The sequence below is a fragment of the Geotrypetes seraphini genome, chromosome 1, assembly GCF_902459505.1.
Source record: "Geotrypetes seraphini chromosome 1, aGeoSer1.1, whole genome shotgun sequence".
NCBI classification, from domain to species: Eukaryota; Metazoa; Chordata; class Amphibia; order Gymnophiona; family Dermophiidae; genus Geotrypetes; species Geotrypetes seraphini.
Window position 1 is genome coordinate 174399425 of NC_047084.1, and position 576716 is coordinate 174976140.

At 43.8% G+C, this 576716-nt stretch overlaps 3 protein-coding genes across 7 annotated transcripts; 2 read left to right on the forward strand and 1 right to left on the reverse strand.

Annotated features, from left to right (window-relative positions):
* Positions 1–8752: 8752 nt before the first annotated feature.
* On the reverse strand, positions 8753–145375 carry TMEM192 (transmembrane protein 192). Of its 4 annotated transcripts, none has more exons than XM_033941886.1 (6): positions 145246–145375; positions 110913–111059; positions 101047–101308; positions 86166–86300; positions 32404–32506; positions 8753–10187 (listed from the first exon to the last, which is right to left on the reverse strand). In XM_033941886.1, the coding sequence occupies exons 1-6, from the start codon at positions 145249–145251 to the stop codon at positions 10064–10066; spliced, it is 777 nt and encodes a 258-aa protein (XP_033797777.1). In that variant the 5' UTR covers positions 145252–145375; the 3' UTR covers positions 8753–10063. The 4 variants fall into 4 exon arrangements, with proteins under 4 accessions (XP_033797777.1, XP_033797767.1, XP_033797749.1 ...); XM_033941876.1 differs by lacking the exon at positions 145246–145375 and adding an exon at positions 136386–136519; XM_033941858.1 differs by lacking the exon at positions 145246–145375 and adding an exon at positions 135880–136184.
* Positions 145376–162009: 16634 nt separating this feature from the next.
* Positions 162010–406727, forward strand: LOC117359300 (kelch-like protein 2). 2 transcript variants are annotated; one of them, XM_033941834.1, is made up of 15 exons: positions 162011–162288; positions 194377–194502; positions 220625–220731; positions 250838–250959; positions 321162–321324; positions 338173–338282; positions 348716–348832; positions 356525–356674; positions 362424–362541; positions 368340–368537; positions 378180–378281; positions 387931–388059; positions 390816–390956; positions 392847–392990; positions 403644–406727. In XM_033941834.1, exons 1-15 carry the CDS (start codon positions 162266–162268, stop codon positions 403670–403672), a joined length of 1779 nt encoding a protein of 592 aa, XP_033797725.1. In that variant the 5' UTR covers positions 162011–162265; the 3' UTR covers positions 403673–406727. The 2 variants fall into 2 exon arrangements, with proteins under 2 accessions (XP_033797734.1, XP_033797725.1); XM_033941843.1 differs by lacking the exon at positions 220625–220731 and having other exon boundaries at positions 162010–162288.
* A 16505-nt stretch (positions 406728–423232) lies between these two features.
* Positions 423233–562327, forward strand: CPE (carboxypeptidase E). The gene is made up of 9 exons (XM_033941901.1): positions 423233–423595; positions 476076–476272; positions 490265–490432; positions 494127–494244; positions 502686–502868; positions 507636–507775; positions 511276–511375; positions 530297–530415; positions 561662–562327. Exons 1-9 carry the CDS (start codon positions 423316–423318, stop codon positions 561755–561757), a joined length of 1401 nt encoding a protein of 466 aa, XP_033797792.1. The 5' UTR covers positions 423233–423315; the 3' UTR covers positions 561758–562327.
* Positions 562328–576716: the final 14389 nt, after the last annotated feature.

A 576716-nucleotide genomic window follows, 5' to 3' on the forward strand; every position in this document is an offset into this window, starting at 1 on the left:
AATGGAGGTGGTGCGCATGATGATCCTTCCCAGATTTCTTTATCTCTTTCAAGTCCTTCCTGTCGAAATTCCCAGAGTGTATTTTATTCGTTGGCACAGGAATCTTTTGCGCTTTATATGGGGGGGAAGGCGTCCCAGGGTTGCGAGATTTGCCATGTTCAAATTCAAGGAGGAGGGGGGCTTGGGGATACCCAATTTGGAACTGTACTATCGGGCTGCGCAAATTCGGGCGGTTGTGGATTGGCATGTGGATCCGGTTAAATTGTGGGTTCAGGTAGAACAGGGTCCCATGGGGGGTCCCAGGGGCATAGATGCTTTGTCTTATTTACCATGGGTGGGCTTACGGGAGAGGGAGCTCGCTACCATTTCTAACCCATTTATAAGATGGACGTTGCGGGTATGGGAGGGGGCCACTCGGAAGTTGATGGGTAAGGTGAGGAGACTACATTTCCTTCCTATTCGGTATGCGGACGATTTCCTTCCGGGTAGGGAGGGGGGGGTCTTTCGTAGGTGGGAACGTGGCGGGCTGCGGTGCTTTGGCCAGTTATTGGAGGGGGAGCACATCAAAGGGTTTCCTGAGGTCCAAGCTTCTTTTCACCTAGAGCAGCGAGATTTATTCCCCTTCTTACAGGTGAAGGATTACGTTATGCGTGCTAGAGCGGGGGACGTTAACGCTTTTCGGCGCTCGCGATTTGAGATGCTGTTGGGGGATCCGGTGCGACAGGGCTGCATCTCGATGTTGTATCGTTTATTACATACTGAACCTGATCAGAAGACTTCTTATATGCGGGCCTGGGAGAAGGATTTGGGGCTCACCTATACGGCAGAGGAATGGGAACAAATTGCATTGCGAATTCACCATGTGGCGGTGGCTCCGCAGTTGGTGGAGAATGCTCTTAAGCTATTAGTGCGATGGTATGTTACTCCTGTGGTACTTAACAAGATGTATACCTCGTGTGCAGGGGAGTGCTGGAGAGGGTATGGTCTCCGGGGAACGTTCTTTCATATGTGGTGGGAGTGTCCTCATCTTTTGGGCTATTGGACTCAGGTGTTTAGCTATGTGGGGCAACTTCTTCAATGCCAACTGACATATAGAGCGGAAACTGCTCTGTTGGGGATACTCCCGGGGGGAGTGGAGGCTGCGCAAGACAAGTTGGCGTGTCTGGCTTTTACAGTTGCTAGGTTGGTGCTGGCTACTCACTGGAAGAGCCCCACGATACCCACGGTGGAGATGATGCGAGTGAAATTGGGCTGGGTTTGTGAGAAATTTAGACTTTCCGCTTTACTCACCCGCCAGAGGCGACAGTTTGAGGATCTCTGGGGTAGGTTTTTGGAGGTGGAGGGTAAGTCTGCATTCCCTGCCTTGGCTTCCCCGAAGGATTGATATTACATTGGGGATTCCATTATGCTTTTGACTATTGTCCCTTTTCCCATTCTTTTCTTGTGATTCTTCTAACAGGGGGGGGGGGGGGTTTGTGCTGTCCTTTGGGGATAGGGCAATTCAGATGGTTCTCTGGGGGGGGTTGGGGGGTTGGGCCTGGGTAGGGGATGGGGTTTGGGAGGTTCTTTCTTGGGGGGTGGGGTTTTGTTTACTTGTATTTCATGTACACTGTTTTACTGCTTTTATGGTTCTGCCATGCTGTTGTATGCTTGGGCGCAGTGTTTAAATAAAGAATTTCAAAAAAAGAAATATTTTCTCCATTTTACTTCTCAATTTTTAATACAAATTTGACAAAATTTTCAAAACTTTTTTGCCTCACCAGCCCAGCCCAAACCAACTACTGCTCAGATTACATCATGATTTGTACAGCTGCTTCCATGGCTTAGAGGGAACATTGCCTTATAGAAGGGGTGCCCATAAGGTCGATCGCAAAGGCCATCCTGGGCTCCGTGATAGACTCGCATTACCTTCCGTTTTACCTGCTTCCCGACCCTGTAAAGAGAATGCTGAAGTGCCGGGCCAACCAATGTTCCTCACTCGTCGTCCATTCTGACGTTGGAGAGGAAGTTCCGGGCCAGCCAATCGCTGACTGGCTGGCCCGGACCTTCCTCTTTGACGTTAGAATTGACATCGGGTGGGGAAGGTTGGTCAGCCTGGTGCTTCAGTGTCCTCTTTACGGCGACAGCCTGTTCCCTGATGGATGCAGCGGTGGTGGCCTGTTCCCCGATGGTGGCGGTGGTGGCTTGGGGGAGAGCAGGGAGACAGACAGAAATGGGGCATGGATAGAGAAAGACAGGGAGACAGACAAAAAGGGCATGGAGAGAGAAAAACAGACATACAGAAATAAAGGGGGGTAGGGAGACAGAAAGAAGGATGAAGAGAAAGAAAGGGGAGGAGGGCAGGGAAAGAGGAAGAAAAAGTTGGGGAGGAAATGAGGTCTGGAGGAGAGGAAGCATACAGGAGGCTGAAAGAAGGGAAAAATATTGGATGCACAGTCAGAAGTGCAAAGACTCATTAAATCACCAGACAACAAAGATAGGAAAAATGTGTCCGTTTTGAGAATTTTTATCTGCTGTCTATATTTTGCACTATGGCCCCCTTTTATTAAACCGCAATAGCTCAAAAGGGTCCAGAGAAGAGCAACTAAGATGGTTCAGGGGTTGGAGGAGCTGCCGTACAGCAAAAGATTAGAGAACTGGGCTTCTTCTCCTTCGAACAGAGATTGCGAGGGGACATGATCGAAACATTCAAGGTACTGAAGGGGATAGACTTAGTAGATAAGGACAGGTTGTTCACCCTTTCCAAGGTAGGGAGAACGAGAGGGCACTCTCTAAAGTTGAAAGGGGATAGATTCCGTACAAACATAAGGAAGTTCTTCTTTACTCAAGAGAGTGGTAGAAAACTGGAATGCTCTTCCGGAGTCTGTCATAAGGGAAACACCCTCCAGGGATTCAAGACAAAGTTAGACAGTCCCTGCTGAACAAGAACATGCGCTGGTAGGACTAGTCTCGGTTAGGGTACTGGTCTTTGACCAGAGGACCTCCATGTGAGCAGACTGCTGGGCATGATAGACCACTGATCTGACCCAGCAGCAGCAGCAATTCTTATGCTCTTATGACATTGCATAAAGTCAGCTGCCTTGACCTCTTTGAAAACCCGCAGAATATAAATGATAATTAACTTTTTCCCTGCGTACAGTGTGCTTTGTGTTTTTAAAAATTTTTTATTGTTGGTAGATCATTTTGACTTGGTCATTTTAAAATTAGCTCGCAAGCCCAAAAAGTGTGGGCACCCCTGTCGTATAATGGTGACACCAGGAAATTCTTTTTCACTGAAAGAGTGGTTGATCGCTGGAATAGTCTTCCACTACAGGTGATTGAGGCCAGCAGCGTGCCTGATTTTAAGGCCAAATGGGATCAGCACATGGGATCTATTCACAGGGCAAAGGTAGGGGAGGGACATTAAGGTGGGCAGACTAGATGGGCCGTGGGCCCTTATCTGCCATCTGTTTCTATGTAATGTATTCAAATCCCATGCTGCTCCTTGTGACCCTGGGCAGGACACTTATTCCTCCACTGCCCCAGGTACATTAGATAGACTGTGAGCCTGTTGGGACAGATAAGGGAAATGCTTGAGTACCTGATTGTAAACCGCTTAATAGACCTTGTCCAAACAGTATATAAAAAAAATCCCAATATATTCAATCCCCATGGGCTGTGTTGCAGTTGCTGTGCTGGGACTCATTACCACAGCTTTGTATAAGAGGCCCTTAAACTTCATGTCTCCTTTCATTCATGTTCCAAAATCTATTTCAATAATAAGTCTCCCTGGTTGTAAGATTTCCCCTCTCTTCTGTAATGCTTTACAGTGAGTTTCCATATTCATCTCTGCCTCTGTGACCTTTTTCTTTACTACCAACACCTTGAAATAATTATGTGGTATCACTTGAGAGATATGTCTCAGATTTATAACTCTTGTCTTGCCTGATCCCATCATAAGTCATCTGCTCCACATTTTCAGTATATCGTGAGAACAGGATCAGACTTGAGAAATAAGAAGCTCCTTTAAAGCCGGCCTATTCTGTACACATGATTTCCCATCCCCTCTTTGCCTTAATGGGTAAGCCCATGTTCTCTCCCCCTTCAGCAGCCTCACAGCATGCACCCATCTCCTCCTGAGACCACAGGGTACTTTTCCCTGGAAGTTATCCTCTTAAGAGCAGTTCCATTAAATAATACTCTCTCTCACTATTTCATACAATGAGCCCTGACCAGGATGTAAGACTTTTTCCCCTCAGAGACATGCACTAAAGTTAATCCTTGCCCCATAATTCCTTTAAAAGTTGTGGTTTCATACATTAATATGGTTTATAAATTATTATTATAATAAACTCGAGATATTGTAATGCTCCCCCCTTACTAAGGGGCCCTTTTATTAAGCTGCATTCGTAAATGTGCTTAGCATATCCTTACATAGACATTCACCCCATTTTTAGTGAGGCCCATTTTCTTTTTTTTTTAATTCTTTATTTATTTTTAAACTTTCAACAAGTGATTCAAAATACATCCATATACACTTTAATATTAGTTATTAAACTAAACCTTAAGTTTATATATACCGCATCCTCTCCATGAATATAGAGCTCGGCACGGTTTACAAAAGTTTAATAAAGGAAGAGAATAGCACATTGAGTTTGGTGGATTGAGAATAGGTGGGGGGAGAAGAGCGTTACGGTTTTTGTGAAAAGACTGGTTTGCAGATGCTTACAGAATAGTTGGAAGGAGACCTGAGACCGCAGTGGGGTAGTAAGGTTATGCCAAAGCCCTGTAATTCTGAAAAAGAGAGATTTTCCCAATTTTCCCCGCATAGAGGATACCTTTTAGTGAGGGGAAGGAAAGTTTAAGTTTTTGGGTGGGCCTGGTATTGTTGGGACTCGGGGAGTTCAAAGATAGAGGAATTAGAGGAGGGAGGATGCCGTGTAGGATTTTAAAAGCTAGGCAGGAGCATTTAAAATGAACCCTGGCAATTATTGGGAGCCAGTGGAGTTTGGACAAAAGTGGAGAGACATGGTCAAATTTACGTTTTGCGAAGATCAACTTGGCCACAGTGTTCTGAATTAGTTGAAGTCTATGAAGACTCTTTTTTGTTAGACTAAGGTAGATGGAATTGCAGTAATCGAGTTTGGAAAGGATGATGGATTGAACAAGGACGGCAAAGTGTTGTTGGCGAAAGCAGGATCTCACTTTCCTCAGCATGTGGAGGCTGAAGAAGCATGATTTTACCAGGGAGTTGAGGTGGTCATTGAAGGAAAGAGACGGTTGATGATGATGCCTAGAACTTTGCTTGAGAACTCAAGCTGCAACGTGGCTCCAGAGGGCAGTGCAAAGATGGTGGGCAACTGTTCTAATTTTGGACCGAGCCAGAGAAGTTTCATTTTGGACTCGTTCAGTTTCATTTGAACAGAGAGGGACCAGGATTGGAGTTTAATTATACAGGCTGTTATGTTCTCAGAGAGGTTGGTAAGGTTCGAGTCTGTCTCGAGAAGGACAAGGATGTCGTCAGCATAAGTGTAGATTGTTTCAAGGGAAGATTGATGGAAGATTTTCAGGGAAGACATGTAGATGTTGAAGAGAATAGGGGATAGGGGTGATCCCTGCGGGACTCCACAGGTTGGTTTCCACGGAGCGGACATGATGCCATTTGAGTTGACAGTGTAGGAACGGGAACGTAAGAAGTTCGAGAACCATTCTAAGACTGTGGAGTCGATGCCTATCTCAGAAAGTTGATAAATTAGAATATTGTGGTGGACATCGAAAGCTGCAGAGAGATCGAATTGTAATAGGACTGCAAACTTATTGCGAGAGTGTAATTGTTGCACCTTTGAAATTAATGAGACCAGTAGGGATTTGGTGCTGAAATTGGGTCTGAAGCCGTATTGGTAAGGTAAGAGAATGGAGAATCTCTCTAGGTAGGAAGAGAGCTGGGTGGAAATGATGGCCTCTAGCATTTTAGTCAGGAGAGGGATGTTTGCTATGGGACGGTGGGAGGAAGGGTCAAGATCAGCTTTTTTCAGTAATGGAGACAAGGCAATATGTCCCATTTCTGCGGAGAATAGGCCCGATGTTAAAGCAGAGTTTATAAGTCCGATAAGGGATGAGATGGCCTGTGCGGGAATATTCTCATACAAGTAGGAAGGGAATGGATATAGGGTACATTGAAATCATATTATAATTCCTCCCTCCAATATAGTCTAATAGTTTCAGATAATTTAAAATTTATCCCACCCTCCCCCCACCTTATACTTCAATAAATAAAAGGGAAGAAAAATTATTCATTATAATCAATCCTTACAATAATTCGTTAATGGCTCCCAAACATCAATGAATTTATATCGTCCCTGTTGAATAGCTAATATTTTCTCCATTTTAAAAATATGACACAATGAATTCCACCAAAAACTATAACTTAATCATAATTTTTCCAATTTCTTGTAATTTGTTGAATGGCAACTCCTGTCATTATGAGTAAAAATTTATTATTTTTAGAGGATATTTGACTCTTTTTCCTCACTTATGTACCAAATATCGTATCAAATAAAGTGCTACCGGATTCTCAAGTAATTAATTTGACTCCATATAGATTTCCAAAAATTATGTATAAGAGGACAAAAAACAATAAATGGTCTAATGTACCAGCTTCAAGATGACAGTGCCAACATCTATTAGACTTAGAACAATCTAATTTTTGTAAATGCACCGGGGTCCAGAATGCTCTATGTAACAGAAAAAAACAAGTCTGTCTCATAGATGCCGACAAATTCGTGGCCATTGAGACGCAGAAATTTGGTGCTTAATCTCAATGCTCCAAATGTCCGGAAGACCAGTTTTTGTTTTTTTATTTATAAATCCAGATATTAATTTATACCACTGAGCAAGGGTGGCCCATTTTCTGTCACCAACACACTCCATCCTCAAAAAAATAAATTAAAAAAAAAAAATAAAAAAAAACCTGCACACTTGGGGCATGCAGATGGTAAAACTAATTGCTTTAGCCCATCCTGATTTAGGACACTTTTTCCTGTGTTATGCACCTTAGGATCGGATTCTGTAACTGGCGCCCAAAAAAGATAGATGCCTAAAATTAGGCACCTATTGCATGTCTATCCCACTTAGATGACCATTACAGAATCGTGCCTAAAATGAGGCGCCTAACTTAAAACTTAGGCGCCTGTAATATATAGGCCAGGGTTTCAAAGGTCTACATTATAGGCGCCTAAATCCTTTAGAGAATTGCACCTAGTAACACCTAAGTCTTTCTCTACCCCAAAACACTCCTACTTTGGTGCTAGGCGCCACTAGGTGCCATGAGATAGGAACTTATCTTTTATAGAATCACACCCAAGAGGATAGGCACCAATCTACCAATTAGCTTTTATTTTTTTTCAATTATGAGCTTGTTAAAAAGCTCATAATTGAAGCCAATTTACTAATTAAGTTAGGCACCTAAATTTAGGTGTCTCTTACAGAATTTCCCCTTTAGGGGAAGATTCTTAAAACTTTAACATGGTCTCTAAACTGGTTCCAGCCAGTTTAGCATCCATATATTTTAGCAGCAGATTAACAAAACGGTTTACAGCGGTCTTTTCCGAGCTTCCTAGCGGTCTCTGACTCTGCCATGCAAAATGTATTACAATAAGGTCATTAATATTTAAAGAAGCGCTCCGGGCGATTCTCTATTATCGCCAGGTGATTTTCTAACCTCAATGTCCTACATTTGCAAATAAAATTTTCCGGCAGGTCTGAGCTGTCCTAGCTTTACTTTCTGGTCAGTGCCTGAGCCCCGATTGGCTCAGGCATCGACAGGAAAGTAAAACTTGATAGCATAGACCTGCCAGAAAATTTTGTCGCAAAGCAATCCCCCACCCCCAACATACACATCCCCCAGGAGCGGGAGAAATGCCTACTCCCTCCCGTCGCCATGCAACAAACCTGACCCACCCCCGGCAGTGGGAGAGATGCCCACTCCTCCCACTGCCATGCAACAACTCTCCCAGCAGGAGGGATGCCCACTCCTTCCTGCCGCCACCGTACTGCATCCAATGACCCCCCCCCCCCCCCCGGGAGAGAGTGGGCATTTTTCCCGCTGCCGGGGGAGCGTGTTGCTTGGTGGTGGAAAGGAATGGGCATCTCTCCTGCTGCCATGGGGGTGGGTGGGTTGCTTGACTTCAGCGGTGGGAGTGGGCATCCCTCCTGCCGATCTTCAATTGTTTGGTTTTTAATTTGTGCATTTATTCTGCACATGTGCTGATTGCTATCACCAGCAATGGGCACATGCAAATTTAGTGACCCTCCGCGACTCTCTGCGAACCTCATCTGCATAAGCGGTTTTTTAAAGAATGACTCACATTTTTAAAATCATTACAGTATCGAACGCGACCTGTCAGATTTTACCACAAACATTTGAGAATCTTCCCCTCAGTACCTAACAAAGCTTAGGGCTCTTTTTACGAAGGCGCGTTAGCAGTTTAACGTACGCAATACCGCGCACTAAACCGCCGGCCGCGCTAGCTGCTGCTACCACCTCCTCTTGAGCAGGCAGTAGTTTTTCGGTTAGCGCAGGGGTTAGCGCGTGATGAAAAGTTGCGCGCGCTAAAGCCGCTAACGCGGCTTTGTAAAAGGAGCCCTTAGTAAATTCTTTACCTTTTAACAAGGGGACTACATACATCTATCACATCAAGTAAAACCATTATCATACACAAATAAACATTTCTCATGAACTGCAAAATAATACTGAGGCTAAAAAATAAGAGACTACATTTTTCTGATTGTATTTATTATACAGTACATTCAATTTTCTGTACAGACAGAAATAAGATACAAGTTTGAGGTATTTTTCCATACAAAATTTTAATGAAGTAATTAACAGCAGCATTGTACGTACATAAGTTAAAAATAAAAAAAAAATTGGGTTTTGATACTTTTTAAAATCTGAAAGTGATCATTTTCCACCCAATACTCTTCTGCAATCATTGGCTGACAGATTTTAAGGGAAAATTCTATTCACAAAATACAAAAAATTATTTCCCCACAAAGACATTCAACATTTGGCATCGGGAAATACTTCAAAGCCTGATCCTCAGGGTCAATATAGGGTCTGTAAGCTGTACATATTTTATTATACAAGCAATGCGTTCTGGACCACTGATAGTTCTCTATTTGAACTAGAGGACAAAGATCCAACAAGACCCTTCCTGCATTAAATGGAATATAGATACAGGGACAATGGCTCCTATGTTCCACCCCAAGCCAGTCCTCAGAAGGAATGAGTGTATTTGGCAGCCAGAATGCAACAGCAGCACCTCACCTCAGAAAATTAATATACAACACTGTTCTTAAGACAACACAAGCAGAAGTTTAAAAAAATTAATTCAATAGTATAATCCACTGTACTTCCAATTCCAAGCACAACATTTATTTCTCACAACTTGACCATATGCAGAGACAGGAAAAAAGGCTAAACACATAACAGAGAATTATTTTAAAACAATTATATTAGGGAAAACTCCATAGCACTGCGAAATTCAAGGACTTCATCCCAATCCTTACAGCAGTGTCATATGGTTTGTGCAATAAGGTCTCACAGTGTGATAAGTATACAGCATCTGAAACCATGCAAAGGTATCCGCAAGTCACTCTTTTAATGCTTTTGGGGGGCCCTGCTCTACCACTTCTGATTGCAACTGATAAATAAGAATTTCCAAAGCAGAAGAAAGACACCATGCAACACAGATGCAGACAAATACATCCACCAGCAACTGCAAGACAAGGACTGGTTTTTCCAACACAGCTTTAATAAGAAACGCAATCTAGAGAAAAATGGAAACTCAATGCAGACCGACAAATCAATAAGTCAACTTGATTACACAGTGCAAGACAAAAAGAACACAACCCTCTACAAACTCTTGTCCCCTTCAAAAACAACCAAACATGAAGAATGTCCATGACAGATTGTTGCAAATTGATTTGAGTCAGCCACTTCCTGCTGAGCTGAGTTTTGAACCACTGGTCAAGCAGGCACAGGTTCTGTCAGACATGATGCTCCTTCCTGCTTTCAGGGAAATCTTCAGTCTCTATTTTGTCGCAAAGTTAAAGCTAACAGATGTTTGCTGAGAAGCTCATTGTGCCGCCGAAGGTATTCTATCATGTCACCCTGTTTCTCAGCCACTTCTTCCAAACTTGTTCCTGCCCTGAAAGATGGAAACAAAGGTGGGCAGGTTAGATCCAACATTAATTCTGTGAACTAACACCTATGACCATTTCATTTCAGTACTCTGATACCACATGCCAATGACAGAAAATGCATTAGAAAAAAATTTCTGCTCTGTCCCCTGCCCCACAATCCTATCTCAATTAAATATTCCCATTTTCTCACCACTTGTTTTATTGTGTTGGCTTCTACAAGTACACCCCCCTGCCAGATGGGTAAGCTTCTGTGACAACCCCCTTTTCTACAAGAGAATGAAGAAACTTCTGCTCTGTCTTCCTGACCAAAAGTCTACACTGGATGGGAGAGGGACTGGTGGCATCATATTAAAAACCACAAAAAACAGGGAGGAATGAAGGGAAGTGTAATCCAAAAATCCAAAAATATCACCTCTCCGTTTGTCTGAGGCTTTTCTTTTGCTTAAGTAATAAGCTAGCTTTCTTGGCTTGTGTGATGCTTTTGTCTTGGAGTGATATGTTTGGATTTTTGTATCATATTAAAAACACCATTAGCAATAGACTAATTACAAGATTATTTAAAAAAAAAAACACACAAAAAAAACCAACAACAAAAAACTAATTCATCCACAAACCCTTCTTCCCATCAACCGCAGCAAAAAAAACAAACAAACAAAAAAACCTCCAACATTCACCAAAGCTTGTGCTTAAAAAGTACAGCTGCCACAGAAAGATATATGAAGAGCATATTGTTGGCATATGGGCTCCACTCCCCCTCCCCCGGGGCTAATGAATAGTTTTGGTTAACTTCAAGGGCACAAATCTTCATCAACTCACATGTCTCCAAGATGGATTCAAGGCAGAAGACAAATTGTTCTGAACAAAGCGCAGGATGAGGCGATGACCTTAAATCTGCCCAAGACTCATTATTTAAATGTCCAAAAGTCCATTAGGCTAATGTAATTAAGTAAAACCCATTCATTTTCAGAGCAACGCCACAAAGAAATACTGTAGTGCCAGCAAAAGGCTATTGTGGTGAACTTCTTTAAAAACATGGTAAACAAATCCTAATAAATAAATAAATTTAGGGCCTGATATTCAGCCAGTAGAGAGGCACTGGCATTAAATTTCTGGGTTTCCAAAGCCAGCTAATATTTGGCACTTAACTGGCTATGGTTTACCACAAAGACTGGGCTGACTTTTATGAAGTTAGCCTGGCCAGTTATTGTGCTGAATACCATACTTAACTAGCCAGGTACTGACTCTTCCCTCTGAATGCCCCCCAACAACCCCACCAAATAGCCAGCTTTCAGTTAGGCGCTAACCAGTTATTTTCAGCAGCACTAACTGGTTAAGTGCAGCTGAAAATTAGCAGTTATCCCCAAACAGGTGACTTAACCACTCAGGATATACTCAATTAAAAAGTTTCCCAAGCATACCATACAGCAAGGGTGCCCAATACGTCGATCGCGATGGCAAAGTGAGTCAATCGCGGAGCCCATCCCAGGCTCTGTGATAGACTCACGTTGCCTTCACAATCTATCGAGCCAATCAGCCTTCCTCTCCCCGATGTCAATTCTGCCATCTGAGAGGAAATTCCGGGCCAGCCAATTGCTGCCTGGCTGGCCCGGAACTTCCTCTCCGACAGCAGAATTGACGTTGGGGAGAGGAATGCTGGTTGGCCTGACGCAGGGAAGCAGGGAGAGCTTGGGGCGGCGGTGACTTTGAGGCCTGTTCCCCGATGGCGGCGGCTTGGGGGCCTGTTCCCCAATGGCGGCAGCAGTGGCTTGGGGGAGGGCAGGGAGAAAGAAACAAAGGGGGCAGGCAAGAAGACTAAAGGAAAGAAGGGAAACAGAAAGAAAGAAAGGGGGCATGAAGAGAAAACAAGAAAGGGAGGCAGGGAGAAAGAAAGGGCAGGGAGAGAGGAAGAAAATGTTGGGGGAGGGAATGAGGTCTGGAGGAGAGGAAGCATACAGGCTGAAAGCAGGGAAGAAAGATTGGATGCACAGTCAGAAAAAAAAACGTGCAACTAGAGACTCATGAAATCACCAGACAACAAAGGTAGGAAAAATGATTTTATTTTCAATTTAGTGATCAAAATGATCCGTTTTGAGAATTTATTTCTGCTGTCTATATTTTGCACTATGGCCCCCTTTTACTAAACCGCAATAGTGTTTTTTAGCGCAGGGAACCTATGAGCGTTGAGAGCAGCGCGGGGCATTCAGAGCAGTGCCCTGCGCTAAAAACTGCTATCGTGGTTTAGTAAAAAGGGAAGGGGGTATATATTTGTCTATTTTTGTATGGTTGTTACTGAGGTGATAGTGCATAGAGACATCTGCCTTGACCTCTTTGAAAAAACCACAGAATATAAATGATAATTAACATTTTCTCTGCATACAGTGTGCTTTTTAAAAATTTTATTGTTAGTAGATCATTTTGACTTGGTCATTTTAAAAGTAGCTCGCAAGCCCAAAAAGTGTGGGCACCCCTGCCATACAGAGTTTATTATCTTACCAGGACCTCAGCAGTACCACTCAGGGCTCAAGTAACTTTCATAGCCCTAAGCTTTATATACCATTTTGTCACTGGTCATTAAACCTCTCTTTATTTCTATTTACTTAAATAAAGACTTTGTATAACTTAGTTTTAAAAGCCGTATGCTTTGCAGGTTCCTCACTCGGCCAGGGGTCCTAGTGTCCAACATGTTTTGCTAGACCACTTCTTCAAGGACATACCTCCTTAGCTACTGCCATGAACGACACCTCACTCACAGCAGTAGCTAAAGAGGTATGTCTTTGAAGAAGTGGTCTAACGAAACATGTTGGACATTAGAACCCCTGGCCAACAGAGGAACCTGTAAAGCAGCGTATCGCAAACTGTGTGCCTCCTGAGATTTCAGGATTCCCGCTAGACGCTGGGGAGGAGGAGAGATGCTGGCGCGGGCTGACTGCCTACAGGATGTGCCTCTCGCTGCGACCATGTATACCATGTATACTATACTGCAAAATCTGCAAGCATGTAAAAGTTCTTTTAATTTGAAAATGCGTATTTTCAAGTTGCTTTATCTGTTCCTTTTGAAGAGCATAGCAATATTGTGCCAATACTCAGGCAAACCTTGTTCTCTGAAGATTAGGCTTGTTTTGCAACAATCACATATAACGTGGGCACAAAAATTGCTCCCAGGCAAGTATCTCCTCTCATTTGTGGTAGTGAAACAGGTGAGGCGAGAGTGGTAAAGTTGCACAGGGTGAAGAAGCTATGACTCGATACAGACTTGTTGGAAATCAGGACTGTCTGATGCACTGTTATAATCTCACTATACTCAGTTATAATAATAATAGTTTATTTTTATATACCGCCAAACCATCAGTTCTTGGTGGTTTACACAATAGTAATTACAACAAGTAATTAAAATACAGATCCAAATAACAATTTATATATATAAAATCGGATGTATGTATGTATGTGCCGCGATCACGCAAAAACGGCTTGACCGATTTGAACGAAACTTGGTATGCAGATCCCTCACTACCCAGGATGATATGTTCTGGGGGTCTCGCGGCCCACCTGCACACGTGGGCGGAGCTACAAACAGATAATCGGATTTCACCCATTCATGTCAATGGAAAAAATGTAAAGAGCTGCCAACGCAAAAACGGCTTGCCCGATTTGAACGAAACTTGGTATGCCGATCCCTCACTACCTGGGGTGATATGTTCTGGGGGTCTCACGGCCCACCTGCACATGTGGGCGGAGCTACAAACATAAAATCAGATTTCACCCATTCATGTCAATGGAAAAAATGTAAAAACTGCCTCCGCAAAAACGGCTTGCCCAATTTGAACGAAACTTGGTATGCGGATCCCTCACTACCCGGGATGATATGTTCTGGGGGTCTCGCGGCCCAACTGCACACGTGGGCGGAGCTACAAACATAACTTCAGATTTCACCCATTCAAGTCAATGGGAAAAATGTAAAAAGCTGTGGGACCGATTTGAACGAAACTTGGTATGCTGATCCCTCACTACCTGGGGTGATATGTTCTGGGGGTCTCGCGGCCCACCTGCACACATGGGCGGAGCTACAAACAGAAAATCAGATTTCACCCATTCATGTCAATGGAAAAAATGTAAAAAACTGCCATTCTCACAGTAATTCCAACTACCTGGGTTGATATGTTCTGGGGGTCTCGCGGCCCACCTGCACACGTGGGCGGAGCTACAAACAGAACATCAGATTTCACCCATTCATGTCAATGGAAAAAATGTAAAAAGCTGCCATTCTCACTGTGACCAATTTGGACGAAACTTGGTATGCAGATCCCTCACTACCTGGGGTGATATGTTCTGGGGGTCTCGCAGCCCACCTGCACACGTGGGCGGAGCTACAAACAGAAAATCAGATTTCACCCATTCATGTCAATGGAAAAAATGTAAAAAACTGCCATTCTCACAGTAATTCACAAACGGCTTGACCGATTTGAACGAAACTTGGTATACAGATCCCTCACTACCTGGGGTGATATGTTCTGGGGGTCTCGCGGCCCTCCTGCACACGTGGGCGGAGCTACAAAAAGAAAATCACATTTCACCCATTCATGTCAATGGAAAAAATGTAAAAAGCTGCCATTCTCACAGTAATTCAAAAACGTCTTGACCAATTTGAACGAAACTTGGTATGCAGATCCCTCACTACCTGGGGTGATATGTTCTTGGGGTCTCGCGACCCCCCTGCACACGTGGGCGGAGCTACAAACAGAAAATCGGATTTCACCCATTCATGTCAATGGAAAAAATGTAAAAAGCTGCCATTCTCACAGTAATTCACAAACGGCTTGACCGATTTGAACGAAACTTGGTATGCAGATCCCTCACTACCTGGGTTGATATGTTCTGGGGGTCTCGCGGCCCACCTGCACACGTGGGCGGAGCTACAAACAGATAAGCAGATATCACCCATTCATGTCAATGGAAAAAATGTAAAAAGCTGCCATTCTCACAGTAATTCAAAAACGGCTTGACCGATTTTAACGAAACTTGGTATGCAGATCCCTCACTACCTGGGGTGATATGTTCTGGGGGTCTCTCGGCCCACAACTCTATGTTGCTTGCTCAAGGGTGGGTTCACCCAACAATTTATATGTTCTTGCTCCTGGAGGTGAAACTAAAAATGTTGTTTATAATCACGTTTTGCGTTAGTTGTATTGTATTCATTTTGTCAAATATTTAACATTATAATTTGAATATTGTACTTTTTATTAAGCTGTAAAACAATAATTTCATTCACCACTATAAAGTATCTTTATTTGAATCCATTTACAGTGTTATTGCTATAATTAAATACCCGTGCAACGCTGGGTCATCAGCTAGTGTCTTATAAAAGAAAGTAACACAATTCAATAAAAGATACAGTACTAACAAAATGCGACCCTAACTTATTCAAAGTACAATATGCACAATACAAATTATTTATACTAAAATGTATAAGAAACTGTAAACATTGTGTATGAGCTTTGTGAAAGTTGAGAGACTATTTATCCATGGAAAGTTTCCAACTATTATACAAGATAATTATGCTGCTTTCCTTGCCAATGTGACTGTTTACAAGCATTAATTCATTTTATCGCTCTGTCAAGATGGAAAAGGGGTTTTTGAAGCAATATATGCAGGCTGAAAGGTCAGAAGAAATGCTGCTATGGGTGAGTCAACATTCTACCAGAAATCAGACTTGTTCCACAGAAGTTACTCAGGAGGTAGCTGGATTGGTGAAAAGCAGAGCTTTCTACCAGAAACCAGACCATGGGTCAGTGCTATCTTCTTTGCTTTCCTTCACGGAATTTACAACAGATTAGATCATTTTGCTCAGAGGATGTGGTAAGAGCGGATAGCGTAGCTCAGCGGTCTCAAACACGCGGCCCGCATGTGGCTCTCCAGGTTTTATTTGCGGCCTGCGGTCTGGAGGCCATCATTCTCTTCCTTTTGGAGCAGCAGCCGGCTCGTTCGCTCAAAGCTACGGGTTGGCGGCTCCTTGCGCTATCCACTCCTGCATCGGAAGCCTCTCTGATGTCACAACATCAGAGAGGCTTCAGACGCAGGCGTGGATCTCGCAAGGAGCCGCCACCCGCGGCTTTGAACGAACGAGCCAGCCAGACACGCTGCTGCTCCAGTGGCGTACCAAGGGGGGTGCGGTCCACTGTTCTCTTCCCTGCAGGGCCGACCAACTCTGGCGACCCGACGTCAATTCTGGCGTCGAGAGGACGTTCTGGCTAGCCAATCGCTGCCTGGCTGCCCGGAACGTCCTTTCCGACGTTAGAATTGACATCGGGCAGCGAGAGTTGGTTGGCCCTGTGCAGAAGAGAAGCAGGGAGATGACCTGTTCCCGATAGCGGCAGCAGCAGCAGCCTATTCCGCGGCGGCGGTGGCATGGGGGAGGGCAGGAAGGAAGGAAGAAAGAAAGAAAGAAGGTGGGGTGGGGACAGGGAGCCAGAAAAAAAAAGAAAAAAATGGGGCACGGAGGAAGGAAGAAAGAAGGAGGGGGGACAGGGAACCAGAAACAAAGCAAAAAATGGGGCACGGAATCAGAGAAAGACAGAGAAAGAAAGAAAAAGTTGGGGGAGGGAATGAGGTCTGGAGGAGAGGAAGCATACAGGAGGCTGAAAGAAGGTAAGAAGTATTGGATGCACAGTCAGAAGAATAAAGTGCAACCAGAGACTGATGAAATTACCAAACAAAGGTAGGAAAATGATTTTATTTTCAATTTAGTGATTGAAATGTGTCAGTTTTGAGAAAGAAAAGATATTGAACTTTAAATGTGTGTGCTGCAGAAAAAAATAGAGTACTTGGAGGGCCGCATAAAAAATAGTTAATGTCTTATTAAAGAAATGACAATTTTGCATGAGGTAAAACTCTTTATAGTTTATATATCTTTCCTTTTAACTATTAAAGGAAAGTTTTATAAACTATAAAGAGTTTTACCTCATGCAAAATTGTCATTTCTTTAATAAGGCATTAACTATTTTTTATGCGGCCCTCCAAGTACCTATAAATCCAAAATGTGGCCCCGCAAAGGGTTTGAATTTAAGACCACTGGCGTAGCTGGTTTTAAGAAAGGTTTGAACAAGGTCCTGGAGGAAAAGTCCACAGTCTGTCATTGAGAAAGACATGGGGGAAGCCACTGCTTGCCCTGGATTGGTAGCATGGCATATTGCTACACCTTGGGTTTTGGCCAGGAACTAGTGAACTGGATTGGCCACCGTAAGAACAGGCTTCTGGGCTTGATAGACCATTGGTCTGATCCAGTAAGACTATTCTTATGTTCTTAAGGTGAGTTATATACTGGTATTAATTATATTGGCCCTGTTCCTGGAGGGCTTACAACCAATGGAGGTTAATTGACTTGCCCGAGATCACAAGGAGCAGCAGTGGGGTTTGAACTGGACACCCTTGGACAGCAAGTCAAGTGCTCCAACCACTAGTTTATTCCTCTACTCTATTTGCCCTATCTGGAAGCCATTACTGAGGCAAATGCACTTTCAAACCTTTTCAAAGCTTCCTTGGTGCTGGAAACTTGTGAAAAACTAGGAAAATTTTTATGGGAAATAAATCCAAATATATGATGCTAAACAATGATTTTTTATACACTGCTTGCAGAACTATTCTATATTAACTCTGGTGACAGTAACACTGGGCCTAATATTCAGCTGGCAGCATTGAGTGCTTTGCTGGGCTTCAGCTTTGACTATCTGACTATTTGGGGGGCTGACTAACACAAGCCCATTTAAGTTGATATTCAGCACTTTAAGTGGCCATGAGGTAGTGCATAAAAATAGGACATACTTTTATATGGTCCAATTTATACGCTAAACCTGACCGCTTAAGAGCCCCCCAATACTGCAGACTGAGTTAGGTGCTAACTGCAAATTCCACTGTACTTAGCCAGTTAAGCACAGCTGAAAATTATGACGAGCTCTGACCATGCAATTTAACCAATCAGAGGCCTGCTAAATCATTGAGACTATAGGGCAGATCATCTTTTTGGAAGTCAGGGGTCACATTATTAGATATCTTACATGGGACAAACAAATCTACAGGTGCTTATATAAAAGCAGCCTACTAGATACAGAACTTAAGGAAAGTTCAAATGAATTTATCCCCTTGTTCACTAAGCCTGATGGTGAGGGCCGAAGCATTAAACGGTCTGTCGCTCAAAGGGATTGAATGGTGTTGGAGCATTTGCTGTGCAGCACTCTCCCGTGGCTTAGTAAAAAGGGGGCCAATGTGAGATAACTAAAATAAAAAATTTAAGGAAGCAGAGCACAACCATAGTCTAACTCAAAATCCAAACTAAAATGCCTTAATTTTCAAACACAAACTGCCAGCAGATCTGGATATAGGTCAATTTAATCGAACTCATGTTGCATCTAATAAAAATAAAGTGCCATTATCACGTCAAATTATATGTAGTCTAAACTAAACTAAACCTTAGGTTTGTATACCGCGCCATCTCCGTGAACGTAGAGCTCGGCACGGTTTACAGAGTTAGAGTAGAAAGGAACTACAATGAGGGGTTATAGAAAGGAACTAAGAAGAAAGAGAGGGACAAGGGTACTGGAGGGCGGGAGGTGTTAGGTTTTTGAAAAGAGCCAAGTTTTCAGGTGTTTGCGGAAGGATTGGAGGGAGTTTGAATTTCTGAGCGGGGATGCGAGGTTGTTCCAGAGTTCTGTGATTCTAAAGGGGAGGGATGTTCCTAGTTTTCCTGCGCGGGATATACCTTTTGTAGAGGGGAATGATAGTTTCAGTTTTTGGGAGGGTCTGGTGGAGTTAGGGTTGGATGCTATGTAGAAACATAGAAATGACGGCAGAAAAGTGCCACGGCCCATCCAGTCTGCCCACACCAAGACCCACCCCCTATCTACCTCCACGAAGAGATCCGACATGCCAATCCCATCTTTTCTTAAAATCTGGCACACTGCTGGCCTCAATTACCTGTTGTGGAAGATTATTCCAGCGATCAACCACCCTTTCGGTGAAGAAGTAATTTCTGGTATCACCATGAAATTTGCCACCCTTGATTTTCAACGGATGCCCTCTTGTCACCGTGGGTCCTTTAAGAAAAAAGAGATCTTCTTCCACCTCGATACAGCCTGTGACATATTTGAACGTCTCGATCATGTCTCCCCTCTCTCTGCGTTCTTCGAGTGAGTATAGCTGCAACTTATCCAGCCGTTCCTCATACAGGAGATCCTTGAGTCCTGAAACCATTCTGGTGGCCATTCGCTGAACCGACTCGACTCTCCGCACATCCTTTTGATACTGCGGCCTCCAGAATTACACACAATACTCCAGATGGGGTCTCACCATGGATCTGTACAATGGCATAATCACCTGGGCTTACGGCTGATGAAACTTCTACGGATACAACCCATGATTTGCCTAGCCCTGGAGGAAGCTTTCTCCACTTGATTGGCAGTCTTCATGTCTTCGCTAATGATCACACCCAAGTCGCGTTCTGTTACAGTCCTTGCTAGGATCTCGCCATTTAGGGTGTAAGTACTGCATGGATTTTTGCCACCAAGGTGCATGACCTTGCATTTTTTGGCATTGAAACTTAGTTGCCAAGTCTTTGACCAATGCTCAAGCAGGAGTAGGTCCTGCGTCATACTGTCAGGCATTTTGTCGGGCATTGTGCTAACGACAAAATGCTTTTGTCTACTATGTTGCATAGTTTGGCATCATCGGCGAATAATGTAATTTTACCTCGAAGCCCCTCAGTCAAGTCACTTATGAAGATGTTAAATAGGATCGGGCCCAAGACGTCACTCAGTTCCCTGATCACCCCGGGGTGTAGTTTGTCCGGTCCCATGGCTTTGTTCACCTTGAGTCTAGATAGCTTGTCATAGACACTACTAGGCGTAAACTCAAAATTTTGAAATGGGTCTTCCGAGCTTTCCCTTGTAGGATCTTGAAGGCTAAGCAGGCACATTTAAAGAGGACTCTTGAGTGTACTGGAAGCCAGTACACCCCAGAGTCCTCAAATCACCCCCCCCCCCACCTGTCTTTTTTCCAAGCTAAAGATCCCCAACCTCTTTAGTCTTTCCATATACTAGAGGAGTTCCATCCCCTTTATCATTTTGGCTGCTCTTCTTTGAACCTTTTCTAATTCTGCTGTATCTTTTTTGCGATATGGTGACCAAAACTGTGCGTAATAGTCAAGGTGAGGAAGCACATTCTTAGCCTTGTTTACCATCCCTTTTCTAATAATTCTTAGCATCCTGGTTGCTTATTTTACTGCAGCCAAACACTGGGCAGAAGATGTCAGAATAGTGTTTACAATCATACCTTTCCGAAGAGGCATGCCTTTGGCAAGGGACTGAGAGCTGAGCCACCAATCCATGCTGGCTCAAGGTTCTAGCATCCAAGGCAGAAACTTTTTCAATAGGTCTGTCTGCGGGGACCAATGTTAGAGTAGCGCATGTTGGAGTGGATGTATGTGGGTCCTTGCCCAAGGAACATGTATCTCAGGACCTGAAGATAGTCCCACGCGAACAGAGCTGACTTAGCTAGAAGGCACAGTATCTGTGAGCAAAGCTTCTGTCTGCGTGCTTTTGGAAGACAGACACGGTCTACTGTTATGTCAAACAAGACTCCCAGGTACACCAGGAATTGAGTTGGTGTTAAATGGCTCTTTTGGTAATTCACAATCCAACCCAGGTCCTCTAGGACTCAGATCATCTGATTCATCATGTGCCAAAATGAGAACAAAGGGACCTGAGATCAGCCCGTTGCCCAGGTAGGAATGTACTTGGCACCCCCATCTTGCATAGGTGGACTGCCACCATCACCACAATGACTTTGGTGAAAGTGCGAGGAGCCGTCGGAAGGCCAAAAGACATAGCTGAGAACCGACAATGATTTTCCAGGACATAAAACCTGAGAAACTTCCTGTGGTCTGGAAAAATGGGAATTTGCAAGTAGACTTCTGTCAGATCCAGAGAGGCTAGGAACTCTCCAGGAGTCATGGCTGTAATGACAGATCAAATCGTCTTCATACAAATGCGCAGAACTGCGAGTGCTGCATTTACTAAACTAAACTAAACTTTAGGTTTGTATACCGCACCGTCTCCACAAGCGTGGAGCTCAGCATGGTTTACATGGTTGGGTTGAAAAGGAGCTACAATGAAGGGTTATAGGAAAGGAGCTAGGAAGATAAAGAGGGACAGGGTACCAAAGAGCGGGAGGTGTTAGATTTTTGAAAAGAGCCAAGTTTTCAGGTGTTTGCGGAAGAATTGGAGGGAGCTTGAAATTCTGAGCGGGGATGTGAGGTTGTTCCAGAGTTCTGTGGTTCTAAAGGGGAGGGATGATCCTAGTTTTCCTACGTGGGATATACCTTTTGCAGAGGGGAATGATAGTTTCAGTTTTTGGGAGGATCTAGTGGAATTATGGTTAGAGGAGTTCCAGAAGAGTGGGATAACGGGAGGAAGGATGCCATGTAGGATCTTGAAAGCTAAACAGGCACATTTAAAGAGGACTCTGGAGTGAACTGGGAGCCAGTGAAGTTCGGACAGGAGTGGGGAGACGTGGTCGAACTTGCCTTTAGCGAAAATAAGCTTGGTCGCGGCGTTCTGGATTAGCTGAAGTCTATGGAGTTTTTTTTTTAGTTAGGCTTAAATAGATGGAGTTGCAATAATCCAGTCTAGAGAGGATGGTGGATTGAACAAGTATGACGAAGTGAGAATGATGAAAGTACGATCTCACTTTCCTCAGCATATGAAGACTAAAGAAGCAATTTTTTACCAAGAAGTTGAGATGGTCATTGAAGGAGAGAGAGGAGTCTATGATGATGCCAAGGACTTTGCTTGAAAACTCAAGCTGAAGAGTGGAGCCGGAAGATAATGGGATGGAGGTGGGTAAATGATCTAATATTGGGCCGAGCTAAAGTAGTTTTGTTTTGTTTGCATGAGTAAGGTCCAGAATGGGTCTCCAATCATTAAGTCTCTTTGGCACGATAAAGTATATGGAGTATCTGCCAGTGCCCGGGTCTTTGGGTGGCACAGGTTCTATGGCCTGAATATTCAGTAACCTTCTCACAGTGGCTTGTACCTTTATCACCTTTTCCAGCCGCCCTGTGGGAGAGTCCACAAACCAATCCATTAGAGGTTTGGCAAATTCCAGTTTGTAACCAGTCAGGATGATTTCCAGAATCCATCGGTCAGACAAAATCTGAACCCCAGTGGGGGATATACCGAGAGTCAGCCCCCAATTTTGAGAGGGACCTCCTCTGACCTGGCATCATTGCGATTTCTTGGTGGAGGGTGCAGCACAAGATGCCGAGGTCTGGTTACATCTGGATCCTGATGTGGAACTGGAATACTCTGAGACCGCCGGAAGCCATGAAAATTAGAGCACCCTGAGCCTAGAGGTTCTGGGTTTGTGGTCAGGCAAAGCTTGGGACAACGGTTCACCACACAATTCATGAGATCGTGCAGTCCTTTACCAAATAACAGCTGTCCCTTAAACAGGAGTCTGCTGAGAATAGCTTTAAAGGTGGAATCTCTAGCCTATTGTCTGATTCAGAGCACTCTGTGGACAGAAATATAATAAGTTGATGCCTTACCCATGACCCGCATGTTATAGAAAGCATCAGTCACATAATCCACTCCAGATGAAAGGAGCTGAAGTACTGGCTCATTTCCTTTATGCTCCAAAGTATGTAGCCTGAAAAGACAGGCACGTGTCAAAGGACACCGCTGAGACTGCTTTGACTTCCAAAGTCAAACAACACCTTATACAGTATCTTGAGAACTACATCAACACGGCAGTCCTGCATATCCTTGAGCACCATACTACCCTCACTTGGAAGGGACGTACACTTAGCAACTTGTCCAACCAAAGAATCCACTTTAGGCTGAATAAAGAGCTGCTGGCACTCCTGTGCCAGAAGATACAGGCGAGACATGGCGAGACATGGCTCTCGCTACCTTTAGACACCCCTCTAGAGAATCCCACTGCTCTGTGACTAATACAGATGCCAGGGAAACATAGAAGACTGAATTCTCACTCCACTCAAAGGGAGGACGGACGAAGTAGAAGGAACTGGCGGAGAGTCTAAATTCAGTTCATGCAAAGACTCAAAATGAGGTCCGGCAGGGTCCGTGGGCTTAAATAAGCATCTGTATACCCTGAAAACAGGTCTCCCAAGGGCTGGGCAATGTCAAACTGTGAGGCAGATATCCCTTGAAGGGCTATGATCTGACGTGCCGAATCTGAAGTGCAGGAAGTCTGCACTTCAGGGGAACGGCTTTCATGAATTACTTTTCACATTAAATTGACTAATTCCAAAGAAAAAGTCATACCAGGGAGCATAGAGTCACTCTAAGAGGGCTCTAATTTGTGTTTCTTGGGCTCTGTGACTTTGCACAGGATGGTCGCTATTTCCGAGACCGCAGAAGAAAAATGCTCACCCCAGTAGGCTAGCTGCCCTTTCCTCAAGCCAAGAAAGCACAGAAGAGGCTAAGCCAGAAGCTCCTGCCTCTCCTTCCCTTGTAGCGGGGCAGCAATAAAAAAATGGTTATATTTTTACCCTTTCCTTATATGTTCTTATCCCGTCCCTATTCCACTGATCCAATGTAACTTACCCTTCTTCCCTTTCCTAATGTCTGTCTAGCTGGTATATTGTTTACTTGTTTGTGTTCGTCTCCCTCGCCTTTTTTTTTTATTATTGTAAACCACTGAGATTTTAACCCCTGTTTTATATTTGCGGTATATCAAATAAATTGAACTTAAACACGTGGCGCATGAGGCAGAGAATTTGCGCAATGCTGACATGAATTAGTGATAGAAGAGCCCAAGAACTCCATCCCAACAAGTTTTGAGGCAAAAGAAGAAACAGGCTTGTGCGCAAAAGGAAAAAACTAGATGGAAGTAGAGCTCCCAGTGAAGAGGGTTACAGAAAAAATCCAAAGTGGATCCCTTTCTGCAGAGTTTGCGGCGATGGGGAAATTACCCATTTGTCCAGAATGACACACCTATTGCACTGGAAATAGAATTGGGGGGGATTGTGTGTAGCTTGAGTAAGTATTTGGTTATAGTAAACAGGTTAAAAGATAAAAAGCAAATTGTAGGTTACAATCCCCTCTTTTACAAACGCATAGCGCGTGTTATAGTGCCGGCAGCAGCGGTAACTGCTCTGACGCTCATAGAATTCCTATGAGCATCAGAGCAGTTACTGCTGCTGCTGGCGATAAAACCCGAACTATGCGTTCGTAAAAGAGGGGGAATGTATCCTTACAAGAGGCATAGAGGAATATGGGTGACTAAAAATGACGCCAAAGAGGGGGAATGTATCCTTACAAGAGGCATAGAGGAATATGGGTAACTAAAAATGACACCAGATGTACACCTGGCTGGGCCTCAGCTTGTGCGGATCGCCGGACTTGATGGACTGAAGGTCTGATCTGGAGATGGCAGTTCTTATGTTCTTATTCGTTATAAAATTAACTTGTATGTTTCTATGCACTGGCATAAATTGAAGAAAAAAAAAAAAAAAAAGTTAAATAAAAAAAAATTTGAACAAGTATAATGTTATGCCCATACAGAATAATTCAGAAGGGAAACCCCCCCCAAAAGACTAAAATGGACAATACAGTATAATGTCTCTACAAATCTATGCTAAGACTACCATTAAATATTGTTATACAATTCTAACTGCCCCCACCTCAAAACAGGTAGAAAAGAACTAGGAAAGATACAGAAAAAGGCAACAAATATGGTAAAAGCAAAAATAAAAATAAAGCTCCCAGATAAAGAAAGGCAAAACAGAAGTTTGTAAAATCATCAATAGCATGGAACAAACAAGTTGATAGGGAACAGTTATTTTTCCCTTCAAATAGCACTAGGCCCATGATACTGGCAGCAAATTTAGATCAAATGTAACTAACACTTTATTAAGCTATAGAATAGTATAGCTGAATTTAACCCCTCCCCCCCCCCCCCCGAAAAAAAAAAAAAAAAAAAAGATCTGGACAAGTTTCTGAAGGACCTGGGAATTGTCATCCCTATATTTCTAGCAATGAAGACCACAAATTCGGTCTTCCTCATTAGCATCTGAGGGGACTCACTATTGACCCAGACTGGCCACTATCATAGGCAGGATATTAGGCTTTATGGACCATTGATTTGACCCAGCATGACACTTCTAATGCACAAAGCACTCTTATAAAGGACCTCTGACTCCTGTCAAGAGACACAGCACCAGGAAGAGAGTGCTGCAGTACAAGGTACTCTGTAAAGAGACATTCTGATTCTAGACAGAGACAAAACACTGCCTCCACCCTTGGTCAGAGTTACCAAGCTATTCAAGAAAATGTGAAAGGAATGTGGAACAAGACGGGAGACGATGCACAACAGTTAGTTAACGAGAGGTCAATGGGAACGAGAAAGAAAGCCTTGCAAAAGTGGAACACACAAAACAGGCAGAGAACAAAAAAGAACAGCATTTGTGGGAAAACTGATATGCTTAAGGATAAACATACTGTGATTTGCTTGTTTAACAGAGACAAGCTGAATGATGTAAACATTTCTGTGGCAGAAGCAGTTCCAGATTCTGCAGCTTATAAAGGTAAAAGTGAAATACAGCAGTTAGGGAATTGCTTCTTTCAAATAGCCTCTCCCAGTTCTCTACTCTCATCAACACCACCTCATAAAACTGCTTGCTCCCACAACACGGCACCCCTGCAATTTCCCCATCCCCCTAAAAATAACCTTCACAATTGCCCCCACTACCCCTATGCCCCAAAATTACCCTCTGCAATTGTTCTACCATCCAAAACTGCCCCACTCCTCTCATGCCTGAGTTGGAAGCATGGGACTAAATTCTATACATTGAAAAAAAAAAAAAAAAAAAATTGGCACCATAAACACTCCTGCCTAAGCACTATACTATAAGAGATATTTAAAGTTAGGTGTGTCCCAACCCAAAATTACCCTTTCACAATTCCTCCACAAGTGGAGGATCATGAAAATAAGAATAGCCAATGGTCCATTCTAGCCCAGTAACCCTTCCTCAAAGTGGTCAATCCAGGTCACTAATATCTGACAAAACCTCAAAGAGTGGCAACATTCCATGCTACTGATCCAGGGCAAGAAGTGGCTTCCCCCATGTCTTTCTCAATAACACACTTTGGTGTTTTCCTCCAGGAAATTGTCCAAAACTTCCTTAAAACCAGCTATGCTATTTGCTCTTACCACAACCTCTGGCAATGCGTTCCACAGCTTAGCTATTCTCTGAGTGAAAAAATATTTCCTCCTATTGGTTTTAAAAGTATTTCCCTGTAGCTTCATCGAGTGTCCCCTAGTCTTTGTAATTTTTGATGGAGTGAAAAAAAATCGATCCACTTGTACCCGTTCTACTCCACTCAGGATTTTGTAGACTTCAATCATATCTCCCCTCAGCCGTCTCTTTTCCAAGCTGAAGAGCCCTAACCTTTTTAGTCTTTCCTCACGAGAGGAGCACCATCCCCTTTATCATCTTGGTCGCTTTTCTTTGAACTTCTCTAATGCTGCTATATCTTTCTTGAAATAAGACCAGAACTGAACGCAATACTCCAGGTGAGGTCGCACCATGGAGTGATACAGAGACATTATAACATTCTTAATAATTCCTAGCACCTTGTTTGCTTTTTTTGGGCCGCCACCACACATTAGGCGGAAGGTTTCATCGTATTGTCTACAATGACACCCAGATCTTTTTCTTGGGCGCTAACCCTCAGTGGACCCTAGCATCCGGTAACTGTGATTTGGGTTATTCTTCCCAATGTGCTGACAACCAAGGAAACAGGGTTCAAAGTCTGCTGCTCTTTGTGATCTTGGGCAAGTCACTTAACCCTATATTGCCTCTGATACAGACAAACCGTAAACCATATGGGGACAAGGAAATACCTGGTGCATCAGAAAATAACTCACCTTAAACTACTAGTGAAAAAAGTGTGAACTAAATTCAAATAAACTATTGCAAAGCAGTGGAATCGGGTTGCCATATGCCTCAATATGTGGCCAGAGCAGGAGTCACCGGGCACTTCAACACAGTCAAATGCTCAAAATAAAACTGGCTCTCTGTAAATGGTAAAAGGGAATCAATGTGGCAGAAAGGAAGGATCTGAACTTTAAAAAACTGCTATGGGCTCCTTTTTACAAAGATGCACTAGGGCCTTAACGTGCGCAATAGCCCGAGCTAGCCACTACCGCCTCCTTCTGTGCGTGCGCTAAAAACCCTAGCGCACCTCTGTAAAAGGGAGCCCTATGTCTCTTGTTTTTCTAAATATTATTGGATGTTCAAGAGTAAATGCATTCACTGCATTCCTAAACCTCAGTACTTAGGTTTTCATAGTAACACATCTGTTGGAACTTTTCCAAAATGTATTAGCAATTGCACAGTTATTCCCCAGAGCTGTTGATCACATTAATCTGCCATGTGCCCAGACATGAATGCTTTATCTGAACCATCACTGAGCCATATCTGAGGCGATATTTTGTGTGTACAAGGTAATTATGGGGGTAATCGTATAAAGTACTTTATGCCTGTAAAAGTAGGTTCTACATGCAGTAAACAGCTCTTACAAAATTACACTAGAGAATATGTCCATGTAGCAGGGCTGTGGAGTCAGTACACTAAACCTTTGACTCACTCCTCTATTTTTCCACTCTCTGAGTCTTATGGCAACTCCAGCTCCGATTACGGTAACCTTAGGCTTTACATTTACTGTTCTGGAACTAAAGTATAGTACTAGTAAATATCCACTCCCTCATCTCTCACCTAGACTACTACAACCTGCTTCTCGCTGGTCTCCCGTGTAACCATCTCTCTCCCCCTTCAATCCGTTCAGAATGCTGCTGCATGACATTTTCCACAAGAGTCACTTTGCTCACATCACCCTCCTCCTCAAGTCACTTCACTAGCTCCCCATCCATTTCCGCATACAGCTCAAACGCCTCTTATTGTCTTACAAAGCTCCTCAATCTCTCTCCTTTCTCCCTACACTCCTCCCCGAGAAAGCCACTCGGATAAATCTCTCTTATCTGTACCCTTCTCTTCTACTGCCAACTCCAGACTGTGCCCTTTCTCTCTTATTTGTAAAACAAACTACCCGAGTGGGTACGTCAAGCTCCGTCCCTGGAACTATTCAAATTTAGAGTAAAAACCCAAATTTTCACGAATGCATTTAAATCAAAGCCCCCTCACCCTAAGTACCCCAAGAAACTCCCTACTTGTCCTTTTGTCTGCTAATTTAGATAGTAAGTTCTACTGGGAAGGGACCTTCTCTTAAATATGTTGTATAGCGTTGTGTTTTAGAATTGCCATACTGGAACAGACCGAAGGTTCATAAAGCCTAGCATCCTGTTTCCAACAGTGGCCAACCCAAGTCCCAAGTACCTTGCTAGATCCCAAGGAGCAAAACAGATTTTATGCTGCTTATCCTAGGAATCAGCAGTGGATTTCCCCAAGCCATCTCAATAATGGCCTATGGACTTCTCTTAGGAAATTATCCAAACCTTTTTTTAAACCCCACTAAGCTAACAGATTTCACAACATTCTTCGTCCTATCAGCACTACAGAAATGTTAAATAGTAATAGCGGTAGTAGTAAACATAACTTTAGATCCAGGACAAAGATATAAGTATAAAATTATAAATTTACCACATATTATAATGTTGTAAGTTTTTATTTTGGAGCTGAAGTGAAGAGTTGGTACATTTTTCCAACTCCACTCAAAATTGCTTCTGGTTTCAACTCCACGGCCTAGACATATAGAAGATAATTCTAAATCGGAGAGCCCACATTTCAGGGCCGCTTGTGAATGTACAGAATACCCACATGAGTAAGCAGGCACGTGCATAACTGGCAGCAAAGCAGTTAGAAACAGAAATAGATGGCAGATAAGGGCCAAGGCCCATCAAGTCTGCCCACCCCAATGACCCTCCCTATCTATCTTTGCGGATAGATCCCATGTGACAAGGAGGGCCATTTCTGATATGACATCTAAATCAGAGTTTAGATGTTTTATGGAACACACACATAAATACAGTACCAAACATGCCCATTTTAAAAACTGCAATAAGATCTAGCTTGTCTATAAAAAAAAATATGGATGTGTTTGTGCGTCTTTTTTTTAACTATTTAAAAAAAAAAAAAAAAAAGTCCTAAAGAAAAACACACAAACAAGTCATTTGGGATATAGGAGGGGACACCATTTTTAGCAGACTAGCCACACAGACATTCCTGCAGAGCAGTGGGGCACCTTAGAGGACACTGCAGTGAACTTCACATAAAAAAGCCCAGGTACGCATCTCACCATAACCCCCTTAAAATGCATAAGGGCATACTTTACTTTTAATGCATTTAGGCTTTTGGTACAATCCTTGGTATTAACGTATTTTTCGCTCCATTAAAACACACTTTTTTTCCCCAGAAAGTGGGTGGAAATAAGGGTGCGTCTTATGGAGCAAATACCACAACCCCCCCCACCTGTTTTTAGTTGCGGCGGCAGCAGCAGCAGCAGCAGCAGGGCCCCCCCCCCCTTGCCTGCTTTTAATCTTGGCCCTCGCTGGACAACTGCGGCAGTGAGCCCTCCCCCACTCTGGCAATGAGCCGCCACCCCCCCCCATGCCTGCTTTTAATACCGGCGCTTCCCTCACTGGACGGCTGCGGCAGTGAGCTGCTCTCCCACCCCGGTACCTGATTTTAATTCCGGGGCTTCCCTCGCTGGACGGCTGCGGCAGTAAGAAACAGAGCAGCAAACAAGGCAGGCACGCCTGCTTGGTCCCGTGCGCCTGCCTGAATGGCTGCATTAGGCGCCAAGCCTTTTAACTGGCTCAGCGGCTCTAGCATCAGTGAGGGGAGGAGTGCTCTCCCACACCCAAGGGGATCCTCAGTCGCACCGGCAGCAGGCAGAAAAATGGCAGAGCCAATGGAAAGGGGGAGAAATTTCCCGCTGAGCCCTCCAACTGGTGATCAAAATGTCAGCTTTGAGAATTTATATCTGCTCTATATTTGTCTGTTTTTTCTATAGTTGTTACTGATTGCATTTTTTAAAGTCATCTGCCTTGACCTCCTTGAAAAAAATAAAAAAAATAAAATATATATATATATATATATATATATATATATATATATAAATGACAATTAACATTTTCTCTGCATACAGTGTGCTTTGTGGTTTTTTTTATTTTGTGGTTAATAGTATATGAAAAATGGATGGAAGAATTGCATTACAATTAGTACTACCATTATGGGGGTGGAGTCAGGGGCGGAGATTGGGTGGGTCTGGAGCGGAGCTTGGGCGGGGGTACCCGGTTGGTATTTGTTAGGCCCAGGGGGTACTTGGCTTGAAAAGGTTGAGAAACACTGGATTACAGGACCCGAGGCAACTTGGATTCACTAGGGGCAGGTCTTATCAGACAAATCTGATCCATTTCTTTGACTGGGTGACCAGAGAATTGGATAGACGGAGTGCGCTAGATGTGGTGTATTTACATTTTAGCAAAGCCTTTGACAGTGTTTCACACAGACATCTAATAAATAAACTGAGTGCCCTTGGGATGGGCCCCAAAGTGATACAGGTAAAAAGGTTTAAAGCGGGAAGAACAGGTGTAACCAATGAAGGTCATTCATGAGTACAGTATTACAAAAAGGGTGGTGAATGCTTGGAACGTCCTCCAGATGGAGATGTTGGAGACAAAAGCACATTGGATCTCTAAGAGAGAGGATGGGGATTATAGATGGCATGGTCGGGCAGACTAGATAGGCCACATTCTCTTTATCTGCCTTCATATTTCTGTTTTCTTTTTTTCTATGGTATTTGGATGTAAGAAGAATACAGAGAGCAAAGCCAAGCCAAAACAAAGGTCAAGAAGAACCAATTAGTGACTTGGGAGATCCCTGACAGCTAAGGTATTTAAATGAAGTACAGCTGGGGGGGGAGGGGGGCTGTTAGGAAATGCATCATGCCAACAATTTTGCCTTTTGTTCCACCCAAAACTCATAGTTTGGCTACACCATTGATATGCAGTGATGTTTTCAAGAAGCACAAGGGGAAGTCCTTGGGTAATATACACATTCCATAATGCAGAGGTTTAAATTTATGCAAAAGCTTTTGTGTACTATACTGGATCACTGTTCAAGCCTATTTTATAAAGTCACATCACTGCCTCTTTCAGCTTCTCTTTCTGGACTTTTCACATGCATACCTTGTTAAAACTGTTTTATTTAAAATAAGGATGGTGTTAAAACTACAGGATTTGCTGTCAGCTACAAACTTTAGCTTGATTATGCAGATTTATGTATTACTACATCTAGACTATTGTAATTTTCTTTTTTGCAGTTTGCTGAAGACTTCACTCAGAGCGCTTCAGGTGGCTCAAAATACTGCTGGCAGGGTAATTGCTAGATTGCCCCGTTATTCCCATGTTACACCTATGCTGGCCGAACTTCACTGGTTGCCGGTTGTTTGGAGAATACAATTTAAGCTTCTAACCTTCATATTCAAATCTGTTTGGGATTTATTGCTCAAGGTGATTGCTTCTCTGCTGCAGACATGCGCCTGTTCATTCTTTGAGATCACAAGACAGAGCTTTTTTGGCTGTTCCCACTCTTCATTCTGTCACCAAAGTTGCAAATTGATCAGGTATGTTCCAAGTAGCCAGACCTTTAATATGGAACTCGGTTCCAGATTCTATTCGTCTGACCTCTGATTTTTTGGCATTTCGGAAGTTTGAAAGCCTATTTTTTTCAACTTGCCTTTTCAAATTTGGTTATTTTGTAATCTTGTAATTGCTTGGCTTTTTATTTTAAAGGCATATGTGTAAGTTGTTTATTGTATGCTGTTATTTTAATAATCACTAGGTTCTGTTTTATTATGATTGTAATGTTTTGTTTTAATTATGTATTTATCGATGTTATTATCCTCATAGATGGTTGATATGCGGGCTACAAATGTTTTAAATAAATAAAACTATTTTAATGTGAACAATGCACCTGTCATATTGAGAGTCATTGTGAATAGTCAGGCATGGATGTGGATGAAGCACAATGAAAGGTCATCAAATCTTACTCAAATTATGGCCATATTTGACACAGCATGGAAACATTTGCCACAGAATGTCATCTTGTCATATTTAGTATGAGAAATGCAGTGTGCGTAATGCATTTGGCCGATATGATCACTTCGCATCCATAGGCAGCATTATTACCTGAATCCAACCTCTGAATTAATTAGTCCAGTGTAGGCAAGCATGTTTTCTTCTTCTATCACATCAGGCCTTTTATGTTCTCTGTTAAATTTGCAGATTTTCACTAAAGAAAAATAAATTACAAAACAATATTAAGGGAAAAGGAAATAGGTGCCCACTTTAACGCAAAGAAACTTTTCAAACCACAAAATATTTGAGATACTGCAAGTAATTTATGCTATAAACTACTTTTTTTTAGAATTACAACATATACAGTTCCGGTTGTATCATAAGAAATGGAACAGAACCACCACCTAATCTATACATTTTGAAACTGAGTAAGATGGCTTTGCACAAGAATCATCCTAAAAAGGACAACTGAGGTGGATGATTTAGGGCCTGCATTTGAGTATTCCATTGGAGGGTCAAAAACATAAGAATGATTACACCACAATAGGACTTTTGAGCGAGCAAGGATCTAGTGCAGGCCTCAGCTGCCAACATGTTCTCCCCAGCAGACAGAGAGGTCATATAGCCGAAAATCCTACAACTGAAGAGTTTGATGCAAGCTTTCCTGGTTAGTGGGAGGCAACACAGTTAATGCCCAACTTTTTGTACCTCCAACTCTAAAACATACTTGGAATGTAAACAACCTGAATATATTGAGGGAGGGAAAGTTAAAAAGCACTCAAAAATCATTAGAGGTTTCACTTGGAAAAAATTCATTTTGCTTGATCACATCTAAATTGTAGTTTTGACTTATCTTTACTTTTTGTATTGTAATGTCTAATGTCCTTCATGTGCTTGCTATTATTGGTTGGGATTTCAATAAAGTTCTAAAAAAAAAGAAAAAGAAGCCACACTGTACCCGAGTCCAATCAAAAGTCAACTGAGCAAAACATTTGGGGCCAGATTCTCAAAGCTTAACAAACCCTTAACAATGGTTGCTAAACTGGTTCCAGCTGGTTTAGCGTGCCAGTATTTTACCGGCTGTTTATCAGAATGGCTCACTGTGGTCTTTTCTGAGCTTCCTAGCAGTCTCTGACTCCGCTACACAAATGTAGTACAAAGAGGTCATTAATATTAAAATGGTAGTAAAATAGACTCATTAATATTTAAAGGAGCACTCTGGGCAATTTTCCATCATTGCCAGGTGATTCCCTAGTCTTGTTGTGCTACATTTGAGGGCAAATTTTTCCAGCAGATTGTGAGCTGTCGGAACCTTACTTTCCAGTCAGTGCCTGAGCACCGGTTCAGGCACTGACAGGAAAGTAAGGCTTGACAGCTCAGACCCCTTTCCCCCCCCCCCCCAGCAGTGGGAGGGAGTGGGAATCCCTCCTGCTGATCTTGTTCAGGGTATGGGGGTGCTGGCCAGTGGCAGAAAAGGAGGGATGTCGGTGAGAGGGGGAGGGAACATGTCCCTCTTCAGCTCTCTCTGACAGTCAATCAGCTGAGCCGGTAGGACTCGGGGAGACCTGCGGCCCAGTTGATCAAGGCTGGGAGAGCAACTTTGACAGAAGGGAGGAGCTGTGCTTAGTGACTGTTCTTCTGAGTAAGTGCCAGGCACAGTTCCTCTTACTTTTTACTGGTGATTTTCTGCGCAAATAGCATGCATATAGTTTGCATGTTATTATGTTAAGAATCACCCATACAATAAAAATCACTCCCACTACAGCGACTCACCGGATTTTGCCAGTGAGTTTTGAGAATCCTTCTCCAAAAACAGCCCATTCAGGAAACAGTAATATGTAGGATCTAAAAAGTAGATTCATACCTTGGCGCTCATCCCAAGAGCAAGTGGTGGCTTTCTGTTTTCCTTCCTTTTATCAGCCCAGCTATGCTAACTGCCTTGACTATACTTCCGAGCAACAAAATATACAGCTTGATTGTACACCAAGAGACAAAACAAAAAAACATTAAAAAATTTTTTTTATTTTAAATATGCTAACATAAGAACATAAGCAGTGCCTCTGCTGGGTCAGACCAGAGGTCCATCATGCCCAGCAGTCCGCTCACACGGCGGCCCACCAGGTCCAGGACCTGTATAGTATTCCTCTATCTATACCCTTCTATTCCCTTTTCCTTCAGGAAATCATCTAATCCCTTCTTGAACTTCAATACCTTACCTTGTCCTATCACACCCTCTGGAAGCGCATTCCAGGTGTCCACCACCCGTTGGGTGAAGAAGAACTTCCTAGCATTGGTTCTGAATCTGTCCCCTTTTAATTTTGCCGAATGCCCTCTCATTCTTGTAGATTTTGTTCTTGTTAAGTTTCATGGGAATGCTTTCTAGACTTAATACCATTTGAAACAACCACCATTCCTATATTTGTGGCATGGCACACATTATTTTAAAGATTATTATTATGGCCTATTTTGCAGCTCCTGCACAAAATTACTGTAGACTGGATTAATTTACAAAAACCCAATTGGAGAAAACACTTTCTTCACACCTTTGGACTCTAAATTCATACTACTTACGCTGACAAAACAATCTATATTTATAAACCACAAGGGCACTAATTTCTTTTATTAATAATAATAATAATAGCAGTTGATATACCGCAGGACTATGAAGTTCTATGCCGTTTACAATGATTAAAAAGAATGCTATAATTGAGTAGAACTTACATAGTTGGAGATTAGTGATTAACAGTATATGAGAGCAGTTATGGGGGAGATTGTTTGGATCAGCTACTTCGGTAATTCAAGAACAGTGCCTAAGGATACTAAGTAAGTGGGAAAATATAGGTCTAATCAACAGTTCCATGTCATGAAGGACAGACTGAGCCAGTCCTCATTTTGACACACCACAGATAGACTTGTAGCTCATAAAATAAACAATACTGTCTTGTTTTGTTACCAATGATTTGAATCAGGACACATCCAGCCACTCAGGTTTTCAAAATATCTATAATGAATATGCATAAAGCCTAAGCTTGGGTTTTTTTTTCAGTTAATTAAATAGCTGCCTATTGGATAACTCAAATTCTTAAAACCAGCTATTAAATATTTAATACAAACAAGTATTATCTTAATCAATTCAATTTTAATATCATCTCCCACAATTCATTTCATTACAGTACAACTTTTCAATGCTTAATTTATTAATAAATATCAGAATAGTTTAGTCAGTGAACCTAATCCCCATCAATTCACACTCACTTCCCAACTTTCACACATATACTACAGTCATTGTGATTACTTTTATCCAAAACTGGATCTTAGTTAGTTCATTAGTCCACGATAATCTGGTCTGAGAGGCTTCTCAAACTGAGAGTTGCACAACAGTCTAGCACAGGGGTGCCCAATATGTCGATCGCGATCAACCGGTAAACATAGAAACATAGAAAAATTACGGCAGAAAAGGGCCTCGGCCCATCTAGTCTGCCCACACTAATGACCCACCCCCAAGCTACCTCCATGAAGAGATCCTACATGCCAATCCCATCTTTTCTTAAAATCTGGCACGCTGATGGCCTCAATTACCTGTTGTGGAAGATTATTCCAGCGCTCAACCACCCTTTCGGTGTAGAAATATTTTCTGGTGTCGCCATGAAATTTCCCACCCCTGATTTTCAACGGATGCCCTCTTGTTGCCGTGGGTCCTTTATGAAAAGAGATCTTCTTCCACCTCGATAGGCCCGTGACATATTTGAACGTCTCGATCATGTCTCCCCTCTCTCTGTGTTCCTCGAGTGAGTAAAGCTGCAACTTACCCAGTCGTTCCTCATACGGGAGATCCTTGAGTCCTGAGACCATCCTGGTGGCCATTTGCTGAACCGACTCAACTCTCAGCACGTCTTTTTGATAATGCGGCCTCCAGAATTGTACACAGTATTCCAGATGGGGTCTCACCATGGATCTGTACAACGGCATTATGACCTCGGGCTTACGGCTGACAAAACTTCTACGGATACAGCCCATGATTTGTCTAGCCCTGGATGAAGCTTTCTCCACTTGATTGGCAGTCTTCATGTCTTCGCTAATGATTACCCCCAAGTCATGTTCTGCTTCAGTCCTTGTTAGGATCTCACCATTTAGGGTGCAAGTCCTGCATGGATTTTTGCCGCCACGGTGCATGACCTTGCATTTTTTGGCATTGAAACTTAGTTGCCAAGTCTTTGACCAATGCTTCAGCAGATAGGTCCTGCATCATACTGTCGGGCATTGAGCTTTTGTCAGGCACTGTGCTTTTGTCTACTATGTTGCATAGTTTGGCGTCATCGGCGAATAATGTAATTTTACCTTGAAGCCCCTCAGCCAAGTCTCTTACGAAGATGTTAAATAGGATCGGGCCCTGCGGCACTCCGCTTATCACCTCCGTCGTATCAGAGAGGGTACCGTTTACCACTACCCTCTCAAGTCTACCTCTAAGCCAGTCCCTAACCCATGCGGTTAATGTTTCACCCAATCCCATCGAGCCCATCTTGCTCAATAACCTGCGGTGCGGGACGCTATCAAACGCTTTGCTGATACTCATGTTGCCGTCCCGATCTACCGGCCGATCAGCCTTCCTCTCCCCGACGTCCCCCTCCGGTCATCATTCACGCACACCCATTCTCGCTGCGCCCTTCCTTGCTCAACTGCCAGAACCTGTCTTCCCTCTCTCGCTTTCTCCCATAGACACTCTTTGATAGACTGGGGGATGATGTCACTTCCTTCAGGAGAAGGCGGGAGGGGGGTTCTAGGGAAGTCACAACCCTGGAGAGCTGAGCGCCAGCTGCACCTGGCGGAATCGACAACCACCAGACTGGAGAAAGGCGGTTGGGAACAGGAGGCGTTCTGCCCAAAAATGCCAAAGCTGCTGCTGCTGCTGCCTTAAGCCTGAAACTGGGAAGCTGAGGTGGTTCCTAAGGGGGAGGGGGATACACATTCTTGTAAGTGCCGTGCTGAAAGGAGACTGGAATGGGGTGTCAGGTCAAAAGCGCGCCGGGACAAAGATGCGAGCAGACAACTGAGCGCAGTGCGGAGGCGCGCACTGAAGAAAAAGACTGTTTTTAGGGGCTACGACAGGGGGTGTGGGGGGGAACCCCCCACTTTACTTAATACAGATAGTGCCGCGTTGTGGGGGTTTAGGGGGTTGTAACCCCCCACATTTTACTGAAATCTTAACGTTTTCCCTGTTTTTAGGGAAAAAGTTACATTTTCACTAAAATGTGGGGGGTTACAACCCCCCAAACCCCCCCGTGATATGTATTAAGTAAAGTGGGGGGGCTACCCAACAAAACCCCCCGTCGCAGCCCCTAAAATCAGTATTTTTCTTCGGTGCGCGCCTCTGTCTTGCACTCAGTTGTCGGCGCGCGCCTTTGTCTTCCGTGTTACTTTCTATGAACCCTAGAATGGCTCTCATGGAGGGATTTATAGACTGGATTTCTCTCATGCCCAGGTTTTTTCTCTTCCTCGGCCCTGGGCGTCTGAGATTTGGGCCTGCAGAAGCCTTGCGCTGACCAGCATTCTGCTCCCCGATGTCAATTCTGACATCGGAGAGGAATTTCTGGGCCAGCCAATCGCTGCCTGGCTGGACCAGAACTTCCTCTCTGACATCAGAATTGACGTTGGGGAGCGGAATGCTGGTCAGCGCGAGGCTTCTGCAGGGAGAGCTTGGAGTGGCGGTGGCTTGGGGGCTATTCCCCGCAGGCGGCAGCAGTGGCAAACCTAGTGGCTTGGGGGAGGGGAGAGGAGGGCGAAAGAAAGGGGGCAGGCAAGGAGACAAAGAAAGAAGAGAAACAGAAAGAAAGAGGGAACAGGGAGACAGAAAGAAAGGGGGCAGAGAGAGAGAGAGAGAGAGAAAGGGAGGCAGAAAGAAAGAAGGGGGCAGGGAGAAAGGAAAAAAAGTTGGGGGAGAGAATGAGGTATGGAGGAGAGGAAGCATACAGGAGGCTGAAAAAAAGGAAGAAATATTGGATGCATAGTCAGAAGAATAAAATGCAACCAGAGACTGATGAAATTACCAGACAATAAAGGTAGGAAAAATGATTTTATTTTCAATTTAGTGATCAAAATGTGTCCGTTTTGAGAATTTATATCTGCTATTTTGTACTATGGCTCCCTTTTACTAAACCGCAATAGCGGTTTTTAGCGCAGGGAGCCTACAAGCATCGAGAGCAGCGCGTACCATTCAGCGCAGCTCCCTGTGCTAAAAACTACTATCGCAGTTTAGTAAAAAGGGAGGGGGGTATATTTGTCTATTTTTGTATGGTTGTTACTGAGGTGATATTGCATAGAGTCATCTGCCTTGACCTCTTTGAAAGAAAAAAAACGGAATATGAACAATTAACATTTTCTCTGCCTTTCAGTGGGCTTTTTTTAAATTTTATTGTTGGTAGATCATTTTGACTTGGTCATTTTAAAAGTAGCTCTCAAGCCCGAAAAGTGTGGTGACCCCTGGTCTAGCACATGAGAATCACAGTTTCTTAAAACACAACCGGCAGGCCTCTCTGTCCTCATCATGGTCCTGTTAATAACATAAGAATTGCCGCTGCTGGGTCAGACCAGTGGTCCATCATGCCCAGTAGTCCGTTCACGCAGCAGCCCTCTGTTCTAAGACCAGCGCCCTAACCGAGACTAGCCCTATCAGCGTATGTCCTTGTTCAGCAGGAACTTGTCTAACTTTGTCTTGAATCCCTGGAGGGTGTTTTCCCCTATGACAGACTCTGGAAGATTGTTCCAGTCTTCTACCACTCTCTGGGTGAAAAAGAACTTCCTTACGTTTGTATGGAATCTATCCCCTTTCAACTTTAGAGAGAGTGTCCTCTCGTTCTCCCTACCTTGGAGAGAGTGTCCTCTCGTTCTCCCTACCTTGGAGAGAGTGAACAACCTTGTCCTTATCTACCAAGTCTATTCCCTTCAGTACCTTGAATGTGTCGATCATGTCCCCTCTCAATCTCCTCTGTTTGAGGGAGAAGAGGCCCAGTTTCTCTAATCTTTCGCTGTACGGCAGTTCCTCCAACCCCTTAACCATCTTAGTCGCTCTTCTCTGGACCCTTTCGAGTAATACCATGTCCCTTTTCATGTACGGCTACCAGTGCTGGATGCAGTACTCCAGGTGAGGGCGCACCATGGCCCGGTACAGTGGCATGATAACCTTCTCTGATCTGTTTGTGATCCCCTTCTTTATCATTCCTAGCATTCTGTTTGCCCTTTCCGCCGCCATCGCACATTGTGTGGACGGCTTCATCGATTTGTCGATCAGAACTCTCAAGTCCCTTTCCTAGGAGGTCTTTCCAAGTACCGCCCTAGACATCCTGTATTCGTGCATGAGATTTTTGTTACCGACATGTATCACCTTACACTTATCCACGTTAATCCTCATTTGTCCTGTCGATGCCCATTCCTCGAGCATGATTATGTCACGTTGCAGATCTTCGCAGTCCCCCTATGTCTTCACTACTCTGAATAACTTCGTATCGTCCGCAAATTTAATCACCTCGCTGGTCGTTCCTATGTCCAGATCGTTTATATAGATGTTGAAGAGCACAGTCTACCGTCTACCAGGAAATCAAGCTGGTAGACGGTGTTTTTCCTGCTTGTTAGCTGATCCTGGCTTGTGCCGAACACTGGGTCCCTGCACGAGTCATGCTTAGTTTACTGGTGAAGGTGTGATATTGGTGAGCCTTGCAAATACAGCTCCTGAAGAAGCCAGGAGGCGAAACACAGTCTTGTGTTGAGCTGAATGCTTTATGGATTGAAGAACAGGACTATTATGAGGACAGAGAGGCCTGTCGGTTGTGTTTAAGAAACTGTGATTCTCATGTGCTAGACTGTTGTGCAACTCAGTTTGAAGCCTCTCTGACTAGATGATCCAACTAAGATCCAGTTTGGATAAAAGTAATCACAATGACTGTAGTATGTGTGTGAAAGTTGGGAAGTGAGTGTAAGTTGATAAGTTGTACTGTAATGAAATGAATTGTAGGAGATAAAATTGAATTGATTAAGATACTTGTTTGTATTAAATATTTAATAGCTGGTTTTAAGAATTTGATTTAATGAATATGCTGCATGAGATTTATTTACATGTGATATCTCAATTGTATGCGAATCTACACTGCATACATATATAATAGTGTAATAATGCAAATGCAAACATGATGCCCTAGCGAAGCAGCTAGGAGGCCGACAACACTCACAGTGGAATCCATCTGATTCTCTATTTAAAACCATTATAGAAGTCTTTGAAAACCACTCTGAATCGAATCCCCAGTCATTAGAAGTGTTATAGAAGCTTCCAATAAAGATATTCATAGTAATAATCTTGAAAACCTGATGGGTTAGGTGTGCCTCTAGCTGACCTGGAGCTCTCTCATTATCCAGCTATGGTGCTCCTAACCATAAACTCAAACCCTGAGGAACCAGGGTTACATTCCAGTCAGTTTTCCAATGTTTTTACCGATTTAAAATGTTATTTCTAAAACAGTGTTTCGAGAAGAGTAATGCTTCATAACAGAGTTTGATTTCAGTCTCTATTATGTGGTATAGAGCAGTGTTCTTCAACCTTTTGACACCAATGGGCCAGCAGAAATAAAATAATTATTTTGTGGACCAGTGGCTGAAGAACAATGGGCTAAGTCGTGGGTCAGACCCCCACCCACCCCCATAATAGTACTAATTGTAACATCATTTTTCCCCCCATTAATTTTATATATATACTAGTCTTATAGCCCGTTACATTAACGGGTGCTAGAATATATGTGTGTGTGTGTCTCTCTTTATTTCTTTCTCTCTCTCTCTCTCTCCTTAGCCGCTTTCTTTCTTTCTGTCTTTCTTTTTCCTTGGCTGTCCATCACCACCCCTTGCCTGCTCCCCCTGTCCATTCTCCCTTCCTTTTACCTCCCCTGTGTCCACCACCACCCCTTCACAGCTCTCCTTATGCAGCAGCAGCCCTTCTCCCTTTGTTTTACCTCCCCCCTGTCCAGCAGCACCTTCCTTCTCCCCCTGTCCAACATTAGGCCTCCGTTCCTTTTTCTTCACCCCTCCCTGTCCATCAGTACCTCTTTCCTTCTCCCCCTGTCCAGCAGTAGGCGTCCCTTCCTTTTTCTCCCCCCTCCTCCTTCTTATCCCTATGATACACTTACTTTGCTCTGCTCCTGATCAGAGGCTCCCGACAGCCGCCCAGTTGCACCCATTGGAAAAGTTCCCTCTGCGGCATCCCGCACCCTCCTGACGCGACTCCCGCTGTCTTTCTTTCTGTCTGTCTCTGTCCCTGGCCCCCTTTGTCTGTTTGTCTTTCTGTATATCTCCCTGCCCCTGTTGTCTTTCTTCTTTTCTTTCTGTCTCCCTTCCTCCCTTTGTCTGTCTGTGCAAAGCAGCATTCGCTCCCCCTTCCATTTCCCTCCCCCCACACCAGTTCCCTGTGCAGCAGCATTAGCGTTTCCTCTACCCCCTTTCCCTTCCCACAGTCGCGACTACAAACGCGGGCCCGAGTCCTTTACCCCCCCCCTTCCCTTCCCTTCGCGCGGGCCCGACTACACATGGAGATTCAAGCAGCGTGTGCAGCAGTCTTCACACGCTGCTTCAGGTCCTTCTACTGCCCTGATTTACTCTGGCACGACCGGAGCAAATCAGGGCAGTAGAATGGCCCGAAGCAGCGTGTGAAGACTGCTGCACACGCTGCTTAAATCGCCAGTCGGGCCCGCGGTAAGGGAAGAGGGGGGGGCGGCGGCAAATGACTCGGGTCCCGGGCAGCGGAAAGTTGCTGGGCTCCTCGGTGGGGGCGCTGAGTGGCCGCGATCCCTCTCCTCCCAGACCTCCCCCCCGGAGGAACGGAGATCAAGTTGCCGCCATTTTGAAGATAGTTCTGCCCTGCTCCTTACCTTAGTATATTTTTAAGTTGAAAGACACGGTGGCGGCGGCTCCTCTCAAGATCCTCGACTGCATTGGACTTCCAACGCAGGTGGGGATCCTGAGAGGAGCCGCTGCCTCGTCTTTCAACTTAAAAATATAGTAAGGCAAGGAGCAGGGCAGACCGAAGAACAGAACGGCTGACAGCCGCCTTTTAGAACCACAGAACTCTGGAACAACCTCTCATCCCCACTCAGAAACTCAAGCTCCTTCCAATCCTTCCGCAAACACTTGAAAACGTGGCTCTTTGCAAAAATCTAATCACCTCCCATTCTCCAGTATTCTGTCCCTCTCTTTCCTCTTAGTCCTTCTCCTTTATCCCTTATTGTAGTTCCTTTCCTCTTAACTCTGTAAACCGTGCCGAGCTCTGCGCTTGCGGAGATGGCGTGGTATACAAACCTAATGTTTAGTTTAGTTTAGTTTAGCCGCCGCGTCTGACACACGCCTCGGGGGAGACAGCCGCCGCGTCCGACATGCGCCTCGGGGGAGGAGAGAGGACTTCAGGCAAAGAGCAGGGCAGATCAAAAAACAGCACGGGCCGACAGCCGCCGTGTCCGACATCCGTCTCGGGGGAGGAGAGAAAGTGTTTTGGGCGCATGCACACTCCTATCTGAAATGCTCTACATCTCACAGAAAACGGACGCACGCAATGGGAGTGCGCATGCGCGGCCTAGCATTTTATTATATTAGATACTGGTAGGAATGAATGTTGAGAAGCATACAGTGTGCTTTGTGTAGTTTCATTTTGTGGTTAACCATAATGTGTTGTTAAGATTATATATGAAAAATTATACGACATATATAATTATACGACTTATATAATTATTATATATATAATTATATGACTTATATATAATTTTTCATATATAATCTTAACACCACATTATGGTTAACCACAAAATTAAACTACACAAAGCACACTGTATGCTTCTCAACATTCATTCCTACCAGAACACAGATAACCCCTATGCAAATACGAGACCAAAAACTAAAAGTACTAATATATACAAACAAACCCTAAGATGCAAGACTGCATGCAGCACAATCCCAGAGAAAAAGAAACAAATGCATTTCTTCCTGAACAGTGCAAAATACAGACCACAGATGTAAATTCTCAAAATTGACACAATTCAATCACTACAATTTAAAAGTAAAATCATTCCCCTACCTTTGTTGTCTCCCTCCCTCCATGCTGTGCCTAACCTTCTGGCCTGCTTCTGCCCGGTGTTATCTTCGGGTCGGTTCCCTCTTCCTCACTGACGCAGTGCACAAAGCCGTGGGTAGTGGTTCCTCGTGTGCGTCCCACACCTCATCTGGAAGCCTTCTCTCTGATGTTGCGACATCAGAGAGAAGGCTTCTGGTTCAGGTGCAGGATGCACGTAGGAGCTGCTGCCCGCTGCTTTATGCACTGCAGCACTGAGGAAGAGGGATTCAGCGCAAAGATTACACCGCATCGATCGTACCGCAGACCGGTGATTAAAGTACACTGTCTCGGGTCCGATGCACGTGCCAGCCCTGTGGACAGGCAGGAAATTTCTGTGGACCATCACTGGTCTGCGGACCGGCAGTTAAAGAACACTGGTATAGAGGATACTAGGTATCAGATTCATATTGTTCCTTGCTGTAGCCTCAAGTAAATGTTTGTTTTCATTACAGCACTATACAAACAACAATCAGAAGAACAATTATTTCTAAGTCCTCTTGGCATTCAGATAACAAAATGATAAAAAAAGAAGATACCAGTTAAGACTAGCAATAGCCTATCACTTTAGATTCTGCCAATGGCAGAAAAAGGTGGGAAAAAAAAGCTGTTTCATAATAGTTGTGATAAATCTGTTCACAAAACCACTAAGATTTTGAATGAAATCCTCTCTTTAAAGATGAGTGACTTCAGAATATGCCTGCCACACAGGAAGGATCATTCACTGAGCAACTCCCCCACCCCCCCCCCTTCATTTGTGAAGAAAGGCTTTCCTCAATGGTTGTCCCAGACCACCTGCTGATGTGGAAGAAGGTCACATGACAAACAAGAATTTTTACAAAAGCTTCCCAGCAGAGGAATACAGATATCAGACAGCAGGTTGTAAAATAATCGCAAAGACCACCGTCAGATAAGTGTCGGGTGGTCTGCTGATATATCATTAAACTTTTACAATGGTAAACTAGGTGAATGGCAAATAGACTGGTGGTACATTGATGTACCCTCTTGTGACTAAAACAGCAACACTAAGAAAGGGCATATGGCATAATTAAATCAAAATCCTACAGAATCCTAATTTTAAAGTATTTTAAGAAGGCGCCTCTTACTTAACCAGTCCCACCAGGTTTATCACCAGGCAAAATGCTGACTGGCTAGGGGGGAGAGGGAGAGCCCCCTCCAATGGCAAGGATTCAGGCAGTGACTTGAAACCTCTATTGCTGAACTGATGGTAGAAGCATATCCTATGCTGGCATCCTATGCTCCCATCGCTAATAACCTCACACTGAGAGCGTCCCTACTCCTCAATTGACATTTGGTATTTGTGTGGTTTGGTCTGTTAGTAGTGATTAGCTGATAGACACACTCATAGAGTCCTTACTGACATCTTTTGCCTTCTTTTTTGTATCTTTTTAAGCACCTTTTGGCAAACGTATAGGAGTTTATAGTTTAGTTTGGCATGCATGATAGGAGCACATCCCCTTTGAGAATCCAAGTCTCACATCTCATCAATATGCATCTAAGTAAATCAGGAGGTTATTGGCCTGATCCATTGCAGTACCACATGCAGATATTACAATGATACATAAAGATAAGCATACAGATAATGTGATAGATTAAGGTAAAATACACTTCCCCCTCCAAATTCGCGTAGGTTAGGAGGCAGAGCAGGCCCGTGAATAACTTAGGGCTGACTCAGACCCACCCTCTCCTCCCTCCCCTCTCCACGCCTTACCTGGTGGTGCAGTGAAGTGGGACAGGAACGATCTTCCTGCGCTCCTGCACCCCTGCTCCATGCAGAGCTGTGAACAAAAATGGTTGGGCTTGATGGACCTTCAGTCTGTCTCAGTATGGCAATTCTTATGTTCTAATATTCAGCGCTTAACTGGCCAGGGTAACCACAAAAATGGGACCACTTAATACCTATCTTTTTATATGGCAACCCATGGCTGATTAAGTTTCAAATATCGACTCAATCAGCTATGTGTTACTGCGCATACTGGATATTCAGTGCCAAAGCCCAGACATGACCTGGCATTGAATATCTAGGAATAACACTAGTGGAGGTTAACAAAACACTCAGCCACTGGCTGAATATTTACCCCTACGTGTTCAGCTTATACTGGAAATCATATGCTAAATCAGTGGTCTCCAACACGCAGCCCTTACAGTCCATTTTGCAGTCTTCATATCCAGTGACCCCTGCCAGCTTTACTGGGTTGCGAGTGCCTGGCCACATTGACACAGACACACAAAAATGCCAGTTGATTTGCCTCTCCCCGTGTGTGTTGAGCACATCTGTCAATGTCACACGTGACCCAGTGGAGCTTCAAGGGCCTTTTCTCCATCTGCAGCAGAGGCAAAACCGCCTGATGGTGCACTTCTGCTCCAGCAAAGCCCCGAAAATCTAAGCAAAGTGGAATTACGGGTTTACTGGTTGCTAGTGAACATACACCTCCCATGTTAATATTGGCTTGAAAGGTTTCAAGATTAGAGAAAAGGCCGGCTCTAACCCAGCCCCGGACCTTACCTGGCGGTTACGCGGGGCAGGAGTGATCTTCCTACACTCCTGCCCCGTGCAGAGCCGTGCTGCGAGTTCCCGTGGTCTCACGAGACTACAACATCATTCAGACTGCTTATGCAGCGAAGAAAGTATATATTTTTTAAGTGAGTCCAATTATATGCAATGATTGGGTGGTAAGGCTTTTTTCTTTGGGGTTTGCCCCTTGCTTTTAGCCTTTATATCTCTGAGCATATCTTGTGACTAAATTTGAAGATATATGTAACATTCTAAGAAGTTTGAATATTGCATAGGAGAGTGATTTTTTTTGTCACTTTCAAATACCTTCCTTTAATCACTCCCAGTGAGATTTGACCAAGAATTTTTTGGTTTCCCCAGTATTGTTTTGACTTTGTTTTCAGAAGTCAGCAGAATTTTACCTTAATGTCCAGAAGGAAGAATGATAGATATTAGGTCTGGACATTTTTCTGAGTTGAAACCTCTATCCACTGCTCTCTATCCCCAACCCCTCTTTAAGGCAGCCTACTCTGCCTGTCTGTTGACAGGATCTAGGCAGCTCTGCTCACAAAATGGGAGGTGGTGATCTGCAGACAAGTTTCTGTACTATAGATGTGATGTTTCTGCATGTGGGGGACAAAGAGAAATTAATCCTCTCCCCAAATGCCCCAATACATTTCTACGAAACTGCTCCAATACGTGCAGTATACAATGCATACAATAATTCACTGTAACATTATGATTAAGCAATGGCACCTGTCTGCCTTTCACCCACATAGAAAGGGCACAAAAACCATCACACAAACACATGTATACTAACACATAAACATGCACATACACTTACCAACATAAAGATACACACACACACACACACTCATCAACCCCCCTCTCCAACCTCCCAACACACATATAAATATTTACTGTATAAACTTGAATATATGTAGATTTTTGAGTCCTCCCTTTCTCAGACCATCACAGGCCTCTCCCCGATTCTACATTAAGCTCTGCTGGTCCGGTGGTAAGTCAGGGAGCAATCCTCCTATGCTCCTGCCCCATGCAGTCTCACTACTCAAAATGGCTGATGCAAGTTCCCACAGTAATCTCATGAGACTGCAGCAAGTTTGATTTATATTAGAGTCAACCTCTCCCCCCTCTTTTCCTACCCCCTTTTTTTTTTTTTTTGGGGGGGGGAGAACAAGTTATCTCAGTTTATATTTGAATAAGTTTACATTCAAGTATATACAGTATTTATATGCAAAAGGGTTGGAAAGACTTATTTAAGCTGTCTACATGCTTTCCCCGCTTGTTATGAATTCTCCTTGAAGAGGCAATTATGATTTTTTTCTTTTTTAACATTCACAATTTTGCTTTGGTGGGGAGGAGGGTGTTATGAGAGGATCTATGGTCTTATACAAACAGATCTTAAGTTCTTAACAAACCTTCTGATCTTAACACGCTCCTCAATGTGGCAAGATCATAAGGACTATATGTTATTACTATTTAATGTACTTCAGTCTCTCCACCATCATTATCCCCTGCCAGTTACATCATACACATCTGGAACTGGAGTAGACCGACCACACAGATCATGCTTAAATCTCTGATGTTGGCACATAGGATTGAAAAACCAACAACAGATGTTCATTCTCCAGCACACTCCAGGACATTTCTCATTGTGGTTGAAAACGGTTTCAGCCATGTAAAGTCACAAAAAATCAATAAGAAACAGATAATTTTTAAAAATTAAAGGCCATATGTTACTGTGGCTTATAATAATCATTACATAATATTATGAAAACATACCATTGAAGGTGCAAAATTGAATATAGTGAAAATTAAAATAAAATGTAATGCATTTAACATAATATAACAAACATAGGGCCCCTTTTACAAAGCTGTGGTAGTGATGCTGCTATAGTAAATGCACCAAAGGCCTTAAGAATTGAATAGGTTTTGGTGCATTTACTGCGGCCTTGTAAAAGTGGCCCATAGGGGCTCATTTACCAAACTGCAGTAAAAAGTAGCTTACGTGGGGTGTTTTCATGTGATAAAGCCATTTTTAATCACATGAGCAAACTGGGCACATTTTCTATTTTTTGAATTAATAGCCATGCACTAATTTTCCCATTAGCAAGTGGCCACTAATACATGAGCCCCTATCACCACCTACTTTGTAGGTGGTAAAGGCTCACTTGCTAATCAGTTACTGTGCAGTGATGTAGCTGGACTGACCCATTAGCACATGCCTACTCTCTACCCCAGCCTATAAAAAAATCTATTTTTTAGCACGTAGAAAGCATGTGCCAATGTCAAAATTACTAGGGGATGCCTGAGTACACCCTGAGATATGACATTTTAAGCTGAAGTAAGCACAAATTAAAGTGACCATGATGGTAAAGGGGATGGAACTCCTCTCGTATGAGGAAAGACTAAAACGGTTAGGACTCTTCAGCTTGGAAAAGAGACGGCTGAAGGGAGATATGATTGAAGTCTACAAAATCCTGAGTGGAGCAGAACGGGTACAAGTGGATCGATTTTTCACTCCGTCAAAAATTACAAAGACTATAGGAGGAAATTTTTTTTCACTCAAGAGAATAGCTAAGCTGTGGAACGCATTGCCAGAGGTTGTGGTAAGAGCAAATAGCGTAGCTGGTTATAAGGAAGTTTTGGACAATTTCCTGGAGGAAAACACCAAAGTCTGTTATTGAGAAAGACATGGGGAAGCCACTGCTTACCCTTTATTGGTAGCATGGAATATTGCTACACCTTGGGTTTTGGCCAGGTACTAGTGACCTGGATTGGCCACCGTGAGAACAACTACTGGGCTTGATGGATCATTGGTCTGACCCAGTAAGGCTATTCTTATGTTCTTATGCTTACTGCAGCTTAGTGAAAGGATCCCATAGTTAAAACAATAACTTACTAACTTCTGTCTCTGTCTCCCCAACCAATAATTTTTGTTGGGGGAGGAGCCAGTGGCATATATAGTGAGTGTACTTCCCTACAGTGTATAACCTTCCCACGCTAACCTGGTGCAACACTCAATCTCTTCCTTTATGCCAGTGGTCTCAAACTCGTGGCCCAGTATGTTTATCATAACCACAAAAGTAAAATAAAAATGTTTCTTGATCATATGTCTCTTTAGCTATAAATGACAATATTATTATTAAGACTTAGCCAAAAGGAAAGATTTATAAACTATAAAGAGTTTTACCTCATGCAAAATTGTCATTTCTTTAATAAGACATTAACTATTTTTTCTGAGGCCCTCTAAGTACCTATAAATCCCAAAATGTGGCCCTGCAAAGGGTTTGCGTTTGAGACCATTGCTTTATGCCATATACTTCCTCCCATTCCTTTTGACTTACTCCACCCAGGTAAAACCCCTCACTCCTCTTCCCCTCCCCCCAATCTTGCTTTAGTTCTCTCACTCTCCTCCCAGGCCTTAATGAGGCCTATAGATACCCCCCCTAATCGCATCAGATAGTTTCAAGTTTATTAAAAGTTTGATATCTCGCCTAATCAGGCTTCAAGGCGGTTTATATAATTAAAACAAAGGGGAATACATAAAATATAAAAATAAACAAAATGAACGGACCACAGTTAATTATGAAATACAAATCAAAACAGAGACTAACAGAAACAGATGTGAAATAGGGGAGAAACTACATTATTCGGACAGAAAAGAAGAGAGAAAAAAATGGGGAAGGACATTAAGTTGGGAAAGTTTAAAAGCCAACATTAATGCCGGTTTGAAAAACATGTAGAACATCTTAAAAGGACGATCATAGGTCAAAGGCATCTTTGAACAGGAATGTTTTTAGCTCCGATTTGAAGGTGTTTAATGAAGTAATTTCTCTTATGTGGTTTGGATACTCACAGCACTCACTCTTCTGACCCCCCTCCCCCCAGCCCAACTTCTTCTGTCTCTTTTTCTGGATCCAGATATGTCGCCAACATTTAAGATGCTGCTGCCGTATTTGCCGGCGTATAAGACAACTTTTCAGTACCTTAAAATCCTCCCCAAAGTCGGGGGTCGTCTTATACGCCGGGTACTGTTTACATGCCCTTACTTTACATGCCCTAACATCTCCTTCCTTACCTCCTTACGGTGCTTACGGTACTAGTAAACCTGCCGGGACATCAGCGGGGCATCAGTGTGACAAGGGTGCCAGCTCCTTCATCCTGCGCAGCGGGAAGCAGCGGCGCTCTGGCCCCACCCCTTTTCTCTTTACTACGTCTCTCGCACATGCGGCCGTGTGTGGAGTCTAGCCCTTAAGGAAGTTGCGGGGGCGAACAGGAGGCTTTTGAAGGCTTTTAAAGGGAAACTGTCATGCCAGCAAACTTGCTAGGGACTTGCCCGGCACTTGCTCTCTCCCTCTATGTGTTATCTTCCTTCTATCATTGACAGTTTCAGTTTGGTTAACAGTTTAGAAAACAAATAGCATGGCAGCTCCCATGGGTTTATTGTTCTATTCAGTGAATTAATTAAAATTGTTGAAATAAATTCTGATGTTCTTTTAAGTTTTATTTGTTGTGCAGAAGGTGTGCGGAAGAAGGGGTAGTCTTATATGGCGAGTATATAACAAACTCTATATTTTAACTGTAAAAGTTGGGGGGTCGTCTTATACGCCCAGTCGTCTTATACGCCGGCAAATACGGTACTTCTGCTTTCTTCTATGGGTCTGTAGTCAGATTAAAAACAGATCAGGGCCATCTCCCGCCATAAAAATGCTGTCTGGCTAGAATAGTCATTAAAGAGTTGTAGACGTTGCTCCTCATATTCCAGAACTGCTGTTTTCCAATATGAGTGAAAATCTATTCTTTATCTTTCTAGTTCAAGTAGCTGACAATAGCAGATCTGCTGCGTGCATCTCCCTCTCTCGGTGGGCTAATACGATGAGCACACGTTCGCAGACAAAACTGGCAGGTCCACCTACTAGGCCCAGCCATTCGGGAGAGTCAGGAATGAAAGAACCGATACAGGTCATTGTCCTTCATCAATTCCGGTAAGCCTAACACTCTCAGAGTATTCCTCCTTTGATGATTTTCTTGATCTTCCAGCCATTCTATAAACGTGGGAAACCTGTTTCTGGAAAAGGCCGAGCCGAGTATGCACGTGTTGTGCATCGTCTTCCTGTGCCGATATTCAGCTCTCTACTTCTGTGATTCTTTGAGATTGAGAATCAAGTTTATCACTGATACCCTCCCCCGCTGATTGTAGTTTATTTAGTTGGTCTTCCATCACTGTGGATACCATGCGGGACACCTCCTGCACCCAGGAGTTCATAGTTGCAGGTTCTGAAAGAGGGCCCTCTGCAATCTTGATGGTAGATAGTTTTCCATGTTCAGGTACGCTGTGTAATTTTGACTTCCCACTTTTGACCGATAAGTTTAGAAATTACTGTCGGTTTCTCCACTTTTTTCATTGTTTCATTTGTATCCCGCTTCTGATGAAGACGCGAAACGGAGCTCTGTCGAGTGGTGATATTCCTATGTTTTGATTGAGTGGTGATGTGTGTGTGTGTGTGTGTGTTTGGGGTTTTAACATTTTGAGACCCTGGATGTATGTTGTAGTGCTTGTGCTTCATTATCTTTACCGTATGTTGTAATGCTTGTGCTTTATCTTTACCAGTTGATTATTAAGGTTTTGGGCATTTGCACTTTATATTTATTCTTATTAATGAATTTTTGGATTGGCACTGTATATATTTACATACAATTTCATAGTTTGATTATTTAGTGTTTAGTTTGGCCTTTGAGTATCAGCTCAGGCAACGTTATTTACTTTATTACGATAGGAACTTTTGCACTTTATATCAGCATGTTAATAATTCTCTCAGGGCTTTTTTAAGGTTTTTTTATATATATATGTTATTTATTCAGTAAGATTTATGTATTAATTTATAAATATTAATGTATTTATTCACCAAAAAATTCAAAATTATGTGTGATTAATCTATTAATTCATTATTTCATTAATTTTCTCCTTCATTCCCACACACTTTACCTTATTTATTTTGTATGGGTTTAGTCTTTAGGGAGTGTATGTTGTTTACATGCCTTTGTTTCCCTTTTTCCTGAGTGCTAAGCCTGGCACTTTTCTTTTGGGAGTGCTATTATTTTCACAGGTGATGAATTTTGTTATGGACTATATGATGTATGAGGCAACTCTCATTTAAACTGATGTCTGGTGCTGGTCACCTCTGAGATTTTGCCTGAGCCAGAGGTTTACGTTATCTGCGATGGGCTCATACTGATGTCCACCACTTCACACCCTGTTTCCTCCCATTGAGTAATTGTTCTGTCAGACTTAACACTTTAGGTTTAAGGCGTTTTAGCCAATTTCTCAGCAGTATTTCTTTTAGTGTTTGGAATATACATCCAGAACTGGTGTGGGACATGGCTAAAGCCCAGGAGAAAAATCCTCAGTCATTTGCTTTAAATCCCACCCCATTGAGATGGCAAATTTCATCCTTCGAGACAGGCCACAATAGGCGTCTCTGCAAAATCCTCCTTTGAGAGTGTGCCTGGTATGCACAAAAAAAAAAAAGTTATGCCCTTTATATCCAGGGTTTAATTTATGAATAATGAGAAGTGGAGCTGTGAAGCCTGGAGATAGCTGGTGGGCTAGAGGCAGGAGTAACAAGAGCAGTGGAGCTGGATCAGGGAGTAGACAGTTTTCTGCTCTGTTCCAGACTGACCTATTCTTCCCCAGGAGCGCTTTGTGCTCCAGCTCCTGTCTTCAACATTCCAGCTGCACTAGAGTCTAAAAGAAATGGGAACTGCATTTCAAGCCCATTCCCCCAGAAATTGCTATATATACTCAAAAATAAACCAAGATTTTGGGGCCAAAATTATGGCCCAAAATAAGAATATTGGTTTATATTTGAGTCCTTCGTTGCTCTGCCCCCCCCCCCCCGCCTCCCCCCCAAACCACTGCAGGTATACCTGGAGGTTCAGCGGTGGGCTGGAACAGAAGTGATCCCTCCCGTGCCCTGTCCTGGCTGGTTCTGCACCTTCCCGCCTTCCAGACCCATTGCAGGCATACTTTGGTGGTACAGCGGTGAGCTGGGACAGGAGCAATCCCTCCTGTATCCTGTCCCAGACAACTTGGCACTACCCTTCCCCTTCCCCAAAACAATGGCCAATCAGGGACTTCCTTAGACTCCTCCCTAAAGAAGTCCATGATTGGCTGAGGTGCCCCAGGCCCCTCCAAAGGGAGGAGCCTGAGGTGCCTCAGTCAATCAGGGCCTTAGGCCTCTCCCCAAGCAACAGATGATGCGCCAGGGCAGGGTCTAAGGTCGCTATTGTGCAGCGGCGGTATTCCTGGGGAGCAGGAAGACTTTACTCCTGCTCCTGAAGATTGTCATAGGAGTGTGAGGGTCCGGGCACCCCTCCTGCTCCCGAAGATGATAGCGATCCTTGGCAGAAGGAGCAGGAGGGACCGGGCACCCTTCCTGCTCCCAACTATTGCAAAGGACCGGGGTGGGTGGGCTGGGCCCAACCATGGGTGGTCCCGAGGGTGGGAGGACTAGAAGCAGGAGGGTCCAAGCACTCCTCCGTGCTTGGTGGGCGCGTTTTAGTGAGGGGGTACATATTTTTTTTGACAGGCCTGCCTGTCTTTTTTTTATTCATTTTTTTTTTTTATGGGGCACATATTTTGCATGTGTAACACACGCAAAATATCTGTGCCATGGAAAAAAATGAATTAAAAAAAAAAAAAAAAAAAGACAAGGCAGGCCTGTCAAAAAGCCTGCAGACCTGACGGTAACTCACAGGTCTGCAGCAGTCGGGTTTGCCAATAGTAAAACCCCATGCAAAATAACCAAGCAATTGTTAGTGAATCATTTGCTTGGCTATTTTGCATGGGGTTTTACTAATTTGCATGGGACGATCGGGATCAGATTGCTACAGGTGTTAGTGAATCGGGTCCGAAGGAAATCTGGTTGTAAAGGGCTTGCAAACCGATCGGTTTGCTTAGTGAATCTAGCCCTTAGTCTGCAGTCACCACGCCACACTCAAAATTTTGATTCTCACACAAACGTCCTATAAAAATGCAGATTAAAGTAGGTGCTGATGGTTCTTTGAATTTGTGTGGCTGACAGGACCCATTGTTCTGCTTTAACATAAAATAGCTTTTTGTGTCTTCTCCCCCCCCCCCCCCCAAGAAGCTGATGCCCAAGGCAATAGCCTAATCTTGACTTATGGTTAGGCCAGCCTTGCTTTTTCTCCATTCATGAGAAAGCAGCCAGGGGCTGACACACTCCCAGTCTTTGTTTCTGGCAGCTCCGACACAGTGCCCCCTTCTTTTGAAACGGTGTTGGCCCCAGCAGAGCCTTCTTTTTCTACTGCTAATACTTTCTATAGCGCTGCTAGACGTACACAGCACTGTACATTAAACATGTAAGAGACAATCCCTGCTCAGTAGAGCTTACAATCTAATTAAAACAGACAAACAGGACAATGGTTAGGGAATTTCTATGACAAAGGTTAGGGAATTTGAGAGACACTGTGGTAAACTGTGGGAAAGAAACAGAAATGCTGGATATGGCAGTGGAAGGGACGGTACAGAGATGAAAGATGGATGGTGAGCATGGAGAAAGAAGACAATATCAAATGGGCTGGAGACCCTGGTGAGCGAAGTTAACAGAAGATAAACAGAAACCAGAACCTGGGAACAACATGATTTGAATAATAAAATGACCAAACGAAAAGGTAGAAAAAAATTATTTTATTTTCTATTTTGTAAATACAATATGTCAGATTTGAAATGCGTATCCTGCCAGAGCTGATGTTAGACAGTGAGCATGAGCTAGGACCTAACAGAGGAAAAGCATTTTTTTTTTTTTGTTTACACTAGAGCGCCGGCATGGGTGAAAAGGCTACAAAATAAACCCACCAAGACATTTGAAAAAAAGCGCCTTATTGGGCAGTAAAGTGAATTGAATAATCAATTCAATAGGCCAAATTGAATCAAAAATGTTTTCCCTGAATCGGGCAGCACTACTGAAGAGCTGCAGAGTGAATGCATTTTTAAGTCAGTAAGAGGAGTTTGAACTGTTTGTGGAAATGGATAGGGAGACAATGAAGTGACATGAGGAGAGAGGTAATGTGAGCATAGAGACACTGTTGGGAATATAAGTCGTGCAGCAGAATTTTGAAGGGGAGAAAGATGGTTTAGTGGAAGACCTGTAAGAAGCAAATTGAATAATCTATGTGGATAAGGATTTTGGTAGTGTACTCGGAAAGGAAAAGGTTGAATTTTGGTGATATTATAGAGAAAGAAACCACAGGCTTTGGAAGTCTGCTGGATTTGAGCAGAGAGGAGTCATAGATGACCCTGAGCTTGTGAGCTTACTCGTGTCCTCCCCCATCATCATCATCTTTCCACGGTGGCAACTGATGCATATGTAGAGACCTCTTATTCCAAAAGGCAGCCCTGGAAGTAGCCCAGGTTTCCCCCTCCTTATTTTACATGTGAATAGACTGAGCTCTTCAGGTAATCATAGATTACAGTTCAAAACTTAACCACCCCAACTGGTTTCAGTACTTGCACTCACCAGTGCAGCAGACGTCACCCTCTTTCCCTCTCCTCCAATTAATCTTATTTTCTTTTAAATATATACAGTAAAACCTTGGATTGCAAGTGTTTTGCAAGACAAGCAAAAGATTTGATTAAATTTTAACTTGATATACAAGCAATGTCTTGCAATACAGTACATACAGTATACACACATCACAACTGAGCCGATGGTTCTTCTCTCCCCGACACTGCGGGAGGGTAGCGACTGTTTTAAATGAGCAAAGCCCTGCAATACAAGTACGTATAGTATTTTGTATTAAAGTTTTTGGGTTGTGGAACGAATCGTCTGAGTTTCCATTATTTCCTATAGGGAAATTCGCTTTGATATGCGGAATGGCTTTGGATTACAAGCATGCTTTTGGAACGAATAATGCTCGCAAACCAAGGTTTTACTGAATATATTTTTCTATTTTAAAAAAGTATGGCTTGTGGAGAATCAAGCTGCCTGCCAAGAACGGGGCAGTTTTTCACAATTCACAGCTGAAACCTAACGCTCCGGATTAAACAGCAATCCAGAGCATTACATCCTTTTGTTTCTGGGGACGATTAATCAGAGCACATCAGTCATTAGCTCACAGTTTGATGCGTGTGTGGCTTTCCTTACCAGATCTCTCTCATCCAGGCGGTTTCCCCTCCTCTTTCTACCTAGCCTCCCCTCTAAAATCCAGTTTGCCTTACAGATCAGCTCCACACACATTAAATTGATAGGGGATTAGTATTATGGGGCATTTCTTATCTTTAAATAGGTGTGAAGCTGCTCAGTAGAGATCTAAAAACTTTCATTGAAGCAAAACATGATTCACAGATAAAATTTCAAGCCGGGTGACTTACAAAAGGTCTATTCCTGAATTAGTTTGTGCATTTAAAAGTGGGAGGAGGCAAGTCAAAGGCAGGGACTATCTCCACCTTCCACTACCACATGCTCTCATCTCTTTTCAGTATTTAGGGTGCTACAACAACTAATAGGACACTTTGATGCAACTGTCTTTACAAGGCAAGAGCTTTTCATTTGCAAATGAAAAAGTTATAATGAAAAAAGAGAGGGAGAGAGAGAGAGAGAGAGGGGAAAAAAACCCCCAAAAAACAGTTCTACAACGCATAGACTTCAAAAGACAAACCAGTGACTCCCTAGACACACACACAAAATCATCTCTTTTCTGTTTTGTAATGTAGATCTGTCTAGTTATGCATAACAATCATTATTTACTCTATTACTATCAATATTTTTTTATTTCTATACCTTCTTAAACCTAGACGGTTACAAAATATTACATACATAAAATTACATACATCAACAATTAGATCCTCAAAAAAAAAAAAAAAACTACAATCAGAAGAAATCAGACCCTATAAAAAGGCATTTACAAACAGTTGCGTTTTAAGTAGTTTCCTAAATGTACCTCTATCAACACATTGCTGTATCTGCCCTACAAATGAGTTCCACAATTTTACTCCTGCACAACAAAAGGTCAATGTGCTGGTTTCTACATATTTTGGATTGGAATTTGCCTTTAACAGAGCAGAATTTTCAGAACGCAATGATCTTTTAGCTAGATAATTAGTCATTTTGCTCTTGAAAAATTCTGGAATTGTACCATAAAGAAATTGATGGCAAATCATCACTACCTTATGCTGAACTCTAAGGCCCTGATTCTACAAAGTGCGTCCCGATTTTAGGCAGCTGTAGGCGTCCTACAGCTGTCTAATCAGCCAATCGGGATGCACGTTTTTTAAAAAAATGCTCCCCAGGCATGCCGCCTATATTGAAGGCGCCTCCGGGAGCCTAGGGAGGCCCGCAAGACGCCTAAGCTCGCCTAAGGGCCTTAGGCGGACCTTAGGCGAACCTAGGCGGCCCTACGCGTCTCCCTAGAAGAGTAAGAGACGCTTACAATGTAGGCTAACAAAATGCTGGTCTACATTGTAAGTAGACGCGGCCACTATACTTATTGCGGCAAGGGATCTCTCCAATTGCCGGCAGGAGGGTGCCCAAACCCTCCTGCCAAAAGATGCCCCCCCCCCCGACATTACCGATTGCTGGCAGGAGGGTGCCCAAACCCTCCTGCTGCCACCCCCCCGACACTACCGATCACCGGCAGGAGGGTGCCCAATACCTCCTGCCAGAAGACACAGCCCCCAAACCTCCCCCCCACCAAACTAACCTTTTCTTGTTGGCCAGACGGGTCTTGCCCGTCCAGCCGGTAGGCTCGCCTCGTCAAAATGAGGCAGGCCCGCCCCTTTCCGGCCCATCCCTCCGAAGCCTAAGGCCCGATTGGCCCAGGCTCTAGAAGCCTGGACCAATCAGGCCTTAGGCATAGTGGGACCGCCCATCCCCACTTAATCTAAGGCCTGATTGGCCCAGGCTCTAGGCTCCAACAATTCTAGAGCCTGGGCCAATCAGGCCTTAGGCTTCGGAGGGATAGAAACATAAACATAGAAACATAGAAATTGACGGCAGAAAAGGGCTATAGCCCATCGACTCTGCCCATGCCAGATGGGTCGGGAAGGGGCGGGCCCGCCTCATTTTGACGAGGCGAGCCTGCCGGCTGGACGGGCAAGACCCGTCTGGCCAACAAGAAAAGGTTAGTTTGGTGGGGGGGAGGTTTGGGGGCTGTTAGCGCAGGGGAGGTGCGTCTTCCGGCAGGAGGGATTGGGCACCCTCCTGCCGGCAATTGGACAGGCGGCTGCGGCCCGCTATACTTATAGTGGCAGAAATCCCTTGCCGCGATAAGTGTAGCGGGCCATGTCTAATCTAACCCGATTCTCTAACCAGCGTCTGTACTATGGACGCCGGTTACAGAATCGGGGTTTAGTGTAGGCCAGATTCTGAATAGGACACCTCTCCCGGGCGTCCTATACAGAATCAGGGCCTAAATGTCACTGGCAGCCAGTGTAACTGTCGAAGGCAAGGTGTAATATGAGCATATTTTGACATTCCCGTTATCAATCTGGCCGCAGCTTTTTGTCTACTATGCTATTTAAATTCCAAAATATAACTATAATCAAATTTAGCAGATACTTAGCTTTCGCCACCCAGGCTGCAACAAATGCAAAAAGGAGGAAGGGGAGGCAAAACTGCAGCCGGCACCATGAGAGCTCCAAGGGATGCTACTGATGCCTAAACAGCCTGCACTCAAGCTCCTGACCAAGTCAAGGAAGCAAGCAAGTGCTGAGGGCCCAGAACTCCGAGCGCCACAAATATTCAGCAGGCTGGCTGCACAGGTTCCTAAAGGATTGACTTGCTAGCTGCAGACCAAAGTCTGGTCCTTTCCAAGCAGGCACAGCAGTCCCTTTAGCTGCGTAAAAACTGCAAACAACCAAACCCCCCCCACACACAAAAAATAAACAAATAAAGGGATCAGAATGACATCTTTATGCTCGCCTGCAAAAGGAAGAACTGGAGGAGGCAGCAGAGACCGTGAAGGAGGAGGAGTTCAAAAGCTGTGACTGACATCTTCTGCAGTATGTTCACGAGTAGAGCTGGACTATCCTATGGTTCATCATACCATCCCTATTGCACTGGAAATAGAGCTGCATGGCAACGGGGATGACGGGAATCCCACAGAAGCCACGGAGATCCCGTGGAGTTCTCCCATCAGGTTATGGGGATCCCATGGGGGCCCCCTAGTGTTGCAGGAATCCTGTGGGGACCCCACAGGGTTGGAGGCACCTCGAGGGGTTTCAGTATTGTGCACTTCCTTTTCCTGTCCTCCAGCCACATTCGCTCCTCCACCAAGCAGCGTGCAGCGCTCCAAGCACACCGTCAATAGCTGACCTGGAAGCCTTTCTTCCGACGTCAGAGTTAAAGGTTCTGGGTCAGTCATGTGCAGGGCCTATACGAAGAAGAGCTGCTAGAAGACAGGAAGGAAGTGGCTGACCTGGACGGGTTTGGTATAGTCTTGCGGGAAGGGGGCACCAAAGTAGTTGGGTCACAAAATGCGCGTGTGAGCGTTGGGCCAAGGAAGGGAGAGGGGCAAAAACTGGAAGGAGGGAGGGGGCACAAATTGGGACACAGAAGGGAGGGGGCATGAACTTCGGACAGAAAAGGGAGAGAGGAAGAGACAGAAATAGAAAGGGAGAAATGTTGGGCATGAGTGTGTGAGTGAGAGTGAAAGAGATGGTGCACACGGGGAATGGAAGAAAGAAGATAATTTTGGGGCATAGGGAGGGAGAGGAGTGAGGTACAGATGCATGGGGAAGAGAACAATGAGAGGGAGAAATGTTGGATATGGTGGTGGAGAGGGAACAGTGGGACGGATTAAAAGGTATGTAAGAGGAAGGAATGTTGGACATAGTGGTGGAGGGAATGGAGGGAGAGATGTGGCATGGTGCTGAGGAGGGGTGACAGAAGGAGAAATGTTGAGCATGAGGCTGGTGGGCATGGGTGAAAGATGCTGCACATGATCCGGGGGAGAATGTTGGATGTGGCAGTAGAGGGGGTGGAAGAGATGCACCCTGGATTCCTCTCTCTCTCTGTTTCCCTACTCCCTTTGCAGCACAGAAGGAAATGAGAGGTAAAAATATGAGAGACAGTGACAGAGAGAGACTTGTGGCAAATGGGGGTGAATGAGAAAGGAAGAATTGTTGTTCAGGAGTGGGGAAGTGAAAAAAAGAGGGAGATTGATCCAAAACAGAAGGGAGTGAGGATGCTGTACAACCAATGGACAGTAACAGAAGAATTTGCGGAAAAAAGAGAAACTGGGACCAACCTGGTGGAAAAATCAATCTCTAGACAAGAAAGGTAAAAAAAGGAATTTATTGACTGAAATATGTTAGTTTTGGGAAATGTATATAGCAGATGTCTTTGTATTGTGTTCAAAAGAAAAGGAAATGCTTTTCTGGTTTTATTTCTCCAGTGCTGAAGTACTTGCTGTGGCTGGTGGGGATCCCAAAGTACCGTCAGCTGAAGACCTCCTCCAAAAGACTGCTCCTCGCCACCAAGCACAGCAGTCAATGGCAGCATCCCTGAGCCATTGAGGTGCCAGCATCTGTGACTCAGGGACGCTACTGCTACCTGCCAAGCTTGGCAAAAAGGACTCCCCGGCCACTTTCAGAGGAAGTCCTCAACTGACATAGCTTCAGGGTCTTCATCAACTGGTGTGTTTATATTTTATATTAGAGGCTTTGGCAGAGATCCGTTTACAAAGTATGCATTCTTCCCAACAAATATTTCCAAATTAATAAAGTGTTTTTGCTTATTTGTAAATGGGTCTCTACCAGAGCCTTTAATTCAACAGCTTCACAACTACTTCTGAAGTTTATAGGGATGGGCAGAGAGATTGATTCCTTGCAGGGACAGGTTTGATTTCTGTCCCTGCACAACTCTCTAACTGGAAATAGACGTGGAGGGGCACAATCAAAAGAAACGTCTAAGTCCATTTTGGCCTAACTCACAAGTCGTCCAAAGTCAGACACGGGAAAAGGTCAATTTTCAAAAAATAAGTCCAGCATATTTTTTTCCCCTGAAAATTGTCCAACTGTACGTCCAGCCATCTGATCGTCCAGACTGCTAAGTTGTCCATCTTTATACCCCATTTTCAACCAACTCAAAAACACTTAGAAAAAGACCTTTTGGGCGTGTGAGGGGCCAGAAAAGTAAGGGACTAGACACCGAGACATGGCAACAAAGTAGTGAGGGACCTTACAGGGTACTGCTGTGTACTTCATAAAAAGGGTTCCACATAAACATCTCACAACAGCTCCTATATAGGTCATGGTGAGCCCCCCAAACAACCCCAGAATCCACTAGACCCACCTATCTACCACCCTGATCGCCCTTATGGCTGCAGGAGCCACTTATATGGCAGTACAAAAGGGTTTGGGTTTTTTTTTGGGGGGTGCACATGTTTCTCCATGAATGCAGTGATTATCCCAGGACAAGCAGGCAGGTATTCTCACTAGTGGGTGATGTCATCCGATAGAACCCCGATGCAGACGTCTCACAAGCAGTGTTCCCGCTAAGCTGCGCTGGCGCACAAAATAGTACATCGCAGCGCACAAGTTTCACGTCACAGTGCACACTCGAGCGGAGGTGAGAGGAAGCGGCGGCGGTCTGCCCTGATCGCCTAAGATGCAGCAGCGGCGGCTCCTTTCATGATCCCGGGGATCATGAAAGGAGCCGCCGCTGCTGCATCTTAGGCGATCAGGGCAGACCGCCGCCGCTTCCTCTCACCTCCGCTCGAGTGTGCGCTGTGACGTGAAACTTGTGCGCTGCGATGTACTATTTTGTGCGCCAGCGCAGCTTAGCGGGAACACTGCTCACAAGCATACTTGCTTGAAGAAACTTCAGAAGTTTCGAGATGCCCGCACCGCGCATGCGCGAGTGCCTTCCCGCCCGATGGTCTGGGCGTGTCTCCTCAGTTCTTTTCTTTCCGCGGAGCTGAGAAGTTTTACTTCAATTCTGCGCTGATTGAATTCCCGTTTTTTGCCTTCTAATTGCCGCGATTTTGGGTTTATTTTACTCTTTATCGTGTATTTTCTTTGTTTTTATCCTTTTAAAAAAAAAAAAAAATTTTTTTCTTCCGGCGAGCCAGCCGGGTTGGCCACGTGGCTCAGGCCCCGCATCTTCGATCTTGCGGCGGAGTTCTTTTGGCCTATGTCCCGGCCAATCACCGGTTTTAAAAAGTGTAGCAAGTGCCAGCGCGCGATTTCGCTGACGGACCCGCATCGACGCTGCCTGCAGTGTCTTGGTCCAGAACATTTCCAGAAATCGTGCCGGCCTTGTTCCACTCTTACAGCGCGGGCATTTAAGCGGCGCTGTCTGTTGTGGGAGTCGATGTTCAAGATGGAGGCTGCTAAAGAACCTACAGCTTCGACTTCATCGGCCGCTTCGCCTGTCCATGCGAAGCCAACTACTACTCCTGCTACTCCGGGCCTCCTGAGGCCGGCTTCGTTCACTCCGGCTTCGGCCCCGAGTTCGGCGCCGGTGCCTGTCCCCGTCTCCTCGGCTCAGGTACTGCCTGCTACCATTCCACCCATGGTCATTAAGGTGCCGAGAGCTTCCAAGCAGAAGCACTCGACCACGAAGGAGCGCGAAGACCGAGCTGGAGGACCCCCTTTCGGTGCGGATCCCTCCATATCGGCTTCGCTTCGGTCCCTCTTGGAAGCTCAGTTTGTCGAGCTCATGCAAACTATGGGACCCAGGCTAATTGCCTCCATCCAGGGTGACCTCCCGGTCCCGATTCCGGGGGGCGGACCTCCCCCTCCTCCTCGCCGGTCGATCTCGCTGCTTGGCGAGGAGGAGCGACGTAGGGCGGCCGGTCCCTCGAGGCGGGCTTCCTTCAGCGACATGCCTCCTTTGGAGCCCATCACGCCTCCACGCCAACAGGGCGAGCATCCTCCTGTGGGTAATCGAAGCCCTGGGCATAACAAGTCTCAGGAAGAGTTCTTCCGCACCCCATACCAGGCCTGGGCTGCATCGCGTGAAGCGTCGACCATTCAGCCTCTTCGATCTACAGCTTCAAGTCCCATTCACTCACTGGAAGCTTCGGGGGACCATGCGAAGTATCGTCATTCTCGCTCCCCCTCCCGGCACCGTGAGGGCCATCAGTCCCGGCATTCATCGAGGCACTCCTCGCGCCACTCTGAGGTTTCGCCGCAGAAGAAGCTGCCGCATCTGGGGTACTCTTCCTCTGACATGTCTCCCCCGGAGGAGCCGGAGTACGAGGCACCGTCTACCTCTTTTTCTCCCTGTCGATCCCAAGTCTCTCTGGATCCTGAGGCCTCGACTTCGTCCAGTCCCTCTCTGAGACCTGTACTGGTGGACCAGTTGTCTTTTTCTTCTTTTCTCCGACAGATGGCTGATGACTTGGATGTTACTTTGGACACTGGGTCTCGATATTCTAAGGAGTATCTCGACACCATGCACTTGCCTCATCCTCCTGCCGAGTCTCTTCGCCTGCCTCTACATAAATTGCTTGACCAGACATTTATGAGATGTTTTGAGACGCCTTATTCTATTCCTGCGGTCCCGGGCAAATTGGATGCACGATACCGCACCGTCCATCACAAGGGGTTCGAGGGTTCTCAACTCTCTCACCAATCCCTGCTGGTCGAATCCTCCCTCAAGCGATCTCATCCCTCCCAGGTGTATGCCTCTGTGCCACCAGGTCGCGAGGGTAGGACGATGGATAAGTTTGGGAGAAGAATCTACCAGAACTCGATGATGGCTTCCCGAGTTCTTAATTATAAGTGGTTTGGGATCTCAATGTTGTCCTTTCTCAGCTTATGAAGCCTCCTTTTGAGCCTCTCAACAAGGCTCCACTTAAGTATCTCACCTGGAAGGTGGTTTTTCTGGTGGCCCTCACGTCTGCTCGCAGGGTCAGTGAGCTCCAGGCCTTAGTGGCGGATCCACCTTTCACAGTATTCCATCATGACAAGGTGGTCCTCCGCACTCATCCGAAATTCCTGCCTAAAGTGGTCTCTGAATTTCATCTCAACCAATCCATTGTACTTCCAGTGTTTTTTTCCTAAGCCTCATTCTCATCCTGGAGAATCAGCTCTTCATACTCTGGACTGTAAACGTGCTTTGGCTTTTTACCTGGATCGTACCAAACCACACAGAACTGATCCTCAACTTTTCGTCTCCTTTGATCCAAACAAGTTGGGACGACCTATATCGAAGCGCACCATATCCAACTGGATGGCGGCTTGTATCTCTTTTTGCTATGCCCAGGCTGGATTACCCCTTCCCTGTAGGGTCACAGCCCATAAGGTCAGAGCAATGGCGGCCTCTGTAGCCTTCCTCAGATCGACACCGATTGAGGAGATTTGTAAGGCTGCCACTTGGTCCTCGGTTCATACATTCACCTCTCATTATTGTCTGGATACTTTCTCCAGACGGGATGGACAGTTTGGCCAAACAGTGTTACAAAATTTATTCTCCTAAGTTGCCAACTCTCCCACCATCCCATTGAGGTTAGCTTGGAGGTCACCCACTATTGAGAATACCTGCCTGCTTGTCCTGGGATAAAGCAATGTTACTTACCGTAACAGTTGTTATCCAGGGACAGCAGGCAGCTATTCTCACGTCCCACCCACCTCCCCTGGGTTGGCTTCTCTGCTAGCTACCTGAACTGAGGAGACACGCCCGGACCATCGGGCGGGAAGGCACTCGCGCATGCGCGGTGCGGGCATCTCGAAACTTCTGAAGTTTCTTCAAGCAAGTATGCTTGTGAGACGTCCGCATCGGGGCTCTGTCGGATGACATCACCCACTAGTGAGAATAGCTGCCTGCTGTCCCTGGATAACAACTGTTACGGTAAGTAACATTGCTTTAGAGTAGCTTTTGGGTCTGGGTCCTCCTCTCCATGGTTCACTAACCCACCCCCAAGACCACTTAAGCCACCTCTGTGCAGCTCTACTAGGCTTTCCTATGCCAAGTGCTGATGTTCTGGAGGCAGATATGTAAAGTTATTATGTTTTCTATGGGGGTGGGGGTCAGTGATCACTGGGGCTGTTGGGAGGGTCTGTACTTTGTATCTGCAGTGCTTATCTGGTCACTTTGGATACCTTTTGTGGACTTAGACCTGGTTTCATATGGCCTAAGTCACAACGTCCAAGTTCCATCTAGGCAGTGTTGTAAAACCTTCGGTTATACATGCAGTACGACTAAGTCTAGGACAGCCCACGTCCCGCCCTCACCACGCCTCCTAAAACGCCCCTTTTAGCTCTGGTCGTTCAGCAGAACTGTGAAGGCCTAAGTCGTTTTTAAATACGTCTAAAACCCTGTTCGATTATCGGCACTTGGATGTCTTTTGTTACTGATCGTCCAAGTGCCGATTTAGGACGGTTTTTAAGATGTTTTTCTGTTTCGCTTATGAGCCCCTTAGTGTAGTAACCTCATCAAGGTTGCATAAAAAGGGTAAATGTGCCACTTTCATATGCACCTTCAGCATCGACACCTCAGCCTTTCAGTATCTTAAATACCAGTCACCAACATCAATCAGCATGAGTTTTCCCATGAAGCACTTTTAAGATGCTTTGTTTGGCTTTCCTAACTCAGATTGAATTTTGCTTCAGCAGATCCTAAGTGCAGTTGTGATGAGCTTCTTGCAACTATTTGCAACACCTCTCTCATCAAGAGTGTATTAGATGATAAGCTCTTCTGAGCAGGGACCGTCTATTAAATATTAAATGTACAGCACTATGTATGCCTTTCAGCACTATAGAAATGATAAGAAGTAGTAGTAATAGTCTTCAGGTGGTACCTGAGAGTGTGTTGGGGGCTTGATATGCTAAAGGAAAGATCAAGTGTAGAGGTAGGGTACCTGATGAATGGAGGGGAGTCTTGAAGATATGTGACGTAAACTTAAGTGATACAGGCCTTGCTAATAATGGGCAAAGGAGTAGCTTAAATTAAAAGGAGATACATGTTTACTATATCTATGTTCCAAACAAAATTTCTTTACAATTAAAATGCCTTCAATAGCAAACCCTGCCCCTCAAAAAATTGCACCTCTTTTTCTGCACACTCTATTTTCCCAAGCTTAAATCAATACAAAGTTTATGAAGATACCAGGTTATATATACCCATAACCTCACTCAAAACTGGCTCCAGGCTGTGAAACTAAAGCGATTTTCAGTAAAAATTTGATGGTGAAAAAAAAATGTAGGTGAAAAATTAGTAATCCGTCTTCAAAGACTTCATTTTTCTAAGTTTCAGGAAGCAAAACTTGTATATTATCAATTCTTCAGAACACAATCAGATTAATGCAGAATTTCCTAAAAATGTCCATAAAACAAGGATTGCCTCTGGCTGTTCTGCACTTCCAACTGGGAAACTTCACCACTCAGACCAGACTCTCTAAAAGGGCTGTGATCGGAGGAAGTGACGTCATCGTGGCTGATGGCAGCCTAGAGAGATAGCTCCGCGGACCCCCGTGCTGATTTTGGCTATCTTCGCGCGATTTCGCGTGCCTGCACTGCATATTAACTATAATTCGATTGTGTAGCTGCTTTGCTGTGTTTCGATGACGACGCGAAAAAAACAAACCGACATAAAAGCATTTTCTTCACCGATCCCGAATGGGCCTCCTAAGCCTAGCTCAAAAATGGCGCCCGATCCGACCGCGGCTGCGGAGGGCTCACATGTCGATGCAACGTTGCCAACTTTACAACTGGAGATGCGTGGCTGGTTTCAGGAATTAAAATCTGAAATCTCTGCAGTTCGAGCTGATATCCACGCTGTTGTTGCTGAGCTAAAACGTGAGGTGGGTGAAATCGGGAATCGAGTGGGAGAGACAGAGACTGCAGTGGAGGCACATGGCTCTGAATTAACACACTTGAGAGGCAGGATTGCAGCGCTAGAGGAAAAGGCTGATGCGAGCACCCTAAAGATGGAAGATCTGGAGAATCGCTCCAGACGGTGCAACCTTCGCTTTCGGGGTGTGCCTGACACTGTTTCTGACTCTCGCTGCATGGAGGTGATTGATCATATATGCATTCAGGCACTGGAGTCCGCTGGTTTACCTGTGGAGGTGGGGAAACCATTGCTGGATAGGGCTCACCGCATCCCTGGCCCTCGTGATGTGAACCGTCCTCGTGATGTTGTGGCCTGTTTCCATCGCTATATGGATAAAGAACATGTGCTTAGGGCGGTGCGGCGCTCTGGGGGAACTGTTAAATGGGAAGAAGCGGACATTGATGTCTATCCTGATATAGCTCCGGCAACCCTGGCCCGCCGTCGCACATATAGAGACTGTACCCGTATACTGCAGGAACACAGTGTTCGATATAGATGGATTTATCCTATCGGATTGGCTTTTACACATGCAAGCAAGACTTACACTGCAATAACTGTAGCGGATGTTCAGGCTCGAATGGTGGAAGCAGGTTTGATGGCAGCTTCAGAAATGGCTCCACTTCCTCAGAGGTCACCTGTGCCCAAATCAGGAAGAGGGCTGGGATGGCAGAGAGTGGCTAGATCGGCTGCAGCTCGTCGCCCTTTGGAGGCGGCCACACCCTCACCCACTTGAACATTTGTATTTGTGCAATGTGCTTTAGAAATTTTGTGCTGTGTCTGTTTTTTCTTCTCTTTGCTGAGCGGCTTCTGTCGCGAAGATTGTTTATAGGGCTTGTTCTGGGGGTCCCTTTGTGAACTGTTTCTCTACACTTCCTGTACCGTGGTTTCCAGGTGCTTTGGTGGCTGGACCATGTGGGGTATTGTTGGGGGGTTGGGGGGAGGGGGGGGTGTTGGTGCTGGGAAAAGTAGTGACCGAGTGCTTTCTTGTATGATTGTATGGAAGTGTGTTTGTATAATGTTTCTCTTAAGGTTACGATTGCAGGGGTTGGTTGATTTGGCTGCTTTGGAACTAATGGTTGATTTGGCAATGAAGTGCTTTTTCTTTTCTGGTACAAATGGATAAACTCACTTTGCTATCTTATAATGTACATGGTCTGAATTCTCCACAAAAACGACGCTTGTTATTTAAAGAAATGAGCCGCCTGAATAGTGCGGTTGGATTTATTCAGGAGACCCATTTTCAATCTCATTATGAGAAATTGCTTACACACCATAACTACCCACACGTTTTCCTTTCTTCTAATAAGGTCCGGAAAAAGACCCAGGGGGTGGGCATCTTAATTCATAAACGTGTCCAGGTGGTATTGAGAGAGGTGGTGCGGGATGTTGAGGGCCGCTACATATTGGTCAAGGCTGAGCTGGATGGCACCTTGTATAGTTTGCTGAATGTCTATGCCCCAAACGCTGGTCAGGGGGCCTTCTTTACATTGCTAGAACGTGTGCTGTTGGATCATGTAGAAGGTACTCTCCTTGTGGGTGGAGATTTTAACCTTACTTGCTATCCTCAGGAGGATAATTCAAATTCTTCCATCCGCTACGCTAGAAGCGACAGAAGAGCTTTGCTGCGCTTCCTGCGTAGGCATGATTTGATAGATGTGTGGCGTTATTTAAATCCAGGCACGCGAGATTACACATTTTATTCATCGAAACATAATTCATATACTAGAATTGATATGTGGATGCTGCCTCGTATTGCTCTGCCTCGAGCCCTGGCTTCCAGTATTGAGCCCCGGGTGTGGTCAGATCATGCTCCTTTGACTCTGGAGTTACAGGTTGGACAGGTTAGAGGCGGCCGTCGCATGTGGCGTATGAATGACTCTTTGTTGAAAGATCCCAATACCTTGACTCTTTTAGAGACTGATGTCAAGGAATTTTTTGTATTCAACGACATAGCTGGCATTAATGTTGCAATTCTTTGGGAAAGTTTTAAAGCTACCCTTCGGGGTTGTTGTATCTCGAGGGGGTCGTACAGAAATCAATGTCGAGTGGCTCGCAGATTAGAACTATTGTCCCGCCTTCGACGCCTAGAGAATGCTCACAAGAGAGCCCCGTCGGTGGCTGGGGGGGTAGCGCTGACGGAGTGCCGGAGAGATTTACAAGAACTTGATTTAGAGGGCATGGCTTGGGCCCTGCAGAGGCGGAAACAACGGTTTTTTGAATGGGGTGGTAGGGCAGGTCGCTTGTTAGCTGCACAGATCAAACAAACTCAAGCACAACATTCCATAACTCGGATTCGTAATGATTCGGGTCAGCTTTGTGTAGATGATGGGGACATCCATCAGGCTTTTTTATCCTTCTATCAGACTCTGTACACTCCGGAAATTGAAACCACGGAGGGGGAGATAGATGCTTTTCTATCTAGCGTCACCTTGCCTTGTTTGGCGGAAGTTGATGCGGAGTGGCTCTCTTCCCCTATTCAACCCGCTGAGGTGGTAGCGGCTATACGTCATCTGGCTGCTTCCAAAGCACCGGGTGTTGATGGCTTTTCCCCCCTGTTTTATAAGAAAATGGAGGCCCATATAGTCAATCCTCTGACTAGATTGTTTAATTCTTTTTTGGAGGGGGATTGTCTGCCGTATTCGTTTCGTCAGGCAGCGGTCTCCCTTCTTCTCAAACCTGGGAAAGATTCCCTCCTTTGTGGGTCTTACCGCCCTATCTCATTGTTAGGAGTTGATTATAAGCTGTTTACCTGTATTTTGGCAGTCCGGTTGCAACGTTTTCTGCCTTACCTAGTTCATGGAGATCAATGTGGCTTTATTTCAGGGAGGCAACCTGGTGATAATATCCGAAGAGTGTTAGACCTTATTGGAGTGGCCCATCAAGATTCTGTTCCGGCAGTCCTGTTATCAGTTGACGCTGAAAAAGCCTTTGATAGGGTTTATTGGCCGTTTATGTTAGCGGCCTTGAAGAAGATGGGCATTTCGGGTGCTTTTCTACACTGGGTGACTTTATTATATGCTGCCCCGGAGGCTTGTTTAAGAGTTAATGGAAGATATACTGCTAATTTTATGATTCGTAGAGGAACTAGGCAAGGGTGCCCTCTGTCACCACTGATTTTCGCGCTGGTCATGGAACCTTTAGCAGCCTCTATACGTGCGAATGCTGATATTCAGGGAATTGTGGTGGGTGGTGAAGAGCATAAGATTTTATTGTATGCTGATGATATTTTGTTTACCTTGACCCACCCACATCGTTCTTTGACGGAGGCGCTTCGTGTTTTGACTACGTTTGGTGTGGTGGCTGGCTTTAAAAGTAACATCGAAAAATCTGAATTGCTTAACGTTTCCCTTCCGGACTTGTTGGTAACGGACTTACGTGCTAGGTTCTCGTTTCGATGGGCGGCTAAATCCATTAAATACCTTGGTGTGCGTATATCTCGAAGACTTACTGACCTTTTTGAATTGAATTACCCTCCGTTGCTAAGAGGGAATGGGTGTCCCTGATTTTTCTACATATTACTATGCATCCCAACTGCAAGGACTGTTTCATTGGGCATATCCCTCCCAGCGCTGGGTCTCACTAGAACAGGCCTTACAACCTACTTACCCTTTGGCAGCAGTGCCCTGGCTGTCTTTTGATATCCTTCGGGATCTGCAGACTGGGACATCTTATGGGATGGAATGTACTTTGCATGCGTGGAGCCGGGTTAGACGAGCTTGGTTCCCACGTCAGCGCTATTTTTATGCTACTCCCATTAGATTTGCCCCTGATTTTCTGCCTGCTAAAGATACTGGGATTTTTCGGCGTTGGGAAATGGAGGGTCTTAGGGTCCTAGGTCAGCTGGTAGTGGGTGGACAACTGGTACCCTTTGCTGCCTTGCAATCTATATATGACCTCCCCTCGACTGATTTTTTCGCCTATGTCCAACTTCGAGATTTTATGGTGAAGAGGGTGATCCCGGAGTGGGAAGGGGCAGACTCTGCTTTTTTACAAGTTTTTAGGATGGGATCTGGGGTGGGCCTTATTTCACGTCTCTATAGGGCTCTTTTATACACTAGACCACAGGCCCACACATATGAACATCGTTGGGAACTCTTGCTGGGGAGGGCCTTGGATTATCGACAATGGGACTGTCTTTATGGTACACTGCTGAGAGTCTCCTTGGCATCTCCCTTAGTGGAGCAGGGATATAAGATGCTATTTCAGTGGTACCTCACGCCAGAAAAGGTGCACCGTTTCTATCACTGTGGGAACGGGCACTGTTGGCGCAATTGTGGGTGTCTGGGCTCCTTTGGGCATGTGTGGTGGGACTGTATTAAGATTGTACCTTTTTGGAAGATGGTTCAACGACTGCTGATTGATGTGTTACGCTTACCCATCCTATTGCGTATGGAAACATTTTTACTTAACTATCCTTTGGGGAGTTTGGATGTGGATCAGAATCATTTTGTGGCCCTGGTTGCTACGGCAGCCAGACTTTTAGTGGCTACATATTGGAAGCGTGACTCATTGCCTTCTCGTACTGAACTGTTACATAAGATTGACCAAATTTACTTGATGTCCAAATTGACTGCTTTAAATAATGATTCCTGTGGAACGTTTCATCGACAGTGGTCTCGTTATAGCTCCTGGCGAGGTTTACTTTGAAACTTTTCTTATTTTTCTTTTTCATCTTCCTTTGTTTTAGGCTTATATTGTATCACTCGGTGGGGGGGGGTGGGGGGGGTTCTGTTGTTTCATATGGGCGATGTACTTTTGCTGTTGGCATACTGCCTGTGTACTGTTTTCATTTTGTTTAATAAAATCTTAAACTTCAAAAAAAAAAAAAAAAAAAAAAAAAATAAAAGGGCTGTGATCTAGGGGGTGGCCAATCTCGACTCTGCCTCTGGACTGGCTTGGACCAACCAGCTGTCCAAATAAAGACAGACCTGTTATGTCCAGGTACCTTCGATGTATCAACATCCACAGCACCATTATCCTGGAAAAGGTTTGGGATACCTTGGCTAGTCCAAAGGGAAGGGTCTGAAATTGAAAAAGGTACACAAAACAGAGTAGAGGTAACATAGAAACATAGAAGATGGGCTACAGCCCATCAAGTCTGCCCACTCTGCTTACCCACCCCCTGTCTATGCCCTAATGATGTTCCAAAAAAGAGAAAATGCCGATAGGCTGCGTGAGGTCCTAAGATGTCAAGAATTTGACCAGGCGTACCAAGGCAAACAGATGAAGTTATCCGAGCAAAAACATTTGTACCTAAATGCAAACATTGACTCCCTTGCAAGCCAGAGTAGAACAAAAGGAACTTCCCTTTCTTAGGACCAAAAAATAAATGGAGTAACAGACCAAACCTCATTCTACTTCTAGAATGGGTTCTACCCTTCCCAGCACTAGAAGAAGCTGTATAGTAAGGGCCAAATTTTATAATTGGCGTCCCAAATGTAGGTGGCCAACTGCTCCCTAACCAGCCAATCGGGACGCGCAATTTTTTAAAAAAACTCCCGAGGCAGGCCGCCTATATTGGTGGCACGTAAGCCCACTTAAGGCTAGGCGTGGGCGCGCCTTGGCCCGAAAGTTGACTTAGGTGGGCCTAGGCGGCCATACGTGCCTCACTAGGCCTATGGTAGACGCATACAATGTAGGCCAGCAAAATGCTGGCCTACATTGTAAACAGATGTGGCCGCTGAACTTATCACAGCAAGGGATTTCCATTCCACCAGCAAAATCTGCTCTGAAGAAGGGACTTAAGGATCTCAGATGCTCATATATATCATCCTTTTATGCTAGTCAGTACAGGTCTCAAAAAAAAAAAAATCCCTGAACACACAATCAAATAAATATTTGCCTCCAAATTAGTCAATATACCCACAGCATCTACACTATCATTAAGATGCGGGTTTGCATTATCAGACCCAAACTGTGGAATGTTCCTTTTCTGGATAGGTTGCAGAGTCTGGCTACATGGTTTGGTGCTCCTCTAATAACAGCATTTGACCATTATCAGGTTACGAAGAGAATTTCAATCCAGCAATCTGGCACACAACATAGAAAATTATGGCAGATAAAGATGATATAAGTCTTATTCACTTATTCAATCTTCCCATGTATAACGATGGTAACTTAAGAAGGGCTAGTCAAGTTCGAGACATACATAAACATCTAATTACCCATTTTACAAAGCTGGGATGTGCACATCAGTAAAAACAGTATATGCAAATGAAAAAGAGGCATGGTCTGGGGGTGTTTTGGGTGGGACTAGGATGTGTCTAGCAGATACATGTTTTATCACCCATTTCAGAAAGGGAATAAATGCTGGATACCCTAACAGATCAAGGTCAGCATTTAAGCCTTCTAACAAGCATGCTTAGGATTTAGAAAACTGCTCTAATTAAGCAGCATTTCATTGGAGGGATTAGTGGAGGTTACCCCCTTAATCTCCTGGTGGATTTTATCTCACCTAAAGCCAAGCTGACAAAGGAATACATGTATCTGGCCCCGATGCTAAAAAAAGATTCCCTTTCGTTAAACCAGTCTTACTGGCATGGAAACTCTCTTCCTGATGTTCAAAAATGTTCTCCGTGGCTGCTACCGATAACCCTATACAAATGTATCACAAGGAGCTCATTAGTATTTAAATGAGTTCTCCTTGTTTATTGGAAGCTTCTATACCGCTACTAATGACTGGGGAGTCATTTCTGAGTGGTTTGCATGAGCTTCAGTAGTGGTGTTACAATACACGAGCTTCAGTAGTGGCATGACGCAAAAAAAAGAGCATGCCCCCTTTTAAGGGACAAAAATTTTCAGCAGGTTTGGGCCTGCTGGTAGCTGTTTTGTGTGTGTTGTGCGAGCGCATAACATACACAAAACGGCTGTACCCATAAAAAAAAAAAAAGTCCTTTGCAGCCGAGCCGGAAGCCTCTGCTCATCTGATCACAGCTCTGGAGTTGTTTGTTTTTTTAAAAGTGGATGCAGCTGTTGTGCATGCTGTGTGAGTGCACAACACGCACAATAGCCGCACCCACTTAAAAGAAAAAAAAAAAAAAAAGTTCCCAGCTGAGCTGTTAGCCCCTCCTCTCCCTGCCACTCATCTTGATGGTGGCTCCGGAACCATGATTAAGAAAAGCAGTAGTGGTGGCAGGAAAATGTAGTCAAAATGGATGGAGCTGTGACAGGATGTGGGGTGGGAGGAGCTATGCCTAGCGACATGCTCGTCTGAGCAGGCACCATGCACAGTCCCTCCCTCTCCCTTTCATTGGGGCTGCTCTACACAAATAGTATGTATATAATTTGCATGCTAAAGTGCTAAGCATCAGCTGATAAAGAAAGATCACTCACACTATGGTATTTAATAGCATGTTATTGGAGCTTTGAGCATCCCTGCGACAGCATCAGGAACTTATATATGTATATTTCTAAAATGGCAAAACAATGTATTGGATCGTCATTTAACATTGGAAGATCACACAAACTCACTAGTTAAGAAACGTTATATAATTTTGTGGAAGCTTCGGACGATAAAAAAATTCTTTGATAAGGCATCATTTAGATTATTGGTACAATCATCCATTTTGTCCATTCTAGATTATTGTAATATAATTTACATGGGATCCCAAAAAAAGCTTAAAAAAAAAAAAGACTTGAGACATATAAAATACGGCGGTCCGTTTAATTTTTGGGTTGAACAAACATGACCATGTTACTCCATCCTACAAACAGTTGCATTGGTTGCCTTTTGAGGCTAGAGTATTATTTAAGTTTGGTTGCACCAGTTTTAAAGTACTGTTTGGTATGGCTCCTAATTACCCATCTATGTTTTGAAAGATATAAACCCAAAAGAATAACTCGAGGGCAATACTTATTTGTGATTCCGATTATTAAGCCTTGTCGTTACAAGAGATTCTTTTGATAAATTGTAATAGAGTAGTAGAGTAGATCACTACAGGACATTGACCTGGGGGGCCATCGCGGGAGTGGACTGCTGGGCGTGATGGACCTATGGTCTGACTCAGCAGAGGCAATGCTTATGTGCTTGGTTTTCAGGCAGGTAAAATGGATTCATGGTTAAGTTCTATTATTTCTCAGGCCCATTCATACATGTATTTTAGGAAACTATTGAAAACTGATTTATTTGAAAAATTTGTAAATTGATGTTTCAGAATATTGATGGGAAATTTGCACATTGATTTTATAGTCGAACTTTAAGGAATAGCTATCTATTTTTGCATATGCATTTTATTTAATTATTGTATAATCTTAGTCGTTCTTAGATTTTGAATTTTTATTCACTGTTTGTGTACTTTAAGTACTGTATGTGAACTGCCTAGAACTATGTGGTAGGGCGGTATATAAAAATAAAATAATTATCATTATCATTATTTCTACAACATAACCGTGCATGTGCTGATTTTCAATCAATGGAAATTTTCAGCATTTTTCTAAAATGGATGTTTATGCCACATGTACCTAGCAGATAAACATCCATTTCTCATGTACTTTAGAACAGACTCAACATCAGCAGGTTCTGTTCTGAAATATGGGTGAAACTTGATATGACTCAACTTGGAAGTCTCAAGTCAGACTTCTGCATGCTTACTAAAATGGGTTTGACTATCTACTACAGACTTGTTAAACCTACAGCCTGCGGGGCAGAATCCAGCCCATCAAGAGCTTTTTTTCTGGCCCTTGGAAGCTTGGTAATTCTTGTGGCGCTAACATAGGATTCCTTCTTTCCCATCACAGCTCAGCTGTGTAAACTTGAGACGCACTGTGCCAGACGTTTGTATTAGAAACATAGAAACATGATGGCAGATAAAGGCTAAATGGCCCATCTTGTCTGCCCATCCACAGACACCATTATCCCTTTCTCTCTCCGAGAGATCCTGCATGCGTATCCCAGGCCCTCTTGAATTCAGACACAGTCTCTGTCTCTATCACCTCTTCCGGGAGATCTACCACTCTTTCTATTAAAAAAAAGTAATTCCTTAGATTACTCTAGAACCTTTTAACTTCATCCCATGCCATCTCATTGCAGTTTCCTTTCAAATGAAAGAGACTCGACTCATGTGCATTTACATTACGTAGGTATTTAAACATCTCTATCATATCTCCCCTCTCCTGCATTTCCTCTAAAGTATACAGATTGAGATCTTTAAGTCTGTCCCCATATGCCTTATGATGAAGACCACACACCATTTTAGTAGCCTTCCACTGGACCAACTCCATCCTTTTTATATCTTTTTGAAAGTGCAGCCTCCAGAATTGTACACAATATTCAAAATGAGGACTCACCAAAAATCTTATACAGAGGCATCAATCCCTCCTTCTTCCTACTGGCCATACCTCTCCCTAAGCAACCTAGCATCTTTCTAGCTTTCATCGTCACCTTTTCAACCTATTTGGCCACCTTAAGATCATCACATACAGTCACACCCAAGTCCCACTCTTCTGTCGTGCACATAAGTTCTCCATCTCTGTACCGTTCCCTCGGATTTTTGCAGCCCAAATGCATGTCCTCACATTTCTTAGCATTAAATTTTAGCTGCCAAATTTCAGACCGTTTAAGCTTCACCAGGTCTTTCTTCATCTTATTCACACCATCCAGTGTGTCTACTCTATTGCAGATTTTTGGTATCGTCTGCAGAGGCAAATCTTACCCGACAACCCATCAGCAATATCATTTATAAAAATGTTAAAAACAGGCCCAAGAATAGAACCTTGAGGAACACCACCGGTAACATCCCTTTCCTCAGAGCGATTTCCATTGATCACTACCCTTTGTCGCCTTCTACTCAACCAGTTCTTGACCCGTTACTTTGGGACCCATTCCGAGGACACTCAGTTTATTTATTAGATGTCTTGTATGGAACACTGTCAAAGGCTTTGCTAAAATCTAAATACACCACATCTAGCACACATCCTCTATCCAATTCTCTGATCACCCAGTCAAAGAAAATGATCAGATTTGTTTGACAAGACCTATCTCTGTTATTGCAGTTACGTGTCTTGCGACACTTGAAACCGCAAGACCAACTCAAACGTCCAGCAATACATGGCTCAAGCTGTAAGTGTCAAAAAACCTGCCAAGCTTTTGAGGGCCAGGAAAAATCTCTTGGTTGTCTGGAGACTTGAAGACTATGAAGGGGACAATGCACTGTTGTATTTTTCCACTATTTGACAAAACATGCAACAAAATATGACAGTGCATGTTTTGGCATCTGAAACGTTACAAAAGGAGTTGCCCCCCACCAACAGAAAAAGGATGGACAACCCTAATCTACTATCTCATTCTCTCCTAATCTACTACTTCTCCTCTCCATGTTCTTGTCCCATGCATTCTTAAATTCAGATACCACCTTCATCACCCCTTCCAGTAAGAGACCATGCCACGCATCTATCACCTTTTCTGTAAAGAAATATTTCCTGGGTAGGCAGTCATACCACACCTCTATGTGGAGGAGGATAGGGACAAAAGAAAGAAAACCAATGAGCAGGATCAAGCCCCCCGATTCACACAAATTGTTCCGCCAATCCCATTCTCTCCCTACTGGAAAACTTTTCAATAAACCAGGTTCAAAATATATTTAGGAGCATTATCGATTTTCCATCATCACGCATCGCAAATCTGTGCATGAGATTAAAAAAAACAACAGGAAATTGGTTTCTTTTTCAGACACAACAGAGAACTTGTTCAGCCTGTACCTCTATTCCACACAATTATCAAGGCTGAGTCACCTTGTAAGTAAGGGATAGCGAGACATGACACAAAGGACTTGTGCTCTTCTAATCATTACTGAATATCTCTGCAGGGACAGCCAGCCCATATCTTGCAGCTGCAAAAAGCATATTCTTTGCCCACAGGCCCCATTCTCCCTTGCATGCTCAGTCTTATTCTACATAGCACAAACCAGACACTTTTTGCAAACCTAAATACTTTTGACAATTCTAGGCAGAGTTAAAAAGCTAACCTGCAAACAAATACAAGCGGCTGGGGATAGTGCAAAAACAAGACATTAGTTGTATCTGTATTTCTTGTATGCCTTTTGCTGCCTTGGTTGACCTCAATAAACATGATATATAAAAAAATTAAAATAAAAAAAGCTAACCTGTCGCATTGGATTTGGAATATGCGAGTAAATCAAAGAATTTAAATAAACTTGAAAAAACCTGTCCAGCTTATTGAGACGCATAAGTCCTACTAAAAAGATAACCCGACATGTCCTACTAAAAAGATAACTCTTTTCTTCTCAGGCTGCAGATAACTCAAGAAAATGTGAACTGGATATCCAAAATTGAATCAGCTCATATTTTCAGAATTGCATTCCATTTTACTGTTTAACCCATCTAGAAGGAAAAGAGTGTCACATTTCACTGTTTAATAAATGATATCATCAAGGAGTGTTTTCATGATATGTTTGCTCATATGGCAATATTTTTCCTTATGTTGCTTCTTTTTGAAATATTAATACTTTAATAAATGAAGATACAATATTGTTTCACTAAAATAAGATATGTAGGGGCTGGCTCCGCTAGTAAGTAAACTAGGTGCTTGCCTAGGGTGGAAGCATTTGGAGGTGGCAGCATGGCAGGAAAGCATCCTCTCTCCCATTGCATCTTCTGCCCCTTCCTTCCAACTACCTCTTCTGGAGCTGCTACTAAAGCACTGTGTGCCGCGCAGAGCTTTCCAGCACTCAAGTCCTGCCATATTCTACTCTCCTCTAGATATGCGTCTCTACGTGAAGATACCATGTTGGTGTATAGTACTTTTGGAGCAGCCCAAGGAGTAGAATGAAAGCAGATATGAGGAAAGAAAAAAAAAAAAAAATGAGACGATACTGTACCCAGGATCAGGGGAAGGCATGGGAAATGAGATTATGGACCTGAGGAAAGGCAGGGGATACTAGACCTGGTGGGGCTAGGGAAGGGAAGGCGAGATGCATGTCTCCTGGGGTAGAAAAAAGGGAGGATGCTGGCTATCTGGGGGGAGAGAGCAGAATTAGGAGGGGAAAGGAATATTTTGGACATGGGAGGGGTATGATCTTAAGCTACCAGTAGAGATGAAGGTAGGGTGGGTAGCACAACTGAAGTTCTGCCTAGGGCAGGGGTAGGCAATTCCAGTCCTTGAGAGCCAGAGCAGGTTTTCAGGATATCCACAATTAATATGTATGAGATGGATTTGCATGCACTGCCTCCTTGAGATGAAAATCTATCTCATGCATATTTATTGTGGATATTCTGAAAACCTGACCTGGCTTCGGCTCTCGAGGACTGGAATTGCCTATCCCTGGCCTAGGGTATTAGATATAGATTACCATTAATAAACTAAGGATAACATGCCACTGTATATACTTGCATTCAAAGGCCAGTAATAATAAATAGCAGCTTACGAGTGAAGCAATTTGGACTGATTTATTGTATATACTTGAACATAAACATACACGAATATAAACTGAGGTAACTTTATTTTCTCCCCAAAAAAGGGGGAGTTTGCCTCGAATATAAACCTTGCACACAGCCCTATTTTCATGGTAGTCCAGTGGTGAGCGATCCTTCTCACATCCTGTTCCAGCCGATTCTAAACAACCCCTCTAGATCTTACCTTTAAAGCCCCTAATGGTTTAGCAGTGAAGCGGGACAGGAACGATCTTCTTACGCTCCGCCCCATGAAGAGCCACAATCAAAAATGGCTGCCGCGAGTTCCCACAGCAGTCTCTTGAGACCATGGGAACTAGTGGCAGCCATTTTTGACTGCAGCTCTTCACGGGGCAGGAGCATAGGAAGATTAATCCTCCCAGATCACCACGGCTTTTAAAGGTAAGGTCAGGGAAGCAGGGTGGTTTAGAATCAGCCGGGACAGGACATGGGAAGGATCACTATTGTCCTGCTCACTGCTGGATTACCAGCCTTAAGGCAGGCCCACAGGAGGCCTGCAACGGGGCCGGGTGGGGGGCGAAGACCAGAGGATTTAAATATAAACTGAGACCCCTGTTTTGAGACTTTTTTGTCCTAAATATCTTGTTTATATTTGAGTATATACTTAGGGGGATGGGGGAGGGTATCAGTGAGACTATAGTACTTTTTATTGCTACATTGGTTGCCTTGTTTCAAAGAGTCATGTTTTGGTCTGTACTTGTTTCTCTCTGTTGGTTCAAAAATTTCAATAAAAAAAAATATTAAAGCATAATTCGGCAGAGATCCAGGGCTTGGAACCGAGAGGACATGGGGGAGAAAGCAGGGATGGACGATCGGGACTGGACAGGCTTCCATTTGTTGCTTGTAGAAAAAAACAAAACAAAACTCCGAGACTGACAGCTAAGATCAAGGTGGCAATGGAGCAGAAGAGTCGGCAGAGATGTGTGCGATTGGTCCCCAGAGTTGCTTCTTCTCTTGATCGGCCAGCCCCAATCAGTGTCCCAAATTTGTTTTGTGAATCAGGCCCCTGCCTACTTTGCATGCACGGATTGGAAGCGAATCGCAGGAGAAGTTAGTGAATCGGGCTGGAGGGAAATCGGGTCGCAAACCAATCGATTTGCTTTGTGAATATAGCCCAGACATGGGCAACTCCGGTCCTCGAGGGCCAGAATCCAATCAGGTTTTCAGGATTTCCCCAATGAATATGCATTGAAAGCAGTACATGCAAATAGATCTCATGCATATTCATTGGGGAAATCCTGAAAACCCGACTGGATTCCAGCCCTCGAGGACTGGACTTGCCCATGTCTGATCTAGCTCTATGGATTTTGCATGCACGTTTGTAGATTGGGTTATTCCATGTCAAGTGATCAAGGGCTCCCTGCATGACCATCACGGATTTTGATAAAACTTTATGTACAAAGTCCCACATGTATCAAACGAACTTTGGTAAAGTTTTAGTTTTGCCTGTGGAATATTCGTGGAGATATAGCCATTTGTTTGACCCCATACTGCAATGACATACAGGTACGACAGTGACATTCTGACAACTTTGAGACACAATATCTCACGAGCTATGTTTCCAAAAAAACTGAAACTTAGCTACCCTGCACAACTTTTGGAGCTCTATTCAGTGCTACCAATAATAATTTTTGTCGAGCACTGAGTGAATGGCTGAATTACAGTAAACTTGGCTGAAAAAATTAGTGCTCCCAAAAAAGTCAAAGTTTGACATTACTTAGCTCCCACAATAATTGAGTAATAAATGCAAAATTTGGCGCATAATGTCTCAGTACAACGTTGTTTTCAAAAGTACAATTTCAACCTCCAAGCTCTTTCCATTAGTTTACAAATTAAGTGTAAAGTTGCTAATTTGTGTAAAAAGGCCAAAAATAGGGTATTTTCAGCCTGCTTTTACAGAAAAATACCTTTCAGAAACTCTTTCAAATCAGTCTCATTAGAAAGAGCATATTTCAAACCCCCTAGAAAAGTGGACTTCATTTTTCAACGCAGGTTAACAATGGCTGAAAAAGGGGGACAAAGTTGGGAGATGTCACCATGGCAACGGCCTACGTTTCAACTTACAATTATGTCACTTTTCACACTGTTTTTCCCTGTTTATTTTTACTCAAGCTTTGGGTACAATTATAGTGTTCTTAATTAATGATTATTCCTAACTAAAATTGAGGTGATAATTTTGTTGCATGCAGATCACAAATTACAACTTGTTTTCTTTTTCAGATCCACATTATTATTAATTCAGTTTAAAATGGATGCCAACGAATCGACTAATAATAATCCTTTTCTGCCAGACTGTGCCATTGGGCAAAAATTGTTGACAAAGTGTCATGATGGCACATTTTATTCTAAAAAATGTGGGCTCATTTTTTTACATAATTTGTCAACCGATGAAAAATTGCTTATCACTCGGCGCTCTGAAGTTGAACTGATGGATAAAGACCAAATCTGCCTCCACCACAAAGCAAAGTATCTCGACAAATACGAATTAAAGCAAACATCGTGTTGTAATCCATTTGAAAAGAAAAATCACATTGTTCAAAGTGGATTGTTAAAAGTCGATCTTGCCATGATTTTAGAAAAGTGGCAAAAATAAATATCAAGCCAGGTCAGAAACTTTGCAGTAGGTGCAAAGCCCAATACGTTTCAATGAGTGAAGCTACTGCAGCATCTTCATCTTCAGACGATTTTGATATCAGCATCTCCGATGCAGTTGATCAAAGCTTGCTGACTCCATTGAAAATTCGAAGGTTAGCTAGTAGAGATAAAGCCGGCTATGTGATACGAAAAATTGAACGTGTGCAGAATGTGATAGCCAAGAAGATTACATCTGCTGCTGGAGTTTCAGCTGAAGAAGTTGGGCCGTCTCGTCAGTCTGCAGAATGCAAGTTATGTGAAGATTACACTGACCTCATTGAAGAAATGAAAACAAAAATTGCAATATCCAACAGGTCAATGAAAGTTCAATTATTGACGATGGCCCCAAAAAGTTGGTCAATAAAGGAAACAGCAATGAAGTTTGGCGTTTCAGAGCACATGGTCAGAACAGCCCAAAAAGTAAAGAAAGAGAAAGGCATTTGTTCTATACCTGATGCAAAAATTGGCAAGTCCCTTCCAAAAGAAATTGCAAATAGAGTTCAAGATTTTTACGAAGACGATGAATTCAGCAGAATATGTCCTGGCAAAAAAGATTGCATTTCAGTCCGCCTCAATGGTTTAAAAGTACAAAAGCGGCTGCTGTTGTGTAATTTAAAAGAGCTGTACGTGGCGTACTGTAACAAATACGGAACTGAAATTGGTTTTTCCAAATTCTGTGAGCTCAGGCCAAAGTGGTGTGTAACTGTTGGTGCATCAGGTGCACACTCCGTGTGTGTCTGCACGATACATCAAAATGTAAAGCTCATGCTACAAGGCGCCAATGTCAAAGAGAACTACAAAGTTCTTATGGAAAAAACTGTGTGCGACCTAAATGTCAAGGACTGTATGCTACAACGATGTCAAAACTGCCCTGGTGAAGAAGCACTAACAGCATACCTGGAAGAAATATTCAAGGATTTAGATCCAGAAGAATCAATAGAATTTAAGCAATGGGTTCACGCTGACCATGAAACATTAGAAACAAGCGTACTAACTATGGACAACTTTATTGAAAGACTTGCAAGCAAGATTTGGAAGTTGACAAGCCACCATTTCATTTCAAAACATCAAAGTGAATATTTGAAGATGTTGAAGACAGGCTTAAAAGAAACGGAAATGATCGTTTTGATGGATTTCGCTGAAAATTACTCATTTGTTGTACAGGATGCCGCCCAAGGCTTTCACTGGGAAAATTCACAAGCTACGGTACATGCTTTTGTTGCATATTACCTCAATGAAGTGGGCACATTGCAAGTTGTAAACTGTTGCATTATTTCTAATCATATGCAACATGATACAATATCTGTACACGTGTTTATTCAAAAGTTGATCGAATTTTTGGTAACAAACAAACATTACCAAAATATACTACTTTAGTGACGGCTCAGCTGCACAATATAAAAACTACAAGAACTTTGTGAATTTGTGCAATCACAGAAATGATTTCAACATTGAGGCTGAATGGAATTTTTTTGGAACTAGCCACGGAAAATCACCCTGCGATGGAGTTGGTGGAACAACTAAACGACTGGCTGCCCGGGCTAGCCTCCAAAGACCATCAACGGATCAAATATTGACGCCAAAGGATCTATTTAACTTTTGTGACCAAAATATACACGGAGTTAAACACATTTATGTTCCAAAAGAAGAAATTGAAGAAAGCAAAAAGTTTCAAGAAGAAAGATGGCATGAAAGCAGCACAGTAGTCGGTACCAGAGAGCACCACCAATTTGTACCAGTCGACTCAAACTCGGTTCGTGTCAGCAAAGTTTCAAATGACACAATAAATTTTGTTGCCAAAATTTCTGATACTGCCATTCCAAATTTGAAAGTGTCCGAAATCTTTCCTGGTTGCTACGTTGCCTGTACTTACGATAATCAATGGTGGATAGGCAACGTTGTTGAAGTCTCAATTGAACAAAATGATGCATTGATAAAATTTATCCTCACAGTCCAGCTCATTCGTTTTGTTGGCCAGAAAGGCAAGACGTTTGTTGGGTTCCAGAGCAACACCTCATCTGCATGCTTTGTGCCCCTTCAGTTACATCATCCGGCCGCCAATATCAATTTCCAGAAACTGCATTGAAGAAAGTGGCTCAAAAATTTAACAGAATGTTATAAAGATTGCTGGCAGTTAAAATCAAAGTGGACTTCACTTCGGCTTGGGAACCATATAAGATACCCAATTTAGGCTTGGGAACCTAGGATAAGACACTCTAATCATTGGCTTTGGAACCAGAAAGATACCAACAAAAGGCTTTGGAACCTTGACAAAGAAACCAAATGCGAGGCTTGGGAACCTGGACGAAGTGGCCCACCCGTGGCTGGTATTGCACAGCTATCGGGCAGTGACCCCTTTGGCGATGGGGTTGCCAGTTCAAACTCTTGAACTGGTAGTGACAATGTCACCATGGACCAACGCAATAGAGTAGTAGTAATACTACGTCAATACAAAACTGTAACTTTAAAAATGACAGAACTATGTTGAAATAGAGGTTGTTGCCGTGGCAACGTTTCCCAACTTTGTCCCCCTTTTTCAGCCATTGTTAACCTGCGTTGAAAAATGAAGTCCACTTTTCTAGGGGGTTTGAAATATGCTCTTTCTAATGACACTGATTTGAAAGAGTTTCTAAAAGGTATTTTTCTGTAAAAGCAGGCTGAAAATACCCTATTTTTGGCCTTTTTACACAAATTAGCAACTTTACACTTAATTTGTAAACTAATGGAAAGAGCTTGGAGGTTGAAATTATACTTTTGAAAACAACGTTGTACTGAGACATTATGCGCCAAATTTCGCATTTATTACTCAATTATTGTGGGAGCTAAGTAATGTCAAACTTTGACTTTTTTTGGAGCACTAATTTTTTCGGCCAAGTTTACTGTAATTCAGGCATTCAATCAGTGCTCGGCAAAAATTGTTATTGGTAGCAATGAACAGAGCTCAAAAAGTTGTGCAGGGTAGCTAAGTTTCAGTTTTTTTGGAAACACAGCTCGGGAGATATTGTGTCTCAAAGTTGTCAGAATGTCATTGTCGTACTGTATTTCATTGTGGTATGGGGTCAAACAAATGGCTATATCTCCACAAATATTCCACAGGCGAAACTAAAACTTTACCAAAGTTCATTTGAGACATGGTGGACTCTGCATATGATGTTTCATCAAAATCCGTGATGGTCATGCAGGGCACTTTCCAAGAATCTGATCACTTGACATGGAATGACCCGATTACAGACTAATAACAGTCACACACTACTAATTAATTCCAATTAGTACCAATTAATTGCTTGTTAGCATCAATTAACAGCTCATTATTAAATCAAATTATACATGCAACTGCCATTATATAACTTGTGTGCGCTAAAAGAGAAGTTGTATTGCAAATTAACATAATTTTTTTTGGGGGGGGGCAGTAAATATCCCCTCCGCACACTCAGGGTCATGTGGAAAAAGTCCGAAAACCACTGGTCTAATGGCTAGCCTTGAAGAAAAAGAAATATTGGCTGCATAACTGTTTCGCTTTATTTATTTATTATTGCTGTTCACTAAAATTAAAGCCAGAGTCTGCTTCTAAAAATCACAGACCCAGCTAATGCTCCATTTTATAGCAGTCTACTACTTTGGTATCTCTTCTAAGAGCATGTCCCTGTCTTAGACAGCTGACCTGGCAAGAAATAGTATCCCACATTGGTTTCTGTCCTTAATCGAAGAAGCCCAGGCTCACAAAACAAGACAAGGGGCAACAGGTAAAATATAGCCAACGGCCTTGTGACGGGAGAAAAGGGCACCAAAGCAGTAAGCAGTTCGATTTCCTCACAAAAAAAAAAAAAAATGAAATGTCTCTCCCCTTCCTTCTCTCAAGTGACAAAGTGGTCTAAGGTTTGGGGGTGGAAAGGGAGTGGGGGGGAAGCACTGCGAGGAAGATACAGCTTGAAACACATTACTTTTTAATCACCCGCATTGATTTATTTCATCCAACTGCCTGAAAACTAATCTGCACCTCATTAATCACCTCCCACAATAGCTTTTCTCTTAGAAATATTTTATAGTTGGGTTGAGGATAGTTAAATAACTCCAAGCAGAATTCAATTACACACAAACGTTTCAGTTTTATATACCGCATATACTTAAAACTGTTATATGTTTTGTTTCTTATTGTAAACGGAAGACCCTCAATAATGAAGAGTGCAGGTGTTAAACACACTCGTTTACATTTATGCATGCCACGAAGCACCCTCAGCTCCCCAAAGGTATTGTCTCTGTATTGTGAGAGCAGGAAGCATGGCGTTTAAAGGCCATTGTGAGCAGGTGACGGTAACAGCAGGGCAGCAAGGGTAATTCTCACCTGTGTAAATGCCAAGGTACACCAGTGAAAAAATCAGCTCCAACCCCAGCACAATCAGCATCAAGTAGAGATACTGGTCCCGGAAATCAGGAAAGGAATCCTCTATGGACAGGATCAAGAGCAAGAACACACTGCCTGCCAAATAAAAAAAAAACAGGAAAAGGTTTTAATGCATCTGTGGTATCCCAGGAACCACAGTTCCACACAATAGCCAATATTCATACAGGAAACGCGCCTTCTCAGGGTTACAGGTGCATGAAAACCAAAACTCCTAAACTGTTCAAAGCCAGAGAACTTCCTAGCCACAGTAATTCATAAAATGTTCTGAAATCCATGAGTTAGACATAATATGTAACCAGCTTTCTCAGAGCATTTAGATTGACATAAACCTTTTTTGTGCAGACAGATGTACCTTCAAAGAAAGATTACAAGATACAATGTGCACACAGTTCAATAGGAAACATAAAACTATTAAAAGTATCTTGGGACCAGACTTTCAGCAATCTTCTGGTATTGAGGGGAAAAAAATTAAATGTATCACATACAATGTATGTAATTGTCAGATTTTGGATTTTATAACTTACCTTTCCAACCTAGGCTTGAGAGGCTGATGCAGGAAGCTACCATGGACTACAGTGTGCCCTTAACAAGCTAATTACCTGCTTGTTAATGGCCACTGTATACCTCTGTACTACCGCAGTAAACAGTGCACAGCACATTAAAACAGTTGCTTAAGCTACCCTACAGCATATGGAGCTGTGCACCAATGTCTATCGTGAGAGCTCAACATCAGATATCTACCGCCAGGCATGAAGCCCTTATAGTCAGCATCAGCCCCACTCCTGTCCATCTGCCAAAATTATCTGACCCAGTCCCTTCCCCACAATATATATATATTTTTAAAATCCCTGTAGCACCCTCTAACATGACTGCCCCCTTCCTCCCTCCAGATTTAAAAAATAATAATAATAATAATAATTTTCCTGGCATCCGCCTCCCTCCCCTGCACCCAATCAAAACTTTTAAAAAGTATCCCTGCTGTTAGTGGCACCAATCCCATCCTCCTTCCAAGCCAACTCTTGACCCAAATCCTCTGAAGGAAGCAGGAGCAATGTCAACTTGCCTCCCTTCGGTTCATCCTAAATAAAGCAAGCAATGCACACGATTTGCAGTATCTTATAAAGCTGTGCATAGAAGTGGGAGACGCACCAATGTCCTTCCCATGCTCCACCCGCATGTACAACCCCATTACAGTTACACACTGCAATACTTAGGTGCACCATTACAGAACAGCATTTAAGAGTGCCTATGCATCTTAAGTGGCGCTGTCTTGTGCAGAAGACCTGAATAACCGCAGGAGCAGTTATAAAAATGTCCTTTATATCTGTATCTGAGGAAATGGAAAGTGAAGGAGGCAATTCTGTAACTGGGCACCAAAAAATAGGTGACTATTCTAAAATGGCATCTGTGCACCAAGATGCCTTTATGGAATACAAGAATAAATGAGGAACGGGGAGACTTCTTTGCTTATATGCAACTGTGCCATTTTATGCTATCGGCTGGCTGGGGGAATCCCCAGGGGACAGAGCATTTGGAAAACTTACGGCTGTTATTGGGTAAAGTGCCTAGGCCGATTTCCATCCTTTATAGATATTTGAGAGGACAGGAGTTGGTACAATATCCTTTTACGCTGAAATCTACGGATCTGTTTTACTGAGAAAGACTGGAATCTGATTTGTCTTGAGATGCTTACAAAATTATGACATGTTGGTACCTGACCCCGGAGCGCTTACATATTATGTATCCCCAGGTGCCTGATCTATGATGGAGATGTGGTATGGGTCCTGGCTCCTTCTTGCACATATGGTGGGATTGTAAGGCGATTAAGCTATTTTGGTTGTATGTATGTAACACTAACTCAGTGGATCCAGGACCCAATCCAGATTCTACCCCAGGTTTGTTTACTAGGGCTGCATAATATCAGAGGCGACCCATGGCAGACTAAAATTGTGCATATGGGCCTGATGGCAGCTAAGTGCCTGATTGCACAGCATTGGAAGCATACTGTTGTTCCTACGGAGGAGGAGTGGTTGCTTACGTTAAGTAAGCTGGCACAGATGGAATGTCTAGCTGCTAAGCATTATGGTCATTATGAACAACAGGAATGGACTTGAGAAAAAATATTTCAAGTCATATAACTCTCTCTGCGAGCTGAAGTAGGGGAGGGGTAAGGGGATAATGGGGGGGCCTCTCTGAAGGAACCACAGAGGGACCACCCTATGGAGCGCATTCTGCTATATGGGGGCTGAAGATGTCATTGTTGATGGTGGGGGATTGTATTGGGATGGGCCATGGAGTAGACACTATTTCTTTGTATTGTCAGTATAGGAGTAGGAGACAGGAGCAGGTAGTGAGGCAGTAGTTTATATTGTTTTATCTGGCCTGTTTCGCTTTGTATGCAGTGTTGTATCTCTGTGTTGATGGACTGTTGTTGATCTTTCTATGTAACAAAATAGCCTGTCACATTAACGGGTGCTAGAATATGTGTGTGTCTGTCTTTATTTCTTTCTCTCTCTCCTTAGCCTGTTTCTGTATTTCTGTCTTTCTTTTTCCTCGGCTGTCCACCACCACCCCTTGTCTGCTACCCCTGCCCATTCTCCCTTCCTTTTGCCTCTACTGTGTCCATCACCACCCCTTCACTACTCCCCTTATTCAGCAGCAGCCCTTCTCCTTTTGTTTTACCTCCCCCCTGTCCAGCAGCACCTCCTTCCTGCTCCCCCTGTCCAGCAGTAGGCCTCCCTTACTTTTTCTCCCCCCCATGTCCATCAGCACCTCTTCCCCTGTCCAGCAGCACCTCTTTTCTGCACCCCCTGTACAGCAGTAGGCCTCCCTTCTTTTTCTTCCCCCCATGTCCACTTTCCTGATCCCCTGTCCAGCAGTAGGCCTCCCTTCCTTTTTCTGCCCCGCCCCCAGTCCAGCAGCAACCCTTACCTCCGTTTGTCTGCCGACAGCTGTCTCAAGCCGCCACAGCCTGCAGGCGCCTCAAGCCGCGGCGGCATGCGGCACCGATAGCCTCCGCGGCATGCAGGCACCGACAGTGGGCTTGAAAGTGGAAGCGCCAGCGCCGAATAGCTGAAAGAGAGAGAGAAAAGTTTTTGGCGGGTGTCGGAGCAGCCGGTGCAGACAGAGGGATCCCCATCTGCCGGTGCGGAGCGGCATGTGGGACCCAGAGGAGTATGCCCAGCACTGGCGAGCGGAGTTCGCGGGCGAGGAGACTTCAGCGATGCAGCTGCTCTCCGTGCGGGACATGGAAGTGGAGCTGGAGCCCCATAGACATCATATACCTAGATTTCCAAAAAGCTTTTGACAAGGTGCCTCATGAACGTCTACTCTGGAAACTGAAGAACCATGGGGTGGAAGGAGACGTACATAGATGGATCAGAAACTGGTTGGCGGGTAGGAAACAGAGGGTAGGGGTGAAGGGCCACTGCTCGGACTGAGGAGGGTCACAAGTGGTGTTCCGCAGGGCTCGGTGCTCAGGCCTCTATTTAATATATTCATAAATGATCTAGAAACAGGGACGAAGGGAGTGAGATAATAAAATTAGCAGACGACACCAAACTATTCAGTGGAGCTCGGACTAAAGAGGACTGCGAAGAATTGCAAAGGGACTTGAACAAAACTAGGAGAATGGGCGACGAGGTGGCAGATGAAGTTCAACGTTGAGAAATGTAAAGAATTACATGTGGGAAGCAGAAACCCTAGGTACAACTACACAATGGGAGGGATGTTATTGAATGAGAGTACCCAAGAAAGGGACTTGGGGGTAATGGTGGACAAGACAATGAAGCCGACGACACAGTGCGCAGTGGCCGCTAAGAGAGCAAATAGAATGCTTGGTATAATCAAGAAGGGTATTACAACCAGAACAAAATAAGTTATCCTGCCGTTGTATCGGGCGATGATGCGTCCACATCTGGAGTACTGCATCCAATATTGGTCGCCATACCTTAAGAAGGATATGGCGTTACTCGAGATGGTTCAGAGGAGCGACACGTCTGATAAAAGGTATGGAAAACCTTTCATACGCTGAGAGATTGGAGAAACTGGGTCTCTTTTCCCTGGAAAAGAGGAGACTTAGAGGGGATATGATAGAGACATACAAGATCATGAAGGGCATAGAGAGAGTAGAGAGGGTCAGATTCTTCAAACTTTCAAAAAAATAAAACAACAAGAGGGCATTCGGAAAAGTTGAAAGGGGACAGATTCAAAACAAATGCCAGGAAGTTCTTCTTTACCCAACGTTTGGTGGACACCTGGAATGCGCTTCCAGAAGATGTAATAGGGCAGAGAACGGTACTGGGATTTAAGAAAGGATTGGACAATTTCCTGCTGGAAATTGTCCAATAGAGGGATATAGATAGAGGATTACTGCACAGATCCTGGACCTGTTGGGCCGCCGCGTGAGCAGACTGCTGGGCATGATGGACCTCAGGTCTGACCCAGCGGAGGCATTGCTTATGTTCTTATGGAGCAATGCAAGGGCAGCCTGCGGAGCCTGCAGCGAGAGTTGGCCGAAGAGAAGTTCAAAGTCGTCTATCTGCAGACCGTCCTGGCCCGGGAGAAGCGCTTTGGGGACGAAGCCGGGGATCCGAGACCGATGGGAATGGCAAGTACTGGGGTATCGAAGACTCCAGAAGAGACAAAGCAAGCAGTCTCTTCTGCTAAACGTGCATGCGTACTCCTGCCAGCCACAACCCGATAGATCAGGGAACACGCGGTAAGAGTGCACATGCGCGCTTAGCATTTTATTATATAGATTCTAATAAAAAATGGAAAAAAAAAGAATAAATGAGGATTGGAATGCCTATGGGCATAAATTTAAGAATTCCAGAATGCAGGGGATAAGCACAGAAGAACACTATATAGAGAAAGGGTAGAATCTAATTAAAGTAGATTTAAATGACCCCATAACTGGAGTGAGCTATAACAGCAGCTTCAGAGGTTGGAAAGTAAAGCCAAAGGCAGGCAGACTTCTTCGGCCTGGATCCCTTAAATGGCAAAAAAAAAATACCCCAAAACAGATCAGGATCAAGACTGGAGTGGGCCTTGATGGCAATTCCAGTAATTGAGATGTAGGACTGGTGTTGGGCAGATTTCTATGGTCTATGCCCCAATTGGCAGGGAGAAACAGAGGTTAAGTATACCAGTGCTTAATCATGAAGAAACAACCTGTGCAGAGCTAAATTCCCCGTAAGGCAGGGGCCGAAATCTAAACCATAGGCTAAGTCGCGGGCCGACTTTTTTATTAAGTTACTTAGGGGTCCTTTTATTTATTTAAAAAATTTCTATACCATTTACAGCTAAACGGTTGACAAAATATACATACATAATCTTAAAACATCATTAAATTAACATACGAAAAGGTCTTAAAACTCATAGCAAAGGTACGCTAACTGATTTAGCGCGTGCTAAATGCGCACCTTAATAAAAGCACCCCTTAGTCTAAGTAAAAGTATAGGGTTACAACCTCCCCAACCCCACGCCAGCTCTGTGATGGGCCAAAATAAAAAAATAAAAAAAAACACAAAACACAAACTTGGACAAATCAGTTTTTGTTCTCTCAAGAGACCTTGCTTTTTTAAGATCCAAAATATACACTCCTCTTCCACCGTGCACATAGTGTAAAAATAACATGCCACACCACTGGATTATTGATGGTCTCTCAGAAGCTTTCCAGACTCTTTCAAATTAAAAATAACTTCCAGGGGGTTATAACTGTGTGACTGATAATCATAGACAGAGACAGAGCTGTAACCTACAAAGGACAGATATGGTCAGCTTTGGAGGACTCAGCGTCCATGTGCCTTTGAAGCAACTGTCCATTTATATGAGAGCATGTGTCGGCTACGGAGGAGCATCCTAGGAACCCGGTTGTCTGATTTGAAATTATAGTCTAGGAGGGAAATGTTTAGAAGGCATTTCCAAAAAAGAAATTCCTAATTTCCTTCCTAATTTTGTATTCTGCACCACGATGTGAAAAATGGTTTGGGAACTCACCTCTTCGAAAACTTTTCTTTTAAAATTTTTCAGGCAGGCAGCCGGGAGGACTAGGCAGACCTGAATGACGACGGCAGCAGGGAGGGTGCAGGCGACCATGAGCGTGAAGAGCGGCAGCAGTAGAGAGTGTCAGGAGCATAGCGTCGCACAGCGTGGTGGCCGCGAGACTTGAGGCGCGTGAATCTAAAGCAGGCCCGCCGGAAGGCATCAGCTGTAGATTCACGTGCCACATGTCTGGTGGCCACCACGCTGTGCTCCCGACACTCTCTACTTGCTAAGATGGCCTGCCGGAAGACATCAGCTGTAGATCCACATGCCTCAAAGTCTCGCGGCAGAGTAGTAAAGACTTGAGGCTGATGCTTTCAAGCGGGCCAGCTTAATTGCAAATTTTTCATTGTCTGGCGGGCCAAATTTTATGACACCGCGGGCCAGAGTTTGACATGTCTGCTTTAAGGTGAGCACATAAGGAATCACTCATACTTTTTGAGAGCGTTGTTCAGAAATTTCAAACAGTCGCTCATGCGTTGGGCCGCTCTGCTCTAGCACACTTTTGGATGTGCTAGAGCTCCGACGTCAATTCCTGTTCCGGGGCCGAGGACCAGCACGGTTGAAAGCACACCAGAGCAGAGTGGCCCTGTGCATATGTAGGTATGCTGTTCTGATGCTCTTGAGTATGTGCGAGTAAGTGATGCTACTCTAAGACCCTAGCTCCAATTCTGCCTGTGTGGCCTCTTCTGGTCTTTGGTAAGTGGGGAGTGTCAGAAATGGATGGGTTACCGATGGGTTTGGATTTTTTCTTTATATTTTGGAATGTTTTAAATAATATGATTATATTTTTCTACTATTGCCTGTTATTTTTTATTTGTATACCGGATTTGAACTGGCATAAATTGACTTATATACGATATTTTATTACTGCATACTGTTTGAACTCCCTTGGGACAGAGGTGGTATGTAAAGCTGAAATAAATAGAAGCTTAATTCTGGGAATATGTTCCTGATAATATAATTAATTTAGTCTTGGAAGTGTGCCTGAAAATATGAATGAACTCACATCTTCCTAGCATTTCTGATTTGATCCTACTCTGGAAATCTCAACGCTTCATGGGTGTTGGGATTCCCACAAGACCCCAGAGAATGCAGCTGACTGATCACTCTGCAGAGATGAATGAGGATGAATGTTCCTCGATTTTCACATGGAGGCAGTCCTTGTGTGCACAGACTTTGTTAAGAATTTGTCAGCTACCGCAAATTTTACAAAAACAGAAAGTGAGTGTTCCAAATTTTTTTAGTGCGTTATATGTTAGTAAGTAAATATACAATTTATCCCTATAAGTATGTCCTCCGTTTGCTTGTTTTAAGATACTGTATGGTAATAATTAAGCCGATTGGCTGCATTCTTGTCCAGCGGCATTACTACATTGATCTGATATTAACTGAAGATTGGTGTAATAATAATTTAGTCGATGGTATCTTCTAATGAATGGAAAAACTTATATACAAGTACAGAGAAATTTTCTGTAATTTTTCAGATCTTGATCATACATCTAAGGTATTTAGGGACTGAAACCAAAAGACACTGCAATCAGAACTGAAAGCAATACTCAAGGTGAGGTCACATCTTAGAGCAATAGGGAGGCATTATAGCATTCTTGGCCTTATTTACCATCCCTCTCCTAATAATTCCTAGCATCTTGTTTGCTGATTTGTTCACATAAATCATTTGATTATTTGTGTTTCATTTGTCCTCCACAGTGTCTTATATCCCCTGAAGAAGGCATCTATGAATGCCGAAACTGGGATCCTAGTTGAGACAATATAGATTTTTTTTTTTTTTTATAACCAAGATTGATCTTCTGTTATAGACTTTGGATTCTCTAGGAGATCCCTTTATCAAGATGGACACATAGATTTTACAGTTTTCATGTGATTTTTTTAAACCATTTGCACTAATAAAGTAACTGGTTGATTTTTTTTTACATCTCATTTGTCTCTTTTTTGTTGGTTTGCTTTGCTGTATTTTTGAGGCAAATTTCTTCTTTCCCCTTCTGGTTTGCTGTTATGACCGCCACCGCACACTGGGTGGAAGATTTCAATGTACTGTCCACGATGACACCTAGATCTCCCAAGATGGACCCTAGCGTCAGATAACTATGATTTGGATTCTCCTTCCCAATGGCATCACTTTGCATTTGCCCACATTAAATTTCATCTGCCATTTTGATGCTGTCTTCCGATTTCCTAAGATCTTCCAGCAATTTTTCAGTTTGTGTATTTTAACAATTTTGAATATTTTTGTGTCATCTGCACCTCATTTGTAGATACGATTTCCAGATCATTTATAAATATTTTAAACAGATGTTTAAAAATGCATAAACAAGTAAATATGAAATTTTGCAAAACCAGGATATACATGTTTGAAACAGAAAAACGTGTATATGGTGAGGGGGAATGCATACCTATGTCCAAAATGATCGACACTGGAATTTTACATCCAATACTCGTCATCTAAATTTCAGAAAGATCCTCATTTTGTGCAGTGATCCATTGGAAGAATTACCTTTAAGTTCTCCAGTGATTGCTGTTGCCCCTGAATGCAAAATTGGCAAGGGACATTGGACTCTGACAGCTTAGGTACAATATGTATTTTGTTTTTAAAATGGTTGATATAAATCAATGCATGTTGGCATTTCAGAACAAATGTTTATGTGGCTGTTTTGGCTCCACTGATATTTTAGACAGTTATTGTAAAATGGATGCTTTGCAGAAAGGTAACTGACACATAAATATCCATTTCTCTAGGGATCTTAGAACATGCTCTACACTGGCAGCATCTTTTTCTAAAGTATTAGCAGAGTTTGACACATCCTGACCCAGAAATCTTGATTTGTATGTCCTTTCTAAAATGCAACTCTACTGTATATACAGCAGACACCACAGCATTACAGCTGGAATTATTCTATTGCACCACTTCTCCCTTACGGTGTCAGGTCAAAAGCGCGCCGGGACAAAGGCGTGAGCAGACAACTGAGCGCAGCGTGGAGGTGTGCGCCGAAGAAAAAGACTGTTTTTAGGGGCTACGACGGGGGTGTGTGGGGGGAAACCCCCCCCACTTTACTTTATACAGATCGCGCCGCGTTGTGGGGGCATTGTAACCCCCCACATTTTATTGAAAACTTAACTTTTTCCCTGTTTTTAGGGAAAAAGTTACGTTTTCACTAAAATGGGGGGGGGGGATTTACAACCCCCAAAACCCCCCCACAACGCCGCCGCGATCTGTATTAAGTAAAGTGGGGGGGCTCCCCAACAAAACCCCCCGTTGCAGCCCCTCAACACAGTCTTTTTCTTCGGCACGCACCTCCGTCTTGCACTCAGTTGTCGGCGCGCGCCTTTGTCTTCCGCGTTACTGTCTATGAACCCTCCCTTACCCCTCTCCCATGCGTCTATCGTCTAAGGGAGGCTTTTAGACCTTCCTGTGCTTTGCACTTACATCTCATTGCATTGTGGAATTTGTAACTTTGCCTCTTCCATCTAAAAGTTGATATTTTAAGTATCAAAAGTGCTTAAAGAAGCAAGTCTGAAACCTCTGAGCCTTTGGTGGCTTTTTCCTAAGGATGGTTTCCTAAGGAATTAAGGAGCATTCTCTTTCTCACACTACAAATCAGCAACATCTGTTTTTTCTTTCCATGCAAGCATTTTGTCTTTGTCCATTCTTATCCTTAGAGCTCCCCCTTGTGGTGATCATCTCTAACATTTATGCTACAAGTTCTTGAATGGGTTTTATACCACAGAGTACACTAAGGGGTTTCAAAGAAGGATTGGATAAATTCCTGAAGAATACGGAGATTGAGGGATAGGTTATGAAGGGTACAGACAGAAGGATAAAGGGGATTAAAGGGTTTGGACAAGGATCACCTTACAGGTCATGGACCTGATGGGCCGCCGTGGGAGAGGACTGCTGGGCGCGATGGACCTTTTTGGTCTGACCCAGCGGAGGCAACTTCTTATGTTCTTATTATGATTACCACATCTGAAAAGAAGCTTGCCTCGTCTCATGCAAGTTTGTCCCCAGGACCACACAAAGCTTTCCTTATTTAAAGCTGGGGAAAAGGGGAGAGGGCAGGCAGGTGCAAAAAGTTTTAGAATAACGGCCATTAATCTAATATAGTGCACAATTTGTAGGATAACAGTAATCAATCCTTCCACTATATTAATGCTTATCAATCTTTCTGTGGCCATGACTTAAACATTTGTGCAGCTACAGAAAATGCAAACCTCCAAGCAGTGTAGACTAATGATGTTTTATGGAGGACCTGCCCAGGTTGTAACACCAAATATTGGTTTTGCAACCCCATTTGGGTCACAATCCACTTTTGTGAAGTTCGGCATTACATGAAACAAGATTGTAATAATCAGATGCAAAAAACAAAAATCCACAGGGAGGATCTGAAAAGAAAAATGAAAATACCTACAGTACCTGACAAACCACTTTTGACAGCTTTCAGGCAATATATAAGAAAATAAATAAAATAACCCAACCACATGACCTAAAAACATACAACACCTTGGTTAACGTTTCCCACTTGTGTTATATTTTTCTCTGTCTAAATTAATGAGGCTACTCAAGAACTCTTCCAGTGAATGATTCCAACAAAGACTGAAAGACCCTAATTCATAGACCCCTGATTTGGAAGGAGGCAGGAGCAAATGTCCACTCACTCCTGCCTCCGGGTGCCTTCATTTGCAAAATGGTGCCACCCCGCCCTGCATAGTGCCTCCTGGAATGCACTGGGTGGGCTATGTTTACCATAAAATGGAATCACACATGCAGTGGGAAACCCTGGCCTGATATAACTAGCACCTACCACTAGGACACCAAAGCCCACTTAAGCGCCGCTAAGCGTGATTCTGTAAATGGCGCCTAGTAGTTGACTGACAGCCATGCTGATGGCACCCAGGAATTAGGTGCTATTAGGCACCATTTATAGAATCGGCCCCTTAAATATTAGGTGCACCAACAAGTTAGATGAGTATTATATTAACAGAGCCTAGGGGCTCCTTTTACAAAGGTGCGTTAGGGCCTTAACGCGTGGAATAGCGTGCGCTAAAATGCTGCGCGCGCTAGCTGCTACCGCCTCCTCTTGAGCAGGCGGTAGTTTTTCTGGTAGCACGCGCTAATCCAGTGCGTACGCTAAAAACGCTAGTACACCTTTGTAAAAGGAGCCCTAGGTGCTCCACGTCAGTTAAATGGGTATTTGCAGTCTAGCACTTAGTTGCCCTGATAGCATTTACATGGGTATGTGCACATATTTGTGTGTAAGTGCTAGTATTCTAAACATTTGCATGTGGAAATGTAGGCTTCCAATTATACAATTTGAGTTTTGGCTAGCTACTTGTGACCTGGATTGGCCACCACTAAGACGAGATGTTGGGCAACATGGACCATTGGTCTGACCCAGTAAGGCAATTCTTACATTCTTATGTCCTTATACCCCCGATTCCATAAACTTGCAAACTAATTTTTACACTTGCCCTCAGATTAAATATAGGTCACCCAAATTTGGGCGCTCAGGGCAGATATACGTGCAAATGAATTAGCCAACAAGACAAACAATTGATTGGAGTTAACTGGCACCAATTGCATTTGGGCATACATCTGCCCTAGTCACTATTTCTATAACATCAGCATCTAACATTGTCTAGTGTGCAATTAAAGAGGGCGTGGCAATGGGAGTGGCATGAGCAGATCAGGAGCATTCCTAGAAGTTAGGTGTGATGTTATAGAATAGTCATTTGTACACACCACTCCTGAAAATTAGGTGCCAGCATTTATATCAGATTTCTGCAGGCGTACATGCTATATTTTGCAGATTTTTTCTGAAATTGTGTTCTTATTAATGCCAGAATATTGTTGCTATTATTTTAGAACTAGTCTTTAAGCCTGTTACATTAACGGGTGCTAGAATATATGTCTTTCTCTCTCTCTCTCCTTGGCCGCTGTCTGTGTGTCTTTCTGTCTCTTTTTCTCTCTCCTTGACCGCTCTCTGTCTGTCTCTTTCTCTCTCTTTATTGTGCTAATTTACTGAAATTTAATTTCTTTTCTTGATTCCAACAATGGTGGACTAAATAGTAGATTATATATTAGTTACTTGGGGGGGGGGGGGGTCCAGTATTAGAACTTATGCCATTACAATTTACCTATATCCTTAGGATCAAGTGATCTGTCGGGAAACGAAGAACACCAACTAAGATACAGTACCTAAGCCCCGCCCACTCCTTCCCCCATTTCATCCATCCTGCCCACCTCAAACTGTCATCCTCTGCCCCTCCAGCTGTTAGCTCGCGGCCAGAATGACACCTCCCCCTTAGCCTGTGGCAAGCGCCTAGCTGCCTCCTCCCAGACGTGGGACGCAAGCATGAGGTGAGCGGCCGCCCCCAATCTTTAGCCTCAAGGAATTCTCTATATTAACACATGCCGCTTGTGCACACGCCGCCCCCTTTAACATTCTGCCGGCCACGGAGCTACGGATCATGGATCATGCAGGTAGGAGTGCGCATGCGCACTTAGGGTTTTTATTATTAGTGATGATTGTATATCACTTTTATATGTAAATTTCTTTTAAGTTTTTAGTATTAAGCGGTATATAAATTTAATAAATCAATTGCCAATAAAGAATTCATGCTTAGCTCACAGCATCCTGCATCTAACTGTTGGCAACCTGTACAGAATTCTCCTCTTACTGTGTTGTTCTATTTAAACAGGCAAAAAAGGTTTTATTGGGACAATTAGTTAACCTTTAAATCAACCTGTGACTCACGTTTGAGAAAGGAAAATGGTAAAACCAGGGGACATAATTTGAGGTTGAGAGGTGGTAGACTTAACCCTTTCAGGACCATAAGGATCGTAGGCCAATTTTTGTGGTTTTGACGACATTTTTATGGTAAAAAGGGCTTGCAGATGCCAAAAAATTGATTTTTTTTGTGAAATATCATTTTTTTTTTTTAAAAAATCAAACTTCTGGCTTATGGACAGTGTGGCAAGTGAATCTTCTCGTCAATCTGGCAACGACGCTAATGAATGAATGTCGGAACCAGTTTGTTTACATAAAGGCAGTATCATATGGAATCCGTACATATCAAATTTAGAACTGTAGACTATCCCAATCAAAATTTATAGGATTTTAAAGTTATGGGACAAATATGTCCCTTGGTCCTGAAAGGGTTAAGAGTAATGTTAGGAAATTCTTCTTTACAGAGAGTTGTTGATGCCTGGAATGTGCTCCCGAGGGAAGTAGTGGAGAGGAAAACGGTGAAAGAGTTCAAAAAAGCTTGGGATGAACAAAGAGGATCTCTAATTAGAAAATAATGGTATATACTGAAGAACTAAGGCCAGTACTGGGCAGACTTGCATGGTCTGTGTCCATTTGGTTGAGGATGGGCTGGGGAGGGCTTCGACGGCTGGGATGAGCTTTGACAGAGACTTCAGTAGATGGAACCTAAGCACAGTACCGGGCAGAGCTTTGGGTTTGTGGCCCAGAAATAGCTAGGAAAAAGGCCAATTTAAATTAAATCAGTAATTTAAAGAGAGGGTACGGTTGGGCAGACTGGATGGACCACTCGGGTCTATCTGCTGTCATTTACTATGTTTAAGGCTACTCCGGGGTGAAAAGGAAGTGTGTATATTGCAGGAGAAAAATACATTCATCATGCATTCCCCGAAACTATTGAGAGGATAACAAAGGAAGGTGGGACTACACGGGGAGTCCGTTTTACTAGAAATAAATACTCAAGGATTAGGGCCCGAATATATCCCTTATTCACTCAAAAACAGCCCCACACGGACAGACGATACACACACCCAGCAACACTACAAGGCCTTACTTACAACCCACAACATTCACACTCCCCAAAGAGAAAGGGAAAAAGAAAAGAAGTGGAGAAAAAGACCTCAGTTCTGCTTCATCTGGCCAAAAAAACTCCACTCCTACAAAAGCTGTTTATGTGTAAATGCTGAAAAATAAGAGCCGGGGTGAAGAGTCCCTCTGAGCCAGTTTTGATCGATGAAGTGGTGAGGATGTTTGAGGAGTATGGTGGGTCTGGAATATCTGGATGTGAGGCAATAATATGAACACCCCTGACGCAGCGATTTGATGCGAAACAGAGGGTTCCCCGTTGGGTGTAAGGACTGCCTGGCCTGGATTTGGAGGCCATTAGCAGCTAAGTTATTTTTCTTGCTTTTGCTGTGGATGTTATGAGCTGGACTATACTGCCTTTTGTTACATTCACCCACTGTATTAGGCGAGCTGTTTGATACCACCTGGCAGGCTACTTTAGTTGCCTTGTTATCTTGGACTAATTTTCAGCATTTACACATAAACAGCTTTTGTAGGAGTGGAGTTTTTTTTGGCCAGATGAAGCTGAACTGAGGCCTTTTTCTCCACTTCTTTTCTTTTTCCTTTTTCCCTTTCTCTTTGGGGAGTGTGAATGTTGTGCGTTGTAAGTAAGGCCTTGTAGTGTTGCTGGGTGTGTGTATCGTTTGTCCTTGTGGGGCTTGTTTTTGAGTGAATAAGGGAGTCCGTTTTACCCCAGGCAAGTAAGTCCTGGAACAATTTCAGAATTCCTGAAAAAAGAAAATATTTGAAAACAGGAATATCCATCATTCATCTTTACTATGGGCCGCTCAGGTGAGGCAAATTTCCAGCAATTCTAGGCTTCTCCGAAGACTTTTAGTCAATACCCCCCGACAACTTTAATGTCGTTATAACAAAGTCAATGAATGAGTGTTTACCAAATACAAAAAGTTAGTACGGCGCTAGCTCACCAACAGAGTGCACGATGAGAGGAAGTCTCTTGAGGTATTTTGTAGATCGATAGAGTGCGAGATAGCCATGGCATCGGACTTTGCAATGGTGATACTGTACATACTGCTCAAAGAGCGCATACAACAGCCATACGACCACTTTGGCGATAACCAAGACCGTCTGCAGACTCAGGGGCTTAATGTATTTCTCGCATGCTGCCTCTGCTTCCTCCTCATAAGAACAGAAAATGCAAGCCACGAGTGTCAAGATGACAAAAACAACCTGAAAAAAAAAATAAATAAATAAAATAGGACAGGAAAAGAACAAGATTTATAGCACTGTAAGATAAAGCACAGTTACTTACCGTAACAGGTGTTATCCAGGGACAGCAGGCAGATATTCTTGACTGATGGGTGACGGCACCGACGGAGCCCCGGTATGGACAATTTTAGAGGGATTGCACTCTAAGAACTTAGAAAGTTCTAGCTAGGCCACACCGCGCGTGCACGAGTGCCTTCCCGCCCGACGAAGGCGTGCGGTCCCCAGTTAGTATAAGCCAGCTAAGAAGCCAACCCGGGGAGGTGGGAGGGACGCACGAATATCTGCCTGCTGTCCCTGGATAACACCTGTTACGATAAGTAACTGTGCTTTATCCCAGGACAAGCAGGCAGCATATTCTTGACTGATGGGTGACCTCCAAGCTAACAAAAAGAGGGATGGAGGGAAGGTTGGCCATTAGGAAAATAAATTTTGTGAAACAGATTGGCCAAAGTGTCCAGCCCGTCTGGAGAATGCATCCAGACAATAGTGAGATGTAAAAGTATGAACTAAGGACCAAGTAGCAGCCTTGCAGATTTCCTCAATGGAAGTGGAGCGGAGGAAAGTTACAGACGCTGCCATAGCTCTAACTTTGTGGCCTGTGACAGGGCTTTGTGCCCGACTGAGCATAACAGAATGAAACGCAAGCAGCAAGCCAATTGGATAGGGTGCGTTTAGATACAGGATGACCCAACTTGTTAGGATCAAAGGACAAAAACAGTTGAGGAGATGATCTGTGAGGTTTAGTGCGTTCAAGATAGTAAGCCAAAGCACGTTTACAGTCCAAGGTATGCAAAGCCTGTTCACCTGGATGAGAATGAGGCTTCGGAAAAAATACAGGTAGGACAATGGACTGATTAAGATGAAAGTCAGACACAACCTTAGGGAGAAACTTTGGATGTGTACGTAGAACCACCTTATCATGGTGAAAAACAGTGAAAGGTGGATCGGCCCCTAGTGCATGCAACTCACTGACCCTCCTGGCAGAAGTGAGAGCTATAAGGAAGACCACTTTCCAAGTAAGAAATTTGAAATGTGCTGTGGCCAAAGGTTCAAAAGGAGGCTTCATTAAAGCAGAAAGAACCACATTGAAATCCCAGACCACAGGAGGGGGCTTGAGAGGTGGTTTCACATTGAAAAGGCCCCTCATGAACCTAGAAACCAAAGGATGAGCCGAGAGGGGTTTTCCATGAACTGGCTCATGAAAGGCAGCAATGGCACTAAGATGAACTCTGATAGAAGTAGATTTAAGACCAGAGTCAGACAAGGAAAGAAGATAGTCCAACACCAGTCCCACTGCTAGAGACATGGGATTATGGTGATTTAAGAGGCACCAGGAAGAAAACCGAGACCACTTCTGTTGATAACACTGAAGCGTGGCCGGTTTCCTGGAAGCATCAATGATAGAACGGACAGGCTGAGAAAGGAGTGAGTGAGCCGAAGTCAGCCCGAGAGATACCAAGCTGTCAGGTGCAGAGACTGTAAGTTGGGATGCAGTAGGGTCTGCTGATGCTGAGTAAGCAGAGAAGGAAACAGTGGAAGAAGTATGGGTTCCCTGGAACTGAGTTGAAGTAGAAGGGAGAACCAATGTTGCCTGGGCCACCGTGGAGCGATGAGAATCATGGTGGCTCGTTCCCTCCTGAGCTTGAACAATGTCCGCAACACGAGCGGTAGAGGAGGAAATGCATATAGGAAGAGATTGGTCCAATCCAGGAGAAATGCATCGGGTGCCAGACGATGAGGAGAGTCTGGAGCAAAACAGGGGCAGCTGATGATTGTGAGGAGCTGCAAAAAGGTCCACTTGAGGAGTGCCCCATTGAGCGAAAATGGACTGGAGAGTCAAGGGGTCGAGAGTCCATTTGTGAGGTTGGAGAATTCTGCTGAGATTGTCTGCTAAGGAATTCTGCTCCCCTTGAATGTAGACAGCCTTCAGGAATAAATGACGAGCTGTCGCCCAAGACCAAATCCGTTGGGTTTCCTGACACAAAAGGCGAGAGCCCGTCCCTCCCTGTTTGTTGATGTAGTACATTGCAACTTGATTGTCTGTGCAAATGAGTAGTACTTGAGGAAAGAGAAGATGTTGAAATGCCTTGAGGGCATAAAACATTGCTCGTAGTTCCAGGAAATTGATGTGGTGTTTCTTTTCCTGGGCAGTCCAAAACCCCTGAGTTTGGAATTCGTTCAAGTGAGCTCCCCAGGCATAAGGGGATGTGTCTGTGGTGATCACAAGATGATGAGGAGGTAGATGGAACAGTAGACCTCTGGATAGATTTGAAGATGTCAACCACCAAAGAAGCGACTGTCGAAGAGACGAGGTCACAGATATGTGTTGAGAGCAAGGATCCGTCACTTGTGACCACTGAGTTGCTAGGGTCCATTGAGGAGTACGCAGGTGGAGACGTGCGAAGGGGGTGACATGTACTGTTGAAGCCATGTGCCCCAAGAGCACCATCATGTGATTCGCAGAGATGGTAATCTGTTGAAACACCTGCCGACAGAGATGAAGGATGGTCTGAAGGCGGTTAGATGGAAGAAACGCCCTCATCAGAACAGTGTCCAGAATGGCTCCAATGAATTGAAGTCGCTGGGTTGGAATGAGGTGCGACTTGGGTAGATTGATTTCGAAACCCAACAGTTGAAGGAAGTGAATGGTCTAGTTGGTGGCAAGCAGAACCGCCTGAGGAGAATGAACCTTGATCAGCCAGTCGTCCAAATAAGGGAAGACTTGAAAATTGTGAGAGCAGAGATAGGCCGCTACCACAATCAGACACTTGGTGAATACCCTGGGAGAGGAGGCCAGACCGAAGGGTAGCACCTTGTACTGATAATGATTTTGATTGATGAGAAAGCGTAGATATTGCCTGGACGTCAGATGGATAGGAATATGCGTGTAAGCCTCTTTTAGATCGAGGGAGCATAGCCAGTCGCCCTGAGTGAGAAAAGGGTAGAGGGTGGCAAGAGAGAGCATTTGAACTTCTCCTTGACCAAACATTTGTTGAGATCTCTGAGATCTAATATAGGTCTGAGGTCTCCGGTCTTTTTGGGAACTAGAAAGTACCTGGAATAAAATCCCTGACCTCGCTGATCTTGAGGAACTTCTTCGATGGCATTGAGAAGAAGGAGGGATTGAACCTCTTGAGCGAGAAGGAGGGACTGAGACTTGTTGGAAGCAGACTCTTTTGGCAGGCCTAACAGTGGAGGAGTCTGAAAACTGAGGGAGTAGCCATGGGCTATGATAGAGAGCACCCACTGGTCAGTGGTGATTACTTCCCATCGAGTCGGAAAAATGTTTAGTCGACCTCCTATAGGCTGTGGAAGAGGACATGAGGGAGGAAGATTGGCAATGCCCTGGAGAAGCGAGTCAAAAGGGCTGAGTCGGTTTAGGCTGAGCAACAGGCTTTATGACAGGCGGCTGTTGTTGGCGAGCCTGTTGTTGTTGTTGCTGCCGTTGCCTCCGAGGCTGAGGCTGAATTGGCCGAGCAGAAAAACGCCTCTGATACGACGTCTGCAGCCTAAAAGGACGAGGAGGAGGGGGTTTCTTTTTGTTTTTCAATAAAGTATCCCACTTCGTCTCATGAGCAGAAAGCTTCTGAGTGGTGGTATCCAGAGATTCTCCAAACAGCTCATCACCCAGGCAGGGAGCATTGGCAAGGCGGTCCTGGTGGTTCACATCAAGGTCTGAGACGCGAAGCCATGCCAATCGTCTCATTGCTACAGACATAGCAGTAGCTCAGGATGTCAGTTCAAAAGTGTCATAGATGGAACGGACCATAAACTTCCTGAGCTACAAGAGACTGGCAGTGCATTGCTGAAAAGCAGAAAGCTTGCGGTCGGGAATATATTTTTGAAAAGTGGCCATCTGCTGGATAAGATGTTTCAGGTAAAAGGAGAAATGGAATGCATAGTTACCTGAACGGTTGGCCAACATAGCATTTTGGTAAAGTCATTTACCAAATTTGTCCATAGCCTTGCCCTCTCTGCCAGGAGGGACAGATGCATACACACTAGAGCCTGCAGATTTTTTTAGGGTTGACTCCACCAGCAAAGATTCGTGTGGAAGCTGAGGTTTGTCAAACCCTGGAATAGGAATAACTTTATAAAGTGATTCCAATTTCCTTGGAGCTCCTGGAATGGTGAGAGGAGTTTCCAAATTTTTGTAAAAGGTTTCCCTTAATATATCATGAAGGGGTAACTTAAAAAATTCTTTGGGAGGTTGGTCAAAGTCCAAAGCATCCAGGAATGATTTTAACTTCTTAGAATCAGACTCCAAGGGGAGAGAAAGGGTGTCTGACATTTCCCTAAGAAATTTGGTGAAGGAAGAGTGCTCTGGCTTACTAGCAGGATCCTGCCTCATCCGATGAAAAATCCTCCTCGGTACCGAGGGGATCCTCGGAATCATCCCATAAATCAGGGTCACGTACCGATGGAAGACGGCCCTGAGATAGAGGAGTAGAGGATTCGGTATGCCTGGTTTTGCGTACCGATTTGCCTGAACACATCAACACCGTACCTGGTGACTGTAAAGTGGAACGGGTGTCAGAGAGCGGTACTGGATCAGAGGCCGAGTGAGCAGTACGTCGAAGAGACTTTGGCTCTGCCGATAAAATAGGCATAGACATGGAAGAGGCAGATTTAAGCGGTGCCGATAACGTCGATGCCGACAAAATAGGCTGGTCGACGATCGGTACCGTAGGCTCAGTGGGAACCGACACTGGAAGGTTCGGAGTTAGCAGAGCCGGGAGCAGGTGTTGTAATTGCTCCTTAAGCTGGACCTGGAGGATGGATGCTATACGCTCATCCAGAGATGGTCCCGATGGCACCGGTACCGCTTTTTTCTTGCTCGGTACCTGCGGTGCAGCTCGACGCTCAGATGAAGTCGATGCCGATGAAGAGGCAGTGATTCTATGGGAGCGGAGCGTTTGCGGGGCCAGCGCACAGACTGCAGGATTTGGCTCACTGCATGTTCGACTGGCGGGCCAAGAACAGTAGAGGATGGCTTCTTAGCCAGCTTACCTGCAGGGTGCGATACAGACGATGAATCTTGCGGTTCGAAACCACCGGAGTCGACTTGGAGGAAGTTGCCGGAGTAGATGCCGGTGGAACTTCCATAGCGGCACCGAAAAGAATCCGCTGTTGAATTTGGCGATTCTTCAAAGTTCTCTTTTGAAGAGAACTACAGCGGGTGCACGTTTCTGCCCTATGGTCCGGACCCAAACACTGAAGGCACCACTTGTGCGGGTTGGATAAGGAAATAGGGCGTGCACACCGCTGACACTTTTTAAAACCCGGTGAAGGGGGCATGAAGGGAAAAACGGCCGTAGCAAAATCGAAGCCCGAGGCTTCGATGGTGCCAATAAGCCCCGCCGGGGCGGACCGAAAAAAGTCGAAAAAATAGACTTTTTTTTTTTTAAAGTTTTATCAAGAAAAGAAGAAAAAAAGAAAACGTGAAGAGTTTCACGCGAAAAAATACACGAGTGGGAAGGTGAAAAAGAGTATCCAACAGCCGTTGGAAACACGCATCTTCTTAGCTCCACGGAAACTAAGAAACTGGGGACCGCGTGCCTTCGTCGGGCAGGAAGGCACTTGCGCACGCGCGGTGCGGCCTAGCTAGAACTTTCTAAGTTCTTAGAGTGCAATCACTCTAAAATTGTCCGTACCGGGGCTCCGTCGGTGCCGTCACCCATTAGTCAAGAATATGCTGCCTGCTTGTCCTGGGATAATGAGATATAGGGATACGTCATGTTTGAATATTAAGTTTTTGCATTCAAACCATCAATCCAGATAAGTGTTGCTCTGCTCAACATTTCTCTATTTGAAATGGTTTAATTGAAATTTTAGTTTAAAAACCAATTTAAAACTGTTATTTTCAATATTTTTTATTTTGATTCAAATACAGAATGTATAACTTCAGCAAAAATAAGACCCCCCCCCAAGCAACCATTCAGAACTGCAAGAACAATAATCAGTTGAAGTTTTGAATGATTTTTTTTGCAATAATTAGAACCTCAGTTTTTTCTGGACACTGTTGGTGCTGTTTTTCTTCTCATTATTATGAGTATTTAAAACTTATTTTTATACAGTATTACATCTGGTTGTTTTAATATTTGGGGGATTTTCTTTGATGATGAAATTGCACTTAGCATAGTTACTTACCTGTAGCAGATGTTATTCAAGGACAACAGGCATATATTCTCACACATGGGTGACCATCCACAGAGCCCCAGTACGGACAGTCAATAAGTGTACTGTTACTTTAATTCTTTTGAAGACCACTCATACTGTGCATGTGCTGCTGCATTCATGCCCGTCGTTAGCTCACAGGATCACAGTAACAAATCTAAGAAGCCAACTAAGGGAGGTGGAAGAGTTGTGAGAATATCTGCCTGCAGTCCTCAGATAACACCTGCTACAGATGAGTAACTATGCTTTATCCAAGGACAAGCAGGCAGAATATTCTCACATATGGGACTCCCTAGCTGCCAAGACCATTTCTCTGAGAAGAGGGTTATTGGGAACTACCATTAGCCTAGCTAAATAAAAAAGGATGGAGGGAAGTTGGCATCTAAGTGGAGAATAAATTCTATAGAACTGCTTGGCCAAACCAACTATCCCGTGTGATGTGAATGTTTGAACCGAGGACTAGGTGGCTGCTTTACAGATGTTCTCAATGGGAATGGTTGATTAGAACAGTGTTTCTCAACCTGCAGTACGTGTACCCTAGAGGGGTACCCCTAGGGGGTATGCAGGCTGACCAGATTCTTCCCTGCCACCTCCATTTAATTATCTCCCGCCACAAAGGAAAGAGAAGGGCCAGGCGCATGCAGCGAATGCATGCCGCCAGCTCACAAGCCTTCCCCACCCCCGACATCAATTCTGACATCAGAGAGAAGGTTTCAGGCCAGCCAATTGGCTGGCCCGGACCTTCTCTCCAATGTCAGAATTGATGTCGGGTGAAGGGGGAGGGAAAGCTTGTGGGCCGGCAGCGTGAAATCGCTGCATGCGCCTGGCCCTTCCCTTCCTGGAGTTCCGGCAGATGATTAAATGGAGCTGGCAGATGGCGGCAGTGATCCGGGGGAGGGGGGGCAGGCAGGCAGGATTCAGTACGGGGGGTGGGGGAGGGAAGTAGCGGGTGGGACAAAGGCTGGAAGGCAGTGAGGAGGAGAGGGCACAACTGGGGACATAGGAAGGAGAAAGAAAGAAAAAGAAAGATTGCTCATAACGGGGCTCCATGGATGACATCACCCATATGTGAGAATATGCTGCCTGCTTTTTCCTCGGATAAACGTCATTAACTAAGATAATTTCTACATAAAATCCCTGTGTAAGTCACTTAACCCTCCATTGCCCCAGCTAGAGGAAGAAAAAAAAACCCTCCACAGATAAGAGCCCAGGAGGAACAGAAAAAGTACCTGTATATATGTACCCCATTGCATATGTCTAGTAGCACTATAGAAATGGTAAGTAATAGTAGTAATCAATCTTAAGTATTAACAAGAATTGTATTTTTTGCTTTATAAGACGCACTTTTTTCCCAAAAAAAATTGTTTGGAAATAAGGGTGCGAGTACCACCCCCCACCCCCGGACCTTAATTCCTTCAGCGGTCTAGCACTGTAGGGCAGGAGCTTTCAGACTCCTGCCCTTTCCTCCGGCTGACTCCCTCTATGTAGATACCGCTGTTTACAAGCTTACCTTCAGCGCCGCTCCATGCCAGCATGGAGGAAGAGTTGCTGAAGCACGTGGCTTCAGCTCCCTGATTTCGGCACCGGCGGGGGAAGGCAGCATAAAAACACCACAGCAGATTTTTTTAAAAAAAGTTTTCAGCTCCAGCGGCACTGTAGAAAAGGGAGAAGGACCTCTGACGGTGCAGAGGTTAAATACTGCTACTGCCCTGCTTGAAACGCTAGAACTCCCATCGAAATTTGGACTGGGAAAGAGCTGGCGAAACAGCAACATCTCTCTTCAGGGCCCTTCCTCTGGCTGACTCCCGTGGCGCAGGACAAGGCAGGAAGCAAAATGCTTGCACCTGCCTTCTGCACTGCTTTGACTCTGATGCAGCGGCTGACTCTGGACTCAAGTGCTTTGGAACTCTCCTCTCACATCAGCACACAGTTACCCCCTGCATTAGCTTCATTCTAGCCAGTCAGCCCACCTGCATAGCCTTGACTCGCTCAAAGTGTGTATGTGTGTGTAAGTGGGGGGAGCAACAGAGGCAGGATCAATTCTCAATCGCTCCTGCACCGATGACTGTCTTCTTCAAAATGGTGGCATGAAGGGATTCAAGTTGCCACATAAAAGAGAAAATTCCTTATATGGCAGCCTGAACCCCCTAGTAGTAGGATCTGAAACAGTTGTTTTCAACCCAGTACTCAAGAAACATCTAGCAAGACAGAGTTTTAGGATATCCACAATAAATATGTATGAGAAAAAAATGTGACTGAAGTACCTCCATTGTAAGCAAGGATCAAGTTAAGAGGTGATATATTCGAGTATATTCAAAACTCCTGAGCCTAAGTTGATCCAAATGAAGTCGAGACACCCTATTTTCCCCCCCCCCCCAAAAAGGAGAAAAAACGGTTGACTGAAATACAAGACGGGGGCTTAATATTCAAGTGCCATGCCGTGACAGAATCTGCACCCAGTGTCCCCTCCCTCAAGCCCTCCTCTGCCAGGCTCTGCACCCAGACCCCCTACTACTTGCCAGATTCAGCACCCAGCCCTGCAAGGCTCTGAACCCAGCCCCCTTCCCTACCAGGGTCTGCACCCAGCCCCCCTCCCTGCCAGGCTCTGTACCATGTCCCACCTTCCTGCCCTGTACCCTCTTCCCCCTCTGGTGGTCTAGTGGTAGGCCGGGACAGGAGGGATTCTTCCCGTCTCTCAGTTAATACTAACAATTTTTTTTACTCCCGCATACCTCTTCTTGCATCCCTAGTGGTTCTATGATGTATGGGCAGGAGCGAACTTTCTGCGCTCTTGTCCTGCGCCCCTCCTTCTTGCCCTCCGATCTTGTGGCCAGCAGCACATAGGAGCCAGCTACATGAGCTCCCGCTCGGCCCTGCACCACTCGCTGAATGGCTGCTGCCAATTCTCGCAAGTCTCGGTGGTAGATGCGTGAAAGTCTCCCATAAGAGATAGTGGAGACAGAGACTGTGTCTGAATTCAAGAAAGCATGGGATAGGCATGTGGGATCTCTTAGAGAAAGGAAGAGATAATGGTTACGGCGGATGGGTAGACTGGATGGGCCATTTGGCCTTTATCTGCCATCACGTTTCTACGTTAATCTGTTTCATAAATATTCATTGTGGGTATCCTGAAAATCTGACTGGCTAGGTGTCGCCTGAGGACTGGGTTGAGGACCCTTGGCTCTAGAATATCAATACACCTAACTGAGAAACAATGCCATACTGGGGCAGTCCAAAGATCCATCAAGCACAATAGCCTGTTTTCAACAGTGGCCAATCCAGATCACAAGTACCTGGCAAGATCCCAAAAGAGTAAAACAGATTTTTTTTTTGCTGCTTACAAATATGAAAACCGGAAAAAAAAAAAAAAAAAAGATTTGATACTTACATGTATGCATTGTAAAAGAAGTGCTGGGCAAACGGTAGGTATAGGCCAAAATTCTGGTCTAATGTCAGCCATAAGGATCTGATTGGGTAGGAGAGGTGCATCAAGGAGATGGTCATCTTCCAGACTCTGAGATACCTCCAAGGAATTCTGAAATAGAAGCAAAAAACAGAAAACTTTTCTAGATCAAAGCCATTAACAAGGAGTCTCTTGTTTGTTTGGAATATTCTTGACATATCACCTTTCTGTGGTACAACGAAAGCGGTTTACTTAGTATACATATATGAAGCCTCAGCTCTTCCGTTTGAATTCACTTCAGCTGAAGGAGAGTCCCTTGTGCCATGTCACTAAATTTATCTAGTATTAAGAGAATGATGCACCAATGTACTAAAAAGTTTCAGCACTTTGTGATTTCACTCCCTCCCACCCCCTCAGTATACAAAATTAAAGTGAAGATTTGGGTATTAACAAATGTACTAACAGAAGTGAATATCCACCAGAATATTTAAATTAAATTGTATCCAGTTGATTGTTACTTTCACATCTGGTTGCTCCAAAGATTTATCTTATTCTGGTTGTTCTATCTGTAAAGAATATAAAATCTTTGCTGGATAAATTATTTTCTTGTTTGTCAGTAAGACTTTGGAATTCTCTACCATCTGTCCCCCCCTCCCCGCTTTAATATTAATGACTTTATTGTAATAATACATTTGCATGGCAGAGTTGGAGTCTGCCAAGAAGTTTGGAAAATACTACGGTGAGCCATTTTGATAATTCAGCCGGTAAAATACTGCCACGCTATCGTTAAAGGTACAGTAAGTTTTCATAATGGAGCTGTGGGGGAGGAGTAGAAACAGACATGAAGGTGAGAAGGAAATAAGAATAGAAGAAAGGGCTAGATTCACTAAGGCCACGTATCCCATCCGATCTGTGGCTGGGGGGCTGATTCACGAAGCATCCTCATGCAAATGAGGGCGATCAGAATCACGCCCCCCAATCGACTGCATGGATCATTCTACAGCGATCCCGACGAATGCGTAGAGTCTGTAAATGGTCTGCGCATGTGCTGGCCCTCCTTGCCCGGCAGAGCTGGAAACTTCTTTTACTTTACTTTTTTTTAACTTCACGAGCCCGTGGTTTTAACCCGCTTTAAACCCGTGCGTTAAAACCACGGGCTTGCACTGCAGGGAAGGGCAGTAGAGTCGGGGCAGAGAGCAGGGCGGCAAGAGCAGGGCAATCAGAAAGGACCTGAGCGACTGGTCCTCAGCAGTCACTTATTTTTCAATCGGCCAGCCCAGTCGGTGTCCCTCATTTTTTTTTAGAAAATCGCTGCCTGCCTGTATTTGCATGCCATTCCCCCTCATTTGCATGTGCGGATTGGATCCGGCACGGATCAGGAGTAAGGTTAGTGAATCGGGTAGGGGTTGCTAAGTAATCAGGACACGATCGGTGTCCTTAGTGAATCTAGCCCTAAGAGACAAATATATGAAGGAAAGAGAAATGAAGAAGACAATCCTTAAAAGAAGGAACTCGAGGACAGAAAGAAAACCAAGATTAAGTAGCTAAACACAAAGGATGGAAATTTGTTTAAGATTTCTGTGCCAACTTGGCTGGATCAAGGGTAGGCTATAGTTACCATAACGTTCCTCACGAGAGGCTCCTGAGAAAATTAAAGAGTCATGGGATAGGTGGCAAAGTTCAGTTGTGGATTAGGAATTGGTTATCGGATAGAAAACAGAGGGTAGGGTTAAATGGTCATTTTTCTCAATGGAGCAGAGTAAACAGTGGAGTGCCGCAGGGATCTGCACTGGGACTGGTGCTATTAATTAACTTATTTATAAATGATATGGAAATTGGAACAATGAGTGAGGTGATTAAATTTGCTGATGACACTAAATTGTTCAAAGTTGTTAAAATACCTGTGGATTGTGAAAAGTTGCAGGCAGACCTTAGGTAAATTGGCCACCCAAATGACTGTCAGTGCCAAAATCTAAGCCTCTGGCCAACAAATCCAATCAACACAGTGCTACTAGAAAGGGTCCAGAGAAGAGCGACTAAAATGGTTAAGGGGCTGAAGGAGTTGTCGTACAGTGAGAGATTAGAGAAACTGGGCCTCTTCTCCCTTGAAAAGAGGAGACAGAGGGAACATGATCAAAACATTCAAGATAATGAAGGGAATAGACTTAGTAGATAAAGACAGGTTGGTCACCCTCTCCAAAGTGGGGAGAACGAGAGGGCAGTCTCTAAAGTTAAAAGGGGATAGATTCCGTACAAACTTAAGGAAATTCTTCTTTACCCAGAGAGTGGTGGAAAACTGGAACGCTCTTCTGGAGGTTGTTATAGGGGAAAACACCCTCCAGGGATTCAAGACAAAGTTAGACAAGTTCCTGCTAAACCAGAACGTACGCAGGTAAGGCTAGACTCAGTTAGGGCACTGGTCTTTGACCTAAGGGGGCACGATGGACCACTGGTCTGACCCAGCAGTAGCAATTCTTATGTTCTTATGAATGGAGTAATGATCAAGTTGCTGCCCTGCAAATCTCCTCAGAGGAAAGCCCCTGGGCCTTTGCTCAGGAAACAGCCGCCTGAGCTCTAGGGCCTTCAGCCCCTGAGGCACAGGATGATTCTTGCAGATACAGGTATGCGGCTCATAATGTCCACATTACGTTCTGTGAAAGTGGAAGTTATGCGATTTGGACATTGTATGATTTGGACCTTTTTTTTTTTAACTCTTTAAATTCCTTCCCCAAGGACAACCAGCATTGCTACCCTCAACTCCAACCCCACCTGGGAACTACCAGCGCTGCCATCCTCCACTCAAATGCCAAATGTAAGAAAAAAAAAATAGCCGACATGGTAAACGGGGAGACAAGCCATTTTTTAAGATACTAGCTGATGACCCGGCGTTGCACGGGTATTTAATTATAGCAATAACACAGTACATGGATTCAAATAAAGATACTTTATAGTGGTGAATGAAATTATATTTTTACAGCTTTATAAAAAGTACAATAATCAAATTATAATGCGAAATATTTGACAAAATGAATACAATACAACAAACACAAAACTTGATTATAAACAACATTTCTAGTTTCACCTCCAGGAGCAAGAACATATAAATTCTTGGGTGAAGAGACCCCCAGAACATATCACCCCAGGTAGTGAGGGATCTGCATACCAAGTTTCGATCAAATCGGTCAAGCCGTTTATTATTTACTGTGAGAATGGCAGCTGAGTACATTTTTTCCATTGACATGAATGGGTGAAATCTGATTTTCTGTTTGTAGCTCCACCCACGTGTGCAGGTGGGCCGCGAGACCCCCAGAACATATCACCCCAGGTAGTAAGGGATCTGCATACCAAGTTTCGTTCAAATCGGTCAAGCCGTTTTTGAAGCACTGTGAGAATGGCAGCTTTTTACTGTTTTTCCATTGACATGAATGGGTGAAATCTGATGTTCTGTTTGTAGCTCCGCCCACGTGTGCAGGTGGGCCGAGAGACTCCCAGAACATATCACCCCAGGTAGTTGGAATTACTGTGAGAATGGCAGCTTTTTACATTTTTTCCATTGACATGAATGGGTGAAATCTGATTTTATGTTTCTAGCTCTGCCCACGTGTGCAGGTGGGCCGCGAGACCCCCAGAACATATCACCCCAGGTAGTTAGGGATCTGCATACCAAGTTTCGTTCAAATCGGTAAAGCCGTATTTGATTTACTGTGAGAATGGCAGCTGTTAAAATTTTTTCCATTGACATGAATGGGTGAAATCTGATTTTCTGTTTGTAGCTCCGCCCACATGTGCAGGTGGGCCGCGAGACCCCCAGAACATATCACCCCAGGTAGTGAGGGATCTGCATACCAAGTTTCGTTCAAATCGGTAAAGCCGTATTTGATTTACTGTGAGAATGGCAGCTGTTTACATTTTTTCCATTGACATGAATGGGTGAAATCTGATTTTCTGTTTGTAACTCCGCCCACGTGTGCAGGTGGGCCGAGAGACTCCCAGAACATATCAACCCAGGTAGTTGAAATTACTGTAAGAATGGCAGCTTTTTACATTTTTTCCATTGACATGAATGGGTGAAATCTGATTTTCTGTTTGTAGCTCCGCCCACGTGTGCAGGTGGGCCACGAGACCCCCAGAACATATCACCCCAGGTAGTGAGGGATCTGCATACCAAGTTTCGGTCAAATCGGGCAAGCCGTTTATGCGTTGGCAGCTTTTTACAGTTTTGTCATTGACATGAATGGGTGAAATCTGATTTTCAGTTAGTAGTTCCGCCCACGTGTGCAGGTGGGATGCGAGACCCCCAGAACATATCACCCCAGGTAGTGAGGGATCAGCATACCAAGTTTCGTTCAAATAGGTCAAACCGTTTTTGAATTACTGTGAGAAAGGCAGCTTTTTACATTTTTTCCATTGACATGAATGGGTGAAATCTCATTTTATGTTTGTAGCTCCGCCCACATGTGCATGTGGGCCGCGATACTCCCAGAACATATCATCCCAGGTAGTGAGGGATCTGCATACCAAGTTTCGGTCAAATCGGGCAAGCCGTTTATGCGTTGGCAGCTTTTTACAGTTTTGTCATTGACATGAATGGGTGAAATCTGATTTTCAGTTAGTAGTTCCGCCCACGTGTGCATTTGGGATGCGACACCCCCAGAACATATCACCCCAGGTAGTGAGGGATCAGCATACCAAGTTTCGAACGAATCGGTCTAGCCGTTTTTGCGTTGGCAGCTTTTTACATTTTTTCCATTGACATGAATGGGTGAAATCTGATGTTCTGTCTGTAGCTTCGCCCACGTGTGCAGGTGGGCCGCGAGACCCCCAGAACATATCACCCCAGGTAGTTGGAATTACTGTGAGAATGGCAGTTTTTTACATTTTTTCCATTGACATGAATGGGTGAAATCTGATTTTCTGTTTGTAGCTCCGCCCATGTGTGCAGGTGGGCCGCGAGACCCCCAGAACATATCACCCCAGGTAGTGAGGGATCAGCATACCAAGTTTAGTTCAAATCGGTCCCACAGCTTTTTACATTTTTCCCATTGACTTGAATGGGTGAAATCTGAAGTTATGTTTGTAGCTCCGCCCACGTGTGCAGTTGGGCCGCGAGACCCCCAGAACATATCATCCCGGGTAGTGAGGGATCCGCATACCAAGTTTCGTTCAAATCGGGCAAGCCGGTTTTGCGGAGGCAGTTTTTACATTTTTTCCATTGACATGAATGGGTGAAATCTGATTTTCTGTTTGTAGCTCCGCCCAGGTGTGCAGGTTGGCCGCGATACCCCCAGAACACATCACCCCAGGTAGTGGGGGATCTGCATACCAAGTTTCGTTCAAATCGGGCAAGCCGTTTTTGCGTTGGCAGCTGTTTTACATTTTTTCCATTGACATGAATGGGTGAAATCTGATTTTATGTTTGTAGCTCCGCCCACATGTGCAGGTGGGCCGTGAGACCCTCAGAACATATCACCCCGGGTAGTGAGGGATCCGCATACCAAGTTTCGTTCAAATCGGGCAAGCCGGTTTTGCGGAGGCAGTTTTTACATTTTTTCCATTGACATGAATGGGTGAAATCTGATTTTCTGTTTGTAGCTCCGCCCAGGTGTGCAGGTTGGCTGCGATACCCCCAGAACACATCACCCCAGGTAGTGGGGGATCTGCATACCAAGTTTCGTTCAAATCGGGCAAGCCGTTTTTGCGTTGGCAGCTGTTTTACATTTTTTCCATTGACATGAATGGGTGAAATCTGATTTTATGTTTGTAGCTCCGCCCACATGTGCAGGTGGGCCATGAGACCCCCAGAACATATCACCCCGGGTAGTGAGGGATCCGCATACCAAGTTTCGTTCAAATCGGGCAAGCCGGTTTTGCGGAGGCAGTTTTTACATTTTTTCCATTGACATGAATGGGTGAAATCTGATTTTCTGTTTGTAGCTCCGCCCAGGTGTGCAGGTTGGCCGCGATACCCCCAGAACATATCACCCCAGGTAGTGAGGGATCTGCATACCAAGTTTCGTTCAAATCGGGCAAGCCGTTTTTGCGTTGGCAGCTGTTTTACATTTTTTCCATTGACATGAATGGGTGAAATCTGATTATCTGTTTGTAGCTCCGCCCACGTGTGCAGGTGGGCCGCGAGACCCCCAGAACATATCATCCCGGGTAGTGAGGGATCTGCATACCAAGTTTCGTTCAAATCGGTCAAGCCGTTTTTGCGTTATCGCGGCACATACATACATACATCCGATTTTATATATATAGATATTAGTGATAGGAAGAAATGCAAAAGTGGCGTATGGGGACAGTCTTAAAAAGATCTCAGTCTGTATACTTTGGAGGAAAAGCGGGAGAGGGGGAGATATGATAGAGACGTTTAAATACCTACGTGGTGTAAATGCGCATGAGTCAAGTCTCTCAATTGAAAGGAAGCTCTGGAATGAGAGGGTGTAGGATGAAGTTAAGAGGTGATAGGCTCTAAGGAAATACTTTTTTACAAAAAGGGTGATAAATGCATGGAACAGTCTCTTGGTAGAAGTGGTGGAGACAGAGGCTGTCTGATTTCAAGAAAGCCTGGGATAGGCACATGGGATCTGAGAGAAAGTAAGAGATAATGGTTACTGCAGATGGGCAGACTGGATGGGCCATTTGGCCTTTATCTGCCACCATGTTTCTATGTCCTTGAGGTCCAGAATGGGGTGAAAAAGAGCCACCCTTCTTTGGGACCACAAAATAGATGGAAATACCTTTCCTGGTCATATTCCTTCCTCTACCTCCAGATTGCACAGATGCTACAGCTTAAGCACACCTGCCTGCTGCTTTAGGTATGAGCCACATGGAGAGACCATGAAGGTATCTGGAACTGGATATGCAAACGCCAGAGAGTTCCCCTGTGAAACCACCTCCAGGACCCATTGGTCCAAGGTGATGTGGAGGACCCACTCAACCCCAAAAACAAACAGTCTGTCTCCCACTGGGATCAATGAGGGGCCCAGCACAAACAGGAGGAACGGCTCTCTTGGGATCACATAAGGAACTCTAATTGAAGAGCTGACCTTAGACCCACCACTACCAAAAAATAAATAAATAAATAATTCATTCATTCTTTGCACACCCTTCTGCCTCAACCCAGGAAGGCAGAGAGGACTCGCCTCGCCTATGTCCTTCACAAACACCTCCTAAAGGACAGCTAACTCAAAAGCGTGCGAGGCTGTATCCGCAACCCAGTGGCAAAGTTATAGCCAACAGTGCTCCATCACAGCAAAGGCCATCTCACAACATTTTATTCTCACAGAGATGTGGCTCAACTAAGGCAACTTTTTGGGAGCCTAGTCAAATTCCATGATGCGAAAACTTTCTTGAAGTACTATGATGTGCGACATTGTAAATGGGCAGCAAGATGATGGTGAAGATTTGGATACATTCATTTTGAGAGGCTAATGTGGATACGTAAATGTTAAGTTTCTCATTTTTTTTAAATGTTTCATCAAATTGAAGATGTTTACACAATGTGATGTGTTCTAACATAATTGTTTTGGGCCAATGTCATATTTCAGGGAAGCGTCGACTCTGGACATTATATACCATCCATTTATCCGCAACAGATGAGGGAAATGTTTTTCCACTCGGAGAATAGTTAAGCTCTGGAACGCATTGCCAGAGGTTGTGGTAAGAGTGGTTAACGTAGCTGGTTTTAAGAAAGGTTTGGACAAAATCCTGGAGGAAAAGTCCATAGCCTGTCATTGAGAAAGACATGGGGGAAGCCACTGCTTGGAATGTTGCTACTTTTTGGGGTTTTGCCAGATACTAGTGACCTGGATTGGCACCGTGAGGACAGGCTATTGGGCTAGAGGGACCACTGGTTTGACCCAGTAAGGCTATTCTTATGTTTTTATTATAACTCATTGGTGGCTTTTTGGATTTATTGTTAAGCAATAGCACTTTGAGGATTTGATTCACCGTTATAGTCTCCAATATATACAGGCATTTTAACTAATTGGATTAAACCAGCAGTCAGAAACAAGGAGAAGAAAGGATTCATATGCTACATCTATATGCAAATCAAAATCCTCAATGACTAATAAATATTGAAAATCCGATCTAAGTGCAAAGGTCAGTTCAATCAATTTCTCTCTACTATCTTTCTTTGAGGGGGACCAAAGAGCAATGATATATCCTATCCTACTAGAGAATCACATGCACAGTCCATTCATTACCAATTTGCACAACCATCAAATTTGTTACGGATCACTACTACCCCTCCTCCCCACTTATCATTCCTAGGAACATGTAGTAGACCATTATAACCAGCAGGACATCACTTCAGATTTCATTTCGCATTTTGTAAATCAAAGAATAATGCTAGCTAAGTGGTTTACAATATATGAATATAAGAGGTAAAAATAGGAAAGCTAGAAAAGGAGTCCTAGATTACAATCTTATATCCATTTATAGACGTATGAACACATTTAAATAATAGCCATCTAGAGATAGCTAAGTTTCATTTGTACAGGGGTGCCCACAAAAACACTCCTTGATTTTCAATCGTTATAAAATCAAAACTTATTGAAATATGTTTATAAATAAGATGACAGCAAATTCAAGTTCCAAAAAGCACAGATTAGCAAGATCTTACACAATTGCTTGCACTTTCACCCTTATAAGCTGCAGTTGGTGCAGAAGTTACAATCTTCAGACAATGCAATGCAACAAAATGACCAGGTGCTTCTCAAGTACCCCCCCCCCTCCGAGATCACCGGACTTTACCGTTTGACTTTTTCCCTTTGGAGGTACATGAAAGACCACAACTATGGATGATCTGCAGAAACACTGAAGCTATAAACACAATCATGCTGGATATGCTTCAGAGAGTCTGGTCCGAGCTCGATTAACGCCGAGTAACAGGTGGGGTGCACATCATATATGTAATCAACAGATACCATATGAAACTTTGAGTTGATGAAACTGTAGCCTCAAAGGTGAAAGACTATTCCAATAAATTTTGGATTTGCAACCATTTAAAATCAAGGATTTTTTTTTAGGGCACCCTTTATAAAGGCGGCAGCATTATAAAAGGTACTTAAGTTCACTTGAACAGCAATTCCAACAAGGCAGAGCCTCACGACTCACAGCTCTTTACAACACAGGCAAACTCTGGTTGATGACAGTCAGGTCCACTGCAATCTGTGAGCACCTCACATTAGGCAGGTCAACAAAAGGCATCTGTAGTGTAACATGGATCTCCAGCACCTAGGGGCCAATGGTTACCTTTGTGCCCTCCATTCCAACTCACTGAAGACTGATATTGTTGGGTTTTTTTAACCTTTCAACTCTTCTTCCAGGCCCCCTCCCAACCTCTCCCCACTCCCACTGGTATGCCACTGATTAGTGCAGTCATACATACATACACACTGTTAAAGTATATAACTGAATTTTAATACAGGACCTCAAAATCTTCTTTGAATCTAGAGAAGCCATCAACTAAGACCTTGTTCACACCTTCCTTCCAAACTTCAATAGTCAGCAAAGGGGTTCACATACTTTTTTAAAATACCACGTTTTATCATGTATTTCTTCATATTCCCATAATCAGCTTTGAAGTTTGGTAAAAAACCAAGTTAAACAATTTTTTTAAAAAACATTATATTTCTCAATATAGTCTCCATTGCAGTCTGTACGCTTAGTCCAGCGAGTGTCCAGTTTTTCCATCCTGCTGGAAAAATAGGTTTAGTCAAATTAAAAAATATTTGTTTAACTTGTTTTTTCACCAAACTTTTCAAACCATCCACGTAATTAAAGTCATAACAAACTTTATTCATCTGTGTAAAAGAGGGATTTTCCCTCAGTAATTATGTTATTCTATCACTGGGTTCTGGCCCAGTAGTACAGAAACTATAACTCCCAGGATGCACTGTCGAGTCACAGGGGCAGTCCTCAGGCAAGGAGGAGAATATATTCTTGAACCTGGGATCAGTTCAGAGAGGTCCTCAAGCAAGAGAGGTGAATGCCTGATTTTTTTCCTAGACATCAGCTGAGGGCAGCGCTGTGGGAAAAGGACTGATGCCTATACAGCTTGGCCAAGGTAATCCAAGCTAACTTTCTGTAAAGTGTGAGAGGCAAACTAAATAATAAAAAGTGTTTTGTTCATATAAGACTGTGTTGTGTCTTAACCTTTCCACTTCCTTATCATAATCTGTAACTACAAAATATTTTGTCAGGTAAAACGGGTTATATAGCAGGGCAGGAGTAAGGTGCACTGGCAGAGTTGTATAGGGGGGAGGGGGGAACATCCCAATATTGGAATAGTAGGGGATGCTGCAGGGTAGTAAGATGCACCGACATAGCTGTGTGGGGAGGGAAGGGGGGTTGGGAGAAGGTCCCAGTACTGGACTAGAAGAGGTATAGCAGGGCAAGAGTAGAGTTCATTGATGCAACTTACATTACATTATATTAGGGACTTCTATTCCGCCTATACCTTGCAGTTCAAGGCGGATTACAAAAGAGCTAACTGGACATTTCCAGTGAAGTTACAACAGTTTGGGGGTTTTTTTGGTTACAAGGGAGGAGAGGTACCTGGATTAATTCTGGAAGAACTTGCAAATTGGATATTAAATTGACTGTACGTTACTGTGTGATATAACAAATAGATTACAGTTAGAGTACAAATAAGATTACGTAACATTTCAGGGATCTGAATACTTGGTTGGTGTTTTGGGGAGGAAGAGATTATTTAAGTGGAGGTTTTGGGGGAGAATTTATCTAGGAGGAGGGGGGAAGGGTTGGATTAAGATATCTGGATATCTGTGTATGTAAGGGGTATGTGATGGAATGGGAGGGGGTACTGCAGAGCAGAAGTGAGATGCATTACCTTTCATAAACTCTTAAAATTTTTCCAAAATTGTTTAGGAAAAATAAAGTTGTTAAAATATCTTCATGAAGTACCTGCTGTCGCGGCATAAAAAAAAAGAAAAGGATTATCTGCCAGGCAAAACAGATCACCGAGAATTTAATAAAAATTTCACGCAGATCAAATTACAGCGACAAAAATCAGAAAATCAGCCCCAAAAAACCACAACCCAACCCACAAATATTTAAAAATTTCCCACAACCAACTTTCGAAAGCAGCACAATTGGGTGAGAAAAGTGCGGACCTAGCAAGATTGAGATCAGGGAAAAATCACAGATCGTCACAAGCCTCATTGATCATGGTTCCTCCTAGAGAATGATACGGGATGAAATTTTTCCCCGCCCCACAAATTCTTTTCCTGTTCCTGCAAGCTCTGTCCTCGTCTGCACAAGCCTCAAACACTTTAAAATCATAAGTCTTTGAGGCTTGTGTGGTTAAAACAGAGCTTACAGGAATGGGGCAGAGACAAAGCTCATGGGGACAAGATAGCACAGTTACTTACCGTAACAGGTGTTATCCAGGGACAGCAGGCATATATTCTCACATGTGGGTGACGTCATCTACGGAGCCCCAGCGCGGACAGCTTTTCAAGCAAACTTGATTGAAGTTTCAAGTTTGCTACACTGCACCACGCATGTGCATGCCTTCTTGCCCACTAGAGGGCGCATCCCCACCTCGTGGTCCTCAGTTCCATATCCAGCAAAGAAGCCATCCCCGGGGAGGAGGGCGGGTTGTGAGAATATATGCCTGCTGTCCCTGGATAACACCTGTTACGGTAAGTAACTGTGCTTTATCCCAGGACAAGCAGGCATGATATTCTCACATGTGGGTGACCTCCAAGCCAACCAAAAAAGGGCAGGTGGGAGGATGGCAATTTAGGAAAACAGGTTACGTAACACCGACTGGCCAAACCGGCCGTCGCTTCTGGACAAAGTGTCCAGACAGTAGTGGGAGGTGAACGTATGAACCGAAGACCAAGTGGCAGCTTTACATATGTCCTCCACAGGAGTAGACCGGAGGAAAGCAACAGAAGCTGCCATAGCCCGGACCTTATGCCCCGTGACTCGACCATGGAGCGTGAGACCAGCCTGAGCGTAGCAAAAAGAAATACAAGCAGCCAACCAGTTGGACAAGGTGCGCTTGGAAACAGGATGTCCCAACCGATTAGGATCAAAGGACAAAAACAATTGAGGAACCTTCCGATGAGACTTGGTACGTTGGAGATAAAAGGCCAACGCCCTCTTACAGTCAAGCGTGTGAAGCGCAGCCTCACCAGGATGAGAGTGGGGCTTCGGAAAGAACACCGGAAGAACAATGGACTGATTGAGGTGGAAATCAGACACAACCTTAGGCAAAAATTTAGGATGGGTGCGAAGAACCACCTTGTCATGATGCAACACAGTAAAAGGTGGATCCGCAACCAAAGCCTGCAGCTCACTAATCCGACGAGCGGACGTGAGCGCAAGCAAAAAGACCACCTTCCAAGTGAGAAACTTAAGATGAGATTTGTCGATAGGCTCAAAAGGAGGCTTCATCAGTTGAGCTAAGACCACATTAAGATCCCAAACTACAGGAGAAGGTTTCAGAGGAGGGTGAACATTCATGAGACCCCTCATGAAACGAGTTACCAGAGGGTGAAGAGAAAGAGACCGACCCTCGAGATGCCGATGGAACGCCGCAATGGCACTGAGATGCACCCGAATGGAAGTCGTCTTCAGCCCAGACTTAGACAGATGCAACAAATATTCCAGCACCGAAGACACTGGAACTGAACTCGGGTCCAGATGGTTCGAGGAGCACCAGGATGAAAATCTAGTCCACTTCTGGGAATAACAAAGCCTAGTCGAGACCTTGCGCGAGGCTTCCAAAATCTCCCTCACCGACTGAGAAACAGGAACCGAAGTCAAGGGGAAAGGAACCAAGCGGTCAGATGTAAAGACTGAAGATTGGGATGTAACAGCGAACCCCGACTCTGAGACAGCAGAGAGGGAAAAACAGGCAGAAGCAGAGGTTCCCTGACACTGAGTTGAAGGAGCAGGGAGAACCAGTGCTGTCCGGGCCAACGAGGCGCAATGAGAATCATAGTGGCTCTGGTCGATTTGAGATGTACCAACGTTCTCAAGATTAGAGGAAAAGGAGGGAACGCATAAAGGAACCTCCCCCCCAGTCGAGAAGGAAGGCATCGGCCTCGAGACGGTCCCGGGAGTACATCCGAGAACAATAGAGGGGCAGTTTGTGAGTCTCCGGGGAGGCAAACAGATCCACCTGAGGAGTCCCCCAGCGGTCGAAGACCTCGCGTAGAACCCGGGAGTTCAGCGACCACTCGTGCGGCTGGAGAAGACGACTGAGTTTGTCTGCCAGACAGTTCCTCTCTCCCTGAATGTAAACCGCACGTAGGAAGATGTTCTGGGAGACCGCCCATTCCCAAAGGCGCAGGGCTTCCCGGCACAGGGACCAAGAGCCCGTTCCGCCCTGTTTGTTCACATAATACATTGCCACCTGGTTGTCCGTCCGCACGAGGACTACCTGATCGTGTAGCAAGTGGCAGAACGCTCGAGCCGCCAGAAAAATGGCCCGAAGCTCCAACACATTGATGTGACAAAGACGGTCCTCTGCCGACCATAGACCCTGAGTCCGCAGACCGTCGAGATGAGCCCCCCACGCGTACTCCGAGGAGTCCGTGGTCAGGACCTTGCGATGCGGAGGAACGAGAAAGAGCAAACCCCCGGAAAGATTGGAAGAGTTGGTCCACCAACGGAGCGAGCGTCTCAAAGAAGGAGTCACCGTTATCGGACAAGAGACTGGGTCGCGATCCTGACGCCACTGCGAGGCCAAGGTCCACTGAGGAAGCCTCAGATGCAAGCGGGCGAACGGAGTAACGTGGACCGTCGATGCCATGTGGCCCAGAAGAACCATCATGTGCTGAGCCGATACTACAGGCATCAGCGAAACCTGGCGACTCAATCGAAGCAGGGCCTCCAACCGAGGGGGGGGGAGGAACGAACGGAGGCGAACCGTGTCCAGCACGGCTCCGATAAACTGAAGGGATTGAGTCGGGCACAATTGAGACTTGGGAAAGTTCACTTCGAACCCCAGATGTTGAAGGAAGATGATAGTCTGTTGGGTCGCTGAGATAACCCCCTCCCTGGTCGATGCCTTGATCAGCCAATCGTCCAGGTAGGGAAAGACCTGCAGCCCCTGAGATCTCAGGGCTGCAGCGACTACTACCATACACTTCGTGAAGACTCGAGGGGACGAAGCCAGTCCGAAGGGGAGGACCCGATATTGAAGGTGCAACTCCCCCACCTGAAACCGTAGGAACTTGCGGAAGGCAGGATGCACCGGAACATGAGTATATGCTTCCTTCAAGTCCAGGGAGCACATCCAGTCCCCTTCCTCCAAAAGAGGGTATAAAACCGGAAGTGACAACATACGGAACTTCTCCCGGACCAGGAACTTGTTGAGCTTCTGGAGGTCCAAAATGGGGCGTAAGTCCCCGGTCTTCTTTGGGACCAAAAAGTAGCGGGAGTAAAACCCCCGCCCCCGCTGTTCGGGGGGAACCCGCTCCACCGCCCGAAGGCTCAACAAGGCCCTGGCTTCCGCGAGGAGTAGAGGAAGCTGGGCTCGATTGCACGGAGAAGCCCCCGGCGGATGTTCCGGCGGCATGACTAAGAAATTTAGCGAGTAGCCCTCGGAGATGATCCGAAGCACCCAAGCATCTGAGGTGATCCCGGTCCAGGCCGCATGAAAGGCCCGCAGCCGACCCCCGATGGGAAGGGGGTCCGGCGAGAGTGCGGAGGGGGCCCGCCCCCATCCGCACATCACGTCAAAAAGACGGCGCCAGCTTGGACGCCCCCTGCGCCTGAGGTTTTGGTTGGCCCGCTCTACCCTGTCGCGGGGGGCGCCGGGGCGGAGGCCTCGAGAAAGCCGGCGTGGACTTTTGCGGGTATCGTCGCGGGGGAGGTCTGAATGGCTTCTGCGGCGGGACCCGAGGTTTAGGACGGACCAAGGAGGCGATGGAGCGCTCATGTTCCGACAGTCGTTTGGTCGCCGCCTCCAGGGACTCGTCGAATAATTCCGATCCAACACACGGTAGATTGGCCAGACGCTCCTGCAAGTTCGGGTCCATATCAACCGTACGGAGCCATGCCAGCCGGCGCATCGCCACTGCAAAGGCGGAGACCCTCGAGGCCAGTTCAAATGCGTCATAAACAGCGTGGAACAGGTACAGACGCAATTGAGACAAATTGGCCATGAAAGTAGCAAACCCCTCCTTATGGGAATATGGCATGACCCCATGATAACGGGGCAAGTCTTTCACCATGCGTCGAAGATAGGAGGAAAATGTAAAGGCATAATTGAGGACCCTGGTAGCCATCAATGAATTGGAATAGAGGCAGCGACCAAACTTGTCCAGGGTCCGCCCTTCCCGTCCGGGAGGAGCTGTCGCCGAAACCCTCGAGGGCTGCGATTTCTTCAGTGCCAACTCGACTAGTAACGACTGGTGAGACAGTTGTGTCTTCTCGAAGCCCTTACATGGGATGGTCCGGTACTTGGACTCCATCTTAGACGGCACCGCTGTGGCTGTAAGAGGGGATTCCAAATTTCTCAGGAAGGTCTGGTGGAGGACCTTATTGAGAGGCAGCCGAGGATTTTCTCTCTGGGGAGTGGGCAAGTCTTGCTCCTCCAAAAACTCTTTCGTATATTGCGAACTCGCGAGTAAGTCCAGGTCCAAAGCACGTGCCATATCCTGCACGAATCTGGAAAATGAGGAGGGCCTGGAAGGCAGGGAAGGAGTTCGAGAAGCCCGTGCCGCCAAAAAGGAGGGGGAAACCTCACGGGAATACTGAGGCTCCCTACTAGACCTCGACCCCCAGGAGGCCACATCCAGGGACCTTGAAGGGGTCGGGGATCGCCTATGCCCCGAGGAGCCCTTGGGAGAAGTCCCCGGGTACGAGGCACCGAGGCACGCCCCCTCCGTCTCGGCGAGGAGCCCCTCGAACCCCTGCCCTCGGAGGAACGGAAAAGCCTCGGGTTATCGAGGCGGAGCTCCGAGACCCGCAACGTCTCACCCCCGGTCGGCGAGGAGTGACCGCGTCTCCGAGGAGAACCCCGAGAACGCTTGGGCTTCCTCGGCCGACGCCTCGCCCGAGGCCGGCCCGAGGGCGAGGAGCCCCGGGAGGACCTCGAGGAAGAGGAAGAAGAAGAGATCCTCCTAACCCGACGCACCTTGTCCCGAGGCCGCACGCTCCGCTCAGGTTGGTCAACCAAGGCCGAGGGCAAGGTCGGGGTCGAGACGGGAGAACCCCGGGGGCCGAAGCCGAGGGGACCGAGGCCGAGGCCGCCGACGCCGGAGCAGTCGAGGACGAGGCCGGAGCAGTCGAGGCCGAAGCCGGCTGCAGGTGTGCGAGGGCCCCGGACAGCTCCGAGGCAATCAGCGCTCGGAGCAGGTCCTGGAAGATCGGAACCCCCATTATGGCGGGTAGGTCCGGGGCCATCGGGTGCTCCCTGGAGGGCGACCTCGGTCTCGAGTATTCCCTCGGGGTACCCGACTTCGACACTCGGGGTGGGGCCGAGGACGACCCACCCGCCGTCGAGGAGCCCGAGGATGGTTTCTTCGCAGACCCTGGAGTCGAGGAAGGAAGCGAGGACTTACCCTGGGCAGGCTTCGTCGAGGTAGCAGGCTTGGATGAAGCCGAAAGTCGCAGCGAGGTCGAGGTACCCGAGGCCGAGGTCAAGGCCGGGGCCGGGGCTGACGTCGAGGCCTTTGCCGCCGCGGGGTCCACAGCAAAGAGCTCCGCCATTCGGGCACGGCGTCTGCGGAGCGCTCGAGACTGAAAAGTCGAGCACCTATCACAGGACTCTGTAGGATGCTCAGGACCCAGGCAGAGCAAGCACCACCGGTGTGGATCGGTGATAGAGAGCAACCGATCACACCGGGTGCACTTTTTAAAGCCCGTCAAGGGACGGGACATGAACTCAAAAAATGGCCGCGAACGAACGATGTCCCGCGGCCGCGGCTACCGGGAGCCCCCGGAGCCAAACAAAAACCTTTATTTTTTATTTTTTTAACTAATACACGAACGAAGAAAAACAACAAATGAACCACAGCGACCGAGCGAAAACACCCAGCCGCGGTGTCAGAAGGCAAAAGCTAAAGAGCACAATTTCCACAGGGCTTCTGGCTCCGCAGAAAAAACTGAACTGAGGACCACGAGGTGGGGATGCGCCCTCTAGTGGGCAAGAAGGCATGCACATGCGTGGTGCAGTGTAGCAAACTTGAAACTTCAATCAAGTTTGCTTGAAAAGCTGTCCGCGCTGGGGCTCCGTAGATGACGTCACCCACATGTGAGAATATCATGCCTGCTTGTCCTGGGATAAGGAAAAATTTGAGTTCCTGTGGTGATGGAGACAAATTTGTCCCCGTGTTATTCTCTAGTTCCTTCTCAGATTACTTCTAAAAGTACACATCAGTCTGCATTTGCCTTCATGCCTAAGCCCTTCACTTTTGAAAGCACTTCTACTAATTTTCAGGCAGAAAACCTTTTTTCTCTAAATTTAAGCACAGCCTGAAATCTTGTTTCTTTAAATGGGTCTTTACATGGTGGTATTGGAAAGACACTGGCAGACTGTAAATAAATTAAATAGAAACATGTTAATTGTTCTTTGCAGATGGAGGTTTTCCCTTATTTGGAAGGTAGGCCACGTTGGGACCCCATTAACCTTGTTCTTGCAAGCTAAGTGAACGTATTTCTAAATCCATTTATGCGGTGACTTTTTGCATGATTGACATAAGAAGAAAGGAAAACTACCATCATATTCTGAAATTGTGTAAAGTTCTTCAAATTTTATGAAAAAATCCTAGTCTATGAGCGTGATCAAAAAATGTATATAGTAGCAATGACTGGACGATGAACTCTTTACACAGGGAGGTTTTTCAGCCTTCCCATCAAAGTTCCATATCTCTGAGCTTTTATAGAAGGTTTTTGATCACCCTCTTCAGACAGAATACTCTTAGGGTCAGTTGTTTCAATTATATAGCAAGCTTTTTCTGACCTTGGTTTTTCTCAGTACATTTCCCTGATATTTCTTAAGGAAATTTAGTCCCAGAAGAATGGAAGATGAATAAGCAGAAACATTGGTAGTCTGTTAAAATCCTTTACTGCAGAGGTCATATAAAAGGTGCCCGACACAACCATATTTTGCCCAGCAGGGCTGCCACACGGGTGGCATACTTACAAACTTTATCATATGCAGGTCGGGCGAAGCTGCACCTTCAATCATTTCCTTAATCCATTTTTCAATTAGCTTTCAGAGGCCAAAATCTTCTTCCTCAGGTCAGTACCATGCTGTTACGGTACCCTGTCCTGACCTGAGGAAGGGGGGTTTGGTCCTCGAAAGTTAGTAAGAAATATATTAAAATTAGTCCAATAAAGGATTACTTTATTCTAAAGCAACAAGAAAAATCTTTTTATTTTTTTTACTTTTTGTCATCTATGGTTTCTGCTTTCCTCATCTTCTCTTCACTTTCCTTTCCATCCAGCACCTGCCCTCTTTCTCGGCCCCTTCCATCCACTGGCCGCCCTCTCCTCCTTCTGTATGGCACCTTCCCTCTCTCTATGCCTCTGCCATAAAGTGTCTATCCTATACCTTTTCTCTCCTTTATACGTAATTAATTTCTGCTTCACTCCTCTCCATTTCTCTGTTTCCACTCCATACGCTTTTCTCTGGCATCTCTTTTCCTTTCCTTCCCATCCCATGATCTGGTATCTGATTCCCTTCCCATGCCCTGGCATCTCTCCCTCCCCTTCCATGTTCTGGCATCTCCTCTCTTTCTTACCTCCCTTCTCTCCCCCATGCCCTGGCATCTTTCTCCTCTCCTTCCTTTCCCTCCCTCCCTTTCTGATGGTCTGGCATCTCCTCTTCTTCCTTTCTCTCTCCCTCCCTTCCCTTCATGCTCTGGCATCACTCCCTCCCCATCCCCCCAATTGGACAGTTTTCTTCATTACCCCTCCCTCCAATCAAGTGCATGGTGCAGAATTTCTCTAACCCCCCAAGTAGGTATCTCTCTCTCTCATCATTGGTAGACTTCAGAACTCGCTGCTCTGCCAGCGTCAGGTCTTCCTATTTGCTAGATCCTGCCTACTTCCTGTTTCTACAAAGGTATAACCCAGCAGAGAGGAAGACTTGATGCTGGCAGAGCAGTGAGTTGTGAAGGTTGCAGCTACCGGAAGGGAAGTTCCTGGACCAACCACCTACCCCAGGAGCATCCCTTATGGTCTGCACCTGGCCCGGACCCCTCTCCCCCTTTGGTATGCCACTGCATAATTAAGCTCTGGTACTTGTTGCAAGAGGATGTGGTAAAAAGCAGTTAGTATAGCTGGATGTAAAAGATTTGGACAAATTACCAAAGAAAAGTCCATATGTCACTATTAAGATAGACTTAGGGGAAGCCGCTGCTTACTCCTGGGGTTAGTTAACATAATATCTTGCTATTTTTTTGAGATACTTTCAGGTACTTATGATCTGGATTGACCACCATTGGTAATAGGGTACTGCATTAGATGGACCTTTGATCTGACCCACTATGACAATTCTTATGATTTTTCTTCCAAATATGATCAGAGAAGATGGATGATGCCCTCGACTCTGAGCTGTTTAACACAGGCTTGCCCAACCTGCGAGCCAAAACTCGGGCTGCCAGCCTCAGCTTCTTGGCCCACAGAAGCTCTGTGAAGTTCTTGACAATCCTCTTTCCCTCTTACGAGTAGTCCAAAAAGCAACAAAGTCCGCCGATGAGATTCTCGCGAGACCAACTTTAAACTCCAGTGTAGCACAGCTCAACCTTGTAGTTAAAAAACAATCCCAGTAATATTATTATATTATTATTATACCGCCATAGTCAGATGACTTCTGGGCAGTTCACATCGAAGAGGGCTGGACAATCAGTGAATTACAAAATACAAGAAGTGAGGGTACAACTTATTACACAAGAAATAGATAAGAGGAAAATATGAATCTCGAGTATGCAATATGGATCTCAAGTATGCAACCCAGGGAATAAAGCTGGGTAATCAGCAAATTACAGAATGCAAAAAGTGAGGAACATATTACTCAAGAAATAGACAGAAGGAAAATATAAATTTATAAGTTTAGTGAGGCTTCTGTTTAGGAGATGAATCTGTCAAACAGTACGGCTTTAATTACTCTCCAAAAGGCGCCGTAAGTCAGCCTGGTTCCATTGATGTAATTACCCAGCCAGGATTGCTGTTTGCTTTAAACATGAAAGACCTGTCCAGAAAGGTCTTTGCAGCCGGTGATCCTTGGGTATGTAAATATGTTACTGTTTCTGGTTGACCATGTGGGGTTGTGTAGAATAAGGTGTGGTAGAAGATAGGAAGGTGCTAGACCTAGACCTGCTTGAAACAAATACAGGCGAACTTAAACATTATTCGTGCCTCCATTGGCAACCAGTGTAACCTTCTGTAGTAGGGGCTAATGTGGTCGTTTTTCTTCAATCCGAAGATCAAGCGAACTGCTGTGTTTTGTACTATTCTTAATTTTCATACTGTTTTCTTTGGGATACCTAGATAAACGATATTGCAGTAGTCCAGTATTGACAGGACCAGAGACTGCACCTGTAATCTAAAGGATGTAGTGTCAAAGTAGTTTTTAATGGTCCTTAGTTTCTACAGTTTACAGAGGCATTTCTTCACCAGTATGTTCGTGTGGTCAACCATGGTTAGATGTGTGTCTAGTGCGATTCCCAGTATTTTTATAGTTTTAGAAATTGGGTATTCGTGGCCATTTAGATGTAGTGATGTTCTGGTAATTTTGTCCTTTGGGCTTGCCAGGAAGACTTTCGTCTTTTCTGTATTTAGTTTTAGTTTGAAGTTGATTGTCCATTGTTCAATTTCGGTCATTATATGAGAAATGTGATCTAGAATTTCATTTGTTATGCTATTAAGGGAATTAAGATAGAAATATCATCTGCAATCATCAACCGATTAAGGATGGGAGGGGGGGAGAGAAAAATAAAAGAGAAAATCAGTCAGATACGGGGAAAAAAGTAAATGCGGGGACAAAAGTGCAGGCATAATAAAAAGCTGGGGCTTAGGATGGTCAAAGGAATAGAAGAAAGCATGGAGTTTAATTTTGAAACTACTACCGACATTATTGCTATAGTGGCATAGCCACAAGGGGCTTTGGGCTCTGATCCTCTCCAAACCTGCATTGAACTCATTAAATGGAGCTTTGGCATCTCTGCCAGCCATCAAAGAAATACCCTGCTGAGCTGCTCTCTCCTCTGCCTGGCCCTGCTGTAGTAACCTGAAAGTCAGCAGAGTTCTTCCACCTCCTGAGGCTGGGATTCCCAGCACCAGGAGAAGAGTAACGGCTTGGCAGGAAATTTCTTTGGCTGGTGGTGCTTTGGCATCCCTGTCAGCAAAGGTACTAATTTTAATGCACAGAGGGATGAAAGGAATAATTCATTTATTTAAAAACATTTATTATCCGCTTTTAACCAACACGGCTCACAATTCACATACACAGTCTAAAATACATACAATTTCACAAGACCAAGTGTACAACAGAGAAAGAGGAGGTCAAAGTTACAAAATCTATATCTTAGGGCTAGATTCACTAAGCCCACCGATTGTGTATCGGCCAGATTTTCCTCCGACTCGATTCACTAACCTCATGGTCAATCATCCTCCGATTCGATCCACACATGCAAATGAGGGGGAATGGCATGCAAAGTAGGAAGGGCCTTGATTCACTAAACCAGTGTTTTTCAACCTTTTTTGGGCAAAGGCACACTTGTTTCATGAAAAAAATCACGAGGCACACCACCATTAGAAAATGTTAAAAAATTTAACTCTCTGCCTATATTGACTATATATAAAGTAATTCTCTTGAATAGGAATCAAATAAACACAAAGAAAGTATTTTATAATTACTTTATTACGAAATAAAAATTATAAAATACTTTATTCAGTGCGAAACCTGGGCTTGTTTGGCTGAACACAAAGCTGATATTCTGGCTGGAATCGAAGAAAGACACACACGTAGCTCTTCGTCAACAGCTCTCAGTCTCTCTCTGTATTTGGTTTTTATAGCATACAAAAATAGACAAATATACCCTCCATCCTTTTTATTAAACCACAATAGCAGTTTTTAGCGCAGGGAGCTGCGCTGAATGTCCAGCGCTGCTCTTGACGCTCATAGGCTCCCTGCGCTAAAAACCACTATTGCGGTTTAGTAAAAGGTGACCATATTGTAAAATATAGACAGCAGATATAAATTCAGAACTGTGCATAGTAAGTGAAGGGAAGTTTTCATCTCTGGGAATTTACCCAGTTAACTATTAAGTTATTTGGGCAAATTCCTTTGAAAACTGTGGTAATACTGCCTCCACTTTGCTAAATTTAAAATAAAATCATTTTTCCTACCTTGTCTGGTGATTTCTGGTTGCACTTTCTTCTTCTGACTGTGCATCCAATCTTTCTTCCCTTCTATCAGCCTGTATGCTTTCTCTCCTCCACACCTCATTCCCTCCCCCAACTTTTTCTTCCTCTCTCCCTGACCTTTCTTTCTTTTTTTCTGTTTCTCTTCTTTCCTTCTGTTTCCCTGCCTGCCCCCTTTCTTTCTTTCTCCCTGCCGTTCCCCAAGCCACTGCCACTGCCGCTGCCATCGGGGAACAGGACCCACCAATGGATAACAGGCCCCAAAGCCGACGCCGACGCATGCTCTCCCTGACGTCAATTCTGCAATCAGAGAGGAAGTTCCGCCCAGCCAGGCAGCGATTGGCTGGCCCGAACTTCCTCTCCGACTGCAGAATTGACGTCGGGGAGAAGAAGACTTATCGGCTCGATAGATTAGATCGCCAAGACAAAGTGAGTCCTGGGTGATCGACTCACTTTGCCTTGGCGAGCTACTGGCGCCCCTGCCTCGGGCCCCCTGTCAGCTCCGGGCCCGGCGGCCCTGCGGCACACCAGGCAACATCTCGCGGCACACTACAGCGGTTGAAAAACACTGCACTAAACAAAAGCAGGCACACCGAATGGGCTGGCCGATCCAAAAGCAAGCGACTACTGAGGACCAGTTGCTTGTGCAAAAACCCTGCTCTTGCCGCCCTGCCTCTCCTGCTCTTGACCCGTGGGTTTAAAGCGGGGCTGCATGTTCTGTTAAGTTCCAGAAAATGCCGCAGTGCAGCCCCACTTTAAACCCACGGGTTAAAAACACGGGCTCGTGAAAAAGTAAAGTTTCCAGCTCTTCCTTGCACGGAGAGCTTGCGCAGACCATCTACGGGCAAAGAAGATGGTCTGCGAATGCGTCAGGATCGCTCTCCAGCGATCCATGCAGTCGGGGGGGTGGGGGGCATGCCTCTGATTACCCCACTTTGCATGAGGTCTTGTTGTGGATCAGTCAGCCTGCCACGGATTGGATAGGATCGGGAAGGTTAGTGAATCTAGGCCATAGTCTTCAATGTAACATGATCACTATGGTGAAGTATAGGTCTAACAAAGAAATGCCTGTGCAAAAAGATAAGTTTTGAGAAGTTTTATAAACTGCAACAGGTTTCCACAAAATCGAAAAGCACCAGTCATGACATTCCAAAGAATGGGGCCAGCAGTAGAAAAATTTTTTAGTTCACACGTATCGTACACTATGTGATTTCTCTGTATCAAGTAGCTGATGATTTTCAGATCTCAGTGCTCTTAATGGCTTGTCCTGTATCAGGCATTTAGCCAGAATCTGGCATGCTGTCATAAACACCTTGTTGAACAACTTTTAAGATTTTAAATTGGACACAAAATTAAACTGGTAACCAATGTAATTTTTTTAAAGATGGGAGCAATATGACCATAGTGGGACACTCCCACCAACATCCAAGCCGCTGAGTTCTGAATAATCTGTAAAGCATTGATACAAGTGGTCGGTATGCCCACATAGATACCATTACAATAATCTGAGATAATGCCATTGTTTGTAATACTTGTCTAAAATATGTTGTCCCCCCAGTCCACCTCTGGGATCCCCAAAATGAAAGGGCTGGCTATTGCTCTGGTGGGGAACCCACAGGCACCCTGTATAATTGTTAAGCTTCCCAAGCCCCAACTGCAACTTTCCCAGCTGCCTCTTTTCCCTTGGATCCAGGCTATTAAGCAACCAAAAAGGGAGGGGAGACTGCAACTCTCTGTAGTCTCTGCTGCTTCCATTTATGAGAACACGGGACCAGCAAAGGACGCAGAAGAAGCATGCACAGAGCCAAAGTCCCATGCTACTTTCTTGTTCATTAGCATGAACCTGGTAGTTTGCAACGGGAGGAAAATTGTGCTGCACAGAAGTGGAGACGAACAGTTTTGATAAAAGGGAGAGAGAAATGGAACAATATTGGATGGGTGGAAAGGAAAACAAATAGGGCAAGACTGGTTGGGAGGGGAAAGAGACAAGGCAATAGTGAACGAGGCGGGGGAAGAGATGCGATGCTGAATGGATGTGAGAGACAGTAGAGAGGGGAAATACCGCTTAGGAGGAGTGAGAATGAGATAGGCAGTGCGGGATGGAAGAGGCACGGGCAATGCTCAAGGGTGGTGGTGGGAGCGGAGGAGGAGGTTGAGAGATTGGCAATGCTGGATAGCAAAAGGGAGACACAGAGGAGAAAACAGGAGGAGACATGGAAGAGAAAAAAAAGAGAGTGTAAGCATCCTTGCACAGGTGTCTTCACCCGACTGTTCGGAAATGTAGTACGATCACTTCTCACATCCAGTTCATGACTCCCCACATTACTAGAATTTGACACTTCCGCAGATTCCCCACCCAGTCTTATGTGATTACCACGTGAGCCGACACCAGTCAAACTACAGCAACAACAGGCTTCGGCCAGCCACGTGACTGTTTAAAGCCCCTCCCCCCCCCCTTTTTTTTAAGGTTCAAGCAAGGGATCATAACAGCACGCCAAACAAAATACCTAGCACCTTAGGAAGGCAATAAAGCGACTGAGCCAGGAGATGGCGAAGGGCAAAAGTGAACACACCTACTGGCCCTAACCCGAGCTGGGAAAAGGTAGAAGCGGCTGTGCACCTGCGGCTTCATTGGGCTCCTGCGGAAGTCAAAGAGCCGCGAGCGTCCAGGAGTCTCCGTGACACGTACGGTATGGGTATAGCCCGGCGTACGGTAGCGTTTAGTGGTGACGGTGGTATCGCTGCGCGAGCTTTTGGGGCCGGGGGGTAACAGTGTTGGGACGCTGGTCATGGCAGCCGCGTGGCGGCCCTCAGCAAAAAGTAAAAAAACCAACAAACAACAAAAACCGAGTCTAAAGGAGATATAATAAAGCGGAGAGAAAAAGGGGCGAGTACCGCCAGCGCGTGACGCCACTCACGTGACCACAATCGGCAGAACGTGCCGGGATAAAGAAACCGAACGCTGGGGCTTCCCACGTGACTGGGAGCAGCCGAGGACGCCGAGTGTGAAAAGGGTGCGGGGCGGTTTTTCAAGTCTGTGGTGCCGCAGCAGCTGAGTTCCCCGTTTCTAAAACTGTTCTCCCAGTAACTCACGTGTCTCCGCGGTCTAGACTCTGCGGCCATGTTTAACGGCTTGATGGTGTCACGCGCTCTTCTCCCCCCCCCCCCTCCCTTTAGGCTAGTGCTCTCCTAGCCTAAAGGGATGCCCTGGTTTCGCTTTCTGGCTTGTTTTATTTTAGTGGGAGGGGTTCCCTTAGCTGCCCAATCGCTCAAAGGCGTGTGAAAAGAGGTACAATTTCTTTATGTTTCCTCTCGCTTACTATGAGGGAGTTTTCAAGGAGGGAGGGGTAGGGGTGTTAACCCGGCTGTTTTCTCTTCATTATTGCCTAGTTTCCCTCATTAGTACTTCCCATTTAGCTGTTATGTATTAAAATGTTCCCTTGAGGTTGGGTTCTCTAGCCAGTCAGGTTTTCCAAGATACATTGTGGATAAAAACCTGACTGGCTAGTAGGGTTTCCCAGCAGAAATTGCATGAAAAATATTTAGAATAATTCCACTCGGAGCAAAAATTATCCCCTAAGGACCACAGAGGGGTGGAACTAGCAACCTTTCTGAACTGACGAGGGGCTAGATGCTCTGAAAGCCTCTGACCGTCTAAGGATTGGTCGCTAAACCTGTTTGACTGGTGTAGCTATGGATCGTATTTGCCGGCTCTATGCTTGATGCGTGGTTTTCCGTGTGGTCATACATTCTCTGATTCTGGCATGCAAATGAGGTAATTAATATTAAAACCAGGCATCCGCTCACTACCATAACCTTGCATGCCAGAATCAGGTCAGTCCTGACAGGTCTCCTGTCGGTAACTGGTTTTTTTTTTTCTATGGGCACAGATAGGGGATGTGTGTAACACACAAACACAATATCGGGCCTATAAAACTCAAATCAGAGCAGGCAGGCTGAGATTTCAACTCTCTTTAACTACAATTAAAGTTGTGTTCTAGAAACCTGAAGTGTGTTTTTTCCATAAAAAAGATACCATGGTGCCCTCCCCTGCCACTGTGAAACCCCCTGTGCCAGCCAAAATCTGCAGGAGGAATGCTTACTCCCTCCTGCTGCCACCACAACCCTTCCTGTAAAGCCTCCCTGAACTGATCTCTCTTCTTCCCTGCTCCCCTTCCTAAAAAAAAAAAAAAAAAAATCAATCAGCAGAAAGGATACCCCTACATCCCCCACCCCCACCCTCCCCTATACCTGGAAATTAGGTTACAGCAGGAGGGATGCCCAGTTCCTCAGGCCACCACTCCAGAAAGATAAGCCTTCCCCTTCATGGTGCATCTTAGGATGGAGGGGGGCCTAAAGCCTGATTGACTCAGATGTTTAAGGCCCCTCCCTCTATATAGCAGAATACAGAAGGAGAGGCCTAAGTTCCTGATTGGTTCAGTCAAGCCAATCAGGGCCTTAGGCTTCTCCCTTTGTATCCCGGGAAGGAGGAGCCTAAGGCCCCTCCTTTTAGGCAACTGAGCCAATCAAGATCTTAGACCCCTCCCCATGCATCCCTAGATGCATCAGGAAGGGGAAGTCCCCCATTTTCAAGTGGCCCTTGTCTATACTTTAAATGCTGTAAAATCTTATTTCTCACTAAAGTTTGTCCTACCCATACTATGAAAAAAAATAAAAAAGAGCAGGAGGGACTGGGCATCCTTCCTGCTATCACCTAATTTCCAGGTTCAGGGGTATGGGGGGCATCCCTCCTACTGATATATTTTTTTAGGAAGGGAAGGGGTCAGTTTGGGGGGGAGCTTTGCGGAGGGGGGAGGTCAGTGCATGGGCATTCATGGCGACAAGAGGGAGTGGGTATCCTTCCTGCCTCCATTCTAGGATGGGTTGTTGGCGAGGACTATCATTGGCGGGGGGGTGTGGGATGGAGGGCATGTCATTTTTTTTAAATGGGGCAGTTATTGTGTGTGTGCAACATGCGCACATCTGTGCCATTAAAAAAAGAAAAAAGCCCCAACAGCTGAGTGGCAGGAGGCTGCTTTGGGGCTTCACCTGCTGCTCAGCTATTCGGGCTTTCCCAAACCGGCTCTGCATGTGTCCAAGTCGCTCTCAGAGTGACTGATCAGATGGGATTATGGCAAATCTCCATGCAAATCATCTGCATGGAAACTTATTGGAGCATTGATTGCTTTTCCACAGTTGGGGGGAAATGCTGCTGCACAGGGACATGGAGGAGAAGGGAATGCTGCTATGGCTGTTGCACAGGGAAGTGGGGGGGAAAGAAAGACAGACAGCGGGAGGAAAGCAGACAGAAAGAAAAGAAGAAAGACACAGGGCAGGGAGAGAGACAGACAGACAAAGGGGGCCAGGGAGAGAGACAGACAGAAACAAAGACAGCGGGAGGGGGAGAGAGACAGAAATAAAGAAAGACAGACAGACATATATTCTAGCACCCATTAATGTAACGGGCTAAAATACTAGTAAAATATAAATACTCAAGCTGAAGACTTCCTCCAAAGGTGTTCAAAACTCCCTTTTACCAAGCTTAGCCAGGAGGCTGCAGCAATGTCTCTAAGCCCCAGATGCTGGCATCTTAGTGACTCAAGGATGCTGCAAATGAATTTAGAAGGGAGTTCAGCCACCTTTTGGAGGAGGTCAGCTGGCTGTGCTTGGGGATTCCCACCAGCTACAGCAGTGTGTCGCAAACATTTTGAAGCTGCGGCACACTAAACTCGTGGCCATGGCTGAAGGGCATCTAGATGTACGCAGACGTCGATGTGACGTCATCATGCATGCATGGAGGCCCTCCAGATGGGCCCTGAGCTTGCTAACCCTGGCAGGAGATGCGCCGACTGACTGCCAACAGGATGTGCTCCTCGGCACAAGAGGCATGTCCTGCAGGTAGTCAGTCGGCACCGGTACCTCTCCTTCTTGCTGGTGTCTCATGGCACACCCTGAATCTCACCGCAACACACAGTATACGATATATTAAGATACAGCAAGGATCAGAGATAGTGTTGGATGTGCTGGTGCCCAGAGCAGAAATTAAGGGAGTTCTAATCCCCTTTCCTCCCTCACCTGCCATTACTATCACTGACAGATCCTCACCAAATACAGAAGAGGTCACAAATTAGAAACAAACATCGAACTGGGAAACTCCAAAAAGTTAAACTCAGCAAGTACTGAGGAGTGTGTGGCACAGTGGTTGATGCTACAGCCTCAGCACCCTAGGGTTCTGGGTTCAAACCCCGCGCTGCTCCTTGTGACCCTGGGCAAGTCACTCAGTCCTCCATAGCCCCAGGTACGTTAGATAGACTGTGAGCCCACCGGGACAGATAAGGAAAAATGCTTGAGTACCTGATTGTAAAAACCGCTTAGATAACCTTGATAGGCGGTATATAAAAACCTAATAAACTTACTTCAATAATGGAGAAACAAAAACAGAAATATGTACATTTCCTTTTTTGTTGAACACAGTACAAAGACATCTACTTTACCCATTTCCCAAAGTTAACATATTTCAGTCAATAAATTCAAAATAAACTGCTTTTTTCACTTTTGTTGTCTGGTGCTTTATTTTTCCTTCAAATTGGTTCCAGTTTCTCTTTCTGCTTTCCCGTCTTCTGTAACTTCTTCAAGTAACTGCTGTCCATTTGTCTTTTCTCCTCTCTCCTGTCTTCTCCATTCCTTCACTACAGCTGCTTCTGCCATAACCTTTCCATTTAGCTTTCCTCCCTTTTTTCTTTGTTACCTTAGTCCACTCAGATTTCATCCTCTCCCTTCTTGTCTTTACTTTTCAGCTTCCTAACAAGTTTCCATCTTATTCTCTTACCCACTCTTCTGTTCCTTTCCATCTTTAGTTTTTTCCCTATTACCATATATTACCTACTGTAATCACTATCCTCTGATTATTAATTTCCCTGTTACCCCCACCCCACCCTGCCTCTCCTCTCCCACATAGTGCCACCATTCCCAGCTTCTCCCTTCACCCTTCCTGCTCAACATCTGCTCCCTCTTTCTCCCCTCACTACCCTTGAAACCTGAAATCTCTGCCCCTTCTATTCCCCCCCCCCCCGCATCATACTTCTGTCCCGTCTTTCTTTTTTTCTTTTTTGCTGCCCCCTCCTACCATGGTCCAGCATATCTCCTCTCTCTTATTGTACAGCACCCTTTCTGCCCCCGGATCCAACATCTCCCTCTTTCTCCTTTCCCCTTTGTGTACAGTATTTCTTTCTCTCTCTACTCCAACCCATGTCCAACATGTCTCCTCCTCTCTCATTGTCCACCATCTCTCCCTCCCTCCCTTCCTTGCTACACAGGGAGTGGAAAAAGAGAGATATTGGATCTAGGGCACATCTCTCCAACCCCCTCTACTGCCATGTCCAGTATTTCTCCCCCTGTCATCCCTCCCCCTGTCCTGTGCTGAATCTTTTGCCCCTCCTCACCAGCCCATGTCCAACGGTCCTAACACTCACTCCAGCCCCATGCTGCATTTCCCCTTCCCTCCACCACCACATTTAACATTTCTCCCTTTTGCATCCGTTTCCATCCCTGTTCAGAATCTGTCCCACTGTTCCCTCTTCATCACCACATCCAACATTTCTTCCTCTCATCTCTCCCCATGTATCTTTACCTTACTCCTCCCCCCCCATCATATAGCACAGTTACTTACCGTAACAGGTGTTATCCAGGGACAGCAGGCAGATATTCTTAACGTATGGGTGACGTCACCGACGGAGCCCCGGTACGGACACTTTTAACTAGAAAGTTCTAGTTGACTGCACCGCGCATGCGCGGGTGCCTTCCCGCTCGACGGAGGAGAGCGTGGTCCCCAGTTAAGATAAGCCAGCTAAGAAGCCAACCCGGGGAGGAGGGCAGGTCCTAAGAATATCTGCCTGCTGTCCCTGGATAACACCTGTTACGGTAAGTAACTGTGCTTTATCCCAGGACAAGCAGGCAGCATATTCTTAACGTATGGGTGACCTCCAAGCTAACAGAGAGGGAGGAGGGATGGTTGGCCATTAGGAAAATAAATTTTGTAACACAGATTGGCCGAAGTGTCCATCCCGTCTGGAGAAGGTATCCAGACAGTAGTGAGTAGTGAACGTGTGAACTGAGGACCAAATGGCAGCCTTGCAGATTTCCTCGATGGGCGTGGAACGGAGGAAAGCCACAGAAGCAGCCATAGCTCTGACCCTGTGGGCCGTGACAGCACCTTCCAGTGAGAGACCGGCCCAAGCATAACAGAACGCAATGCAGGCAGCAAGCCAGTTGGAAAGCGTTCGTTTAGAGACAGGGCGACCTAGACGGTTAGGGTCGAAGGACAGAAAGAGCTGAGGTGAAGAGCGGTGAGCCCTGGTACGGTCAAGGTAGTATGCAAGGGCACGCTTACAGTCCAGCGTGTGCAACGCCTGTTCCCCAGGATGAGAATGGGGTTTAGGGAAAAAGACAGGCAACACAATGGACTGGTTGAGGTGGAAGTCCGAGACCACCTTGGGAAGGAATTTAGGATGGGTACGCAAAACCACCTTGTCATGGTGACAAACAGTGAAAGGAGGGTCGGCAACCAGTGCATGCATCTCACTAACCCTCCTGGCAGAGGTGATGGCAATGAGGAAAAGCACCTTCCATGTTAGAAGTTTGAGCGAAGTTGTGGCAAGAGGCTCAAAAGGAGGTTTCATGAGAGCTGATAAAACCACATTCAGGTCCCAGACGACAGGAGGAGGCTTCAGAGGTGGTTTGACATTGAAGAGGCCTCTCATGAACCGGGAAACCAAAGGATGAGCCGTAAGCGGTTTTCCGAGGATAGGCTCATGAAACGCAGTGATGGCACTGAGGTGGACTCTGATTGAGGTAGACTTGAGGCCAGCATCGGAGAGAGAGAGCAAATAGTCCAATACAGTTTCCACCGCCAATGAGGTGGGATCGTGATGACGCAGGAGACACCAAGAGGAGAACCTGGTCCACTTCTGATGGTAACATTGGAGGGTGGCCGGTTTCCTAGATGCATCCAAAATGCGACGGACGGGCTGAGACAGATTCTCTGAAGAGGTTAGCCCGAGAGAAACCAAGCTGTCAGGTGGAGCGAAGACAGATTGGGATGTAGTAGAGACTGATGCTGCTGCGTAAGTAGAGTAGGAAACACAGGAAGAGGAATGGGCTCCCTGGAGCTGAGCTGAAGCAGGAGGGAGAACCAGTGTTGGCGAGGCCACCGAGGGGCGATGAGAATCATGGTGGCCCTGTCCCTGCGGAGTTTGGATAACGTCCGCAACATCAGAGGTAGAGGAGGAAAGGCATAGAGGAACCGATCCGTCCAGTCGAGCAGGAATGCGTCTGGGGTCAGACGATGAGGAGAGAAGAGTCTGGAACAGAACTGGGGCAGCTGATGGTTGTGAGGAGCTGCAAAGAGGTCCACCTGTGGAGTGCCCCAGCGAGCAAAGATGGAGTGGAGTGCTGGAGGGTCCAGAGTCCACTCGTGGGGTTGAAGGATGCGGCTGAGATTGTCGGCCAGGGAGTTCTGTTCGCCCTGGATGTATACAGCCTTGAGGAAGAGACTGTGGGTCGTGGCCCAGGTCCATATTCGGAGGGTCTCCTGACAGAGGAGGGGGGATCCGGTGCCGCCTTGCTTGTTTATGTAGTACATGGCGACTTGATTGTCTGTGCACAGGAGAAGAACCTGAGGGTAGAGAAGGTGCTGGAAGGCCTTGAGAGCATAGAACATGGCTCTGAGTTCCAGGAAATTGATGTGATGTTGACGCTCCTGAGGGGTCCAGAGTCCCTGGGTGCGTAGATCTCCCAGGTGAGCTCCCCACGCATAGGGGGAGGCATCCGTGGTTATGATCATGGAGTGAGGGGGTAGATGAAAGAGTAGACCCCTGGAAAGATTTGAGGAGTTCAACCACCAGTGAAGAGATTGCTGAAGAGACGATGTCACAGAGATGGGATGAGAAAGAAGATCCGTGGTCTGTGACCATTGGTTGGCAAGAGTCCATTGAGGTGTCCTGAGGTGGAGTCACGCCAGAGGAAGCACATGGACCGTCGAGGCCATGTGGCCCAGGAGGACCATCATCTGCCGAGCTGGGACAGAGTGATGAAGGAGCACCTGACGACAGAGATGGAGCAGGGTCCGTTGTCAGTCGGCGGGAAGAAACGCCCTCATCAGAGTGGTGTCCAGAACTGCTCCAATGAATTGAAGTCGCTGTGTAGGAAGTAGGTGCGACTTGGGGTAGTTGATCTCGAACCCCAGGAGGGATTCATGGGGCAATTGAGGCTTGTCAAACCCTGGGATGGGAATGACCCAATACAAGCTATCCAATTTGCGCGGGGCCCCCGGGACAGTGAGGGGGTTCTCCCAGTTCTTATAAAAAGTTTCCCGTAGGATGTCATGTACGGGTAACTTGAGGAATTCCTTAGGAGGTTGCTCAAAGTCTAAGGCATCGAGAAAGGCCTGTGACTTTTTAGAGTCGGACTCTAAGGGAATGGAAAGAGCAGCAGACATCTCCCTAAGGAATTTGGTGAACGAGGGCTGTTCAGGTTTTGAGACGGTATCAGTCACTGAAGGTTCCTCGTCCGTGGAGGAAGCGTCTTCCTCGGTACCGTGTGGGGATTCTTCCCATAAGTCTGGGTCCCTGATGTCGGGGTGCGCACGGCGGGACATCGGTGTGGAGGGCTCGGCATGGCGGGTTTTGGAGAGAGACTTGCCAGAGCGGACCGAGGCGGTACCGGGTGAGGAAGACCGGTGCCGTACCTGGTACCGAGGAGGATCGGCATCAGAGCGGGTCTGTACCGTAGGTTGGGAAAGATGTGGCTCAGCCGAGAGGACCGGCATGGAAGTGTTGAGCGGTACCGAGGGGGTCGACACCGATGGAACGGTGCGAGGCTCGGACCGGTCCCGTACCGGAAGGTGCGGTGCCAGCAACGCCGGCAACAGTTGTTGGAGCTGTTGTTTCAGCTGCTCCTGTAACTGTGTTTGGAGTATGGCCGCGATGCGGTCGTCCAGGGGAGGCACCGGTACCGCTTTTTTTCTTCTTCGGTACCATAGGTGCCGCTCTACGCTCCGGCGATGAGGAGGCCGATGACGAGGCACTCACCGATATCGGAGCGGAGCGTTTGCGGGGTCGATGCGGTGCCGGGGTTGCCGGTGTCGCAACCGTGGCAGGAGGGCGCTCAAGGGAAGTGGAAGGCTTCTTAGCCGGCTTACCTGGGGCCAGCGACCCCGAAGAAGGATCCGGTGGAGTCGAAGTAGTCGGTGTCGACTTTTGCGGTGCCGTCGACGTCGCGGCAGATTCCATGGCAGATCCGGTACCGAATAGAATATTTTGCTGGATCTGCCTATTTTTTAAGGTGCGCTTTTTAAGTGTAGCACAGCAGGTGCAGGTGTCCGCCCGATGCTCTGGACCCAAGCACTGCAGGCACCAATTGTGCGGGTCGGTAAGAGAGATCGGGCGTGCACACCGCTGGCACTTCTTAAAGCCCGGTTGAGGGGGCATGAAGGGAAACACGGCCTCCGCAAAATCAAAGTCGGAGGCCTGTATGGTACGCGAGCGGGAAGGCAGGAATTGATTTTTCAACGGCCGTTGAAAACACATGCGTCTTCTTCGCTCCGCGGAAACGAAGAAACTGGGGACCACGCTCTCCTCCGTCGAGCGGGAAGGCACCCGCGCATGCGCGGTGCGGTCAACTAGAACTTTCTAGTTAAAAGTGTCCGTACTGGGGCTCCGTCGGTGACGTCACCCATACGTTAAGAATATGCTGCCTGCTTGTCCTGGGATAACTAATAATTCTCTCTAACTCCCAATACCCAATTCTCCTTTCTTCCTTTCCCCATGTGCACCATCTCTCACTTTCACCCATGCTCACTTCCCTCCCCCATTTGCAGCATCTCTTTTTCCCTCCATCCTTTCATCCTATGTCTCATGTTCGCACACACACACACACACACACCATCTGTGTGTACCTGCATCCAGGCTGGCTCCAACACATCCAAGTACTGCTTCCTTCCTTCTTCAAAATCCAGGCAGCTGTACTTGCTTCTTCAAAAAGCCACAGGCAGCAGTTCCTATGTGCTGCCTGTGGTCTGACCCGGAAGCCTTCCCTCTGATGTCAGAGAGTACCTTAAAATTTAGGGAGGAGTAATTAAAATAGCAGGCTAAGAACAAGGGAAATGAGGTCAAATCACACTGCTGCTTCTTGTGATTATGGTCAAGTTATATATCCAATGCCTCATGTACAAACTAAGGTGTTGATATTTAAAGCTAGTTATCTGGGTATCAGCACCTGCTACCCAGATAACCAATCTCAGTGAGGCCAGGCAGTGATATTCAGTAGCATTGTCTGGATAATACTGCAAATATGATGTGTGATTGCTATCCAGACAGTCTGGGGGCAGAGCTAAGGTAAAGCCAGAAGTTATACAAAAACTGATGACATTCAGCATAGATACCTTGTTAACCACACAGGTCAGAGAAACAGCTTTCCTAACTTATCCAGGCAGCTATGTAGGTACTACATTAAGATTAATTTTCAGCTGAAAACTCCTGCTTGGTTGAAGATAAGCTCCAAAATGGGTGCCCTAGGATATTTTTTTTTCTTTTAATATTGGGCCCCATATGTACTACCTACTTACATCTGTTAACAGAACAAAAGAGGCAGATGTGATCCATAGCCAGTAGTAGCAAAAAATCACAGAAGATGAAGTAGAGCACTTTTATTAAAAATAGACCAATGCGGCCACATTTTATCTATTACAGACTGCTTCAGGGGCAGTGACTGTCAATTAGACAATCCATGAATTAAAACTACAGTTAAGTAAACATACTTAATAAAAATCAAAAACATGCAAAGCTTGAAGAATCATGCATTATAAGAGAGTCAAAATTATTTGTTTTCATCTCCGAGCTACAGCAGTTCTTGTGAAAGTGTGTTTTCGTGATTGGCTATTTTTCATCATGTGCAATCTCAATAAGCAGAACTACAGCATGAAGTTCTGTTTTAAATTGGGTAAGACCGCTACAGAAACCTTTATGAAATGTTGAAAGTGGCTTATGGGAACATGTCATGAGTCGTGGAAGATGTTTTGAATGGTCGTGAATCAGTGGAAAACTTCATGAACTGGAAGACCATCAACATCAACTGAAGATGATCAAGCGAGAGTTCTTTTGCATGCTAATCGGTGATTAACTATTAGAGAATTGACAGAGGAATGCAAGATCTTCATTGATTCATGCTACAACATTCTAACAGAGAAGTTGGTGATGTCTTACGCTGCGGCAAAGTTTGTTCCACGGTCAATCACCGACGATCTGAAGAACAACTGCAAAAAACATGATGGCAGTTCTTCCCCAGCTACCTTACTCTCCAGACTTGGTCCTTGCTGACTTCTTGTTTCCTAAACTTAAATCCACACTGAAAGGAAAGTGATTCGACACCATTGACATAAAGCAAAATTTGACACAGCAACTTTTGGCGAATCCTGAAGATGTGTTTAAGGACTGTTTCCAGAAGTGGAAACGACGTTAGGAAAAGTGTATACCAGGATAGTTTGAAACAAGAAGTCAGCAGGGGAGTACGTTGAAGGGGACCCAATTGAATAAGTTGCAAGATTGTTTAATACATTTTTATAAAATCATTTCTGGAACTTTTTGAACAGACCTCCTACTATATATGTTTGCTCTCCAATGTTTTTAACAAATAGTGGATCCATCTGGACTTCTGAAGAAGGAAGATTTAGCTGAAACATGGACTATCAGGTCCTCCCTATTTGTTTAACCACAAATTATATTGGATGACTGTTCTTGACTATATTGGATGCTTTTTCTTTGCTACTGTGTTGTGTCATGTTATTTGCTATTACAACCAGGCATTGTTAGAATAAATGATTTTGTGTTCATGCAGATATTGCATTGTTTATATGGAACAACTGCTCCAGGACTTTCCTCCAGCTCCTGCCTTCTGATGTAACTTCAGAAGGCAGGAGCTGGAGGAAAGTCCTGGAGCAGTTGTTCCATATAAACAATATAAACCAGAAGTTACTTTGGAAGATGGGACTTGGCCAGAAGAAGGTCCCGGAGTAGGCCTGCAATGTTGCCTCTTCGTCAATGAAGCTTCTAAGAGGCTGGAAGACCTGGGGCGGGAGGTGCAAAGGGGCCAACCCAGGGGAGTTACAGTATTTGTTTGTTTGGTTTTTTACTGGTTTTGACCTGCGATCGGGAGTGAGGGAGGGATGGAGTGATGGGGGGGGGGCTGTTGGACCTGCCATAGGGAGGGAGGGGGCTGCTGGTCGGGAGGGGTGGAGACGGAGGCGACTCATGGCAGCTACTTTACTGCGGGGACTAGGCCATTTACCACTTCACGGGGCAGTGAAAAGCCTTGTTCCTGTACCCGTGGCAAACGATCAATTTTTTTCCCCCATTGCTGTGGGTAGCCATGGCTTACCGCAGGAAACAGTCCTCATGTCATTCTCTAGTTTGAGAGCAACAAAGAGCAGCTGCTGTGATAACAAAACAACTGCTTCTGACGGTCACAGGGATAGCAAACCAGGCAGTTGTCTAAGGCAGCACCTTCTTTGAAGGGGGGGGGAGTAGGTAGGAAAGAACATTTGCATTGAAAGCCAAATAGATTTTCACAGCCACACAAACTCAAATAACCATCAACCTGCTCTTTATTTCTGTTTAATATTTAAAAGTATGATTGATGTTCAATGATGTTTTTCAAGATCTTTTTGGGACAAATGTATTGTAACATAATTACAGAAGCCATGTATGGAAAACCCATCACAGAAACACTCTAATTCTGTATTGTAACACCATTGCAGAAGCTCATGTAAACCACTCTTAATTGACCTTCCTGTCATTAGTAGCAGTAATAGAAGCTTTCAATAAACAATAATTATTAAAATCCTATTGGTGGGCCTAGGAGTCTGAAGGGTAATTGAGGGAGATGCCCATGCCCCTTGCATAAACTCTGGAAGCCACACAAACTTAAAAAAAAAGCATTAGTGTTTCCCATCACTTCTTTATAATCCTCTGTGTACAATTATACAGCCATCATATTAGTGCTGTCCACCATGTTCTAAAGTTTACAAGTGTTAAAGTTCTTTGACCTGCTTTGTGTCTACACCTGTTACAGGATGCACGAAAACAAAGGTACTCAATTTCCGGGGCACAGACTTCGCACGCATGGGAGATTTCGTCCTTCAGACGCTGCAGGACCAAGCGGAGACCGATGATGTAGAAGCTAAGTGGTTAACACTGAAATCAACCATACATGAAGCAACTAGCCGCTTCATAAAATCAGTAAATAAACGACAAAGAAACAATAAACCCCAATGGTTCACCGCGGAGATCTCGCACCTCATTAAGGAGAAGAAAAAAGTGTTTCTCTCCTACAAGTGCACGGAGAAAAGAGAGGCAAATGTAGAATATAGGACCAGGTCTACAGCGGTCAAAATGGCAGTTAGGAAGGCAAAACTTCGAGTGGAAGAAATTCTGACAAAAAACATTAAAAAGGGGGACAAATCCTTCTTCAGGTATATTAGTGAAAGAAAAAGGAACACAGGCGGGATAGTACGCCTTAGAAGACCGGACGGAAGTTACGTGGAAGCAGATTCCGATAAAGCCGAACTACTGAATGAATACTTCTGCTCAGTCTTCACCTGTGAGGCACCGGGACATGGTCCCCAGTTGAAGGCAACACAAAGCACAGAAGACCCGTTTCAGAATTTTGAGTTCACACCAGGTGAAGTTTACAGTGAACTGGCAAGACTCAAGGTGAACAAAGCCATGGGACCAGACAATTTGCACCCAAGAATGCTCAGAGAATTGAGCGATGTCCTGGCGAAACCGTTGGCTGAGCTATTCAATCTCTCCCTAAGTAAGGGGAAAGTTCCCCTGGACTGGAAATTAGCTAATGTCGTTCCTAGACTTGCTAGCTTGCCAACTCTCCGACAACACGCTCACAGGAAACCTGAACTGTCTTCTCTGCTACGTTACACCAGGAAACTGGAACACCTCAAAACAAGAACTCGAAGAATTCATATTCCAGAATTCCCTCTCCTCCACACATAACCTGATCCTAGGAGACGTAAATCTCCACCTAGAAGACCACTCCTCCAAACAAGTAGCGGAATTTATATCATACCTCAATTCCCTATCTTACCAAATCCTCAACCCTGAACCCACACACGAAAAGGGTCATCAGCTTGACATTGCTGCGTACGCGTCTCTCGACCTCAACACACAAAACATCCACATCACCAAGGGCTCTTGGCATCCTACCCTCTGGTCAGACCATTACATATATACCTTCTTTATCAACTGGACGCAAAGTAAAAACAAACCCACTCCACATAAAACAAGCATCAAGACTAGACAGAAAATTGAACCAACCAAATTCTGGGACACAGTAGACCCCGCATTAGAATCCAATAACCCTATAGAATTCATAAACAGCTGGCGGTCCCTAAGTGAATCTACCTTGAATAATCTAGCTCCAATAAAAACAAAAAATAAAATATGTAGGCCATCTGACAAATGGTTTGACACCGAGCTCCTACACCTAAAAAGACAATGCAGACAACTAGAAAGGTCATGGAAAAACAGAAACAAGATAACACCAAAACAGAATGGAGAATCCAAATCAAACAATATAAAATCAAACTGAAGGAAAAACGGAAAGAATACTATTCCAAACTCATTGGCACCGAGAAACCAGACACAAAAAAACTTTTCAACCTGGTACGAAATCTCACTGATACCAACCCTTTCCTAGCCATCCAAGGAAACCAGCCTCCAACAGCTCACCAATTAGCGGATCACTTCAAACACAAAATCATCACAATCAGATCCACATTCAATAACTCACAAAACAACATAGAAGAAATACTAATAAATTCCACAACAAACGATGCCATCTCAGCAGATAGGATCTGGACCAACTTCCCAACAATACAATGGTCAGACCTAGATCGACTTTACAAAAAATACAGCAAATCCTCATGCGATTTGAACAACTGTCCATCTTACCTACTAGCTACAGCATCCACAAAATTCAAAGCTAACCTCACATTATGGTTGCAAACCACTCTCAATGAAGGTCAGTTCCCAACAGATCTAGGCGAAATTATAATTACTCCAATACCGAAAGACCTCAAAGGACCAATAGACAATCCAACAAATTATAGACCAATCGCTTCTATCCCACTATACGTTAAACTAATAGAAGGTCTTGTAGCACAATATCTCTCCAACTACCTAGAGGACCACCGCATTCTTCACCCATCGCAATCAGGATTCAGAACTAATCATAGCACAGAAACACTACTGGTATCCTTAATTGATATAGCCCGACAACAACTCAGCAAAGGAAACAAACTACTAATCATCCAACTTGATCTTTCAGCAGCTTTCGATCTAGTAGACCACCCCATACTACTCCAGATACTAGACGCCATAGGAATTTCAGGTAGAGTTCATAACTGGTTTCAAGGTTTCCTTAAAACAAGAACATACAGAGTTAAGTCAAAACAGCTTATATCAGACTCATGGTCCAACCCCTGCGGAGTACCACAAGGATCACCACTATCGCCCATACTATTCAACCTCTTCATAGCTTCCTTAGGCACAACCCTAGATACCCTAAATATAACCTCATTCAGTTATGCGGACGACATAACCATCCTCCTTCCCTTCGACATCCAAGACCCCAGCTCCACAGAACGCCTGAAAACAACACTGGTAACAGTAGAAAACTGGATGACCAACCATAAGCTGAAGCTAAACGCGGATAAAACAAAATTCCTATTACTAGAGAAGGAAAAACTACAATCCGTTACAGAACTGGAAATAAATGCAATCAAATACCCTATACAGACCACTCTCAAAATCCTGGGAATACAACTAGACAGACGCTGTACAATGCAGACACAAATTCACAAAATCATCCAAAAAGCTTTCTACACCATGCGAAACCTTAAAAAAATAAGAAAATTCTTTGACAGAGACCAATACAGAATCATTGTCCAATCCCTGGTACTTAGTATTTTAGACTACTGTAACAGCCTCTACCTATCATGCCCAAACTACATGATAAAACAACTACAAACCGTTCAGAACACAGCCCTCAGACTCATCTACTCGCTTAGCAAATTCGACCACATCACAAATGCTTACTTAGACTCTCACTGGCTTCCAATAAAAGCAAGATCACAATTCAAATTCTACTGTCTTCTATTCAAAGTAACCCACGGAGCTGCACCAAGTTACCTAAACAACCGCCTATACCGCAACCTCACACACAGAACAAGGAAAGCTCAAAGCCTATTCACATACCCCCCTTTCAATGGTACCAGACGAAAGAAACTCTACGATAACCTTCTAGCGACACAGGCAGCGAAAATTGACCCAACAGTCTCCAAACTGCTGACCAAAACATCAGACATCAAAGTTCTCCGAAAAGAAATCAAAACGCCAATCAATTTAAAAAACACCTACCATCACTCTAACCTCCTGCCTACACATACACAATTACTCCTTCATATTCATCATTCCTACAACATCCCTCAACGCCATGTAAGCAACCTCCATATGTAACCAATATTTCTTCCTCAGCGCTATGTAATAATCTCCTTAACTTGAATGTACTGCTATCCTTACCTGTGATTTAAACCTGATATGTAAACATATTATATTCCTGATATGTAAACTTGTTATATTCCTGATATGTAAACTTCCTGGAAATGTCCAGTTCTCTTCCAATTTTGTAATCCGCTTAGAACCGAAAGGCACAGGCGGAATAAAAATCTCTAATGTAATGTAATGTAATGTAATGTTCCTCTGCATAAAAAGGGTTGCAGGGCAGAGGCTGCAAATTATAGACTGGTGAGTCTCACATCAATAGTGTGCAAACTCATGGAAACACTAATTAAAAGCAAATTAGACACGATCTTGAATGAAGGGAATCTTCAGGATCCCAGTCAGCATGGATTCACCAAGGGTAGGTCCTGCCAATCCAATCTCATCAGCTTCTTTGACTGGGTAACAAGAAAGTTGGACTTGGGAGAGTCTTTGGACATCGTGTACCTGGACTTCAGGAAAGCTTTTGACAGTGTCCCACACCGCAGGCTGCTAAGCAAGATGGAATCGATGGGGTTAGGAGAGACACTAACTGCATGGGTCAATGATTGGCTGAGTGGCAGACTTCAGAGGGTGGTGGTTAATGGTACCCTCTCTAAAACATCGGAGGTGACCAGTGGAGTGCCGCAGGGCTCGGTCCTGGGTCCACTCCTTTTCAACATATTCATAGGGGATCTGACTCAAGGGCTTCAAGGTAAAATAACACTATTCGCCGATGACGCCAAACTATGTAATATAGTAAGTGAATGCAGTTTACAGAATTATATGGTGCAGGACCTGCTTACATTGGAAAGTTGGTCCTCAACCTGGCAGCTAGGCTTCAATGCTAAGAAATGTAAGGTCATGCACCTCGGAAGCGGAAATCCATGCAGGACGTACTTCTTGAACGGAGAAACTTTAACTAGGACTTCAGCAGAACGAGATTTAGGAGTAATCATCAGTGCAGACATGAAAACTGCCAATCAAGTGGAGAAGGCTTCATCTAAGGCAAGGCAGATATTGGGTTGTATCAATAGAAGTTTCGTCAGCCGAAAGCCTGAAGTCATAATGCCGTTGTACAGGGCCATGGTGAGACCTCATCTGGAGTACTGTGTGCAATTCTGGAGGCCACATTACAGTAAAGATGTGCGCAGAATTGAATCGGTTCAACGGACGGCCACCAGGATGATCTCGGGGCTCAAGGGTCTCTCGTACGAAGAGAGACTGAGCAAATTGCAGCTCTACATTCTTGAGGAACGTAGGAAGAGGGGAGGCATGATCGAAACATTTAAGTACCTCACGGGACGTGTCGAAGTGGAAGATGATATTTTCTTTCTCAAGGGACCCTCGGCCACAAGAGGGCACCCGCTCAAACTCAGGGGCGGAAAATTTCATGGCGACACCAGAAAGTATTTCTTCACAGAGAGAGTGGTTGATCATTGGAACAAGCTTCCAGTGCAGGTGATCGAGGCAGACAGCGTGCCAGACTTTAAGAATAAATGGGATACCCATGTGGGATCCCTACGAGGGTCAAGATAAGGAAATTGGGTCATTAGGGCATAGACAAGGGGTGGGTAAGCAGAGTGGGCAGACTTGATGGGCTGTAGCCCTTTTCTGCCGTCATCTTCTATGTTTCTATGTTTCTATCTATGATGCAGAACAGCTAGCTTTCAGCTCTGTACAGCTAGTAGGAAGTATGACAGGATCTTTGGCATTCATGGAACTAATACAAACATGGAGTTAGATGACATGTCATATACAGTATATTAACTAATAAAGACAAACAAGCTAAAGTTCAGTTGTAGTCTGAAAGGCAGGGTGTGCCAGAGAAAGGTAGGGGTCAATGTCCTGTTTCTGCTACACTCATCTAAGGACAGGTACTATTTATCTAAGGATCTGGTACTATTTATTTTTTAATAGAAAATGGACATTGGAGCAGAGAAATTGCAGAGCCTCGCTAATGTCCTTATTAATTTTGTTTTCTCCCTTTGTTGCATTTAAGAAATATAAATTAGCAATTCATGGCCCCTTTTACTAAGCCGCGCAGCCGAGTGCTGTGTGGCAAATGCTCCAGTGCCCATTCAAGTCCATTTTGAGCCAATCAGAGCCTTAGGCTCCTCTCACTGCATCCCAAGGTGGACTTCTTTCCAGCTAGTTAGATGGTTATCTAATTTCATCAACAACCTCTCTACATTTAGATGGTAAAACTGGGAAGCTTAGGGAGCCAAAAGAAGTCCCAAATATTGAAAGCGACCAGTGGCCCATTGTGATGAAAATGCATCATCTCATTCCCTCTGAATTGATTCTGACGAAGGTAATAATAATAATAATAACAGCTTATATACCGCAATACCGTGAAGTTCTATGCGGTTTACAAAGATTAAGCAAAGGTACAAATTGATTGACTTTAAGAGGGGAGGAAGAAAGAGGGTTAATAGGACAGGAAATCCATTTTTGAGGAGAGAGTGATCAATAGAACAAGTTAATCGCTATAGAGGGGAGAGAGAAAGGATCAGTTGTCTAGATACTATAGGAACAGGTGTGTTTTCAGACGTTTCCTAAATTCCTCATAAGTAGTGGGCGAAAGCAATTGTTCTAGGTCTTTACCCCATGATGCTGCTTGGTGCGAGAGATGTTCATGGTGTTTTATCAGTTTACAACCTCTCACTGGGGTAGCGCTTTAGATTTCAGCAAATTAAGTCTGAAACCCGAGTAGTCTCCATACTCCATTATACTTTGTAACAACTTGCCCAAAGAAGGGCAAGGATTTGAGAGATGTACTATAACATCATCCACAAATGCAGCAAATTTAAATGATTCTGTCCCAATTTGTATCCCCTGGATGTCTGGATTAGCATGAATATCTCTAAGCAAAGGGTCTAGGACTATCATATAAAGCAGAGGTGAGAGTGGACAACCGTGCCTCGCACCTCGGTTGATAGGGAAACTTTCTGAATGACATCCATTAACCAAGAGCTGGCCCGTGGTGTGGAATATAGGGCTCTGAGGGGAGAAATTGCCTTTTCAAGTGTGACAAATATTAAATCCCATTAGACCCCCATCAAAGGCCTTCTCCACATCAAAACTTATCAGAAGTGTCTTCTGTGTCATTTCTGTATAATCCAATTAAGTTATAATGCGCTGCATGTTTTTTTGCCCCTGAACGGCCCTACACAAAATCCACATGAGAATCATGTGTAAGGGTAGGCAATATTCACGATAATCTGTTTGCTAGGATCTTTGTCACTACCTTCGCTTCAACGTTCAATAACAAGATCAGTCCATATAAGCCAGAGATAGTGGATCTCTGCCTGGTGTAAGCAATACTATGATTCGGGCTGTATTACTGGTTTCTGGTACGGTCCCCTCATCCACCCAGCCATGAAACATATTCACCAGGGGGTCAATAAGCTCACCCATTAGCTTGTAAAACTCCATCCTGAAACCATCTTCTCTCAGGGCTTTCTGCAATAAACTTTGTTGAAACGCCCATTAGACCTATTTAGATGTAATTGGGGCTTTCTGCATGTCTTTATCTGTCTGGGTAAGAATAGGCAAATCCAGACCATCTAGAAACATGCTTCCCAGGAGGTCCTGATCCTCAGGCGGAGCATACAAGGGAAGATAATAATCCTAAAATACATGACAAATCTCTTGATCATTGGAGTTCCTACCTTCAGAACCATCCAGAATGCTTATGATCTTCTTCTTACCTTGTTTAGCTGCTATCAGCCTCGCTAAAAGTTTCCCACATTTGTTTCATTGCTCTCTGATGTAACAAAGTATCAAGTTCTGTTTGTAATGCTATTAATTGTTGACTTTGGGCCCCACTGTGGATGTTCCCAAAACTGCACTGCAGACATTCTACCTGTTTTTCAAATTAATTTTCCTGTCCCGCGCTTTTTTTTTTTTTTTTTTACATAGCTAGCATAATTTATAATCTCCTTGCAAAACTGCTTTTGTGGCCTCCTAATAAATATTGGGCTTGTTGATATGTTCTGCATTAATTAATTTATAAACTTGCCAGCACATCAACAACCTCTCTTTAAATTTTTGTATCATGGTACAAGTACCGTGCTTCCCTGAAAATAAGACAGAGTCTTATACTAATTTGGGGTCCAAAAAACAATTAGGGCTTATTTTGGGGGGATGTCTTAATTTTTTTTTCATGTACAACAATTATCTCTCCCTTCCTCTCCCCACCCCAATTCTTCCTCTTTCCTTTCTCCCCCCAATGTGCAGCATCTTTCCTCCTCTCTCACCGATCCCCTTATGTAGCATCTCTCTATCCCTCCCCCCCCATCCCTCTGTGCAGCAGAACCCCACCCATTCTCCCACTGTGAGACTGACATACCTCCGCTCCGAGGCCTCAAAAAACAGTAGCAGCGTCAGCACTCTGAACGGGCTGCTTTGAGGCCTTTCCCACCGGGGCCTTCCCTCTGCTGCATCACTGATGATGTCAGAGGGAAGGCCCCGGTGGGGAAGGCCACAAAGCAACCCGTTCAGAGTGCTGCTGCTGCTTTAGGAAGCCTCTGAGTGGGAAGTATGTTGGGTTTCACCAGGGTGTGGGGGTCACTGAATTGACAAGTCTGATTTTTTTAGGTGAATCGGGGAGTGTTGGGGTCATTCAGGGGCGAGGGGCTTCGGGGTTTGATCTTAACTAGGGCTTATTTTGGGGGTAGGGCTTATATTAGGAGCATCTTTAAAAATCATGCTAGGGCTTATTTTTGGAATAGGTCTTATTTTTGAGGAAACAGGGTACATCAGAAAAAAACCATCTAGCCAGTGATGTGATGGATCCCTTAGTGGTCCAATCTATCCAGACCACTATGTGATCTGAAATAATACAAGCTCCAATTTCAGCTCTATTTATTTATTCAGTTTTCTATACCATTCTCCCAGAGGAGCTCAGAATTTATTCTCTACTAAAATTAAAAAATAAATCTCTTGAAGCTAGTAAATATTCAATCCTCAATTGCGACGATTGGACTCTGGACAAGTGCGTATAGTCCCAGACATAAAAAATTTCCAATACTGAACAGAAGTTGGGGAGCCCCCTAGAATAATTAATCCAGAGATGTTTAGGGTTACTAGATCTATCCATGTCTGGATCTCAGGCTGTGTTGAAATTGCCACCTATTATTACATTTTTACATGGCCTATTAAGTAGCAATCTTGCCAGAGTCCCATAAAAGCGGTTAACCAATCTATTGGGAGCATAGACACTACCAAACATGAATTCCTCCCAGTGCACTGAAATATTGCAAAATACGTATTGCCCATCTGGATTCTTGATAATGTTCTGGACCCCTTCAGTGTTCTCCCTCCGTATCAGAATTACAACTTCACCCCTTTTCCCTATCGCAGGAGCACCCATACACTGTATGCAGAACATACACCTTGAATGGTGAAAACTTAACAAGAACTGTCGCAGAACGGGACCTGGTTGTAATCATTAGTGAAGATATGAAAACTGCCAATCAGGTGGAGAAAGCTTCAGCCAAGGTTGCATCCGAAGAAGTTGCATCCGAGTTGCATCCGAAGAAGTTTTATCAGCCGAAAGCCTAAAGTTATAATGTCGTTGTACAGATCCATGGTGAGACCTCATCTGGAGTACTGTGTTCAGTTTTGGAAGCCACATTATCAAAAGGATATGAAGAGAATGGGGTCGTTTCAGCGAATGGCCACTAAGATGGTCTCAGCTTAAGGAGCTCCCATATGAAGAACATCTAAGCAGGCTGCAGTTATATTCTCTCGAAGAACGCAGAGAGAGGGGTGACATGAGAGAGACATTCAAATATCTTACGGGCCGTACTGAGGTGGAGGAAGATATCTTTTTCCTTACGGGTCTCATGGCAAGAAGAAGGCATCCGCGCAAACTCAAGGGTGGGAGATTTCATGGTGACATCAGGAAATACTTCTTCACCGAGAGGGTGGTTGATTGATGGAATGGTATTCCACATCAGGTAGTTGAAGCCAATAACGCACTCGACTTCCAGGGACGATGGGATAAACATGTGGGATCGCTCCGGGGAAATGCTTGAAGGAGGGTTCTTGTTGAGGGAGGGTTCTTTGAGTGGGCAGACTTGTTGGGCCGACGGCCCTTTTCTTCCGTCATACTCTATGTTTCTCCTACCCACCATCGAGCTAGCTTAGACAATTCTTTTTCTGAAAGATGGGTTTCCTGTAGTAAAGCTATGTCAGCTTTATGCCTTTGCAGATGTTGCAACATTTTTTAACGCTTTATGGGAGAGTTTATTCCCCCTACATTCCAATTAACAATCCACAATTTAACCTATGCCCATTAATTGATATGTTAGTACTTGATTTTACATTCTTTCTTTCATAAGGGGGACTGTCCCAACCACCAGCTCCCTTTAGTCATGTTGGGGGTGTCGGTTGGGTCCATATAGATGCTGCACAGGGGGATGGGAGGGAGGGATGGAAAGTTGCTGCACATGGGGGGAGAGAGGAAGAACTGTTGGACATGGGCTGGAGAAGAAGAAGGGAGATGCAACAAAGAGGTAGAAAGGATTGAAAAAGAGAAATCCTGCATAAGGTGGAGGGGAGGGAGACATGCATAGAGAAAAGGAGAAATGTTGGACTTAAAGTTGAGGGCAGGGTGAAATGGTACATGAGGAGAGAGAAAGAAAAGTTGCAAGTGATAATGGAGGGGAGGAAGGAAGAGATGCTGTATGGAGGGTAATAGACCCGGGGCATAAAGCAGGAAAAGAGAGAGAGAGAGATGGTAGACAGTGAGAAAGAAGCAGAAATGTTGGATATGGCAATGGAAGGGAAGATAGAGATGGAAGATGGATGAAGAGCAATGAGAAAGAAGAAAACAACAAATGGGCAGGAGACCCTGGTGAGCGAGTTAACAGAAGACAAATAGAAATCAGAGCCTGGGACCAACATGATTTGGATAATAAAGTGACCAAACATCAAAAGATAGAAACAATGATTTTATTTTCAATTTTGTGATTACAATACCTGTGTGTCAGATTTTAAATGTGTATCCTGCCAAAGCTGGTGTTAGCAAGTGTTAGCTAGGATCTAACAGAGAGAGGAAAAGTTTTTTTGTTTATTTTGTTTACACCACAGCACCGGCATGGGGTTGGAGAGGTTGTAACCCTATGTAATGTTATACTGTAACACTGTAAATGTTGAACTGTAACCCATTCTGAACTCTCTGGGGAGGACAAGCTATACAAATAAATAAAATCACAAAAAATATATTTTTTAATATGGGGGAGAGTGTTAAAAAATGATCAGCCCTAGGTGTCCATTATCCCCTATTTAATATTTCTGACAATTTTTCAGATTATAGAGTTAATTGTTTTCTCTTATGCTGATGATATATTTTTATTGAAATAGTTTCAAGACATATCCCAGCTACAGTTACAATGCATTCTCTCTTGCATAAAACATCTGGAATTGTTAAGTTCAGCACATGGTTTTAAATTAAACAGGGATAAATCAAAATTACTTTGGTTGGAAAGAACTGGACCTATCTTTGAACAAATATGTTTCTCTGATTTAGATTACTGGTAGAGAAGGTAACCAAGATTCTTGGTATTTATTTAGGCACCACATTATCCTTGAAATATCATATAAATATGCTGATGAAATCACCTTTTGCAATCTACATTGCCTTAGGAGACTTCGCTCATTGTTCGAAGAAAAACATTTTTCTGTCCTAGTCCAAGCTCTTGTTCTTTCACAGTTAGATTATTTTAATAGTTTTTTTTTGCCTTCTTTTCACTAAGCTGATTTTTAGATTGCAGTCTATTCCAAATATGGCCACCAAGATGATTTTGGGGCTATTTAAATCGGTTCATGCTACACCTAGGGGTCCTTTTACTAAGGTGCCCTAGCTGATTTTGTGTGTTCTAGACGCTAACATATCCATTATATTCTACGGATACATTAGCATTTAGCGTGCGCTAAATTGGCTCACGCGCCTTAGTAAAAGAGAAGGCTAGTTTGCTGAGACTTCTTTGGCTCCCAATTAAGGCCTGTATTATCTTTAAACTATCATGCTGGATGTATAAGATATTTGCAGGAATTTTCCTTGAATAACTAATTTTTTAAAAATTTCCTTTGTCTCCTATGTCTTCACAAGCTGGAGAATTATATTTAGCTTATGTTTCGTCATTTGTTAACCCTTTAATTGGCAGACGGTGAAACAGCTGCTTTATATAACTTGGGGCTCCTTTTACGAAGCCACGCAAGCAGGTTTAACGCACGCGACTTTTCATCACGCGCTAACCCCTGCGCTGGCCAGAAAACTACCGCCTGCTCAAGAGGAGGCGGTAGTGGCTAGCGCGTCCGGCGGTTTAGCGTGCGCTATTATGCGCGTAAAACCGCTAATGCGCCTTCATAAAAGGAGTCCTTGATGTTGACTGAGAGCGACAGTGCCAAGTAAAGGGCTACAATTAAATATAAAAATTAAATTTCTACATCATTTCCTTATCAAGCAATTACAGCTTGGTGTTCAGCAACTGATTTCTTATTTGCGGAAGACTTATTTAGAAAGTTTCTATTTTAAGGTTTTCTATTACTCTGTTAAAAGATATATATAGTTTACTTTCATGTTATCTGCGTTAAACCTGGTTTTCAAGGAGTTAGTGGAATATACCATTATCCTACTTAATTCTTTATCAACAGCTACATATTTGACCAAACTATTTTAATTGACCAGCAGCGACTTTTTTTGTTGTTTTTTTTAATTTAAGTCTTAGGGCTACTTTTACAAAGGCGCGCTAGCGGTTTAACGCGTGTAATAGCATGCGCTAAAATGCCAGACGCGCTAGCTACTAACGCCTCCTCTTGAGCAGGCGGTAGTTTTGGGCCAGCGCGGGGGGGGGGGGGAGGGGTTAGCGCGTGATGAAAAGTCACGTGCGTTAACCCCGCTAGTGCGCTTTTGTAAAAGGAGCCCTTAGTTTATTTATTTAAGTTTTCGTACATACAACAGCAAAGAAAGTGAAAAAAGAAAACCAATAAACATATCAGACTTTTTAAGGGATGCCTAGAACTCATCTGTAGACCTAAAGCTGATGCAAGCGTAATGGGTACCCCAGTGTACCTTCAGCTTTATACGCCCACCCTCTCAATAACTTTCAAGCTCCCTACCCCAAGATTTTAATAATTAAACTAAACAATTAAATGATCCTATAAAAATTCAATTTAAAAGTAAGTAGTGATAGTTCTTTACATTTGTGTAGCTGTCAGGACCTATTCTTTTGCTTCTGGCTGCAATTGTTCTTTGCTGCCACAAAGAAGCTGTTGCCCCGAGCGCCTGCTTCCTTTTGCCTACTGTTTGGGCTGGCCCAGAAGCGTCCTGAGCCAGAATGGTGTCCTGGCGTCCCCCCCCCCTCCACCACTGCACTGTAGCCACTGTATAGATTCACCCTTTTTGTCTTGTTTGTCACCATTAGATTGTAAACTCTTTCAACTGGAGTGACGATGTTCCTAAATTGACTTTATTTGAAAGTGTCAAAGTTCCAAAGGTACAACTCACCTTTATAGGACCCCCAGGGACCCCTGAAGAAGACTTTTTGTCGAAACGCGGACCGTGTTGGGTCCTGTATCCCTAGCAGACTAGGTCCTTTAAGGCTCTTATGTGGATGATTTATTTTTATGTGGATGGAATTATTTTATGTGGATGATTTCAGTGTACCTTTGGAACTTTGACACTTTCAAATAAAGTCCATTTGGGAACATCGTCACTCCACAGAGTTTTTTTGGTTTTCTCTGGATATTCTTCTTTGTGGATATTTTGGGGTCAATTCCTTTTGTTTTTTGCTTGTAAGCTCTTTCAAACAGGGACTGTCTCTTGCGTGCTAATGTACAGCGCCGGTAGCCCAATATATTTATAAGTACAGTAGTAGGAGCCACTGCAGGGGGAGACATCAGAGAGCGATTTTTGTACCCCTGATTCCCTTGCGGCCACACCGCCTCCCACAGTCCTCGGAACAACTCTGGCCCATAGACCTCCAGTTCCAGTTACTCACCAAAGCGAACGAAACGTCCACCGTCTTGCGCTAAACCATTTCTTTATTGTAGAGGAGTAAACCGAAAGGCCGAGCGCTCGCATTTCCAGTCTTCCTCAGGCAGAGGGCGCTGCTCTTTCTCGTCAGCGCAGTCTGGGCGCGGGCGAGCACGCGCGGTGCGGAGGTTCCCGGGGCGCGCTCCCGTCACTCACTAGGCGCTGGGCTCGAGCTGTGCTACTGGTGGCAGTGGAAGTGCTCCGGTGCAGACGCCGAGGGAGGAGCGCGGAGAGCGGCGGTCGCAGCATGCAGTGAGCGGGGTGCGGGCTCGGGGCTGGAATGGTGCTAGCGGCTCCCTGCGTTCCCCGCCGCCACAAGCATGGAGATGCCGCCCGTCAGCGGGTAAGAGAGCGCTGCTCGGCTCAGGGTTCGACACGCGGCTCAGCTCGCACGGAAACGCAGGAGGCATCGTGCCAGTGCTGGGGATATGTTTGTGTGCGCTTTTTCCTCCCGGCTGCTGGTGGCGTGATATTGCACCTTGGAAGATGTGTTTGTCTTTGGGCTTGGGGTGCTAGTGGTGGGTTGGCATGTCTCTTCTCCCTGGTTAATGAGTGTCTTTGAGGTTACTGTGCCAATGGTGAAGTAACGTGTCTTTGCCCCCTGGGTATTGGGTGTCTTTGGGCTTGTGGTGCTAGTGGTGGGTTGGCATGTCTCTGCTCCCTGGTTAATGAGTGTCTTTGAGGTTACTGTGCCAGTGGTGAGGTAACGTGTCTTTGCCCCCTAGGTATTGGGTGTCTTTGGGCTTGGGGTGCTAGTGGTGGGTTGGCATGTCTCTGCTCCCTGGTTAATGAGTGTCTTTGAGGTTACTGTGCCAGTGGTGAGGTAACGTGTCTTTGCCCCCTGGTTATTACGTGTCTTTGGGTGCTAGTGGTGGGTTGGCATGTCTCTGCTCCCTGGGTAATGAGTGTCTTTGAGGTTACTGTGCCAGTGGTGAGGTAACGTGTCTTTGCCCCCTGGGTATTGGGTGTCTTTGGGCTTGGGGTGCTAGTGGTGGGTTGGCATGTCTCTTCTCCCTGGTTAATGAGTGTCTTTGAGGTTACTGTGCCAATGGTGAAGTAACGTGTCTTTGCCCCCTGGGTATTGGGTGTCTTTGGGCTTGTGGTGCTAGTGGTGGGTTGGCATGTCTCTGCTCCCTGGTTAATGAGTGTCTTTGAGGTTACTGTGCCAGTGGTGAGGTAACGTGTCTTTGCCCCCTGGGTATTGGGTGTCTTTGGGCTTGGGGTGCTAGTGGTGGGTTGGCATGTCTCTTCTCCCTGGTTAATGAGTGTCTTTGAGGTTACTGTGCCAATGGTGAAGTAACGTGTCTTTGCCCCCTGGGTATTGTGTCTTTGGGCTTGTGGTGCTAGTGGTGGGTTGGCATGTCTCTGCTCCCTGGTTAATGAGTGTCTTTGAGGTTACTGTGCCAGTGGTGAGGTAACGTGTCTTTGCCCCCTGGGTATTGGGTGTCTTTGGGCTTGGGGTGCTAGTGGTGGGTTGGCATGTCTCTGCTCACTGGGTAATGAGTGTCTTTGAGGTTACTGTGCCAGTGGTGAGGTAACATGTCTTTGCCCCCTGGGTATTGTGTCTTTGGGCTTGTGGTGCTAGTGGTGGGTTGGCATGTCTCTGCTCCCTGGTTAATGAGTGTCTTTGAGGTTACTGTGCCAGTGGTGAGGTAACGTGTCTTTGCCCCCTGGGTATTGGGTGTCTTTGGGCTTGGGGTGCTAGTGGTGGGTTGGCATGTCTCTGCTCCCTGGTTAATGAGTGTCTTTGAGGTTACTGTGCCAGTGGTGAGGTAACGTGTCTTTGCCCCCTGGTTATTACGTGTCTTTGGGTGCTAGTGGTGGGTTGGCATGTCTCTGCTCCCTGGGTAATGAGTGTCTTTGAGGTTACTGTGCCAGTGGTGAGGTAACGTGTCTTTGCCCCCTGGTTATTACGTGTCTTTGGGTGCTAGTGGTGGGTTGGCATGTCTCTGCTCCCTGGGTAATGAGTGTCTTTGAGGTTACTGTGCCAGTGGTGAGGTAACGTGTCTTTGCCCCCTGGGTATTGGGTGTCTTTGGGCTTGGGGTGCTAGTGGTGGGTTGGCATGTCTCTGCTCCCTGGTTAATGAGTGTCTTTGAGGTTACTGTGCCAATGGTGAAGTAACGTGTCTTTGCCCCCTGGGTATTGGGTGTCTTTGGGCTTGTGGTGCTAGTGGTGGGTTGGCATGTCTCTGCTCCCTGGTTAATGAGTGTCTTTGAGGTTACTGTGCCAGTGGTGAGGTAACGTGTCTTTGCCCCCTGGGTATTGGGTGTCTTTGGGCTTGGGGTGCTAGTGGTGGGTTGGCATGTCTCTTCTCCCTGGTTAATGAGTGTCTTTGAGGTTACTGTGCCAATGGTGAAGTAACGTGTCTTTGCCCCCTGGGTATTGGGTGTCTTTGGGCTTGTGGTGCTAGTGGTGGGTTGGCATGTCTCTGCTCCCTGGTTAATGAGTGTCTTTGAGGTTACTGTGCCAGTGGTGAGGTAACGTGTCTTTGCCCCCTGGGTATTGGGTGTCTTTGGGCTTGGGGTGCTAGTGGTGGGTTGGCATGTCTCTGCTCCCTGGTTAATGAGTGTCTTTGAGGTTACTGTGCCAGTGGTGAGGTAACGTGTCTTTGCCCCCTGGGTATTGGGTGTCTTTGGGCTTGGGGTGCTAGTGGTGGGTTGGCATGTCTCTTCTCCCTGGTTAATGAGTGTCTTTGAGGTTACTGTGCCAATGGTGAAGTAACGTGTCTTTGCCCCCTGGGTATTGGGTGTCTTTGGGCTTGTGGTGCTAGTGGTGGGTTGGCATGTCTCTGCTCCCTGGTTAATGAGTGTCTTTGAGGTTACTGTGCCAGTGGTGAGGTAACGTGTCTTTGCCCCCTGGGTATTGGGTGTCTTTGGGCTTGGGGTGCTAGTGGTGGGTTGGCATGTCTCTTCTCCCTGGTTAATGAGTGTCTTTGAGGTTACTGTGCCAATGGTGAAGTAACGTGTCTTTGCCCCCTGGGTATTGTGTCTTTGGGCTTGTGGTGCTAGTGGTGGGTTGGCATGTCTCTGCTCCCTGGTTAATGAGTGTCTTTGAGGTTACTGTGCCAGTGGTGAGGTAACGTGTCTTTGCCCCCTGGGTATTGGGTGTCTTTGGGCTTGGGGTGCTAGTGGTGGGTTGGCATGTCTCTGCTCCCTGGTTAATGAGTGTCTTTGAGGTTACTGTGCCAGTGGTGAGGTAACGTGTCTTTGCCCCCTGGTTATTACGTGTCTTTGGGTGCTAGTGGTGGGTTGGCATGTCTCTGCTCCCTGGGTAATGAGTGTCTTTGAGGTTACTGTGCCAGTGGTGAGGTAACGTGTCTTTGCCCCCTGGGTATTGGGTGTCTTTGGGCTTGGGGTGCTAGTGGTGGGTTGGCATGTCTCTTCTCCCTGGTTAATGAGTGTCTTTGAGGTTACTGTGCCAATGGTGAAGTAACGTGTCTTTGCCCCCTGGGTATTGGGTGTCTTTGGGCTTGTGGTGCTAGTGGTGGGTTGGCATGTCTCTGCTCCCTGGTTAATGAGTGTCTTTGAGGTTACTGTGCCAGTGGTGAGGTAACGTGTCTTTGCCCCCTGGGTATTGGGTGTCTTTGGGCTTGGGGTGCTAGTGGTGGGTTGGCATGTCTCTTCTCCCTGGTTAATGAGTGTCTTTGAGGTTACTGTGCCAATGGTGAAGTAACGTGTCTTTGCCCCCTGGGTATTGGGTGTCTTTGGGCTTGTGGTGCTAGTGGTGGGTTGGCATGTCTCTGCTCCCTGGTTAATGAGTGTCTTTGAGGTTACTGTGCCAGTGGTGAGGTAACGTGTCTTTGCCCCCTGGGTATTGGGTGTCTTTGGGCTTGGGGTGCTAGTGGTGGGTTGGCATGTCTCTTCTCCCTGGTTAATGAGTGTCTTTGAGGTTACTGTGCCAATGGTGAAGTAACGTGTCTTTGCCCCCTGGGTATTGTGTCTTTGGGCTTGTGGTGCTAGTGGTGGGTTGGCATGTCTCTGCTCCCTGGTTAATGAGTGTCTTTGAGGTTACTGTGCCAGTGGTGAGGTAACATGTCTTTGCCCCCTGGGTATTGGGTGTCTTTGGGCTTGGGGTGCTAGTGGTGGGTTGGCATGTCTCTGCTCACTGGGTAATGAGTGTCTTTGAGGTTACTGTGCCAGTGGTGAGGTAACATGTCTTTGCCCCCTGGGTATTGTGTCTTTGGGCTTGTGGTGCTAGTGGTGGGTTGGCATGTCTCTGCTCCCTGGTTAATGAGTGTCTTTGAGGTTACTGTGCCAGTGGTGAGGTAACGTGTCTTTGCCCCCTGGGTATTGGGTGTCTTTGGGCTTGGGGTGCTAGTGGTGGGTTGGCATGTCTCTGCTCACTGGGTAATGAGTGTCTTTGAGGTTACTGTGCCAGTGGTGAGGTAACATGTCTTTGCCCCCTGGGTATTGGGTGGCTTTGGGCTTGGGGTGCTAGTGGTGGGTTGGCATGTCTCTGCTCCCTGGTTAATGAGTGTCTTTGAGGTTACTGTGCCAGTGGTGAAGTAACGTGTCTTTGCCCCCTGGGTATTGGGTGTCTTTGGGCTTGGGGTGCTAGTGGTGGTTTGGCATGTCTCTGCTCCCTGGGTAATGAGTGTCTTTGAGGTTACTGTGCCAGTGGTGAGGTAACGTGTCTTTGCCCCCTGGGTATTGCGTGTCTTTGGGCTTGGGGTGCTAGTGGTGGGGTAATTTGTCTTTGCCCCCTGAGTATTGTGTGTCTTTGGGCGTGGGGTAATGTGTTTTTGTCCCCTGGGTATGGTGTGGGCTGTTTTTGCTTCCTGGGCGATGTATGTATCTTTGCCCTTCTGGGTGCCAGTGATGAGGTGGGGTGTCATTGCACTCTAGGAGATGTGTGTGACTTTGGCCTCTGGGTGGAAGTGGTTGAGTGGGGGTGTCTTTGCATCATGGGCATTGATGGTAAGGTGGCATATGTGTCTTTGTGCCCTGGGTACTAGCAGTAGGATGATGAGTCTTTGCTCCCTGTGTTGCAAGTGTTTTGGTGCTGGTGGTGGGTAGCATGTGTGTCTTTATACCTAGTGGTGTGCCTTTGCCCTGGTAGCATGCATTATGCTGTATACTAGTGCAGGTTATGGGGTGGTATGGGATATGTCTTGGGGGGTGCAGTGTATCAGGTATTAGTAGTGCGTTTTCTGTGCTGGTGACGATGTAGTGACTATCTGTACCCTGGAATGGGTTGGTGAGGGTTTTCATGTGTGTAGCTGTGCATCCTTGACACTGGGGGTATGAGATGGTGCTCCTTGTGCACTGGTGGGAGTAGCCATGATCTAGCCCTCTCCAGTGAGAAGCTGTACTATCTTTTTGGTAAATAATTTTAAGCTTCGTGGGGAGTTATCATTTTGTTCTGTGGTAGTTGAGAGGGGAAAAAAAAGACTAAAAGACTACACAAAAATGACAACATTCTCTACAGATACAGTAACATTCTCTTCAAAATTACTGGTATCTGCTCATAGTGACCTCAGGCCTTTATAGTACTTTGAAATGATCTGGAATGCAGTGAAGTGTGACTGAAATATTCCAGCTGTTCTATATTTCCTGGATAAGATGTTGAACAGTGTCGCAGAAGTACCGTAGCTGTCATTCTCCCTGTCTTTGTTACTGTAAAGCTCCTTCAGAGATTGATTATTTTAGCATTCAAGAAGAAAGTTAAAACCTTGTTTTCTGTGGTTGGTGGGCTCCATAGGGTGTAGTTGTAGGTTCTGATCATCTTTTTGGTTGGCTTTTGGTGGCTGCATGAATGTTTTTGCTCCCCTCCTGCAGATTTTATAGTATAGTATTGTTATGTTTTGTGATCAATTTTATTGTTTTAGTTCAGTGGTTCCCAACCCTGTCCTGGAGGAACACCAGGCCAATTGGGTTTTCAGGCTAGCCCTAATGAATATGCATGAAGCATAAGAACATAAGCAATGCCTCTGCCGGGTCAGACCCGAGGTCCATCGTGCCCAGCAGTCCGCTCACGCGGCGGCCCAACAGGTCCAGGACCTGTGCAGTAATCCTCTATCTATACCCCTCTATCCCCCTTTCCAACAGGAAACTGTCCAATCCTTTCTTAAACCCCAGTACCGTACTCTGCCCTATTACGTCCTCTGGAAGCGCATTCCAGGTATCCACCACCCGCTGAGTAAAGAAAAACTTCCTAGCATTTGTTTTGAATCTATCCCCTTCCAATTTTTCCGAATGCCAAATTTACATGCCTATCACTTCCATCATATGCAAATCTCTCTCATGCATATTCATTAGGGCTAGCCTGAAAACCCGATTGGCCTGGTGTTCCTCCAGGACAGGGTTGGGAATCACTGTTTTAGTTTGATCAGGGAGGTGGTATAATAATAAATATCTTGGAATATGATTTTAAAAGTAAATCATTAATAATTGTACTCAGACCAAATGAACAGAACTGAGAGCTGAGTTTTTACATGTGAATTGAGCTTAGAAGCTGGTAGTCCAAGGATTGCTCCAGGTTCCGGTATTGTCTTTCAGCTTTAAAGCTTTTGGGGTTTTACAGCAAAGATATAATCATACAAAACACTGCAATAAAGGTAATTTCAGGTTCAAAAAAATTCGATCATGTCACACCTCTGCTTCAAAACGCTCACTGGCTACCAATTTCATATAGGATAACATATAAAATAGCTCTTTTAGTCTTTAAGACAATAAGAAATAATACTCCTGCATTTATAGATAGGCTCCTGATTCCTTACAGTCCATCAAGAGTTCTCAGATCATCCTCACAAGCTTCCCTATATGTCCCCTCTTTAAAAATCATTGGTACTCGCCGTGACCTGATCTTCTCGGTTACAGCCCCAACTATTTGGAACTCACTCCCTCTATATTTACGACTTGAACAAGATTTGAAAAAATTTAAAAATAGCTTAAAGGGTCTTCTTTTTAAAGAAGCCTTTAACTAAAAGTTTATTTTCCGGTTGATTCCGAATTTCATCATCTTTTATTAAACTCAGATTATCTACCCCCTCTCTTTAGATTTTCCTGTTCCCAAATTCTTTTCCTCACACCTTCCTTATGTTCTAACCTAATCTGATTAATACATTTTTTTTTTTTTTTTTAATTGTATTTTTTCTTTTTTCCTCCTTTCCTACTGTTTCATGTGGTTTGTTACCCCGGTTTGTTTTTTAATTTTAAGTAATTATTTTTATTTACGATGTATTTGTGATTTAAGAAATCCAATTTTATTTCTCTGTAAAACGCTTTGTATCCTGAAAAGCGTTTAATCAAATAACATAATAAACTTGAAACTTGAAACTCAAAGGAATTAGTTTAGCATCCACATTTCTGGACCCGCTGTTGCGTACATTGAACATCTTTTACTGCTGCATGAGACTTTACTTTATTTGATGCCAAAGTCTAGAAAAGTAAAGGCACGTTGCAGAAACCAGTGGCAGGGCTTTGTTTCAAGGACCAGTTCCATGAGTGAGCAGTTCTGCATCTTAATGCACTTCCTGTGTCCTGAACTGAGGAATAGAGAATGACACGAGGACAAATTTTTCCCCGTCCCTGCAGAAACTCAATTGCCCTGTCCCATTCCCATGAGTTTTGTCCCTGCCCCATTCCTGTAAGCTCTGCCTTAACTGCACAAGCCTTGAACGCTTACGATTTTAAAGTGTTTGAGGCTTGTGCAGATGAGGACGGTTCATAGACAACGGCGCGAAAGACAAAGGCGCGCCCGGACAATTGAGCGCAGTGCGGAGGCGCGCGCCGCTCTAAATTACTGTTTTTAGGGCTCTGACGGGGGTGGGTGGGGGGGGGACCCCCCCACTTTACTTAATAGACATCGCGCCGGCGTTATGGGGGGGTTTGGGGGGTTGTAACCCTCCACATTGTACTGTAAACTTAACTTTTTCCCTAAAAAACAGGGAAAAAGTGAAGTTTTCAGTAAAATGTGGGGGGTTACAACCCCCCCAACGCCCCCACAACGCGGCGCGATGTCTACGACCCCCCCCCCCCGTCGGAGCCCTAAAAACAGTAATTTAGAGCGGCGCGCGCCTCCGTGCTGCGCTCAATTGTCTGGGCGCGCCTTTGCCCCGGCGCGCTTTTGACCTGACAACGATGAGGACAGAGCTTGCAGGAAAAGAACTCGACGGGACAGGAAAATGAGTTCCCACAGGGACGGGGAAAAATTTGTCCTCATGTCATTCTCTACTGAGGAAGAGGGCATAATATTTGAAAGCTAGTCATGCATTTTTTTTTTAATAGACTTGCCTCGGTGCAAATCACTGTGGCACTAGAGAGCCTCCAGTGTGTACCAGCCCCATCCCTACTGCTAGGAGGCTGGCACCTCCATTTCTGAAAATGGTGGTGCTGGAGACAGGAGCCCGTGGGCATCTGGAGCCTCACATGGACCACCAGAGAGATCTTGGGTGATCTGAGGTGAAGTGTTGCACTTTACCTTAGACCAGTGATTCCCAACCCTGTCCTGGAGGAACACCAGACCAATCGGGTTTTCAGGCTAGCCCTAATGAATATGCATGAGAGAGATTTGCATATGATGGAAGTGATAGGCATGCAAATTTGCTTCATGCATATTCATTAGGGCTAGCCTGAAAACCCAATTGGCCTGGTGGTCCTCCAGGACAGGGTTGGGAACCACTGCCTTAGACTACCGTTTGGTTTCTGTACTGCATTTATACTCGAGCCTTGAGATGGTGTGAAGATTCAGTGCTAGAAGAGTAAAAAAATAAAAACCCACCAAAACAACCCATGCTAGATTGTAGTGTGTTTTTCTTACATTAGGGGCAATTATTTCTTTGTTTATTCCATTTTCTATACCGTTCTCCCAGGGGAGCTCGGAACAGTTTACATGAATTTATTCAGGTACTCAAGCATTTTTCCCTGTCTGTCCTGGCAGGCTTACAATCTGTCTAATGTATCTGGGGCAATGGGGGGGGGGGGGGGGATTAAGTGACTTGCCCAGGGTCACAAGGAGCCTCAGTGCAATGTTTTTTACTGCACTAAAATTTCCTACTGCATCAGTGTAAGATTAGCAGGGAAAATTGTGAATAAACCCGGTGTGCTAAGTTAAAGGATAGTGCAGCTTACTGCATCGAGCCCTATATACAGTACCTTTTTTTTGGCCAGCCTTGGTTTCTGTTTATATCGGTGTTCTAATACAGTAACTGCATTACCTCCAGCAGCAAAGTCTAGAAAAAGTAAGAGGTGATGCTGCGGGTTGTTTGCTCTTAGTGCAGCCAGGTGCTTCTTTAGGATACTTTTATGGCATGCCCATTATTCCCTTAATTCAAGAAAGCTTGCACACCCAAATTTCTAATTGGCATGCAAGTTTGTGTGCTCAACTTGTAAAATGATGTTGGTTGTGTGTGTAATGTAATGACTTACCCTAATTAGCTGCTAATCGGCCTTAACAACCAATCATTATCTATAATTGGCAATAATTGTCAATTATGCGCATCATTGCCCTAAGTTTGTATTCTTTAAGTTGTGCACAGTTTCAAAGGGGGCATGGACCCGGGTGGGTCAGGGCATGTCAGATATTACACACGGCTTAGAATACCTGCGTTCTTGTGCCAAACTGCCTTCCATTAGGCAGGAGCAATATATTCCAGTCACAGAGCTAGTGCAAAGGCTTGCGCCTGGAGATGTGGACTTAGGCTAGTATTCGACAATGACAGTCATGTGCACAACTGGCATTATAGAATTCGCACTTGGCGCCTATCATCTTGGTGCTCCACTTTAGATAATCTATAGCGGTGGTCTCAAACTCGCGGCCCCACCAGGTCCTATTTTGAGGCCCTCAGTATGTTTATCATAATCACAAAAGTCAAATAAAACAGTTTCTTGATCAAATGTCTCTTTAGCTATAAAAGACAATATTATTATTAAGACTTAGCCAAAAGGAAAGATTTATAAACTATAATGAGTTTTACCTCATGCAAAATTGCCATTTCTTTAATAAGACATTAACTATTTTTTTCGGAGGCCCTCCAAGTCCCTACAAATCCAAAATGTGGCCCTGCAAAGGGTTGGAGTTTGAGACTGCTGATCTATAGAGACTTACCTCCCTTCTTGTACAAATTTGTTTTCCTCTTCAGTTATTTCGGTTACTTGGAGGGAGGTGGGAGAAGGGAGTGCTTCAGTAGAAGGAAGCACAGAATAAAGTTCCATATGTCCAAAGCTCAAAATTGGATTTTATATCATCTAACATAGCCAGACATGTACATGACAGCTTGTAAGAAAGGAACTGAACTCTGCTACAAAACTTGTGCAATTTCAAGTGTTTGTCTTTGGACGCTGCTATCCATGCCAAGAGCTGTCTTTTTTGTGTGTGTGTGTTAGTGAGCTGTCCTTGTTAAATAACAGTGGGAGCAGAGTATATGGATGGAAACAAGAATTTACTAAATTGGGTCATAAAGCCCAATCAGGAGTTGAATTTGAGCCAGATTCCTTCCTGGGCCTCGGCACAGTAACAACACATTTAGGAAAAAGACACCATAGGAAAAAGACTTGGCCTGCAAAATGTAAATGTCTTTGGGACCATAATAATGTAACTCCTGTTTGTTTTTAAGAAGGGGCTTTCCAGTTTTGTGAGTATGACCATAGGTCTTGAAAATGTAGTTCCATGTTTAGCCCATGTTCTTTTCCCGCCGTCATTCGAGACTGAGAGAAAACCCTACGTGAAGCTGGTCTTAGATTTCTAACGCACAAAGCAAGAGGCTTAGAGCAATACTTGGGGCTTACTGAGCTTTTTTCTTGCCTTTTTTCAGAATGGATGTAGAGTTAGAGAAGAGCCTTGGGAAATGAGTGGTCATTGTTTTTATTCAAGTAACTCGCCATAAAGGGCTAAACCGCTGGATGCGCTAGCCGCTACCGCCTCCTCTTGAGCAGGCGGTAGTTTTTGGCCAGCGCGGGGGTTAGCGCGTGATGAAAAGTCGCGCGCGTTAACCCCGCTAGCGCGCCTTTGTAAAAGGAGCTCAAAGTGTCTTTACGTAAAATATTTTACGAACTGCTTTGTGAACGCCAAAGTTTGGTCTGACTAAAGAACCCAAGAACATGTGACCCTGTGTTACTTAACCTGACTTTTTAAAGTAGTTGGCGGATAAAAGAGTATGTGACTTGGGAGGGAACAATACCATGAAGGAATAGCCACAGTAGTGGTGTGTGAGGTACAGATTTAGCGGAATGCTTGCATTTATTACATTACGTTAGTGACTTCTATTCCACCAATACCTTACAGTTCTGGGCGGATTACAAAAGAGGATAACTGGACATTTCCAGGAAAATGACAAATTAGGGTGCTGTTTACATGGTTGAGACTTTGCTGGGATATTTACAAGAGTGGGGATAGTCATGGAGATGTGTTAGGATTTCTTGATGAATTTTTTTGAATAACAGGGTTTTGATTTCTTTTGTAGTCAGTCGTCAGCATGATGGAGAAGTGGTGATTAAGTTTCGCTGCTTGCGTTGCTAGTAGGTTGTCATACATCTTATGAGAGATGCATTTTAAGATGTTTCATTGTGGACCAAATTCTATATACTCTCTAATAAAATGAACCCTACAAAAGCGTCGCCGTGAATTTCTTATGTTGATGCCTGGTGTTACATCTTTAGGTGCTACTTTCTATCTACCACATCCTTGTAAATGTATAGTGCATCACCGTACAGTTAAATATGTTTTCTTTGAGCCTAATCAGTTGACTTCCTTTTTAATGCTCTCCCGTCTGGAGACAGAAAAACCATAAGCCCTAAGATTATTAATTAATCCTTGCTCAGCCCTATAGCCAATTCTAAGTATAAGAATGTGCTTTTGTTCAATTCTTTTTCTTTTGTTCTCGCTAAAGAATCTTGGATCCTATAATTTGAGGACTTGAGCATATTAGTCATAAATGATTTTATTGTTATTGAATTATTTCTTGTTTTATGTAGAATTATAATCTTGCTTTCTGTACAAGTTATTCTTGATTGTTTGATTTAAAAATCAATAAATATAATTTATAATAAAATGAACCCTAAGGGCTGATTCAATAAAGGACGCCTAATTTAATTGGCAAAATAATCTTAATAGCCTCAATAATTGGGGGGGAGGAAGAAATTTAATTGGACAGTAGGCGCCTATCCGATTCTATAAAAGACACCTATCACATAGTACCTAGCGGCACCTAACGCCTAAGTGGGCATTTCTGTGGGCTAAGCGTGATTCGTCAAAAACTTAGGCACCTGAAATATAGGCCCTTGAAACCCTGGCCTACATTTCAGGCACCTAAGTTTTTACCCAGCTGCGATTTTGTAAACAGTGCCTAAGTGTGATTGACACATGGCCAGTTCCATTTCTCTAGGCGCCAGCCAATTTAGGCACCTTTTATAGACTCAGCCCCTAAGCGCTATTCTATAAAGGTGCTGTGAGTTGGTTGCCATTAATAGAATAGCTCCTAGTGCCAGGATCTGCATCTACCTTCTAGGTGCAAGGATTTACATGAGGTATAAATCCTAATGTTTAAATTAGGTGTGTATCTTTTGAATTCTGTAATAATGCGCACATCTTTATTGAATGCCCCTGATCTGCCTGTGCGTCTCCCATGACTCCTTTTCTGATCCATGTGAAACAGTTTACAAGCGCATCTTTATAAAATAGTGTTGTCAATTAGTGCTAATTGATGGTGTCCACTTATCAGTGTTAAATGGTTGTAACTCAAATTGTGCGCACATTCAATTTTGTGGGACAGCTTACAAGACTGATTTTGCATGTGGCATCTAGGAAAGTACTGGATCATCCAGATTTGGGTGTTGTCAGTTCTTTGAGTTCTCAAAGACTGTTGATAGTGGAGCCTTTTATAAAAGATGTATACAGACACTAGGCTGTATTTCGTCAGCCTGTCCAGTGGCAACAGCCCCACTTAGGGTGGGGTGTGTGTGTGGAAGAACAGTATCACGCTGGGCTTTATACTTGCAAGTGCTGGATTTCACACAACTGTATGTACAAGAAGAGTCAGTTAAAGATCTCAATAAAATAACTGTTTTGAATTGTTGAAGTAGTGTTTAAAAGCCATGGAGTAATATTCAGCTTATGGAGGAAAGTGACTTGTAAGACACTCACAACTGCAGACTGAATTAACCTCAGGTATTCAATGCCAGGGCATTCATAGTTCCTAGCATTGAAAATCCAGCTATGTGCATGCATCTGCTTGGTCTACGTCATAAGGTGTATAGGGACAGACTCAAAGATCTCAATATGTGGCAACGTCTTAATATTTTCTGCCTGGGGAGGGTGCATGTGGTTATGATGGTGGTATTACCTCGGCTGCTATATCTCTTCTTGGCCTTGACAATTCCATTGCCCAGGGCTTTCTTTAAAGCGTTTAGATAAGAGGGTGTTTTCATTTGGAAACAGAATCTGCCTCGGATGCATCAGTTTCATGGGGGCGTGGCAGTCCCCAACTTTTAATATTATTATCAGGCTGTGCAGCTTTGATATCTTGTTAGCTGGAGTTGGGAGTGTCAGAAAACTTGGGTATAGTTAGAACAACATATATTAGGCAGGGCTTGTTTGTGGGTTGTGCCTCGGCTCCCTTTGACTACTCTGAGAGATCTAAGGCCAGTACTGAGCAGACTTGCACGGTCTGTGTCTGTATATGGCCTTTTGGTGGAGGATGGGCCGAGGAGGACTTCAATAGCTGGGAGGGTTTAGATGAACTGGAGTGAGCTTTGACGGCGACTTCAGTAGTTGGAACCAGTCAGTGTGTGACTGTGGTTGTGAGAGGAGCTGAAGAGAGAGCTGCAACTGAGAACCAGAGGCCTGTGGAAGGTGGGAGCTGGGCCTAGCTCTATGCCCAGGCAGAGCTATGAAGCCTGGAGTCCCTTCCCAGGGAAGGTCCTGGTTTGGAGGGCCTACTATAGAAGGAAGGAGGGAACCAGATGGTGAAAAGCCTGGGCCATCAGGCTGGAGGAGGCCAGGAGAGCCAGACCCCAGAGCTTCTAGAGGAAGGGTTCCTGTTCCAGAATTGACACCAAGGAGCATGAAGGTACAACAGGGGTCTGGCAGGGCCTTGGAGTTGGAGGTGGAGATGGGCAGGCAGAAAGCCCAGGCTGTTACAGTGGTGGAGGATATGGAGGACTCACAAAGGTCAAAGGAGGATATTTTCAATGGGGAGGAGGAGGTGGAGAAGGACATGGATTTGGCCACAAGAGCCATATTAACAGTTTAAGGGGATGGCTGGACTGGAGAAAAAGCTGCAGGACTTGCAAAAGAAACAACGTATGGTGTCCACTCTGTATAAGCTGGCTCCAGAGGAGCAAAAGAAAAAGTATAAGAGAGAACTGTATAACAGAAATGGCTGTTATTACAAAAGATGTGTCTAACCCCATGGCTGAAGTGTATCAGAACAGAGAGAGAATTGCAGGGCTGCAGGGACACCAGAGGAAAGTACAAGCAGCAGTTTCTACAGAAGAACCCTGTGCAGAATCAGGACAGTTAAAAGGGGTGCAGAAAACTCCCACAGCAGTGGAAGAAAAAGCTACCACAGAGGCTACTGGAGAAAAGTTGGGAGACAGCCTTAATTGGTATAGCTGGGGAAAGAGTGCAGTCACAGCAGAAACCAGAGTGGAGGAGGGTCGGGCAAAGGAGCACAGGAAGAAGAAAGCCACACAAAGAGTGAACTACCTGGAACAAGCAGGGACTGAGAAACTTCATATAGAGTTTGAACAAGTACTAGCAGGGACTGAGAAACCACAAAGAGAGATTGAGCTACCACAAACTTTAATAAAAGCACTTGAGGGAGTACTGGAACAGCAGGTAGCTGAGATTAGTTTGCCCAGTAACTTGCTACAATTCTTGGAGGAGGAGGAGGAGGAATGTGGTTTGAAAGTGATTGAGCAGCAGCATGGATTGGAAACACCCGAGTTCCATCTGCAAGGAATATCCCAGAATGCAGCTCACGGGAGGAGTTCCCAAGAACTGGTGGGTGAAATCGTTGTGATAGGACAAAGTACATTACGGGGTTTCAAAGAAGGATTGGATAAATTCCTGAAGGATGCGGGGATTGAGAGATATAAGTAGAGGTAGAGATAGGATTATGAAAGGGTATAGATAGAAGGATAAAGGGGATTGAAGGGTTTTAGACAAAGGATCACCTTACAAGTCATGGACCTGATGGGCCGCCGCGGGAGTGGACTGCTGGGCGCGATGGACCTCTGGTCTGACTCAGCGGAGGCAACTTCTTATGTTCTTATGATAGTGAAATGTCAGTTTATGTTTGTATTATTTGTATGATATTTGCTGCTGTGACTTTGTAATGTGTTGAATTGTAATGCTTTTTGGTGTAAGTCTATATAATAAAAAAAAACTTTTCAGTAGTTGGAACCTAAGAACAGTAAACATAGAAACATAGAAACATAGAAATAGACGGCAGATAAGGGCCCACGGCCCATCTAGTCTGCCCACCTTAATGTCCCTCCCCTACCTTTGCCCTGTGAATAGATCCCATGTGCCGATCCCATTTGGCCTTAAAATCAGGCACGCTGCTGGCCTCAATCACCTGTAGTGGAAGACTATTCCAGCGATCAACCACTCTTTCAGTGAAAAAGAATTTCCTGGTGTCACCTCGTAGTTTCCCGCCCCTGATTTTCAACGGATGCCCTCTTGTTGTTGTTGGACCCTTGAAAAAGAAGATATCTTCCTCCGCCTCGATGCGGCCCGTAAGATACTTGAACGTCTCGATCATGTCCCCCCTCTCTCTGCGCTCCTCGAGAGAGTACTGGGCAATAGTGCTGCCCGATTCACAATTCAAATTGTTTCACCGATTCACTTTGGGTGAATCGATTCAAATCGATTTAAATTTTAAAAAAATCGGCTTCCCGATTCGGACCCTCTCCCCTCGCCCCCTAAAGCAGGAGCGGCAGCGCTGCTCTTGCTGGCTGGCCACTGCCGCACCTGTTTTAGAGGGCGAGGAGGGAGGGTCAGTCGGGAAGTGCTGCAGTCCAGCTTCCCTCCTGGCCTCCCCGAAGGACTGCCTCCCCCGAAAGACTTCCCCCCGAAGGACTTCCCCCCCGAAAGACTGCGCACCTTCCCCCCTGGGAAGGCCTCCATGTTGCTCCTGGCCTCCCCAAACCGTTTACCTTATTGCTGGAGCCTGCAGCCGAAGATCGCTGTTACAATGTCTTTGTGCTCTGAGCTGTTTCCTCCACTGCGATCTTGCCTCTGATGTCAAAAGAGGATGGGACCGCAGCAGAGGAAACAGCTCAGAGCACAAAGATGCTGTAACCGCGATCTTCGGCTGCAGACTCCAGCAATAAGGTAAACGGTTTGGGGAGGCCAGGCACAACACAGAGGCTTCCCGGAGAGGGGGTGCGCAGTCTTTCGGGGGGCAATCCTTCAGGGGGTGGGACAGGCCTTGGGGGGTGCAGGCCTTCAAGGGGGAATAGGCCTTTAAGGGGGGGGACAGGCCTTCAAAGGGGGGACAGGCCAGGGATGGTGGCATAGGCCTTCAGGGGGGACAGGCAGGCCTTCGGGGGGGGCAGTCCTCCAGGGGGTGGGACAGGCCTTGGGGGGTGCAGGCCTTTAAGGGGTGAACAGGCTTTTAAGGGGGGTACAGACCTTTAAGGGGGGGACAGGCTTTCAAAGAGGGGACAGGCAGGGATGGTGGCATAGGCCTTCAGGGGGAACAGGCAGGCCTTCAAGGGGGGGGACAGGCCTTCAGGGATGGGGGTACAGGACTTCAGGGAGGAGGTGCAGGCCTTCATGGGGGGACAGACCTTCAGGGGAGGGAGGCCCTGGTGTAGAAGTACACGGAGGGAGGGAAGGGGAGTTCAAAGAGACGTGCATATGCCGGACTTTGGGGGGGGAAAATAATGGGTCTAAAAATAGAGGAGAGGGAGAGAGATGATGGACAATGGGATTTAGGGAGGGAAAGAACAGAAAGGGAGAGAAGTTGGACACAAGGGATGGTGTGGAGGGGGATAGAGATACTGGATAGGAGGGTAGTTGGGAAAAGAAAAGGAGAGATGGTAGACCCTGGGGTGGTGGGGAAGGAGGGAGAGATGCTGGATGAAAGGGTAGTTAAGAAAAGGTGGATCTATGGAGGGAGATTAAAAAAAGGAAAGATATCAGACCTCCGGGGGAGGGAAGGGAAACGGAAGGGAAGGACAGAGATGGCAGATGAATGGTTAGCATGCAGAAAGAAGAAAGAAAGAGACCCTGGCAAGCAAGTTATCAGAAGACAACCAGAGCCTGGGACCAACAAGATTTGAATAATGACCAGACAACAAAAGGTAGAAAAACTAATTTTATTTTCCATTTTGTGATTACAATATGTCAGATTTGAAACGTGTATCCTGCCAGAGCTGGTGTTAGACCTCAAACGTGGGCTAGGATTTAAGAGAGAGAGGAAAAGTGTTTTTTGTTTACACCACAAAGCCAGTGTGGTTAGGAGAAGACAAAGGGGGTGAAGAGGCTATAAAATAAACCCACCAGGATGTTTGAAAAAAACACCCAATTGGGCAGGAAAATTGAATCGAAAACCAATTCAGTAGGCTGAATAGAATCAAATTGAAATTTTTTTTCCTGAATCGGGCAGCACTACTGGGCAAAGCTTTGGATTCTTGCCCAGAAGTAGCTAAGAAGAAAAAAACCAACAAATTTTTAGATTGAATCAGGTTGGGCAGACTAGATGGACGGGTCTTTATCTGTCATCAACTACTATGTTACTTTGTTAGATAATCCTATTTAAAGTTTGTTCTCTCACTCTGGGCATCTGTTCGACAGCGCTCTCTGGGTCCTAAGCACTACTTTAGGGTTACTGCCATTTCATATGCCACACAATTTGTCCCTGGGGATCTAGATTTAGTGTTTCATAAATGGGCTAGTAGGGCTTGGGTACTTTGAGACAGTATTTTACGTTGGGTTCCATAAGTCCCTTTGAGACCTTAGTGGAAAAATATGGATTGGGTCTTAGGGACATTTTCTCTTATTGATAGAGGATTTTATTTTAAAAAACAAGTGCTTTTAAACGTAACCTCTCTGATGGACAGACTGGCTTTGGCTTTTATCTGAAGTCATGTTCTTCTGTTTCTAATCAGGTACCGGGTGATATTATGTTAGCTTGATGCTTAAAATTAGGACACATTCTTTGCTGTCCTAACTTTATGCATGCAGTTACTTAGCCAGACTGAATATCTCTGCTGATTGGCTCTACCCAAACTCTGCCTTTGTTGTAACCAGTTAGGGATTGGCTGGTTTGTGGACATATTCATCTGTGCTACCAATACTAATAATACTTGATTAAGCACTACTGGATTTAATTTGTTGATTTGATATGTTGCCTAGTACAGTGTTTTTTCAACATTTTTACACCTGTGGACCGGCAGAAATAAAATAATTATTCTATGGACCGGCATCGGACTGGCGGTTGAAGAACACGGGGCTAAGTCATGTGCCAGACCCCGCCCATCTTTACCCAATCTCCACCCCAGACCCCGCCCCCATAATAGTACTAATTGCACCTTGCACGTCCTGTGCCTCATCTGGAAGCCTTCCCTCTGACGTCCTAACGTCAGAGAGAAGGCTTCCGGTCAGGTGCAGGATTCCCGTAGGAGCCACTGCCCGTGACTCTGTGCACTGAATCAGTTAGGAAGAGGGAGCTGGCTCGAAGATAACGCCACATCAATCGCACCGTGGACCGGCGGTTGAAAAATACTGTTTTGGGCCTGGTGCACGTGCCTAAAGAAATTATTTATTTTCAACAGACGGACAAAAATCTATCTAAAGTCACTTATTATCATTAGCCTTTGCTTTAGTATCTAAAACATCTAATATAATAAAATGGTAAGCCGCGCATGCGCACTTCCTAAGTGTGTGCCGGTTTTCCGTGAGCTGTAGCGACACATAGGAAGTGCGCATGTGTGGCTTACGATTCTTTGAAAGACACTGCGGTGGCTACTCTCACGATCCCCGCCTGCGTCGGACTTCCGACGCAGGCGGGGATCATGAGAGGAGCCACCGCCACGTCTTTCAACTAAAAAAAGAAAAAGAAACAAGGCGGATGTCGGCCCGATGGCTGGAGTTCACCGCTGAGTCCAGTGAGGAGTGCTTCCCTCAACAGGAACCGTCAGGTCTAATTCAAATACTCCCGGCAGGTCGGGAGGGGGCGGAGCAGGCTCGCACGCCTGGTGGGGACCGGACAGGAACTAGACTCCCTGCAGGAGCCAGCCTGATGGCTGGAGATCACCGGACTGGACAGGGGGAGCAGGTAAGGGGGTGCTGCAGTACAGGAGGAGCAGGGAAGAGGTGATTCTGGACAGGGGGGGAGGTAACAGGAAGGGAGGCCTACTGCTGGATAGGGGAAGCAGGGAAGAGGTGCTGCTAGACTGGGGGGGGGGAGGTAAAAGGAAGGGAGAAGGGCTCCTGCAAAGGAGAAGAGCTACTGCTGGATATGGGGAGCTGGAAATGGGGTGATGCTGAACAGGGGGAGATAAAAGGAGAAGGGCTACTGCTATATAGGGGGAGCAGGGAATGGGTGGGGGTGCTGCTGGACAGGGAGGAGGTAAAAGTAAGGGAGAAGGGCTGCTAGCACCCGTTAATGTAACGGGCTAAACAACTAGTTTTCTAATAAAGGTTTATCTTGAAGAAAAATTTCCAGTTGAGCTGGATCCATAAATATAAACTTATTGTTACCATATGATATTTGCATAGGAATTTAAGGAAAAAAGTTGGTCCCACTGCCAAAGCTTTAGGCTTGAGCAATAGGAACTGTTTTCTCCTGAGTTGCGTTTGTTTGGCTACATCTGGAAACACTTTTAGTAATTGTCCACAAAACAGGGACTGTTTCTTTGAAAAATAAAGTTTCAAGATAGCTTGTTTTTCCATTTCAGAGTTAAATGCAACTAATAATGTTGCTCATTTAGCTATCTAAGAAGTCCCCAATTTTCTAACAGTTCTGCTAAGGGAGAGAGATATAAATTGAAGAGTGGGGGTAAAATCATTGAGCTCTGTAGTGTACTCTCGCTAAGCGCTTGTAAGGCGAAAATTCATATTTCCAATTTACAAATTCAGTGTTTGGAAAAATAGGACTCGGAACAACATAAAACTGTAGAACAGATTCCAAACTTACATAAAAGAAAAAGCAGTTTTGAATGTTAAAAGGTATCAAATGCTTCACTTAAGTCTAGCTGTATCCAGATGGCATCATACCCCTGGTCACTCATTAATAGGTGCTGGAAGAGGCTCAGTGCTATGGTAAGACCTGTACCCCGAATTTGTGTAAAAGTTGCCTTTTCTCTGCAAAACCTCTAACTGACTCCTTTATCATCGGCTTCCTTAAAAGCCATCGTTGATCGCGTATCAGTTATCAGCAGCACAGGTTAGAGAATTGCGCCTGATTCACGCAAAGAAAACTCTGGCCTATATTTCAGCCGCCTGTCTTTGCCGGGGGATTCTGAAACTAGACTGCAGCTGAGCCAGCAGGACTCCCTGAAACTAAAGCTTTGGGGAGTTCTGCCAACTCAGCTGATCGGGGGGAAATTTCCCTGCTGCGATCAGCTCAGCCAGCTGCGGTGGGCAGAAGACTCTACCAATGGCAGGAGAGATGCTCACTCCTCCTGCCTGAACGACCCTCCCCTCCCACTCTCCCATACCTTTACAGGAAGATCGGCAAGAGGGTTATCCACTTCCTCCTGCTGGTAGGCCTGCCTCTTCAAAATGGTGGGCCTTCCCTCTCCTGCCCAATATCAAGAACTACAGAGATAAGCACAGATGCCCCTTCCCTTAGTCACCAAAGGTGTGTCCAGGTTCATGAGCAGGTAGATGGCTTACCTGCTTCGGAGTAGGTGTAAATGCTAATGGGGAAACTTTTTTTAATATATATTTGTATTCCTATACAAAAGTGGAATACACATATTTTTGGACCACCCAAACCATGCCTAGAACATGTCTCCTGGCTTCTATAAGTGGTACAGATCTCACCAGCTCACCTATTATGTTGATCTCCACATTTTTACCATATTACACCATACCTGAAGGGATTACACTGGCTCCCTTTATAGGCTTGAAGAGAGTTAAAAACTTCCTTGCTTATTCACCATATCCTACGGGGAGAAGTAGCAAGGTACATTCCGTCAAACTTTTAGATTTGTGCATTGAGTAAATCTGCAGTCAGAGGGGAGCAAGGCAAGATTAATTCTTTGAGGACCCCTAGGCGCACAAGTAAACTGGACTCCCTGCCTCACCCCCATTTATTTACCTGTTTTCTTATTTCCTTCTTTATTTCCACTTGATTTCTTTTTTTTTCTTTTATTATAAAATTCAAAACAAACAACAAAGATTACCATATCAGTGACAGTGTACAGTTTTTCTTCTATGCAACCCCAAACATATCTGAACAAATCCCCCCTTCCTTCGTAGAGTAAGATGGAACTTCAGTTCTGAGTGCAGTCACACCGCCACCATCTTGTCCAACGTTTATAAATAGAAAATGGAAATAAGGTGATCCTTTTTTCAGCCAGCAGGGCTTTGGGAAGCCCACCAATTTATAATTTGCATTTGGGTAGGGGGCATGGCAGGAAGAAAATTTAGTGCTCACCATTTTATTGGACCAATACATTTCTCAATTAGCTTTCAGGGGTTAAAACCTCTTTCTTCCGGTCAGTAAACTATACTGCTGGTTACAGTATCCCTGTCCTGACCTAGGGAAGGGAGTTTTATTCTCTGAATTAGTAAAAAATGTATTAAAATTAGTCAAATAAAAAGGATCACCTTATTTCCATTTTCTATTTATAAACGTTGGACAAGATGGTGGCGGTGTGACTGCACTCAGAACTGAAGTTCCATCTTACCTTGCAGGTTTACTTGCTAAATGCGTCTTTTTCCCCTGAAAAGAAAATGCCCCATACTGAGTGCAAGGGCGTACTCTGGGGCGACTCCTCTGCCCCCGGACAATCGTTGATGGACCGGTTCCTGACGAGCTCACCGGCAACTGAAGGAGGAAGAAATGTGCCCGCTGATGCCCCATTGGAAGGAGCCGCCGGAGCTTTGGGCTTTGAAACATCTCTCTCCCCTCCAGCAACTTGTTCACTGCCGAATCCGGCGCAGCACAGTGCTCAGCGTGAGAGAGCCAAGCGATCGATGAGCTCGACGTCCTCACACGGAGGGGGCCATAGCGCTGGACAGGACACTGAGGCAACATTCTCTGGGGTTGAGAGCTTGGACCCATCGGCAGGGACTCTTGGAACCATTTGGAAGAGTCTCCAGAGACTTGAAGTTGCTGTTACGAAATCATCTGAAGACATATCTAAGGTAGCAACCAAATTAGATGATTTATCTTCTTCAGTGCAAAGTATTCAATCAGAAAGTTTGAATTAGTGGATAAGGAGATTTCTTTGTTAAAATCTTTATCCTCTACTATGGTTCAAGACAGAACTTATCTTCAATGAAAAATTGAAAACTTGGAAAATTTCAGTAGAAGACTGAATTTAAGAATTTTGAATTTTCCTAAATTAGTTGTTTGGACACCTACTGAAGTTTTCAAAAGATACCTAGTTGAGACTTTAAAAATTCCATCTGAATTTATCCCACCTATAAATAAAATATATTATCTACCAAGGAAATCACAAAATTCCCATCCTCAGGAATTAGATCTGAATAATTTGACTGGTATTCTTGAAATCACTCAGGAGGAAGTTCAGTATCGAGGAACCATGATTGTATCATTGGTATTTGAGCAGGACTTAAAACATGATAATGAAGACCTATTTTCGTTTTTCCAAAAACTTGTTTCTGGGAGAAAATATTTGGATCTTCCCTGATGTTACTAAGGGCTCCTTTTATGAAGGCGCGTTAGCGATTTAATGCACATAATAGCACGCGCTAAACCGCCGGCCACGCTAGCCACTACCGCCTCCTCTTGAGCAGGCAGTAGTTTTTCGGCTAGCACAGGGGTTAGCGCGTGATGAAAAGTCATGCACGCTAAAGCGGCTTCGTAAAAGGAGCCTAAATCTACTCGAGCGAAGGAAATTATTCTTAAGCATGAGGGAAGAAATAACAAAAATGACGCGATCCGTGCGTCAGAGGGAACGTGCTACTGAGGTTGGAGAGCGGCCTGCGAGGTTCGCTAAAGCTGGCCACGATCTCAGGCTGCTTTGAAGAGGAGGATCAGCGGCGGCGGCAGTGGTTGGTGAGTGAGGGCAGCTAGAGAACAGAAAACACGGCGGTAGGGAACACGAAACCCTAAGTGCGCAGGCACGCTTAGGGTTTTATTATATAGGATAAATGCTGAAACTTATAAATAAATAATAATAAAAATAAACAAAATGTTTATCAACAAAGCTACAATAATTCTTTATCCTAAAGCAAAAAGAAATAAAAGAAATATAATTTTTTTTCTACCTTTCTTGTGTGGCTTCTGTTTTCCTCATCTCATCATTCTCTTCCTTCCATCTACTGTCTGCCCTCTCTCTGCCTTTTCCATATGGCATCTGCTCTTTTTCTATGCCTCTTCCAGAAACTGTCTGCCTCTCTCCCTCCTCCACATTGGTCTGGCATCCATCTATTTCCCTCTGCCCCCACCCCTCCCCCATGGTGTGGCATCTGTCTTCTTCCCTTCCATCTCTCCCTCACTCCCAGCAGATTTTAGCATCTCTTTCTCCTCCTTTCCTCCCCCTAGATTTGGTATTTGTGTCCTCCCCTTTCCCCCATGTTCTGGCATCTCTCTTTCCTCTCCCTTTCTCCTTTTCTTCCCTGGTCTTCCTTCGGAATTTATTTTCTGCCTCTGTCTAAATTCTTTCTTACTATTCAGTCCTCAATTTCCCTCTTTCAGTGTGTCTACTTACAGCTTGCCATCTCTTTCCCTTACTCCTTCCAGTATTTAATTCTGTCATCTTCCCCCAATCTAGCATGTGCCCTTTTTCTCTCCTCCCCATTTCCTTCCAGCGTCTGCTCCCCTCTCTCGCCCCACTTCCATTCCGTGTCTGTCCCCTTCTCTCACCCCCCATTCCAGTCAGTGTCTGTCCCCCTATCTCAACCCCCTACTTCCATTCAGTGTCTGCACCCTCCCCTTTCTCCACACAATAAACCTAAAATGCCACTCAAACTCTTTCCCTTATTGGACCATCTCCCTCCCTTTCCCTCACCTTCATGGATGCTTTCCAAAACCAAAACTCTCTCTCTGACGGGCCCTGACAGGGAAGCCATTCTCATTAGTTGCACATGGCTGCCCTGAAGCTTCTCCTCTAATGCAACTTCTGGTTTCTGCTGGATTGCGTTGGAGGACAAGCTTTGGGGCAGTCATGCGCTTGTAACTAGTTAGAATGTTTGCTGCATCAGGGCCCCTCTGAGAGAGAAAACTGGTTTGGAAAAGTACCGGGAAGGGAGGGATTTTGCCCCGACAAGGGGAAGAGATGCCCAGATAGCGGGGCCCAGTGCATCTGCCCTGTTTGTCCACCCCTAATGCCGGCGGGCCCCCCTGATGTTTTCAGGCCCGAGGCATGTGCCTACTGGGTCTACCCTTTAATACGGCCCTGGAGGGGGGCATAGTTTCTTACAGCTCCTAATTTGAGAAAAGTTCATTTTGAAGGGGCAAGGAATTGTGCGTCTTTGATTTTGGATCTTTTTGAGCGAAACTGTTAACCTGTTTGTGTGAGAGTTGTAACTGATGCAGTGATTAACAAGTGTTTAAAAAGCCATTTGGTGGGTTTGTTTTTTTGGGGGGGGTGGTTACATATGGTGATGATGGCAGAGCAGGGGAAGTGGTTACACAGTAATAGTCTGGATGCTGTAGCAAAAATTGTATATTCAAGTTGATTAGCTACAGAGAGTAAAACTGATAGCCCGTTAGATACAGGTTTCACATTGGTTGTGATATTTTTAATGTTTTGTTGTTTGTATTTTTATCTTGGGTTTTTGCCAGGTGTTTGTGACTTGGATTGGCCTCCGTGAAGATGGGATACTGGGCTAGATGGACCATTGGTCTGACCCAGTAAGACTATTCTTATGTTCTTGTATAATGGTCAATGGTTTGAAGTGTGTATGCTTTTCGTGATCAGCCTTGATTTAAAATGGAATACCATAACCATAGATAACAACATTTAAAATTAGCACCTCCCTCTGTAGTGCATTTATATGTGTAGAAACTGTATAGGTGTCCTAAAATAACCTTCTATATCCGGCAGGTTTTAGCAAGATAGCAAGCTAAACTCGCGGCAGTCTTGCTGCAACCATTTTCAATTGCGAGTCTCCACGGGGCAGGAGCATAAGATCGCTTCTGCACCGGTTCAGCGCTGGACTACCAGGGCTATAAAGGTTGGCGTGCATGGGTCTGGGAGACAGGATGGTGCAGAGCCAGCCAGGCAGGACTCGAGAGGGATTGCTCTTGTCTTGGCTGAAGACTTTAAGGTAGATTCAGGAGAGGCCTGCACTGGGGCTGGGTGCAGAGCCTGGAAGGAATGACAGGACAGAACACCTCAGGGAAGGCAGGAATTGTGGATGTTAGGGAAGTGGGAAGGAAGGAAAGAGAGAATTATCAGTTCTTGAGTATTCACCATCGGTTTATGTTCCAGTTACCCTTTTCTCACACCTCCATTTATTTTTTTTGAGGGTGTGAAGGTTTCCTTGGTTTATATTCAGATGGGTCTATATTCAAGTATATACAGTTTAAAAAAGGGTTGGATAATTTCATAAAAGAGAAGTCCATAAGCCTTTACTAAGATGGCTTGGGGAAATCCACTGTGTATTCCTAGGTTATCCCACATACAGGTCTGGGACTGGTGTGGAAATGACGCACAAATCTTTTTAATTTATTTTTAATTCCACATAGATGAACTGTTTTCACTTTTAAGACTGAGTAGTTATTGAATTAGATACTATCCCCCTCTTTTACGAATGCATAGTGCAGGTTTTAGCGCCAGCAGCGGCGTTAACTGTTCTGACACTCATAGAATTCCTATGAGTGTCGGAGTAGTTACCACCGCTGCTGGCGCTAAAACCCACGCTTTGCGTTCTTAAAAGAGGGGCGGGGGTATATATTTTATCAGCATAGAGAAGAAAAGAAAATGAGGATTTTCTATTGAGATTTAAACATTTAAAATTCTGCAAATTGTAGATGCAAAACTATTTTCACACAAATTTAAGTTTTCTACCTCTTTAAGTCATTGTGATCTTACGTCACTGTCTATACACACAATTATAGTGTTATTGCTATTGAAGATTCCTGTTCTTTGAGCCATATTAGCATTCTAGTGTGCAAAATCAATCTTTGTAATGAATGGCTCCAATAAAATAGAATGGGAGGTGTGTTCATTAAGCAAGGTTCTCTGGTGTTAAAAGGGCTACCATGCCTTAAAGAATTACATTACAGTACATTTATAGACAGTAAAACCTTCCAGATCGATGTGGTTTATATAAACAAGAGACTGTACAAATCAGTGGATTACACTGTGTACCAGTTGAGAGAGATCTAGAACAACTCTATTTGGATTTGAATTTTAGATTTAATTACCATATTTTTCGCTCCATAAGATGCACTTTACCATAAGACGCACCATAGATTTAGAGGAGGAAAACAAGAAAAAAAACATTCTGCACCCAGCCCCCCACACTCCCTGCCAGGCTCTTCACCCAACCCCACACTCCTTGCCAAGCTCTGCACCCTGACCTCCTTCTGGTGGTCTAGGGGTAGGCCAGGACAGGGCAGGCAGGGACAGAGTACAAGGCGGACAGGGCACAAGGCAGGTAGGATATCCCCCCCTGTTTTTAATCCCGGCAAAGAAGAGAAGCAGTAACCCATACAGAACTCCCACCACAATGGATGACCTGCTAGGCCCCCTGGAGGAGGCACCCACACTAAGATCCTGCGAAAGCCACATGCCGCGCCTCTACAGCACCTACGAGCCAGATTGTGTCTAACACTCTCTGCCCAACCACCGACTCAAGGGACTCTCCCTCGAACCCATCTCCCCGCTGTTGCTCGAAACGCAGCTCTGAACGCTGACCCAGGAGCCATCACCTACCGGGTTGCCGATCCACCCTGTTACGTTCCCCGCCGGCCGCTAATGCAGGCCAGGTGGCCATGGCCCGCTCAACACACCGGCAGCAGAGTCGGGCCTGCACACAGCATGCAACACCTGTCTGATCCACCCCCGAAGATAGCCTGGACTGCAATTACCATGGAGGCACGGCAAGCCACACTTATGGCAGCTGCCCCCAAGCTGCCCGGCACCCGAACCCAAACGCACCATAAAACATGGGCCAGTGACCAGCAGAAGCGAGCTGTTACACAACGCCAAAGCCAGAAGTCTCCTTCAAGGATCAGGAACAGGCCTGTCGGGATTAAAAACAGGTACCGGGGGGTTTTTTGGGTTTTTTTTTGTGGTATTCGCTACATAAGATGCACCCTTATTTTCCCCCACTTTTTGGAGCGAATAATACAGTATTTGCCTTTTTTCCAAATTTGAGCTTAAGGTGAGTAATATTCAGATACACAAGTTACTTCCCTGTCCTAGTTGTACCTGGGACATTGGAGGGTGAAGTGACTTGCTGAACTTCATAAGGATAAGTTGCCTACTAGTCCACTCCTCCACTAAACTTTCAAAATTAAATGGTTTCTTACATCTATATTTATTTCAGTTGACCAAAAACTCTTTCTCTGATACTAATAACTGGTATGACTTTGTTCACATTGCTTTTGAGCTTACACAGAGGATTGCCCTTCCATCATAATTGATGGCAAGCTCTGTGTTTTTGATCAATTGAAATTATGCCCCTGAGGTAGGCAAACACTGAAACTTGGTTGCATTGGGTTTGGGCTCCTTCAATAAACTTTTATACACCATGCTGGTGTTTTATTGTCATTGTTTATTCATTGTCTTGTTACATTTTTTTCTCACTTTTGCTTTCAGTATTTCCCGTTGTCCCTTTTCATATTTGCTACCATTCTAGTCAACTACCTAGCTTCCCTTCTGCCACTGGTTCTAGGTGGCTCAGTTAATATTCGTAGCCTGCTTGAGGCAGATGAGCCAGGAAGGGAGATAATGGTAGATCCATTCCCATAGAAACTGGAAGTGATATCAAACTGGGATGCTGAAAAGCAGACCTGCTCTGGAGGCATTATCACTTCAGCTACTACTTACTGTGATTTGAACTACTGACTTTGCAAGTAATTTGTATCTTTCCACCTGAATCTCAAGAAGAACAAATTCATTGATTAAATAATTTGAACGGTAATTGTGTAGAATTATTGGATAAAATAGCCCCTATAAAGAATGTGAGAAAGGGAAAACAGGTGGTATGCCAATGATATTCATCAATTAAAACAAAAATGTAGACGGCTTGAAAGAAAGTAGATTAAGAATAAAACTAATAATAACAGAATGAATTGGAGAAAGGCAGTTAAAGATTATAAACATGCTATAATAAATGCTAAGAAGAGTTATTTACTCTTCTATCATTGATAGAGATATGATTACTCTTCTCTCATTGATAGAGATATTTCACATATTAGTAAATTGGTGTTTTCACATATTCATAATGGGACAGGTGAACTACTCTCCCTTCCGCTATTCAATTAGCAGACTATTATCAAATGAAGATGAATAATTTGTTTACAGAACTGCTTATACATGAGAGACCCTAGATTTATCATTAGATATATCATTATTCAAGTACACGGGCATCTACAATTGCAGCTGGAGTGCAATTTTGGAATCATTTACCTGGTTTAGTACAACAATGCAGTGCCAGATGGAAGTTTGAGAATGTTGAAAAGTCAACTCTTTGCAAGGCCATTTATTTTGCCTGCTTCTATGTTATAAGATCTGGGGCAGGACTTGAGGATATTGCTATGACATGTATAGCGAAACGCCAGCTAGCTATACATTGGCGGGAGCGAACAAGCAAGGACAGCGAGAAAGAACTTTAACATTAAGAACCATCCCTGCCTGAGCTAAGTTTTTCTTTTAAAAAATTTTTTTGATCACAGTTTGAACAGAACGCTAGGCAGGAGGGGGAGAGAGGCCAATGAGGTTGCTTCCCTTTCTAGTGCAGCTGTTTAGTTAACTTGCTGGCAGCGCACGGGGATCTGAGGCCACTCCCCTTGTAAAGTAAGAAGGTTTTGAAATCCATTAAGTTTAGATGGAAGAATACCTACCACTGGTCTTCATTTGAAAGTACTAAAGGTTACTACAGAGAGGTATTTTGTTTGGATTAGATTGATCTCTCTGAGTCCTATATATATATATATTTGGATTCATAGGACCCAATACATACCCTGGCGCATAATATAGGATTGATGATACCTATAAAAGTTGGGAAAATTTACCCCTCCCTCTGCAATCGGCTTTTGTAAAGATACTAAAGCAATTCTAGGAGTTTTACCTAGCCAAATAAATTTTGTTAGAATAATCTTTAAAACTGTTAGGAATAATTCTAGGCAGCAAACTATGGAAATTTGGATTAATTATCTTTCCATAAGTGTAGCATGATATGATTAATTTTGGTTTATATGGCATGATATGATTATAAAAATATGGCCTGAATTAAAATGTATTTCTGGGGCTGACCTCTGAAAAACTCTAGCCATCTGTCTTCATAGTATTGCAAGCCTGAAACAAAGAAATTAAGTACCCCTTTCAGTGAATACAAAAGATAGCTGGGTTTGGTACTAGTGTCAAATAGAACTTTACTCTGCAAGATATGCACAATAATAGAAGGTTAAGCAGTGTCAAACAGAACTCTATTCTCAAAGCTATGAACAGCAATCAGAGGCTGGAGAGGAACAAAAAGACACAGGGTTTGGAGCAAAAATGTTAACTTACCTAAGCAATCTGAAGCTGGGATGTAACAAAAGAGCTGCCAACTGGATGAAACTTTCAGACAATGACACTCTTAATCTTGCCAGTATCTGGTCAGCAGGAAACATAGGATTAGTTTGAACTGAATTCCTGAGTTGTGATTGGACACTTCCTGACTTGTGACTAGACCTGACTTCCAGCACTTATGGTCCATTAAAAAGGGGATATTCACTTAAACTCCTTCTCTCTTTGGATCACTGCAGGACACCTGCCCACCTTGCTGGACTTCTCATTTGCAATCAAGACTCCATGTTCCATGCCCAACCATTTGAAAGCTCATCATAAAACGCACTGAGTTAGTCCAATAAAAAAGTATTCTTATTTCCTTTGTATTTGGTTTTATTTCTATAAATTACCAACCATTCTACAAATAAACTTTTCTTCCAGCAAAGACACCATCTTCTCCAGCCACCCTCTGCAAACAACAGACCTCCTTTATCCTTCTAACCAGAAGCAACAATAAGAAGAAAGAATACTTTTTAGGCCTTTATCAGAGTTGGCTACTTTTAATTTAGCTTAATTAATCATTCTGCTTCTCTAGCAATATTTTATCTTGTGGCACATTTCCCTTGTTTAAATATCCCTAAATTGTAACTAAAATTACTGCATTGCTTGCATAATCTTATAAACTTGCTGTATAAAATTATGAATCTAGTTCTTTCTTAATGTTCTTACATATATATGATACTGAAATATTACACAGAGCTAAGTTATAGTCAAGTAGTGTCGTTCCTCAAATTAACATCTGTTTATATAATATATTTTCTTGTTATGGAAGTGCTTTTTGGACTTTAAGAAACTTAGAAGTACAGTAAAATCTTGGATTGCAAGTAACTTGGTTTGCAAGACAAGCAAAACATTTGATTAAATTTTAACTTGATATACAAGCGATGTCTTGCAATACAAGTACATACAGTATACACATATCACAACTGAGCCGATGGTTCTTCTCTCTCTGACACTACAAGAGTGTAATGACTGTTCTAAACAAGCAAAGTCTTGCAATACGAGTACATACAGTATACACGCGTCACATCATCATAATTGAGCCGATGGTTCTTCTCTCTCTGACGCTGCAGGAATGTAGTGACTGTTCTAAATGAGCGAAGTCTTGCAATACAAGTACGTATAGTATTTTGCATGAAAGTTTTTGGGGTGTGGAACGAATTGTCTGAGTTTCCATTATGTCCTATGGGGAAATTTGCTTTGATATGCAAGTGTTTAGGATTACAAACATGGTTTTGGAATGAATTATGCTCGCAAACCAAGGTTTTACTGTACAGTGGTACCTCGGTTTACGAGTGCACCGGTTTGCGAGTGTTTTGCAAGACGAGCAAAACATTTGCAAAATCGGTGCCTCGGAAACCGAGCATGGCTTGATTTACGAGCGCTCCCCCCCACAATCTGGCACCCTTCCCCCCGCGATCCGGCCCCCCCCCCCCACCATGATCTGGCACCCCCCTGCCATGATTTGCACCCCCCCGCCAAGATCTGGCACCCCCACCGACATGATTGGGCACCCCCCCCGCTGCTTCTTACCCTCATCTGGGCACCCAGAAGATCGGCCTCCTCGTCTGCTGAGGATTGAGCATTTGCGCATGCTCAAGGCTTGCGAGTTCACGTTCAGAACTGGTTGCCAATCGAGGTTATTCATGTTTAAGTTATGCTGTTTGGGGTTTAAAACATTATATGGTTTGATCCCACAAAATATGAAAAATTTAATTTGCAGGCCATTGATTAGACTATATTATAACATTACAATTCCCAAGTTGAAAGGGGCTTGTATCTAAAATATTGTTTTACTGTCTCCTTTCCCCATCAGGCTGGCTATGTATGGTCAAATCTTGCCAATTCAAATACAATCTATCATTTTTAAAAAAACACTTAAAACTTTTTTTGTTCCATAAATTCATTTTTAGTAATTAATAATGGGATAGTGTCTTGTTATTTATGAATATCCTAGTTTAATTAATCTTTTTTTTTTTTTTCAAATAAAAGCTTTTATTGAGATATACACCAAGTACAAGATATACATATAAGATGCAGCAACAATAACACAAAGAGCAATACACTGCCATCAAGAAAACAGCAGACGTGCTGCCAACAAGAAAAACATGTGCAATCCCAGTATACTAACAATAGCAAACTACAATACCCACCACAACACAACCCAAACTCCCCCCTCTCTCTCTCTTTCTCTCTCTCCCCCCCTCCCCCCAGGGGTAGTTTAATTAATCTAGTTCTTTTTATGTAATCCACTTTGAACTATTTGATGCCAGTAGCGGAATATAAATGATTTATCTGTAACCCAAAATTGCAGCATGGCCAGGAGATATGAAGTAGTGGTTTGCACTACAGCGGTGGCAGTTGGAGGGAGATGGTGGCTTTGGGAAAGTGACAGTAGTAGATTACTGGGCAATTTGCTAGAGCTCCATGGCTAAAGATAAATTCTCTTTGCCAATTAGTGTATCTGTCATGTGCGATTCACTTAAAAAAAAGCAAAGATAATTGTTTCAGTGATTATAGAATATTCACAAGCATTTTTTTCAGACCAGATTATTTTACAAGCCCTAGGAATGTACTAGTGTTTACTCAAAGTGCACATTTTCTGTGTTCACAGATGTACAAAGCTATGCCATCCGAAGCCTCATGATCCAAAAGATGATAATACCGAAAAGCACTGCCCGGTGACAGTGAATCCTCGCCACACAAAGAAAGCTTTCAAAGTTATGAATGAGTTACGAAGGTACAATTTTCATTTCCACTTTTCACTAGGGCTGCTGCTTGTTCTTCTATTGTGCTGATGAGCTGGTTAATGGTTCCTTGGAGGTGCTGCTTAGGATAGATGGGCTTATCAAGGCTGTTGGAGGTTGGAAAGCAATTCTGTGCAACCAGGGGACTTCTAACAGAAATCCTCATGCCAATTCTCTTCCTGAAACTCAGCTTGTGAACTCCTGGCCACTAAGTACTTACTCTTGTAGAAGAGCATTCTGTGCTCTTTTGTCATTTACAGAATACTGCAGTAAGAGTCTTCATTTTAAAAGTGAAAAATGGTTATGTAATATAACAATGATGTCATAGTGTTGGTGAATTGTAATAATTAATGGGCATCTCTCCTCCCCCCAAACCTCATTTGCTGTCTCTGTTCCTAAAAGAATGAGTAGCAGTGTCTTCTGCAGAGAGATCTAATTTTAATATCCGTAGGACTAGGCCTCCTCCCTCTCTGTCCATGCCAGCCCAATCAAGTTCTCTGTCAGTATTTGCTCTTTCTCCATCAGGGAAGATGGTTGGTGAGTATGTATAGTAAGGGAAAGGGACTTGAGATACTGCCTTTCTGTGACTACAATCAGATGGTTTACGTATTATATTCAGGTGATTATTTTGTACTTGGCACAGTGGAGGGTTAAGTGAATTGCCCAGAGTCACAAGGAGCTGCAATGGGAATTGAATCCAGGTTCCCAGGCTACTGTACTAACCAATAGGTTAGTACTCCATTCCTGTAAGAAAACTAAAAGCTTCAGCATCCCTAGGGAGTTGCAATAATCCAGCAGACCTAAGACTAGGGATTGGACAATTAGTCTGAATTGTGCTTGGTTGAAGAATTTTCTGATTTTACGTAGATTTCTCATGGTTAGAAAAGCTTTCTGGGTCGTCTTGTTGATTTGGGACTGCATTGTGCAACATCTGTCTATCGTAACTCCTAGGAGTTTTAGTTCGGGTTGTATTGGGTATTTGGTATTTTTGATTTTCAGTTCTGTGATGGTAGGAGTTTTGGCCTTTTCGAGCAAAAGGAATTTTGTTTTTTCTGAGTTTAGTTTTAGTTTTTGATCCATCATCCATTTTTCTACTGTATCTAAGGTTGACAGTGAGGAATTTGGTATCTGTGATGTTTGTAAGAACAAAAAGGAAGACTGTGCAAGAAAGAAGTCTCTAATCTTTTTGATCAAATGAGGACCATACTTAAGTTGTCAGAGTCACAAGAGGAAGGAGTGGCCAGGTGGTTAGAACTAGAGCCTCAACATCCTGTGGTTGTGGGTTAAAATCCTGCGCTGCTCTTGTGACCCTGGGCAAGTCACTCAATCCTTCATTGCCCTAGGTACGTTAGATAGATTGTGAGCCCACTGAGACAGATAGGGAAAATGCTTGAGTAATTGCGTAGATCAGTGGTTCCCAACCCTGTCCTGGAGGACCACCAGGCCAGTCGGGTTTTCAGGATAGTCCTAATGAATATGCATGAGAGAGATCTGCATATAATGGAGGTGCCAGGCATGCAAATCTGCTCCATGCATATTCATTAGGGCTATCATGAAAACCCGACTGGCCTGGTGGTCCTCTAGGACAAGGTTGGGAACCACTGGCTTAGATAACCTATAGGCAGTATATAAATACCTAAATAAAATATAAGTAGGATATCATTATCTGGCTGTCATTTCTATACCAACAAAACAATTTCCGTGTTACCAAGTAGTCAGTGATATAATGCTTGAGGCCTGGCAAGTGCTGGATGCATGTTACTGAGGAATAAAGGGACCTCATTAAGCTCTGTCCTTTGCCTAGGGTGGAGCAGGAAATGCCTTAGTTTCAGCAGTTTCCAAATGCATGACTGTTCTTGTAGAGGGCATTTCTCAGGGACTTCCATGATAGAAGACTGGAGAAACTTTTGAAATGGATCCAATCCAATCTTTCAGTTTATATACCGGATCATCCTCAAGACAACAGAGGTTCAACTTGGTTTACAGAATAAGAGACTGTAATAATTTCTTCAAATAAAATTACTCCAGGAATTCAAGACAAAGTTCCTGCTGAACCGGAACATACGCAGGTAGGGCTGGTCTCAGTTAGGGTACTGGTCTTTGACCTAGGGGCCGCCGCAGGAGCGGACTGCTGGGCATGATGGATCACTGGTCTGACCCAGCAGCAGCAATTCTTATGTTCTTATGTAACAATTTTTTGAAAGAGAAAAGTCTTTAGATAGTTTCTAAAGACATGAAGAGAAAAAGTAGATCTGATCTCAACTGGTAGTTCATTCCAAATAGAAGTAAAGATGTATACAATGGAATGAGAGACATAACCTAATGCCTTTATTCCCTTAATTGAAGGGAAAGAAAGGTTATACAGTTGAGAGGTTCTTGGTCTTATAGTTCATAAAGAATTAAAAGAGATAGGAACTGAGCAGAATGATTGCACACATGCGTACTAATAGCTTTCTAGGATTGTAAAATGAAATTAAAAAAATAATGATGCAAAATATTTTCATAAAATCCAAAATCTTATTTTTTATTAGATATCAATATTAGGTCATAAGAGTACGCAATTAATTTTTTTTAGCAAATCAATTGAGTATCTTTTGCATCAGAGAATTATTACAGAAGCCAAAACACTGGCCTTGCTCCTAACAATTCTAAAGTTTTTTTCAGTTACATGTCCATATATAACTTTTGGTTTAGTGACATCATCAAGTCTGACGACCAATAACATTTCTATGGGTGGTCTTAAAGTTTAGACAAAGAAACATTCCTCCATGTTTAAAAGTTATACAAAGTTTTCAGAAAATTACTTTTGATTTCTGAATTAACATTATAACATTCAAGAGAATCTATAATTATTAACATGGTGCTGATAAATTCTCAGCCCTTCCATACTGACAAGTTCTGAGCCTTAAAGGAAAAAAAACTCCTAAGCTGACAGATTCAAATTGCATGGCCTTACACAGAAAGCTTACTCTGGAGGAAAAGGGGGGGGGTTAAATCCCCCTCTCCTCTTCCTGAAGCGTGGGCTTCCAATGCCCCCCTTCTCCCTATTCTTGAGACTGACTCTAAATACTTCCAGATGTTGTGCTCAGGATTTTTTCTTAGTGTTTCTGCTTATAAACCATTTATATTTCACATTCATATTACATTCATGGGCCCCAAACATTCATAATTTCATTCATATCTTGGCCATTCATACTTCATACATTTTATATCTCAGTTTGGAATATGGAGTCTAATATGCTTTTCCTAACTGGCCTGAGCACATCTGTTAACAATTAGAACCACGAGGCTAAAGGCGGGAAGCTGAACAAAGAACAGAAACTATTCACTGGCACAAGATGGTGACCTAAGACAGGACAGTCATAGTACATACAAAAAACCTAAACTGGACTCCATGTAATCATGATTTCCACCATGATTTAGCTCAACAGCAAAGTACACAAGAAAACACCATTCTTTTCCTTATATTAATCTTTAGTGTGTTTTTTTCTTCTGGCCTTAGCTACATTATATTTAAATGTTTTATTCACCTATTTTTCGTACGCTTCTATTTGGGTGCGGTCCTTAACTAACACAGATGTTTGTCTAACTAGAATTACCCAGAATCATACGAAAAACTGGCGCTACAAAAATACTGCACTATCATGCTTCTGACATCTATCTCAATATCGTCCCATAACGAGCCACGAGCCACGATTCAGAACCAAAGGCAGAAATACAGTAGCACACTTGGTAGCACACTTGAACTGAATTCTAACGTGAACTGGCAACAAATGAAGAGCCCTCAACAAGGAAGACACATGATCATACTTCTTTTTCCTATAAATCAATTTAGCTGCTGTATTGTGGATCAACTGTGACCTCTTCAAGCTGCCCTTAGTTAGGAAAGCGTAAAGAGAGTTGTGCCAATACAATAGACTGGGCCAAAATAACAAAATGCTGTTGATGAAACAAATTACGGACTTTCCTTAACATTCGAAGGCTTAGAAAACATTTTCTCGAAAGATTATTAACCTGACTTTGAAACGAGAGTGAAGAATCCAACACGACACCCAGTATCCTTGATGAGAATTCAATAGTCAACAAGTCACCAGTCTTCAATTTAGGGCCAAACTACAAAAGTTTAGTCTTTGCAGAGTTAAGTTTCATCTGGACTGAAGAAGCTCGTTTGCAATGATGAGGATGATGAGGAAATAGGATTTGCCTTTCATTTGGGTATTTGTGGGGGCTATATTTCCTGGGCTTTACTAAGTCTAAGAGATTGTCACAAGGGTGCATGTTGGATTTAGCAGCAGTATTTCTCAAACGTGCTCAGTATGATAAAATTCTTGTGACTGGCAGCAGTACAAAATATACACTGCTTCCAGCTGGCCTGGTACCTTCCTGCTGATGCATCCTGCCCCTAAGTTACATCGGACGGAAAGGCCCTGGGCTGACTGGAGGCAGCATGTATTCAGTGCTGCTGTTTCTGCTGACTGCAAAGGCAAATATAAAGGGCTGCTGGGGGGAGGGGAAGAGATGCTGGGATTTGAAGGAGCAGGAAGGACTGAAGGGGCTGGAAGAAAGGAAGAGAGATGGAGAAATGCTGGCCCTGGAGGAGGTCGATGGGGGAAGGAAGAGAAAGTTGGAGATTCTGGCCCTGGGGGAAAAGGGGGGGTTGTGGGAGGAAGGAAAGAATGAGGGGAAATGGGGAAGGGAGATAATGATATGGTGGGGAGATTGGGAGACACTGCTTTGATAGAGGGAAAGGGATATAGATGGGAGATGCTGAACTGTGCATGAATAGGGATATAAAAAGGGAAAATGGATGATAGACATTGAAAGATGAGCAAAATGGCTGTCAACACCCTGGCAAGAGAGTTAAGAGAAGACAGAGGAATGCATAAATCAGAGAATGGGACGAACATGATTAGAAAATTAAAATGATCACATGAGAAAGATAGAAAAAAATAATTTTGATGTTAGTTTTTGGAATGTACATCTAGAGAGTTTATAACAGCCCTGGACTGATAGATACTTGGCATATTACGATGACTGGACTTCCAGAAATGCCTCTTGTTTTGAACTAGTGGTCTAGGTCAGCAGTTTCAGGCATTACTCTTTGGGCTGGCTTTAGCACCATGTATATTCACCATGTAATTGTTCGCAATCACATGGCATTTATATAGGCAGGCTGCAGGACTAGTCCTTGCTTGTTCTAAAAAATGGCTAATTTCCATATACTGTAGTTGTTTTACAGTTGGATTTTCCTTTTTAAATTGCTAATTCTGGCTTTTAAATTGCAGGGTTTTTGTTTTTTTTTGAGTGTTTGGCATTCAAAGAGCATATTTACCTGAATATGTGGACAAACATTTAAACATAGGAAATGAGTAATGCGTGAATTACGTAGGATTGTTTAACAATTACCTCTTTAAATCTTAAAGCTTTCTGAGAAGAATTTGTGACAGGATGAAAGCTGCAAACTGTGTCATTTGTCATAGTATTGGGGCTGGTTTTGCTGGCTATATATAGTTGTTCCCATGAAGTTTGTTATAGTCATACAGTGTGCTAATAAGTGCTGTTTGAAAGGAGCTGTGTTTGAGAACAGATGGCACAATTCTATTCGTCAAAAACAAAGGGGACCAAAATCAAAATCAAAAGTGTTTAAAAACAAGTATTAAAAATACCATAAGCAGCAGCTTTAGTACATATTATGAGGTATGATATCACTTTGCTGAAGGAATCTTTTAGCCACCAGTCAGCTTAAATTTTAATTAGTTATCTCATATTAACTCTTGATATTGGTGTAAAAAAAAAAAAGTGATTCAAAACACACCATTATTCTGAGTTCAGACAAGCTCAAAAATACCAAGTTTCCCCAAAATAAGCCCTAGCATTATTTTCGGGGTAGGTCTTAATATAAGCGCTTCCCTCAAAATAAGCCCTAGTCCCTAGATTCGCTGTCATCAGTGCTTCCTCCCTCCCCCTGCTGCCACGCAGCTGAACCCCCGCTGACCCTCCCATCTTTCCATCTCTCCCTCCCGTCCGAACCCCACTGACCCTCCAACCACAAGACCTACAAAGATCAGCATCGGCAGCTTCGCGGCCTTCTTCCACCGGGGCATTCCCCTTCTATCGCATCACAGATGATGTCATTGCAATGTGGCACATGGAAGGCCCCGGCGGGAGAAGGCCGCGAAACAGCCTGTTTAGAGAGCTGCCGATGCTGCTCTTTGGAGGGAGGTATGTAAGTCTCGTGGTTGGCGGGGTTCGGATGATGAGAGGGAGAGATGGAAGGATGGGAGGGTCAGCGGAGGTTCAGCTGCATGGCGGGGGCGGGGAGGGGGGCTGCTGCACGGAAGGGAAGGATTGAAGCTGGGCAAGGGTTCTGCACGAGGGATGGGAGGGAGGGATAGAAAGATGCTGTGCACAGTGCAAGGGTTCTGCTGCACAGGGGGAGAGAGGGAGGGAGGGATAGAAAGATGTTGCAGAGGGAAGGCACAAGGGGATGGGTGAGAGGGGAGGAAAGATGCTGCACATGTGGGGGAGATAAAGGAAAGAGGAAGAATTGGGGTGGAGGAGAGGAAGGGAGAGATGATCATTGTACATGAAAAAAAACAACCTGCCCCGATAATAAGACCTAGTGTGTTTTTTGGGCCCAAAATTAATATGGCACTGTCTTATTTTCGGGTAAACAAGGTATGTACAATCAACTGACTTATTAAATGTATATAAATAAAAACAACATAAAAATCAAACTTCTGAATCCTTTTACTTTTTTGATGTTTGTTTTTTTAATTTGTGGTGTAATGCCATTTTTGATTGCTTGGGAAATTCTGATCATGCCACAAGTTTTAAGTGGTTGGGAAAAAAAAAATCAGCCATGGTGGATGATGATACACATAGAGCTTCTGAGAACTAGCGAGCCAGGAGACAGATTACCTTGTAATGAGGCTTATATTTGATGAGCCTAAGATTGTTGCACAGTGTGAGAAGGCAGTGCAGAGAGCTAGAGAACTGTTAGGAAGAACATAAGAATAGCCTTACTGGGTCAGACCAGTGGTCTATCTAGCCCATTAGCCCATCTTCACAGTGGCTAATCAGGACACAAGTACCTGGCAAAAACCCAAATAGTAGCCTTCCCTCATGTATGTCTCAATAACAGACTATGGACTATTCCTCCAGGAAATTGTCCAAACCTTTCTTAAAACCAATTACATTAACCATTCTTACTGCAATCTGTGGCAATGCATTCCACAGCTTAACTAGGCTGGCTAATCTACTGAAGAGGGCTTTAAACTAGAAGTGATGGGGCAGGGTGATCAAAGCCCCCAGATGAGCCCTCAGGTAAGTACTGTAAATCACTGGATACCTCTACACGGATGGGAAAAGGAGGTAATGTCTGAAAAGCAAAATATACTAATGCTCAAAGTATGGCAAACAAGATTCTCTTGTTTTAGCTACCGTATTTGCCGGCGTATAAGACGACTGGGCGTATAAGACGACCCCCCCAACTTTTACAGTTAAAATATAGAGTTTGTTATATACTCGCCGTATAAGACTACCCCTTCTTCCGCACACCTTCTCTACCGCCCCGGGTGCAGCACAGCCGGCCAGGTCCCCTTACTTTTGTGGCACTTCCCCGACCGACCGACAACAGCCCCGGTCCGACAAACCTCCCTGCCCTTAACCGCGAATCTAAATTACCTTCTTACAGCTGCTGTAAGAAGGTAATTTAGATTCGCGGCTACAGGGCAGGGAGGATTGTCGGACCCGGGCTGTTATCGGTCGGTCGGGGAAGTGCCACAAAATTAAGGGAACCTGGCCGGCTGTGCTGCAACCGGGGCGGGGCGGGCCGCCCCTCTCCCTTGGTAGCCACTCGAACCGCGAGGCTACTCTCCTTCTCCTTATCTGCCCTGCCTGCAGCACAGAGCCGAACGGAAGTCTTCCCGACGTCAGCGCTGACGTCGGAGGGAGGGAGGGCTTTGTTTAAGCTTTGTTTAAGCCCTCCCTCCCCTCCGACGTCAGCGCTGACGTCGGGAAGACTTCCGTTCGGCTCTGTGCTGCAGGCAGAGAAGGTAGGGAGAAGAAGAGCCGCGTACATCCAGAAGACTGAGTACATCCAGCCCCGCAGGAGCCCCGCGACCCTCGGAGGCGTCCCCATGGGATCCCCGCGACCCTAGGGGGCGTCCCCACGGGATCCCCGCGACCCTAGGGGCGTCCCCGTGCAGCTCTCTAATGTAAAGTAAGGGCATGTAAACAGTACCCGGCGTATAAGACGACCCCCGACTTTGGGGAGGATTTTAAGGTACTGAAAAGTCGTCTTATACGCCGGCAAATACGGTAGTTCCTCACGAACACAACCCTCTGAAAATTGATCAGAGTCTACCACTTCTCCATCCCTATTCATGTTTGTTTTCTGCGGTCCCACTCCCTGCGCTTCAGCCGTGAACACAGAACAGAAATATTTGTTAAGCAATTCAGCTTTTTCTTTATCAGTTTCTACATATTTCTTCCCTTCACCTTTGAGTTTCACAATGCCACTTTTGCACTTCTTCCTATCACTAATATATCTAAAAAAGTCTTGTCACCCCGTTTTACCATGTTAGTTATTTTTTCTTCCATTTGCATCTTTGCTTTCCTGACTACATGGCCAGTCTCTCTTAACTTTTCCAGATATTTTTGCCTGTCTTCCTTTTTCTGTGATCTTTTGTAGTTTATGAAAGCTAACCTCTTATTCCTTACCTTCTTAGGTACTACTTTTTAGAACCAAAGCAGCCTTATTTTCCTCTTACTTTTACTTACTTGCTTCACAAAAAGGTTTGTCACTCCTACAATTACTCCTTTCAGCTTTGCCCACTATATTTCTACTCTTTCCAGACATTCCCATCCAGAAAATTCCTTGACATAATCCTCCATTTGAACAAAGTTAGTTTTTTAAAAGTCTAGAACCTTTGCTTATGAATGAGCCCTCTCTATACCCATCTTAATATTAAACCGTATCATGCAATGATCACTGGATGTCAGATGATCAGAAACACTTTCCCCGTTTGTAAGCACTAAGTCCAGTATGACCCCTTCCCGTGTGTGTTCCATTACCAACTGCTGGAACAGTTCTACTTGAATAGAATCCAGGATCTCCCTACTTCTAGAAGACCCCGCAATAGAGATACTCCAATCAACATCCAGCATGTTAAAATAACCCATTAGTAAAACTTCCCCTTATTTTAAATCAGGGGTGGACCACATGTGGCCCACTGTTGAATTTTATGTGGCTTGGAAGACCATGGCAAGTATACATAGAAAATACCGTATTTTTCGCTTCATAAGGCGCACTTTTTTCCTCAAAAAAGTGGGTGGAAAAAAGGGTGTGTCCTATGGAGCGAATACCCCAACCCCCTCGGCCGTTACCTTATTTCGACCGCCTCCCACTGCTGCTGCTTCTGGTCTCTCAATGCCGCCATAAGTAGAAGAAGGGAAAGGCCAGGCGGGTGCAGCGATTGCACACAACTGGCCCAGAAGCCTTACCCCCGATGCAATCAGAATTGACATCGGGGGTAAGGCTTCTGGGCCAGCGGTGTGCAATCGTAGCACCTGCCTGGCCCTTCCCAGCAATTCATTCTGTGCCGGCTCCCCGCTCGTCCTTCTACCTGCTGCTGAGCCAGGAGTCCAACCCCCCCGCCACTGCTGCTTTGTTGACGTATCCTCATAACGGCAGCAATGGGAGGTAATTAAATTCAGCGGGTGGATGGGCTGGGGGGATGGAAGAGGACAAAGGCTGGAAGGCAGTGAGGGAAACATAGGAGGGAGAGAGGAAGGGATACCAGTAATTGTTGAGCCTGAGTTGGGGGGAGAGGACAAAGGCTGGAAGGCAGTGAGTGTGTGGGGCGGGGGTGTCATAGGAAGGAGGGAGAGAGGAAGGGACAATTGTTAGGTCTGAGGAAGGAAAGAAAGAGAGAAAGAAAGAAATTACCAGACAACAAGGGGGGGGGAGGAAGAAGAAAAGGCTGGAAGGCATTGAGGGGGGTCATAGGAAGGAGGGAGAGAGGAAGGGACAATTGTTGGGCCCGAGGAAGGAAAGAAAGAAATCACCAGACAACCAAAGGTAGGAAAAATGATTTTATTTTCAAGTTAGTGATCAAAATGTGTCAGTTTTGAGAATTTATATCTGCTGTCTATATTTTGCACTATAGTTGTCTATTTTTCTATAGTTGTAACTGAGGTGACATTGTATATTTTAAAAAGTCATCTGCCTTGACATCTGTGCCCTGTCCCTGCCTACCACTAGATCACCAGAAGGGGGGACAGAGTACAAAGCCTGGCAGGGAGGGGTGACGGGTGCAGAGCCTGGCAAGGAGTGTGGGGTGAAGTGGCACTCTAGGGGGGGTGCTATGGAATGGATAATGAATAAGATGTGTTTGTGGAGTATTTTGTGGAGTTTTTCTACAAAAACGCCTGCTTTTCGTATGGTTCTGGGTAACTCTAGTTAGATACAAGCATATGTGTTAGTTAAGGCCACGCCCAATAGAAGCATATGAAAGTTGGTGAATAAAAATCTGAATATGGATGTAGCCAAGGCCAGAAAAACACACTATAGATTAATATTAAGGAAAAGCATAATAATATTGTTTTTATGTAATTCGCTATTAAGCCAGACCATAGAGGAAATCAGGATATACATGATACATAGAAAGATATTAAGAACTCCATCTTGAGGTAATGACTCCATTTTGTGTTAGTGATTTTCTCTCTGTCTGTCTTTTGTTCAGGGTTTTACTGCCGTGAGCTTCATGGGCAAATTGATAACAGATGTGATTAGACTGGTTAGGAAGAGCATATTAGACTCCATATTCCAAACTGAGATATAACGTGTATTAAGTATGAATGTAATATATTGTGTTGTGTGTGAACGGGGCCCCGAATGAATGATATATGAATGATGTGTGAAGATATACTAAGCATGAGAGTGGGTTTTGAAAAACATATTTTATGTATTTTGAAGAAACTCTAAGGGAACCTCTGATAACAACATCTGGAAATAGTTAGAATCAGACGCTGTACCAGTCTTAGAGAGGCCCACCAGTATAGGAAGGGATCTAGGGCTTCTGTGTGTGTGTCAGTGAAACTTGAAACTGCCAGTTTTTCAGAGCAGGGGGGAATAGCCCTTCTCCTTTCTATGGTGTTGACAGGGACATGAACTTTTCAACACTTTTCAACAAATGCATAGATAAACAGTTTGATTTAAGTTTTTGAGAATGACAAAAAGAGTATTGAATATGTAATAATGGGTTTATGTATATTCAGAAATGAATGTAAATGAAAATATGATTTCTGAAACTTTTATTTCGATGTCGAAAGCAAGTTCTTTGTCCAAATTTAAGGACAGCCTCTGTTAATGGATTGGTTGACAAGTGTGATGTTATACTGGCTTGTGAAAAATATAAAAGGAATGGACTAGTATAGACTCAGAGAGACCATCAGGAAAGGTGCAAATTTCACGCCTGATGGGACTCCCATCACACACATGATTTCTGAGACATGTAAGATTAACATTAATAAATAAATTAATATTGAACTGGTAATATGTGTGTGATTGACATTACTCCTAAGCACCTCTTGGCACAGAGCGCAGCATACGCGCGTGAGTCGCTACTCAGGGGTTGGGTGCAGAGCCTGGCAGGGAGAATTTGGTTCAGAATGTTTTTTTTCTTTGTTTTCCTCCTCTAAATTTAGGGTGCGTCTTATGGTCAGGTGTGTCTTATGGAGCGAAAAATACGGTAACTTACACAAACATCATTAACCAGAGTTTTGGAACTGTTGGACACAGCAATGGGACAAGACTTGTTTGATAGTGTTAGAAACTATTTGAAAAGATAAGACATACACAGTATCAGTTTATTCTGGTAATGATTTATGTTCTTTCAGCCATCACATTGAGTTTTGAGGCGAGGAGTGACCTAGTGGTAGAGATACTGCCTGAGCACCCTGAAGTTGGGGGATCAAATGCCAGCACTGCTCCTTGTAATCCTGGGCAAGTCACTAAATCCTTCATTGCCCTGGGTACAAATTAAGTACCTGTATATATGTAAACCATTTTGAATGTATAACCACAAAAAAAAGGTTATTTACCCCTATTCTAAATGATTTATATCAGACATAAAAGCAATCAAAGTGAATACATAAGCCCTTCCTCCTACATAACAAGTTTAATCAACATTAAAAATACAATAGAAAGCAATCCCTTAACATCCTTCCCCTGTTTCCTTCCCTTCCCTACAGTTATCCTGTAACATCAAGGAAATAAGAATGTTGTTAAACGTTCCCTAAAAACCATTGTGTTTGCAACCTCACACAGGTTATCTAAGAGTGAATTCCATTCTTTCAGTGTTTTCACCCAGAGAGCTTTACACATAATCGTTTGCATTATCTTCACATCAGAAATCACCCTCTAGTGATTGTAAACTCCTCTGTTGCACATATTTTCTGTATTCTTTCTCATAAATTTCTGGCTTCTCAGTCTGCATAATTTTAAATGTCAAGACTGTTCATTTAAATCTGCATCTGCTTCGCTGGGGTGGCCCAGTCAAGGCACAAACACTGGCACGGTTGTGCTCTCCTCCTGCTACTGCTGTTCTGATTCTTGCTTTCAGCAGTGGGTCTTGTCCTAGGGATCCTTCATGGTAGCATTGAACACCAGGGCTTTCTTGGAAACCATGGAAGTGTTCCAGGCAGGGGCAGATGAATGCACTTACCTGCTGCTGCTGTGCTGACATGTGATGGGTTTTCTTAACGCCCCTGGAGACATTTGGGTATTCCTATAAGTGCATTGAATTCTGTTCTAGAAGAAAATTGGAAGGAAATATGGGAACTTGTTCAAACAATTAAGTATAGGATTATGATAAACCTGAACACTTGAATAATGATTATGAAGGATATTATTAAAACGTGATGAAGAATAAATAAGCAAGTGTCTCACTACAGTAGAATTAAATGTGTAGGTGTGGTAAAAGATGAGTTATTCTAGCACTGTGGTTTTTAATTAAGCTGTGCTACTCATGGGTTTTATTTGCTCTGTTAATTAATCATAGATTTGTATGAGAGATCTTTGGTTATAAATAACTCTCGTAATGGGGAAGTATAATGGATGCTCCTATTAACTCAAGATCATTCCTGCTATTCCATATGCACTGTTATAGGATCAATGACAAGATGTTAACCAAAACAAAAAATAAATTAAATTAGGAAAGGGACCTCTTCTAAACTACCTCTACAGAAGAACACACTCCGTCCTTTGGGCTATAGCTGCATAACCATAGTTTCTTACCTTCCATAGAATTACCAGTATTCAAACTTTTTATGCACTTTAGCATAAAAACTCCACTAATAATTGTGTAACATCATGTCACGTCCCATCAAAGCATCAGAAATTCATAAAAATGATCAATCCAAGTGTCCCATACTATAAATTCAGCATACCTCAGTTCTAGGTCATTCAATCTGTGCAAACAAGAGGCCCTTGAGTATTGTTTTTGAAGATCCAAATTTATGCCTTTGTTGGTTATGGTTTTTTTTTTGAAGATTGGGGCTCATACAATAGTTACAGATAAGTGATATTGGAAATTATATTGGATTTTGGACACTTGATTAAGAGCTTTTTTTTACTAACCTGTGGTAAGCATTAGTGTGTGCTTACCATTACTTAAAAGGCATTACTGTGGGACACACTGAGGTATCCTGTGGTAAATGCCCAATGTGTGTATGCAAACCACTTGCTAAAAAAATGTTTATTTTTCTCTAAGAGGGCCTTCTTGGGGGTAGAGAATGGATGTGACAGTGCGAATCAACGCAGCCACATTACTGTGCTGATTTAGCGCATGAGCCCTTGGTGATCTTCATTAACTTTTAGGTCATCACAACCACTTTGGATCTGAATAAGCTAAATGAGAGCCACCAACTATCTTCCTATGTAAGCCCTCAATATTATTGATAAGTATGTCAGTAACACCCATCCTGCCAGCCTGCCTTCAGACTGTGTGTATCCTCAAGGTGGTGGGCATTTCCGAATGCATTCTTTTCATTTATTGAGAAAAACCTTATCCTTCAAGCATGTGGTTCTTCCTCCCATTCACCTCCCCCTTTCTGTCATGAACTTGGGTAATGAGGCAGAGAGTAGCAGAAAAAAGTCAGAGTGATGAGGGCCGCCCCAGAAGTCTCCAGGGGCCACCATTGGCCCACAGGCCTTGAATTGGTGGCAATAAGCACAACACTAGCGCATGGCCATTAATTTGGAAATCAAAAAAAGGCAAGTGAGATGTCATAGAACTATCAAAGGGTACATTTATTAGCATAAAAACTTCTAGTACGTTACATACTAGGAATTTTAATGCTAATAAATGTACCCTTTGGTTGTTCTATGACATCTCACTTGCCTTTTTTTTGTTTGTTTGATATATATTGAGGCAAGTCATCTTCCCTTTTCTTGTTTGTTTGAAATAAAAATCAGCCACTTTCTGGCTGTTTTAAAAATGGCCTCAGCACGTGGGGATAAAAACCTATCTAAGGGTGCGCTAAAGCTACTTTGTAGTACAGCTTAGTAAAAAGATTCCTAAATGACATATAACTGGATCATACTGAATTTTTCATGTGACACTGTAATGCTCTGTACTTTTGATTCCCTCCTGTTGCCACATAAGAATCCTCATGTTTATCCAATTGACTTTTTCCATTTCATCACTGTGTTTAACTGACACCTTCCATTGGGAGGGCATTCCTGGCTAGGGTTGCCATATTTCAGAAGACAAAAAAAAGAGGACACGACCCCACCCCCACTCCCACTCCCACACTCCACTCATTTCCTTGGTCCCCCTTCCCATCCTTTTAGTGTTTCTCTCTTTCTCTCTCCCTCCAGCCATTCTCCCCCATGGATGCTTCTCTCTCTCTTTTTCTTTCCAACACCCTTCTTCTATGGGTGCTTCTTTCTTTCTATCTCTCCTTCCAACTTCCTCTCTTTCTGTTTCTGTTTCTCCCCTCCTATCCAGCACTACCTTACTCCATGCTTTTTTCTCCAGCCTCCTCCCTGTCTTCCTCTGAACTTTCTATAACGCTTCTCCATCCTTCCCTTCCTCCATGCACTCTCTCTATAATGCTTCTCCATCCTTCCCTCCCTCCCTCCATGCTATTTCTCTAGCCCTCCCCCCTCCTTTCCTGCTGTTTCAGCCTTCCCTCCCTGCTGTTTCTCCAGTTTGCGCTCCCTCCCTTTATGCTGTTTCTCCAGCTCGCGCTCCCTCCCTCTATGCTGTTTCTCTAGCATCCTTCCTTCCCTCTATGCTGTTTCTCCAGCCTCCTCCCCTTCCTCCTCCGACCTCTGAAGCTGCTTCCCCTCACAACATGTCTAGCTCCTGACTCCCCCAACTACCTGATTCCCCCACCAGACTCCCTGGGCCTGACTACTGTAATTTAATCTTTTGGCAGCCAGCAGCAGCAACAAGTTGAGCCTGCTGCCACCAATCTGCTCTCTGCAGTGACTTCCTTTTCTTGCTTAGATGGGTCCTGCAGAGAGGTGGCTTCTGGGGCAAGCTGGCGGCAGCAGACTTGCCTCATTGTTGATGCTGGCTATCCGAAGATTAAATTACAATGGCTGGGCCCGGGAAGGAGGCAGTTGGGGAGTCAGGAGAGCTGGCTAAACCCGGACAGATGACTCCATTTAAAAAACAAAAAACTTCTGAGCACCCGGACAGTCCTCTAAAAAGAAGACTTGTCCAGGTTTTCTTGGATATCTGGTAATCCTAGTCCAGGTGCCCATCATTGTTTCCTTGAAAAAGTGTTTACTGATGTTGCTTTAACGTTGATCACCTTGCAGCTTCATCTGATGTCTTTAGTTTTTAGTTTTTATCAAAAGTTCAGTTTTAAGTGAATAGCACTTTTGAAGATTGGGAGGGGGGGGGGACGTGATTTTATTTTAACAGAGTCTCCTGCAAGCTTATTTAAGGTGGTATTGAAGGAATCTTCCTCCAATGTATTTTTTTGTATTTCCAGTTGAAAACTTGTCACACTTTTTGCTTTAAGTCCTGCCACCCCACTAATGTTAATCTTTTTATTTTCGCCTTCGTTTCAAGGATGAAAAAACAAAAGAGTCAGTGGGCCTAACTTTTTTCCCAACCTTCTGCCTGCTCAGATTTCTGCTCTTTGTTGCACATGCTGTAAAGAAGGTTGAAGGGTGGGGGGAGAGAACAGTGCCTCATTGGCTCAGCTGACTGGTAATAACTATTTAGGAGACTCCTGCTGAGTAAACAAAGTCTCATTCTAGCAGCTGCTCAAACAATAGTATTTAGTTTTATTTCAGCAGTAGTAACCTCCTCTAGGTGCAGAAAAAATATACTGGTAATTTACTGTGAACAGGAGAGTGAGGGGGTTAATACACAGATTACTTTTTGTACTGTACCTAATCTCGGTGGCTCTGCCTAGGGAGGAATGCCTGACATACAGGGAGGCGGATGGGGCAGCGCCTGGCAGGTTTCTAGAGCGCAGTCAGTGCTTTCACTGGTGTTCAGTTAAACAAAGGCAAGAAAATAAAAGAAAGCAAAAGAATAATTTCTTATCTTTCTCACTACCCACCTCCCAGCCATCGTTCTAGTCAGTGCAAGTTAATCTTTGCTTTTTTTAAATTATTAGCATTTTTTAAAAATCATATGCCGTTTTAAAATACACATTGTGAGTCATAAACACGCAGGCATCCTGTTTGGGCTATTCCTTTCTCCAGTCAATTAACCAGATTTTGCTACGCCTGCTATGAAATATTTATATAGTGTTGCAATATATATTTATCATTTTATATATTTATTTGAATTTTTTTTTACCATCCTTGGAGGAGTAGCCTAATGGTTAGTGCATTCATTTGGACAAGTTCCTGGAGGAAAAGTCCATAGTCTGGTATTGAGAAAGACATAGGGGAGGCCACTGCTTGCGCTGGGATTGGTAGCATGGAAAGTTACTACTGTTTGGGTTTTTGCCAGGTACTTGTGACCTAGATTAGCCACTGTGGAAGCAGGAGATACTGAGCTAGATGGACCATTAGTCTGACCCAATATAGCTATTCAAATGTTCTTATGTAGCTCCTTTTGACTCTGGGCAAGTCACTCAACCCTCCATTACCCAGGTACAAAATAATATAATATGTAAACTGCTTTGATTGTAGTCACAGAAAGGTGATCTATCAAATTCCATCCCCTTTTTAATAATTTCACCCAAGGTTGTGTACAACAAGAATAAACAGCAGCTGTAAGAAGGTAATTTAGATTCGCGGTTAAGGGCAGGAAGGTTTGTCGGACCGGGGCTGTTGTCGGTCGGTCGGTTGGGGAAGCGCCACAAAAGTAAGGGGACCTGGCCGGCTGTTCTGCACCCGGGGCGGGAGAGAAGGAGGGGGAGAAGGACGCTGAAAGCACTGGAGAAGACAAAGGGGTGGAGAAGGATGCTGAAAAGCCATGGGGAAGATGGGCCGGAGGGGGGGGGGGAGATGGGCCGGAGGGGGGGGAAGGACTCTGAAAGCACTTGTGGAAGACAGAGGAGGGAGAAGGACACTGAAAACACATGGGGAAGACAAAGGGGTGGAGAAGGACGCTGAAAGGACATGGGGAAGATGGGGGGGGGTGGAGAAGGACGCTGAAAGGCCATGGGGAAGACAGAGAGGGAGAAGGACACTGAAAGCACATGGGGAAGACAGAGGGGGGAGAAGGATGCTGACAGGACATGGGGAAAATGGGGGGGGGGGAGAAGGACGCTGAAAGGAAATGGGAAAGAGAGAGTAGGGAGAAGACGCTAGCAGGGAAGAAGACAGATGCCAGACTATGGGGGGTGCGGAGGGAAGAAGATGGGTGCCAGACCAATTTGGAAGGGGGAAGAAAGGGAGAGGCACAGTAACAGAGCAAATGGAAGATTCAGAAGGAAGAGAGACAGTGGATGGAAGGAATTGAATGAGAACATGAGGAAAGCAGAAACCAGGAAACAAAGGTAGGAAAAGAATTCTATTTCTTTTTTTTTTTTTTGCTTCAGGATAAAGTAGTATATTAGTTGTGTTGATAAAAATTTATAAACATTAGAGGCTCTGGTAGAAACCCATTTACAAAGTATGTATTCTTCCCAATTAATATTTCCAAATTAATAAAGTCTTTTTGCTTATTTGTAAATGGGTTTCTACCAGAGCCTTTAATTCAGTAGCATAATTAAATGAAATAACTATTTCTGAAGTTTTTTAGGGACGGGCGGGGATGGAGGGGATTCCTCGCGGGGACGGGTGGGAACGGAGGGATTCCTCACGGGGACGAGTGGGATTTCTGTCCCCGCGCAACTCTCTAATCCAAATGAGGTGAAGGAAAGCACCAAATAACTTCTTATTTGAGGTCTTGATATTGCTAATTAGTATGTCTTGTACAATCTCACTCTACTTCTGGGCAAGTGGATTAAGCATCCCATGTTGCGAGACTGCTTGTAGGATGCCTGATTTACATAATTTTTCTGACCCTCCCCTCTTACCTCAGGACTGGACTCCAGTTGCTTTCCTACAAGTGAGACAGTAGGAGCCAGTCTTTTCTGCTCATGTTAATTGTTTTCTTCTATTAAATTTTTATGCGACTGTGTCCTCGTTTTGCAGAGGTTCACCGCGGGGACAGCTCTGGCTGTGGGAGATCGCAAACTTTGTTGGTAAAGTCTGCTTCTAGGAGGTTGACTGCTTTGCCAGTGTTCCTCCTGGCCAGCCTGCACTTTCAGATCGGGGCTCAGGGACCATTCTCTTGAGAGCTGGTTCACCTCAGGTTCATCCGCTAGTGAGTTTGAGTGCAGGCTGTGTGGCTCCGTGGAGGTGTAATCAGGATCAGGCTGACTGCGTTCCTCCGCCAGGTTGTATACGCAGTGTGTTCTGGGGATGGCGGAGGTTTCCAGCTGTGGTGTCGGGGCAGAGGGGCAGTCAGAAGACCAGAAGTCCTAGTTACAAGGCTTGTTTTGGCATCTTCCTTTACTGCAGTTTCCAGCACAGCCTGTCACAGCGATTTGGGGGCGGGGGGGGGGGGTCTCCAGAAGTAGTTTTGGGCGGTTTGGGAGTTAACCCTAGGTCTTCCCCATCCCTAAAATCCTAAAATTGCCATGTTTTGGGGGTTCTTGTGTTTTATCTGAGCTATTTTCTTTTGAAAATTGCTCTTGCAGCGGCCATCTTAGGTTTTCCTGATTTGAATTTAAATTTATTTTTTTTGCCTCTACAAGCTTCATTTTTGCAAGAAAACTACTCAGATGGACTCCTCAGGGCAAGATACTTCAGATTCATGCCCCGTTTGTGGTGAATGGCTGTCTGGCAAGCATCCATTTGGTGCATGAGAGGAACGAGGTTTCATTGGCTCTGGTTTCTTCGACCCCTTTAGGAGGTCCTACTGCCCAGTTCATCCGTGGCCAGTTAAAAAAGTTGAAATTGGACACCGGAGAAGGCGTCATTGTGTCCTTGGCGAAATGCAGCTGTGATTCGGCACTGAAGCCATCTAAATATTCTAAGCTGAAAAAAAAGAGCTCCCAGGAGGTGGCTGCTGCTCTAGATGAGGGCCCCCCCCCCCCCCCGGAATTTATTAACATGCTCTTCCAGGTTTATCTGGCCAAGAAAAAGGCACTGAATACACCTTCTATAGCGTCCTTGCTGGCATCAGGGATTCCTCCTTCCCAGGACATGGGTCTACAGTCCAGAGTCCCTGGGTTGGTGAGGGGCGATACCCCAACTGATGACACAGATGCTCCGGATGATTTAACAATGCCTTTGCTTATGCAGGCAGGCACCTCCACTTTGGGAGATGTAGCTGCAATCATGGATCTCCACGATCCGGATTTGAGGGATGTTCTGGATCTAGGAGAAGACCCCATGGTGCAGAGGCTCTTTAAGCCCTCTGTTTTGATCAGATTAATTTTATATTCCCTCCATGAATTAAAATTGGAGGCTGGTTAGTCAGCGGCAGCAGAATGCTCTCTCATGAGTAGCACAAAACCACAGTCTTTTCATCCTTTCCAGATCATCTGGACGTCGCAAAAATGCTCACAGATCATTGGGAGGTGCTGGAAGGTCCTTTAATAGTGGCTAAGGCCATGTCCAAACTCTACTCGATGGCAGAAGCATTTAACCAGCGTTTGTGTCCCCATAGGTGGATTTCTTGGTGGCATAGGTCACCAAGTATACTTCTCTCCCTAGTGAGGGAGGGGTTGTGCTTTAAGATGTGCACAGTACCATAGGATTGATTTTGCCCACAAACGGCTCTTTGATTTGGCAGCCTCCAGTCTGAAAGTGGCGGTGGCTGCATTGTTTGTGGCCAAAGCCTGACACTCAAAGGTTGCTAGACAACCTATCTTAGAGTCTAACTCAGGCTCCGGCAGATACTCGATATAGTTCATCGTGCCAAAGAGAGGCTCTGAAGACTGGAAACCAATCCTGGATCTCAAGGCGGTCAATGCAACCCTCAGGGTTCCCCGCTTTAGAATGGAAATGTTGTGATCACCTCAGTGGCTCCTGGGGAATTCTATTATAGAAATTTTAGAGAAATAGAGACTGAAATGCAAAATATCAGAGATAGAATATTTCAGCTTTTGAAAATGCATATCTATTAAATTCGGAATTATGGTAAATAATAAAATTATTATTATTTATTCATTTATTGTAATTTCAACAAAAATAAGATTATTGAACAAACAAAAGTTTTCACAATCTATATATATAAAATCGGATGTATGTATGTATGTGCCGCGATCACGCAAAAACAGCTTGACCGATTTGAACGAAACTTGGTATGCAGATCCCTCACTACCCGGGATGATATGTTCTGGGGGTCTCGCGGCCCACCTGCACACGTGGGCGGAGCTACAAACAGATAATCGGATTTCACCCATTCATGTCAATGGAAAAAATGTAAAGAGCTGCCAACGCAAAAACGGCTTGCCCGATTTGAACGAAACTTGGTATGCCGATCCCTCACTACCTGGGGTGATATGTTCTGGGGGTCTCATGGCCCACCTGCACATGTGGGCGGAGCTACAAACATAAAATCAGATTTCACCCATTCATGTCAATGGAAAAAATGTAAAACAGCTGCCAACGCAAAAACGGCTTGCCCGATTTGAACGAAACTTGGTATGCAGATCCCTCACTACCTGGGGTGATATGTTCTGGGGGTATCGCGGCCAACCTGCACACCTGGGCGGAGCTACAAACAGAAAATCTGATTTCACCCATTCATGTCAATGGAAAAAATGTAAAAACTGCCTCCGCAAAACCGGCTTGCCCGATTTGAACGAAACTTGGTATGCGGATCCCTCACTACCCGGGATGATATGTTCTGGGGGTCTCGCGGCAAAACTGCACACATGGGCGGAGCTACAAACATAACTTCAGATTTCACCCATTCAAGTCAATGGGAAAAATGTAAAAAGCTGTGGGACCGATTTGAACTAAACTTAGTATGCTGATCCCTCACTACCTGGGGTGATATGTTCTGGGGGTCTCGCGGCCCACCTGCACACATGGGCAGAGCTACAAACAGAAAATCAGATTTCACCCATTCATGTCAATGGAAAAAATGTAAAAAACTGCCATTCTCACAGTAATTCCAACTACCTGGGGTGATATGTTCTGGGGGTCTCGCGGCCCACCTGCACACGTGGGCGGAACTACTAACTGAAAATCAGATTTCACCCATTCATGTCAATGGCAAAACTGTAAAAAGCTGCCAACGCATAAACGGCTTGCCCGATTTGACCGAAACTTGGTATGCAGATCCCTCACTACCTGGGGTGATATGTTCTGGGGGTCTCGCGGCCCACCTGCACACGTGGGTGGAGCTACAAACAGAAAATCAGATTTCACCCATTCATGTCAATGGAAAAAATGTACTCAGCTGCCATTCTCACAGTAAATAATAAACGGCTTGACCGATTTGATCGAAACTTGGTATGCAGATCCCTCACTACCTGGGGTGATATGTTCTGGGGGTCTCTTCACCCAAGAATTTATATGTTCTTGCTCCTGGAGGTGAAACTAAAAATGTTGTTTATAATCAAGTTTTGTGTTTGTTGTATTGTATTCATTTTGTCAAATATTTCGCATTATAATTTGATTATTGTACTTTTTATAAAGCTGTAAAAATATAATTTCATTCACCACTATAAAGTATCTTTATTTGAATCCATTTACTGTGTTATTGCTATAATTAAATACCCGTGCAACGCCGGTCATCAGCTAGTTTACAATATAGAAGAAAAAAAAAAAAATTTTCTACCTTTGTTGTGTTGTATGAGCATTTTATTTTTCTGTTGACATATCTTTTCTGTTTTTTCGTGCCTTTTGCAGGGTCTCCTATTAGAATTTTTTTTTTTGCTTCGGAATAAAGTAGTATTGTAGCTGTATTAATAAACATTTACAAATAAAAAATGGAAATAAGGTAATCTTTTTATCGGACTAATTTTAATATATTTTTTTTACTTACATTTGGAGACCAAAATCCCCTTCCTCAGCCAGTGCCGTATCAAGTGTGTGTGTGTGTGTGTGGGGGGGGGGGGGCAGCTCATAAGAACAAAAGACTAGCCTTATTGGGTCAGACCAATGGTCCATCAATCCCAGAAGCCTGTTCTCATGGTAGCCAATCCAGGTCACTTGAACCTGGCCAAAACCCAAGGAGTAGCAATATTCCATGCTACTGATCCAGGGCAAAAGCAGTGACCTCCCCCATGTCTTTCTCAATAACTGACTATGGACCTTTCCTCCAGGAAATTGTCCCAACCTTTCTTAAAGCCAACTACGTTCCTTGGGGTTTTCTTCTGATCTCTTTTTATATTGGGGGTAGGGGTGTGTGTTAAAAAATGATTAGCCCTGAGTATCACATATCCTAAGTATGCCACTGTTGTGTTATACTCTACACGTCGGTGCCCAAGGCGGCAATGAAGTGCCATTGAATATCAGCAGATAGCCTTTCACAAACAGTTTAATTGACCAGGAGCCTCTCCTAACCAGAGTCATTTTCCTGAATATTGACCCCTGCTTTTTCTTATTCAACATTAGGTATTTTGGTGGGTTTTCAGTTAAGTATTTGACTAAAGTCACCAGAAAAATAAAAAAAAGTTACAGAAGGTCAGCCATGAGTGTTTTTCTATTATAATTCTGGAGAGCCGACGGAGGAGGGCTGCAGTCCGGCCATCGGACCAACGGTTGGCTCGGGGGCCCGTTCAAGCTGGACTTCAGTTTTGACTGTTTTGATTTTATTTTCAGTTCTTTTTAGTTTATGATATATTTTTTAATCTTACTTATTGTTTTACCACTTATTTTGTTTTATTTTATCATTTAAATTTCCCCAGAATTCTATTGCTTCAACGGTTCTCCCTCTGCATCTATTCTTATCTCCCCTCTTTTTTCAACCTTTCAAAGTCCTTTAGATCATTGTAGTCTTATTAGAATGTTTATTTTCTTATTTTTCTCATCTATTCTCTATTTTATTTCTTCATTACTCTACTAATTGACATTTTTCCAGGTACTTTAGTTAGATTGTGAGCCTTCGGGACAGTAAGAGAATTTCTAAGTACCTATTTTACTTATAATTTTAATGCACCCTATTGTCTATTTTTCTGTAAACCGCTTAGAATACTAACGGAGTTTAGCGGTATATAAGAAATAAATTACAAATTACAAATTACTCTTCTATTTTGTTCTAGATTGTACACTGCTGTGATCTATGCACTAGTTCTAAGTTTTAAATAAACCATAACTTTTCTCTACTGCTTATGGGCCTATGACATGAGAATTGACCAGGCTTAACATTTTGGATTTGCTGCTTTAGTCACATTTTCCCAAAGACAGACACAAATAACTGTTATAATCTGGCCACTCCCTGTATAATTGTTTTAACAACTAGCAAAATCCAAGATAGACACTATCCCAAGTATACCTTATATAACTGTGATTCTAAGAGCTTGTGGCGACTTTGTAAACAAGTCTGTAGTTTCAGATATACAGTTGGTACCAGGAGGCCAAAATGGAATTGAACAGTTCTGTATGATCATGAATAAACCACTTATAAGTGTGCCACGTGGATCAGCTCCTTACTTTAAAGAAGCAGTGAGTGACTGCACACTTTTTGACACTGAAGCATAGAATTTGATGGTATACAAAAGACTATTAACTCGTTTTCCCTTTTTGCAGCATTACTATAGACCAGTGCCTCGCAAACTTTCTGGCCGGTGGCACACTAAATCCAGTGCCCTGGCCGGAAGGCACCCGGAAGTGTGCGGATGCCCATCTGGCTGCGACCCGCCGGTGGAGGGTTCCGGGAGGTGCGGGGAGAGGAGGAGAGACGTCGGCCAGGAGGAGAGTCATCAGCATCGGCTGACTTCCTACAGGACGTGCCTCTCGCCATGAGAGGCACTTCCTGTAGGTAGGCATCCGGCATAGACTACTCGCCTCTTCGCCAGTGTGTCGCGGCACACCAGAAATCTCAGGAGGCACACAGCTTACGATACACTGCTATAGACCCTACTTAATTTCTGCCTTTCTTACCGCTCAAGAATCCTTTCTGCATGCCTGATGTTTCCTTGAATTCTGATTTTGATTTTAATCATTTGATATACAGTACTGTTTTTATTAGAGCTGTTTAAAAGGGAAAAGGGTCATGGATTTGATATTATTGCCTTTCTGCAAGTACAACCAGAACTACATATATAAGTAGTTATTCTGTTCCTAGTTGACTCACAATCTAAAAGGGTCTTTTACTAAAGATTAGCTCATGTTATCTGCAACAGGGCCCATAGGAATAAAATAGGTCCTGTGACAGATAACATGCTCTGACTTTCAGTAAAAGGCCACTAAGTTATGTACCTGGGACAGTTAAACATAGAAACATGATGGCAGATAAAGGCCAAATGGCCCATCTAGTCTGCCCATCTGCAGCAACCATTATATCTTTCTCTCTCTATTGGCTAAGGCTCTTTACACCTGCATTGTGAGGTCATAGAACTTTATAATTATAGGCTAAGGCTCTTAATACTTGCATTGTGAGGTCATAGATCATTATAGCTATAGAAACATGACAACAGATAAAGGCCAAATGGCCCATCTAGTCTGCCCATCCGCAGTAACCATTATCTCTTTCTCTCTCTCCGTTGAGGGTTAAGTGACCTGCAGTGGGAATTGAGCTTAGTTCCACCAGGTTCTCAGCTCAATGCACTAACCATTAGGCTACTCCTCTGCTCTGGTTTACAATAAAAAATAAGATAAAAGATTTACAAACAATGGGGGTCTTTTACTAAGGCGCACTAGCCGATTTAGCGCACATTTAATATTAGCATGCGCTAAATGCTAACGCGTCCATAGACTATAATGGGCGCGTTGGCATTTAGCACGCGCTAATTTTGCTAGTGCGCCTTAGTAAAAGACCCCCAAAGTGACATAATGTACATGTAATGTAAATGAAAACTACAAATTATAAGAACTGCCAGAAGTATTCTAAAAAAAAAAAAAAAAATCAGAACTTTATAAATTTCAAGGTAGCTGGATATACCACTGACGTTACTTGACAGTTTGTTTATTTGAAAAATTTGTTATACTGCAAAGTCACAAAAAGTATCAGTGTGGCTTACAATATCTATTTAAATGAAGTGGAATAAACAACAATTAATACAAACCAAGAAGGAGGAGGGGGAAGAAGTCAATAATCCACACAGGAGAGGGAATAATACATAGCACAAAAATAATAACCCAAATCCTACAGTGCAGATTAAAATATGGAACAGAAAGGGAAACAAAAAGGAGATGACAAATTATACAGAAAACCCTTTTAAAACAACCATGTCTTTAAAGAAGATATAAACCTAATATAAGAAGGGTCGGATCATAAAGTAATTGGAAGCTGGTTTCAAGGACCTGATGCCACACAGCCAAAAGCAGATGAATGTGCAATAAAATAACACAACAGATACCTGTCTGTCTAGAGCTGGAGTTCAGTCTGAGTTGTAACAGGACAGAAAAATCTTTAAGGAGGGAAGCTCTAGTTGTGAGAATACCTCGATAATTCTATGAAATTAGCAAGACTAAGTTGCTTATTTATATATATATATTTTGCTGCTTGCTCCCCACAGTCAGAACTTGTTGTGTGATGTGACCATTGTAGCAGAAGATGTGGAGATTGCAGCTCACAAGGTTGTGCTGGCGGCCTGCAGTCCATACTTCCATGCCATGTTTACAGGTACCCACTTTTTAAAAATTGTTTTTATGTGCAGTAGTCCAGCAAATGAATACCTTTTCAGCATTAAATTATTTTTCACCTGGTGGCATTCTTTGCTGCGGCTGTACAGTGCACGTGCCTCATGTCTGTGTTGTCAAAGCAAAACTGACCCATGTTCTTTGTATATTAGTGTCAGTATTAATTCTGTCTGATTCTGCTCAAACCTACAAGTCTCCAGCAAAATAAAAAGCACATTGAGTGTCTTTAAGCACTACCTCCTCGCCCCTTGTATGAAGCTGTGATAGGCTTTTTAACGCCAACTGCGACTAAAAGCTATGACGCTCATAGAATTCCTATGAGCGTTGGAACTTATACTGCCATGGCCGGCGATTAAAAAAAAAATAAAAAATAAAAAAAAGCCTAATGCGACTTTGTAAAAAAGGGGGAGGGGTTAAATGAACTGTTTATCAAATATGTGTGAGTGCATGCACGTGTGCCTATTTGAACACTTCTGGCCTTTTTAAATATTTGATATCCTCAGTAAATTTGCTGTAAATTTGTATGAACTTTGTTACATGTATATGGATGCAGTACCTTTGTAAGTCTTCACACTGTTGTAAGTTTTACATTCTGTTGTTTAAAGAATGTAATTCAGAATGTAACATAATACTTGATGGCAGATTATGTACCTCTATGGTCCATCCAGTCTGCCCAACAAGATAAACTCATAAGATATTTATGCATGCTTGATTTGTCTTTGTCATTTTCAGGGAACAGACTGTAGAAGTCTGCCGGGCACTACCAGACTAGTAAAACAAACAAACAAACAAAAAAAAAGAAACTTAGGAGCAGCTGAAAAGGTCAAAAATTTGCATCAGGCATGGTTATTATTCAAAAATACCCTTTTGGAAGCCCAGGCCAGATATATTTCATGTATTAAAAAAGGAAGAAGGAAGACCAAATGGCAGCTGAAGTGAGATGAAGGATCTGTTAGAGTTAAAAGAAAATCCTTCAGAAAGTGGAAGAAGGATTCAACTGAAAATAATTGTAAACAGCACAAGGAATGGCAAGTCAAATGCAAGACGCTTATAATAAAGGCAAGGAGATTCCGCTGGAGGCAAAAATACCATAGTAAAAGCATTTTTAGAAATATTAATAAAGAAGCTGGGAAAAGAATCAATTGGACTGCTTGATGATTGAAGGGTTAAAAGGGTACTCAGGGAAGACAAGGCCATAGTGGAGAGATTAAGTGAATTACAGTGGTACCTTGGAATCTTAACTTAATCCGTTTCAGAACCCCATTCGAGTTCCAAAACGTTCGAATTCCAAGACAATTTTTCCCATTGAAAATAATGGAAACTGGATTAATCTGTTCCTGGGTCTTACAAACTCAAATTTTAACTGGAAATACACTGGATTTAAGGGGCAGAAACACACACATACCCACCCAAAGTTAGCCGGATTCTGTAACCGACGTCCATGTTGCAGGCGCCGGTTACAGAATTGGGTTTTAAATGCTCCAACTCCCTTTCCGGCCCCCCCCCAACAGCCCCCCCAAAGATCACCGGCAGGAGGGTGCCCAACCCATCCTGCTGACAAAACCTACGATTGCCGGCAGGAAGGTGCTCAACCCTTTCTGCCGACAGAACCCGCCCCCCTACCCGAAGATCGCAGGCAGGAGAGTGCCTAACTCCTCCTGCTGGACCTTCCAATGACCCCCTTAAGATCGCTGGCAGGAGGGTACCCAACCCCTCCTGCTGGACCCCCCCAACAAAACCCCTCACCCCTGGACCCCCCCTTGGGCTTACCTTCCTGTTAGCCGGATGGCTCCTCGCACCATCTGGCCAGCAGGCCCGCCTCCATCCAAATGAGGTGGACCCGCCCCTCCACTGCCCAACCCACAGGATCCTAGGGCCTGATTGGTCCAGGTGCCTAAGGCCCCTCCCACTATAGGAGGAGCTTGGGTACCCTCCTGCCGGCGATCTTAGGGGGGTCGTTGGGGGGCTGGCAGGAAGAGTTGGGCACCCTCCTGCCAGCGATCTTATGGGGCCGTTGGGGGGTCTGGCAGGAGGGGTTGGGCACCCTCCTGCCGGTGTTCTTAAGGGGGCCATTGAGGGTCCAGTAGGAGGAGTTAGGCACTCTCCTGCTGCGATCGTCGGGGGGAGTTGAAGAGGGGAGACTGGCAGACGTAGCCGCGTCCGCTATGCCTGGGGGTTTTTCTTTTAGACAGAGTGCCTCCCGATTGACTTATTACACAGCTATAGGATGCCTACAGCTGCCTACAATCGGGAGCACTTTGCAGAATCAGGGCCACAATGTGCAGGGCGTTCAGATTCCAAAGCAGAGTTTGGATTCCAAGACAAAATTTACTACAAAAAAAAAGTTTGGATTCCAAAACGTTCAAGTCGCCACAAGCTCTTAGAATCACAGTTATATAAGGTATTCTTGGGATAGTGTCTATCCTGGATTTTGCTAGTTCGGATTCTGAGGTACCACTGTATTTGCTTTGGTTTAGTCTTCACTGAGGAAAATGTGAAGGAGATACCAGCGCCAGAAATGGTATTTAATGCTGATGAGTGAGAGAAACTAAAACAAATCTCTGTAACACTGGAGGATGTAATGGGGCAATTTGACAAATTGAAGAGTGGCAAATCACCTGAACTGGATGGTATACATTCCAGAGTACTGATAGAATTGAAAAATGAATACAGTAGTTTGTAATTTATCTTTAAAATCCAGTGTGGTTCCGGTGGAGGGTGGCCAACGTAATGTCAATTTTTAAAAAGAGTTCCAGAGGTGATTCAGGAAATTATAGACTGGTGAGTCTGATATTGGTACTGGACAAAATGGTAGAGACTATTGTAAAGGACAAAATTACAGAGCATATGTAAATGAAGCGATGTCAATATCCTTTTTTCCTATCAGGACTGAATTTGAAATGGGAGTTTGATGCATTTTAATGCCTAGTTTTTCTGATGGATTTGTACAATTGTAAACTTTATGTATTTGTTGGTTTTATTCATTTATGTATGTGGACATTGTAACCTGCTTAGGATATAAGCAGGATAGAACATTTTTTCGAAGAAGTGAATAAACATGTGGCTAAAGGTCAGCTGGTCAATATTATGTATCTGAATTTTCAAAAGAGTTTGACAATATGCCTCATGAAAGATTTCTGAGGAAATTAGAAAGTCATGGGATAGGAGGTAATGTCCTATTATGGATTAAGAATTGGTTAAAAGACAGAAAACAGAGAGTAGGTTTAAAATGGTCAGTATTCTCAATGGAGAAGGGTAAATAGTGGGGGTTCCCCGGGGATCTAAGCTGGGACCATTGCTTTTTTAACCTATTTATCAGTTAGTCAGAGATGGAAATTAAGTGACTTGCCCAGGGTCACAAGGAGCAGCTTAGGATTTGAACCCAGAACCTCAGGGTGCAGAGGCTGTATCTCTAACCACTGCGCCAAACACTCTCCACATCATTTGGCACTGAAACCATAAACTTTTACTTTGGTCTATTCAGACCACAAAATATTCTGTAATATACCGTTTATACTTGAATATAAACCAAGATTTTTGGGCCCCAAAAAAATGGGGGTCTAAGTTTATATTTGAGTGCTCTTCACCCTGGAAAAGCGGAGACTCAGAGGAGACATGATAGAGACTTACAAGATCATGAAGGGCATAGAGAAAGTGGAAAGGGACAGATTCTTCAGCCTATTGGGAACTACAAGAACAAGGGAGCACTCGGAGAAATTGAAAGGGAACAGGTTTAGAACCAATGCTAGGAAATTTTTCTTCACTCAGAGGGTGGTGGACACCTGGAATGCGCTTCCGGAGGCTGTGATAGGACAGAGTACATTAAGGGGATTCAAAGAGGGATTGGACAAGTTCCTGAAGGATACGGGGATTGAGGGATAAATGTAGAGATAGGATCATAAAAGGGTATAGATAGAAGAATAATGGGAATTGAAAGGTTTTAGTCAAAGGATCACTTACAGGTCATGGACCTGATGGGCTGCCGCGGGAGCGGACTGCTGGGCACGATGGACCCCTGGTCTGACCCAGCGGAGGCAACATCTTATGTTCTTATGCTTTTCCCCCTCCCTCTTCTGCACCTACCTTAAGCCGTAATGGTCTAGTGGTGAGCCAGGACAGGAGTGATTCCTCCCACATCCTGTCCTGGCTGGCTCTGCATCACCCTTCACTGCTTCCCTCCCGTGATCCGGGAAAGCTGTGGAGGAGGAACCACCACTGCATACACTGAAGGTGCAATGGGAGAGATGGGAAGAAAACCATGAGAGGGCAGAATCCTGAAATCCCAGCTTGGACAGCATATCAAGGAGTAAGCGGTGATCAACATTATCAAAGGTAGCACACAGATCGAGAAGGATGAGGATAGAGTAGAGGCCTTTGGGTCTGGCCAAGAACAGGTTATTGGAAACTTTAGTAAGGGCAGTTTCTGTGGAATGCAGTGGGTGAAAGCCTTGACTGAAGCAGAACCAGGCAATGGCAGTGAACAGCACATTCAAGTAACTTGGGTAAGAAGGGGAGGAGGGAGATGGGGCAATAGTTGGAGCAACACGTCGGGTCCAGTGAGGGTTTCTTGAGGAGGGGGTGTGACAATGGCATGTTTGAAGGCATAAGGGACAGTTGCAATGGAGAGCAATAGGTTGAGGATAGGACATATGACAGATAGGAGAGATGACAGGGCGAGATAGCACCGACTAGATGAATGGGAATTGGATCAGAGGAGATTTTGGAGGATGAGAGAAGATGTGTGATTTCATCTTCAGTGATCTCAGAGAAAGAGGAGACGTTAGTAGAAGGGGCAGATAGAGGGAGGGAAGGGGAAGCAGCCTGGTTGAGAGCTCAAGGTAAATCTTCTGAATCTTATTGTAGAAGAACTCTGCGGTTGTCTGGGGAGGAAATTGAAGGGGGGGATAGGTGGCGAGGGTGCTTTGAGTATGAAGTTTAGTGTGGTAAAGAGATGGCGAGGATTGGAGCTAAGAGAAGTGGTTAAGTGGATATAGTATTCTTGTTTGGCCAGTGAGAGGGCAGACTGGAATGATGATGTCAGCATGAGTTTGAAGTGTATGAAATTGGAGTGCACACAGGATTTAAGCCAGAGACGTTCAGTGTAATGGACACATGAGCGCAGGTAGCGGATGTGGAGGGTGAGCCAGGGTTGGGGCTTGCCACGCCTAACAGGACGTGAGATTGGAGGAGCAAGGGTATCCAGAGCAGAGGTGAGAATGGTATTATAAGAGAGGACGTCTTCGTTGACAGTCTTTTGTGATATAGTAGTTGAGGAGAGGGATGAGACAGCAGTGGAGAGGGCTCTGGGGTCAATAGCTTGAAAGTTCCTGAATATGTTGGTGGCGATTGGCTGGATCTGGGAGGCAGGGTGATGAATAGTGAACATTAACAGGTGATGGTCAGAGAGGGGAAGGGTGGTATTGCAGAATTTGGTGGTTGAGCAGTTGGAGGATAGAATTAGGTGTAGGCAATGTCCTTTCTGGTATGTAGGAATGGTGGAGCACAGCAGGAGACTATGAGGATGTTAGGGCAAGGAACTTAAGAGGTGAAAGAGTCAGAGAGGTCATCGACATGGATATTGAAGTCACTGAGGATGAGAGAAGGGGATGAGGGCTTGAGGAAGGAGGAGAGCCAGGAGTCAAAGTTGGTGAGGAAGAAAAAGTAGGACATATTGGGGGGTCGGTAGATGACTGATACTTGGAGAGATAGGGGGGCAAAAAGACGGTTGGAATGGACTTCAAAGAAGGAAGGTGGTGGGAAAAGAGGTTGAAATCTGTGAGGTGTGTGGGAGAAAAGATCGGCAGCTTGTGCATGTGGCCCGCTGACCCGGAAGCCTTCCCTCTGACACAGACATCAGAGCGAAGGCTTACGGGTCAGTGGATTGCAGCTTTGCAAAGACCAGAAGACCGCATGCAGAAGCCTCTGCTCGCAGCTTTGCCAAGAGAAGTGTGGCTGGGAGGAGGGTACCGGCCAAAGGAAGTAAAACGCAGGAGGCACAAATTTGGGACGTGGAATGGAGAAGGATGACAAGGGGCGCGTTGGGACATGGAAGGGAGGAGGAGGGTCGCATTAGGACAGGAAGGGAGGAAGAGGGACTGCATTGACACAGAAGGAAGGAAGTGGGCTCAAACTTTGGACAAAGGATGGAAGAAAGGAGGGAGGGAGCACGAATATGGGACACAGAATGGAGTGAGGGAGGGGAGCATGAACTTGGGACATAGGATGGAAGAATAGAGCAAGTGAGAGAAATAATAATAATAACTTTATTTTTATATACCGCCAGCTATCTTGCGACTTCTAGGCGGTTTGGAATAGAAAGGGAGAATTGTTGGGCATGGGTGTCTGAGTGAGAGGGAAAGAGAGATGGTGCACATGGGGAAATGAAAAAAGCAGTGAATTGTTGGGCAAAGGGAAGGAGAAATATTGGACATGGTGGTGGGAGAGGCATGAGGTACAGATGCATGGGGAAGAGAGAGATGAGAGGGAGAAATGTTGGAGGATGTGGTGGTGGAGAGAGAACAGTGGGACTGATGAAGAACAAAAATGAATGTAAACCTCCTATCTTTTCTTTCTATTTAAACTACAGTACTTTATTTTGAGGACTATTTCTTTAATATTTAATATTTTTATAAACTGTGTACTGTACAGGATCCACATTCCATACAAATTCAACTTAAGAATGGTTTAAAAAAATGGAACTTGTTCTTAATCCGGGGACTACTTGTAAATGAAAATGCTTTAAATAATTAGAGAATATTTATTTATTTTATTTATATATATATTTACCACTTATATCCTAAGTGGTTTTACATTCAGGTACTTTATCATATTTCCTTATCTATCCCGGTGGGCTCAAACTCTATCTAATGTACCTGGGGCAATGAGGGGATTAAGTAACTTGCCCAGGATCACAAGGAACAGCGAGGGATTTGAACCCATAACCTCAGGGTGCTAAGGCTTTAGCTCTAACCACTGCGCCACAGTGGTTACTGCTAATCATATGCATCTATCACTGGAATATTATAATGACTTGGATGTACGGAAAAGTGATAGTTTGTTAATAAGCAGTTGCGGTGTTTCTAGGTATATTTTTGAGTCAGGGTGGGAAGACTCCCTTACTTGATTATAATGCTTGTTGACTTTTTGCTTTGGCAAGCAGCACAACAGGAGACAAATGCAGACAGTTTTGCAAGTGTTTTGTATTTTCTGTTTTGGCAAGATATGGCTACTGAAGAAAAAATGCAAGCATCTACAAAAGCTTTGTCATCTATAGCTGCTTATTACAACTCTGAGGGGATAATAATTCAGCATAAGAATATAAGAATAGACTTACTGATCCATCAATCCCAGTTGCCCGTACTCATGGTAGCCAATCCAGGTCCCTAGTACCTGTCCAAAACCCAAGGAGTAGCAACATTCCATGCTACCGATCCAGGGCAAGCAGTGGCTTCGCTCATGTCTTTCTCAATAACAAACTATGGACTTTTCCTCCAGGAACTATTCCAAACTTTTCTTAAAACCAGCTACGCTCTCCGCTCTTACCACATCCTCTGGCAACGTGATCCAGAGCTTAACTATTCTTTGAGTGAAAAAAATTTCCTCCTATTGGTTTTAAGAGTATTTCCCTGTAACTTCATTGAGTGTCCCCTAGTATTTGTAATTTTTGATGGAGTGAAAAATCGATCCACTTGTACCTGTTCTGCTCCACTCAGGATTTTGTAGACTTCAAACATATCTCCCCTCAGCCGTCTCTTTTCCAAGCTGAAGAGCCCTAACCTTTTTAGTCTTTTCTCATACGAGAGGAGTTCTATCCCCTTTATCATTGATGGAAAGATGGAGTTCACAAACACTTTAAATGCTTCTCAGAAATCTGAAAAGTAACATATTTAAGAGCAAACAAGGATATGATATTTATTTTATGATAAATCATCTTTGTCATGATCCATCAAATCATTCATATAGTATTCATTTTGGGCAGACTATCAAAATCAAGATATGAGAAACAGAAATGTGGGATATTGTGGCAGGTAGAGTCTACTATTCACAGTCTTGTATTATTTGTGAGTTCACCCTTTCGTATTCAAAGTGGTAGGTAGCCTGCTGTTTCCTCCATGTTGCTATTCCCCCTAAATGTTGCTCTGTTTGCTAAAGTGTTCTGTAAAGAGTATTGTCTTTATTCCTTTCTTGAACTTTTTGGTGTCATTTTCTAATTTTAATTCCTTCGGTAGGGAGTTCCACCACTTTGGGACCATCACTGAGAACATATTCTGTTCCTGATGCTTTTGTATTTGATGTCTCTGAAGCAGGGTATTTCCAGTAGGTATTCTTATATAGCAAATGTGATCTAAAAAATTCAAGTAGAAGAGAGGGAATCCAAATACGCAGCAATGCAAGACAGCAGAAAAAAAGCACAGATGGCCACAAGAATACTATCAGACCTGATATGGTCCATGTTTCAGCAATCTGCATATGTCAGGGGTCTTTACATTTGTTCCAATTTAATCAGCATATATAGAATTACAACACTATAAAGTGCAATGTTTGATTCCAAAGAGATGCACATTGCCACTGGTATGTGTCACTGAGTGACTCGCACATTGCACTTTATAGTGTTGTAATTCCACATATATTGATTGAACTGAAACATAGAAACACAGAGTATGATGGCAGAAAAGGCCCGCGGCCCAACAAGTCTGCCCACTCAAGAACCCTCCCTCCTTTGAAAATCCATCTTTTAAGTATAACTCTGTAGCAACCCCACCTGTTTGTCCCATCGTCTCTTGAAGTCAAGCAGGTTACTGGCCTTGACTACCTGGCGTGGAAGACCATTCCATCGATCAATCACCCTTTCGGTGAAGAAGTATTTCCTGGTGTCACCATGAAATCTTCCCCCCTTAAGTTTTAGCGGATGGCCTCTTTTTGCCGTGGGACCCGTAAGAAAAAATATTTCTTCCTCCACCTCAATGCGGCCCATGATATATTTGAATGTTTCTATCATGTCCCCCCTTTCTCTGCGCTCTTCGAGAGAGTACAAGTGCAGTCTGCTCAGACGTTCTTCATATGGGAGATCTTTAAGTCCCGAGACCATCCTAGTGGCCATTCTCTGGATCGACTCCATTCTCTTCACATCCTTTTGATAGTGTGGCCTTCAAAACTGGACACGGTACTCCAGGTGAGGTCTCACCAATTGATCTGTATAACGGCAGTATGACTTCAGGCTTTCGGCTGATAAAGCTCCTTCTGATGCAACCCAATTGTAAAGACCTCTGACTCAGGGAGATTGCTGAAACACAGCTCATGTTAAGTTTGTTAAAATTTATTCTACTACTATTCTTCTCTGCTATTAAAAAAATTCAGAAACAGTTCATGTGCAATTCATATTGTATAATATGCAAAAATGCTTAGCTTCAATGCTTATCAGCACTTTGCATAATAATCAAAAAATACTTGGCTTTAAAATTCATCGACCTAGCAGAATTGTGTTTTGAGCTGTAGTGGGGAGGGGGAAACATTCCTCAAATATATTTTAATGGAGCTTCCATCAGACAGAGGGAGGGGTGCTGGGTATTAAACACGTGGGTGATTTGGCATGCTCTTCTGTCCAAAATGATAAAGTACAAATGAAAACACAAAACTGTTTTGAGTCAGGAGAGGTCTTATGAATGCTCACACTCTATTGCTAACAGCTGAGAGATATCGCTGTATATGCTGTATTGAAAGTGTACCGATGTGATGGAGGTCAGCGATGGGGAGTTTGGCTCGCCAAGTTGAAAGCTACACATCATGAGGAGCTCGGAGGGTGTGCGTCGACAGAGGAGGCAGCTTGCGGGGGCATCATGCACCTTGATGTGGGCGCTAGTCGTTCTGTGATGCCATGGAGACCAGCGATGGGGAGCAGCCGGCGCTTGCGGCTAATGAGCCAGAGACAAGAATGGCGGATTCCCACGGCCAACGCAGCGTACAGCCGGCGAGACAGCATTGCTGGAAACCGCTAACTGATGGGCCCTGAAACAGCCCGCCTTCTCTCCTCGGCCCTCTACCTTAGGCCATTGGGCCCCCTTCTGCCTCCATGAATTTCTACTTTTGTCTTTGACCGCTTACCTTCGACTGCTTCGGGACTTCTGCTTTGTCCTGCTGTGGTTGCCCAGATGCCTTAATGACTGGGAGCAGCTGACCGTTAAAGATCAGATGTTTCAGCTTCTGTCTGCCATCAAATAAGAACATGGACTGAACTAAATTTTTAATTTTCCTTATTGACAATCTTATTTCATTTTGATTTATTTTGAATATATGAATTTTTCTTGATTTAGGTCGAATCCTTGCTTAATTATTTTACCTGTTAATTTCTCATATCTTTCCTCCCTAGATATCTCTATCTTTCCTATATTCAATGGAGTTCCTTTCATAAATTATTTGCATTGTAAACCGCTTAGGTCTGTGATATGCTAGAGCGGTATAACAAGTCTTAATAAAACATAACATAGACAAATAGCAGCAGAAGAAGTAGACAGGAAAGAGCCAAGCACAGGAGAGAGCACAGAGCCCGCCCACATAAAGACATAAGACAAGGGAGAGAGCATCTAGTGGACTGCGAAGAAAGAGAAATGGAAGCAGCAGGAACCCGGAGGAGCTTCCCAGTGTACTGCACGGAGTGTCATATGTATGACTACCTTCCCTCGGGAAGGCAGGCATACATATGCAGTCGGTGTCAGGAACTGGAAAGCCTGAAGAAGGAAGTTGGACGACTGCAGTGCAAGGTTCAAGAGCTGGAGGGGCTCCACATCTCGGAAGCACCTTTCAGAACAACTGAAGACCCCGCAAGAGAAAGCCACATCGAGGAGCAAGTAAGGGAGCTCGAAAGATTCATCGAGGAGGCCTACAGGCAGGCAGAAGAGCAGGATAATCAGCAGCGCTGGAGCGAGGAAGCTACGCCTACAAGAAATGGAGGACAGGGGCCAACAGATGGAAGACAGGAACCAACAGACGCCGAGGATGAAAGACCACATGAAAGATTCAAGCAAGCAGAGAGGGCGAAGACTGGCGGGTACCCCGGAAGAGAAGTACTGAACCACATCGAGGATACAGACTTGAGACCAGAGAGGAAGCTGAAGAAGGGGAAATCTGCAGTCGTCGTGGGAGACTCAATCCTGAGAGAAGTGAACAGTCACGTAGCAGGAGGGAGAGAAGATCGACTAGTGACCTGTCTCCCAGGAGCAAGAACGAAGGACATCACCGACAGAATCGAGAGGATCCTGGATGGCGCAGAAACAGAAGAGACGGAAACATTTGTTCCACGTGGGAACAAATGATGTCAACAGAAGAAACTACAGCAGGACAACGCTAACTGAACAGTTCAAGACCCTAGGAAGGAAACTGAAGCTGAGGACACAGAAGGTAGCATTCTCAGAGATTCTGCCAGTACCGAGGGCAGACGTGAAGAGGCAGACAGAACTTCAAGCAATAAACGCATGGTTGAGGAGATGGTGCGAAGAAGAAGGATTCCTTTTTGTGAGGAACTGGTCAACTTTTTTGGGGAAGAACAAGCTCTTCAGGAGGGACGGACTACCCCTGAGTAAGGCAGGAACGAGGCTGCTAGCAAACAACGTCAAGAGAGGAATCGAGCAGGCTTTAAACTGAGAAGAAGGGGAAAGCCGATAGTCGACCCGACATCGACGGTTCGGACAAGAGTATCCAAAGAAGATACTGAGGGGGGAAAATGCTGGGAACAAGCAAGAGACGAACAACAGAAACTGTTGACCAACAAGAAGGGCAAACAGATAAAATTAGAGGAACAGGAGAGACTGGGAAACCAGGTTGCAGACGAAACAGATGCACAAAGAAATGAGGAAGAAAGGAACATAAATCAGGGACTGGTAGCCCAGATAGGGGATGGCAAGAGGAGCAAAACACATGTAAAACCAGCCGAGAAAAGAAAAGACCGGGACTTAAATTGCTTGTACGCAAATGCAAGGAGCCTAAAGTCCAAAATGGGAGAATTAGAAGTCATAGCCAAAAAAGGAGACCTAGACATCATTGGAATCACGGAAACATGGTGGAACGAGGATAACCAATGGGACGTAGCACTGCCAGGGTACAAACTCTATAGAAGAGACAGGGCCCACAAGAAGGGGGGAGGAATAGCACTATACATAAAAGACACCATTCCCTCGTCCGGAGTGGATATAGAACCAAAGGCGGAAGGATTGGAGTCATTATGGGTTAAATTACCGGGAAAAAATGGTCTTGACATAAGATTGGGTCTATACTATCGTCCACCTGGACAAGCGGAAGCAAACGACAAAGATCTGGCAGCAGAATTAAGGCGGGAAGGCAACAACAGGAACGTGACAGTAATGGGAGACTTTAACTACCCCGGGATAAACTGGAATATTGGAAACTCGAACTGTGCGAGGGAAACAGAATTCTTAGTCTGTGAGGGACTGCTTTATGGATCAGCTTGTCAAGGAACCAACAAGAGGTAATGCCACTCTTGACCTAATCCTCAACGGATTAGGGGGACCTGCAAAAGAAGTGGAAGTAGTAGGACCACTAGGAAACAGCGATCACAACATGATTCAGTACAAATTAGGAATAGGTACAGCAAAAGGGAAGAGAACCACAGTGACAACGCTCAACTTTAAGAAAGGGAACTATGATGCTATGAGAGCAATGGTAAGGAAAAAACTCAGAAATAGCTCAAGGAGAGGAGAAACTGTAGAGCAAACCTGGTCTCTATTCAAGGACACAGTGCAAGAAGCACAACATATGTACATCCCCAGATTTAGAAAAGGGTGCAAAAAAAACCGAACAAAAGACCCCTCATGGATAAACAATGAGGTGAAGAAAGCGATAGGAGACAAGAAAAATTCATTCCGGAAATGGAAAAAGGACCAAACTGGGGAAAACTGGAAGGAACACAGAAAACGCCAAAGAGAATGTCATCAAGTGGTTAGGAGAGCGAAAAGAGAATATGAAGAGAGGCTGGCCAGGGAGGCAAAAAACTTCAAATCGTTCTTCAGATATGTTAAAGGGAAGCAACTGGCGAGGGAGGAAGTAGGACCGTTGGATGATGGAGACAAAAAGGGAGTGATAAAGGAGCAAGAAGAGGTAGCCGACAGGTTAAACAAATTCTTCTCGTCAGTCTTCACAAGCGAGGACACATCCACTGTACCAGAACCCGACGTGATCTTCCATGGTGATCAAGAAGAAAAACTGTCAACAATAGAGGTGAGCCATGAGGATGTCCTCCAACAGATAGATAGATTGAAAAGCGAAAAATCACCAGGCCCAGATGGAATCCACCCTAGGGTACTAAAGGAATTAAGAAATGAGATAGTGGGAATACTCCAACGAGTTTGCAACCTATCCTTGAAAACTGGAGAGATCCCGGAGGACTGGAAGATAGCAAATGTTACACCTATCTTTAAAAAGGGGTCAAGAGGAGACCCGGGAAACTACAGGCCGGTAAGTTTGACATCGGTTCCGGGCAAGATGGTAGAAGCACTGATAAAGGACAGCATCTGTGAGCACATCGAAAAACATGGGCTGATGAAAGCGAGCCAACATGGCTTCTGCAAAGGAAGATCGTGCCAAACAAATTTACTGCACTTCTTTGAGAGGGTGAACAGCCAGTTGGACAAAGGGGAACCCATAGACATTATTTACCTCGACTTCCAAAAGCCTTTGACAAGGTACCCCATGAGCGGCTACTTAGGAAGCTGTGGAACCACGGGGTGGAAGGGGACGTACACAGATGGGTCAAACACTGGTTGGCAGGCAGAAGACAGAGGGTTGGAGTGAAGGGTCACTACTCGGGCTGGAGGAAGGTCACGAGCGGAGTTCCACAAGGGTCTGTACTGGGACCGCTGCTGTTTAATGTATTTATTAATGACCTGGAAACGGGGACGAAATGTGAAGTTATAAAATTTGCGGATGACACTAAACTCTGTAGAAGGGTTAGAACTACGGAAGAGTGTGAGGACCTACAAAGGGACCTAAACAAACTGGAGGAGTGGGCGAATAAATGGCAGATGAAATTCAATGTAGGGAAATGTAAGGTCATGCATATAGGGAGAAAGAACCCGATGTTCAGCTACCAAATGGGGGGATTAGTATTAGAGGGAAGTAACCTTGAAAGAGATTTGGGTGTACTGGTGGATACAACAATGAAGTCAACGGCACAATGTGCAGCAGCCGCGAAGAAGGCAAACAGAATGTTGGGTATTATTAAGAAGGGTATTACGACCAGAACAAAAGAAGTCATCCTGCCGTTGTATCGGGCAATGGTGCGCCCGCACCTGGAGTACTGTGTTCAGTATTGGTCACCGTACCTTAAGAAGGATATGGCAACACTTGAGAGGGTCCAGAGGAGAGCGACACGAATGATTAAGGGCATGGAAAACCTCTCATACACTGAAAGATTGGAGAGACTGGGGCTCTTCTCCCTGGAAAAGCGGAGACTCAGAGGAGATATGATAGAGACCTACAAGATCATGAAGGGCATAGAGAAAGTAGAGAGGGACAGATTCTTCAAACTTTCAAAACATATAAGAACAAGAGGGCATTCAGAAAAATTGGAAGGGGACAGATTCAAAACAAATGCTAGGAAATTTTTCTTTACCCAGCGTGTGGTGGACACCTGGAATGCACTTCCAGAGGACGTAATAGGACAGAGTACGGTACTGGATTTCAAGAAAGGATTGGACAAATTCCTGCTGGAAAAAGGGATAGAGGGGTATAGATAGGGAGCTACTGCGCAGGTCCTGGACCTGTTGGGCCGCCGCGTGAGTGGACTGCTGGGCATGATGGACCTCGGGTCTGACCCAGTGGAGGCATTGCTTATGTTCTTATATCACTTGTGCTAGTAAGACATGTTAAAGTCAAATTCAATTTATTTAATATACCGCAAAAATAAAACCAGGGTTAAAATCTAAGCGGTTTACAAACTCGTATAAAAGGAGGGTTAAGAAACAAACTAATACCAATACAAGGACAAAAACAACCAACATCAAATAAGAACATGAGGAGAGAACGAGAGATTAATTACAATAAATTCTGAGGTGTGGAAAAGGGAAAAGGATAAAACATCAGGCTAGGGAGTAAAAAGAGTCCCTATTATCTTGGTTTATTATTATTATTATTATTTTTTTAATCTGGTCTGTCAGAATCTGAATAAAAGACCTGCAAGAAGTAATAAGCTTTTCAGTTGTGCCTTGAATCTTGAAAGCAAACTTTCATTGCAGATGTAGTGTGATAAGGAGTTCCAAAGTGTAGGAGCCATGACCGAAAAAGAAGAGTTATTGTGAATATTAAGAAATAACTAGCACAGAAGCTCAGCCTCCGATGCTCAAAAGGGTTTTTAGGGGCTTTTACCGATCCTAGTAGTAGCCACCGAGAACACAAGGAGTGATACAGCATGCAAATGAGCTCTTCTTGTGTTTCACAAAAAGGAACACCCTCCTTTTATGAGGTAAAATTTTCTGGCAGGTCTGGACTCAGTTGCCAGTAGCTGTTGTTCATGTGTATGTCCCGCGCATAGACATGCACAACAGCTGTGCCCATTTTTTAGTTGGGTTTTTTTTTTTTTTTTTTAATAGTCCCGAACTGCTTCTCCCTTGCCCATGATCAGCTGAGCTGGCACTGGAGCTGCAATCAGCTGAACCAGCAGGGGAGAAGAGAAGAGCTGTGATCAACTGTACCAGCAGGGGAGAAGAGAAGAGCTGCAATCAGCTGTGTCGCCTAGCATTAGCATTAATGAGTGAGCCCATGGTTGTTCCAGACTGACCACCACACATCCAGTCTTTGATATCATACAAGATTTTATAAACTTCTATCATAGCCAGTAGTGAATGGTTGCCCACTGCTGGACCACCAGGTTTTACTGCAGGCCCAGTAGAGGCCTGCGAGGCATAGGGAAGGAAGGAGGGAAAGGGGACAAGGGAGGGAGGGGGGGTGCTGGATGCAGGCTGGCAGGACAGGGCACATGAATTTTAAGCCCCTAGTTTATATTCGAGTCAACATTTTTTCTTCCTTTTTTTGGGGGGGTGGGGGGAAGGTTACCTCGGTTTATTATTCGGGTTGGCTTATATTTGAGTGTATACGGTAATTATATTTTACGTGCCCGTATATGATCCTAAAAAGGTGTGTATGAGGGGGCATTTGTGAAATCTACATGTGGTTTTATAGAATATGGGAGAATTTGTGCTTAATTTAGACACTAGAATTTACACTAGGTTTTACTTGGTGTGTAAAAATTGAGCACAGATCCAGGCGCCAAACAAATGTCACCCAATTCAGTGCTTTTTATAGAATAGCACTCAGCATACAATTTTATTGGCACTGATTTTTCATTGCTGTTTTTAGAATTGAGTCCAGTGTATATTAGCAATCAAACCATAAAATAGAATAGTACAAAGGAAAATATTAATATGAACCTGTGTAAGTGTGTGGTAAGACCATATGATAATGAATGCATGGTAGTTCTGGCACCCCTTGTTTCTAAAAAGAGATAGAAAAGATGGTAAAGGATCTGAAGCTAGTTTCCTTTGTATTTTTACAAGATAAAGAAATGCTGTTGAAATTATACTTTAAGCTGAAACAAGTCACCTTTCTAGGTGAAAGGGTATACATATTTCCTGATGTCTCGAAATGGACACAATCCAGGAGGAAAGAATTTTTGCAATATCGTCCTAAAGTTATTTCAATGGGGGCAATTTTTCAGTTAAGATTTCCTTGTAAATGTTTTATTACCTATCAAGGGAATAAATATATATTTTTTGAGCCTGCCCAATTAGGTTTTTTCCTAATTCCATTGCAGCCAGAATGAATCAAGTGATTTAGTGCGGAATTTAGTTTAATAGTAGGTTAATATCTTAGTACTGCTATTTTCTTTATGTTTTTGTTAAGTGTATCCCTTCTCCCCAGGGGGTTTTCCTTTATGTCTTGCTTTCCTCCCCATTTGAGGACTATAATAATGAGTATATTGCCTGTATATAGTTTTCAGTCTGTATTGACTAATGTATTTCAGTATTTCTCTGTACCATTTTTATTGGTTGTACAAAAATTATAAATATAAAATAATAATAAAAAAAAAAGGATCTGAAGCTGCTCCATCTGAAGAAAGTCTTGACTGGTTAGGACTCTATTTAACTTGGATGTGTAAGGGAAGGTATGATAGAAGTTTACAAAATCTTGTATGATATCAAAGAAGTTAATAAGTGATTGTTATTTACCCTTTCAAATAATAGTGGAACTATGAGATAGTCCTAATAAGATTTTTTTTTTCAGTCAGTTTACAATTAAGTTACACAATTTGTTTCTGGGCAATGCTGGGTTTGGAAATATTTGCATAGAGTTCTGGAGAACAGGTTCATGTACAACTATAAACTAGTTAGACTTGAATAACAGTTTTTTGCGCTGGTTGCTGGGAGTGAATGACAAAAGAGTGCATCATACTGTTAGGATCTATTGAGTGGTACGTCCAAATAGCTTGGATTGACCAGTATGAAAGAAGGGATGCTGGGCTTGATGGACCATTAGTTTGACCTAATGCATTTTGTTCTTATATTAAATACGTCCTAGAGCCTTAGTATTTGAGTGTATGCGGTAATTATATTTTACGTGCCCTCTATATGATCCTAAAAAGGGGTGCATGAAAAGGGCAAGAGTAGATAGGGGGCATTTGTGGAATCTACATGTGGTTTTATAGAATATGGGATAATTTATGAAGCATTTATGAAGGAATCATGGAAGTTTCCAAGAATACCACCAGAGACCAGTGCTGATACAACTACAGTCATAGACTTCCATACCAAATTGAAATATTATAGACAAAATCTTGTAAATAGAAAGTCATAGTTCTTAGGAGGAAAATCTGTTCTTGATTAAATATTTAGCCCTATTCATATCCTATACCTGTGGTTATCTTAGTAACACAAGTTCATGGCAGGGGCTTCTGCATTATAAGCAATGATGAGTGTTACTTTAAAATGTCTCCATGTTTTCACTAAGTCCCTCTTTCTGTTTACTCTAAGTATATTATGGTTTATTTTAGAATAATGCCACAGAGCTAGTGCTGCACTAAGTGCAGCAGGTTGAGACATTACAGAAGTGTGAAATATGTAGTGTTGATCTACACCTACTCTAGCTGAGATCATTTTCATACACCTTTTCTGACTCCATGTGCAAGTCTAACGTATTAGTCACCCTCATTATCCTAGGACAAGCAGCATACTCTCACATGTGGGTGACGTCATCCATGGAGCCCTGTACGGCCATTGAAAAGTGTACTGTCACTTTAAGCTTCAACGAAGCTTCGCGACTGCTTCCTGCAAGTGCCTTCCTGCCTGATGCTAGCTCACAATACCTCAGTTCTTCATTTTCCGCGGAATGAAGAAGCTGTGTTTTGGACTTTGTCCATTCAGAGTTGCCTTCCTTTATTTTTCTATTTCCCTTTGGGGTTCTTCTTTTTTTGGATCACTTTCTTTATGAAGTATACTTCGCTTTTATTTCGGTACATTTTTTTTTGTTTATTTTAAAGGTTTTAAAAAATTTCCTTTTCACTTTGGGCCTTCTGCTCAAGTCCAGCCTTCGAACGTTGGCTTCAACGAGTTTCTTTCTCTCCCCTTTTTCAGTGGTGCAGTCATCAAGTTGTTTGATTGTGCTGCTGAAATATTTCCTCTGATGTCAAAGCCTTCCAATGTGTTCAAGAAATGCACTCGTTGTAACCGGGACATTTCTCTCGCTATCTGCACAAGTGGTGCATTCAGTGTCTTGGGCTGGAACATCAAGTGGACTCTTGTACCCACTGTCTTACATTGCAGTCATGCTTCCTTAAAGCTTGACACCTTCAGCAGCAGAAACTTTTCGGGGAACTGTGTACATCCATGTCATTAGAGGACAACATATCGACTTCAACAGTACCGGTATTGATGCCTCCTGTAATATCAGCTAAGAAGTCAACTTCTTCCCAGCAAGCATTGAAGGCATTATCTGCATCGATTTCCTTGATGCATGCCAAACATTGCTGCCACCGTTCTCCTTCAGTGCAGGCTGTGTCATCTCTGAGGCATGCCTTGTTATCAAGGTCACCAATGCCTTGACACCCTGCAGCACCAAACGTACCAGCTGTTCATTAAACAGTACCAGTGCAGTCCATCCAGGACCACATTAAGGAGCTTTTGCATTGAGAGCTTGCCGCTATAATTCAAACGCAAATGGTACTGATGCTTCCTTAGCAAAGCAGCAGATGAATCCAGAGACTAGTGGGTATAGCTCACATCGACCAGCAGGTGGAGATAGAGAACTGATTAACAGTTGGCTTTAAAGCCTGGTGTTCCTCCTGTTGATTCAGTTTTGCTCTATCTCCCAGCAGGGATTGAGCTAGCTCTCTAGCTCCTGGATTCTGGCTGGTGCCGGATAAATTGGTGTTCTTTTGGATTCCTCTGTTGAGACTAGCTCTCTTCAGTAGGACAGGGGTGCCTGGCTGAGCGGTGCCGGCTTTGGGAGTTACACCTGGGCCCTCCCAGGTCCCTTCTCCACCCTCCCCTCCAATTGATTGAGGGGTTTCTTTAGACGCTGCAGGAGTTCTTTCTTCATTCCAGTATTAAAAAAAAAAAGGCGACTTCCTGCTTGTGCTGAGCCGTGCCGTGTTTGAATCGGCTTGCAGTACACTTACCAGCTGTATCCTGGCTTCTGGTAGAGCGGGCGCAAAATTGGGTGAGTGAGTCTACTTACTCGTTGATCGTGGTTCTTTGTCGCGTTCCCGAGTGCCGGGTTAGTTGGTGGGCGGAGTCGGCGGTCGGCGGCGTTCTCCGCGTGTGTGAGAAAAAAAAAAAGTTTTTTGGGTGCCGGAACGCGGGATGGCAACGGAGGCTGGTCAGCGGTGTTCGCGCTGTGGGAAGCGCAGAACACTGTCGGGCTTTTGCTCTGCCGGGTGTTCGAACGCACCGGCAGACGATGCTTTTCTGCAGGCATGTGATGTAGCCATTTCCCGTGTAAGGGAGGCACGATCGATGTCCCCGGCGCTCGAGGTTGACTCGGGGTTGCTGCAGGGCTCTTCCACTGCTGAGGGGAGTTCGGCAGCGGTGGGGGAGTCGGGAGCGCTAGAAGAAGTCGCGGCCCCGCTCCCTGGCACGGATCAGGGCGGTTCAGCGGCCCTTAAGTTGGGCTCATTTTCTCCTGAATTTATTATGCTGTTGCACCGGGCATTTATGTTACAGGGCTCGCAGCCTGCCCAGCCGGTGCCGGTGGCCTGTCCGTCTCTTCCTGTGCCCTCTACCTCGGCTGTGTTGAATGGTAATAATGCCAGACCGACTGCGGGTACGATGGTGTCGCCAGGGCGGTCGCAGGTAGCGAAGAAACGCAGACTCGCGACCGCGGACGCGGAGGATAATTTGCCAATGTCCCCTTTTTCTCTTCCTGAATCTTTGGAGGAAGGTGAGGTCTTAGATTGGGAAGCAGAGGATCCCCCGGGTAGAGAAGTGGATGACCCTTCCGCTCTCCGTCTGTTTCATAGAGAAGAACTTTCTTCCTTAATTTCAAAGGCATTGCACGGTTTGAATATCTCTCAGGAAGATACTAAGGTGTCGGGTAACCCCCTGATGGCAGGAACGCGTAGGCCGCCTAAGTCCTTTCCGGTGCATGAAGCCATGCAGGAGCTGATCTCGGCGCAATGGGATACGCCGGAATCCAGTCTAAGAGTGGCAAAGGCCATGCGGCTCTTGTATCCGGTTGACCCGACCGAACTCGAGAAGTTTAGGTTGCCCAGGGTGGACGCATTGGTGGCAGCGGTAACAAAAAAGACTACCTTACCGGTGGAAGGGGGAGTTACACTGAAGGATGCACAGGATAGAAAGATTGAATCTTCACTGAAAATGTCCTTTGAAGTAGCTGCGGTTACCTTACAGGCCGCAATTTGCAGCTCTTATGCTGCGCGAGCGTGTCTGCAGTGGTCGCAAGGGATGGCGGATAATTTAATGGAGTCCGGGGGTTCTGTCCCTTCGGAACTAGCTGATTTGGAGTCTGGTTTGGCTTATTTAGCAGACTCCTTATATGATATTATTCGGGCTTCTGCGAAGCAGATGTCTCTTTCGGTGGTGTCTCGCAGATCATTATGGCTCCGTCATTGGGCGGCAGATGCTGCATCCAAGCTGCGGCTTGTGAAACTCCCTTTTAAAGGGGGTTTATTGTTTGGGGAAGATTTGGATAGATTGGTGAAGGATTTTGGTGATACCAAAACACAGCGTTTACCGGAAGATAGGGCTAGGCCCCCTGTGAAGTCCTCATCGTCTAGACCGCGATTCAGGGATGTTAGGAGATACAGGTCCGGTAAACCATTCTTCAGATCCGCTTCTGGTTCGTTCTCTTCCTCGAGACCTAGGTTTCAGCAGAGAAATTCCTTTCGTACGACGAAACCCTCTTCAAGTCAGCCAACGCGTGCCGCGACAAGTCGCGCTCCACAATGACGGGGTCTTGGCCCCCTCCGCCATGCCCTTAGGGGGACGGCTGTCGGCGTTCTGGGCGGAGTGGGCCAAGATCACGTCAGATCAGTGGGTTTTAGACATTATTCAAGAAGGGTACAAGTTGGAGTTCGCCTCTCCCGTCGTAGATTCTTTCTTGGTGTCCCCGTGCATTGGGGCGGCCAAGAGAGACTCGGTCCGCATAACTCTTCAGGGGCTGCTAGATCTGGGGGCGGTGGTACCGGTGCCCCCGGAAGAGGTAGGCCGCGGGATATATTCCCTTTACTTCATTGTACCAAAGAAGGGGGGGTCATTCAGACCGGTGCTGGATCTCAAAGGGGTCAACAGATTTCTCAGTGTTCGCCATTTCCGGATGGAGACGGTTCGCTCGGTTATTGTGGCTGTAAGACCGGGAGAGTTCCTCACGTCCCTCGATCTCAAAGAGGCGTACCTCCATATCCCGATCTGGCCTCCGCATCAGCGGTATCTGCGGTTTGCGATTCTCGGCCAGCATTATCAATTTTGGGCAATGCCCTTTGGCCTGGCAACGGCTCCCCGCACCTTTTCCAAAGTAATGGTGGTTGTAGCAGCTTTTCTACGCAAGGAAGGGATTCGGGTACACCCTTACTTAGATGACTGGTTGATCCGCGCCTCGTCCAGACAGGAGAGTTTGTCGGTAACTCAGAGAGTAATCTCTCTCCTTCAGTCGTTGGGGTGGATCGTCAACTTTCCCAAGAGTTTTCTGTCCCCGTCGCAGTCTTTGGTGCATCTGGGGATCAGGTTCGACACTTCTCTGGGGAAAGTGTTTCTATCCCGAGACCAGGGAGAGAAATTGCAGGCTCAGATTCGCCTACTTCTCGGGTCGCCCAGACCTCGGGTTTGGGATTATGTACAGGTTCTGGGCTCAATGGTGGCGACTCTGGAGGTGGTCCCCTGGGCTCGGTGCCACATGAGGCCCTTACAACAGTCTCTACTCTCTCATTGGTCCCCAGCATCTCTGGACTACAATGTGCGTCTCCAATGGAGTCCTCGGGCGGCTCGCAGTATGCAGTGGTGGCTCCACGAGTTGCATCTTTGGCGGGGCATGCCGTTGGCTACGCCGGACTGGGTGGTGGTGACAACGGATGCCAGTCTGCTGGGCTGGGAGGCCCAGTGCCTGCAGGCTTCAGTGCAGGGGGTGTGGTCCTGGGAGGAGGCCCAGTGGTCCATCAATTTGCTGGAGTTAAAGGTGATCAGACTGGCGCTGCGGGCTTTTCAGTCCCTGATTCGGGACAGGCCGACCAGGATCTTTTCGGACAGTGTCACGGCGGTGGCATATATCAATCGTCAGGGGGGCACCCGGAGTCCGCTGTTGGCCGAAGAGGCAAGGAGGCTGTTTCGGTGGGCAGAGGTGCATGTTCCGCTTCTGTCGGCGGCACACATTGCAGGTCACGAAAACGTGCAAGCGGACTTCCTCAGCAGAAATCTTCTAGATCCAGGCGAATGGGAGTTGTCTGCTCGAGCTTTCGACCTGCTAGTCCTTCGTTGGGGGCTGCCAGAGATGGATCTCATGGCCTCATCCCACAATGCGAAGTTGCCTCGGTTCTTCAGCAGACGCAAGGAGAGGGGCTCGGAGGGGGTGGACGCGTTAGCTCTCCCATGGCCTCCAAATTCCCTTCTGTATGTGTTCCCGCCTTGGCCCATGATAGGTCGGGTGTTACAACGCATCTCTCTCTTTCAGGGCAGAGTGATCCTGGTGGCTCCGGATTGGCCGCGTCGGCCGTGGTACGCGGATCTGATTCAGCTTTCAGTAGGAGATCGGGTAACGTTCCAGGTAACTCCGGACTTACTAACTCAGGGTCCAATCTCGATGGAAGATCCGGCCCGCTTTGGTCTTACGGCCTGGCTATTGAGCGGTCGAGGCTGAGAAAGAAGGGCTATTCGGAACAGGTTATTGCCACGCTACTTCAAGCTAAGAAAATTTCGACTTCGGCCTCCAATGCGAGAGTCTGGAAAATTTTTGATTCATGGTGCGGACGGCAGGGGATTGCGCCCTTCCAGGCATCTCTGCCGGCTATTCTTGCTTTTCTGCAGGAGGGCGTAGCGAAAGGGTTAGCCTATAACTCTTTAAAGGTTCAGGTGGCGGCCATTTCCTGTTACAGGGGCCGGGTGTCTCGCTCGGCGCTCGCTTCACAGCCGGACGTGGTCCGTTTCCTCAAGGGGGTTCACCATATCTGCCCTCCGGTAAAGCGAATTTGTCCAACATGGAATCTTAAACTCGTCCTTGGGAGGTTGCAGGGGGCACCTTTTGAGCCTCTGTCGGCGGCAACATTGAAGGATGTCACGTTGAAAACAGTGTTTTTGGTGGCGATGGCTTCGGCAAGGCGAGTGTCGGAACTGCAGGCGCTTTCTTGCAGAGAACCCTTTTTACGTTTTTCGGAAACTGGGGTGTCGGTGCGAACGGTGCCGTCCTTCCTGCCTAAGGTTATTTCTTCATTCCATGTGAACCAGAGTTTGTTCCTCCCATCCTTCCGGAAGGAGGATTGGGGAAAACGATTTTCGTCCTTGCGTCTACTGGATGTACGTCGAATGATTCTCCATTATTTGGGGGTGACGAACGATTTTCGTCGGTCGGACCATCTCTTCGTGTTATTCGCGGGCAAAAACAAGGGGATGGCGGCGTCTAAAGCGTCCATTGCTCGTTGGGTCAAAGAAACTATTGCTTCGGCTTATTTGTTGACGGGGAAGAAAGTACCGGAGCACCTTCATGCTCATTCCACTCGAGTATTGGCTACATCTTGGGCGGAGTCCGGTGGTATGTCTTTGGAGGAGATTTGCCGGGCAGCAACGTGGTCGTCTGGGAATACCTTTTCGAAGCATTACCGTTTAGACGTAGCGGCCCGTACGGAGGCATGTTTTGGCGCTGCAGTGCTGGCGGAGGCGGCATTGGCGTCCCACCCAGTTTGAGTTTGCTTTGCTACATCCCACTAGTCTCTGGATTCATCTGTTGCTTTGCTAAGGAAGGTAAAATTCTGGTCTTACCTGTTAATTTTCTTTCCTTTAGAAGCAGCAGATGAATCCAGAGCCCCTCCCCAAGTACACTGTCTGTCTGTTTGTTGTTTGTTTGTTTCAGTTGGGGTATGGTTGGTAATTGTATTAGTTCATGTTTAAGTGGCACATTTTCTACTGGAATGAAGTTTTGTGAATGCTCATTCTCCTTTCGGGATGCTTAGGCAAGGTGCATAACTGAATCAACAGGAGGAACACCAGGCTTTAAGGCCAACTGTTAATCAGTTCTCTATCTCCACCTGCTGGTCGATGTGAGCTATACCCACTAGTCTCTGGATTCATCTGCTGCTTCTAAAGGAAAGAAAATTAACAGGTAAGACCATAATTTTACCTTACACAGTCTTTCTCGGTACTGGCCCAGCCTGAGCATGGTACATCAAGGCCACACAGTGCTGGATCTCGCTCTCCTCATGCAAAAAGTACTTCTAAGAGATCCTCAGCGTCTCACAGTACCAGATCTCATTCTCCACGTCGTGAGTCAAGATCTACTTATTCTCAGCATCGAACTTCCTCTGATCATAAGAACATAAGAATTGCTGCTGCTGGGTCAGACCAGTGGTCCATCTTGCCCAGGAGTCCGCTCACGTGGCGGCCCCCAGGTCAAAGACCAGTGCTCTAAATGAGTCCAGCCTCACCTGCATACGTCCCAGTTTAGCAGGAACTTGTCCAGCTTAGTCTTGAAACCCTGGAGGGTGTTTTCCCCTACAACAGACTCCGAAAGAGCGCACCAGCTCTCCACTACTCTCTGGGTGAAGAAGAACTTCCTTACGTTTGTATGGAATCTATCCCCTTTCAACTTTAGAGAGTGCCCTCTCGTTCTCCCTACTTTGGAGAGTGTGAACAGTCTGTCTTTATCTACTAAGTCTATTCCCTTCAGTGTTTTGAATGTTTCAATCATGTCTCCTCTCAGTCTCCTCTTTTTAAGGGGGAAGAGGCCCAGTTTCTCCAATCTCTCACTGTATGGCTACTCCTCCAGCCCCTTAACCATTTTAGTCGCTCTTCTCTGGACCCTTTCAAGTAGTACTGTGTCCTTCTTCATGTACGGCGACCAGTGCTGGATGCAGTACTCCAGGTGAGGTCGCACCATGGCCCGGTACAGCGGCATGATTACCTTCTCCGATCTGTTCGTGATCCCCTTCTTTATCATTCCTAGAATTCTGTTCGCATTGTGGTTTCGCAGTTTTCCCTAGCGATCACATCGATGCCATACTCCTCAGCGTCATAAGAACCTGTCTTATCTGCTCCAGAGTCATATGGCATTCCTTCTGAACCGTCTCCTCTTCTGTCTAGGCATCAGTCGCCGCCCGAAGGTTTGTCATTCACTAAATTATAAAACAAATGGGAATAGTCTTCCAGTCCAACTGGAGACAGACTCTGAGCCAAGGGCAGAACTCCTAGAGGCTTTGAACTTTGATGATGTGCCCAAAGATTTCCTTAAGTTTCCTTTTCACCATCTATTCAAGGTCACCATGTTCAAAAACTCGGAGACTCCTTCACACTTTTTATGACTTCCAGACTGATTGACTCTTTATACAGAGTACAGTCATGCCAGGGTTTGATAGGTTGTAGCTGCAACACAAGTCTCATTAGAATCTCGGAGAGAGGGGAGCCAGAAGATCTTGAGCATGCGCAAATGCTCAAGGCCCAGCAGAATCAGCGGCAAGTGGCAGGCTCTTTGAGCACTGGCACGTCCTGTGGGTTGGTGCTGCGTGCTGGTGTCCGATTGTGGTAAGGGTTTGGGCGAGCAGGGGGCAGATGCTGGTTCTTGGGGGTGGGGTGGTCGAAGCCAGTTCCCGGGGGTGGGGTGGAAGTATGCCAGTGGCCTTGGGGGGGGGGGGGTCTTTTTGGGATGTGGAACGAATCATGCTTTTTGGGATGTGGAATGAATCATGCTTTTTGGGATGTGGAACGAATCATCCCCTTATTTTCTATGGGGAAACTCGCTTTGATATACGAGCACTTTGGTTTACAAACATGCTTCTGGAACGAATTATGCTTGCAAACCAAGGTTCCACTGTAAAGTTCGTTCTCATTATCTGTTGTGTTCCATATTCACAAATTCACGCAAATAAAGTGCAACCCATTTTTGATATTCAAGGGCATTATCTCTTATTCATGGTCGTGCAAAGTGTGTTCACATAAGAAAATTTGTAGAGCTGTGCGTGAGTATTGTTACACCAAAAGATTGATTTGGCAAAAAAAAAAAAGGTATATAAAATACATTTATAAAATGCAGAACATAATAAACAAGCTGTTCTTTACAAGAACAGTACACAAAATGATGACTTCGGGAGGTTGGGTGAAGGGGGGCACCACTGCCAGTACTGGGCAGACTTGCACGGTCTGTGTCTGTGTATAGCCATTTGGTGGGGGATGGGCTGGGGAGGGCTTCAGTGGCTGGGAGGGTGTAGATGGGCTGGAGTAGGTTTTAATGGAGATTTTGGCAGTTGGAACTCAAGCACAGTACCGGGTAGAGCTTTGGATTCTTGCCCAGAAATAGCTAAGAAAAAAAAAATTAAAAAATTTAAATTGAATCAGGTTGGGCAGACTGGATGGACCATTCGGGTCTTTATCTGCTGTCATCTACTATGTTACCTCCTACTTTGCTACGCCACTGCCGATACTGATTTATTATGGTGATTTGAGAGTGTCACTGTGCCTTTTAGAAACAGGAGAAAAAGGAATTTCATAGTTCTTTGGAGCAGACACATTATTTACTTCATGCTCAATCTGGAAGAAAAAAATTAGCATTTCACTTCCACAATTTTTTTTGATAAGCATCACACATGCTGTTCAGTCTTGTTTCATAATTCTTGCCATTTAAATATACTATAAAGGGAAAAACAAATGCCAGCTTGGAAAAGAGCTAATGTCAGAGGAAGCGGCTGCCTTTCTATAAAATAATACTGCTGTCTCTTAGCAACGTTATTTAAAGATCTTTTATAGTAATTGAGTAGTACCCTCCTCCCTCTGACATGTTCTTCCCATAGTTAATCTCCTCTTCTTGTGCACTTGTGCAACAGGACTGGTAATCTTGACCATTGGGTTAAACGCCCATTAGTTGCGAGAGTGAGCATCTCTGCTGCTGCCGGGGGGAAGGAGGAGGGAGGATGGGGGGCGCATTTGGGTCAGGTCCGGCAGGATTTTTTTTTAATTTAGCGCAGCAGGAGAGAGTGGACACATGCAAATATAGGAAATCTTCGCTGCTGTCCGCCAATCTTATTTGTAGGCATGATTTTTAAAGAATGTCTCGGGGGGTTTTAGATTCGGTATCAAAACGGCTATGTTAGCAGACAGTTGCTTTTTAACCGCGGGTTTTTGAAAATCTTGGCCTAGGTATGCTAGTGTTTTTAATCATGAAGAAGTAAGTGGAACTTGTGCATAGTTCCAGATTCAACTCTGGCCATCTTGTTGTACTTTATCTGCTGACTTTTACTATGTTACTAAATAGTGTGTGACTTTTATATGCCACTTTCAGGGTTAGGAGGGTTCTTCTGATCAGTGAGGTAATGGTAGTTGGAGTTTTTTGAACTCCAGGGAAAATTGAATGCTAGAAATATTCAGCCCAAATGCAATTTCTTGTCACTGAGTGGCAGAAGCTACTGTGTCGTACAGGAGTGTCTGGGCTTGGAGTTTGGCTGTCTGAAGTACTTCTCAACCTCTTTTACTTTGTGGCACACTTTAGTATTTGTTTGGTTCTCATGGTACATAAAACCAAATTTTGCATGTACACTTTGGAGGAAAGGCGAGAGAGGGGAAATATGATAGAGATGTTTAAATACCGCGTTTCCCCAAAAATAAGCATGATTTTCGGGGTAGGTCTTAATATAAGCCCTACCCCCGACAATAAGCTCTAGTCGCCAGCAGCTGCGCTTCCCCCTGCGCGCCCCGCCCCCCCCCATCTCTCCCTTCCATGCGAACCCTGATCATGAGCCGAAATACCTAGAACAAACAGTAGTGTCAGCAGCACAGGCTGGATCCAGAACCTGGGTTGGATGGGCAATGTAGAACAGTATTCCTCGCATGCAGCTGACAAAAAGATATTTTTTTGTGGTTATCATAAATGAAGAAGCTGGTTAGCTGTAATTGGGTATCTTAGGAAAAATGGTCAACCTGGCCACCAGCAAGGTCCAGCCATGGTGGTCATGCTTTGAGATCACTTTGAGAATGCATGTTCTAGGACAGGGGTGCCCACACTTTTTGGGCTTGCGAGCTACTTTTAAAATGACCAAGTCAAAATGATCTACCAACAATAAAATTTAAAAAAACACAAAGTACACTATATGCAGAGAAAATGTTAATTATCATTTATATTCCGGGGTGTTAACAAAGAGGTCAAGGCAGATGACTTTATGCAATGTCACCTCAGTAACAACTATACAAAAATAGACAAATATACCCCCTCCCTTTTTTCTAAACCACGATAGCATTTTTTAGCGCAGGGAGCTGCACTGAATGCCCCACGCTGCTCTCGACGCTCATAGGCTCCTGGTGCTAAAAACTGCTATTGCGGTTTAGTAAAAGGGGGCCATAGTGCAAAATATATACAGAAGATCTAAATTCTCAAAATGGACACATTTTGACCACTAATTGAAAATAAAATCATTTTTCCTACATTTGTCGTCTGGTGATTTCATGAGTCTCTGGTTGCATGTTCTTCTGACTGTACATCCAATATTTCTTCCCTTTTTTCAGCCACCTGTATGCTTCCTGTCCTCCAGATCTCATTCCCTCCCCCAACTTTTTCTTCTTCTCTTCCTGCCCCTCCCCTTTCTTTAATTCTCCCTGCCCCTTCTTTCTTTCTGTCTGTCTCCCTGCCCCCTTTCTTTCTGTCTGTCCCTTCTTTCTTTCTTTCTTTCTTTCTTTCTTTCTGTCTCCCTGTCCCCCCTTTCTTTCTTTTTCCTTTCTTTCTTTGTCTCCCTGTCCCTCCCTCTTTCTTTTTCTATTTCCCTTGTTTCTGTCTCCCTGCCCCTTTTCTTTCTGTCTGTCTTTCTCTCTCCATGCCCCCTTTCTTTCTTTCTGTCCCCATTTCTTTCTTTCTTTCTGTCTCCCTGCCTACACCCTTTCTTTCTTTGTCCCTGCCCTCCCCCAAGCTGCTGCCATCGGGGAACAGGCCCCCAAGCCGCCTGCTGCCGAGTTGTGAGCTCTCCCTGCTTCCCAACGCGGTAAACAGAAGTGCCGGGCCAACCAGCCTTCCACCCGACGTCAATTCTGACGTTGGAGAGGAAGTTCCGGGCCAGCCAGGCAACGATTTTCTGGGTCAGAACTTCCTCTGCGATATCAGAATTGACATGGGGGGGGGAGGGGGAAGCGGGTCGGCCCAGCGCTTCTATTTACCGTGTCTGGAAAGCAAATGTTGTCCATGAGAAGCAGGTAGAATGCGAAGGCAACACGAGTCTATCATGGAGCCCGGGATGGGCTCCGTGATAGACCTTTTGGGCACCCCTGTTCTAGGATATTAGAAGTGTAATCAGTGTTAACTTGGGGCATGCTACATAATGACAATGCACCTGACAAATTTCTGCTACTCCTCTTTCTTAAAATGACATGAAATGCTAACAATGTTCTGTGTTCTCCTTATAGGTGAGATGAGTGAGAGCCGCGCAAAACGGGTTCGAATCAAGGAGGTTGATGGTTGGACGTTAAAAATGCTTATTGACTATGTTTACACTGCAGAAATTCAGGTCACTGAAGAAAATGTCCAGGTAATGTAGTTCTTATGCTTCCTGCTTTTTAGTATTTCAGCTGGTAGCTTACTTTTCTTTCTCAGTGTTCCAAGAATTTGTTTATGTACAGGCTGCTGTCCAGCTTGTTAGATAATTTTTGCAGCTGTAGTGACACCGTTAAAAAGTTGTAACTTTTATTACTGTGATCTAATTAGATTTCAGTTTGTGATGAACTTTTTTTTGAGTTGCTTACTGTAACAGCAGTCCGGTTATACCTGATTGCCTACGTGCAGTTTGTATGTGTAACCCCTCTGAAATCATTACAATAGCAGTCAAAAATAGATACAATAAGATGAAGAGAGGGTTTTCCCTCAAAATGGCATCTTTAACCAAACATTTATAGTGTTACTCCCATTTATTGTTCTGGAGGAGGCAGTGATAGGGGAAAATTCCATCTGTGCTGCATCAGGACTCAGAGCCCAGGGTATTAAATCCTCTCAGGTGAACTCCAGGCTTCTGGGCCACCCAAGATTTTAGTGATTAGCACAACTTCTGTGATTACCTCAACAACAACCTTTCCAGTACTATCACTATCTAAAAATACATACACTTGTACACACATTCGCACACCCACATATATATAAATTATGTTGGCAGCTTCCAGAACATGCAGAAACAATACCCACTATAAACAAAATACAAATTATAAATTATATGTTTGTGTTTTGAGACAAAGCATTCTTATTTTTGGAGGGTAGGAAAATGCCTCAGAACAACATTGGCAAGCATTTATTTCTTTTATAGGTATCAGTTATTTAATCATCAGCGCAAAAAACCTCCCTTCTTTTTTCATTTTAGAGTGAAAAACATTAATATTGCTAAACATTCCATATACAGTGGTACCTTGGTTTACGAGCATAATTCGTTCCAGAAGCATGCTTGTAATCCAAATTGCTCGTATATCAAAGCTTTGATCCGTTCCACCCCCCGAGACTACTGGCGCTGCTCTATCCCCCCCCTTGAGGCCACCGATGCTGCTCCATAACCCCCCCCCGCGATCCGACATCCCCCCTGCGAACTGGCATCCTCCCCCGCTCACGTCGCCCCCTCCCCCGCGATTCTACATGCCCCCCCCTGAGCACGGAAACAAAATCCCTTACCCCGATTTGGCACCGGCACCGGCACCGGCACCAATGCATAGGACATGCCGGTGCCGGTGCCCGAAGATCCTCCCTCTTCTGGGCTGGATGGTGCGTCGGAGATCCTCCAAGATTCAACTTTATTAATTTTTAATATACCGACCATCAACTGGTATCTAGCCGGTTTACAATAAAATGTTAAAAATAGTGTTAAAAGGTTATATTTATAAAAGAGAAGTTAATAAAAGGGTACATTAAAGACATGAACAGAACAAACTTGAAAGTGAGGATAAGGGGAGAGGGAGGGGTAAAGTTACATAATTAGAAGAGGAAAAGAAGAGAGAGAAAAGAGAGAAAAAAAAAAGAGTTGGAAAGAAAATGGAGGGATAGGATAAAACATTTGGGATAGGGTCGCTTCGTGGAAGCGGTTGGTTGTGTGGAGAAGAAATGATTCAAGAGCAGTTGAAAGCATCTTGAAATAAGAAAGTCTTTAAGCTTATCTTAAATCTATCAAGTTGCCTGTGCTGGGCTGGACTAGGCCTTGGGCCTTGAGCATTTGCACATGCTCAAGGCCTTCTGGTCTCGCTCTCTCCGAGATTCTCAGATTCAGAATCTCAGAGAGAGCGAGACCAGAAGGCCTTGAGCATGCGCAAATGCTCAAGGCCCAGTCCAGCCCAGCACAGGTAAATGGGAGGATCTCCGACGCACCACCCAGCCCAGAAGAGGGAGGATCTTTGGGCACCGGCATGTCCTATGCGTTGGTGCTGGTGCCGGTGCCCAATTGGGGTAAGGGATTTCGTTTTGGTGCTCGGGGGGTATGTAGGATCGCGGGGGGGACACGACATGAGCCGGGGGGGGGGGGATGCCGGATTGCTGGGGGGGATGCCGGATCGTGGGGGTGGCGCTCGTAAATCCAGTCAAATTCGGTTTCCGAGGCACCGATTTTGCGAATGTTTTACTCGTTTTGCAAAACACTCGCAAACCGATGCACTCGTAAACCGAGGTTTGACTGGACTTGTATATCAAAGCATATGTCCCCAAAGACCACAATGTAAACTGAAACAATTCGTTCCACAACCAAGGTTTACTATGGTGGCCCAGGGGTGGGTACCTGCCTATGGGTGCTGCAGCCCTTGCGGCGTGGTGGTTTCCTTTCCCCGGGGTCCCCGTGCGGCTCTCCTCCCTCTTCGGCCGATGTCTCTGCCGTCCACCAGCGCCTCCCGGCTACCGATTCAAGCCGTCCGCCATCCTCCCGATGCATGCGCTGGACCTCTGAACTCCCCCGTCAAGCTGGCGCCGCTCCAACAACACGCGTACCACGTACAAGCACGCAGGACGTCCTGCATGCTTGTACGTGGTGCGCGTGTTGTTGGAGCGGCGCTGGCTTGACGGGGGAGTTCAGAGGTCCTGTGCATGCGTCTGGAGGATGGTGGACGGCTTGAATCGGAAGCCGGGAGGCGCTGGTGGACGGCAGAGGCATCGGCCGAAGAGGGAGGAGAGCCGCAAGGGTACCCCGGAGAAAGGAAACCACCACGCCGCAAGGGCTGCAGCACCCACAGGCAGGTACCCACCCCTGGGCCACCATAGTGAGAGCTCGTGTAGCGAGTCAACACTCGTTTTGCGAGACAAAAGTTTGCTGAGTGTTTTGCTCGTCTTGCAAAACACTCGCAAACCGGGTTACTCGCAAAACGAGGTTCCATTGTATATTCTTGTTTTGAAATATTTTTTTTCCAAATGCCTTAAATACAAAACTGTATCTTTTTGTTGGAGCATCCTCTTCTGATGTGGCCAGCATTTCACAGTTCTTAAAAGTTGGCTACCTGGCTATCTAAAAATTGCCCGTTTCCCTTGCCGATGATAGTTTTTTTTAAATTTTGTATGACTTTCAGACCTACCACATTCTCTCTAATAACGGCCCACCCCTCTGTTTCAGCTTCAAAAAACCCTGTAAATTTCATCTTAAAAGCCAAATTAAGATTCCTCCAACAATTTTCCAACCCTTAGTTGCCAAACATTCAGTGGGATATATTATGCATAATAATAGGGGTAATCAGGAAGAGAGAAAATCTTTTTTCACATTACCTTAGTAACCAGCATTGCTGTCTTCTACCCCTCTTTCCCCTCCCCCCTGCATGACCATATCCCTCCTCTTACCCTTTCTCACAGTTCTATGCACTGATACTCAAAGCTTTGAACATATGCAAGTGCTCAAGGCTCTGCACCAGCCAAGTGCCATAGACTTGAGGAAAGGCAAGAAGAGAGATCGAGGGGGGGAGGGGCAGGAGAGAGGGCGAATGGATGAGAGTGTTACTGTGGGTGGAGTAGGGTAGAGGAGAGATTTTGCCTCCTTTAATAGCTCACCCTAGACTTCAGAACACCAATTGTTTCTAATAATAGCCCAGGTGATTATTAGAGAGAATACAGTGGTTTTGGTTTTTATTTATTTATTCATTCAATTTTTTAGCCCATCCTTCCAAAAGAGCACAGAACGGGTTACAAGTTTACATAGATAATATTAATTAGCGATACAATAGTTGGAATAAGGACTTCAAATAAGGATAAGACATACAATTTAATATAGGTACAATATAAATTAGCGATAAGATAGCTGGAGTGAGGACTTCAAATAAAGATAGGACAGTTTTAACAGTATAGGCACAGACTTCTTCCGGTAGTAGAACAGTTTCTATAAACAGTGAGAGAAATTTAACATATGAATTGGGTCTTAGTACAGTAGTAGGCAGTTGTAACTGTTCTTTCTAAATCATCAGCGATGGTTCCCAAGAGCATATAGGAGATATAGTCTAAGTTGGTTTAGGATTAGGAGTTATCTAAGACTCTTTTTGTTAAATTTTGGATATATTTCTGTAAAGAGGCTATAGGGTCACACTCCAATTAAATATAATCTCCTCCTTTCTCTGTTGTCTCATAACTTCTGCCACATAATCTATTTTAGATTGAAGGACAATGGCACACTCAATCAATAAAAGTAGAGATGAAAGCAAACCAAAAACCCCCAGAGAAATACCTCTACAAAATATCATGCTCAATCAACAAAAGTAGAGATGAAAGAGATGCTTCAACTGGGACTTTATTGCACTAAAACAATGGCAACCCCATTTGGGATCACAATGTTAGATTTCTTTTTAAGCTTATGTATGGCTGCAGATTCACTTTAAGTCAAATTATGATGATATTTCACTGGACGTTGCTCTAATCTGTGCAAATCTCGCAGAACCAAATCTTTATATGCTTGCAGAAGAGGATTTAGAGGTACTGAAGGACTTCATGTATAATAGTGTCTAAATCTTGTCAACAGTCCCTCACCCTCTACTACATCATCTTCCTTCCTTGAAAAGTAATCTTGCAAATGTAGAGACCTTATGAAACATTCAATATATAATCCTTGTTTTAAAAGCAGCATATCTCCATGTTTCAAAAGACACTAGGTTTCACTGATGTCAGGACAGCCAGGGGCCATGGTCCCTGTGATAGTTGTGCCAATTGCACCATAATGGTAACTCTGTCTGAATTCATTAATCCATAAGATCAAAGAAAATACTATTTAAGGCATCTTACAACCTGTAAGGAAGACTTTGTGGTGTACTATATTCTCTGTCCCTGTAAGAAACTGTATATCGGTCAGACCTTGAGGAAATTGAAAATAAGATTGAATGAACATCACAGTACCCTAAATAGAGGCAGCTCAGGTATTACAGATTGAGTGGGGGTAGGAGTGGGGGAAGAGAAGAAAGCAGGTCAGAGGCTGAGAGCAGGGGGTGGAACAAAGTTACGTGCCCACCCATTTTGGGCTGAGGTCTTGCAAAATTGGTGGAGTGGGGTGGGGGAGAGTAGAACCATCTTGGATGTCTATTGCATCTTCTTTAGGGCCTACAGTATATCTGGCTTTTAGTGCACCTCTGCAGACCTCTGGTAAAAATTATTAGACAGCCTCCTTCCCCACCTAGTCTCTCTCTCCTCCCCATTCTGCTATCATCAAGTTTTGGCTTGGTCTCTCCTACAACCCTGTCATTTAGTCTCACTTGATCTTCCACCCATCCTGTTTTCAGCAATGTCTCTCTTTATCCCCTTCGTTCCCATAACACCTATCATCCCATTCCAGCCAACTCTTATCACTCAGCAAGCCAGTCATTCTCTCCCCAGCCCAGCTATCATTTGCTTGCCAGCAAGCAAGCCAGTCAGTCATTTCACCAGAGAGCCTCCCTCTCTCCAAAGAAAGCTTTCTCCTCTAGCCCCAGCAACTTCCTCAGCCACCCCTACAGCCCTTGTTTTCTAGATATTCTTCATCACCTAGGAAGCCAGTTAGCCACCCATTCCACTGGTTAGCCCTTACTATTCAGGAAAACAGTCAGCCATCTCCACTGGTTCCTACTCACAGAAGCCAGTCAGTTACTGCTCCCCAAGCTACCCCACCTGGCTAGTAATTCCTTAGAGCCATTGTCCCTATTTGCCTACCTTCTCCAATTTGCTGTCTATGGTCAGTGTCAAAATGGGAGTTTCCTCCTCTCTGTATGGCATTGTTCAGGGTGAGCTTGAGCCATTTGGTAGAGGAACATTGGTCTCAAGTCTCATGCAATCAGTGCAAAAGTTCATGCACTGCACAGCTGAAGCTTACAGAGTCGCATGGTGCAGAGAGAATCATCTACTCCAAAAGTGGCAGTTGTGGTAGTGGCTTTAACCCCCCAAAATTAAAAAATCAGGATATGAAAATCCCAGGTGCCAGAGGAAACGTGCTAGTTTCCATAACTTGATATCTGGGATTTGTTGAGCCTTACATTACAGTATTGATCTAAGTAGGGTGTAGGAAAAATCTGTCTGTTTGATTTTGAAGAGAAGAGTAACTGACCTTATTATGTTGTGTAATTAGAATTCTGTCAAAGAAGTTAAGATTTTACCTTCTGGTCAATCCAGTTTATGACAATATTATCATGGAGCCAAGGGAGTGGTATTGTCAATTGTGCCTATGTTAATTAAGGCAGGTAAGGGCCAAGATTTATTTTTTAAATTTAACTCTTTATTGGATTCATAAAACAATAAAAATAGCAAATGCTCACCGCTGCTACAGTCAAATCCTAAATTTTCAAATTGATATCAACAAGATGAACCTTCCCACCTAATCTTGGATGTCAGGACACTGAGTAGTGTTTCAGTGCTATAGTGTTTAATGAAACCCGATTGTGTGGTATGTAATAATTTATGGTGTTCCAGGTACAGTAGAATCCAAATTAACTCTCACCCAAAAAACCAAACAATTGTCTCTGAAGCAGCAGTGGTCCTGAGCCGCAAACGCCCTCCCTCTAGCAGCGGTCCTGAGCCAGAAACGTGCCTCCCTCCAGTTCCCGAAGCACTAGCAGCGGTCCTGAGCCGCAAACCTCCCTTCCTCCAGCCCTGAAGCAGCAGCAACAGTACTGAGCTGTGAGCCCACTCTCTCCATCCCCGAAGCAGTGGCAGTAGTCCTGAGCCACAAACCCCCCCCTCCAGTCCAGAAGCAGTGGCACGTCCTGAGATACGAGCCCCCCCTCTCTCAAGCAGTGGTCCTGAGCTGCAAATCCCCCCTCGCTTACTGAAGCAGCAGCAGTAGCAGCCAGTCAGCATAGGTAGCACTGAAAACAGTCTGCTTGTGGCCAGCCACAGCAGGACCTTTCCTCTGATGCATCACTTCCGATGAGGCAGAGAAAAGACCCTGCTGGGGCTGGCTGCAAGCAGCCTGTTTTCAGTGCTGCCTCTGCTGACTGGTTACTGTTGCTGCTTTGGTAAGTGAAGGAAGGTCCAGGAGGCCAGATCCGTGTGGAGAGAGGGCAAATGGGAGAGGGGAGGTGGACCATAAGTGTGTGTGGAGGGGGGAGGATTCAATAGGGTGCAGGGGAGGGGATATGGATGCTGAGACCCATAAGTGGTGAGAGAAAGTGACCCAGAAAGAAGGGAAGAACAGATGCTGGATCTACAAGTGGGGGTGGAGGGAAAGTGAAGTGGGAAGCGAGACAAAACTATTTGTACAGTAACTCTCAAGCAATCAGAAACTACAGTTATCCGGCATCCACCAATCCCCATGGGTGCCGAATGACAGAGTTTACTGTACTTTGTAATTTGATTTGTCATCACACTTTCTAATAGCTTGACATGAAGTGGGATTGAAGCTACTGGTCTGTAATTCTTGACATCATTCATTTCTCCATGTTTATCTTTTGGATGGGTGTTAGAATGATTTTCTTATATATTTGGGGAATATTCCTTTTTCTAGCAAGTCATTCGACCAATCTAATAGATAGATGTCGTATATTTTTGATAGGTTTTTTTTGTAAGAAAATTGGGCAGACATCTAATGAGCATTGAGATTTGATGTGTTTGGGTAGCAATCTTATTAACTCTGTTTCTGTGATAGGTCTGAGAGGGTCTTCTCTTTCTTGATTTTGTGTTGTTTCCTGGTACTTCTATGCAGGTCACTGTGTTTCCTTGTTAGTGTTCTGATTTTGTCTACTTTTCTTTGAAAAAGGTTGCCAGTTCTGCTGTTGTTTGGGTTGTTAATTCAGTTGGATTAGCTAGGAAGTGTGTTATTTGAAATAATTTTTTCAAATCTGGTTTTCCTTTCCTGATTTATTCTGAATAATACTTACTTACGCTTGGCTTTTGTAGTGGTTGATCTTTCGTCTCCATGAGAATTTGTCATCTTCAGTTTGCTGCTTATTTCATTTACTTTCTAGGACCCTGTATTTCTGTTTCAGTGATAGCACTAGTTCTTTGAATCAGGGGGAGTTCCTTTTATCTAGAGAATGACACAGTGACTGTTACCTGCGGCTAGCTGCAGGTAACCAGCGGGAACGGGGGAAAGTCAACTAGTTGCCGTGGGTACGGGGACAAGGCCATTCATCACCCCATGGAGCGGTGAATGGCCTTGTCCCTGCAGTAAAGGATCTGCCGCGAGTTGCCTCCATTCCCACCCCTCTGGGTTAGCAGCCCCCCTCATGATATCATGTCCAGCAGCCCCCCTCGAGATCATGGGTGCAGCAGTGGTCTCCCCCTTGCAAGTCTAGCAGCCCCCTTCCTCCCTATTGCAGGTTGAACAGTCCCCCCACTCTTGCACCCAATTTGTTTGCCGCCGCCAGGGATGCCATGTATAAACAGGCCATCCCTCTGCCAAAGCCGACCCAGAAACTGACCCAGAACTGACGTTGGAGGAAATTCTTCCAGGTCAGCCGGACATCCCAATTTCAACAACTAAAATTCAATGCAAAGAAGTGCTGGGTAATGCATTTGGGGATTAGGAATCAGAAGGAGCTGTATGTGCTGGAAGGTGAGAGGCTGATATGCAAGGATTGGGAGAGGGACCTTGGGGTGATAGTGTCTGAAGATATAAAGGCAAAGAAACAGTGTGATAAGGCGGTGGCTGTTGCCAGAAGGATGCTAGGCTGTATAGAGAGAGGCATGACCAGTAAAAGAAAGAAGGTGTTGATGCCCCTGTACAGGTCGATGGTGAGGCCCCACTTGGATTATTGTGTTCAATTTTGGAGACTGTATCTGGCAAAGAACATAAGAAGACTTGAAGCGGTCAAGAGGAAGGCGACAAAAATGGTAGGAGGTTTGTGCCCGAAGACGTATGAGGAGAGACTGGAAGCCCTAAATATGTTTACCCTAGAGGAAAGGAGTGACAGGGGAAATATGATTCAAGCATTCAAATACTTGAAAGGTATTAACGTAGAACAAAATCTTTTCCAGAGAAAGGAAAATGATTAAACCAGAGGGCATAATTTGAGGTTGAGGGGTGGTAGACTCAAGAGTAATCTTAAGAAATTATTCTTTATGGAGAGTGTTGTAGATGCAAGGAATGTGTTCCTGAGGAAGGTGGTGAAGAAGAAAATGGTGACAGAGTTCAAACATGCACGTAATGAACACAGAGGATCTCTAATCAGAAAATAATGGGTAAATATTGAAGGAACTAAGGCCAGTACTGGGCAGACTTGCACAGTTTGTGTCCCTTATATGGACATTCAGTTGAGGACGGGCTGGGGACGGCTTCGATGGCTGGGATGGTTAAGATGGGCTGGAGTGAGCTTTGATAGAGACTCTAGTAGATAGAACCTAAGCACACTACTGGGCAGGGCTCTGGGTTTCTGGCCCAGAAATATCTAAGAAAAAGGACCATTTAAATTAAATGGTTAATTTATAGAGCATATATGATTGGGCAGACTGGATGGATCATTCAGGTCTTTATCTGCTGTCAGTATGTATAAAATTTGATATCAAAATTTGATAATCTTGAACCCAAAGAGGCAAGATAAATATTGAAAAGTACTGGGGAAAGAGGGAGTCCTTGAGGAACTCCAAAAGGATTACTCCAAGTACGTAAGTTAAAAAAATCTCAGAACCATTGCAATACCTTGCCAGAGATGCTGATGGCATCCAAACAATTAAGTAGAACATTATGATTAACCAAATCAAAAGCACCATCCATTATCTCCACTTCTCTCTAAGAGATCCCATATACCTGTTCCAGGAGCATGCTACAGGGGTTCAAAGAAGCTTTGGATAGGTATTTGGAAGACAAAGGGATTGAGGGGTACAGATAAGAGTAGAGGTAGATTATAGGGATGGGATTAGAGGTAAATTATAAAATTAATCAGGGATCACTGTTCAGGCACTAGGCCTGATGGGCCGCCACGGAAGCGGACCGCTGAGCAAGATGGACCTCTGGTCTGACTCAGCGGGGGCAACTTCTTATGTTCTTGCTATCTTGAATTCAGAGACAGTTTTCCTGTCCACCACCTCCACTGGGAGATTATTCCACACATCTACCACCACCCTTTCTATAAAGAAGTATTTTCGTACATTATTCCTGAATCTATCACCTCTTAACCTTTTGGTTGATGACCGATTTACAGTGGTCTGGTTTCTTGTATAAGTTCTTCTGGAGTCTTCTGTTTTCCTCAGTTTTCCTTGTTTTGGGTTGTGGTTTTATGGGACTTCATTTGTATATGAGAGGTTTACCCTGTGCTCTATCTGGATTCTTTTAGTCCAGTGGTGTTCTTTCTGTTAGTTGACTTAGTAGTATTACCAGTAAACCTATTCTTATCCACATTCTAGATATGTTTCTTAGCATTCTGAGTGTTGTATTAGGTAGAATATTTGCACCATTTGGTAGTGGAATAACAAGTGGTTTAAAGTCTTGAGTACAGTTGCCCAGTTCCAGCAGCTATTTGAAATAGAACTGTCCAATTTATATAATTTCACTGTCATCCATAGCACCATGTGAGCTAAGAAAAACAATGATTGGAACAGCAATGTAGATACAGTACATTGTATTCTATGACTTCAGATTTGATGCCAGGTGTCTTGATGTCCATATGTGTTTCTTCCTTCCAAATTTCCACAAACCTACTAATGACGTCTTTGCTGATAAATATCTCAAAACTTTGTACAATGTACCATCCAGAGTCTTCATGATCATTACATTAAAATACATTTCTAGACCGCAAGACCTTCCAGATCGATGTGGTTTACATCATAAAGAGACTGTACATCACAGTGAAATACAAAAGAAATACCATCTTCCTTATTTCTAAGGATTTTACAAAAAGAGATGTCTTTGATAGTTTTTGGAAATACATATATGAAATTGAAGAAGCAAACAAAAAACACAGTTTCGAATCCCAACTGGCAGCCTGATATGCAATTGTTCGATGCTAAAATTTCTTGGAAAGACATCCTCGTACTGGATGGAACACAAACAATGAAGTTATTCTTTGTGGGCGAACCGCCTTAAAAATGTAAATTGTCAGGTGCCTGACCATGTACGGCTTTATAACAGAGCGTCCCAAATTTAAACCAAACCCTGGCCTCAAAAGGCAACCAGTGGAGTTGTCTGTAGTACAGACTAACATAATCTTATTTCTTCAAATAAAAAATTAGACACATAGTTGCATTCTGAATTTTGTGCAATCTATGCAAATTTTTCTGGGTCAAATGTCAAGGACTCACTAGTAGAGTTTAAGGCTGCATATTCCATTTGAAAAGCTCATGTCATAGTTATAGCCATTTGTAGCATTGTGAGAATGGAAGACTGTACACTTCCCCCTCCGAATCTGCGATTTCAGCATCCACGGATTTGGTTATTCGCGGTTTTAAACCCAAAAACCCATTTTACTTTTTCGGGCTATTGTAAGCCCTGTAAGCCCCCCCTTAAGCCTTACTTGGTGGTGGGTTTTCGGGGCAGGAGCGATCTTCCCACACTCCTGCCCCGTGCAGACCGCTCACAGGAAATGGCTCGAGAGACAATGGGAGCTCAAGGCAGCCATTTCCTGTGAGTGATCTGCACGGGGCAGGAGTGTGGGAAGATCGCTCCTGCCCCAAAAACCCGATAGACCACCAGGTAAGGCTTAAGGGGGGGCTTACAGGGCTTAAAATAGCCAGGGGGAAGCGGGGGTTAGGGGCAGAACTGGCCTGAATATTATTCACAGTTTTTTAAATATTCATGGGCCGGCTTTGCCCCTAACCCCTGTGGATACGGAGGGAGAAGTGTAATGGTTTTGTAAGTCTGGAAAGGACATCAGTTTGCCATGGAGTAGGACATTACTAACAATGAGGTTCCCTCTTTGCATCTAGTAGGTCCGGAATGCATTCTTGCCACCTATTACAAAACATTGATTATTTCCAGGACTTAATTTATAGACTTAAAAGGAAGTGGGACTGAGAAGCTGGGTAAGGGGGCAAGTGGGTCAAAGGGGGCAGCAATAGGAAAAGAGGGATTGAAGTAGGGAGTAAAGTGACTGTTTTCTGCTTTGTTTGAGGCTTACTTCATCCTTTCCTTCTCCATGCAAGGTTCCTGAAAGGGAAGTATTGGAGCAAATGTCCCTCCTGCTGTGAAGACTAAAAAGAACTGTGTTCCAGGGTGTTCCCCCAGAAATTAAACCTTGATTGTGCCACCGTGGCTGGTGGAAAGAATGCTGGTTCGGAATCTGAAGCTTCCCAACAATATGTGACATGACCCATAGCATTAGTTGAAGAATGAGATTATCATAGAATCTAGCTATCATAGAATCTAGCAGGGAGTCAACTCCATATCAGGAATTGCAAATCCAGGGGATTGGCCAGATCTATCTTCAGATATAGCCAATTGGCATAAGGGAGCTTGAAAATATTCAAAATCTCAAACCGTTGTGCTGCCTTCATTGTGTCAAACTTTCCATTGAAAGCTTTCCCTTAGTTTTGTAAAATTAAACTTTACATTTGAAAAGGCCTTGCTTTTTAAGATCACATTTCACATGTTGAAAACTCTGGGACCTATTTTTGTACCTATGATAAAGTAATATTTTTGTGTGCTTTTTCATCATAGGATTAACATACTATGGAATTCACTAACCCATCTGTGATAAATTTTGATTCTTTGTTGCTGCTATTAAGAATATTGTGTGTTCTTGGCTACAGTGCAGAGATAGCAGGTCTGTTATCTTATGAAGGCCCAGACCAGCAATGTAGTTTAAAAAATTCCCCTCTTCCACACAATCCATATGAAATCGCCAGTGGCTTAACTCTCCTCTCACCACAACCGTAATCACCATCAATTTGATCCCTTTAGAATCAATTCTGGGTGAGATACCAGTGGCCCACCCCATGCCCAACCTATGGCATTTATCATGGGATCCCTGGAGGGTATGAGCAATCCCCTGCCACTCCCATCCCAGTGGTTGCCTTATCTAAGATGACAACCTTGAAGCTCATAATGAAACATAGTAACATAGTAGATGACGGCAGATAAAGACCCGAATGGTCCATCCAGTCTGCCCAACCTGATTCAATTTAAATTTTTTTTTTTTTTTTTTTTCTTCTTAGCTATTTCTGGGCGAGAATCCAAAGCTTTTCCCGGTACTGTGCTTGGGTTCCAACTGCCGAAATCTCTGTTAAGACTTACTCCAGCCCATCTACACCCTCCCAGCCATTGAAGCCCTCCCCTGCCCATCCTCCTCCAAACGGCCATGCACAGACACAGACCCTACAAGTCTGCCCAGTAACTGGCCTAGTTCAATCTTTAATATTATTTTCTGATTCTAAATCTTCTGTGTTCATCCCACGCTTCTTTGAACTCAGTCACAGTTTTACTCTCCACCACCTCTCTCGGGAGCGCATTCCAGGCATCCACCACCCTCTCCGTAAAGTAGAATTTCCTAACATTGCCCCTGAATCTACCACCCCTCAACCTCAAATTATGTCCTCTGGTTTTACCATTTTCCTTTCTCTGGAAAAGATTTTGTTCTACGTTAATACCCTTTAAGTATTTGAACGTCTGAATCATATCTCCCCTGACTCTCCTTTCCTCTAGGGTATACATATTCAGGGCTTCCAGTCTCTCCTCATACGTCTTCTGGCGCAAGCCTCCTATCATTTTCGTCGCCCTCCTCTGGACCGCCTCAAGTCTTCTTACGTCTTTCGCCAGATACGGTCTCCAAAACTGAACACAATACTCCAAGTGGGGCCTCACCAATGACCTGTACAGGGGCATCAACACCTTCTTCCTTCTACTGACTACGCCTCTCTTTATACAGCCCAGAATCCTTCTGGCAGCAGCCACTGCCTTGTCACACTGTTTTTTCGCCTTTAGATCTTCGGACACTATCACCCCAAGGTCCCTCTCCCCGTCCGTGCATATCAGCTTCTCTCCTCCCAGCATATACGGTTCCTTCCTATTATTAATCCCCAAATGCATTACTCTGCATTTCTTTGCATTGAATTTTAGTTGCCAGGCATTAGACCATTCCTCTAACTTTTGCAGATCCTTTTTCATATTTTCCACTCCCTCTACGGTGTCTACTCTGTTACAAATCTTGGTATCATCTGCAAAAAGGCACACTTTTCCTTCTAACCCTTCAGCAATGTCACTTACATACATATTGAACAGGATTGGCCCCAGCACCGAACCCTGAGGGACTCCACTAGTCACCTTTCCTTCCTTCGAGCGACTTCCATTAACCACCACCCTCTGGCGTCTGTCCGACAGCCAGTTTCTGACCCAGTTCACCACTTTGGGTCCTAACTTCAGCCCTTCAAGTTTGTTCAACAGCCTCCTATGAGGAACTGTATCAAAGGCTTTGCTGAAATCCAAGTAAATTACATCTAGCATATGTCCTCGATCCAGCTCTCTGGTCACCCAATCAAAAAATTCAATCAGGTTCGTTTGGCACGATTTACCTTTTGTAAAGCCATGTTGCCTCGGATCCTGTAACCCATTAGATTCAAGAAAATATACTATCCTTTCTTTCAGCAACACTTCCATTATTTTTCCAACAACTGAAGTGAGGCTCACCGGCCTGTAGTTTCCTGCTTCATCCTTGTGACCACTTTTATGAATAGGGACCACATCCGCTCTCCTCCAATCCCCAGGAATCACTCCCGTCTCCAGAGATTTGTTGAACAAGTCTTTAATAGGACTCGCCAGAACCTCTCTGAGTTCCCTTAGTATCCTGGGATGGATCCCGTCTGGTCCCATCGCTTTGTCCACCTTCAGTTTTTCAAGTTGCTCATAAACACCCTCCTCCGTGAACGGCGCAGAATCTATTCCATTTTCTCGTGTAACTTTGCCGGACAATCTCGGTCCTTCTCCAGGATTTTCTTCTGTGAACACAGAACAGAAGTATTTGTTTAGCACATTTGCTTTCTCCTCATCACTCTCCACATATTTGTTCCCAGCATCTTTTAGCCTAGCAATTCCATTTTTTATCTTCTTCCTTTCACTAATATATCTGAAAAAATTTTTATCTCCCTTTTTTACATTTTTAGCCATTTGTTCTTCCGCCTGTGCCTTCGCCAAACGTATTTCTCTCTTGGCTTCTTTCAATTTCACCCTGTAGTCCTTTCTGCTCTCCTCTTCTTGGGTTTTTTTATATTTCATGAACGCCAACTCTTTCGCCTTTATTTTCTCAGCCACTAGGTTGGAGAACCATATCGGCTTCCTTTTTCTCTTGTTTTTATTGATTTTCTTCACATAAAGGTCCGTAGCCATTTTTATCGCTCCTTTCAGCTTAGACCACTGTCTTTCCACTTCTCTTATGTCCTCCCATCCTAACAGCTCTTTCTTCAGGTACTTTCCCATTGCATTAAAGTCCGCACTGCTTTCTTCTAGGGCCCATTATTATTGAACAGGTATTATTGTAAAAATAATCTGGCATGACATTAACCTGCATTATTAACAAATGATGCACATTATTACCATAAATATGTCCCTTTGTGATCAATTAAGGAATTTTGAAATATGTTAATCTTACTACTTCAGAAGATTAGTCTGTCTATTTCTATTACTTTCTATTCTCTCCAAAATTATGTAAGTGAATTATTACCATGGATAGAAGCAGATCCCAGATGAATGCTGGAACTTTTCATCTAGGATCTGTGTTTTGTTTTGTTTTTCCATCCATTTGATCAGATCTGCATAGCCAGAATTATCACTATACGTGATCAGCCTATTAACTGAAAGAGATGCTAAAGTACTTTGTAAGACTGATCTTAATTTTACTTTCAAACTGTGTATTTTGGAGAGCCATATTGCAAAGAAGCCTTCTGGATCATTACTTTCCAGCTGACCTATAAATCATGTATTGCTTTTTCTTAAGCATTTTTGATATTGTTCTGATGGTCTGAAAAAAATTTCTGGCTACCTTCCAGCTTTTCAATTTTGTGGTTCATTGAAATGAGAGAATCTTCCTGTTCACTAACATTACTCTACTTCATCGATCCTGACAGAATTACCTTGGACAGCTGATGCTAGCTGGACAACTTCATCAATAGTTGCAAGCTGGTAGTTAAGCTATTTAGTCATTTTCTACACTAGCCTCTCCTTGATCTCTAATTTTTCTGATCAAATTCAGCTGACACCAGAGATTTTGTTCTTCTTTTGTTCTCTAAAACCTGATCTTCATCTGCCTTTTATCCCACACATACCCTCCCCCTCCAAAACCTTAGGATTTTGCAGCTTGGTCAACCCAAAGTGCCTAGAATATCATTTTTCTTTTTAAACATTTCACAGACTTGTGTGTAGGTCAGTATAACAACAAGCTTCATAAAGTTTTATGGTCAGTGGATAGCTGCACATAGACTCTGTGGATCACACAACTCTGGATTAAATGTTTTTGATTAATTTTACACTGTTACATGGCTATTGATGCATATTAATGTATGAATTACTAAATACATTTATTTTCATGATTTGATTGTGAAACATAATAATAGGCAGATGTAAAAACAAAGCATTGGGGTCCTTTTACTAAGGCGTGCTAACCGATTTAGAATGCGCTAAATGCTAACGTGCCCATTATATTTTGTGGACGCGTTGGCATTTAGCGCACGCTAAATCGATTAGCACACGCTAAATCGGCTAGCGTGCCTTAGTAAAAGAGGGGGACTGTTTGTTGAAAAAAAAATTTTTAATTCAAAAATTTTTTATTGGTTTTAATGTACAAATACAGTGAAAAAATTTTTAAGATTTATAAATAAGATCAGTTTTAGTTAAGTACCATTGTACTGTGTGTTCAGTTCCTTTAAATGATGGTGCACTAAAACATAAAATACAGCTTGCTTAGACCAGAAAATGAAAGTAAAATGATGCAATGTTGGTTGAAATAATCCATAGTGGTGTAGGTTATTCCATCTGTTCAGCAATCTAAAGAGAATACCTTTTAATGAAAATTTAGGTTTTCTTGTAGCACAACATGTGTAGCTTCTGTTAGATACATTATTTTTTTAAGTAGGGCACATTCCTTCCAAGCTTTCTTCCTACACATTTTCCAAAAGAGTGACTTGCAGGGGAGTCAGCTTGGGGAGAGTGGGTTGTTGGGGATGAGCAAGAGAAAAGAGTTTGTTTGGTTTTTTTCAACTTGGATTTGCTTAGTGTTCCCTGGATACAGAGAATTAACTGCATAGCAACTACAGTTTTACTGTAACAGCAGGCTGAGGGTTACTGTATTGCATATATTAATCTGCCTTAAAATTCCAGGAAGATATTGGATTAGATTGTTTATATACTGATTTTCTTTCTTTAAAATTCTCTATATAGCTTGATGGCTAGTCATGCAAAGTTCTTTTACAATATGTGAAAATGTAGAGGTCTTCGCACAGACCCTCGGGGAACCCCATTATCTACCCTTCTCCAGTGAAAATACTGACCATTTTCTGTCTTTAACCAGTTATTGATCCACAATAATAATAATAATTTTATTCTTATATACCGCCAAAGCCATAGGAGTTCGAGGCGGTTTACAGCAAGAAGCGCTGGACAATCAGTGAAGAGGTTACAATCAAAGTCAGCAATACAATCTTACATAATGAAAGAATATGAAAGCTATATAGTTCTTAGGGTTACTGGTTGAATAGGCAGAGCTGAGTTGATTCTTAGTTTACAAATCGATTGAACAAATTCGTTTTACCAGTTTTCTAAAATTAGAGTAGGATGATGAGAGCGCAAAGACGTTACTAAGCCAATCGTTCCATTTGCCTGCCTGCCTCCTATCCCATGAATTTGTAATTTCCTCAAAAGTCTTTTGAAAATCCAGATATACATTATCGACTTGATCACCTTTATCTACATGTTTTTTTCACCACTTCAAAAAAATATAGTAGTAGCTTGGTGAGGCAAGATTTCCCTTGACTAAATTCATATTGGCTTTGTTTCATTAATCCATGCTTATGTATGTGTTCTGCAGTTTTGTTCTTTATTATAGTCTATACCCCATCCAGTCTTCGGGGACCATGTTGAACTTTAGGGATAAATTACAAATTAGTAGAATGGAAAAATGAACTTGCAAAACTATTGCGATTGGTACTCTGTAATGCATACCATCCAGTCTAGATGATTCTCTACTCTTCATTTTGTCAAACTGCCTCTTTACATCTTCCAGGTTTACAGAGATATGCATCAGTTTCTCCGAGTCATCAGCATTGAATGCCATTTCTGGCACTGGTATCTCCCCCACATCTTCCTTGTCTTCCCTGCTTGCCCCTTTTCCTCTCAAGTCATCTAGCAGTTCATAGAAACATAGAAATAGACGGCAGATAAGGGCCACGGCTCATCTAGTCTGCCCACCCCAATGACCCTCCCCTACCTTATAGAAACATAGAAATGGACGGCAGATAAGGGCCATGCCCCATCTAGTCTGCCCACCCCTAGTCTGCTTCTAATATACCTAAAAGTGTTTTTATTATATGTTTTTGTCTCCAACGCAAACTTCATTTGATGTCTCTCTTGCCTTATATATCTGCACCTTGCATTTGACTTGCCATTCCTTGTGGTGTTTTTTTAAAATTTATTTTCAGTCAGATTCTTCTTCCATTTTCTTAAGGATTTTCCTACCGAAATTTTATTTTGTGACCAATAGATATGCCTACCTAAATTTTCCTCCAAAATCTCCTGCTTCTCTGAGGAATCCACCCATCTCAAACACTAACCAAACAGATTTGAGAGTCTACTATATAAAGACAAACTGCAGACCTGGCTCAGAGCATACATTGAAAAAAAGCTACAGTATGATGGCTGAAATGTTGGTTCCACTTACTTAGATACAGCAAAACCTGGACAATTGCAACAATCATGATGCCAGCCTTGGAAACCTAAGAGAAGAGATTTAGTTGAGCATGCCATAGACGGAACAAAGCTGCTTATTTATAACAGGTGTTCTCCTTAGACATCAAGATCAATCAGAAACAATAATGTTACCCATTTTCATGACTGGAAGTGCAAATTCACATGGAGAGGTCTACACATGCTCAGCACTTTGTTAGTTCTGAGCTCTGGGAGATCTATTATGTTCCAGCACTATCAACTGATGTTAAACACTTGTGATCTGATCAATGCTGTTCCCTGTGGAGAACAACTATTTTAGGTAAGCAATTTACTTATATATCCAACAGGTTTTAAACCAGCATTTTTATGATTATTGGTTTGTTTAAATTTGGAGTTAGTGGTGATGATGCATGCATGCATTCAAAGTCCGTCATCAGTCTAGATACATTACCTAGAGTGATGGTAAAACCAGCAGGCTCCCCCTATAGATTTAATAAATTTGTTCTTATTAGAAATTCAGAGCTTGTGTTAATGAAAACTGTTTGTTTTCCTACAGCCTGCTTCTGTTAATTGTGGCACTATCTCTAATTTACCACTATGAATGGAAATGACTAGACTTTTCCTTGCTTTTTTTCTGTTTTGAAGTAATAGGAAATAATTGTTTTAATCTGGCAGTTTCCAGCTCTGTTGGAACCAGGGCTTGTTTCCTTTGCCATGGACTTTTGTTTATAGCTACTCAAGGATTTTCTCCTGCTTTGTATCCCCTTTCAGCTCATTTAAATCACAGAGGCAATAGGTGGCTGGCGACCTTATATTAGGGATCATTTCAGAATTCTGCAATCATTGGAGGCAAATCTGACCACAAGATGTCACTGTTGTGTAATGACAAATAATGCCATCTCCTCCCCTACCCAAAAAAGCTATAAACAGTTCCACCACGTCATCCCCTGGGTTTCAGATCCAGGCTCTCCTTGTGTACGTGTTACAGATCCACTAGACCAGGGGTAGGTAATTCCAGTCCTCAAGAGCCACAGGCAGGTCAGATTTTCAGGATATCCATAATAAATATGCATGAGATAGATTTGCATCTCAAGGAGGCAGTGCATGCAAATCCATCTCATACATATTCATTGTGGATATCCTGAAAACCTGACCTGCCTGTAACTCTCGAAGACCTGAATTGCCTACCCCTGCACCAGACTGCTTTTATAGGGCAGATTTTAAAAGTGTTTTTTTTTTCTCTGACAAGAATAAAAGAAGCTTCAAAAACTCCAGACAGTGTTTGAGGTGCTAAATTTAGTAAACCAATTGATCCTTGAATCTGGGTATATTTTATACATAAGCTGTTGCTATATTTATCCTAGGACAAGTAGGCAGCGTATTTTCACATGTGGGTGACGTCATCCATGGAGCCCACTACGGACAGTATCAAAAGTGCATTGCCACCAGTGGCGTACCAAGGGGGGTGGGGGGGGGCGGTCTGCCCTGGGTGCACGCCCCAAGGGGGTGCACAGCTGGTCACCCACCAGGGAATAGGCTGCCACCGGGGAAAGGCTTCCACTGCCGTCATCTGGAACAAGCCGGCCGAGTTCTTCCTTCTTTTCTTCCCTGCAGTGCCGACCAACTCTCGCCGTCCGACATCAATTCTGACGTCGGAGAGGACGTTTTTGGCCAGCCAATCGCTGCCTGGCTGGCCCGGAACGTCCTCTCCGACTTTAGAATTGACGTCGGGCAGCAAAGAGTTGGTCGGCCCCACGGGGAAGAGAAGCAGGGCGAACTTGGAGCCGGCCTGTTCCTGATGGCGGCAGTGGCAGCCTATTCCCCAGCGGCAGAGGCAGCATTTTCCCAATGGTGGTGTTATAGGGGAGGGAGAAAGAAAGAAATAGGAGGGGGGACAAGGAGCCAGAAAGAAAGGGGGCAGGGTGAAACAAAGAAAAAGAAAAAATGGGGCATGGAGAGAGAGAGAGAAAGACAGACAGACAGAGAGAAAGAAAGAAGGGGGCAGGGTGAAACAAAAAAAGAAATGGGGCACGAAGAGAGAGAGAGAAAGACAGACATACAGAAAGAAAGGGGGCATGGAGAGAGAAAGAAAGAAGGGGGCAGGATGAAAGAAAGAAAAAGTTGGGGGATGGAATGAGGTCTGGAGGAGGGGAAGCATACAGGAGGCTGAAAGAAGGGAAGAAATATTGGATGCACAGTCAGAAGAATAAAGTGCAACCAGAGACTGATGAAATTACCAAACAAAGGTAGGAAAAATGATTTTATTTTCAATTTAGTGATCAAAATGTGTCCATTTTGAGAATTTATATATGCTATTTATATTTTGCACTATGGCCCCCTTTTACTAAACTGCAATAACATTTTTTAGCGCAGGGAGCCTATGAGCGTCGAGAGCAGCGTGGGGCATTCAGCGCAGCTCCCTGCGCTAAAAACCGCTATCGCGGTTTAGTAAAAAGGGAGAGGATATATTTGTCTATTTTTGTATAGTTGTTACTGAGGTGACATTGCATAAAGTCATCTGCCTTGACCTCTTTGAAAACCCGCGGAATATAAATGATAATTAACATTTTTTCTGTGTACAGTGTGCTTTGTGTTTTTAAAATTTTATTGTTGGTAGATCATTTTGACTTGGCTATGAAGGTAAGGGGGAGCTGCTGAAAGACATCTAGTAATTCTTGCAGGCTTGACTGTGCAGGGAATTATTTTTGTAAAATCATGTTTTGTTATGTGACTGCATTATTTAGACTTTAATTTCTATGAATGAATAGAATGAAAATGATATAAAATTACTTGCTTGTTTTTATGTGCGTGCGCTGAAGAAAAGTGGCGAGAGAGTGGGCTGAGGACGCTGAAGGGAAATGGGGAAGAGAGAGTGGGGAGAAGACGCTGATTTATAAATTGACAATTGTACAGAATATTGTTTCTGTTTATACTTTAATATAATAAGTTCAATATAAAACAATTCAAGGCTTGTGTGGATGGAATCAGATGGTTTGCAGGGATGGGGACCGTGCTTACGGGGATTAGTCCAATAAAATGATATTTTCTTATTTCTCATTATTTGTTTTATTTTTATTTGTTAATTTGTAAAGTGGTGATTGTTATGTATCAGTTTTTTCAAATTTACATCTACTCTCTTTATATTTTGCACAGTATTAGAGGACATGTATTACTGTTTTTGTGATGTTGTAGTGTTGCATTGTATGCAGAGTCTGGTTTCTTGGCAGTTCAGTTTAATTTTTGTCTACATATTTCTATTTTTAGTTTGTGATTATTCCATATTGGGCGAGGGTGTATCTGTCTGTGTGTATGAAAGGGACATGGCTTTCTGATAGCATTGACTACAGGATCATTTGACTGTACAGGATCTGGCTTGTTTAGTTTTACAATGTATGTGTTGGTGTTCTAGTGCTCACTGCAGTGTTTAAGATGCTGCCTTTTCGTAGGTACACTCTTGTGCGATATGTGGATTGTTACTAAAAATCATATTTTTCATATAGATGGGGGGGGGGTGTCAAAAAATGATGGGCCTCGGGTGTCACATATGCTAGGTACGCCACTGATTGCCACTTTAAGTTTTTAGAAACTTCGTGACAGCCTGCACCGTGCATGCGTGAGTGCCTTCCCGCCCAACGTCGGCTCGCAGTACCTCAGTTCTTCATTTTGCGTGGAGCAAAGAAGTGTTATTTTTTTGGACTCTGTCCAAAATCGCGTTTCCTTCCCGTCAACAGTTCTCTTTTTTGCCTTTCGGCTTTATTTATTTATTCATTTTATTTTTATAGTTTTCTTCTTTGTCCTATAAAAAAAAAAAAAATCTTTTATTTTTTTGTACCTCAGTTGGGCTTTATGGCCCTCTTTTTTCCACTTTGGCGTTTTTTGTCTTAGTATCACCATTGAGTCTTTTGACTTCACCGCCGAGATTTTTCCATCCATGTCTAAACCTTCGAGCAGTTTCAAAAAGTGCCGTTGGTGCCAGAGCCCTATTTCTATCACTGACCCGCACAGTTGGTGTTTACAGTGTTTGGGGCCTGAGCATCGAGTACACACTTGTTCTTGTTGTTCTACACTACAGAAATTCTCGTTAAAGGCTTGACAAATCCAGCAGGAAAAGCTCTTTGGCTCAGCCATGGACTCCAGTGATAAATCAGAGCCATCAGTACCAGCATCAACATCGGATGCTGTTCCTTCAATTGAATAAGCCTGCTAAGAAGCTATCCTCTTCCCAACATGTGTCGCTGGCCTCTACAGCATCAAGTCCCTCGATGCAGGCCAAGAGTCAGCGCCATTGATCTCCTTCAGTGCAGGCAGTGTCTCCTATGGGACATGCATCCTCATTGAGGTCTCCCACCCCTCGACACTGCAGCACTGATGGTACCGGCTGTTCAGCCAAGGGTACCAGTGCAACTCTTCAGAGAATAACTGAAGGAGTTCTTCCACAGGGAGCTCGGTGACCTATTTAAGTTATATTCGGCACTGGTGCTTACATCGACTCCTTCGATACCAGCCCAGCCTCAGCTTAGCACATCGAGGCCACATGGTACCGGTAAGATGTCTGCATCAATTACAGTGCCACTCTACATTTCAGCATTGGTGCTCTATATCTCTGCATTGACAGTGCAATGCAGCATCAGTGCTCTGCATCGAAACATCAATGTTCTATATCACAGCATCAACGAACATCGACATCACACGAGTGGTCTCTCAACTTCACAGTCTTATAGCACATCTTCTCTCTTTGGGGAACTCCTCAGATAGACCTGTTTGTGTCTCCCCAGAACCCACAAATTACCTCATTTCTACTCCAAACAGTACTCACCTCATCGTCTCAAAGCAGATGCATTTCTTCTGGATTGGACGAATAAGTTCCTCTATGCATTCCCGCCAATCCCTCGCAAGTCAGCCACCATGATCCTGATAGCTCCACGGTGACCCAGACAACCTTGATTTTCCCTGCTACTTCAGCTGAGTGCCAATGATCCAATTCCTTTGCAGATCTTTCCATCTCTGCTTACTCAGAGTCAAGGATCTCTTTTACATCTCAATCTGCAATCTCAGTTGTCTGGGGTCTTAACGCTGTCTTTATCGGGCTCCATGGATGACGCCCACCCACATGTGAGAATATCTACCTGTGGTCCCCAGATATCACCTGTTACGGTAAGTAACTGTGCTTTTTTGAATATTTGTTTCCAAAACTTCCTTTTATTGGGCTTTATCCCTTGCTCTTTATTTTCTTCTTTTAGGGAAATACTCATGACATCATAGGATTACTCATAGATAACTAAGCTTTTATTCCCTTACTGTCCCTGAAGTTTTTTGGTGCCTCTGCAGTGCTCTAGTTTGTGTCATTTTTGAGGAAGCTGAGTTAGTAGTGGTGAGTTAGTAGTGCTTTTGATTTTGGACATATTGTCCAAACTTGTTGCTAGAAACCTTTTTTATTATTATTTTTTTTTTTTTAATTAAAATTTCAAAATTACAATTCAAGGATAGCTTTCACTTGAAACAATAAGTACCTCATGAAAGACTTCTGAGTAAATTTAGAAAGTCTTGGGATAGGAGGTAATGTCCTACCCTGTTTCCCCGAAAATAAGACCTATCCCCAAAATAAGTCCTAACATGATTTTCAAAGATGCTCCTAATATAAGCACTGCCCCAAAAATAAGCCCTAGTTAATATTGACATTTTCCCGCTCCATCCCTGACACCTAGTGCTGCCCGATTCGCCCCCCAAAAATCGGAATCATCAATTCAGGAACCCCCACCCCGGTGAGACCTGACATACCTCCGCTCCAAGGCCTCCTTAAGCAGCAACTTCATGATCTTCCCCAATGGGGTTTTCCTTCTGCCACGTCACAGTGGGAGGGTCAGTGGGGTTCTGCTGCACAGGGGGATGGGAGGGAGGGATAGAAAGATGGATGAGAGGGGAGGGAAGGTGCTGTTCATGGGGGGGGGAGGAGAAAGGAAAAAGGAAGAATTGGGGTGGAGGAGAGGAAGGAAGAGATGATTGTTGTACATGAAAAAAGAAATAAGACATCCCCTAAAAATAAGCCCTAATACATTTTTTGGACCCAAAATTAATATGACACTGTCTTATTTTCGGGGAAACACGGTATTAACGATTAAGAACTGGTTCAAAGATAGAAAACAGAGAGTAGGATTAAATGGTCAGTATTCTCAGTGGGGAAGGGTAAGTAGTAGGATTCACTAGCTATATCAAAAAACAGATAAAGAAGTAAAACTTCAAACAATCCAACCAAAAACCTCTCCACAATTATTCCCGTATGAGAGAGAGCTTGTTTGTACAAAGGCGGAAAAGCCTTAGATCCCCATCTGTTGCACTAACTTTATGCAGAAGACTAGAAAGGGACAGTTCACCTCCTCCTCCATCAAACAACTAACAAAAATTTTTTTTAAAACCCAAAAATTTAAATGATATTTCAAATGAAATAAAAGACCTTTTCAGAAAAATGTATTAAAAAATGTGTTCATATGAGAATCCAACTTATCGGTAATAAAGTGACAACAAAAATGTGTTTTTGTGAAAATCCAGCTTATCTGCAACAAAGTCCCACCGACGATAGCCAGCGTTTCACTTACGAGGTACAGCTGAATCAGAGCAAGAAGATACTAAGGTGTAAATTTAAAGCAAGCCAGAGAAAATATTTCTTCACTCAACATGTAATTAAACTCCAGAATTCTTTGTCGGAGAATGTGGTGAAAGCAGCTTGGTGGGGTTTTAAAAAGGTTTGGATAATTTTTTCCCCACATCCATTATTAAGATGGATGTGGGGAAATCTATTGCTTCTTCTTAGGATAAGTAGCATAACTCCATGGGATCTTTCCAGGTACTTGTGACCTGGGTTGTCCACTGTTGGAAACAGGATATTAGGCTTGTTGGGCCTTCATTCTATCCCAGTATGGCAACTCATGTGCATACATTAATACATGCTCAAATGGTATGCTGTATATACTCAAATATAAACCTAGATTTTTAGGCCCCAAAATGGGGATTTCGGTTTATAGTTGAGTCTTACTACTACTAATCATTTGTATAGCATTGCTAGATGTACGGAGCACTGTACATTAAACACGTAAGAAACAATCCCTGAAATAGGACAAATAGGGGTTAGGGAATTTCTCAAAGAAGTAATGATGAAACATACATGGACCCATCGTAGGCCTCTCCCTGGGCCTACCTTAAGCCTTGCTGGTCCAGTGGCAGTCTCACTATTCAAAATAGCTGATACAAGTTCCCACAGTAACCTTGCGAGACTTCCATGAGTTCGGTTTATATTCAAGTAAACCTTTTTGCATCCTTTTTGAGGGAAAAGGTTACCTTGGTTTATATTTGGATGGGTTTATATTCACTTATGCACATATCTTACAGATAGGCATGAGTAGAGTTCGAGTAGAACTCAGTATGTTGTAACTTATAAAATACTCTAAGTTACATGTGTATCTCCAGCATTTAGACACAAGCACTTACACCAGTTCTGTGGGTGGCATAAGCTCTCCCATTTAAAATTATAGGCTCATTTTTTTAGCTGCTAAACTAGTATTGTCTATAAGAAATTAGGCACCTTAATACAGGCAAGTTATCATCGAATTGCCCTTTTTTTGTTTTTAAGGATTTTTATTCTGCATTCAGTTCCAAAACCATTGCCAGATTGTTTACAGAAACGTGGATGGTAAAATCTATACTCGTAGTGCAGTGATTACTAATCTTTTTACTTTGGCAGAACCCCTAAAATATTTTTTCATACACCAGGGAACCCTCAAGCCTTGGTACTTTATGTTGTTGAAAGTTGCTGGGAAGGGAGAGGGAAGGGAGAATGCAAGGAAAAGGGCGAGGAGAGGCAAAAGTAAGTCGGAGGAGGTTGTGGAGGGGAGTTGTTGAACTAGGGAGGGGAAAAGAGATCAAACTTCTATGGCTAGGGAGCTGACATACATCTTTATTTGTCTGGGCCAGAGCAATTGGGTAGACTGAATGGGCCAGTCATTATCTGCTGTTATTCTAAATTGTTATTCTAAAACTTACTAGTTTTGCCTCTAAAATAGAAATCTAGCCCTTTTCAAGAGGCAAAATTTTTTTCAGAGTTTAAAAGACTGTTCTTTAGAGACCATCAGATTTATTTTTAAGACAACCACAGATTTGACGAATAATTTCTAAAAGCTTCCCAGAGTGAAATGTAAGTATTGTTCTCTTGGCTTTTGTGTGTCACAGTTATTGAATGTATTTTTAGAATGCTTAAATGCCATTCACCCACCAGTACCAATCTTTATCTTGACTCACTTGTGAAAGAGAAATGCAAGCATGAAAGAAAAATGCTTTTTATTTTATCTCATTTACATTTTAGCCACCTTAATAAATCCAGTATGGTCTGCAAAGTAGTTTTTAAAAAAATATTAATGTTGAAGAAAGTGTACTATTCAAAATGCATTTGTCACTCTTCTTGACCCTGCCAAATATAGGGGTCCTTTTACTAAGGCGCGCGCTAACGCGTCCATAGAATATAATGAACATGTTAGCATTTAGGGTGCGCTAAAACGGCTAGCGCATTAGTAAAAGGACCCCATGATACTTTAGCCACCTGAAAAGTGCTTGTCCTCTAAAACTTTTATGTCCTACCTGTTGCTACATTTTTAGCCTTATATCCAAATAACCCCCCCCCTTTTTTTTTTTTTTACAAAACCGCGCAAGAGGTTTTTAGCGCCAGCCGGTACACTGAATGCTCTGCACTGCTCCGACAGTCATAGAGTTCTTATGAGTGTCAGAGAAGCGCAGAGCATTCAGCACGCTGACCAGCGCTATAAACCGCTTGCGTGTTTTTGTGAAAAAGGGGGAAAATTTTTAAATGTTCCAGTTATGGTCCACACTGCAGTTTCTAACAATTAACAGTCATGACGCAATGAGATGAAGAAAATATACCAGTTCTGACCATCCAGTAGGAATTTTTGCTTAGTAAGATGGACCCATCCCTTTGCTTTAGTTTCAATTTTCATTCTTACTGTAGCTAGGCTATCAGTCAATACCAGCAATTCCTAAATTTCTGTTTCATCAATCTATCAGTACTTATTGTCATTCATTGATCTTTAAATCCACTCCTGTTTTAAAACAACATTTTAAAAAATGGCTTCCTAAGAGCCATTTATGTTCACAAACTCCAGCATAGACAATCAAGCGTCAAATGGAGATTTAAAAAAATAAATTTCTGAAATTGTTGCACAATCATAAGGAAATCTTTTAAAATATAATTTTATTTAGTTCATTTGTAAATTACAAAAAAAAGAAAAAATATACATAGAGGAGCATTTCCAAAACATACATCTATGTCCGATTTGGACGTTTGGCACTAGACGTCCAAAGTCGTCAGTAAGAAAATGACTATTTTCGAAAGACAAACCACCATACGTCTAGAAATAATTTTAAAAAAGAGAAGGGTAAATATGGAGTATAGAATGTTGGGGGCAACATTCTGTTTTAAGCCCATGTGAATATATACCCTGTGGGCTTCTGTGGGAGAGGAGTTGGCAGAGACGGTGGGCCACAGCCGAGGGGGGACCTGCAGTGGTGGGTCAGCAGCTGTGCGGCATAAGGGTTGCTACTGAGGAGGCACTGGTGAGCTGGGAAGTGCTCTGCAACCTGGCAGAAGGCAAGTGTTCAGCAGTGGTGAGATGACAGAGCGTCGGGAGGAGGCTCAGTGATGTCACCATGTATGCATGTTCATGATGTCATGCTGCACATGTGTGATGATGTCATAACGATATGCATGTGTGGAGCACCCGGGTGCCAGCTGGGGCCTTGTTAGGCCCGAAGTAAAATTTATTTTTGGTACCTGGGAGCGGCGGAAAGAACCATGAAGCTTGCAGAATTTGTGGGTGAGAATGGGGAGCTCTGCAGAGCTCCCTGAAGACGTTGGGCCTCTTTGGGGGTCATTTTTGTTTGGCATATGCATGCCACCAATTATGGTTGTGTGTTGGGCCAGGAAGAGTGATGTCTAGGCTGCCATGGTAATAGCTCAAAGCAGATCTGTGCAACTAAAGAGAGCAATACAAGGATGGGAACCGGGAGTGAAGAGAAGAAAGGAGACAGAAACAAGAGGTCCTGTTAGGTAGGAACTTTGTTTTATTTTTAAATGTTTTTTAAAAGTGTTATGTTTAGGGGGTTATAGTTTTAGTTGGAAATGTCTGCTCCATTTCACAGTGTGGATTTCTGCAAGCATTTGGAACCTTCCAGGAAAGTTCTAAATGTTTGTGCAGTACAATTGTCTGGGTTTTATTGAGAATGTAGGATCTGTATTGGCGTGGCTGCAGCTTATATTTAGAGATTTTAAGTGTAATTATAGCAGGTTTGGTTCCTGGACAGAGCGTATGTATGAAAATTGACTGTGTTAGTTAAATTGGACTTGCGAGAACTGACAACAGCCATTCAGGGAGTGGCATGAGACCAGGCAGGAGCGCAAAAAACTTGCGCCTGCCTTGTGCGCTGCTCTGCTGCAAGAGATAAGGAGGCAGCCGTCCAGCGAGGGAGGGGCAGGAGCGCGGAAAGCTCCTGCCGATAAAGCGCTGGACCACCAGAATTAAAAAAAGCATATCTGGTATAATCCAATTTAAACAAATTTGAAATTTCTCCCTAAGCCCATTCTGAAATTAAAAGTTTGCTCTCATAACATATATTTTACCCTTGCCATGCCTTTTCCCAACTAGTGCCAAAAGATAGCTCGTTTCTTACTCTGGTTTACCTTGAATTGAGAGGACCCTGCTTTCTGCTGCACTCCACTTTTGAAATCTCACCAACCACAGCCACATTAGTCTGCTTGCTTGCAGCACCATTTACTTGTAGCATGGGAACAGCTTTTTGCAAACCTTTCCTGAATTGAAAACCCTTTGTTTTCAGCACTTGGTGATGAAACGAGAGGGGCCAATTACATGGCTTGTATTTGCTGCAAAGTTATATAGCTTAATGTTAGGGAGATCCAAACCTTTGCACTTTATAGAGGAATGTTGGCCTTTTTCTTCTGCCATTAAAAAAAGCTTTTTAGCCCCAATTACAGTTTTAATAAGCCTTGCATTCTAAAACTATTGAAATTGGTTATAAGATGTAGATGCACTTGGGGCCAAAATCACACAATATAAACATACCCTCAAAAAGTAAAACTTCTCAGGGTAGCATTTTGTGTTTCATTCTGCCTTAGTTATAATTACAGGCAGTCCCCGAGTTACAGACGCCTGACTTAAGTACGACTCATACTTAAGAACACGGTTGTAGCTTCATTTGATGTCACTGAGCAGTATTTCCAGTGGCATAGACTCCTACACTTCTCCTGTAGCAGATTCAGGAATGATGGATGACCATAGTCTGTTATTAAGACATGAGGGAAACCTTTGCTTGCCCTGGATCGATAGCGTGGAATGTTACTACTCTTTGGGTTTTGACCAGGTACTAGTGACCTGGATTGGCCACTGTGAGAACGGGCTACTGGGCTGGATGGACCATTGGTCTGACCCAGTAAGACTGTTCTTATGTAACAGTGTGTGGTTGTGCATGCTGTACCTTAGAGGGAGCACTTGAAGTGACAGTTGGCCCTTTTGTCAGCTGGGAGCAGAGATAAGCAGCAAGAATCTTAAAATCTACAAGTTCTGAGTTACATACAAATCTGACTGAAGAACAGCTTTAAAAATGTAACGTGTTCTTAACCCGGGGACTTATACCTCCCCATGTATGTTTTATATTCTTTTGCAAATAAAATCACTTTATTTAATTTATATGTCCATGGCTTATATAAAAAAAATAACTCAGCTTACCTTTAGTCTATTAAAGTTGTTATATTCACATTTGATGTATTCCACAGCCAGGTTCTGTCTTATTCAGCAGTTGTACCTGAGCCCGACACCATTAGATCAGGTATCATTGGTGTTTTAGAGTGTGACTGTCAAACATGAAGTTCTAAATTAAAAAAAAAAAATCCTAAATGCTTACAAAATCAATATTGATAGGACAAGAGAGTGCTAAAATCATGTAATAATTGTTGCAGTGGTTTTCAATTTATTGTTCAGGGTTTTCAGGTTATTCTCATTTGAATATGTTTTAGATGAATTTGCTTTCTCTAGCCTCATTGTGTGTAACATTTGTAGGGCTCTAAACCTACACTCTCTTATTCATATTCCTTGTGGATAACTTGAAAACATGAATGGCTGAGGACCTGGGTTGAGAAAATACTGCACTCTAAGCGTGCCTTCTCATGTAGGGAATATTCTTCCTCGAGGTCGCCTCTGAAGGAGCGCACTGCTGCACCTAAGACCCAACCACCTTGGGTCTCGGTGCCTATGTTCGAGGACATGCTTAAGGCTATACTTACCACGCAGCTTTCCTCGGTGGTGAGCCAACTGGTCCCGACTTCAACGCCTTTGACCGCGGTCTCGACCCTGTCTATGTCTGACCAGCCTGAGCGTCCCTTCGTATCTCAAGGCCATACCCGCAAGACTCGCCGTGTTACTTTGAGTGACTCTTCCTCCCCCGAGTCACCTGTGACTTTTCAGGGGTCCAGGCCTGGGGCCGTTTTTCCCCCGTTGCTATGTCGCAGCTTGTTCCTCCTAAAAAGCCCCGGTCTTCTCTGCCCCTTTGGGGCAGGTCTCCGACCGCGTAACCTTCCAGGCAAACGCTTGTCCTCGAGTTGGACTCTAGTGTATGTTCTCCATCAAGGCGGCTGCCAGCCTCTAAGGGGTCTTATTTGAAACCGGTGGAGGAATTTTCCTTTGCACCGTATTTTCTGAGGCTTCACCAGTGGCTTCCTTGGACCCCGGGGTCTTCCCCGGTCCATCTTGCTCGGGGTCGTTCCTCGATGCCCCCCCAGACACTTTAGTCGAGCCTCTTTGGGCTCCCATTCGCGGGACTCCGAGGCTCCGGCTTACTATTCGAGGGAAATTTCTCCCTCTTTCTCGGCTGCCCCCAGATCTCGCTCGGGGTCTCCTCAGGAGGGTGAGTCTTCTTCTCGAAACTCCTCCTTTACTCATTTCATCTCTGACATGGGTAGGGCCTTGAACCTGGACCTCCAGTCTGAGTCCCGTTATACCCAGGAATTCCTGACGGAAATGGGTGTTGATCATCAGCCCCATGAGGCGATGCGCTTGTCTTTGCACCAGGTTCTCCGGCAAACATTTCTCCGGAACCTGGAGACCCCCTATGCGTCATGGCCATTCCCTCCAAGTTGGAATCCCGCTACCAGACGATCCCGGTTAAGGGGTTTGAGAGTTCTCAGCTTTCTCACCAGTCCTTGGTGGTTGAATCTTCCTTAAAGAAGTCCAACCCCTCGAAGGTTTACACTGCCGTCCCTCCGGGCAGGGAGAGCCGTACGATGGACAAATTTGGTCGTTGTCTTTATCAGAATTCGATGATGGCAAACCATGTCCTCAGCTATAGCTTTATCTTTATGTCCTACCTCCGGTTCTGTGTGGACGCTCTCCGCTTGTTCCGGGAGGATGTACCAGATTCTCGGCGTCAGGAGTTTCGTCTCCTCAAGGAGATCCTCTCCCAGCTCCACCTCTATATGTTTCAGGAGGCCTATGACACCTTCGAGTTGTCCTCAAGGGTCACGGCATTTGTGATCGCCATGCGTCACCTTGCTTGGCTCAGGATTGTGGACATGGATCCAAACCTCCAGGATCGTCTAGCCAATCTCCCTTGTTTGGGAAACGAGCTGTTTGATGATTCCATTGAGGCAGCCACTAAGTGCCTCTCAGAACACGAACGGTCCTTCGCGTCTCTGGTGAAACTTAAGCCAAAGACCCCTCCGGCTCGGAACTATAAAATTCCTCTCCGGAGGTATCCGCAGAAATCTACTCCTGCGTTCTCTCGGCCTCCTTCGAAGCGGCCACAACAGCAGCAGCAGCGCTTGGCTAAGGCCCAGCCGCCAGTTCCGGTGAAGCCTGGGCCGTTTTTTTGACAATTCCAGTATGAGCCTTCAGGCTCCCTTCCTCCTGGAGCCTTCCTCCCTCCCCATCGGGGGTCGTGTGCACTGTTCCCTCTAAGCTGAGCAGGAGTCCTCCACCCACAGTCTCACCAATAGAGGGTGCTGTTTTACTGTCACATTTTTCAATTGTGAGGGACAGGCAAGTTCTGCAGGACTCCAGGGAGCATACCTGTCCTTAGCGACTGAAAATATTCCACCCCCTAGTGGTAGCAATGCAGCTGGAGGACACCTGCTCAGCTTAGAGGGAACACTGTTTTCTATACCCAGTGGGAACATCTTACCACTGACAGCTGAGTGCTTTCTATCATGTGGGAAGGGTACTCCCTGCACTTTAGTCACGTACCCCTGGACCTTCCTCCAAGAGAATTTCCTTCTGCCCGGTCTCAGCTGCCTCTCCTTCTCCAGGAAGCTCAGGCCCTTCTTCACCTTCGGGCAGTCGAGGAGGTTCCTCTGGACCAGTGGAATACCGGATTTTATTCCTGGTACTTTCTGGTACCCAAAAAGACGGGGGATCTGTGCCCGATCCTGGACCTCTGTGCTCTGAACAAATTGCTAGCCAAGGAACGGTTCAGGATGCTCACCCTTCCTACCTTGTATCCCCTCTTGGACGAGGGGGACTGGCTGTGCTCATTGGACCTCAAGGAGGCATACATGCACATTCCGATACACCCGGCCTCTCGCCGGTATCTGAGATTCCGGGTGGGGGATCTCCATCTCTAATATTGTGTCCTTCCCTTTGGCCTGGCAGCCTCCCCGAAGGTTTTCACAAATTGTCTAGTCGTAGTAGCTGTGGTCCTCCGTCTCCGCGGCTTGCAGGTGTTTCCCTACCTCGACGACTGGTTGATCAAAGCATCCTCGTGCCACGAATTTCTGCGAGCGACGAATCAGACCATCTTGCTCCTGCAGAGTCTCGGCTTCGAGGTGAACTTCCCCAAGTCCCACCTCTGTCCGTCCCAGTCTCTGAAATTCATCGGAGCGGTCCTGGACACGGTCCGTCTCCGCTCCTTCCTGCCTCAGCCTCGTCTAGAGGCCCTTGTTTGGTTGTGCCAGAGGGTGGCCCATCTGTCCTCAGCCCTGGCTTGGCTCATGATGGTCCTCCTTGGTCACATGGCCATTATGGTTCACGTGACTCCTTTTGCCAGACTTCACCTATGTATTCCACAGTGGACTCTTGCGTCCCAATGGAACCAGGATCGAGACCCTGTCTCGACTCATTGTCGTGACTCCTTTGTTGAAGAAGTCTCTCCGTTGGTGGATGCTTTCTTCCAATCTTTCCAGAGGTTTTCTGTTTCATGCCCCCCTTCCGCAGAAGGTCCTGACAACGGACTCGTCGGCCTATGCTTGGGGGGCTCATCTGGATGGTCTTCGCATTCAAGGTCTTTGGTCCAGTGCTGACCGCCTTTGTCACATCAATCTGCTGGAGCTTCGAGCGATTTTCCTCGCCCTGAAGGCTTTTTGTCACTTGCTTCACGACCGAGTGGTGCTGATCCGCACGGACAACCAGGTCGCCATGTACTATGTCAACAAACAAGGGGGCACGGGGACCCTGCCCCTGTGCCAGGAGGCGCTGCGGCTCTGGGATTGGGGCATTTGTCGCAACATATTCCTTCGAGCGGTCTACATTCAGGGCCAGCACAGTTGTCTGGTGGACCAGTTGAGTCGTCTTCTGCAGCCTCACAAGTGTTCCATTCATTCCTTGACCCTGCGTCAGGTGTTTGCTCGTTGGGGGACTCCGGATGTCGATCTGTTTGCGTTCCCCCTAAAATCACAAGTTACCCCGCTTCTGCTCCAGAGTTTACTCCCCTCTCCGGCTCGAGTCGGATGCTTTTCTACTGGACTGGACGAACCTGTTTCTGTATGCGTTCCTTCCATTCCCTCTGATTCTTAAGACTCTCGTCCGGCTCAAGTCCACGAGTGCCACCATGATTCTGATAGCTCCTCCGTGGCCCCGACAGCCTTGGTTCTCCCTTCTGTTGCAACTCAGCTCCAGGGAGCCTCTTCTTCTGCCTGTTTTTCCTTCTCTGCTTACGCAGAGTCGAGGTTCTCTACTTTATCCCAACCTTCAGTCTCTGCACTTGACGGCTTGGTTCCTCGAGACTTGATGCCCTCGTTCCAGTTCTCACAGCCTGTGCTGGACGTTCTGGAGGCTTCTCGAAAGGAGTCCATTCGTCAGTGTTACCATCAGAAGTGGACCCGCTTTTCTTCCTGGTGCACTTCTTGACAGCAGGAGCCGCTGACCACCTCCTTATCCGCTGTCCTGTACTATTTGTTACACTTGTCTGGCGCTGGACTCAAGTCCTCTTCGGTTCGAGTCCACCTTAGTGCCATTACTGCTTTTCATCAGCCGATTGACAGGAAGCCTATCTCTGTTCATCCTGTGGTTTCTCGATTCATGAAAGGCCTTTTCCATGTTCACCCGCCCCTTAAACCTCGTCCGGTGGTTTGGGATCTTAACGTGGTCCTTACTCACTTGATGAAACCCCCGTTCGAGCCGCTAGCGCAGGCTCACTTGAAGTTTCTTACTTGGAAGATTGTGTTTCTTATTGCTCTCACTTCTGCCCGTCGGGTCAGTGAACTTCAAGCCTTGGTTGCGGACCCACTTTTCACTGTCTTCCATCTTGATAAGGTGGTTCTCCGTACCCATCCTAAGTTCTTGCCTAAGGTTGTTTCTGAGTTTCACATCAACCAATCCATTGTTCTTTCTGTGTTTTTTTCCGAAGCCCCATTCTCACCCTGGAGAAGTGGCTCTGCATTCTCTTGACTGTAAGCGTACGCTGGCCTTCTACTTGAAGTGCACCGCGCCTCATCATTCTGCTCCCCAGCTGTTCCTCTCTTTCGATCCTAATCGCTTGGGTCGCTTCTAAGTGGACCATGTCTAACTGGTTGGCCGCTTGTATCTCTTTCTATTACGCTCGGGCTGGTCTCTCCCTGCCGGGTCGAGTCACGGGCCACAAGGTCAGAGCGATGGCGGCGTCTGTTGCTTTCCTCTGCTCTACTCCACTTGAGGAAATCTGTAAAGCTGCCACTTGGTCCTTGGTTCATACGTTTACCTCGCACTACTGTCTGGATACTTTCTTCAGACGTGACGGCCATTTTGACCAGTCCGTGTTGCAAAATCTGTTCTCCTAAATTGCCAACTCTCCCACCATCCCTATTGGTTAGCTTGGAGGTCACCCACATGTAGAGAACATGCTGCTTGCTTGTCCTGGGATAAAGCATAGTTACTTACCGTAACAGGTGTTATCCAAGGACAGCAGGCATATATTCTGGCAACCCACCTCCTTCCCCGGGTTGGCTTCTTTGCTAAATATCTGAACTGAGGCCAAACTGAGGAGACGCATGCCCTGACTTGGGCGGGAAGGCACACGCACATGTGTGTTACACTCGCAATCTTGAAGATCTTCAAGCAAGTTTGCTTGCGAGACTGTCCGCTCGGGGCTCTGTTGATGATGTCACCCACATGTAGAGAATATCTGCCTGCTGTCCCTGGATAACACCTGTTACGGTAAGTAACTGTGCTATATTGCTACTCCTTGGGTTTTGGTCAGGTACTAGTGACCTGAATTGGCCACCGTGAGAACTGGCTACTGGGCTTAATGTACCATTGGTCTGACCTAGTAAGGCTATTCTTATGCCTTTCTCCACAGTACTTGAAAGATAAGGTTGATACATAACATGTCCCTCTGCCAACTTTGAGATCTTTGAAAGAAAGCTTTGTAATTTCCTTCCCTTTGATACAATTTAAATTAGTGAGAAGTAAGAGACCCTTTTCTGTGTCTTCACCATGGGTATGCAACATGTTGCCATTTGATCTGCAGTCAGAATCGGATTTGATTAAGTAAGTGTCAGGCAAGAATTGTAATATGGCTAAACCAAGCAGCATTAATTTACTAGAAGTAGAAATTGTGAATCAAAACATTCCACATATAGATTAGCCACACTGGTCAAGGCTCCCATTGTTGTTCCCTTCACTCATTTATCCAATCACAAGGAACAGTAATTGCAACAAATATAAAAACAAAACAAAACCCAATTTATGTGTTAGAAATTAACATTAAGAGCTCTAAATTAAAAATATAGAGCAAAAAATAAAACCAATATTTGTTGACCACACACTGTAAATACTGAATGTGATTGTTGGGCAGACTGGATGGACCAAGCAGGTCTTTATCTGCCGTTATTTGCTATGTTACTATGTAACATATTAAGTAATGCAGGTAATACCTAAATAACATTTTGATATGTGGATCAAGTCATTAAAAATTAGAAGAATGATGCTGTTCGTGTGGTTGAACCTTGTGTTTCCATCCTCAATATGGTAACACATCTGAATCTGTTTGTTTGGGTGTTTTTTAGATGTTGTCATTACTTTGACATCAGAGGGTTTTCTACCTATAATAAACCTACTGACACTTTTTATGGTTTTCAAGTAGTTATTCTGATAGAGCAAGATAACTTATTTATAGGACAATTTCTACAGTTTTGCAGACTATGTGGGATCCCTTAGAGGGTTAAGCCAAGGGAACCTGTCACCAGGAGTGGGATCCCTAGGATAGTAGACTTGGGGGTGGGTCAGTAGAGTGGGCAGACCTGATGGGCTATGGCCCTTATCTGCCGTCATCTTCTATGTTTCTGTGTTTCTACTGTGATTGATCATAAGAAATGAGCAAAGGTTATGAGCATTTTCTTTGAAGAATGAAGATATTTAAGACAGCTACTTACACAAGCATATAAGCATAAATGTTGGCTTATCGGGAGTTAATGTTTATCATTATAATCTTACAACACTGGAACGTTTTGTCTACATACAGCATTTTGGGCACCCTGACTAAGTAGCCCCTGTAATACAGTAGCCCTTGACATTTCTTCTCACTCCATGTTCTCTCTGCATCCCTCTTTTATGTCCTTGTTCAGCTTCTGCCAACTTACTTCCCCTATCCACCCTTTTTACAGCATTTCCATGTGTCCCTGTCAATTCTTACTCCATGCCCAGCATATTTTGTCTGTGTCCTGTCCCTCCCTGCTTCCTTTCCACCCACACCCCAGGTCCAGCATTTTTCCCTCTCACTCCCTCTCCCTCTCCCGTGATCTGGCATACCTCCCTCTCTCTCCATCTGTGGGTCCAGCATCTCCTCCTCTGTTCAACCTCCCAACCTGGTCTCTGTCTCTTTCCTCCTCTAGTTTGGAAGGAGGGAGAGACATTGGATTCAAGATGGGGAGAAGAGATATGTTATCTGGACCCAGGAGGGGCCCACTGTTGCCCCTGCCTAAAATTGGCCCTGAGCAAGTACCTCATCTTACACAGTGGGACACACAACAGAAGCATGATTAAAACAGTAAGAGGTAAGCCTTTGTGTCAGGCTTACTGGTCTATAATTTCCTAGATCACCTCTGGCGTAACATTGGCCACCCTACTAAGTTTGACTTTAGTGATAGGTTACAGATCAATAACAGCAGACTAGCAATTTCAGTACCCTAGGATATATACCATCCATTCCAGTTAATTTATCACTCTTTAACTTGTCAATTTGACTCAATAAGTCTTCTAGGTTTCACCAAGATTTCTTTCAGCATCTCGGCATCGTCACCCTTGAAAACCATTTCTGGCTCAGGTAGATCTCATGCATCATCTTCTATAAAAAGCACATAATTCATTCAGTCTTGTTTCTATGGCCTTATCTTCTCTGAGTGCCCCTTCTCCTTGATGATCCAGTGGTCTCACTGGCAGGTATCGCATGATATGACTTTCTTGAATGAGGGTAAAGTTTGGGATGACAGAACATTATATAATGATAGTAATACCCTAGATGTCCTGCCTGTCGCAGATAGGGAAGAGAAAGGCTTCTGTGAGATACACTTCTGTTAAGGATTTGTAGCCTGCTAAATCCCTAGAAATCAGGCTCAAAGTCAGTAACAATTTAGAGAAGTTATAGCCTCAAATTCAAGATTATGAAACTACAAAATTGAGAATTGACACACTTAAGAAATCTTCCATTTTTTTTGGAATATAGCATAATTAGAAAGTATATTTAATGCTAAAATATTCCAAATATTTGTTGCACAAAAACAAAAAGATATGAATGAACTTAGATTTCACACCTTGCATTGACAGAAAAGACAAAATAAGATCAATATTACAGCTTATTTTGAAAGAATCTAAGAGTTGAAGTTTTACGAGGGTCATTTCATCAATAATGCACACTATTTTTTTTAATATACTTGAAAAAAAACCAATGTAATTCTTTACAATCCTTCAATATAGTCTCCCTGCTTTGCAATGACCGAGTCCCAACGTCCGGGAAGCTTCATTATTCCATCCAAGACACCGTTTTTGTTCAGGTGCCGAATGGCTCAGGTAACGGTGGAAAAAAGCTCTTCCAAAGATGCAAAATGATGTCCACCCATAAGTTGTTTCCACTTTGGAAAAAGGTCGAAGTCTGGTGGACTTATGTCTGGACTGCAGGGAGTATGAGGTAACACCTCCCAGCCGTATTTGTGTACTTTTTCAATGACGAGTGGAGAGCTCCGTCTTCCCCATGGCCAAAAAAATTTTGATGAGGTCAATCAAAAGTCAAACAAATGATGATTTTTGCTTATGATCATGAAGGCATCATCATTACAGACAAAGTTCTATGTGGAAGAAGTGTCACAGCAGTGTATTGTTGTGATTTTTTGCAAAAAAATGCATAGAAAAATTCACAAAACCCAACATCAGCTGCTTTTGGTTGGGCCACTCAATCTTCACAACAACGCTCGCCCGCACATAGGGAATGTCGTCATTGAAAAACTATGCAAATACGGCTGTATCTAGAGTTACCAGATTTTCCTTCAGGGAAAATCTGGACCCATGGCCACGCCCCCAGGGCCTAGTTCCACCTCTGTCACACCCTGATCCACCCCCAAACCCTGCCCCCAGACTGCATCCACGCATGCGCCCATGCCCCTTCCCAATGTGATTTTGTCAGGAAGCTTTTCAAAACCCGGACAAAGTACCTCAAAAGGAAATCTGGATGTCTGATAACCCTACCTGTATCATACAAGTACAGTATCTCCCTCTCAGCTATCTTCTCCAAGCTGCCTACAGGCAGGGCAGAAACATTTAGGATTAAGTGGTGTAGTACTTTATCCCATCAGCTAGCAATGGGTGGGTTAAATGTTTGTACACAGCCATTTAATGGAATAATATTTTATTTTTAGTCCTATAGATGCATAATGCTATCAAATGCTACCACATGTTAAGTCATGTGGAGTTTTTGTTTTACATGGTTTGTCCTTGCAATCTCTGTCAATAATGTTAGGTGACTGAGGTGCCACTTGTATCATTGTGTTTAATATCATAATTTGAAGACCTGTGTCTTTCAGCACTGGAAGTGCAAAGAAGATTATTTGTGGTAAAACTTATAATCTTTGGCTCTTGCAATTTCTTTTGGTTTAAGAAATTATATTGGTCTTTTTTCTGAAGACAGTGGTGACTTGCTAGTGGTGAGTTATTCCTGCCTCATAATTGGTTAAATAGTTCACACCATAAGGTTTTGGTTTTAAAACTGACTTGCTCCTACTCCCGTACCCAGTGCTGACTGTGGTTAGAGAACAAAGCAATCTATCTTAACAGTACTGTGTCATACATTATCATCACAGTGTTCACTAAGCACAAATGATTTTGTGAGCATTTTGATGGTAAATTAACATTTTTTGTGTATTGTAGAAGTTCCTCTTTGAGATAACAACTGCTGAAGCAGGCGACATTGCCGAAACACCAGTGGTGCCGGACTTGATGATGTCAGACTTGGATACAATTACCACTGAATAAGTAAGAACTTGGCTGTGAAATATAACCAACCATGAAAGATTCAACAGAAGTTGATTCATTTTTAATATACCTGTGGACATACACACTGAATGCGTTGCAAGTGATTTTATTTCCAAACATCACAATTTAGAAAATATATGCTTATAGTGTGACACGGTGGCACATTTTCCTTTCCTCTGCTAACTGATTCTAGCTCATCTCTGCGAAGGCTTTAGTGTGAGGACTTTCCCACTAGGAAGATGAAGATATGTAGCAGTAGTGTATGCGGGCTTTGGGAGTGGTAAAGTTTTATGTATATGAGGTGTTTTATTTATTATTAGGGTTGCATTTTAATCAGTTAAGTCTGTGATTAATGTATTCATGTATTTAAAAAAATTGCCATAAAAAATAATTATATTGCAGCATCTTCTGTATCCTCCATCTCTTCTGCTGTCTTCCATTCCTAATCCCTGTCCTCTGCACAATCTGACATCTTCTCCCCCCCCCATTTGTGATTCCGCATCACACACACCCCTTCCCCAGTCTGCCTTAAAGGTGGTCTTCTATTGATACTTGCCAGCAGCAGCTTTGCTCTTATGTTACCTGCAGCCTGGCCTGAAGCTTTCCTTCTGATCTGTCCCTCCCAGGCAAAAACAGGAAATGATCTCTCAGGAGGTGGGATGGGCCAGAGCGATAGCTTTGGGGCAGGCAACAGGCAACATATGTGCAACGCTGCTACTTCCGGTGATGTAAACAAGATTAAGAATGTTATAATACCTCTGTATTGCTCTAAGCTGCGACCTCACCTTGAGTATTGCATTCAGTTCTGGTCACCTTATCTCAAAAAAGATATAGCAGCACTAGAAAAGGTTTAAAGAAGAGTATCCAAGTTGATAAAGGGAATGGAACTCCTCTCATGAGGAAAGACTAAAGAGGTTAGGGTTTTTCAGTTTGGAAAAGAGACAGCTGAGGGGAGATATAGTTGAAGTTTATAAAATCCTGAGTGGTGTAGAATGGGTAAAAGTGGATTGATTTTTTTACGCCATCAAAAATTACAAAGACTAGGAGGACACTCGATGAAGTTACAGGGAAATGCTTTTAAAATCAATAGGAGGAAATATGTTTTCACTCGGAGAACAGTTAAGCTCTGGAACGCATTGCTAGAGGATGTGGTACGAGTGGTTAATGTAGCTGTTTTCAAAAAAGGTTTGGACAAGTTCCTGGAGGAAAAGTCTATAGTCTGCTAATCAGAAAGACATGGGCAAGCCACTGCTTGCCCTAGATTGGTAGCATGGAATGTTGCTACTATTTGGGTTTTTGGAAGGTACTTATGACCTGGATTGGCCACTGTGAACATGGGATACTGTGCTAGATGGAACATTAGTCTGTCCAGGTAACACTATTCTTATGTTCTTATTTAAGATAGACTGGAGAGGGAGCAGTGGTGTAAGCTGCATACCTGTGAGCTGGAAGGGCCATTGATAGAAGCTATGACGAAGGCAATATTCTGTCATGAATCTCAAACGCTGACACACTTCTCCCATCGTACCATGAAGTGTCACACTTTATATTGCCTATCATACAATGCTTTACCCTTCCAAGTCACCATGTCTTTGTCATACAATGCTTTGCCATATTTGAGGATACTGCCACCTTCTTCTCTCACTCTACTATACATTGTATCTTTCTTACTATATATGTTATACTATGTTAATCATGCTACATATTCATATGCTATGTTCACTACATAATATTTACTATCCCATATCCACTGCGCTAGGTTCTACCATGTTAAGTGCCATACTGTCATTTCATACTAGGTTAGCCACATTTGTATACTGTGTTTGCCATGCTACATTTGTATATATAATACTATGTTTACCATGCTTTGTTTTCCATGAGATATATATATATATATGTTCACCATGTATAATACAATGTCTGCCATGCTGTGCTTGTATATATAATACTATGTCTGCCATGCTTTGCCATGCTTCTTGTTGTTTTTAGGTGCCATGGACTCGTGTGCGAGTCCTAGCAACTTGATGAATTGCAGATCTTAAAGAAATTGGTTTTGTGCTAGTCCGGAAAGGTCCTTCAACATCATCCCCCTGGTTGTTTTCAATGTGTCCAGCCATCTGATTGCAGGTTGCCCTCTTCGCCTGGTTTCTTTGATCTTCCCAAACATGATGTCCTTCTCCAGCGATCTCTCTCTTTTGATGGTATGGCCAAAATAAGACGGTCGTAACTTCATCATTTGTTCTTCGAATGACACAGGTTTGATCTCTTCCAGAATCGATTTGTTAGTTCTGCTGGTAGTCAATGGCACACCTAAAATCCTTCTCCAGCACCAAAGCTCAAATGAGTCAAACTTCTGTCTTGTTTCTGAAGTGTCCATCTTTCGCATCCGTAACCAACCTCTGAGAAAATGAGTGCATGGACAAGTCTGATCTTTGTTTGGATTGTTTACCTCCTTGCCTTTGAGTACTTTGTCGAAAGCCTTCACTGAAGAGTGACCAAGTTGCTTCTTTGTTTACAAAAGAGCCCAGGAGATTGAAATCCTTTACAACTTCAATTCTATCGCTTTCAAGCTCAAAATATTCATCATTTTCCATGTTCATGATCTTTGTCTTGTTTAAGTTCAGTTCTAATCCCATTTATGATTTTCTGCTTTGACTTTTCTCGGTAGATATAGCATAGAGCAGGTTGTTTATATTTCTGCCACCAACTTTGAAACCGGCACTCTCTTCTTCTAAATTTGCTTTTCTGAAGATGGTTTCACGGTACAGATTAAACAGGTAAGGTGACAAGATGCCTGACACCACGTTTTATTGGAAACCAATCAGTGTTGCCGTATTCAGTTCTCACTGCAGCTTCTTGATTTTCATATAGGCTCTTTATCAGCTGAGTTATGTGTTTGGGTATATTCCATTTGCACTAGAGTTCTCCATAGTTTATTGTGATCCACACAGTCAAAAGCTTTGCTTTAGTTGATGAAGCAAAGGTATAGCGGTTCTTGGTAGTCTTTGTTCTTCTCCAGTATCCATCTAACATTGGCAATAATGCCTCTTGTTCCTCAGTCTTTTCTGAAACCAGCCTGAACTTTGGGTAGTTCTTGCTCAATGTATGATTGGAGCCTTTTTTGTATTATTTTCTGCAATATTTTGCTGGCATGTGGAATTAATATAATAATTCTGTAGTTGTTACAGTCCTTGGTGTCACCTTTCTTCGGTATACACAGGACAGCTCTACATCGACACCACAAATCGCCCTGAGGAACAGATATCAACGGCTACAGGAAGGTCCAGAGACAGAGGTACAAGAAGATGTTCAGCAGACGATTCCAGCTCCGGAATCAACTGTAAGGCTTACCCCTAAGAAGCGCAGAGTGGTGGTCATCGGAGATTCACTGCTGAGGGGCACCGAGGGACCAATCTGCAGACCAGACCTACAATCAAGAGAGGTCTGCTGTTTGCCAGGGGCCAGGATCTGGGATGTCACTGCTTGCCTTGACAGACTCATCAAGCCCCGAGACCACTTCCCCATGATTCTAATCCACGTCGGAACCAACGACACCGCCAGGAGCACCCCGGACAACATACCTGAAGACTTCAGGGCCCTGGGGGAGAAGCTGAGGAGGATGGATGCGCAGGTAGTCTTCTCCTCGATTCTCCCAGTGAAGGGCAAGGGCAGAGCCAGAGAGGATCGAATACGGAGGGCGAACAACTGGCTGCGAGGATGGTGCAAGGAGATGAGCTTCGGGTTTCTGCACCATGGAGAAGCACTGCAAGGGCTACAGGGACATGACGGGCTGCACCTGACCAGAAGAGGGAAGAATGTCCTTGGACACCGTCTAGCCCGCCTTCTCCACAGGGCTTTAAACTAGGTAAGTCGGGGGAGGGTACAGACATAAACAACATACCTGGCGAACTAAACTGCCAATACTTTTTTGAGGCTGAGGTAAGTAGTCACCAAAATTCTGGGTCGGGGGTGAGTGCACACACTTTCAAGTTGGGAGTAGGGTCACATCATATTTATGGGTCACATTGTAATTCTGGGTCTAAGGGGAGTACACACTGTAGTTCTGGGTATATGGGGAATACACATTGTAGTTCTGGGCCTAAGGAAAGCACAAATAACGTAAACAATGCTAAAGGTGTTCAAATAGCTCAAGCAGAAATATCCCCATTGAGACGTAACAAAAATACAACATGGAGGGCTATGTACGTCAACGCACACAGTTTAGGAAACAAGATCCTGGAATTGGAAACAGAAATAAGGAATGCCGACCTGGATGTGGTGGCGATATCCGAGACCTGGCTCACAGACTCCCACGGGTGGGATATGGTCATACCAGGTTACAACTTGCTTCGCCGGGACAGGGAGGGCAGAATGGGAGGAGGTGTAGCATTATTTATCCCAGGACAAGCAGGCAGGTATTCTCACTAGTGGGTGATGTCATCCGACAGAGCCCCGATACGGACATCTTGCAAGCATGTCTTGCTTGAAGAAACTCAGAAGTTTCGAGATGCCCGCACCGCGCATGCGCCAGTGCCTTCCCGCCCGATGTACCGGGCGCGTCTCCTCAGTTCTTTTCTTTCCGCGGAGCTAAGTTCTCTTCAATTCTGCGCTGACTGAAATTTCAGTATTTTGCCTTCTTTCCCCGCGTTTTATTGTTTTCTTACTTTCTTTGACTTTTATTTCTATTTAAAAAAAAAAAAAAAAAAAAATTACAATTATTTCGTCCGGCGGTTCGGCCGGGCCGGCCTCGTGGCTGCGACCTAGCTCCTTCGACCTAGCAACGTCACTTTTCCGGCCTATGTCCCGGCCTATCACCGGTTTTAAAAAGTGCAGCAAGTGCCAGCGTGCGATTTCGTTGACGGACCCACACCGGCGCTGTCTTCAGTGTCTTGGTCCAGAACACGTTCCGAAATCGTGCCGGCCTTGTTCCACGCTCACAGCGCGCTCTTTTAAACGGCGCTGCTTACTTTGGGAGTCCATGTTTAAGATGGAGTCTTCTAAGGAGCCATCTGCTTCGACTTCGACGGATGTTTCACCGGTCTGTTCGAAGCCTGCATCTGCGACTCATGCATCGAGCATCGTGAAGCCAGCATCGTTCACACCGGCTTCTGCATCGAGTTCAGCATCGGTTCCTGCTCCCGTCTCCTCGGTTCAGGTACCGCCTTCCACTGTTCCTCCCGTGGTCATAAAAGTGTCCAAAGCTACCAAGCAAAAGCACTCGACCACGAAGGAACGCGATGACCGTGCAGGAGGACCCCCTTTCGGTGCGGATCCCTCCATATCGGCATCGCTTAAATCCCTGCTCGAAGCTCAATTTGTTGAGCTCATGCGGACGATGGGACCGAGACTTATCGCTAATATTCAGGGCGATACTACGGTCCCGGTCCCGGAGAGCGGTCCGCCCCCTCCCCCTCCTCCTTGTCGTTCGATTTCCCTGCTCGACGAGGGGGAGCGGCGGAGGGCGGCGGAACCCACTAGGCGGGCTTCCCTTTCTGACATGCCGCCTTTAGAGCCCATTACACCTCCACGTCACCAGGGTACTACATCGGCCCCTGATAATCGGAGTCCTGGGCATACTGCATCGCAGGAGGAGTTCTTTCGCACTCCATACCAGACTTGGGTGGCACTGCGTGAGTCGGCATCGTTGCCTCCCATGCGCTCCACTGCATCGAGTCCAATCCATTCCTTCGAGGCTTCAAGGGATCGATCGATGCATCGAAGATCACGTTCCCCATCCCGGCATCGGGAGGGGCATCGATCTCGACATTCTTCTAGACACTCCTCGCGTCATTCGGAGGTGTCTCCACAGAAGAAAATGCAGCGTATGGGATACTCATCCTCAGATTTATCCCAGCCAGAGGGACCGGAGTATGAAGAACCATCTACCTCATACTCTCCATGCCGCTCCCAGCTCTCCCTGGAACCGGAGGCTTCCACGTCTTCTAGTCCGTCTCGCCGGCCGGCCTTGGCGGACCAACTTTCCTTTTCATCCTTTCTCAGACAGATGGCGGATGACTTGGATGTGACCTTAGATACTGGGTCGAAGTACTCTAAGGAGTATCTGGACACCATGCATTTACCTCATCCTCCGGCGGAGACACTTCGGCTTCCCCTGCATAAGTTACTTGACCAGACTCTCATGCGGTGTTTGGAGACACCGTATTCCATACCTGCGGTACCTAGCAAGTTGGATGCTCGATACCGCATCGTGCACCACAAGGGGTTTGAGGGAGCTCAACTCTCTCATCAGTCCCTCCTAGTCGAGTCTTCCCTTAAACGTTCGCACCCCTCCCAAGTCTACGCTTCCGTGCCTCCTGGCAGGGAAGGGAGAACGATGGATAAGTTTGGTAGACGTATCTATCAAAATTCAATGATGGCGACTCGAGTGCTCAATTACAATTTTTTCTTCTCGTCCTATTTGGATTTTTTCTTGCCGGTACTCCGCAAGTTCACACCTTTCATCGATGCTGAGGCTCGGTTTGAGTTTGAGGAGGTGGTGGCGACCCTGTCCCAGTTGCGCCTCCAATTGATGCAATCCTCCTATGATGCTTTCGAGCTCTCGGCTCGTGCTGCGTCGACTGGCTTGGCTTCGCACCATTGATATGGATCCGAATCTCCAAGACAGACTTGCAAATGTGCCTTGTGCGGGAGCGGATCTGTTCGATGAGTCTGTCGAGACTGTTACTAAAAAACTGTCAGACCACGAAAAATCTTTCCAGTCTATCATGAGGCCTAAGCCTAAACCACAACAGTCTCGTCCTTCTAGACCGCCTATAATCTACCAAAGGCGTTATCAACCAAGGCAGGCCCCTCCTGCGAGACAGCCTGCAAAGCGACAGCCGCCCCAGAAGACTCAGCAAAAGCCTCAAATGCCGGCTGCTCCCAAGGCTACTCAGCCTTTTTGACTCTCCTCCAGGGAGCATAACCGATCTCGTTCTGCCTACCCCATTTTTTCCCATAGGGGGTCGTCTCCATCATTTTTGTCATCGATGGGAGGCGATCACCACGGACCTCTGGGTCCTCTCCATCGTAAGAGAGGGATACTCTCTTCATTTCCAACGGGTCCCCCCGGACCATCCTCCAAGAGAGTATCCTTCCAACTCCACTCAGACCGCTCTTCTTCTCCAGGAAGCTCAGGCTTTGCTCCGGCTTCGGGCCGTCGAGCCGGTACCGGTGGATCAACAAAACCAGGGGTTTTACTCCCGGTACTTCCTGGTCCCGAAGAAGACGGGCGATCTGCGTCCCATTTTGGACCTTCGGGTCCTCAACAAGTTTTTGGTCAAGGAACGGTTCCGCATGCTGACCCTTGCCTCTCTTTATCCCCTCATCGAGCAGAACGATTGGTTATGCTCTCTGGATCTCAAGGAGGCCTACACTCACATCCCGATTCATCCGGCCTCCCGCAAGTTCCTCAGATTCCGGGTGGGACATCTGCATCTGCAGTATCGAGTGCTTCCCTTCGGCCTATCTTCGTCGCCCAGAGTCTTCACGAAGTGTCTGGTAGTGGTGGCCGCTGCACTCCGGAACATGGGTCTCCAGGTGTTCCCATACCTCGACGACTGGCTCATCAAGGCCCCGTCCGCTCCCAAGGTCATTTCGGCGACCTTGACTACCATTTGTTTTCTGCAGAGCTTGGGCTTCGAGATCAACTTTCCAAAGTCCCATCTTCAGCCCACCCAGTCTCTCCCCTTCATAGGGGCTGTCCTGGATACCATTCAACTTCGAGCATTCCTTCCTCCTCCACGCTTACATGCTCTCCTTCTACTCTGCCAGTCAGTGTCTTCTCGCCAATCCATCTCAGCGAGACACATGATGGTCCTTTTAGGCCACATGGCATCTACAGTTCATGTGACGCCTTTTGCCAGACTACATCTCAGGATCCCTCAATGGACTCTGGCATCCCAGTGGACTCAGGTGTCCGACCCGTTATCTCGTCACATTGTGGTCACTCCTGCTCTACGGCAGTCTCTTCTCTGGTGGATGACCTCTTCGAATCTATCCAGAGGTTTGCTGTTTCATTCTCCTCCCCATCAGAAAGTTCTAACGACCGATTCATCGAACTATGCATGGGGGGCCCATCTGGATGGTCTTCGCACTCAGGGGTTCTGGACCAGTGCGGAACGACTCCATCAAATCAATCTTCTGGAGCTCAGGGCCATCTTCAATGCTCTCCAAGCTTTTCAACATCTGCTTCACGACATGGTGGTCCTTATTCGCACAGACAATCAGGTCGCCATGTATTATGTCAACAAACAAGGGGGCACGGGCTCGGCCCCTCTTTGTCAGGAAGCTCTTCGAGTCTGGGATTGGGCGGTTCGCCACAACACCTTCCTCAGAGCAGTCTACATTCAGGGGAAGGACAACGTCTTGGCAGACAAATTGAGTCGTCTACTTCAGCCTCACGAATGGACGCTCCACTCCGACCCCCTTCATCAGATCTTTGCTCAGTGGGGGACACCTCAGATAGACCTCTTTGCAGCCCCCCACAACTTCAAGCTGCCTCAATTTTGCTCCAGGATCTACACTCCTCATCGCCTAGAGGCAGATGCTTTTCTGCTGGATTGGAGCAAACGTTTCCTATATGCGTTTCCTCCTTTTCCTCTCATTCAAAAGACTCTAGTCAAATTGAGATTAGACCATGCCACCATGATTCTGATTGCTCCTCGGTGGCCCAGACAACCTTGGTTCTCCCTTCTACTTCAACTCAGCAGCAGGGAGCCAGTACTTCTTCCAGTGTTTCCTTCACTACTCACTCAACATCAAGGTTCGCTACTTCATCCCAATCTGCAGTCCCTCCACCTGACAGCTTGGTTCCTTTCAACATAACTCCTCACCAGTTCTCTCAAGCAGTGAGGGAGGTCTTGGAGGCTTCCAGGAAGCCTGCTACTCGACAATGCTATTCCCAAAAATGGACTAGATTCTCTTCCTGGTGTATTTCCAATGCCACGGAACCTCAGCGAGCTTCCCTATCTTCTGTATTGGATTATCTTCTACACCTGTCCCAGTCTGGCCTCAAGTCTACCTCTATACGAGTCCACCTGAGTGCTATTGCGGCTTTCCATCAGCCTCTACAAGGGAAACCTTTGTCTGCTCATCCTGTGGTTTCCAAATTTATGAAAGGGCTTTTTCATGTCAACCCTCCTCTCAAACCTCCTCCTGTGGTTTGGGATCTCAATGTTGTCCTGTCTCATCTTATGAAGCCTCCGTTTGAACCTCTCAACACGGCTCCACTCAAGTATCTCACCTGGAAGGTGGTTTTTCTAGTGGCCCTCACGTCAGCTCGTCGGGTCAGTGAGCTTCAGGCCCTAGTGGCGGATCCACCGTTCACCGTATTCCATCATGACAAGGTGGTTCTCCGTACTCATCCAAAATTCTTACCTAAAGTGGTCTCTGAATTTCACATCAACCAATCCATCGTGCTTCCGGTGTTCTTTCCAAAGCCTCATTCTCATCCTGGGGAATCTGCTTTGCACACTCTGGACTGTAAACGTGCTCTAGCTTTCTACTTGGATCGCACAAAGCCACACAGAACTGCTCCTCAACTTTTCGTCTCCTTTGATCCAAACAAGTTGGGACGACCGGTATCGAAGCGCACCATCTCCAACTGGATGGCGGCTTGTATCTCTTCCTGCTATGCCCAGGCTGGATTATCCCTTCCCTGTAAGGTCACAGCCCATAAGGTCAGAGCAATGGCAGCCTCTGTAGCCTTCCTCAGATCGACACCGATTGAGGAGATTTGTAAGGCTGCCACTTGGTCCTCGGTTCATACATTCACCTCTCATTATTGTCTGGATACTTTCTCCAGACGGGATGGACAGTTTGGCCAAACAGTATTACAAAATTTGTTCTCTTAAGTTGCCAACTCTCCCACCATCCCATTGGGGTTAGCTTGGAGGTCACCCACTAGTGAGAATACCTGCCTGCTTGTCCTGGGATAAAGCAATGTTACTTACCGTAACAGTTGTTATCCAAGGACAGCAGGCAGCTATTCTCACGTCCCACCCACCTCCCCTGGGTTGGCTTCTCAGGCTAGCTACCTGAACTGAGGAGACGCGCCCGGTACATCGGGCGGGAAGGCACTGGCGCATGCGCGGTGCGGGCATCTCGAAACTTCTGAGTTTCTTCAAGCAAGACATGCTTGCAAGATGTCCGTATCGGGGCTCTGTCGGATGACATCACCCACTAGTGAGAATAGCTGCCTGCTGTCCCTGGATAACAACTGTTACGGTAAGTAACATTGCTATACTAAAGATGACATTAAGGTCACGAGAATCACAGATGTCCAGTATACTGGGGAATCCCTTTGGGTTAATTTGGCCAGAGGGAAAGACAAATGCTTGTATCTTGGCATAATTTACAGACCCCCAAGACAACAGGATGACCTGGATATGGAAATAATCGGAGATATAGAAAATATCACCTTGCGTGGGGACACAGTATTGCTAGGTGACTTCAACATGCCTGATGTGGATTGGGTTACACTTACCTCTGCTTCCGGCAGCAGCAGGAGGCTATTAAACACTATGAAGGGAGCAAGACTCAGGCAACTGGTGTTGGAACCGACAAGGGATCAGGCAATACTGGACCTGATACTTACCAATGGAGAAAGTGTCACAGAGGTCTCGGTAGGCGACACATTGGCCTCCAGTGACCACAACATGGTATGGTTCAATCTCAGGAAAGGTTTCACTAAATCTACCACACTGACCAAGGTCCTCAAATTCAAGGACACAAATTTCAAAGAAATGGGAGACTTCGTTCACCAGGCGCTACAAAGTCAAGCAGAAACTGATAATGTGGAAGAAATGTGGTCGACTTTGAAAGCCACCATACAAGAAGCAACAAACCGCTATGTTAAATCAGTAAGTAAACGGCGAAGGAACAATAAGCCACAGTGGTTTACTGCGGAGATCTCAGACCTCATCAAGGAGAAGAAAAAAGCATTCATCTCTTACAAAAAATCAGGGAAGCAAGACTCTAGAGCAGACTACCTGACCAAATCAAAAGCCGTCAAAACAGCAGTCAGAGAGGCTAAATTCCACATGGAAGAGTCTCTGGCAAAGAACATCCAGAAGGGAGATAAATCCTTCTTCAGGTATATCAGTGACAGAAGAAAAAACTCAGGCGGGATTGTAAGCCTTAGGAATCCAGACGGAGACTATGTGGATAAGGATTCGGAAAAAGCCCAACTATTAAATGAATACTTCTGCTCAGTCTTCACCCGAGAAGCGCCGGGGCTTGGCCCTCAGCTACAAACAAGGGTTGGCTCAGTTGACCCTTTTAGTAACTTTGAGTTTACGCCCAGCAGTGTCTACGGTGAGCTGTCGAAGCTCAAGGTTAACAAAGCAATGGGGCCGGACAACCTGCACCCCAGGGTGCTTAGGGAGCTGAGTGATGTCTTGGCGGAGCCACTGTCCGCGCTCTTCAACCTCTCCCTTAGTACAGGCAGCGTCCCGTTGGACTGGAGGACGGCTAACGTCATTCCACTCCACAAGAAAGGCTCAAAGATGGAGACAGCAAACTACAGACCATTGAGTCTAACATCGATAGTGAGCAAACTAATGGAAACTCTAATCAAACACCAATTGGATAAAATCCTGGATGAAAAGAATCTACGGGATCCCCGACAACATGGATTTACTAAGGGGAGATCATGCCAATCCAACCTGATCAGCTTCTTTGATTGGGTGACGGAGAAGCTGGATATTGGGGAGTCCCTAGACATCGTGTACCTGGACTTTAGCAAAGCATTCGATAGCGTACCACACCGCAGGTTGCTGGGCAAGATGAGTTCTATAGGATTAGGTGACACATTGACGCAATGGGTTGGGAGCTGGCTTGGAGGTAGGCTTCAAAGGGTGGTGGTGAATGGCACCCCCTCCGAAATGACGGAGGTGATCAGTGGAGTGCCACAGGGCTCAGTCTTGGGCCCAATCCTATTCAACATCTTTATACGGGACTTGGCAGAAGGGCTTCGAGGTAAAATAACATTATTCGCCGATGACACCAAACTAAGTAATGTAGTGGGCAAATGCACAACAGACGAAGATTCAATGCCCGACAACATGATGCACGACCTACTCCTGCTGGAGCGCTGGTCTAAGACATGGCAACTCAACTTCAATGCCAAAAAATACAAAATTATGCACCTGGGCAGCCAAAATCCATGCAAGTCTTATACCCTTAATGGCGAGATCCTAGCAAAAACGGTAGCAGAACGAGACTTGGGGGTAATCGTCAGTGAGGACATGAAGTCTGCCAATCAAGTGGAGCAGGCTTCATCCAAGGCAAGACAAAAAATGGGTTGCATACGAAGGGGTTTCGTCAGCCGTAAGGAGGAAGTCATTATGCCATTGTATAGATCCATGGTGAGGCCCCACCTGGAATACTGTGTGCAATTTTGGAGGCCACATTATCGCAAGGATGTGCTGAGACTGGAGTCGGTGCAGAGAATGGCCACCCGGATGGTCTCGGGACTCAAGGATCTTCCATATGAAGAACGGCTTGACAAATTACAGCTATACTCGCTCGAGGAGCGCAGAGAGAGGGGAGACATGATCGAGACGTTCAAGTATCTTACGGGCCGCATCGAGGCGGAGGAAGATATCTTCTTTTTCAAGGGTCCCACGACAACAAGAGGGCATCCGTGGAAAATCAGGGGAGGGAAACTGCGAGGTGACACCAGGAAATTCTTTTTCACTGAAAGAGTGGTTGATCGCTGGAACAGTCTTCCACTACAGGTGATTGAGGCCAGCAGCATGCCTGATTTTAAGGCCAAATGGGATAGACACGTGGGATCTATTCACAGAGAAAGGTAGGGGAGGGTCATTAGGGTGGGCAGACTAGATGGGCCGTGGCCCTTATCTGCCGTCTATTTCTATGTTTCTATGTTTCTATGAACAGTGATCTTCTTCTTCAATCGACAATGGTTTTTTTCCTTCCAAATCTGTTGATACAGTCAAGTGTGGGCCATGAGAGCACCTGCTAAGCCTTTTATTAATTCAGTTGGAATACCTTCGATGCCATGACATGTTTTTTGATAAAGCTTTAATTGCTGCTATGACTTCTTCATTTAAAATATCTGGTTCTTCTTCAGCTTCAATTTCCAGTTCAATTTCCCCAATGTTATCCTCATTGCCTTATTTGTATACATTTTCTGTGTATTCTTTCCATCTCTTTTTAATGTTTTCTGGATCATTCAATATCATTCCATTGGCGTCTTTAAGCATCCCTAGTCGAGGTTGGAATTTCTGCTGCAGTCTCTTAATCTCCTGATAGGCTAATCTGGTTTTTCCATTTACATGTTCTGATTCAATTTTCTGACAAATATCCTTGAGATATCTTTCTTTGTCTTGCTGAATTTGACATTGAAACACTCAGTTCATTTGTGATACTTTTTCTCTGTCATTGGATAGTTTTGCTTGTCTTCTTTCTTCTGCTACTTTTCTGGTTTCTTCTGTGATCTTTCTTGGCTTTCTTTTTCTTCTGGAGTGGTTTGGGTTTTTTTTTTAGCTTCATCGCTAATTACGTCATAGGAGAAAATAAATGAAGCTGGTGATAACTTAGTACAGTTTTGCAAAACAAACCAACTGTCAATCATGAGTACATACTTCCTACACCACAAATGTCACTAGTACACATAGATCTCTCCAAATGGCATGTATCGAAATCAAATTGACTACATCTGTTTAGGACAGAGATGGAAATCTGCAGTTTTGACTGCAAGAACTAAACCTGGAGCTGTTTGTGGAAGCGACAATGAGCTTTTGACATTCAAGATTAAGGTAAAGCTTCGCAAGAAGATGATCATTAGAGACCTCCCAAAATATGACATTAAAAACATTCCTTCAGACTATTGGATAAAACTAAACAACAGGTTTGCCTTGCTTGATACAGAAGATAGAGAGCCCGAAGAGTTATGGAATGTCATCAAATCTGTAATTAGTAATGAAGCCACGCTTGTAATACTATGTTTATCATGCTATGCTACCATCCTATGTTTTGCCATGTAATGGTCATCATTCTGTGTCACACCGTGCCATGATTGTCATGTTATATTTTACCATGCTTTGTTATGTATGTAAACGTGTAATCCATTCTGAGCTCTCCTAGTAGGATGGGATATAAAACCAAATAAATAAAATGAGCTCCAGCAGCCAAAGGAAGAGCTTGATGCTGTTCTCACCAAGTTTGTGTTGTTGCTCATGAGAGGGAGGGGAGAAAAGAATAGGTGCTGGACAATGGGAGGGGAGGAGGAAAGGAAGAGAGAAATATATAATAGACCTCAGAAAAGAAAGAGATAATGGACCTGGGGAAAGAGGATAGGGGGACGGAAGGAAGAAAAATGTTGGATCTGGGGGGTGGGAAGGAGGGGAGAATATCAGTCTTTTAAGGAAAGGAAGGGGGATGGGATTTGGTATACCTCCTTTCTATGGTTAGAATCATGGTAGTTTACATATTATGCACAGGTACTTATTTTGTATATGAGACAATGGAGGGTTAAGTGACTTCCCGCTGCAGCAATCCACTATAATAAAACCTTTAGCATGCATGCGCACTTCAATCTCCATGCTGTGCTTGCGCAATGCCTGCCTCAGCTGATTTCCTGTCCCGATCTCTGACGCTGGCTGACTTTCTGCCTTCTGACTACGCTGCCGCTGCCGGGACGCCTCTTCTCACCCCTGTACTAGCAGTGGCAGCAACAGCCGTGGTTTCATCAAGCAGCTGCGGGCCGGCCCACTTCGATAATTCGAGGTGGGCCGGCCTAGCAAAAGCCCCGAGGCTGCCCAGGCTAGTGGATGCTGGACAGGGGGAGCAGGGAAGGGAGAAGGGGTACTACTGGACAGGGGGAAGGTAAAAGTAAGGGAGAAGGGAGGAGTGTGTGGCGCAGTGGTTGGATCTACAGCCTCAGCACCCTGGGGTTGTGGGTTCAAACCCCGCGCTGCTCCTTGTGACCCTGGGCAAGTCACTTAATCCTCCATAGCCCCAGGTACGTTAGCTAGATTGTGAGCCCACCGGGACAGAGAGGGAAAATGCTTGAGTACCTGATTGTAAAACCGCTTAGATAACCTTGATAGGCGGTATATAAAATCCTAAAAAAAAAAAAAAAAAAAGGGGTGCTGCTGGACAAGGGGGAGGTAAAAGTAAGGGAGAAGGGCTACTGCTGGATAGGGGGGGAGAGACAGAAAGAAAGAAAGAAAGAAAGACAGTGGGCAATGAGAGAGATAGAAAGAAAGAAAGACAGACAGGGGACCAGGAAGAGAGACAGAAAGAAAGACAGACAAGCAGGGGGCAGGGAGAAAGACAGAAAGATAGAAAGACAGAGAGGGGGCCAGGGAGAGAGACAAAAAGAAAGACAGACAGAAAGAAAGAAAGGGGGCAGGGAGAGAGAAAGAAACAAACATACAGAAAGAAAGAAAAAAATGCTTAAGTCTACACATCTGTTCTAGCACCCGTTAATGTAACAGGCTAAAAAACTAGTGCATAAATAAAATACCTTTAATTGTGTGATTAATCACAATTAAAATTTTAATAGAAATACAGTCCTATTTATTATTATTATTTTTTTTTTAGAAACCTGTACACTGGGTAAAAACCTATACACTGCTTAAAACTAAATGGTTTACAATGAAACAGACCAACAAAAAAAACAAGCCTGACAAAAAAAGCCTGTACTGTGAGGGATATATGTGTATATATTTTGAGGGCACAGGTATCTGTGTGTATGAAAATGTATGAGTCTTTTTTCTTTGGGAATGGGTGGTTTTGGAGGGTGGAGTTGTATTTGGGGGTAGCTGGTGTGTATTTCTGGGAGTATCTGGTAGAGTATTGATAAAGGTGTGATTGCACTTCCTCCTCCTTTCACATTTCCCCTTCCCACACAATTCCTCTTTTCATCTTTCCTACAATCTGCCTCTCCCCCTTCTTTTTTCTCTTACCTGTGATGCAGCCACCCTTGGTATATTACTTTATCTCCTAGCTAGGTCAGCTCAGCAGGAAGTGATCTGGGGGCTGTGACATCAGAAGTGAGCAAGAAGGAATTACAGTACCACTGCTATTATTTCTTGAATGCCACTGCTATTATTTCTTGAATACCACTGCTATTATTTCTTGAATTGCCCAAGGTAATCTGCTGCCTGAGGCAAATGATGAGAGGGTGTCCCCCCTATCCAATTCTACCTTTAATTGTTCCAAAGGTTGGCGATGCACACAAGCTGCCTGTCTGAGGCTGGCCCAACGTCTTCTCTCTACTGCGACCCGCCCTCTTTGACATAACGTCCTGTTTCCGCTTTGGTGGGCCGCAATAGAGAGAAGACATCAGACCAGCCTCAGGTGGGCAGTGTATGCGAATCACCAACCTTTGGAACAATTAAAAGTAGAATCGGAGGAGAGGTTGAGGAAGGAAGAGGGGAGAATCTGCTGAGGGGGAGGGAATATAAGGCGAGATGCTGGGGAAGGATTGCGGTAGAGGTAACATGAGCAGGAAGGCTGATTGGAGGCAGGATGCCACTCCCAGAAGAGTGCCACCTGAGGCCTCTCCCTCGGTTGGCCTCATTATAGGGCTTCCCCTGCTTTGGATGGTGGGGTCTTGCCTTTATTACACTCTACTGCTTTAATCTCTGTGTAGCTATCTGGTCTTCAGCTGGCAGAGCGGTGGGAACTTGTACCAGCTGCTCCATTTGTTCTGTTATGGTTTTTCCACAAATCTTTAGTCACTCTCCACCAGTTCCTCCATTTGCACTGCTGCAATTTTACAGATTTTTGGCCAGCAGATGGGTGGAAATCTGCTGGCTCTTCAGTTACTGCTCTCATGAGTCACCACTGGGAGAGTAAAAAACTCTTCTGGTTCTTCAGTCTCTGCTGCCATATGTTGCAGGCACTTGGACTTGCTAACACAATTGGAAGAAAGCTTCTTCATTTGAATAGTTACTGAAACTCGTCTGCAGCTGAACTCTATGCATATGGGTACATGCAAAAAATAGACAGACAAAACCAATCTTTGCTAGAAGGCTCAACTGCTCAAACAATATACACCTAAAAATAAATAGGGATGTAAGGAATGTAAGGTGGATTGCGCCAACTGCAACACAAATAGATATTATGCTGCTATGGTGGTGATTACACATGTATTTACATACATGCACACACACACACACACACACATACATTTTACTTATAATAATTATATTTTATTTGTGTGATACTGATATTTTGGAACCTCTTTGTTTAGATATGTTTAAATTAGGTGCTTTTTGTTTGCTTCTTTGGTTGTAGGAATTTAAGATTACTTAAAAATACAATCTTGAGTGTTGAGGATAAATTCACACAATTATAAAAGGTCCAAGCAAAGCCAAATGACAACTAGCAGGATGAAACTACTGTGAAAGTGTCTTATTAAACTAAAAGGAATTTATTTTATTTTTTAAAGGAAAGCAATTTCTAGTGCAATAGATGTGTCATTCTGGACGGACGGTTAATATCCCAGTGCTTGCAAGCCATGCAGAAGGAATCCACTCCAGCTTTTGAATCTGCCCGCTTCAGTTTTTCCTTCTGCATAAGAGCTGGAAGTTTGCTCTGCTCAGTTTCTTTTTTGTTTTTGTCTTTTTCACGGAATTTTGCCTGATTTTGGTGCTCAGAACTTTCCCTAGTCGAGGGTCTATTTCTGCTAGTGTGGAGGAGAAGCAGAGTGAAGTCAGCAGCTGACAGGCCAGTCCCTCTGTGGTACCTATTGGCCAGCCTGCAGAAACCTTTTAGAGCTCAGGGTCTGTTCCTCTTGTACCATTGATCACCTACTGCTTCACAGGGGCTTAAGCACAGGCTGTCAGGCATCCATAGGGGGCTCAGTGGGATCCCGCAGGGTGCCAGCTGTGTTTCGCTTCCCACTTTCATGTTCACGGGAATTTGAGGCTCAGTCAGACACAATCAGACAACAGTCAGACTGGCAGCCCTAAGTTTCAGCACTGTAGGAGCAGTCAGAGGCACTGATTTCTTCTCCCAGATCTAGCTACCTTGGGGCTGAGACAGGCTGCAGCACATTTCCAGCACAGGTGAGTAAGGATGTTACAGCCTATGAGGAAAAGGGGTGGGGAGGAATCTTTAAAACCTTTTTTTTTTTTTTAGGTTTCTGCCCCTTCACTTCGTTTCCCCACCTCCAAAATCCTAAAATCATTGTTTTTAAAATTTTGGTTAAAGTGTTTTGATGTCATTTTTTGGCGCCTGAATGCTGTCACAGTGGCCATTGTGGATGTCCTGATTTTTTTTTTTTTTAAAAGTTCTCCAGAAGCTTCAAATCACCTCGTTTTGCCTCAAAACTGGTATAGATAGAGTTCTCAGGCTTCTTTACCTCTAATTCATACCAAGTTTGCGCTAAATGGGTGCCCAAAGAGCACCCTTGTTCTACATGCCACACAGCATGAAAAGGTGGAGGGGAGACAGGAGCAGTCAACTTAGCCTCCTCTTTGCTCTCTAGGGTTGAACAGTTAGGAGGTCCGTTGGCTGGGAGTAAATCCCTTTCAGAGCACTGGAATTGTGGTCATCCTAAAGGAGACTCCACACTGCCTAACATGGCATTTTCTCCAGAATTTGTCAATCTAATGTGGAGAGCCTTTCTGGATGGCTGAAATCTCAAAGGAGTGGGTAGGAGATTCCTCCTCTAAGGCTACCTTTAGCAGACTTCCTTTCAATTGATAAATGTTGTTCGGAAAGGGCCTGGACGATCTCATGACCAGCAAGATATATTGTTGGCTAGAATCTCTAACTGACAGCAGACTGTGAACTTCTAGAGCAGGGGTGCCCACACTTTTTGGGCTTGCGAGCTACTTTTAAAATGACCAAGTCAAAATGATCTACCAACAATAAAATTTTAAAAAAACACAACGCACACTGTACGCATAGAAAATGTTAATTATCATTCCTATTCCAGGGTTTTTCAAAGAGGTCAAAGCAGATGACTCTATGCACTATCACCTCAGTAACAACCATACAAAAATAGACAAATATACCCCCCTCCCTTTTTACTAAACCACGATAGCAGTTTTTAGAGCGCAGGGAGCTGCGCTGAATGCCCAGCGCTGCGCTCGACGCTCATAGGCTTTCTGCGCTAAAAAACTCTATTGCGGTTTAGTAAAAGGGAACCTTAGTGTAAAATATAGACAGCAGATATAAATTCAGACACATTTTGATCACTAAATTTAAAATAAAATCATTTTTCCTACCTTGTCTGGTGATTTCATGAGTCTCTGGTTGCACTTTCTTCTTCTGACTGTGCATCCAATCTTTCTTCCCTTCTTTTAGCCTGTATGCTTCCTCTCCTCCAGACCTCATTCCCTCCCCCAACTTTTCCTTCCTTTCTCCCTGCCCTTTCTTTCTCTCTGCCTCCCTTTCTTTTTTTTCTGTTTCTCTTCTTTCCTTCTGTCTCCCTGCCTGCCCTTTTTCTTTCTTTCTCCCTGCCCTCCCCCAAGCCACTGCCATCAGGGACCAGGACCCAAACCACCACCAATAACAGGCCCCAAACTGTCACCAATAACAGGCCCGAAAGCCGCCGCCGCCCCAAGCTCTCCCTGCTTCGGCCGACCAGCATTCTTCTCCCCAACGTCAATTCTGCCGTCGGGGAGAGGAAGGCTGATTGGCCCAAGATCGCGATCGACCTATTGGGGGAAATGCTGCCGGGTCCTGTCTTCGCGGAAACAGAAAGTAGGCAGGACCCGGCAGCAAGAAGAGCAAATGCTTCACTAACCTGTCTCCCGCCTTAGCCCATAGCGAACGCTTGCTTCAGGGCTCTCAACATGTGCGTGCTGGCTTCCCTTCTCTCCCCCCCCCCCCGAATATAACTTCCGGTTTTGGAGGGAAGAGAAGGGAAGCCGGCACGCACACGTTAGAGCCACGGAGCATAAGTTCGCTACGGGCTGAAATCTCCAAGCCGGTTTTTTTTGTTTTTTTTTAATGTTCAGCAGCGGCGGCAGCAGCAGCAGCAGCAGATGACAGCTGGGCGGACCGCCCAGCTAAAAGGCCCTAGAGAGAACACTGGAGAGGAAGGCTGATTGGCCCGGTAGGTCAGAACGGCAACACGAGTCTATCACGGAGCCTGGGATGGGCTCTGCGATCGACTCGCATTGCCTTCCTCAGCTACTGGTCGATCGCGATCGACGTGTTGGACACCCCTGTTCTAGAGGCTCCGGGCAGTCTAATTTTCAAGGCCCCAGGCACTTTTGACAGTTCTCAGGAGGAGCCTCACCGCAGAGATTCTTCCAGGTATCCAGACAGAGATTATCAGGTCCCAGGCAGAACCAGTTCTTGTTCCATTACAACCTCCAAAAAAGCACAATGATGCCAGGTCCAGAGAGGTTCCCCTGAAGATAGGAGGATGACTCTCGGACTATGCAGAGGTCTGGGCTCAAATCTCTTCAGACTGTTGGGTGCTGGAGATCATTCAGAGCGGTTACAAGCTCGAATTTGCCCAGCTTAACAGACTGGTTTGCGGACTCCCTGGCAGGGTGACCAGAGAAAGCAAGCAAGGTAGCGGCTACAATTCAGAGGCTGTTATATATTCAGGCTATAGAGTCTGTGTCACCCGAACATTCGGGCTCGGGTAGATACTCCATCATGCTCAAAAAAGGCTGAGATGATTGAAGACCCATCTGGATCTTATTGTCAGTGTAGTGCTGAAAGCTTCATGCTTTCGCATGGAGACAGTATGATCAGTCATAGTTGTGGTGGCGCCAGGGGAATTTCTGGCCTCTGGGCCATAGACTAAAGTCCACCTGGTATTGTCCTAGGTTCCAGCTGCTGAAGTTGCCATCTAAGCTCATTCCAGCCTATCCAAGCATCCTGTTGTTTGCAGGATATCTACTATAAAGTCTGGCCAGTAATGTCCTCATGTTCTCCAGGTTCTCAGTCCATTGCATTAACCATTAGGTAGCTACTCCACCCCAATGTTGGTACTGGGATCTGGTTAAAAGGTAACAAAGAGTAGGGTTAGATCAATGGCCTCAAACTTAAACCCTTTGCAGGGCCACATTTTGGATTTGTTGGTACTTGGAGAGCCTCAGAAAAAATGGTTCATAGTCAAAAGTGTGCGCCAACAAAGGTGCGCCGAGACAACTGAGCGCAAGGTGGAAGCCCGTGCCGAAGAAAAACAGTGTTTTAAGGGGCTCCGATGGGGGGTGTTGGTGGGGAACCCCCCACTTTACTGAATACAGATCACGCTGGCGTTGTGGGGGGTTTGGGGGGTTGTAACCCCTCTCATTATACTGGAAACTTAACTTTTTCCCTGTTTTGGGGGGAAAAAGTGAGGTTTTCAGAATAATGTGGGGGGTTACAATCCCCAAACCCCCCACAACGCCGGCGCGATCTGCATTCAGTAAAGTGGGAGGGTGGTCCCCCCCACCAGCCATTGGAGCCCCTTAATACACTGCTTTTCTTCGGCGCGAGCTTCCGCCTTGCACTCAGTTGTCTCGGCGCGCTTTTGTCGGCGCGCGCTTTTGACCTGTCACCGAAAAAATAGTTAATGTTTGTTCGACTTCTTGGTGGAAACATCTGTAAATCCATTATGAAAAGCCACAGCTTGTCCCCTGGGAGTACGTAGCATGGAATCTAGGTGCTCCTTGGGGTCTTGCCCTTTCTTTGATCCAAACAGGATACTGGACTTAATGGACTTTTGGCCTGACCCAGTATGGCTACTACATTCATTATCAGAAAAGGTTATTCTATCAAAGGAGAACCTTTGGTTTTTTTTCAGGCAACCAGTACAAGCCCAACATCAATCCACTGTTAAGTCTTGCTAGTGAAGGAGAGCACAGTCGAAGCAAGAACATCTGCACAATTAAAGCAGCCTCCTTTTTGACTCTCTGACCACAGCAAGTTTTCTTTATAGAATATGCATCCAGTCCTTCCTGGAGTCAAGAGTGGAAGAAAATCACATGGATTCTCTGCATCATTAGAACAGGGTATTATCTTGGGTTTCTGTTACTTTAACCAGAAAGACTCTTGCCCTGCTCTCAACTTCCAATTTTAATCTGCTTTAGAAAGAAGTTGCAATCCCATTTTAAAGCAAATGCCATAGAGACTGTGCCGAAACAAAAAACTGTAGAGCCGATGATCTTGATGAAATCTTTATACACGTGCAGATAATTTTAGAAAGCTACTATGTGTACTTCCTGGGACCAGAGATTTAAAGGGAACGTGGAAGAGATCAGGCTTGGACAGTCTTCCAAATTAGACATGTACTAAATGGGAAGCCATGTTCAAATAAAAAATAAAAATCCACATCATCTTATGTACCTGGCCCAAGTCATGCACAAGTTCCAATTCCCAGTTGAGACCTGTGCCCTAAATTGAGTTATAGGTGTCGTTGTCCCCCAGTCTCTCTCTTGCTCTTACCTTGAGTCTCCCTGGTTTCTAATGGAGAGGTAGGTAAAATACCCAGATGCCATTGCAGCTCAAACCTGTAGGTCCTTAAATAATTGATTACATCTTGACCTGAGATCTATATCTCAATACTTCCTGTTTATGAGTTACTTAAAATGGGCCTTTTAATCTAATGGCATGTCAGCGGCATCCTGGCTTATCTGCATTTTCACATTTTGAGAATTGGTTTTGAACAGAAGTAAGCCAAATATTCTGCGTTTTTATTTTTCATTCTGAAGGGTTCATGTATTGGTTTTGACAATGCATTCTTTAAGATGCATCTTTATGCTCGACTGTGATCAAGGCTTGTTTGTAGAATTGTTAATTAGAATAGTGTTCCGCTAACGCTGAAATTTAGGATTCATTGTGTTAACGGTATTTAGGTTCAAAGCTATCTCCCTGAACATACTATCATTCTTTTGTTCTTCCCCCATTAGTCTCTGTCCCTTGTTTCTTCAAAAAAAAAGGGGGGGGGGGGTGCAGTATAAGCTTAAAGTCTATAGTCCCATGTCATTGTTCTGCATAGTCTCAGAAAACAGACAGAAAATCAGTCTGTAAATGCCAGACTATCAGAAAGGTGAGTAGACTGAAACAAACTGAAGTAGTAAAAACAAAACAATTTATTAAATAAGCAGCTGGAGAGGTGAACAAACTAATCCTCACTAGGCCACATTTTAGCCTTATTGGGCTGCCTTTGGAGCCAATAGTACCAAACTGTTGAAAGATAGCAACAAATAGCAAGCCTGACTGAAGTGTCTGTCTCCCTCAGTAGTAGGTCCTGTTGTGGCTTTTCTGCATGAAGAATTATAATTGAATAGTGGTAGAACCTGTAAAAGGAAATCAATTTTTAACTCTTTCAAAAAGTACAAAAAATAAGGGAACACACAATGAAATTATATGGTAATACCTTTAAGTCAGATAGGAGGAAATGTTATTTTACCCAATGAATAGTTAAGAAAGCACTATAATTCATTGACCCCCCCCCCAAATCAGCATTTTGATTCATCCAAATATAGTTTAATCATTTAGCAGGAGTGCTTAACTAGAGCTCAGTTGAACCCAGGATCTTTGGTTTCTACCAAACCAAATCTACGACTGACGTTAGCCACTCATTTTCGACAGAAACTAAAACTATCCCCCACTCCCTCCTCCACACCTGACCAAAAAAGCCCCCTCCCAAGACCATCCCTCGTGATCATTCTCCTCCACTTTCATTCCACTTGACCATCTCGGGCCTATTTTAAGAAACCCTAGTGGTCTAGTGGCCTCTTCAGAGGCTTGCATGAATTCTACTTGTTCTTGCCCTGTGCTGCCGCTCCATCACAATGGCTGCTGAGATCTTCTGCAGTAGCCTCACCAGACTGCTGCGGGAGGGCCCAGCAACCATTTTGCCATTACAACCAGCAGGGGCAGGTGCAAAAACTGAAACCGAAAGTTGGTCAGCATCCGTGCTTAACTACAGGTACTCGTCGACTTACGACTATAATTGGTTCCGACTGACAGGTCGTAAGTTGATCGGGACGTAAGTTGGCCTATGTTAGACTAAGGTAAGAATACTGTATTAGACTGGGTAATGATATTGTAATTATCTTAAAGTAATATTTTATCAACATTTGCTTACTTTCTAAGTCAAGCACAGCACATTCCCTTTGTGGTGCACATTCGTTTTGGTGCCTCCTCCTCTTTATATTATTACTCCTGTGTAGCGAGACTTGGGAGTGTGGGAGACTGGGGCTGCTAACAACTGGCGGGGGAAACTGTAGTAAATGCGTCGTAAAGTCGAACAGTCGTAACTTGAATAGGTCATAAGTTGACGAGTACCTGGATTCTGTTTGTGTTAATGCTAAGCAGTTTAGTATGAAACATATAATAGCCTGGATGACTTCAGTAATTATTATCTCTTAAGTGCTATGAATATGTCTCTGTTCCTGCCTGTTAAAAAGTATGGGCAGAATATTCAGTAGAATTTATGTGAGTAGGAGTGGCTCCTTCCTGTTAAGTGCTTTCTATGTTATTTGCTCATTTTTCCTTGCTCTCCATGTAAACTTCTTCAGAACAACTATTTCTTAGTAAATGTTTCATTTTGGGGAAGAAATGTATCTTATGTTGTTGACTCTCTTTTGAACCCCCCTCCTTTTGGCTTTGGAGGAATCGGCTACATGAGCTTATGGGCTGGGAGGCCCGCTTGGCCTGTTCTTCTCATCACCGGAGCAGAGACTTTGTCAACACCTTGACTCCATATTTGAACATTTTATCTCCTGTGAGTCGTAGCCGTATCCTGAATAGACTCCAATTGTTTTCTGGCATACCTGTTTGACATCTAACCCCCGTCTGGGTACCATAGTATTTTTGTTGGTGGGGAGGGAGGGAAGAGGGGCTCGGCGGGGTTCTTTCTGCGCGATAGGGGTGGTTTGATCATGACTGTGGAGGACATAAAAGTCCATTCCTCCACGGTAGCTCGTTTCTATTGTAAACCTTGTCTTACGCTTTTGTTGTTCCTGCTGTTGATGCTGTTTAATGAAAAAAGATATAAATATAAGTGCTGCTCATTGGTGCCAGCCACTGTTTTTCAGTCCCTTTATCTGGATAGTGTAGGGACTTGGACAAACTCCAGAGGACACAAAGGATCTTGGAGATGCCTGTATCCCACACACTTATCTCAGACTGATGAACCCAAAGAAAAAAACCTAAAAAAAACAACTCATTCACACCACGCCTGTGCACAATTGTATAATTCCCTTTATTCCGGTTAGCTTATTCTCTCATACAATAATAGAAAAAAGGTTATACAGGATAGAAAGGAATACTAATCATTTAGCCTCAAATCTAGCACACAGTAACATATAAGACAGGCAGAGACAAAACCAGAGGGGATTTGTACTCGTGGAAAAGCAATGTACTCTTGAGCCAGAGAGAACAAAGTCCTCTTGCTGGACTTATGGATTCATGTATAGGTTTCTCAGTAACATGTACAGAATAGGAAAAATGCATGTTTGTTAGTTCAGATAACTTTCATGTACACTTCCCCCTCCTTATTTGTAGGGGTTAGGGGCAGAGCCGGCCCGCGAATAGTAACATATCTAGCACACAGTAACAGTTTTTTACTGTCACCCCTAGATAGAGCCAAAGTAGAGCTGGAAGTTATCTAGGTACTGTCAATATTCAGTGCCAGCGTTGATACCGGGATAACTATCTATATAAGTTAGGATAGCTAACTTATCTGGATCGTTTATCCGGACATCAGTGGTACCCAGATAATTTGCATTGGCTGCCCTATACGGGCTGCAGCAAGCACAGAATGTTGCCATTAAATTGATTTTTAACTCTAGGTAATATGACCATCCGACTCTAATTGAGAGCCAAATGCGGACTCCCAGGGGCGTTCCATATTGTGTCTAAAATTTTGTTGTTGGTGTTTAAGATTTTTCATATGGGCTCCCTTCAGTTTTTATCCCTGTACTTATCACTACATATTCCAGCATGGGCCCTGCATTCAAGCCAACAACATTTACTAAATGCCCATTTATTCCAAATGTTTCTGTAAATTTTGAAAATTAGGGCTTAGTATTGTAGGGCCTACAATGTACAACGCTCTTCCTCCGGAACGTTCGCAGGTAGGGCTGGTCTCGGGGCTCTGGTCTTTGACCTGGGGGCCGCCGCGTGAGCGGATCCAGCAGCGGCAATTCTTATGTTCTTATGTTGTGCTCTTCGTTTCAAGTTCTGCTAAAAACATATTTACAGTGGTGCCTCACACAACGAACTTAATCCGTTCCAGGAGCAAGTTTGTTATGTGAAACGTTCGTTGTGTGAAACGCGTTTTCCCATAACAATACATGTTAAAAAAAATAATTCGTTCTGTAGCATAAAATATGCTAAGATGACATAAAAAAAAGATAAATTTTTGGTTATTATTTTTATTTAGATACATCTAAAAACATAATTGTTTTTTAAAACAACACACATTTTTTAAATTTAAAGACAGACTAAGTAGAGTCTAATTTTACAGTGAGAGGGCAGAGTCTCAGCGGCAAAAACTGGGACTTAACTGTTCATTTTTTTTTTTTTCTACCGTGTTTCCCCGATGATAAGGCAGGGCCATCAAATAAGACAGCCCCCCCTTTTTAGAAAAAAATGTAAAATAAGGCACCCCCCCGCAAATAAGCCACCCACCGATACCTGCGCTTACCCGAATCGGGTGGTACGGTGGGTGACTCCGTGTGGTCCCTGGCACCCCCGACACGATCGGGGCAAGAGGGAGCTCAAGCCCTCTTGCCCCCCCGACTCCCCGACACGATCGGGGCAAGAGGGAGCTCAAGCCCTCTTGCCCCCCCGACTCCCCGACACGATCGGGGCAAAAGGGAGCTCAAGCCCTCTTGCCCCCCGACTCCCCGACACGATCGGGGCAAAAGGGAGCCCAAGCCCTCTTGCCCCGCCGATTCCCCAACTCCCCGACAATATCGGGCCAGGAGGGAGCCCAAGTCCTCCTGGCCACGGCGACCCCCTAACCCCACCCTGCACTACATTACGGGCAGGAGGGATCCCAGGCCCTCCTGCCCTCGACGCAAACCCCCCCCCCCCCCAACGCCCGCCCCCCCCCAAGAACCTCCGACCGCCCCCCCAGCCGACCCGCGACCCCCCTGGCCGACACCCCCAACCCCCTTCCCCGTACCTTTCTGTAGTTGGCCGGACAGACGGGAGCCAAACCCGCCTGTCCGGCAGGCAGCCATCGACGGAATGAGGCCGGATTGGCCCATCCGTCCCAAAGCTCCGCCTACTGGTGGGGCCTAAGGCGCCTGGGCCAATCAGAATAGGCCCGGGAGCCTTAGGTCCCTCCTGGGGGCAGGGCCTGAGGCACATGGTCGGGTTGGGCCCATGTGCCTCAGGCCCAGCCCCCAGGAGGGACCTAAGGCTCCCGGGCCTATTCTGATTGGCCCAGGCGCCTTAGGCCCCACCAGTAGGCGGAGCTTTGGGACGGATGGGCCAATCCGGCCTCATTCCGTCGTTGGCTGCCTGCCGGACAGGCGGGTTTGGCTCCCGTCTGTCCGGCCAACTACAGAAAGGTACGGGGAAGGGGGTTGGGGGTGTCGTGGGGGTCGGCCAGGGGGGTCGCGGGTCGGCTGGGGGGGCGGTCGGAGGTTCTTGGGGGGGGGCGGTCGTTGGGGGGAGGGGGGGTTTGCGTCGAGGGCAGGAGGGCCTGGGATCCCTCCTGCCCGTAATGTAGTGCAGGGTGGGGTTAGGGGGTCGCCGTGGCCAGGAGGACTTGGGCTCCCTCCTGGCCCGATATTGTGTGGGGAGTTGGGGAATCGGCGGGGCAAGAGGGCTTGGGCTCCTTTTTGCCCCGATCGTGTCGGGGAGTCGGGGGGGGCAAGAGGGAACCAGGCGGAGAGAGGGCAGTTAAGCGCAGTGCCTGCGCGGAAGGATGCAGCTCGGGCGACTTCGTTGTGTGAAACGAAGTTCGTTGTACGGATCAAGACATAAAGTTCGTTGTGCGCAGCGTTCGCTGTGCGAGGCGTCCGTTATGCGAGGCACCACTGTATTTCAACAAGCATTTAATGTACGAGGTAGGTTCCCCTACTCATGGCAGCTGGACAGCTATTGATTGCTGGGAACTGTGGAGCACGAGAAGCTCAGACAAAATCTGCCTCTTTCCTATTTGTATTTTCTTTTCTCACTGCAAAATAATGTTATAGTTGTACACTGCTTTGATGTCTTGGCCTTAGTCAGTTAATCAAATAAATACAGCCTTGCTATTCAGTGCCTCTATCTGGGTATGACCTGGTAGTAAATATGTGGGCATAGATTAAAAAGGTGCACAGTGTTTGAAGTCAACAGATTGTGGTGTTTAAATAATAGTAGTTTATATTTTTTTAAATTCCTATTGATATATTATTCCCAATAAGCATTGAGGATTATAGAGGAGAAGTCGTTGCAGCATTTCTTTGTTACTCTGGCTACTGTGCTAACAGATTGAAGCTCCTACTTCTAGAGCCTTAGAACCAATACATGTCAGATCCAAGTTTCCAGATCTTTAACTCTGTCTGTGATCAGATGTCTCATGCTTCACTGAAGGCTTCTGTTTGGGCAATGAAGGAAGTGGTCACTATATATTCTTTTAAATAAAATAAGCATGGTTGCTTTTTCACTTGGATATACAGAAATGAAAGAAGTCAGTCCACCATACATTTCCAGTAAGCTTTCATGAGCCACATTTCCTTCCTAAATCAGAAATGTATTTTTTCATAAAAGGTTACCACCAGTAACAGTTTTGCAGTTTACAGTTTATTTCTACTTGATATACTGCTTGTCCACAGTGAATAATTGAAGTGGTTTACGGTTTAAATAATAACAATACAATAAAAGAACTCTGTTTGATGATAGGATAGCCCATAAAACATCAGACATCCCTATAAAAAAAAAAGATAAAATACATAAACAACAGGGCGAATATCCTACATTATTAATGATAACTTCTATGTCGCCGCATCATTTTTGTTCATGTTTGTTTCTTTGCATATTCTCTTGCAGTTTTTCCCCTTTCCCCTTTCCCCTCATGCATGTTTTCATGGTCATTGCCTCTTTTAAGGCCATAGAAGCTAGGCCAGTGGTCTCAAACTCAAACCCTTTGCAAGGCCACATTTTGGATTTGTAGGGACTTGGAGGGCCTCAGAAAAAATAGTTATGTCTTATTAAAGAAATGACAATTTTGCTTGAGGTAAAACTCTTTATAGTTTATAAATCTTTCCTTTTAGCTAAGTCTTAATAATAATATTGTAATTTATAGATAAAGAGACATATGATCAAGAAACTGTTTTATTTTACTTTTGTGATTAGGATAAACATACCGAGGGCCTCAAAACAGTACCTGGTGGGCTGCATATTTGAGACCACTGAGCTAGTCTGTTCTCTACTGCTTTCTGTTCTGTCTCCAATCCTCTATAGTAGTGGTCTCAAACTCGCGGCCTGCCTGGTACTATTTTGAGGCCCTCGATATGTTTATCATAGTCACAAAAGTAAAATACAAGTTTCTTGATCATATGTCTCTTTAGCTATAACTAAAGACTTAGCCAAAAGGAAAGATTTATAAACTATAAAGAGTTTTACCTCATGCAAAATTGTCATTTCTTTAATAAGACATTAACCATTTTTTCTGAGGCCCTCCAAGTACCTACAAATCCAAAATGTGGCCCTGCAAAGGGTTTGAATTGAGACCATTGCTCTATAGAGACCATACAGGAAACCTGAAATCACTGCAAAGTTTGGGCTTTCTTGAGGAAGGACAGGCGAAATCACAGAGCCATGAAATTGGCCTTAATAATATAGATGCAGTATAATCTGGAGATGCTTTTCTGATTTTCTTTGTTACAGGTACTTCTTCCAGCAGCTGGTCTCTTGCAGTTACAGGATGTGAAGAAGACATGTTGTGAATTTTTGGAATCCCAGCTTCATCCTTCTAATTGCTTAGGCATTCGTTCTTTTGCTGATATACATGCGTGTACAGAGCTGCTTAACCAGGCTAACACATATGCAGGCAAGTATAACTGTATATACCTTGGTGCTGTTACTTTGTAGTTTCATGTTTCTAAAGGAAGTCCATACATGCCTGCATGTATATAGACCATATATTTTGCTTAATCCATAAGAATTGTTAATGTGGTGTCTGTTTATTGAATGGACAAAGCAAAAACCCCAAAATAGGGAGAACTGCAAAAATAGTTGAAAACAAAAGGTTTCCCCTACCCGAAAACAAGATGGAGGGTAGGGACAGTTGGACCAGTCAACAGGCTTACTACTTAAATAATTAGTGTGAATGGGATACCCTCAATCTCACAGCTTGCATAAGGGAACAAGTCCCTGAAGCACCAGCTGTCACAATCAAAACCCAGAAGGGTATTTATTTGTGAAACATCCCTGGGTTACCCAACTAAATTTAACTAGTGCACAAAAAGTGGTAAGTGAAAAATAAAGTGAGTAAGAAACCAAAAATTCACTAAAACATAGTGGAATGGTTCAAGTGTCTCTATCCCCCATCGGGGGTAAATAGCGTCCAAAATCAGCCGGGCTGGCTCAAGAACGAGCAAAATCAAAAAGAGAATACTTAGCATCTCCGTAAGTCCAAAATGCCGAATGACCAGCTTGAAAATAACCTGTCCAACGGAGCTCCGTTTCGAGGGAAAAAGACCCCCCTTCCTCAGGAACCAGCTGTGAAGTTAAACTGTGCTCTCGGATACCAGCCAGAGGATGAAAGTCCGGAATGAAAATGGCGCTAAGTATTCTCTTTTTGATTTTGCTCGTTCTTGTGCCAGCCCGGCTGATTTTGGACGCTATTTACCCCTGATGGGGGATAGAGACACTTGAACCATTCCACTATGTTTTAGTGAATTTTTGGTTTCTTACTCACTTTATTTTTCACTTACCACTTTTTGTGCACTAGTTAAATTTAGTTGGGTAACCCATGGATGTTTCACAAATAAATACCCTTCTGGGTTTTGATTGTGACAGCTGGTGCTTCAGGGACTTGTTCCCTTATGCAAGCTGTGAGACTGAGGGTATCCCATTCACACTAATTGTTTAAGTAGTAAGCCTGTTGACTGGTTCAACTGTCCCTACCCTCCATCTTGTTTTCGGGTAGGGGAAACTTTTTGTTTTCAACTGTTTATTGAATGGAAAATTACATTCTTTGGGGTGGACTTTGATGGGATATAGGTTGATTTGTTAGCTTTGCTGGGCATACTTTCCCGATTTATCAAGTTTATTAATAATGATAATAATATTACTACCCTACTGGGCAACCTGCTATATCTATGATAAGATAAAATAGATTCCTTGAACATTTGTCTTTGAAGTGCATATTTCTTTTTAGAAATTAAATCTCAAGTTCTGGGCATCATAGTTAAGTCTCTTGAAGCTCCTTGTCCAGGCCACCTTCCACAGAGGTTAACTGTCACATTATAAATACCACTGCCACAAGATGGCTGCCAGTGCTTTCCTGTAGAAAGTTCTCGCAATTCTCGAGCTAAAAGACCATTACTTCCCCCTCCGTATTCATGAATTCCGTATCTATGGATTTGCTTATTCGCGGTTTTAAATAAAAAAATGCATTTTAATTTTCAGGCGATATTAAGCCCTATAAACCCCCCCTTAAGCCTTATCTGGTGGTCTAGCGAGTTTTTGGGGCAGGAGCGATCTTCCCACACTCCTGCCCCGTGTAGATCGCTCACAAGAAATGGCTCGAGAGACTACGGGAGCTCAAGGCATCCATTTCCTGTGAGCGATCTGCACAGGGCAGGAGCGTGAGAAGATCGCTCTTGCCCCGAAAACCCGCTAGACCACCAGGTAAGGCTTAAGGGGGGGCTTTCAGGTCTTAAAATAACCGGGAGGGGGAAGCGGGGGTTAGGGGCAGAACTGGCCCGAATATTATTCACGTTTTTTTAATATTCGTGGGCCAGCTCTGCCCCTAACCCCTGTGAATACGGAGGGGGAAGTGTATATAAAAGTTTTCCCAGTTCATAGTAGGCTATGATCTCCAACTCAGAAGTAAGGTTCAAAAGTATATTACTTTTACCAGCTACCCTCATTAGCACAATAGAAACAGTAGTAATTCATTTTCATGCTCAAGTTTGTTAGCAGTTCCTATAGCTATTTACCAAGCTTTAGCATTTTCCATCTTCTCTAAGCCTTGTGATATCTTCAATCACTATGTGTGTAAAGTATAACCCACCTTGCACAATCTTCCATCAGTTCCTCCAATTTAGAGTAATTGCAGTTCCTAGTGCTTCTCCTTTAGCTTCCAAACCTTTTTTCCAGGCACTTCCAGCCATACTTCCCTTCCTGCATACATATCACCCCTGCGCATCAAGAAGAGGAGCTGCCCAGCCACATATTGGGCTGCTTCCTCCTCTTCTACCGTCCTAGGCCCAGCTGTTCTATTAGTTGCATGGAAGCTGCTTAAAGGAACAGCTAGAGAATAAGGTATCAGAGAAAGTGGGAACGGCCCAATTTGCAGCTGTTCTTGAGTTTTGTGTGTGCAGGGCAGCTGCAAACTGAGCATCTGTACCAATGCTGCATTGCAACAACACACCCCTACATGGAATTCTGCATGGGCAGTGCTGAATTATGCACAGTCTGTGGAGGAGAGAATTTTGCACAAATGCTTCATTCCCCCAGGAGTAAATTATTTTACACCTAGACTTAGGCCTTTTAGACTGCTGTAACATTCTCTACCTCCCCTGCCCAGCAACAATGATAAAACAACTAGAAACAATCCAAAACACAGCACTGAGACTCATCTTTTCATTAAGGAAACATGACCACATCACAGAGGCATACCCCAACTCACACTGGCTCCCTGTTCCAGCAAGAATACTATTCAAATTCTACTGTATACTATTTAAAACCATAAACAGCGGCAGCCCAACCTACCTGAACAACCGCCTCATCCAAACTACATCAACTAGACATAGGAAAACCCACACTCCATTCATGTACCCCCCAATCAAAGAAGTCAAACGGAAAAAAACTATATGATGGCCTCCTAGCCACACAAGCAGCAAAACTCGACAACCAAATCTCCAATCTACTAATTATGACCCCAGACTATAAAACATTCAGAAAAGAAATAAAGACTCTACTTTTCAAGAAATTCCTGCAAACGACTTAATAATGCTAGCTCCTTCCCATCTCACTATACCACTTCCAATACTTTCCCGACTCCCCAAAACAACCTCATCTACTCTTTATCTCCTCTAGAAATTATCAGATATCTTCTTCATGTACAGTGGAACCTTGGTTTACGAACATAATTCATCCTGTGGGCTACGTGCCGATGCCAGTTGGGGTGTAAGATTGAAGTTGTTCGGGCGGAGGAGTGCTGGTTCGCGTGGGAGGGGGGAGCGATGCCGGTTCTCGGGGATGCTCACAAATTGAGTCAACACTCGGTTTGCGAGACAAGATTTGTGAGAATGTTTTGCTCGTCTTTCAAAGCACTCACAAACCGCGTTACTCGCAAACCGAGGTTTGACTATAATTTGCTTTTTGTAATTCTTTTGTAATCCACCTTGAACCGCAAGGCAATGGCAGAACAGAAATCTCTAATGTAATGTAATTCTAATGAGCTAATTTAGGAAGCTAAGCGTTCACATATTATTTCATACATTAGTTTTTATTTAATCCTGTTTCTACTGTGCCATTAGTGTACCACAATACACAAAATTATTCAAGCTATAAAACTTTTTTGTTGCATTAGAAAAAAAATATTGGTTTCAATTAAAGAAAGGTATAATAGCAATAATTCTTACTTTTATATTTGAGGTTCATTTTTTTTTCTCAGTTTTCTATGTATCTTTATATTTAGACATTTTTGTAAAGGTCTATTTCTTGTCCTTAACTGTTTGGTTGATTAGGTTTTGATAGTTCAATTGTAGTTTTTTGCGTTGGTAGGGCAAATCTATTTATTTAAATATAGCTTGTACCTTTTTTCAGATGTGTATTTCCCCATATCTAGAAGGCTTACAATCTGTTTGTAACTGAGGCAGTGGAGGGATAAGTGACTTGCTAACTATCACAAGGAGCAGTGGTGGGATTTGAATTGGGCTTCCCCGTTTGTCAGCCCTGATTCTCTAACCACTAGGCAAGTCCCACATCACTTTTCAGTTTACTTGAAGTTCGTACAACTTGTTAACACCAGAATTTATCAACCCTTTAGTCCCTGTATGTTGGAATACCTTTAGATCTTGTCCGCTGAGGAATACACAGAAATATAAACTAACTTTCTCTTCTTTTAAGGCAGGGGTGTCCAACCTGAGGTCCGAGGGCCAAATGCTGCCCTGTGAAGTATTTTGTGCAGCTCCGGTTGAGGGCGATGCAGCGTTTTCCTCTGCTGCCCCCGGGTGTTTACCATCTTGCCGGCTCCCTCCTCTTTCTTGCTGCAGCGTTTGCGCTGGCCCCAGAAACATTTTTTTCGGCCAATGCGGCCCAGGGAAGCCAAAAGGTTGGACACCCCTGCAAGGAAATCAAGTCTGCTGGGAAGCTTAGTCAATCTTTTTGCTTTCAAGTTGGTAGAGATATGAAATGGACTTCCTGACTCTAATAGACTGATAGGCCAGCTACAACTATTTCATAGAAAATCTTGTTCTCACAATATTTAAATGGCTTAACTACAACATCAATGAAATGATAATACTATAGCTCTTATTTCTTTTATGTTCCTCTTCCTTGTACTCTATGTGAACCGAGTCTAGCTCCGTTGGGAGATGACCCGGTATACAAACCGAAGATTAAATTAGATAAAACCTGAATTCAGTGAAGGAATAACCTACTCCTACTAATAACAATAATCATTTTTATAGCGCCACTAGGTATTACGCGTTGCTGTACACATGCCTCTGTCTGAGGCAAAGAAGGGTTAAATGACTTGCCCAGGGTCACAAGGAGCTGCAGTGAGAATTGAACCCAGTTCCCAGAATATCAGTCGGTTGTACTAACTATTAGGCTACTCCTTCACTCTGGTTACAGGAGCAAACTGATAAACAGGTTCAAATTCCAGAATGGGTCCTTTTGAGCTTTGGAAAGTCACTTAACCCATCCATTGCCTCAGGTACAAACTTAGATTGTAAGTCATCTGAGGACAGAAAAAATACGTACTATACCTGAATATGTAATTCGTCTTGTGCTACAACTGAAAAAGGCATGAACTGAATCCAAGATTCCCTTCCTTTTGTTTATATGTGCAAGCCTGCCACCTATAGGACATTACTGCACATAAACTGGATGGTACATCACATTCTGTTTTTATTTTACAATGAATGCTTATCACAGGGCAGGCACACTTTTATTTATTTATTTATTTATTTGATTTGTTTTCTATCTCGTTCTCTCCAAAGAGCTCAGAATGGGTTACAGATTAACATACATAATATTCGGTTAACAGGTTACAATTTGCCATAGTTATAGTATAGCACATGTATCAAACACAAGGCCCGTGGGCCGAATCCGGCCCGCCTGGCCTTTTTATGTGGTCTATGGCAATGCTCCCGAACTGCCCCTTTTCACAGCCCAGCATGTCCTCCCTCCCACGCCGGTCCAACGTCGCCGTCACGCTGGAAAGTCTGCCAGCTTCGGCAGTGTTGTCTGTGGTTCTCCCTCCTGCTTTCCATCCGCCACGGTCCATCCAGGCGGAAACAGGAAGTTGTGCGTCATTGGAGACAGACAAGGCAGGCGAAAAGCAGGAGGGGGAGTCACATACACCACTGCCGAATTGCTGAGGCCGGAGGCCGGCAGACTCCTCGGCTTGGCGGTGACATCGGACCGGCGCTGGAGGGAAAGACACCGGGCTGTGAGAAGAGAGAGACTGGTGCTAGAGGGAAAGGCAAGCTGGGCTGTGAGGAGAGAGGGACTTGCGCTGGAGGGAAAGGCATGCTGGGCTTTGAAGAGAGCGAGATGAAGGGAGAGAGGGTTGACCTGGGATAATGTGGAGAAAGAGGGAGAAAGATACTTGAAGGGAGAACGTTGGGAAGAGAAAGGGAGAAATGGTGGACCTGGGGAGAGGGAGGGAGACAGGCAGACATGGGGAGAGATGGGATGGGGGGCAGTTGGAAAGAGAAAGGGAGAGAAGTTGGATCTGGAGATGGAAAATTGATAGGTAGCTGAAAATTTAAAAAGGAGAAGGATAAGAAATAGGGCGAGATTTGAGTGGACAGAGTTAAAAAAGGAGAAAAATTGAAAGGGAAAAATCAATATGTTGGAGACAGGGACTGGAGCAAGAGAGAATAGGAGGAAAAAAATGGACAGCAAACACTGGAAAGAGAATTAGAAGATAGACAAAATCAGAAAGAGAAACTGGGACTAAAAGCAAAATGACCAGACAACAAAAGGTAGAAAAAATAATTTTATTTTCTATTTTGTGATTACAATATGTCAGATTTGAAATGTGTATCCTGCCAGAGCTGGTGTTAAAACAACAAGCATGAACTAGGACCTAAAAGAGAGGAAAAGTCTTTTTTATTTATTTTCTAGCCGGCGTGGAGTTGGAGAGGTTGTATCCCTATACCTCTACTAAGACCAACCCTCTCCTTTGCTGGTGCGCAGCGTGGGTTTAGGCAGTGGCGGCGATTGATCCGACGCTCACAGAAGTCTTGTGAGCGTCGGAGCAGCCGCCAGCACTGCGGCCCACACTTTGCATTAGCAAAGGGGGTATCTTAATAAAAAAAATCCGGCCCGCGACTAAGGCTTTGTTTTAGATTTCGGCTCCTTATGTGATTTGAGTTTGATACCCCTGCAGTATAGGGTTTTTCAATACAAGTTTTATCCTAAATTGACACATATTAGGGATCTAATACCAATATACAGTTTATAGGTTAAATTTGACTTATTTAACAGTGTAAGATTTATCAATATACGTTTGTATCCTAATGTGACACATACCAAGAATCTAGTACCAATATACATTTACATTTCTCCCCTTTTGCAGTTATATTCTGAATGTCTATTATTAAATCTATTTTCACTTCTTCTGTCTGTGAAGGACAAAAACATGTCTATTAAATGTTAGAAATGTTCCTTGATGCCAGCAACAATGGAATAATCTATTGTAGTAACAGTAAGATGCTTGAGCAGATGGGCACATGATGGAAGGACATTGCAGATGGCAGATAAGACAGATAGTAGTTCATTGAAATCCAAAAGCAGCTGCTGCAGTTTTTTTTATCATTGATTTCAGCTGCCAATTGCCTAAGATGTGTTAAGTTTTTACATATTGATACTAGTCTCGAAATTTTAGAGAATGAAAACTGGGACAATGTTTGTCCCTGTCTCCGTGGGTTCTGTCACTGTATCCGCCCTGTCACCATCCCCATGTCATTCTCAAATATCTCCCCTCTCCTGCTTTTCCTCCAAAGTATACAAACTGAGATATTATTAGGATCCCCATATGCCCTATGACAAAGACCACCGACCATTTTAGTAGCCTTCCTCTGGACTAGCTCCAAACTGTTTACCCCATTCGCGGTTTCCCTACTCGCGATTTCACATAATCACAATTTTTTTTGGGGGGGGGGAGGAGGGAAAACCCCCATATTTTTGTCTTCCCCCCGGCATCCCGGCCTTACCTGGTGGTCTAGCTGGTTTTCGGGGCAGGAGCGATCTTCCTACGCTCCTGCCCCGTGCAGATAGCCATTAGGAAATGGCTGTGGGGAGTTCCCATAGTCTCTCGAGAGACTACAGGAACTCCCCACAGCCATTTCTTAATGGCTATCTGCACGGGGCAGGAGCGTAGGAAGATCGCTCCTGCCCCAAAAAACAGCTAGACCACCAGGTAAGGCCGGGATGCCAGGGGAAGGCAGAAGGGAGGCAGGGGTGGGTCAGAGCCGGATATTCGCAGTTTTTCGCCATTCGCAGTCCGGCTCTGCCCCTATCCCCCGCGAATAACGAGGGAGAAGTGTATATATTTTTGAAGGTGCGGTCTCCAGAATTGTACACAATATTCTAAATGACGTCTCACCAGGGTCATATAGAGGGGTATCAATACCTCCTTTTTCTCTCTGAACTCTTGTGGTACTGCGGTATATACCTCTTCCTATATATTTATTTAATTAGTTAGTTTTCTATGCTGTTCTCCCAAGGGAGATCAGAACGGTTTACATTAATTTATTCAGGTACTCAAGCATTTTTCCCTGTCTGTCCCAGTGGCCTCACAATCTATCTAATGTATCTGAGACAATGGGAGGATTAAGTGACTTGTCCAGGGTCACAAGGAGCAGTGTGGGCTTGAACAGGGTGCTGAGGCTGTAGCTTTAACCACTGTGCCACACTCTCCCAAGCATCCTTCTAGTTTTTGTCATTGCCTTTTCAATCTATTTGGCCACCTTAAGATCATCACATACTATCACATCCAAGTCCCACTCCTCTTTCGTACACAAACAATCTTCATCCCCTAAACTATACTGTGCTGTCTAACTCCTACTATACAGCTACAGCTCAATGCATAGTAGTGCTTCCCGATTCACGATTCGAATCGGTTCACCGATTCACTTCGGGTGAATCGATTCGAATCAATTTAAAACTCAGAAAAATCAGCTTTCCGATTCGTCTGACCCTCCCCCCTCACCCCCTAAAGCAGGAGCGGCAGTGTTGCTCATGCTGGCCGGCCGCTGCCGCACCTGCTTTAGAGGGGAGGAGGGAGAGTCAGTTGGGAAGTGCTGCTGTGCAGGTCTCCGGCTTCCCCCCTCCCTGGCGTCTGGTTTCCCCTCTGGCCTCCCCGAAGGACTGCACCCCCCCAGGGAAGGCCTTTGTGTTCCCCCTGGCCTCCCTGCACCGTTTACCTCATAGTTGCGGTCTGCAGTGAAGATCATGGTTACATCGTCTTTGTAAACTTGCTTTTGAGCTGTTCCGCTGCGATCCTGCCTCTGTCATCAGAGGAGGGGCGGAACCGCAGCAGAGGAAACAGCTCAAAGCAAGTTTACAAAGACGCTACAGACTGCAGCTATGAGGTAAACGGTGCGGGGAGGCCAGGGGGAACATGGAGGCCTTCCTGGGGGGGACAGGCCTTCAGGGGGGGGTGCAGACCTTTAAGGGGGGTAACAAGCCTTCAAAGGGGGGGACAGGCTAGGGATGGTGGCATAGGCCTTCAGGGGGGACAGGCAGGCCTTCAGGGGGGACAGGCCTTCAAGGGGGGGACATGCCTTCAGGGGTGGGGTGCAGGCGTTCAGAGGGAGGTGCACACCTTCAGGGGGTGACAGACCTTCGGGGGGTCCTGGTGTAGAAGTACACGGAGGAAGGAAGGGAAGTGGGGGTTCAAAGAGACATGCATTTGCCGGACTTTGGGGGGAAGAAATAATGGGTCTAAAAATAGAGGAGAGGGAGAGAGAAGATGGACAGTGGGATTTAGGGAGGGAAGGAACAGAAAGGGAGAGAAGTTGGACACAAGGGATGGTGTGGAGGGGGGATAGAGATGCTGGATAGGAGGGTAGTTGGGAAAAGAAAGGGAGAGATGGTGAACCCTGGGGTGGTGGGGAAGGAGGGAGAGATGCTAGATGAAAAGGTAGTTAAGTAAAGGTGGATCTGTGGAGGGAAACGAAAAAAAGGAAAGATGCCAGATCTCCTGGGTAGGGAAGGGAAACGGAAGGGGAAGACAGAGATGGCAGATGGATGGTTAGAACAGAGAAAGAAGAAAGAAGGAGATCCTGGCAAGCAAGTTATCAGACGACAACCAGAGCCTGGGACCAACAAGATTTGAATAATGACCAGACAACAAAAGGTAGAAAAACTAATTTTATTTTCCATTTTCTGATTACAATATGCCAGATTTGAAACGTGTATCCTGCCAGAGCTGGTGTTAGACCGCAAACGTGAGCTAGGATTTAAGAGAGAGAGGAAAAGTCTTTTTTGTTTATTTATTTTGTTTACACCACAGCGCCAGTATGGTTAGGAGAAGGCAAAGGGGGTGAAGAGGCTATAAAATAAACCCACCAGGATGTTTGAAAAAAAACACCCAATTGGGCAGGAAAATCGAATCGAATCAAAATTCTTTTTCCTGAATCGGGCAGCACTACTGCATAGTATCTATCTCAGGTTTTTGTGCCGGAAGCAAGGACTCCTCTGAGTTATATTGGCCACTGTAAGAGGTTCCTTATTCAGCTAACCCCTAATTCTGTAATCTTGGTGTCACCAGCTAGACTCTGAATTGATTGAACAGTTCTTTAATAAATGAAGCAAACAACTTACAGTCAGATGGATTTAATGCAGTTCAAGCCTGTTACATATCTTCTTACTTTACCACCTTGTGGAGGTGACATTGTTCTCCAGACTTAGAAATAAATCTAAGCTGTGTTAGATCATTAAAACTAAAGGGTGATAAAACCTAGTGGGAGAACACCGCCACACTCAGGCTCTCATCCAGGCAGAGTTGGTGCAACGGATGGCCACCAGGATGGTCTCGGGGCTCAAGGATCTATCGTACGAGGAAAAGCTGAAAAATTTGCGGCTGTACTCACTCGAGGAACGTAGGGAGAGAGGAGACATGATCGAGACGTTTAAGTACATTACCGGCCGTATCGAGATGGAAGAAGAGATTCTCTTTCTCAAAGGACCCTCAGTCACAAGAGGGCATCCGCTCAAACTCAGGGGCAGGAAATTTAATGGCGACACCAGGAAATATTTCTTCACCGAGAGAGTGATTGATCCTTGGAACGAGCTCCCGGTGCAGGTGATCGAGGCAAACAGCGTGCAAGAATTTAAGAGCAAATGGGATGCCCATGTGGGATCCCTTAGAGGGTTAAGCCAAGGGAACCTGTCACCAGGAATGGGATCCCTAGGATAGTAGACTTGGGGGTGGGTTAGTAGAGTGGGCAGACCTGATGGGCTATGGCCCTTATCTGCCATCATCTTCTATGTTTCTGTGTTTCTATACTCAGCAATGTGGCCACTGCTCTCCCCAGACTGGAGCAGGAGGCTCCAGTGGAAAGCAAAGCCCTCTGGGAATCTGAGTCCACAGAGCACCCATAACCTAGACATCTAATACAAACATTAAACTTGTTCCTATATAAGAAACTGAGCAAATAGTTGTTTTTGATCTATATATTCTGGTTATGTAACTACTGCTTTGTTGTTGGTTTTTCTTTCAATAAAAAATTATGGATATTAAAAAAAAAAAAAGAAACTGAGCAAATTCCCACATAACATGGGGGCAGAACATGTACTGTTCCCTCAGTTTTTTTACAGCCCAAATGCTTGACCTTGCATTTTTTGCATTAAATCTTAGCTGCCAAGTTTTAGACCATTCTTCAAGTTTCGCTAGATCCTTGCTCATGTTATTCACACCATCAGGGGTGTCTACTTGAGGCAAATCTTACCAGATAGCCCTTCAGCAATATTGCTTACAAAAATGTTAAAAAAAACAACAAACAAACCAGGTCCAAGACCTGAACCTTGAGGCACACCACTGCTAACATCCCTTTCCTCAATCAGTTCCTGACCCAATCCATCTCTTTAGGGTCCATACCAAGGGCACCCAGTTTATTTATTAGATGCCTTTATGGAAGGAACACTGTCAAAGGCTTTGCTAAAATCTAAATACACTACGTCTAGCACACTCCCTCTATCCAATTCTCTGGTCACTCTGCCAAAAGAAATTGATCAGATTCCTTTCCTAATAATTCCTAACATTCTGTTTGCTTTTTTTGGTCACAACTGCAACACACTGAGAGGAGGATTTCAATATTTATCCATGATGATGCTTAGATCTTTTTCCTGGATGGCGACTCCTAATGTGGAACCTAGTATTACATTGCTATAATTTGGATTTTTCTTTCCTATGTGACTCTCACTTTCCATTTGGCATCTGGATAGCAGATGAAATTTAACATGGACACGTTTCACAAGCCATATCTGCAATTCCTTACAGTATGCTCATGATCTAACAGCTTTGAAGAATTTTGTGCCTTCTGCATCTTTGATCACCTCACTTCTGTTTTTCCAGATCATTTATAAATATGTCCCAATACAGATCTGTGAAACTTGACTATTTAACCCCACTCTGTTTTCTGTCTTTTAACCAGTTATCAGTTGAGAATAAGATACTACCGTATTTTCACTCATATACCACGCGCATGGGTATAGCGCGCGGGGAACAGACATTTATGTAATAAAATTTTAATATAGCGCACACACGTACACTGCGCATGCTAAAACCTCCTCCCGCCTACTCCGAACAGGCATCCTCCCCCCCGCTCGCGTCACCCCCCTCCCCCGCGATCCTACATCCCCCCCAGCACCATAAAGACAACTCTTACCCGATTGGGCACCGGCACCAGCACCAATGCACAGGATGTGCCAGTGCCCGAAGATCCTCCCTCGTTGGGCTGGGCTGGGCTGGGCGGTGCGAGAGAGATCCTCCTTCTTCCTGTGCCGGGCTGGACTGGGCTTTGAGCATTTGCGCATGCTCAAAGCCTTCTGGTCTCGCTCTCTCCGAGATTATCTCGGAGAGAGCGAGACCAGTAGGCTTTGAGTATGCGCAAATGCTCAAAGCCTAGTCCAGCCCGGCACAGGAAGAAGGAGGATCTCTCTCGCACCGCCCAGCCCAGCCCAGCCCAACCCAACGAGGGAGGATCTTCGGGCACTGGCACTGGCACATCCTATGCATTGGTGCTGGTGCCGGTGCCGGTGCCCAATCGGGTAAGAGTTGTCTTTGCGGTGCAGGGGGGGATGTAGGATCGTGGGGGAGGGAGGGTGACGCGAGCGGTGGGGGAGGATGCCGGTTCGCAGGGGGAATGCCGGATCAGAATGAAAAAAAAAATTTGTACAACGCGCTCACACGTACAACGCGCATGGTTATGCACGGTTTGTAAAATCGTGTATAACGTGCGCATTATATGCGTGAAAATACGGTACTTCCTATCCCATGTTGTTTTAATTTTTACAAGAGCATCTTATGAGAGACTTTATCAAGTGTCTTCTGAAAATCCAAATTAACTATATCAGCTACCTCATTCTATTCCAGTGGTTAAAGCTACAGCCTCAGCATCCTGAGGTTGTGGGTTCAAATCCACGCTGCTTCTTGTGACCCTGGGCAAGTCACTTAATCCCCCCATTGCCCCAGGTACATTAGATAGATTGTGAGCTTGCCGGGACAGATAGGGGAAAATGCTCAAGTTCCTGAATAAATTCTTGTAAACCATTCTGAGTTCCCCTGGGAGAATGATGTAGACAATTGAATGAATAAATAAATCCAACTAAGCCATGTTTTGTCCATATATTCATTAATTTTTGTTTTTCAATGTTTCCCGAGTCCCCCTGCATCCTTTAAAAATAAAATGGTATCACATTGTCTACCCTCCAGTATTTCGATACCATGGCTGGTTTTAATGATAGGTTACAGATTGAATTTTTAAATGTTCCATATTTTTTTGAGACCAAGACTTGTAAAGATTTAACTTTGAGAGGCTTATAAGGTCTTCACATCTTTAAAAAGAACTCAGGTGTCGCTGAGTCATCATGAGCAGGTCTTAGTAAGTGTACCTAAAATAGATTGATTTCCAAATGACGTTGATTCCTTCTCAAATAGTTATTTTTAACACAATCTGGTGACTTCTCTATGTATTTTAGATGCCTTGCACTACACGACACATAAAATTATGAGTTTAAAATCTGGATAGTGTAAGTCAGCCTCTTTTCAGCAGATTAAAGTCTGATGTTTACTTTTAATCACAAGTAGAAATCAATGGCTTTGTGGCAAGTATTAAATAACAGTCCAAAGCAAACCAGCTATCTTGCCATGTATAACTCCAAATGCAAAGAACTAAACTTTGATGTATAGACACTGAGGATATCTCAGAACGCTACTCTGAAAGATATCAGCGTAGCAGCACTCCTCACTGAGTTCACCCTGTGTATATCAAACCTAATATTTTTTTCTTTTTATATTTTATAGTTCAACTCGTAACTTGTCATGAAAATTTTCTTTAAACATATTAATTTTATAAATATTTCTTCATCTTTTTTGCTTATAAAAACTTCATCTTATTATTAAAGCATTCCATTTTCAAAAATTCACTAATGGATAATGCACTTATCTTATATTTATCAACTGTGTGGCCGTACTGTTCCCCACCGACGCGTTTCGCCTTCTTCTTCAGGACGGGGCTAGTGCTGCAACTACCACCAAAAAACACACAGATTACCTTATAGTGTACTTACAAAACTATACCATTTAATTAAAACCAAACACACCAACCTGTTGGCTTACATCATTCCATTCTGCGGCCGTTCTAACATTCAAATATGGCCGCGGCATTCCTTGCAAGCTATTTATATCCCACCCCCATGACGTCAAAAGACACACACCAATCAGCAGCATTCTTCCTAAAGTGTCATGCTTCTTGGAACAACCCCCAATCACTAGAGAGCAAAAGCAAAAACCCTAAATGGAACCCAAAAAGATTTCTTTGGCTACCGAACCCACTCATTCAGCTAAAGCCATCCAGTCACTCATTTCATTCAAACCTCTAGGATGCATGCTATTTAACTCATGCATCCAGCGTAGTTCTTTTAGGTTTAACATACGTTCATAGTTACCTCGACATGTTCTTAGTGTCAGATCAGTAACCCTGCCACGTTAACTGGGTTGTATTCCCAGGTCAACCACCATGGTCCTCAACTGGTCAACCAACTGGTCCTCCCAGGTCAACCAACATGGTCTCTCGTACCGCCCAGCCCAGCCCAATCCAATGAGGGAGGATCTTCGGGCACTGGCACTGGCACATCCTGTGCATTGGTGCTGGTGCCGGTGCCGGTGCCCAATCGGGTAAGAGCTGTCTTTGCGGTGCTGGGGGGGGATGTAGGATCGCGGGGGAAGGGGTTTTTTTGAGAAACTAAGCAGGTAGTATTTTCGGAGTTCTCAGCAGCAACACTTGACTGACTTAAGGTTTTTTGTTTAATAATACTTACCCCCCCTTCCTTTTAAAAAACTGTAGCATGGTTTTTAGCATTGGCCGCTGCGGTAACAGCTCCGACGGGGTGGGGGTGGAGGTTAATGTACCTCTCAATCTACCAGGTCTAGGCAGTGTACAATAAAAGTAATAACAAAGTAATTAGAAAATTAGGAATACCAATTATAGATCAGAAAGATTCAAGCACATATATCAGAATTTAGGAGGCAATTCTATAACGCTGTGGTACAACGAAAGCAGTTTACATTTATTTTATGCAGGTACTTTTGCCGCTAGTAGCCTCATCTCTAAGGCCCTCTTTTACTAAGGTGCGCCAAGCGTTTTAGCGCACGCTAAATCAACACGAGCGCTAACCGGTAACGCATCCATAGGATAACATGCACATGTTAGCGTTTAGTGCGTGATTAGCGTGCGCTAATAGTTATTGCGCACCAAAAAGCATAGCGCTCCTTAGGGCTCCTTTTACAAAGCCGCGTTAGCAGCTTTATCGCACGCACATTTTTAGCGCGTGCTAACCCCCGTGCTAGCCGAAAAACCACCGCCTGCTCAAGAGGAGGCGGTAGCGGCTAGCACAGCCGGCAAATTAGCGCGCGCTATTACGCACGTTAAACCGCTAACGCGGCTTTGTAAAAGGAGCCCTTAGTAAAAGAGGGGGTAAGTTTTTGTACCTGGGGCAATGAAGAGTTAAATGACTTGCTTAGGAGGATCACAAGGAGCTACAGTGGGAATCAAACCCATTTCCTCTGTCTCTTAGCTCACTGCACTAATCGTTGGGCTTTTTCATTCACTAAAGAAAACTTTATCGGGCGATATTCATTGTGCAAGGGGACAGCATTCTTTTAAAATGGTGGCCATGGCAGACTGAATTAGACCTGGATATTCTGTGCTGGCCCATATCCAGGAACCTGCACTGATCTGGATATTGTCAGTATTCTGTGGTTATTTGGGCAAGTTAAGACTGTTGCACCTGCCCAAATGTTTATCCAACACTGCCATTGGTACCACCTCTACTCTGCCCTCAAAGCACCCAGCACTAATTAGATAGTGCTGTGGCTGTCACACATGATATTCTGCAGTACTATCCGGTTAAATGCCACTGAATATTGTGATGGGAGCAGGTCAGCGGAGGTTAACAGGGCAGGAGCTAATCTTGCTCCTTTAATTCCCAATGAATATATTGACCTCTTGGATGTTAGCACAAAATCTTAGGAATCAGGGAAAGTGTTGATGGCTTTTTTTTTCTGTATTTATTTTGACTTTTAAACTTTTAAAGTACTGTATATACTCGAATAGTAACCTATCCGAATATAAACCGAGGTAACCCTTTTCCCCCCCAAAAAAGAGGGGGAGAAAAGGTTGACTCGAATATAAACCGAACTTGCGGCAGTCTCATAAGGTTACTGTGGGAACTCATGTCAACTATATTGAGTAGTGAGACTGCAAGGGGCAGGAGCATAGGAGGATCGCTCTTGTCCTGGCTCACCACTGGACCAGCAGAGCTTAAGGTAGGTCTGAGGAGAGGCTTGAGATGGGTCCATGTCAGTTTTATCATTCCATCTATGAGACATTCCCTAACCTCTGTTTGTCCTGTTTGTCTTAATTAGATTGTAAGTGCTATTGAATAGGGATTGTCTCTTACATGTTTAATATACATCACTGCATACGTCTATTAGCACAATAGAAATGCTAAAGAATAAGACTCGAATATAAACTGAGACCCCCTTTTTTTGGGCCAAAAATCTAGGTTGATATTTGAGTATTTCAGGCAAGAAAATAAAAATAAATAAAATGATAGTTTGTTTTTTATATATTGTGCAGACTATCTGTTTTTATTCAGTCTGATATTAGAGCTCAGTGGGTATACCTGAAGATTACTGAAAGGTTTTTATTTTTGTAATATCTTTGGTGTGATTACAATATATTTTTGTCATTGTGAACAGAACAACATTTCTCTGACATTGTTCCTGGTGAAGAATTCCTTAACCTTGGGATGGAGCAAGTGTGCAGTTTAATAGCCAGTGACAAACTCAAAATTGCCTCAGAGGAAAAGGTACGACCAGCTGTTAATAATACATTTTATTTTTTGTTGTTTTATCCTACTTTCCAAAGGGATGGAAGTATATGTGATCACCCTGTGTATGTATATCTTCCTACAACAACTTCCTCATTTAGTGTCCAGTTGATACCACATCTTTAAAGAATATTAGTGGGTCAAGTAGAGTTAGTCACGAGTATTTTTTTGGATTCATATATTCTTTAACGGGGTGCATTATACATGTCATCCCCTAAAGCTGTTTGTTTGTTTTGCTTCTGTGATGTATCTGATCTATATATCCCCTGTTTTACGAAGCCACGCAACAACGGCCCCGAAGCCCTTGAAATCTCTATGGACTTCGGGGCCGTTGCTGCAGCACAGCCGCTAGTGTGGCTTCGTAAAACAGGCCCATAGTCTAGAAAATGTTACATGTACTAGACATCCGTAATATCATTTTCATTTTGCATCCTTGGTACATCTGACCTAAATAGAATAATTACTGGGCAACCTTGAAAAAAGCACTCTAAGCCTACATATGAAACCTGCGACACTTATCACTCAGAAAGCAACTGCAATAACAAGGAAAAGTTAGGGGCCTCATTATTGGGACAATTTTTTTAAAATTCCGTGGAAGATAGTGCCAAAACGTCAAATTTGGGTTCAGGTTGTGGAAAGGATAGTTGCTCAACCAAGCTAAGAGTCATATTTCTAGTACAACAGTTTGTGCTGAATCCAAATATACCACTCAGATCACTGGGGGACCACAAAGCTGATATAAAAGCTTGTCGTGGGATGCACAGTTAAATATTTAACACAACATAGCTCCTGAACAGAAAGCACAATAGAGCTCAGATTTTAGGAACTAGAACAGATTATGACCATATACTACCCCAATAAACTTTTAGGCACACTGTTCTGAGATAAATCTTTATTAAGATTGATGAAAAAAAAATTATGCAAAGTTTTAGCTATATTTAATATCATATATCAAAACTGTACATCCTCCAATCTCCTTTCTTGCACCATCCGAAAGAGTAATTCTGTTACGTCCCATTCGGATTCCATATGCTAGGTATTCAGTCCCTTCCTGCAATCTGGGAGTTGCAGAAATCCAAACACTTTTCTGAGCACATGCTCCTTCCCCTTAAAATGAGAACTAGAGCCATTTGCAGTTTCAATTTCTGCAAGCAATCCGTGCAGAAGTCTTTTGCAGTTGTTCTGCTTTTTTTTCTTCTTTTTTGTTTACAGTTTGTCTTTTTCGGTGGCTTCAGTGCCTTGAAACCCCTTTCCAGTGGTCCCCCATCAGAGAAAAGGGTGCTCACAAGCTATGAGGAAGAAATAGCCAAGGAGGTGAAAACCTTCAAGCCATTCTTTCGATATATTAAGGGGAAACGACCCGCTAAGGAAGCAGTGGGGCCGTTGGATGACCATGGAATAAAGAGAGTGCTAAAGGAAGACAAAGCCATTGGTGACAAACTGAACACATTTTTTCATCTGTATTTACCAAAGAGGATATACACAACATACCGGAAGCTGACAGGCTATACGCGGGAAACAAAAATGGGAAACTGACTGGGTTGACGGTCAGTCTAGAAGAGGTATGTAGGCAGATTGATAGGCTTAAAAACGATAAATCCCCAGGACTGGATGGCATCCATCCGAGGGTAATCAAGGAACTGAAAGGGGCTATAGCTGAACTGCTTTAACTAATAGCCAATCTTTCGATCAAATCGGGAAGGATTCCGGAAGACTGGAAAGTGCCGAATGTTATGCCGATCTTCAAGAAAGGTTCAAGGGGAGATCTGGGAAACTATAGACCGGTGAGTCTGACCTTGGTACCCAGAAAGATGATAGAGGTGCTGATAAAAGACCGCATCATTGATCACCTTGACGGACACGATCTGATGAGGACTAGCCAGCACGGTTTCAGCAAGGGAAGATCTTGCTTGATGAACTTACTGCACTTTGAGGGAATAAACAGGCAGATTGGCAAGGGTGACCCGGTCGACATTGTATATTTGGATTTTCAGAAGGCATTCGACTAGGTTCCACCATGAACGACTACTTTGGAAAATTGTGAGCATGGAATCAAGGGTGAAATACTCACGTGGATTAAAAACTGACTGGCGGGTAGGAAACAGAGATTGGAGGTGAATGGACAATACTTGGACTGGAAAAACGTCACGCGGTTCGGTGCTTGGACCTGTGCTCTTCAACATATTTATAAACGACCTGGAAATTGGTACGACGAGTGAGGTGATTAAATTTGAAGATGATATGAAGTTATTCAGAGTAGTGAAGACACAGGGGGATTGCGAAGACCTGCAACGTGACATAAACACGCTCGAGAAATGGGCTGTGACATGGCAAATGAGGTTAAACGTGGATAAGTGTAAGGTGATGCATGTCGGTAACAAAAATCTTATATATGCTTATAGGATATCCGGTGCAGTACTTTGAGAGACCTCCCAGGAAAGAGATTTGGGAGTAACATAGAAACATAGAATATGACGGCAGAAAAGGGCCGACGGCACAACAAGTCTGCCCACTCAAGAACCCTCCCTCCCAACTAGTCTGCCTACTCAAGAACCCATCTTCCCTGGAGTATCTATCGTTTGAGCATAACTCTGTAGCACTCCCACATGTTTGTCCCATTGACTCTTGAAGTCGAGCACGCTACTGGCCTCGACCATCTGGCGGGGAAGATCATTCCATCGATCAATCACCCGTTCGGTGAAGAAGTATTTCCTGGTGTCACCATGAAATCTTCCTCCCTTAAGTTTTAATGGATGCCCTCTTGTCACCGTGGGACCCTTTAGAAAAAAGATTTCCTCCTCCACTTTGATGTGACCCGTGATGTATTTAAATGTTTCTATCATGTCCCCCCTTTCTCTGCGCTCCTCGAGAGAATATAAGCACAGTCTGATCAGGCGTTCTTCATATAGGATGTCTTTAAGTCCTGAGACCATCCTAGTGGCCATTCTCTGTATCGACTCCATTCTTTTCACATCCTTTTGATAATGTGGCCTGGTCGACAAGTCGATGAAGCTGTCCACGCAATGTGCAGCGACAGTGAAAAGGGCAAACAGAATGCTAGGAATGATTAAGAATGGGATCACGAACAGATCAGAGAAGTACGCTCTCACCTGGAATACTGTGGCCAGCACTGGTCGCCGTACATGAAGGACATGGTACCACTCGAAAGGATCCAGAGAAGAGCAACTAAAATGGTTAAGGGGCTGGAGGAGTTGCTATACAGTGAGAGATTAGAGAAACTGGGCTTCTTCTCCCTTGAAAAGAGGAGATTGAGAGAGGACATGATCGAAGCATTCAAGCTAATGAAGGGAATAGACTTAGTAGATAAAGACGGGTTGTTCGCTTTCTCCAAGGTAGAGAGAACGAGAAGACACTCTCTAAAGTTAAAAAGGGATCGATTCCGTACAAACGTAAGGAAGTTCTTCTTCACCCAGAGAGTGGTGGAAAGCTGGAATGCTCTTTCTGAGGCTTTTATAGTGGAAAACACCCTCCAGGGATTCAAGTCAAAGTTAGACAAGCTCCTTCTAAACCGGAACATACGAAGGTAGTGCTAGTCTCAGGGCACTGGTCTTTGACCTGGGGGCCACCGCGTGAGTGGACTGCTGGGCACGATGGACCACTGGTCTGACCCAGCAGTGGCAATTCTTATGTTCTTATATTCCCTCCATGGCTTCTGATTGGTTTGGCCATCCGCCAGATAGTGACGCATCCCAGCCTTGCCATTCTAGTAGCTCCGATTGGCCTTGTCGCCTGTGGTATGTGGATCTCGTTCATCTTTAGCGGAAAAAGAAGCTCCAACTCCCTCTTCATTGCTACCTTCTCAGTCAGGGTCCGGTGCCCATGGAAAACCCACAGTGCTTTGGTCTTATGGCATGGCTCTTAAGCGCTCAGCCTTGATAAAGCAGGGTTACTCAAATGTTGTCATCTTGACACTTTTGCAGTCAAAGAAACCCTGTAGTATGGCTTCTTAGGACAAAGCCTAGTAGGCTTTCCAACAGTGGTGTGCTAAGGACCAGATGAAGGCTGAGAGGGCTCCAATTTTGGTGGTCCTGGCTTTTCTTGTAGACATGTATGTATTTTAGATTATGTATGTTGATTGTGAGCCAATTTTCTTCAGGTGGGCCTAGAAAAGGGTTTAGCAGTGGCCTTAAAGTTCAGGTTGCAGGTCTTTCATGCTTCGAGCACAAAGAGGCTGTAGTTCGATTACTGCTCTTCCAAATGTGACCATATTTATGAGAGGGGCGCTTCGTTTGCAGCCTCCCTTTCATGATCCTTTCCCTTTGTGGAATCTTAACATCATTCTTCAGGGCCTTAGGGAAGCCCCATTCGAGCCACTGAAGGATGCTACTCTTCTAGATCTGATGATCAGGACTGTTTTTCTAGTCACCATTGACTCAGCACAGCATATTTCAGAGCTTCAGGTTCTTTCATGCAGGGAACCCTTTCTTTGTATTACGGACGCAGGACCTTCCTTTCGTACTGTATCTTCCTTTCTATCGAAGGTGGTTTCCGCCTTCCATGTCAACCAGGAGGTTTGTTTGCCTGTGTTTCATTCTACAGGCTCGGAATGCAAGGATCAGATCTTGTGCAAGTTGGATGTCAGGAGAGTCTTGCTCCACTATTTGGAGAGGACTAATGAGTTCTGGCTGTCTGATCACCTCCTTGTCCTGACTGCTGTGCCTCACCGAGGTCAGCCTCTGTCCAAGTCCTTGATCACTCAATAGATTCGAATGGCAATTTCCATGATTTATGTCGCCTGCAGCAATCAGCTGCAGGTTTCTCTAAAGGCCCACTTGACTAGAAGTGTTGCTGCATCCTGGGTGGAGTCTCGCACGATTCATCCAGCTTAAATTTACAGGACAGCTACTCGGTCCTCTCAGACCTTTACCTGGTTTTATCGAGTGGATATGGAAGCTCACTCTGATGACGCTTTTGGGACTTTGATGTTGAAGCTATAGGGCACATCCTCACAAAATATTATTGAATTTGGAGGAGGTCGAGTGGGGATGATTTTTAATACTGGACCGCTTGACATGGAATGACCCAATGTTCAAGATGTAAACTGCTTAGCACTTTGAAAGCTCTGGGAGCAGGAAAATCCTGCATATGAGTTGTGAATACTGAGGACTTTCTCTTCACTATATATATATATATATATATGATGATACTAATGAATATATATATATATATATATATATACTCATTAATATTGGATTTATTTAAAACTTTTTATGGTGTGGAATTAAAATATCAGTATCTCTCAAAAATACTTTTTAGAAAGAGTTTTTATTGTTAGTAAATTATTTAGCAGCAGCATGGTGCAACTGGCAATATATAAGCTTTTGTAACATATAAAATAAATATGATATGTATGGTAGAGATGATGATCTCTTACTCTGCATCTTTGCCAGTTTCAAATCTATTTTTTTGCTTGTTGCCTAAGAAGGAGGAAAGTATGAAAACTGGTCAAGATGAATAGGGTTTGGACTTTGCCAGTTTGCCAGCTAATTTAGAAAATCTTATTTGGAATTGATCTCTTGAACAATTTGTCAATTGCTTTATATCCAGACTATGACAGGAATGCTTATTTTTCAAATGCTGGATTATTGAATTTTATTGAATTTAAAATTAGGATGTTTCTGATATTTCTAAGTCTACTCAGAAGTTCAGAGCAATTCCTGTTTCTTCATGAAGGGATTGTCTAGTAGGGTTGTTTTCCTTCTAACTGACTGATGTTGTATAAATTTGAATAGTTAGGGGCAGCCATTTTTGACTGTTTTGTTTCGTGATTACAGAAAGGATTTGGTTCCTGTGCTACTTTTACTGGGAGCACAATATTATCAAGCTCAAGTTGTCTTAACATGTGTGGACATATGTCTTCATTGCCTTTATAATATTGCCTGTGGGGCTGAAACATGTACATGTGGAGTCATTGTGATATTGAAATGTATAAAAGTGTTCTTTGAAACGCACGAGCTCACCAGTCTTATTTGGACATTTCCACTGTTTGTTCTGCTTCCTTTGACTAAATCCATGTTGGCTTTGTCTCATTTAACCCATGCTTATGTATATGCTCTGTATTCTTTTTCTCTATAATAGTCTCTTACCATTTTACCAGGCACCAGCATCAGACTCATGGGTCTATAATTTCCTGAATCATCACTGGAACCCTTTCTAAAAAATTGGTGTTACATTGGCCACCCTCCAGTCTTCCAATACCATGCTGCATTTAAATATAAATTACTAATTACTAACAATAGCTGTGCAAGTTCATTTTTCAGTTCCATCAGTACTCTGGGATGTATACCATCCGGTCCAGGTGATTTTCTACTCTTCAATTTATCAAATTGCCCCATTACATATTCTTGTGTTAGAGATTTGTTTCAGTTCAGCATTGAATACCACTTCTAGCAATGATATCTCCCCCAAATCTTATTCAGTGAGGACTGAAGCATTCATTTCATCTCTCCACTATGACCTTGTCTTCCATGAGTGCCCCTTTTACCCGTCGGTCATTTAGCAGTCCAACTTATTTTCTTTTGTGTGGTGTTAAATATCAATTCAATAGATATATCTAACTAGTCTTACTGGGAAATGATGGTCAACTACCCCTGTAGGACCTGAGGTTGAATTATGTGATGGTGTTTTCAGCATTTATTATTAGCCTGTGGTAGTGTTTTCAGCATTGTTGAAGGAGAAGATAGTGATATTCGTAGAATCTAATGGGTTACAAGATCCAAGACAACATGGCTTTACTAAAGGTAAATCGTGCCCAACGAATCTGATTGAATTCTTTGACAGGATGACCAGAGAATTAGATCAAGGAAGTACGCTAGATATAATTAACTTAGATTTCAACAAAGCCTTTGACACAGTTCCTCATAGGAGGCTCTTGAACAAACTTAACCGGCTGAAGTTAGGACCCAAAGTGGTGAACTTTATTAGAAACTGGTTGATGGACAGACATCAGAGGGTGGTGGTTAATGGAATTTGCTCAGAGGAAGGACAGATGAATAGTGGAGTGCCTCAAGAATTAATACTGGGGCCGATTCTGTTGAATATATTTGTGAGCGATATTGCTGAAGGGTTAGAAGGAAAGGTTTGCATTTTTGCAGATGACACCAAGATTGGCAACAGAGTGGACATCCTGGAGTGAGTGAAAAGCATGAAAAAGGATCTGCAAAATGGAAGAATGGTCTGATGTCTGGCAACTAAAATTCAGTGCAAAGAAGGGCAGAATGATGCATTTGGGGAGTAGAAATCCAAGAGAGATGTATCTGCTGGAAGGCGAGAGGCTGTACTGAAATATTAATAAATTTGAGGAGGCTATAATATAGTAGCTCAAGTTACTGCTCACCCTAAACGAGCCAAGCCAAATGTTTATCAAGAGCCTTATCCCAGTCTGTTACTGCTGTTGACTCTTGCCTCAAACAAGAGTTTCATTTTTTCAGAAAAAAAGCAACACCTGTATAGTTTTCTTAGGAAACATTAGAAACACATAAAAGAACATGTGTTCACGTATCTATTATTTATGTGATAGCTGCCATCACTGTGCATACAAGACTTATTTTGGTACAGATGTAGCCGCTGAGGTCTACTCCTTCTTATACCTGAATGGCAATAAGTAAATGATAATACATTGTCTTCCTCTGAAAATATTGAAGTTACTGTGTTGGAGAAAGTTAAACTTTCTTAATATTTGCAAAGAAGTCTTTTTGAATTCAAGACCATAGAAATGAGGATTATTGTTGGTCACTGTGCATATAACATTTAATATAACATTTTGACCATATATCTCTGATACTTATTTGACTGTATTGCTTACCAGTAAAGTAGCAAATTCAGTTTAAAGTTCTCACATTGATTCACAAAGCGTGAAACAGCAGGGAACCACTATCAACAACTGTAATTTTGCTTTCTACTGGAACATTCTGTGTTCATCTAATAAACTTCTGTTAGATGTGCCATTTTTTCATCAAATCAGACTTGAGGAATATTGTACCTCTATATTTTATGTGGTTGGTTCTTTGATATGGAATACAGGCAGTCCCCAGGTTAAGAATGAGTTTCATTTTTAAAGCTGTCTTTAAGTCTAATTTCTATGTACTGTAATAGAAAATGACCCGCGGCTAGCCCGCCGAAACAGGGGGGGGGGGAGGAAAGTGCTCACTGTAGGTACAGGGACAAGGCCATCCACCACCCCGGTGCGTCTGCAAGTGGAAGTTTCTCATGTGACACAAGAAAGGGTACTGAACGGGGGTGGCAAGAGGGAAGGGTGGTGGAGGAAAGGAATGGAACAGATGCTGAAGGGGGTGGGGAGAAACAGATGCTGAAAGGAAATGGGGAAGACAGAGTGGGGAGTAGACACTGAAGGGAAATGGGGAACAGAGAGTGGGGAAAAGACGCTGAAGGGAAATGGGGAAGACAGAGGAGAGAAGACGCTGAAGGGAAATGGGGAAGAGCGAGTGGGGAGAAGACGCTGAAGGGAAATGGGGAACTGAGAGTGGGGAGAAGATGCTGAAGGGAAATGGGGAAGAGAGAGTGGGGAGAAGACGCTGAAGGGAAATGGGGAAGTCAGAGATGAGAGAAGATGCTGAAGGGAAATGGGGAAGAGCGAGTGGGGAGAAGACGCCAAAGGGAAATGGGGAACAGAGAGTGGGGAGAAGATGCTGAAGGGAAATGGGGAAGACAGAGTAGGGAGAAGACGCTGAAGGGAAATGGGGAACAGAGAGTGGGGAGAAGACGCTGAAGGGAAATGGGGAAGACAGAGTGGGGAGAAGATGCTGAAGGGAAATGGGGAAGAGAGAGTGGGGAGAAGACACTGGAAGGGAAGAAGACAGATGCCAAACTATGGTGGGAGCGGAGGGAAGAAGGTGCCAGACCAATTGGTGGGGGGGGGGTGAAGGGAGAGGCGCAGTAATAGCAAATGGAAGATACAGAGAGAAGACACACAGTGGATGGAAGGAATTGAATGAGAAGATGAGGAAAGCAGAAACCAGACAACAAAGGTAGAAAAAAAAAAATCTTTTTTTTTTTTTTTTTTTTGCTTTAGGATAAAGTAGTATATTAGTTGTGTTGATAAAAATTTATAAACAAAGCCCTGCCAGCTGAACATCTCTTTCTCCAGTTCAGCAGCCAAAACTTTGATTTATAAGGAAGGAATAAGGTAAATATTGCAGTACTGAGGCTTGTATAGATGCTGCGGGGACAGTAGTCACGGGGATGGGAATGGGGAGGAGACAGTGGTCGCGGGGACGAGGCGGAGATGGTGGTGACGAGGACAGGGCGGTGACAGTGTTGATGGGGATGGGGCGGTGACTGGGACGGTGGTCACGGGGGCGGTGTCTTGGAGAAATTTTTTCCTTGTATCATTTTCTATGCTGTAACTCAGAACTTGTAGATTTTCAGGTTTTTGCTGCTTACCTCTGCTCCCAGCTGACAAAAGAGTCAACTGTCCCTACCAGCGTTCCCTCTAAGTTAAAGCATGCAAAACCACACATTGTTCTTAATGTGGCAATCCATCATTCCTGAATCTGTACAGGAGAAGTGTAAGGAGTCTGTGCCACTGGAAATATTTCTCGGTGAAATCAAATGAAGCCACAACTGCGTTCAAGTCGTTCTTAAATTGAGCATCTGTAACTTGTGGACTGCCTGTACTCTTATCTTTAGAATGACATAACATCACTAATACTGCTCTTTTTAAAAAATGTGATGTATTTTTTAAAATTTTAAATGGTTAATGTGGCTCAATTGTTTATTATATGTTTAACAATTCTGCTGTTATTTTTGCATTAGCATCCATCCAGTAAAACTTAAATCTGTTGCTTTGGCAGTCCCTGCACTGTGCTGATTATTGCAGTTGAGTATTCTGATGATAACAACTGAAATGTCTAATTTTCTTTTTGATTTTGTGCTTGATTTTATTTTGTTGTATTATATTTATGTTTTTTTATGTATATTCTGGTATCCACATAGAATTAAGAGAGAGTGTGAGCCAAATACAGTACTCCACATATCTTGGCTTAAGAGTGTGTTTCATTACTGTAATTTTTTTTTTCCTTGGAGGGGGGATTGGGGTGGCGACCCATGAAGCACTTTTGACATGTCTAATATACTGTTTATTCTTAATTTAAATGTTTATTAAAAAATAGTTGATTCTAGTTTAATATTTCTATTTGCAAATTGCAAAATAGAGCTACCTATACTTGTTTCTTTTACATACCGTATTGCAAATCGAATGCTAATAGGATGTGGGGCGAGGGAGGATATTTATCTTGTCTCTTCAGACTTTAACATTTCCAGTTGCATTTCTGTTAGTTTAGTTTTTTTGTTTGAGGTTTTTTTTGTTGACTAGAGTAAATAACTGTTGAATGGATGCAACAGTAACGCTTTTCTGGATTTTCTTTTTGAAGGTATTTGAAGCAGTGATTGCTTGGGTAAACCATGACATAGATGTGCGACAGGAACATTTGGCCCATCTGATGGAACATGTGCGATTGCCTTTACTCTCAAGGGAATATTTAGTGCAGGTAATCAAACCAAAGGATGCACACATTATCCATGTTATCACACCACCATAGTCTCCTACTGTTTCTAAAATACTGCAGATATCACCTAATTGCCATGTTGCTACAGAAGATGCATACCACGGTGTTCCTCATACATAAGGTTACCAGATTTTGGTGGGAAAATCTGTGTCACCTGTTAACATGCTTTTCAAAATATCAGTAGTGAGTAAGTGAATGGGGAGGCCAGGGATGTGTCTGGGAGAAAGTCTTCTTAAAAAAACAATAAAGAATCACACAATTGGGGATCAGTGATGGAAAACACTGGTGAGCAAGTAAGGATGGGGTACAATTTCCACATTCCTAAAAAAGTAGATTATTTAAATGTTCTTTTCAGTAAAAATGTATGGCCTTCTACACAAACATCTTGTTCCCTCACTCCTCAGTGATTTACTTGTCTTGTTCCTTTCCTTTATTCTGTAATCACTGGATAAAGGTGGTCCCATCTATGCCAAGTTCCAATCATGAATGACTTATGGGGGGCCATCACTGTATGGTAACTTTTTGGCAGACTATTAGTGGGGTGATTTTGTTTTTGCCTTCCCCAGTCAGCCAAAACAAAGAACAAAGGTGGTGGTTCCCAAAGCTTAAGTCAAGTAAGCCTTTTGAGTGTCTATCAGGAAAGGAAGCTTTATCAAACTATTGAATTGATATTTGAGGTCTAGACACCAAGAGTCATGAGCTACCCTCACTGAGATCTTGGCTGCTAATCAGGTACAGAGTTATATTTCCCCTAAAAGTAGAGTACTTTTATAGGTCATAATATTTCTGGGATTGGATTATGAAGAAGTGGAGTTTGCTGAAGGTGAAGGTTCCTCTCTTTTCACTCAGAACTTTCTTCTCAGTACAAAAGAATCTCTCCTAGAAGGTTTCACATGTTCTATTAGGGAAATGCCTCTTATACCATTCTCTTCCCACAGAGCTTAGCAGGAAAAAATGTAGAGACTTTTATCCAACTATTTCCTGGTCATAAAGAAAATAAGGATTCTGTCCCATCTTAGGCGGGCCTTGAACAAGTTTCTAGCCTGAGAAAAGATCAAAAGATGGTTTCCCTATTCCTTTTTTCAGAAAGGGAATCAATGTTCTCTAGATCTAAAGGAAATTTACAAGCACAAAAAGGTACTTCCCAGTCACTAGAACTGTCTCAGATTTGTAATAAAGATTATTTGCAGATGGATTTCTCGGAGTACTTAAGGAGGAACAATTGATTTGCTGGGAGCTGACCCTGATTTTGATTTTACTAAAATTTTGGAGACATCTCAAGATAAGTTACAACATTGTACTACTCTTCTAGTTAGTTTTGTTTGTGAAAATGATAAGATTTCCATATTATGAGTTTACTTTAAAATTAAAGACACTTTAAATTGTGGTCAGAAACTTAGGGCTCCTTTTACGAAGGCACGTTAGGGCCTTAATGCGTGGAATAGCGTGCGCTAGCCGCTACCGGCTCCTCTTGAGCAGGCAATAGTTTTTCGGATAATGCACGCTAATCCGGTGCATGCGCTAAAAACGCTAGCACACCTTCATAAAAGGAGCCCTTAGGATTTTCACTAATGTAGCTAGGCCTGCAAAGGTGAAGAGATTTCAAATCCCATACGCTTGCAGTTGGTGCTTCCTTTTTTTTCTTAAATTTAAATGTATGGTTATTTTTTAAGGGAATAATTTTGATCCTGTTCATCTGGAAAATTTTCTGTTAGATAAAGTATCAGCTGTGACGATGGTTAAAATTTAAGGGATTAATGTTTTGCAACAGGAAATGTACTGTAAGCACATTTTTTTAAAAAAATTAATAATTTGTGTTTCTGTTGATGTTTGTTGATTGATAACTTTCTTATAGTCGTATGTATCTTTTGTTTCTATTTCTTGAATTTCCTGTTTTCTTCTGAAACTTTAATAAAGAAATATAAAATAAAAAAATAATTAGCACCAATAACTCCTTTAATTGTTTACATACAATATATTCAATAAGCTTTGTAAAAGGTGGTTGATTAGACAGCAGTCGATACCATGAACAAGCGAAGATGCCTGCAAATTTCTTCCTAACAGGGCATAGTGAAGCTTTCTTAAGTCTACTAGGTTTAGTTAGCAAAGTGAAGAATGTGACCAAAGGTTCCCTAAGCGAAATCACTTCAGCATGCAGAATTTATGAGCTCCAGGCCTTGTTAATGGATCCACCCTATAAAAAGATTTTCAACAGTAGGGTGATTCTGTGCACAATTCTAAAGTTGCTTTCTGAATTGGTGCTGGGTTTTCATCTTAATCATCCTTTCAACATTTTTCTTTAAGGTGCATGCCCACAATAGTGGAATAGCCTAACTTTTAGGCCATATGCTGCTTTTGACTCCATTAAGCCTGGAACTACCATTCCAGGATACACTATTCAGTTGGATATGCTATTCAGTTGACCAGCGAGCTGAATCTCCTTTGCTTATGTCCTAACAGGCCTGACCTTAAAGAGTAATGTCAGGGTTCACAATGTCCGAGCTCTGGCTTTGTCAACAGCCCACTTGATGTTACTCTGTGTAAAGGAGATTATAGGTTTGGTCCTTAAAGTCATATCTCATTATTTAGAAAGATACCAGCTTCCCAACGTTTGGTCTCCTTTGGGGGCCTTGCTGATTATAGAGGTTATTTGCTGTATATGGTTGTTTTTGTGTTGTTCACGATCTTGTATTTGTTGGTGTGTGCCCTTTCCACTTTCAATAAACATATGTTTAAAAAAATACGTGACAGTAGGCAACCCATATCTTGGGAGTTCAAATTGTGAGGACTTGCACTACTGCTTGTTCTCAGAAAGAAACACATCCTCAGCAGGCGTTTTCCATGGAGAGCATTCAACAATATTCACACCCACCTCGACAAGATAACAACAAACCCTTCAACAGGAGAAGCCATCGCCGCAGACAGAAGCTGGACAGTCTTCCCCGTATTACATTGGTCGGATATGAATCGACTCTACAAAAAATACAGCCAAGCTTCTTGCGATCTAAATAACTGCCCCACCTACCGTTTATCAAACTCCTCCACCACATTCAGAGCCAACCTCATGCTATGGATTCAAACCACATTAACAGAAGGTCAATTCCCTCAAGACCTTGGAGAGATCATAATCACCCCAATCATGAAAGACCACAAAAGCCCAATAGACCTCTCCAACAACAGACCAATCACTTCAATATCAATATACGTTAAAATAATAGAAGGTCTAGTTGCACAATACCTCACCAACTACCTGGAAGACCATAACTTACTTCACCCCTCACAATCAGGATTTCAAACCAACCATAGCACAGAAACACTACTTGTAACACTACTAGACACAGCTCGACAGCAAATTAGCAAAGGCAAAAAGATGATGCTAATCCAACGACCTCTCCACAGCATTTGACCTGGTTTACCACTCCATACTGCTACAGATACTTGATGCCATTGGGATCTCAGGCAAGATCTACAATTGGTTCCAAGGATTCCTCAAATCAAGAACCTACAGGGTAAAGTCCAATAATATCAAATCAGAACCATGGTCCAACCCATGTGGAGTTCCACAAAGATCACCTCTATCACCTACGCTCTTCAACCTCTTTATTTCCTCCCTTGGAGCCACTTTAGGTAACTTAAATGTTACATCCTTCAGCTACACAGACGACATCACCATACTCCTCCCCTTCGACCCATCAGAGCCCACCACTACAGCAAAACTGGAAATAACCCTAGATGCAGTGGAAAAATGGATGGTAGACCACAAACTGAAACTAAACTCAGATAAAACAAAATTCCTTCTGCTCGAAAAGGCCAAAACTCCCACCATTACAGAACTGAAAATTAAAAACACCAAATACCCAATACAGCCCGAACTCAAACTCCTTGGAGTAACGATAGACAGATGCTGCATAATGCAGTCCCAAATCAATAAAACATCCCAGAAAGCTTTTTTAATTATGAGAAATCTACGTAAAATAAGAAAATTCTTTGACCCAGCAAAATTACTGATCGAAATTACAGACATAAAAGAGTTCCGAAAAGAAATAAAAACACTACTGTTCAAAAAATATCTCCCATCAATCTAAACCGCCATCTAATGAGTTCCCAATCAATTCCTTGGGAATAGAATCTCTTTATCCAACCCAAACTAAACACCCCTACTGTCCATACCATCAACATTAATTAACCATCATCATGCAATCATCAAAACAATAAATACACCTCCGCTTATAGGCACATAATGCTACTCTCCATCCGAAGAAACTAGACCCAGCTCATGTAACATCTTTTGTAATCTAGAACAAATTGTAATTCCTTATTCTCCACCAGTAGTAAATTGACTCAGTTGCTATGTAACATCTCCTGTGATATTGAATGTACTATAATTCTTCAATATAATCTGTAATTATCTCTTCTCCTGTAATGTAATTCTACTGGAAACGCCCAGATATCTTCTTTATTGTAATCCGTGGCTATGTTACATCTGCTGCGATATTGAATGTATTGTAACTCTTCACTGTTACTTGTATTCTACTCTTCTCCTGTAATGTAACTCTACTGGAAATGCCCAGATATCATCTTTATTGTAATCCGCCTAGAACCGCAAGGCACAGGCGGAATAGAAATCCCTAATGTAATGTAATGTAATGTAATTCAGGCTAATTGTCCAATCCCTAGTCTTAGGTCTACTGGACTATTGCAATTCCCTCTATCTACCTTGTCCTCCCAACATGATAAAACAACTTCAGATATACAAAACACTGCCCTCAGACTGATCTACTACCTGAGAAAATATGATCATATTACAACTGCCTTCCTAGACTCTCACTGGCTACCTATGCAAGCACGAATTCAATTCAAATTCTACTGTCTATTATTCAAAGCATTAAACGGCTTCACCCCCCCCTATCTAAACAACCGCCTAAACCAGTTCCTCATTTCAAGACAAAGAAGAACTCTGAACCCTTTTGCCTTCCCTCCACTCAAGGGCACTCAGCGCAAAAAGATGTTTGATAACCTTCTGGCGACGCAAGCAGCAAAACTTAACCACTCCATCTCCAACCTGTTGATGGCAATGGGCGACTTCAAAACTTTTCGAAAAGAAATCAAAACCCTACTTTTCAAAAAATTTATCCAGATATCTTAACCCAACCCTTCCCCCTCCTCCTAGATAAATTCTCCCCCAAAGCCTCCACTTAAATAATCTCTTCCTCTCCAAAACACCAACCAAGTATTCAGATCCCTGAAATGTAACGTAATCTTATTTGTACTCTAACTGTAATCTATTTGTTATATCACACAGTAACGTACAGTCAATTTAATATCCAATTTGCAAGTTCTTCCAGAATTAATCCAGCTACATCTCCTCCCTTGTAACCGAAAAAAAACAAAAAACTGTTGTAACTTCACTGGAAATGTCCAGTTAGCTCTTTTGTAATCCGCCTTGAACTGCAAGGTATAGGCGGAATAGAAGTCCCTAATGTAATGGAATGGAATGATTCAGTTCCTCATACACCCTCTCAGGTCTCCCAGGGGTTTTATTTAAATAAGCTGTTTCAGAGCAGAGGTAGACCCATGTGATGATGCAGTGTGGAAAGTATTGCCTCAAAATCTTCCAGAATTTGCTGTCAACTTAGAGAAGCCTTTCCCTCATACCGGACTTTGTCAGATGACATCACCTATTTGTAAGGATCTGACTTCTGCTGTCAATGGAGAACACTCGTTATAAATAAGTACATTTTTTTTAGAACAAAAATGTGATTTTATGAACTGGCCCTAAAGTTCAAAATACAGTATTGTGTGCTGCCATGCAGAAGACTTAATTCAAATTTCCTCTCCAAAGCTGACATTTTACTGTGGTGTGCCCTCCTGGTTTTAAAGCAGTATTAAGTATAAGCCTCATTTAAGACCCCTGTTTAGGCCTTAGAGCCGATAAGACTACTTCAGTACCAGCGAAGTCAGAGTTTAAATTAGAGAATGATACGGGGACAAATTTTTCCCCGTCCCCGCGGGAAGTCATTTTCCTGTCCCTGCCATGTTCCTGCCAGCTCTGTCCTTATCTGCACAAGCCTCAAACACTTTAAAATCATAAGTGTTCGAGGATTGTGCAGTTAAGGCAGAGCTTACAAGAATGGGGCAGGGACAGAGAAAGCGACAAAACTTGTAGGGATGGGATGGGGAAATTGAGTTCCTGCTGGGATAGGAAAACATTTCTCCCTATGTCATTCTCTAGTTTAAATCCCTCAAATATTCATTGTGACCTTGGACAAGCCACATAATCTTCCATTACCTTGGGTACAAACTTAAATTTTAAGCCTTTCAAGGACAGGGAAATACCCATTGTACCTGAATGCAATTCACTTTGAGCTATAACTGAAAAAGTATGAACGAAATCCTATTATAATTATTATTCAGACATTATATCATACCTGCCAGGGTAGGGGTTTAATTGCAGAGTAAAAAGAAGGGGAAAATACAATCAAACCTCAGTTTGCGAGTGACGCGGTTTGCGAGTGTTTTGCAAGACGATCAAAACATTCTAGCAAATCTTGCCTTGTAATCCGAGCGTTGACTCGATTTGTGAGCCCCCAACCCTGTGAACCGGCATCACCTCCCCCCCCTCGCCCAAACCCTTACCACGATGGGGCACAGGCACACTGCACCAACCCACAGGATGTGCCGGTGCCCAAAGCTTGCCGCTGCTTCTGCTGGGCCTTGAGCGTTTGCGCATGCTCAAGGCCTTCTGGTTCCCGCTCTCTCCGAGATTCTAATGAGATTCTCGGTGACACTCTAGCAAATCTTGCCTCGCAAACCGAGCATTGACTTGATTTGTGAGCCCCCACCCCTGTGAACTGACATCGCCACCCCACGAACTGGCATCACCCTCCTCCCAAACCCTTACCGCGACGGGGCACCGGCACGCAGCACCAACCCACAGGATGCGCCAGTGCCCAAAGAGCCTGCTGCTTGCCACTGCTTCTGCTGGGCCTTGAGCATCTGCACATGCTCAAGGCCTTCTGGCTTCTGCTCTTTCTGAAATTCTAATGAGATTGTTGGAGACACCGAGAATCTCATTACAATCTTGGAAAGAGCAGGAGCCAGAAGGCCTTGAGCGTGCGCAGATGCTCAAGGCCCAGCAGAAGCAGCGGCAGGCTCTTTGAACACAAGCACATCCTGTGGGTTGGTGCTGCATGCCGGTGCCCCATCGCGGTAAGGGTTTGGGTGAGGGGTGATACCGGTTCGCGGGAGGGCGATGCTGATTCGTGGGGGTGGGGTGGAAGCGCGCCAGTGGCCTCAGGGGGGGGTGTCTTAGGGATATGGAACGAATCAAATGAGAAACTCGCTTTGATATACGAGCATTTGATAAACTCGCTTTGATATTTGAGCATGCTTCTGGAACGAATTATGCTGGCAAACCAAGGTTCCACTGTAATGTGATTTTCCATTCATTTTTAGAGTATATAGTTGAAAATAGATTTTGACAAAAATATGTAAGTGTTCTTATAAGAATGGGGCCTATAGCAGCACTTTTAAGCATTGTTCAGAGGCAGAATGTTTTTCTTTTTTGAACTCAGCCCAGATGGTATACATTACATTTAATTACTTCTGTTAATCAATATGCATTGCAAATACAATGTGTGAGACTTTTTGTTCTTAAATTTTATTTATATGCAGAGAGTAGAAGAAGAGACGCTGGTTAAAAACAGCAGTGCCTGCAAAGATTACCTCATCGAAGCTATGAAGTATCACTTGCTTTCAAATGATCAGAGGACATTAATGAAAAGCAAACGAACTAGACAAAGGACACCTGTAAGCCTTCCAAAAGTAAGAGCCATTTTTCAAGTGTGCAGTTACCCTTAATACATTTCACAGGGTAAGATGAATAGAAATATTTTTTCCTCTTGTGTTAGTGAGGAGTGTGTGGCGCAGTAATTGGATCTACAGCTTCAGCACCCTGGGGTTGTGGGTTCAAACCCACGCTGCTCCTTGTGACCCTGGGCAAGTCACTTAATCCTCCATAGCCCCAGGTACGTTAGATAGATTGTGAGCCTACCAGGACAGAGAGAGAAAATGCTTGAGTACCTGATTGTAAAAAACCGCTTAGATAATCTTGATAGGCGGTATATAAAATCCTAATAAACTTGAAACTTGAACTGACTGTTACTTCCTTGCCAGATCCTTAACGTGTTACATTGGATAGCACAGCAACAAAGGAACATCAAACATTTAAAAGGGGGGGGTTGCATATATAGGCACATGGAAACCTTGATGTCCTTGAATCATTGGTCATAACACTGGTTAGAACCTTAGTATTAATATTACAGTACTGCTGGAGGAAGTGACGTCACTCAACCGAATGGCAGGGTGAATTGTGAGCTCCGTAGGGGCTTCTAGTTACGAGTGCATAAATAGCTTCCCGCGAGCAGCATTACTCCCGATTGAGGGCGCTTGGTTGATACGAGTGTATGGCGAGTTGCCGGCGACTGGAAAAGTTCCATTTTAGTGAAGCAGCGAGTGGAAAACGAACGGTGAAAGGACCGGTGTCGCCTGTCATGCAATCCAAGATGGTGCCGTTCCACCTGATGAGAGTACTTCTGCACTAAAAGTGACGCTGGAAGTTTGATTTCAAGACTTGAAGGCCGAGATGAAGGGGGTAAGGGAAGATGTTAAGACGGCGATGGCCGAGCTTCGGGCTGAAGTCAGAGAGCTCGGAGGTAGGGTCGAGGCCTCCGAGAAGCATGTGTCCAATTGGAGGAGATGGTGGAGGAAACTAAGACAGCGATGGCACAGCAGGTGAAGGAGCTGGCAGATTTACAGGCTCAAATTGAGGACCTGGAAAACAGGTCCCACAGGAGCAATCTACACTTTAAAGGAATACCGGAGGATGAGCGGCACAAGGATTGCAAAGCAGTGGCACAAGAATTTTGTAGTCAACTGTTGGGACCTGACGAGCCAATGGATTCTGCGGCTATTATTCTTTTGCGGGCCCATCAAGGTTTGGGAGTGTGCAGACCGGGCGCCCCTAAAGATGTCATTGCTTGTTTTGGGGACTACTTAGTCAAGGAAAAAATACTCCAAGCTGCCCGAAGACAACCACAATTTCAATGGCATGGGATTACAGTGGGAGTATATCAGGACTTGGCTTTATCTACATTGCAGAAGCGTCGGACCTTCAAGGATTTGACTCAAGTGCTGCATGCAGAGGGGCACCGTTATTGGTGGTTGTTCCCGTTTAGAGTATGGATGACTGTTAATGGCAAGTCCCGCAGAGTGGACACCTTGGGTGATGCGTGGTTGGTTTTGAAAGACTTGGGTTGAAATAACTTGCCCTCCGTACTGGCGGTGGTGACCCCCTCTAAGAAGCCCACTAAAAAGCTGACCCCAATGGAGACCTGAGGGTTTGGTGGCATATTGGAGGGACTACAGTGGATGATCTGGACTGGGGGTTGGAGCGGTTCTAACTACCATCAGTGAACTTCTGAATTATGGGACTTGATGGTGGAGTGCTTGGGGAGCGAGGGGATGGATTGTGAGGTAGGACTCCCTGACCTATATTGAGGTTTTATGTGGGATGCGTGAATGAAGTCAGGGGGGTCTGTGTATTGGTATGGAATGATTGGAGTACGTGGAGACGTTTAGGAAGGGGTTCTTGGAAGTATAGATGTATAGTGTGAAGTTTCAGTGGGGGTTGGGGTGCTTGAGTGAGGAGTGGGGGTCGGAGGGCCTGGTAACATGGTATTATTGTGTGGGAGATGCTATCATATATAATAGGGGATTTGAGTGGTTGGGAAGTATGGGGGAGTCAGATGCCTTTTGGGGGAGACTTCATTCTTTCTCAATGACTGGTCTGGAACATACTAGATCAGCATGTGTGGGGGGAGGGGGAGAAGGGAGGTCATGGGGATTACTGTGGATTCTGCTGGGGGAACACGGGGACAAGGGGGGACGAGATTTACTGAGGATCGGGTCCTGGAATGTTAATGGGTTGAACAGTCAAGGGAAAAGGAGTATCGTTTTCAGGGAATTGAAGAGATTGCGATGGGACATATGCATGTTGCAGGAGACACACTTGAAGCCTAGGGATGCAGCTTTATTGCAACATCCTGCCTTTGAATATGTTTGGACACATCAGGGACAGATTACTACTAAAAAAACGGGTGGGATTGCAGTCTTGGTGAAAAGGGGCTGGGATTGGTAATAGATCAGGTATATAGGGATCCCAAAGGGAGATGTTTAGCTTTGAGAGAGACACTACAAGGGCAACGAGTGACGCTAGTGAACATCTATGGTCCCAATGTGGATCAGGCTGCGTTCTTTCATCATTTAAAAGATAAGTTGTTGCAGTTTATTCAGGGGGTGGTGTTTATGAGGGGGATTTCAATGTAATTCCAGATGGAAGGGGGGCTTCTCAAAGGGGGAATGCCTGTACTTGTCAGGCGTTCATTCATACCTTGGGCTTAGTGGATTGCTGGCGCCTTCTGCATGGGACTCAGCAAAATTATACTCATTATTCTGACGCTCAACATACGTATACACGGATAGATGGGCTTTGGGTTCATAGGAACCAATGGGGTAAGATCAGGGAGGCTGAAATTGAGGTTATTCAAGTCTCGGACCATGCTCCAGTATTGGTGGATTGTGCTGTTGTGGGGGTGGGGGAAGGTACCCGTTATTAGAGACTGAACAACAAGCTGCTTACCACACCCGAGAAGGTGGCGGAGGTTACTCATAGATACTTACTTGGAGTTTAATGATACGGGGGAGGTGTCTGATGGGATCCTATGGGATGCATTGAAAACAGTGTTGCGGGGCGTTTTTATTAAGTGGGGAGCCAGATTCAAACATCGTAGAGCTCGAGTGCAGTTAGGTTTGCGTGAACGCCTGATCTCTCTGGAATTGGATCATAAACGATCCCCGGATCCTCAGACGTTGATGCAATTACGTCAGGTATGGGGAGAGTTGACTCAGCTTCAAATAGAAGAGTATAACCATGTGCGCAAGTGGTTTCGGTCTACCCTATATGAGCTTAGTAATAAGTGCAGTGCCCAGTTGGCTCGCTATATTAAAATAAAACAAGCGAAAGCCTCTATTGCAACAATACGAGTTGGGAGGGGGGGTCTTACAGGTCACGGATGCGGATATTGGTAAATCCTTTCTGGATTTCTATCGCTGCCTATATAGTGCGGAAGGAGCTGGGGGAGCTGGGGAGGTGACTAGTTTTTTGGATAAGGTATTCCTGCTGGTCCTGTCCCCCGAGGAACAAGTGCAACTTAATGAACCGATCACGTTGGGGGAGGTATTGGGTGTCATTAGGGGATTCAAGCCTGGGAATCACCTGGACTGGATGGTTATACGAGCTGATTCTATAAGAAATTTGGAGATCAGGTGGGCCCATTGTTGGTGCTTATCGTGAATGGGGCTCAACAGGGGGGGTCTCCTACCTGGTACAATGGGAGAAGCGGGTATTGTGATTCTTCTAAAACCTGGGAGAGATCTGTTAAATTGCAGATCTTATAGACCTATCTCCCTGTTGAATGTTGATGCAAAAATTATCGCTAAGGTTTTGGCTTTATGTCTGGGAAAATTGCTCCCAAGGGTAATACACATGGATCAATCGGGGTTCATTCAACGGAGAAAGGTGGGGAATAATATTCGGCATACTCTGCATTTGATGTGGAAAGTGAAGCAGAGACAGGAACCTGCGGTATTGATGGCGGTTGACACGGAGAAAGCCTTCGATCGGGTATCATGGGACTTCCTGTGGACGGTGATAGGGAAAATGGGCGTGGGGGGGTTGTTTAATGAATGGGTTCGAGCATTATATCATGCCCCTAGAGTGTGTCTTCGGATTAACCAAGCGTACACTGATTTTTTTTCAATTGCACGTGGCACTAGGCAAGGGTGTCCATTATCCCCCTTACTTTTTGCATTCTCCATTGAACCATTGGCGCTTATGATAAGGCATCACACGCATTTGAAGGGGATTTTGGTAGAAGGGATGGAACATCGTATAGCTCTCTTTGCTGATGATATCCTCCTGTACATAGTGGGGCCGGAACATACAGTACCTCACCTGTTGCTTATTTTTGAGGAGTATGGGCGAGCTTCGGGTTTTAAGATCAACTTAGATAAACTGAAATGATGAATCTTACACTAGGGAAGTCCGGGGTTCTAGCCCTTCGACGCAGGTTCTCATTTAAGTGGACATCTAAGATCCTTAAATATCTGGGTATCTATTTGCCTGGGGACTTGACTTGTTTATATGAGGTTAATTATGGGCCGGTTATCCAACAGATCTGGTCGGATCTCCGATGCTGGCATGGGCTTTGGTTTTCCTGGGGAGGGCATACAGCGGTGCTTCAAATGAATGTTTTGCCAAGGTTGCTCTTTATGTTTCTGACTTTACCTGTTCCCATTCCGGTGCGGAAGTTTAAGCTGTTACAAGCAGAATTTCGGGATTTTATTTGGCAGCATAAAACGCCTAAAATTTCTCAGACGGTGATGTGGGCAGATAGAGCTCGGGGAGGGAAAGGGGCCCTAATCTCCAATGGTATTATCAAGCTGTACAGTTGAAGATGTTACTGGAGTGGGAGCTGGGTTCTCATAAGTGGGGGGTGTTGTTGGAACAGGCGTTTGCACCACAGGGTAGATTGGCAACAAGGCTTTGGTTTTTTTAGACTGTACAGCAGTGGGCAGTGGAGACTGACAATATCTTATATTCTACACCTAATCAAGCTGTGGGATAACATGAAAAAGACTTGTAATAATGGGCTGGGGTATTCTCCATTAGCTTCTTTGAGGGATGAGCCACAATTTTTGGTGGGTACGACCTATAGAGAATGACACGGTGGTTGTTACCCGTGGTTAGCCGCAAGTAGCTATGGGTAACCTGCTGAAACGGGGAAAGAAAAAATAGTGGTCGCTGCGGGGACGGGGACAAGGCCATTCACCTCCCTCCACCTCACCTTATATGCAGAGTTTGCCGGCTTTCTTTTTCGCCCAGCTGCACGCTTTCAAAAAGCCGTGCACACACGGCTTCTCGAGTTGTTCAATCTTCTCCTCTGCTGCAACTTCCTGTTTCCGGTTGTGTCAGAGGAGAAGATTGAACAACTGAGCAGCTGTGCCTGGGTGAAAAAGAAAACCGGCAAACTCGGCATCTAAGGTGAGGTGGAAGGAGGGAGCTGACGGAACGCTGCAATCGGGCGGGAGGGGGCTGCTGGACCGCGCGATCCTTGATTGCCTCACTGCGGAGACAAGACCATTCACTGCTCCATGGGGGGCAATGCCAGATACATAGGGGAGATATTAGAAATGGGGAAAATAGGAACACAGAAGCGAGATTGTTTGGGGACCGAGCTCGCAGGCTCCAGCGGCTTGCACAAATTACACTGAATACATTCTGAGATTTATTTTTTAACAGAAGATTAATATTGTTTGATTGCTTTATAATGCATGAATATGTGCTTTCATATGTTTTGAATGTTCCAATAGTCATGGTATACAATATTTATGTCTCATAATGAAAACCATTTCAAAAATTTATGAAAAGTAAAACTAAATTTCTTTTTCCTAGGTAATGGTAGTTGTTGGTGGCCAAGCGCCTAAAGCTATCCGTAGTGTGGAATGTTATGATTTTAAAGAAGAACGATGGTACCAGGTAGCTGAATTGCCTTCTAGAAGATGTAGGGCAGGTAAATTAAACTGTTTCTATATGTCTGGTAATTGTGATGGCTTGTGATACTGGCATCACATTTAAAAAATACCGAGGTAAATATTCAGTTGTTGGCGGTGAGCATTTTTTAGCTGCTACCAGCATTATTCCTTGGTTTGATTCAGGACCATGTCCTGGCACCAGCATTGAATATCTGGGTTTATGCAGCTTGTTATCTCTTATCCAGTTAAGTGTGATACTCAGCACTTCACCACCTAAGCAACACTGCTTAAAGATAGGACTGTGTTTTATGCGGTCCAATATGGCTGCTCAATTTAGGCCATTAACTTCTGGACTACCCACAAAATAGATCTCACTTAGTTTATCGGTCAGTGGTGATATTCAGCAGTACTAACCAGTTAAATGCCGCTGATTATTAGTGGATAGCTCTACATAAGTGATTTAACTGGCCAGAAGCCATTTCTGGCCTGTTAAATTGCTTTGAATATTGACCCCGTTGTTTATATATGTTTGAAATTTGGTGGAAATTTGATCAGAATTGTAGTATGAGGTAAACAGTGGTATAATTTGCAGCCTTTGTTTTCATCTAAAGGCCAGATGTCTCTACAGCAGGGGTGTCAAAGTCCCTCCTCGAGAGCCGCAATCCATTTGGGTTTTCAGGATTTCCCCAATGAATATGCATGAGATCTATTAGCATACAATGAAAGCAGTACATGCAAATAGATCTCATGCATATCATATTCATTGGGGAAATCCTGAAAACCCGACCGGACTGCGGCCCTCGATGAGGAACTTTGACACCCCTGCTCTACAGAGTATGTTTAAGCTGTTATAAGATATGATCATGATATAATGCAGAACCGTTCCAGCATTTATCAATTGTAATTTATTATTATGTACACTTTATGAAAAATTAGAAAATAAAAAATAATGGAAAAAAAAAAAAAAAAAGAACCGTTCCAGTATCTATAATGTCTATGGACTTTTTGGTAAAGAGGCCTTAACCGAGATTCATCTTGTATAGCTTATTGTAATCTTATAGCACCATATGCATATAGATTGTTTAGATAATCTGTTTGAAGAAAACATTACGGGTTGCACTCAACTAAGAAGTTGGGAATAAAATGACATAGTAAATGATACGAGAACAAGACCAAATATGCCTATTCACTTTGCCCACCAAGGTGCTCAATTGTGGGTCCTTCTTTATACCATTTCATCATTAGGCTTCTGACTCTCTGATTTCTTCTTTCCTCATTCCCTTCTGGTGCCTTATTTCAAATTCTTTAAACCTTTTTATGTTTTTCACATTGAACTGTCAAATAATGAAATTCAAAATACATTAAACTTACTGTTTGTTTCGTTGATCTACATAACATACATTGAGAAGTAGTACATTACCTTAAGGATGTGCTGAGACTGGAGTCGGTCCAGAGAATGGCCACCCGGATGGTCTCAGGACTCAAGGATCTCTCGTACGAGGAACGGCTGGATAAGTTGCAGCTGTACTCACTCGAGGAACACAGAGAGAGGGGTGACATGATCGAGACATTCAAGTATCTCACGGGCCGCATCGAGGTGGAAGAAGATATCTTCTTTTTCAAGGGTCCCGCGGTAACAAGGGGGCATCCGTGGAAAATCAGGGGCGGGAAACTGCATGGGGACACCAGGAAATTCTTTTTCACTGAAAGGGTGGTTGATCGCTGGAAAAGTCTTCCACTTCAGGTTATTGAGGCCAGCAGTGTGCCTGATTTTAAGGCCAAATGGGATAGACACGTGGGATCTATTCACAGAGAAAGGTAGGGGAGGGTCATTGGGGTGGGCAGACTAGATGGGCCGTGGCCCTTATCTGCCATCTATTTCTATGTTTCTATGTACTTGATCCTCTTGTGTGCATAGAACTAGCATAGAAGACATACTTGTATGTATACATCTTGTATGCTTAAAACTTTATTAAATTGTAAGTTTAGCTCAAATTGGTGTATGCTAAAATGAGAGTGTAAAGATCCACCAAACTTTTTACATTGGCTTTTTAATTATTTTGATATGGCCTACAAGGATTTGATACTAACATTTTAGAAAGGCACTAGCATAACCCTTACTGGTAGTTAAGACAATTTCATCATTGACACTATACTATAAGTAAGCTTATATTCCACTTATTTAAATAGAATTCTAAGTAGATTACAATAAAAGGGTGCCTCAGCAATTAGAGGGAAATTACAAAACAATATTAATATCTACACAAAAAATGAAGTAAAACATTTAAGCAATAAAAATGTTTTCAGAGCTTTGTGAAATATAAGATAAGTAGGTAATTCCCTGAGCCACTACTTGCCCTGGATCGGTAGCATGGAATGTTGCTGCTCCTTGGGTTTTAGCCAGGTACTAAGGACCTGGATTGTCCACCGTGAGAACAGGCTACTGGGCTTGATGGACCATTGGTCTGACCCAGTAAGGCTATTCTTATGTCTTATGCCTTAAATCATTCTAAATTGTAGCCCCCTGAAAGGAAAAGGGACGTTCCAGTTGCTTCTTATATTTTGAATTTTTTCTTTGATGGAAAATTAAAGTCTCATTAATTGGCTAGAAAGGAGTTTGTGTCCTATAAGGCATTGTATTATGGAACCTCAAATAAGGCGGGAAGATTACTAGCTAACTATTTAAAAGCAAAAAAAAGGAAAGCTAATATAATGGCTATTTCAGATGATAATGGAATAATTCATTCTCAAATTAAAAATATTTTACAACAATTTTTGAAATTTTATGAAAGCTTGTATTCTTCTGAGCATTATTTTAATAAAGAGAAAGATGGTTTTGAATTTTTAAAGTTGATTAATGGGCCTAAAGTTCCTGATCATATGAAAGAAAATCTCGAAGCACCTATAACACAAAAAGAAATTCAGAGGGCTTTAAAGTCCCTTAGAGTTGGATCCGCTCCAGGAAGTGATGGATATACGGTAGAATTTTTTAACTCTTTTCAAACTATCTTGTTACCCCATCTTTTCAAATTATATCAGTTTCAACTAAATAAAGGTTGTATTTCAGGTACTATGGCAGAAGCTTTAACAATAGTTTTGCCTAAGCCAAACAGAGATCCTATGTTGGTTTCAAACTATAGGCCTATTTCTTTGATTAATGTTGATGGGAAATTGTTAGCTAAAATATTGGCTTTGCGTTTGAATAAGGCTCTCCCTTATATTATTGGTATGCATCAAACAGGTTTTGTTGCTCAAAGACATTCTTCAAATAACACCAGATTAGCTTTTCATATTTTACATTTAACAAAGGATATGAAAGATCCGGCTTTCTCTGTCTCTTTAGATGCAGAGAAAGCATTTGATCGGGTAGAATGGACTTTTATGTATCAAGTAATGGATTGGTTTGGTATTGGTTCTCGATTTATACAAATGATTCAATCCCTGTATAGCTCCCCATCTGCTAGATTATATATAAATAATACTTTTTCAGAAAGGTTCTTTTTAGAAAGGGGAGTTAGACAGGGTTGTCCATTATCTCCTTTGTTATTTGATATTGTTTTGGAACCTCTACTTTTAGCTATTCAACAATCAAAGGAGATAGAAGGTATTCCTTATGCAGGTCGGGAATATAAAATCTCTGCTTATGCAGATGATATTTTGATTCATTTGAGAAATCCGGAGTCAACCATTCCACATTTATTGGATTTGATTGATAAATTTGGAAAATTCTCAGGTTATAAAATAAATTGGAATAAATCAGAAATTCTTCCACTAAATGTACATTGTATAAAAGGCTTATTTGATTCGTTTCAGTTTAGTTGGAAGAAAGATGGAATAAAATATTTAGGAATTTGGATAAAAAGTACATTGGAAGAAACAATGAAGGTAAATGAAAAATCCTTTTTACTAAAAGTTACAGAATTGTGTGAGCAATGGAATCCTTTGCATATCTTGGTGGGGGAGAGTGCAACCAGTAAAGATGATGATTTTGCCTATAGTTTGTTACCAAATGAGTATGTTACCAGTTTATTTTCAAGAGTCCTTTTACAAAAAATTAAATAATATTTTGACAAAATTTGTTTGGCTTGGGAAAAAACCAAGAATTGCTTTAGTATCATTGCAAAAATCAATTGTGGAGGGTGGGGTAAATTTTCCAAACTTCTATAGGTACCATCAAGCCTATATATTGCGTCAAGGTATGTATTGGATCCTCCCTGAGCTTATTGATCATCAACCAGATTGGTTATATTTGGAACGGAATTTGGTGTCCCCTATGAGACTTCCACATGTATTAAGAATCAGATTTCATAAATATGCTAAGGACAATATAATTTTATTGGATACTTGGAAAACTATTAAATTTATTGATAAATTAACAGAGGTACCAATAATGAAATCTACTTTACAGTCCTTATGGTTAAACTCCAAGATTTAAATAGGCGGTGCTGGAATCGCTTGGAAGAATTGGATGTAGGCAAATATTAGGACATTAGATGATCTTATTTCTAATGGTAATCTGCTTGAGTTTTCACAACTGCAGCATTAATTTGGTATTTCAAACACTCAACAATATAGGTGCTTGCAGTTGAAGCAGGCTATTCAGATGGGGTTCCCTGAATGGAAAAATTTGAAAACTTATTTTAGCTTGCAAATCCTTTGCTACCAAATAGATTTAATAGGACATCAGGCTGCCCAGTGGTATAAATTGATTTCTGGATTTTTAAATAAAAAACCAAAAAATAATCTTAGAGACATTTGGAGTATCGAGTTAAAACAGCATATTTCTGTTTCTCGTTGGCCACGAATCTGGACTTGGAGATTAAGATGTACAATGTCAGCATCTATGAGACAAACATGGTTGTTTTTATTACATATAATTTTTTGGACTCCAGTTTGGTTGAATAAAGTAGATAGTTCTAAATCTAATAGATGTTGGCATTGTCATATTGATATTGGGACTTTGGATCATCTTTTGTTTTTTTGTCCATTGATACTTGGCTTTTGGAAGTCGATATGGGGGCAAATTAATAATATTCTTCAAACCTCTATTCCTTTGACATATGAAGCAATAATTTCTGGTACGAATCTTCAGGATAAACCCACTTTGAATAAAAATAATAGTCGTCTTTTTATGATCCTATCAGGAATAGGGGTTCAAATGATTACGTCTAATTGGAAACATCATGATAGGATTAATTTTAGTTTTTGGTGGGCAACTGTATGTGCAACATATAAATATGAAAAGATTATGGCAGAACGTCTAGGGTTTATTAAATCTTTTAAGGGGATTTGGGATCCATTAACTAATTTTCTCGCATTATAATTAAAATGATTCCTTTTTTTTATGTTAGATTCCTATGCACATCCAGGGGGGGTTCTGGGGTAGGGGGATGTTTTAATTATTTAGAGGTATAAATTTCATAATATTTTATAATATTGTTAGTTAAGTATACTTCATTATTATTGTAGGTTAAGAAGGGATTTAAAATATTTCTTGTATTAATTCTGATGTTAATAATGTATTTTCATACAGTATTCTTTTGATTTTATAACTGTATACATTGTCAAGTTCAAAATATCAATAAAGAAATTGAAAAAAAAAATATGATGCATAAGGGTTTTGATTACTATATAAATTCCTTCATGACGTCAATCAATGAGAAGCTCTCTCAAATTTGCTCAAACAGTAAATCAATCTAGCTGCAGTATTCTGGAGAAATTGAAGTTTTCTTTGCAGTTTTGTAGAAATTACACTATATATAATTAGCTAACATTTGATTTGTATAGTCTAGGTGAGCGATAAGTGAAAACAAATGTCTTTAAACTTTTATTGCAGGTGTGGTCTACTTGAATGGCCTGGTTTTTGCTATTGGTGGATTCAATGGTTCTTTAAGAGTTCGTACAGTCGATTCATATGATCCTGTGAAGGATCAGTGGACAACTGTTGCCAACATGCAAGACAGAAGAAGCACATTAGGAGCTGCAGTGCTCAATGGACTGTTATATGCTGTTGGAGGCTTTGATGGAAGTACAGGTATTTGTTTTACTGATTGGTAGTGCTGTTAGAATAGGGATCACACACTGTTCCATAATTGTGTAGGTATTCATTTTACGGTGATGGAACTAGTTATTTGCATGCTTTGACACTGGTCAAGAGAGCAAAATGGGAGGCCACAAGAGCTAAAGCTTTTTTTTTTTTTTTTTTTTTAATGTAGCTCCTTGCTTATGACACGAAGTTGTTAAATCGCAAGATTGTGAAAAATTGTAAAAGGACTTTGTGAGACTGGGCAGATGCAGATGATGTTTAATGTAAGTGCAAAGAGGAACCCAAACTATAGCTATGTTATATAGGGTTCCACATTAGGAGTCACCACCTAGGCCAGGGGTAGGCAATTCCGGTCCTCAAGAGCCAGAGCCAGGTCAGGTTTTCAGGCTATCCACAATGGATTTGCATGCACTGCCTCCTTGAGATGCAAATCTATCTCATGCATATTTATTGTGGATATCCTGAAAACCTGACCTGGCTCCGGCTCTCGAGGAGCAGAATTGCCTACCCCTGACCTAGGCAAAGGATCTAGGTGTCATCATTGAGGATGTGTTGAAACCCTCAGCTCAGTGTGCAGTGATGGCTAAGAAAGTAAATAGAATATTAGGAATTATCAGGAAAGGAATGAATGAATTGAAAGGAATGAAAACCAAGAATGTTATAATGCCCTTATATTGCTCCATGGTGCAGCCATACTTTGAATACTGTGTGCAGTTCTGGTCACCGCATCTTAAAAAAGATGCAGCAGAATTAGAAAAGGTATAGATAAGGGCAATGGAATTGACAAAAGGGATGGGATCATTTCCTTATGAGGAAGGCCTAAAGTGGCTAAGGCTCTTCAGACTGGAGAAGAGACAGCTCCGGGGAGATATGATAGAGGACCATAAAATACAGAGAGGAGTAGAATGGGTAGATGTGAATAGATTGTTTACTCTTTCCAAAAATATTATGACTAAGGGAGCATGTGATGGAGCTACTGAGTAGTAGATTTAAAACAAACTAGATGAAATATTTCTTCATTCAATGTGTAATTAAACTCTGGAATTCATTGCTGGAGAATTTGGTGAAAGCAGGGTTTTTAAAAGTTTGGATAATTTCCTAAAACAAAAGTCCATAAACCATTATGAAGATGGATTTGGGAAAATCCACTGCTTATTCCTAAGATAAGCAGCATAAAATCTATTTATTCTTTGGGATCTTGTCAGGTACTTGTGACTCGGGTTGGCCACTGTTCGAAACAGTATACTGGGTTTGATGGACCTTCAGTCTGTCCCAGTATGGTAGCTCTTGTGTTCATAAGACTTTTCCTTCAGGAACATACCCAAACCTTTTTTTTAAACCCTGATATGCTGATTGCTTGCACCACATTCTTTCAAACATGTTCCAGAGCTTAACAATTCATTGAATGAAAAAAAAGTTCTCCTTTATGTTTTAAAAATATTACTGTGTAACTTCATGGAGTGTCCCCTCATCTTCATACATTTTGAAAAAGTAAACAATCAATTCATATTTACCCATTCCACTCCATTCAGGATTTTGCAGACTTCCATCCCTTTAGGGCTTCTTTTACTAAGCTGCAATAGCGTTTTTAGCGCGCACAGAAATTTAGCGTGTGCTAAATCTGCGCTTCGCGGTTAGAACCAACGCCAGCTCAATGCTGGCGTTAGCGTCTAGCATGCGGCAATTCTGCGTGCGCTAAAACCACTATTGCAGCTTAGTAAAAGGAGCCCTTAATCTTTTTGGTCACCTTTCTTTGAACTTTTTGTAATTCAGATAGAATTGCAAACTGCACTTAAAAAAGTGAGATCACCCTATGAAGCAATTCAGAAGCATTAGAATATTTGTCGTAGTTTCTATTCCTTTCCTACTAATTCCCAACATTCTGTTTGCTGTTTTGGCTATTGCCGCACACTCAGCAGAAGATTTTAATTCCCTGGAGGAGCAGGCAACTAGATACGATTCTAACTGCAGTTCCTTGTGATCCGGGCAAGTCACTTAAGCCTCCTTTGCCCCAGACACAAAATAAGTGCCTATATATAAAATATAAACTGCTCTGATTGTAACTATGGATCCCTCCCAAACACAAATAAAACTGTCCACAATTTTTCTTAGGTGATAACTCTTAATGTGGAACCTAGCATCAGGTAGCTATGATTTGGACTTTTCTTCCCAATATGCATCACTTTACACTTGCCCACATTAAATTTCATCTGTCATTTGGAAGCCCAGTCTTCCAGTTTCCTTATGGTCCTCCTGCAGTTTCTCATAACTTTGAATGGTTTTGTCTCATTTGCAAATTTGATCACCTCATTCAAATCATGTATTAATATGTTTAAAAGTTCCGGTCCCAGTACAGATCCCTGGGGCCCTCCACCATTCATCTTCCTCCACTAATTGACCGTTTAATCCTACCCTGCATTTTGTATCTTTTAACCAGTTCCCCAGTCCACAACAGAACATTACCTCCTATTCCATGTTTGTTTTTATTTTTTTAATTTTCTCAGGATTCTCTTATTAGGGACTTTGTTAAAAGCTTTCTGAAAATGTAGCTAAACTATGGGCTGCTTTTACAAAGGTGCATTAGGGCCTTAACGCGCGGAATGGCGCGCGCTAGCTGCTACTGCCTCCTCTTGAGTGGTAGTTTTTTGGGTAGCATACGCTAATACGGAGTGTGTGCTAAAAACGCTTGCGCACCTTTGTAAAAGGAGCCCTATATCATTCGGCTCACCTTTAGCCACACATTTATTCATGCCTTCAAAGAACTGTAGCAAATTGGTGAAACAAAGATTTCCCTTGGCTGAATCCATGTTAACCCTGTCTCAATAAATCATGTTTTGTGTGTTTGGTGATTTTATTATTTAAAAGTTTCTTTTGTTTTGTACAACACTGACATCAGGCTTACTGTGTAATTTCCTAGGTTACCCTGGGGCACTCTATAAAAATTGGGTACCTTCCAATCTTCAGGTGCCATGGACAGTTTTAATAACTGACGGGTTTACAGACACAGTAGTCACAGGAAGAGCTAGAACCTGTTGTATATGCTCTGGTGGTTCAAACATTTTGTACCTTTTTGAGTTTGGTAGAATAACTGAATAGAAATCTAAACCGTGAGATCCTGGTGGTAGAGAATGACACGGTGACAAAATTCATCACCGTTCCCGTCCCCGCGGATAACCGCGGGAAATAATCCCATGTCATTTTCTAGTGTCTATTTCAATCTCAGTCCTTCTACACCAGCATTCTTCAAAGCAAAGCTTGCGGGTCAGTGGTTGTGGCCATTCATACTCTGATTCTTCCCTCTTTCTTTAAAGAATGACATGAAGATGGTTTCCCGCGGTTATCCGCGGGGACGGGAACGGCGATGAATTTTGTCACCGTGTCATTCTCTACCTGGTGGCAGACATTAGCTTAAATAGAAGAATTGCACTGCAGGCTGCTTACTGGTGCTTCTTCCTTTGATTGGACCTCTTGTGTTTACTTCGGTTCTGGATTCTTGTCTTTTTCTTCAGAGAGCAAGTATTTGTTGCGCTTTGGCTATACTGTTTGCTCCAATAAAGATATTATTAAAAAAAAAAAAAAAAAGAAGAAGAATCTGTGAATTAAGGAGAAGAACAGAGATTTTTAATTCCCTTCAGAAACATAAAAAATGCAAGCAGATGAAGACCATATCATCCACTATATTTTCCTTTCAATCCCCGTTCACCTTCATCCCGTGTCCCCTCATTTCTAAACTTCTTTTCATTTGAAAGAGATTCTGTCATATCTCTTCTTTGCCGCTTTTCTTCCAAGCCATGTAGTTCTTCCCCATATGCTGTATGATGAGGACTACTCACCATTTTAGTAGCTGCTCTCTGGACTGACTTCTTCCTTTTGATATCCTTTTGAAGGTGTGGTCTCTAGAACTGTACAACATACTCGTATTCTAAATGAAGCTTCTATGTATTTTTCTTGATAGCCATTTCTTATTCCTTTCTCTATGCACTCAAGCATCATTCTGGTTTTTGTCATCACCTTTTCTACTTGTTTGTCCACCCTAAGATTATCTGATATGTTCACAACCAAGTCCCCACTCTTTCGCCCCCTATAGTGCACCACTCCTTTATTTTTTTGCACCCCAGATGTATGCTCTTGCATTTTTCAGCATTAAATCTTAGCTGCCACCTTGTAGACCCCTGTTCAAGCTTTACATACTAGATTCCTCTTCATGCTTTCTACATCATCAGATTTGGTATCATCTGCATGAGCTGGGCACAATAGCATGTGCCTGTGGTCCTTGCTCCTGGTGAACTGAGGCTATTGGATTACTTTAGCTTGGGGGGTTTTAATTGTATAATGCTATGCTGAGCATGGAATGGAACCATTCAGCACTGCCATTTCAGTGTGGCCCTTTCATCGTGGCCATTTCTGCGTGGGATATTACATTGCAGGTCTTTCATTGCCACTGTTTCATCATTCGCCTGTTTCATTGGAACCCATTGCATTGACCTTACAATAAAATTGTTGGCTTAGTAGCTTTTCCTCCTTTCTACTTCCTTTTCCTGGCACCCCCCCCCCCCCTTTTTTTTCTCATAAGTAAAACACTCTAGAGTAGGGCGGGGGCAATCCTCCCAACAGTGATTAAATGGTCAACTTAGTAGCTGTCCCTCCTTTTACTGGCACATTTCACCCCCCCCAGCCCCTCCCCCAATGATACTTCCTTTTACCGGCACATTTTCCCTTCTGGGGCAAAACACACTAGTGGGGGGTGAGGGCCAATGCCCTCCCAATGCTGAATCATCGGCTTAGTAGCTCTCCCTCTTCTGTGTGGGGGCAAGGTCCCCAACACTGAATCATTGGCTTACTAGCTCTCCTTCCGGAGAGGACAATGATTAGTAGCTCTCCTTCTGGGAGGGGTGTGTGTGTGTGAGGATTAGTAGCTATGCCCTTTTCATTATATCACCTTTCTTCTTCCTTTTACCAGCAGAACTCCTGTCAGAACTCTCCCCTGTGTTTTAAGAGCTCTTCCAGACCACGTTGAAATGGCCGTGCAGAACTGGGCATATGGTTATGGTTTATTAATCTTGTTATACCGCTCGTTCATTTTACTGGTCCAAGCGGTTTACAAAATACAATCAAATATTTAAAAGGAAAATAAATAAATAAAACAATAATATCATATTAAGATTTCACAGGACTGCTGACTGAATCGGTTATGATTAATCATCCTAGACCCTGCCGGACAGGGGTCCACACTAGGCTGGGCACAATGTGGGATGTTGGAGCTCAGGAGCACCAGTTTTTGTAAGGACAGGTGAACTGATCCAGGGTAAATTCTCTTCAGAAGGATCTCAGACAAATTCCAGTGGTAACCATTCGGAAAGGGGGGTGTTTGCATTCACAGAATTCAGGCAGATGGCCAGTCGAGTTCCGCTTATTGTCAGAGATGGTAATATTTAACATAAGAGCAAAGGTAGGGTTAGGATTGCTTCAAGAGCACCAGCTTTGTTAAAAATGATCTGTAAGACTGCTTGGTGCTACCACCCCTTTGTTTGTGACATATGCTTTTTTGCCAGTCATTTTATAATTTTTATTACACCTGAAATGCATCCCGTTCTTCCCTGAAACAAAATAAGCAACAGACAGGCAGTGCTTTAATGAGCCTAATGTTAAAAAACCAAAATCCCTAAAGGCAATGCCCCTCACCCGTTGAATATGTTCGCCAGTGAATTTGTTAATGTGTTTGCTTTGTGATCGGGGCTCAAGCTGAGGTTTCAATGCATCATTCTGAAATCCATATCGGCCTGTACCTCTTTAAGAAGAGGTGATATAGGCAGATGGGGATGAAGATAATTATTTAAGCACAAGCCATTTTAGGAACTGACAGCTCAGTATCCACCTTCTTAGATATTTTTAATTGTTTCTAATGACCCAACTGAACAAAACAACAGAGTGTTACATTAGATGAGACACGCTGTTCATTTAGCCTGCATTTCACAAAAGAAACTGTGACACTAGACACACACTACTAGGTTAGTTAGTTCCCCTACCTCTTAAAAATTATTCAAAAATTGTAATCATAATGGTGTGTCTTAATTATTTAGTAGTTGCCATGATGACCTAAGAACATAAGAAGTTGCCTCCACTGGGTCAGGCCAGAGGTCCATCGCGCCCAGCAGTCCACACCCGCGGCGGCCCATCAGGTCCATGACCTGTCAGGATTTCTTGATTTAGCCCAATAGCCCCCTTATTTTTCTATCTATACTCTTTCTATACCCTATCTACCTCTCCCTGTACCCCTCAATCCCCCTATCCTTCAGGAATCTATCCAATCCCTCTTTGAATCCCCATAGTGTACTCTGCCCGATCACCTCCTCCGGGAGCACGTTCCATGTGTCCACAACCCTCTGAGTGAAGAAAAACCTCCTGGCATTGGTTTCTCCGAGTGCCCTCTCGTACTTGTGGTTCCCCGTAGTCTGAAGAATCTATCCTTGTCTGCCTTCTCTATGCCCTTCATGATCTTGAAAGTTTCTATCATGTCTCCTCTAAGTCTCCTCTTCTCCAGGGAGAAGAGCCCCAGCTTGTCCAGCCTGTCAGCGTATGAACAGTCTTCCATACCTTTTATCATTTTCGTCGCTCTTCTCTGGACCCTCTCAAGTGTCACCATGTCTTTCTTTAGGTACGGCGACCAATATTGGACACAATATTCCAGATGCGGGCACACCATCGCACGATACAGCGGCATGATGACTTCCTTCGTCCTGGTTGTGATACCCTTCTTAATGATGCCCAGCATTCTGTTTGCTTTCTTTGAGGCTGCTGCACATTGTGCCGATGATTTCATTGTTGTATCCACCAGCACACCCAAGTCTTTTTCAATTACTTTCCCCCAGCAATGCTCCCCCCATTTTGTAGCTGAACATCGGGTTCCTTTTCTCTATATGCATGACCTTGCATTTCTCTATATTAAAGCGCATTTGCCATTTATTTGCCCACTCTTCCAGTTTGCTTAGGTCCCTTTGCAGGTCTTCACACTCCTCTGTGGTCTTAACTCTGCTGCAGAGTTTGGTGTCATCTGCAAATTTTATAACTTCACACTTCGTCCCTGTTTCCAAGTCGTTTATAAATATATTTAACAGCAGCGGTCCCAGCACCGACCCCTGCGGAACACCGCTCGTGACCCTCTGCTAGTCCAAGTATTTAGCCCTTCACTCCAACCCTTTGCTTTCTGCCTGCCAACCAGTATCTGATCCATCTGTGTACATCCCCTCCCACCCCGTGGTTCCACAGCTTCCTAAGTAGCCTCTCATGGGGTACCTTGTCAAAGGCTTTTTGGAAGTCGAGTTAAATGATGTCTATGGATTCCCCTTTGTCCACCTGGCTGTTTATCCCTTCAAAGAAGTGCAGTAGGTTTGTTTGGCACGATCTTCCCTTACAGAAGCCATGTTGGCTCGTTTTCAGTTGTCCATTTCTTTCTATGTGTTCACAGATGTTGGCCTTTATCAGTGCTTCCATCATCTTACCCGGAACCAAAGTCAAGCTCACCGGCCTGTAGTTCCCCGGGTCACCCCTCGATCCCTTTTTAAAGATAGGTGTGACATTCACTAGTTTCCAGTCCTCCAGTATCTCCCCAGTTTTCAAGGATAGATTGCAAATTTGTCGGAGTGTTTCCGCTATTTCGTTCCTCAGTTCTTTTAGTACCCTTGGGTGGATTCCGTCCGAGCCCGGTGATTTGTCGCTTTTCAATCTATCTATCTGTTGGAGGACATCCTCATGACTTACCTCTATTTGCTCCAGTTTTTCATCTTGATCCCCACTTATGATCTCCTCGGGTTCTGGTACATTGGATGTGTCCTCGCTTGTGAAGACTGACGAAAAGAACCTGTTTAACCTATCAGCTACCTCTTTTTCCTCCTTAACCACTCCCTTTCTGTCTCCATCATCTAACGGTCCCACCTCCTCCCTCGCTGGTTGCTTCCCTTTCACGTATCTGAAGAATGCTTTGAAGTTTCTTGCTTCCCCAGCTAGCCTCTCTTCATATTCTCTTTTTGCTTTTCTAACCACTCGGTAGCATTCCTTTTGAGTTTTTTGTGTTCCTTCCGGTTTTCCTCAGTTTGGTCCTTTTTCCATTTTCGGAATGACATTTTCTTGTCACCTATCGCCTTCTTCACTTCATTTGTTATCCACACCGGGTCTTTTGTTCAATTTTTTTGCATCCCTTCCTAAACCTGGGAATGTACAGGTTTTGTGCTTCTTGCACTGTGTCCCTGAATAGGGACCAGGCTTTCTATATGGTCCCCATCATTCTAGAGCTGTTTCTGAGTTTCTTTCTCACCATTTTCCTCATAGCATCGTAGTTCCCTTTCCTGAAGTTGAGCACTGTCGATGTGGTTCTCTTCACCTTTGATGTCCCTACTTCTAATTTGTATAAATTAGATCATGTTGTGATCGCTATTGCCTAGTGGCCTTACTACTTCCACTTCCTTTGCAGGTCCCCCTAGTCCATTGAGGATTAGGTCAAGAGTGGCATCCCCTCGCGTTGGTTCATGAAGCAGTCCCTCACAGCCTCTAGAAATTCCGCTTCGCTTGCGCAGTTGGAGTGTCCAATACTCCAGTCTATCACAGGATAGTTGAAGTCCCCCATCACTATCACACTTCCGTTTTTGCATTCACGTCTCAATTCTGCTTCCAGGTCATGATCGTTTGCTTCTGTTTTTCCAGGTGGGCGATAGTACAGTCCCAATTTTATGTCAGCTCCATTTCTCCCTAATTTATAAAATGAGATAATGTCTCACGTTAACTGAAGCAGAGAAAACTATCCAGTTTCGTAGGTTGGGTTTTCTTGTAACAGACCAGCTAACCTGTGCAGCAAATGAATGTATAAGTTTCATTACTTGCTCCTGCTTTCCAGTTGAAAATTACCTCACCGTGTTTACAGTTAAATTTTCTACATATTATATGTATTGAAACACAAGTTTAAAATTCCAAATCTTGCCCCAGGTCAACCCCCAGGAATTTCTGTGCTTGTTGCGGGTAAAAGCCTTTGTGATATGGCATTGCATTCTTAAAAATTGTCTAGGGCAGGGGTTCTTAAACCTGTCCCGGGGAGCCCCCAGTCAGTCGGGTTTTCAAGATATCCCTAATGAATATGGATTTGGCAGATTTGCTTGCCTGTCAACTCTATTACATGCAAATCTGCCTCATGCATATTCTTTGGAGATATCTTGAAAACCTGACTGGCTGGGGGTCCCCTAGGACAGGTTTAAGAACCATTGGTCTAGAGTACATGCAGGCAAAAATACCACGAGCCATTTCTGTGTATAATTCTCTCTTTTGTGCACATGAATAGCTTTTATAATGATCCCCTGGCCTAACCATTTTAGGATGATGGTCTTTATGCTATGAGATTTGGGTTGCAACACTTAACAGGATGCATGTACATTTAACATATATTTCTGCGCCCTGAAGTAAACTCTGCTTTCCCAAAAGATTCTGTAAGATTACCTTATTTTTCTAATCACTGTTCTGACCTCCTTTGCTTGATCACCTCAATAACAGCCTTTATAATGCTGCGCTGTCTTTGAGCCCTAGATCCAGAAAACTTTGCTTATGTCTTTGGAAAACCTGCTGCAGATGGCTCTTTTATATTTGCAGGCTTGGCGTCTGTTGAGGCCTATAATACAAAGACTAATGAATGGTTTCATGTAGCACCAATGAACACTAGAAGAAGCAGCGTTGGAGTGGGTGTTGTTGGAGGTATGAATTGTTGCTTACCTAAACAGTTAGTTACACTGCATGCAGTTGTGCTTTTTCTTTATGCGATTGCAACCTCAATTACAAGCAGACATGAAACAGGTTCTTGGATTTTCTGACTGAATCCAAGGAGAAGCAAATAAATCTCTTCTCTACCCAGGCATAACTCCAACTGAAACTGAAGAATCAAAGCTTTGTGTCAGAGGCTCCCTCTCCTGCTACTGCCAGAGGGTGCATAGCTGTATCTAGTAATGCATTCAACAGCCGAGGTCTCTTGCTGGTTTAAATATAACTCCGTAAAAATGATAAATTGCAAATGCTGAAGATAAAAATTAGTTTTTTCCTTGTACCCTAACAGGTACATTTTTATACGCATACATACACATATTTTGAGAGAGTATGGCACAGTGGTTAAAGCTACAGCCTCAGCACCCTGAGGTTGTGGGTTCAAACCCTTGCTGCTCCTTGTGACCCTGGGCAAGTCACTTAAACCCCTATTGCCCCAGGTACATTAGATAGATTGTGAGCCCGCTGGGACAGATAGGGGAAATGCTTGAGTACCTGAATAAGTTCATGTAAACCGTTCCGAGCTCCCCTGGGAGAACGGTATAGAAAATTGAATAAAAAATAAAATAAAAAATAAATGTCCAATAAAATATGGTTTATTGCAGAATTTTCAAAGCTCTGCTTGTTAAAGGGAAACAAGGAAATACCTTTAGGGGTGGGATTTGATATGCTGCCTTTCTGTGGTTACAATCAAAGTGGTTTACATATTATATACAGGTACTTAATTTTGTATGTGGGCAATGGAGGATTAAGTGACTTCGTAAAATCCAAAATTTGAGTTCTGAGTTGGTTGGATTTTTGTGTTTTTTTTTTGGGGGGGGGGAGATGGGGTGGTATCCAGCAGTTTCATCCTTGGAACTTCCAGTGCAATTGGAATTAGGTTGGGAGCTAGTAACATGAACTTTCATTTTTTACCCCTCTTATTTTATAGATAAGAATGTAAGAATTGCTATATTGGGTCAGACCAACGGTGCATCTAGGCTGGACCAAAGGTCTATCTGGGTCAGACCAACGATCCATCTAGGCCTGTTTGTAACAGTAGCCAGTCTAGGTCACAACAGTAAAAAGTGACACAGGGACAAAGATTCATCCCCATCTCCTCACCATTCTTGCATTTTCATCACCATTTCCTCACCGTCCCTGCAGTGAAGCGCATTTTTCATATCTGTCCCCTCACCATCCGCGCAGTCTTAATTTTTTTCCCCCTACATCTCCCAGCTCAAAGCAGAAAGATGATTTTATGCAATTTTATGGGCCTAAGGCATTTTTTGCCTGTAGTGTGTATGTGTGAGAGGTTTCTAACTTTTATTTTGATTGAAAGAACATCAGTAAAAGTACAATTTGAGAGGCATGCTGGGTTCTGCATTGCGCACAGAAAGCCAAACATTAGCTCAATACCAGTGATATTTTAGACTCCAGACAATTTTAATTTTTATTATTTATGTGCAAAACATATCAAGAACAGCCCTCAGAATATTACACACAAATAACAGAGACCCAGATTCTCTAAATGGTGCTGATATCGGTGGCCCCCTAAAAGGAGGCTGCTAATCGCATGCCAGTTATGCCATTGCACCATTTAGAGAATTGCACCTCTGGGAGAGATAGGCTCTGGAAATGTAGGCCAGGGTTTTCAAGACCTGCATTTCTGGCGCCTATCTTTGCCATGAATAATGCCTACTTAGGCGTTTTACAGCACCTAACACTACTTAAGGTATCAGCCATACCTAAAGTGACGTTAGGCGCCTCCAGAGGTGCGATTCCACTGCCTTTTGTTTAGGCATCACTAAGAACTTTAAATTTAACGTTAATTGCCTTTTCAATGGCATTTCTGAATTACCTTGGGTGCCATTTAGAGAATTTCCCTCTTAGTGATTTTTTTCCATTGTAAAAGCAAACCAATATCACATGGCTTAGTGCTTTTCTCAGTGTGAAGGCAAACCAAGCAACACAGACATTGTCTATTTCCAAGCAACAAAACAAAGCCTGCAAATAAAAAAACATTCAATCAAATGCAGCCCTCAGCATATCACATGCAAATAACTTAGTGCTTTTCTCTAGGTCGTTTCCATGAACCTTGAAACCTATAAAGGCAGTCCTTAACATTAAACTATACCACATGGCTTATTGCCTTTTCTGTGAGAAACCAAACAGTACACACTTCAATAAAAGGAGGATGAATTGAGACATCTGGGTTTTACTTTTATTGAAATGAATTTCTTCCTGACCAGTGCAAAATATAGACAGCAGATGTAAATTCTCAAAGCCGACACATTTCATTTACTAAATTGAAAATAAAATCATTTTTCCTACCTTTGTTATCTGGTGATTTTATTTTTCTTATCATTTTTTTTCCCAGTCTCTGGTTGCACTTCCTTCTGTCTAAACTAAACTAAACTAAACCTTAGGTTTGTATACCGCATCATCTCCGCAAGCGCAGAGCTCGGCACGGTTTACAGAGGTTAGGAGGAAAGGAACTACAAAGATGGATATAGGAGAGGGAATAAGAAGATAGGGAGGGAACAGGGTACTAGAGAACGAGGGGTGATTAGATTTTTGAAAAGAGCCAAGTTTTCAGATGTTTACGGAAGGATTGGAAGGAGCTGACATTTCTGAGCGGGGATGAGAGGTTGTTCCAGAGTTCTGTGGTTCTAAAAGGGAGGGATGTTCCAAGTTTTCCTGCGCGGGATATACCTTTTGTAGATGGGAAAGATAGTTTCAGTTTTTGGGAGGATCTAGAGGAGAGTGGGTTAGAGGAATTCCAAAGGAGTGGGATAACGGGGGGTAGGATGCCATGTAGAATCTTGAAGGATAAGCAGGCACATTTGTAGAGGACTCTGGAGTATACTGGGAGCCAGTGAAGCTTGGAGAGGAGAGGGGAGACGTGATCAAACTTGCCTTTTGTGAAAATAAGCTTGGCCGCGGCGTTCTGAATTAGTTGAAGTCTGTGGAGGTTTTTCTTAGTTAGGCATATGTAGAGGGAGTTGCAGTAGTCCAGTCTGGAGAGGATGGTGGATTGAACGAGGATGGCGAAATGAGAATGGTGAAAGTAGGATCTTACTTTCCTCAACATATGGAGGCTGTGCTCTGTGCTCTTAATTCTATTTTCAGGACCGCCTTATCCATATGCAGTTTTTTTTCTCCTCCTTCATTTTCTACTCTACATCTTTGGTATTAACTTTTAACTTTTTTCCATTTTTCTGCTTTCTCAAATCTGTCTACTTTTCCCATGTCTTCCCTTCCCGTCTATCCTTGTGTACCATCTCCTCCCTCACTCTGCACTTCCTTTCCCTTCCACTCCCCTCCCCATCCATGTGTACCATCTTCTTCTTTCTTCTCCCCTATTCCCATCTATCCATAACCAGCATTTCTTCCATATCTCTTCCTTTACCCACCCATCCCTGTGCGCCATTTCTTCCCTCACTCTCCTGTGTTCTGACATCTCTGTCTTCCCCTTTGCCTCTCGTATGGTCTGTTATCTTTCTCATTAGAGAATGACACAGGGACAAATTTTTCCATGTCCTGTCCTGGAGAATTCTTTTCCTGTCCCTGTCCCATTCCTGCAAGCTCTGTCCTCATCTGCACAAGCCTCAAACACTTTAAAAATCATAAGTGTTCAAGGCTTGTGCAGTTAAAGCAGAAATTACAGGAATGGGACAAAACTCGCGGGGACTGGGTGGAGAAATTGAGTTCCTGCAGGGACAGGGACAAACTGTCTCTGTTTCATTCTCTATTTCTCATCTCCTTCCTATAGTATGGCATCTCGCTTTCCTCCTTCCCTTCCCTGGTCTGGCATCTCTCCCCTGCCTTTCCCTGGTTTGGCACCTCTCCCTTGCCTTCCCTGGTCTGGCACCTCTCTCCTTCCCTTTCCTGGTCTGGCATCTGTCCTCTGCCCAGCCATTCCCTGGTTGGCATCTCCCCTTCCCTCCTCTCTCCCCCCTCCTCTCCCCTGCTCTGGTACCTCTCTCTTGTCCTCCCAAGACCTACCTTTAAAATCCTGGAGGTCCTGTGTGCTTGGTTACGAGAAACGTATTATGGGGTGACCTTACGAGTCTGTTACACTCGTACACAGTTGCATTATAGTGGGGGGTCTCCCTACACCACTATGTCATAAATGAGGGACGGGAACACACATTGAGATATGCCTTTTGGTCCTGCCCCATTATCCAGCGCTTCTGGAGGCGTATAATCTCTTACATGTCAGGGTTAATTGGGAGAGCCTTGCGCAGTACCCCGGCCCACTTTGTCTTGGATTTGCCAGAGGCTTATGGCCATTTGCCTAGGGGGCATCGGGCTCTGTGTAGGAAGATGAGCTTACTGGCCAGGAAATGTATTCTTCAGTGCTGGACGGTCCCTGACCCTCTGGAGTTTTGGCATTGGCGTAACCAGTTGCATCAGTTGGCCATTTGGGAAGTGCGAGATACCAGAGGGGCTAGGAAGCGAAAGATGTTGTTCTTGAATATCTGGGAGCCATATCTGCAAGCCTTGCATCCAAAGGGCCGCAGTGCAGTCTTATGATTGATGTCCTAATCTGGGCACTCATTAGTTGGGCTGGGAGAGTACTGGTGAGTACTGGTGGGGAGGGGTGGAGAGTACCATGGGGGGGAAGGGGGGATTGGGGAGGTGAGGTGCAGGTATTGGAAGATTCTGGCACTTTGTTATGGATGGGATCAGTGGGCATAGGTGGGGGGAAGGGGTGGTGTGGCATCTTCTGGGCTCATAAGAGTCCAGGGCCTCGGAGTGCTTTTCCGCCTTCTTAATCTCACTCACCCTATGTAAAGTAGGATGGGGGAGTTTGGTTGCTGTTACTTTTCTTCTGTACATGCTTGTTATTTTATTGTATATGATGCATCCTTGTTCGTACTATGCACCCTTGGGGTGCCCTAGCGTTGTCTTTGTTGTTTGCATCAATAAAATATTGTTTGAACCTTAAAATCCTGGTGGTCTAGTGGCTTCTTCAGGTGCAGAAAAGATTCCCAGTCTTTCCTGCCCTCTGTTGAAGCTTAATTCACTGCTAAATAAATTTTTAAAATGGCTGCCGAGACTTCATGGAGCAGCCTTGCAAGATTCGTGGAAGTATCACGAGGCTTCCACATGACGTCTTGGCAGCCATGCTGAAAATGTCTTTAGCAGCAAGTCAAGCTTTGGCTAAAGCTTTGGAACAGTTCACCGGTACCGCAGTAATACTGGGCAGTTCTTTGGCATGGTCTCCATTACTGTGGTAATTACAGCAGTAACCATGGTAATGGTTACCTTGTCACTCTCTAGTCATAAGTACCTGGCAGAGTCCCAAAGAGTAAAATGATTCCATGCAGCTTATCCTCAGGATAAGCAGGGGCTTTTTTTGAAATATCTTAATAATGGTTTATAGATTTTTCCTCCAGGAATTTGTCCAAACCTTTTTGTAAACCAGCTATGTTAACAGCATAGTACTACTTGCTCCAACAATGAATTCCAGAGCTTAACTATAGCTGGGTGAAATATGATTTATATTTTTATTTTATTGATTTATCAATTAGTTACAAGCTAAACACTTGTTCTAGAAATACAGAACCATTTCCAACAAGAAAAAAAATAAAAAAGGAAATTCACACAGATTTAAAGAATGAAAATTAAATTGAATTTGATCTCTTCCTTAGACCACCATTAAGCAGGAGGAGGAATTGAAACTTAAGGGAGACATGCAATATCAAAATCAGGAAAAGGCTTAAACGGTTTTAACCCATGGCTATAAAAAATATTTTCACCCAGACCCAATAGTTAACTTTTTAAGGTTCAGAAAAGATCTTAGGTGTTCAGGGAGAAAGAAGACTTATCTGAGGCTTTTGTATTTTACAACACATTTACAAGGACATGCGAGCAAGAAAGTAGCTCCCATCCCTCTCGTTTCTTCTCTCATCGCCAGAAACTCTCTACGTCTCTCCTGGGTTGACTTCTTAATATCTGGCTATAACCATATTCTTTGTCCACAAAAGAGAATCATTCCCTTTTTAAAATACATTCGCATAACAGATGTGAGATCTTGTACAAAGACAAAATGAACTAACAATGTGCTTTGTTCCTTAATCTCTGAGAGGGAATCTTCCAATAATGCTGTTAAATCTTGCAGTTGTTTATCCTCAAGTTCTGGAATATTATCTGTCCCACTCTTTTTATCTTTAACTATCGAACGAAAATATGCTTTATTTATTGGCAGAATGGCTTCTGAAGGAAAATTTAAATTCTCTAAAAGAAATTTTTTGAAAATATCTATCTAGCTGGTATTTTTGGACAGTTCAAAATCCTGAGGTTTAAACATCTATTGAAGTTTTCTATTTGCTCAATTTTCATTTGAAGAAAATTTTGGTATTTAATAACTGTTGACATAGAATCCTTCAGTGTCCCTGTTTCTAGTTTAATTTTTTCAAAGCACTCTTGCCACACTTTATCAACATTAAGAGCAAACGAATCAACTTTAGAAACCAGTACCTCCAATTCTTTAGCTGTCTTCTCAACCTTCTGATCCAAGTCTTTAATGGCCTCCAAAAGTGTCTCCATCATGACTGCTGGCTTTACCAGTAGCTCCACTACCTCTTTGATGTTCTTCCTAGCCAGCAGTTCTCCCCTAGGTGAAACTCTGCCTGCACCAAGCTCCGGGGTTTCCTCCTCTTCACATCCGGGGCTTGTTTCGGCGCTCCGTGCCGGACAGAGAGGCACAGAAACCATTGGGGGCAATAGCGAGATGTCATGCTCCAGTGAGCCGAGCGCTCTCTTGTTTGGCTCCACAGCGGAATCGCTCGCCGAAACTCATGTCAAGGGCCAGTCATGTGCTGGCACTCCAAAATCTGAGGAACAGTCGGCTGAATGGGAGAGGAGGTGAGAGCAGACATCTGGGGCCTTCACCATACCTTTCCGCTTCATATGAGGCATTTTATTCACGAAGAAAACAGGTAATAGTCACTAAGACTATATAGAAATATGTACTGGAAACGGGAGCTGTCAGCTCTCTTAACTGCGTCCATCCGCCATCTTAGTTCCACTCTGAAATGTGTTTTTAAAAGTGCTACTGTGTAATTTCATGGAGAGCTCCCTAATCTTTGTACTTTTTGAAAGAGTAAACAATTGATTCACATTTACCCATTCCACCCCACTCAGGAATTTATAGACTTTATATCCCCTCTTGACCTATTTTAGTCCAGTCATTGTAATGGCAGGACCCTGCAATATTGAGCCCAACGTTGTGAATACAAGAAAAGCTGTCTGGAATGAACTTGATGCTTGCCTCAACCAAAAGCTTTGTGGGAGGCTAAAGCCAACTTAGTTAATAAGCTTTTCAATCCAACATCAGTGAGACAGACCTAGTATTTAAAGCCTCATTGTAACACAGTTGCTAAAAGCCTTATTCAGTAATGATTTCTTTCATTCCCACAGAATGAGTGGGAAGAAAGTCATTTTGAGCAAAACCCAAAGTTTGACTCTTTGAAATTTCTCTCATAACATATACATATACTGTAGACACAAATACTTTTAGACTATTGCCCACACTAGATGTGGATAAAGTGTTATGGATATATATACTGCTATAGCCAAGGTAGATTTTACTTGATATACTGCACTAGGCTTGGCAGGGCTTCAGAGTGGTTTACAAAAATTAAAATCCATATAATGAAAGAAGGGAGAGAGGAAGAGCAAATAATGAAATAGAGAAATGAGAGAAAGAAGAAAAGAGTAGGAATAGGAGAGATGGGGAAAGGCAAGGGCAACAAAGAGGCTAGGAATGAGGGGGAAAGACCAAAGGCATCATTAAAAAGAGAGATCTTGAGAGACCATTTAAAAGGGGTCCCTGAGAACTGGTACTTAATGTGATGAGGAAGCGAGTTCCAAAGTTTGGAACAATGAAACTGAATGCTATTTCTTGAGAAACTGTGAGATGGAGCACTGAGGGAGATGGTAAATATAAAAGCAGCTGGCTACAGGCGTGGAGACTGTGGGAAGAAATGTAAGGGATTAGCAGGTTATTAATGTAGAGAGGCACTGTGGGAGACCTGCCTTTATATACCAGGAGGAGAATTTTGTATTTAATGCATGCCGACACTGGGAGCCAGTGCTCAAAGCGGAGAAGTATATATCAAGGATACCATAAAATCAAGATCAACTACAAGTTCCATAGGGCTTCAGTATAGAAGTTTGAAGTTGATTTTCATTTCACATTTTTACAAAATAATCCATTGTATATTAATCCTAAGAATGGTATTATATATCAAGTCTTTAAAAAAAAACATCTTTTACTTTCCTAAATTGTCTCACCATTTGCATTTAAGGCTGTAAGAGGAAGATTCTTAAAACTTCACGATAAAATCCAATGGGCTACTACCAAGGTCGCTATTTATTGTAACAATTTGGTTGCTGGTGGTAGCAATCAGCATATGTGCAGAATACACCCGTATATTAAAAAAAAAAATAAAAATAATAAAATTACCAAACTGCCAAGCAACACCCCCCCCCTCCAACAGTGGGAGGGAAGCCCACTCCCTCCTGTCCCTGCTTACAAACTAAGCAGATATCAATATAACATAAACAACTGAAATACATACAAAACTTAGCACTACAGTCTCATCACACATTTTCATAAAACATACAGAGTACTAAAATAGCCTTCCCAATAAAGCTAATAAAAAGCCTTAACAAATATAAAGTCTCATGGTACTCTGGCAGGGCATTCCACAAATGTGGACCTGCCACTGAAATTGCTGACCTCTTGTGTCTCTCCAAGTGCTTCAATGGACAGTTGCATTGCAGATTGAGATCTCAAAGCTCTAGAAGAGGAGCATACTGCTTCAACACTTGAGTTGAATACCAGGGAGCCACTCCGTAGATCACCTGATGCACAATAATATTACATTACATTAATGGCTTATATTCCACCTGTACCTTGCAGTTCTAAGCGGATTATATCAAAAAGATAACTGGACATTTCCAGGAAGAGAAATACAATTAAAGACGTTGGACCTAGTACAACAAAAAGATAGCTGGACTTTTCCAGTAAGAGGAATACGATTAAAGGCATAAGGTCTAAAACAATTTTGATGTGAGGATGCTAAGAGGGGGCGGGAGGGGAAAAGGAAGGGGTTAGGACATTTGGGTGAATTTCTTGAATAGTAGGGTCTTGATTTCTTTGCGGAAAGCCTTGAGGTTAGTTGAAGCTGTCAGTAGGTTGGTGATGGTGGGATCCAATTTAGCTGCATGTGTTGCTAGTAAGTTGTCCCTAGATAAGTAGTTTTGACTATCAGTTTTTAAAAGCTGCACCAACTCCCAGTTCTTGGAAAGACCTTGATGCATAGGACCATCTGCCTGAGGTCCTATGTTTCTCCATAGGAGCTGATGAGGGTTTAAACTCATGTATAGAGCATCTGGGAGCATAGCATGGGAATTCAAATTGTTTTAATCTACTTCTAGTTGAATCCCTATTTCTACTTAAGTCTCAACCCCCCTCCCCCACCCCCACAAACAGAATGCTTGGGGAATCTTTTGGGAAGACAGATGCTTTAGCATTCAAACATTACATCATCATCAATGCTGTTCTTGCTTTTCTGGGATTGTATTCTAGGCATGTTGTATGCAGTTGGTGGTTATGATGGAGCATCTCGTCAGTGCCTTAGCACAGTTGAATGTTACAACCCAAGTGCAAATGAGTGGACCCACATCGCAGAAATGAGCACTAGACGGAGTGGAGCAGGTGACTATGGATGGAAATTAACAAAACTGAACTAAATGCAAGTGTTGAAGAATTAAGGAATTTATAGCTGATTTAGAATTAAACATGATAAAAGTGATAGTAAAAAAATCAATTTTGACTTTAGTTTATTTCATTCCATGACTGTTTTTCAGATATATAGTATTATAGTTCATTCTTATTAACTATCTGACACGTAGAGGTTTCACCTAGTGAAAATCACTAGAGAATGATTGTGCATCCTAAATCTCCCAGCCTGACCTCATTTCTCTCTGCCTTCCCAGCCTGAAACAAGCATACTCTTCACTCCCCCTGACCTTAATACTAATCTTCTTTTCCTGCCTTCTAGCTATCCAACCCTAGTATCCTCTGTTTTGTATACCTCATGGTTTTTCCTTTCGTTAAGAGTTCCATGGCTTTTTAATAATGCAAATGGTCTCTTGTCCCTGTCTCCTTTTTGCTGCCACCTGTCAACAGTCCCGGGTTTCCCTCTTATGCCACCACTCCTGTGACTTTCAGAGTTCATTGGCACCTGTAACAGCTAAAGCCACACCGGCACAATCCTCAATAAGAAGCCACCAGAGCAGGAAGATTCTAAGTGTATTTATATAGAGAGATATAGAATATTATAAAATAATTCAGCTGTAGTGGCGGAAGATATGAACATTTTTTACGTACTTGTGTATGCTAAGAAGTGAAGTTTCCTTAACGTGAGAAGGCCACACACAGATCAAGTTCATTTGCTCTGACATTCTGCCGCAGCAAGAAGTTATTTCTTGTTGTTAGAGGAGATCACACGGCATTCTTAGAAAAAAAAACTGCAAACATGCAGTCATAGCTTTTACCGCTGCGGCCAGCGATAAAAAAGCCTAATATGGCTTCATAAAAAGGGCGGGAAGTGTTGAAAGCTATCTCAAAAGGTGGACTTTTAGGCTGGATTTGAATAGGGCCAGAGAAAGAGCTTGACATACTGGCTCTGGAAGTCTTTTCCAGACATATGGTGCAGTGAGTTGGTAAGAATGGAGTCTGAAGTTGGCAATGGTGAAGGAGGATACAAATCTGAGTCTCTAACACAGAAACCTAATGGCAGATAAAGGCCCATCCGCAGTACTGAAGGGAATAGACTTAGTAAATAAGGACAGGTTGTTCACCCTGTCCAAGATAGGGAGAATGAGAGGGCACTCCAAAATTGAAAGGGGATAGATTCCCTACGAATATAAGGAAGTTCTTCTTCACCCAGAGAATGATAGAAAACTGGTACGCTCTTCCGGAGTCTGTCATAGGGGAAAACACCCTCCAGGGATTCAAGACAAAGTTATACAAGTTCCTGCTGAACCAGAACGTACGCAGGTAGGGCTAGTCTCAGTTAGGGTGCTGGTCTTTGACCAGAGGGCCGCTGCGTGAATGGACTGCTGGGCACGATGGACCACTGATCTGACCCAGCAGCGGCAATTCTTATGTTTTAACCATCTCTTCCTCTCTCTTAAGAGATTCCACGTGCCTATCCCAGGCTTTCTTTAATTCAGACACAGTCTCTTATCTCTACCACCTCTTCCGGGAGACTTTTCACGCATCCACCACCCTTTCTGTAAAAAAGTATTCCCTTAGATTACTCCTGAGCCTATCACCTCTTAACTTCATGCCCTCGTTGAAGAGCTTCCTTTCAAATGAAAGAGACTCGACTCATGTGCATTTACGCCACATAGGTATTTAAATGTCTCTATCATTTCTCGTTCACATGACAGTTTATATGTGTTGCTCAAGTAATAGATGAAATAGTAAAAGGAAAGAACTAGAGAATCTGCATACATCTGCATACATCCGCATACATCTGCATACATCTGCATACAGTTCTATAGACATAAGAAGTAATAGTAGGAGAATTATGATGCTCTAGTAATGATCATTAGTTTTATCTGTGGTCCCATTAAATTTGTGGTCTGAACTAGAGAATGACACGGGGAAAAAAATCTGTCCCCCATCACTGCCCCATCACTGGAACACCATCCCCTTCACCGCCCCGTCCCAGTAGCATCCACCCTTCCCTCTCACCACCTCACTGCCCTTCGGCCCCCCCACGTGCAGTCCGTGCATCTCCCTCCCTCCCCCTTACCTTTGCGGCGTGTTTTAAGGTTTGAGACTTGTTGAAAGCCGATGGAGTGTTCGTGCAGTCGTGTGTGTGTGTGGGCGGAAGTTGCGTCAGAGGAGAAGCTTCTGCCTACACACGCACGCGACTGCACTTACACTCCGGCGGCTTTCAACAAGTCTTAAACCTTAAACCTGCCGCGAAGGTAAGGGGGAGGGAGGGAGATAGATAGATTTGGGTAGGTAGGAAAGAGGGAGGGGGCTTGCACGCGATCGGTCACCACGCACGTTCCCCCCCCTTTAACTGCGGGGACAAGGCCATTCACCGTTCCACGGGGCAGTGGATGGCCTTGTCCCCGTACCTGCGGTGAGCACCTTTCCCCCCTCCAGAGTTTTGGTAGGTAACCCGCGGCTAGCCGCGGGTAACATCCATCATGTCATTCTCTAGTCTGGACCCAAGGCATGATGTACTGCTATAGGTGCTGTTTCCCCGGACATTATACAGAGCATTTCTGCTCACTTTGTCTTTGAAAGTCCAGCCTGAAGTGGTTGTGATATGAGTCTGGACTCTAGTTTCTAGATCTCAACATAGCATTAGTTCATGTTCATTACTTAGCAAAAGCATGCCTCAAATCTTTGCATATTAATTGTGATATGTGTATTTCTTCTTATAGGTGTAGGTGCATTAAATGGTTTGTTATATGCAGTTGGAGGTCATGATGGCCCACTGGTTAGAAAAAGTGTTGACGTGTATGATCCTGTGACTTGCACATGGAAACAGGCTGCAGATATGAACATGTGCAGAAGGAATGCAGGTATATATCAAGCTATGTTCTATTTAAGGCTTTAGGTGTATAACAGATGATTATGTGGGATTTGTGAGATGATATTTCACATTGCAGTAGAGCAGTGGTCCCCAACCTTGAGGATCACCAGGTCAATCGGGTTTTCAGGTTAGCCCTAATGAATATGCATGAGAGCGATTTACATATAATGGAAGTGACAGGCATGCAAATCTGCTCCCTGCATATTCATTAGGGCTAGCCTGAAAACCCGATTGGCCTGGTGGTCCTCCAGGACAGGGTTGGGGACCACTGCAGTAGAGTCACTTTTAATATAAATTGTTTAATACTGCGTATTTGCCACTATTTTGTCGTTAACAAAGCTGTGCTATGAATCCCTGCTATGCTAAAGAGTTGTCGGGCTTCTCTGTGTGTTTAAATAATCCCCCATTCAAGTTGTAAACTATTTTAATTATGAGAATAACTATTGGGCCACTCTGCTTTAAAACAAAAAGTAAAGTGGGTCCCAAGAAGCAATCCTGAAAAGGTGTAATTAAAGAAAAAAGGTGTAGTTGCCTCTCTCTGTTTTCTTTATGAGACTCCGGTGCTGATTCCTTTAAGCAGAGCTATACTTAACAGTTTTCTCCCTGTGCCAGTCTCTCTCCAGTAGAGTCAGCCCCGTGCTTTTCTTTTTCATCAAAATATGCACAAATGGTACATCAGTGCTGCCATATTTACTGTTTCCAATGGGCCGTAAAGTAGGGATATCTATTCACTGGCTTGTGTTTTGGTTCATTAGTGTGTCCCAAAAGATTTAGGGCTCCTTTTACGAAGGCGTGTTAAGGCCATAATGCGCGGAATAGCACGCGCTAAAATGTCGAACGCGCTAGCTGCTACCGCCTCCTCTTGAGCAGGCGGTAGTTTTTCAGCTTGCGCGCGCTAATCCGGTGCGTGCGTTAAAAACGCTAGTGCACCTTCATAAAAGGAGCCCTTGGTGTGCACTAAGTGGAATTAACATCTGTTAGGTCAATTAGTGTGCATTAAAACATTTTTATTAAAATAAATACAGAGGTACCTCGGTTTACGAGTGCACCGGTTTGCGAGTGTTTTGCAAGACGAGCAAAACATTTGCAAAATCGGCACCTCGGAAACCGAGCGTGGCTCGATTTATGAGCACCCCCCACAATCTGGCACCCTCCCCCCGCGATCCGGCACCCCCCATGTGATTGGGCACCCCCCCCGCTGCGATTGGGCACTCCCCCGCTGCGATTGGGCACCCCCTGCCGCTTCTTAGCGTTATCTGGGCACCAGCATGTCCTGTGCTGGGTGCAGGTGCCCGAAGATCGGCCTCCTCTTCTGCTGGGCCTTGAGCATCTGCAGAAGAGCCCAGCAGAAGAGGAGGCCGATCTTCGGGCACCAGCACCAAGCACAGGACATGCCGGTGCTGGTGCCCAGATGATGATATGAAGCGGTGGGGGGTGCCCAATGGCGGCGGGGGGGGTGCCCGATCGCGGCAGGGGGGTGCCGGATTGCGGCGGGGAGGTGCCCAATCGCGGCGGGGGGAGGGTGCCGGATCGCAGGGGGGGCCTTCGGGGGGAGCAATGCCGGGGGGGGGGGGAACGTATCAAAGCGAGTTTCCATTATTTCCTATGGGGAAACTCGCTTTGATAAACGAGCATTTTGCATTACGAGCATGCTCCTGGAACAGATTATGCTCGTAATCCAAGGTACCACTGTATATGAATGAAACAAAAAAAAGTCTGAAATTCATGAAGAAAGCTCAAATGTATTGAAAAATTTAGTCCTGTTCAAAGCATAGAGAAAGACAGGGAAGAATCCAAAATCTAAGATAACTCTTTGTTATATAATCTTGTAACTTAATTCATATAATTCTTTTAATTAACTGAGTGAAATTTTTTTAAGGGGTTTGTGCTGTAGGTGGTCTGTTGTATGTTGTTGGAGGTGACGATGGTTCTTGCAATTTGGCTTCAATGGAATATTTTAATCCAGCTACTGATAAATGGATACTTGTGCCATCATGTATGAGTACCGGCAGAAGTTATGCAGGTAATCGATATTAATCTTCTTGATACAATTCATGCTTTACTATGTTTTATTAGGCTTGAATGAAAAAAGTTCTAAGAAAAACTATTTGCGGAATGTATAAACAATTACCATACAAGGGTGCTTTGAAAAGTTTGGTTAAAAAAAAAAATGAAACAAAACAAGTTAAACAGTGTAATCTCTCCATCGAGGACTATACACTTAGGGCTCCTTTTACTAAGGTGTGCTAGCGTTTTTAGCACACGCAGGATATTACCGCGCGCTACGTGGCTAGAACTAACGCCAGCTCAATGCTGGCGTTAAGGTCTAGCGCACAGGACAATGCTCTAATGCAGTGTTTTTCAACCTTTTTACACCTATGGACTGACAGAAATAAAATAATTATTCTGTGGACCGGCATCGGTCCGTGGACTGGCGGTTGAAGAACACTGGGCTAAGTCGTGGGTCAGACCCCGCCCATCTCTACCCAATCTCCACCCCAGACCCCGCCCCATAATAGTACTAATTGCACCTTGCACGTCCCGTGCCTCATCTGGAAGCCTTCCCTCTGACGTTGCAACGTCAGAGAAAAGGCTTCCGGTTCAGGCACAGGATGCCCGTAGGAGCCACTGCCAATGGCTTTGTGCACTGAATCAGTGAGGAAGAGGGAGCTGGCTCGAAGATAACGCTGCATCGATCGCAATGTGGAACGGCGGTTGAAGAACACTGTTTTGGTCCTGATGCACGTGCTGGCCCAGTGGACCGGCAGGAAATTTCTGTGGACCGGCACTGGTCCATGGACCGGTGGTTGAAGAACACTGCTCTAATGCACCTTAGTAAAAGGCTTAGTCTAGCGAGTTTTCATTCTTTTCGTATCATAGGAAAAATAGCTTATGAAAAAAACTGGAAACTTGCTAGACTAAGTATATAGCGCTCGATGGAGACTACGTTGTGTAACTTGCTTTTTTTTTTTTTGTTTCACTAAACTTCAAATCACCCTCTTTCATAGAAAATGGTATGTGTTCTGGTAAGATTTCACATAAAGAGAAACCATTCGGATCAACTATTTTAGTTACGCGCATTTGCATTGGGGGTGATTTTATAATGGACTTGAGCATGTAGAACAGCATTTTGCATACTCGAATAGTCTCTTTAATGATTGCCTCTGGATAAATGAGTGTAACAGTAGGCACACTTAAACATAGCACCAATTTTATATCACTTTCCACTCGTTCTATAATTTTGCACACCCAAGTTATAGATAGCAGAAGGTTGCATGCCCAAGTTGTAGATGAGGTCAGTTATATGCATAACTTAATTGAATAATTAGATAATTGGATTTAACAAACAATTAATGGCCATAATTAGCAGTTAAGCACAAAAATATACCCCAGCTATTTGGCTAGTGTAAATGCTCGTTGGGCGCATAACTGTGGACATAAGCTAGTTTTCTATAATGGTAAGTGCATGTGCAATCGCAGTTATAGAATTCATGCTTAGTGCATAGCATCCCAGTAATAGGTATTTATGGGAGCAGAAAGTGGACAGAATTGGCGCTTATGCAACCACTATATAATATATTATCCTGCTAGACCTATCCACGTAGAAACAGAGAAAGATGGCAGATAAAGGCCTCCAGAATTGTACATTAGATGGACCATTCGGGTCTTTATCTGCCGTCATCTACGGTGTTAAATGTGGCCTCACCAGAGACTTGCACAGAATCACTATTGCCTCCTTTTTCCTGCTGGCCATTCCTCTTCCTCTGCACTCGAGCATCCTTTGGTCGTAACACTTTCTTCCTGTTTTGGCTGCCTTAAGATCATCAGAAATAATCACCTCCAAATCTTGCGCTTCTTTCGAGCCCAGAAGTACCTCTCGTCTCTCACTTTCTTAGGTTTCTGTAGCCCACGTACATGACCCTGCATTTTTTTTCGATTTAAGACTTAGCTGCCAAATTCTGGTCTATTCTTCTGGTAAGCTAGATCCCTCCTCGTGCTATCCATACCATCAGGGATGTCCACCTTATTATTTTGTATCATCCACAGAGGCAAATCTTACTTGACTGCCCTTCCGCAACATCACTCACAAAGATTATAAAAGAGCTAGGCTAAGGACTGATCCCTGCAGTACACCGCTAGAAACATCCTCTTCCTTTGAGAGATGTCCATTTACCATCACCTCTGTCTTCTTCCACCTAACGAGTTCTAACCCAGTTGGTGATTTTTTTGGTCCAGACCAAAGGCATTCTGTTGATTTATCAGTTACCTGTTTGGAGCATTTCAAAGGCTTTACTGAAATCTAAGCTCTCCCCATAAATGGCAGATGATGTTTAATGTGAGCAAGTGCAAAGTGATGCATGTGGGAAAGAGGAACACGAACTATATCTATGTGATGCTGGGTTCTGTGTTAGGAGTTACTGCCCAGGAAAAGGATCTAGGTGTCATTGTTGAGGATGTGTTGAAACTCTCAGCTCAATGTGCAGAGGCTGCTAAGAAAGCAAATAGAATGTTAGGAATTATCAGGAAAGGAATGGAAAACAAAGATGAAAATGTTATAATGCTATTGTATAGTTCTGTGGTATGGCTGCCCCTCGAATACTGTGTGCAATTCTGGTCACCAAATCTCAAAAAAGATATAGCAGAATTAGAAAAGGTGCAAAGAAGGGTGATCAAGTTTCAAGTTTTATTAGGATTTTATATACCGCCTATCAAGGTTATCTAAGCGGTTTAACAATCAGGTACTCAAGCATTTTCCCTCTCTGTCCCGGTGGGCTCACAATCTATCTAACGTACCTGGGGCTATGGATAAAAAGGATGGGATGACTTCCGTATGAGAAATGGCTAAAGAGGCTAGGGCTCTTTAGCTTGGCGAAGAAACAGCTCAGAGGTGATATGATATAAGTCTATAAAATAATGAGTTGAGTGGAAAGGGTAGATGTGAATCACTTGTTCACTCTTTCCAAAAATACTAGGACTAGGGGAGGGGTCACGAGTGGTGTCCCGCAGGGATTGGTACTCGGACCGCTGCTGTTCAATGTTTTCATAAATGACATAGAAACAGGGCTGAAGTGCGAAGTTATAAAATTCGCAGACGACACAAAACTTTCTAGTGGGGTTAGGAGCAAAGAGGACTGTGAAGATTTACAAAGGGACCTGAACAAACTGGGAGAGTGGGCGAATAAATGGCAGATGAAGTTTAATGTAGAGAAATGCAAAGTCTTGCATGTAGGACACAAAAACCCGATGATGGGGGGGCTGGTAATGGGTGAGAGTAGCCTTGAGAAAGACTTAGGGGTAATGGTAGACAGATCAATGAAGCCGTCGGCGCAGCGGCCTCAAAAAAGACGAACAGAATGCTAGGTATAATCAAGAAGGATATTACAACCAGAACGGCAGAAGTTATTCTGCCGCTATATCGGGCAATGGTGCGCCCGCATCTGGAGTACTGCGTCTAATTCTGGTTGCCGTACCTTAAGAAAGATATGGCGATACTCGAGAGGGTTCAGAGGAGAGCGACGCGACAGATAAAGAGTATGGAAAACCTTTCATTGCCAAAAGATTGGAGAAGCTAGGCCTCTTTTCCCTGGAGAAGCTTAGACCTACAAGATCATGAAAGGCATGGAGAAAGTGGAGAGGGACAGATTTTTCAAAATTTCAAAAAATACAAGAACGAGGGGGCATTCGGAAAAGTTAAGAGGGGACAGATTCAGAACCAATACTAGGAAATTTTTCTTCACCCAGAGGGTGGTGGACACCTGGAATGCGCTTCCAGAGGGTGTGATACGACAGAGTACTCTACAGGGTTTCAAGAAGGATTTGGATGAATTCCTGAAGGATAAGGGGATTGAAGGGTATAGATAGAGGAGTGGATGATTTCCTGCAGGAAAAATGGGTTGAGGGTTACTGATGGAGAATTACTATGCAGGTCCTTGACCCGAATGGGCCGCCATGCGAGCAGACTGCTGGGCGGGATGGACCTCTGCTCTGACCCAGCAGAGGCACTGCTTATGTCCTTATGTCCTTAGATGCGATGAAGCTACTAAGTAGTAGATTTAAAACAGGAGAAAATATTTCTTCACACAACATGTAATTAAACTCTGGAATTCATTGCCAGAGAATGTAGTGAAATCAGTTAGCTTAGCAGGGTTTAAAAAAGGTTTGGATAATTTCCTAAAAGAAAAGTCCATGGTCAGGAAGATGAAACCATTCTATCCTATGCTGATGACATTCTTATTCTCATTCCCATAACCTGCAGCCATCCAAACATCTCCAAAATAATCTCAAACAATATAGCAAAAGTCCAAACCTGGGCAACCATCAACAAACTAAAACATAATGCCACCAAAACCAAAGCCATATGCTTTCACACCAAGCAACAAAACATCGTGGCACCACCCTCACAATGAAAAAATCCATAAAGTCCTCGGCTGTATAATAGATGACACCCACAAATCACAAATCTTTGGAAAAAGACCATCTACACAGTGAGACAACTACAATTCACTAGGCCATACGTTCATCCACACCACTTTGTACTGATCGTCCAGATGATACACTGGCTTCCAATATCATACTGCATAAACTTTAAAATATCATGTATCCTACTCAACATATTGCATGGAAACTTGGCTGCTCCCCTTATACAGATATTCTCAGCGGCCTGATCCACATCCAGAAGAATCCTTAATAGAATTTGTCAGTTTCGTTCGTGGCCCCCCCAATGTATGGTGGTAGGGGTTAAGTGAAATGCACACTGACAGACGCCAGGTCCCAGGTTCAGTTCCCTCACAGATGACTCACCAGGAAGTAGAATAAACGAGCACAGCCAGAGGTGATTATATAAAGAATATATTATAGAAATAGGCTTACAGAAAAGTAATATTTATAAGCATTACAATGAAGCATTACAATTAAGCAGAGAGCATTATACTTAAGCAGAGAGCAATGCAGTTTCCCTGCCTTACAGAGTCCAGAAGACAGCGTGAAGTTCTAGGGAAAGGCAGAGAGAGAGAAAGGGGGATGGGGTGATGTTTCGTGTTCCATAGATAAAGAGAAGGATAGACAGAGAGATAGAGAGAGCTCAAGAGAGAACCAGAGTGCCAAGCCAAGAGCCAAGAGATAGCTAGATAGAAAGAGAGAGAGAGAGTTGAGACCCCTCTCCTCCAGAGATTGATAGATAGATTGATAGCTCAATTGATAGCTTGACAGAAAAAGAGAGATGTGTGTTGCAGAGAGCAGGCTTTTATACCTTGGCTCAATATAGAAACCTGTATGCCCCAGTATCTTTCTGTTTAGAATTTGTAAACTGTTTGAAACAATGGTTAATTTAATGGATAAAGGAGGGTGTAATACTTGCAAGCATGGTGATGGGATTAGCCTCTGGCTTCTTTGTTCCATTCAAGCAGGCTATCGTCCTAAGCACCCTCTTAATCAGACATTAACACCTTTTAGCTAGTCATGATTTAATCAGGGCTATCAGGGCTACTTAAAACCATATCAGGGATACTTAAAACAGTTTCCCTGTCCTCAGGGTCTATCTGCATTCCCAAACCAGAGTCAGATTGATATAATTTCCCATAGGCCTCGCTGACATAAGTAATGCCAACTAAAAATGCTGAATGGTAGCGACAGCTAGGCTGACAGAATTCAACTGAACCTACCGCCCATAGGGAACCTTCAATACAAGCAAATTTTCAACTGCATGCTAACCTATCTGGGAGTAAAAACCTTTAACAATCTCCCAGAAACTATCAGAAAGGAGGCCAACTACTTCTTCTGAAAGAAACCAAAAACTTATCTGTTTGACAATTAATTATTTGCCTTTTCTCCTTTCCTTCTATTGTTCCCTTTCCCCTTCTTCTCCCCCTTCCCTCCCTGTTTAATCTTCAGTCGCCTAGAGCTTGTATAGGTTTGTGCGACTCACAAATAGATTAGATTAGATTATTGAGTTGGCTTGGAGAAATCTACTACTTATCCCTAGGATAAGCAGCATAAAATCTGTTTTAATAATAATAATAATAATAACAGTTTATATACCGCAGTACCGTGAAGTTCTATGCGGTTTACAAAAATTAAACGAAGGTACAAATTGATTGGACTTAAGAGAGGTGGAAGAAAGTGATTAATAGGTCAAGAAAATCATTATTGAGGAGAAAGATGTACGGGTCAGTTGTCTAGATACTTCAGGAACAGGTGTGTTTTTAGACGCTTCCTGAATTCCTCATAAGTAGTGGGTGAGAGCAATTGTTCTAGGTCTTTACCCCATAATGCTGCTTGATGTGAGAGAAGGTGTTCATGGTGTTTTTTCAGTTCGATTGTGAGCTTCTCTTGTGTCTGTTGGCTGAAAAGGAGAAAAGGTCAGTTATGTATTTAGGGGCTAGTCCGTATAGTACTTTAAAGCAGAGGCAGGCAAACTTAAACTTTATGCGTGCTTCCATCGGTAGCCAATGCAACTGCTGGTAGTAGAGTGTCACATAATCAAATTTCTTTAGCCCGAAGATTAGTCTGACCGCTGCATTTTGCATTAATTGTAAACATCGCATATTCTTTTGGGAAATTGCTAAATAGGCGATGTTACAGTAGTCAAGTTGACTTAGTACGAGGGATTGAACCAGGGTTCTGAATGCTGACGTATCGAAATATGATTTAATGGATTTAAGTTTCCAGAGAGTGAAAAAACCCTTTCTGATTAAGGAGTCCACCTGGTCTTTCATGGTTAGGCATTGATCCAGGATTTCATGGTGAATTGAATAGGGTAACTAAGTTCATTGATGCAAAGTGGTGTCTTGATGTCAAGCGGATGTGGAGAAGCAACGAAGAATTTCGTTTTTTCTGAATTAAGTTTGATTTGAAGTCTGTCATCCATTGCTCCATCACGTTTATAGCTTCCGAAGCTTTGGGAATAGTTTCTGAGATAGAGTCAGCAAATGAGATAATAATCGTAAAGTCATCTGCGTAACTGAATAATTTTATCCCTAGCTGGGTTAATTGCACGCCCAGTGAGGACATGTAGACATTGAAAAGCAGTGAGGATAGCGGTGACCCCTGCGGCACACCAGATGGATTGCTCCAGGTTTCGGAGAAATCATAATTGAAATGTACTTGATAGGTACGGGATATAAGGAAGCCACGAAACCAGTTCAACACCTCATCCCTGATACCAATAGCCTCCAGGCATTGTAGCATTTATTCATGGTCTACCAGATCAAAGGCGGAGCTCATATCGAATTGCATGACCAAGGCATTGAGGCCCTTGCTAAACAATAGACGCAGATTATCTAAAATAGCCGCAATTACTGTCTCTGTACTGAAAAAAGGTCTAAAACTGAATTGAGTTTCATGTAGGAGAGAGAACTGATCAAGATATTCTATCAATTAGGTGTGTACCAATCCCTCCATGATTTTTACAATAAATGGAATGGATGCTACGGGTCTGTAGTTGGTTACTAGGGCTGAAGATTCTTTACTATTTTTTAGGATTGGGATTATTATTATGTGACGGTTGTTAGTGAGGAACTTCCCATTTTTTAGGTTATGGGCTAAGTATTGCAGCAACAATAGTTTAAATTCTAAAGGCGCCGCTTTCATAATTTCTGGGGGCATGAGTCCAGAACGTAATAAGATTTAGAGTATTTGTTATATAGTTTGGTATAATTCCATTCTAAGTCTTGAAAGGAACTCCAGATCATGTCTGCTGGTATTTCATTTCCTTGTATGTTAGCTATTTGATGATCACTAGGGTCGTTTTTTGAGCAGTTGTTTCTTAGGTTCTTAATTTTTGAATCGAAGTGCAGTGCTAAATCATTCACAGAGGGTAACTTAGTGTTGTGTGTGGGAATAGTGTAACGAGTGATGTTGAATAAATTTGTGATCAGGTTGAACAGCTCTTTTGTATTGATTCCTTGTGAACCATTGCAAGATAAGTTGATTTTAGTAGAGTAGAATGCTTTACATTTGTCTTTTATCAGTTGTTTGTAGATTTTTATGTTAGCTCTCCATTTGTTACGGTCTGCTAATTCTCCTGTTTTTTTTCAAAATTCTTTCCAGCCATCTAGCTAGTTGTTTCGCTTTTAGAAGTTCGGTGTCAAACCATTTGTTATATTTATTTGCACTGCTTTTGCTATTACGTTTAGGGGCAATTTTATCTAAAATGGATGTGCTGGTTGTCGTCCAGTGATCCCCAGAAATCGATTCCTTCTTCTATCTCCGTTTGCAGTTCTGGATTAATATAACCTCTTGTGTGATGTTCTCTTTTTATCATCGAACGTGTTTTAGATTTTCGATGAGACCAGATTAGCTTGAAATAATAAGTAAAATGGTCAGACCAGATATAGTGACACCAGGTGCCTTTGGGTAGAGTGATGACAGGGTCTAGGATTTCCTTTGTGGACATGGCTACCACATCTAAATGATGGCCTTTTTCATGTGTTTGTGTGGGTAAAGGGAGGTAGTTAAGCAGGGATAAAAAGTTTTTGAACTCTTTTGTGTCTGTGTTGTCCTCTTCATCTAGGTGTATGTTTATGTCTCCTGCGATAATATTGTAGGAAGGGGCAATTGAATTATGTAGGACAAATTCACAGAAGTCCTCTTTGGCTTTTGGCCAGCTTTTTGGTGGGATATTTAATAATATGCAGGATAGGGATTCTTCTAGTTGATTGTTACTAATTTTGCAGGCTAAAATTTCTAGTTGGTTGGTCATTTTGGAGTCCAGTAATTCGAATTCGAATCCTTCTTTAAGAATAATTGCTAATCCTCCTCCTTTTTTTCCTGCGCGGTTTAGCGTAAGGATTTTGAAATTGTCTGGTAGGAGATCAATTATTATTGGATCATCTTCAGACAATAGCCATGTTTCGGTTAGAAAAAGGCAGGCTATTTGCTTGCTGATGATCCAATCATTAATTAGGAAAGCCTTGTTCCTGACAGATCTAGTATTAAGAAATGCACAAGGAATAGATGCAGATGTGATAGGTTTGGTAGAGGTAGTGGTTTTGATGGGTTTTATTTGCCTTATTCTTTTTTTAAAGGTTCGTTGATGTCTTCTTTTATTTGAGATAACATTAATGTGATTTATTATGTCTTCTTGTGGGTTAATGATGTGCATGATTGATAGATCAGGGTAGTGGATTGATTGTAATTGTGGGTAGAGTGAGTTAACGTCTTTGATGCTACCACATATCAGACAGATCAGTAGGAGATTCATGTTAGCAGGGTAATGTGTTTCTTCCTAACGCAAAGATTGTATTAGTTTTTCTAAAATTCTCGATTTATGGCTTGTATGGTTGTTAGGAGGGGATTGATGTAGTTCTTAAGGTGACCCGAGTGGATATAGTTCTGAAGCAGTCCTAATACAAGTCTCTAAATAATTACACATGCAACTAACAATTACACATGCATCTAACAATTATACATGTCTCTGATGGTTACATATGTCTCTAACAGTTACACATACCTCTAAGCAGTTACACATGCCTCTGAACAGTTACACATGCCTCTAAACCAGTGGTCTCAAACTCAAATCCTTTGTAGGGCCACATTTTGGGTTTCTAGGTACTTGGAGGGCCGCAGAAAAAATAGTTAATGTCTTATTAAAGAAATGACAACTTTGCATGAGGTAAAACTCTTTATAGTTTAAAAATCTTTCCTTTTGGCTAAGTCTTTATAATAATATTATAATTTATAGCTAAAGAGACATTTGATCAAGAAACTGTTTTATTTTACTTTTGTGATTATGATAAACATACCGAGGGCCTCCAAATAGTACCTGGCGGGCTACATGTGGCCCCCGGGCCGCAAGTTTGAGACCACTGCTCTAAACAGTTAAACATGCCTCTAGCAGTTACACATGCCTCTAGCAATTACACATGCATCTCAAGGTCTGGCAGAGAACTTATTGGATGAACCTTAGTAAAAAACTTAGCTGGTTGTCGGTATTGGTGGTAGTAGGCTCTAGCAATTGTGCCTAGTTAGGAGGGAGGTGGCATGGGAGCCCTGAAGTCGTTGGACTTGACATGGGACACTGGAAATGGTGGGGCAGGTGGGAGGGTTGACTACCCTGTAGAGGAACTGGAAAGAAAGTGAAGTGACTAAGGCTCTTCATCCCCTTAGGTTTGTTGTGCGCTGGGTTCAATCTGTGAGGTTGCTTCACAAAAGACGCTTCCCAAAGGCGCACGCACCTTGCCGTGCGCCGAACAGCCACGCGCCATTGGCGCTGCTGAATAAATCTCTCTTTCTCCCTGCTGGCTCGGGGGAGGGGCGGAGAGGTGCTCACACGCCTCTCCAGAGCAGGCTCTCGATTAGGATGTCGGCCCGCTGCAACAAAATCTCTCTTTCTCCCCGCTGGCTCGGGGGAGGGGCGGAGCGGTGCTCGCACACCTCTCTGGAGCTGGCTCCCGATTAGAATTTAGTCCTTGGGATCTAGCTAGGTACTTGGGACCTGGGTTGGCCACTGTTGGAAACAGGTTACTGGGTTTGATGGACCTTCAGTCTGTCCCAGTATGACAATTCTTATGTTCTATGAGCTTAGCCATAATAATTTAGTTTTATTAGCATTCAGGTTTAACTCATGATTTTTGGTCCAGCTCTTTACTCTGATAATTTAATCATTAACTGAGACAGATTATTTTATTTTCAAGTTTCATTTACCAATGATGATTTTTCTAATTTTTTTTCCCATTAGGAATTACAGTTATTGATAAACCCTTATGAGTGGAAAAAGGATTTTCAGCAACTTTGACTACTGGAGACAAGCTTCAACAAGTACGCTTATGAAGTAGCTACATTTCTAGCACTTCTCTACTTGTACCTACACTTTGAGGCAAAGATGAAACCCAGATTTTCAGCCATTAAGAGTGACAGATACTGAAGATTACTCTAGATAGAAGCAACGTGTAAGGATCTCTCTATAATGAGCGGCAGCTGTCTCTGAATTTTCAAAATGACATTTGGACCATGTTTTGTTTCTAAGGCTTCTCAAATTGAAACAAGAGAACTGCTTTCAAAAGAAGAAACTTGCTTCAAGCTTGGTCGACCACACAGTCTTCTATAAAGCAGGATAAATTGTGAAACGTGTATTGGTAAAATGAATCCTACATTATATTCCTCTGGGGGAAAAAAAGTATCAACGTGAACAGTACCTGAGGAAATGTTGATGCCTACATCAATGGCTGGGCAAGCAGGTGCATATTCGGTCACATGAATATGATGAAATGTTTGTGTGTGTACAGTAAATATATGTATAGATTGCGCTCTCTTAAAGAAATTTGAAAGTTGATTATTACTATTTATAATTGGCACAATACTTTGAATTAAATCAGTGTCATGTCAGGCAAAATGTATTTTTTGATATTTTAATACACTTTAATAGTACAAGATGCCACTTCTGAAGGAAAAGATAACCTATTTACAAATGTATAAAGCAGGAATTTTTTTTTTTCTTGTTGTTGTTTATGTTTTATGTGAAATGAATTGATTATCACTTACGAATATTCAGAGCTTTCTTTTTTTAAATCTGGTCATGTTTTAGTGCATTCTGTACTTTACTTTTCCAACTGGTATCTTTGGCATGAAAAACACAATTCAGGTTAATTATGGAATGAATGAATTTTCCTTAAACTGCATGGTTTTATAAGGCAATTTCTGTATGCATGAGTTTACTATTATGGTGATCACAACGAAAAGATTTCTATAGTTGGGCCATGTTTATTGTTTAAATATTGTTTTTGTTGAGATAATACACAGATTATCTCCATTTACTGGTGACCAAAACTATTTTTTTTTCCAGTTTTTTGCCATGTTCTTTCAATAAAATTTTGAGCATCTTGTTTACTGCTTTATAAATGTTCTGTGATACAGTTCAAAAATAAAAGACTTCAGATGGTGATTACCCCTTTTTGAGCTGTGATGCTATGTGAAGAAATGAGACCTAAATTTTCAGTCCCTTCCATTCCTGCAATTCTGAAAAAAAAAAAAAGATGTTAAATAGCTTGTTCAAAGACAAAATTATCATTGCTATAAATATAATGAATGGCTCCTTAAAAAAAAATAATTCTGTATTCCATACAGGTGTTGTCTTTGCCATAGTCATGAGGAAAGACATAGCAGTCTGCAAAATACTTCTAGGCTTTACATAGGGCTCCTTTTACGAAGCCGCGTTAGCGTTATCACACGCACATTTTTAGCGTGCTAAACCCCGTGCTAGCCGAAAAACTACCACCTGCTCAAGAGGAGGCGGTAACAGCTAGCGTGCTGCCGGCAAATTAACATGCACTATTACGTGCGTTAAACCTCTAATGTGGCTTCATAAAAGGAGCCCATAGAGTGAGGAAAAAGAAAAGGTTACAGAACAAACTAGCCTTTCTGGTGGCTGATAGGATTCCGGCTGTGCCTTTTGAGACATGCAGCAGACTGTAACAATTTTCTTTGCATAGTTGCCCAGATATAGAGGAAGAAGTAAGCTAGAACCTTCTGGGTTTATTTAGTGAATGTAACAAAAAGGAGTATTATACCTCACTTGGGGAGGAAATTCTATATATTGCGCTGAACATTAGGCATGAAAAAAGCATTGTAATGGCTGCAAGGCACAAAAATGGGGCAGAAATGGCAGATCCATGCAGAAGCACATGCACTAATTTATAGAATAGTGTGTGTTTCCGCACAGATCTGCAAAGGGGTGTGGCCATGGGCAGGCAAGGGGGCGTTCCCTTAAAATATAGAAAGTGTTGTAGAACTCTGGGGATCAGCACCCAATCTGCACGCCAAGATTTATACCTGGTTTCAGTTGTGCAACTCCTTGAGATCCTCGAATGTCTGTTATAGAATATAGTACAGTGTTGATTTTTTTTGACCCTCATTTATAAAAATTTCCCCCTTGATGCAAAATCTAATCATTTGAAATGTAGTGAATCTGCTGGGTTGGCCTGCTAGATACAGAAGAGGAATTCAGGAATGTAAAACCATTAAAGGGGGGGAAATCGATTTTTAAATAAAAAGAATTTTATTTTTACAAAATGGTTAAAAATAAGTCAGTTGTAAATTTTAGAAGGGTGATAGTTAAGGTACGGTAAAGTTGGGCACAGTACCACAGGGTATATAAATAATGCAGCTTATGATCAATCGTTCAAGCTGTGTTTTTTATACACAGGAGCATTGGGCTGCTAACCCATGGCCTGATGCTTCTGTGCCACCTCTAAAAGGATCTGGGAATTTAAGGAATCTGTCTTCCCACTGAAGACCTGCCCATCACTTCTCTGCAGGCACCCGAGTCAAAATAGTGTCCACAACCCCTAGCTATAATGCCATGAGGCTACCACTAGGGATCTCCAGTACCATTCTGAACCCAGTGCCAGCAGGGGCATGAGTAACTGGAGAATGCTTCTGCCCATGAACTTCTAGACACCATGAATTTGAACAGGTAAGCTGATTGTAAGCTGATTGAGGAGGGCTCTGGGAGAACTGGTGGGGGGGAGAGGGCTTGAGAAATGGGTGCATTTGGGGACCAATTTCAGGGGGAATGAATAGAAAATGATTTTAAGCATGCCCCCTTAAGATGTGGCCCAGGAGCATTGGAGTGTGAGTTAGCAGCCTGATGCTTCTGGGCGGGAAAAATAATGCAGCTAGCGGAATTCATTGCAAACTGTGTTATTCAATTTACCTAATGAGGTGTTTTGCATTCTTTGCATCTCAAGTATCCCATGGTACCTTTTATTATCCCAGGACAAGCAGGCAGGTATTCTCACTAGTGGGTGATGTCATCCGACAGAGCCCCGATACGGACGTCTCACAAGCATGTCTTGCTTGAAGAAACTCAGAAGTTTCGAGATGCCCGCACCGCGCATGCGCCAGTGCCTTCCCGCCCGATAGTTCGGGCGTGTCTCCTAAGTTCTTTTTCTTCCGCGGAGCTAAGAAGTTTACTTCATTTCTGCGCCCATTGAATTCGATTTTTTGCCTTCTACATCGCCGCGGGTTGAGTTCCTTTTACTCTTGCCGTGTGTTGTTTCTTTCTTTGATTTCTTTTTTCAAAAAAAAAAAATATTTTTTTTTTTTCTTCCAACACCGGGTCGGCCGCGTGGCTTGGGCCCCGCGCCTTCGACCTTGCGGCGGAGCTTTTCCAGCCTATGTCCCGGCCGATAACCGGTTTTAAAAAGTGTAGCAAGTGCCAGCGCGCGATTTCGCTCACGGACCCGCATCGACGCTGCCTCCAGTGTCTGGGTCCGGACCACTTTCCAAAATCGTGCCAGCCATGCTCCACTCTGACAGCGCGAGCGTTTAAGCGTCGCTGTCTTCTGTGGGAGTCCATGTTCAAGATGGAAGCTACGTTGGATCCTTCAGCTTCGACATCGACTGGTGCTTCGACTCCATCTGCGAAGCCCTCGGCCTCCCCGGCTATTTTGAGTCTTCTGAAACCGGCATCGTTCACGCCGGTTTTGGCCTCGACCTCGGCGCCGGTGCCTTCCTCCATCTCCTCGGACCAGGTACCGACCCCTACTGTTCCACCGGTGGTGCTCAAAGTGCTGAAGGCTGGCAAGCAGAAGCATTTGGCACCGAAGGAGCGCGGAGACCGTGCGGAAGGGCCACCTTTTGGTGCGGATCCCTCCATATCGGCTTCGTTGCGGTCCCTTCTGGAGGCTCAGTTTGTGGAACTCATGAACACCATGGGACCCCGGCTGATTGCCTCGATCCAAGGTGACCTCCCAGTTCCGATTCCGAGGGGCAGGCCGCCCCCTCCTCCTCCGCCGCGCCACTCGACCTCGTTGCTTGGCGAGGAGGAGCGGCGGTCGGCGTCCCGTGCCTCGAGGTCGGCCTCGGGTAGTGCCATGCCCCCCTTGGAGCCTAGTACCTCGAGGAAGGCCTCCCTTAGTGACATACCTCCCTTGGAGCCTATTCCCTCGAGGAAAGCTTCCCTTAGTGACTTACCTCCTTTGGAGCCTGTTACTCCTCCCCGTGAGTCAGTGTGGCGTCCACCTTCGAGGCCTCCCAGTCCTGGGCATAGCCGGAAGCAGGACGAGTTCTTCCGAACCCCCTATCAAGCCTGAGGAAGCGACAAATCTTCCGCCTCTCCGATCTACGGCCTCGAGTCCTATCTGCTCTATGGAGGCTTCGGGGGATCAGTATTCTACCAGACGGGCTCGATCCCCATCCAGACATCGTGAGGGGCATCGATCCAGGCACTCTTCGAGGCATTCCTCTCGACACTCGACTGTCTCTCCTCAGAAGAAATTGCCTCGTATGGGGTACTCTGCTTCGGCTGGATCTCCTCCTCCGGGACCGGAGTTCGAGGACCCTGAAGTTTTTTACTCGCCCTGTTGTTCTCAGGCCTCGACTTCTTCCAGCCCTTCTCGAAGATCGGCGCTGGCGGACCAACTGTCTTTTTCCTCATTCCTGAGGCAGATGGCGGATGACCTGGACATTACCCTCGATTCTGGCTCTCGATACTCCAAGGAGTACCTCGATACCATGCATTTGCCTTGTCCTCCAGCCGAGTCCTTACGCCTGCCTCTGCACAAGCTCCTCGACCAGACCTTCATGAGGTGTTTTGAGTCTCCTTACTCTATTCCTGCGGTCCCTGGAAAATTGGATGCTCGGTACCGCACGGTGCATCATAAGGGCTTCGAGGGACCTCAGCTTTCACATCAGTCCCTCCTGGTCGAATCCTCGCTCAAGCGGTCTCATCCGGCCCAGGTGTATGCTTCGGTGCCTTCAGGCCACGAGGGCAGAACCATGGATAAGTTTGGTCGACGCATCTATCAGAATTCTATGATGGCGTCCCGAGTTCTGAATTATAATTTCCATTTTGCCACCTATTTGGAATTTTTTCTTCCTGTGCTTCGGAGGTTTACGCCCTACGTCGAATCCCAGGCTCGTTTTGAGTTTGAAGAGGTGGTTGCTTCGCTGACCCAGCTTCGACTTCAGTTGATGCAATCTTCCTATGATGCCTTCTAGCTCTCGGCTCGGGCGGCGGCCTGCTCTGTGGCGATGCGCCGGTTGGCCTGGTTGCGGACCATTGACATGGACCCGAATCTTCAGGACCGCCTGGAGAACGTTCCGTGTGCTGGGGCGGATCTTTTTGACGAATCCATCGAGACCGTCACGAAGAAACTGTCTGATCATGAAAAGTCCTTTCAGTCCATTCTTCGGCCGAAGCCTAAGCCTCAGCAGTCTCGACCCTCTCGACCGCCTTTAATCTATCAACGGTGTTATCAACCGAGGCAAGCTCCACCTGCGAGGCAACCTGCGAAGCGGCAGCCTCCTCAGAAAATTCAGCAAAAGCCTCAGCCGTCCACTGTCCCCAAGGTTCCTCAGCCTTTTTGACTGTCTCTTCGAGAGCAAAACCAGTCTCGTTCTGCCTCCCCCTGTTTTTCCCATCGGGGGGCGGCTCCATCATTTTTGTCATCGTTGGGAGGCGATAACAACCGACCTCTGGGTCCTTACTATCATCAGGGAAGGGTACTCTCTTCAATTCCTTCGGGTCCCTCCGGACCACCCTCCAAGAGAGTATCCTTCAAACTTGACTCAGACCACCCTTCTTCTTCAGGAAGCTCAGGCCTTGCTCTGGCTTCGTGCCGTCGAGCCGGTCCCTGTGGACCAGCACAACCGGGGGTTTTACTCCCGGTACTTCCTTGTTCCGAAGAAGACGGGCGACCTGCGACCCATTCTGGACCTAAGGGTCCTCAACAAGTTCTTGGTCAAAGAGAGGTTTCGCATGCTGACCCTAGCTTCTTTTTATCCCCTCCTCGAGCAGAATGATTGGTTGTGCTCTCTGGATCTCAAGGAGGCCTACACTCACATTCCCATTCATCCGGCCTCTCGCAAGTATCTCAGATTTTGGGTGGGACATCTACATCTGCAGTATCGAGTGCTTCCTTTCGGCCTATCCTCATCTCCCAGAGTCTTCACGAAGTGTCTGGTAGTGGTGGCCGCGGCACTCTGGAGCAGTGGTCTTCAGGTTTTTCCCTACCTCGACGACTGGCTCATCAAGGCCCCCTCGGCTCCGGAGGTCATCTCTGCGATCCTGGCCACTATCTCCTTCCTACAGAGTTTGGGCTTCGAGATCAACTTCCCCAAATCTCATCTACAGCCTACCCAGTCACTCCCCTTCATCGGGGCGGTCCTGGATACCATCCGTCTCAGAGCATTCCTTCCTCCTCAGCGCATGGATGCTCTTCTTCATCTCTGCCAGTCTGTGTCTTCTCGCCAGTCCATCTCAGCGAGACACATGATGGTCCTTCTGGGGCACATGGCCTCTACAGTTCATGTGACGCCGTTTGCCAGACTCCATCTCAGGATCCCGCAGTGGACCCTGGCATCTCAATGGACTCAGGTGTCAGACCCATTGTCTCGACACATCGTCATCACTCCTGCTCTTCGGCAGTCTCTACTTTGGTGGATGACCTCTTCGAATCTATCCAGAGGTTTGCTGTTTCACACTCCTCCCGACCAGAAGGTTCTCACGACCGATTCCTCGACCTAAGCCTGGGGGGCACATCTGGACGGTCTTCGCACTCAGGGATTCTGGACCAGTGCGGACCGACTCATCAAATCAATCTTCTGGAGCTCAGAGCCATCTTCAATGCTCTTCGAGCTTTTCAACATCTGCTTCACGACATGGTGGTCCTCATTCGCACAGACAATCAGGTCGCCATATATTATGTCAACAAGCAGGGGGGCACGGGCTCGGCCTCCCTCTGCCAGGAAGCTCTCAAAGTCTGGGATTGGGCGGTTCGCCACAATGCCTTCCTCAAAGCTGTCTACATTCAGGGGAGGGACAATGTCTTGGCAGACAACTTGAGTCGTCTACTCCAGCCTCACAAATGGACTCTCCATTCCAACCCCCTTCATCAGATCTTTGCACAGTGGGGGACGCCTCAGATAGACCTCTTTGCGGCTCCCCACAACTTCAAGCTGCCTCAGTTTTGCTCCAGGATTTACACTCCTCATCGCCTCGAGGCAGATGCCTTTCTACTGGATTGGGGGAATCGCTTTCTGTATGCGTTTCCTCCATTTCCTCTCGTTCAAAAGACTCTGGTCAAGCTGAAGTCCGACCATGCCACAATGATTCTGATAGCTCCTCGGTGGCCCAGGCAACCTTGGTTCTCCCTTCTACTTCAACTCAGCAGCAGGGAGCCGGTCCTTCTTCCAGTGTTTCCTTCACTACTTACTCAACATCAAGGATCACTGCTTCATCCCAACCTGCAATCTCTCCACCTGACAGCTTGGTTCCTCTCAACGTAACCCCTCACCAGTTTTCCGAGGCAGTGAGGGATGTATTGGAGGCTTCCAGAAAGCCTGCTACTCGTCAATGCTACTCCCAAAAATGGACTAGATTTCTTCATGGTGTATTTCCAACTCTACGGAGCCTCAGCGAGCCTCTCTATCCTCCGTGTTGGACTATCTTCTACACCTGTCTCAGTCTGGTCTCAAGTCAACATCTATACGAGTCCACCTGAGTGCGATTGCGGCTTTCCATCAGCCTCTGAAGGGGAAACCTCTCTCTGCTCATCCTGTGGTTTCCAGATTTATGAAAGGACTTTTTCATGTCAATCCTCCTCTCAAACCGCCTCCAGTGGTTTGGGATCTCAATGTTGTCCTTTCTCGACTTATGAAACCTCCTTTTGAGCCTCTCAACAAGGCTCACCTCAAGTTTCTCACTTGGAAAGTGGTTTTCCTAGTGGCCCTCACATCTGCTCGCAGGGTCAGTGAGCTTCAGGCCTTGGTGGCGGACCCGCCTTTCACAGTATTCCATCATGACAAGGTGGTCCTCTGCACTCATCCTAAATTCCTGCCTAAAGTGGTCTCTGAATTTCATCTCAACCAATCCATTGTACTTCCAGTGTTTTTCCCAAAGCCTCATTCTCATCCTGGAGAATCAGCTCTTCACACTCTGGACTGTAAACGTGCTTTAGCTTTCTACCTGGATCGCACCAAACCACACAGAACTGCTCCTCAACTATTCGTCTCCTTTGATCCAAACAAGTTGGGACGCCCTGTTTCGAAGCGCACCATCTCCAACTGGATGGCGGCTTGTATCTCTTTCTGCTATGCCCAAGCTGGATTGCCCCTTCCCTGTAAGGTCACAGCCCATAGGGTCAGAGCTATGGCAGCCTCTGTAGCCTTCCTCAGATCGACACCGATTGAGGAGATTTGTAAGGCTGCCACTTGGTCCTCGGTTCATACATTCACCTCTCATTATTGTCTGGATACTTTCTCCAGAAGGGATGGACAGTTTGGCCAAACAGTGTTACAAAATTTATTCTCCTAACTTGCCAACTCTCCCACCATCCCATTGAGGTTAGCTTGGAGGTCACCCACTAGTGAGAATACCTGCCTGCTTGTCCTGGGATAAAGCAATGTTACTTACCGTAACAGTTGTTATCCAGGGACAGCAGGCAGCTATTCTCACGTCCCACCCACCTCCCCTGGGTTGGCTTCTCTGCTAGCTACCTGAACTGAGGAGACACGCCCGGACCATCGGGCGGGAAGGCACTGGCGCATGCGCGGTGCGGGCATCTTGAAACTTCTGAGTTTCTTCAAGCAAGACATGCTTGTGAGACGTCCGTATCGGGGCTCTGTCGGATGACATCACCCACTAGTGAGAATAGCTGCCTGCTGTCCCTGGATAACAACTGTTACGGTAAGTAACATTGCTTTAACATGCTTTGGTGTGATATAGTGCACATTGTTGCCATTAAAGGAAATGGATATATAATCAGTTCTGACTTTAATAACTGAGAAAGAGAGAATCTTCCTCTTGCAGATTGCTATGCATACCTACAGATTAGATGCTATGGAATATCTTTCTAAAGAAGAATATTTTAAAAATCCATATTAATTGAAAAAAAAAAAAATTAAAAAAGGAATACGGGTGAAATGGTTTCTTAACGGTGGATCAATTGTCCCAATGACCTGCTTTTTGAAAGGTGCAGTATTAAAAAAAAAAAATTACTTAAGGTGTGTATTCATCCTATTAGAGAAAACGAAATGAGACTTGTGTTCTTAGGGATGTGTAGCAAATGCAAAGAATTTGTTGAGCTCATTTCAGATTATTTTTGGTCTTATAGGGCATATTGCTGCATTTTGTGATGGAGGGATTGTTAAAACAAATGTAAAAAGGATCATTACATTTGGTAATATTATGAAAATTTTGTTTTTATTGATTTTGCAATAAAAAAACATATAAATGATCCAATGAGTCTTAATTTCTGTGTATAGATTAACAAAATACTCTCACAATACCTATTCTACCGTTACCCTTAAGCATAAGAAAACTAATAACATATATTTAACCTGCTTTATTGTGAGCCTGAGGTATTTACCTGAAGGAGTTTTCACCTATACAACCTTAAAAGGAGCTCCCCAGCTCTATAACAGCTTCAGCAAAGCCAGAGTGTCTACTTCCATGAAGTCAAGAATAGCAACAGTGCTGCAATTTTGGGTGGGCCTATGCCAGGAGTGGTTTGCCTCCCTTGAGACCTGTGGTTGCCCACTCCTGGCCTTAAGCCCACCTATGGCCATGCCACTATTATACATTGAGGCTTGGCTCTTGCTTTCTCAGAGTTGGCGCTCTTTCCTCCTGTGGAACCTACCATGGATTCACGCCTTCACATCTAAAATTCCTTCCTGATACCCATAGAAAGAAATTTTGTATATACGGTACTATAAATGATTTTCACCTATTTTAGTATTTCAGTACTATAGAATATTAAAACTTTATAAAGAATGTTGTAAGTTGTCATATTTGGAATGTTGCTTTGCTTACTTTCAAGATGCATACAGTAAATTATAGTTTCACATGAATCCAGTTTTGAAAAATGCATAAAAGCTACTTTAGCCTAAAATAATACAATTGTACAGCGGACACCTCCTGTTTGGCTATGATAGTTATGATTTAGGATATTGTCGGTACAGCCATCTCCTTTTCATGTGGTTTACTTTGGATGTTCCACATCTGGGACTGACATTTTAAACCACAGTGGAAAATCTGAAACCGTATGATATTTATTTCAGCAAATGGAAGCTATTTCGCACTGCAGTATTCTGTATGCTGTTTAAATAAACTACAAACAAAATCTCAAGCTCAAAACTGTCAATATTTTTTAAATTTATATTGCATAGGCCAGGATTCACTAAACCTCCAAACCGTGCAAGATTCGTTTCCGTTTGCATGCCAGCCGACTGATTCAGTAAAGGCCTGCATGCAAATGGAAACGATCGTTAGCACGCCCCTTACCCATGGCCAGAGCGATCCCCGCTTATGCGCACACCCTGACAGTAGTGACAGGAGAAGCAGCCTCCTTTCACTGCTGTCAGGGTTCAGCCCAACCCAGATCTCTCTTGCCTGCTCCCAGAGTCTCCTGCTCTCTGCCGCCGTTCCCTGCAGTGCAAGCCCGTGGTTTTAAAGTGGGCCTGCACTGTGGGGAACGGCAGCAGAGAGAGAGCAGGAGAGTCCGGTGAGCAGGGAAGGGAGATCGGGCACCAGCCCGACACACTTTGTCCATGCCTGACACCCCCCACCGACTCACCCACAAAGGATCCCTCCCCTGTGACCAACAAATAGCAGGAGGGATTCCCATTCCCTCCTGCCACTGCCCTCCCTGCCCGTTCCAATATGGCAGGAGGGATACCAACTCCCTCCCGCCACCAACTGAGTCATCACCTGACTGGCACCGGCACGCAACTCACTCCCCCCTGGCCTGGCACAGCCCCGACCGGCACACTGCCCCACCCCGATTTGCCCGTCCCACCCCTGGTCGGGACTGACCCGACCCATCCTGATCCGACACCCCCCTGTACCTAACAGTTGGAAGCAGGAGGGGTGGTCAGTCCCTCCTGCTTCTTAGGCCTCCAGCGACGCATTCCGGAGCAGGAGGAACCGCAAAGCCCTCCTACTCCTTCGCCTCCTGCTCCCTATGAATGTGGGCCTTAGGCACCGCCCTGGTGCATCATGTGATGCATGGAGAGGAGCCTAAGGGCCTGATTGGCTGAGGCCTCGGGCTCCTCCCTGTTGGGAGGAGCCTGTGGTGCCTCAGCTAGTCAGGTTCTTAGGCTTCTCCCCATGCATCACATGATGCACCGGGGTGGGGCCTAAGGCCTTGATTGGCTGAGGCACTTTAAGCTCCTCCCTATTGGGAGTAGACCACATGAAAAGGGAGCAGGGAGCAGGAGGAGGCCTAAGGAGCAGGAGAGACTGACCACCCCTACTGCTTTCAACTGTTAGGTACAGGGGGGTGTCGGATCAGGATGGGTCGGGCCAGGCTCGACAAGGGGTTGGGCAGTGTGCCGGTCGGGAGTGTGCCAGACTGGGGGGAAGTGAGTCACATGCCGGTGCCGGTCAGGGGGTGATTCAGTTGGTGGCGAGAGGGAGTGGGTATCCCTCCTGCCATATTGGAACGGGCAGGGAAGGCAGCGTCGGGTGGTGGCAGGAGGGAGTAGGCATCCCTCCTGCTATTGAATCGGTTCAACGGACGGCCACCAGGATGATCTCGGGGCTCAAGGGTCTCTCGTACGAAGAGAGACTGAACAAATTGCAGCTCTACACTCTTGAGGAACGTAGGGAGAGGGGAGACATGATCAAAACATTTAAGTACCTCACGGGACGTGTCGAAGTGGAAGATGATATTTTCTTTCTCAAAGGACCCTCGGCCACAAGAGGGCACCCGCTCAAACTCAGGGGCGGAAAATTTCATGGCGACACCAGAAAGTATTTCTTCACAGAGAGAGTGGTTGATCATTGGAACAAGCTTCCAGTGCAGGTGATTGAGGCAGACAGCGTGCCAGACTTTAAGAATAAATGGGATACCCATGTGGGATCCCTACGAGGGTCAAGATAAGGAAATTGGGTCATTAGGGCATAGACAGGGGGTGGGTAAGCAGAGTGGGCAGACTTGATGGGCTGTAGCCCTTTTCTGCCGTCATCTTCTATGTTTCTATTTGTGGGTCACGGGTGGGGGGGGGGTGGCCCTTGGCCGTTTTTTGACAGGCCTGCTTGTCTTTTATTATTTTTTTTATGGGGCAGATATTTTGCGTGTGTAATACAAGCAAAATATCTGTGCCATGTAAAAAAATGAATAAAAAAGGCAGGCAGGCCTGTCAAAAACCCTGCAGACTTGATGGTAACTCAGTTACCGACAGGTCTGCAGCAGTCGGGTTTGGCAATAGTAAAACCCGACTCAAAATAGCCAAGCAATTGTTAGTGAATCAATCACTTGGCTATTTTGCATGGGGTTTTACTAATTTGCATGGGAGGATCGCGACAGGCTTTAGTGAATTGGGCCGGATGGAAATCTGGTCGTTAAGGGCTCGCAAACCAATTGGTACACAATCGGTTTGCTTAGTGAATCTAGCCCATAGTTCAGTGTGCTATTTAATTGGTAAATTAGGTGCTAATTGGTGCTAACTAATAATCAGCAATAACTGAGTTAATTGGTGGCTATTGACACTAATTTGCAATTACACACATAACCATACATCAGCGCTCAAAATCTAACTGAAACGGGGGTAGGATATGGGGGGGTTAGTAGCAAGCCAGCTCGTACATGCTAACTCCCAAACTCTGTATATGGTGCCTAATGTCATGCACATGAATTGGTGCACGTGGCTGATTTGTGCACAAAACTTTATTAAGCACTGATTGACAATTAACACCTCATAGCTGATGCTAATAGGAACTATTTAAAAGTTACATGCACAATTTGGTAAGTGTGCTCTATAAAGTTCAGAGTGCCAGTTCTAGTGTGCAAATATGAAAAGAGGGCGTGGCCAGGGAGGAGCATGGGAGTTCCTAAAATTTATGTGCACTGTTATAGAATATGCCCAATGCACACCCAAGTTAGGTGCAGGTATTTAGGCCTGGTTTTCCTTGACCTAAATGGCTGTGCCTAAAAGTTATGCAATTCACTTTGGCTTAGCACAGTTCTATAAGGTGTGTGTACCTGTCATAAAATCGCACTAGGTGCCGTTCTAGTCGGCACCGATTTACTGGGTGCCATATACCGAATATAGCCCTAAACCTCTAGAATCATGTCAGTTATGCATGCAACTGCAACATTTAGTTGCAAATATGTACACCAGCTATTGCCATGGTGTAACTGGTTTTGTCTAAATGTTGGCAAGTAAATGCTAACTTATGGTAGCATTCTATAGTGGTAATTACATGCGTAACTGCCAGTATAGCATACACTCTATATTCTATAAACAGTGCCTTTTTTTAGGCGCCGGTAGGCACCCAAGCTAAGTCAAAAATGCTGTTTAAACATTTTAAACTGATTTTCAAGGCACCTAAAAAAAGGCACTAGAATTACACCTCTATAGGTACTTCACAGTGCCTAAAGTCACTGTAGGCATGGCTTATGCCGGAAGTGGCATTAAGCACAATTCACGTCAAAGATAGCTGCTAGAAATGTAGGCCTTGAAAACCTTGGCCTACATTTCCAACGCCGAACCACTATCCGTGCTCTTCAATCTTTCCATGCGCACGGGAAGAGTACCCCTGGACTGGAAAATGGCTAACGTAATTCCACTCCACAAAAAGGGCTGCAGAACAGAAACAGAAAATTACAGACCGGTGAGTCTCACATCCATAGTGTGCAAACTCATGGAAACACTGATCAAACAGAAACTCGACAAAATTCTAGACGAAGAAAATCTACGTGATCCACACCAACACGGTTTTACCAGGGGAAGGTCCTGCCAATCAAATCTGATTGACTTCTTTGACTGGGTGACTAGTCATCTGGATGCCGGGGAGTCCCTGGACATAATATATTTGGACTTCAGCAAAGCTTTTGATAGCGTCCCACACCGCAGGCTGTTGAACAAACTAAAATCGATGGGATTAGGGGATACACTCACTACATGGGTTAAGGATTGGCTAAGCGGTAGACTTCAAAGGGTGATGGTAAACGGTACCCCCTCCAAAACGTCAGCCGTGACGAGTGGCGTACCACAGGGCTCCGTCTTAGGGCCGATTCTATTCAATTTATTCATAGGAGACATGACCCAAGGGCTCAGAGGAAAAGTATCACTGTTTGCCGACGAAGCAAAACTATGCAACATAGTAGGTAAAAGCAGTGTGCCTGACAGTATGACACAGGACCTACGAGAGCTGGAACAGTGGTCGTCAACTTGGCAGTTAAGCTTCAATGCTAAAAAATGTAAAGTGATGCACCTAGAAAAAAAAAATCCACACAGAACTTACACACTAAATGGTGAAACCTTGACCAGGACCATGGTGGAACGTGATCTAGGAGTGATCATCAGTGATGATATGAAGGCTGCCAATCAAGTGGAGAAGGCTTCATCCAAGGCAAGACAAATGATGGGCTGCATCCGTAGGGGTTTTGTCAGCAGAAAACCTGAAGTCATAATGCCGCTGTACAGATCCATGGTAAGACCTCATCTGGAGTATTGTGTTAAATTCTGGAGACCACACTACCGGAAAGATGTGCTGAGAATTGAGTCGGTTCAGCGAATGGCTACCAAGATGGTCTTGGGGCTCAGGGATCTCACGTATGAAGAAAGGCTAAAAAAACTGCGGATGTACTCACTGGAGGAACGAAGAGAGTGGGGAGACATGATTGAGACCTTTAAGTATATTACGGGACTTATAGAGGTGAAAGATGATATCTTCTGTCTTACAGGGCCCTCGGTCACCAGAGGGCACTCGCTGAAAGTCAAGGGAGGGAAATTTCATGGTGATGCCAGGAAGTACTTCTTCACCGAAAGGGTGGTCGATCATTGGAATGAGCTACCTCAGAAAGTGATTGAGGCCAACAACGTGTCAAATTTTAAGAGAAAATGGGATATCCACGTGGGATCTCTAGGGGAGTAAAAGTCAGGGAGTGGGTCATTGGTATGGGCAGACTTGATGGGCCGCGGCCCTTTTCTGCCGTCAATTTCTATGTTTCTACCTTTGACACAAGCGTGATTCTCTAAATGGTGTTGTCACATGATTTGACACATGATCAGCCACTTTTAAGGTGACCACTGATAACTGCGCCATTTAGAGAACCAGGGCCTTGATGTGCAGCATCCCAGTGCCTAACTGTAGATGACCTGTACAGAATTTACCCCATAGCGCGCGCACTTTAAAAAAAGAGGGTGCACTATTGTCGATAAGCAATATTTTGTCGCTAATGACAGCCCATCCTTATCCATAGTAACATAGTAAATGACAGCAGATAAAGTCCCAAAGGCCCTGATTCTATAAAGGGCGCCTAATGCTGAGCGGGACATAGGCGTCCAAACTATGTGGTTAATGAGATATTTAAGGGTCTTAATGAGCGATAATTGGCACATGGACGTCCAAAGGATGTGGATGTCACTTTGTAGACGCCTCCACAATTTCATAGGGAAAACTCACACCTAACGGAATAGGCGTGGGCATGGAATGGGTGAGGCTTCAATATGGGTATCCTTTGATTCATTTGCATAATGCTGAGCAACCTAGGGCATCCATCTCATGCTTACATTGTAGGTGAATGAAAACCAGGTCTACTTTTGAGCATATTTTGGGCTTCAGATAGATCTGAATTCTATGGACGGAACTTAGGCACAGTTTGTAAGTCCTTAATACGGTCTGCTAAATATATCTCTGGGTTTTTATTTTTGCTTTATTAAGCTCAAAATACATTTAATAAGGCACCACATAAACAGAGCACATCAAAGCAGATATATTGCATGCAAAGCCTTCTATTTTTGTGGACAAACAGCAATGCTATTTGCTAATTAGAGGAAAAGATCCATTAACTGAAGCACAACACATGAAAAACACATCTTTATGTTTCTTGCTAAAAAGCTACCCTTTTTTCTGACTAAACAGTGCTCCAATCAGCTCATTCTTGAAAGCAAAGAAAGCACATGAAAAAAATATGTAGCTTGCGCATACATAACTTCATTTGCAAAAGCTTAAAAACAGAAAAAAACAGATACAGACCTTAGCATGGCTTCCACTTCATCGCAAATGGAGGTGTGCAGCTGCTCAATGCTGACCTCATTGTGAGATCATCAAGGTGCACCTGCAAGGTAGAATGCCACAATTAAAATATGTGCTGGGATTTGAACCTATGACCTCTGGAAGATGGGAATAGGACTTTTACCCATTGAGCCACAGTAGCTTCCACTAATGTCTTTCTTCCTCACATCTAATATGATAGCTTAGGGATCTGCTAAGCTATGATCTTCTCGGGTATTTTCACCTTCACATGGCTAGGACCACTAAGCTCTCATGGTAGGAACTCCCATGACTGAAAGAAAGCAGCAGTGGCTCACCAGGTAAAATCCCTGTGCTCATCTTCCAGAGGTCATGGGTTCAAATCCCAGCAAATATTTTAATTGTGGCATTCTACCTTGATGCAGGTGCACCTTGATGATCTCACAATGAGGTCAGCATTGTGCAGCTGCACACCTCCATTTGCAATGAAGTAGAAGAGTGGTTGACCACTGGAACGGGCTCCCAGTGCAGGTGATCGTGGCCAGCAGTGTGCAAGATTTTAAGAAAAAGTGGGATGCCCACATCGGATTTCTACGAGGGTAGGGTAGAGGTGATGCCATCAGAGCATGACCCCTAGGAGGGTAGTTAGGGGAGGGTTAATGGAGTGGGCAGACTCAATGGGCTATGGCCCTTTTCTGCCTTCATTTTCTATGTCTTTTTTTTTTTTCCACCTTGATGATCTCACAATGAGGTTAGCATTGTGCAGCTGCACACCTCCATTTGCAATGAAGTAGAAGCTGTTTTTCTTAGATATTTCTGGGCCATAAACCCAGAGTTCTGCCTGGTACTGTGCTTAGGTTCCATCTACTGGAGTCTCTGTCAAAGTTCACTCCAATCCATTTAAATCATCCCAGCCGTCAAAGCCCCCTCCCCAATCCTTAACTGAATGGCCATATATGGGACACAGAACATGCAAGTCTATTATTGGCCTTAGTTCTTCAATATATACCATTATTTTCTGATTAGAGATCCTCTGTGTTCATCCCATGCTTTTCTGAACTCTTTCACCATTTTCCTCTTCACCACCTCCCTTGGGAGCGCATTCCGCCCTCTTCATGACAAATTTTCTAACCTTACTCTTCAGTCTACCACCCCTCGACCTCAAATTATGCTCTCTGGTTTTACCATTTTCCTTTTTCTGGAAAATATTTTGTTTTATGTTAATAACTTGAAAGTATTTGAATGTCTGAATCATATCTGCCCTGTCCCTCCTGTCCTCTAGGGTATGCATATTCAGGGCTTTCAGTCTCTCCTCATACATCTTTTGGTGCAAACCTCTTACCATTTCCGTCGCCTTTCTCTGCACCACTTCAGGTCTTCATATGTCTTCTGCCAAATATAGTCTCCAAAATTGATCACAATACTCCAAGTGAGGGCCTCACCACCGACCTGTACAGGTGCATCAACACCTTCTTTCTTCTACTGGTCACACCTCTTTTTCTACAGCCAACATCCTGGCAACAGCCACTGCCTTGTCACACTGTTTCTTTGCTTTTAGATCTTCAGACACTATCACCCCAAGGTCCCTCTTCCCATCTGTGCATATGAGCCTCTTACCTCCCAGCACATACGGCTCCTTCTGATTTCTAATCCTGAAATGCATTAATCTGCACGCATTTGCACTGAATTTTAGTTACCAAATATAATACCATTCCAAAACCTGCTAAAGCTCTCCCACAAAGAACCAAAAAGCAGAAATAGGATCAGGCACACCACCTGAAATACATAAATTTAAGGAGTAATGGTGGGTAATTTTCTGTTTTGTACAATGAGTTTGCCTGGTCCTTTCAGAAGGGTAGAGACAAGCTATACGTATGATACAGAAAATATCTAACTTTACCTCTGTTGAATAATATCTATGTGGTGGAACCTGTTTAGAATAAAATGTTTTGATTTAGATGGGGACGTTAATAGGAAAGCACATTCTGCAATTTAGCATGCTTATTAAGTACAATTTATAATTGGTTATCTTAAAATTCAGAGAGAATAATAATTCTGATGTTCATAAAACTCATCCAAGCTGACAGCCAGATGCTGGTGATTCATTATGAATGTCACAGACCAATACACATGTAAACCACTACTAAGTTACTATGAGCCACAGTAGAGATGACCAAACAAATAAGAGGTAGAAAATCTGGTGCAAGAAAATCCTTTATTAAAATTTAAAAATACATAAATATATGATCTTCAAATGCAATGAGCCTTGATTTGGTGTTTTGTTTTTGGGGTTTAAAAAAATATATATATATATATATATATATACACACAAGAATTCTTTGATCATGAAACGTTGGCCACCATCGGCAACAATTTAAGTGAGAAGGCATATGACAAGCTAGCACTGCACTGCACTGAAAAGTTTCACTCCTTTAAGGAAAAGGTAAGTGCTGCTTGCTTTTATTTTTTGATTTGAATTACCCGTTAAGTCACATACTGGGGCTGTTTTGCTTATGATCGAAGTATGGAGGGGAGAGAGTGAGCAACCTATGTTCCCCTTCATAGCTCCAGAGCAAAGTTTGCCCTCCAGAGCTAAGTTTCCCCATGATTGCTGTTTGTGAGGAATTCAATCCATATATGTCTGATGATATTAGGGGTTAGATGTTTGAGTGCATAAGTTCCCAACGTTAGCATTTTACCGGAGCTTTTGGAAAGTTGTTTATGTAAATTAAGGTCAGGCATATTCATACTGGATGTTGGTCCTCGAGGGCCGCAATCCAGGCGGGTTTTCAGGATTTCCCCAATGAATAGGCATGAGATCTATTAGCATACAATGAAAGCAGTGCATGCAAATAGATCTCATGCCTATTCATTGGGGAAATCCTGAAAACCCAACCAGATTGCAGCCCTCAAGGACTGACATTTGACACCCCTGACTGCACAACAGGAGCTGTATATTTGTATCTAGATCGGTGTGAGTGGACTCTTTATTCTCCACAGCTCCAGCATCTATTGGGAAAGGCGAACACCTAAGGAGCTAGGAGTGGCCTAGTGGTAGAGCTGCTGCCTCTGCTCCCAGAGGTTGTGGGACTGAATCCCAGGGCTGCTCCCCGTGTAAATCAGTTAATCCTCCCTTGCCCCAGGTATAAAATAAGTACCTATATATGTGTTTTACACGTGTAACTAGTCTAAGTCCCTTTCCCCAATCTAAAATCCCTCTTGTACGCATCGGTTTGCAGGGCAGAAACACAGTAAGTGCAGGTCTGGGTGTTCTTGGTACATTCCACTCTCCTTACCTTCTTCACCTCCCCCCCCCCCCCCAACAGTGCGGGAATGGGCGGGTCGGAGTGTCCCCTCCTCCACGCTTGTCAGTCTTTGTACTGGGGCTCGGCGACACGGTTAGAAGTGGAATTGGCCGAGGAGAGCGATGGTAGCGAAGGGTGGTCCGTGGCTGCTGCTGGCGGCGGCGTGCTGTCTTTGTCTGCTCGGAGCCCAGGCGGAGGCGGGCGCTCGGCACGGCCGCCGGTTGAGCCCGGACGGCGGCATCTCGTTCGAGTACCACCGCTACCCGGAGCTGCGCGAGGCGCTGGTGGCCGTGTGGCTGCAGTGCTCGTCCATCGGCCGCATCTACACGGTGGGGCGCAGCGCCGAGGGCCGCGAGCTGCTGGTCCTCGAGCTCTCCGACAACCCCGGCAAGCACGAGCCCGGTAAGGATGCACACGCGCGGCCGCGCGCGCTGGGCTTCAGAGTGGTGGTGGGGGAGGGGGGGGGGGGGTCGAGATGGCCGGCTGTCGAGGCGGCTTTGGGTTGCGAGGATCGGCTTTAGCCAGCCGCTCTAATCTGGCCAAAATTTAGGTGGGAGAAATACATTTTAGAGCTGTGCGCTTACTTGCATTTATTAAACGGAAAAAATAATAAAAATAAATCTGATGCTGAGGAGCCACAAACACAGCGGATTCTTAAAAAAAAAAAAAGATTGGCTTAATTCTTGCAATTTTTTTTTTAAATCAAAACAATTAGCGTAACTGGGATCGCGTTATCCGTGGTGCTGGAATCAATGAGAACCACGCTGATGCCTGGCAGAGTTGAAATAGTTTCTTGACAGATATCCATGTAGAAAAATATTTGACATTTGCTTTCTCTTCAAAGCAGCATTAGAATAGGTTACGAGGTGATACAAAAAGAGGGAGGCTGGGCTAGGAAGGTCATTCAGAGCAAGATACTGGCTTTTTTTGACAATAATTAGAGGTGGATCCCAATACAATATATCCATAGATATATCTTGATATGGGTCGCTTTTGACAGGCTCCATCAGCGCTCAGGATATACAGTAGCAGAATATATTATACAACAGCTGCCCTTGTCTTCCAACCTCACAGGAGGAGGCGGTAGTGGCGTTTTTTGCAGTTTTTTTTGGTGTAGGTTGTTTTTTTTTTTTTTTTTGTTTTAAAATCCTCTCTTTTCTTAAAAAGGCACGTACTACTACGATTTTGTAGTTCATGTTATCGGAAAAATGGAATCTTTAATTGCCAAAAACTACTGATGGGAGACTTGCGGTTGATCATTGGTGAGGCTCATTTTTGTGCTGAAAACAAGCATAGCCGAAAGAAAACGCTTGTAAAGCAGGACTATTTATTTAGAAAGCTTTTAAAATAAACAGCAATTTTATGACAGTTTTTAATCTGGAAATAATTTTTTTTTTTTTTAATAAAGGCTTTGTTCAGACCCTGTAATTATTGGAATAACTGTTTTCTTAACTGGATGATTGTTTAGACCCACAAATAAAAATTGCACATTGTTTTGATGTATGTACAGTTAAATGTTCCAGTATCAACTAACAGAGGACAGAATTGCAAATTATAAAGCTCCATACCGCATCAAAGGGATTGCCATTTCCCTGCTACCACCCACTCATTTTATTGAGCATGGATAGTAAGAAATCCCAATCTCTTTTAACCTTGAAATTTCCTCCTTCTCTTCATAGGGGTTTTCAACTCAGAAGTAGAGCATGGAACTGGCACCATAAGCCTTCATTAGCAAATGCCTGAAGTTCTTTCCCCCTTTCTTATCCTGTCCTGGCTTACCTAGTCCAATTATTGCATTAACGGTCCTTTTTCAAGGATCAGCTGCTCGGCCTCCTCTTAGAACCCTGCAGTCCCAGGCTCCAAGCCTCTTGGCTACAAGTGCTATACACTTCTCCCGCCATATTCACTGTGATAGGGGATTAACAGACCCGTGAATACAGAAAAACCGCGACTAACTTTTTCATATGTTATTCTCTGTTTTCTATTAAAAACCAAAAACCATTAAATACTTAGAATGGTGGGAAGACCCTAAATTAAATTCCTATAATAGTTTTAAAAATTACTAGCTGATGCCCCGGCGTTGCACGGGTATTTAATTATAGCAATAACACTGTAAATGGATTCAAATAAAGATACTTTATAGTGGTGAATGAAATTATTTTTTTACAGCTTAATAAAAAGTACAATATTCAAATTATAATGTGAAATATTTGACAAAATGAATACAATACAACTAACGCAAAATGTGATTATAAACAACATTTTTAGTTTCACCTCCTGGAGCAAGAACATATAAATTCTTGGGTGAACCCACCCTTGAGCAAGCAACATAGAGTTGTGGGCCGCGAGACCCCCAGAACATATCACCCCAGGTAGTGAGGGATCTGCATACCAAGTTTCGTTCAAATCGGTCAAGCCGTTTTTGAATTACTGTGAGAATGGCAGCTTTTTACATTTTTTCCATTGACATGAATGGGTGAAATCTGATTTTCTGTTTGTAGCTCTGCCCATGTGTGCAGGTGGGCCGCGAGACCCCCAGAAAATATCATCCCAGGTAGTGAGGGATCTGCATACCAAGTTTCGTTCAAATCGGTCAAGCCGTTTTTGAATTACAGTGAGAAAGGCAGCTTTTTACATTTTTTCCATTGACATGAATGGGTGAAATCTGATTTTCTGTTTGTAGCTCCGCCCACGTGTGCAGGTGGGCCGCGAGACCCCCAGAACATATCACCCCAGGTAGTGAGGGATCTGCATACCAAGTTTCGTTCAAATCGGTCAAACCGTTTTTGCGTGATCGCGGCACATACACACACACACACATACACACATACATACCTCCGATTTTATATATATATAGATTTTAAGGTTATTTAAATTTCAACAGTGGTCTCAAACTCAAATCCTTTGCAGGGCCACATTTTGTATTTGTAGGTACTTGGAGGGCCACAGAAAAAAATAGTTTTGCATGAGGTAAAACTCTTTATCGTTTATAAATCTTTCCTTTGGGCTAAGTCTTAATAATAATATTGTAATTTATAGCTAAAGAGACATATGATCAAGAAACTGTTTTATTTTACTTTTGTGATTATGATATACATACCGAGGGCCTCAAAATAGTACCTGGCGGGCCGCGATTTTGAGACCACTGATATATATTATGTCAGTGTCCAAAAGAGTTTGCAATCTAGCTAGCCAGAGAAGTGGAAGTCTCAGGCTGGGAATAAAACGTGGAACCCTTTGTAGATGGGGGGCGCTGAAGCATGTGGGGTAAAACCAACAGCAGGACTCTCTTCATGAGCCATTGAGGAGCGTTTGTAGTTAAAGTGGAGTTAAAGTGGAGTTCCCGGATTGTTATTGCTAGAAAGCCTGCAGCACTTACTGTTAGCTCGATCCAACTACAAAACAGCTAAGTACACTTGGGGGCTCCTTTTACGAAGCTGCATTAGCGGCTTTATCGCACGCACCTTTTTAGCGCGCCCTAACCCCTGCGCTAGCCAAAAAACTGCCGCCTGCTCAAGAGGAGGCGTTAGCGGCTAGCGCGGCCGGCAAATTAGCACGCGCTATTACGTGCATTAAAACCGCTAATGCGGCTTCGGAAAAGGAGCCCTTGGCTTTTTTGCATGTTTTTTGTTTAACTACGTGTTGTACACAGCTTTGTGTTTAAGCACTGAGTTTTTGTATGCTGTAGTCGGGTGGGAGCCCAGGTTTTTGCCTGAGTTTTTTTTTTTTTTTACTGTGCTCCCCACCCCCTCCGGTCTGAATGAGAAGCCTGTGATTATTAGACTATAGCCTCGTTGTCTTAGAGTATGTGGTCTGGATTGAAATATCCAGCCTAAACTAAACTAAACCTTGAGCTTATATACCACACCTTCTCTATAAAGATAGAGCTCGGCACGGCTTACAAGAAATTTAAAGAAAGGAAAATATAATAAGAATTAGTGATTATAGAGAGAGAAGCGAAATTTACATTTTTGAGAATAGCCAAGTTTTCAGATGTTTTTTTAAATAATTGGAAAGAGCCCAAGATACGCAGCTGGACAGGAAAATTATTCCAAAGCTCAGTAATTTTAAAGTAAAGAGATTTCCCTAATTTTCCAATAAAGATAACGCCTTTTAACGAGGGGAAAGATAATTTAAGCGTTTGGATAGATCTGGTGTCTGAAGCTCGTTTTGATTAAATGATTTATAAGATCAGTGGCTCATCACAACCCAGTGTCTGCTTTTGTCAAGAGATTATACCCTTTGTAGAGCTGCCAGGCTACAAATCCACTTTCTTTATTCATTTTTCACTTTTACTTTCTATCATAAATGTATTATACTGCCTCCACAAAAAGCGTCAAGGTGGTTAAAACCATCCGACCCCCAAGGGGTCTGTCCATGTCCCCGCACCGGGGTTATCCATGGGTACCCATCCCTGTCCCTGTCCCTGTCCCTGCGGGATCTATCTCCATCCCCTTCCTGTCCCCGCAGGTTTTGTACCTGCCCCATTCCTGCAAGCTTTGTCCTCATCCGCACAAGCCTTGAAAATCAAAATAAAACTCATTAACTCAATGTTTTAAAAGATATTGTGGCCTATAATATTGACCCTTTAAAACAGGGGTGTCCAACCTGTGGCCCGAGGGCCGCATGTGGCCCCGTGAAGTATTTTGTGCGGCCCCGGCCGAGGGTGATGCAGTGTTTTCCTCTGCTGCCCCTGGGTGTTTACCGTCTTGCCGGCTCCCTCCTCTGTTTTGCTGCAGCGTTTACGCATTTGTGCAGGCCCAGAAACATTTTTTTTTTCGGCCAATGCGGCCCAGGGAAGCCAAAAGGTTGGACATCCCTGCTTTAAAACAATACCAATGCATAAATATTTCATAGTTCCACTTATTTGAGGGAGATGGGACTTGATAAACCGCCTTTATATAGTTACAATTTTTGTAAATGGGTGGGGGAGTTAATGTACCACTTAATGCAAAGTTTTAAAGCGGCTTACAGAAATAATTACAGCAGATCAATCAAAGCGGTGTATATATTATGTACAAGTACTTATTTTTGTACCTAACACAATAGTCACAAGGAGTTGCAGTGTACAGAATGGCATGGGGACTGTTTACCGTGGTAAACCGCAGTTACATAGAAACATGGCGGCAGATGAAGGCCAAATGGCCCATCTAGTCTGCCCATCCACAGGAATGAGAAAATCTGCAGATGGTCTACCACAGGAATGGAGACAAGACCTTTTAGCTATTTCTAGGCAAGGATCCAAAGCTCTACCTGGTACTTCTTCTTACCTCTTACTTCCCCCTGTGCCATCAGATTTCCTTCCTCTCCTTCCCTGTACTCCAAGGCTTGCTTCTTCAGGTTGCGGTATCGGCAGTGACTCTCACATGCCTGCCACTAACCCAAATGTCTCTCCTATCCTGCGAAGAGGCAGCGTGTGGGAATTGCTGCTGATACCACAATGAGATTTGATGCTGATTCGGGCCCCCCCACCTCCGAATCAATGCTGATTCGCCCCCCCTGCCTCCGATTTGATGCTTATTCAGCCCCTGCCTCTGACCTAAACAGGCTGCTTGGCAGCCTGCCTGCATGGGCTTCCCTTTGCTGCATCATCAGTGATGTCATCAGTGACATTCCAGAGGGAAGGCCCCAGCAGGCAGGCCAGGAGCAGCACCGCTGCTGCTGCTTTGACCCAGAGGAAACAAATCCATTCAAATCGATTCACTAAAGTGAATTGGTGAATTGATTTGAATGAATAGAGAGAGCAGCACTAACGCGTACCCCCAACAAGTGGCTCCATACCGTGCGTTGAGAAACACTGTTGTAAAAGATGTCTAATCCTATATAATAAAAGGCTAACTCGCGCATGTGCACTCCTATTTGCGTGCTTCCATGATCTGTAGTTCCGTGGCCGCATGAGTGCGCATGTGTGAGTCCCCAGCCTTCTTCCCAGCACCTACCTTGGCCGTCAGCAGCGGCGGCTCATCTCCTATGGGGACCTGATGTGTGCTGTGTCCGTCCGTGGCCGCGGCTTGAGGCGTATGCGCCAGTTAGGTGCATCGGGCGACAGGAGCGGCGCTGGCCGCGGATGGTGGGAGGAGGGCTCATGGTCCTGCCGCTGCTGCCGCTCCTGTTCACAGCGGCCTGCACGTCGCCGACTCCCCCCCTTCCCGCAACAACCGCTACCGCTCCTGTTCAAAGCGGCCTGCTGAGGTTTGCGGCCGGCTGTAACGAACCTTGCAGGCCGCTCTCCACATGGTAGCACGTTCCCTCTGACGCGATCGCGTCAGAGGGAACATGCTACCGAGTTGGAGAGTGGCCTGTGAGGTTCGCTAAAGCCAGACACCATCGCAGGCTGCTCTTTACAGGAGGATCAGCCACCACGGGGATCGTGAGAAGAGCCGCTGAAAAAAACCTTCAGCCGCAGCAGGCCAGCCCGCGGGAAGGGAAGGGGGAGGGGCCGAACAGAGCAGGGCAGCTCACGGTAAGAGAAGGTAATGGGCGGTGGGGGAAAATGCTTCTACTGCTTCAGCAGGGACCTGGAGGGGAAGGGAAATACCGCTGCTGCTTCTGCAAAGGAAAGTGGTGGGGGGGGAGAGAAGGGAATGGGTGGTGGGTGGGGGAAAATGCTGCTACTACTTCACAGGGATCTGGAGGGGAAGGGAAATATCACTGCTGCTTCAGCAAAGGAAAGTGTTGGGGGGGGGGAGAGACAGAAAGAAATACAGACAGACAAAGGAGGCTAGGGAGAGAGACAGGCAGAAATAAAGACAGACAGGGGACCAGAGAGAGACAGAAAGAAAGACAGACAGACAAAGGGTGCCAGGGAGAGAGAGAAAAATTGCAGGAGGGAGAGAGACAGAAAGGAAGAAAGAGACAGGAGCAGGGAGAGAGACATAAATAAAGAAAGACAGACAGGCATATATTCTAGCACCCGTTAATGTAATGGGCTTAAACACTAGTATAAGAATAATCTGCAGCTCCCATGGTACGTCAGTCAGGGCTCCCCAGGGAGCCATGGCTTACAGTTTGGGAACCACTGTTATAAACAGACAATCAAGTTTCTGTGTTCTACCTGAACAAACAAGGGTCATGAACGCTACTTTTTCTTTATAGCAAACTTCTTTATAGCAAACTTTCTTTATAGCAAACTTATAAAAAAAGTAAAAAATCTTTACATGTATATAATATACTTAATTGTGTCAAGCACATAACATGTGTGCTTCTCTCATGGGGATCCTCAGATTGCCATACGAGTAATATAACTCAAATGGCCACAAACTTCATCGATCCTTCACCCTCATTTTTCAGAATTTATCATTAATATTTTATGTGAATAGCATCAGTCTTATGTCAGATTTTCTCCAAATGGGGAAACGCTGGACGTAGATCTCGTTGTTTCCCCCTCCCCCCACAACAACAAGTCTCCAGGATTCTGTTCCAGACTCTATACCCCTAATCACGTGGCATCAGATGACTTCCTCATTAACTGGGAGGGACAGATTCCTCTATACATTTCCTCCTATACTTCTCATCAGGGAAAGTCTACTTAAACTTCACCAAGAGTGAGGCACCATGAGAATCAAAGCACCCCCTTGGCTATACCAAGTTTGGTTTCTTCTCCTCTTAGATCTCTCTTTTTTTTAATATCTTTATTCATTTTAAAGCCAAAATTGGCCTTGAAATGGGAACAAAATACTTTGCAGGCCCTCTTAAAAGTTAAATACAAATACAATGATATTTCCTATCAAATGGCTAGGAAAGAGCTGTTTTTCCTTTTAGATCTCTTGACCAAGAAACCATGCAAGTTGCAGCTGATCCTAATACTACTGATGCAGAACGCGCGGATCCCTCCTTCACTCCAACTCCCCTCTTTATCACTAACAGTATGGTTTCTTTCACCAGGCAAGTAAATACTCTCTCTCTCTCGATGAAGTTACGGCAAAATACTTTTAAAACCAATAGGAGGAAATATTTTTTCACTTGAATAGTTAAGCTCTAGACCACTTTGCCAGAGGTTGTGGTAAGAGTGGATAGCGTAGCTGGTTTAAAAAAAGATTTGGACAATTTTCAGGAGGTAAAATCTGTAGTCTGTTATTTAGAAAAATATGGGAGAAGCTTCTGCTTGCCCTGGATCGGTAGCATGGAATGTTGCTACTCTTTGAGTTTTTGCCAGGTACTAGTGACCTGGATTGGCCACTGTGAGAACACGCTACTGGGCTTGATGGTCCATTGGTCTGACCTAGTAAGGCTATTCTTATGTTCTTATTCAAGCATCTAGAAACCTTCCACTCTGCATTGTTAACTGCATCAAATTGACAAGATTTTCTTCCTGGTGTACTTTGCATTCTCTGGAACCCTTGACTTTGGCCATCCATTCTGGACTACATTTTTACCTCTCAACTCTGATCTAAACGAAAACAATTTGGTTTGTGTACATCTCAGTGTTAGCTGTGCATTTCACTCTCCCTTGGATAAATAATCTCGCTCTGTTCTCCCCTTGGTAGCCCATTTCATGAAAGGCCTATTCCATATGAAACCACTTATCAAGCCTCCATTTGTTGCTTGGAAGTCTTAATGTCATATTGTCTGCTCTCATGAAGTCTCCTTTTGAGCCACTTATATCTTGATTTCTCAAATTTCTCACCTATAAAGTCATTTTCCTCATTGCCCTCACCTTTGCATGCCGTGTGAATGAACTTCAAGCTCTTATATCGGATCCTTCCTACACAAGATTCTACCACGGCAGAGTAGTGCTTCAAACACATCCAAAATTCCTACCGAAAGTTGTCTGAGTTCCACCTCAACCAGTCTGTAGTTCTGCCTGTCTTCTTTCCAAAACCGCATGTGAATCCTGAAGAGGCACCTCTTCACACCTCGGACTGCAAATGTGCTCTGGCACACTACCTGGTTTGGAGTAAATCTCATAGAGAATCCTTCCACTTTTTGTGGCTTTTGACTCCAACAGATTCGGAGTTCCTCTTATCAAGAAAAACCATTGTCAATTGGTTTGTGGACTGTATCTCCTTCATATATACCAAGGGTGGGCTAATGCTATGGAGTTGTGTAACATCCCACAATGTTCGAGCTGTTAGCTACTTTGGTGACTTATTCTGCTCTGCATCCATTGAGGACATCTGCAAAGCGGTTACTTGGCCCTCAGTCCTTACCTTTCCTTCTCACTACTCTTTGGAACAAACTCCAGAAAAGATAGGTCCCGCAAGCCGATGTCAGGTGTGAAGGCACTGGCAGGTGCATGTTATAGGCACTGCCTAAAGATTTAAAGTGACAGTGCACTTGGTAGTGTCCGTACCAGATTCTGTGGATGGCATCATCCACTGAGATAATATATGCCTGCTGTCCTTGGAAAACACCTGCTACAGGTAAGCATCTTTGCTTTGTGGTATATCAAGCCAAAAGCTATTCACTTAATCTGCCCCAGGTACATTAGATAGATTGTGAGCCTGCTGGGACAGACAGGGAAAAATGCTTGAGTACCTGAATAAATTAATGTAAACCGTTCAGAGCTCCCCTAGAAGAACAGTATTGAAAATTGAATAAATAAATAAATTGAGGATGCAGACATTGTGGTTGCTCAAGAGCAAATGTAAGTGTATGCATTTAGAATACTTACATTTGTGCATATTTTATTAAGTATCGCCTGGATTCTATATATGGTGCTCAAAATTGGGCACAAGCACAAAACTGCGTTCACAATTTAATTACTATAATTTTATGCTAATTGGCAATAATTAGATTTTACACACGCATCTTGCTAGGCACAGTTCTGTAAAGATGCAAGTCTAAATTCTTGTGTGTAGATATGAAAAGGTGGCGTGGCTGTGTGGGAACGATCGGATCATGAAGTAATGTGGTCAACTCTGAAATCAACCTTACACGAAGCAACCAACTGCTACGTCAAATCAGTAAGTAAACGGCGAAGAAACAATAGACCACAGTGGTTCTCTGCGTAGATCTCAGACCTCAAAAAAAAGAAAAAAAGAGCGTTCATCCTCTACAAACAATCGGGGAAGCGAGAATCCAAGGAAGACTATCTGGCAAAATCAAAAGCGGTCAAAATGGCAGTCAGGGAGGCCAAACTCCGAATGGAGGAGAACCTTGCGAAGAACATCAAGAAGGGCGATAAATCCTTCTTCCGGTATATTAGTGACAGAAAAAGAAACACAGATGGGATAGTATGCCTTAGGAAACCCGACGGGAACTATGTAGAATCAGACTCCAACAAAGCAAAACTTTTAAATGAATACTTCTGCTCGGTCTTCACTTGCGAGGCGCCGGGATCCGGCCCTCAGCTGCCGACAAGGGAAAACTCAGAAGACCTGTTTTGAAATTTCGAGTTTACGCCCAGCAGTGTCTAAGAGGAGCTATCAAGACTCAAGGTGAACAAAGCTATGGGACCGGACAAACTACACCCCAGGGTGCTCAGGGAGTTGAGTGACGTCCTGGCGGAACCGTTATCCACGCTCTTCAATCTTTCCCTAAGTACAGGAAGAGTCCTGTTGGATTGGAAAATGGCTAACGTCATTCCACTCCACAAAAAGGGATGCAGGACGGAGGCTGAGAATTATAGACCGGTGAGTCTCACATCGATAGTGAGTAAACTTATGGAAACACTAACCAAATGCCAATTGGATACGATCCTGAACGAGGAGAATCTACGAGATTCCCATCAACATGGTTTTACGAAGGGAAGGTCCTGCCAATCAAATCTGATCAGCTTCTTTGACTGGGTAACAAGAAAGCTGGATATAGGGGAGTCCCTGGACGTTGTGTACTTGGACTTCAGCAAAGCGTTTGATAGCATCCCACACCGCAGGACTTACACCCTAAATGGTGAGATCCTAGCAAAGACTGTAGCAGAATGTGACTTGGGGGTGATCATTAGCGAAGACATGAAGACTGCCAGTCAAATAGAGAAAGCTTCATCCAGGGCTAGACAAATCATGGGCTGTATCCGTAGAAGTTTCGTCAGCCGTAAGCCCGAGGTCATAATGCCGTTGTACAGATCCATGGTGAGACCCCCATCTGGAATACTGTGTACAATTCTGGAGGCCGCATTATCAAAAAGATGTGCGGAGAGTTGAGTTGGTTCAGCGAATGGCCACCAGGATGGTCTCAGGTCTCAAGGATCTCCCGTATGAGGAACGACTGGGTAAGTTGCAGCTGTACTCACTCGAGGAGCGCAGAGAGAGGGGAGACATGATCGAGACGTTCAAATATGTCACAGGCCGTATCGAGGTGGAAAAGGATCTCTTTTTCTTTAAAGGACCCACGGCAACAAGAGGGCATCCGTTGAAAATCAGGGGTGGGAAATTTCATATCGACACCAGAAAATATTTCTTCACTGAAAGGGTGGTTGATCGCTGGAATAATCTTCCACAACAAGTAATTGAGGCCAGCAGCGTGCCAGATTTTAAGAAAAGATGGGATTGGCATGTGGGATCTCTTCATGGAGGTATTGCAGTGATGATATCATGCGCATGCGTGACATCATTTCGATATCCGCGTGTGTGTGAAGGCCCTCCAGGCGGGCCTTGAGACACCAGTGGGAGGTGCCAGAAGGGAAGAGGGCCAGAGAGAAGGATAGGTGCTGGGACCCACTGATTGCCTACAGGATGTGCCTTTCGCCATGAGAGGCACATCCTGTAGGCAGTCAGCTAGTGCCGGTGTCTCTCCTTCTCCCCAGTGTACTGCGGCACATCTGAAATCTCAGGAGACACACAGTTTGAGATACACTGGCCTAAAAGTTAGGTGTGGATCCTTGTTCAAAATGCTGTTCTATAAATGGTGCCCAACTCAGAGAGCTGCTTATAGAACAGTGCTTAGTGCTTTTTTTTTTGGGAGGGGGGGTCATATATAGAATTTGATCCTTTGTGCATAAATTGTGACTCCGCCCATACTTCCCCCCTTCCCCCAAGCATGCCTACTTTTAGGCATAACCTAATTTTATCAGAGCTCCTTTACTTGCATATCAGCGGTTTGGCCCGGATTCTCTAAAAGCACCATTATTGATGGCCGCCTTAAAAACGGCTGTCAATCGCATGTCAGTCACACGTTGGCACCGTTTAGAGAATCACACCTCCGGCAAAGGTAGGCACTGGAAATGTAGACCATGGTTTTCAAGGCCTACATTTCTAGCGCCTACCTTTGATGTGAATTGCACCTCTGGAGGTGCCTACTGGCGCCATTTTTTAGGTATGGGTAGACACCTTGAAATTTTTTTAAAGCATTGTTTTAACTTGGACACCCGTAGAGCACCTTTCGGTGCTTAAGTTAAAGCGTCGTTTAGCGAATACGAGCCTTTATGTGCAAATCCAATTTATAAAATTGCCCAAGCACAAAAGAGGCAAATCATACTGCGTGTGAAAGATGAGGGACTTTCCTTTTCCTGACTTTTAGCCCTATTCCTAGGCTTCCCCATCCATTATTGCTATCCTTCATTGCGACCTTAAAACTCAATTTGACCTGAACCCCAGATTTTGAGCTACTGGCCACATTTTCAAGTTTCAAGTTTATTAAAAGATTTTTTTAAGCCGCTTAATCTGGTTTCTAAGCGGTGTACAATATAAATTTACATAAAAACATATTAAAACTGGGGATACTAGATAAAATCTAGGTGTCTTAATAAAACACTAATAAGACAAATTGAGCAATTTCAAACAATAGGAAAAAAAAGGGGAAGAACTACAATCGTAAAAGAAGTGAAACAAAAAAGGGAAAATACAATAGGTTAGGGTAAAAAGTAATAATTTTTTGTTCAACTAGACAGCTTCAGGGTTTGTTTTTAAAAGCTAAGTAAGCTTGTGTGGTTCTGCTCATTCCATTTCTCTTTGATTTATTTCTCTTGTAAAATTACCCTCCAAGTGATGTTCTGCCGAGTTAACAGTTAGTGTGGCTTAATTCCCAGGTTAATTGCTTAATGCACTTTAGTAAAAGAGGGCCTATATAGGCAAACATTTAGCTCAGACCACAGCAGAGCAATCGAAGCTGACTTCATGTGATCAAGTTAAAACTTAAGGTTAATAAATTAGGGGTCCTTTTTCTTTTTTTTACTAAGGTGCATGTGCCAAATTTCACACCACCCGTTGTATACCTATGGGCTTCTTAGCATTTAATGCGCACTAATTTGTTGACGTGTGCTAAATCCATTAATGCACCCGAGTAAAAGGATGACCCTCCCCTCCGCCCCCTTAGATGTTTTGTAGTTGAGAAAAGCTAATGCACCTTTTCCCCCACCTCGTGTTTTGGAAGAAATGAATTTTAACAATTAAGTATGAACACTCGGGATGCCTTTTAGAGGTTTCTTTCTAATGCCACACATTGCTACTGTCATAAAAGTTTTCTTTGACTGGTGTCGCATCCAGCCAAGTCCAAATTTTGCTGAAATAAACATTTTGGTAGTCCTAGCATTTATTCATTTTTGTTTGGATTGCTGTTAAGCCTCTTTAAATAGACCTGCCACAGAGAAGAATGTAGAAATTACAGGTCATACGGAATACAGCTGCATGAGTAATATGTGGTGGTAATGTGATAAGCCAGCTTTGGGGAAACCACATTGGTTCCCGGTACAGTTAAGGACCCAGTTTAAGATGCTGTTAATTTGAGGCCATCTTTACCTTCAGAAATGGTTAGTAGAGTTATAAACCTACTCTGCTATTAAGATCAGTCACTGAGGCCCCTCTTAAGTAGCAAACGTAATAGAAGATAGCAAAAAGTAGTCGTTCTTGTATACCAGCCCCACATGCGAAATATGCCTCATAAGGAAGTTCCATTCTTCACAAATGGAAGATTTATTTGTGTAGCTCTTAAATTTTGCCCTTTTTTTCAAGCCCTGAAAGTAATTACTTCCCCACCCATTTTGGAAGTACAGTACATATTTCTTGTATTTTATTTTGATTATGTACATAGGCTTCATATTTACTGATGACAAGTAGTTTATCAAATTAAATAAATATGCACTAATATGTCCATTGTCCATTTGATGCTTTTTCAAAAGATATATGAGCAAAAGCTTGAAGACTTGAATACATATCCTCTAGAGCAGTGTTACACCTTTATTGATCAACTCCCATTGGCTTCCTATTAGCCACCGTATTACCTTTAAGATATTATTTCTAGTATTCAAAATACTAACTTTCAATGGACCACAATTCATGACAAGAATGATTATTCCTCATTATGCCCCCCGCTCTCTTCGGTCGTCATCACTAGACCTATTAAATGTCGCTTCCTTGAAAATTGTGGGCACAAGAAGAGATGACATGTTTTCTGTTATAGCTCCACAATTGTGGAATTCATTGCCACACTATATTAGAAAAGAAAAAGATTTTATTTCTTTTAAAAAACTTCTAAAAACTTTTTTATTTAATTATGCTTTTAACAATTAAATTCTGAGACACGTTAACTTACTCTAGAATTCAATATGTATCCCTTCCCCTCGTTCTTTCCTTTTTATGTTTTTTCATACCTGAGAGAATTGTAACTTTTCCCCTCCTACCCTCTTACATCATGTCTGTCCCTAATCCATTTGTAAGATGAAATTTGTTAAGTGTTATAATTATGTCAGTTTTTTTACTTTTGTTTAAAAAGCTGTTTGTCCGCTAAACTGTTGTTTTTATAATGCTGTTCATCGCTTAGAAAGTTTGTATAGGCGATTCAGCAAATGGTAATAAAACTTGAAACTTGAACTTGAAACTTTTTCAACTCGGTCCTGGCCAGTCAGGTTTTCAAGATATCCACAATGAATATGCATGAGAGACATTTGCATATAATGGAGGCAGTGTTTGCAAATCAAGTTTATGCAATAAAGACCTTCCTCTTCCAACAGTAGAGCCTCAACTGAACAGCTTCCTCAATTTACTCTCCAATTACTTTTTGCTTTGACTAGGCTGGACTCTCAGATAGTTCTATAATTGTCTAAATGTAACCTAATTGTTCTCATGACTATTCTGTTCTTAAATTGATTGTGAATGTCAAATTGTAACCTTTCTGAAGGTATTTCTAACAGCTTCTTAGACTGTGACCACAAAGAACGATAAGGCACATAAGGTATGATTGGATTAGCCACAACAGAAGGCAAGTCTTGATGTAACGTCTTATAAACTAGAACCATAATCTTAAACTGTATCCTCCAAACAATTGGAAGCCAGTGCAAATCAGCCAATAATGGAGACACATGTTCCCTTCGTGAAATACCCCCAATCATGAGTGCTGCCGCATTCTAGGCCACCTGCAAAGCCTTTAACACAAAAGGGCATTGCACGCAGTAGTCCAGATGCATAACCTGTAGAAAATAGGTTGGAGAAAACAGATTTTGGAGTCTCAACCGCCACTAATAATAATCAGCGCTAATTGGCTCATTCAGTGAAGTTGCATGCACAAATTTGCATGCACGATTCAGAGCACCATTTAGAATTTGGGCATTGGTGTATTTGGTCTGCTCTTTATCTGCATTGCTTGAGCACTTGCAGATCAATGCCTCTTATCATTCTGACGGTTTTGCAATACTGCAGTGCACATTTAGAAATGATTGTTCAATCCTTTCAGCACTCAGGTTCCACTAGTACTGCAGGTCTGCAGCGGTACCATGAAAATACTACTTGAGGACTGCTGCAGCAAATAAATATTGATACTTGTGAGAGAAATGCTTTAGTGGCCCAATCACACCTGTGGGGTTACATACTCCACTTTTTTGTTTAATATTATTGTGAACTTTAATCAATGATGCAGATGGTCAGCAATATGACCCCTCCTAGTGGCTGTACTGTAACACCTCTGTTAGAGTCACCAGCGCCGTTTTGAGTCTAGTGCCGGCAAGGGCAGGAGTGATTTGTGGGATCTCTCCTGTCCAACCCTACTAGAGACCAGGGATTTTCAAAAAGAGATCTGGGCCTATTTTGTGACATTACCAACCCCTTTAAGATGTGGCTGTTGCAGAATTGTGGCCTGATGCTCTCAAGATGGTAACATAACTCCAGCATTTAGCTGTTCACTGCTAGGACTGTATGTGGAAGAAATATTCAGCGTGCCCTGGCACTTCTAGCACACAGTAATATAATGTCTCAACTTTCTGCTTAAAAAATACACTGTGAACCATAGCACCATGGACTGAACTGTCTTGCTAATTTAATATGTGTCTGATGCTGTTTAATTTTTCCAGAGAAGATAACGCTCGCTCTGTTTTATCTGAATCTGTTTTATTCTAGATCTCTAGCAAACTGTAGATGGTTTTTATATAAAAACATGTGGTACTATATTTCACTGACTGACTTCTTCTAACAAGGCATAAATAAACCAAGACCCCTAAGCAAATGCTCCTCCATGATGGGAAACCATACCGTTCATCTGCTAAATGCTAGTCTTTAATCAGCACATCATTTATTGCATAGGAGTAGTTAGATTATTTCCTATACTGTTCTCCCCAGGGAGTTCAGAACGGTTTACATTAGTTTATTCAGGTACTCAAGCATTTTCCCCTGTCTGTCCTGAGAGCTCACAATCTATCTAATGTACCTGGGGCAATGGGGGGATTAAGTGACTTGCTCAGGGTCAACAAGGAGCAGCTTGGGTTTGAACCCACAACCTCAGTTTGCTAAGACTGTGGGCTTTAACCACTGCACCACACTCTCTCCTAAGTAAACAACTCGGCAGCAAATTATTGACTATTTTATGGTTGACGAACATTAGGAAAATTTACAAATAAACTAGCTTTTACTTTATGGTCAAAAACTTATCATTAGTTTGTCTTTGTTTAGACCTCTAGGTTAGTCTATCTTTCATTATACTGAGATTTAATCCTGCCATCCCTGTACTGGTTAAAATAATTGATATACCTAACCCACACCCTTGGCCCATGTGGTGATGGATTTTCTACAGAGCTGATTTAACATGACAGGATCCCCAAAAGTAGCAAGATTCCATGCGTACTTAATCCTGGATATAAGCAGTAGCCCTCCCCAGATGTAACTTAATTACAGTTTATGGATATTTTTACTCTAGGAACTTGTCCAAACCTTTATTTAAATCCAGCTCCATGAGCTGCTCTTACGGTATGTTTTGGCAATGAATCCCAGAGCTTAATTATGTGTTGAGTGATAAAATATTTTTAACTGACTGAGATAGAATGTTGGATGTGTAGATTTACCGTATTTTCTCACATATAACGTGCGCGTTATACGTGGTTTTTACAAACCGCGCATACCCTTGCGCGTTATACGCGTGAGCGCGTTGTACAAAATTTTTTTTACATAGTTTCCCCCCCCCTGACGCCCGATACATCACCCGGAAGGAGCGCTCGCACCCCCACCCAAAGGACCGCTCGCACCCCCACAGCCTCCCCCCCTCCCCCATGGAGAAGCTGTCTACCTTGTTTCCGGATGCCAGCCCAGCTGCTTCCTCTGCTGGCGGTCCTGCCTCTTCTCAGAGCCCTGTGCTGCGCTGCTTCCTCTTCAGGCGGTCCCGCCCTTTCTCTGATGTCAGAGAAAGGGCGGGACCGCCGGAAGAGGAAGCAGCGCAGCAGGGCTCAGAGAAGGGGCGGGACCGCCGGCAGAGGAAACAGCTGGGCTCGCTGGCATCCGGAAACAAGGTAGACTGCTTCTCCATGGGGGAGGGGAGGGGAGGCTGTGGGGGTGCGAGCGGTCCTTCAGGGTGGGGGTGCGGGTGCGTGCAAGCGGTCCTTCGGGGTGGGGGTGCAAGCAGTCCTGCGGGGGGTGAATCGGACGTCGGGGGGAGGGCATTAGGCTTTCAGGGTAGGGACAGGACTTCAAGGGGGAAAGGAGAGTTGGGGCGAGCGAAAAGAGAGTCGGGGTCTCCAGAGCAGAGTCGGGGCGGGCGAAAGGAGAGTCGGGCAGCATGCGCGGTATATGGGTGTGCACGGTATATAAAAATTTCTGTACATAAATTTGTGTTTTTCGCACGCTATACCCGTGTGCGCGTTTTACACGGGTGCGTGTTATCTACGTGAAAATACGGTAAACTTAATGCAGAAAAAACAAAGTTTTTTCTTGCTAGTCCAAATGACATTATTTCAGAAAAATAAGTCTTAATTAACCAAACTTTTGACATTGTCCCCTCTATTAGGATTTTGGGGGTTATACTAGACCGTTGATTAGCATTTGAAGAGCATACGGATCTCATGATAAAGAAATGTTTTCGGACCCTTTGGAAATTACGAACTATTAAAAGATATTTTGACTTTGCTTCTTTTAAACTTTTAGTACAATCATTAATTTTATCAATTCTGGACTACTGTAATATTATTTATTTGGCATCTTACAAGATAAATTTAAAACGTATTCTTTTAATACAAAATGCAGCAGTGCGTTTAATTTTTGGTCTGAAAAAGTATGATCATATTAATCCTTTTTATCAACAGCTACATTGGTTGCCGTTTGAAGCACGTATTCTTTTTAAGTTTAGCTGTCTTTGTTTTAAAGCTCTTTTTGGTCCAGCTCTTTTTAAAGCTCTCTTCGGTTTTTAAAGCTCTTTTCGGTCCAGATTACTTGGTGTCAGGTCAAAAGCGCGCCGGGACAAAGGCGCGAGCAGACAACTGAGCGCAGCGCGGAGGCGCGTGCTGAAGAAAAAGACTGTTTTTAGGGGCTACGACGGGGTGGGAACCCCCCCACTTTACTTAATACAGATCGCGGCGGCGTTGGGGGTTTGGGGGGTTGTAACCCCCCCACATTTTACTGAAAACTTAACTTTTTCCCTGTTTTTAGGGAAAAAGTTACATTTTCACTAAAATGTGGGGGTTACAACCCCCCAAACCCCCCACAATGCCGCCGCGATCTGTATTAAGTAAAGTGGGGGGGGGGCTCCCCAACAAAACCCCCCGTCGCAGCCCCTAAAAACAGTCTTTTTCTTCGGCGCGGGCCTCCGTCTTGCGCTCAGTTGTCGGCGCGCGCCTTTGTCTTCCGCGTTACTGTCTATGAACCAGATTACTTAGCCTCCCTATTTACCTGTTATAGATCATTAAATAATACCCGGAATGATTGTATGTTTATGTACCCCTTTATTAAGTCCTGTCGATTCAAGAGATTTCTAAATAAGTCATTTGCTTTTCATTTAGAAAAATTGAATTCTTGGTTGACTCCTTTGATCTTTCAAGTGTTTTCGTATACATTTGTTTGATAAATTTATGACATAATTGTTTTAACTTTAACTTTATTATATTTAATATGTATAATCCATTGATTGTCCAGTGCTTCTTCTTTGTGAACTGCCCGGATCCTCAGTGGGTGGGCGGTATACAAGAATAAAAGTTATTATTATTAACAGTTTTAAAAATACTGCTTAGTAACTTTGCATGCACCCTAGTCTTTGTGCTTTTTGAAAGAGTAAATAATTGATATTTTCCCATTCAGGATTTTATAGACCTCTACATTGTCTCCCCTCAGTTGTCTCTTCTTCAAGCTGAAGTGCTCTAACCTCTTCAGAGCCTTTGCTCATAGGCATCTCATTGCATTCCCTTAATCATTTTGATTGCCCGTCTCTGTTCCTCTTCCAGTTCCTCAATATCTTTTGAGATGCAGCAACCGGAATTGCACACAGTACTCAAGATACAATCTCACCATGGAGTAATACAGAGGGATTACAATATTCTTTATTTTATTCACTACCCCATTTCTAACATTCTGTTTGCTTTTCTGGCCACCACTACACAGTGAGCAAAATATTTCAGTCATGTTTTCTACAATGCCACCTCGATTTTTTTTTTTCCTGGTTGGTAACTCCTAATGTGGGATTTTAGCAATAATGTGAAAACGAGGGAAAAAATAATCCATATTACAGCTGTGTGCATCACTTTGCACTTGTCCATGTTAAGTTTCATCTGTCATTTGGATATCCAGTCTTCCAAGGACCTCCTGTAATTTGACACAAATTTTCTGAACATTTTTAATTAAAGAGTTACAAAATTGACCATAATTAGGAATACTATTTATAGCTTGGGGTAGCATAATCCAGATCTTAGTAGCTTGGTAAGAAAAAGTAGTTGAGTGAATATGTTTATAGTTTACCTGTGATATTCCTGGGTAATTAAGAGTTAACCTTCCCTTTTACTAAGCTGAGTTAGAGGTTTCTACCACGGCACAGAGCGCTAAATGCTCCAAAGCTCATAGAATTCCTATGAGTGTCGGATCATTTAGCACTCCAGGCCATGGTAGAAACCTCCAACATGGCTTACTAAAACAAGGCCTAAGGGCCGTATTCTGTAACCGGTGCCTATGTCGGTGACCACCTAAAAAGCAGCCGCCAATCGTGTGTCAATCACACGATAGTGCCTATTACAGAATCGTGCCTAAATTCAGCCAAGATAGGTGGCTGAAATATAGGCCCAGAAAACCCAGGCCTACATTTCAGTCATCTATCTATGCCACGGTTCATAGACAACGGCGCGAAAGACAAAAGCGCGCGCCGCCGTGCCGCTCTAAATTACAGTTTTTAGGTGCTCCGACGGGGGTTTTTGTTGGGGAACCCCCCCAGTTTACTTAATAGACATCGCGCCGGCGTTATGGGGGGGTTGAAGCCCTCCACATTTTACTGTAAACTGAACTTTTTCCCTAAAAACAGGGAAAAAGTGAAGTTTTCAGTAAAATGTGGGGGGTTACAACCCCCCACAACGTCCCCACAACGCGGCGCGATATCTATTAAGTAAAGTGGGGGGGTTCCCCCCATACCCCCCGTCGGAGTACTAAAATCAGTAATTTAGAGCGGTGCGGCGGCGCGCGCTGCGCTCAATTGTCTGGGCGCGCCTTTGTCCCGGTGCGCTTTTGACCTGACACCCTATGCCGCCGCGGAATCCTAATATCAAATCTCAGCAGCCATAAATTGATCGTGGCAGGGGAAGGTATCCTTGATCAGCTGAGTGCTCCCCAAAGCCGTGACTTTATGGAGTCCTGCTGGCTCAGCTGATCATGAAGGAAATACTCCTGTCACGATCAGCTGAGTGGCTGCAGCAGGTGACTCCCTCCCTTCCCCCCCAACATTGGCAGGAGGGATGCCTATTCCCTGCTGCCAGAACCCTTGAACCTAAACCCCCCCTTCGATGTCCCACGGCAGGAGGGATGCCAACTCCTTCCTGCTGGAACCCCTGAAGTAGCCCCCCTAACTGCGATAGGCAGGAGGTATGCCCACTCCCTCCTGCCTGCAGGCCCCCTGAACCCATGACCCTCCCAAACTGCTCTGCTACTTGGAATACAACTTGAATATGCCAAGTACTGTTGTTTTATTTGTAAATGGGACAGCCATGCTAAGGAGTTGTATTACATTCAAAAGAACTGGCCACTCTGTAAGAATTTGGTTCCAGGACAGAAACCTGTGGTACATGAACCACTTGTTGACCCAACAAAGATATTTTTGTCTCCTCTTCACATAAAACTTGGACTGAAGAAAAATTTTGTAAAAGCGATGAACAAGGAAGGCAAAGATTTTCTTTATCTAAGACAGATGTTTCCAAGAATAACTGACGCCAAGATTAAAGAAGGCATTTTTGTCGGTCCACAGATCAGACACATCATCAATGATGAGAGATTTGAAGATCTGTTAGTCGGGCCAGAGAAAATCGCCCGGAAAGCATTCAAGGATGTCGTTGAGAATTTTCTTGGAAGTTACAGAGCACCAAACTATATTCAAGTGGCTGACAAACTTCTTAGTGCATACAAAACCGTGAAGTGCAACATGTCACTGAAGATGCACTTTCTACGTTTACACGTGGACTTCCTCCCTGTAAATCTTGGTGCAGTCAGTGACGAACATGGCGAAAGATTTCAGCAGGACATTACCACTATTGAAAAAAAATACCACAGCAACTGGAATCCATCAATGCTGGCTGACTATTGTTGGACACTGAGCACAAACAAAAATTAACAAGAAAATACATTTAGCCACGGAGCATTATATCAGCATATCAGAAACTTTGTGCATTAAAACATGTTATAGTCAATTAAAGATGTCATCGTGTTTCTCAAAATTCCTATGTGATACAGTCAGTGGGAAATTATATTTGTGTTTATTTTGAAGGGGTATAATCACCAGTTTGTTTTAAGGAAGCAAAGTTTTTGGGAAAAATTTGTTGTCCAGTGTTTCTGTCCATACACTTCTCCCTCCGTATTCGCGGTTTCAGCATTCGCGGTTTTTAGCTTGCTGGCTCCTCCCCCAAAATGCATCAGCTTGTGTAGAGAAATCGCTGATTCCAAGGATTTACAGAAAAAAAATCCCAGCACTTTCTTCACCGTGTTTTGCCTCTCCTTCAGGAACAGGCCAGGTCTCCCAGCATGTTATTCGTGGTTTCACCATATTCACAATGGTTTTTAATAGAAAACAGCAAATAACATATGAAAAAGTTATTCACGGTTTTTCTGTATTTGTGGCTCTATTACGTAATCCCCTATCACAGCGAATATGGAGGGAGAAGTGTATTTTATTTGAAGCTTTGACTAGAATAATCAGCAGCATAGTGTTTGGCCATTTTACTAAGGGCCTCTTTTACAAAGACGATTAGCACGGGCTGCTGAAGTAACTGCCCGGATGCCCTCAGGGATTTAAAGGGCTTCAAGGCTTTTGCTGTGCGGTAGAGAATGACACAGTGACTGTTATCCACAAGTAATTGTGGGTAATCCACAGGAACAGGAGTAAAAAAGACTGGTTGCTGCAGGAACGGGGACAAGGCCATTCACCGCCCTGTGGAGCAGTGAATGGCCTTGTCCCCACAGTGAAGCATATGCTGCGAGTTGCCTCTGTGCGCGTCCAGCAGCAGCCCCCATTTGCAAGTCCAGCAGCCCCCTCCCTCCCTATCGCCGGTCCAATAGCCCCCTAACCCTCACACCCTTCCTCCTGTTGGCAAACAGCAAAAAAATAAAAAAAACCTGCGAGTGTGACTCCTGGGTTGGCCCCTTTGCACCTCCCGGGGCGGGCATACCAGCCTGTTGAACTGGAAGCTTCCTGCATACGTGATGCAGGGCTGCTTGGACCAGAACCTTCATTTCTTTCATACAGTTTTTTGTGTTAGGAATGAACGTATTTCACCTTGCTTCTCAGTTATGTACCGAGTGAAACAAAATGTGCCTTGAGAGTAGGAATTATAGCCAGACTGACAGGATGTAGTTCTATAGGACATCTAGAATGTTCAGGAAAGTTCTTCCTGGCAGTCAAGACTCACATGACTGAAAATGAAATATTTGTCTTTAGTAAATGTTGTCATGGTTACATAACTGGTTAGCAGGCCACAGCAGAAGGACTGACAGACTCTTGGCACAGGTTGCTTACGTTGAGTACCATTAGCCTGTTCTGTCCTGCTGTTTTATTTGCACAGACCATCTGGCGTGTGTAGTATTTAAGATGCTGCTCTCAGATGTCGTAAGACTAGCCCAGTGATATCTGTTCTACCACAGATAGCTGCATAAAAGGTTACAGGAACCAGCATTTTTTCTTAATGGGGGTGGGGATGGGGGGTATCAGTTGAGTTCTAAACTATGGTCAAGAAGTAGAAAATAATAAAACTAAATTGATTTTAAACAAATACTATGCTTTGTTTGGATTTATTTTGAGGGGGGAGGCGTGGAAAAGGAGTTAGGGAGGAGTGCTTATATTTAATTAGTAAAGGGGTATTTTACTAAGGTGCGCTAGCCGATTTAACGTGCGCTAAATGCTAACGCGCCCATTATATTCTATGCAACATACAGTGGAACCTCGGTTTGCGAGTAACTCGGTTTGCGAGTGTTGTGCAAGACGAGCAAAATACAGCAAACTTTTGTCTCGCAAACCGAGCATGTTCCGATACACGAACACCTCCCCCCGCTCTAACCGGCATCGCACCCCCCGAACCGGCATCGCAAACCCCCCCCCACCGCGAGAACCGCATCGCACCCCCATGCTGAAAGCGGATCCGCCCGCCCTCCCTCCCAAACATGCTCCTTACCCCATCTGCTTGTGCGAGTGAAAGAAAGCTCCCGCCTCTTGCCTGGGCTGGGCCTTGAGCATCTGCGCATGCTCAAGGCCTTCTGGCTCTCGTTCTCTCTGAGATGCTCAAGGCCCAGCCCAGGCAAGAGGCGGGAACTTTCTTTCACTCGCGTAAGGATCATGTTTGGGAGAGAGGGCAGGCGGATGCCGCTTCCAGCACGGGAGTGCGATGCGGTTCTCGCGGGGGGCGGGGGCGTTCAAGGGGGGGAGTTTGCGATGCTGGTTAGAGCGGGGGGAGGGGGTGATGGAGTAGTGCCGGTAGCCTCGGGGGGAGGGGGGAGGAGGAGGTAGAACGAATCAAAGCGAGTTTCCATTCATTCCTATAGGGAAACTCGCTTTGATATATGAGTAACTTGGTTTACGAGCATGCTTCTGGAACAAATTATGCTCGTAGACCAAGGTTCCACTGTATATCCAACTCAACACTCGCTATTATAAAAACTCTATTAATTTAAATTTCAAACATTTATTATTTTTTATATTTTTTATACTTATGTAATAAATTATACCATAATATCATACACAATATCATTCACCCCTCTGTTATAAATGAAACCCTTCCTTTCCTTTCAAACACCCCAAAGTTCATTCATTCGTTGTTCAAATCCTACTGTAGGATAGGGGATCTGACTCAAGGGCTTCAAGGCTTCAAGGTAAAATAACACTCTTCGCCGATGACGCCAAACTATGTAATATAGTAAGTGAATGCAGTTTACAGAATTATATGGCGCAGGACCTGCTTACATTGGAAAGTTGGTCCTCAACCTGGCAGCTAGGCTTCAATGCTAAGAAATGTAAGGTCATGCACCTCGGAAGCGGAAATCCATGCAGGACGTACTTCTTGAACGGAGAAACTTTAACTAGGACTTCAGCAGAATGAGATTTAGGAGTAATCATCAGTGCAGACATGAAAACTGCCAATCAAGTGGAGAAGGCTTCATCTAAGGCAAGGCAGATATTGGGTTGTATCAATAGAAGTTTCGTCAGCCGAAAGCCTGAAGTCATAATGCCGTTGTACAGGGCCATGGTGAGACCTCATCTGGAGTACTGTGTGCAATTCTGGAGGCCACATTACAGTAAAGATGTGCGCAAAATTGAATCGGTTCAGTGGACGGCCACCAGGATGATCTCAGGGCTCAAGGATCTCTCGTACGAAGAGAGACTGAACAAATTGCAGCTCTACACTCTCGAGGAATGTAGGGAGAGGGGAGACATGATCGAAACATTTAAGTACCTCACGGGACGTGTCGAAGTGGAAGATGATATTTTCTTTCTCAAGGGACCCTCAGCCACAAGAGGGCACCCGCTCAAACTCAGGGGCGGAAAATTTCATGGCAACACCAGAAAGTATTTCTTCACAGAGAGAGTGGTTGATCATTGGAACAAGCTTCCAGTGCAGGTGATCGAGGCAGACAGCGTGCCAGACTTTAAGAATAAATGGGATACCCATGTGGGATCCCTATGAGGGTCAAGATAAGGAAATTGGGTCATTAGGGCATAGACAGGGGGTGGGTAAGCAGAGTGGGCAGACTTGATGGGCTGTAGCCCTTTTCTGCCGTCATCTTCTATCTTCTATGTTCTATGTTCTATGATCTCTTTGCCTTGTTGTTCAACCACAGTCTTCCCGTCTCAATATTCTTTTATGGATACATTTCCAAATCCATTGTTTTCTCCATGATCCTCTTCAAAAGCAAAAACAATCATTATTACATAAAAACTATAACATATATAAATATAAAATATAAAAATTAATAAATGTTTGAAATTTAAATTAATAGTTTTGATAATAGCGAGTGTTGAGTCGGATATATGTTGTATATATAATGCTATTTATATGGTATAATTAGCTCCGTGTTAGGTGATCATTATATTCTATGGATGTGTTGGCATTTAGCGTGCACTAAATCAGCTAGCGCTCCGTAGTAAAAGACCCCCCTAATGAATTGTAGCTTTGTACTATGAGCACTAATGACAAGAGACCCTGCCAACGAAACAGAACCAAATAAAACTTTAGGGCTTTGTAGGGGTGTATGTATGCCGTTCTACACCAAACTTTCCTCCTACTTATCACCATGTAAAATCAGAATTGAATTTAGCACTTTGGATTTGTCAAAATTTCAAGTAAGTCTCTCTGACGTCTGTGACATACAAGGAAAGTGCAAAAAATTTGAACTTACTTGGCAAAGACTTCCCTTTAATTTGGACTGGAGGAGAACCTCTCCCCCCCAAAAAAAAAAAAAAATATTTCTTCTAAGCTATTGGAGGTGGGGGTGGGGAAACAGAATAAAAGAACAACCATTAGAAATAAGAGGAAGAAGAGGAACCCAGGAACAGCATTGTGTCTCATAGAAGGGGAGCCACAAAATTTGAAACGTGTTGTTTGTTAAGAACATTTTTTTATACATTTGTATTGCATCAGATAAAAACATGAAAACTCATACCCCCTCTTCCACGAGAATTGTTAAATGATTTCCTCTTTTTTCCTCTAGTACACAGGTGTCAAAGTCGGTCCTCGAGGGCCGGAATCCAGTCGGGTTTTCAGGATTTCCCCAATGAATATGTATTGAAAGCAGTGCATGTAAATAGATCTCATGCATATTCATTGGGGGAAATCCTGAAAACCCGACTGGATTGCGGCCCTCGAGGAGGAACTTTGACACCCCTGCTCTAGTAATTGTTGGTTTAATTTGTCTGTTGCATTCCACCTTGAACCAAAAATTTTCCTTGATTTACTCATGAAATAAAAGATAGACACAAAAATGTGTATTCTGAGGAATAAATTAGGATGCGTGTCAAAAGCAGCTCCTGATTGGTGAGGCCCGACTTTAGTACAGGAAGAGGCGGTCGGAGCATACTGCGAGTGATTTCCTTCGCTTGCCGGTGCTCCAGCAGCCCTCTCCTGCCTCTCCGGCTGCCCTCTCCTGCCCGGTCATTTGCGGTCTGAAAATACCATGAATGACCGGGATCGCAAATCGCAGACTGCGAATTTGTGGGGGAGCACTGTATTTACCCCCTCTTTTACTAAGATGCGTTATGCTTTTTAGCGCGCGGTGAATAGTGCGCGCTAAACACTAACACATGCATGTTATTAAACACTAACGCATGCATGTTATTCTACGGATGCGTTAGCATTAGTGCACACGTTGATTTAGCGCACACTAAATGTACACTAAAACACTTAGCACGCCTTTGTAAAATAGGGCCTTAATGTACGCCAAACATGTCCTCTTTTTTCTGGTGTCTAAATAATTAAATTTTAGACTCATCTGTCCATAGAACATTATTCCAGAAGTCTTTCTGATTGTAAAGGCATGTACTTTCACATCAACAGTAGCAAGAGCCTGCTGTAGGTCCCATGATGACATTTTAGGGTTTTTGGAGACTTTTTTTAGCATCTTGTGGTCTGCTCTGGGGGGTCAACTTGCTTGGACGACCAGACCTGGGCATGTTGGCAGTTGTTTGGAAAGTCCTCCACTTGTACACTATTTTCCGAACCATGGAATGGCTAATGTCAAATTCTTTTGAGACCTTTTTAAATCCCTTACCAGACTTATAAGCCACTACAGTCTTTTTTCCGAAGGCCTCATGCCTCTCTTTTGATCTCACCATGGTGTTCACTCACACCGCAGCAGTCATGAGCACACCAAACTAAATGTCGGAGATTTACGGTAAGTAGTCTTAAAGAACAAAAAATGAACCCTACAAAAGTGGAGGCAGAAAAAATCACTGAACTAGAAAAAACCTCCCAAACCCCAAGAGAGGAAAATGGCTAGGGGAAAGAGACAAAGACCAACTGAACACTCAATCAACTGTATTAGAAATTAATAAATGCTTAAGCGGGAGAGCCCTCAGTCACACAGCTCTCTCCGCATAATAAGTGAATAAATAAAGTGCAACAATAAAGTGCAGTATGTGTGAAAAAATATGATTAAATAAAAAAACACACCAATGAATTAAGTTGAAATTTGTCTCTATCCCCCAATCATGGGGCCAAAAGGAAAATGAGTGTCCAAATCTAACCAAGCTGAACACAAACTAGAAGAACTTAGCTTCTCCGTGTGTAGGCAGTCAGCAAAAGATGGCTTCGTCCTACGGGACTCCGTTTCGGGGGTGCACCCCCCCTTCTTCAGGAACTCGACTGCGCTGGGTCTCTCAGTTTCTCCGACACAGCTTGGAAAGCGAGGTAGAAAATGGCCAACGATTTCAGGTACAGGGAAGGGGGGTGGGGGGTCGTGGGGTTGGCGGGGGGGGGGCGACCGGGGGCTCGGGAGGGCGGACGTTGAGGGGAGGGGGATAGTGTTGAGGGCAGGAGGGCCTGGGATCCATCCTGCCTGTATTGTAGTGGGGGTGGGGGATAGGGGGTCCGCCTGGGAGGACTGGCTCCTCCTTCGCCTAAAAGCCCTTGTGTTGGACGTTTTGGGCTTAGGCATTTTTTTGGTTCATTATGGGGTATAATGTAGACGTCGTGGGGGTGTACTTGTAGACGTAGTGGTGGTCTGGGCGTTTAAACAGGCCATTATCAAAACAAGGACGTTTGTTTTGGTTATGGACACTTTCCCTTCTTCTGCCTTAGGCCAAAAGGGGTCTTTTTGATTATGTCCCTCCACATGTCTGAAAATGAGTCATATGTTTCTCGTGCATATACCAAGAAGCACAGTAAAATAGTATACGTTGCCCCCCAAATCTACCCATCAAAAAATCAATTAGACAATCAGGTAAAAATCTCTCAAAATATAAAACACAAATTATTTGCTGAGCAGGTCATGCTACATGGATGACAGCACAGTACTTCTTGGTTCGCAGATGTTTTACTCTGTGTTCATAATCAACAAAAAGCTTACTTCAGCTTAGCCGCCACTTAACCGTGACCACAGTATTCTGGATGAATTCCATCTCGCTGCTTTTTTTTTTTTTTTTCTCATTCTGTTGTGCTTTGTATTATCCCTTTTGCAGTCTGAATTTGCCGAGACACTTTTTGCCTCCTATATTACAGCAGTGTTTGTATCTGCCCCTGGAGACTGAGCCTATTATGTTTTATTTAAAATACTGTCTGCCCATGATGCTAAGTGGTCTACAACAAACAGTGGAAATAGTCTAGGACATTAAAAACAACAGTCAATATTCAGCCACTGTAGTCAGCAAATTTTTTTTTTAAAAGCAGGCTGCAGAAGTCAAATACACAGAGATTCAGCATCACTCTCTGGATAATGGCTAGCACTGAATATTTGGAAAGGTCGGATGTAGCTGGAACTTATCCACATAGTGGCAATATTCAATCTGCTATCCAATTTAACTTATCTTATTGGGGTTAGGAAAGCCTTCTGTCCTAAATCGTGGATAGCAGACCGAATATTGCCACTGTTTGGATAAGTTCTGGAACTGTCCTGGCACCACCCACATTCTGCCCTGGGACTGTACACAGGAAGGACAAAACAGCATATAACTGTATAGGGGTATATATGTGGCTGGAGCATGGGGGTCTCCCCTGCTTTTGCAGGAAAACATAGAACACTGTATGTTTTGCATGCACATCTTCACTTCCACACTACCATATCTCTAGTTCTTCACCGGCACGAGCAGCAACTCCAACCTGCTACTTTCGTCAGCGTCGGCTCTCCCTCTGATGTCACTTCCGGGTCCCACCCCTGGAAAGTGATGTCAGAGGGAGAGTCAGTACTGACGCGGGCAGCAAGCTGGTGATGCTGCTCGCGCTAGGAAAGAAAGAGGTACAGGGAAAGGGAGCACGCTCGTGGCAGGGGGAAGGGGCGCCACTGGGAATGATAGATGGGCAGACTGGATAGGCTATATGGGTCTGTAAACTACCTTCATGTTTCTAGGTTTCTGTACATTTAGGGATGGCAATCCGGATTTACACTAGTACTCTTTATGAAATCTTGTACCCAAGTACCATTTTAAAATAGGTGCTCCTTGCCCTGTATTGGGGCACCTCCATCTATGCGCCCCTGTATAGAATTGCATCCATAGTACAAAGGCAGTCTGTAAGGATAGTATCTCTGATCATCCTGGTCAGCATCATTTGTATACAGATAGATATTGAATGCTGCCCCAATACAAAATAAATAATGTTATGGATTAATTTGCTTTGTTCTTTGAAGAGAGATTGAAAATCAATCGGAGAATGGATGTAAATTTTGAAAACCGGATTTTATTCTTTTCAACAGAATGAATTTTAGAAAGAAATTGCACAATAGGGGCTGAACATCTGGGAACAAAGTAAATCTCAAATTTAACAGAACAGGAACAGGATCAGATTTGACTGGGGCAGGGGAGGGTAAGTTAATAAATAAGATATGAGTTAAAAGAAAAATGGGACAAATAATAATAATAACTTTATTCTTCTATACCGCCATAATCATGCAACTTCTAGGCGGTTCACAACTGAAGAGAGCTGGACAATCAGCAAGTTACAATATGCAGATAGTGAAATTACAGTATACAGAATCTTAAAATTGCAGCAAATTACAATATACAGTTTGTTTAGAATTTCAGAAGGGCCCTTTTAGAAAAAGTGGTGAATCACATAATACAATTTGTTAAGGATTTCAGGGGGGACATATTAGGAAAAAAAAAATGGAAATTAGTGTTTGGTGTAGTTAATGTTTAGGTGATACATCTGTCGAATAAGGCAGTTTTTATGACTTTTCTAAAGGCGAGGTAGGTCAGTCTAGCTCCATTAATGTAGTTGTCCAGCCAAAAATGATCCAGTGCGTTTCTGTGGGATAAACAGTTCAAGCTAGGGGTGGGCTGTTATTTGAAAGCCATGATAAATATAAGCAACGTATTCTATGTTGATGCATGACATCATTAACAAATGAAAAAGAGCAAAAAACAAACAAACCCCAACCAGAGAAAGATATAGTGGCACTAGAAAAGGCTCAAAGAAGAGCGACCAAGATGGTAAAGGGGATGGCATTCCTTTCGTATGAGGAAAGACTCAAATGGTTGGGGCTCTTCAGCTTAGAAAAGAGACGGCTGAGGGGAGATATGATTGAAGTCTACAAAATCCTGAGTGGAATAGAACGGTACAAGTGGATCGATTTTTCAATCCGTCAAAAATTACAAAGACTAGGGGACACTCGATGAAGTTACAGGGAAATACTTTTAAAACCAATAGGAGGAAATATTTTTTTCATTCAGAGAATAGTTAAGCCCTGAAACGTACGCATTGCCAGATGTTGTGGTAAAAGCAGATAGTGTAGCTGGTTTTAAGAAAGATTTGGACAAGTTCCTGGAGGAAAAGTCCATAGTCTGTTATTGACAAAGACACAGGGGAAGCCACTGCTTGCCCTGTATCGGTAGCATGGAATATTGCTACACGTTGGGTTTTGGCCAGGTATTAGTGACCTGGATTGGCCACCATGAGAATGGGCTACTGGGCTTGATGGACCATTGGTCTGACCCAGTAAGACTATTCTTATGTTCTTATAAGATTTTGTGTGTTTTCATTTGCTGAGAAGCATGCAGTGTAAACATTTTACAAATATGGCCAAATTCTGTACACGGCACCTGAAGTTGTGCGCATACTATGGTGCGTGTAGCCAATGTACGCACATAGCTTGATTAATAGGCCTAATTGGCGTTGATAATGGGCAATCAACACCTCATAATTGATGTTAATTGAAAGTTATTAGCACAACTTGGTAGGGGCATAGAACAAAGCATTGTGCATCATATCCAGTGCACATATGTAACAGCAGGCATGGTTAAGGGCATATCATGGGTGTTGTTTTAAGTTGTGTGCAGGTTTTATGCCTATGTGCCGTTGTGGGCATAACTTAGGCCCGGGCATGTAAGCCAAGTTTTCCTTGGCTTAAAATGAATGTGCCTAAAAGTTATGATGCATAATAGATATAAGGTATGCATGACTTTTATAGAATCACGCTTAGTGCCATATTACCGTATTTTCACGCATATAATGTGCGCGTTATACACGATTTTACAAACCGTGCATAATCATGCGCATTATACGTGTGAGCGCGTTGTACAATTTTTTTTTTTTCATTCCGATCCGGCATCCCCCCTGCGAACCGGCATCCTCCCCCCCCCGCCGGTTCGCAGGCCAGAAGAAGGAGTAGGTGGGAGGAGGTTTTAGCAGCATGCACGGTATACGCGTGTGCGCGCTATATAAAAATTTTTTACATAAATTTCTGTTCCCCGCGCGCTATACCCGTGTGCGCGTTTTACACGGGTGCGCGGTATATGAGTGAAAATACGGTAGTCTGTGCCAATTTTTTTAATGACGTATATAGAATGGGGGCAAATTCTATAAATGATGCCTAAAAGTTAGGCATTGTTTAGACGTCCAGCACTACAATGCTCAGCGCGATTCTATTATGTATAGAGGCACAATAGAAAATCGAGTGCAGCGGTGCTCAGCGAATTTAAGTGCATCTTTATTGTTAGACGTCCTTTATAGAATCGAGTGGTGTTTTGTGTGTGCTTTATAGAATCGCCTTTTAGGCATCACATAAATGTCCTAATGGCATCTATGATGCTATTGTGTTTTAGCGTTATGATCCAACCAATATTCAAACACTCCAAAAATAGTTTTATGGGAGTTCAGAATCCACCAATTCTCACGAAGTTGGCAGCAGTGGTACTCTTCATTAATCTCCTCATAACTGTTGTAACATCTTATTTATATTTTTTTAAAATTTTTTTTCTTTGCTTTACTTATTATAAATAACTTTTAAGAATCAAAGGGACTTATCTTATGTTCATTATCGGTTCCTCTTCCCGACGCGTTTCGTTCGTCTTTTTCAAGGTCGGGGGAACTACAAAACAGAATTAGAGAACACTTCATTAGTATCCAATCTAACATCCCATATTTTAAATCTATAAAACCCTTCTTAACGTACCTAAATTAAGGAGTAACTCTTCCCATTTCTGTCAGCTGCTGGCGATCAAAAGATGGCTGCGGCGTCTATCCAGAGCGTTAAATAGGCCCCTCCCATGATGTCACAACTAGCCTCCTAGTTACCATTCAAAAGGCCCACCCCCCATATAATCAGGAATCCACTTGGGCCATCCAGTCCAAGACTTCATTTAGACCGGATGGAACCATTGTTTGTAAATCGAACATCCACCTGAGCTCCCGTAGGTTAAGCGTGCATTCTTTGTTACCTCCCTCCCACCCAACAGTGATCATATCCAGCACTCTCCACTTCAAATCGGTAAGCTTATGTTTACATACCCTCCAGTGACGGACCAGAGGGGAGGCATCGCAACCAGTGTTCACCCGAGATTTATGTTCCGTTAAACGGACCTTGATCGCACAGACAGTGCGACCAATATACAATTTAGGGCTACTAAAACTATTGTTGGAGTATTTGAATATTGGTTGGCTTATATATACTAGTGTGTTTTGAAGTGGGAATGATTAGCGTTATGATGGCATTAGAATGGCGATTTTATGCTGTTTTTTTTACATTAAAATTGTATGCAGTAAAATGGCATACAGGAGGCAGCCCAGTTTTACAGAGGGGGACTCCAGGCTGCTGGAGTGAGGGTGTCCAACCCTTCCTGCCGACAAAACCCGCGATTGCCGGCAGGAAGGTGCTCAACCCTTCCTGCTGATAGGCCCCCTACCCTACCCCCGACGATCGTGACAGGAGGGTGCCCAACCTCTCTTGCCGACAGAACCCGCCCCCCCCCCCCCCCCCAAAGATCACCGGCAGGAGGGTGCCCAAACCCTCCTGCCGGTCCCCCCCAATGAAACCACCCACCTCAGAACCCCCCCTTGGGCATACCTGCAAGTTGGCCGGACTGGTCCTCGCACTGTCCGGCCAGCAGGCCCGCCTCCATCCAAATGAGGCAGGCCCGCCCCTCACCTGCCCAACCCACGGGATCCTAGGGCCTGATTGGCCCAATCGCCTAAGGCCCCTCCTATAGAATTTGCTTCCAAGTGTGCACACTTTCTTGGTAGTATGGTCTTCTTTATTCTGATATCATCTAGTTTTTCCTATCTATTCTATTTAATCAGATTTCTTTCCTACTGCAATTCTGTTCAAAATTATGGATATAGAAAATTAATACTGAATCAAGATAAAACAATGATTTGTTGGATTATAAGTTCTTCCTTTTCACCTATTACTCCCACTTTTTTTGATACACAACTTATTCCTGTTGTTTCTTTCCAGCATGAATGATTGGATGAGCGCTTATAAATTAAAGTTCAATTCGGACAAAACCTCTCCTTCAAATCGAATGGTAGAAAAAGATTTGACATTTGGTGGAATTACTTATCCTATTGAATCAGAAATCAAAATTTTGGGTGTGTATTTAGATAGGAATCTGTCTATGAAGGCATTTACCTCAGCACTGGTTAAAAAATGTTTCTTCATTCTGTGGAATTTGCGTACTATTAAATCATATTTTAACCCTGTGGCATTTAGGATCTTAGTCCAATATTTGATACTTAGTACTCTAGATTAGTGTTCTTCAACTGCCGGTCCGCAAAAATCTCCTGCCAGTCCGCGAAGTACCAGCGTCCCCCACAAGCACCGAGTTAAAAAGGTGGCTCACTGCAAATGCCTCCTAGACCACCCAGTCAAAAATACCAGTGCAGACGTCCTCCAACACATCCAGGCAGCGCCGGGGCCGCTAATGGGGAGCTCGTATGAACCTGGTGCAGTGGCCAATGGGCAACTCTGGGTCAAAGGCCACTGGAGAGCTGGCGGGCGCCACGCGGTGAGTCCGTCAACTGTGCTGCCTGAAGGTATCCGCTGTGCATGCACAGAAAGCCACTGCCTCCCTGGCCTGCGTTCTCTTCTTGGTTCTCCATGGAAGGAGCGGAAGGTTCCCCCACTCCCAGACCCGGCCAAAAGGTATGAAGGTCCTGTTGCTGCAACACGCGGCACGGAACCGGAGCAGCAAGACAGAATGCAAGACGCAATCTCCTGAGCCCCCAGGTAGGCTGAGGAGAAGCTTCCTAATAGGAAAAGTCACTCCCCTCCGTCTCCCTTGGCAGTCCAGTAGCAGCACCCAAGTCCACACCAGCACTCCTCAACCGCTGGTTCGCAAAACAATTCCTCCATTTTTGCCAGTCCATAGGTACAAGAAGGTTGAAAAACACTGCTCTAGATCACTGTTCTTCAACCGTCGGTCCACAGAAAATTTCTGCTGGTCCGCATAGGGCCAGCGAGATCGAGTCGGCGGTTAAATTTCCTGCCGACTGCTGGCAGCAGGCTTCTGATTGGCTTGACCACCTCCTCCTCAGGGAGTAGCACCTGGACAGGACGTCTCCACAGAGCCCTCACAGACTGCTTTACAGTCACAGTTATGACTTGGATTTCTCTTCTAAAGAGCCCAGCTGCAGGAAATCACAACCACGGTACTGCCATGCTCTCTTGGCTACGAGCTCTGACGTCAGGAGCTGATCCCATGTGGTCGCGGACGATGACGTCAGTCAACGAGACTAGCTACCATGTTGTGTGTGGCACCAGAAAATGACTACATTACACACAGGGAACCCTAGAAAACGTGAAATACAATTGCCGTTAATGAAGGTCACACGAGACTAGCAGCTAAACCAGGCTTTGACCTTTGAGCCCGTCACTCATTGGTTGCTGGCGGCAGGCTTCTGATTGGCTATTTTTGTGTTCCCTCCCTTCTTTAATCCTGTTGCGCCAGGATTTTGTGGCTGCTGCTGGGTTTCAGGTAAGTTTGTGGCAGAACAGAAATGTTAGTCCCCCCTTCCTATTTTTCTGTTTTAGTGCTTGCTGTTCGATTACTTTGGAACTAACTGAAGGGGACTCTATAGCACTGTTCTTCAACCGCTGGTCCACAAAAATAATTCTTTTATTTCTGCTGGTCCATGGGTATAAAAAGGTTGAAAAACACTGCTCTAGATTACTGTAATTCAGAACACCTTGCTGGGCATCATACAAGCCTAATGAGATTATGTAAAATCCAGAATGCAGCAGTGCGTCTAATTTTTGATCTGAAGAAATTGGATTATATTGCATCCTATTATAGAGAACTCCACTGGCTTCCATTTGAAGCCCGTGTTTTGTTCAAATTTGGGACACTATGTTATAAGATACTATATGGCCAGGCACCTATATTTTCAGAACTGTTTGCTTTGTTCCAAGTGAATCGTCCATTACGCACCGCATTATTATTATTAGGATTTATTAGGATTTTTTTAATATCTGCCTATCAAGGTTATCTAAGCGTTTTTTTTTTTTTGTTTTTTTTAATTTGTCTTTCCACCTGTTTGAGGTTGCACTCAGAAGTTCTGTCAGCGTTTACTCGCATATTAGGCAGCTAGTTGGGACAGGGTCCGGCTCATACATATATTTCAGAAAGTTATTAAAATCGACTCCCTTTGTAAGATTTTTAGAGAATTAAAAAAGTGTGTATGATCATTTTGTAGGTCACTGGGGCTGTCCAGTTTCTTATTTTTTTTGTAAACCTCATCAATCCGAGAGGTTTGGCGGTCTAGAAATGCTATGTAATGTAATTATGTAGTTTAAAACCTACTGCATGAACTGTACAGCTTTCTTAATTTCTCTGAGTACTTGGTGCAATGAGACAGTGACACATTGTAAGCAAACTTTAAAATCCATCCTTTAAAAGCCAACAGTGACATCTGATGGTCTGATATATTATCACACTCAGTTTCATTTTATTATTTTTTCCATTGAAGTCACCTTGCTGTTCTTATTTTCTTTAAATTTTACACAATAGTTGCCCATTAACGAGATACTGTGAGTCAATAGGGAGAACTTTAACTAGCAATAAAAATAGGGTGACAGTAATATCATTGCTGAAGTCTGTCTACCTTCTGAAGCAGTGATCCTCATTTGATCTTTGTGTAGGTCAGATATATACACTTCTCCCTCCTTATTTACAGTTTCAGCAATCACGATTTCGATTATTTGTGGGTTTTAGCTTGCTGGCTCCTGCCCCCCAAATTACATCAACTTGCATAGAGAAATCGCTGATTTCAAGCGTTTACAGAGAAAATCGCTGATTCCCAGCACTTTCTTCACCATGTTTTGCCTCTCCTTCAGGAACAGGCCAGGTCTCCCACTATGTTATTCGCAGTTTCACCATATTTACGATGGTTTTTTAATAGAAAACAGCGAATAACGTATGAAAAAGTTATTCACGGTTTTTCTGTATTCGCGGGTCTGTTAATCCCCTATCACAGCGAATACGGAGGACGAGTTTTGGTTTGCCATCCCCAGAGGGTGCATGAGAATTTCTAAACTCTAAAGTCTAATGGGTAGTGTCAAGGTCTTCACTGGATGACAACTTCACTCATTAAAAAATGTCCATTCAGTTGTGAGCATACAATAATATAAACCAAGTGATACATACTGTATCAAGCAGTGCAATTAGATTCACTTATCCCTGATGGGGCAAAATAGTAGCATTAATTTCCTAGTTTAACTTGGAGCTGCCAAGTTATTCAGTTCGGGAAGGAGCCTTTTTGGCCACTCTTGGTTTTTTTTTTTTAACATCCCGAAAAAGGAGCTGTTACTGCCGTGGCTGGAGCTAAAAACTGCGCTATGTTTTTGTGAAAGAGGAAAGGGTTCGTCTCACTGAGATATTTGGGACCAAAACCTGAATGCAATCCCTTAGGCCATGGCCAATCTGTTCAGTCAACCTGATTCTCTTTCAGTAAATGGGGCTGGCCACGTCCATATTTCTTTTAATATGCTGAAAAAAGTAAACTTCATTTACTGAAAAGCATACATTTGTTGTCTTTAAAAATAACTAATGTATGTTTTTTTTTGCCCCTGACTGCTTTTTTTGTTTAGATTTTATTCATTTTGAAATTTTAGATCATCTTGCATTTATTCATTTCCATTTCCTTTCTTCCTTCTACCCCTCTACCTTCTACCAGCTCCTGTCATTTCTTGCTTCTCCTTCCCAGTTTTCCTTCCCTTTTTCTCCTGTTTTTTTAACTTTGCCTCTCTCCATTTACTCTTACTACACTTCTCCCTCCTTATTCGCGGGGGATACGGGCAGAGCCGGACTGCGAATGGCGAAAAACCGCAAATATCCGGCTCTGGCCCACCCCCGCCTCCCTTCCGCCTTGCCCCTGGCCTTACCTGGTGGTCTAGCTGGTTTTCGGGGCAGGAGCGATCTTCCTACGCTCCTGCCCCATGCAGATAGCCTTTAGGAAATGGCTGTGGGAAGTTCCTGTAGTCTCTCTGAACCATATCCACATCATTCTCTTTTTGGTTGGGCTGAGAACTTTTCAGCACCCCTCATAGTGTGAAGAGTTTCAGTGTCTGGTAACCAGAGCTCAGATTGTGATGTCATAATGTCTCAATCCACCAATAAGATCCAACCTCATCAGTGATGTCGCAATGGCTTATCCTATACTTGTCTCACTTTTATTACATACAAGGGGGTGCTGAAAAGTTTTCAGACCAACTAACTAACTTCCTAAATTCTGAGTGTTATTTTGCCACTGCAGCTGAAAAGAGTGTTATCTTATTTGGTTAAGTGCTAATTTGCGGAAATGAAATTCATTGTTTTGACATTGTTTCAGATTATTGACTGAACCATATCCACATCATTCTCTTCTTGGTTGGGCTGAGAACATTTCAGCTCCCCCCTCGTAATGAAAACAGCTTTGCCCTTTGTTATAGAATCCTACTTCTCTTCCACCTGGTGCTACCAATCTGTAGAAATATATATTAGAGAATGACACGGGGAAAAAATCTGTCCCTGCCGTCCCCTTCACTGCCCAGTCCCCGTCCCCGCCGTCCCCTTTACCGCCCCGTCCCCACAGCATCCACCCTTCCCTCTCACCATCTCACTGCCCTTTGACACCCCTCGCGCGGTCCGTGCATCTCCCTCCCTCCCCCTTACCTTTGTGGCGTGTTTTATGGTTTGAGTAGCTTGTTGAAAGCCGCCGGAGTGTTCGTTCAGTCGCGCGTGTGTGTGTGGGCGGAAGCTTCTCCTCTGACGCAACCCGAAGTTTTGGCGGGTTACCCACGGCTAGCCGCGGGTAACATCCACCGTGTCATTCTCTAATATATATCTGCAGAATTGACAGCAGGGCAAAGCAAGGCAGAGCAGGCCAGATTAAGCTCTGCAGCAGTGGATAGGAAAGAGTATGGAAGGCATAATTGACAGGGCACATCATTTTTCAGCAAGAGTTACATTTGAGGCTATATTCTGTGGCAATTACTGTGGAATCGTGGAAGAGAAGGCCCAATTTGCATTTAGAAGAAACTAAATAGAATAAGTTCAAGATGTTTAAATTTGGGTTTAATTAACATTTTCTTTCTATCAAGTTCATTTAGATGAAAGTGAGTAAAAACAACACTTCTGTAATTGTTAAGGAGGTGTTAATGAGTACTGTGATCAGAAAGAAAATGCAGTAATTTGTATTAAGTGCTATGCTGTTGCAGTGTCATGCCTTATTAATAGCTATATTGAATAAAATGACTCATGTATCTCTGCAGATAGTGAGTGAAAAACTTTCCAGGACAACATTGTGGATGCTTATTCTACCTGTTAATTCATATTTCTACTGTCTCTGGCCACAGAAAAGACCAAATTTAACTACCGTATTTTTACGCATATAACGCGTGCGTTATACACAATTTTTACAAACCGTGCATAACCTTGCGCGTTATATGTGTGAGCGCGTTTTACAAATTTTTTTTTACATAGTTCCCCCCCGACGTCCGATTCACCCCCCTGCAGGACCGCTCGCACGCATTCCCACCCGCACCCCGAAGGACCGCTCTCACCCCCACAGCCTCCCGACCCCCCCCCCCTCATCATGTAGAAGCTCCTACCGGTGTCCTGCTGCTTCCTCTTAGCGGTCCCGGCCCTTCTGTGAGCCCTGCGTCTGCACTGCTTCGTCTTCCGGCAGTCCCGCCCTTTCTCTGATGTCAATTTCTCTGATGTCAGAGAAAGGGCGGGACTGCCGGAAGACGAAGCAGCGCAGACGCAGGGCTCACAGAAGGGCCGGGACCGCTAAGAGGAAGCAGCAGGACACCGGTAGGAGCTTCTACATGATGAGGGGGGGGGTCAGGAGGCTGTGGGGGTGCGAGCGGTCCGTGGGGGTGGGGGTGCAGGTGCGGGTGGGAGTGCGTGCGAACGGTCCTTCGGGGTGGGGGTGCGAGCGGTCCTGCGGGGGGGTGAATCAGACATTGGGGGGGGCATCAGGCTTTCAGGGTGGGGACAGGACTTCAAGGGGGAGAGGAGAGTCGGGGCGGGCGAAAGGAGAGTCGGGGTGGCCAGAGGAGAGTCGGGGCGGGCGAAAAGAGAGTCGGGCGGCGACGAGAGAGTTGGGGCAGCATGCGCGGTATACGGGTGTGCGCGGTATATAAAAATTTTTATACATATATTTCGGTTTCCCGCGCGCTATACCCGTGTGCGCGTTTTACACGGGTGCGCGTTATCTACGTGAAAATACGGTACTTCCATGAATATAGGCGCCCTGCAGTAGGAGAGGCCATCGCAGCATACAGGACTTGGGCCATCTGTCCAACGATACAGTGGCCTGACCTGTACTGGCTCTATAAAGCATAAAGTCAAGCAGCATGTGACCTGAACAACTGCCCTACGTACCTGATAAAATCCGCCTTCCCCAAATTCAGAACTCACTTCATGCAGTGGGCACAAACTACGTTCACAGAGGGTCAATTCCCCCAGGATCTCAGTGAGATCATAATCGCCCCAATTATGAAAGACCCAAAAGGCGCAATAGATCGCCCCTCCAACTACAAACTCATTGCCTCAATACCAATAGAAGATCCAGTGGCACAATACCTCACAAACTACCTGGAAGATCACAACCTACTTCACCCCTCACGATCAAAACCAACCACGGCACAGAGACACTACTAGGATCTCTCCCGGACACAGCCCGACAGCACCTAAACAAAGGTAAAAGGATGCTGATCATTCAACTTAATCTTTCCGCAGCATTTGACCTGGTAGATCACACCATACTATTACAAATAATAATAATAATAACTTTATTCTTGTATACCACCACGCCATATCAGTTTTAGGCGATTTACATCAAGAGGACGGTACAAACAGCAAACATATGTAGGCTTTTACAAAGCCAAGCAGCATACGCTAAATGCTGAGCCACTTATAGGAATACTGGAAACCATAGGGATCACAGGCAGGGTACAAAACTAGCATTAGGGCAAACGTCCAGGCCACTTCTGTGCCGTCTTCCAAATTTTGTAATACCCACAGTCACCAAGGTTAGTAAAGTTGTGGGCTAAAGAAATCTGGCCTCCTCTTGCCTGTTGAAGCCTGAGTTTCAACCATGGTTACCCCAGTCTTTTTGAAAATCTGATCCTGCTGAACCACTGTTTTTAGCTGTACAGTGTTAGCTGCAGCTGCTCCATGCCGGTTACCCTAATACAATGGAATCTCAGTTTGCGAGTGTTTTGCAAGATGAGCAAAACACTCCCGCAAACCTTAACTCGCAAAACGAGCACTGTCCCGCTAAACGAGCACCCCCCCTTTGCTCGAATCGGCATTGCACCCTGCGAACGCCCCCACCATGAGAACCGCATCGTACCCCCGTGCTGGAAGCGGCATCCGCCCACCCAAACAAGCTCCTTACCCCATCTGCTGCGTGCCAGTGCCAGTTAAGGAAAGATCCCGCCTCTTGCCTGGGCTGGGTCTTGAGCATCTGCGCATGCTCAAGGCCATCTGGCTCTCGTTCTCTCCAGGCGTGCGGGCGTATGCCACTTCCAGCACGGGAGTGCGATGCGGTTCTTGCAGGGGGCGTTCGCGGGCAGGGAGGTGTGATGCCGGTTTGAGCGGGAGGGAGGGATGGAGCAGCGCCAGTAGCCTCAGGGGTGGGGGAGAAGGAGGTGGAACGAATCAAAGCGAGTTTCCCTTACTTCCTATGGTGAAACTCGCTTTGATATACGAGCAATTTGGTTTACGAGCATGCTTCTGGAACGAATTATGCTCATAAACCAAGATTCCACTGTACTTTCTTGGAGGCAATCATACCACTGCTGTTCAGTTCTGTAATTCAGTGCCCAGTACATATGTCTAGTTCAGCTAATAACTATTATTAAAACCATTTTTCTAGTGAATTTTTAACACTTATGTCAGATGCTGGATTTCCTGCCCTGAAATAAAAGTTGTCTCTTCAGAAAAGCAACAGTGCAAACTTTATTTCAATGACCTGCTGATATGCTTCTAACGAGGTGTTAAGAACATAAGAATTGCAATACAATCTCAGTATCCTGTTTCCAACAGTGGCCAACCCAGGTCCCAAGTTCCTGGCAGAAACCCAAATAGTAGCAACATTCCAGAGCTGATACCGTGATGTCATAATCCCTCATTCCACCAATGCCTAAGAGCCAAACTCATCAGTGATGTCACAATGGCTTGATTGCCCTATACTTGGCTCACATAAGAATATAAGAGGTGCCATACTGGGACATACTGAAGGTCCATCAAGCCCAGTACCTTGTTTCAAATAGTGGTCAACCCAGGTCTCAAGTACCTAGCTAGATCCCAAGTAGTAAAACAGATTTTATGCTGCTTATCCTAGGAATAAGCAGTGGATTCCCCCAAGTTATCTCAATAATGGCTTATGGTCTTCTCTTTTAGGAAATTATCCAAACCTTTTATATACCACACTAAGGGCTCCTTTTACGAAGGTGCGCTAGTGTTTTTAGCGCACGGTAGTTTTTCGGCTAGCGCGCGCTAATCGTGTGCATGCGCTAAAAACGCTAGCGCACCTTTGTAAAAGGAGCCCTAAGTTAACTGATTTCACCACATTCTCTGGCGGTTTGTTTGAAAGGCTAAGCTATGCAGCTTTTCAGGCTGGCTGCGGCATTATCCCCAACCCTGATGAAGTAATGAAACGCATCGGCGGGGCTGGTGCAGCAGCAGCAATTAAAGCGAAGTTTAAACGTAGTTACAATAAGTCATTATAAAATCCCAAAAGAAATGATAAAAAGAAAAAGCACTAAGAAAATTTTTAGAAAGGTTGTGACATCATATTCTAGTCACAAGGATCGATGAGGAATGCTGCCACACTGAGCTATATTGCTTGGGTGGTGTTCTGAGGATCCTTTTAAGTGAGACTACCAATGTTGAAATTTCAGTGTGTTTTTGTTTTTTTTTTGTTAATGCTAAGCAATGTTTTTTTAAATTTCTATCCAGGACATCTTGGGAAGGGTTAGATTTATTACTGCAAGACGTCCAAGCAAGCCCATAACATGCCTCCAACATGGCCCCTTTAGTTTTAGATGCGCAGCAAGACGTCCATAAAAATGATTTTAAAAATGCGCACTTGGACGTCCCAGCGATTAGGACATCCAAGTGCTGATTAATGCCATTTTTTGGGCATCGTAGAGGTTTGAAAATACCCCTAAAAGGTTAAGCTCCCAAAATGTTCCATGCTACAAAATTTCATTCACTGTAAAATAAGATTACACTTCTCCCTCCGTATTCACGGTTTCAGCAATCGCAGTTTCGATTATTCACGGTTATTAGTTTGCTGGCTCCTCCCCCCAAATTACATCAGCTTGCATAGAGAAATCGCTGATTCCAAGTGTTTACAGAGAGAATCGCTGATTCCCAGCACTTTCTACACCGTGTTTTGCCTCTCCTTCAGGAACAGGCCAGTTCTCCCACCATATTCACGATGGTTTATAATAGAAAACAGTGAATAACATGTGAAAAAGTTATTCGCAGTTTTTCTGTATTCACGGGTCTGTTAATCCCCTATCACAGTGAATGCAGAGGGAGAAGTGTATTTTATTTTTGTTTTTCCGGGGTTGTTCTCAGTAAAGGATTTATTATGAGTTCAATTATCAGAATCTCAGGGAGAGAGGACCAGTAGTATTTAAATAACCATTTCTGTAAAGAGGAAAATATTTTAATCATGGGTGTCCAGGGATTTAAATGCACACTGAAAACGTTTTGGCCATTTTCCTCAATTTTCAGCCGTTGCTTTTAGTTTGTTTTTACACATTTATGTTAACTGTCTTTAAATGTATCAAATTTATAAAGCATATAAGGCTTTTATAAACTACTAGCTGATGCCCCGGCGTTGCACGGGTATTTAATTATAGCAATAACACTGTAAATGGATTCAAATAAAGATACTTTATAGTGGTGAATGAAATTATTTTTTTACAGCTTAATAAAAAGTACAATATTCAAATTATAATGTGAAATATTTGGCAAAATGAATACAATACAACTAACGCAAAACGTGATTATAAACAACATTTTTAGTTTCACCTCCTGGAGCAAGAACATATAAATTCTTGGGTGAACCCAGCCCTGAGCAAGCAACATAGAGTTGTGGGCCGCGAGACCCCCAGAACATATCACCCCAGGTAGTGAGGGATCTGCATACCAAGTTTCGTTCAAATCGGTCAAGCCGTTTTTGAATTACTGTGAGAATGGCAGCTTTTTACATTTTTTCCATTGACATGAATGGGTGAAATCTGATTTTCTGTTTGTAGCTCCGCCCATGTGTGCAGGTGGGCCGCGAGACCCCCAGAACATATCACCCCAGGTAGTGAGGGATCTGCATACCAAGTTTCGTTCAAATCGGTCAAGCCGTTTTTGAATTACTGTGAGAATGTCAGCTTTTTACATTTTTTCCGTTGACATGAATAGGTGAAATCTGATTTTATGTTTGTAGCTCCGCCCACATGTGCAGGTGGGCCGCGAGACCCCCAGAACATATCATCCCAGGTAGTGAGGGATCTGCATACCAAGTTTCGTTCAAATCGGTCAAGCCGTTTTTGCGTGATCGCGGCACATACACACACACACACACATACATACATACATACCTCCGATTTTATATATATATAGATTAATACATGATAATTTTTTATTTAGTTCATAGTTACCACATGTTAAATTGATTTTAAGGCATGCTAATCTGAAGTATTACATAAAAAACTTTGACATATTATTTTAACAATGATCACAGTTTTAAAGCATAAGCCACCCCCCTCATCCTCAGATTCAGAATCCTGACCCCTGTCTTGCCCTGCATCCTGCCTTCTTTCTCTCAGTGTCTTAATTATGACTGTAGAAAACTGGCAACGATTTTGTATGCACAGAATGAGAGAGAACTCTACTTCTCTCTCATTCTGTGCATACAAAATCTTTTTGAAAACTAGATGCTTTACCATATTTGGAAAATTTGGTTCTAATAGGCAAAATCATTTCTCTGTGTTGTAAATACCACATGACGATTTTCCAAGTTCCCTGGCTAAGCCTCTCTGGCTGCGGCATCTCTCATCCATTGTGATTAGCCTGTAATGGGAATAAAACTCCATAGCAACAGCTGTAGTGCTCTCAGACGGCTTCCCCCCGACACAGGGGATAACTTAGTGCTTGTGTAGGGTTGGTGGACAAATATCAGTGTTTTGTTTTGCCTCTTCTGTCCATTTCTAAAAGATCAGCAGATCTTTAGACTGAGATTTAGTTGGTGCATGAAATATTGTCAAGATGGACTTGTCACTTAATTGTATATATAGTAGGCTAGAGGTCATATGTTGCACAAACCTATTTTTACTACAAGATCATGGATATAAACCACTTGACTCTTGGGAATAGTCTCTCATAGAGCCGTCAAAATTATAATTTAATAAGGGAAGTTCTAAAATTGGAGGAAATTGCAATGTGATCCAGAGTTATTTTAAATGGGGATTTACTAATATATAATCATGCAGACACACACATCATCTTCCCTTCCAAACTGTTGGAACAGCTAAACTTAATTCTTTTTATGTGGGTGCAAGCACATATGACAAAGCCTCTTTTTAGATGGAATATTGAAATAGGAATTAAGACAGCAAGGTTCGGTCGTGTCAATTCCCACTAGTATTTTAGAACAAGATAGGCCGATGTAAAGTCTGTTCAAAAATGCATCCAGGAGTCTTTGTATGTGCTGATTTGTGTAATGAGAGCATCCATTTTATAAGCACCAATATCTACAATATTAGTGTTGACAAGGCAACGTGTAATTAAACTCTGAAATTTGTTTCCATAGAATGTGGTGAAATCAGTTAGCAAGGTGTAAAAAAAAGGTTTGGATAATTTCCTAATAAGTCCATAGGCCGTTATTGAGATGGCTTGGGGAAATCCACTACTTATTCCTAGGATAAGCAGCATAAAATCTGGGAGTGAGCCATGTCTGAGAGCAAGCAGGTGGAGGGAATGGGGGATAAAGAGGTCATGAATGTAGGGCAGTTTGTTGGAGGCAGAGTAAGCATTCCATAGGGCACATGAGAAAGGAGGACTGAAGGAGAGGAATTAAGTAAAAGGTTAGGGCAGTTATACATGTGGGGAAGCAAATGGCGTGGAGGGCCAAGGTTGAGATTGACATCCACAGCGGTGAGCAGAAGGAGTAGGAGAGTGCGCCAAAGCAAAGGGGAATAATGACGACAATGACGAAGGCAGGTGGTGATCAAAGACAAAGGAGATGGATGAATGGAAGGGAGAGAATGCTTGAGTGTGGCGAATAAGGTAGACGCAGAGCAGTAAGGACCTTCCTCTTCCGCCAATCGGGCCATTAAAAACTGCTTCCTCAATATACTTCTAGTACTCTTCGCTATGACCAATCTGGTCTCTTGAATAAGCTCTGTTATTGTCTACTGTAACCTATTTGTTGTCATGACTAGTCTGTTTTCAAACGATTGTGAATGTCTACTTGTAACCCGTTCTGAGCTTCTGGGAGAATGGGATAGAAATCGAAATAAATAAATGACAAGATGACTGGTAAGGGGGATAGAAAAAGGAGGAGGATATTGAGGACTTTTAGAGTGGAGAGGAAGGGAGTAAGACTGGGGAGAGTGAGAATGAGAAGCAGAAAGTGAATTGGAACCATAAGGAGAAGAACAGAGAAAGGAAACTGAAATATACAAGAAGTGAGGTAGTGAGAATAGGGAGGTGCACTCAGGAGGCGCACCCAGGCATGCACTAAGGTGCACGTGCGCCTTGTTCGCGCTCTTATGTCAATCTGGCAGTTTGTTCCGCCCTGAGAGGATTCAAATGAAATAGGTAGCAAGGCTAGTGAGGTCACCTGAGTGCTTGCTTGGGAGGGGCTATAGCCAACCAGAAGCAGAGGGGGAGGGGCTAGAGGTAGGGGGCAAGAGAGAGATGAATCTTCTGTCCTGCCTGTGTTGAATTTGTGCAACTAAGCTTTAGGCTCTATATAGTGCTCTAGTGTGCGAGTAGGGAGAAGTGGTGGCTGGGACTCTCCTAAGAATATTTTTAAACTGGTAACATGGAATGTCGGTGGTATACATTCCCCAATAAAATGATATAAAATCTTGAGGGTGTTAAACAGATTGAAGGCCTCTAGCTTTTCTTCAGGAAATTCACTTAGGCGTAGCTGAGCATGGTAAACTAGCTCGCTGGTAGGGACAGGGCTATTTTGAATCCCCAGTACAAAGGCGGAAAGGGTGTGTGCTTATACTATGTAAAGAAAGATATCTTAATTACTACTCACAAAATAATTCATGACTCAGAGGGATGATATGTAATAGTTCAAGCTACATTAGGCAGAAAAGAGTTAGTGCACTGCAATGTATACGCTTCAAATCACTTTGATAAACGATTTAACGCTAAACTGTTGAAAGATCTTCAAGAGTTTGATGCTTTGCTTTTCCAATTGGGAGTGACTTTAATGAGGCCTTTGATCCTATTATGGATCGTTCCCAGTTAGTGTGTAGTAGTTTGGTTGGAACACTAAGGGTCTTATCCATGCTAAGTATGGCTTTGAATCTGGGATGTATTTTACACCCATTGGTCCATGATTACACTCATCTATCTAGAGCGCACTCTAACATGTCTAGACTTGACTACTAGTTGCTATCCCGCTCTCATTTTACTAAGATGAGAAGTTCTACCATAGGCCCAGTTGAGGTGTCCGATCATGCATGGGTGGCTAGGACTCTTCAGTATGATCCCCAGACTTTGTCTCCTCTGCAATGTTAAATTATATAGAGATCCTCAATTTCATGTTTATTTAGGGCAAAAGTGGAGAGACATTGTGGAGTTTAACCAGAATCATGTTATGGACACCATCCTCTATTGAGAGAAAGCCAAGGCTGTGTTATGAGGGGAGATTCTGGCATACTTTAGTCACCAAAAGAAAACAAAAGAGAGGGAATTGCAGAGACTGGAGCACCTAGTCCCTATCCTCAGTTGCCAATATGGGCAACACAAAATTCTTAATAATAAGACATGCTATTGGAGGCCCAACAAGCCCATAATGAGCTTCTACATCAAACAATCTCATGGCGGAAATCTCATGGCTGGGTGTGGGTGTTTCTCTAAACGCCACAGTCAGTGTTTAAAAACAAACAAATACAACCCAATCCTCCTTCCACTAACCAACATGACTGAATAGTGTGTCTGAAGATCTCAAGGTGATGAAACTGTGCGGCAAGGCGGTGGCTGCAGTCAGAAGAATGCTGGGCTTCATAGAGAGGGGTATAACCAGCAGAAGAAAGGAGGTGTTGATGCCCCTGAACAAATCATGGGTGAGGCCAGACTTGGAGTATCGTGTTCAATTTTGGAGGCTGCATCCTGCACATCTATGCCCTCAAACCTGGCATATTTTAGGGATGTTTTGGAGAAGAGTCAGTAGAGAACCATATCTCAATAAGTTTCACATCTGTGCATGCTTCAAATGTGCTAAAAAAATAGATTTTATTATTTAGGGTTGAGGGTGGAGATATAGCATGTTCTGCACTAATCAATTAGCATAGCTACATCGTCATGTACAGATTAGCATTTGGTTAGCTTATGAGTCATCACTGCCTACAAAATAGGTGGCAGTAGGGGCTCATGTGCTAAAGAGAAAATATGCACTTGGCCATTAATTAAAAAAAAATAAAAATTGAAAACTTGACCATTTTACCCATGCAGAAAAAATGATCTTAGTACACAGGAATGATCCGTATAAGCATGTGCTAAGGCCCCTTGTTTTTTGTGACATTAGCAAATATAAGTTTCTTTATAGTCTAAAGCAGGGGTAGGGAACTCCGGTCCTCGAGAGCCGTATTCCAGTCAGGTTTTCAGGATTTCCCCAATGAATATGCATAAGATCCATTTTTCCTTCTTTTGGGGGGGGTGAAGGGGGTCTCGACTTATATTTGGGGAAAAAGGGGATCTTGACTTATATTTGGATCAACTTATATTCGAGTATATACTGTAGGTCTATAACAGTGGTCTCAAACTCAAACCTTTTGCGGGGCCACATTTTGGATTTGTAGGTACTTGGAGGGCCGCAGAAAAAAAATAGTTAATGTCGTATTAAAGAAATGACAATTTTGCATGAGGTTAAACTCTTTATAGTTTATAAAACTTTCCTTTAACAGTTAAAAGGAAAGATATATATTTAATTATTTTTATTAATTTTTCAAATGACATATCAAATATTCACTTGTACAGAAAGTAAGTTAGTAAGGATGAGAACTATATCCAATATAAATCATATACAGTCCAATAAAGAAACTAAATACAAGAAATCTTCTAACCAACTCAACTCAAGTCCTCAAATGTAGATCCAAGATTTCATTAGAGCGAACAAAGAAATATTATTAAAAGAAAAATAGAATGCAGACAAAACTGAGAGATAGGCAGATATATAATTATGGAGATATTATTTTCTCTTTATCCAGTCTAGACGTAGCCAGAAAAGCTGTTAATTGTTGTGAGCTGTTAATTGTTGTGGTTCAAAGAAAACATATTTAAATGAACGGTAGTAAATAATACATTTGCAAGGATGTCTCAAGTAAAAAGTTGCTCCCAGTGATGTGACTCCAGGTTTCAACAACAAAAATTCTCTACGTCGCTTTTGAGTTTCTCTGGAAAGGTCAGGAAACATTTGTATTTTACAACCAAGGAACTCTTTGTGTCTATTTTTAAAGAAAAGTCTCAATAACCATGTTTTATCAATAGCGAGAGCTACAGTCAAAATCAATGTGGAAGGTACAGCTGTTTCTCTATCTGAAGTTTCTAACAATTCAGAAACATTCAGTAATACTTGATTTGATGCTTTAACTTGCATTGGGGCCCCTTCTTTATTTGGCAAGTAGTATACTTGAGCAAACGGTGGTAGGGTTTCTTCTGACACTTCTAATATTTCTATCAAATATCTCCTAAGCATTTCCCTAGGGGTAATCGAAGTCAATCTAGGAAAATTAATTAATCTCAAATTATTATTCCGGGAGTTATTTTCAAGTGTCTCTAATTTTCTTCTTAAATTAATATTGTCTTTAATTAGGGACTCCTGTACTTGTTTGGTCATAGAAATTTCTTGATCAAGTTTTTGAGTCATGGCTTTTGAAACAGTCATATCCGTTGATAAATCTTTCAGCTCTCTAGAGTGTTGAATCAATTTCCCCTCTATATATTGGAAATTGGGACTAATAGTCTTAGTAAAATTTGTAATCAAGTCCCATAATGAATCTAAAGTCACTTGTGCTGGTTTTTCAAAAATTGGAAAACTTTGCTGAGTATAGAAATGCTCACCGTCAAAAGAAGACAAGTTTCTCTGGATAGGTACTGGCTGGGATCTTTCACCTCCGGTAGCTTGTTCTTCCCTGGTTTCTTCTGCAGTTACTCTCTGAACAGAGAGTACTGCCTCCTCAGTCTCCTGTGATGACTCTGCTGCCTCTCGAGGGAGTACTTCCCCCATCTCCGGGGTTTCCTCCACCCCTGGAGAATTGGCTAACCTGAGACACAGAGGTGGAACTCTCAAGTCAGGGCTTAAGGTGATTTCCAGCCCTGGAGAGCCTACCCCGGTCTCGCCCTCTTCCGGTGCTCTCAACGGGCTCACTCCCGACATTGAAGGGATTGCCTCCTCTAGCCGCCGCAAAATCTCATCAATTCTGCCGAAGGAGGGGACCTCGGGGCGCCACGAGGCGCTAGCTGCGCTCCTTCCCCTTCTCTTCGGCATTTTAAAGTAAGTAGATAGAAAGGAAAAAGAGATTGGAGCGGTCAGAAGCGTCTCTCTCAGAGCGTCTGCACCACGGCCATCTTGGATCACTAATTGCACCAAAAAGGAAAGATATATAAACTATAAAGAGTTTTACCTTATGCAAAATTGTCATTTCTTTAATAAGACATTAACTATTTTTTCTGTGGCCCTCCAAGTACTCTATTTTTTCTGCAGCACTCACATTTAAAGTTTAATATCTTTTCTTTCTCAAAACTGGCGCATTTCAATCACTAAATTGAAAATAAAATCATTTTCCTACCTTTGTTTGGTAATTTCATGAGTCTCTGGTTGCACTTTATTCTTCTGACTGAGCATCCAATATTTCTTTCCTTCTTTCAGCCTTCTGTATGCTTCCTCTCCTCCAGACCTTATTCCCTCCCCCAACTTTTTCTTTCTTTCTCTATGTTTGTCTTTCTCTGACTCTGTGTCCCATTTTTTGCTTTGTTTCTGGCTCCCTGTCCCCCCCTTCTTTCTTTCTTCCTTCCTGCCCTCCCTATGCCACCGCCGCTGGGGAATAGGCTTCTGCTGCCGCCATTGGGAACAGTCCGAGATCTCCATGCTTCTCTTTTCAACGGGGCCAACCGCCCGATGTCAATTCTAACGTCGGAAAGGACGTTCCGGGCAGCCAGGCAGCGATTGGCTAGCCAGAACGTCCTCTCGACGTCAGAATTGACGTCGGGCGGCGAGAGAAGCAGGGAGATCAAAGAGCACGGTGCCGGCCTGTTCCCCGATGGCAGCGGTGAGAAGGGAAGGGAAGCAGGAGTAGATAGCGCAAGGAGCCGCCAACCCGTGGCTTTGAACGGAACGAGCCGGCCAGACATGCTGCTGCTCCAAAAGGAAGAAAATGATCCAGTCCAGACCGCGTGCTGCAAATAAAACCTGGAGAGCCACATGCGGCCTGTGGGCCGTGTGTTTGAGACCGCTGGTCTATAATCAGTTAATGCTCCTTTATAGTTAGACCCTATGATCTTGATTTAGAGTTGAACGGCATTGCAGGCTTTGTTATTTTCCACAATAAAGTGCAGATATTGAAGGTTTATTTAATAAAATACATGTTGCTAGATTTTTTGCATAAAATATCTTTTTATCAACGTATCATTGCTGAGTGTGCAAACATAAAAGTTATAGCTTTGCCTTGACCCTCTTTGAACCTATATGTGGGGATTTGGCAGGATATAAATGCTTTATATAACATAACATTATCTAATCTAATCTTCATTTTATATACCGAATCTACTCCCTAAGGAGCTCGACTCGGTTTATAGTTTGTTAAAAAATGAAACATAACAAGTAAAAACTGTGGGATTAAAAACAGAGATTGGTTAGATTAGAAGGATGGAAAAAGTTAGAAAAAAGTATGTTGAATTGCTTAAAATTACTATATGACTGCTAAAATCAGATTAACTATTGTGAAAACAACCAGGTTTTTAAACTTTTTCGACATTGAAATAATTGATCTACCAGTCTTAGACAATCTGATAGTCCATTCCAAATTCTCACCAATTTAAAAGTAAAAGATTTACTAAGATTCCCAGTGCTTTTAATACCTTTCAGAGAAGGAAATGCTAATTTGTGAATTGTAATTCTTGAATAGCAGAATCTAAAGGAATTCCCACTAAGCGGAATCAAAGAGTCAAATATTCCATAAAGGAGTTTGAAAACCACACATGCACACTTGAACTGTATCCTACGATGGACCGGAAGCCAATGGAGTTTTCTCAGCAATGGGGAAACATGGTCCAGTTTTAAAGAGTTATTGGCAAATTAGGACACTCTTTTATCAATTTTAATTTTTTAAAGTTAAAAACAATGGTGGTTTTTCAGTTTTTGATCCAGTGCAAAAATGTGTTACAGAATGACACCAGTATTATTTTCATTAAAATATATGGTATTTCAAGCATACTTGTTGGTATCTCTTTACCAGTGTCTGAACGGGATCATTTTGTATTACAGGTGAGCCGGAGTTCAAGTATGTCGGAAACATGCATGGGAATGAGGCAGTTGGCCGGGAGCTACTTATTTATTTGGCTCAGTACCTTTGCAATGAATACCAGAAAGGAAATGAGACCATAATCAACCTTATCCACAGTACCCGCATCCATATCATGCCTTCCCTGAATCCAGATGGGTTTGAGAAAGCAGCATCTCAGGTTTGTATAGCATTGTGTGTGTGAAGACAGTTTTGTACGTGAAAGCACTAGCATTATGGATAGTTCCCACAAGGGTTGGAAATGTGATTTTCTTTCACGTCAGTGAATCCTACCAGTCCAACTTAGAGCCTCCTCCTCCATTTTTTATTTATTGATTGAAAAAAGGGAAAAAAAAACCCCCCTCAGCAGTCCAAAATGAAATATACAACTGTCGTTTGATGCAGTGCGTCATCACCTTTGATGTAACGTACAACTGTTCTTTGATGCAACGCACATTGACTCAGAAACAATAGAAAGAAACCAGAACACCCCCAACATTCTCTCCTCCCTCCCCTGGATGCTTAGCTAAACCAGCAATGAAATCCCATGCCAAATCACATACGGGCTCCTGTGGAACCGTACTACTTAATATAAGGCTTCCAAAGGGTCAAGAACACCACCCAGTCTATGATGTTTCATACCAGTCAACGTGGACATATGGAAGACAAAGTCAATCTTGACTGATAATATGGGAGTGTGTCGGAACTTCCACTCGCCTGCACGCTGCTGCCAGCACCGATCGAGCTGCCATAACAATGGTTGCTATCATTTTATGGAACTTATTAGAATTACCCGCTGGTTTCATATTCAATAAAACACACAGCCCATATCTTTTACGATTATCACCCCGCAGATACCTGTCAGCAAAGAAAAGATTATATCCCAAAACAGACCCACCTTGGGACAGGTCCACCATATATGTTCATAGGATCCTTGCTCACCACAATGGGATTGATCCTATGCAAACATACAGGTGTGAGGTACTATTGGTACAATAATTTATATCCATTTACAACCATTGTGGAGATGTTATAGGCTTGTGCAACATTCTTTGCCACAAGCAATCCTCTATTTAATAGCTTCAGGGACTCTGACTTTGTATCCTGGATGACTTAAGAAGGAATTCCAGAATATTCTGCTTCCTATTGCTGCTGCACCTTATCTTAGGAAAATCACTCAATCTTCCATTGCCTTGGCTACAAACAGACTTTGAGCCTTTCAGGGACAGAGAGATATCTACTGTACCTGAATGTAATTCATTGTGAGTGATTACTGAAAAAGAGTATGAACTAACCTAAATTCCCTGCCCCCCACTTTCATCATGGCACATTTCAAGCAACACCCATTGAGATGAATTTGACTTGCCAACAGCTCCTTTTACTTCACACATCTTTATGTCTTTATGGAAACACATGCCTGACTAGTATGGAACTGTGGCAGAGTCCAGTCCAAACCCATCCAGAGCTCTGCCCACATGCACTCAAAACAGCACAAACAACCACTGTAAAAAGGTACAACAACAAGAAAGCTTTTATTTTTTCTAGAGTCCTGAGTCTGTTTCTTCACAGACTCAGGAAAGGCATAGCCTTGAGTCACTTCCACATTTATTTTCTTTATGGGCTTGGCTTACTCTGCTTCAGTAGAGACCAGTTACCCCTGGAGGTTCTTGCACACGTCCCAAACCTTTCCAAGGCTCCCTCAGCCTACAGCTAGGAAAGGGGAAATCTCTTTCCGGGGCTCCTTTCTTCCTCAGAGACTTTTCTCTCATGGGGACCTCTTCCCAATGATTCTCCTCTGTGGCAAATAAACACCAATAGGAAAATCACAATCCCATAGAGTGTTAGAAATAGGAGGGGGAGGTTTTGAGAATCAATGATGGGCTGAGAAATTTATTGCTATTTGTCCAAGCTGGTTTCTGAGATTCTCAACCATCGGATTTTGTTTTTCCTGTGGATATCTCCTTTTTGATCCCATATACCATCTTTAAAGAAATTAGTGTGATGCTGATAAACACCTCCCTGCTGAACCCTGCTCCCTGACCTTGTTAAGGTAGCTCAGTACTGACTTGTAAAACCCAGTGTGGTCTGGGACATGTAGTCCACTCAGTCTTGGGCTGGCAGCCCCTGCTGTATGGAGGTGGAATGGTAACATTAGCGAAGATAACCCCCTTACTCTTTCACAGGAACCTTTGACACCCTTGCTTTTATTGTAATTTTAACTGGAATACTAATTCTTGGACCACAAATATGTAACATTAAGGGAGTACTTTCAAGCCTTTTCTCTATAAGGAACTGGTTTATGCACGGTAAGTGTTTATTTTAAAATTGTCTGGACTATATGGAGTTTAAAAAATATGCAAGTATTGCCATTTTTTTGTACGTAATTTTACTTTCAACAAGTTAAGTTAAGCCAGGGGCAAAGTTGAGAGAATTTGGGCCTACACTATAAATATGCTTCTGGATTTTAACTGTCTCCTGGGACTCTAGATCATTTACTTTTTTTCTGTCCCTTTGTCAATGCATTTTGGAAGTTAATTTGGTCCCAAATTAATTCAATGTTAGAAAATCATGTTGCCCTATCCTATGATACTATTTTATTTGGAACGTCTATGAGATTCAAGAGTCAAATTTCAGCAAATAACTATAAATTTTTGCTAATACTGACAGGGGTTGCCATTCAACATATTACTTGAAATTGGAAGGACTATACTAAACTTAATTATACCTTTTGGTGGAATTCAGTTTGTCATATTTATAAAATGGAGAGAGTGCTTGCTATATAGCAAGGAAATTATAATAGTTTCAAAAAGATTTGGGGGCCATTGATTGCATATTCTAATGATTGGACACCTTTTTATTGGACACCTTTTTATTACATCCCCATATTTAATGTGGGGATGGGGAGGTATGTGATTTAATGGGTTTATTCCTGATGAATGGGATGGGTGGGGGAGGGGTCATTTTTATATGCATTTGACAATAATTGTTAGAATGTCAAGTGATTTGTACGAATTATCTGATTGAATTTTGTACACTTGTTGCAAGAGTTAAAACTGAATAAAGAAATTAAAAAAAAAACCCTGTCTCCTAGATTCTGAACACTGCCACTAAAGTTGTATACATAAATCTGTGCACATTCCGATTTGCACATGTAACTTGATTATTTAACAAGCCAATCCACACTGATAATTACCAATTATCAAGCAATTGTTGGCACTAATTAGAATTTATGTACACAACTTTCTAAGCGTATTCTATAAAGTGGTGTGTGTAAATTTTATTGCATGGATCTCAAAAGGGGGCATGGCCAGGGGAGGCATATGGGCGGATTGTGGGTGTCCCTGAAAGTTAGGTGCACTGTTATAGAATATGCCTGATCTCTGCACAATTTGGGCACAGGCATTTAGACCAGGTTTTTGTTGACATAAATGGCCGCACCTCAATTTTAGGCACACAAACAGGCACTACGCATATTTTATAAACTGAACCTCACTCTGGTTGCAGTTTATAGAATAGCATTAAGCGTGGATTTTTTTTTTGGGTGCTGATTTTTTAGGTGGCATAAATAGAATTCCTCTCCCCACCACCGTCTGCTTAAATTTTCCTGAAAGTGATGCACACATCAAGCAGCAAGTGAAAATGTTGGTACTTCTGGGTGTAAACAAAAAAAAAATCAAAAATAGGGAATGGAGGGAAAAATAGTCAAAAACAAAAAACTTCACTCCATTAATAATGCTACAACCAACATAGCTGTACCCCAAATTAGATTCACAAACGAAAGAAAAAAAAAGTCCTCAGATAACGGGAGAGGTGAACCCACACTCTACCACCCAAACATCACAGGCAGAAAACAGCGAGGTGAAAAAACTAATGTTCAGTCCCAAGAACAGTACCAGGCAGAGCTTTGGATTCCTGCCCAGAAATAGCTGAGAAAAAGAAAAAAAAACAACACCCCCAACAAATTTTTAGATTGAATCAGGTTGGGTAGATTGGATGGACCATTCGGGTCTTTATCAGCTGTCATCTACTATGTTACTATGTAATAATAAAGTCCACCGGTCGACAATCGTATCGTGGCAATCAGCCACTGCTTCAGGGCCTCATATAAAAAATACTCAGTTTAATGGACCAATTATCTGATTGGTGTGTTTTCTCCTCTGCTAATGAACACAGCGGCATGCTGAATAGATAATTGGTCCATTAAACTGAGTATTTTTTATACTGAGGCCCTGAAGCAGTGGCTCATTGCCACGAAACGATTGTCGGCCGGTGGACTTTATTATTGGGACTAAACATTAGTTTTTTCACATCGCTGTTTTCACATTAACAAATGTTTTTTCTGCCTGTGATGTTTGGGTGGTAGAGTGTGGGTTCACCTCTCCCGCTATCTGTGGATTTTTCTTTTGTTTGTGAAACTAATTTGGGGTACTTCTGAGTGTACAGAACTTTCCTTTTGGAACACTGATATATCTTATGCTCATTTTGCACAAGTTAGGCCTGCCTGTTTTAAAGTTATTTTTGAGTTTGAGCAGTGGTGTAGCCATGGGTGGGCCTGAGTGGGCAAGGGCCCACCCGGTTTCTCTTAAGGCTCACCTAGGGGCGACGCATGTTGTTAATGTAGCTGGTGGAGATCCCCAGGCTCCACCAGCTGAAGAGTCCTTTATGGAGTCCTGACTCCTGAGCAGACTCATTCTCCTCAGCAGTCAGCAACATCGACACCCCCCCCCCTCTTCTCGTGCATGCTCCGTTCATTTGGAACCCCTCTGCACGTGTGCTGGGAGGACGAGTCTGCTCAGGACTCCAAAAATGACTCTTCAGCTGGTGGAGCCTGGGAATCCCTGCCAGTAGGGTGTGTCAGTTTTAGAGGTAAGTTTTTATTTTTTTTCAAACTTTACTTACTACTAGTGAACAAATTATGCAGTTTTGCATGCTGAAACTAAAGCTATCTCTATAAACTGCTTAAAGTGAGTTTTACCTACATCAAATCACAGTTGAAATATGTAGAAATTTAAGTAATGTTTTTTTTAGTGCAGGCTGGTGCGCTGAATGCTCTGCGCTGCTCCTGATGCTCATAGGAACTCTGAGTGTTAGGAGCAGTGTGCCTGCCTGCGCTAAAAAAAAAAGTTTTTGTGGTTTTGTAAAGGGGGTGGGGGTGGGGGTGGTAATGTAGTTTAACAAAATCCAGCAGGTCATATCTTTTTGCTTCTGTTTTGGCTCATGAACTTCCTGCTGACCTTCTGGCCCCAACATAGTGTTCCCTACTGAAAGTGAGAACAAACCTGTATCCAAAAGATGAGACAATCAATTGAAAAGATCCCTCTTAAAATTCAGTGAGGCCTTTTTCATTAAAAGTGGAATACAATGTTCCAAAACACAGTAAGAATTAGAATATAGTAAAACCTTGGTTTGCGAGCATAATTTGTTCCAGAAGCATGCTTGTAATCCAAAGCACTCGTATATCAAAGCACATTTCCCCATAGGAAATAATGGAAACTCAGACGATTCGTTCCACAACCCCAAAACTTTAATAAGTACTCGTATTGCAAGACCTCGCTCGTTTAGAACAGTCACTTCACTCCTGCAGCGTCAGAGAGAGAAGAACCATTGGCTCAGTTGTGATGATGTGACGCGTGTATACTGTATGTACTCGTATTGCAAGACCTCGCTTGTTTAGAACAGTCACTTCACTCCTGCAGCGTCAGAGAGAGAAGAACCATTGGCTCAGTTGTGATGTGTGTATACTGTATGTACTTCTATTGCAAGACATTGTTTGTATATCAAGTTAAAATTTAATCAAATGTTTTGCTTGTCTTGCAAACCAAGTTACTTGCAATCCAAGGTTTTACTGTATTTGCTATAGTTTCAGAAACTGGTTCCAATCCGGTTTGTCAACATCAAACCAGATTAAATCAGCAGGAATACCATCATTCTGAGAATGGAAATTGTCAGGAACCAATTCCCCCTGAGATTTACAAGAAGATCTGGGGGATGTAATCTTAGAACTAAAGTAGTTAGCAAGATCATTTGAAGGAAGGACTTCCTCATAATTAGATTAGATTGTGTAAATCTCAAAACATCAAAAACATTAGAGACAAGTTGAAATAATTTTTTTTGTATTATTGGCAGTCAGTCCTACTTTGGCTGAGTAAAAAGCTTTCTGTTTTTCCTTAATTAAAAGTTTATAATTAGGAACCTCTTTCTGCCACAGATCCTATCCTCTTTGGTTCTGGATTTCAACCACTTTCTCTCCAAATGTCTTACTGTACGCTTCTGGTTATGTAAATCTGTGTCAAACCATTGCTTAAATTTCCCAGGACATCTCTTAATGGGATATTTGGGAGCCATTTGTAAAATAAGCACCAGTTAAAGGCTGAAGGGCCAGTCCACATACAAAATCCATTTGGGTTAGTGACTGTTCCCTTTACACCCCCAATTTGCTACGCCTCTGACTGCAAGGCTAGTTTTTAAAGAACATAAGAAGTTGCCTCCACTGGGTCAGACCAGAGGTCCATCGTGCCCAGCGGTCCGCTCCCGCGGCGGCCCATCAGGTCCATGACCTGTGAAGTGGTTTCTGACTATTCTTATAAGCTACCTCTACTTCTATCTGTACCCCTCAATCCCCTTTTCTTTTAGGAACCTATCTAGACCCTCCTTGAACCCCTGTAGCGTGCTCTGGCCTATCACAGCCTCCGGGAGCGCGTTCCATGTGTCCACCACCCTCTGAGTGAAAAATAACTTCCTAGCATTTGTTCCAAACCTGTCCTTTTTCAATTTCTCCAAGTGCCCCCTTGTACTTGTGGCTCCCCACAGCCTGAAGAATTTGTCCATCTACCTTCTCTATGCCCTTCATGATTTTGAAGGTTTCTATCATGTCTCCGCTTTTCCAGGGAGAATAGCCCCAGCATTTCCAATCTGTCAGCGTATGAGAAGTTTTCCATACCCTTTATCTGAGTAGATTGACCTGACTGAAAGTATAAATATGAACTTAAATACGAAAGTATAAATATGAACTTTTAACTGGGCTTTTAATTTGGAAAATTAGCTACCCTTTTCCTTGGTTCAGTGTAGTCTACCTAAACTACTCACTTCCAAGAGCAGAATGGTTCTTTTAGTCAGAGGGGTTGAAATAGCACAGGAAAAACCAAAAGATGAAATCCTGTTCAGTAACCTTTTGCTTTTTTTATTTTATTTTTTTTTTTTGGGGGGCGGGTACTACATCTTTGGTTCTTACTATTTAGCCTGCTGGACCAGACTTACCATCCATGTAGGAGGCTGTTAAAATTTCTCAGTGCGAGAGCTCCCTCTGGTGTCCACATTTCATATTGCTGTAAAAAATTTTGTCATACTAAAGATATGAAAGCTAATAAAATAGAACAAGATCTAGCAAATGGTCAAACAAGAAATGTGGGGAAGGGCCACAATTTTGTCCTCCACCCCAACCCCGCCTTGCACCCTGTATGCCTCTCCCTGGGTGATCCTCATATACCTGAGTTGTTGGGGATCTCCAAGCTCTGCCAGCAGAAGTCCTGTATCCCAGCAGCCCATGGAAAGTCTCAACAACTGCTAGGCCACCAGTGGAAGACTTCTCCTGCTGGTAGAGCTTGGGGACCCTGATTAATAACACCGCTATCTGTGGTACCTTATTCTAGTCTAAGCTTGCTCCATTTATTTTCAGCAGTTTGAGCTGAATCAACTAAAAGGAAGAATTAGCTGCAATTAAAGAAAATCTCTCCTCTAGACAAGCATCCTGATAGTTCCTGGGTTGTTTTATTCTTTGTTGAAATAAATTGAGTTAAAATGACCTTGGGTAAATTATGACCTTTAACACTACCATGGCTAGGGTTACCATATTTGTTAAGTCAAAAAAGGGACATCTGACACTGCCCCCGCCCTACCCACAGTGCTGTGCCCCACCCCTGCCTTCCACTAATCTGGTTCCTAGCCCCCAGTGCAGCCTCTCTCTCTCTATCTCTTCAGCTCCCCAACCGGGCCAAAGAAAAAGAATATATGATGTAAATGCAAAAATCATTGTGGTATCAGTATGTTTATTGCACAGATACTATAACTCTGTACTTTTTTTGTGGTAGAATCAAATATATATGTTTGTCTCACTTAGCTGTCAATACAGAAAAGGCTCAAAAACTGAGAGGAAGGCACTAGATAGGCTGGGGGAGGGGTGAGAGGATATGAGAGGAATGGGATTTTCCAGTCTTTGTCGAGTAAACAACTATTATAAATACAGCACTCCCCCAAAATTCACGGGGGTTCTATTCCAGGAACCCCCGCGAATGTCAAAAAACCACGAGTACGGTTTTTGGCAGGGGAGACAGGAGAGGGCAGCAGAAGAGAGCAGCCGAAGCGCCGGCGAGTGAAGGAAATCACTCACTGTATGCTCTGACTGCCTCTTCCTGTACTAAAGTCGGGCCTCACCAATCAGGAGCTGCTTTGACACACAGCTCCTGATTGGTGAGGCCCAACTTTAGTACAGGAAGAGGTGGTTGGAGCATACAGCGAGTGATTTCCTTCACTCGCCGGCGCTCCGGCTACCCTCTGTTGCCTCTCTAGCTGCCCTCTCCTGCCTGGTCATTTGTGGTCGAAAATACCAAGAATGACCGGGACCATGAACCGCCGACCACAAATTCACAGGGGAGCACTGTATATATATATTTTTTGCATTGGACGTGTTTATTAATGCTTATTAACACAATCCGTGTAAAACAGAAACAGACCACAACAGGTCTCAAGGCACATGTGATATGCTGAGATTTACTCTGCCATTTAAAACCAAGACGTCCGTGAATCCAAGATTCATTGAGACAGGTAAAAGGACTTTCTGCTGTGCAGGAGTTAAGTTAATGGAACTCCTTAGTGGGTTAGATAAGAAATTGCTGTGAAAAGGGTAGGTTCAGAAAATGGCTAAAGATACAGCTATTCATAGATGCCTTTTTTTTAGTTACTTCAGCTAAAATTGATGAATTATCTATGACTACTATCCACATTATGGTATTTTCATTTTATAATATGTATATTTTATTATGTATTTGCTTTCATTTTGTCATCATTTTAACATTGTGTATATAAATTATGTAAACCATTTAGTTTTAAATGGTATATAAATTTTTAATATAAATAAATAAGACAAATAGGAATGCCCTCTGACGCTGCAATTTCAAAATTTCGGGCATCCGGCAACATTAGCGACACGATCCTGCTGCCATCGTCCTGTGCCGGTAGCACTTCCTGTTCCTGCATAGGTGAAACATGGCAGAGCGAAGGCTTCCAGCGCACGCTGATGGCAACAGGATCAAATTGTTAATGCTGCTGGCATTAGCATTTGAAATTGCAGCACTGGACAGGGGAGACTCGGCCATACTTGAGTTCCAGGTGGGGGGCCAGACTGGAGACAGCGAGTCCAAAACCTGGACAAACTCCCTCCATTCCAGAAACTAAAAGGGGCATGTCCGGGTAAATCCGGACTTCTTTTAAGCCTAACCATGCTGTATCCCAAATTTGTCCCTACAAAATGTCTTTACTGCACTGGAGAATTGGTGCTTCTGGAATGGAATCAGAGATAGTGCCAGAGATGCAGAGATTCTTAACAGAAACAAAATCGCTCAAAGCAGAAAATTTTGTACTGCTAGGAAATTCCATTACCGGATACATTAACAGGAACACAGTTCTGAGGGTCAGAATAAGGTGAAATGCTTCTCTCAGCTTGCAAGAATGCAAACTAAATAGTAAGTGCAATCTCTATACCTGGCATCTGTCTATTGCCATTCCCTTGCTTTCCTGCCTCCTGATGTTCCCTTCCTTCTTTGGTCAGGCCCAAAACTACTTGTACAACTACTAGACATAGGGTTACCAGACATGTGGGAAAACCCGGACATGTCCTCTTTTTAGAGGACTGTCCAGGTTCCCGGACGGACTTTCCAAAACCCACAGTTTGTCCGAGTTTTGGAAAGCCCCAACGAGCTCCGGCCGTGTCTGGAGGGCCTCTGAGCATGCATGGATGATGTCACAAACATCTGCGCATGCTCGAGGCCCTCTAGATGTGGCCGGAGCTCGTCGGGGAAGTTGATGAGGCTTTGAGGGGGCGGGACTGGGGGCAGAACGGGGCGGAGCTGGAGGAGGACTGAGGTGTGGATTTGGATGGAATGGGGCAGTTCCTTGTATCCGGATTTGTGAGTCTCCAAATATGGCAACCCTAACTAGACATATCAGCTATTGGAGGTGCTGCAAACTGCTTCCTGTAATCTGTGCCCCCGCCCCCAAGATCATGTTTAAAATGCTTGCATCTAGAGCAGGGGTCTCAAAGTCCCTCCTTGAGGGCTGCAATCCAGTTGGGTTTTCAGGTTTTCCCTAATGAATATGCATGAGATCGATGTGTATGCGCTGCTTTTGATGCATGTTCATTGGGGAAATCCTGAAAACCCGACTGGATTGCGTCCCTCAAGGAGGGACTTTGAGATCCCTGATCTAGAGATTTTATACAATGATCTCTTCGCATTACAAGTCTTGAATGTGCTCACTGTAAGAACATAGACTACAGGAAGCAGTTAGCAGTGATCTTGCTTGTGTCATGGAGTCCAATATCTGGTACATCTCTGTCATTTATTTATTTAAAAAGTTTATATACCGCATATATCCTACGCGGTATACATTTAAAACATACATAAAAATTTGACTATACAAACTTAGTAATCATAAAGGCAAGTCCTACATAACTTGAAATAACATCAGGGTATGCAAACCAAGTCCTTGACATACTATATGTCAACTTCTCAACCACAGTCAAACCCCATCACATAAACGCATTGATAAGCAGGTAGGTTTTTAATAGTTTCTTAAAGCCTAACCTGGATGTAGATAACCACAAGGTTCCATCCAGCCAGAGTGTTCCAAAGCTTCACCCCCTTCACAGACACCAAAGCATAACCAATCCTTGAATGTACAATAGACCTGCTCTTGTTAGAATTTAACTGCATGCTTGTTTCAGATCTCAAAGTTCTCCGTGGGTGATAGATTTCAAACCATCTCTTCAATACAACAGGAGATACATGATACACTACCCGATGCACTATCAATAATACTTTGTATTGCACCCTATGTTGAATTGATAATCAATGCAATCATTTAAGAATCGGTGTTATATTGAGCTATTCCCGAAGCACAGTAATCAACCGTGCTGCAGAATTCAAAAATAACTGCAATGCTCTCATCTTTACCTTCACAACCCCCAAATACAAAGCGTTACAATAATCCGCCTTATTTAAAATGAGGGCTTGCACTACGGTACGAAAATCATAAGCCTGCAGCATCGGTTTCAAACTATACGACAATCTCAGCTGCAAATATCCTACCTGTAATGTCATCTTGGGTGATTTTTTCTTGGTCACTGTACGTAAAGGCCAATCTCTCTCCTACTATCTCCTCGTACATCTCCTATGGATTTCTGCACCCCCTAACTACATCACTTTACACTTCTATGCATTAAATTTTAACTACCAGACCTTTGACCATTCTGATTTTTGAAGATTTCTTCTCACGGTTTCTACTCCCTCTAGGGCAGGGGTGTCAAAGTCCCTCCTCGAGGGCCGCAATCCAGTCGGGTTTTCAGGATTTCCCCAATGAATATGCATGAGATCTATTAGCATACAATGAAAGCAGTGCATGTAAATAGATCTCATGCATATTTATTGGGGAAATTCTGAAAACCCAACTGGATTGTGGCCCTCAAGAAGGGACTTTGACACCCCTGCTCTAGGGTAAACACTCTATTAGCTATCTTCATGTCATCAACAAAAAGGAAAAAATTTCCTTCTAACTCTTCAGCAATGTCTTTCACAAATATATTAAATGGAATTGGCCCCAGTACTGACCCCTAAGGCACTCCACTACTCACCTTCCTTTCCTTAGTGTGAATTCCATTTACCACTACCCTCTGTCGCCTATCAGTCAACCAGTTTCCAATCCAGTTTATCAGTTTGGGTCCTAAGTTCAGCCCTCAAGTGTTCTGTGAGGATCCATATCAAGGGCTTTGGTGAAATCCAAGTAGATTACCTCTAGTGCATGCCCTTTATACAGTTCTTTTTTCACCTAGTCAAAGAGATCAATCAGATTCGTTTGGCAGGATTTTCATTTGGTAAAGCTATGTTGCTTCAGATTCTGCAATCCCCTCAGATTCTAGGAGCTTATTTTCTAGGTTCCCAAAAGCATACAGGTCTAGGAAAGAATCAGGTTGGGAACAATGGGACCCCTTTACTAAACTGTGATAGATGTTATAGGCTAGATTCTATAAATGGTGCCTTAAGTGCACCTACATTGTAGGTGCCGCTTGGTGTGATTGTCAGTCAACTGCTAGTTGCAGTTTATAGAATCTCGCCCAGCAGCACCTAGGTACGTCTAGGGGTCCTAGACATAGACGCCGGCATATTAGGCCTAAGTCAACCCCTCCACCCCTAACCATGCCTGCTTTTCAGATAGGCGTCATTAGGCTTCAGAGGGTAGGCATTGGTAGGCGTCCTAAGAGTTTGGCGCCAAACTCTTAATTGGTTATTTTAATGTTAGTCTTTGATTGGCTGAAAACTGGCGCAGTCAATTACCACGCCAATTAAAAAAAAGGTTGAGCATGGATTCCAAAGTTAGGCGTTGCTAGGGGTCCTCGATTAGAGTGCCTAGCAACACCTAATGTAAGCACCTCTGCATAATTTGGCCCTATGTGCCCAGTGCAGTTTAAGATGATGTTCTGTGGGACGTGCGCAGGCATTCTGCGGCAAGTGCAAATTCAGCATGCACTGACCATGCACTAAAAAGGTATTCTATTTGGGGGGGAAGGGGGCATGTCAGGGGGTGTTTCTGTGTCAAGACCACTTTGTTGCCACAACTTAGTAAAAGGGGCCCCTAAGTTAAGTGTTCACTTCCAGTACTTGGCACCTAACTTAGGAATTCAAATTGAGGTGCACAGATTTTATTGATGGTTGGAGTTACTACTATTTATTTATTTTAGGTATTTTTAAGCCGCCTCTCAAAGTTATCTAAGTGGTTTGCAATCAGATACTCAAGCATTTCCCCTGTCTGTCCCGGTGGGCTCACACTCTATCTAATTTACTTGGGGCAATGGAGGATTGAGTGGCTTGCCCAGAGACAAGGAGCAGCATGGGATTTGAACCTACAACCACTAGGCCACTCCTTCCTCCTAAATTATTTGGGTTAAACATTGACTGCTGAAGTAGGATGCACTGTATTGTTTCTAACAATAGCCCTGTTTCAGCATCGAAAAACCCTGTAAAATTCTTCTTAAAAGCCAAATTTAGATTCTTTCAATAATAGATTTCCCCATCCCCCAGAATTTGAAATAACCAGCATTGCTCTCCTCCACTCTCCACCCCCTCACGATGACCAGATTTCTCTTTTTACTTTTTCTCATGGACCGTGTGGGGCTTTCAGCATGCACAGATACTGAAGACTTTGAACATGAATAGATGCTCAAGGCTCCACACTGACCCAGCGCCAAAACCATGAAGAGAAGTAAAAAGAGAGATCTGGTCATGCCAGGTGGTTGGTTGTGGTGCTGGTGGTAGAGAGTGACAAAGAGAAATGTTGGTTACCACAGGCGGAGGGGGGGGGGGGAGGACAGGGTGGTGGAGATGAGTAATGGTGCCTTTATTAACAGCCCGACCTACAATTCAGAAAACCCATTCTCCTCAATATTCAGCACTATTTAGCCTAGCAGGAACATCTCCTGGCTGGTTAAATAGGATTAGCTGGCTAACAGCTAATATTCAGCAGGAGATAAATGGTTCTCTGCTGAATATTCATGGGTCCCAGTTATGTCGCACGACTTAGCCAGCTAGCAGCGAATATTCAGCACTGGCCAGTTGTCTGATTAAGTTAGAGGTGGCTAAAAAAAAAATCCTGGATATTCAACGCCAGTCACTGGAATTGGCCTGGCATTGAATATCCGTGTTGAACGCTGGCATTGGATGGGCAACATGCTGCCAGCTCAAAATCACCTTTCTTACATGAACAATGGGTAGCACTATGTGCGCCTGGTAGCACTATTGAAATAATAAATAGTTGTTGTTGTTGTATTATATATTTTTGGTATTTTTACATTTTAGTCTGGTCTACTGGTAGCATACTGTATAATACTAAGGCCTTAGTTTTCTTTCAGCCTGGTGACATGAAAGATTGGTTTGTCGGTCGGAGCAATGCCCAGGGAATAGACCTGAACAGAAACTTCCCTGACCTGGATCGGATTGCCTACATCAATGAGCGAGATGGAGGGCCGAACAATCACCTATTGCAGAACCTGAAGAAAGCTGTAGATGAGAACTCAAAGGTGAACATCTGTCTGCGTTTTCTTCTCCCAATGCTATTAATGGGAATATACTTAGTAGATAAAGAAAGGTTGTTCACCCTCTCCAAGGTAGGGAGAATGAGAGGGCACTCTCTAAAGTTAAAAGGGAATAGATTCCGTACAAATGTAAGGAAGTTCTTCTTCACCCAGAGAGAGGTAGAAAACTGGAACGCTCTTCCGGAGGCTGTTATAGGGGAAAACACCCTCTAGGGATTCAAGACAAAGTTAGACAAGTTCCTGCTGAACCATAATGTGCGCAGGTAAGGCTAGACTCAATTTGGGCCGTCGCAGGAGCGGACTGCTGGGCACGATGGACCACTGGTCTGACCCAGCAGCGGCAATTCTTATATTCTTTTGTATATTTTGGTAGACTTGGGTATGTTTGCAAGCTGCCCTTTAAAATTGCTCATGACTAGAATGGTAGAGACCCAAGTCATTTAAGCAGCGGAAGAAACTTTGCATAGTACTACTTTGTAAATGCAAGGGCACAGAAGTAGCACAAAGCCTTGTAAAGTGCGTGACATCTTTGTTGTGTGTATGTGGAGGGGGGAGTCTTGTCTTTTAGAGAACCAGAGATATTGGAGTTCAGATTCTTACAGGAGCAGTGAAGTTTGATATTGGGGAATTTTCTAGTCAACCCTGACTTGTAGGGGAGCTCAGAATGGTTTACATGAATTTATTCAGGTACTCAAGTAGTTTTCCCTGTCTTGTCCGGTGGGTTCGCAATCTATCTAATGTACCTGGGGCAATGAGGGGGGGATTAAGTGACTTGCCCAGGGTCACAAGGAACAGTGTGGGTTTGAACCCACAACCTCAGGGTGCCGAGGCTGTAGCTTTAACCACACTGTGCCACACTTCCCCCCCCCCCCTTCTCTTAGTACTGGAGTGTGATCCTATACAGTCGATCCAAGAAAATCCTCCCCGATGTGGAGGAGCACTTTAGAATTGACCCATATTAATACATTTTGGCTCTTATTTATTTTAAACAGAAACTGTAGCATGGTTAGAAAGAAAATTATAGGCTTCCAGTTTAGCACTTTTAGCATAGTGTGCACTAGTACTTATGTATAATGAGGTAGTTAAACATTGGTGCTTAAGGACTTAGGCCCTGATGCACAAAAGGTTTCCTTCAAGTAAGACTGGTTTTAGCCAGTCTTACTTGCAAGGAAACTCTCATGCTGATGCAGAAAAGGGTTTTCCGTGGCTGCTACTGATGGTCGTAGCAGCCACTGAGAAACCTATGTAAATGCTAAACAAGGAGCTCATTAGTATTCTATTGAGTTCTCCTTGTGATGCACTAAAGGGAACTGCCCCCAGCTCCAAATAATCGGTGCTAAAATTTTCTGGCTGCTCTGGAGCGGCCAGTAGCTGCTATGCTTCTGTTGTGTGAGCCGGCGGGGAGAGCAGCAGTGGCGAGCATGATTTTTTCATTTTTGACAGGAGGGATTGGGGGGCGAGATCTGTTCCTAGTGATTGCTCTTCTGAGCAAGTGCTGGGCACAGTTCTTAGATGTTCTGCACGAATAATTTGCATGCTACTGTGCTGAGCATCGCTAGTAAAAAAAAAAAAAAAAACCAAACAAAAAAATGTTCCCACCGCAGTATTTTTTACCATGGTGTCAGAGCTTTTGTGCATCAGGGCCTTAGATCCTAAAGATTCAGAATTCATTCTGTCCTACACATGGAGGGTATGAAAGTTTCTATTCTTTCTGACGGTCCTTTTCATTAAAAATTAGCTATGTCCAAGATGCCATTTTGCTACAGCAATCATACAATTTGATGGCCACCCAAAGGAGCTTGTAGCCATTTTCCTAACATAGATTTTTTTTTTTTTTGTATCTATTGAGATTTGCTTGCAGTGTAACTAAATCATGCCATAAACTTTCTAGAACAAAATGAAATAATCACTCATAAGTAAATCCCAACCGAAGCAGTTTCAGTATTGCTTATATGTCTTGGTAGCTTTTTGTGCTCAGAATCATGAAGACAATAACTGGGACATAAGCCCCGACACTACTGTCTCACCACCCAATCATCGCATCTTAAAGCACCATCTGTAGATGACATAAATGTTTAAATTGAATGATTTAAGGTGCCAAAAAAGGCAAAGCTACTTCTTCATCTGTATACGTTAAACCATGGATGGTGACTTATCTTATAGTTTGCGGGTGTCAGGTTCCGACGTGACACGTTTCACATCTGCTTCAGGGAACCCACAGGATAGCGAGAAGTTTTTACTTATGGGCAGTGTAGACTCACTAAAGAAACACTTTACACTTTGCCGATTAAACTAGCATTCTTCAGCTTCCTCCTCTGATAGTAACTGACAGAGGAGGGAGGAAGCCATCAGAGGAGGAAGCCGAAGAATGCTAGTTTAATCGGCAAAGTGTAAAGTGTTTCTTTAGTGAGTCTACACTGCCCATAAGTAAAAACTTCTCGCTATCCTGTGGGTTCCCTGAAGCAGATGTGAAACGTGTCACGTCGGAACCTGACACCCGCAAACTATAAGATAAGTCACCATCCATGGTTTAACGTATACAGATGAAGAAGTAGCTTTGCCTTTTTTGGCACCTTAAATCATTCAATTTAAACATTTATGTCATCTACAGATGGTGCTTTAAGATGCGATGATTGGGTGGTGAGACAGTAGTGTCGGGGCTTATGTCCCAGTTATTGTCTTCATGATTCTGAGCACAAAAAGCTACCAAGACATATAAGCAATACTGAAACTGCTTCGGTTGGAATTTACTTATGAGTGATTATTTCATTTTGTTGAAGTATACCTTTTCATAATCACTCAAGTGGAAAATTCTTGAGTTTATTTAGCTCCTATTTGTGTGTATTTGACGGAGTCATAAACCTTCTAGAAGCAGCATACAGTATATTAAGAGTCTACTGCAGTGGTTCTTAAACCTGCCTTGCTTATAATAGAGGTGACAGGCATGCAAATCTGTCTCATGCATATTCATTTGGGATATCTTGAAAACCCAACTGTCTGGAGGTCCCCCCAGGACAGGTTTAAGAACCACTGGTCTACAGGGCATTATGGATGGGCATCTATTTAGCTGCTTTGTAAAATGTTAGTGTGTCTGGCAGAAAACAGACTATAAATGTAGGCAGTTTCACCTACAACTGCTTGGGAGCAGGTATAAGTAAAGGTACGTACATGTGTAGATTAAGGTATGTTGGGGGAACGCGGAGACACAAAACAAGACAATAGCCACTGGAGATCACAACGAGAGTTTATTCAATCCAGCAACAGGTAGCGAAAACAAACTCCTCCATTTTGCCCAAACGTTGCCCCTGTACATACCCATTGGCAAAGTACATTATATCATATCATGGTGCATACTTTAATGCCCAATTCGATTTTATAAGAGGTCGTTCGTCCACATATGGAAATGGCTATAAAATTACCTCATTTTCTGCTTCTTTTTGTTATTTTTTAATGCAGCTGCCACACTATTATAAAGTATTTTCAGACTGCAGAACTTCCTGCCTTCCTTCCGGCCCTGTGAGGCTGTCGATAGAAAATAATATAGTCCAAGGCAAAGTTGGTTCATGGTGTACAATATTAGGGAAAGGGACTGGGACTTGTGTACCGCCTTTTTGTAGTTTTACAAATACATTCAAAGCGGTTTACATACAGGTACTAATACTGCCATATCTTTCTGCAGCTTGCACCTGAGACTAAGGCTGTCATTTACTGGATTATTGATATTCCCTTTGTCCTCTCAGCCAACCTTCATGGAGGAGACCTGGTTGCAAATTACCCCTATGATGAGACTCGCAGTGGTAAATATTACTTAAGATCTTTGATTTAAAGTCAACATGGTATCATATTTGTATTGCCTATCCCCTCCTCATATTTTCTGTAAATGAAATAGGGACAGTAATATTGAAATTTTAGTGGTTTTCAACATGGGTACAGAAGTAGAAAAAAATCAACTTGGTATTCTGTAACTCAGGACTTTCCTAGTAGAGAATGACACGGGGACTATCCTTTTCTCAAACTACTTCAATTGAAATTGTGAAGTTGACAGAGAGGAAACTAGAACTTTCAGGGATGTATGAAAATAGATTATATTTAGTTGAAATGGCTAACCTCCTTAGGAGGTGTATAAAAATAGTGTATAGAGTATTTAGCTGCAATAGTAAACTTAGTCTTACATGTGTATGTACGTAGAACGATTGATTTGGTATAAACATGTGTATATAAGTAGGATGATCAATGTGCCAGTAACAAGTAGGATGATGGATTATGGCATAATCATGCCAGTATTTATAACTCTGTATTGTAACACCACCACAGAACTCCGTGTATTTAAGTATAGAGCCCTTCTTATAATATAAAACCCTAAGCCGCGCATGTGCACTTCCACTTGCGTGTTCTGTATGTCCGTGGCCTGAAGAAGTGTGCATGCGTGACTACAACACACTCGCGGACCCGGTGGAGCAGTGGCAGCAACCGAGTGGTGGAGAGCAGCCCTGCTCTGCCCGTTGACCCTCCACAAACCTCCCGGCTCCAGCGGTGTAGGCAGCACTTTAAACACGCTGCTTCGCGCCCTTCTGCTGCTGATTTCCTCTGCCGCGTCTCTGATGACATCATCGGAGACAGAAGGCCGCGAAGCAGTGTGTTTAAAGTGCTGCCTACGCGGCTGGAGCCCGGAGGTTTGTCGGCGGTGGGAGGGTCAGGAGCAGGCCAGATCAGCAGAACAACGGCAGTAAAAGAAGGGGGAGGGGCCGAACGGAGCAGATAATAATAATAATAATAATTTTATTCTTATATACCGCCATACCCAACGAGTTCTAGGCGGTTTACATCAATTAGGTTAGGATCCGCATTGACATACAGATTTACAACAATATATCAGGTTTACAACATAATTAGCCGAGTTTGGCAGATGAAGAAGGAGGAGGTAAGAGAAGAGCAGATCGCGGTAAGAGAAGGGAAAGGGGGATGAGGGAATATGCTGCTACTGCTATACAGGGACTTGGAGGGGAAGGGGGGGATAAGAGGGAAGTGGGATGGAAATGCTGCTGCACAGGGAAATGGGGGAAAAATGGAGGGAGGGAGACAAAGAAAGAAAGAAAGAAAGACACAGGGGCAGGGAGAGGGACAGAAAGACAGACAGAGAAAGGGGGCTAGGGAGAAAGAGAGAGTCAGCAGGAGGGAGACAGACAGACATATATTCTAGCACCCGTTAATGTAACGGGCTTAAATACTAGTGTATTATAACACCTCACAGAGGCTCTATGGTAATATCTCTACAGAAGCTCATGTATTGTAGTGCCTTTGCAGAGGCTCATGTAGACCGCTCTGAATTGACTCCCCGGTCATTAGTAGCGGTATAGAAGCTCTCAAACAATAAACAATTTGGCCCAGATTCTGTAAACGGTGTCCCGATTGTAGACAGCAGTAGGCATCTTACCAGCCAATTGGGATACACGTTTTTTGTTGTTTTTTTTTAAAGCTACTGAGGCAGGCCGCCTACATTTGAGATGCCTAGGAAGTCGCACAAGCTCGCCTAAGGCTAGGCGTGGGTGTGGTTTGCCCCAGAATTAGCCATATGCATCTCCCTAGGCCAGTGGGAGATGCATACAATGAAGGCCAACAAAATGCTGGCTTACATTGTAAGTAGACATGGCTGCTAAGCTTATTGTGCTGTGATACATTTAGTGGCCGCGCCAGCGGCCGCCCATCCCGCCCAAACGAACACGGCAGGAGGGATGCCCAGTCCCTCCTGCTGCAACCCTCCCCTGTAGATTGTGTGGACACCCCCCCACTCGGACCCTTCCTAACCCCCCCACCCTCCATTGGAATGAGGTGGGCCTGCCCCTTCCCGGTGCATTGTGGGGTGCACCGAGGAGGGGCCTAAGGCCTGATTGGCCCAGGCGCCTAAGGTATCTCCCATAGGAGGGGCCTTAGGTGCCTGGGCCAACCTGAATCTTAGGTTGGCCCGTGCCTAAGTTCCCTCTTAATGGGCGGAGCCTTAGGTTCATGGGCCAACCAGAATATTAGGTTGGCCTGTGCCTTAGGCCCCTCTGGCGATCTACAGGGATATGGGTTTTTTTTGGCAGGAGGGATTGGGCATCCCACCTGCCACGTTCATTTGGGTGGGACAGGCGGCTGCTAAACTTATTGCGACAGGGAGATCCCTTGCCACGATAAGCTTAGTGGCTGCATTTACTTAGTCAACCCGATTCTCTAACCGGCATCTGTAACATGGACGTCGGTTAGAGAATCGGGTTCACTTTAGGCAGCCTTAGGCCCGATTCTATATAGGACGCCCGTCAGCTTCTGAGACCAGACATCCTATAAAGTTTAAAACCAAGATTTAAACCTTATTTGTGCAACCATATTTTGTAAAACATGCAACATAATGCAACTGACAAAGAATTCTAGAGGGATATGTAGATCTTTTGAGATGAAATCTGCATTGCTGCATTCTTGCTGCCCTCGTGTAACAGCTAAAAAGACGTCGACACGGATTTAAAAAGACGTGATGATGTCATCCCGTTGTGGCGAGGGAGACGTGTAGAACAGCTGAGACCTCCGTCTAAATCTTGGTTTTAAACTTTTTTTTGTCTGACAGAATAGAACGCCCTCGATCTCACAGCACCTAACCAGCATGGCAATTTAAGTTATCAATTTGTACCTTTGGGTTCCTTGATAAAGACTTTCAAAACATCTTGCCTTTTTTTTTTTTTAATATTAACTGACTGTAACATTTCAAAGTAAATACACCTTTGGCGATCCTCTTTCTGGCTGAGGAATAGGCTTGCATTAAATTTTTCCTAATACAAGTGTTTCTTTTTGTTTGTTTTCCTTCTTATGGGGATTGTGAACAATGTCTGTAAGTAATTCTTGTGTAAGCTAAAACAATACCGAGAACTAGACCAGAGATTCAAACCATAGTTTGATAGTAGAGAATGACACGGTGACAAAATTCATCACCGTTCCCGTCCCCATGGATAACCGCGGGAAACCATCTTCATGTCATTCTTTAAGGAGAGAGGGAAAAATCAGAGTATGAATGGCCACAACCACTGACCCGCAAGCTTTGCTTTGAAGAATGCTGGTGTAGAAGGACTGAAGTTGAAACAGACACTACAGAATGACAGTCTCTGATATCCAGAGCAGATATTGTGATGTCATAATGCCTCATTCCGCCAGTGCCTAAGAACCAATCATATCAGTGATGTCACAATGGCTTCATTATCCTTGGCTCACATAAGAATGAGAGTATGAATGGCCACAACCACTGACCCACAAGCTTTGCTTTGAAGAATGCTGGTGTAGAAGAACTGAGGTTGAGATAGACACTAGAAAATGACATGGGATTATTTCCCGCGGTTATCCGCGGGGACGGGAACGGTGATTAATTTTGTCACCGTGTCATTCTCTATTTGATAGTATGTTTACCTCTATTTCTTTTTTAAATCTTCAGATCTTCTTGTTGCATAATTTACTTTCCCTTTGTTCATTTTAATTTTTCTTTGATCCAGGCTTATTCTGAGTACATTGACATGACATGATAAAGAAATTAGTATCCTTTCTAGTTTTGTTTTGTTTGTTGTTTTTTTTTGCTGCAATTAATTTGAAATCCATTACAGATGTCTTTGAAAACCACTCTGAATTGACTCCCCAGTCATTAGTATCGGTTATAGACTTAGGGCTCCTTTTACTAAGCTGCGTTAGGGCATTAACGTGCAGAATAGCACACGCTACAATGCTGTGCCGCTAGACGCTAACGCCAGCATTGAGCTGGCGTTAGTTCTAGCCGCGTAGCACGGGGTTAGCGCGCGCTAAAAACGCTAGCGTACCTTAGCAAAAGGAGCCCTTAGTTTGTGTTCAAAGTATGTGATTGGCCCTCCTCCTTCTTGGGCACTTCAGACCCCTGTTTATTTGTATTTTAAAAAATTAAATGTTGTATTTGATATCCCTAAGCTGTGGTCCATACATAGTAGCTTAAGAAAACCAAAAAAAAACCTCTGTGGGGGACGATGTTCCTAAATGGACTTATTTGAAAGTGTCAAAGTTCCAAAGGTACACTGAAATCATCCACATAAAATAATTTCATCCACATAAAAATAAATCATCCACATAAAAGCCTTAAAGGACCTAGTCCGGTAGGGATACAGGACCCAACACGGTCCGTGTTTCAACAAAAAGTCTTCTTCAGGGGTCCCTGGGGGTCCTATAAAGGTGAATACATGGGAAACAATTGTGTGGTGAGACACTGCTTGCATTTGCAATAGTAGCTTACCATAAACTCATAATTTGTTTGTTCAATTTTCTATACTGTTCTCCCAGGGGAGCTCAGAACAGTTTACCTGGGGCAATGGGGGGATTAATTGACTTGTCCAGGGTCACAAGGAGCAGTATGGGTTTGAACCCACAACTTCAGGGTGCTGAGGCTGGAGCTTTAACCACTGCACCACTCTAGAAATCAAAATGTAGCAGAAGTGAGCCAAGTATAGAACAGTGAAACCATTGTGACATCACTGGCTCTTAGGCACTGGTGGAATGAGGCATTATGATGTCACAATACCAGCTCAGGTTATCAGAGGCTGAAACTTGCCACATTAATTATTCATTCAATTTTCTATACCGTTCTCCCAGGGGAGCTCAGAATGGTTTACATGAATTTATTCAGGTACGTAAGCATTTTTTCCCTGTCTGTCCTGGTGGGCTCACAATCTGTCTAACGTACCCGGGGCAATGGGGGGGATTAATTGACTTGTCCAGGGTCACAAGGAGCAGCGAGGGTTTGAACCCACAGCCTCAGGGTGCTGAGGCTGTAGCTTTAACCACTGCGCCACACTGTCATTACCTGGAGACTGGTGGAAACCCAAATAATGCGTGTTTCATAACACGCCTCAAGTTCATCTCTTGACCCTAACATGTGAAAATAGAGCCTTATGTTTTTTTCCTAAATGCAGGTTAGCCACCCCTCCCTCTTCCAATGTTTAAACACTGTGGTCAGTTGCTGCCATGCTAGAACACAATATTTGCACTATTGGGATGGATTTTCGCTCTGCTAAAGTGGATTTTATAGTCAAAACACCACAGCCGTAGCGGAGCTCTGGAGTTGTGCTTCCATCCTGGGCTCTGACATCACTTTCTCGGTCAGAGAAGATTTTCAGTGTCATTACCTGGATAATACTTAAATTATGTCGCATCATCCCCCCCATTCCATTAGATCTCTAGACAGCCTATGGAACTTCAGGAAGGCCGTGAAAACCTTCCTCTTTACAAACCCAGTGCCTTAATGACTGCGCCTCAGTGGCTCAGTACCTCTCTACCTAACTGATGGAACTCAAGTGCAACTCCTAGTATAACTTAAATAAGATATCTAACTTAAATGCCATACCTAGTATAACTCAAGGGTACAACCTACTGTAACACAGATGCTATGCTATCAACCATGTTTAGGCCTGTAACGCAGAAATAGAGAATGACACGGTGACAAAATTCATCACCGTTCCCGTCCCCATGGATAACCGCGGGAAACTATCTCGATGTCATTATTCAAGGAGAGAGGGAAGAATCAAGATTATGAATGGGCTGAACCACAGACCCTTAAGCCTTGCATTGAAGAATGTTGGTGTAGAAGGACTGAGGTTGAGATAGACACGTAAGAATGACATAATATTGTTTCCCGCGGTTATCCGCGGGGACGGTGATGAATTATGTCACCGTGTCATTCTCTACGCAGAAACTGTACTATCGCCTATGTTATGGCGGTAACAGAGCTGATGCATTATCAACCATGCTATTTATTTATTGTATTCTTTATATACCATTTATATCCTAAATGGGTTTACATTCGGGTACTTTATCATATTTCCCTATCTGTCTCAGAGGGCTTAAACTCTAGTACCTGGGGCAATGAGGGGATTAAGTGACTTGCCCAGGGTCACAAGGAGCAGTGAGGGATTTGAACCCACAACCTCAGGGAGCTAAGGTTGTAGCTCTAACCACTGCGCCACATGCTCTATGTCCGTCAAGAACTGTATGATTACGTCGGTCATGTCCTGACTTAAATTGTGAATGTACTCTTGTAACCCGTTCTGGGCTCCTTTGGGAGGATAGGTTAAATAGAATAATGCTGCTGCTGAAAGCTGGATGTTGCGCTGGTGAGTATCACATCTGGATATGTTTAGGTTTATTTAAAAAGCTTGATATGCCACCCCACCTTCTTTGTCAGGGAGGTATATAACATAAAATACATCTAAAATTAAAGAAAAGTTTCAAGTTTATTAATTTTTAATATACCAACCATCTACGGGAATCTAGCCGGCTTACAATAAAATATTAAAAGAAGAATAAAAATAATACTAATAGGGAATAAGTTTAAAGAGAGGAAGGGAAGTGTACATTGAAGACATTGACAAGACGAACTGGAGAGTGATGATAAAGAAAAGAAGGGAGGGGGGGGTAAAGTTACATTATTAGAGGTTAAAAAAAATAAATAAATAAATAAAGGTTGAAAGGAAAATGGAAGGGAAGGGGATAAAACATTGGGGATGGCAAAGACCTACCACACATACAGACAGGCTAGCGAGACATACATACAGAACCCAATCCCGTCCTAATTAAATAGATGAGCGAAAACACAAAATTCTTTTTGGAGATCCCAGCTGATTTTTTTTCATTTATTTTTATACCACTTATATCCTAAGTGGGTTTACATTCAGGTACTTTATCATATTTCCCTATCTGTCCCGGTGGGCTCAAACTCTTATCTGATCAATCCTCCCAACTGCTTCAACATTCATACGCCATCTGAAAGAAATGCGTCTTCAACATAACCTTAATGGGGGGGGGGGGGGGGAAGGTGTGGTTCACTGGTAGAGCTTCTGCCTCTGTACCCAGAGGTTATGAGATCAAATCCCAGTGCTGCTCCCCGTGACCCTGGGCGAGTTGCTTAATCCTCCAGTGCCCACCACTTTGAATGCCAGCTTTGAAATGCCAAAGCCACAAAAAGGTGGTATACAAATTCCCATTACTACTAAATCTTTTATAACCCATTTCTGCCCTAATCTCTTTTGGGTAAGCAATTCCAGAGATTTGGTGCAAGCCAGAAAAAAGCCCTTTCCCTAGTACTAGCCCAGCAGGCCATTCTGAAGTGAGAGGGTTTCGTTTTGAAAGGTTGCAGTGATCTTAAGCATCTATTCAGATAGGCAGGTTCTTGTTCCCATAGAGACTTATACAGAGCAATTTAAATTTGCATCTAAAGGGTATTGGTAGCCACTGCTTTCTTTGTAAGTGCTGCTGTATTGGACCCTAGGACAGTGTTTTTCAACCTTTTTACACCTATGGACCGGCAGAAATAATAGAATTATTCTGTGGACTGGCATCGGTCCGTGGACCGGCGGTTGAAGAACACTGGGCTAAGCCCATCTCTACCCAATCTCCACCCCAGACCCCGCCCCCATAATAGTACTAATTGCACCTTGCACGCCCCGTGCCTCATCTGGAAGCCTTCCCTCTGACATTGCAACGTCAGAGCGAAGGCTTCCGGTTCAGGCGCAGGATGCCTATAGGAGCCGCTGCCCGTGGCTTTGTGCACTGAATTAGTGAGGAAGAGGGTGCTGGCTCGAAGATAACACCGCATCGATTGCACTGTGGACCGGCAGTTGAAGAACACTGTTATGGGCCTGATGCACATGCTGGCCCTGTGGACCAGCAGGAAATTTCTGTGGACTGGCACTGGTCCATGGACCGGTGATTGAAGAACACTGCCCTAGGATTATACCTTTCTGGCTACCTCATGAGGCAGATTATTCCTTAACTCCAACACCACTTCTGAGAGACTCGCACAACCCATCAAGAGCTACCCTTGAGTTTAACATAATATCACTTAAACTGATTCAACGTAAGGGGGTTTATTGAATTTTAAGATAAACAGGGATTATATCAACAAATTATTAGTGAAGCTTAGATGAAAAAGATAAGCATTTGAATTGCAGTAATCAACAGAGCTGATTACCAGAGCATGCATCATAGATCTTAAGGCCATTTCATTCACAAAAAAAACCAAAACTGATACTCCCTTAGTTTTTATTTAATTCTTTTTTCTTTTTTTTTTGTGGAATATGTGTTTTTGTCTAGAGTTGCTGGTACCAGAAAGTGGGAAGAACCTATTCTTGTTGCAAGGAAAGACATAAACTGGTTTCTCCTTTAACACTTAACATTTTTGTAATGCTCTTCTGATTTTGATTTTTAGGTAGCGTTCATGAATACAGTTCCTGCCCTGATGATGCCATGTTCCAAAGTTTAGCTCGTTCCTACTCCTCATTTAATCCAGTCATGTCAGATCCCAACAGACCATCGTGCCGTAAGAATGATGATGATAGCAGTTTTGTGGATGGAACAACCAATGGTGGGGCTTGGTACAGTGTTCCCGGAGGTTAGTCTCATGCTAATATGTGGTTTCACAAACAAATTACTACAAGGGTCTCTCGTACGAAGAGAGACTGAACAAATTGCAGCTCTACACTCTCGAGGAACGTAGGGAGAGGGGAGACATGATCAAAACATTTAAGTACCTCACGGGACGTGTCGAAGTGGAAGATGATATTTTCTTTCTCAAGGGACCCTCGGCCACAAGAGGGCACCCGCTCAAACTCAGGGGTGGAAAATTTCATGGCGACACCAGAAAGTATTTCTTCACAGAGAGAGTGGTTGATCATTGGAACAAGCTTCCAGTGCAGGTGATCGAAGCAGACAGCGTGCCAGACTTTAAGAATAAATGGGATACCCAGTGGGATCCCTACGAGGGTCAAGATAAGGAAATTGGGTCATTAGGGCATAGACAGTGGGTGGGTAAGCAGAGTGGGCAGACTTGATGGGCTGTAGCCCTTTTCTACCATCATCTTCTATGTTACACAGCTCGATTCACAACCTTATTCACTAAATTCTTTGTCTTCCATGTTATGATAACATTTTGAGGGCACTAATGCATATCTTAGGTAATATTTTTTGTCTTTTTATATCTTTTTTTAATATTTACGTACCCATAGTAGCCACATCATATAAACCCCGTTTTACTAAACCACGATAGCGGTTATTAGCGTAGGGAGCCGCGCTGAATGCTCCGTGCTGCTCCCGACGCTCTTAGGAACTCTATGAGCGTTGGGAGCAGCGCGGAGCATTCAGCATGGCTCCCTGCGCTAATAACCGTTATCGCAGTTTAATAAAAGGGGGATATAGAAAAATAGCACTTACCTTCTTCCCAACAGTGACGTTAAATGTTTCCCTTCAAAGACTTCTTCAGGGGAGTGCTTTGCCATTAATCACCAGTGTGTGCTGCAAGCAAAAAATATACCCTCCTTTTTACAAAACCTTAGGATAATGTGACAGAAAATTTTTGCTCACATTAATTCAGTCCTTTGCTCATCCAAAAAAAAAAAAATGCTCACATGAATTTGGTCCTTAGAGGGAACATTGGTCATAACACATAAGCACAGTAAAGTCATTTTCAACTCCTTTCTTCAAATTTTTGAAATATGTGTCATTGAAACATCAATACCAAAAATTGAATATACCTTGTTTAAGAGTGAAATCAAACAATATTCAATCCACAGAGATAACCAATCTCAAGTGTCTGCAGTCAGACCTCAGAGCAAGTCATGAGGAAAAACTCAACACAGACTATCATTGATCGTGTTTTATCTCAGTTACTTAATCAGCCAAACTTGGCTGTTACCAAGTGCTATGTATTTATAGTCGGAAGATTGCTGTATTTGAAACTGCAATACCAGCCAAAGATTTGTTGTGTTTCTCAAGTGATTCTGGGTATAATTTCAATCTGTAGTGACTTTTAAATTAATTAAACTTTCAATTGATTTTTGCATGTTGGTTACAAGGTGGGAGGAGGAAAGTTGTCATATGAGCTACTGTTAAGACATGTTATCTTGCTGTTAACCCCAATAATTTAGTAACTAGGTTCATTGTAATATAGGATTCATGCTGAAATGGCATAAGTTAGTAGTAAATTAACATAACAGTAGCCCACATTGATGAAAATACATCCTTGAATAAATAATAGCGAACATTATAGGAATAATAGCAGAAATGTCAAGGGTGAAAATTTACAATCTGAAAAAGTGATATTGAAGGCCAGAGAGTGAGATTTTTTTTTTCAGATATTGCATCCAGGATATACTGTAAATCTAGAAATCTTTGTGTAGTATTGCTCTGCAAATGAAAAAAAAAGCAGCTGTAAGAGGCAAAAAAATGGCATCATGCCAACAACAGTACAAGTATCCTGATAAACTTCACAGTTGGTCAATTTAAGGAGAGAGAAAATAAAACTCACACATACACAATGAATTATGGGGATAATAGATACGTGGAGGGGCATTTTCAATAGTGCGTCTAAGTCCGACTTTGGATGTATCCCGTAAGATGTGCAAATATTGGGGCAAGGTAACATCCATTTTCGAAACCGTTAGACATCCACAATTTTTTTTTTAAATGACCTATTTGGATGTCTTGGCCCTTAGGATGTTTAAATTTTTTGACCATTTTCAAATACAAAAACGTCATGTCAAAAACGCCCAAATTAAGTCCGTTTGGATGTGGGAGGAACCAGCATCTTAATGGACTGGCCACACAGACATCCCAACAGGGCACTGAGGCACCTTAGAGGGCACTGCTGTGAACTTCACATAAAGCAGGGGTGTCAAAGTCCCTCCTCGAGGGCCGCAATCCAGTCGGGTTTTCGGGATTTCCCCAATGAATATGCATGAGATCTATTAGCATACAATGAAAGCAGTGCATGCTCCACCATCCATCTTCTCCCCTCCACCAAGTTCACCTCTCCTATCCATCTTCTCACCATCTCTCCCTCTCCAGTCCACCAACTCCCCCAAATCCATTTCTCCCTTACCCCCAAATCCATCTCCCCTCTCCATGATCTCCCCCAAGTCCATCCCCCCTTCCACCAAGTTCATCTCTCCCATCCATCTTCTCCCCATCTCTTCCTCTCCAGTCCACCAACTCTCCCATCTCCCCTCCATAATCTCCCTCAAGTCCATCTTCCTCCCTCCACCATCCATCTTCTCCCCATCTCTCCTCCAGTCCACCAACTCCCCGAAGTCCATCTCCCCTCTCCCCCCATCTACCTTTATTTTGACGTTACAAAATGTTGCCAGTGGCGATAGTTATTTAGCGATCCACTCCTGCCACCATTCCTTGCATCTTCTCTCCACTGCGGCCCGCCCTCACTGAAAACTTCCTGTTTCCACTTGGGCAGCCAAATGGAGAGAAGACGCCCAGCAGGGTTGTGAATCGCATTTTCTACCGCCACTTTTGCCAGGCCGTAGAGGAGAGGAGAAATACTTCTGGCTGGGAAGGAGAGAGCCTTGCTGCTGCTGATCTGCACGCAGAGACCCGTTCGGGCTTTCCCTCTGCCACAGGAGTCCTTGCTTCTGATGTAATTTCCGGTTTTGCAAAACCGGAAGTTACATTAGATGGAAGAACTCCGGTGGCAAGGGGAAAGCCCGAATGGGTCTCTAGCAAGGAGGCTGACGAATTGGTAGGTTCGATTTTTTTTTTTCCCCCACCCCAAATCAATTTGAATCGATTCACCCAAAGTGAATCGGTGAATTGATTCAAATTGCAAATCGGGCAGCACTACTAGACAGTACCTGCTGAACAGAGTTTACAATCTAGGCAAGACAGGGATTATGGAATTTAGCCTCCTAGTCGCTTCTTAACTTCTCAGGAAGAAAGGTCTGAATTTTGTGGCTTTCCTTTTCCTTAGGTGTACACTTCTTGCTTAAAGGGTCAAAGGGGTCATGAATTTGATATACTGCCTTTCTGTGGTACAGCCAAAGTGGTTTACATACTATATATGGAGGTACTTTCTCTATCTCTAGTGGGCTCACGATCTAAGTAGGGAACCCAGAACCTTACCAAGACAATCTTCTTCTGCAGGTGGAGGGAGGGAAGAGCTTACAATACAAAGGATAGATCTAATCAGATACAGTTATTACTTTTGCACTCTGGAATGCATCCAAGGAAGACGCGCATAAGTTTTATTAACTGGGAAATCTTACAAAAAAATAAAAACATATATTTTCCCTAAGTCTAATACTCTTTTGGAGTAGGCATAAAAACAATTGGCATCTGAATTAGGTCTCACATGACTTGAATGAAAAGCCCTCAAAGTCTCTGGGATGTAGTTGTTCGAAAAGCTGCCTTAGGAAGAATAAATCAAAATCCCAGGGAGCTCAGAACAGTTTACATGAATTTTTTCAGGTACTCAAGCATCTTTCCCTGTCTGTCCTAGGCTCACAATCTATCTAATGTATCTGAGGCAATGGGGGGATTAAGTGACTTGCCCAAGGTCACAAGGAATAGTGTGGGTTTGAACCCACAACCTCAGGGTGATGAGGCTGTAGCTTTAACCACTGCACCGCACTCTCCCCAGAAGAAATATTAAAGGGAAAATATAGATGCTTTTTGTAGGGGGTGGGAATTTGGGGCATGATTTATATGGCAAAAAACATTGTGTAGCAGTTGGTGTTAAACAACACTGAATTACTGTCACCCTTAAAGGTGGTTCTTCCAGAAAGGATTCAGACACTGGCGAATTACTGGATAAGTGAATTACAGAATAAAACTGGACAGTAGGCGAATTACAGGATACAAGTAGTGAGGGTACAACTTATTAACAAGAAAGTTGAACGGGGAATATGTATCTTAAGTATGTAATTTAGGTCTCATGAATGCAACCCAAGGAGTAATGCTGGACAATCAGCGAATTGCAAAATGCAAAAAGTGAGGGAACAATGTACTGCACAGAATTTGACAGTGGGAAAATATAGCTTTGTAGGTGGTGAGGCTACTGTTTAGGAGATGAATTTGTTGAACAGTACGGTTTTGATTGCTCTCCGGAAGGCGCCATAGGTCAGCCTGGCTCCATTGATAATTGACAAGATAGTTCAAGGTAGATTACATAAGAAAACATAAAGACAAAATAGTCCATAAGCCTAGCCAGTCTGCTCATCTACACCATGCTATGTGTTCTGCTGATAAACTGAGGGTTAAGGTTTCTGTGCTTTTGAATATTGCAGATTTAGTATAAAAATAATCTTCATAGATGTGTCTGATTTTTAGACTGGCGTTGATCTCTGTGGCATAGTAACATGTTTGTTTGGCTATTTAGGCATGCAGGATTTCAACTACCTCAGCAGTAACTGCTTTGAGATCACGGTAGAACTCAGCTGTGAAAAGTTCCCCACTGAAGAAACTCTGAAGAGCTACTGGGAAGATAATAAAAATTCACTTATCAACTACATTGAGCAGGTAAAAGAACTGAGCCAAACAAACTAGAAGCTTGGAAAATAGCTGCAGATAAAGTTCAAGTCCAAACCGTCTAATCCATACCATCTAATCCTATATAATAAAACCCTAGCCGCACATGCGCATTCCTATCTGTGTGCTTCCATGATCCGTAGGTCTGTGGCCACAGGAGTGCGCATGCGCGAGTCCCCAGCCTTACACCTACCTACACTCGCTGGCAGGACTCGCCGCCAGCGCTGGATTCCCTGCTTTACAAAGACGGGGGTCGTAGGAGGCCCGAAATCACCCGAACTCACAGCCACATACCTGCACAAACCTCCCTCCAGCGTTGGCAGCCACAGCACGCTAAACAGGCTGCTTCGCTGCTTTCTCCTGCCGGTGAGTCTCCTGCTAGTGATGTCATCCTGCTAGTGACGCGACAGAGGGACTCAACTGCAGGAGAAAGCTGCGAAGCAGCCTGTTTAGCGTGCTGCGGCTGCCAACGCTGGAGGGAGGTTTGTTAAGGTCATGTCGCATGGGAGGGAGACATAAGAGAGTCACCGGGGATTGGGCTGGGAGGGTAGAGAAGCGTCTGCCTCGGGTGCTTCAGGCAGCAGCAGCGTTTACAATTCGCTGCTGTTGCCGGCTTCAGGCCTCCCTCTCTGGCGGGTCCTGCCTAAGGACCAGTTAGAGAGGAAGACCTGAAGCTGGCAAAAGAAATGAATTGTGAATGCTGCTGCTGCCCGATGAAGTTCAAGGAGGAAAGGGAGCAGAGAGGGAGAGAATGGCTTGGAGGGAAGAAGACATGGCAGGGCATGGAGGGAAGGAGGAAGGTGTGCCAGACCAGAGAAAAGGAAGGGGGAAAGGAAGGAGGAGATGCCATATGGAACAGAGAGAGAGAGGGCGGACACTGGATGGAAGAGAAGAGAGAGCAGTGAATGGAAGGGGCAAGACAGAGGGTGAACAGTAGATGGAAGAGTTAGAGAGAGGGAGACAGACACTGAATGGAAGTGTGGGGGACAGGGGGAGCAGATGTTGGAAGGAAGTGGAGAGGAGAAAGAAAAAAGGGCACATGCAGGATTGAGGGAAGAGAATAGAGTTAGAAATAAAGATAGAGAGACAGGGGGCCAGGGAGAGACACAGACAGAAAGAATGACAGACAGACAGCGTCCAAGGAGAGAGACAAATAAAAAAAACGGACAGACATCTACTCTAGCACCGTTAATGTAACGGGCTAAAACACTAGTAATAATAATAATAATATGACAGTTTATATACTACAGGACCGTGAAGTTCTATGCGGTTTACAATAATTAGAAGATGTTACAGTTTAAATGGATTTAGCAATGTTCTGCCGGTTAACATTGATAGAAAGATGCTACAAGTTGAGTGGAATTAGCAAAGTTAGAAACTAGTGATTAACAACTCTAGGGATCAGTTATTGTGGGATGAGGTTAGTTGCCTAAGTACTTTAGGAACAGTTATGTTTTTAGGTGTTTCCTAAATTCTCCATAAGTAGTAGACGTGAGCAATTGTTCTAGATCTTTACCCCATAATGCTGCCTGGTGTGAGAGGAGATGTTGATGATATCTTTTGAATTTACATCCTCTAACCGGTGGGGAAACAAAATTTAAGCGTGAACTTCTCTTATGTCTGTTGGCTGAGAAACAGAAAAGGTCAGTTATGTATTTAGGGGCTAGACCGAATAGTACCTTGTAACAGAAACAACTAAACTTGAACTTCACACGTGCCTCCTTCGGCAGCCAGTGAGGATCAGTCTGATCGCTGTATTTTGCACTAATTGTAGGCGATGTTACAGTAATCAAGTTGGCTCAGTATGAGGGATTGTACCAGAATTCTGAATGATGATACATCAAAATATGCTCTAATGGACCGAAGCTTCCAGAGAGTGAAGAAACCCTTTCTGATTATGGAGTCCACCTGATCTTTCATAGTTAGGCTCTGGTCCAGTTTTATACCCAGTATCTTCATAGTAGATTGAATAGGATAACAGAGTTTATTGATGCATAGTGATGTTTTGGTATCAAGCGAGTGTGGCGAAGCAACAAAATATTTTGTCTTTTCTGAGTTAAGTTTCAGTCTGAATTCTGTCATCCATTGCTCCATCAAATTTAGTACTTCTGTTGCTTTGGGAGTGATTTCCGAGAGAGAGTTAGTGAATGGGATAATGATCGTGAAGTCATCTGCGTAGCTAAATAATTTTAACCCCAGCTGGGACAATTGTGCACCTAATGAAGACATGTAGACTCATAGGGATGAGCAAAGGGCAAATATTTTCAGTTCATTTTTGGTTCACTTAGGCTTTTTTCCCCCCTGTTTTTGAACAGTTCTTGTCACACATTTGTTTTAATGAACATTTTATGATGTGATAGAATTTTTAGAGTACCGATATTGATAGAAAATAAGTTTTATACAGCAGAATTTTGAATAGATTGAAGAGGAGGTAGATGGTTCAATGGGAGGCCTGCAAGTGGCAGGTTACAGCATTCTAAACAAGAGGGTGATGAATGTGATAAGGGTTTTGAACTACCTTATGGTTGCATTCACCTTTGACTTGGGCCATCTGTGTCAAGTTTCAAGTTTATTTAAATTTTGATAAAACGCAAATCAAGACTTCTAAGCGTTTTCCTCTGCCCTCTCTGAACTGAGGGACTTTACAGGCTTTGGACACAGACAGTTTCTTTGGGGGGTAGGGTTGAGTTTGGTAGTGCTCTGGGGCGGATCCTTTGGGGGGGTTGAGGTGGGGGGAAGGGGGGTGGTTTTGCATTCTTGTGTTAGTTAAATGTATTTGATGACAATGGTTTTTGGATTTTGGGTCCTTTTGACGAGTTGGGACTGTAGCTCTGTAGCCTGTTCTGTTGTTTATTCCTTTGTATCCATTGATGGTCATCAATAAAATTGTTTGAATGTAAAAAGGGGGAAACATTGAACAAATAAGTATCGACTAAACAATACTTCACAAACATAAAAACAATAGGAAAGTGGGGAGAACTACAATTTAAAAAGTAAAGAAAATATGAAGGGTAAACAACAATAGGGAAGCTAGGAATAAAGATTATTAAACAACCCTGGCTGTTTCCAAGTCTATTCAGCATTCATATGCATCTCGGAAGAGGTAGCACTTTAGATTTCCCTTAAATTTATCTAAATATTTTTACGTCCTGATATGAAGTGGAAGGGAATTCCATACTGTAGGGGCCCTAATTGCAAATGAAGTGGCCTGATGCGTGCTACAGCCTGAAGGATTCTGGATCAGATGGTGCAGTAGACAATCTTAAAGGCATCTTATTAGTCTCTGGTCTCTTTCAAAGTTTGTGCTCTTTGCGATACTCAGCTACCGCTGATTATATCATTCTCGTCTAATGTAAATGGCGATTACTAATGAAAATGTTGCCCTTTTATAAACTACAACTTAACTTCCCACAGCTCTCTCGTACGCACAGGACCAGGTATGCTTACTTTAAAACCTGATTGCATTAAGTAGACGGTTCTTCTCTTTCCAGATACATCGGGGAGTGAAAGGCTTTGTTAGAGACCTGCAAGGCAACCCAATCGCTAATGCTACCATAGCTGTAGAAGGTTTAAACCATGATATTACATCAGGTGAGTAACCAGCACTTGTGCATTTCATACACCTCAAGTAAATAACTGCTTGCACAGAGTTGTTTATATCTGTTTGATTTGTAGGCGTTTGTACCAACTATGTTACTTTCATGAAGAGATAGCATAAAGTTTGGTATAAGCATCCCATCTGGAAACATTAGTTGAACATCTGCTATAACCCTTTGTACTGATGTTGAGAACACATTTTCAAGTTTTTTGAAAAAATTAAAATTTAAAAAAAAATTTTGATGTAATTTCTAGTCTAGTTGTTTTGATTGTTAGTCATTTTGAACCTGAATGGTAACTGCAAGTTATAAGCACACAAAAAGATTGATATTCCAAGATAACAGGATAAGTTATCTGCTTATCTTGAACTAGATATTCAGACAAAGTAACCAGTCAAATTGAAATCTCGGTCAAATATCCAATGATAAAATTACTCAGGGGTGTAGTTATTAACATGTTATTTGGGGCCCAAAAAAGGCACTAGGTCTTATTTTCGGGGTATGCACATGATCATCTCTCCCTTCCTCTCCTTCACCCCAATTCTTCCTCTTTCCTTTCTCTCCCCCACATGTGCAGCACCTTTCCTCCCCTCCTTCTGTGCAGAAGAAGTTTGCCCATCTTCTATCCTTCCTTCCCTCCCATCCCTTGTGCAGCATAACCCTTGCCCAGCTTCTATCCTTCCCTCCCTCTCATCCCTTGTGCAGCAGAACCCTTGAGCATCCCCCTTCCCCCACCGCGCAGCCGAACCCCTGCTGACCCTCCATCCTTCCCTCCTCGCCAACTACGAGCGAGCCCTACCTTCATCCGAAGCAGCGTCGGGCCGGCAGCACTCTAAACAGGCTGCTCGGCCTTGTCTGTCAGGGATTTCACTCTGCCGCGTACAGAGTGAAATTCCCGACGGACAAGGCCAAGCAGCCTGTTTAGAGTGCTGGTGGCCCGATGCTGCTTCGTTTAAAGGTAGGGCTCGCTCGCGGTTAGCAGGGAGGGAAGGATGGAGGGTCTGCAGGGGTGGGGGGTGCCAGGTTGAAGAGTTGCCGGTGAATCCTGGTGCTAGGGCTTATTTTGGGGGTAGGGCTTATATTAAGACCTCCCCGAAAATGATGCTAGGGCTTATTTTCGGGGTAGGTCTTATTTTTGGGAAAACACGGTACTAATACTGCTTCCATAGTCTGGGGAGATTTATACACCACCACTTCCATTCTTGATGCATAAATGTACCTCCCAGGCTACAACCCAGGTACCTCCCAGACCTCTAAAAAGATAAGATAATGGGTGTGATGACTGCAAAAGGTTAAAAAGAAATATAGGTGGGAACAAACAGGGCTTGGAGATGTCAGGTAGCTTAGTCTAGCATGTATGTGAATATATTACTAGCACTTTAGCTGCATGTGTGTGCAAAAGAAAGGAATGTGAAACAATTGAGCGCCAGATCAAATGAACGGCTCTGACTATACTGTATATAAAATGAGATGACATAAATGTATAGGTGATTCATCGGCCTTTGCATTAGGCATACTTAAGCTATCTGATCAGTTAGGTAAATCAACAACCCATAACTGCACTAGCCAAAAGCTGGAATACAGGGGCTCATAAACTGTGAAAGTTTGGTAGCCTTAAAGAGTGCACAACCAAAGGAAGAAATTCCCCTTCCCCATGGTTTAATCCAAATCTAGGGATGCTGAAAAGAAAATTACGAATAGCGGAGAGAACCTGGTGGAAAAAATGCCCGGAAACAGATAATGGGGCAGTGTGGACCAAAATGGCTGCCAGATAGCTGTGAATCGGTGACCCAGTCGAGATCCATGTCATCAATTCCAAGTCTTTCCATTGTCAGCAGTTAAATCATAGCAGATTATCACATAGACAGTTTGGGGGATTTACTGAGAGCCATTTAATTAAGATCATCTTGATCTCCAGCAACATAATAATTCATTTCAGGAACATTTTCAATCCTTGGGGTTGTAATCAGGTGAGTAATATCAAAAATGTCAGACTACACTATGAACAAAAACAAAACAAAACACCAAAATGCTTCTTTGTCATACCTTCCACAGAACTAAGCCAATTCTTATGAAATTTAGTATGTCGTGTCCTGAATTAAGTTGATGTAAAATGTTATAACTATTTCTCACTACCTCACAGTACCTTGAATTGTTGCTATGGGATTTCTGCAGAAACACTACCTTTTGAGAATGAATTGTTGTTGTGGGATACACATAGAAGCAGATGATAGTTTGTAAACAGTCTGTGTTTCAAATTGACAGATTGGCTATTAGTTGGAGCAGTTCAGCTATAGCCCCTTTCAGTTCCTTGATTACCCTCGGATGGATGCCATCCAGTCCCGGGGATTTATCGTTTTTAAGCCTATCAATCTGCCTGCATACCTCTTCTAACCTGATCATCAACCCTGTCAGGTTCCCTTCTTCGTTTCCTGTGTATAACCTGTCGGCTTCCATTATGTTGTGTATATCCTCTTTGGTAAATACAAACGCAAAAAATGTGTTCAGTTTGTCGGCGATGGCTTTGTCCTCCTTTAGCACTCCCTTTATTCCATGGTCATCCAACAGCCCCACCGCTTCCTTCACGGGTCATTTCCCCTTAATATATCAAAAGAACGGCTTGAAGATTTTTGCCTCCTTGGCTATTTTTTCCTTATAGTCTCTTTTGGCCCCTCTTACCGCCTTATGGTACCTGCTTTGATGTTGTTTGTGTTTTTTCCAGTTTTCATTCGTTTTTGACCTTTTCCATTCCTTAAACGAAGTCTTCTTGTCTCTGATCGCTTCCTTCACCGTTACAGTGAGCCACACCGGTTCCTTGTTCTTTTTCCTCTTGGATCCCTTGTTGAAACGGGGTATATATAGATTTTGCGCTTTAGTGACCATGTACTTAAAAAAGGACCATGCTTGCTCAAGCGTTTGTACAGTGCTTATCCTCTTCTTAATCTTCTTCCCCACCATGAGTCTCATCCCTTCATAATTCCCTTTTCGGAAGTTCAGTGCTGTGGCCGTCGTTCTGGATCGATGTTTTTCCCCCTTGTCCAGGTTAAAGTGGATCATATTGTGATCACTGCTTCCCAGCGTCCCTTCTACTTCACCTTGCGCATGCTCTTTGCATGGGTACTTTACACACATGTACACATACCCTTATACATTCTCTAGAATACATGTAAATTTGTGTATTGGTATTTGTATGCTGTTGGGGATGGTTCTGGAAGTTTTTTTATATACGGTAAACGCTTAGGGAACCGTTACCTCTATAATACAATAGAAAATTCCCAGCTCAAATCTCCAATTACAACCATCCACTATAAAAGCATTTTGTGTGTGTATAACATCAGAAAGTGACTTAGCGAGGTTAATCAAATTTCACCACAATTCGTCATTGGATCTGTTATCCCTTAGCTAAATATATCATCTGTTGTCTCTGTCATTTGTTTCACGTTTTTATAAGACTTAGGGGTTCATTTTGAAAGCGTTTAGACATCCTATGGCACTTTGGGCTCCATTTACTAAGCTGTGCTAGCAGTTTTAGCGCAATGCGAACGCCAGCATTGAGCTGGTGTTAGTTCTTGGCGCTTAGCGCGGGGTTAGCTCGCACGGCAATGCGGCGCGCGCTAAAAACGCTAGCACACCTTAGTAAAAGGAGCCCTTTGTGTGTCTAAGTGCTTGAAAATGAGCCCCTGTACTTTAGAAGAACCAGGAGACCAGCTGCCGACATGAGTCATGTTTTCTCTATCAGGAGTTTTTAGCATTTGTATTCTAAACTAAACTAAACTAAACCTTAAGTTTATATACCGCATCATCTCCAGGGATGTTGTGGAGCTCAGCACGGTTTACAAGAACTTAAAATATAGGAAGAGAAGGAAAAAAAAGGTTTACATGAATTTCTATATAGAAGAGAAGAGTAAGGGGGGATAGAATTACATTTTAGTGAAAAGCCAGGCTTTCAGTTGCTTGCGGAATAATTGGAGGGAGCCCAGGTTCCGCAGCGGGGTAGTAAGGTCGTTCCAAAGACCTGTGATTCTGAAGAGAAGAGATTTTCCCAGTTTGCCTGCATAGTGAATACCGTGTAGAGAGGGGAAGGATAATTTATACCTTTGAGCGGGTCTGGTAAAGTCAGGACTCGAGGAGTTATAAGATAATGGGATTAAGGGAGGAAGGATGCCATGAATGATCTTAAAAGCCAGGCAGGAGCATGTGAAATGGATTCTGGAAATCACTGGGAGCCAGTGAAGTTTGGCTAGGAGTGGGGAAACATGGTCGGACTTGCGTTTTGCAAAGATCAACTTGGCTGCAGTATTCTGGATTAGCTGGAGTCTTTGAAGATTTTTTTTTGAGAGGCTTAAGTAGATGGCATTGCAGTAGTCTAATTTGGAGAGGATGATGGATTGGACAAGGATGGCGAAATGTTGTTGGCGAAAATAGGATCTTACTTTCCTCAGCATGTGGAGGCTGAAAAAGCATGATTTAGCCAAGGAGTTGAGGTGTCATTGAGGGAGAGAGAAGAATTGATAAGACAGTGGATAAAGCAAGAGTTTTCAGCCCAATCTTCAGGACACACCTGGCCTTTCATATTTTCAGGATATCCTCAGTGAATACGAATGAGATAAATTTTGTCTATAATGAAGGCAGTGCATGCAGATTTAGATCATGCATATTCACTGAGGATATCCTGAAAAACAGACTGACCAGTTATGTCCCTAGGAATGGATCGAGAACCGTTGCTTTAAAGCAGGAGTGTCCAACCTGCGGCCCAAGGGCCGCATGCAGCCCCGTGAAGTATTTTGTGCGGCCCCGGTCGAGGGCGATGCAGTGTTTTCCTCTGCTGCCCCTGGGTGTTTACCGTCTTGCCGGCTCCCTCCTCTGTCTTGCTGCAGCGTTTGCACGTTTGTGTTGCCCCAGAAACCTTTTTTTTCAGCCAGTGCGGCCCAGGAAAGCCAAAAGGTTGGACACCCCTGCTTTAAAGTATTATCTTTCCACTGCTCGTAATGTGGTCTTTGAAATAGCTGCTGTGTCTACAGTATATTCTTTCTAACAACCCACATTATGTTCCACACACATAAAAAATGCTATTATAATGGCTATAAGTGGAGTTTTGCAGTGGGAACTTTCTGTTTTACTGTGATCCCCTGCAAAATATATATTATATATGTATATAGAGAGATAGAGAGTCCTGAAGGCTCATTTTAAGAGATTTACAGCCTTTATAATAGAGGCACCTTATTGAAGTACTTACATAGGGATCTTGTTCATATATCAAGTCCATTAAGATAGGAATTTGAGTCTTTAAAGGGAAAATCACACCAGGGTTCAACTTTCAGAGAGGTTTATTTTACTGGGTAGACATGTTGACATTTTTGTCATGTTCTCTGTGTTAGAATGTAACCCCCTGTTTTGACACGGGAATTTTACACCCCAGACTGAGTATAAACGTTTACAAATGAGTGTGAGAAAAAGCAAGAGCTTGTGCTCCCAAACAGATCTCATGATCTAATCTGTTTATATTTTAATGCCTTAGAATCTCAGTAAAAATGCAATGACATTAAGCATTAATATAAAATTTAAAAAAACTGTGCTGGGCTGAAGACTTCACCAGTCATACATTAAATGCCAACACCATGATTAAATATTTTTTTAAAAAAAATACTCTTGTTAGCAGCTAGAATAAACAGTGGCATTATTATATCTAGTTGCCTTTTTTAGCCTTTATTTTATCCCTCAAAGCTTGCTAAGTCAATGAGGGTTTTTGAAACTTGCTGGAGCACCTAGGCTGAATGAACAGCGATGAGACATGTACATGACCTCTTTAATGCTCTATACTATACTTCAGTCTCTCTGACTGATATTACTGCTTAAGCAATAAAATGCCACAGTAGAATTAATTCCACAATATGTCGCTCTGAGTATAATTCTTTTGTTACAACTCTTCAATTATTATATATTACATTAACGGGTGCTAGAATATATGTGTGTGTGTGTCTGTCTTTATTTCTTTCTCTCTCTCTCTCTCTCTCTCCTTAGCCGCTTTCTGTATTTCTGTCTTTCTTTCTTTTTCCTTGGCTGTCCACCACCACCCCTTGCTTGGTCCACCTGTCCATTCTCCCTTCCTTTTACCTCCCCTGTGTTCACCACCACCCCTTCACTGCTCTCCTTATCCAGCAGCAGCCCTTCTCCCTTTGTTTTACCTCCCCCCTGCTAGAATATATGTCTGTCTGTGTTTCTTTCTGTCTCTCTCCCTCCCACTATCTGTCTTTCTCCCTGCCCCCTATGCAGCAGCATTTCTCTCCCCCCTGCAGCTTTAAAAAGGTCTTACTTTAGCACCCTGGCACCAAGGGAGGGAACTGGGCAGCCTCACCTCCATGGTAGAAACGGTGCTAGGGCAAGGGCAGAGTTTAAAGGTTGTCAGCTTTTTTTTTTTTAATTGGCTTTAGCCAGGCTCTTCACCGCTTTCTTGGCTTTAACTGCTTTCGCCTTGGCTGCTTTCTTGATGGCGGTTGCCAACGGCTTCTTGGCCCTCTTCGGACTCTTTTTCACTCCGGCCCCTGCCGCCTTTTTCGCTTTCTTCACTGCTGCTTTCTTGCTTTTCGGAGGACTCTTCTTCTTTGTCTCTGGCTGCTTCCAGAGCCTTCTTCAGAGCAGCCAAGGACATGCCGATCAGCTCGGAGACGCTGGGGCCCGATGCCTTGCGCGCTTTCGCCGCTCCCGCCGGCTTCTTAGCCCTTTTCGGTGTCTGCCCTCCGCCGACAGCCCTCCTCCCAGCAGCCGCCACTACGCGCGTCCTGGAGTCTTGGTGACGTAGTAAGCACGCATGCGCACTCTTGCCAGCACAGCGCAACAGATCAGGGATTAGGGAAGCAAGGGATAAGAGTGCGCATGCGTGCTTAGCGTTTTATTATATTAGGTATATATATACATACATAATCTTTTATATATACACATAATCTTATCTTAACTCCAACCAAAGACCTCAGAAATACCACTGCTCTGTCCCATATATTAGGTTTGTTTTACCGGGGAGACTTATGTGTTAAATCATCATGGGTCAAAGTTGAAAGTTCTATAGGTGAATCTTAACTATTCTCAACCAAATTTTTATATATACTTTATGTTTTCATTCTTTCAATGTTGTTTATTTCATGTTACTTACCTTGTAGTAGTTAGTTTTTGCTATATGTAGATAAGTGGCTTGACCCAACATGTTTCGCTATGGCTTTGTCAAGGATCCGTCATCCGACTATTATAAATGTTCTTTGCAAGATTCTGAGGTCTGAGGTTGGAGTTAGATAAGATGATATAAAAAGAAGAATTGAAGAGTTGTAACAAAAGAATTATACTTGGAGTGACATATTGTGGAATTTCATACTGAGAGCTCTAAGTTGGGACAAAGATTCATTTTCTGCAATCCATTTCAGTTTGAACAGTAGAATTAATATCACTAACAATTAAGGGTCCTATAAAGTTCACCAGAGGTCTATGCCAATGTCAATGAATGATTTATTTATTTTAACTTATTTCATACCTTTTAAAGTAGTAGCTGTGGTACTGTAGACATTTCCTTGTACCCAGAGGGCTTAAACTCTAGGTAGGCCCTATTAGCAAAATACACTACAATTTGCAGTTACCACATATATTGCTTGGGAGCTGCAAATTTGCACGGCACCTTTTGGGAACATTACCACTGTTTTTGTTGCAGGTCATGCATTAATATTCTTATCTGCATATAGTACCTGCTGAGAATTAATGTGAGACCACATACCACCTCCAAGGTAGTTTTTTTTATATGTGATTTTTTTTTTTTTCAGTTCCAAAAATTTTATTGAGTTTACATTGCAAATATAGACAGCAGATGTAAATTCTCAAAACTGGCACACACTAAATTGAAAATAAAATAAATGTTACAATGAAGTACAATAAATGTTAACGAGGCAAGAAACATGCATGCCGTACCAATGCAAAGATTCACAAAATATTATCTACATAATGTAATACAGCAGGCAGACCTATGCCTATCTATAAGGAGGAAAGTAGCAGCACAACATGCAGCCAAAAGTACATGTAAAATCCAAAAACACAGAGCACAGAGAGACACCGGAGCCATACACCTATAGGAACACGGAGTGAGCCATAAAGTAAGAGCCAGGTTTAGATGATGATATCCATGTTTCAGCACATGAACTGAATGTCGTCAGCCTGTGTTGCAATAGGAGTTAACCGGACTCCATATTTTAGTATAGGAACTCGTGGCCTTATGTTTTTCAGCTATAACACTTTCATATTTTACGGTAAGGCGTATTCCACCATGTGTTGTAATTCACCTTAGACATGTCTTTCCAGCAATGTAATATGTTTTTAAGGGCTAGAAATATCAATATGTTGAGCAGTCGCGCATTGTGATCAGACAGTGCATGCGGGAGGCCATGATGACCTAGTACAATAATGTGCAAACTTAGAGGTTCTGACATGTTTAAGATTTTAGAAATAGTTTCCCAGACTTTATTCCAATAACCTACTAAGTGTGCAGAATCATAGATCATATGCGTTAAGGTATTAGTCACCCCTGCTATTAAGATCTTGGTCAAGACCAGAAAGGTCACTTCATGCTAATAAGGTGCATGTTTCTCAAGTACGTGTAGGAAGTTATCCTATGGAATTCTATGCCTTTATAAATTTAGGGCTCCTTTTACGAAGCCGCGTTAGTGGCTTTAGCGCGTGCGACTTTTAATCACGCGCTACTCCTGCGCTAGCCAAAAAACTACCGCCTGTTCAAGAGGAGGCAGTAGCGACTAGCGCTTCAGGCGGTTTAGTGTGCGCTATTATGCGCATTAAACCACTTATGCGCCTTCGTAAAAGGAGCCCTTAGACATGAATATGATTTTGAGTTTTTGTAAGTTAATACTGTTCAAACAGGGTTATTTTGTAAATAGGTTAATTGATTCTAATTGTTGTTTTAATATATTAATGATGTTTGAGCTCTTAGATAATTTTTTGGTTAGTGTTGTATTTATTTTTACTACAAATTGTCTTGAGCTATTAAATGTAGTCATCTTATTTGTCTTTCTTATAAGCGAGGGCCATTTTGGGTCCAAAAGGGCTCCAGAAAAACCAACAAATATCTTCCTACTTGAGGCCTTGATACCAATAGTGCTTCTCGATATTCATTCCTGCCATAACACCTGACCTTAGTTACACAACGAACCCTATGCAAATACAGGATCACAAACTAAAAGTAAAAATATACACAACTGAAACCCATGATGACAGACTCTGCATGCAATACACAACCCGAGAAATAGGGAGAAATTCATTTCTTCCTGAACATTGCAAATATAGACAGCAGATGTAAATTCTCAAAACTGGCACACACTAAATTGAAAATAAAATAATTTTTCCTACCTTTGTTGTCTGGTGATTTTAGTTTTCTAATCATCATTTCTCAGGCCCTGGCTGCATTTCCTTCTGTCTGTGCTCTTAACAATTTCCAGGACATTTTTATCCATTAGCTGTTTTTCTCTCCTTCACTTTCTGCCCATCTTCCTCCCTCGCCCCTCTCCCCCTCAAAAAAGGAGATTGCTATGAAAAAGGTTTTGAATGGACCAGGGCTGAAAGGTGATCAATCACTACCAAAACCCCCGTTAGATCAATAAATCAAACATATATTCATTTAAATAATCTTCATGTGCTCATAGATCAATAGTTCACAGGGCGCCATACGGTAAATAGTTTTTACCAGTGGTACATATTATGCTCTAATCATAGGATTCAAGTAGCTTGCTTGATAAAAAAATCTTTCTGTTGATGTACTTCATGTATAGAATATAAAATTCCAAACACTTATCTCATGAGTGATAATGAGCTGACCCCAGCTTCGACACAAGCCATGTTTCGCATCCGCTACTTCTGGAAGCTGAGCAGGAGTTTTATTTATTTCTGCATGCAGCTATTAAAGCTTTGCAAGCCTATGATACACTTTCCCATATATGCTAGATTGGACATTCCTTTATGGGGTAAACCTGTATTGACCATTGGTAATCAACTATTTTATTGGAAACAGTGGATAAGTCGAGGCATTAGACATTCTGGTTAATAACAACTTTCTTACCTTTTCAGAGTTATAAACTAAATACGGACTTTTATTTTTTTTTTTAATCTTTATTAAATTTTCAAGGCTAATACAAAGTGCATAAAATTATTACATTAATAATCAGAATCAGCACTTACAATCCATCAGTAACAATACAAAATGAATTACCCCCTCCCTTCCATTACATTCAATCAAGGAATAAACAAAGGAGATACCTCCCCACCCTCCCATCCTTCCCTGGATGTGTGTATAAATACGGACTTTTAGATCATCATGTTTATCAGTACTTGCAGCTTCACCATTGTGTTCAGCATTATTTAACATCGACTCACAAACTGCATTTGGATCATGATTCAGATGTTATCCAAATTTTGAAAAATGGTATTTTTCTTCCACATATAGCACCTTGCCTTTATAAATATTTGCTACTTTCTACTACTCGCAAGCCTCAACCTATACAATCTATCTGGGAATCTGAACTTCACCTCCAACTCACTGATTCTCAATGGCAAAGTTATTGGTGTCGGATTACAAGACGATTGGGCTCCGCCTCTTTTCTACAGTCACTTTGTTTTATCCTCTATAATAAAACCCTCGCATGTGCACTTACAATACTGTGATCCCTGACTCCGTGATGTGTGCTTCTGTGTCAGACATGCACAGTAGAAGGAGCCAGCGGTGATACGCTGGCTCCTTCTAGTGCGCATGTGGAGGCTCCTTAACCACGGCGGCGACTCCCCCCCTCCCGCCTTCACTCCATCTAACACAGGTCCCCCAGGTCTGGCCGGCTCCCTTACTGAAGTTATTCTTCAGTCGTTGCCACCACTGCGAGTCCTTTCATGAGCTGCACCTGCTTCGGAAGCCTCCCTGACATCAGGTCAGAGAGAAGGCTTCCGACGCAGGTGCAGATCATGAGAGGAGCCGCGGTGGCGGCTTTGAGGAAAAGAAATGCTATTACCTTGCTGCACAGGGAAGGGGGCGGAATGCTGTTGCTGCACAGGGAAGGAGGGGATGCTGCTGCTGCTGCACAGGGAAGGGGGAGAATGCTGCTGCTGCACAGGGAAGTGGGGGTGGGGATAGGGAAAGGGGGCCAGGGAGCAATCTTGGTTTGCTTTGGGGGGGAGACGGAAGGTGGCAATGGAGAGAGACAGAAAGACAGGCAGGCAGTGCATGAGAACGAAAGACAGACACACAGAAAGACAGCGGGCAAGGAGAAAGACAGACGGGGCTAGAGAGAGAGAGAGACAGACAGAAAAAAGACAGACAGACAAAGGGGGCCAGGGAGAAAGACAGACAGTGGAAGGGAGAGAGATAGAAAGAAAGAAAGACAGAGGGAGGGAGAGAGACAGGAAGAAAGAGACAGGGGCAGGGAGAGACATAGAAAGAAAGAAAGACAGGCAGACATATATTCTAGCACTCGTTAATGTAACGGGCTTAAACACTAGTACATAAAGCATTCTGGACTCCACTTAAAAGCTCCAAAATCGAACAATCAGCTTCTAATCAATGTTGGAGCTGTCACAATAATATAGGAACTTTCCAGCATCTATTGTTTGACTTCCCATCTGTACATACCTATTGGACAGCTGTTTGGCATGTTACATCGGCTATGCTTTCTATTAATGCTCCTCTTACGTATTCCCCTGTTATTTTTAGATCTCTGAATTTCTCAAATGTAATATTCCAGGATGCTTCAAATTTGCTTGACATATTATTGGTTGTTCTCATCAAGATTGTCTTGTTACATTGGAAATCAGCATCACAGGCCACAGTTTCCCAATACAGGAATTATGTCAGTTTAATAAGCACATGAATATCATACTACAGGACGTAATGATAAGATATCCTGTTATCAACAGATGTGGCTACCCTTCCAACAGTATCTGATGCCTAAGTAATGTTTCCTTTCATACTATTCTGTAATCTTTATATTGTACTTACTTTATTTTGTAGCTCCCTTATCATTCATGGGGTACTATTGATAGTTGCCAGATCAAGTACTTTACATTATGGTGCCATATTATGTCCTCAATAATGGATATATTGTTTTATGTGTTCCATTTTTCTTTGTATCATTCATCATCATTTGCCCTGTATTGCACTTTTGTATAGCATATGCTTCCTTTGGGTACAACGTCAAAAGCATGGAGGACAACGGTGCGCCAACAATCCCGTGCTGACATTTGAATGCAGGAGAAATGTGCACCGCCGCTTTGAGGCCTTCCGTTTTACGCTGTGAGGGTGTGTGTGTGGGGGGGGGGGGGGGAGAACCCCCCGACTACACTTAGAACTGCTCGTGCTCCCATTGAGGTGGGGGAGTTTGGGGGGAACTACCCCATACACTGAAAACTCCCATTCTTTTCACTGTTCAGGAGTTTTCAGTGTACACCCACACCCCAATGGGCCCGCGAGGACTTCAAAGTGCAGTGGGGGTTCCCCACCCACCCATTCCCCTTAGAGCGCAAAAGGGAAGGCCTCAAAGTGGCAGAAGCGGTGACACGCATTTGTCCTGCGCTCAAATATCGGCATGGGATTGTTGATGCGCCGTTGTCTTCCACGGTTTTGACCCATCACCTTCCTTTGTATAGTCACCGCATGTCAAAATGTTATAATATTATACTGTATTGCTACACTTTTATTATAAGTATCTCCTTTATGTTGTTAATATTCAGTTTAACTACCAATAAAGTCATTGAACTAAAAAAACAATTACCTGAAGAATCTGCCATAACAACCCTAACTATATAGTTCCATATATGCCCCATTAAATTTGATAGAGATTTCCTCTTCTGCTCCCCCTTCCTGTACTTGTGGTTCTGATGATAATTTAACATGGCAACACTTTAAACCAGTGTTTCTCAAACTGTGTGCCATGGCATGGTGGTGTGCCCTGAACAGATTCTGGGTGTGCCACGAGAGATTACAGAATTTTACTTTATTTAAAAAAATTCCCTCCATAAGTATACACTAGAATAGATGACATGTACATCGTATACTCAAGAGTCTGTCAATGTTATGAGCGTCTGTGTGCATAAGGATACTACTGTCCAGACAAGCATCATTCTTTGACGTACTTGGTCCTTGAAAACTAATGACAATTTTATTTTTTGTGCAGTAAACCTATCTTGAGTAACAAAGCAATGAAGGCTTTGTTACCGTTTGGATCTTCTTATCTTTGTGAACTTGGATTTTCAGCTCTGACAGATATTAAATCACAAAAAAGAGAATGACTGCAGATGGTAGATGATGAAATGTGTGTTTGCTTGTCAACTATTGAGCCGCATTTTGAGTTAAAGTGCACTCAAAAACAAGCACCTCCATCGCATTAATTAGCAATTCTATTCTATCTACTTTAGTTTCACCATTGTTACAATTATACATATCTTAAAGAACTTTACATAAATAACTCTCAAATTTAATTTTTGTTTGTTTGGCAAATTTAAAATTTCAATTTTAATGTGCTGCGAGAAACATTTGCCACCATTTAGTGTGCCGCGAAAAACATTTGCTCCGTTCAGTGTGCCAGAGATAAAAAAGTTTGAGACTGCTTTAAATCATAACAGTGGGCCTAGCTAAAATAGCTTTAGAAAGCCTTAGATACAAGGAGGGAAAAATGGCTGAAAAAGAATTACAATGAGGTAAGGCATTCACGGCACCATTTTCAGTTAACTTTGACTGGATAACATAACGTTAAGGCAGCATAGCTGATTATACTTGAATAAAGTTAACTGGTAGGCTACTGGATAAATTATCCAGTCAAACCTTGGTTTACGAGTGCATCGGTTTGCGAGTGTTTTGCAAGTCGAGCAAAACATTTGCAAAATCGGCACCTTGGAAACCGAGCTTGACTCGATTTACGAGCGCCCTCCCCCCCACGATCCGACATCCCCCCTCTCGCATCGCCCCCCCGCCGCGATCTGGCATCCCCCAAGCATCCACCTACCCACCCAAACACATTGGCTTACCCCCATCTGGCACCGGCACCAGCACCAATGCTGTCTTCCTTTTGCTGGGCCTTCTAGTCTCACTCTCTCTGAGGAAGACAGCAGATCTTCGGGCACCGGCACTGGCATGTCCTGTGCGTTGGTGCCGGTGCCGGTGCCAGATGGGGGGTAAGCCAATGTGTTTGGGTGGGTGGGTGCGTGGGGGATGCCAGATTGCGGCAGGGGGGGGGGGCGACGCGAGCGGAGGGGGGATGATGGATCGCGGGGGGGGGATGTGGAGCCTCGGGAGGGTGGCCTCAGGAGGGTTAAGGTGGAGCAGCGCTGCTGGCCTCGGGGGGAGAGGGGGTGGGTGGGAACGTATCAAGCGAGTTTCCCTTAGTTCCTATGGGGAAACTCGCTTTGATATACGAGTACTTTGGTTTACGAGCATGCTTCTGGAACGAATTATGCTCGTAAACCAAGGTCCCACTGTATTTATATTCATGCAATTTGTTTGGACTAACTTAACTAATTATATTTAATTGGACAGTGCTGAAATTAAGAACTATGTGGGCAATTCTATAACTTGGAACCTTCTGTTAGGCATGCTGATGTTGCCTACTGAGTGCCAATGCTTTAATGGTACCTGTGTGCAAAAATATCGTTATACAGTAGAATACTAACATAAAACCAAATTGGCGTGCCTAAATATTAGGCATTTAGGGCTTCTTTTACTAAGCTGCGTTAAGGCATTTACGCGCGGAATAGCGCACGCTACAATGCCGCGCGCACTAGATGATAACGCCAGCATTGAGTTGGCGTTAGTTCTAGCTGTGTAGCACGGGATTAGCGCGATCTAATCTGCTGCATGCGCTAAAAACGCTAGCGCACCTTAGTAAAAGGAGCCCTTAGTTAAGGTAGTGTATACAAAGTTATCTCATGCCTATTCATTGTGGGTTTCCTGAAAACATTGCTGGCTTGGTGTATCCTGAAGTCTGGGTTTAGATCCACTGGACTGGGAAGAGGATACTTTAAGTGGTTTATTTATTTAAAAGATTTATAAACAATCAAAGCGATGTACAAAATCACATACACATTATTGAAACACACCAAAATCCATAACGTAAACCAAAAATTTACATTAACATTTCATAATTTACAGGTTGGAGTTCTTACTTCGTCTATAATTTCTGCAACGTCATTCCTTAAGTACGGTGCCTAGCCAGAAAATATCAATATTTCATAAAGACCTGAACAAACAATTGGGTTTTCAGTTGTTTCCTAAAATTCGTACGATCTTTATAATGTCTCATAATGCCAGGGAGTGAATTCCAAAGTTTTACACCAGGGATCTCAAAGTCCCTCCATGAGGGCCGCAATCCAGTTGGGTTTTCAGGATTTCCCCAATGAATATGCATTGAAAGCAGTGCATGCACATAGATCTCATGCATATTCATTGGGGAAATCCTGAAAACCCGACTGGATTGCGGCCCTCAAGGAGGGACTTTGAGACCCCCTGTTTTACACCCATTATTGAAAACATGGTATCCCTCATTTTCTTACAGTGAAGTCTAGTTTCGTTGTCATTCACCAGTCTCGTACCACCCTCGGATCATAACCTACGATGAGGTTGGTAGACTTCCCAGAGGTTTCGAAAACATGCTGGAGCAGAAGAATATACCACCTGGTGCATGTATTAAAGCACCTTGTGGTATAGTTGCTGGGGTATTCGAAGCCAGAGCAATTTTTTTTTTTAGAACCAGACCATTTTGGTGAAATAAACTCCCTGAGGGACTGTGGCAGGAAACAAATTACTTCTGCAGATTAGTTAAGGCATGATTGTGGCAGCTAGCTTTTGGGGACAGTGTAAGGAATGTTTGAGGATTGTATTTGATATGTTATGGTATGTGGGAGTTGGGAAAAGATTGGAATTTGGCTGATGTTTATTTGAGATTCTATTTAGTATGTGAATTGCCTTGAGCTTGTTGTAGAGACGATTAACAAATCATCATCTATAATAATAAAACCCTAGAGTGCGCATGCGTTCTTGAAAATTCATGATTCCTGGCGCCGTGAAGTGTGCTTCTGTGGCAGTATTCTATTTGACACTTCACGGCGCTTGCAAGGGGCTGGAGGCGCGTGTGGTGGCTGAAGGCGCGCGACTGTGCTCTCTCCCTGCCCGCGTCCTCGGCAGGAAACACACCTTCCGCCCTCACTCGCTGCTGCCGCTGCCGCCACTGATCCTCCTCTTCAGAGCAGCCTGCGATCGTGGCCGGCTTTAAAGAACCTCGCAGGCCGCTCTTCAACCTCAGTAACACGCTCCCTCTGATGCATGGGATCGCGTCAGAGGGAACGTGCTACCGAGTTGGAGAGCGGCCTGCTAGGTTCGCTAAAGCCGGCCACCACGATCGCAGGCTGCTTTGAAGAGGAGCAGGCCAGAAGATGCCGGGATGGAGGGAGGGTAAGAAGGGGATCAATACCGGGAGCCAGGGGGAGAGGGAAAAGGGGCTGCTTTGGGGGGAGGGGTGTGCTGGGGGAGACAGAAGGGGCCATGGATTGGGAGAGGGAAAGGGGGCTGCTTTGGGGGGGAGGTGTGCTGGGGACAGACAGCTTTGCTCTGGGGGGGAAGACAGAAGGGGCCATGGAGAGACAGGGAGAGGGAAAGGGGGCTGCTTTGGAGGGGAGGTGTGCTGGGGACAGACAGTTTTGCTCTGGGGGGGAAGACAGAAGGGGCCCTGGAGAGACAGGGAGAGGGAAAAGGGGCTGCTTTGGGGGGAGGGGTGTGCTGGGGGTGTGTCTCTCCCCCTTTTCTGGTTCTAGTTCTTGGGGTTTGGGAGGTTTACTCTTTTGACTTTTTATTTCAACAACATCGCCATCAAATAATTGGATTACTAGAAATGAGTATATAAGTTATTACATTTATTGTAACTTATAAAGTCATACAAAATTTTATATTAGATTCTATTAGTGGCTTTTTTACCCCAATTTGTATTTGCAGAAATACTTGGCAATATCAGCAGAGACCTTAGACATCTGTTCCTCCTTAATAACTGCTGATTTTTCTTCATCGGTTTCTACCAGAGCTTTAACTACAAGGGGATGCTCCCCACGTACTTGGTGCCCCATTTTAACTTAGATTGCCCATCCAGACCCTCACGCAGAGTACATCTGTTCAACCATCCAACACTGCCGTTCCAAAAGATACCTGAACAGAACACTTGCCTTCCAAGCAGGTCAACTGAATGACTGGCTGTATAATATTATCACGCACTCCTCTTCCTACCTAAGTTTCAGAAAATTAGTAAAAACAAACTTGTTTAACTGATTTGTAACCTAAGACCTGTTAAGCCTTATCTCTTCAACTCTAACTGAATTGTTTCCCAAGATCTCTCATGCCTTACCTCTGTATCCTACTCGCCTGTATTTTGATGACTTTACATTGTACCTATATTCCCTGATCGTCCAGCCCTTCTTTGTTGTAAATCGCCTCAAACTACCACGACTTTGGCGGTATATAAGAATAAAATTATTATTATTATTAATAGTTATAATTGAATGCAAGGTAGCTGATTGGGATGTAGTATGCTTTTGCTAGGTTCAGCAAGCACAACAGCAGCCAGGCATTAACCTCATGATGTGTCCTGCTGGTGGTCCTGAGAATGGCTTGTCATACATGCCATGAGAATACTTTCCATGTCCACACCAAATGCATGGCATACCTAAGCGTCTGAATGGTCGAGCAGCAATGTCTGAGGTGAAGGTTGTACAGTTCAAACTGTTCTGTTCTCAGAACTATCCACTTTCATAACTGCTATATATGGAGTGGTACATTTTTTTTTTTTTCAGTTGTTAAAATATGGAAATCATGTTGTAACATAAATAAATGCCATATTTTTATTTCATTCCTTTCCTGTGACGCTATCTTGTGCTTTAATATAAACTGTCTTTCATGGATGAAGTCAGTCTTGTGGCACTAAACCCCGTTCCCTATGTAAATAGCAATTGAGTTCCTATCCTTTAACTGCAGGTTATTAAAATGTGCGGCAAGCTTTTCCAAAGCACTTACAATGCATCAAATCCTGTGCTACTGAATAATAGTAGATATAGGGCTCCTTTTACGAAGGTGCGCTAGCATTTTTAGCGCACGCAGTGGATTAGCACGCGCTATAGTGCGCGCTAGCCAAAAAACTACCGCCTGCTCAAGAGGAGGCGGTAGCGGCTAGTGCGCGCGGCATTTTAGCGTGCGCTATTCCGGGTTTTAAGGCTCTAAAGCGCCTTCGTAAAAGGCGCCCTTGATTAAAAGGAGCAAAAAATAACAATATGCATAATTCTCTGTTTATTGAAAATGTGAAACGGATGTCACTTCCACACCCCTTTCTATAGACTCACACTTATCAAAAAAGTTTCTTCAATATTCCCTCTTGCACAAGAGCGATTATATAAAGATATAGTGCTAATCTTCAAATTAATTCTCTGTTTAGCCATATTTTAGTTTCCTGGTTCGATCGTAACAGTGGTAGCCCTGCCAGAACAAATGGGAGTGCAGGTAGCACTGGACCACAGGCAAAACTCAGATTAGCCACAAATCACGTGGCTACCTTAATACATATTGAGTTTCTAACACATAGCTTTAACACATATTTATAAATTATTTAACTTAAATGTTTTAAGCTATGTGTTAGAAACTCAATATGAAAAATTGTATGTCTGTGTATTATGTTATCCATTTTTTTATATTTTTAACAATTTGTACATCGCCTAGAATGTTGAATAGGCGATTAATCAAACTATATAATAAACTTGGAAACTTGGTAAACTACACACTGCATGATTTGATTGACTAGCTGTGCCTTTTCTTTTGATTTTGCTTTCTAATTAGGTGTTTGTTGTGTTTTTTGTTTTTTTTTTCTAGCTAAGGATGGTGATTATTGGAGGTTGCTAACGCCCGGAAACTACAAAGTGACAGCATCAGCTACAGGCTATCTGCCGGTGACTAAAAAAGTTGCCGTTCCTTTTAGTCCCGCTGTTGAAGTAAGTCATTGCTGCCTGGTGGTTAATTGTGAGCCTGGAGTACTTAATGCTGCGGGAGTGGGGGTGGGGGTGGGGGAAGAAAATGTCGCCTTGGGTTTACAATATACAAGATGTACTCTTCCATTTTGCAAAAATCTTTCCTAATTTGTTGACAATGTACAAATGGGCTGCATATTTGGATTCTATTGTATGATAAAGAAATGTTCTTATGTTAGGATACTTAGAAATAAAGACTAATAAATAAATGATATCTGTTTATTGCACTAAGGCCCAAATTCTGTAACCGGCGCCTAATGTTAGGTACCTATTTTGGAGGCGCCTATCTAAATTGAATAGAAGGTCAATTAAGCTTTTTAATCAGCAATAATTGAAACTTAGGCGCCTATCAAGATAGAGTGATTTTGTAACAAGGCGCCTCTAAAAATTTAGGCGGCCTTCAAAAAAATAGGCACTATGCATGTTAGGCATGGGCGTGGCTACGTGTTAGGCGCTTTGTTACAGAATCGCTGCTCTTAAACATGCTTAAGCGCGCGTATGTCCGCCTAACTTTTAGTTGTGCCTAGAGCTGGCCTATATGTTGGGCGCCTCCAAAATAGGTGCCGCTCAGTGTGATTCACTAAACAGCAGCCAATTTTACTTGAATTGCGCTGAACGGTGCCTAATTCGGCGCCTAACTTTTGGGCACTTCTTATAGAATTTGCCCCTAAGGGCTAGGCTTACTAGAGCTGCACTGTCACATCAAAGCATGCCAAAGCTGTTAATATGTGTTAATAAATTGGTCCCATTGCATAAAATTGGATCTTTTGTAAAGAACATGCATATGTGTGTTAACATGCAAAAACGCAGTAATGCACTTTAGTAGGGTTACCAGACGTCGGGGGAAACCCGAACATGTTCTCTGTGTAGAAGACTGTCTGGGTGTCCAGAGGGATTTCCAAAATCTGGAAGTTTGACTGGGTTTTAGAGGGCCTCTGCACATACACAGATGTCGACTCGAACGCATGCATGTGATGTCATCACGTTGATGTCCGTGCATGCACAGATGCTCTCCAGGTGTGTTCCTGATCTCGAGGAGGTTTGTGTGGGGTTCGGTGTGGATTGGGGCAGGGCGGGGCTGGGGTGGAATGGGCCGAGGCCAGGTATCCTCTTTTTTTTTTAATGGAGGAAATCTGGCAATCCTACATTTTAGTAAATCTAGCCTTAACAATACATTTGTGATTAACCTTCAATAATTATGCTCCCTTCATCAGGTTATTGCATGCAATGTACCGTATTTTCACGCAAATAACACGCACCCGTATAAAACGCGCACACGTGTATAGCGCGCAGAAATCACGATGATAAGCACAAAAACTTTGGTATAACGCGCTCACGATTATACCGCGCATGCTGCCCGACTCTCCGTTCACCCCCCTGACTTCCGTGCACTGCCCCGCCTCTCCGTGCGCTGTCCCGACTCTCCGTTCACCCCCCCCTGACTTCCGTGCACTGCCCTGCCTCTCCGTGCGCTGTCCCGACTCTCCGTTCACCCCCCATGACTTCCGTGCACTGCCCCGACTTTCCGTGCGCTGTCCCGACTCTCCGTTCACCCCCCCCTGACTTCCGTGCACTGCCCTGACTTTCCGTGCGCTGTCCCGACTCTCCGTTCACCCCCCCTGACTTCCGTGCACTGTCCCCCCTTGAAGGTCTGTCCCCATCCTGAAAGCCTGATGCCCCCCCCCCCGACGTCCGATACATCCCTCCCCCCGAAGGACCGCCGACTCCCCAACAATATCGGGCCAGGAGGGAGCCCAAATCCTCCTGGCCACGGCGACCCCCTAACCCCACCCCGCACTACATTACGGGCAGGAGGGATCCCAGGCCCTCCTGCCCTCGACGCAAACCCCCCTCCCCCCCAACGACCGCCCCCCCCCAAGAACCTCCGACCGCCCCCCCAGCCGACCCGCGACCCCCCTGGCGACCCCCACGACCCCCCCACCCCCCTTCCCCGTACCTTTGGTAGTTGGCCGGACAGACGGGAGCCAAACCCGCCTGTCCGGCAGGCAGCCAACGAAGGAATGAGGCCGGATTGGCCCATCCATCCTAAAGCTCCGCCTACTGGTGGGACCTAAGGCGCGTGGGCCAATCAGAATAGGCCCTGGAGCCTTAGGTCCCACCTGGGGGCGCGGCCTGAGGCACATGGTCGGGTTGGGCCCATGTGCCTCAGGCCGCGCCCCCAGGTGGGACCTAAGGCTCCAGGGCCTATTCTGATTGGCCCACGCGCCTTAGGTCCCACCAGTAGGCGGAGCTTTAGGATGGATGGGCCAATCCGGCCTCATTCCTTCGTTGGCTGCCTGCCGGACAGGCGGGTTTGGCTCCCGTCTGTCCGGCCAACTACCAAAGGTACGGGGAAGGGGGGTGGGGGGGTCGTGGGGGTCGCCAGGGGGATCGCGGGTCGGCTGGGGGGCGGTCGGAGGTTCTTGGGGGGGGGCGGTCGTTGGGGGGGAGGGGGGTTTGCGTCGAGGGCAGGAGGGCCTGGGATCCCTCCTGCCCGTAATGTAGTGCGGGGTGGGGTTAGGGGGTCGCCGTGGCCAGGAGGGTTTGGGCTCCCTTCTGGCCCAACTACCAAAGGTACGGGGAAGGGGGGTGGGGGGTCGTGGGGGTCGCCAGGGGGGTCGCGGGTCGGCTGGGGGGGGGCGGTCGGAGGTTCTTGGGGGGGGGCGATCGTTGGAGGGAGGGGGGTTTGCGTCGAGGGCAGGAGGGCCTGGGATCCCTCCTGCCCGTAATGTAGTGCGGGGTGGGGTTAGGGGGTCGCCGTGGCCAGGAGGGTTTGGGCTCCCTTCTGGCCCAACTACCAAAGGTACGGGGAAGGGGGGTGGGGGGTTGTGGGGGTCGCTGGGGGAGGCGGTCGGAGGTTCTTGGGGGGGGGCGATCGTTGGAGGGAGGGGGGTTTGCGTCGAGGGCAGGAGGGCCTGGGATCCCTCCTGCCCGTAATGTAGTGCGGGGTGGGGTTAGGGGGTCGCCGTGGCCAGGAGGGTTTGGGCTCCCTTCTGGCCCGATATTGTCGGGAAGTCGGCGGTCCTTCGGGGTGGGGGTGCGAGTGGTCCTGCCGGGGGGGGGGGGATGTATCGTACGTCGGGGAGTCGGCCGGGCAAGAGGGCTTGGGCTCCCTCTTGCTCCGATCGTGGATGCGGGTGCGGGTGGGAGCGCGTGCGAGCGGTCGTTCGGGATGGGGGTGCGAGCGGTCCTGCTGGGGGGGTGAATCGGGCGTCGGGCAGGGGTGGGAACTATGTTTTAAAACTTTTGTATACCGCGCTCACGCATATAACGCGCGAGGGGTATGCGCGGTAGGTAAAAACGCGTATAACGCGCGCGTTATATGCGTGAAAATACGGTATATACAGTTAGTCTGATGAAGATGTGATAGTTCTCAAATACTAGCTATAAACAAATATTAAGCTAGTATGCTTCCACAAAGAGTTCAGTCTTCTCATACCTACAAATGAATTTATTATGCAGCATTTCATTATCCTTTTTGTCATCTTTCTTGGCATCCTTTATCATTAACTCTGTTCTTCACCATTGCCAGCTCCTGATCCTGCATTTGGTATCTTGATTCTCTACATGCTTTGAACATACATCCTGATATGGTGCATTATTCTTCCTCTCCGGCCATATGTATCAATTTATTGCCTGCTCATGCATCGTTTTGAGGATATTCCATTTAACATAGCAAACAATATTAGGACAAAAACAATAAAACAGAGCAGATAAGTATAGGAATAAAAATCAACTGAAAATTAGTTGAAAAAATGAACTTAATGTATTGAAGAAATACAAAGAATTGGAAAAAGGATTCAATTTTCACTGCATCTACTCATCACCAGCAGCAAAGACATGCTGTATCTACTTAGAAAAGTCAAAGCTGAAAGTCCTAACATGAGATTAGAACTGAACATAAACAAGACGAAGATCACGAACACAGAAAATGATAAAGTTTTTTGAGCTTGAAGGTGATAGAATAGAAGTTGTAAAGGATTTCAATCTCCTGAGCTTTCTTGAATACAAGAAGCAACTACCAGAATAACACTTGGTCGATCTTAAATGAAGGCTCTCAACAAAGTATTCAAAGGCAAGGACATAACACTCCAAATAAAGATCAGACTTGTCTATGCTCTCATTTTCTCGGTGATCAATTATGAATATGAAAGTTGGACACTACAGAAACAAGACAGAAAGAAAATTGACTCATTTGAGCTTTGGTGCTGGAGAAGGATTTTATCATTTTATGCATGGACCGCCAGAAGAATTAACAAATCGATTCTGGAAGAGATCAAACTGGCTATGTTACTCGAAGCCCAAATGATGAAGGTACAACTGTCTTATTTGGTCATACTGTCAGAAGAGAAAGATCATTGGGGAAGGACATCGTGTTTAGGAAGATCGAAGGAACTAGGCAAAGAGGATGACCTGCAATCAGAAGGCCAAATTAATTTTTGGAAGACATAAATATGATCATGCCTCTCCATTGTTGAGGTTACTTCATTGGCTTCCTATTTACTGGAAAATTCAATTTAAATGTGCCAATGTAATTTTTAAAATTTTACAAGGAATTTTTTAGCCTTTATTACCTCTATCATTTAACTCTCTTCGGTTTCACACTACCAGGAATACACATAAATTTAAATTGCTTTTCCCTTCTGTTAAAGGGATTAAAACCCTAGGCAAATTCTCACATTCCTTAGCCTATTCCTTGGTAAAAGTTTGGAATGATCTTCCCTCGATTATCAGAATGTCATTATCTCTATCACTTTTTAGGAAAAATCTAAAAACTTATCTCTTTCAGAGATTCTTAACTGAGGACTGATCTAATTTATTGAAAATTTTTCTATTACCTTCATTTTTGTTTTATATTATATTCTTTTAAACTTTGTTAACTGGCTCGAGTCCTTGCTGGAATGATCCGGTATATAATATGGAAATTAGATTAGATTAAATTAGAAGGCTGGACACGTTGAAAACAATCATAGGGATGACACTGGAGGACCTTACCAGACTAGCACAAAACTGATTTCGTTTTAGATCTGTTATTCATCAAGTCGCTAGGACTCAAACACGAGCCAGTGGCACTAACTAACTGTTCAGCTTGGCCTCTATAAGTCCTTGGTAGCACCAATGTGTTCCTAAAGTTATTCACAATGCTGTGAATTACTATCAAATTCCTCTAGGATGGAACTGCAGGAGTACACCAGGCTCTTTTCAAAGCTTCCTGAGGCTGCATATACTTCAGTCATTCTGTAGCTCTAGTCACTTCAGCTTCTAACAGGACAAACACTGATTTCAGGCCATCCAAAACATTTTTTTAGCTTAATATTGACTGCATTTTTTATATATTGCAGATTGTAGGAACAATTTAGATGTTGCAGGTAGGCTAATATAGTGTAGTTCACACCTGACTCCCGTCAAACTGACAGCAATAGGGGGGATGAGGACATTGATAAGTTTATATTATAGGAGCACACTCTATTAAGATAAGTTTGATCTTATAAGTTTTGTTATGACAATTGAATATAAAAATTTTGGGGAGAGGTTTTTTTTAAGGATTGATGAAAGAAACTGGAACCCAAAATATACAGGCTTAATTCATGAAAAGATTACATGTTGCCTGTTTGGATTACTGAGATCCTTTTCCTCCCAATTTATTATATTTCACTGACTTGAAGTAAGACTCATATTAAGTTATGAGCCCCTACACTCTCCCAGTGGTCACTGACCCCCTCCCACCCCTCACTCCCAAAATCTGAATGAAAGAGTACATACCTGTCTCTAGAACATCAGCATCAGGGAATGGGAAAGCCTAGTAGAGCATCACTCATGTGTCTTAAGGAGTGAGTGGGCTAGTAAGCCATAGAGTGGGCTAGTAAGTCATAGAGAGGAGGACCCAGGCCCATAAGCCACTCTAACCATTATATTTATGGTGGAAAGTGTGAGCCCATCAAAATCCTAGTATACTTCCATATACTGTAGGTGCTACCTTCAACCTTAAGGGCTATTGGGGAGGTAGACAGGTGATTATAGTAGGTTTTGGGGGAGATTTTGAGTGCTCATACATTATAAGGGAGTTATGGAGAGATGTACTTGTGGTACCCTTTATGTGAAGTTCATGGCAATGCTCGCTTAAGGTGCCCCACCGCTCTGTGTATCCAGTCCATTACAATACTGGCCCCTCCCATGTCCAAATGGTCTGGATTAGAATGTTTTGAACTTGGATGGTTTTGTGGTCGAAAATGGCAAACAAAGTTGGACATCCTAAGATTGGATGTCCTGGAGGCCAAGATGTCTAAGTAGGTGGTTTTAAAAAAAATCGGCCATCTTGAGGTGGTTTTGAAAATTGCCATTTCTCCACCTCCAACTTCGAACGTCTTGTGGGTAACATCCAAAGTCGAACATAGAGATTATATTAAAAAGGCCCCCTTTGTCTCGTTAATCCATGCTTATGTATAGGCTCTGTCATTTTGTTCTTTATAATAGTCTTTACCACCTTTGGTAATTATTCTTTTCCTGGGTATTTCCTAACCCATGCCTGACCCAGCCTTAATGTCCATCCAGACGAGAGTGGTAGCTTGACAGCCATTGCCACATTTTACATAAAATGGTCTCTGGTGAAAGAAGGGATTCCTTTGATGCAGCAGGTGGTGATCCTCCAGGCATTTTGAAAGGTTCCTCATGTACCATGTCTTTGGAAACAATCTGGGAAAAGTTGACCGATAGGAAATGTGCAGCCTAGAAATTGATTGAATATGGTGCCAAAGAACTCTGTTAAGGCAAGTAAATGGACTGTCTCTTTAGCTGTGCAACTCTTTAAGCGGTGCATAATGTTGCTGGGGGTCCCTCACATGAATGATAACCTTAGGGTTAGGCTGCCCTTTATAGCCAGTAGCCATGTGATAAGAGCAAAAGAATTGCCAGACTGGGATAGACTGAAGGTCCATCATGCCTAGTATCCTGTTTCCAACAGTGGCCAGGTCACAAGTACCTGGCAAGATCCCAAGTAGAACAGCAGATTTTAAACTGCTTATCCCAGGAATAAGCAGTAGATTTCCCCCAGTTCATCTTAATAATAGCTTTCAGACTTCTCCTTTAGGAAATTATTCAAACCTTTTTAAACCCTGCTAAGTTAATTGCTTTCACCACATTCTCTGGCAACAAATTTGAGTTTAGTTACACATTGAGTGAAGAAATATTTTCTCTAGTTTATTTTAAATCTACTACTTAGTTAGCTTCATCGCATGCCCCTTAGTCCTAGTATTTTTGGAAAGAGTAAACAAATGATTCACATCTACCCGCTGCACTCCAGTTAGTATTTTATAGACCTCTATCATATCTCCTCTGAGCCATCTCTTCTCTAGGCTGAAAAGCCGAGCCATTTTAACCTTTCCTCATAGGGAAGTCATCCCATCCCTGTTATCATTTTCATTGCCCTTCTCTGTGCCTTTTCTTATTCCGCTATTCAGTATCTCTTTTGAAATGTAGTGACAGGAATTACACACGGTATTCGAGGAACAGCTGCACCATAGAGCGATAGATACAAACGCATTATAACATTTTCATTTGTTTTCCATTCCTTTCCAGATAAATCCCAACATTCTGTTTGCTTTCTTAGTTGCAGCCGCACACTGAGCTGAGGGTTTCAATGTATCCTCAACGATGACACCTAGATCCTTTTCCTGGGCATTGACTCCTAATGTGAAACCCTGCATCACATAACTATTGTTTGGGGTCCTCTTTCCCACATGCATCATTTTGCACTTGCTCACATCTGCCGATTTGATGCCCCGTCTCCCAGTCTCACAAGGTCCTTTTGTGATTTAACAACTTTGAGTCATCAGAAAATGTAATTATCTCACTAATTATTCCGGTCTCTAGACCATCGATAAATATATTAAGGGGGACTTGTATACCACCTTTTTGTAGTTACACAACCACACTCAAAGTGGCTTAAATATATACCAGTACTTATTTTGTACTTGGGGTAATGGAATATTAAGTGACCTCCCCAGGGTCACAAGAAGCAGCCCTGGGATTTGATCCTACAACCTCTGGGTGTAGAGGCAGCAGCTCTACTACTGGGCCACTCTTTACCTATATTAGAATCAGCGGTCCCAGCAAAGATCCCTGGGGAACCCTAATATATATTTACCATTTCCATTGAGAATATTGACCATTTAAACCTACTCTCTGTTTTTTATCTTTCAACCAGTTCTTAATCTATAATAGGATGTTAACTCTTATCCCATGACTTTCTAATTTCCTCAGAAGTCTTTCAAGAGGTACCTTATGCCTTATGAAAATCCAAATACCTACTAATCTCTTGGACCCGATATTACCATAGTAGTAGTAGTAGTTTTTTGTTTGTTGTTTCTAGGTCCCTTGGTTTTGTGTTTTGATTTTGCTATATATTTTTCCATTCTTAATAAAATCAAGACTGACAAAGGCTTAATTGGCAAATGTATTCTTCAATTAGATGGTATTATTCTACTAAAGTACTAGTGTTCCTTGCCTTCTCCTTAGGGCAACTGAGCAATATTTTTGTGTGTTTTTCATTGATTGAGAGAACCAAGTGGAATTAAATGATACCAAATAAATTAAGTTAACAGTTTTTAGTAAAATGAGATATTGGAATATTGATGGTCTGTTCCCCTTAAAAATATTGCTTTAACGTGTTAAAATTTGAGACGAAGAGCATTAAGAAACTGAGAAGACAATATTATTGTCTCAAACATTTTTGATGATCTATATAAGAACATAAGAATTGCCGCTTCTGGGTCAGACCAGTGGTCCATCGTGCCCAGCAGTCCGCTCACGTGGCGGACCTTAGGTCAAAGACCAGTTTCCTATTTTACTTTAGAGGCATTAAAAATTGGTTATTAAGAGTAGCACAAAATATCAGAGCAATGTAGTTCCTCATGTCTGAAAGCATGACTATTTTTGTCACTAGAGGGCACCCTTTACCTTTGTTGAATTCTTTATATTCTGCACCTAAAAGAGAATTCAATACAAAACTACCATCTACATCACTGTTTCCTAGTTCTGTTCAGGAAGCACAGCTAACTGATTGGATTTTTATCATAACCACACTGGTGAGGTGGGCACTGGTGGGATGCGTTTGCAGACATGGAGACCCAGGGTATACTAATATATTTTAGGTATATTCAGTATGAACTTTCTGTGCCTTCAGGAAAGAGATAGGAAATGAGTATAACATGCTTTCATATACATTTAATTTTATCTTTCTTGATTGTTTTCAAACCCCTCTCATCTAACAATCGTTGCAGCAAGATCCTACATGGCATCCTTCCTCCCATTATCCCACTCTTTTGGAATTCCTCAAACCTACACTCCACCAGACCCTCCCAAAAACTGAAACTATCATTCCCTTCTATAAAAGGTATATCCCGCGCAGGAAAACTTGGAATATCCCTCCCCTTTAGAACCACAGAACTCTGGAACAACCTCTCATCCCCGCTCAGAAATTCAAGCTCCTTCCAATCCTTCCGCAAACACTTGAAAACTTTTCAAAAATCTAATCACCTCTTGTTCTCCAGTATCCTGTCCCTCTCTATCTCCTTAGTCCCTCTCCTATATCCCCTCATTGTAGATCCTTTCCTCTTAACTCTGTAAACCGTACCGAGCTCTGCGCTGCGGAGATGGCGCGGTATACAAACCCAAGGTTTAGTTTAGTTTAGAAAACATATCTGTCAATGTTAATTAAAAAGGAAACTCTCCTAGAAGGAATGGCAAGACGGTGATGTGACTGTTGCTGAAAGCGGCAGCATTTGCTTGAGGTTACTCTTTTACCAATTTCTTCAGCATTATGCTTCATACAAAGAGAAAAGGGGTAGACAAAGCAGTACCTTTCCCAGTGATGGCCTCCTCCCCAGTTCAACAGAAGCTGGATCGCTTCGCCATTAGGACCTCATCGACACAGCCCGAAGAGTTGTGCTCAGCTGTAGAGTCTGAAGAGGGAGCGCCTAATGCCCTTCATTATTGCCTCTGGGAACTAATCTGCCTCCTTGTCTGGTAGGAGTGATGGCGTGGGGAGCAGTTGCCCTGAATGTGTAAGTCTCAGATCAAGACGTTGTGGGTGAAAGTCTCCAATCGTTGTATCAACTAGCCGATGAAGTCATCGTGGGAATCAGGATATTTTCTGAAGTTTCAAAGAAGGCAAAGCTAGAACATATCTGGGAAATCCTCTTGCATTTAGATTCCATAGTTTCCAACTCATTTAAAGAGGTAAATGCTATTAAAACTGAAGATCATGCTAAGACTGTAGATAGTACGAAGCTAGATTGTTCCACTCTGATCCAACAACTTAAAGATGTTAACAAATTGGAAGAGGTAGATGCAACAATGATTAAGCTTTTGATTCACAAAAAAATAAAGCAATTAGAGAATTATTCTCCCCCCCCCCCCTTTTATCAAGCTACGCTTCCAAGCAGTGCGAGCTAAATGTTGAGCTGCCATAGGAGACTAAATTTACATCTACTGAATTTTCCAAAGCCTGCTGGTATACTTCCTGGTGAAGTGTTTAAGAGAGATTTGATTGAATTATTTCTCCACTGAATAAAGTATACTTCATACCGAATTCCGCTAAAAATCCTCCATGGGATTTACTGGTTACACCGACAGAAGATGGAGGACTTGACCTGAATAATCTATCAGCAGTTTTGGAAGAATCTATCTTTGAAGTAACAAAAAAAATCAACGCTGATAGTAACATTTCTTTTTGAACAAGACTTAATATGTTGAGATCCTAGTTTCATAATCCTCAGGCTCAAATTCATGGCCAAAAAATTATGGTCTACCCTGGCAATAATAAACAGCTCACTCAGGAAAGGAGGAAGTTTTTTTTCGGTCATGAGACAGGAAAAAAAAGATATAGGAGCGTCTTTTTTGTTAGCCTACACCTGTAAATGCATTGTTATACATGGAGGAATAAAATATGTATTTTTTTGTACCAGAACAGCCTAGAACATTTATGGCTATGAAGAAGATAGTGGCTAGGGAAAACAGATCGTAGTTGTTATGATTATTTGGTGAGGTTATTATGATCACATTAAGCATAATTTGAAATGTAATGATTTTTCCTAAGATGTCCCTGTAATGGCTTATAGTTTTACTTCCCTCATTTTCTTCATTTTGGGGGTCTAAGAAAGATACAAACAGTGATGTTTATGCTTCTTTAAAGTGTTTTATTTCTATGTTTAACAAGTTTTTGTATGCTTGTGATTATGTGAATTATAAATAAAACTTTTAAAAAAAGGTAAAACACTCCTTATTGTTGTCTCATTTTTCCAAACAGAATTGTCTTAGGAAAGCCACTTGGTTTTCTTAACATTGACTTTGGTATATTTACGTGTTCAGCCTTTATTGTAAATTTTCAAAAAAGCAAATTTGGAAAAATAGAGCATTAGTTTCAAAGTTGGTGGCCGAAATATAAACAACCTGCGCTATGCAGATGATACAACGGTCATCACCAGCAGCAAAGAAGACATGCTGTATCTACTGAGAAGAGTCAAAGTCGAAAGTCATAACCGGAATTAGAACTAAACATAAACTAGATGAAGATCATGAACACAGAAAACTATGAAGATTTTGAGTTTGAATGCGATAGAATAGAAGTAAAGGATTTCCTGGGCTCTTTCATAAACAAAAAAGCAACTAGCAGGGAAGAAATATTTTGCAGAATAACTCTGGGTCGCTCTTCAATGAAGGCTCTTGACAAAGTATTCAAAGGTAAGAAAATAACACTCCAAACGAAGCCCAGACTTGTCCATGCATTCATTTTCTCAATGGAAAGTTACAGATGCAGAAGCTGGACTCTACGGGAAAAAAAAACAGAAAGAAGATTGATTCGTTTGTGCTTTGGTTCTGGAGAAAGATTTTATGTGTGCCATAGACCGCCAGAAGAGCTAACAAATTGATTCTAGAAGAGATCAAATAGGCTATGTCACTCTAAGCCCAAAAGTTGAAGTTACGACTGTCTTATTTTGGTCACACTGTAAGAAGAGAGAGATCATTGGAGAAGGACAATATGTTTGAGAAGATTGAAAACCAGGTGAAGAGGACGACCTGCAATCAGATGGCTGGACATGTTGAAAACAACCATGGGGATGATGCTGGAGGCCTTACCGGACTAGAACAAAACCGATCTCTTTTTAGATCTGTAACTCATCAAGTCACTAGGACTTAATACTGGCACCTAACATATTTGTTCAAGGAGACACTTCTGAGAGGGAGCTTTGAGAATATACATTTGCATTTGTGGTACCTGGATGCTATATAGCCTTTCACATGAAATTCATTTCGTTGGCTGAACCATCTATGTATGCACTAAGAAAATTTGTCAGAAACTTGGGTGAAAGTCCAAAGTTCATTATGGCCATGAAACATGTTGCCATGAAAGGAAATACAGCAAAACTGGTCAAAGGTGCTTACAAGTGACACCAAAACTGCTCATAATTTATGGTGCACCAGAGACATGGCTCCCACCTGCTAAAGTGCTGCCAAAGGAACAACCCTTTTATGTGCCTATTTGGGCACAACTTTCAGTGGGGTTTACTCCTATGTATAATTAAGTTGATAGGTGGGAGTTGAATTATGTGTTGGGGGGGGGGGTTAAATTATGGTGGGGAGAATAACATAGTAACATAGTAGATGACGGCAGATAAAGACCCGAATGTCCATCCAGTCTGCCCAACCTGATTCAATTTAAATTTTTTATTTTTTTTTCTTCTTAGCTATTTCTGGACAAGAATCCAAAGCTTTACCCGGTACTGTGCTTGGGTTCCAACTGTCGAAATCTCTGTTAAGACTTACTCCAGCCCATCTACACCCTCCCAGCCATTGAAGCCCTCCCCTGCCCATCCTCCACCAAACGGCCATACACAGACACAGCAAGTCTGCCCAGTAACTGGTCTAATTCAATATTTAATATTATTTTCTGATTCTAAATCTTCTGTGTTCATCCCACGCTTCTTTGAAATCAGTTACAGTTTTACTCTCCACCACCTCTCTCGGGAACGCATTCCAGGCATCCACTACCCTCTCCATAAAGTAGAATTTCCTAACATTGCCCCTGAATCTACCACCCCTCAACCTCAAATTATGTCCTCTGGTTTTACCATTTTTATGTTTATGTTTATGTTTATTTTATTAATTTGATGAATCGCCTATCCATAATTTACTAAGCGATTTACAATAAGATATATAAGCATTTTAAAAAACATACAAATAATATTAAGTAAAAGGTAAAAAACAGACTCATAAACAGACGAAAACAAGAAGACGTAATGATAAAAGGGGAAAAGTTACATAATAAATGTTTTGAAAAGAAGAAGGGGAACATTCAAGGAAAAAACATAAGGATGGATGACTGAACTACAGTAATTAAAAGTATTTGTGTTAAAAGATTTTATTCTACATTAATACCTTTCAAGTATTTGAACGTCTGAATCATATCTCCCCTCTCTCTCCTTTCCTCTAGGGTATACATATTCAAGGCTTCCAGTCTCTCCTCATACATCTTCTGGCGCAAGCCTCTTATCATTTTCATCGCCCTCCTCTGGACCGCCTCAAGTCTTCTTATGTCTTTCGCCAGATACGTTCTCCAAAACTGAACACAATACTCCAAGTGGGGCCTCACCAATGACCTGTACAGGGGCGTCAACACCTTCTTCCTTCTACTGACTACGCCTCTCTTTATACAGCCCAGCATCCTTCTGGCAGCAGCCACTGCCTTGTCACACTGTTTTTTCGCCTTTAGATCTTCGGACACTATAACCCCAAGGTCCCTCTCCCCGTCCGTGCATATCAGCTTCTCTCCTCCCAGCATATATGGTTCCTTCCTATTATTAATCCCCAAATGCATTACTCTGCATTTCTTTGCATTGAATTTTAGTTGCCAGGCATTAGACCATTCCTCTAACTTTTGCAGATCCTTTTTCATATTTTCCACTCCCTCTTTGGTGTCTACTCTGTTACAAATCTTGGTATCATCTGCAAAAAGGCACACTTTTCCTTCTAACCCTTCAGCAATGTCACTCACAAACATATTGAACAGGATTGGCCCCAGAACCGAACCCTGAGGGACTCCACTAGTCACCTTTCCTTCCTTCGAGCGACTTCCATTAACCACCACCCCCTGGCGTCTGTCCGACAGCCAGTTTCTGACCCAGTTCACCACTTTGGGTCCTAACTTCAGCCCTTCAAGTTTGTTCAACAGCCTCCTATGAGGAACTGTATCAAAGGCTTTGCTGAAATCCAAGTAAATTACATCTAGCATATGTCCTCGATCCAGCTCTCTGGTCACCCAATCAAAAAATTCAATCAGGTTCGTTTGGCACGATTTACCTTTTGTAAAGCCATGTTGCCTCGGATCCTGTAACCCATTAGATTCAAGGAAGTACACTATCCTTTCTTTCAGCAACACTTCCATTATTTTTCCAACAACTGAAGTGAGGCTCACCGGCCTGTAGTTTCCTGCTTCATCCCTGTGACCACTTTTATGAATAGGGACCACATCCGCTCTCCTCCAATCCCCAGGAATCACTCCCGTCTCCAGAGATTTGTTGAACAAGTCTTTAATAGGACTCGCCAGAACCTCTCTGTGCTCTCTTAGTATCCAGGGATGGATCCCGTCTGGTCCCATCGCTTTGTCCACCTTCAGTTTTTCAAGTTGCTCATAAACACCCTCCTCCGTGAACGGCGCAGAATCTACTCCATTTTCTCGTGTAACTTTGCCAGACAATCTCGGTCCTTCTCCAGGATTTTCTTCTGTGAACTCAGAACAGAAGTATTTGTCTAGCACATTTGCTTTCTCCTCATCACTCTCCACATATTTGTTCCCAGCATCTTTTAGCCTAGCAATTCCATTTTTTATCTTCTTCCTTTCACTAATATATCAGAAAAATTTTTTATCTCCCTTTTTTACATTTTTAGCATTTGTTCTTCCGCCTGTGCCTTCGCCAAACGTATCTCTCTCTTGGCTTCTTTCAGTTTCACCCTGTAGTCCTTTCTGCTCTCCTCTTCTTGGGTTTTTTATATTTCATGAACGCCAACTCTTTCGCCTTTTCGGCTTCCTTTTTCTCTTGTTTTTATTGATTTTCTTCACATAAAGGTCCGTAGCCATTTTTATCGCTCCTTTCAGCTTAGACCACTGTCTTTCCACTTCTCTTATGTCCTCCCATCCTAACAGCTCTTTCTTCAGGTACTTTCCCATTGCATTAAAGTCCGTATGTTTGAAATCTAGGATTTTAAGAATCGTGCGGCCGCTCTCCACTTTAGCCGTTATATCAAACCAAACCGTTTGATGATCGCTACTTCCCAGGTGAGCATCCACTCGAACATTAGAGATACTCTCTCCATTTGTGAGGACCAGATCCAATATCGCTTTTTCCCTTGTGGGTTCCGTCACCATTTGTCTGAGCAGAGCCTCTTGAAAGGCATCCACATTTTCCCTACTTTCCGATTCCGCAGACGGAACATTCCAGTCTGCATCCGGCAGGTTGAAATCTCCCAACAGCAGAACCTCCTCTTTCCTTCCAAACTTTTGGATATCCACAATCAGATCCTTATCAATTTGCTGCGATTGAGTCGAAGGTCTGTACACTACACCCACGTAGATAGAAGTTCCATCTTCTCTTTTCAGAGCAATCCATATCGCTTCTTCCTCTCCCCAGGTCCCTTGCATTTCGGTCGCTTGGATATTGATCTTTACATAGAGAGCTACTCCTCCACCTTTATGACCATCTCTGTCCTTCCTAAAAAGATTATATCCCGGTATGTTTGCATCCCATCCATGTGATTCACTGAACCATGTCTCTGTGATAGCAACAATATCTAGATCTGCCTCTAACATCAGGGCTTGCAGATCATGAACTTTGTTGCTTAGACTGCGAGCATTTGTGGTCATCGCTTTCCAGCTATTTTTCAGCGATAATCTCCTTTTTCGTATGGATTTTTGTGTCGTTTCACTTTGGGTCCCTTGTTTGGGAAAAAGGTTTTTATAAATTTATATTTGTCACAATAAATTCTGCCTGCATCTTGTACAGATCTGCAGTTGGTTTTTGTTTGTTCCTGGTTGGTTTTTTCTGCAGATAAGGTTGGACCTCTCCTTCCTTTTTTGTTGCTCTGGAAAAATATTGTCTAAATTTCTCTGCAAGGTTTCTTTTTCCTGCTGTAGTAATATGTAGCCCATCAGTGCAATATAGCTTCTTGTCCTTCCATGTATTTCCCCATCCTCCTATGTACCTGAAGCATTCTTGATGACATCAGGCTCTGAGCCATCTATTAAAGTCCTCTGTGTTTTTCACTCTTTGCTCTCCCTATGCAGGCAGTATTTCAGAAAAAGCTAAAGTCTTTACAAAAGGTTTCACACCCTCACCAAGCTCCCGAAAAGCTTTCTGTGCTGCAAGTGTGGAGTTGTTGGCCAGGTCATTTGTTCCCAGATGGATAACAACATCAGTGTTTAAATCCTTAGTTTCTTCCTTAATTATAGTCAGTATTTGCCTGGAACTCCTGGTAGCTTAGGATCCTGGAAGACATTTCACTATTTTGGTCTCCTCGCCTTGTGTTCCAAGGTTAATGCCTCTGATGATGGAATCCCCCAACAGTAATAGTTTTCTGTTTTGGGCTTTTTTATTTGTACTTAGGGTGCGCTTGTTCTCTTGAGTTACCTTCATTGGTTCCAGTCCCACCTCCCTTCTGTTTTCTTGAGTATCGCAGTGCACTAGTGGAGCAAAGGAATTCTGTAGAGGTAATATTAGTGAAGGTGAATGTTTCTGTGTTACATGTCGCAGTCTTCCTGAGCCTACTGTGACCCTTTTATTCCTGGGCTGTTTTATTCTTTGAGGTAGAGGTGGTAAGTTGGTATGATTTTGTGGAGTGATGGAAGCTGCTTTAATTGTATTCAATTCCTGTTTAAGTTTGCAGAGCTCCTCCTTAATATTAGCAAGTTGAAGACAGATGGGGCAAGCCTTAAGCCTCCAAATAGTATGTCTTGGAATTAAAGCACCACAGTGATTGCATAGAATAAAGGTCATCTTGATTGGTTGTGAAGTGACTTGATTTGAGTAGTCCTGATTATATGGGTCTCTATATGTGAATAGTGGTCCCTGGGGTTGGTGGGACTATAAGTCTTACCCTTATTCCTATGAATATACTGGTTATCAAGGGTTATGAAAAATATAGAAAAAATAGGTCCCTTCATCAGAGGAAATGGAGAGGGGGAGGGGAGAGACAGTGATTTTTAGTATGAGTAGAGAGATAGAATATATGAGGGATGAGGATAAAAGAGAAAAGATTCCCATAGAGTGTTTGATTTTTTAGTTGATGTAATATCAATAAAGAATAAAGCTGTTTTACTGAGATTTGATGTTGGAACAGAGTGCTGATAAGTTTCAGTAATATGTATTGTGAAGAGTGAGAAAGGATACCCCTAGAAGGTGCAGAAAAGAAGTTCTACCTCTTTACGAGATTTCATGGGGTCCCTTCAAATCCCAAGCTCTCATTCTATATATCTCCCTTATGCCAAAGAGTTACCGAAAGTCCACTAGCCCAAGGAATGTAAGGCCTTCCTTTAGGTATAATTATCCCAAAGAATCCCAAGGGCCAGAGGTAGAACCCATGAAAGGCAGGATCTGGGAAAGGGAACCAGAATATGAAGAGAAGCTTACTCAGCGGGGGGAGGAGGAGGAGGAAGAAGAAATGATATTTCCCCCCTTCCCCCGTGAGGAACATGAAACACCCATGGAGGTAGGTGAGGGAGAGAGTCAGGAATGGGACATGGAAATCGATCCATAATCTAGGAGTCGCAGTCCCAAGAGAAGAGTGAATATGGGGAGGAGAACCTTTCAACTGTTCTGTGAGGGTGGTGAATTTCTCCCTTTTGACTCCATGCTTGGATGGTCAGGTATATCCTTACAACCTGAGTGACAGTTTTCACGAGTAAAAGTTTCCAGCTTTATTCTAGCCAAACCCTGTTTGCCTCTGGGTGAACTTGTAAAGTAAATCTACATAAAAGAGTAATTTGCATAAGAGACTAATCTGCATAATCAGCCAACTAGTTGCTAGGATATGAGAGTACTAAATAAGTAGGTAGAAATCAGAATCTTCAGTGCTTTTTTATGCAGATGGATGGGTAACCCTCGGGGGAAGGAATGCTCACTTCTTGCCTAACCCCCGGTAATACCATCTCTTGAGAGATACAGAGGAACCTGTTAGTGGAAAAGAGACCTCAGTAGTACAAAGGAATGGAGTGTAGAATCAGTGATTCTCAACACCTCACTGATTTGGAGGATGTTGCTATGACAGTATATTTAAAATATTTAATTTTAATTTATTTATTTGAGATTTTATATCCCCCTACATCCACAGTTCTGTGCTGGTTTTCTGTCCGGGTTACATAAAAACATACGTAACAAAATAATGACAACCCGTGGCCCGTGATTTTGTGCGGCCCCACTCGTGCTGGAGGACAATGCGGTGTTTTCCTTCTGCCGCCTCCAGCTTTTTAACGTCTTGACGGCTCCCTCTTCCGTCTTGCAGCGTTCACTCAAAGCCGCGGGCAGTGGCTCCTACGTGCCTCCTGTAGCTGACCTGGAAGCGTTCCCTCTGATGTCGTGACATCAGAGGGAACGCTTCCAGATCAGCCACAGGAGGCACGTAGGAGCCGCTGCCCGCAGCTTTGAGTGAACGCTGCAAGACGGTGGAAGGAGCAGGAAAAAGGTAAAGGCCCAAAAGGGAGAAGGGCTTGTTGAGGGAACGCTTCCAGATCAGCCGCGGGAGGCGCGTGCGAGCCGATGCCCGCAGCTTTGTGTGAACACTGCAAGACGGAGGAGGGAGCAGGGAAAAGGTAAAGGCCCAGAAGGGAGAAAGGGAGATGGGTGTGTTGAGGGAACGCTTCCAGATCAGCCGCGGGAGGCACGTGGGAGCCGCTGCCCGCAGCTTTGAGTGAACGCTGCAAGATGGAGGAAGGAGCAGGAAAAAGGTAAAGGCCCAAAAGGGAGAAGGGCTTGTTGAGGGAACGCTTCCAGATCAGCCGCGGGAGGCGCGTGCGAGCCGATGCCCGCAGCTTTGTGTGAACACTGCAAGACGGAGGAGAGAGCAGGGAAAAGGTAAAGGCCCAGAAGGGAGAAAGGGAGATGGGTGTGTTGAGGGAACGCTTCCAGATCAGCCGCGGGAGGCACATGGGGGCCGCTGCCCGCGACTTTGTGTGAACGCTGCAAGACGGAGGAGGGAGCAGGAAAAAGGTAAAGGCCAGAAGGGAGAAAGGGAGAAGGGCGTGAGACTTGAGAAGTCTTGAGAGGGAGGGAGCACAAACTTAGGAAAAATGATGGAAGGAAGGAGGGAGGGGCATGAACTTAGGACACAGAATGAAGAGAAAGATAGAGAGGAGCATGAGCCATAAGATGGAAGAATGGAGGGAGTGAGGGAAAGAGATGCAGAGGTGAGGGAGATAATAGAAAGGGAGATTTGGGTGTCTGAGAGAGGGAAAGAGATGGTGCAATTTGGGAGATAAAGAAAGAGGAGAACTGTTGGGCAGAGAGAGGAAGGACGGAGACAGAGAGAATTATTGGACATGGTGGTGGGAGAGAAGTGAGGTAGAGATGCATGGGCGCAAAGAGAAGGGGGAGAACATGTTGGGTTGAGGAAGCCTCCTGGATTTGGGGAGTTTTTTTTTTGGGGGGGGGGAGGGTATTAAAAGAAATGCCAGATTGGGCCTGGGGGAGAGCTTATGGGGCCAGAAACAGAGGACAGAGAGAGAGATGGTGGGCAATGGTCTGAAGAGAGAGAAGTTGGACCTCGGGTGGTGTGGAGGAAGAGGGAAAGAGATACTTGAAGGGAGAACTGTTGGCAAGAGAAAGGAAGAAATGGTGGACCTGGGGAAGGGAGGCAGGCAGATAGGGGGAGAGATGGGATGGGGGCAGTTGGGAAGAGAAAGGGAGAGAAGTTGGATCTAGGGATGGGAGGGAGGGAGAAATGTTAGGCCTGTGGATGGAAAGCAGAGGATAGAAGGCAGAGAGAAGCAGCATCTCTTTTTTTTTCTCCATTTCATTGTTCAGCATCAAGGGGGGAGAGAAGAAGAAAAACAGAAAAGAGAGGGAGCAAAATGTTGGACCATGGAGATAGAGGAGAGATGGAACCATGGAAGGGCAGGCGGGAAGAGAGCTGGGATAAGATGATGCTAGGGATGGAAAGAAAGGGACAGGGAATTATAGCCTGACCAGTGGAGAAAGGGATGGGGATTCTGACAGTGGTGAGCCATGTGGATGAGGTCAAAAGGGAGATGACGAGTGAGAGAGCCGTGAGCACAGTGGTAGAAATGTGGTAATGGGGAGTAGATAGAAGGGAATATGAGGCTGGGAAAGAAGTGAGATGGGAAATGGGAGAGCTACGGACTGAGAGAAGATGGAGAATTGAGAGGTAGCTGAACATTTAAAAAGAAGAAGGGTGAGAAAGAAGGCAAGATTTGAGTGGACAGAGGCAGAAAGGAAAAAGTTAAGAAAGCTGAAAGGGAAAAATCAATACGTTGGAGATAGGCATAAGAAGGAAATGGAACGACAGAAGAGGAGAAAAAAATGGACAGCAGACACTGGAAAGAGAATTAGTTGAAGATAGAGAAAAAGCAGAAAGAGAAACTGGGACCAAGATGATGGAAAAACAAAACATCCAGACAAGGTAGAAAAAATTGTTTTATTTTGAATTTATTAACTGGAATATGTTAGCTTTGGTATATGTGCATCACAATTATTTTTGTATTCAGCTGATTTGGGGGAGGGACTGGAGCCCAAAATTAGTGGATGGGCACCAAAGTTTCTCCCCGCCTGAATGCAATTTATAAATACTTGAGTTAGTGGGGGATTCCCAAGCCCTGCCAACTGAAGACATCTTCCTCCAGTCTGGCAACTCAAACTCTCCAAGCTTTGCAGCCAATGGCAATATCCTCAAGCTGCCACTGCTTTCATGCATGCATGAAAGACAAGGGGAGGAAGGAAGGCAGCTGCCAGCTGCAGAAGTTGGAGGGGGAGGAAGTGGCTGTCAGTTGTTGAAGCTTGGGGATCCCTACTAGCTACAGCAGGGGAGATGTTCATTTTGAGGGAGCCTAAGCTCAAAGTGGGAGGCCCAAAAAATCAGTAATATTTACCTGATTAAACGATCCTCCATGTGCGCTGCTGACAGCTGATTCAGCATCCCCGCTCTGATGAGGCTCACTGTAGCTGTAATAGAAGTGAATGGGAGAACCAGGATTGCGCATCCCTGCTCATCAGAGTGGGGATGTGGAAGCCTGTGGCTGCTTCCACTGTCAGCGGTGAATATGAAGGATCACTCAGTCAAGGTAAGTATTACTGCTTTTTTGGGTTCCTCTCCACAGTGTCCCTTAAATGAAGGTTTATTATTAGATATATACATCTTCTATCTTAGTGAGTGCAGATTTGGGACCTGCTCAACCTTTTTTTTGTTCATCGGCTAGTGTTAGTGCGGCCCCAGAAAAAAAAATTTTTGGCCAATGCGGCCCAGGGAAGCCAAAAGGTTGGACACCCCTGGTGTAAAGTATCTTGATAATAGCACAATTATACACTTCAGGTTTTGCAATATGGCATTGCCCTAGGGTTGCAAGGAAAAGTCAGGTGTGTAGCATGTAAAGGATTTGAGGATTGGAACAGCTGAGAATTCATTATTACATTTGCTCTTATTTGTTTGTCCTGGCCTCACCCCCCAGGTAAAATATAGCTAACAAAAAAAATTGATAAATCTGATTACAGAGATGGTCTTATCAGTTCATGTATTTGTTAAGGGATTTTAATACTGAGTTTGATACTGTTCTGATTGGGGTTTCTACTGGTTTTATAGAGTCAATGGTTGAACTAGTTTGTCAGTAGTTGGTTATTGTACGAAGCCATACAATAGATTTATTATTTGAGACTCAGAGGGAATTCCTCTGAGCTGAAGACCTATTATAACTCTTCCTGACTCATGATTGGGCAATCTTCTAATGAAGCTGTATGTTGGAAGTGATTGGGGTTTGGAGGAAGGTGCTTAGGAAAAAAATCTAATACCACAAGCATTTAGATCACTTGAGGCTTTTTCTGAAGGAGAACGGGATTAGTGGAGTAGATTTGACGGTTGACATCTGGAATGTTGGTTGTCAGAGCTATAGATTCATTGAAATATCATGCAAGTAAATTTGACCAAATTCATTCCTTAGTAAAATTAGTTGAGGGAGCTTAAGCAGAAATATAGGAAATTGGAAAAATGTTGGTGGAAGTAGTCGTTTGAGACTGATAAAGTAGGATGTGGGAAGCAAGCTTTTGCAGAGACATGCTAGAGGTACAAATGGAGAAAATAGGAGTCCATAAGAATATACAGTATTTCTCCTTGAAGAGGTAGCGATGGCCTTGTAAAATAGGTAAGTGAGACAATACATGGTTCTCTGTTGGAATGTGTGTTTCAACAGTTCTAAAACTAGTGGTGGTTGGCCTTTTGCTGAGGTTGGTGGGAAAATCGCAGAAGGGTCAGAATACAATAACACACTTAAGCAACAAATTATGGTTTTCAAAAAGTATATCTCTCCGTTTCTTAAGATCCTGAATTGATATTTTACATGAATTCTTATCTTCCTTGTGAGATTGAGAGGGGGGAAGGATTATGTAACAGTTTCTTAAGGTTTATAAATGTTTAATATGTGGACAGGATATATTTGATATAGAGCACTTATCATAAACTATGATAACTAATGGATAACTTGATGGATAATGTGGGGCATGGGGGAGGGTTATAACTCTTTATAAGTCATGTAAGGATGTTAAGTGTTATTTTACGTATAAAATGCATTCTTTACTGTTTTCACTTATTGAAAGTGTAAAAATGAATAAAAAAATTTTTTTAAAAAAGATCCTGAATTGGTTCCTGATAGTTTATAGAGTAGCTATAAGATTCTCATTTTACTCGAATTTTAAAAGGTGTTCCAGAACTTCTATTCTTAGGGATAAACTGGATATTTTTTATATGCTTAATAGTCACTTTCAGTCCTCAGAATGACCTGCTTAAAATCTCACCACACTTATGAAATTCTGTGCAGGGGGATGTACATTCTTTAGATTAGATTATATGACGTTCCAGCGATTGGTGACTTTTTAATTTCAAAGACTTTCCATGGTATTTAATATAAGGGAGGGAGGGGGGTGTAATGGGTGGGATCACAGAGTGGATTTTAAAATGTTAAATCATAGCAGAAGGCAATCTTTGCTGATTCTGTAATTCATAAACATAATAAACAGTGTGAGACAGTTTTTACAGATCAGAAGAAAGCCCAGAGCTCATTTTATCAAATCTCCTTGGGAAAATGCTATAGCCATGAAGGCATTTGAGCACTGTCTTGACCTTTGGTTTAATGAACTAATAAATGCTTTGAAATTTTTTCTTAGCTGGTGTAGCTGTTCTTTACTGCAAGAATAGGGCTTTCTGGTCCTTTTAGTTAAGTATTTTAAGCAACTCCAGACACGATAACTGATTTTTTGTATCACTTGCCACCTTATGTCAGTTTCAGAAATATAGACACTTGTAAATTATATGGTTTTCTAGTCAATTGAAGATGTAAGATAATAAACAGTTTCTTGCAGCTGTAAGCAATGAGTACATTACTCTTTCATTTTTTTCTGTTTGGAGAAAAAGCTTCTAGAACATATTATCAGTATGAATTTGGCCTTCAAGAAACTGAAAGTACTATAAAGAAACCATAGGCCTTTGTGTGATAAGTTTTAGAGCAATGGCTAAGGCAGGGTCTAGAGTGAATAATACATTTGTAGCTGGTCTAGAGTACCACACTGGCTGATGTATCAATCTGTACTGTAGCATTGACCCAGATTCACCTTCCAGCTCACAATGCACATATGTAAGAATACTGTATCGAGCCAGTTGTGGATGCTTGTTTATTCTTTAAGGGGCTGATTCTGTATAGGACGCCAGTCTCGGTGGCAACTTAAGAAGCGGCTGAGAATTCTGTCCTAAACAGAATCGTGTCTGCCCTAACAGATAGATGCCTAACTCCCCGATTCTCTAAATGGTGCCCATATCAACATGGATTCACTAGAGGTAGGTCTTTGTCAGACAAATTTAATCAATTTCTTTGACTGGGTAACCAGAGAATTGGATAGAGGGAGTGCACTAGATGTGGTATATTTAGATTTTGACAGTGTTCCACACAGACGTCTAATAAATAAACTGAGTGCCTTCAGGATGGGCCCTAAAGTGATGGGCTGGGTTAGGAGTGGAAAATGACAGAGGGTAGTGGTCAATGGAGATCGCTCTGAGGAAAGGGATATTACCTGTGGTGTGCCTCAAAGTTCTGTTCTTGGGTCTGTTCTTTATAACATTTTTATAAGCGATATTGCTGAAGGACTTTCAGGTAAGATTTACCTCTTTGCGGATGATACCAAAATCTGCAACAGAGTAGACACCTGAGATGGTGTGAATAACATGAAGAAAGACCTAGCGAAGCCTGAAGAATGGTCTGAAAATTGACAGCTAAAATTTAATGCTAATAAATGCAGTGCCATGCATTTGGGATGCAAAAACCCAAAGGAACGGTACAATTTAGGGGGTGAAGAACTTATGTGCACAACAGAACAGCGGGACTTAGGTGTGATTGTATGTGATGATCTTAAGGTGGCCAAACAGGTTGAAAAGGTGACGTTGAAAGCTAGAAGGATGCTAGGTTGCATAAGGAGAGGTATGGCCAGTAGGAAAAAGAAGATGTTAATGCCTCTGTATAAGACTCTAGTGAGACCTCATTTAGAATATTGTGTACAATTCCGGAGACCGCACCTTTAAAAAGATATAAAAAGGATGGAGTTGGTCCAGAGGAAGGCTACTAAAATGGTGCGTGGTCTTCATCATAAGGCATATGGGGACAGACTTAAAGATCTCTATATGTATACTTTGGAGGAAAGGTGGGAGAGGGGAGATATAATAGAGATGTTTAAATACCTACATGGCATAAATGTGCATGAGTCAAGTCTCTTTCATTTGAAAGGAAGCTGTGGAACGAGAGGGCATAGGATGAAGTTAAGAAGTGATAGACTCAGGAATAATCTAAGAAGATACTTTTTAACAGAAAGGGTGGTAGATGGAAGAGGTGATAGAGACCGAGACTGTGTCTGAATTCAAGAAGCATTGGTCTCCCAACCTAAAGAAGGATATAAAACTGCTGGAGAGGGTGCAGAGACATTACATTACATTACATTAGGGACTTCTATTCCGCCTATACCTTGCAGTTCAAGGCGGATTACAAAAGAGCTAACTGGACATTTCCAGTGAAGTTACAACAGTTTTGGGTTGTTTTTTTTTGGTTATAAGGGAGGAGATTAATTCTGGAAGAACTTGCAAATTGGATATTAAATTGACTGTACGTTACTGTGTGATATAACAAATAAATTACAGTTAGAGTACAAATAAGATTACGTTACATTTCAGGGATCTGAATACTTGGTTGGTGTTTTGGGGAGGAAGAGATTATTTAAGTGGAGGTTTTGGGGAGAATTTATCTAGGAGGAGGGGGAAGGGTCGGGTTAAGATATCTGGATAAATTTTTTGAAAAGTAGGGTTTTGATTTCTTTTCGAAAAGTTTTGAAGTCACCCGTTGCCGTCTACAGGTTGGAGATGGAGTGGTTAAGTTTTGCTGCTTGCGTCGCCAGAAGGTTATCAAACATCTTTTTGTGCTGAGTGCCCTTGAGTGGAGGAAAGGCAAAAGGGTTCGGAGTAGATCAGTCTGAGGGCAGTGTTTTGTATAGTCTGAAGTTGTTTTATCATGTTGGCAGGACAAGGTAGATAGAGGGAGTTGCAATAGTCCAGTAGACCTAAGACTAGGGATTGGACAATTAGCCTGAATTGTGCTGGGTCGAAGAATTTTCTTATTTTATGTAGATTTCTCATAATTAAAAAAGCTTTCTGGGATGTTTTATTGATTTGGGACTGCATTGTGCAGCATCTGTCTATCGTTACTCCTAGGAGTTTGAGTTCGGGCTGTATTGGGTATTTGGAGTTTTTAATTTTCAGTTCTGTAATGGTGGGAGTTTTGGCCTTTTCGAGCAGAAGTAATTTTGTTTTATCTGAGTTTAGTTTCAGTTTGTGGTCTACCATCCATTTTTCCACTGCATCTAGGGTTATTTCCAGTTTTGCTGTAGTGGTAGGCTCTGATGGGTCGAAGGGGAGAAGTATGGTGATGTCGTCCGCGTAGCTGAAGGATGTAACATTTAAGTTATCTAAAGTAGCTCCAAGGGAGGAAATAAAGAGGTTGAAGAGCGTAGGTGATAGAGGTGATCCTTGTGGAACTCCGCATGGGTTGGACCATGGTTCTGATTTGATATTATTGGACTTTACCCTGTAGGTTCTTGATTTAAGGAATCCTTGGAACCAATTGTAGACCTTGCCTGAGATCCCAATGGCGTCAAGTATCTGTAGCAGTATGGAGTGGTCGACCAGGTCAAATGCTGCGGAGAGGTCAAGTTAGATTAGCATCATCTTTTTGCCTTTGCTAATTTGCTGTCGAGCTGTGTCTAGTAGTGTTACAAGTAGTGTTTCTGTGCTGTGGTTGGTTCGAAATCCTGATTGTGAGGGGTGAAGTAGATTATGGTCTTCCAGGTAGTTGGTGAGGTATTGTGCAACTAGACCTATTATTTTAACGTATATTGGTATTGAAGCGATTGGTCTGTAGTTGGAGGGGTTATCTATTGGGCCTTTGTGGTCTTTCATGATTGGGGTGATTATGATCTCTCCAAGGTCTTGAGGGAATTGACCTTCTGTTAATGTGGTTTGAATATATAGCATGAGGTTGGCTCTGAATGTAGTGGAGGAGTTTGATAACAGGTAGGTGGGGTAGTTATTTAGGTCGCAAGAAGCTTGGCTGCATTTTTTGTAGAGTCGATTCATATCCGACCAATGTAATACGGGGAAGACTGTCCAGCTTCTATCTGCGGCGATGGCTTCTCCTGTTGAAGGGTTTGTTGTTATCTTGTCGAGGTGGGTGTGAGTATTGTTGAATGTGGTTCTGGTCTTGGTGATCTTATTTTTGAAATGATCTGCTAGTTGGATTGCTGTCGGAGGGTGGTTTCCTTGTGTAGCTAGGTGAGGTTTGGTGTCCGTGAGATTCTTTACTAGATTGAATAGCTTTTTTGTGTCTAGGGTTTCCGTGCCTATCATTTTGGAGTAGTAGGCTTTCCGTTTTTCCTTGAGTTTGTTCTTGTATTGGTTGATTTGAGTTCTCCATGCTATTTTTGTGTGTTCTAGGTTCTTTTTTTCCCCATTCTCTTTCTAGTTGTCTGCAGAGCTTTTCTAGTTGGAGAAGTTCAGTGTCGAACCATTTGTCTGACGGTCTGCAGATTCTGGATTTTGATTGTTCAGATGCTAGCTCATTCAGGATGGTTTTGCTTACAGTACGCCATTGTGTTATGAATTCGTTGGGGGCTATATTGGTGATTGCGGGGTCTGCTTTGTCCCAGAATGTGAAGGGTTTGATTTTTTGGCGTGTTTTGAAGGAGGTTTTGGGAGGGGGTTGCTTGTTATTGCGTTGAGCCCAATTGATGTTAAAGGTGTATTTGTAGTGATCTGACAAGAGGGAGGGGTGCCAGGCCCCATTTGAGATGTGGATTTCGGGATTGTGAGTGTGTTGGGACATGTATGCAGTGACATCTAGTTTGTGGCCTTTTTCGTGTGTGGGTTGGGGGTTGAGGATCTGGTAGTTCAGTGCTTTGAGGTATGAGAGTATATTTTCTACTTGTTTGGAGGTGTGGTCTTATAGGTGGAGGTTTATGTCTCCAAGGAGTAGGTTATAAGGTGATGTTAGGGAGTTCTGATAAATGAATTCTTCGAGAGCTTGTTTGTTAGCATTCCATTTTCCTGATGTTGTGTAACAAAGAATGCAGGTTAGAGTTCCTATGAGTGTATCGTTGGATAATTGGCAGGCTAGGAGATCTAGATGGGGAGTGGAGTGTTTGTCTACGGTCTTTAAGTTGATGTCGTTTTTTTTCTCTGCAGACCAATTATATTTTGTAACCCTTCGGGCAGAGTTCTGTGATGCTGGGATCCGAGTCAGAGGTTAGCCAGGTTTCGGCTAGGAATAAGCAACTTAACTGTTTTTTAACTATCCAGTCCTTTATAAGGTTTGCTTTTGCGGTTATTGATCTGATGTTCATATATGCACAGGCTAGTGAGGTATAGTTTGTGTGGGGAGAGGGGGTGCATTTTGGGTGGAGGAAATTTTTAGTTTGAGGGTGAGAATTGTGGACTGAAGATCTTGGTTTTGGGGGTGGTCTTTTTCCCCAGCTAGTAGGTATGCTGATATGGTTGAATGAGGAGCAGTCTATCAGGTTTCTGGTAGAGTAGAGTTTTCTGGATGGTTGAGGATGCTTGTAGGATTCTGTTAAGGTTGGGATTGAGGATGTATGGTACCCTGCTGTTTTTCTGTTGGTTAGGAATAGGAAGAGTAGTAGATGGACTAGTAAACTTGTTAAACTAGGAGACATTGTGTTTTTTTGTGTAGAGGGGTATCTTCTTTAGCCTGGTACCTGGTGTGAGGTGCAAGAATCTGGGAGGTGTAGAGAAGGTTGGGGGAGGGGAGAGTGTCTTTCTTCCACTCTGTTCTGTCTGCTATGCTCACTTGTGAGTTCTGATCTGGGAATGTTTCCTCTTCCAGTTGGTTGGGGGGAGTAAGTGAAGTGGGACTCACTCACTTTGAGGGTAAGACCGCTGGTGTTCCCTCTGAGTTTGGTGGAGTGGGCGGTTTCCCGGCGTCGGGAGCGTTGAGATAGCTTCCTTTCCTGGAAGGCTGGTAGGATGGAGTCGGTTCAAAGTAGAAAGTGGTTTTCGGAAGTTTTTGGGGAGAATGGTCGTATCTGCCGTCGATGGTGGTTGGACTGCTTCCCTGCAGTCGCTTCACAAAGACGAGCAACGAAGCTAATAAAAGGTATGGAGAACTTGGAATACGAGGAACGGCTTAAGAGACTGGAATTGTTCTCCCTTGAGAAAAGGAGACTGCAAGGGGATATGATCGAGACTTTCAAAATACTGAAAGGAATCGACAAAATAGAGCAGGAAAAAAAATTATTTACAATGTCCAATGTGACACGGACAAGAGGACATGGACTGAAGCTAAGGGGGGACAAGTCCAGGACAAATATCGGGAAGTTCTGCTCTCAGAGGAGGTTATTGCGGAATCCACCGTTCTAGGATTTAAAAGCAAACTAGATGCACATCTCCTTACGAGAGGCATAGAGGGATATGGGTGATTAAAATTATGCCCATGGCTGGGCCTCCGGATGTGCGGATCGCCGGACTTGAAGGACCGAAGGTCTGATCCGGAGATGACAGTTCTTATATTCTTATAAGCATGGAATAGGCACATGGGATCTCTTAGAAAGAGGAAGAGATAATGGTTACTGCAGATAGACAGACTGGATGGGTCATTTGGCATTTATCTGCCATCATGTTTCCATGTTTAATTGTGCCTTAGCCTGATCGCAAAGAGCTTAGCTGCTTACCTTTGTCGAGGGATCCCTTGCCATCAGCTGATCATGGCAAGGGAATCCCCAATCAGCTGAGCTGGCAGAACTCCCCGAAGCTGTGGCTTCAGAGTCCTGCCAGCTCAGATGATTGGGGGGGAGGGTAATCCCTGCCGCGATAAGCTGAGCCAGCTGCAACATAGGTCTCCCAACATCCACCCATGAAATCGGCAGGAGGGATGCCCACTCCCTTATGCCACTGCCCCCCTGAAGCCCCAACACCCCCCCTAATCAAAGATTGGCAGGAGGGATGCCCACACCCTCTTGCCACCGGCCCTCCCGAACCTCCAACACCCCCAAGCAAAGAGTAGCATTAACCATTAAACCTCTAAACCCCTCTAAACCCCTGACACCCCCCCAACCATCAACACCCCTGAATCTCCCCAAACTCCTTACTTGGGCGGTGTCGGCACTTGGGGGGGGGGGTTGGTGGCAGGAGGGAGCTGCTGATTTCAGGGGTAGGTGTCGTGGGAACCTCTGCTGCAACCGACTCAGCTTATCGCAGCAGGGGTATTTTCCCTCCAATCAGCTGAGCCGGCAGGACTCTCCGAAGCTGCAATTTCGGGGAGGCCTGCTGGCTCATCTGATCAGGATTCCCTTGCTACGATCAGCTCAGTCGGCCTCGTCTACTTTCAACTTTTGAAATGTAGGTTAGCATTTTGCTGGCCTACATGTCAGGCGTTTGTTGTGTCTCTAGGGAGATGCCTAGTGCTGCTTAAACTCGCCCAAAGCCACTTCTGGGTGAAACCACACCCAGCCTTGGGTGAGCTTAGGTGACCCTACCCGTCTCCCTAGACCCGCAACAAATACCTACAATGTAGGTGTCTGCCGTGGGGAGGTTTTTCCCCCCTAAAAACGTGCATCCTGATTGGCTGCCAGACAGTGGTAGGATGCCTACCATCGCCTACAATTGGGATGCCCATTTATAGAATTGAGACTACGACGGGAGCTCACGGCAGCCATTTCTTATGAGTGATCTGCACAGGGCAGGAGTGTAGGAAGGTCGCTCCTCCCCCCAAAAAACGCTAGACCACCAGGTAAGGCTTAAGTGATACCGGGGGTAAGAAGGGGACAGCTGGCCCAAATATTATTCACTTTTTTTAATACTCACGGGCCGGCTCTGCCCCTAACCCCTGTGGATACGGAGGGAGAAGTATACACTAGGGTTCAGTTGGTATAAATCCTCTTGCCTGAATGTTGGGTGTGGATCCTGGGGCTACACCCTATTCTATAAAAGGTGCCCAACTCGGAATGCATTTATGCAGTAGTGATCAGCAGGTATTTTTTTCACTGCACAAATCTGGGTGCCATTTACTGAATTTGGTAGTCTATAGTGTGATTGCCATCTGATTCCACTTAGACACGTAAAATAGTCAACAAATATTTTGTAGGAGATATTTGTTTGGATAACTCAATACATTTTTAAAAAAATTTTGAGGAGCTATTCTTCCTTCATCCTTACAGGTGTAGCTCAATTTGCACTGAGCTAACGAAGGGAGCACAGTTGTCAAATCAGCTAAAAATGCAACAACTTTAACCATTTCTTCATAACTATGAAACAAACCGTGCTAAATTGAGAGACAAAAAAAAATGCAAATATGCTACTTTCTCTTTAATGCTTTTCTTCTGAATTTTGTTTCTCTTTAATGTAGACTGATTTTGAACTGGAGTCTTTACGGGAAAGACAAGAAGAAGAAAAAGAGCTGATGGACTGGTGGAAGATGATGTCACAAACTTTAAATTTTTAGGAAAAGACTTAGAATTTGCTGCTTTTAAGTCCAGTAAATGTTAATATGTTGTACTGTGGACACACACGTATAGATACACTTTTTAAGATTTTGTGGGATTTACATTATTTAACATTTCTGAAATCTTGTAAATATAACATGCACTACTTAGAATCATTTGCGACCTCTTTTACAAAGCCACGCGGCAACAGCCCCAAAGCCCTTTAAATCTCTATGGGCTTCGGGGCCGTTAACGCAGCGCAGCCGCTAGCGCGGCTTTGTGAAAGAGGCTGTTGGTTTTCAGTTAGAGAGAAAGTGAAGTACATATTGTTATATGAGAACGTACTGTTTAGCAGGGTTGGGAGGAGGAGGAGGTATGGAGTAGAAAGACAAAATAGATCTATCTTATGGATGAACTGGAAATGCAATATTCTGTGTATTGTTTACGAGTACATGGCCATGTATTGTAATTTATTTTTAAATTCTTGGTAGAATTATTTGTTACGCTTATGTCTGTAGATATTTAGTATTTATACATGATATTAATGTCTGTGAGATGTGAAAAAAAAAAAAAATTGGTGTTTTACCTTACAGCTTGTGAGGTATTTTTTTGGGAGGGGTGTAAGTGCATTGTTTCTTTGTATGCCTCTCCGTGCTTTTTCAGAGTCTCTGAAGGAAGTAGCAGTAGCATAAGCCGGTTATTAGTAAGGCATTTTCATTGATACTTGCTAAGGGCATAACTCCCTTACTCTTCTCAATCTATTAATTATGTGCTGTTAAGTTTTAATCACATGATAACCAAGCCAATCAATCTGAATGAGTTCGAACAGTGCTATTTCTGAAAGACAAACATAATAAATACACTAAATTTGTTTTCGTAACCAAAAGAAAGATGTCAATGCATCATCGCACGTTGAGTATTGTGTTTGTTGAATGTCAGAGCAGGGACCTTGCTATAGAAAGGCAAGATCATATAATGAGTTTTCTTCTTTTAAAATATATTATTATTATTCTTTGTTCTAGTGCACTCTTGTGCACTAACAAATTTGTTTTAATAGTGTTCTAAGAAGCTCATGTTTGCCTTCATTTTTTGGCATGGGCTATTCTGGAATTATTTCTATGTCTCCTTGATAGTCCATTAGAAACCACAGAGATGGCTCTGGGACAGGCCACAAGCAGCCTCGGAGGAATACTGGCTGCTTGCGGCTGAAGCTCATAAGGTACAGGTAGGAGGCATTGACTGGCATGGAGGGAGGGGAAGGAGAGGTACGTGCTGGCTGGGGAGGAAGGGAGACAGGATCGTTTCCACAGAATGTTAGAGAGAGGAGAGGGGAAGAGAGGAGTGCTGGCTGCTGTGGGACTTTGGAGGGAAGAGAAGGAGAGAGCAGTGCTGACCCAGTGAGGGCAGGAGGGGAGGGTTGGCTTATGTATGGAATCAAGGGATTTTAGGCCATTTTAGATCTAAAAGTGCCCCTTGAGCTATGCATGAAGTTGACTTATAGTCAAGTATTTACAGTGGTTCAGCAATTGCAATCACTTTTGTAGATCAGCAGAAAACACAAGTGTGTGCTTCCTCTTCCTCTATCCCTCACCTATGTCTGAGTCTAAAAGAGCAAAAAAGATTGGACAAACCAGGTGAACTCTGTTATTACATGAAAATTATTTTAGTAAAACAGTTCAAGAGGGTGTTTATTAAAAAAAGAATGAAAATTTTAATTTTATAAGGCATTTATATACTACAATCAGGTACTAAAGCATTTTCCCTATCTGTTCCAGTGAGCTCACAATCTGCCCAATGTACCTGGGGCAATGGAGGATTGAGTGACTTACCCAGGGTCACAAAGAGCAGCTTGGAGTTTGACCTCAGGGTATTCAGGCTGTAGCTCTAACCACTAGGCCACTCCTTCCTCTAAATAAAGAAGGCCTCTATGCCTACCTTGAGAAAATGAAGAACAATATTAAAAAGTTTATTAATAATGCTTTGTGCAAACATAGAGGTTTGTGTTTATGCCTGAATCTAACAATTAAGAGGGAACAGGTGTAGTACGTATGAGTTCAAATTCTCATCATAATTTTGTTGCATACATGCAAGCTTAGTGCTATGGTGCAAAAATTTTATGAAGGGGTTCTCAAAGGTTCTGCTTTTTATAGAAATCATTTAACAAAGGGCTTCTTGGAGCCTCCCCCACCCTATCCCTGCAGTTTTCGTTTGCTATGAATGTGGATCAGGTACATATATAACTCTATCGAACACATCTGGACTCTGACACAAGGATCCATCTGCACAAAATATGAGTACGGTAAATGGGGATGACGCTGAAGGACCTTTCTGGACTAGCACAAAACGGATTTCTTTTTAGATCTGCAATTCATCAAGTTGCTAGGACTTGAGCACGAGTCGATGGCACTTAACAACAATAACAACCTCAGCTTTAAGTCATTCTTCTTTTCTACCAAGATGCACTGCAGTGGTTGAAGGTTTCATCTCCTCTGCTGCTTTCTGTGACCTTGAGCTCAATTGACTCATCTGACTGCCCTGGTCAATGTTGGCTGAAGATATTATGGATCATTTTCACACAAACAGTTTCATGCCCTTTGCCTGGCATCAGCCATAGAAGGGCTCCAATGTAATATTCAGACTAGAGAATGACACGGTGAAAAAATTGGTCCCCGTCACCGCCCCGTCCCCGTCTCACCATCCTCTGCACCGCCCCATCACCGCCATTCCCTTCACCGCCCCGTCACCGCCACTGCCACCCCATTCACCGCCCCGTCACCGCCACTGCAACCCCATTCACCGCCCCGTCACCGTCACCGCTGCATATATAAAAGCCTCAAACGGGTACGATTTTAAATACTTTTCTTTATTTACGTATAAAGGAAACATTCTTTAAAACTTTAAAACTTAGTTAAATATTAGTTAATAACTATACAAAAACAAACACGACATGTACTTTTAATGCTTACAATGTTAGCCTACATGGTAAGTAGACGCGGTAAGTAGATGAGTAATTCTTGTAGGTATTCTTGGGGGAAATCAGAACTGCTTGTCCACATGTGCATTAAGTAGGAAAAACAGGAGTGCATCGGGTTGCTATGGGGAAAAGAAGTCCCCCCCCCCCCCCCCCCCAATTTTTGGGACTTAACAATAAAGCATTAAGAATAAACTTGTTAGCTGCCTTCAAAACTTTATTCTGCCTTTTCCAAATTCCCCATCATCATCTCAAGAAGCCTCTCATCACCAGATACGGCTGCATTGGATCGTACGGCTAGCAGCACACAGCGAGAGCCGGACTTACCAGTATAACCATAATCCCTAGAGTATAAATGTAGATTTAGTGATATATAGGTAGCCACGATGGGATTGGGCAATGGCAAATGACTGATTTACTTGCAAGCCTCTCCACCCCTTCTGCTCCTTTGTAAAAGGCAATTAATGCTAGGATTGCTGTACTGTAAAGTGTCTGGGTACAGAGTAGGGGTGGGAGGGGCAGTGGAAAGTGAGTGAGCAGACGGGTAGACCTTTGAAATAACCCCTGTGGTGGTGCTCTTAGCTCTGGGGAAGGGCAGTAACAGCGCAGCAGGTTTGCTGTTAATCTTGTGTTATTGATTGTTATGGATGATTAGGCCCTGTTTGTAATGCTTATGATCTGTAGGCCTTGCTGAAGTTAAAAAAAAAAAAATGGAGGCCGCAGGAAGATTTTCTCTCTCTAAATAGCTTTTATCTTTTCCCTCTCCCATGTGACACTCCCCAACCCCTCCTGCCGGTCCTCCCAATGGCCTCCCCTAAGATCGCCGACAGGAGGGTACCCAACCCCTCCTGCTGGACCCCCCCCCCAACGAACCCTCCCACCCCGGAACCCCCTTAGTCTTACTTTCCAAGTTGGACCGGACGGCTCCTCACACGTATGGCCAGCAGGCTTGCCTCCGTCCAAATGAGGCGGGCCCGCCCCTACCCTGCCCAACCCACAGGATCCTAGGGCCTGATTGGTCTAGGCACCTAAAGCCACTCCCGCTATAGGAGGGGCCTTAGGTGCTTGGGCCAATCAGGCCCTAGGATCCTGTGGGTTAGGCAGGGGAGGGGAGGGGCGGGCCCGCCTCATTTGGACGGAGGCAGGCCTGCTGGCCAGACGAGCGAGGAGCTGTCCGGTCCAACTTGGAAAGTAAGACTAAGGGGGTTCCGGGGTGGGAGGGTTCGTTGGGGGGGGTCCAGCAGGAGGGGTTGGGCACCCTCCTATTGGCGATATAGGGGGCCGTTGGGGGGGCCGGCAGGAGGGGTTGGGCACCCTCCTACCAGTGATCATAGGGGGGTTGTTGGGGAGCTGGCAGGAGGGGTTGGATATCCTCCTGCTGCGATCGTCGGGGGGGCTGTTGGGGTAGGCAGGAGGGGATGGGTACCCTCCTGCCGCGATCGTTGGGGAGGGCTGGTTCTGTCGGCATGAAGGGCTGAGCACCTTCCTGCCGGCGATCGTCGGGGGGGGGGGGCGGGTTCTATTGGCAGGAAGGGTTGATCTGACAAATGAGGAGCCAGTATATTGGGGGGCGGAGTCAATGCGGCAACGTGCAAGTTGGATCGAGAGATGGAGGAGACAGACAACATGGCGGAGACATCGAACACCCGGTCACGAACACGGTGAAACACAGGTAAATAGCGGTTCCTAGAAGGGGGAACATTGGCCTGCGGGGACAAATCTTTTCACCGTTTTTGCGGGCGGTGAAAACTTTTTTCCCCGTGTCTGCGGCGATTTGAGTATAGAGTCTCTGAAGCCCGCAGCCAAACCGCGGGCTCCCCGCGGCTCACTGCGGGGATCTCTCCCCGTGTCATTCTCTAATTCAGACAATGAGCATGAGTTTTGAGGAGACCAGACCTGCACATGATTGATTGACATTCTAGTACTTTTTAGTTATTCACAGGGAGCAGCCAGGATCCACAGTAAATTTCCATTCTGAATTAAAAGCACAAAAGGAATTTAATACTTATACCATGTTTCCCTAAAAATAAGACCTATCCCAAAAATAAGCCCTAGCATGATTTTTAAAGATGCTCCTAATCTAAGCCCTACCCCCAAAATAAGTCCTAGTTAAGATCGTCCTTGAAGCCCCCCCCCCCAATGTCTCTGACACTCCCCAACTCTATCCCTGACAGATTCACTGAAAAAATTGAACTAATCATTTCAGCAACCCCCACCCCCGTGAGACCTGACATACCTCTGCTCCAAGGCCTTCTAAAGCGGCAGTGGTGCTCTGACCAGGCAGGCCTTTCCCGCCGGGGCCTTCCCTCTGCGGCAAAGCAGCCTGTTCAGAGCGCTGCCATCGTCACTGTTTTTGGAGGCCTCGGAGGTACGGTATGTCAGTCTCATGGTGGGAGAGTCTCACCCATTCCCTTGTGCAACATCTTTCTATGGGAGGGGAGGAAAGATGCTGCACATGGTGGGGGGGGGGGGATAAAGGAAAGAGGAAGAATTGGGGTGGAGGAGAGGAAGGGAGAGATGATTGTTGTACATGAAAAAAATAAGACATCCCCCGAAAATAAGCCCTAATGCATTCTTTGGAGCCAAAATTAATATAATACCCGGTCTTATTTTCACGGAAACACAGTGGTATAAACTTCACATATGTATCACAGCACTGCATCCAAGAACTCATTCACTGTGACTCCTATCTTGCAGAAAACCATTCTAGAAATTCTGACCACAAATACTCATCGAGAGGGTTGCATTTTCATATACATGCATCATGACAGGAGCATATCTGAATGGTGAGACTGCGATAGGATTACCTCTGGATCCTTGGTAGATCATGCGCTGGACTTGTCCGGTGTGTACAAAATCAATTATAAATCAATCAAGTTCACAGGCATGAGTAACCCTGATCAAATTAAGGAAGTGAGTTATCTTGTAGAAGTCCTCACTCTCCCCTCTGTGGACACTTAGGACACGATTCTGTAAACCATGCCTAAAATGTAGGTGCCAAGGAATGCAACACATAGCACACGTCAATCATGAGTTAGGCACTGTTTATAGAATCACACTTTGCAGGGCCTAAATTGGGCTTAGATGCTGGTAGGTGTCAAAATCTGAGGCATCCCATATTTATGCCGGGGTTTTCTTGGCCCAAATACTGGCACTTTAGTCCACTTTTAGGCACCTATATGGAAAACATGCCCAAGACCTACCTAAAACCATGCCCATTTTCTGGGCTAGGTGCCTACTTAGTTATGCACCTACCAGCCAATTAATTTTAATTTTTGCCAATTATTAGCTCATTGTTCATTTTTTTATTCCAATTAAACTTTTAAATATTTTATGTTAGGCACCTAGATTGTCTAGGCGTGCCAATTTGGCACCTAACTTCAAGCACCATTTATCGAATCTGGACCTTAGGGCCCAATTCTACGAGGGCGGTTTGATTTTTTTAAAAAACCAAGTTAAATTTTTTTTTTAAAATTTGACAAAAATCTATATTTCGGCTGGGATGGAAAAACCGGACACTCCCCGGACTAAATTTACAGATCGGAACGGAGACTATGAGCTCCTTTTACAAAGGTGCGCTAGAGTTTTTAGCGTGTGCTAGCCGAAAAACTACTGCCTTCTCAAGAGGAAGCTTAACAGTTAGCGCGCATGGCATTTTAGCGTGCGCTATTCCACGCTTTAAGGCCCTAACGCACCTTTGTAAGAGGAGCCCTATGTTGAGAAATATAATTGTTTTTTTAAAAAAATTTTTTTCATTTGTTTGTTTTTTTTACTGAACTTTTCAAACCACTCTTGTCTATAGGTTGGCCAAAAAATTGGTGCTGACTAGTGGACCACTAAGTGCAATTCTATAAAAGTTAGGTGCACTGTATAGAATCATGCTTAGCGCTACCTACGGTACTCTTATACTAAGCTGCGGTAGAGGTTTCCACTGCAGCCCCGAGCGCTAAATGCTCTGATGCTCATAGGAATTCTATGAGCATCAGAGCAGTGTCTGAGCATTTAGTGCTCCAGGCCATGGTGGAAACCTCTACCGCAGCTTAATAAAGGATGGGGGGGGGGGAAGGTAAGTGATAAGCATCCTAATTTTAGGTGCACCATATTTATGCAAGGGTTTTCTTTGCCTAAATACCTGTGCCTAAGTAAGGCAACTAAGTCGAAAATATGCCTATGCTCCACTCCTAACCACACCCACTTTTAGGTAGGCACTTTGGAATCACGTTTTTTTATAGTTAGGCACCTAATTTTCATTTAAGTCCTAATAATGGTAATCATGAGCTGCTAATGCCAATTATGGTCACCAATGAAAATTAAAAAATTAATACCCCCTTTTATGAAGCTGTGTTAGGCTTTTTTTTTTTTTTTTTAAATCAAGCAGAGAGAAGAACACCCTGCCTTAAAGTCCAGACAATCCAATAAAAGGCAAGGTAGACGTCTATTCAACCAATGGGAAAATCTTCATTTCTAGTTGTAGTCCCAACTAGGATCCAAGTTTCGGCATAAATAAGAATGCCTTTATCAGGGGATACGTGACTGAAATCCCTCCCCCCCCCATGAACAGGAGGACTCCCACTCAACGTAGAGGGAACAGTGGTAACAATACATCCAATTGGTGGCGTAGAGAGGGTGAAAGGCATCTGGGGCAGTGACGCTTCTCCCTCCTCCCATCCGCTCCTTCCCCACCCCCTCCTGCCGCCTGCCCCTTCCCTTGCCCCATACCTCTTTAACATTCCCAATCTGTTGCTCGCACCTGCGTCGGCCCTTAATCTAACATTTCCTAGGCGCAGAAGTAACAGAGGAAGAGCCCATGTTGGCGCGAGCAGCAGGTTGGGGTTGGGGTTGGTGCTCGCACTGGGAACATTAAAGAGATACAAGGGAAGGGGCACACGTGCGGGGTAGTGGGGGGTGGGGGCGGGGAAGGGACGGGAGTACAGAGAGAAGGATGGGTTCCAGTGCCCCCACCAAGACAGCACCTGGGGGTGGACCGCCGCTCCCCCACTCCCTTACTATACCACTACATCCTATTCAAAGTAATCTTTACATTTTTGATGTTCTACTTGTTTTAGCTAAAAATGGCAAACTAGAAATTGGCTGATAACTACTATGGGCTGTTTATCACCTGCAGGTTTTAATATATGGCACATTATGGGCTTACTTAACAGAAAAGCACATGGCCTCTAAGACTAGCACCATTTCATTTTTGAGGCTTTTTAAGACTCATAACTGGACAATGGCCAATAACACCAGTTGAACTAATCTAATCTAATTTATTAATCACACTATACCAAAAAGCTTCAAGGTGATTTATATTCAAAGAGGCCATAAAATCTATGGGAGAATACAAAAACAATCAATAATTAAAATATCATCATAACATGAATATTACAAGAAGTCATAAAAAAGTTTTCAAATTTTTACGAAACCTTAATTGATATCTGTCCTAATGTAAAAAGGTAGATTATTCCAAATTATAATGGCAGCATAAACAAAAGAGGAATTAAGCTGTCATTTATACCGTACTCCTCTAATCTGTGGAAAATGTAATAATAAAGTACCACATAATCTGGTGGAAGAATAATGCAAATGAGAAAAAAAGCAAAATCAAATTACCTGAAGAGTCAAGTTGTAATATACGATGAATTATGCCAGCTGATTTAAACTTAATTCGCCTCTCAACTGATAACCAATGAAGATTCTTTTACACTAATGCAACACTTCCATATCTTTTTAGGCCAAAAATTAATCTAGCCGCAGTATTCTGGAGCCAGTGCAATTTTTTGAGCCGTTTTGATGTTGAGTTCAAATATAAAGAATTACAGTAATCAAGCTGAGGTAACGCTAACTGCTAGATCATCTTTGTATTCATGATCTCACTCAATCTGGATTTATATTTTCAGACCCGGTCCATCCATTACTTATGTTTTCTTTCTCTAAATCTATTTGGACTTGAAGAACTATTGGTTCTTACATTTAGTGAATTCAGTTCAGTGGGAAAACATAGGACAAGGAGACATTTTCACCTATGGGCATTTTGAGCCACCACAGCTGTCTGCTATCAGATTGGGAATTCACAGAAGAGCGCAAGCTGCTAGATAAAGGCCTTTTGGAATTCATAAATCAATGTTTACAGAGACTTTGAATTCCAGAGTTAAACAAACAAATGGATTTGTGTTGGAGAAGAGAAAGAGAATATTTGGGATAGTCTGACATATCTGACAGTTTCCCACAGTAAAGTTAGAAAAAAGTGAAATATGCTGGGTGTTCAAATCTAAAACTAGGAAAAAGAGAGGGAAGGAAGGGGATGTGGACTTTGAGACTGCTTTTTCAGTAGTGCTTACCAACTGTTTGGCTAGAATTGAGAAGGTAAAGAAATGCATCGTAGTATAAAGATTGCCTCGTCATCTGTAGAAAAATGAAAGACAAGGCCTTAAAGGCAAGAAAGATCTAGATTCAGGTGACGTGTGGTAATCTTATATGAAGACAGGAAGATGCTGATCCTCCCAAAGCAGGGTGTGGACCACACCCACTAAGGAACAACAGGTTTTGCTAGGATCCACGTCTAGGAGAAAGCACATTGATACCACAGGGTAACTTCAGGTGCTCAGGATCCATATCAGACCACTGTCCACCAAGACAGGATTAATGCACAGGCAAACCAGTTGTGCACCCGCCAGGACTGTCCAGAGACAGAAATGTGCCCCGTGTGACATGCCCCCTTGAGTTTAATTCCACCCACTGAGTCACAGTCAAGCAGGGAAAGCAATGGATAAGACTTAAGTTTGGAGCCCGTGCCTCCCTTGTACCCTTTCTGACTGCACTGCCCGCACATAGCTCACTACAACCCTGGCAAATGTTTAAGATAATCTCTCTCTCTCAAATGCTATTTCAGTAGCTACCAAGGCAGATTACTGTAATGGTAAAACAGCTCCTGGCAGAAAGAAAAGTTGGGGGAGGGAGGATGGGACCAAATTCATTATTGCTTCCTGAGGTCTCTCTCTTCTCTCCATCCCCTCTGAAGAGGAGGTTGAGAACACTGCTGGTTATTTGTTGATTCTTTATCTTTTGGTTTTCTTCTTCAGTGCTCCATGTGAGGTTCCATTTGTGGGAGTTTTAAAATTTATTCATATTTCAAGAGAGGGAGAGGAGGAAGAATGCTTTTATTGGCCTAGGACCTGCCAAAGGAGTTGATACTGATTGCTGCTTAGGTTCACTATGTAAGTCAACCTGGGTGCCCTACTTCAAATTTTGGGTTATAATTCTGTGGCAATGAATGGAAGTTCAGAGTGGATACAGGCTCTAGTTAACAACTAAACAATTAGGTTCATTTGTTCTGAACCAAATTTGAATCTATATATATAAAATCGGAGGTATGTATGTGTGTATGTATGTGTGTGTGTATGTGCCGCGATCACGCAAAAACGGCTTGACCGATTTGAACGAAACTTGGTATGCAGATCCCTCACTACCTGGGATGATATGTTCTGGGGGTCTCGCGGCCCACCTGCACACGTGGGCGGAGCTACAAACATAAAATCAGATTTCACCCATTCATGTCAATGGAAAAAATGTAAAAAGCTGCCATTCTCACAGTAATTCAAAAACGGCTTGACCGATTTGAACGAAACTTGGTATGCAGATCCCTCACTACCTGGGGTGATATGTTCTGGGGGTCTCGCGGCCCTCCTGCACACATGGGCGGAGCTACAAACATAAAATCTGATTTCACCCATTCATGTCAATGGAAAAAATGTAAAAAGCTGCCATTCTCACTGTAATTCAAAAACGGCTTGACCGATTTGGACGAAACTTGGTATGCAGATCCCTCACTACCTGGGGTGATATGTTCTGGGGGTCTCGCGGCCCACCTGCACACGTGGGCGGAGCTACAAACAGAAAATCTGATTTCACCCATTCATGTCAATGGAAAAAATGTAAAAAGCTGCCATTCTCACTGTAATTCAAAAACGGCTTGACCGATTTGGATGAAACTTGGTATGTAGATCCCTCACTACCTGGGGTGATATGTTCTGGGGGTCTCGCGGCCCACCTGCATACGTGGGCGGAGCTACAAACAGAAAATCAGATTTCACCCATTCATGTCAATGGAACAAATGTAAAAAGCTGCCATTCTCACTGTAATTCAAAAACGGCTTGACCGATTTGGACGAAACTTGGTATGCAGATCCCTCACTACCTGGGGTGATATGTTCTGGGGGTCTCGCGGCCCACCTGCACACATGGGCGGAGCTACAAACAGAAAATCAGATTTCACCCATTCATGTCAATGGAAAATATGTAAAAAGCTGCCATTCTCACATTAATTCAAAAATGGCTTCACCGATTTGAACGAAACTTGGTATGCTGATCCCTCACTACCTGGGTTGATATGTTCTGGGGGTCTCGCGGCCCACAACTCTATGTTGCTTGCTCAAGGGTGGGTTCAACCAAGAATTTATATGTTCTTGCTCCAGGAGGTGAAACTAAAATTGTTGTTTATAATCACGTTTTGCGTTAGTTGTATTGTATTCATTTTGTCAAATATTTCACATTATTATTTGAATATTGTACTTTTTATTAAGCTGTAAAAAAATACTTTCATTCACCACTATAAAGTATTTTTATTTGAATCCATTTACAGTGTTATTGCTATAATTAAATACCCATGCAACGCCGGGGCATCAGCTAGTATTTTATATTGCTTTTAATAGAGACTTCTTCCTTCTAATCTGTATACACTACACTATCAAAATTCAACCCCAAATCAATTTAATGATTTTATATCAAGCACGTTTTCGTATTAGATGGACTATCATACCATGAACATTTATCATATACTGTTGTAAATACCACTATCCTCTTGTTCATATCAGTTTTAAATCACTAGTCAGAAAGACTTGATTTAAGTCGTGGTTTTCTCATTTGCTCAAGGCAGTTTTTAAGAAATATGATGAAATCAAAACATTTACTAACCTGAAGATCTTGCCTGTTCAAACATGTCTCTTTTGTCATCTCCATCAAAGCATTTCTCATGATATTGTTTCATTCTGCTCACTAGGTCTTGCATTTCTCTGTTGCAGTATATCAGCTCCACTCTTTGTTGGTCCAGCTGAAAAAATCCTCTTCTGCCTATCCAGGTCTCTGCCTTTGATTGCACTGCTTCCAAGAACACAATTCTATACTCACAAATTCTCTTCCCAAATGACACCCACCTCCTTACACAAGCCTAAAAGATCCTCTCTCAATGGACTTGAGAGTCCCAATAGTCTTTCCAGGGGGTCCTCTTTATGTTTAAGGCAAAATGCTCAAAATCAAGTCAATGCCTCAATTATTAGTTCAATCCAGTTCATAAAATAAGAAGGGGCATCCAAGTCCTAGGAAAGTTCCTACTGCTCAGGAGCTCTCCCTTCTTCCTGCCCAAAAGGAATTTAGTTCCATATGCAAATCATTATGTAAATCTCCCTTTTCCCAGAATTCAGTTCATACCAGGAGGTCAATTATTTGTCAGTTCTCAAAAAGAAATAAAGATAAGGTGTAGGGTCATGAAATGGTTAACTGTTGTTTAAAATATTGCTCTGGCCTACATAGCTGAAAACAGTGTATAATCTATTTACTTCATCTGCCTAAAATGTATGTCCCTACCTTACCACATTGTAAGCTGAATAGATAAGAGTTTGAGCCATGATGTACCCTGCCCTTCTGTACATTTAACTGTAAGAGTTAGATAGGTGTCCTGCTAGTGACCTGCTAGTGTGAGCTTAGAACCAATGAGTGTTAAGAAAAGTAACACGTGAAAAGCTTTTTCTAGAATTCAGTTGTATAGCCAGAAAAATGAATAAATATCTCTGTAACTTCCTGGTTTCGGCACTTCTGAGCCAGCTTGGAGCTCAGGGGTCCAGCATGCATGCTGTGAATAAAACTTGTACTTTCTTCACGCCTCTGACTTTGTGTGTCCAAGTGACCTTTCAAAGGAATTGGGTATATTTCTCCCACCGCTCTCTTACTTGGGGTAATTAAACAACACCACCCCTCATGATAAGGCTTTTTCCATCCATATGAATCTATCCCACCTCTCACTCTCAACCTTGAGCAAAAGGGATAGTGAGGAACCCTACTGTCCTTATATCTGATCCAAAACCTAATATTTATCTTTAGATTCTGCACCATTCCATTTCCTGAAGCAAATTTCAAGGGTATCTCCACCTCCATAGAGGTCCCCTTCCCCCTTTTGGACATCCCCCTCAAAGGGCTCATGACACGATCTCCTTTAGTGGGAGCAATATACTATCTCTTAACCTATGGGGTTCATCCTTAAAAGGGGGCACCTAAATATGATAGGGGTCTTTGGGTCCAACCTTGAAACATAGAAGCATGATGACAGATAAGTGCCATATGGTCCATCTAGTCTGCCCATCCGCAGTAACCATTATCTCTTTCTCTCTCTGAGATCCCACGTGCCTTTCTCAGGCCCTCTTGAATTCAGACACAGGGCTCCTTTTACGAAGGTGCACTAGTGGTTTTAGCGCATGTTTAACGCATGCTACAATGCCCCGCGTGCTAAATGCTAACGCCTCCATAGATTTGATGTTAGTATTTTCTGTGTAACGTGGGGTTAGCGCATGCAGCATTGTAGCGCATGCTAAAAACGGTAGCGCACCTTCGTAAAAGGAGCCCACAGTCTGTTTCCACCACCTCTTCCGGGAGACTGTTCCATGCATCTACCACCCTTTCTGTAAAGAAGTATTTCCTCAGATTACGCTGGAGCCTATCACCTCTTAACTTCAACTGTGTCCTCCCTCTTTCTCACTAGAAGATTTTGCATTTTGCACACATGCCTGCCTTACCCATAGATGGGTCTCTTTTATGGCCTGCTGCCTTATAGGTTTTCTCCTCCAAAGAAAGAGTAATGTCAGACTAGGATCCCAAGACTTGTGGAGTATTCTACTCAAATGGTTTCACTTTCATTTTTACTGCTTGCCCCTTCCTCCTCACACTTAGCTCCATGTGTATATCGATTTGCAAAGGAACAATGAGGCTAAGATCTTTTTCTCTGTATATTTTATAACATTTTTGCTGTGAAATAAAACCATGGTATCTCCGCAGACACAAATTCATAATTTTGAGAAATGCAAAACCAAGCATCTGTGATAATATCTTCTAGATAGAAAAATTGCCTATGACATTATGAATGGACTAATGGAATTCATTTACTAAAATATTCCCCCCCCCCATTTTACACAGGTGCATTAGGCTTTTTTTTTTATCACCAGCCATGGTGGTATTAGCTCAGACGCTCATAGAATTATGGCCAGCAATAAAAAGCCTAACATGGATTTGTAAAAAAAAAAGGGGGGGGGGGTTAAACTTTGCATACATAGACAGCATATATATATAGCCTCATAGAATATAATTAAAAACTAATCCTTATTTCATAATGAATAACTTTTAGACTATAATGTATCTTTTGATAGATTTTTCCTCATAAAAGCATTTTATTTAAAAAATTTGATTTAAATTAAAAAAAATATGATTTAAATTTTTTAAAAATCTGACTTTTTAAATAAAAAATTATCCATTTTTATCTATCCTGAATCATTAGTCTAAAATGCTAACAATTTTCTTTTGTAACTTATTTATCTCTCTTTTTTTTTCTTGTCACTGCATATAAATACTTCATTTAGAAACTGCTAATGATTTTTCCTCCTGGTTTCCTACTCAATAGCAATCAGCTACAGATGATTAATGAAACAATCAAATTTTTCACATCTATCTGGTATCATGGCCATTGTTTTTTAATATCCATGGAAGGACAAAATCAAAATAAATGTTTAAATCCCATTCTGACATATGGCACTAGATGCCCAAAGTTGGCAGTGGTAAAATGTCTGTTCTCGAAAAATACGTCTAGAATATTTTTTCCGAAAATCGTTTATCTGGATGTCTAAGCCATTGATTGCCCAGATCACCAGTATGTCTATCTTTATACCACATTTTTGACCAAAAATTCATCT

Bases quoted from the DNA above. Each gene is read 5' to 3' on its own strand.
- TMEM192 (XM_033941858.1), bottom strand. From the start codon at position 136,083: ATGACCAGCGTCCCAACACTGTTACCCCCCGGCCCCAAAAGCTCGCGC. The intron at 86,301-101,046 runs GTGAGCTAGCGC...TTTATTTGGCAG, and splicing joins TCTCATCGTGCACTCTGTTG to GCAGTGTGTTCTTGCTCTTG. The intron at 32,507-86,165 runs GTGAGAATTACC...ATTTTTCTTTAG, and splicing joins GTACCTTGGCATTTACACAG to TGAAAATCTGCAAATTTAAC.
- LOC117359300 (XM_033941834.1), top strand. From the start codon at position 162,266: ATGGAGATGCCGCCCGTCAGCGG. The intron at 194,503-220,624 runs GTACAATTTTCA...TGCTCCCCACAG, and splicing joins GTTATGAATGAGTTACGAAG to TCAGAACTTGTTGTGTGATG. The intron at 250,960-321,161 runs GTAATGTAGTTC...TCTTTGTTACAG, and splicing joins TCACTGAAGAAAATGTCCAG to GTACTTCTTCCAGCAGCTGG.
- CPE (XM_033941901.1), top strand. From the start codon at position 423,316: ATGGTAGCGAAGGGTGGTCCGTGGCTGCTGCTGGCGGCGGCGTGCTGT. The intron at 507,776-511,275 runs GTAAAAGAACTG...TTCTCTTTCCAG, and splicing joins TTATCAACTACATTGAGCAG to ATACATCGGGGAGTGAAAGG. The intron at 511,376-530,296 runs GTGAGTAACCAG...TTTTTTTTCTAG, and splicing joins AAACCATGATATTACATCAG to CTAAGGATGGTGATTATTGG.